A 531,801-nucleotide genomic window follows, 5' to 3' on the forward strand; every position below is an offset into this window, starting at 1 on the left:
TGAGGGTGAGATTATACTATACCCAATTTTTTGGGGCACTAATGGTAGTGTCATACTCTTGTGTGGAGCGTTGATTAGGTGTTTTGAGACTCGGAACATGCAAAGCAAATCCCAGGGGCGAGACTTGCCATCCAAAGTCTAGGGCTACCATAGGGCTTTTGAATTTTATCATATGGGCTACCTCTTGACAAAATTTCAACTCAAATAGTCCACTGGGTGAGCTACTATAGCCAAATATTAAGTTGTTATCCTAAAACCGTAAAACTGATAGCCATAGCCACTTACCTTCAAGCTCATTTGTTTCCTCCATTTTCTCTCTCTTGCCACTTAAACCAAGCCAAGGCCACTTTGATCTGAAGTTCTTAGAAAGAATTTCCCATCAAATCAACAAGGAGGGGAGAAATCAAAGCATCAAAGCATCAAACTCAAATGCCTAAAAGCATAGTATATATTGATACTTATCAAGTATTATTTGGCACTACATTCATTGTGTCTCTTGACACAATTAAATCTTCTGCTACTCAAATCTAGCAAACCCGCATCAAGCTCGTCCTGATGATGAAGAAGGGTCTTTGGGCCATTACCAATGGCAAGGAGAAGAAGCCTTGGGATGCGGACCTTGTAGTTGCTTGGCAAAAAGAATAATGACAAAGCACAGGCCATCATTAAGCCGGAATTAGATGCCAGCTACGTCCACCATGTGGATACCTGTGAAACCTCTAATGATACATGGAAGAGATTAGATACTTTGTTTGGTGCACACTCAAAGTCATCTAAGTATGGATTACTAATTGAATTTTTCAAGCTAGATATGAAATCAAACACATCTCTTGCAACTCACTTAAACTACATGGAAAGTCTCTTAACTCAGCTTGCAGGAAATTATCTCAAGATGGATGAAGATATTTGTATTGGTGTGTTATTAAAAAGCCTGCCTCCTAACTATAATAATGTGTAAACTACATTGATCAACATGCCTAGTCCTAAACTGGTTTACATTAAGGCCTCTCTACTAGAAGAAGAAAAGAAGGTAAAATCCAAAGAAGAACCAAGCACCTCTAAAGATAAACAAATGTTATATGTAGGTACCATGTACAAGGGCAAGAAAGATCAACTGATATGCAACTTTTGCAAAAGGATTAGGCACACTGAGAAATTCTTTCATGCTAGGAAGAGGTTCCAAAAGGCCTATCTAGTTGTTGTTGTTGAAGAAGAAGGCCATGGAGCAAAAGAAAAAGAAGAAGAAGAAGACCACCAAGAAAAGGATAAGCCTCATCAGGCCTTCTATTTTGATAGACTTTTTTAGCCTTATATTGCCTAGCCCTAATGCTTATGACATAAGTTTGTAAATTCCTCGTGTAACCTTGTACTATAGCCTTTGTACACTTTATGAGGCAATTGCTACACCCTCTAGATGTCCACCACGTCTTTGGTACCCACACTTAACCTTTTTTGTGACACCCTCTAGTGTTTACCATATTTGTGGTGTGTGCACACTTTACAAGTGGTTGCTCACTAAAGCCTCTACACACTTTGTACTTCTCTAGTTGTGATTGAGGAGGGGTGTTGAGATATTAGCAATCACACTCAGCTTAGCCTCTCTGTATAGAGCAGTGTGGGCTCAAGATATAGAATGCCATATGCACACAGTGGTGGAAAGTGCAGCCTAGTCTATTCCTATAAAGCATTGTACTTCCTCTCATTTTGAATACAATGTCATAGTACTTTTATACTTCCAGCAAAGTGTCTATGTCATTGTCAACACACAAGACTATGTTTATGAGTCCAAGCTTCCATCTTGGAACCTAATTCACTCGTGTGACATTTGGTCTTGATATCTATTACCTCATGAGCTCACTCTTTCTCTTTCAACCTCCATAGCCATGCTCTAGATCTGAGATTTTTACAAGTCTTCATACTCAAGCTTCCCAAAATAATAAGAAAAGGGAAGGTAAACTACAAAGGTTAAAAAATATGAGGGAGAGTTGTGCATGTGCATTACCAATATAATATGATGCTTTATAATATGGGATGGATAGTTTTACAAGGTTTTGAGTTCATAAAATGTGAAAATGTATATATACTTCTTACAATATGTTCCATCCTCCAAAAGGAGTGGAAGCTTGCTTTTGAGAGAGATTCATGGAGAAAAAAGCTTTGAATAATAATTGAGAAGAGTGTCAAATCTCTACCATTGTAGATATGAGCTTTGTTACAAATCCCTTTATGTAGCAATATATTATTACCATTGCTTCTTTTGGTGGCCAAATCTTTTTCCATGCATCCACCATTTATGAAGCTCCAAATATTAAAAGGAAAAATATCATAGTTAATACTCTAGGGAAAGTGAGATGCATAAAATGAGAAAAATCTAAGAGAGAAGAAAAAGAGAATCGAATTATGTACCACACGGGAGAGTTATTGGAGTATTCCTTAAAATACTCAAAGATGTGTGTCCAAGCTACTCGGCCCTACCTCCTCCGTTCATTTTCAAATATCTTGGCTCCAAGTGATTGACAACTTTGAATTTTTTATAGAATGCATCCTTATATCCCCTTGTCCTCATGTTGACTTTCTTATATGCTTGCTACCATTTTCTTAAATGTGAGGAGACTCTTATGCACCACTCCAAGGTCTTTTTAATGTCATGTGGTTCACCTTCGAATCCATCTAAGCCCAAATCTAAAATTATTATAGATAAATGTTTCCAAAGAGGATTACTTCTAGAAAGAAATTTCCTAAGGAAAAAGTAGATCACTCTTATTTGGTAGAAATGTGCAAGCCTTTATAAACATTGGCTCCTATATAAGGCTTAAAGTACACACCCAAAAGCTGTATATACCTTACATGATTCTAAGAGGAGGTTCACATGAAAAATTAAAAGGTTCTGAAATACACATATCAATGGCCACATCCATACAAGAATCATTTGAAGAAGGCATGAGATGAAAGAAAGCCTCCAAATCACATATTTGAGAAAGGAGTTGCAAGAAAAGAAAGATACTCTAATAAAGGAAAGGGAAACGCCATAGAGATGTAATTGATGATTGGTTCATGAGAATTTCATTATGCATATGATCACTTTTCAAAATAGTGTGTTGGAAAGAGGTAAGAAGAATGAAGATGTCACAATCATTTATGGTCAAATAATGCAAAACATGTTGACTCTGCCACTAGTTCAAAAGAATGCAAAAGAAGGAGATCAATAGATTTGGGTCATCTTACACATTAGAGCTCTTATGTGAGGATTTGAAACAAGAAAAAAAGTGAGCAATTTAGGATAAATAAAGAGCAATTTAGGAGAGATCGCAGATGTAAAATAAGTATGAGGAAGAGAGATTGGCCCAAACCCACATAGTTACATGACATACAAACCCAAATTATGAGGGAAAACAAAGAGATGGAGGGGCTAAGAGATAAGTTGAAAGAAGTTGAGGTTATGAGAAAGAGGGAAGAAATCACCCATGCAGAGGTTATGGATCTTATGCTTTAGCTAGAGAAGGAAAATGCAAGGACATCAACCCCTACCATAAAGTTGGCAAAAGCTCATCAAACTCAAGCACAAATGAAGGTAACCTTCATAAGGCTATAAGGCATCATTGGAATGATTTTGATTACAATAGTCAATCGGGTGGAAGAGAGAGTTGACCAAACCTATGAGAAAATTCTACATCAACTATTTATGGACTTGGCACATTCCCTTCACAAGGAATGTTTGTTCAAGCTTCATGCAGCTAACTATAAACATGCACTAGCACTGCAACAAAGGATTTATCAATAAGCCATTTGCACTATATTATCTAGAAGCACACACACAATGTAGAGGAGCTCCAAGCATAGCTGAGATTGGCTACAAGTAGTTTGGCCAATTTTGACTAAGGAAGAGGGATCACATTATTAACCTTTGACCCAATTAGGAGCCAAATGATTGATCACTTGTGTGATATGGGGTATAATGACCAGAATTTGAAAGATGTAGGGATGGTATAGGTAGAATCCATTGAGCCATGTGACATGAAAACTAAATCATTAGCTGAAGCCATCAATATGGTAAAGCCTCTCAAAGTCATAGCTCCACCATCAGATTACATGGATCCATATGATTTTGATAAACTAGAGGAGGGCACTATGGTAGTATCTCAAGAATTACCACCAATGATTGACATAGCATTTGAGGCCCAAGAGTCCTTTGATAGAATGATATAAGTTCTTCACACTTCCACTTAATAGGTATCAGAATATCCACTTGACTTGCATGGAGTAGAAGTACAAAGAGAAGATCTAGATGAGTCCATCGAGACTTATCATTAAAACTAGACAAAGGAAGATACCATAAATTTTTATTTTGATGTCTATGAGAATGCCAATTTTAGGAAACCCTTACCACTCAAAACAATGCAAAGATTCATCAAAGTGGGAGAGAACATAGCCAAAAAATGGTTGGGAAGACAAGACAAACCAACTTTGAAGGCAACTGGCAAGGTTCGCAATGAAAATAATAAAAGAGAGTACCTCACTAAGAAGACACATGAGGCATGGAAGCTTTAGCCAAAATGCAAATATTCCATCCCTAAAGTAGATGAGCTAGACTATTTTGCCTTTTGCTACTCAAATCAGAGGGTAAATGTGCTCTATTGCCCTTATCCAAGAAGGTATGCAAGTGAATATGATGTTAAGCAACATGGCAAATATAATTTTCCCAAGATCCTCAATATGAATGCTTCACATGAGAGTAAAATCTACCACTTTTAGTTGTAGGATGTGCAACCCTCTTTTAATATTTTCCTCAAAGTGTTCACAAATTGTCCAAATCTAGCATTCATAATAACTTATAATTATCTTTGTCAAGCTCTTATAGCAACTACTAACTCCCTGTGAGGATGGACTACCACCATTGTTCTTTGACATCAACACAATGATTGATTGCCACTGTCATGTGGCAAGACTTCATCTTCGAGCTATACTATTTCCATCCTACTGTGTGTAACCTTGTCAGAGGATATAGTGGATAGTAGATTTGCTTAATGTACACACCCTTTTTACCCAAAATCACCCACCTTTCTTAAGCCATATCTCCTAATGAGCAAAGGGTGTCTTTCACTTACCTTGCAACTACTCCCTCCCTATGAGGAGTGAATCCTCTATGTGTGTGTGTGTGTGTGTGTGTGTGTGTGTGTGTGTGTGTGTGTGTGTGTGTGTGTGTGTGTGTGTGTGTGTGTGTGTGTGTGTGTGTGTGTGTGTGTGTGTGTGTGTGTGTGTGTGTGTGTGGAGAGAGAGAAAGAGAGAGAGAGCAAAGGCACCATGGTTAGCTAGGTGTACTCACATTTTCACTCCATCTAGGGGTTCTCAAGTTTGGTGCATCCAATGGCTTCAATCAACTAGCTCCATCTATAGCACCCTAGCCCTTCTCTCACTACATAGTCTCTGGGGCACATCAAGGGTAGGACATGCCAACTTGCTAAAATGACCTATCACCTTGAATTTAGCACCGCACAATAACTTTTCACCTCAAGTGTGAGACGGTACTTTGGGCTTGGCCCCAAGTTTTTGACTGATCTTCTAATTCCATTACACAAGTAAGTTAGACAAACCCCTTAGGGAGGGCATGAGTTAGCTTGGCAAATTTTTGTGAAAGAACATTTGAGGAACTAAAGAAACATCAATATCAATGGCCTTTGCATCCTCATCATCCGATGATATATTCTTCTTCTTCAATGATGCCATGAGTAATCCTTCATGTTGGCATCATCTTCCATCAATGAGCCACCTCTTTTCGAACATAATCTACAATATTAGTAGGAGCATCATCTTCTTCAGTCCTAGTTCTTTATCAATAGGCATATCACTATTATCATCCATAGTTCTTCATCCCCATCATTTATTTCTCTCCATCAAGACTACTACTTCATCGGTTGTTTTTAGCATCTTGTGTCTTTAGTTGTACAAGCTACATCATGTTACCTTCTTTGATGTGAGTGCCATGAGGCTAGCGCTCATCTAGAGGGCAATGAATGTTGACAATATTTGGAGAAAGCAAAGTGAAAGTACAAGTGCAACTGCTATTTTTTCATGAATAATTATTTTTTAACTTGAGTGTATTATTTTGTGCACTTGTGTATCATTCTTATACTTCATAGTCATTAGATTATCATGGATGTATTATTTTGTGAAAATCGAGTTTAGTTATAAGAATCGGGCTTATTAAACCTATACACATTATATTTATCTCAAGCATTTTATGTTGAGATGACAAGCTCAATACATACGGGCATTGATGATGGACCACCTGGTTAGATGGGTCCACATGTCTACACTTAGCATGTCGGTGGTCATTATGACTCTCACATGGCCACTGACTCATTACTTATTATATTCAGGTTGTTACACCTATTTACAGCTGGCATAGTTATAGCGCCAATCGACTAGTGTAGTAGGTTATGCATTGTTTGACTCAGTAGGCCACCTTCCTTTATGTTGTATCTTATTTATACTTTGTGTACATTGTAAAGTGTGTGGAAGAAGAAGAAGAAACCAACAAGAAAACGTTTTGGCCTCCATCTCTCTTCTTGTCTCTTGAGTGAGCTTCTCCTTGTGCATTCTGTGTGTGTTCGGTGCAGCATCTTGAGCAAGTCCCCCCACCACGTGATTCTTGACATGGTATCAGAGCTGCGCCACTGAGAGAGGCTGATTTCGAAGGTTGAAGTGAAGGAGAAGAAGCAAGGTTCGAGCAAGCAAGCCACGGGTAAGAAGCTCTCCCATTCTTCCACTCTTTCTCTTGGACAGTGCCTGTGGAGGCACCAGAAGCAAGGCAGAGCAAAAAATCTCAGATTGCAGTGAGATTTGGTGTATGCAAAGAGCGCTGTATATTCTGCAAATAGACCCTTTAGGGCTGCCCACTGCTATTTTGGCCATCCGAGATCATTTCAGGCCCCGTTTTAGAGCCGCAAGTTTGCGGACAATAGTTTCAGGATACACTATGATTTCGGTTGTATTGACCGAAAGTGGGTGCGCAGATTATAGATTACGAATCTGTAATTTTTGAGGTGTTTGCAGGAAGCAAACATAAGGTTTATCTGCAAACAGGTTGCAGATTACATGTGTTATTGAGCAATCAGTGAAAAATATTGCTTGGTGTAGTGTTGTACACGTGTTGTGAAAGATTACAGAAGATTTGCTTGTTGTTTGGTATCAATTTTGTGATAATGGCAAAGAACAGTGGAAACCCCATCATTGAGAAGCTCGAAAAGAACAACAACCCTTCATGGAAGTTCCATGTCACGAACTTCCTTATTGGAAAAGGCCTCTACGAGTTTGTTTCAGGTGAAGAAAAAGAGCCGGAGGTGAGTGATCCTCCAACTGCAGAAGAGACAAAGGCATGGAAGGAATGGAATGCAAAAGACAAAAGGGTCATGTATTGGCTATCTGCAATAATTGACAATAATATGTTGGGACATATTAGAAATGCAGAGAATTCATATGCAACTTGGACCATACTTGAAAGTATGTTTTCTGTAAATACAAAGGCACGAAAGATTCAACTCAAGCAAGAGTTGAATACATTGAAGAAAGGGAAGATGTCTATCAATGAGTATGCACTGAAGGTAAGGAGCATTGCAAATGCCTTGGTAGCAATTGATGCAATGCCCGATGATGATGATTTGATGTCGTCTACCTTGGGTGGACTTAACAATGAAAAGGCTTGAAAGTCTTTTGTAACTTTCGTATATGTCAGAAAGCCATTTCCAGATTTCAATGAGTTGGTCTCCCTTATGATCACTGAAGAGATCAACATGCAGAGTGAGACATCTGAAAAAGTGGTGAACTTGTCCAAGCTTTCTACTCCAGTTCAGGAAGGAGACGTGGCAGGTTCTCTTCAAGAGGCCGTGGTACAGGACATGGTAGTGACAACCAGCAAAACAGATTGAATCAGCAATTTGGCGATATGCAGGTTTCAGGAGGTCATGGTAACTTTAGAGGTAGGGAGAGCTTTAGAGAAAGAGGTGGATGGCAGAATAGAGGTTCTAACAACTCTGGTATTGTGTGTTACTACTGTAGCAAAACAAGTCATATTGCAGCCCAATGTTATGCTAAGAAAGATTATATTCGCAGTGGAAAGTTGCAGCAAGGAAACTATGCATCATCTTCACAACAAAATGAAGACAAAAATGAACATCTGTTTGTTATGTAGCATATGCTGAATGCTGTTACAGGAAAGGGAACACATGATGATGTTTGGTATGTTGATTCAAGTGCATCCAATCATATGACCAGCCATGCAGAATGGTTTGGAGAGATGTAGGATTTGCAAAATACGGGTTATGTGCAGACGGGTGATGATTCATGCCACCCAATTTCACATATTGGAAAAATTTCCTTATCCTTGCATGATAGTAAGATAAAGAGTCTTTTAGATGTATTACATGTGCCATCTATTGCAAAGAACTTGGTGTCAGTCGGTCAAATGGTAGAGCAAGGGCTACAAGTCAGATTTAATGCAAAGGGCGGCTTTGTAGAAGACTTCAATGACAAGTGCAGGTTGGTTGCAAAGGGAAGTAGAGTTGGACGTATGTTTACTCTAGATGCTAGAATTCCTACTATGAATGCCGCTATGTATGCTAAAGGAAAAGGTGTTGTTGCAGATATTGAAATTTGGCACAAACGCATTGGACATGCAAATGTACAAAGGCTGAAATTAATGCAGCCCAAAGGGTTGGTTACAGGTTTGCCTACATTTAGAGTTGCAGAATTTCATAAGATATGCGAAGCATATCAGTTTGGTAAGCAGGCAAGACAACCCTTTTCACATGACAGAGATGTAAGTAGAAATATCCTTGATGTTGTGCATACAGATATTTGGCAGGTGCATCTAGTAGTACTACAGGTAAAGACAAAGGAAAGAATAAAGTGTCAGATGGCATTGATGCAGTTCTTGATGGAGACTCTAGTGGCTCAGAGAGCTTGGATGATGAGCTTGGTATTCCTTCTGTCAGGACACCAGGTGTACAGAGAGCTCATAATAATGTAAAGGCTCCATTGAGTGTTCCAATGGTACGCAGATCTAGCAGGGTCAGATACCCTGTTAAAAGATTTGGTTTTGAAGGTTATACAGCTCACCATTATGCTTATATGGTGAAACTAGTTGAGGATGTTGAGCCCACTTGTTTTGAGGATGATGTTGGTCGTACTCATTGGGATGCAACAATGGATGAGGAGATGGCTGCATTAGAGGCCAATAAGACTTGGGATCTAGTATCATTGCCAAAGGGCAAGAAAGCTATTGGATATGAGTGGGTTTATAAGATTAAGCACAATGCAGATGGTGTCTATTAGCAGGTACAAAGCTAGGCTAGTTGCAAAAGGCTATGCCCAAACATATGGCATAGATTATGAAGAAACCTTCAGTCCAGTTGCTAGGATGGCAACTATCAGATGTGTGATTGCTTTGGCAGCAGCCAAAGGTTGGAGGTTGCAGCAAATGGATGTGAAGAATGCCTTCTTGCATGGTGATTTGTAGGAAGAAGTGTATATGGATCAACCAGCAGGTTATGAAGATTTAGAGCATCCCACGTATGTGTGCAGGTTGAAGAAGGCACTCTATGGGCTCAAGCAAGCACCTAGAGCATGGTCTGACAAGATTGGAGAGTATCTTGTCAATATTGGCTTTTATGTTTCTGATGCTGATGACTCACTTTATGTGAGAAAGGGAGATGCAGGTTTGGTCATCATAGTCATCTATGTGGATGACTTGATTATTGCAGGTGATAGTGATAGTGGGATTGCTGAAGTCAATGACTTTTTGAAGAAGAAGTTTGAGATAAAGGATTTAGGTGAGCTAAGGTACTTCCTTGGCATTGAGGTGATTAGATGTGATGATGGTATATGGCTGTCCCAAAGACAGTATGGCTTGGATATGTTATCCAAGTATGGTATGACAGCATGCAAACCACTTTCAGTCCCGTTGGAGCAGAATGTAAAGTTGAGTGCTGATGTTGGGGATGAGATAGAAGACCCTACTATGTTTAGGAGGATAGTGGGGAGTTTGATATACATGACCATTACAAGGCCAGACTTGAGCTACGTTGTTGGTCTTGTGAGTCAGTTTATGCAAGTACCTAGAAAGCCACATTTGGATGCAATCGGACGCATATTGAGATATGTGAAGTCCACATTACATTATGGACTTTTCTATGAGGCAGGTACAGATGTACAGGTGTTTGGATATGCAGATGCAGATTGGGTTGGTAGTATGTCTGATAGAAGATCTACCAGCGGATACATGTTCTCTCTTGGTAGTGCAGCAGTTACTTGAAGCAGTAAAAAGCAACCTACAGTTGCTTTGTCGAGTACAGAGGCTGAGTATAGAGGTGATATTGTTGCAACATATGAGGTAGTATGGCTACAAAATTTATTGGTTAATTTAGATATGCAGGTAGAAGGTCCAGTTTTCATTTATTGTGACAACATGAGCAGTATACAGTTGGCTAGGAACCTTGTGTTCCATGCCAGGACAAAACATATTGAGGTACACTACCACTTTGTGAGAGAGAAGGTACTAGCAAGTGAGATTGACTTGGTGTATGTCAGCACACATGATCAGATAGCTAACATCTTCACAAAGGCATGGGGTACAGAGAAGCTTCAAAAGTTTCGAAGCTTACTTGGAGTTGTAGAGATGCAGTTGAGCTTGAGGGGGAGTGTTGAGATGACAAGCTCAACACATGCGGACATTGATGATGGACCACCTGGTTAGATGGGTCCACACGTCTACACTTAGCACGTTGGTGGTCATTATGACTCTCACATGGCCACTGACTCATTACTTATTATATTCAGGTTGTTACACCTATTTACAACTGGCATAGTTATAGCGCCAGTCGACTAGTGTAGTCGGTTATGCATTGTTTGACTTAATAGGCCACTTTCCTTTATGTTGTATCTTATCTATACTTTATGTACATTGTAAAGTGTGTGGAAGAAGAAGAAGAAACTAGCAAGAAAACGTTTTGGCCTCCATCTCTCTTCTTGTCTCTTGAGTGAGCTTCTCCTTATGCATTCTGTGTGTGTTCGGCGTAGCATCTTGAGCAAGTCCCCCCACCACGCGATTCTTGACATTTTATTTGTCATGCCTACAATTGTTGTGTGGGTTGTGCATATGGAAATGCCATTGTATTACTATATGCTATGTCTAATTAGGTTAAGGATCAAGTATGGTTCAAGGATTGACTAGCCTAGAGCCCACAAAGTGGGTAGGATGCCCAAAAGAGGATGCAAACTCTAATTCACAATTGTGGAAACTCTAAATGCAAAAGGGGTACAAACCCTAAATGCAAACATGAATCTGAGAGAGGTGACCTAACCCTATTCTTAATTTGTGTCTACAAAAAGGTGGGAGGTCTCCATTGTATTCACCCTTTTGGTACATCCATGCTGTAGAAGCTCTGTTCATGGATGTATTATTTTGTGAGAACCAAGTTTAATTGTGAGAACCAAGCTTACTAAACATGTACACATTGTATTTATCTCAAGCATTTTATTTGTCACACCTACAATTGTTGTTTGGATTGTGCACATGAAAATGTCATTGCATTACTGTATGCTATGTCTAATCAAGTTAAGGATCACGCATGGTTCAAGGATTGACTCTGGCTTAGAGCCCACAAAGTCGGTAGGATGCCCAAAAGAGGATGCAAACTCTAATCCACAATTAAGGAAACTCTAAATGCAAAAGGGATATAAACCCTAAACCCAAACATGAATCTGAGAGAGGTGACCTAACCCTAATCTTAACTTGTGTCTATAGAAAGATGGGAGGTCTCCATTGTATTCACCCTTTTGGTATATCCATGTTGTAGAAGCTCAGAAAATGCAACCATTCAATCTTTCTATTCTATCATCTTGCCTCAATTATTAAGAGTAACTAAGAGAGAGAGCGTGTGTGTGAGTGAAGTGTATTGAGCGAGGGAATGAGGAAATGTGAAGCTCTTTATCATCTTCTTGCTTTTCTCTTCTTCTCTACTAGCTTCTTGACTCAGTGTGTGCTTGGAGGTAGATGCAAATGAGTGATGGCAATGAACCCTTCCACTTAAAGAGGTTTGTAAAGCATTAGGTGCTTGCTTGCTCAACTATAGTTTGCTATCATAATTAATCCCTTATTTAAGAAGCTTGAGAAGATGTTTAAGAAGAGGTAATTAGGTGGTTAATAATCCATTACTTGTAGGTGCAAATCTTGTATGATTCAATTGTTTACAAATGAAAATTCGGGCATCGTTGAAGTAGATAAACAATCTATGGGTCCCCCTACTGTAAATGTGAAAACTTTGCAAAGTTCTTTGTCTTCTTTGTAGGTGATAATTCAAGTATTGTCGAAGAAAATAAATAGTCAATGGACTCCTCGTGAACAATTTGCAAAGTTGTTTGCTTCCAAAATTAGTCAAGGAAAAATCACATAGACTAAGTCATATCCTCTCTGTATGCATAAATGAAAGAGAGGACGTGTGAAAAGAGACTTAAAGCTTAAGAGGTATCTATCACTTTAGTGAGGTACTTTGATTGTAGATTGTTGACAATGGAAGAAAGAGAAGAATGAAGAAGAAGAAGAAGAAAAGGGCTACTTAAGCTCAAGGTCTACTTAACCAAAGGGCCTAGTTGAGCCCAAAAGCACAAGGGCTTATTGTAGAAAAGCATAGGACATGCTTAATCAAGAAGCATGGGGGTTTATGGTGGCCACAAAAACAAAGAAGAGAATCGAGGTTTGTTTGTGAGATTACTTATTTGTGATAGAGCTTGAAACTCTTTGCTTAATCAAATGGTACGAGAGGATGTGGTGATGCAAATTGAATTCGACAGCATCACATAGAAGACTTCACTAAAATCAATGCCATCTCTGCAGTTTGACACTTGCAATCATTAATGGCTATGCTTATTAAGGCTTTATCTTAAGCCTTTGGTTAAGCCCTAATTCAATTTGTTTCCTTTCACATTGGCCAAGATCGAACTGGTTACTTTGGGGTGTTCACACTAGGGAGAAGAGAATTGGTTATTCTAAAATTTATGTTCATACAAAAGCAAACTTGAACTAGTTAACTTCTAAATTGGTTCACATTTGATGTGTTCACACTATAGAAGATTGAACTAGCTTGTTTCGAGGCTAAAAGGCCACTTTTATGCCATTTTTGGGTGCCAATTTGAAGGGAAAAATTTGTCAAAAAAATTCCATGAAAATTAGTGTGGATTGAGCTTCTTTGGGACTTCATTGTTGGCATGAAAAAACTATAGAAAAATAGCAAGAAAAATGGTCAATTTTAGACCTATATGTTGATCCTTTTGGGTCATACGAGCAACGTTTGTGCCTCGTTTTCACTATTTCTTACTAGATAGCTAATGGTTCACATATGGGCATGATATTTAAAATCTTTTTTATCTCAATTTTGAGAAATTAATGCTCAAACTTGTTCACATACTTGGATAGTGATTTGGCACATTACATACTTTTGATTTTTTTAATGTTAAATGTCATAATGTTGAAAAGCGCACATATTACTCAAATTGTGGGTGACAATTTGACTAAGGACAACTACAATATATGGTCTTACCACATTGAGAATTTTTCATGGGAAAAAGCTCTATGGGACCTCATTGCAAGTGAAGATGCATCCCCTAAACTTCTTGATGAGTCCATGGAAGGACAAAAGAAAGCATACAAGTACTAGATAGGTAAAAACATGAAGGTCTTACATTGGATATCTATATGCATCTTAGAGACATTGATTTCACACATTAAAAAGGCTTGTACATGCAAAGATGCTTGGGAGATAATTGAGAAAATATATGGCACTTGCACAAAGGCTAAGAAGATATAACTAAAGCAAAGGTTGCATGGTGCATGGCATGGAAATAGAAGCATTAGTGACTATGTGGCACAAATAAAGCAAGTTGCAAAGGATCTTGCTTCAATAAATGCACTAGTTGATGATGATGATTTGGTATATGTCACCTTGAATGGATTTTGACCTACATACAAGTCCCTTAACACCTCCATCTCTGTGAGAGGTGGCTCTATGCTTGATTTTGAAGAGTTAATTACTTTATTGCTGACAAAAGAAATTAAGTTGGGCCTCAATGCATCTAGCAATGGGAAGAATACAAGTGAGGATAGTGTGTTTTTATCATCAAAGAAACCATAATAGTTCATCTAGAGCTAGAGGATCTTCATATGGTCATGAAAATAGTTTTGCATATGGTTCTAACGCTTTTGGATGTGGTATTTTATGCCTAGAGGTAGGGGGAGATCCTACTCTAGAGCCAAAGGACGTTCTAGTCCTCCACAGAGAGATGGTGCATATCATTATTGTGGTTAGTTTGGTCATTTTGAGAGAGTTTGCTATCATAGGCAAAATGCTATGTCTAGAGGTCAAGGAAGCACCTAGTTTGGGCACTATGCAGGTGGATATAGTGGTGACGGCTATGGTTCGAGAGATGATTCATCATCTAGAGGTCATCTCTTTGCTATGGAGTATATACTTGGCAGTATGATGCATCCCCCTGAAGCGGATAACTGGTTTTTGGATTCAAAAGCAACAAACCATATATCACATCATGCACAATGGTTTGATAGAAAGCAACATATGAAAATTGAAGAGTATATGGTTACACAAGACACATTATATAAGATAACTAATATTGGCAATGTTCCTTTGGTGACTAGAGATGGGACAGAGAATAAGCTTGGGATGTTTTATAGGTGCCTACCATCACTAGAAATTTGGCTTCAATTGGTCAAATGATTGATGAAAGGCTATAAGTAAGGTTAAATAAATGCAAATTGAAGAGTATGTGGCTACATGAACTGACACATTGTATAAGATAACCAATATTAGCAATGTTCCTTTGTTGACTAGAGATGGGATAGAGAATAAGCTTAGGGATGTTTTATATGTGCCTACCATCACAAAAATTTTGGCTTCAATTGGTCAAATGGTTGATCAAGGCTGTAAGTAAGGTTTAATAAATATGTTGCTTTATTCAGGAGTCTAGGAATGGAAAACTTGGCAGGCATATTGCTCATGGTCAAAAGAAAGGTAGGCTATTTGCCTTGGATGCAGAAACTCCCATCATACAAAGTTCAATGTATGTTGAGATTGAGCATGAATAAGATAAAGATGTTTAATTATGGCATAGAAAAATCAGGCATATAAACTTGCAAAGGCTTAAATGGATGCAGTCTCTAGACAGGTTGTTCATGGGCTTTCATATTTTGGTTATGTAAATTATGATCATGTATGTGAGGCTTGTCAGTTTGGCAACAAGTAATCTAGACTCCCATTTCCAAAGCGGGGGGAGTGAGCACTTATCCTTTGAAAATAGTACATCTTGATATTTGGGGTCCATATTAGAATGTTTTTTTGAGTGAAAGATGTAGGTGATGAATCATATGCATATGCCTTTGATTTATTGGACTAAGGTAGTACATACTACAATCCATATTATGAACATGACACCTATAGCTTTGACTCATCACGTATCTTCACATGAGAAAATATATGAAAGAACACCTACAATTGCATATGGTAGGGTGTTTGGTTATGTATACTACATTCATGTCCCTGATGATTTGAGGAAAAAGATGGACCCAAAGGTTGTCAAATGCATTTTCCTTGGCTATCCAATACAAGTGCTATGATCCTATCATTAGAGAGGTCTACATAAGTAGGGATATAAGATTTAGCTAGTATAAGTCTTGGTATAGACCAAAAGCTACAATTGAGTTTGATGCTTATGAAAGTAATGATGATGATGGTTATGGGAAGAAATTGTAGCAAACAATGGTCAAAGAAATCAACATATTGAGGACGTGTCTCAACCTTGAAACTATAAAGAAAGTAGTGGTGGCTATAATCCATGGAGTGGCTATTGAGAAGTGCACAAAAGAAGGCAAAAATTACAAAAGGAAAGAAACCTATGGGTGAACGTTTAGAGGATGAGTCTATGGATGACGAGTTTGGGATGCAACATATGAGAACTCCAAGAATAAAGAGTGTAGGAAAGTATGTACCGCTACATGCACAAATAGTTGGGACACCATCTAGTGCACCTCAGTTGAGAATATTAGATTGAGTAACCATCCAGTTGACATGGTAACATATAATGGCTTCATGAAGATGCATTATGCATACATGGTATCTTAGGTTCAACACATAGAGCCTACTTACTTTGAAGAGGTAGTTGGAATCAAAGATTGGAAGAAAGCCATGGATGAGGAAATGGAGACATGGGATCTAGTTGAGTTGCCTTATAATGGCTTCCAGTTGAGTAAGGCATCCAGTTGACAGGGTAACATATAATGGCTTCATGAAGATGCATTATGCATACATGGTATCTAAGGTTCAACACATAGAGCCTACTTACTTTCAAGAGGTAGGTAAAGATAAGTTTGAGTACTTTAGAAGTGCACTTAGGTTATTGTATTTGCAAGCTCATTCTGGGCTTGAGGGGAAGCATTGAGAAATATAACATAGGCTAAATCATGCCCTATATATTCACAAATAAAAGAGAAGTTGTGTGTAAAGAGACTTAAAAGTCAATATGTATCTATCACTTTAGTGAGATACTTTGTGTGTAGACTATAACAATGGAAGAATGAACGAATGAAGTTAAAGAAGAAGAATATTTCTTGAGCCTCCATATCTTGTGTGATTCTCCATTCTGTTGCATATCCATATCAATTCTTTTTAGAAGAAGAAGCTCAAGAGCTCACAACACAAAGTGCATTAACATGTATCTATGTAGAAGATTTATATAACTATGTTTGACTCGGTGTGAATGGGCATATATACAAAGTTGGGGGAGAAAAACCTCCTAGTGAGAGAAAATAGCATCCCAATATCTTAGATATGCTCAATGCCCTACCCTTGTAAGGTACCACCAATGATCCATGGTGCTCAAAGTTATAAGGCCCCCATTATGAGGAGAAGCCATGTATGAGCCGGGACATTGGTGGGTCCTGACTTGTATGTTAGATAAGGTCTATGTGATCAAATGGCCAAAAGGTGACTGTCCTTTGGGTTAGATAGAGTAGTTAAAGTTGGTAGTAACTTGAGGCACACCGCATCAAGTTGCGAGGTAAGGAAGTTATTAGAGTTCCCTATATGGGTCCGAGGGTCTCGAAAGTAGACCGTGGCTAGGGGTAGGGAATATTTCCTAGCCAACTAGTGGAGGTGCACATGGAAGGTCAATAGACACGTGCATATGGAAGGTCAATAGACATATATGCACATGGAAGTTCAATAGACACATGCACACATGGAAGGTCAAGAGAGAAAGTGTATATGGAAGGTCATCCATCATGACCCCCTTTATAGGCTATAAAAGATAGACCCCTTCACAACTTTTGTGATCTATCTTTTTATCCAATCAGTCCACGAGACTCTAGGGATCAAAGAGTATGTTAGAGGTAAAGGCTTCAATAGCAAGGAGGAGTGATGTCAACTTCCATGTCAAGTGGTTTTGGCGTATCAGGAAGCAGTTTTGGAGGTGATGCTAATGTATCGACTATTTAAAAACTAAGGATTCATCCACAAACCTTCAACAAAGGCAAGTTAGATGGTACAAACGATACTTTGTGGAAGTTTAAAATCAATATAATCCTTGATTCTTATGAGCTCCTAGATATGGTGTTGGGGACTAACCCAAAACCACAACCGACTCTCGACCCATCAAATTGGAGTATGATGATTCCTCCAAATGTAGATCTTCTACGAGCTTCGAAACAAAGGAACTAGATGCACTATGTGCCTTAATTACAAGTTATTCTGATAGTGTTTTGACTTTGATTTAGCATACAGCCAAGGCTTTGAAAGCATGGACTATACAGAGAAGTTAGTATGAAACATGAAATCAAACAAGGATTTAAAACTTGTAGAATCAACTAGTAACGACGAAGTTTTCTAAAGGAGAGACAGTTGAAGCATTCATCACTCGAATTACGAATTTTGGGTGACCAAATGGCTGGTGCTAGGATACAAAAGACTAGTGAGGAGCTAGCAAGGAGGTATCTTTGGATTTGTCCACCAAAGTTTGATGGATTGATAACTGCCCTTAATACTTAGGTGAGACCTCAAGCTTTGACTTTTGAGGAGTTTTGTGCATTATTAATGGAGGAAGAGTTGAGGTTGAAAGTCCGAGAAGGAAGCAACAGTGAAGATGCTGCATTCTCTGCCAATGCAAAAGGCAAAGGTGGCTCCTCCACAAAAAATGATGGTGACAAAAAGAAGAAGGGTGGTAAGAAGAAATTTCAAGGAGAGTGTTTCTACTACAAGAAGACATGACATGCAATTACAAATTGCCATGTCAAGAAGGTAGATGAAAACAATATTACCCTTAAAAGTAAGGGAAAAGAGATAGCCAACATACCTAAAGTAGAGTTGGAGTTATTCATAGCACCCATTGAGAAAGTGTGTTTAAGAAGCAATCGTGATGTGGTGTTCAAAGTACTCATAAAGTTAATTCCATATAGTATTTTGTTCTTTGTTTCATAGAGAATAGAACTGTTTTGGTTTGGATAGCAAGTAATAAATTCCATAATGTATGTTTGATACTTCAAGGATGCTATTTTGGTGCTTGAATGGTATGGTTAGGCTTTTTGGACTAACTTGAGCTTAAAATAGCTCATATTTCACCATCATTTTAGTGCTATAATAATAGGGCAACAAGCATTTATCAGTGAAAAGCTTATGCCTAATGCTCATTGATGCTTTACAAGATACTTGGTGGATGTATTGCTCCTTCGATTTTTATGTATACTTCTCGAGATACTATGGTATACTTTTTGATCTAAGATTTGAGCTCTGTTACATTGATCTTAGTTGTGGTTATATATATTGGTTACTTTAGTGGCCCATGTCCTTGCATGCTTGAAAAATCTATTAGGTTTTATGCTCTCGGCTTGTGTTTCATGTATCTTGGATACTTGAATCCATGTACTTGATGTTTTGAGCTTGCATTGCTCATTTGACATTTGATTTTATTCTAATGGGAGTTACCTATGCTACTTTGGATGTTCCATAGAGCTTTGGATTTATGTAGTTAAGCTTGAGTTTACTTTCACGGAGACTGTGGGATACTTACTTCATGTACATGCTCTCTTGATATGTATTGGATGTAGTTACCCTACAATGGGCTGGTTTAGTTACCCTTCAATGGGTTGATTTGATCACTTACTTTGGACCTGGCACTTATGTCAATTAGTGTGTTGTCAATGATATTTATATGCTTTTGGGTTATGTATTGAGCTTTACTCAATGGGTTATGCATTTGGCAGTTCTCTTGTCTTTACCTTGAGATCTCCTTTGTGCATGATGTCTATGCCTACCTCATGTCTAGTTGTTGCTAATAGACTCCAGTTGTAATAGCTTTTAGTGTCGATTGTTCCTATTCTTTCTTTCCTAGTTGCTCATAGTTGGTTGTTAGCATACTACTGCAATTTATTACACTAGCATGTCATTTAAGTTTTATGAATTCTATCTAAGCGTAGTCACTTGGATTTAATAGTTACCTGATTATAGTTTGTGGAGAACTCACTATTTTGATAGTTTCTCTAGCTTAGCCTTGATTTGGTAGTGATTTTGGGATTGTTTTGCTATCATTTACAGCAACCTCTTTGTCTTGGATTGTGCTTTTATCTCTTACATTATGGTTGATAGATCAAATGAAAATGATATATTTAACATTAAGAAGTTGGATGGCACAAATAACAACTATTGGAAGGCACAAATGTGGTAGATTCTAGTGCAGAAATTGTAGATTAAGCCATTGAGATATGAGGGTTTGAAGCTTGAATGCTTTGATGTAGAGGATTGGGATGAATTGAATGAGTTATGTAAATCTACAATCATTTTGTCACTCTCTAAGTAGATATGTTATAATGTTGTCTCTGCTAATGGATAGACTGCCTGGTAGTTATGGGATAAGATGTGTAATGTCTATGATAAGCAGAGCCCTACCTCTCAAATCTATTGGTTGAAGCAACTTATGGACCTTTGTATGAAGGAGGGAACCTCCATGCCCATCCACTTAAATGCATTTCATTCTATTTTTAGCCACTTGTCTTTGCAGGGGATTGAATTTGAGAAAAATCTTCCTCCTTTGTTCTTGTTGGTTACATGGCCTGATTCATGGGACTACTGTGTGTGCAAATATGTTTGTTGATGGGCTGTGATTATAGGATGTAGAGGGTATGCTCTTGAATGAAGAGGTTAACAAAAAGAATATAGATGCTTCCCAACTTCTCATGCTTTGACAATCAGAGGCAATAATGGTAGGAGCAGTAATGATTACCATGGGAGAGACTCTTAAAAGTCTCGTTCCTAGTCACATGGATAGTCTTGCAGTAAGTCCCATGGCCATGCATAAAATGCATGATGACAAGGATAAAGAAAAGAGAATGGATAAAGGGCAGGAAAAGAATGATGATCACAACATTATCCCTAGCAAGTCTAGTGTCAAGATTGAAGAGATTAATGTCATGCAAACAGATTTTGATGATGACTACATACTTGCAGCTTCTTCTCTTGATCTTTCGCAGTTGACTAATGGCCCATCTACCTATGATTATTGTTGGCTACTTGATTCATGGGCTTTATCATTGTCTTTATGGCAAGTAAACTCATAATTTCCATAATAACTCTAGCACTATGCGTATGGGTAAGCCTTTAGCTCTTGTTTATTCCGTCGATGTTTGTGTACTTATGTCTTATAAATCTTTATTTTTTTTTCTCCTCACTAGGGATATATTTTCCTTTAAATGGAAGGTTGTTGGAGGTAAAGTCATCTATACCTAACTACCTGGGTATTCATTACATTGATAATACCCACATACCTGTACATTACAAGTGGCAAGCACCCATCACTATCACTTTATTCATTAGTCTTTTAATGACATTTGAATAAGGGAAGGCCAGTCACACACTGTTGGAGTTCCCACATACGGTGTGTCTTGCTCTTGCTCTCTTGCTCCATCTCCATAGCTCTTACATTGCTCTTTCCTCCACTTGTGCTTCCACTCAAGCTCTACCTTTCACATAATACATGATAGCACCAATATCGATCTCAATCTCCATATCACATTATAGTAGTTTCAACCATGTCAGCTCACATGTTGCCAATGCTAGATCTTTATATTCTTCTTGTGTACTAGACAAAGCAACTGTAGATTGTTTCTTGCTACTCCAACTCACCACAGCTAAATCAAATAAAAAAGTACAACCACTGGTGGATCTCCTATCCATGATACTTCCTACCTAGTCTGCATTTGTGTATCTAAACAATGTAGGCTTAATCCCTTTCTCGTAGAACAAGCCAAATCTAACTGTCTTCTTCACATATCTCAAGACTCTCCTAGCTGCATCCAAATGTGACTTGCATGGCTTCTGCATGAATTGGCTTATCACCCACCAAATAACTCAAAACCAGTCTTGTTATGGTTAGATAGCCATCTTTCTAAACATAGTAACATCATCAACATACTCTCCATCATCCACCATCTTTATGTTTTGATCTAATGCTGTATTCATTGGCTTAGATGTTGTCATTCCACACTTCTTTAACATCTCCAATGAATATCTCCTTTGCACTAACCAAATTGTATGTGGAGTATCAATCACTTCAATGCCCAAAAAGTACCTCAATAATCCAAGGTCTTTGATGTGTTTTACTTCAACAAAGAAATGTCTCTTTCAAGAGTACCTGTAATGATAAGATCATCAACATAGTTGACCATAACCACTATTCCATCCTCTATATGTCTACCATAAAGTGAATAATCAGCCATGCTTCGCAAAATCCCATGCTATATAAGGACTTGCTAATCCTCTTGCACCAAGCTCTAGGTGATTACTTCAATCTATACAATGCCTTCCTTAACTTGTACATATAATGCAGATACTTAGGGTGTACATACCCTTTTGGATGTTCCATATATACTTCTTCTCCCAATGTACCAGTTAAGAAAGCATGCTTGAGTGCTCCACAAAGAATGTATTTTATATATTAATCATCTTCAAGCTCAAATAATAGCCCAAATTACAAAATAGCACGCTTTTGGCTTTTGAGTTTGCTTTAGCACAAAATAGAAATAAAGCTAATGGGCAGGCGCCCAAAGAGTCAGGCATACCCAATACAATGTCCAAATACAAATATCATAATCGTGCACCCATGTGCATACAAAATAATAAATAAATATCCAATGCCTTAATAAATAGGCGCGACAAAATATAGGCGCCATGCCTAAGGTATGCACCCATCAAAATATAAGTGATAACTCAAATACACGCTATCCTCCAATGCTTTCCTCCGCAACTGCTGCTATCTCTACACATCAACTGAAGCATTCACAATCGTTAGTAAAATAATACAATTAAACCGACAAAAGTGAATACCTGGCAGTCTTCAGCTACATAAATAAATCAACTGGTTAGAAATCAATCCTAACCTTAATTTATCATGAGTGCGCACTCTAAACTCATAAACGTTTATTAATTTAATATGTATTTTGCGAAATCACCCGCTATGGAATCACCCATGTACACACTAAATTAATGAAACGCCCGAAAAGGATAGGCGTCGCCATCAACTTCTTGCACAAAGAATCCACTTTGTGTATGAGCCCCAGTCAACAAAGTTTACGGAATCCACCGTAAAACCTCACAAAATCCATCGTGGCACGGAATCCACCATGAAATATGCCTCCTAGCATCATACCCCCGGGGTGGGATAGCAATTTTCCTCAATTGCTATTAGCTCAATGTGGAGTTAACAGAGTGGGGAAAGCATTTAAGTCTCTAGCGTGCATCCATTGGGCTTCTTCAACATGTAGATAATGATGATTACATCGATCTCTAGCCAAAATACTCCATTCATTAGGCCACAAAAGTACCTGGTCCATTGCTCAGTCCAAACCATAGGACGAGCCACTCGAAGCTTCCACATCAAGTGTGAAAAGTTGTTTTGGGGATATCTTCTTCAGCTATATGGATTTTGTGGTAGCCTGACCTAAGATCTATGTGGCTAAAGTATTTGGCTCCATGGAGACTTCTAATCCATTGCCTTAGAAAATAAAAGCACTATGTACAAGACAAGCACATAGTTGTGTTCACAAACAATATATCACTCAAATACTTCTAGTCCTAGCCCAAGTTGTTTGCCAAATAAGCCAAATGGCTTGACTTTGTGGCAGAGTTTGACTTGGAAATCAAGCACAAGCCAGGGTCCACAAACAAAATAGCAGATGCACTAAGTTGCAAGGCCGATTTGAAAGCCATGAGTGTGGCCAATAACAACTTTCTCGAGTTAGTGCATGAGGCTTTAGAATATGACCAAGAAATGCACAAAATCATAAAAGAAGTCCGAGCTGAAAGGGCACCACATGGCATGTATACCCTAGAAGAGGGAATCCTCTTTGTAGGCAAGAGATTGTACATTCGCAAAATGTGGGGTTGAAGAAAATCATACTACACGAAGTGCATGATGGGAAGTTAGGGGGATATAAGGGCCAAAGCAAGACACTTGAGGCCCTCTAAAAACAATTCTTTTGGCCAAACATGAAGGAGGAAGTCATAGACTATGTCAAGACTTGTCCCACTTGCCAACTACTGAAAGCACCATGCTCTAAGCTAGCTAGTTTACTTCAACCAATGCTAGTTTCAGCCATGGGCCGTCATTAGCATGGATTTCATTGTGGAACTTCCCAAATCCCATAGCTATTGCATCATATTTGTAGTGGTGGACTATTTTTCCAAACAAGCCCACTTTATACCCACCTGAGCCACCATTGAATGCTAAGGAGGTAGCCCGCCTCTTCTTCATGCATGTCTTCAAGTTACATGGGCTACCATTAGCCATTGTATTAGATCAAGATGGTTGATTCATGAATGACATGTGGAAGGAGCTCTTTAAGACTCTAGAAACACACCTGAGATTTTCATCATCCTTTCACCCCGAAACAAATGGGAAAATAGAAAGAGTGAACCAAGGCATTGAAGGCTATCTCAAGAGCTATGCTAGGGTGGACCAAAAAGATTGGGCCTTGTATCTTGATGTGCTCGAGTCCCACTATAACAATTCCATCCATTCAGTAAAAATAGGTTACACACCCTTTGAGTTGGTCACAAGGAAAGAAGTCATAACACCCTTAGCCTTAGCCTTAGGAGCTACCAAAGCCAAAGATCTTTTTGCAACGAGGCCTTCGCTACTTGGCTCAAGGAGAATCCCAACAATATTTCCAATGTACCTTGAGTCATCACTTAGCTTACCAGATGACTTGCAAAGCCTCTACTCTTCACAAGTAATTGAGTTGAGGGTGGATTGGCATGACAAGGCCAATAAAAAATTGAGTCTAGATGGGTAGATACTCGCCAACTTCATAGGAAAAGCTGTGTTAAGACCCCCAAGTCCTAGTGCGGTAGATATTGATCATCTTGATAGAAAAGGATGTGTTAAGAGCCCACTAATGTATCATCTGCAAATACTGATCGGCTTGATAGAAGGAACTGTGTTAAGACCCTAGAATGAGTTAAGAAGCACTACCCTTAGATTGCTGAGGACAACAATACATTGTGTAAGGGTGAGTGTAAGGGCTTTAAAGCTATACCATGGCTTTGCAGTTAGAAACACCCATATAGGGAGTGGCTGTGACTCTGAGCTCTATTTGGTTTCCACTCGACTTGTGATTCTCTATACCTAGTGGTGAATCCTCATATGTGCAGCATCACGAGAGTGTAGTCATGTGATGTACCTATGTTGGAGCATTTCTTTCATTGAATAATACAAGAGTATATCTTGCTCTCTCATATCATGTTACCTTGTTGTGACATGTCGAGTGAGTGGTTGAGTGCAGGTGCATTACATCACTTTTCCTCAACTTTCATAAAGAGATGCCATGTGGGTCTCTCTCCCTCCCTCCCCCTCGTCTCTCTCTCTCTCTCTCTCTCTCTCTCTCTCTCTCTCTCTCTCTCTCTCTCTCTCTCTCTCTCTCTCTCTCTCTCTCTCTCTCTCTCTCTCTCTCTCTCTCTCTCTCTCTCTCTCTCTCTCTCTCTCTCTCTCTCTCTCTCTCTTTGTGATGGTTAAACTTAGGAGCATATAGCATGCCATTCTCTATGTGTGTGTGTACAAGGGCATCAAAAGCACAATGGTATGCATCAAACACAGCCACACACACACACACACATACACGTGTGAATATATAACTAATGTACTTTTTAATTAATTTTATTAGAATAAATAAATTTTATTATAATACTATAATTAATATTAATTATGATAATTATATACTCACTATATAATTATATAATGATATTATATATATTGATTTCATTTTTATATACATTATTTATGACATAATTAATGTAATAGGTGTAATATTAAATTATCACAATATTGAGACATGAGAGAGGAGGGGAGGAAAGAAAGAACTTAGAGAGAGAGAGAGAGAGAGAGAGAATATATAAATATATATATATACATATATATATATATATATATATATATATAATTAAAGAGACAATAATATATTATCTCAATAATTGACATGAAAGTGTAATGCACTATTAATAATACAAGTGCTTCACAATGGTTTTGGGGTTTCTCATGGTTTGTTTTTTAGGGACTCAATAGGCCATGAATTATTACTAATGTAAGACATGCATCAAGACATGAAATGTGTTAACCAATAGTAATAGTGGTGCTTCAAAGTTTGGTGTGAAGCACTAGCCTTGACACAAAGTGCTAGGAGAAACTAGGCATGAAACGCCTATTGGGTATTGTAGAGATTAATATAAGCGAAGACACTTCACAAAGGAATTTATTGCAAGCTACACAACCACCTTGGAACTAGGAGGGAAGTGAGCATGACACTTAGAGATCTTGACAATGGCCAAAATAATTTGAGTGTCATGGGAAAGAAAACTAAGTTGCCAATGTGGAAAGTAACGTTTTGTCAACATTCTCCAAGGCTAAACAACCTCTTGAGTTATGGAGTACATAATTTGATATTCCATCTCTATAGAACAAAGAACAATAATAAGCTACTTGAGTTGCTATTTCATGAGACTATTGCTAATAAAAGGATAAAACCATTACTTGTCATTTCATTTGATCCATTGTTATCCTTGCTAGACAAAGCGGCATGTCCTCTAAAGATGACAACCACGATGGATTAGTATTTAACTAATTTAAAAAGATTTCAACAAGTGTATACAAATTATTTGAAGAATGCTACAATTTGGGGCAAGTTTTTAGGAGTTTTCAAGACTACAACTTGACCATCTAAAAATTAGTTGAATAGTCAAGTAGAGGTGAGGAATTGACTGCTATGGACCCACCTCATTCTTCCTTGCCTAAAGTAGGCCCAAGCAAGAGCACAAAGAAGGGAAAAATCACTACAAGCATAGATGCTCATAAGCAAGGGGACAAAAAAGGGAAGCAACCCATCCAAGTACCCCCCAAGTACTAGCATCTACTCTATCTCCATAAAGAGAATTGGCCTTAACAACCACTCACACTTGTACAACCATCGACCATGATGGAAGGAGGCATCCAATGAACATGGGAGGAAAGGTTCCACCAAATACAGGCCATGTTCGTAGCCATGTGAGGGGGAAATACAGAAGGGCTAGCACTTATAGGGTTAAAAAAAGTGGCAATATAGGAGGAGTACTAAAAGATAAGACCTAAGAAGCTAGATAGGTTAGAAGTTGCATCCACCCACATTCCTTATCTCACTCAAGGGCTTGCTCAATTCTTTGATGACCTCTTCATAAAGGGACCAAAAGGAAGAAGAAAGGAAACACAAAGAGCTTGCCTAGAGAAAGAAAAATAAGACTTTTTGGCTCACCAACAACAAAGCACCAATGATTTGTATAACCTCAAGTTAGAATTAGCCACCTTGATGGAAAGAGGTGTAGAAGGTGAGAAACACCAGGAAGTATTGCAATTGTTCAACCAAGAGAAAGAGAACAAGTTGAATATGGAAGCCCAACATGCAATGGCCTTGCAAACCATAGCCCAACTATAAGGAGAGTTAAACACACAGTCTCAATAGATAAAATAGTTAAGGGAGGAAGAAAAGGAGACTACATAGGTGAAGCAAAGATTGCTCAAGGTGGTTAAGCACTGGAAAGAAAAAAATTATAACCAAGAGTATCTCAAGAAGAAAATAGAGGAGATGTCCAAGGAAAATGAGGAATTGCAACACCTCAGGAAGGAGCCGCTTACAACCTTAGATGCACTAATGAGATGGCAGGACAAAGGGTTGGAGCAAGCAAGGAAGAAAATGGAGCAAATGGAGGGGGAAGTATAGAAACCATCCAAGACTTAACCCGCAAGCTAGAAGAACTAGGTCATGAGAAAATGTAGCCATTGATAGGGTCAATATGGCCAAAATGATCATGAAAATACAATAGAGAAGCTTCACATGAACCTTGTTAGGCATTAGAGATCCAAATAAAGTAGATATAGTTGAAGAATTGAAAAGGAAATTCCAGATTTTGAGGAAGGCTCTCCATTATAACATGGAGCCATTACCTCAGCAACTTGAGCACAAACCCACCACTAGGGATGAGGTAGTGCAACAATTCATGGAAGAGGTGTTCACAAGTGAGCAACTAACCAAGCTGATTTCATAAATCCAAATGAGCCGGCCTTATCACCACCGCCACTTGAGGCAAAGGAGTGGGATATGGTTGATGTTCTAGAATCCACATTTCCAAAGCCATCACACATTGAAATCTCACCTGATGAATCTACCTCTTTTGATACAAAAAATGATCCTAAGTAGTGGAAGAAAGAGCAATTGGATGCAGCAAAGCAAAGAATCAAGGCACAACCCCAACATATGTATGATGTGCCATTTCTAAAAGAGATAGAAGTTAAGGTTATTCACTAGAAAGAGGAAATTCTGGCTTTGAGAAGAGGAGAAGCACAATATGTGCTCGTGTCGTTTACCTTTACTCTATTCGAGAAACTCAAATTGCTGCTCCCCTTGAGCGTGGTGCAAGATGTAATCAAGACATGCCACACCTTGTGGAATCACTAGCTTGACTAGAAAATACAAAACCCTGACTTGTGGTAGTGGAAGGAGGAGAATTATTGGCACAACGAGGTCATTGAAGCACCTAGGAAGGTGTGAGGTTTGAGGCATAACTTGGTTGGAGGAAAACTATCCTAGAATCTAACAACAAAGCATGTATGGCTTTTTGCAGTGCCCCTTCACTGGAAAGAGAAAATCCCACTTACCTACCCTACGCTTGGAGGCATGGTATACGATCCAGACACCCTTGGTAGACATGATTTTTCCCTTAATTTTCAACATCAAAGCCAAAACCTAGAAGACTGTCTCAAATTCCAGGAAAGAGATTTGGTGCCATCATTTTGAAGGTTCTTGGATAACTTCTAAAATTGACTAGACCCAGACTTTGTCACCACCTGCAACTATCTCAAGCTGCTTATCACGCTATTGAACTAGAAGAGAGTCGTAGAAGAGGATAAAGGATTGCATACCCTATTTTTTATATTAACGTAGGAATAAACAAGTATGCCATGGCCAGGCTCATCCTTTATGCCACCATGTTGCCAGCCTACTATCCAAATCTACTAGAGGATATGAATGAGAGTTGCTTCACCAATTGCAACCACCCCTTCTTATCCACCACTCTAATGGAAATTCAGGTTGTAATAAAGAGCTATCTCATGAGCAAGGTCTACTGCTTCTAGAAGCCATTCCTGTTACCCACCAAGACAAGGAAAATGAATAGTGTACAAAAATACCCACCACAAAAAAAAGAGAAAGAAAAAAATTGAATAGAGTCTACACACCCCTGCATACACACAAGCACCTAGGATTCCTCAAGCTAATGGTGACTAGTGATTCCAATCAGCTAGCTCCATCTTCAACCCCCTAGCCCTTTTCCCCACATCTCATCAAGGTTCTCAATAGCAAGACATCCCCAAAAGTTGGCAAACATGTCACCTTGCATGTCACATCATGTGCACACATACAACCCTTCACCAATTGGTCCTTAAATGTGGGACAAAGCTAGGAAGTCTCAACATGCCTAGCATAGACCCAACTCCCACTCATAGTTTGCATCTCTACCACATCACACATCGTGCACTACCTTTCCTTGCAGGTATACTTAGGGCCATGCTATAAGTCCCTCCAAGCTCTACCCATACCTGACCATTGTATAAGCTCTTGTCCTCATTTTCCACTCCATTCATGTCCCAAGCATATTTTAAGTGCCATGAGATTGGCACTAGTTAATTAGGGGGGGTAATCTTAATTAGATGCAAGTTTGGATGCATAGAGCAAACAAGTGAAGCCAAGAGCTATCAAGACTCTACTCAAAATTTAAAGAAGGAAAGCTGACCAGGGCGCACAACAAAGATGGAAAAAATTCACAAAAAAAGGTTCAAGGTCGAGAAGCGAGGATGCAATGAAGATCAAAAGCTCAAGATGGAAGTTGCCAAAATCTAAAAACATGAGAAATAGCAAAGATCTAGAAATATGCTAAATTGTAAATTCGTTAGTCAAAATTCCTTGAATTTGAAAGACAAAAAAGTTTCAAGCACTGGACTCACTCCCTGCACATTGTGATTTAAATTATTATGCATTAACATGCTCCAATGATGAGTGAGCCAAGAAAAATCAAGAGAGAAACCCTAGAAGGGACAATGTTCTAGACCACAAATACTTTGAAAGATAGGCCTTGGCCATTTCTAAAAGAGGAAGTCCATATTTAAGTGGGGAAAAACCTTAATGAATTCCTTTCAATGGTTGTAGATTAAACAAAATTTATCATTTTCTCACCCTCGTCTCATGAATTTTTCTTCATGGGAGCTTTTCTATGCATGCAAGTTTGAAGGTTGGAGCAAAGACTACATTTCTTGTCAGGCTAGTCTTGTTTTACTTTTCTAATCTCTGTTGTGAGATTCTCAATCTCATCTCCTCACCTTCTTGGGTCATGTTTAAGATTGAGAAGTAGAGGAATAGAGAGTTTGTGATTTGAAGTAAGAGAGCTCGAGAGCTAGAGAGAGAGAGAGAGAGAGAGAGAGAGAGAGAGAGAGAGAGAGAGAGAGAGAGAGAGAGAGAGAGAGAGAGAGAGAGAGAGAGAGAGAGAGAGAGAGAGAGAGAGAGAAGCAAAGAGTCACAATCTTGCATGAGTTTGTGGAGATCAAATAATGTGGGGCTTGGTGATGCATGTAGCTGAAGGGATCTCAAAGCTTAGGAGTTCTTTGGCACACCTAGACTACAACCATTAATGAGTTTTCTTGCTTTGACTATTGGTTTGATTTAGTCTACATAGCTTGGTAGAGCCATGGACTCTATTCGCAACTAGCTGAGTTGGTAGGCTTGGTAGGAGGGCTTGTAGGGTGAGAGACTACGAGTGATTGATTGAGTGAGGCACATGATCTAATATGCATTGTTTTGTCTATAGATCTAGAAAGGTAGTTGATCTGAATAACAACCTACCACGTTCCTAGGAATAAGTTGGAGCTAGTCAAAATTCTTAAGTATCTAAAGAGAGCAAGACTGAGGAATCTTGTAGCCAACACAAAGCCTCTCAAAGATCTCATGGAATCCTTGAAATGGAAGTGTACGAGGGTGCATGACCTAAACCTCTTGTACAATAATTGGACCCTTCTAAAATATGAAGAAACCATAGTAGTTAGGAAGCAGATAAGTGATGGGTTTTCAGACAAAAAAGACTCGACTGATGAAAACATGGATTGCGATGCGACTCTGAGAATGAAACATCTATGAATGAAGCATATACCATCAATTATGAGATGAATGAATGTAGGATTCAGCAAGGAATCATAGACTCAAAGCCATAAGAGATTAATGCATTGCTTATAGAGAAAGGAGTGATTCAAATGGATTGTGATTGATCATGGTTGTGGTTGGATCATCTTTAGGTTGTAGACTACGAATAGGCATGATTGAACTTGGTTGAGTGGATAACTTTGAGCGAAGCAAAGGTTGAGCTACAATTGCCTAGTGAAACTCCCTCACCTAGTGAAAGATGTGAATTCAACTCTAAATTTGAGGTTAGTGCTGATAGTGACAATGAGATTCCTCGACCACATAAGACTTAATGCACCAAAGGGGACCTCATAGCCCACTTGCGATGTACAAGGTTGAAGGAGGCTAAGAAGAAACAACCAAGATATTTAGAAGGTCAAATGAAAAAAGAAACCCCAAGGTCTTCCCAAATACTTCACAAACTTCAAGAAAGGTGATCGAATCGTAGTGTTGCTAGGAGGAAAGGATAGACTAATGAACTACAGAGAAGGAGACTAACCATGTCAATAACTTAAAGTTCTTTAGTGTGTTCACTTGGTCTATGGAAGAACTAGAAGGAGTAGACCCTAGCATTGTCACACACAACATCTCTATGGTCCTGGATGCCATAGTAGTAAGGCAAAGACCATGTGAAATGAATCCTAAGCATGCCCATGATGTCAAATAAGAAATCAACAAACTCTTGAGTGTATGATTCATATATGAGATTGAGCACACAAATTAGGTATCTTCAACAACTACTCAAGAGGAATGGAAAAATAGAGTATGCATAAACTATAAAATGATTAATGCTACCACAAAGAGAGACAAATATCCTTTATTTTACATGAAGCACATACTTGACAAAGTATCATGGAAGGAGGCTTACAACTTTCTTAACAAATTTTCAAGATATAACCAAGTGCAAGTTCATTTGAATGATAGGCGCAAGACAACATTCACTACCAAACACCTTCCAATGAATGCCCTTGTCACCTTCCAACCAAACACCCTTGCCACCTTTTAATGCTTTATGTGCAAAATTTTCAAGGGTATGCTATGGAAATGGCTGGAAGTGTTTGTAGATGATATCTGTGTTCACAACAATTAGGAGAAGCACTTACAGAAGTTATCATAGTTTTTTAAAGATGTAGGGACTCCCTTTGACCCCTTAAAGTGCTAGTTTTGGGTAAAACACAAGTGCATACTAGGGTATGTAGTGTCAAAGAATGGGATTGCTACTAGCTTTTCAAAGGTCAAAGTGATAGTCAATCCTCCACCACCTACCAACTACAAGGGTGTTCAATGCCTTTCTCAACAAAAAGGATATCATGGATGATTTATGTTAAATTATGCATTCATTGCTCAAAACTTGTATAAGTTGTTGATTATCTTTGAGTGCATTAAAGAATGTTAGTAGGCACATGGAACATAGAAGGAGGCTGGTCAATCGCCTTCCATGTGCACATTGATGCATTAAAGTTTGCTATGGGAGTAATGTTTAGCTAGCTTTGGAGAGCACAACATGATTTTTCTAGCAAGTTTTGCAAGTAGGCAAGTCATTGATGTAGAGATGAACTATTCCAAAATAGAAAGAGAAGGCTTGGCAATGATGTTTGTGGCTAAGAAATTTCAATACTACCTCCTTGCAACACCATTCACCTTCTTTGTGGATCATTGAGCATTACTCTACCTTGGCTGTTAATAAACCATGTGTGATAGGATGCATTACCAGATGCTTGCTACTCTTACTAAAGTTTGATTTTTTAGTGGTGGTGCACAAAGGAAAACAACATTATATGGTAGACTATGTGTTTTGAATTACCACTAAGGAAAGGGAATCATGGATGATTTACCAGACATCCATCTATTCAAAATCTCTAGCAAAGGAAAATTGTATAAAGAAGACCTCATGCCATATTGGGCTGATGACATACTTAAAATCCTTGAAAAAGAGATCCCAAACCATCCAATTGAAAAGGATCGAACTAAGATGACTCGTCATTAAAGTCCAACCCTACCAATTGATTGTTGGTTAGTTGTATTAGTTATTAGGACATGATGGTCTATTGGGAAGATGCACCTATAAATACAAAATACATGATGTACTCATAGAAGCACGTGGGGGAATTGCAGGAGGATACTTAATGGAGACAAAATTCTTTAGCCTCAATTGTGGTGGCCTATGCTTTTCTACTATGCAGCAAAGTTTGTTAAATGTGATGAGTGTTAGCATACAAAAATGCCCATTTAGAAAGACAAGATGAAGTGAACATCAATAATAGCATGCCAACCATTTGAGAAATGGGACATTGACTTCATTGGTCCCACAAGCCCTTTAGCCCATTACTCATAAGAAAAATACATAATTGTGGCCACTGACTATCTCATGAAATGGGCCGAGGTGAGTGACACTAGAAAAAATGATGCTAGGACAACAACAAAGTTCATTTGGGAGCATGTGATCTCCTGATTTGGCTGTCCATAAAATTGTAAGTGACCAAGGCACACACTTCGTCAATGAGGTGATAGTTCACTTACTATCCACCTTCCTAGTTATTCACTATAAATCATCCCCATATTATCGCCATGCTAATGGTTAAGTTGAAGTGGCCAAGAAGGACCTTGATTAATGTGCTAACAAAGAAAGTCTCAACTTCTTGAAGTGACTAGTACAATAAGTTGATGGAAAGTTTGTTGGCATACATAATGGTCGACAAAATAGCTATAGGAAAAACTCCCTTCAAGCTGACATATGGAATAGGAGTAATCCTACCAGTCAAATTCTTTGTTCCAAGCTTGCACATTGCTATTTAAGAATGCTAAAAGGGCTAAGAAGCTTAGATTGAGCATTATGAGAACTCAAACGTCTTTTGGAGACACAACCCATAGCCATACATGCACTGATTTGTGAAAAGGCGCAAAGGAAGGCTTGGTTTAACAAACATGTAAAACAAAGGGACTTTGAGAAGGGTGACCTTGTGTTGCTGTATTTCATCAAGGGCCACAAGCAAAAAATGAAGTTTAGAGGACTTGGGCCTTTCTGAGTATGCCACATTAGTAGAACTAGCAATGTGGAGTTAGAAATATTGGAGGGTGAGGGGATTAGATTCTTGAATGGAAGCCTCATCAAGAAGTACTATCCACCTGGTCACCCATTGCATAAGCCACCAATGTTACTACCACCCCCATTGCAGTGTGGGCTGTTAGCATCACAAGGCAGATCTTGAGGATGATGAACCAATACCACTTGCCTATGTAGGTTAGGATCATAGTGAGGAAAGAAGACGCAATTGATGCCCTAATTCATGAAGAGGCAAACCACAACATTATCATCTATGAAGATTGGATAGATATACCTTGGAAAATGCAAGGTTATGGTTACCACTAAGACTAAGAGCCTACTCATGATTTTCTCCATACTTTTGAATATAGAGGGATTTGGAAAAGAAATATTATTGGGTAGAACATTTAAATGACAAACTCAACGTAACATCAATTACAATGCCAACGTAATCATTTGGCCCTAACCAATGTGAGAATAATCATGGCTTTTAGCAAGGAAAAACCACATTTTGCAAAGTTGGCAATGTCATTGATGTGCTTGACCATATCATATGACACCTTTAGTGAGGCGGTGTAAAAGCTTACTCAATACAATATGAAAGCACACATGAACAACCAAGGGTCAGTGACTGAAGTAGCAAAAACAAAACATACCTAGAAATGGTGGATCCCTGAGGTCAAATCCAAGATCATAGAATTGATACATGTGAAAGCATCATCAATAGCATTGGATGCCTGGAAATCCTTTCACCTTTTATGCTCATAGCTATGACATTTGGATGTAGGCCTCATAAATGAAGACACATCTATAGCTATCAAAACCCTTCCATGTTCTTGGAAAGAGTATGAATTTATTTTCACGAATCATCCTACCATCACATAAGAATTGATAGCTACTCAAGTGACTAGAGAGAAATATCTAAAGGGCACTTAATCGCCTCATTCAAATGCAGCTATGTAGAGACTACAGGGCATGATCTAGATGAATTGCATCACGTAGCTAAATCGAAGTCCCAATTTTTGTAGCAATGGTTTAACTTATGTGCACAATCGGAAAGAATAGGTTGCTAGATTATGACCAACGTAAAGCAATGACGCACAGTAATGAAAATTGAATATGATCCCACCTAGGTTTCCCCAACATCATTTCTAGTGCTTTCTCTAACTTAGAATCAACATTGGAAGCCCTCATTATGCTGCATCCCTACTTGGACTAGGTTTTAAGTGAGGAATGAAGAGCTTCATGTTGCCAATTATATAAGTTTAGGGGATTTTCTCATAGAAGTATTTACCTATATCACATAGATATTGGCATTAGGCCATGTGACATGGATCATTATGTAGCAGTTGAGTGCAGTCCTCACTTCTATTATTGGTTACTATAGCAAGAGTGAAGTGTAAATGATAACTCACCACACCATTGTACATAAATAATACTTATTTTGGGTGTGTCAATTCATTATTGTATATCTTTACTTATTTTTAAAAGAATGTGTACATGGTCCAAAAAACTTGCACCATGGAAGATTCCTTGGTCCGCAACTAGTCCATTGCAATGCTAGGAAACCTTGCAAATTTTCAAGGATGGGGAGGGGCAAGGATGAGTGAAAAAGACAAAACATCTTATGTATTCAAGGTAGACAATTTTTATAATAGATTCAAGGCACTAGCATTATAAGTAGAGTGTTTCAAGTGTTGCAAAAATTTTCAAATTTAAGCAAATATTGGATTTTGGAATTCTAACTACGACTTTCATCTATCTAGATACATTAAAAGAGTGGCCATAATCAGGGACAAGGACATTCCTGAAAGACAAGGCAAGCCCTAGATACCCTTCACAGAGGATGAACACACTAAGTACAATGTGAACTTAGATATATGGAGGAATGGGAATGTAAGATACAAGCAAATCCAAAATCTAAGCGAGGTGGTAATAAATGAACTACAAGTTCAGGAGTTGGTGAAACAGTGTGCTCTTAAGAAGTATGTAGAGAAATTTGAGGAAAAAGTAAACCACCCAAGGTGCATTGAATCCCTCACTAACTACAACCATATTAGAAGAGTTGTCACAATCACCATGAAGACCTAAGAAGGCCTTTGATGCAAGCAAAGATGGTGCATACTCTATTCTCTAGTACGAGGCACAATTCCACAATGAACAAAATCCATGTGGGCCTCTTCAGGGACATCATAATAGGGACATAATGAAAGAAAAATTCAATAGCTACATTAGGGAGACCATGCATGCCACTCAAAGCACAAAACCTAGAAGACGAATGATGTGACAATAGGGAGCAAGATGCCAACCAGAGGAAAAGCATTAGGAAAGGCAATCCTAGTAGGATTTGGAGGGGTACTTATAGCTATCATTGAAGAGGACCTCAAGGGTCCCAAGTAGCTATCATTCAAGAGTACAAGAGGTGTCCTCAATAGCAAAAGACCTTTGTTCATAGAAGAAGATTCCGCTGATATAGGCAATCAAGATAAAGAAGAGGAACAATTACTACAAGGGACAGTTGAGCTACCACATAAAAGGTACAAAGGAACCCAAGGGAAATTGGTAGTGCACTGAGAGGCTAGAAAAACAACTTCTAGTGGAATTAGTAAACAAGGTCAAGCACTAGAAAGTGAGGTTTCCTATTACACAAAAACCAAGAAAAGAGTGTAGACCCAAAGACAAAGAAATACATAGGAGGAAAGAAGGAAAAGGACTATAGAGGCTCAACAAGCTAAGGTGGATGCCATATAAAAGAAAAATGTTGAGAAAACAAAGTCAAGTGAGACCCCTTATGAGAACAAATAGGAGAAAAGCAAAAGCAAGACCTCTACTGAGGGTAAAAAGAATAAGGGCACTTCTAAAAAAGATGGGGAGGAGGAGATGATAGCATCAGAAGAAGAGGATACTGTCGAAAGAGAGATGGAGGATTCTAAGAAGATAGAGGCCAAATGACAAGACCATTACCACCACCCACCATGATAGAAGGAGGCATCCAATCAACATGGGAGGAAAAGTTCCATTGGTTGGAGAACATGTACATAGCCATGTCAGGAGGCAAGTCATAGGGATTGGCACTTACAAGATAAAAAAGAGTGGCAACACATGAGATAGAATCGTAAAAAATAGACGGAAATTTAACTAGATTAGAAGGCACATCCTCCCACATTCCCTATCTCACTTGAGGACCCAATGAAGACTTTGATGACCTACTCAAGGTGCTAGAAGAGTACAAAGATCATAATGAAGAAAGAAAACAAGTAATACTTGCCGTAGAAATAGAAAAAGAAGCCTATGCCACTTACCAAAGACAAAATACCAAGGATCTGCACAACCTTAGACTGGAAATGGCTTGATAACTTAGAGGGAAAAAGGGTTCTTGAGGGAGGAATTGGGAAAGTTAGGGTTAATAGACCCTAAAGAGCTTTCATTATCACCACCAGCAGTAGAGGCATGAGAGTGGGACATGGTAGACATTTTGAAACTCACATCCTAGAATAGGGACCCACTAAGCAATCATTAGAGGAATCTAGTTGTTGTGATACAAACATGGATCCTAAGCAATGAAGAAATGAAAAAATGGATGAAATCAAGGAGAGGAATTAGGCCTCCCCCCAATACGTACCTCATATATAGTTCCATAAAGAGAAGGAAGTTGTGGCCATACCTATTGGGAAGAGGAAGCCTTTGCTTTGGGAAGATGGGAATCTTAAAATATGCCCATGCCCTTCAACTCCAACATGTCCAAGAAACTCAAGCTAGTGCTCCCCCCATAAGTGTGCTGCAATTAGTAATAGAGACAAGTGATACCTTGGGAAAACATTGGGTTGACCCAAAAATACAAAGCTCAGGGTTGTGGCAATAGGAAAAGAAGGGATAATGACATAACAAGGTTGTAGAAGTGCCCAAAAAAGTACATGGATTGGAGGCATAGAAGGTGATTGCCCATCTTATAAACCAACAACACAACATAGATGGATTTTTGTAGTGCTACATATATAGAAAGAGGAAACTCCACCCACCTACCCTATCCATGAAGGAATGGAGTGGATCATGACCTAAATATCCATGGTAGGTTTTTGACTTTCCTCTCACTTTCAACTCTAGAGCCAGTTCAACATCATAATTGTGAGAAGTCACATTTCATCTCACCATTCCTTCCTTCTCAACTAGGATTAAAGTTGTGTTCTATGCTTGTGGGATCTTCTGCTTGGAGCAAGGAGCATGAGAAGTGAATTTTTGTTGCAAAGGTTGAGGATTCAAGGTTCTTCTTTGACATCGATGCTTGCTACCTGTACATTTATAGAGGTACTATTCTTATCACTGTGATCAAGATTTGAGTCAAGCAGGTACTTGAATCATTGAAGCTCAATTTGAGGATACAATAGCCCACTTTGGTAATGATTTGGTATCCATTTATGATTAGGTTTGAAGCAAAAAAACTCGGCTTGGATCCTTGGGAAGAGATATTGGTACATGGTTTAGATGTATGCAAGCGTAGGGCTTGCTAAAGTAGGGGAAAGCTTGTATATATGAAGTGCATGGTCTGCTTGTTGCAAGTAGAGAGTTTAATTTGAGGGCTCAACTTAGGGCCTTAAGAAGAGACTCTACTTGTGTCTTTAATAATAGAGAAAAGGAAATAGAAAAAGACTTGATGATTTGCTAAAATTGCGATGTCTATGGACAGTGTTGATGATCCGAATGCATGAGGAGGTTGTTTATACTAAAAGTGACCTTTAATTATGCATTTTGATATTCACACCATTTTCTAAGGTTTTTTAATATTCTAGAGGCTACATGGTATGTATTTTATCACAAAAACCTTTGTATAAGATTCAAACATTAGTTGAGAATGACTAGTTCACCTTCCAAGCTCCCAAATTACTATTGGCTTCAAAGTGCACACATATTTTGAAGGATTTGTCATCTTAAAAGGATTGTCCACATTGATTTATGCTCGCTTTGCAAAGATTATGCAGGGGATGAAATTGATTGTGAAGGTAGTTTGCATGTATTTTGTCTTTGGTAGTCCTATCTTATGCTCAAAAGATAGTTGAAATATTTGGGAAAGCTTGTGAGAAATCCACACCTTTGGTACTACTAAAATATTATTTTGCATCAACTTTATACTATTTTGATATTTGGATAGCCATTACTTGGCCTTATGGGGTGGTCTCTTTTTAGTCCATTGGTCTATTTTGAGGTTGTAGTTGGGTATATCTTGCTGTTTTTGGTGCACGAATATACTTTTCTCATTGTGGATTTTGCATCAAGTTCAAAGAATGCATTGTTCGATATTGAAAATCTTGATGAAAGAAAATTTTCATATTTGAAAGAGAAAATAAACAATGTATTGGTCCAAAAAAAGCAGGTGATGCCGATCAAATGTAGTGGGACTAAGCTTGAGGATATGGATGTAAATGTATGGGAAGAATTGGATAAGTTTGGGAGCCAAGACTACCTACTTATCTTGATACCCAAGCCTCCCAAATCTTGTTCCTTTGAACTTCCAAAAGCCAAAACTACATGCTTACCTTAGTAGCCAAGCATCCGAAAGCTTGCTAGACTCAATTAGAATTGATAATAGATATGTTTATATTATCAATTCCACTTGGCTATACTAAAGTGGAATTGATAATAGCTAGGGATATATTATCCTATCACAAAGCAATTGAGTTTAGGTAGAGCTGTGTGCTTTTGAAGTGCCATCTAATCACAAAAGATGATAAACCACAAGCACAATTGATATTACTTGGACAACTAGCTTGGAAGTCCTAATTATCCATGAACAATGACCCCTTTAACTTGTGTTTTTTTAAACACTTAAACCACCCATCAATAACAACAACATAACGAAACACTTAAATGGAATTAAAAACACAATTCCTTGCAAAGGAAATTCAACAAACATCTGAATTTTGCAAGAAGCACGATTTTCATTTTATTATAGTTTTGCAGTACTCATCCATTTTGATACTACACAACAAAGCATATTGAAATATAGAATTCCAATGGAATTAAAGGCTATGTAATAAATGCTTTTGTACATTTTCAATGAAATTCCCATATAGTTTTTCTGTCAAAAGCAAGGAGGAAGATACTAGCATGAGGAGATAGAAAGGAAGACACTACCAAGGAGGAGGAGAAAGGAAGAAGGCATTTAGGATGGAGGGAAGCAATCAAAAGTTTAGAAAATCACTTTTCTATTAAAACAACATATGGTTATATTAACATAATACTAGGTGTGTTTATTGCGTTCAAGTCCCTATTCTTATACCAATACCCTACTATAGCACTCTATGGTAAAGTATTGGTATTTTGTGCTAATGTCACTCAATAATTTTCTTTTAGGCCATATGTATGACTATAGTAAAGGATTGGATTTTCTCCTAATTATCCTAATTCAAGTCTAAAAATATGCATGCCTTAGTAGAGTATTAATTTTGATCCTAACTATCTTTATTTAATAACGTGTGTGGCTTAGTAGAGTCATAACTTTGATCCTAATAACAAAGGCTTGGAGAGGGAGAGGTTGAGTGAGTTGTGGAGATGGAGAGAGAGAGAGAGAGAGAGAGAGAGAGAGAGAGAGAGAGAGAGAGAGAGAGAGAGAGAGAAGGCACGGATGTAGACACGGAACTCTGTCTGAAGTTGTTGTGGTACCTGCTTAGCTTGCATGTAGGCTAAGTAGTGCGGGGAAGCACATCCTACAAGTGAACTTGCTAAAGCCTTGAGACCTAGTGGTGATAGAATAGAGGTAGAGTCATATGCATCACATGTTAAGGAAAAATGGTTGGATGTATAGGTTGTGGCATATGCTTTCACCAATGATATGGAAAAGATTAGCAGTGCTAGGAAATAAGCACCCCTAATGCAAAGAAGGTCTTCAAGGTTGATATGGGGTTGCCATTGGAAAGCCTGTGTTAGAGATATTACAATTTTTCTACTTCTGGGCTCTATCTATACTTTATGGGAAGGGTTCCTAATGATGATGAGTTTTCAAAATGGTTTCTCAACACATATCACATGCACTGAAACTTGGTCTACTACAAGTTTATTGGTAAGGGATTCTACCATATCCTTGTTGGCTCTCAGGCTTAGAGGAACTAGTTGCTTGACTACATGGTTGGTTACAAGGGAAACTTGGTCCATTGTCTTCCCTAGTCAGTAACTTTCTCTTTTGAGGATGTCTTGCTCACAGAGTGCCCAATGTGGGTGGCATTCCCTAACTTGCATGTAGTTTTTGAGAATGAGCTCAAATCCATTACCTTGGCACTCGGTAAAGTCCTCTGTGTTCCTCCCAACCAACCCCAAAGATGAGCATAGAGCATGTATACTATGGAATTGGAGGGTTGAATCCCCAAATGTTCTTGAGATCCATGACAAAAGAGGCTAGGATGTTGTCTACGAAGTTAGATTCTCTAATTTTTGCGATGATTGCTGCATGTGGACACTTTGCAAAGGGGCTTGCCCTCAAAAAGGGAATAAGGAAAGCACATAGGAGATGTAGGATGAATCCTTTGAGAAGTAGCCCTAGTCTTTATTGGCCATGCAAGTCAACAAAGGAGGAAGCTAGGGCTAAGGGTCCTATCAAAGCTATTCTCAATTGTAATATTTCCAAAGAAGGTAAGGGCACTAGTATGGGTGTTGTAGGAGGATCTGAGCCAAAGTAAGATGCAATCCAATTTAAAAAAATCCTCTAACCTCTCAACCCTAACAAAGAGAGATCCACTAAGTCTGAGAAGGCTAGAGGAAAGGAGAACCAGAATGCAGAGAAGTTTACTGAGGTTAAGCACATAAGGGCTCTGGCTCAAGGATCGCAATTAAGCAACTTGCTAGGGGAAGGTTGAGGTTCACCAACCTCTACACCCCTCTTACTAATGCTAATACTCAACAATAAAGGGATAACGAATGGATTGTCATGCAAGGTATCTATCCTTACCTAGAATGTATGTGGTCTTGACTCAAAGGATAGATAGAAGGTGCTCAGGGACACGTTGATCATATGCAAGCTAGACATCATTGGAGTGTAGGAGGTGAAACTTGATACAACTAATGATACTAAGATCAAGATCCCAAAGCTATGAATGCTGAAGCAAAAATTTTAGGTGATAGTCATTGCAAATTATGAGACTGGCAAGATGCTTGGTGTCAGAGTTAGTGTTTCTAGTGAGGAGGTAGATTGTATTTTTGTTTATACACCAAATGTATCCGTTGTGGCACATGTGCATGGAGATTCTTCGCTCCTTTTTGGGGAGTGGAACATGACAATATCTCTAGAAGATTGTTCACATATGTTACAAGTAATACGTGGAAATATCTTGTGGCACATGTGCATGGAGATTCTTCAATCCTTTTCAGGGATTGGAACACGACAATATCTCTAGAAGATTGTTTGCATGGTACAACTAACATGATTGAAGAAGAGAGGAGGGCATGGAATGATGTGATGGCTTCCCTTAGCTTGATTATTGTTGATGCTTTGATTGATGGGTAGGAGAGACAAATGGATTACTTGGCATAGTAAGCATAAGGATGGAAATTGGAGAGGGGCCTGATTGGACCCCCAATTCTATCTTTCTCATGATGGTGTTCAAATCTCCCCTAATCTTAGGTACAAGAATTTGGCTGAGTATTTTTTACTCTTGTTATTTTGACTTTCAAGATGATATGTGGGGGAAGCCTTAATAAAGGCCCTCCCATGTTTTGCTTCAACTACAGCTTCCTCTTTATTAAACGTTTTGTACACAAGATCAAAGAAAAATCGTGATCCTGGTGGTCACAGGTATGCTTGCGCACTATTAATTGGTATTGCTATATGTTAGAGGTCACAAATTATTGTAAGAAGATTGGTAGGGAACAAGGAAAGTGGAGGAGGAGGCACCTGGCTACTGTTGAAGAATTCAAGAGTGCATTGCTCAAGGTGTTGGTGGTGGCCAACCCTCATGACCTCATCTTGCTCTGCCTTCTTCAAGAGATGGAAAGCTTCATCAAGGACTTCAAATGTTATAGATAAAATGGCCTTAAGTGCATCTTGGGGAGAATGCACTCTACATACAGGAGGCCCCAATTGCAACCTATCTGGGTGCTTTAAGTTGCAAGAAGAAGAAGGAAACTATTTTCGTTATCGAGGATGACGAAGGCAATCAACACTTGATCAAGCTGTGATATTAGAGGTCTTTATAGGAAGATGAAGAGTGGTTGTGCCCTAAGGTCTGATGGGTTTACTATTTAACTCTACCTTGCAACTTGGGATGCTTATGAGATGAAGATTTGTGCAAGATGCTAAATCGATTCAGGATATCTGGTAGCATGTCCAACTCTGCGAATGGAGGAGTTATTAACATTGTCCCCAAGTCTAGAGAAAGGACCAAGCTTGCACATTGGAGGACCCTAAAAATGCTAAATGTACCCTATAAAATCATGGCCAAAGTACATGCACTAAGAGCTAAGCATGTCCTATAAGTAGGTATGTGCATTGCTTGTAGGCAATTCAGCTTCATTCACGGTAGGCATATTCATGATGCAATCCTTAATGTTATAATGGGTACTGATCATGGCTTAGCTTTCAAGGATGACTATTTGATTGTCAATATGGATATTAAGAAGGCTTATGATAGAGTATGTTAGGAGTTTGTTTTGAGTGTTGTGGACACGCCTGGATTTGGCAAATAGTTTTCCTTAATGGTACGTGCCCTATTCACCAATGCTTCTGCTATAGTCTCCATCAATGGAAGTCTTGTAATTTTGCTTTGAATCGAAGACTTAGGAAAGAATGCCATATCGCCCCTTTTCTCATCCAATCCTTTGTTGTCTTGACCATGTTATACGTGTATTAACAATAATCCCTGATGGGACCTAAAATGGGCCGAGACTGGCTATGGCACTAGCCGAATCTCATGCACAAAACAGAGAACCCCACCACACGGCCTCATGGCCCAGGAGTGTCTCTAATACACTGATGTACACTAGATAGACTTAATTATGCGTTTGTAGCTAATATGTAGTCCAATGTTTACCTTCCCTTCTCCTCAGAGGGAGATCCCATAACATGTAGGCATAGTGCCTCGTAATACAAACATCAGGAAGCTCCCCTCGACTGATTGCTGCGGCTCCATTGCGACTCTCCTACACCTTGGGGATTGGCCCCAAGATGCGTCACTCCAACATATAAGACATAACACACAAACTCCACTCTTTTCTTGTTTTGTATGATCCTGGAATATATAAATCCTCACCAAACAATCCGAAGGAAAGCGTACAACTGACCTACAACAAAGGCTCCTTTCCACTCAACGTATAAGTCATGTCCTAGGAAGACACTTGCTATGCAATCTAGGACTGATACCATGTCATGCATCATGCATAGTGCATATGATCCTAGTGTACAAACAATATTTATCAAATCACCATTTTGTGATGTGGAAAAAACAGCTCTTTCATGATTTTCACTAAACATATGCTTCGATGTATGGAGACTAGCACCGATTTCTCATGCTACTAGCCCCTTAAACTGAATTATCGCAATTCTAAATGAAATGCACAATCAAATGTTTCATAAATTCAAACCCTCTCAGCCCTCTTTATCTCTTAACCTCACCCTTTCCCTCTAACGTTTAGGTTATGCTGTGTTGCATAGGTGTAGGGTATTATTTTGTATATATTTTTTGCATAAAATAGAAAAAACATGAACTATAACACATAAACAAATTTGAACTGAAGCCATACTTCATGCCTTATCTTTGTCATATAGCCACAACCACGAACCATAATTTTCTAGATTTTAATAATGTGAAAATCCTATTTTTTTCATTTTTAGTTATTTTTCTCTATTTATTTGTGCATAAAAATAGGTTATTTTCTGATTTGTGATTAGTGACTAATTATGACAGTTGAAAGATGTTTTGTCTCAAAATTTTATCCCATGCGCATCTCTTTTCCCCACCCAAAACCAATAAAACCTTCATTTTTTCACTAAAAATGCACTTTTCGGGTCATAATTTAATTATTACGACTATTTATCATTACGAGTCTGCAATTTTTTTAATGCACAACCCTCAATCATAGTGCAAACAAGATTTAAACAAACTTTTGTTCCATACGAATTTCATTTAGACCATCAAACATAAAAAAGAAGCAAATTTCCTTTGTAAAAATGAGGCATACCGCTTATTTGCGTGTTGTGGGTTTTTAAATAATTCTTTCGGGTTGCCAATGGACCAACTAGCATCAAATCTTCAATGATGAACATCTCCCCTCAGCCTCCTCTTGATCTTGGAGCAATCCGATTCATGCAGGGCAAGCATCCTTGAATCGGTCTTCATTCTTCTTCATGGGTATGAATTGTCCCTTAAGGGGAGAGAGATGGAGAAGAGAGAAAGAGTGATTTTCATTCTCTTTGCTCAATGCATCAATTCTTGATCAGATTCTAGCAATGGAGAGCGAAGATTGGGAGTATCTTAGGCCCAAGAGGATTCTTCTCATCTCTCCTGATCAGAAAATGATGAATAATGGGAGATTTTGGAGGCGCCAAAAACTGACGCCCCCCCCCCCAAAATGGCGTTTCAATTTTGGTGCTTAAGCTCTTTGTTAAGAGCTTTTAAGCTTTAAACTAAATTATCTAGTTCATGCTTCTTGTTTTCACACTGTTGCAAGTGGTTTTTCCGATCTTGAGGGGCCAAACAACGTCGAAATCGAGATCTATTTGGATGAGTGGCTTTGTGACGTCGAAATCTACAATTCTGGGCCCCGTCCCGCTCTTTCTGGCTTCTCGATCTAGTAGCTACTTATAATGCCAACCCTTGTAGGGATTAAATGGGGGGTCAAATGACCTCCGATCGATGAACCGAGACTTGCGTTGGATTCCTGACGTCAAAATGCATCTAGGAAAACTCCATCTTGGCCATCCACCACCGTTTGATTTTTCATGATAATTGGCTCTTTGACACCTCCTGAGCACTACCATTCAACTATTCGGTGTCTGATTTGAGGTCTCGAAATTTCTGGCAGTCCGTCTTGGAGTCCCCCATTGTCTTGCATCTCTCGAAGTCTCATCTGACATGGCGAGAAGTTATGAAAACTCCCCAACTGTTGCTTGATGGGTCTTTAAATCACTTTTGGGGCTTGCCGCTTAAAATCTTACTAATTGCAGCTGTCGCCTTCGACGAAGTCTATTTTTTCCTTGAAAATTAGATTTTTGGCTACTTTTAAGCATTTCTCAACGTCAAAAATCATTTGTCAATCCCTCTAGCCTTATTTGATGATAGTTATCTATGCCCATAAATGTTTGCTAATGACAATTCAAACATTTTCAATGCTAACCCCCTCTATGTTGGCACTTTTCTTAACATTTATGACAAAATCTCTCTCTATCAAGCTCCAAGATAAGCTACCAAAAGTTTGGGCTCTTGTTCCTCTCTTGGGAAGACTCACCTCCCTGGCTCAAGTATTTTGGATTCTAAGAATTCTACAAAGTCAAGTAATAAGATACCTAGGCATACGAATTGGGGTTGGTCTAACCCTTAAGACATGTTTGAATAGTTCTTCAACAAGTTGTAGATGAAACTAAATTCTAGGACTCCATTCACGGCTCGGCTCGCATAGGGAGATTGCTACTTCTCAAGAATGTTCTATCATGCATGATGGTCTTTGTTGCATTAATCCTTTTTTTTGCTAAGACAATCTAGGATAAGATTGAAGAGAAATTCAGGAATGTGTTATGGTCTTTTGGGGAGTCAAAAAGTTAGACCAGCATATTGTGGCAATAGGTCATTACTCCTACGAGTGACGGGGAACTTGTCCTGAAGCGCTTAAAGGAGTGGACCTATACTAGACTCTTGGTCACACTCTTGTAAATATTGGAAGGATGACAACCATGGTCTATCTTGATATGCAATTGGATTACAAAGGCTAAAGTTTATGGCAAAATACAACCTAATGTATGTTGGTTTGACATATTGTTTGCTAGCATGTTGAGAAATATGCAATCACACCAATGTGACAACTGCTCTTTGTATGGAGCAATAGGGCAAGACACAAGCACTTTGCTAGAAAGGATGCCTGAAATACAGGATGCTTGAATCCCATAAGCATAGTGGGGAAAAAGGGAACCATCATGACCCTATAAAGTGATATACCTTCTTATCATTCAATGATGGAATACTATTGTACTTTTTTCTTTTAGTCGTAGTCTATGTCATACTCAAGATTGTGTTTATGAGTCCAAGCTTCCATTTTGGAACCTAATTCACTTGAGTAATAGTTGGTCTCTCCAGTCTATGTCATCATGAACATTGTTTTTGTGTTCCATCCGCCATAGCCATGCTCTAGATCCACACATTTTCAACATAGTATTAGAGCACAGTTGAGAATGGCTTAGCATGTCTCAAGTCTCTCTTTGCTCTTTCAGCTCCTCTCATCTCTGGACAGCTCAGGATCAGTGTATGACTCCATTTCCAACTTATCTACACTCCCTATCCCCTGTTTGCCATAGCCAAATTAAAGCTTTCATATCTCCCAAATCAGAGCATATCTCCTCAAGGTTTCTTCTATGGATTTATTTCTTGACTCGAGAAAAACTTCCCATCACCTCAAAGATCAACATTGCTTACCACATAGCTCAACATTGTCATTTTTTCCCAACCTTTGCTCTGTGTGCCTACCATGGCCAGGATGACCCAGCCAACTTTGAGCACCGAAATCTCCATCTACAAGCCATAACTCAACAAGATTTCTTCCGGGAGATTCTTTTCTAGGCCAGGCACAACTCTCCATCAAGTCAGAGCTCGACATTAGTTTCTCATTGCCTCAGCATTCCCAAAATTGTATCACATTGTTAAAAACAGCCATAGCCCTGTTCGGGCCGATTTCTCTCCTAGCATGTGTAGCGATTTAACCAAGAATCATAGTGTTGTGGAAGCCCATGAGATAAGCTTTCTATCCATTTAAAAAAAATTAAAAATGATCAAGTATGCCACTCTGATTCATTGGCCTACTTATTCTCCATCAAGATCTAATCAGCAAAGAGAGGAAGTTCTTGAAGTTTTTGAAGTCTTGAGGGCCTCAAGCATCAACTGTTAGATATGCTCAATGCCCCAACCTCATAAGGTGCCCCCAATGATCCATGGTGCTCAAAGTTGTAAGGCCCCCATTATGAGGAGAAGCCAAATGTGAGCGCGGACATTGGTTGAGTCATGACTTGTATATCAAATAAGGTCTATGTGACCAGATGGCAAAAAGGTGACCATTGTGGGTCTAATCTTTGGTTTGGACTGAGTAGTTAAGCTCGTAGCAACTCGAGGCACATTGCATCGAGTTGCAGGGTAAGGGAGTTAAAAGGGGCCCCTATTTTGGGGTTCGGGAGTCTCGAAAGCGATCCCTGGCTAGGGGATCCCGACAGCATAGGGAATATTCTCTGGCCGACTAGTGGAGGCTCATATGTTAGGTCAGTTATGTCGACCTAACCGACTTCATAGGCTATAAAAGCTAAACCCCTTCACAGCCATTGATCATCTATCTTTCACCCACTCAGAGTTGTTCCAGCTAGCCCTAAGCTGTTCACCTATCTTTTATCTAGATCACCATCTAAGCTTCATTGTGAAAGTGCACAAGTGGACAAAACCATCTCTGTATCAATTGTTTGGAGTTAAAGAAATTTTCTAATTCTCCTCTTATCTATTGTGTACTCTCTATCTCTATCTCTTTTTCAGATTTTGTTCGCTGCGCCGTGTAATTTTTAAATGGTATCAGAGCCCAGGGGGCTCTAGGGATCGAAGAGTGTGCAAGAGGCAAAGGCTTTAACATCAAAGAGGAACAATGTCGTCTTCTGGAAGCGGTTCTGGCATGTCAGGAAGCGGTGCAGGAGGTGGTGCTGCTATACCAGCTATTCAAACACTGAGGATCCGTCCACCAACCTTCAGCGAAGGAAAGTTAGATGGTACAAAATATACCTTGTGGAAGTTCAAAATTACAAATATCCTTGATTCTTATGAGCTTTTGAAGACTCTGCTGGGGACTGATGTAGAACCATAGCCTACCCCCGACCCATCAAATCCTAGTGTGATGATTCCTCCGAATGCAGATCTTCTATGAGCTTGGAAACAAAGGAATGCAGATGCATTTTGTGCCTTAGTTACAAGTTGTTCTGATAGTGTTTTGACTTTAATTCAGCATACAACCAAAGCATCAGAGGCTTGGAATGTACTGAGGAGTCAATATGAAACGCGAAACCAAACAAGGATTCAAAACTTGGAAAATCAACTAGCAACGGAGAAGTTTACTGAAGGAGAGATAGCTGAAGCATTCATCACTCGGATTAAGAATCTGCGTGACCAGATGGCTGGTGCTGGGATACAAAAGACTAGCGACGAGTTAGCTGAGGTGTCTTCGGATTTGTCCAAAAAAGTTTAATGGACTAGTAACTACCCTCAATAATTAGGTGAGACCTCAAGCTTTGAGTTTTGAGGAGTTTTGTGCATTATTGCTGGAGGAGGAGTTGAGGCTGAAAGCACGAGAAGGAAGCAACAATGGAGATGTTGCATTCTTTGCCAATGCAAAAGGCAAAGATGATTCCTCCACCAAAAATGATGGTGACAAAAAGAAGAAGGGCGGTAAGAAGAAGTTTCAAGGAGAGTGCTTCTATTGCAAGAAGAAAGGACATGCAATCGCAGATTGTCGTGTCAAGAAGGCAAATGAAAAGAATGGTACTCTTAAAAGTAAAGGGAAAGAGATAGCCAATACGGCTGAAGTAGAGTTGGAGTTATTCATGGTGACCATTGAGGAGGTGTGCTCCTCAGTGCAAGAAGAATCTACCACTGACTCATGGGTGTTGGATAGTGGGGCCTCCCGTCACATGACCAACAAGAAAGCTCTATACATTTCTATGCAGCCTCTACAAGAATCCATCACTGTGACGGTTGGAAATGATGCAAAATGCCTTGCTGCGGGCACATGTACTATTTCATTTGTTGCTACAAATGGTGATGTCAAAAAGCTTTCAAATGTGTTGTATATTCCCCAAATTAGGAGAAATATGTTATCAGTTGCTGCCATAACTAATCTTGGTCATAAAGTGAGGTTCAAGAAGACAGGTGTAGAAATTCTTAACAGTGATGGCAAAGTTGTTGGCAAAGGAGAAAGAAGGAATAACCTATATGAGCTAAGTGCTCTTACAGCCACCGTTGGAGTGGGCACAAGTAAGCTTTGGCATGAAAGGTTTGGACACATCGGATTTGTAGTGTTGAAGGAGATGCATAAGCAAGGTATGGTTACTCATCTACCTGCAATGACTGAATTGAAGGAACCATGCGAAACTTGTATGATGGGCAAGCAATAGAGAAAGGCATTTCCACAAGAAAGCAAGAATAGAGCATATGCTTCTCTACAGTTGGTGCATGCTGACTTGTGCGGAAAGATGCCTACAAAGGCCTTTGGGGGGATCTTCTTATTTTATGTTGATTGTCAATGACTACAGTAGGAATATGTGGGTGTACTTCCTTCGTGATAAGGCTCAAGCTTTTGGTAAGATTAAAGAATGATTAACACTTGTTGAGAATGAAACAAGGAAAAGTGTGAAGAAATTTAGAACAGATGGTGGTGGTGAGTTCAACTCAAAGGAGTTTGAAGACTTTTGCAAGGGCAAAGGGATCAAGTGTCAATTGACGACTTAACATCCATTTGGTAAATTTCCCACTACTTGTGGGCGGCCATTGCAAGTGTACTGTGTGAATAGTGGTCATTTTGGCAGTTTGGGAAAATGACTCTTGAAAATCAAACCCTTCAACCTGTGAAAAACCCGATGCAACCAGTCTAGATTTGTACTTTTCTAAAGTACCATCAACCTTGTACTTTACCTTCTAGATTCACTTGGTGCCAATAACCTTCCGCTTTGCTGGCCGATCCACTAGCTCCCAAGTGCCATTCTACATTATGCTGTCATACTCGGCTTGCATAGCTGACTTCCATGCTGGATGTGCAAGTGCTTCTTCTAAGTCAGTTGGCTCCTTTACTTCTCTCATAATCTCAAACATCAAGGCCATATTGACTATGTGAGCAGAAGCCCTCCTTTGCTCCTCTATTCTCTGAGACCTCCTTGGTTCGTCTGCCTTCTGCTCAACACATGTGGAAATGGCTTTTTCGGTGGGGTGATGTCAGGTTGGTGAACTTTTTTCTCATCATCTGAAGATGATACTTCCTCCTCCTTAAGGATAGGGACAGCTCTCGGGACAGGTTCATAGTGGACTACTTCTTCGCATGATGATAAAGTGGAAGAACTTGCCTTCTCCTCCTCCACTGTATGTAGCTGCTCGAACAACGCATCACGGCTTGCGATGATCTTCTTTGCCTCTTGGTCATATAATTTGTAGGCCTTCTGCTCATCACTATAACCCAAGAAGATACATTTTCTAATTTCTAGTTGTAACTTGTTTTTCTTCTCATCTGGAATATGTGCATAACATTCACATCCAAAAATTCTGAAGTGTGAGACAAATGGTTTCTTACCAGTGTAAGCCTCATGAGGTGTTTTTCCCTTGAGAGCCTTTGTGTAGCTCCGATTTAAAATGTAGACTGCAGTATTAACAGCTTCAGCCCAAAAATGGTTAGGCAATCCCTTGCCCTTTAGCATGCATCTTGCCATCTCCACAATAGTGTGATTCCTGCGTTCCACAACACCATTCTGCTGAGCGTTCTTAAATGGTGACCTCAAGAAGGTGTACGTGGCTCAGCCACCAGGGTTTGAGGCCCCCCATTCTGAGAACAAAGTGTGTAAGCTGAAGAAGGCATTGTATAGGATGAAACAAGCCCCCAGAGCATGGTACCAGTTGGATAGATAAGTTCTTTTTAAGCTTAAACTTCAAAAGATGTGCCTCAGATGCTAACTTGTATGTTTACAGGGATGGTGAAAATTCTGTAGTGATTGTCTTATATGTGGACAACCTTCTTATTACAGGTGACTATGAAGATATGATCAACCAAACTCGAAACGCTTTGTGTTTTGAGTTTGAAATGACAGATTTGGGCTTGCTGCACTATTGTTCGGGAATTGAAGTCTAGCAAGAGCTAGGAAAGATCTTCATATCTCAAAAGAAGTATGAATGGGAGATCTTGAAGGCATTTGGCATGATCGAGTGCAAGGAGATAGCTACACCTATGGAGGTGAATGCAAAGTTATCTGTTGAGGATACATCAGCACTGGTAGACATTGGGAGGTACAAGAGGATGGTCGGCAGTCTTATCTACTTGTGTAATACCATACCAGATATCAGTTTTGCTATTGGTATTTTGAGCAAGTTCTCAAACAAACCTCATGAGAGTCATTGGAAGGCTGGGATGCGAGTGCTCAAATACTTGAAGGGAACTATTGACTATGGTATCACATACAATTCCGGAACTTCTCTTGTGGGGAATTGTGACTCAGATTGGGCAGGAAACAGTGATTCCAGGAAGTCCATTTTTGGTTATTGTTTCTCTTTGGGTTCAGGAATTTTCTATTGGATTAGTAAGAAGCAGCCAACAGTGGCATTGTCTTCTACCAAAGCAGAGTACAAGGCAGCTTGTTTTGCTACACATGAAGCATTATGGTTGAGAAGGATCCTATGGCATATGGGAGTGTAGGATAAAGAACCAACTATGCTGAGATGTGATAATCAGAGTTGCATTGCCATTGCCAAAAATCCAGTGTTTCATGCATGCACCAAACATATTGAGATCTAGTATCACTATGTGCGCGATTTGATGGAGGATGGGATAGTGGAACTGGTCTACTACCCAACAGAGGAGAATGGAATAGATATCTTCACCAAAGCACTTACGAATGATCTACTTCAAGTTTATCTTCAGAGACTCAGCATTGGGCTGAGGAGATAGTTCACCTATGGGTGGACATTGAGGGGGGGTGTTAGATATGCTCAATGCCCCACCCTCATAAGTGCCACCAATGGTCCATGGTGCTCAAAGTTATAAGGCCCCCATTATGAGAAGAAGCCAAATGTGAGCCCGGACATTGGTTGAGTCCTGACTTGTATATCAAATGACATCTATGTGACCAGATTGCAAAAACGTGACCATTCTGGGTCTAATCTTTGGGTTGGACTAATTAGTTAAGCTCCTAGCAACTCAAGGCACATTGCATCAAGTTGCGGGGTAAGGGAGTTAAAAGGGGCTCCTATTTTGGTGTTTGGGGGCCACGAAAGCGGCCCCTGGCTGGGGCTCCCAGGGCGGTTAGCGGCATTCCCTGGAATATTTCCTAGCCGACTAGTGAAGGCTCATATATTAGGTCAGTCATGCCGACCTAACCACCTTCATGGGCTATAAAAGTTAAACCCCTTCATAGCCATCGATCATCTATCTTTCACCTACTCATAGTTGTTTCAGCTAGCCTTAAGCTCTTCACCTATCTTCTGTCTAGATCGCCATCTAAGATTCACTGTGGAAGCACACGTGCACGGGTGGACAGAGCCATCTCTGTATTAGTTGTTTGGAGCTGAAGAAATTTTCTAATTCTCCTCTTATCTGTTGTGTACTCTCTATCTCTATCTCCTTCTCAAATTCTGTTCGCTGAGTCGTGTAATTTTTATATGAACACCATAGCCATTAACATTCAAGCTTCATTTCCTGTGGCCCAATCTTGGTAAACTCAAGTCTTTGCTACTAGGAATTGCTCAGCCTTCACCAAACACAACCTCATTTCACCAAGCATTCAAGTGATTTACCAACAAGGAAGGGACTCAAGTCGAAGGACAAGACAAGCACCAAGAATCATCATCAAGCTCAAGTCCAAACATAGTATCTCTTGATACTACAGAGTGTGTCTTCACACTACCTTGCACTTGTGTTTCTTGACACAATTTCTTTCAATTCTTCTATTGCAAAATTAGAGATTTGAGGCTGATTCTCATTAATGAGAATGCGGAGCATGAAGGTTTTTCTCATAAACAGAGATGCAATCTTTACTCATTGGTATTACATAGAAGATGTTTCTATTTTACTTGCATGAAGACATGAAGTTGGCTACACTCAAGTACAATCAATGTTTCCATGGAAGATTTTGAAGACATTTCAGCTACCCTGGTCATCATGCAAATCTCAAAAATGGTGATATCTTTGCTTGAGGGGGACATGAAGATTAATGCAAGCAAAGTCAATGAAGACCATAATGAAGAAAAAGACCAAATAGACCAGAAAGAAAATGACCAAGAAAAAGAAGACCATGAAGACAAAAAGAGCATCAAAGAAAGCAAAATGGACTATGTCAAAGAAGCGAAAAAAGAAAAGAAGATCTAGTAGGCCTACCATGACATATCTAATGAAGAAAATCACAAGGGCTTGTTGGTCCATTAATGCTCCTAACATATGCCTTGTAAAACTCCTCATGTAAGCCTATGCATAACAGCCTCTACACACTACTGAGGCCTTGTAACAGCCCCTGGATGTTAGCCATGTTTTTTGGTACCCACACTTAGCCTTTTCTACGATAGCCTCTGGTGTTTACCATGTTTGTGGCATACCAACACTTAGCAAGGTTCTACTCATGACAACCTCCGTACACTGTGCCTTTTTCACTGTTGTGATTGAGAAGGGGAGTTGAAAAATATGCAATCACACCCATGTAATAGCCTCTTTGTATGGAGAAATAGGGCAAGACACAAGTAGTTTGCTAGAAAGGATGCGTGAAATACAGGATGCCTGAATCCCATAAGCATAGTGGAGAAAAAGGGAACCATCATGAGCCTATAAAGTGATGTACCTTCTTATCATTCAATGATGGAATACTATTGTACTTTTTCCTTTCAGTCATAGTCTATGTCATACTCAAGATTGTGTTTATGAGTCCAAGCTTCCATCTTGGAACCTAATTCACTTGAGTAATAGTTGGTCTCTCCGGTCTATGTCATCATGAACATTGTTTTTGTGTTCCATCCATATAGCCATGCTCTAGATCCATGCATTTTCAACATAGCTTATGCATCACTATTGGTCAATCTAACACTACCAATCAGGTAGTTGCTAATGGCAATACAAGAGCTTTTATTTTGAATGGAAGGGAGCTGAATGATTGAGGCAGATAGGATGCATCATTGGCTCTTAACATTTGGATGTGTGCCTATGATGATGGGTTTATCCCAACAAGAGAGAATACATGTCTATGCTACAAGTACTATGTAAGGGACTTAGCTATTGGTATGACATCTAGGACTAGATTTTAGGTTCTTATCTCTCCCATGAGCAAGCAATAGCCTTGTTTGGCCTTAATAGTAAAGAAGCAATTTGGCTATAGGAAGTGTTGTCCAAGAAGGAAGGTTGGCCCACTTCCCTCAACATCATCTTGATAGTCCTTTTCTGAAGTATTTGAGCAATGCGCATGATAAGATGCTTAGTTCAAGTAGAACTTGGGGAGCCAAATGTAAAATGGCTACTTAGGACCATGGATTCCTAGCATAAGGATGATCCCATAGGGGGATTCATGACATGGAAGAAGCACCTTAAGAAGGCATGGAAGGCTTCCCCATCCCACAAAGTCAATGTATTGCTATAGAGAGTTACCAAGTTGATAAGATGGCTACTAATGATTGTCTATGCAAGTTTATTCGTGCCTCCTCGATGTGTGATTTTTGTAAAAGTAGAGAAGAAACAATCAAGCATGTGTTCTGGGAGGATTGCTGAGAGATACAAGCTTTGTGGAAGAAGATCAAGAAGAGGATGGAAGAGCTTAAACTCCACTATCTGGTTGGTTGGAAACAAATGCTATTGGGTGATAGAGGTAACCTCAATGAGGATTTGAAGAAAGTTTGGAATGCTCTCAATGGTGCCACATGTCTTAGTCTTTGTACTCTCAAGAATAGTATCATGTTTAGGCATGCTAATCACATATATGTCCTCCTTCTAGTCTATGTAGTAGCGTCTTTGTTGATGCTACTGCTTTGACTAGGAAGATGGCCACCAAGAAGGATGAGGCCTTGAAGCTTTTATTCCTGTCTGAACTTGTAGTCAAGCTAACCACCATGCACCTCCTATGGCAACACAAGGTCCTTGCCTTGTGACATTAGATTTCTCAACTAGAGCATACACATGCCCTTCAAATGTCCATATCAGTATATTGTGTTGCACGTCCCATCGTGCCCTTCAAAAGACCATATCAACATATCATGCTGCACATCCCATCATGAATTTGACAATAGTCCCTTTAGTGGATTTGCCAAAATATGTGGGTCTAGTGATGCACATTAAATATATTGGACAATATCCACTTGAGCCATTGCTAGGCCCAAAGTGAAACAAGAGGAGATATCTTTAGTGTAATCTCATGCTCTTCCAAGCAGAAACACAATTGCATGCATACTATTGGACAACATGTATTTTGCATCTTTGCTCTCTTCTAATGTGACACCATGCCACCTAATTCCTTCTCTTCATTTTCACATGCATGACCACCACTCTATCATGCAGTTGAACATACTCTCTAAAAGTGTCTAGTGATGAGCATCTAGTTGAACATGCACGTGCATGCACGCGCGTGCGCATGCGCACACACACACACACACAAGATGATAAGGTTGATAAAGCAAAGGTCAATAAAATCCAATTGAACTTGCAAACCTTAAACATATCCTTGCAAAGCATGCACAAAGTAGAAAATGAAAGATCAGTGCACCAAAAAGAAAAACCATGATACATAGTAATTTGTTGACACCATCAACAAATATCAACACTTAATACCATGTCAAAAGAGGCATACAATGGATTAATGAAAGAGACAATACATATTAGTAGATATAAAAGACAAATACAAAGGTAGTTCAATGACATCTCACATAGTTAAAGGCTCCTCCCTCTTTATAACCAAGAATTTGTAAGTACAAGATGGAAAGAGTGTGGCTACACTCCTTTTATAGACAAAATAGAGGAGTTTGCCTTTCAAAAAAACAATGAAAGGTTATCTATCAATTAAGATATAGGCACACATGAAATTGTAAACTTTGTAACAAGAGGATAAGGGACATTGATTAGTAGGAATTGAAGGAGAAGCTCTCTCTCTCTCTCTCTCTCTCTCTCTCTCTCTCTCTCTCTCTCTCTCTCTCTCTCTCTCTCTCTCTCTCTCTCTCTCTCTCTCTCTCTCTCTCTCTCTCTCTCTCTCTCTCTCTCTCTCTCTCTCTCTCTCTCTCTCTCTCTCTCTCTCTCTCTCTCTACCATGTGGCATCCAAGGGTAGTCATATGAATTCAACCACCCCTCTAAAGTGCTTCTCTTGTCAACCTGTCATCGTTGAGTCCACTTGTATTCAATGTGCCTATGTTAGTAGACATTGGCATGTATTGTTTAGCAAAAAGATATTTCACTTGAAAAATAAAAGCAATAAATTCAACTTCAACTCATGATTAGCACATCCCAAAAAAGATGGAATTGATACTAATATCTATTTTTCACTCATTTTTGGTAGGAGAGAAGAAAAACCATTGACATAATCGGATAGATTTTAGAATTCAATTTTGAAAAACAAAATTTATCAAACCTATTTCAAATTTAAATTAGTTTTTAGATAAAAATTTTGGGGAGATCCATATAGTTAGGTTTTGGACTAGGAGTTCCACCTCCTCCACATGGCTGTCTTGTCCCATGCATGACAGAATGTCCCCATGTTGTTGTTTTAGTCTTAAGGCTAATCAACTCTATTGATGGAAGCTCACTCTTACTCCCCCTCAAGGGAGGCCAACAAATGGACTCCTATATTGATCCTCTATGATGATGCCCCTGTTGATGGAAGCTCCCTCTTGCTCCCCCTTGAGGGAGACCAAGAAATGGACTCCTATATTGATCCTCTATGATGATGCCTCGGGGACTTTTACCTATGCAGGTGCTAGGAGAGAAATGGACACAAGTGAAGTTATTCCTTTGCACTATTCAACCATTCTCAACAACCTTACATTTCAACAACATTCTTGAGCATTTTTGGAACAATGGACTTGGTGGACCTCTTGAGGCCTTTGGATGAGTGCTACCTCAACATGCTAATCAACCCTTTTGCAACACCGCTTGGCACACATGCCCCTAGAATATCTCATACCTATAAGAAATCTTTTGCACCCTACCCTTGTGGACTCTAATGTCAATCTTATTGACCCTCACCCAGGAGGTCATGGCATGGCAAGAACTACAACAATTGGAGGGCCTTGAGGAGCTTCCAACTCTATTAGCCAACAATCACACCCCCAAACCTATGTGGCAAGTCCTAGCTAGGAAGCAAACTATACAAACAATGCCAATCTTGAGACAAAAAGGTAAAGTCGCATCATCATCCCTAGAAATGGTATTAATCATTAGGCTTCTATAATTCTAAATACAGCTCTAATTGGAACATGCCATACGGAAAAAACCCTCCATTATATTTAAGAAATTAATTGAGATTTATATGGGAAGAGATAATTTTAATTGGATGAGATTGACATGGGACAAATGAAAATAAATATTTATTCTTTATGTTTGAGAGACCGAATGGCAGTTAACACTATTCTTATAGCCAAAAAGCCACTTTTGTGGCAATTTAGACTCTCTACAAAAAATTCAATTTCTCCTCCACAATAAAGTTTTCTTTTTAAATGGTAGTAGAGGAAAGTGTGACTAACACAAGATAGTAGTTGAAAAAAATAAAAGGGGTAAAAACAAGCTAGAAAGTGTATATTTTGATGTCCATATTTGAGTTCATGTTTGCAAAAAATGTAAAAAATTTAGTGCTTCTAATCAAAATCATCTCATTTTTTCTTTCTCACACAAAAACTTTCATGGAAAATACTTTCATATGTATTACATGAATTCCCAATAAGAGATTGCAATTAAGTAAAAATGTGAACTTTTTCAATGGCTTGAAATAATGTTACCGAGGACTATTTTTACCAATTTTCATGCACTTTTGAAAATCCATTTTTTGTAAATAACTCATTTTCACTTGAAACTTGTTCCAAACCTTCAATTGTAATATCTAAGAATATTGGTAAATTCCCATCCAAGTTTGCTATTATATGCCTATGTTATTTCAAACATAATCAAACAAGATTTGAGCCACTTATTTTGCTTATAGCCACTGTTGTGGCACATTACAAGACTAATGTTAATATACTCAGTATTAATTAAAGGATGATTAGAAATTGTCCCTTTGTCTTTATTCAAATGGTCTCCTAAGTCTAATCCTAGTGGCCCTAAATCTACAAAGTATCTATTTCATTGGAATTCCCAAATATACCCATGCACTTTTATCCTTAAAGATAATAGCTTCTTCATTATCCAAAACTTTAGAGCAAAGGCTTATAAATTGGGTTAACTCGAGATGGAAGCCTCAACTCCTTGTGGAGATAAACCTAAATGGAACTCTTTCTAGTCTTCAAAATCTTAGATGAGTTCAATGTGCATGTTCTAGATGAACAAGTTTTTTATAAGGGTTTGGGTGGTTCTTACTTGAAATGTTTTAAACAAGGGAACTAGATTGGAGATTTCCCTACATCAAACAATGGAAGCATCTAAAATACTTAGCCCTGCTATAGAACAAGATGTTGATGGGTTTCAAACTTGTTTCAAACTATTGGTAGGAAAAGAAAGGGTAAAACAGAAAAGCTTCCCATGAATAAAAATACTAAGTTCAAGTCTCAAATAAATTTGGACCTCTATTATCATACCTTGTTGATCCAAATGATTGTCAATTTTGACCTCTAAAAAGGTAATGATAAGATACACAATGAAGAAAAAGAAATAGCATAGATCATACCAACCTTGCATCATGAGGATGAATTTGTAGATAATTCCCAATTTGTGAAATATGTGAGGGCTAAATGTGAAAGATGCCTTAAAGATTATGGCCTTTACAACCCACCAAAAGGATGATAAAGAATTTCTACTTTTGAATAATGCTGGCAAGAGTTAAAATCCATTGATTCCCAAAATAGTAGTGTCCCAAAGAGAAGATTCCTAAGGTGGGGGCATATTCTCCCATCTCCTAAGGCAAGACCATCCCCCTTAAGGGGGAAATCAAGAAAAGAAATGATAATGAACTCACTAAAATTTGTATCACATAACACAACTAGATCACATAGAATAATCTCTCACTTGACCTTCTTTATCTCTGAGAAATTAAAGCTATATAGGTGCCATCTTGGAAAGAAATCTTAAGACCATTCTCAAAAGAATACAATTGGTGTTGTAATAGTCACAAGGGTTGGAGTGATGGAACAAGCATTGGGTCCCACTCAAGGATTGTACTTAGGTACTGAAAGATGCAAGTGATTAATGGATGGGTATACTTTTGAAGGGAGAAGCGGAATTTGTTGTGGCTTCCATTTATGCAAATTGTCCTTATTCAACTAGTCATCAAATTTTGAACTCATTGCATGTTTTTAAATGCCCCTTCATTTTTTTGGGAGATTTAATATGATATAGAATATACAAAATGGATACCTAAGTAAAGGATATGAGATTGCTAGAAAAGAAAAAAACCTCATGTCTAAACATTATAGCAACCCCTTAGGAAAAATATATTGGATAGAGCACATGTGTCAACTAGTATTTGGGCCTCTTATGTCGGTGCTTCCTTCAAGGTCTTTAACAATATTGTCATGTAAGACCATTACCCAATCCAATTAATCTTATGTAACAATGACAGATCATTAAGGTTGGCTGGTATCATAGTGACCTTGGACTATTCAAACTTGATTGTGTTAGGAAAAGTGTAAAGGAAATTTGGAATATGACCTTGATATGTATGCCTTCCCCTACTTTTTCATGGTCTCATGCTATGTAGGACACAGGATTTTTTGAGAGAGGTCAAGATCAAAACCATTAAATGTTAAGCCTAAAAAATATGCAATAAATATATAGTTTGGAAGGCTATGAAGTCTATTGTCTAATATGAACTCTTGAGAATCAAATAAGAACTTAGGCAAGGAGAGGAAATAGATCCCCAAGGCAAGTCCTGTACACAAAGTGTGGTGGGAAGGTGGCTTTGACAAGCCCACTAAGAAAATGTTCAACCTACTAAAGAAAAGGAAAGAAAGAGAGTTGTTACCTTTGCTCATTGATGACAAAGGAAACCAATCCAATGATTATTCAAAGAACTATTACAACCTAAGGTGTATTAATTGGCCTAGCTAGCATTGCTAGCCATGCCCACTAATCTACTATTGCATAGTTTGCAAGCTTGCGAAGCTCATGAGGCTACACCTCACTTGTTTCAAATTTCCATGAGAACATGGAGTAGATGTGCTATTGCACATTTTCTTCCTTAGCCCTCCAAAACCAAAGGGGATGTTCATTGTGTGTATGCACATATGCTCCCTTTGCCCTAAACAACCAATCGGAATGCACATTGCATAATATAATGGTGCACCTTGTATGTGCATGTTGTGATATCTTGTGTAAATGTGTGGATGTGGTTGTACATGTATCTAGATGTGTACAAACATGAATGCATCTCCCATGTGTGGATTTTCTTGATGTATGTATTCAAGGCATGTACATTGTGCAAGGAAGAGCACAATACAACCTACAACCCATTTTTGTGCATGTCATTTTATACATATAGTAAAATCTTTTATGAAATTTCTACTATGTTATTAAGCAAAATTACATATCTTAAAGTAAGTCATAGTTGAAAATAGTAAGTTTAAGAGACAATCTAATGTAAGTACTATATAACGAGCACTCAAGCAGTAGGATTTTGATGAAAGCTCAGTGAATTTTTAATTAAAGCAAGCCTTCAAAGTGCACAACCTACCCATGTACTCGTCCCATCTTTGCCATTTTCCATCCCGATATCATTTATGTCATTCTCTCTCTCTCTCTCTCTCTCTCTCTCTCTCTCTCTCTCTCTCTCTCTCTCTCTCTCTCTCTCTCTCTCTCTCTCTCTCTCTCTCTCTATCATGCACACGTTGAATGCCTGTGAGACTTTGGAGATCATGGATTTAATCATTGTGTATTCATAGTCTACACACAAAAAAAAAAAATTCTCAGTGTTATAAGTTTGTATATGCATAACCATTGAATATGTGTACTACTATTTGAGGCATAAAAAAGGGTTTCGAATGTCTAATGTGGCACATAAGTATTTCTAGGGGGCATTACAAGGACCTTGCCACAAGATTGATGTGTGAAATGGTTTCGCTTCAATAGAGTACTTTTTGAGTGTTATTATTATTCTTTGGTGACTTAGAAAGAGCATACAAATACTTGTAATGTCCTCTCAAATAAAAACATTATTATTTTTACATGTATCACAAATGTAATTTGTCACCATTAACAATTGAAATTTCCTCTCAAAGCAAAACATTACCATTGTCTAGAGGCCCACATCACAAGCTTTAATCACAAAGTCAATGTAATCATTATTCTATCCATGTTTCCCTCTATTACAAGGGTTGAAGAGCACAAAATAGATCATGGAACCTATAGTAAACCACATTAGACTCCCTCTCTTGCAACATTGGATACTAATGCCATGGCTTAGGAGTTAGGACCCCACTTGATTTGGACGGCCCTCAACTCATGAACTTGAGTGAAGACCACTCGATCTAACATTAATCCGCATCCAGTTGTAGCCTCTTTTACTCTTGACTTAAGCTACACCACCTAATTACAGCCTACTACAATGTCAACTTCAATTGCATGCTTATTCAACATCAGGAGAACATGAAGGCCGCACCAAATCTATTGTTGCTACAGGCTTATCCCCAGACACCAATTAGTGAGAAGGGAGAGAAGAGCAAGGTGGAGAGATACAAGATAAACAAACCTATGAGGGCTTCACAAATAGGTCAAGAAAGTGAAGAAAGAGAGAGGCACTTGAAAGTGTGGAGTGAAGAGAAGGGCTTTTTGAAGGCTCCATCATCATCCCATGAGAGGTGAAAATTGACCCTCTCTTAGCTTCAATTCCAACCCTAAAAAGACCCCCTCTCACACATGCCTAAATAAGGGACAAACCCTATTCATGTGGATTCGAGCCCGTATTGTCTTGAAAGCACAACCCACATACAATCATACACATAAGCAAAGCATGTTAGGCTAGATTTGGTCTAAAACAACGATGATCAAATATTTTTCTCTTTCCTACTCATCAATCAAGAAAATTACTTCTTACTCATCGATAAAATTATTTATGTACATGTGAAGGCCTTGATTAGCCAAGAAGGATGGAGAAGGTGATCACTGAGTTAATGCAAGAGGCACCTCATGCCACATTTCCTCAAAAATAGGGATGATCAAAGATTTCTTCCCTTTCTTACTCATCAATAAAATGTTCAAAAAATTTCCCTTGGGGCAGGTTTGGAATTGTTCTATGGGTGCCACCTAGGATTGGTAGGAGGCCTACTAAATCTTTCAATAATAATGTAGTATTCTAAAGAGAAAACTAAGGCAAGAGCTAACATTGCTAGATGTATGCCTAAGGTCATCCCCACATCCATAAATCCATTTAGGAAAGAACTCTCTCCCTTGGAACTCAATGGCATAATAGACAAACATAAAAATGAAAAAATTCTAGGCCTAGATGGACTCTCAAATGAGTTCTTTCTTGAGATTAGAGAAATCCTTATCTCTCCCCTGTTGGCTATTTGGAAGGAATCTCTCACATATGGAGGCCTTTTCCACAACAAGAGTAACAAAGATCATTCATAGAAAGAAATATAAGAACAATGCTATGCAATTGGAGACCTATAACTTTCCTCACCTTGGCCTAAAAGGTATTTGCTAAAGCCTTGACAAGGAGAATATCAAGCCATATAGATATCCAAATAAGGATAGAACAAAAGGGTTTCATCAAGGGGTGGTTCATCCTTGATTCCACCATAGTCTTATGGAAGGGGATGGCACATGCACAAGATGCAAAACAAGATTTTTGAATTATCTAAAATAGACTTTGATCATGCTTATGATAGGTTGGAGTGGGATTTCATTTTTCAATCATTACATTATATGGGATTTGTAAGAGAAAGTCAATAATGGCATTTTTTTGTAATATATCTTCAAGAATTGTTGTCAATGGTGCACATCTCCCCCCCAAAATGCACACGCACGCATGCACAAACTATTTTCCTTTGCTATAGATGGTCTTGGATGGTTAGCCCAAGTTGAAATTAATGCTAGAAATGTCAAAGGTATCTCTTTGCCTAAGTCTCATAAACATTTGGTTCTTAATCAATTTGCTTATGAATAGTGGAAAATTTCACAATGTTCAAAGGCTAATAATATCTTTTTGAGACTATATTTCAAAATTTTGTCTTGCATTTAGTTCATATGTTTGTTAAACCTACGAAGATAGGAATAAAAAGTCTATCTAAACCCCCTCCCTCATGGTTAACAAGAATGGACATAACATCATTCAAGAAGGAAAAATATTCAGAATATTGGGTACCCCTATGGGCTTCATGGTTACTGAAAACTAGAGATGGTAGTGGGCCATGGAAATTTGAGGAAAAAAACTAGAATGTTAGAAGGTGTTCAAGAGTAGCTTGCCAAATAGACTTTGTGGTCTTAAAAGACATCCTCATAACTTTCATTATCTAATTTCTCTCATGTAGGAGGCCCAAAAAGCAGCATTAGAAGAATTGGAAGGCCTTTGCAAGTCCTCCTTTTTCATGGCCTAAAAAGAATGGTCCTAACCCTTGGGGGGTAGATGAAAAATGTATTAAAAATATACAAAAGTTGCATAGTTAGTGTGTACTCTACCCAACAAAAGAGATGGTCTAAGCATCCAATATTTAGAGTCTTTGGTTGAAAAATTGGTAGCAAAATGTATTACCAAAAGTATTATGAGCTATGAAGATAGGGATGGGTGATGGAGGTGTCCAAAGGCATAAAATAGTTCTTGAAAATATATCTCATTTCTTCATATTTTGCGAGTACAATGAAGACTTTTTTAGCTTCAATTAGGCCCTTCCATATGGAAAGACTTGTTGCCAAGAGAATCCAATGGCCTTCCCACAAAATTTTGGAATTGGAAGAGGGTTGTAATACTGTAAATATCTTGTTGTTGATTAATAAGGCAATGTTGTAGATTTTTTCCTTTTCTTTGATCCCACTAAACTTGAATTTTTTGTAGTAGGTTGGCAATGTAGAAAATTGCATTATTAAGCATGCAATGCAACTTAGAAAGAGGCAACGGAAATAGAAAGGTCCCAACAAAGCTAGTAGATCATCCCAAGAAAGCTTAGTTAAAGTGGAGCAAGGAATGGCAAACTTATTCTTATGCATCAAGAATGCTACAATTGAATGCTAGTCTACTCATTATCCTCTCTATTATAATCAAGATATTTACCATACCAACCCTTATTCTATTGATTTTGTTCTCACTAATTAGGCCTATGTGCAGCTCCTTAAGGAGCTTCACTCTACTTACTATTCCTTGTATACTCAATTATACATGGTTCGATAAAATATGGGAATGACTCCTTTTGATAAGTGATATCTAGTTTATTAAAACATTATAGCACTTTTTAGATATGTAAGATGCCTCCTTTTTTTTGGTAAATTTGTAGCATACAAAAAAAAAAAAATTAAAACCTTTTTTGGCAAGTAAGGGGGTTCAATTAGAAGACATCCCCCCGTTTTTGCATTCAAGATGACACACCATAGAAACAACTTCATCGTCACCTTGACTTCTTCGTCTTCTTCTTCTTCTTGAAAATGGCTTAAAGGATATTAACAAGAGATCACTTGCATGTTACATATCCATAAGATATGTTGCGTGAGCCATTCCCAAAGTTTATTAGACCATATCCATGATGCACAAACATTGTTCAACATGAGCATGGCTAGAAAAATAGTATCCATTATGGTGCAAGAGTTAATACAAGTGATGACCAAAACTAGACTTGTATTTACTGCTACATTTTTTATTATATACAACCTTCTCAGCTTCATTGCATGCTTGATTAGTCCTTTTTATGCAAAACCCAAATATTCTTTTGCAACTAGATATTCTAAAGGATAATGGTCCTCATCCAATTTCAAAATGTTGTTCCTTGAGAAGTAGCTCCTTCCATGTGATGGTGTATGGACAAAATGGCCTAATAATGTGGTTCAGGAAGTTCAAAATGTATTCATTGAACTTGCAATACATGAAAAGATGAGAGGGAGTTTCAAGACTTGATTTGAACCTTGGGCAGTGTCCATTCCCCATCCCTACCCTCGTATCCCCTTTCACTATCCAACTATCTTTGTGAGTTATTAACAACAAAGAGAGGAAATCTGTGCTGGAATATTTGGAGACCAACAATTTTTTAACCTAAACTCCCACTAGTCCTAAGCCTCTTACACGTGACATTATTCATGTTGTTTTTCATTAGTTTGCATTTGCCATGCTAAACTCCCACTAGTCTTGCATCCGTCATAGGTGTCATAAGTCATTTTGTTTTTAATTAGTTCCTAGTTGTCAAGCTTTAGGTAGAAGGGTAAGTGGTTGGCTTGATTCACATTCAGAGGATCTAGGATTGAATTGGCCCCTAATTTGAATACCCTTAGCAAGATAAGGCTTCTATAAACTTACCCTCTAAAGGACTTATGTGAGCTCCCTATCCTTAAGTTGGAAATTTTCACTGATAGTTTATGAGCTCAACTAGTTTGCGCTTGAAAATCCAATACATCCCTAATATATCCTCCCATAGCTATGTTCCCTTTTTAGATATTTCTGAGCTTGTTTCAATAGATGCTTACAATTGATAGCACATAAGAAACTCAACCATACTGTCTTTGAAAGACCATGGGAGGATGAAGTTGACCTCTTCACTTATGGTTGTTTTCTCATTAAGAGAAAACTAGGAGTTCCATAGATTTTTAACCAAGTTAGGGCCTTACCTACACAAAAACGGGTTTTGGACAAGGCGACAATGATAATGTTGAGGTTCTTCCACCTTTTCTAATCCTTGAGGTAGTGGCCCACACTTCTATGGAGAAGAATGGCCGAATCTTCAAAGGGATAAAGAATACTCATAGCATCCCGTTTTACTGCCAGTCTATCAATAGCCAGTGATTCATTAAAGTCAAAAATACATTCCCAAAAGGCTTTAATTGATTTTTTGTCATCATGTATCACATTATTTGTCTCATTGCAAATTGGTTATGAACCATTTGTTTCTAACAATCAAGAAAAGTGATACCTTTGAGACTTTCAACCATTACTTTCCAACTTGGATTGACCATATAAGAGCATGGGCAACTATAGCAAACATTAAGGAAGCAAGTGGGCATCCTTACCCAATGGATTTTATTAAAGGCATGGAATCTGTGGAGGCACTATTGATAGCAACTCGAGGAAGGATTCCCAAAAAGTGACAACAAATGTTATACATCTTTTACAGAAACCCATCTTGTAAGGATTGAAAAAGCAAATTCGAATGCAACCTATCATACGTCTTATCAAAATCTATTTTAAAGAAAATAATATATTGTCTTTATCCTTGTGTAATGCTTCATACCCTTGCACATGCCAATGATGGAATTGAGGATGAACCTCCCTCTTAATGCACCCATTTTTCTCTCTCCTTATTCAATTGCCTAGATGATTTGATATTCTCCTAGCTAAGGCTTTAGAAAACACTTTGTAATTCAAGCTAAGACAAGTTATAGGGTCTCTAGACATGATGATATTGACAAAAAGCAACCCTCCTTAAGAATTCGCATCAAAATTGTTTGCCTTGTCACTTTAATCTAACTTAGCATATAGTTGTTTCCTTGAGAAGAACATTTGCTGGGCCAAAGTAAAGTGTACGGTATCATTAAGCCCAAGCGCGCGCGCGTGCACACACACACACACAAAGCTTGTTCTAAAGGGCTGCCAAGGATGTGGGGATGACTTTGGGTCTACACCTTGCATTTTAACTCCAACCATGCTTTTCTCATCAAAGTATAACATAACAAAGTACTAGCGAACAATGGTCAAATTTTGGGGTTGCTCCTTTGCTTTGTTCCTTTTATCATCCATGGAGCAACAGCTCCCTATCTTTGTTTTTCCATCAAGAGATTAAACATTTGGCGGTTTCATCAATCCTACCTATCCACAATTCTTTGGTGTTGAGTAGAGCCTACATTGCCTCCATTTCTTCTCCTTCAGTTATAACTTGACTCTCAGAAATTCGTCTTGAGCATTAGTATTTCCCTCATTGACAACATGTTCAAGCTGTATATTTCGAGCATACTTGTGAGCTCTAGTATCCCTTCTCCATTTGGTAAATCTACTCTCAACTTCCCTACACAGATCCTGAGTTTGTTTCACTGCATGAAACCATGCAAAAGTAGGAGAGGGTGGATACATGGAGGCCATGCTCCAATGTCCTTTACACTATTTCTAACACAGTCTTGTTTGAACTATCCAGTCACACTCAGTCCAGCCAGCCTAAATGATATGATCATTGCTGGAGAGAGAGTATTAGTTGAACTGGGTAATGCTCTGACATAGCAATGTCCTTATAAACTTAAAAGGAACTTCTTAGTTGATATGACAAAATACTAGTCCATACATAGGCCCTATCCTGTCTAGTCTAAAAAGTCTCCCTTTCGGTTATTTGACCGCGTATAAAAGTTTTCAAAATGTGACTCAACAAAGCTTGAGGTTTCTTTAATTTCCAACCATGAGTTCTTTTCTTTGCTAGCAATTGCATGCTCTTTACTTAGATACCTATCTTGTGCAATTGATAATAACATATTTCAATACTCGTTTACCAAACTTAAATTTCATGTATGGTACCCCAATGGTACTTCAACTACTCCAACCTTGTGACTAGTATAATGCCAGTCAACAGTTTTTGCAATTGAGAAGGAGGAAGTACCTATTTTACCCCTCATCCAATTAAATGTTTCAAAAGTATCCATTTAGCTTCATTTGTATTTTCCCATCTTTATTTTGCTCCCAAGACGTCACTAAGAGGAGGCATTAAGAGCATCCAGCTCCATTTTCGGCATGCTCATATTGTCTCTGGAGTGGCCCACTAGGCACACTTCATCTACTTTGGATCAATCCATGCTTCATTAGATATTTTTTCTCCCTCAGTGAGTTCAGTCTGAGTTTCTTCCCTGCATTCTTTTTTTCTTTTTTTTAGCATCTCTTTATGGCTCTCTTCTCACTAGTCTGATCAAGATCACAGAAATTACCTAGGTTGAAATGCTCAAGCCTATTATGAAGACAAGCATGTGAAAATTCCTCTAGCTCAAATATACTTGACCAACACTACTAAGATTTCCTCATAATGCTTTTCCTTTGTCCAGTACTCCACAATGTGGAGTGCCCACAGTCGAGCAGAAAAACAAGACCTTAAAGATTCCCGTTTGCCAGTATTCTTTACTTGTAAGAACCACTGCATGCACTCTTTCTAATATAGTAAGACCACTGGTTCAATTACTTTAGTCTGTTAAATAACATACACCAACGCAACCAAATTCATGAGCTGTACATATAGCTTGCAGACATTGAAGATGGCAATCGCTTGAAACATGCTGAGCAAGTTTTCCATCAGTAACACCTTATGATTTAATCAAAGCTTACATTTGAAGAAGTGGGTTTCTCATCTCCCTTGTCCAAATAGGACCTCAAGGTGACCTTATGTACCCAATTACAATATCTTATGCAAAAGCAATTTAGTTCTCTCATACGCTACGTAGAGATCACTATATTTCTTCATTTTGGAGAAAAAAACTACTATCATTACACAAAAGTTGAGAAATGAACAATGCCATCCCCATCTGTTAGAAAATGATGGGTTGACACGAGCCCAGGGTCCATATGTGTGCATTCCTTAAATTATTTGGTCTTCAACGCTTCATAAGATGACAGCATCTCCCTGAATTTTGACTCTGCAAATTCTGCACCACGAGATTACGCATGGAATTTTAAAAATTGCCAGCCTGGAAGTCAAGCTATACCCAGATTGAACATGACCACCAAAAGGACCTCTACCTTTTCTGTGTTGGTTTCTGTCAGGATGATATTCCATTGCTTTGGATCTAAAGGCAGCCTTCACGAAACAATTAAATTTAGCAGCAGAATTTCAGCTATTAACCACCTCACTCACTCTCATATTTAAATGAACCATGCATTTAACAGCAGTTGTTCCTGTACCAGAAATAACCTCTCATGAAGTACCAACTCCCACTTCAAGTACGTATTCATTGTAAGTTAATTCTAACTTGTCTTGTATATCAAATCAACTCCAAAATTCCTAACACTGAAAACAGATCCTTTCAATAGGTGATCCTGATGTCAACGTGTAAACAACTCTCCCCAAGAAATTGTTCCAATAGCGGCATCAGATCCAGGTTAAGTTGTTTATATGCTCTATGTCACTAAAGGTGCTTTGCATTAGCCATCTGTCAAACACGAACATCATCTACTCTACAAGGCGAAGATGCATGACAGTATCTTAATCATCAAGGCTGGCTCATATGCAAGTTGTGGACCTGGAGGCTCTGCCTACACACTAGGTACTAAAGCCTGCTCCATTGTGAACTGTGTGAGAGATTATTGGCAACCTTACAAGGTGGAATATCTGGAAAGTCCACTGTCAATCGGTCTTCAATGGTGAGAGCCTATTGGTGTATGCCTCTTTGGCAGAGCTCTAGTCGTGTATCATTCGTTCCCTCAGAGGCCACTAGAAGCAGCTTAGAGGGTATTCTTGGCATCAATGGGAGCTTTGATAGCAGTTCCTTCACACTTGGGGCTGCAACAGCCTGTTCTTAACCCTATAGGATGCTATGTGAATGTGCAACAAAAGCAGGGACACAAATACGAAGAAGGGAGAGAGAGACAGGATGAACAAAGATAATGATGCAACACTCTGATCAGAGACTGATACAAGACTAGGCTCTGCAGACAGCAGCAGTGCGCCAATGAGGGTGAAGCTCTATTCATAAATCATCTGCTTCCTCTGAGGCCACTAGAAGCAGCTTAAAGGGACTCTTGGCATCGATGAGAGCTTTGGCAACAATTCCTCGGACCTTTTACACTTGGGATTGCAAGTTGCCGTAGTTTGTTGGTAACCCTGTATGATGCTATGTGAGAGTGTTCAACAGGAAGCAGAAACACAAACACGGAGAGAAGAGAAAGCAGAAGAGAAGATGCACAAAGAGAATGAAACAACACTCTGTTCTGAAACTGATACAAGGCTGCACATAATTAGATCCTGCAAACTGCAGAGCTTCATTAGTAAGGGCTCTGGAGAGAGGCAGGAAGAAAGATGATGCACGCAATGAGAGGATGATGGAGGTGATGTGGATGGCTCAATGTGGCAGCTTATAGATAGCCAGGAATGCTAAAATCTCACCAACCACTGCCCATGAGGACCGACCTACTGCTGCCCATTGAAACTGGCCAACCAGCTAACATACATGCTGAAAAATGGCCCCCACCATGGGCTGCACAAAAAGCCCGCCACATGGCACAACCACTAAAATGCACTTATAACTTGAGCTGAAAATAAAGAAAAACAGCCTTGAAATGCATGCAGTGACTGCATCAAAAGTGCACATAAATGACACGTGTCAAATCCTGGGAGTAGCTGCAAACCAAGAAGATGCATGTGATGAAGCATAGAAGGCAACTGTAGAGACTTCATGAATGTGTCTGCTGCATTGTCTGCCATGGAACAGTAGATAAACTCCACCTCACCATCCAAAAGAAGCTCTCGAACATAATGATATTGAACCTCAATGTGTTTCGTGTGAGTATGAAACATCAGGTTCTCTACAAGAGCCAAAGTGCTCTGACTGTCGACCTAAAGAAGAATAGGTCCCTCTTGTGGAAACCAATCTTTGCAAGCATGTGATGAAACCACACGGCCCTGTGAGCTGTAAAGCACCAGGCTCCATATTGGGCATCCATCGAAGAAAGCAACAATAGGTGGCTTCTTACTGCTCCTGAGATAGCACTGGATCCAAGGAAGAAAGCATATCTAATAGTAGACCTGCATATGTCAATGTCACCAGCCCAATCTGATCACTTCAACGTAAACGAGTGGATCCCTCTTGATACAAAATCCTATAAGAACAGGTCCCCTATAGATACCGCAACATCAAACAGCACCCGCCAATGGGATTGAAAGGGAGTCTCAATGAATGAAGACAAAAAGGCCACAACAAAAGAAATGTTGGGGCATGTTTAGATGAGCGGGTGTGAGATCGGTTGCATATAGACATGCCAGCATTTGTAAGTCGCTCGGAGATGTATCGATCTTGAGAAATAAGTCAGGCATGAAGTAACTAGTAGACTTCAAGACTGATGAAGAAATGGGGAAGGCCAAAACCTGTTGCATCAAACTCTTGGCAAAAGATTTCCCATTTAGCCTCCACCTCCTATGTACTGCTACTTGTCAAGATCAAATCCTGCACATAAAGGATGATGTGAGTATGCACTAGTCTCCATCCAATGCATAGTAAAGATTGGGGTCATGATCCGAACTCTTGAGGCCATGCTAAAGAAAGAAGCAGTCGATCTCTTGATACCAAGACCCAAGAGCAAGCTTAAGGCCATAGAGAGTCATTTGCAAGTGATACACATGATCCTCCTTGCCTACCATAATAAAACCTGGAAGCTGATCCACATAAATCTCCTCCGAAAGGATGTTGAGAAAGTCATACTTGACATCAATCTAGTACACAGACCAATGATGTTGGACTGCAAGTGCAGTGAATTTCCAAATGGTAGACATTCTAGTCATCAGAGCAGAGGTCCTATGCAAGAGCCTCCTAAAGAGTGGTAGACTCACAATCCTCCAAATCCTAGTCATAAGGGTAGAATTCACACAAAGTGAACACCCCTAATGTTGTAACCTGGCTGATCTCCGGGGATCCTCTGAGATCACTGAAAAAGAGAACTTCAGTCTCATGCATCGAGTGTTTCACCAAGGCATAGTGGGATGGCTTTTGGGAATGGTAACGGAGGCAGGAATTGCCATCCCATGTCACCATGAGAGGAGGCCCTAACATGGGAATAGAACTGGGACATTTTAGGGATGGGGTGATTGCGATAGGAAGCTAGAAAATGGCCGTTCCATGTTACTATGCACCAAGGAATGATGAAAACCTAATCTTGTGAGTGATTGTGACACCCAAGGAACCTATGGGGCATCTGTATCCTAAATTTTCTGCCCAAAAGAAGCCCCATAGAGAATCATATCTTTCATTGCAACAGTCAATAACCTATTGCACATGTGAATCCATCTTCGTTCCAACCTCAATCCAAAGGGTATGAGGCATCTCTGTGCTCCAACACAGACCAAGCCATCTCCAACATAGTTCAATTTTGTCACTCTAGTACACCATTCTCTAATGGTATGTCTGCATTTGTAAACTCCATATGAATGTTGTCATGAGGACATGTACTTTTGAAACCTCACTTAACATGTGGATTAATTTTTAATCACATGATTAAGTAAATGATGTACATGTGAGGTGCAACTAGGGTTAAAGTAAATTTATGAGCCGAGGACCCAAAGAAATCACAAGATGTCAAAGGCAAAAGTTGCTATAAGTTATGCCGCACAGGTACTTGGTAGTATCTGGTGTCAGTTGTTGGCCTAGGTCATCCATTTGGCCATAAGTGTCAGTTGGTGACACTAGAGAAGTGGCGTTTAATCGTACCTAACGCCAATCTGATGGTCAAAGATAGTGCAAAGACACTCGGGAATGGAAGTTGCCTAGCCAATTTAATTATTGGCCAATCAGATTATTTTTCAGGGCACCGAAATAATTATTAGATTAATTTTCAGTATTTTAAGGCTGAAAATTAATATTTAATTATGAAAAATGCTAGAAAACCCATTTGGGAAGGCTGCCACTTGTGAAAAATGCCCATGCAAGACTGAAAAACGTCTTTAGAGGTTGGAGAGAGGCATTTCTATAAATTGAGCTTGCAAGAGAGAGAGAGAGGGGAGGCTGCTCGTCTGATTTGCAGCCATTGGAGGACCTTCTGAGACAGCCAGGGACAAAAGAAGACCAATCAACAGCAGAAGATAGCATCTACAGGCTGTAGAGGTAGGGCAGCAACAGTAAATGACTGATTTTCTTTAGTACTTTGCATCTACAAGTTGTTGTGGCAGGGCAGCAGCTGCACTTGACTGATTTTCAATCATTCTTCGCGACAAAACTCCGAATTTTCTCTCTCTACAGCTTTTCCTCTCATCTCCTAGCCATTTCACAGTCTTGCTTCGAAGATCTCAACATTTGGACCCCTAGAGGCTGAGAAATTGCAAATTTCTCTGCTGTAAACAGCAGAAATTAAGGTTTAGCAACAGCCTTAAGAAGTGTGCCAGAAATTGGAAGCTCTAAGACTTGGATTCAACAAGGCTGAAGGTGAATTTCAGCTGAATTTAGGTAGAGGACTAGCCAACCATTGAATTTGGGGCATTTCCATCGTCTATGATGTGGGTGAAGGCCAATTGAGTGCCCGAATCAAGGGGCAAAATAGATTGAAGACTTGCTAGTCACTTTGGACAACAAGGGGAGTTGAAATACTGAAAGGGATTGGGAGAATCCCATTGTAAGGCAATTTTTTCTTCAGTAAAGCTAAAGAAATACCGAAAGGGGTGCCAATTTTGGGGCCAATCGGATGTGCATTGTCCAAGATCAATATGTAAATTTGTATTTTCAGATTTGCATTTATTGTTTGCTGCTGTAATTAAGTTGTAATCAGGGATTTACCACCCTATCCGAGGAGGAAGGCTGGTTTCAAATGCCATGCTACCTACAAAAATTGTAAAACTCATTAGACATGAAATCTCCACCAAGATCAGATCATACTATGTGAATCTTGAATGTAGATTTATAGACATATAAATTTTCAATAATTTTCATCTTGAATGAAATCCATTTCTTATGTTTTGGAAACTTGTATGAAATCTTTGAACCCATCATCTCAAATGAAATCCATTTCTTATGATCTTTGAAACTTGTCTCCCATTTCTAAAAACACTAGCAACTATGGTGCCAACGCCCTTTATGATTTGTCTCTAGCTATCTAGCTGCACTCAGTCGACATCCAGTGTTGAAACCAAGACCTACTATGTAAATATGTTGCTCTTAAATGTCTTTTCCGCACATGGGGGGGGGGGGGGGGGGGGGGGGGGGGGGGGCTCACAAAGATAGTCAGCAATTACCTACATAGTTGCATGAGAAGTGGAGAACTGATCTCCAACAAAAACTAGCCAACCAGCTGCCATAAATGCTGGCCCATGGGCTGCATAAACACCCAGCTGCCAAGTAGCACAACCACTGAAATCCACCTGTAAATCAAACTGAAGATGAAGAAAAGTGGGCTGTTGGAGATGCATGCACTGACAGCATCAAACCAGCTGCCATATAGCACAACCACTGAAATCCACCTGTAAATCTAACTGAAAATGAAGATAGACGGGCTGGAAATGCATGCACTCACAGCATCTGACAAATGCACACAAATGACAAATGTCAGAGCTCCTCCATCTCCATTAAGACTCTAATAGAGCTCATAACCAGGAGATGACTGCATGCACATACTAAATGCTGGCACAGTAAACCCTGGTGGTGTTACATTCTGCAGTGGCTTCCCCCCCCCGTCCTCCTCAAACCACCCTGAAAGGCCTTGTATATATGTGATGCGATTTGAGTAGCACCCAACTCCAACTAGCTGCTAGACTGTTAAGAATTTCTACTTCATTGTATTTTCTAGTGAGTAATATGATTAACCACACCTCTTTCACGAAGAAAAGGGTAGTTACCAAGAACAAGTGGCTACTGCCATTAAGCTCAAAAATGACTAGGCCAATTAGGCCTTATGGGCAAAAAGGCTAAAACAACGTCCTCATGTCACAAGCACATGAAATTTTCAGATGCTTTAATCTTGCTAATAACATTTGATTACGTTACTAATCAAATGTGCAAGGTTGTTTGGCACATGTGATACACATGGTAGTGATCTCATGGTAACACGCCAAGGACCCCAAGGATGGAGTGGATGTCAACGGCAAAAGTTATAATAAGTTATGACAATTGGGCATGGTTGGTCAGTCGGTGTTAGTTTTAACTCTAGGAGAGTTGTTTGGTCAGTAAGTGTCAGTGGTGACACTAAGGACTAGCATTAATTAATTAATTAATTAATGCCAATCTAAGGGTCAATAGAGGTTGGGAACCACTTCAAGTTACTGACCTAGGCAATTTAATTATGAATGGGCACATTTAATTCTAGGCAAGTTCAGAAGGGCTAAAATTAATTAATTTAATTTTTGAATAATGCTGAAAATTGGATTTAGAAGGCTTCCACTTGGCAAAAATACCCACGCAAACTGAAAAAACGTTTTTGGGGCTTGGTCTTAGCCATTGAGACCATTTTTCAGCTAGAGGAGAAGAGAAGGCTGCTGGTCCATTTTCTAAGCAGATTACAGCAAGTGACAGCCATCTGCAACCATCAACAACCTGCCACAACAAGAGAAGGCCCATCAAAGACTAGCGACGTCATCAACTGGCTGGTGACAACAATTCTAGTGCTCCCGGTAGACAACAGAGGGGATTCTATTGTAACCCCTAAATTTCTGCAAAAATTAGGATTTGGCAGTCACCTTGGGACCTATGCCATCAATAGAAGGAATCGTACACTGAATTCAACACCTAAAATTTATGGAATTATCAAGGAATTCAAATGCCAACCCATCCATTGAAAATTTAGAGCAACATTTGGTCAATTGGGATTAAATTAGAGCAAGTCCTAGGTGAAAATCAAGGGGCAAATTGCCCAATTTATTTGTTGATTGTTAAAGTAGCAAGGGGCTTTTGTATCAACCAAGGAGATTGTGGCATCTTGGCTTGTAATCAATCCATTAGCAACTGAAGATAAAGAAATAGCAAAAGGGGCCAACTTTGGGGCCGACAAGGTATCCACTATCGCAGAATTTTGAAGGTAAAGTGCACATTTCAATTTATCTTTATTTATTGATTGTTGTAATTAAGTACTTGATCAAGGAGTTACCACTGTATCTGAGAAGGAAGCTGGTTTCATGGTTTTCCATTGTCGGAATTTATTACGGGGACATGAAATTTTCAGATACTTTAATCTTACTAATAACATTTAACTAAGTTATTAATCAAATGTGCAAGGTTGTTTAGCATATGTGATGCACATGACAATTAATTCATAGTAACATGTCAAGGACCCCTTCGATGCAATGGATGTCAAAGGCAAAAGTCGTAATAAGTTATGCTAGCTCGACTTTGGTGGTCAGTTGGTGTAAATTTTGACCCTAGGAGAGTTGTTTAGCCAAGAAGTGTTAGCAGCGATACTAGGGACTAGCATTAATTAATTCAATAATACCAATCTAAGGATCAATAGAGATTAGGGACCACTCTAGGTTGCAAATGGCCTAGCCAATTTAACTATGGATAGGCACATTTAATTTTAGGCAAGGTCAGAATGGCTGAAATTAATTTTTTTAATTTAACGACTAGATAATGCTGAAAATTGGATTTAGAAGGCTACCACTTGGCCACAATACCCATGCAAAATAAGAAAACGTTTTTGGGACTTGTTCTCAACCATTGAAGTTAGTTTTCAGCTAGAGGAGAGAGAGAAGATTGATAGCCATCTACAGCCATCAATAGGCAAGCCACAGCAAAAGGCCCATCAGGGCTGATGACATCATCAACTAGCTGACAACATCATCAGCTGGCTAGCAACAACAATTCTAGTGCTCCCAGGCTGTAGGCGACTGCTTTTCTTGCTGGTTGTAATAGGCAGCAAGCAAATTGGAGGGTTTCTCCACGAGAAATCTCTAAATTTTCTTTGTGTGGCATTCTCTCACCTCCTTCAGTCAATTCTCAAAAGATCTTAGATTATCTCAGCCATTTGGAGCAGATCTCAACCAAATTTGGTGGACAGCAAATCCTAAATTTTTGCAAAAATTAGGGTTTGGCAGCCACCTCGAGACCTTGCCGTCAATAGAAGGCATCCTACACAATTCAGCACCTGAAATTTGTAGAATTATCAAGGAATTCAGATGTAGCCCATCCATTGTAAATTTGGGGCAGCATTTGGCCAATTAGGGTCCAATTAGGGCAAGTCCTAGGTGAAAATCAAGGGGCAAATTGCCCAATTTGTTTGCTGATTGTTGGAGCAACAAGGGGCTTTTGGATCAACCAAAGGAGATTGTGGAATCTTGGCTTGTAATCAATCATCAGCAATTGTAGATTTCAAAATACCGAAAGGGGTGCCAATGTTGGGCCAACAAGGTATCCATTGTCCAAGAATTTTGAAGGTAAAGTGTGCATTTCAATTTATGTTTATTTACTGATTGCTGTAATTAAGTGTTTGATCAAGGAATTACCACCCTATCCAAGAAGGAAGGTTGGTTTCACCACATGAGACATGTCTATGGCTTGTCAACCCCTTTGTTTGCAAAGTCAACAACCTATAGGGTTTAAACAGCCCATCAAAAGGGTAGGCCAAATGTTTCAAACTCTCCATATGGGGTTAAACACACACATCCCCCCACCCGGAAAAAAAGAGAGACTCTAATACCTAGTCACCAAGGTTGGGAAGACTGGTTGGAAATAAAGAATGTGCACATATGCCTGTTCACGAGGTAGAGTCCACTACACAGTTGAGACTTGAGAGCTGAGTCTTTCCAAGTAGGAGCTTGGCTGTGAGCACAGGGGCAGCATGGAAATTGATAGAGCGGGCTAAAATAGTCAGAAAAGCAAGCTTTCACAGAGCTTATGAGGCAATAAACTTGAAGCTGATAGAGGACTTGTATACACCCACAAGGTCAACTGTGCAGCAGTGTTCTGGCACATACTCCTTGAGCTTCCAAGCCTAGACTGATAAAATATTTTATAAGTCACAGAGGATGTAATCCTTTAAAGGGTAAGAATGGAAAACTCCACGCTGAAAGATGATATTAGGAGTAAAACATACGGCTTATGATAAAAACAATGCATCTGAGCAATAACAAATTCATCCAACTGCTGCTTGTGATCAACAAAATATTCAATCACAGCAGGCCTGATATCAATAACAACTGTTGACATTCTACATGGCAGCCATGTTTGCTTAGTCCTTAATCATATAATGAGCATTGTAAGACAATTTAAATTATGATTCTATACATTTTCCTGAAACTCTATCATATTTAGACAGCTATAGGCCTCTATAACTTCACTATCAAGTTGTAAAATATGTAGGAGGCTCTAGTACCAGGAAGTCAAGCAGCTCAGTATAAACAGCTATAGGCATCTATAAGTTCACTATCAAGTTGTAAAATATGTAGGATGCTCTAATACCAGGAAGTCAAGCAGCTTAGTATAAGAAATTCTGAGTTCGTGGCTATAGGACTTGAGGATATGGGCCTCAAGATATCTCGTAAATAATGAACCTAAATGTTTGTTATTTCCCAATGAAAATACGGATTAGTACATTGGAAAATACAAAACAAAGACCTCAGATCAAGGGATCAAAGTGAGCTCCTGGGACTTCGAAAGCTGATAAAATGTACTCAGAAGACTGATTGCAGGTATACCTTCAGATCATCTTGGGAGTAAGTGCCTGCTTTTGACCTGCACAAATTGTAAGATCAAGTACATTATCCTGAAATCCCATCGCAAAGAACATAGATAGCAGCTCCATTAACATCATCAATGCAGCTTCAACCCTAATCTATCCAATGCATCCACATAAAAGATCTTACGGATCAAGGCCCAAGTTCTCATAATGGGATGCTTGAGCTGATCTTCGAGAACTTTTCTCTGACTGAGATTGAGCATTTCGCCATTGTTCCCAATTTGCTCTTCCCCAAGTCCAATCTTCTCTCCATGCCTGGTCATTGTTCTCTGAGCTTGCACTCCCACTCTCTTGCCATGTTTCATAAGGTCTAGCACTACTTGCCCGTGTGCGATGAAATGTTTCCTGCATTCGCCTAATGCGTTCCTGCCAACAGTGCAAGGTTAATTACAAGCAAGAGTTTATGATGTCGCACATTATGAACTGAACTGTTAAAATACCGAACGACATCAAGAGAACCGACCAATCTCTCCAGCTCTTCTACATCAAGGAAGCCATCTTTCCATATTCTGGACCATGGGTCATCCATTCTCACTGACTCCCTCCAAACATAACCTTCTTTTTTCCTCCCATCATATGTCCAATAAGTGTATCGGATAGTGTTCCTGCTAGATTCCCTGCTACGGGTTTCATTTCTTGCACTAAAAGTCTACCAAAAAACCATTCTTCACTTTGGGCCTCCCCTCCCTCCCTCCCTCCCTCCCTCCACGCACAAGAGCTTTCAACATCGGTACTCAATATAAAAGACTATCATGATGTCATACAAACTCAAAAAAGAGAGTTCGAAGCATGAGCCAATACTCAAGTCTCATGAATACATAGTGAACTATAATAAAAGCAAGTCATGAACAGTGTGCACTAAAAAATCATGTCCATAGTATAAAACCATAGCAACATGGAATGGAAGAAATGGGGGCTTGGAATGGGGGAATGCGATTCCTTAACGGATAGGAACAGGGAACACGTTCCAATTGCTAGGAATGTTCCATGTCATGTTCCTGACAACGTTCCCTGCAGAGAACGTTCAAACTTTGGAGGGATGTTGTCAAGGATGCCACGTCCCATCTCCTTGCCCTCAACATGCAGCCCATTTGGTGCTATTTTCTCCATCTACTACACGGGCATGAGCTATCAGCCAACTCACCGACCTATTCACCACCCTTCTTGCTCTCTCTCTCTTTTTTTTTTTTTTTCGTAAATTGCTCTCTCTCTCTCTCTCTCTCTCTCTCTCTCTCTCTCTCTCTCTATAGGCCTTTGACACAGTGCCACGTGCTGGACTTATGAGAAGAACGCAAGACATTGATGTGCCCGTAGAGATACAACGGAGAATCTGTGCCTTGTATGAGACACTGACAGGCAGAGTACAGACACCTGAGGGCATCTCAAATACAGTCAATAGCACCATTGGGGTGAAACTAGGCTGCCCACTTTCGCCAACACTATTTGGGCTGTACATAGATGAAATTTCAGAATATGCGGACAGAACTGGTGGTGCCAAAGCCACCCTAGCTGGAGTGTTGATACCATTACTACTTTATGTAGACAATATTGTACTTATATCTGACTCACCTAAGGGACTAAATAGACACTTGGATGCATTATCAACTTTTTGCAAAGATAGAGACATTAAGGTGAACCTTGGAAAAACTAAAGTTATGGTATTTAACACTTCAACTACTTGGGTGATGAAAGCTGAGCACCACTTTACTTTCAATGGAGAACCAATGGAGATGGTGAGGCAGTGTGTTTATTTGGGGGTCACATTGAAGGGACCATACTTCTCTTGGAGAGAGACATCAAAGGCTCATTTGGCAAAACCATATGCAGCCTTAGATGCATTGGAAAGGGAATGTGCTCACATATAGTTTCATGAACCGCGCACCAAACTGTGGCCTTTTGACACCCTAGCTACACCCACACTCCTATATGGGGCAGCTATTTGGGGTCCAAGTCTCTTCCACACGAGGAGACAGCCTTTGGGAGACCAACAAGGACCAGAGAAGGAATACTATGATAGATGGGAGCATATGGAAAGACCATTGGTAATGATGATCTCACGTATGATATGAAAGAGGAGCTCAACCCCACATGAGATTATTAGAGCTGACTTGGGAGCATCACCCATGGTGGTTGAGGCCTTGGTCCAGGTAGTGACTTTCATACATAGACTATGGGAACTCCCCCAAGATAGATACCCACGGCTAGCTTTGGCCTCTTCTAGACAACTAGCAGCAAATGGTGACAGGCATTGTTAGTAAGCTCAGATGAGCACATGGATGAGTTTACATGGGCTGCAAATTGACAGACTAGTCCCCCTTTGACTATAGACTGGATTGCCCTACACAATACACTTAACCTAAGCCGATCAGAGCTGAACCATGTGATCAGAGCAAACATGCTAAGGTCAGATACGGAGAAGACTTGGATCCAACCCCCTTCCCCCCATGGCACCAGGATGGCACACTACTAGACCCACTTCCTTCAAGTATCTAAGGATGGCTTCATCACCCAACCCAATTACATGGATATACAACTGCCTAATGGATTGCGCACAGTTATGGTCAGATCCACACCTCATCCCACCACCTGAGGATTGAGACACATAGACAAGAAAGCATATAGAATGAGGAACACATATGCCCACTATGCGACAAAGAGCCAAAGACGAAGGAACACTACATCTACCAATGCACGAGAGGGTTTTGGATCCTTGAGACGAATCATGTAATTTGAGGATCAAAGATGCTTGGGTTTCTTTCTCTTGCAACTCCAAAGGCGCAAAACAACTATTCTATAGAGTAGGAGGACCCCACAACTCGACTCACATAGACAGAGAGCAATCACTAACTTTTTCATTGCTACACGACCAAGTATGGTACATACCACTACTACTACCGCACAGCTTACAAGAGAACATCATCATTGGACTTCATCTTCTATCGGTGTCCCTTTGGTTAGAGTAGTGGCACTCAACCGAGTCTAGGCACCCACATCCACTTCAATGAAGGCCTAGACATCCACATCACAAACAAATTAGAGCCATCATTCAGTGCCACAGGAGACGGGTGTCAAGACGCCTCAACCATTGAAAGATGCATCTCCTTAGAGGACAGACATCTCATTGATGGAGAGCCTCCTTTTTCTACTTTTACTTTTAGATCATCAACGTGTTTTCTTTCTTTTTATAGGACATTAGTTCACTTTTCAGTCTTATAGGCATGTTTTTCATCTTTTCTCATTTCTAGATGAGAACCACATCATCATTGTATGTATTGCTTTGGTCTAATAGGTCACATTGGCCTTTTAGAGACATTAATATATTCTTTCTTTCTTTCTCACAAAGAACTGCACAATTTTCTCTCGGAGCCCAAAGTCATAAATGGATGCTTCTTCCCAATGCCGGTTTAGGGAAACCACACCTAGGGATTGGTCATAGACGCAACTTGTGATTTTGGCTTGCCATCTTTGAGAATTGTTTTGACAATTTGGCTTGATATTTCTATGATGTATCTACTAGTAGCCTCATCACTTGGGCCTCCGTTCTTTTCTAATATGACACATGTTCTTCAGCTTTCAAATATTTATGGCTAATGAGTCTTCACTCTTTAGACCTTTTTAGTATGTATTTATTTTGCAACATTGGCTGATCTTAATATATGATGCATTGTTCAAAATGGCTTGAATACTTGTGAAGCTCCAAATTTACCTATTACTAAATGTTTCAGCCTCTCCCCATTCTCGAAATGGGACCTCCCCATTCCTATTGTGTTTCTTGTTCCCAATCCTGTTCCCGTTCTCCATTCCCCGTTCTATGGTGCTATGATATTAACACATCATCCAAGGATCCTTGAATGAATCATGATTAACTACAAAATAATACCAAAATGATCGTGGTCTATCATCTAAAGTTGTCGTCACTCTACATCATCTAAACACATGATCTCCTTTGGCTCCTTTAAGCTACTATCAACACTAACTATACATTTAGTAGAGGAAGAGGCATCATAATCATCATCAAGGTGTGTGTGTGTGAGAGAGAGAGAGAGAGAGAGATAGATCCAACGCCAATGCAATTGGGGGTATGCATAAATCTAAGGCCTCGTGGAAGATGACTGAAATGTCCCCTAGGATCCAACGTGCACACAAAACACGATGCAAGCCAAACTCGACATAAAAGGGACTGGACATCAAACTCACCTCCAAGCCGTAGAGCGAAACACGCTCACCCCCAAGCCTACAAGCTAGCAACACTCCAAGCCACAACCACATCCCAAGGTTTGGCATCCCATACCACCAGTCCACACCATCCCGGTGTGCAAATGCATTGGCCAACTAGACCAAGAGTCCAAGAGTGGTGATCACACATGAATATGCACAATAGGGCCTTGAGTCCTATTTATAGGACTCGACTGACCTAACCTCGAAGTGTCCTTAGTGCATTCACACCAAGTCACCTCATGACCACCATGATCAATGCTACTATTACTCCAGATATCCAAGGACACAATACTTCCCCCTTTATGAATGATTACTGTCCTCGGAAATATCCTCGGGAATGAAGTAGGAAAAATGGCACTTCAATGAGCATACCAACTCCTAAGTAGCCTCCACCTTCAGGAGGTTTTTCCACTTGATCAAGTAATCCACATAAACAGTCAGACGAGATCAATTAGTCCTAAGATCAAGAACCAATTAGGGTTTGAGTGGAACATTACTAGTAATATCCTCAAGCTGTGAGACTTCCTCAATCGGAACAATCTATTCAACTCGTCCCGATAGTTCTTTCAAACAACTCACATGAAACACAAGATGAACTTGGATTTTGAAAGGTAAGTCCAATTCATAGGATACGCTACTCATCTTCTTGATAATCTTCTTGATACGCTAAAAACGACCGCAATACCTTCTTGATAATCTTCTTGAAAGGTAAGTCCAACTCATAGGATACGCTACTCATCTTCTTGATAATCTAAAAAGGACCGTAATATTTTGAGGACAACTTATAGCACTTGTCGGTAGTCATTGAATTGGAGTCATTTGGAACTATAAGGTAAACCCACATGCCTTTCTGGAGCTCCCTAGGAGTACAATGTTGGTTAGCATAAAACATGACATGATCCTATGTTGCCTTAATGCTTTCCCTTGTAATCGTCAACATCTCCCACATATCATGCAAAAAGCCAACTACAAATTGCATTTTCACACCCTTGAGCCCTATGACAAATTACAATCAATGATTTCGGCTCATAACTGTACATAAGCATAAATAGGCAAAAACCAATAGCTAAATGCTTAGCACTGTTATAGGCACACTCAATCTGAGGAAGATAATGCTCCCAATCATATTGTCTATGGGAGACATATGCATGAAGCATATCCTCCATGGTTTGATTCGTCCATTCGATCTGCCTATCAGTTTTTGGATGTTCCAAGGACGATATGGACAATCAAGTTTTCAAGCTTTGGAAGACCCTTTGTTATGCCACAAATGGCCAGTGAACTTTGGCTCCCTATCACTAACTATTTCATCAAGCAAACCATAATGTCTATAAAAGTTTTCGACAAAGAGACAGCCAACTCGTGGCTTTTCACGATCGTCTTTGTAGAAATGAATCCAATCATTTCAATCATTCATGTTGGATTCGAGTCACGCCTATGCTCACAAAGGAGTGTCAGCAATCCTCGATACGACATTCGGGCACTTTTTACTCTCCTTACGAGAGGGTTTTTCCCCATATTTATTCTCTTTTATTTTATGTACCTATGTTACATAGTTTGGGCACTTATCATATTTTGCACCTTTCAAGTGTGAGCACACTCTAGCAACCCTAAGGTTCATACACTCTCTTCATTATCAACTCTACTCTCAACTGAGCTTCAATCTCTGTGCATTCTCACACCTCACATTTGGTATCAGAGCTAGCCCTCTGCTCAGCTCAACTCCTGGCCACCGCTAGTTGAGCCGCCACCTCTCAGCTATCCTTAGCTCCATAACCACAAGCGGCATTTAGCCCCACCAACAGCAAGTCAATTCCCCACATAGAGTTGCTGCCCCAGGCGCTGCCAATCCAATGACCTCGGCCTCCAATCGCCTATATCTACTCTTGTCCACCACCATCTGCATTTTAAGCGCCTCCAAACAGGAGCCCACTAGCCAAAGTCGCCACTAGCAGCTCCAACTTGTCTGCCCAATTCGCTGGCTTGCACCGCCAACGCCCACCACCTGCACCAATTATTTGCGCAGCTGCTCCTAGGCAGCGCCTCGTCTTCTCTGTGCCGTCGCCCGTCTAACAAGTACACCGCCACAATGCCAAGCAGCCACCAGTTGCCAGTCCCTTCAACCACTTGCCCTGTTCACCGCCAGCTCATAAGAGCTCAACCACCACCTCAATCCGAGGTAAAAAGGGAAAAAAAAATCAACTTTTCAATTTTTCAATCATCTTCTAGAAGGGGCTTGTGCCCGAGCAGTGTATCTCTGTTCCAACACATGTCTAATACACATTTCTTGTAGAGATTAAATCTGGGGCTTTTGATGTCAGCTCAGAGATTGGCAAATGTATATCAGTGATAGTCTGTAATAGACTGAATTTGTGCATTTTGGAAAATGAAATTTTAGGCTTTTGCATTTTTTGTGATGCTAAGCATTGTTTATGCCTTGGACAGCATGTACATCATTAGATAGTTTTTGATAGTGTGACTAGATTTGCTAATTTCAACAAAGTGTTAGTCCAACTTGAAGTATTGCTCTTGTGCTCCTTTATCAATGACATTTACCATGGCCAATCAAGGAGGTGATGTATTCACATATGTGTCCAAGGAGAATAGGTTGGATGGCAACAACTATTCTCTAAGATCTTTTATGATGAAAAATGTGCTGATTGCAAAGAATCTTTGGGATTATGTCAACAGTGAAGAAGTTTGGCATGGAGTTGTGGCTCTTGCTACACCTCCTCCAAAAGAACATGGACAAAGAGCCACTCAGCCCGCTCAATCTATTCAACCCACTCTAGCTTAGCCACTTCCCCAAAGATCAGCAACACAAAAGGCATGGAACACAGAGTGCTCAGGCATTGTCACTGATTGCACCGGCAGTTCAATAGTCCATCATCCCATATATTCAATTCGCAGCTTCTTCATGAGAAGCATGGTTGACCCTAGAGCAAATGTTTGCTAGAAAAAATGAGACACGTATCTCTTTCTTAAAGAAAGAGCTTACGACTATGAAGATGGATGAAGGTAATTCTATACACGATCATCTCAATAAAATTCATGACTTGCGTGAGTTGCTTATTAATGTAGATGAGTATTTTCAGATGTGCAATTCATCTCTACTACTTTGAATTCATGGCCACCCTCGTATTGGGCCTTTCATACAGCCTTGAATCTCACCACGAGGATTTCCCCACAACACTTACTTTCCTTCAGTTAGTTAGTTTGCTCTTAGAGAAAGAGCAAACAAGAAAGAATAGTGGGGTGGATGTTATGACTTGTGAGTAAGCTTTTATGGCAAGGCAAAAGGGCAAGGGCAGCTAAGCTAAAAATGCTCCGCAAAACTCTGGGACTTCAGATACTTCAAAGAGGAGCAAGAAACACAGGGGGTACGCAAGCCAAGAAGGGCAAGTGCCACTATTGCAAGAAGCCAAGTCACTATATCACAAAATGTAGAAAGTGTCTGAGTGAAGCAATGCGGAAGCGAATGACCAAGGCAAAGAGAGATAGTGAAACACAAAAAATCTCCAGTGAAGAATGTTGTATAAGGATGCAAAATTATACACAAGTGCAAAGAGAATATCTACATATGTCTCCACCTCGAAGATCTTAGTCTTCGCCAGCCCCGAGAGCATTCTCCACGGTTTGTAGCGTGAAATCTGTGAGACAACTTACGGAGGCTGCTGGAAATAAAGCCTATAAATAGGCTGAAAATAATGCCCCAAATAATGCAGGTCGGGTCGGTTGCAATTAATGCATCCGACTGGATAGCAATTGTTCGACTGGATAGTCCCTGACTGCTGACTGCCCAATTGCCACGTGGCACACATCCTACCCCTGTCGCTACTACACAAGCTGCTCCTACTCTCCTTGCCAATCCAAGGAATGTCCAGCTCTAACACCCCCTCTCAAATCCTTGACACGGCAAAAGACAAAGGGATCTGGAGTGTTGTCGAAGTAAAGCCTAGGGAAGCGCCTTGGTAAACAAGTCAGCAAGATTGTCTTCGGTCTTACAATATTCCACGTCGATGGTCTCATCCAGAAGCTTCTCCCTCATGAAGTGGTATAAGATCTCTACGTGCTTTGTCCGGGCATGGAATACGGGATTCCGTGCCAAAGCAATGCAACTCTCATTGTCGCACCGCAAAATAGTAGGACAAGTCTAGGGGCAGCCAAGCTTCTCCAACAATTGTTGAAGCCACACAGTCTCATATGTGGTAGAAGGTAAGACAATAGCCCATAGTAGTGTAACCAATCTATGACTCACATAAAGTGGTAGTCCCTTCAATTAATACCTGGTCTTTTCACATACACACACAAACAGAGACCTCACTCCCTCGCTCAACACCAAATTGGCCCCAAAGACCAGTGCCCCTTTCGGTATTTCTTCATCAATTAAAAGATAGAATGTTACAAAAAAAAAAAAAAGTTCCAAAGTACAAAATCTATGAACACTTGGCTTTCATCTTTTCTGAGTAAATTTCAGCTGCATAAGAACAGTACAACATATCCAGAACAGCATCCCCTTCTGAGTAAATTTCAGTTGTATGAGGACAACACAGCATATCCACAACAACATCCCAAGTAGGAAAACACTTTCTGTTGCCCATAACTCAATAATTCAAGTGTAGAATTGCAATCTACAAAACTCTGTATTTACTGTTTTTCACCTGTTCTCAGCCTTATTCCATTCCAAATCTGTTCCATACCAGTTGGACTACAAACCCTTTGACCCTAGCATCATTCCAGCAGTAAAACAGTCCCACAAACAACACTAAATCAGAGCTGAAAACCATGTTCCTGTGTCGCATAGTCATCACTTTCTTTAGTTCCTGCATTGGAGAAACAATCAACTGCTCCTGAACCTGGACAATGAGGCTCTTGCCTCAGCAAAAGAGCAAAGAAAACACAGAACTAAATGTTCAATGGAATCAACCCATCATGCAGAGCATTTCCTCTACGAATAGAGAGAGAGTTGACCAGAGGAAGCAAGCTCTACCTCCATACATGAGTCAGAGAACGAAGTACTCTCCATAGCTGAAGTACTTGCAGCAATCTACCCTCAACCCCTGAAAGCTTCACGCTCAGATCTGCCTCTCCTGCCTATTACGTTTTTTTTTAAATGCTCTCTCTCTCTTTGGGAATTTATGCCCACGCAGACCCTACTTCAAGCCATACAAGGCCTTCTTCAACCTGTAAACCTTCAGATCTCCTCCTTCAAATCACCGCTCAAGAAGGCCGACTTCACATCCAACTGAAAAACGGGCCATCTCCTATGACCAACCAAGGCAAAAACAACATAGATAGTTGCTATACAAGCAATAGGGACAAAAGTATTATGGAAATCAACACTTGGGCATTGAGCAAAACCTTTAGCAACAAGGCCAACCTCCAAAGAACCATCACTATGGTACTTGGTCTCGAAGACCCATTTGACACCAATCACCTTCTTATGAGAGAGACGAGACACAAGGTACCAAGTGTCATTCCGCTCAATAGCCTCCAACTTGGCTTCCATCGCTTTCCGCCAATGATCAGATTGTAAAGCCTCCTTCACAGAGGTAGGCACTATCCTGCATAACACGGGACATCAAACAGTAGTTAGAGCAAACAAGCTCCATAGAATATGCCTGGTGCCTCCATGACCTCCGTGGTCCATCTTGCGGTTGCCACTCCTCAAGGACCCCCTCAATCCCTGAATCTCAAAGCGTGTCATAGGCCCAACGAGGAGGAGGCCGGATCTCGCCTCCACGCTCTCCATCTACTAAAGTTTCTGGAAGGTCCACCGATAACAGAGGATCAATCAGTGAATTCGGTGGCTAGCAACTAGACTCCTCATCCGAATAAGAGTCCTCAAGAGACACAAGCTTGAGAAGAACAGTCACTGGGGCCCAGCTATCATCGGGATCTCCAAGAACAGGGTGATCCTCACCCCCCTCTGGGCCTGGAACCTCCACAAACCGAACGTCACGGCTCGTGTAGACATCCCGCTTAATAGGATCAAACAATCAGTAGCCTTGAGATTGCGCGCTATAGCCCACAAACACTTGTCTTCTGGAAGCCGCTTCAAATTTGTCACACTATGTCTTCGGGATGTGAACATAAGCATCACACCCAAAAACCCCGAAATATGAAACATTAGGCTTTGGCCCAAAGTACGTCTCATAAGGAGTCATACCAACAACAATGAAAGTAGGGGAACGATTAAGGATGTGAACTCCAGTAGACACAATCTCGGCCCATAGACACTGAGGTGTCTAACGATGCTCCATCATGGTACGGTGGGCCATCTCAATCACACTACAATTCTTCCACTCCAAGATGTCATTCTCCTAAGGGGTGTTTGTATTGGCAAACTCCTGATGAATACCACGATCTGCACAAAACCAAGCAAACTCATTAGAAACAAATTCCCCGCCCTTATCCGATCGGTTGGAGAAACCCTTCAACTTCAGCTTCAAGAAATAGGCCCATGTCATCCTGTTGTAATCATCTACAATGAGCATGAAATACAAGCTCCCTCAAAGGGATTGCGTCCTCATCAGTCCACAAAGACCAGTAGAAACAAGCTCCAAGGGTGCTAAAGACCGCCTCAAAGCCTTGCCGGGAACAACATCACGAGTTTGCTTCCCACAGATGCAGGATACACAAGGCTGCTGACTAACCACAATATCTGGCAAACCTCGAACAAACTGGTTCTTAGACTCTTTCCGAAGGTAATCATAATTGAGATGGTCAAACTAAGCATGCCAATGCTCGGACTGAGTTTAAGAGGTAAGAAGAAGAGAAGTCAAGGCAGAAGAAGACCGCAACTTGTAGACTCCATTCTCCTCATAACTTGAAGAAAGAACCTGTCTTTATCCTCGATCAAGAATCCAAAAAGAATCCACATCAAATTCAACCAAACGGCTGAGGACACAAATCTTGTGCATCGAGAGAAGATGATACTCCAAAGCCAACACATAAAGTACCTCGAATGCATGGACATCATCATACCCATCTGGAATAAGTTGCATGTTGCCCCATCCCTGAATAGGAATAGACGAACTATCACCAATGAGAATCTGACCATGAGAAGGCCGTAAATGAGTAACACCTGCGCAAGGACTCGTATGCCGTGAGGCAACTCTGTCAACAATCCACTCCCGAGTGAATGGGCCTGTCGACGCAGCATCAGAAGCCATCAGAGTTGAATCCTCAACCACCTCCGAATGGAGGGAAGCATCTGATGAGGGAGCAACCACTGCTCCGGAATCCTTTGAAGATTTCTCCTTCTTCTCCTTGTCGGAACAATCCTTCTTCCAGTGACCTATTTTACCACAAATGTGACAAGTAGACTCCTTGTATTTGTCCTTCTTAGATTTGTCCTCCTTCTTCTTCTTCTTTTGGTCCTTCCCCTTCTTCTTAGAGGATTGACCAATCAAAGCCTCAGATTTCGAAGCATTGGTTCCTTTCAGTTGCTCCTCTTGGTCCAAGACCATAGGAGCCAACTCTTCCCACCGAAGAGTCTTGGGCGGACCGCCTTGAAGCAATCAAGGCAGAATAAAAACCATTAAAGCGAGGTGGTAACTGTGAAAGGAGAGTTATCGCCATGTCTTCAAAAGTGATCACCTTCCTTGCTTTTTGAACCTGCATCTGAAGCTACCTTAGCTTGTTGATATACTCCCGCATGGATGATGACTCGTTGACACTCAGGTCTGCATTTGCACTTCCAAAGAGACTTGCTTCATGACGGTCATCCGATTATACATCTGATCCAACTCCAACCATATCTCCCTAGCCACCGTCAAATGCTCTATATGAGAGATAACAACTATAGTACATGAGAGAAATAAAAAAGAGCAAATGTAAGCATTGAGTTTATCCCAATGTACTTGAGCCTTTGCCAACTCCACCTTCTTATTGAAAGAGAGTTGGGAATTATCAAGTGAAAAAGAACAATTGATAGCCTCTGTAACAAGCTCCGCCAAATCATAAGACTCCAATATGGCAAGCATCATGACCTGCCAAATGTGGTAGTTCTCACCATCGAGCTTTTGATCTGAAGGAAGAGCTGGTAGAACGGACACCTTCCAGTCCATGATCGCCTGAAACTCTATCTTAACCTCAAAAGACATCTTCACCTATAATACTTGCACAAAACACAAAGAACAGCCAATTCAACTTTTGGCTTTGCAAGTCCAACTTTTAGTGTTGCTAATCCAACTTTTGGCTTTGCAAGTCCAACTTTTAGTCTTTGACTATGAAAATACAACCTACTAGGGCTATGATTCGCTCGTACCGCTCCTTCACCTGCTGGAGGCGATGAAAATGTAAAATCTGCACTTGGAAGGCCCAAACGCAGCCTCCTTATTTCTCTAATGGCAAAAAACAACAGCAACTTCAGCAAATCTTCTCTTTTCTCGCACGCCCATGCTCGCCTCAGCCTTCTTCTGATGCACAACCCACCTGCTCGCACTTGAACGCTGAAAATGCAGCCTTGTGTCGTGCTGAAATCTCCGCTTTAGATGGGTCCACCCTAGGCCAGTGCTTCAATACTCTAATACCATGTCAGAGTGAAGCAATGAGGAAGCAAATGACCCACATAAAGAGTGAACAGAGAGAGAAGAGAGAGAGAGAAAGAGAGAAAGAAACTGAAACGCAGAAAATCTGTAGTGAAGAATGATGTATAAGGATGCAGAATTATACACGGGTGCAAAGAGAATATTTGCGTATGTCTCCACCTCAAAGATCTCGGTCTCCATCAGTCCCGAGAGCAGTCTCCACGGTCTGTAACCAGAAATCTGTGAGACACAACTTACAGAGGCTGCTAGAAATAAAGCTTATAAATAGGCTGAAAATAATGCCCCAGATAATGCAGGTCGACTACAATTAATGCAGCCGACTAGACAACAATTGTCCGACTGGGCTGTCCTAGTGTCCAGCTACCCAACTACCACGTGGCACACATCCTGCCCTTGTCGCCTGCTACACAAGCTGCTTCTACTCCCCCTGCCAGTCTAGGAAATGTCCAGCTCTAACAAGAAGTGCATAGCCAAGGAGGAGGAGGAGGAGGAGTAAGGGATGTTTGTTTCTAACGCACCTTCTACCACTACTGAGTCCGCGTCTTTTTGTTGCAGACCGTGACTATTATTTCCACACATGCAGTTATGACTCTTCTTGGGTTGATAGAGCATTTAGCTCTACTGAGGATGCGAGCACATGGTTCTTTGACAACGGTACTTCTAGGCATATCACATCCCACAAGGATCTGTTTTCCTCCGTTGTTGCAACTCCTATTGGCAAGTCTGTGCAATGTGCCAACAATGCATCATACCCTGTTAGAGGTATTGGGGAGATTTGTGTTGATAGCCATTGATGGCTCTATTCTCCACTTGTAGGATGCATTATTTGTGCTAGGATAAAGAAGAACTTGTTCTCTATTTCTTCTTTTGCAAAGTGTGGTCTATAAGTCACATTTGATGATGACGGATGTATGGCCAGAGATAAAGAACACACGACTTTGGTTTTGATTGGCACTTTATGTCATAGGTTATATGAGTTAGATGCTTATTCAATTGATTAGTTGGTCTATCTAGCATCTACTCTTACTTTTGCTATGTCACAGACAGAGTTATGGCCTACTCTCATGGGGCATGTAAACTATGGTAGCTTGATGCTTATGCAACATACACAGATGTTTGATGGCTTACCTCTCTTGGAGAGACCTCCTGAGCATTATATGTGAGGGATGCATTTTGGGAAAAATGTATGCAGACAAAGTCATTGGGTGGCTATTATTATTTTGTCACCTTCATTGATGACTTTACTTGTTTTTGCTAGGTCTACTCTTTGGTCAAATAGTTAGGGGCGTACGATGCATTTTTGGCTTTTGTAGCACTTGCTGAAAATTAATCTGGCTGCAAGATTAAGACTCTCCGTTTGGACCAAGGGGGGAAATACATGTCTTCTATACTGAATACTTTTTTGAAGCAGAAAGGCATTGTCCATCACTACACTATTGCTTATACTCGGCAAAATGGGGTTGCAGAGAGGAAGAATCGATCACTCATGGAGATGGCTAGATCTATGCTGAAAGCAGAGAGTTTGCCACATAGTTTTTAGATGGAAGTAGTTATGTGCACTTGCCATGTTTTAAACAGATGCCCTATCAAGGCATTAAAGAATGTCACGCCTTTTGAGGCTCGGAACAACTGGAAACCTTCTGTTGGACATTTTCGTACTTTTGGGTGTCTTGCACATGCTCACATTCCCTAGGTACTAAGAAAGAAGTTGGACAACGAGGCTCTTAAATGCATTTTTGTGGGGTACAACAGTGAAAGCAAAGTATATAGATTATATGATCCTGTCTCTAAGAAAATATTTGTCAATAGGAATGTGGTTTTTTATGAAAAATCAGAATATCCCTTGCTAGTTTTGATACGTATCAAGCTACCAATGATGTATGTAAAGGGTTGCTACCCATTTCTTTTGGTGATACAACTAGAGCTTCAACAAGTGAACATAATGTTCAGCCAACTGCTCCATTGGGTAATGCAGAAAATCAACCTATGGCTTATCTGAATATTCAGCAAGATGTTGAATTTGAAGTTCGGCAGGAGCTTGTACATAGTCAGGAAGCTAGGCAAATGCCTAGATAGTATTTACAAACTACGAAAGATAGTCATTTGGATGCTCCTATTGCTGGTCGTACTAGAAGGCAAGCTCGTATGCATGACGGTGCACATTAAAGGGAGTCTGTAAGGGCAACACATACACGTGACGATAAGGAGCCTGAATGTTTTGAGGATGCACAACATAGTGTGCATCAGATGGCAACAATGCAAGCTAAGTTTGATTCTATCATAAAGAATCAAACATGGGATTTAGTGACCTTGTCTGTTGGGAAGAAAGCCATTGGTACAAAGTGGGTCTATAAGCTGAAAAAAAATACAAATGGATCCATTGACAAAGATAAGGCCAGGCTTGTGGCCAAAGGCTACGCACAAAAGAAAGGCATTGATTACGAGGAGACATTTGCTCCTACATCCCGCATAACTACCATTCAGTCCATGTTTGCTTTGGCTGCCCATTATGGATGGATTGTGCACCAACTTGATATAAAGATTGCATTTTTACATGGGGAACTTCGAGAAGAAGTATATGTACAGCAGCCCATTGGTTTTGCAATTGTTGGATCCGAACACTCCGTATGCAAGCTGAAAAAGGCTTTGTATGGTTTGAAGCAAGCTCCCCGAGCTTGGTATGCAAAAATTGATGCCTTTTAACTCAACCGAGGGTTCATTAAAAGCTCATCAGAGTCTACACTTTACGTATGTAAAGAGGGGGAATCCTTGCTAGTCATATGTCTTTATGTTGATGATCTTCTACTCACAGGGACACGTGTTGATCAGATTTCAGCATTCAAACAAAATTTGCAGCAAACTTTTAAGATGTCAGATTTGGGGCCTTTGTACTATTATTTGGGCATTCAATTCATTCATGATACTAAAGGCACTGGATTGTCACAGTCTAGATACATTGGTAGACTTCTTGAGAGGTTTGGCTTATAGGATTGCAAGCCAATTTGTATACCAATGGAACTTGGACTAAAGCTAACTGTCCCTGCATAATGACAGTGATTTATCTGATAGCCATACATATGCTACATCAGTTGGATGTCTCATTTACTTATGCAACACAAGGCCAAACATTTAGTTTGCAGTTTCAGCCCTGAGCATATATATGCACCAACCACACATATCACATTGGCAATAGTCCAAAGCAAGTAAACACTTAACCATAAAATTTAAAATTTGTTGTTTTAAACTTTGAAGTTTATACTTCATAATTTAGACTTTAGTATTTACAATCTTATGTGCATTGTGTAGATAAATGTTGATATATTCAAGTTGACAAGCAATACTCTTTCAAGTGTACATCAAGAGGTAGACGAGGAGGAGGAGGAGGAGGAGGAGGAGATTTTTACAGAGCTCTATAGAGAGCTTATAACAGCAAATACTCGTGACACTCGCAATAAGCATGCTCATGGGCGAGGAGTTTGAGTAGGTGGTAGCAGAGGCATGGTCATTCAACACCCTCTGACATCGAGGAGGGGTGATTTGAGTGGCTTGCGAACATATATAAGGCAGGTGTCTAGTAGCTTACATCCCATGCCTCATGATGGCATTCCCCCCTTGCCTACACATTTGATATGTAGGGAGCCATCATTTGATGATGATGGTAGCCTCATCATTGAGGATGAGTATAAGTGTGTCTCATCATTCGATATCGAGGAATCATCTTCAAATTCTCTTGATGAGCACTCAGATGGTTCTAATGATGATGATGCTGATGACAGTGATGCCTCATTGTAGATTCTTAGGTCTCTCTTTTTTGTATCTACTATCATTGTATCTACATGCCAATATGATGCATCATCCATGGACCATGTATGTACTAGACTCTAATTGTATCGTATGTTATATCCAACCCATGCGACCATGATGGCCACCCTCATGTATCCATCTTATTTTGTAATAAAATGGCTATTTCCACTTTAAACATGTGCATTGTGTTCTATCATTTAATGATTGATGGTTTTCTTTTAAATCATGTTTTTTTTTTGTGCCAATATCGTATCGTACCTTATAAAATCATAAGATAACATTTATCACACCAAACCATATCGTACCTTTCGCACCTGACAACTATGATTTTGAATGGAATACTTTTCTGCTATCTTTCTCTCAATAGCCAGCCTTCAAGTATCCAAACCGCCTAAGCTTTCTAGGCTACTAGATCCCTCTTGAACTTGTTACTAGATCTTACCAAAGTGAAGATCATTTTGACAATGCCCTTTGAGAGAGAGATAGAAATCAATTGAAATTTCACAGAAGGACAAGGCATTGACTTCAAGAATTCAACTAAGGACAAATGAACATAATGAGAAACCATGGAGTTAGGTGAGAAAGGATAGAATATGTGTGGCTAGGAGAAAATTCTTTGAGGATAAGACAAAAGTTGGATGGGCCTTAGTGTAGAGGGAAACTTGAGAGAGATTAAGATTTTCTTAACAAATAAATAAGCCTATAAGATTATAATCAATCAATCAATCAATGCTGAATCTATTGTCTCTTATTGAGATGCTGTTGATTATTCGGCTACTTGATCTGTTGATATTGTTGAGTTGATTTATTTGCCGCTTGATCAATTGTGCATAGCTAAAACATGTAATGCTAGAATAGTGATTCCTCAATGATATGTATCTATAATAGCTGTCGTTGATTGTGTATGGCACCGAAACTACTGCTCTACTGAGTAGACCATCGTTGATCAAGATGCTACTAATGATTCCATTGCCTGATCTATTGACATTGTCGAGTTGATTTATTTGTTGCTTGATCAATTGTGCATAGCTAAAGCATATGGTGCTAGAGTAGCTATTGGTCAATGATATGGAGTTGTAATAGCTATTGTTGATTGTGTATGGCATGGAAACTGCTTACTATTAACTAGACTACCATTGATTATATTAAGTTGGATACTGAGCTTGCTAGAGCTATCACATGTTAGTTGCACCCTTCCCATAGCAAATTTTAGCATCAAAACTCTTGCAGAAGCTCTGCCTATCTCACCTTGCGAGCACAGAGATTGGGGTCAATTGATGCCCAATTGCGGAGCAATTGTGCGATTAATTTAATACAAAATGAATGAGAATGAAAGAATTACTCAATCATGAATGAAAAGCAATGTATTAATGAGTGAAAGAGAGTACAACACTCAAAGCGATCACACTGAATAATGCCACACTTGTGCAACGAGGCACAAAGTGTCTTTAAATAATTAAAAATAAAACCCTAACAACTTAACTGTCATAGGAAACCCTAAAATAAACCCCAAGTCTAGTGTCACTTAGTGCTAGGACACTAGGAGCAACAACTGCATTTAATGACAGTTTAAATGCCTAGGGAACCCAGATCATGGATCAAAGGGCATCAATGTGTAGCCCACAAGATGGCCTACAAATTCCCCTCCATAAAATGGGAAAAATGATCTAGGATCAATAACAAAATCCTAGAAAATAAAAAGAAATATAAGGTCATGGTTGCACAAGTTCATCCAAATGGATATAGCAATCTATGACAATACAAAGTAAGACAAATCATGAAACAAATGGAATCGAGTTCAAGGCTTGCCAAAAGCTTGGAACATTGGTCTAGGAAAAGCCTTCGTGAAAAGATCTCCCTAGTTGTCTTCACTGGGTACATAAGACAACTCTATTTCGCCAACTGACATCCGCTCATGAACATAATGATAATAAACTTCTATATACTTTGTGCAGGTATCAAACACTGGGTTCCACACAATGGCCAAAGCACTCTGTCAACAAGTAACTTGTGGAGTCAAACACACTTAACTATGGATGTGAAAGCTGCCCTGTACTCATCTTCACAACTAGAAGTATCAACTGTAGTTTGTTTCTTGCTAAACCAAGAAACAAGAGTTGTACCTATCAGAATTCATCCATGCAAAGAGAGTGAAGAATCAGCCTTGTAGAGAAGGCCAAGATCCTAGGTGCCTTTAAGATATCGAAAAACAGGCTTCACTACCTGCCAACAAAGTACATATATCTACTCAACTAGGAGACAGCAAACTGAAGTTCGGGCCTCGTGTGATATAAATAAATCAAGCATCCAACAGCCTACTAATATAAAGTAGTATCAAAGGATCCACTGCCATCATCAAAAGTGAATCTAAAACGAAGCTCCAAAGGAGTAGACACGGGATTACAATCCTCAAACTGAAAGCGCTGAAGGAGCTTTCCAATATACTTGGATTGTGTCATAATGATGCCCCCCTCAATGGCAGCAAATTGGATACCCAAATAAAAGTGAAGTAGAACCAAGATCTGTCATGGCAAATGTTTGCTGTAAATCAGCCTTAAATGCTGCAAGTTGACCAGCATTGGTCCCAGTGACAAGGATGTCATCAACATAAAGCACAAGAATAATAAAGTCAAATCCCTGGTGTTGAATGTAAAGAGTAGCCTCAATCGGGCAATTCTGTTGGGCAAGTCAGTGGGTGCCTTATGTTAATGGACCCAAGATGAGACAATAGGTGATATCCTCTCGAGCCTCAGATTTTTGGATTGAGCTGATCTAGGGTGGAACCTTAAGAGGTGCCCTAACGAAAATTTCAGCACATAAGGAGACCCCAATGCTGAAGGCAATGATTTGGGTGAGCTCGAGTCTTATCAGAGGCACAACAGAATGAGTCACAGCCATTGTGGAGTCCAGGTTGCTCAAGAAGGTCAAAAGCGTGCAGCTTGTTGGGTTGCAGTTCTGAACTAGTTCCCCATCAAGGACAAGTTCCCTCTACCACAGAGAGTTGAAGTTACTTAATCAGTTCGCAGGAGCAGTTTTCTTTGGAATAAAGGTTTGCAAGCCACTTAAACTCTATTCATTCACGACCCAGACAGCATCTACAAAGTTATGACCTAGTGTGTCCATGAAAGACAATCATTCTCAAAACCTGTTCCCCTTCCTCTTATGATTCTTCTCTCTGGCCTTTGCCTCATAACCCATGAGATAGAACTAGCGACATACCTTGACTGAGGAGCCCCATGGTTGGATCCTTTCTTTCATAGTATCCATGCACAAAGCCATGCTCCAGTGACCAGCCAACCAGATGACTATGCAGCCAGAACAGTACCTCAAAAGTTTGGCATATCCAATGCAGAAAAACACAGCAAACACAGCCTAGTGATCCCCTGGAGCACTTGCAATAATCAACCTAAAAAGCTTCGATTTACACAGGTTTTCTCTACCTCACTGCATGCAAACCAGCCAAATAATATGCATGCTCAGCTTGCATGAGCATGAAAACTCAGGTGGGGTAATTGCGGCTCCCACAATCATCAACCAGCTGAAATCTCACTAGCAGCTTTCAAGATTGCAACCATTGCTACAAACAATGCAGTAGCCAAGAGCACAAGTATCATTTAGTGACAGCAGCAGCATCCACCAGTAAGATTTATGAAAAGAATGTGCAGCAAAGTAAAAGGGGGAGTGGACATAATACATACAGGTTGATAACATACAAGCACAAGGATTGCCATTAGAAGAATGGACCACCCAGTCTGGGCATTGCTGGGTGCAATATGACACATGCAATGACCCATAATCCAGAGATACCTCAACCCTAAAGTTGGTTCCACTATGACTCTGTCTAGTCATCATTTGATTACTAAATCAGGCTCCAGAACTTTCATTTTCTATTTTCACAAGTCAGGTTACAGAATAAGATCAAGAACACTGCATGGTACATATTATTCTTATCTGAACTTTTCTAAAGACGTGTTTCTTTTTTTCTTTAAATTGATGCTAAAAGTTTAATGATGCTTAAATGTGTACCTGTCGAGCAGGATTTACTGAAGGACGTTTGAGAGAGAAGATGCGCCTAATCTGTGTTTTAAAAGCAACCACAGTCAAGTTAACAATGTACTTGCTATCATGTGATTGTACAATCTAGAATCTTCATCAAAAAACAATCAATATTTGCCAACAGAGAAAATCCTTTATCTTTCACACTAACCCTAAATGCTTCTACAAAGCTAAACTACCACAATTTGATCATACTTCCACTCTAAGCAATGGGTTCAGCATTGAACCCTTGTCAAACCTTTTGGTTTTAAAGCTATATCCCTTCTACAAAATTGTTCCAATGCACACTTAACCCACAGCATGTTATCCAAGCCCAATCCAGAAGAACAGGAAAACTGTTATTTGCCAGGAAAATCACATGATTGATAGCAAAGTTTGTTACTTTTACCGCAAAAGCTGCTATGATGGTTGCGACAAAAGGCCACAAGGAAGACTTTTGGGTTGGCTGCCATGCTTCATCTTCGTCTCGTCGCCGTTGTTGTTCCATATCAGGACCAGGCATTCTGCATCCATTCAACTGTCTGTGATCTCCCTCATATGCAGCTTAAGCATATTTCACAACTCCAATTCAAGCTGACTGCACACTGAATCTTACAAGACAAGGCCTGCACAACATATCGTCCACCATCAATTCAATTTTATGTATTAGTTACAATATAGCAATCTTTGAAGGCTTCAATAAGTGGTTACCCGAATCCTTGAAGGCTGCGTGTTGCTGTTTTTAATTAAAATTGCTTAGTTCTAGTTACATTTCTTTAGTTTTTAGGTCACCTTTTGTATATCAGGTTTTTATTTAAATTTTCTTATCCTTTTCTAGCAGTGAAGCGGGTTTCCCTAGACGACTACAAACATATTTGTATTTACATGTAAAGGTCTTATCTTATCTTTTTCGTTTTCCAACTTAAGGCTCTTACATGTAAATCTATTTTGTATCCATGATCTCCTCCTGTAACCCCCTTTTACACTTTAACTCATTTAAGAATGCCCTTCTGTCATGGATACTAGCATATGGATGCTGGAATGAATACTGGCATGACTGGATACTTCTGTGAGTGGATGCTTATGCACTCCAGATGGTTTTTAATGCAGTCAATTCAGCCGTGAATGATAACATGACATTCTGGACAGATGTGAATGCAGTGAAGAGAGGTGTGAACACTCCTGATACTGTCGTGATGCTCTGGCTGCTGTTGTGAGAATCTGAAGCTATGTACTTGCTGCTCTGAGACTGTTGTAACCTACAGTCCTGTAACTTGCTGGCTGCACTTGACCAGCGAGTAGAGTGAATGCAAATGGTTAAAAAATGAGTCACGACTTGCTGAATGCACATCAGTAGACGCACTCTGAGTATAGGAAGTTACCTTGAATGCAAGCAGTAAAAGTGCATATCCAATCTTAAATGCACATTGCTTGCACAAAATGGGAAGCAAGACATCTGAAAAGACTGAAGAACTTCAATAGACACACTTTGAGTATAGGAAGTTTACCTTGAATGCAAGCAGTCAAAGTGCATATCCAATCTTAAATGCACATTGCTTGCACAAAATGGGAAGCAAAACATCTGAAAAGACTGAAGAACGAGTTGAGAACATTGAACTTGTTTCAAACACTATCTAAATTACAGAAGTTCTACCAACACATGCAAGACACCACTCATCCCTAGGCTCACAAAGAATGGGGAAGTCACCAAGAACTCAAGACAATGCCATGTACGAGAATGCAATTTAGGATTTTGAACCAAAATAAACAGCATAAGATGTGAGATCATAAGGGACATGCTTTCAGGACTAGAATCCACACATTGTGGAAGAACACAAAGTAACATGTTCACTCACATGCAAGCTGAGTTATACAATGTTTTTAAGGGGGGTTGCAAGGCTTCATATGCACAGAGTTAATGTACTGAAAACCTTGATGAACAAGAAACTTGGTGACCGTGTAATGATAAGAACTGGAAAGGTACCATAGAAAAATGCATAATAGACAAGGATATTATGATTAGTGAACTCCAAGAGGGACTGCAGCTCGCAAGAAATGGCTTTGGAGGAAGAAAGGACACTAAAACCTAAACTAGCGGACGAAATCAAAAGAACTGAAGACACACATGAAACAAGAAATCATATCCTTGAAAAGGTAGCAAAACAATAAAGGCAGGACCAGAAAAGAATACAAATGGTCCATTGAGGTTGCCAAAAGAGAGAGAATCATGACTGAATCCTGGAAGAGAAAGAAGTTGTGAGCCATGCAAGGGCCCTTTACATGGCAAGTCACATGTTGGAAAGAAAAGGGAGCCCACAAGAGGATGTTAAGGCACTCAATGCAAAGCTAGGTGCATCTGATGTACCTACAGACAGTGCCTAGAGAGTCCGAAAGCACATGACTAAAACACAAGCATTACTCCTAAAACTTGATAACAGCTTTCTTTTCCAAGAGAAGGGCGCTCTGTTAGCAGATCAGTCAGCTCATGAGTGAGTTTGGGCGTGTGGTTTAGTGGGCTAGGTGCTTAGATCTTTTAAGCATTTTTTATAGTCATTATTCATGTGATTTATAGCATTTATGGCTGGCCAACAAGCATTTATTGCTGGCCAACCTGATGCATTGATGGCATTATTTATTGCCTATTTATATAGCTCCCTCCCAGTGACTCATTGTTGTACACGATTGTCTCAGTGTTTGGTATATGGATTCCATTTCCCTAGCATATCTCTGAGTTCTCCCTTTGCAATGTTCTTTTGTTTTCTTCTATTTTCTCTTTTCCCTTGTGCTGTGCAGTCTATTATAGCAGTCTTCTACGCTTCCATCGCTGCACTCGCTTCTAACATGGTATAAAACGTGTGTGTTAAAGCCCTAGGTGTTGTTTTCTGCTATGAACAGTCTGCCCTCACAATTTCTGGTGCCGATCAGCATTCTTCTGTCTGCTGCAGCCTAGGCAACCAGTTTTTTTGTGTATTTTCTGCCTGTTTTCAGCCTTCAACCTTTTGTATTTTTTTGCTGCAGTCAGTGTTTTGATTTTCCGCAATATTTTAATACTGAACGACTGCATTTAATGCTCCTACAAATTGTGTTTTTGAACTCTGCATTTGTGTTTTCAGGCTTTTGTGTCCTTATAGACTGGGAGACAGACTACAGTGTTTCCAGCTCCTACCTTTTTTTGTTGGTTGTAATCGCTCTGATTCCCCCCGATTTTGCCATCAATTGTGATCAGGTCCTCTTACCATTGCTTGTGAACTCCTAACAATGCAATTTGTGTTGTGTTTGGCTATAATCTCTCTCTCTCTCTCTCTCTCTCTCTCTCTCTCTCTCCTATTATTTATCTTCTCTTCCTATTCTCTCTAGATGGCTCCTCCCTGCTATTCTACAATGACACTTCACGGCCCTAATTACTTAACTTGTGGAGTGCTGTTATGAAAGCATGGTTTGTGCAGATGCAATTTGTGGTACATGGTTTCTAGCACTATTGAGAGTCCTTAGCCTCCCACTCCTCTTTTAGATGATTGGGACCAAGAATTATACGAGGAAGCTATGCTTGCATGGGATTCCAGTGATGCCATGTGTATTCTGCTCTTCTCCAATGTATTTTTAAAGAGGTTCTACTAGCGATCACCTCTTGCAAGACGGCTTCAATCATGGAGAAGCTTCACATGTTCTATGAGGCTTCCTCAACCGTGCGTGCAATTACTCTCTATGGACTACTCCAACAAATGAAGTTTGAGCCTAAGGATACTATCTAATTATTCTTGCTTCATGTTATATAGATACGTCAATTTCATCATATGCAGTCCGCACTTCTAGAGGCTCATCTTGTGGGAATTATGCTCTATAAGCTCTGTCACAAGGATGTGAAATTTTATTGCTTTACTTAGCATTTGATTAAAAGTTAATCAAATGTTCTAATGTGGCTTGCACATGTGAAGTGCAAGTTATTTATTTCACAGTGTGGGACTGAGAACCCCGAGATATCAATTGGTGCTTCCTAATGTTAGATTTGGGCCTAGACCAATTTATTGGCCACTAATGTTAATGGTGTGGTGACATTAGAGACTAGGCATTAAATAATTAATTAAAGCCAATCTGAGGGCTAATAACTACTTAAGGATACTTGGAAGACAAATTGACCTTAGCCAATTTAATTATTAGCTTGTGGAATTACTTTTCTAGGTACTAGAATAATTATTAAATTAATTTTTAAAAATCAATTAATAAGCCGAATAATGCTGAAAAATGGGCTTAGAAGGCTGGCACTTGGCAAAACTTGTTTATACAAGTGGGAAAAACGTTTTTGGGGGCTGGTGGAAGTCTACTCCAAGCATTGTGAGAGAGAAGGAAGATATTAGAGAGCAAGGAGATGCTGTTGATGTGTTTAATTTACAACCACCACGGACCAATCCTACAACCAATGAGCAATTTGGAGCCCTCCAAGCTCTAAGTACAGGTGATAGCAGCCCAAGGTCCTTCAGGTATAGGTGACAACATGCAAGAGAGGGCAACAGCCTTTCTGGTGGTCCTAATTTGTAGATGACAACTTCCATGGTTGTTTGAGTATAGGCAGTAGTAGTTTTTCAATCTTTCTTGAGACGAAACTCTGAAATTTCTATTTGTACAACATTCTTTCTCATCCTACAGCCATCTCTCAAGTTCTCTCAGCAAAATCTAACCATTTGATTCATTAGAGGAGGAGACATTGAAAAATCTCTGCTATAAATCCCTAACTTACAGCAAAAAATAGGGTTTGAGGGCCACCTTAAGAATCATGCCCAAATTTAAAGGCTCCAAACTTAAATTTTCAAAGTTGAAATCAATGTATTTTAGGAGGATTCAAGAGGCCAAGCAACCAGCATTGAATTTGGGTTAATTTATTTCCCAAAGAGTATGGGTGAAGATCAATCCCCTAGCAAATGAAGGGGCAATTTGATTTGAAGATTTGTTGGTCATTTATGATAGCAAGAGGCACTTGGATTACTGAAGTAGGTTAAAGAATCTTAGTTATACTCCATCCATTTGCAATACAAGTTAAAGAAATACCGAAAAGGGCGCCAAGTTTTGGGGCCAACGGGCTGTTCAATGTCCAAGTTTAAGAGGTAAAGTGTACATTTTAATTCATGTAAATTAATTACTTGCTGTAATTACAGTTAAATCAAGTTATTACCACCCTATCCGAGAAGAAAAATTGGTTTCAAGGTTCCATTGCCGGGATATCATCAAATTCCTTGACTTGGTGGGCCTAAGGCACCTAATTAAAGGTCAGAAGTTTTGCTCTAGTGCTGAAATTGTAATCAACTGAGCAATTACAACAAGCATGTCCTCTTACAATAAGATGAGATCAAGCAATGATAATGTGTCTCATTCTGAAAGTACACATAATGAAGGAAAAAATGCAATGCCCAATCTTGGAACAAGCTTATCACATGGACAGCAAGGAGATGTCTAGAACAAAATGGGTCCTCCTAGGCCTTTAGTAGCTAATGACTCACAAGAGGAAGAGAAATTCAATGACCAATTTAAAGATCAATTGAGGATAGTAACTGAAATGTTTGTGCAATTGGCAAACGATCCTCAATTCATACGTTTTTTTAACCCCTCAAAGAAGGGCAACAAAGGCAAGAAAATGAAATCGTCCTCAAGAGCTTTGGAGCAACAAGATACAACGAAGGGAAAAGCCAATATGGCAATATGATGTTCCAAATGTGATAATGAGCATAAGCAAATGATGCCAATGGGGCAATTCATGCATATGCAAGGCCAACTTGGAAGTGCTAATCCAATGCTTTTTAGATAATAGGGCATGCATGCAATGATGGGACAGCCATAGTACTTTGGTGGTGGCCCTGGCTTCCATGCTATGATGGGTGTCAAGGACCGCATAGAGGGATGTATAGCACAACTACTTATGATATACAACAACCAATGCATGTTGTGCAAGGTCCAATGTATCCGGATATAGCAAATAATATACATAATCCCATGTATAACAATGTTGGCATGATGTTGGGACACAAAGTGGCAAGTTTGGCAATGCATATATACATCCCACACTATTTGGGACTCGTGGTATTAATACTAGTCGTGCAAATACTCCATATAGTGCTAGTCATGAGGAAAAATGCAGCTAATGACGCAATAAGAATGTTTCTTAATGCATTTGGTGCTCCTAGCATATTAGATACACGAGGGGCTAGTCAATTGGATGCAATGTTGCATATTAGTTAAGTTCAAATTCCAGCAATGTAAAAGTATAAAGCATTGCAATAAAGCTTCAATATTGTTTCACCTATGAAAGAATGCAATTGGATGGAGGAGAGTGACCTAGCAAATTATCCTCAAAGATGCACTTTACCTTGATGTGTTTCAATTAGAGTCAATTTTGGATCGAGCTCTTTCAAGCCTAGCAAGTCATTGAGAGGTTGCACCTCCGCTCCCCTAGCGATGGACAACTTGAATATCTAGTGGATCTCGAATGTACTTGGTTTGCATCCAAGGTATTGTATGTTGGCAATATTTTTACCATTGGGATCATTTTTCAGTATACTAGTCATTATTTATATCTATATCCTATGGTTTGTATCTAGGCTCTAAAACTATACATTTGCAAGGTTATTGACATGTATGGAATATATGGAATGTACATTTTGATGTAATGTACATTTACAAGGTATATATGGGATACATGGATGGTATGCAATGTACATTTATAAGTGATACGAGAGAAGTACAATGGTATAAGTTACATGTGGTTTGCAATTGAAGTATGCTATCATGTGGTGCATCATCACTATGAGACACTGATCATGTTTAGTTCATGCATTACTTTGTCTTGGTGGTCAAAATCCTATTGGGTTTTGGTATCTAGATACATCCCTTATGGTTCTGATAGTGGTTATAATTCATCTATGTGGATTGTAATTGGTTTAGGTGACTAGAATTTCACATGCAAAGGACAAGAGTATGGTTAAACAATAGATACACATGTTTTTTGTCAGTGGTGCAGGTGACAGCATACAAGAGGGGGCAATACCCTTTCCAGTGGTCCTACGCTATTGGTAACAACTTCCATGGCTGTTTGAGCACGGACAACAATAGTTTTTCAGCCTCTTGCAATGAAACTCTGAAATTTCTCTTTGTACAACATTCTCTCTCATCCTACAACCATCTCTCAAGTTATCTCAGGAAAATCCAGCCATTTGAGTCATCAAAGGTGCAGACATTGGAAAATCAATGCTATAAACCCTAATTTACACCAAAAAATAGAATTTGATTGCCACCTTGGGAAGCATGCCCAGATGGAGGAACTTGGGGAGGGCAAAGGAGAGTATCTTAGCTCAAGGTTTCTTCTGAAGACTTCATCCTCAGCACAAGGCGCAGCAGCGTGGCACAAAAAACGCTGACATTGGGCGACGTGGAGAGTAGCATTGAAGAAAACACAGAAAACGGCGCATATCTGCAGGCGACTTGTTTTGAGCTGGACCATGACCAGTAGAGGGCACAATTGAGGCAACTATCATGGGGCTTAGTTAGCCCCCCCAGTGGGCCATCTCCCTCCAAGAGGGTTTGGAGAAATTCTTCCTCTGTTGGCTGCTATGAGCAAAACCCTAACTGTGGGTTTTTGACAGCCATAGCCAGAAAGCTTCAAGCTTTGCCATTCTCATTTTTTTTCAATTTGTAATCATTAATAGTGATTCTAATCACTGAAGCATATGCTCTGAAGTGTGTTCCTGGTCTGTGAGTAGCTCAAACACTCGGGGGACATCATAAGTTCACCGAGAAGCTAAACATCTCAATCTTGAGATGAGTGCTTCTAAGCACTGAAAAGGCATTTAGTGACATCAATACTATTTCCCTATGAATATTGATATGATTGAAATCTCCTCGAACTCTTCACCAAGTGTCGAGGTCATTAATCCACCTTGCTCAACAAAATGCTCGTATACTAAACCGTGAGGAGGGGAGGAGCCAAAAGTCTAGTCAAAGTTTACCTCATTGAAACCTAGGAAAACAGTAAACTTAAATCAAGGGTTGTTTGCAGAATAGGACCACCAAAACCTTATCTTGAGATATTACATATGTATGATTTCCAACATTTTTCATCTTTACAGTTTTAAAGTTGGTTATCATTTGTAGAGCTATCAATTCTGCTATTTGGTTCGTACTTGGCCACCTGTAAATGACTAGACATGCCATTGCTTAAGGCAATAGGTAAGACCTTCCTATAATAGCCATGGCCTATGCACATATAAGGCCTCAAATTTGCAAGTTCAATGGAAAAGATTTCCATCCCTAGCAAGTCCTGGTAAAATATAAAATGATGAAACAAGACTATTGGCCCTTCGTAAAAGGGACCAAAGTTATTGACCCATCCAATCCCCTTGATGTAGAAGATGATGAAAGAGCTCAAGCCATCATCATACTTCATTTGGATGAATCTTTAATTCGTCATATTGACCAACTCTCCACTGCCAATGAGAAGTGGGATGAGCTTGAAAGGCTCTATGGCGCTACAGGGAAGAACTCCAAGATCTTTCTAAAGATTGAGTTTTTTAGCTTGGAGTATAAATAGGGAGAAGATCTAAGCAAGTTTATTTCACATATGAAGGGGCTCATGGCACAGCTGGCCTCCGTTCAAGCACCAATTCATGATGAAGATGCCATTGCCATCCTTCTGAAGTTTGTGAAGAAGGTCTTTCCAACCCTTGTTACTACCCTTACTAATATGCCGAACCTAACCTTGGCAAGTACTATCCAGTCATACCTGGATGAAGAGAAGAGGAACCATAATGAAGAGACTTCAGCATTTACTTCCCGTGAGCAAGTGTTAGTCCATACAGCTTCTACAAAGTGCTCCTTCTGTCATAAAAAATGACATATTGTAAGTAATTGCTAGAAGAAATATCCCGACAAAATGAAGTGCAATAAATGCAAAAAGATTGGGCATATCACCAATAATTGTCCCACTGTTCCAGAAGTACCTAAGGAATTGGAGGCCAATTTTGCCTCCTAATCCACAAACGATCGACTTTTTTAAGTCTTGTAATACTCTCTACCTATAACCATCTTTTATAGCCTGATTTATAAAGGCATCTCATTGTGGATTAAGGGGAGACATCCTATCATGCTTTATCCATTGCCACCTGGCATTGAAGAGGGGGGGGGGGGGGGGGGGGGGGAGGGGGAAAGGGGGGGCCTGGGTGTGTTGAGAAGTAAGCATGTGAACTCTCCTTATACTGGAGAGAATAAGGGTAGCTAGATGTAAATGAACTAGAGGACAGGGGAGCAAGGGGAAACCCTAACCCTAACTTCTCCAAATGCTATACAAACTGCCTAAAGTACACCCTCACAATAGAGAAGACTGTACTAGTTGTACCTTTGAACGACTTACTAAGCAAGATCTTCTTCTTGTACTTGTTCTCTCTCTCCCTCTTGTGCACACTCTTGTGCTTCCAACTCTGATTTTCCACATATCCAAGCACCACCCATATGCAAGTGTGGTGGGCCTTGAGCGTGACTTTCTACATGCACGAACTAAGTCTGGTAGATTTAAATATTGAAGCTAGTTTGCCTTTCAAGTTCATGATGGGATGTTTGATAAAGAGTCATCTCTTCCCACAGACAGAGTACAATTGCATTTCTAACGTATCCATGGACCTATTCAATTGTCATTGTTGAATGTACTATGGTGGGTCTATCCTGGGTGTTAGGGCTCACAAGCAGAGTACAATGCATTTCTAAGATTGCATTTCTAAGGTGGTGCATTTAATGTTGGTTGACCTAAATTTATGGCCATGTTTAATGTTGGCCAACTGGTTATTTTTGGTGTGTTTCCTAAGCCTATATATTGGCCGCCTCTCCTTCCCTGCACATTTGATTCATTTGAGCACACCGAACCTTGTTAAAGAGGGAGACTAGGAGCACATTGTTGGTTGCCCACAACTCGTGCCTTTGTACACACTCTTGTGCCTTGGTATATGGATTCCATTTCCCAAGTCCATTCTCTTTGATTTCATGCATTCTTGTTCCTCTAATTGCATTCAAATTTCACACTACAGCTACCATCTCTTCCTCTGTAGAACCCACCCAACTACGAAGCATCACTATTTGCTTCTTGTCAACCCTGTACAAACTTGCTGCCTATATGAAGGCACCCTATTTGACACCCCACACTAGTTAATTCACTTCTTGTCACTCTCTCTTTGTTGGAACTTCACTTTTGCTCCAATGCTTTGGGGTAGCCCATTGGGTGATCATGATCATTATTGAATTGCTTTACATGTCCTCATGGCTCTTGTTAAGACTTTGCATTTGTCATTATCAAAGTGCATTACCTTATGATATCATAAACATTGGCTTTCACTCTCTCTCCCTTGCCTCCAAGGCTTTACAGTAGCTCATAGTGTGATCATCATCATTAGTGAATTGCTTTGCTTGTCCTCTTTGCTCTTGTTAAGGCTTGACATTATCTAAGTACATCACCTTGTGACATCATAAACATTGGCTTTCACTCTTTCTTCCGAAGCTCTCTTGAGCCCACCACACTTTCAACAACCCTTCCCTTCAAAACAGTACACTCCATAACATCGGCTCTATACTGGCAAACGTGGACAGCAGCCCTCTGTAACTTGTGAATATCCAAACTAACCAATCTTTACATCTGCTTGGCCATGCCTCACCACGTAATTTGTGAACATCCGACCTAACCCTTTGAATAAGCCCTGCAGGATACCTTTTGCCGCCACTGTATTCACTTCAGCCTCTTTGTTTCTTGCACGGTATCCCCAATCTTCCTTCTCCGCAATTAGCAGGAGGCCATCACTGAGCCCCAACTTCCAGCGAAAGGCAATCAATCATACAGGCCAGGCCAAAAGGATGGCAGCGCAACTTTAAAGGATGGCGAAACGATAATGATCCACAAATACACAGGTTAAAAGCTGGTTCAGCTCCAATCTCTCCACAATCAAAGTTCTCGATCACAATCGGGCAAACGAAAAAATACACAGGCCAAAAGCTGGTTCATCTCCAATCTCTCCACAATCAAAGTGCTCAATCACAATCTGATAAAACAGCCATTCAAAGGAAAGGAGCAAAGAAAATGTTAGCCAAACCTGTATAAGAGTGCGATGGTGCGGCGTAGCCCTTAAAATGTGGAGATGACAGGCAGGGCAGACATTCGAAATGCTGCAAGGTGGAGAAATCCTGCAATTAACCAGATGGAAAGCGAGAAAGAAGCATGCCTGGGAGCATTCGTGCTCCCATATGAAAGTCCTTTTGACTGGTTGGGCGCTAGACTAGAGGCGTTCTCAGCTTCGCGATTCAGGCTTCCATCCAGACCGTTCGATCTCCATAGATCGACGGTTGTAAAACTTTTTAATTCAGCCGATCTTTTTCGTGCTTTTAAAATAGCTCTCTTCGAACTTAAGTTGCTGTTTTTAATTTAGCCGCCTTGTCACTGCCACAAGCATACACGTGGTATTGATAATACGCTTGAAATTAAGGCCCATTACACACTTAGTGTCGGATGCCCATAAGAAGAAATGGTAGGCAATCAGCTTGCAGCCATTGACATGGTAACCTCAGCTCACTTACACTCAAAGCATGGATCGACAATTGTGATAGGGGAGTATAGAATGCACTCTCGCCATGTTTTCCTTGTAAACTGGGCAGGGGAGCTTCTCCCCCCAACTTTGTTCGGCGTTTTCTCCACCAATCACAGCTCACATCAGTCAACTATCTCAAAAAAACAGGTTTGTAGCATCAGGGTCCCTTTACTAAGAAGCCACAATTCCATACATGCATTGAAGGACTGGCTGTTCAACCTGTGTGTAAAGGCTTACTCGCTGGGCTCAATTTGCCCAGTAAAATACCCTGCCCACACCATGGGCAAGGGGTTGGTAGTGTGTAACAAGCTTAAGACAGCTGGCCCAAGTATTGATATTACTAGCGCTCTCTACCTTACGATCCATGCAAGTGTGGATCATTAGGATGCATGTAAGAGATGGCGTTTAACATCTATCTCCCCCCTCCCCTTCAAAAACCTTTCATGCCCGCTAACTATACACAAAACCCTAAACTCACTTTTTGCAATACATAAATAGCACACTGCTCTCTCTCTCTCTCTCTCTCTCTCTCTCTCTCTCTCTCTCTCTCTCTCTCTCTCTGCTTAAATAAAACAAGTTTGTTTTCTCCGTCCCAAGATTCCTCCCATTCCACCCAATTTGAGGCTAAAATGTTCTCACACCACTTTTACAATCGCAACTTGCAATATAAATGCCTTGCTACTTTTGTGTGCAAGATATAATGTATTATGTATTACTATTCTTGCAACATATAGAACACATTTGTTATCTACACACACACACACTCGCAAGATTCTCACATAGAGATATGAATGGCCTTCTATATACACAAACATGTTATCACCTTTATTCTATCATGTGAAACATCAATTTTGAAATTGACAAGTTAGGACATGGGTAGTAACCACTCTCCCTTACATGCACAAAAACAATATATATCCACCATGACAAAAACTCACTTAGTTGATTATCATTTTTTTTCTTTCAATTCTAATAACCTTTATGCAATACCACCTACTTATGAAATTAATTTGAATGTAGAACAATATCTTCAGCTTAAGGATGTTTGCTAGATGCACCAATGTTGATTTGTGACATTAATTTCCATTCATAGGCAAGCTATGCCTCTCTACTTAGACATTGCACCCCATGCCTTAGAGGAACTTTACATTACATATTTGCAATCAATACCACATTTGCTGGACTTACTTGCTTGGCATCACAGGAATCCCAACTGTTTTATTAACTGTTTCTGGCATGTTGCTCTATGTAACAGCCATGTCATCTTTACACAAGCGACATTACAATGAGGCTAGACATGTCTTAGTCAAAATCAACGCCAAATTTCAAAACTTTGAGAGGTAAGCAATAATGACCCTGATATGCTTGCCATGGCCCAACTGCACACCTTCAAATGTGTGTTGCAAAGAAGGCATATCCCAAAACTTGTCATGGGCATAGATTTTCCATTCCTTCAGCCAATATTGGGTTCTAGGTAACAATAGTTGTGACCAATGAGGAGCCCCCCACATAGCCCACATAGCTTTAGACCAATGGGTGCAAAGCAATGTAGCACCTGGAGAGTCTTGCCCCAAAGCTCCACATAAGCTCTCTTCATAATCATTCAAAGTTTTGAGGGTTGTATTAGACATGGTTGCCTCTAGGATTGGGACCGTGGGAGGAGACCCAAGGATGTCCCCTTAGCAAACTCACAAGTGCACTTACTTTCACAAGAGGTGTGGAAAGCAAGCAAGACTACAAGTCACCATATGAGATCGAGCTAGGAAAGATTTGAGGGAGGGAGAACTAGTATTAAGAGGTGAGAAATCCTGCAGAGAGAGAGAATGGACTCTTCTCCTCCCTTCCCCCATCATGTGGATATAGTTAAATAGTCGGCCAAGAGAGAGGGGGGGGAGAGAGTGAGTAAGTGAGTGGAGAGTAAATCTTCTTATGTAAATTTAAAAAAAGTAATCACTCTAAAATTTCTATGAGAGAGAGGGAGTGAGTTCAGTGGGAGAGAGGGGGAGCTCACAGCTTTGAGCATGTTTGCGAGAGAGAGAGAGAGAGAGAGAGAGAGAGAGAGAGAGAGAGAGAGAGAGAGAGAGAGAGAGAGAGAGAGAGAGAGAGAGAGAGAGAGAGAGAGAGAGAGAGAGAGAGAGCGTGTACATGTATTGTATTTTGAGAGAGGCAGTGTCACTAAATGATGCAAATGGAAATATTTTGGACCTTTGAAACAAAGAAGTATTTTAAAAATAAAACTAACTTTTTTTCTTGAGCCTCTTCAAACCCATGCCATATCACCTTCTATTAGGTTTGTTGGTACTTGCCCTAGAAGATGTTAAAATAAGATATAGTATAGATGCTTGAGGTGAAGTTTGCAGATTGTGGCTTTTGGAAATGTGGCAACTGCACTAATTGAGGAGGTACCAGCATGGTCGAACATGATGTTGTCGAAACCAAAAGGTGACTTCACACTAAGACATGTGCAAGCCTAACATGCATACAACCTTGGGTGGGCAAGAGGCAATAGATTGAGGAGATGCCCCTCAAGCAATCGAAGTTAGTTGCGCTTTAAAGACATGCTCTTAGAGGTAATGAGGTGGATATGCTAGAGGTAGATAAGGCACTACAGATTGATCAAGAGATCCACAATGTCTCTTGTAAGGCAAAGACTCTAAAGGGTGCTCGGATGCATAAGGCTTCCATTGCACTCCCCTACGAGAGGATTTGTCACATAGGTATGCTATGCTCATGGCTATAGGAGTCTACTTCTATTTTCTAGATTGTCCTCCTATGGAGGACTTCACTAGATGGTTTGATCCTACATACCAAGGAAGAGATGTTCTCACCTAGTTCTACTTCATTGGCAAAGGGCTCTATCTAGCATTGCTCAAAAACAAGGCTAAGCACGATTGGATGTTTGTGGTAATCTTGTATGCGCCCTCCCTTGGTCTTCGTCCTGCTCCTTGAAGGGGTGTTGCTCCACAAGTGCCTTGTGTCATTGGAGCTTATCAACCTCACCCCTTGGCTTGCTAAAGAAGTTGCTAGGATTGTAGCCACCCTCAATAAGGTGCTATACACCCCTACCTTGGTCACCTCTTAGGGTCTCCTCAAGTCGGCTAGTCAAGTATGGATCCTCTGGGATAGGCATAATGAGCCACTAGAGTTCTTGCAATGCAAGATGCGTATGACATGGAAGTGGTCCTTAGCATTAAGTTTTCTACCTTTGTAAGTTGAATAGTTACTTTGCTCGATCATGCCCTACAAAATTTAATATGGATGCTCCTGATGCAAGCTTAGACACAGTCAATGGCAAAAGAATGGAGTGGATGTGGGAATCAGACCTCTCCTTCACCTCCTAGAAAGGATGGCCTACAAGTGGAAGTCAACTGAACCTGAGAGGGGGCACCTTGAGAACCCCAAGGACCTTGCAACATCCAATGCCGATGTGCAATCGACCAACAATAGAGTGATGCATGCCAACAAGGAGAATGAGAACCCCAAACCCCTCGAGCCTAGGAGCAATAGCAAGAAGAAGACCAACCACAAGCCTTCCATTAAGAAGCTTGCACCAAAACCCTTTGGTGGATTGTAACATCTACGCGCTATTGGAAGGTCACGAAATGTTGGACAAATTGGATACATAGCATGGAGAGGTCTACCCTCTCCCCTAGGATCAAGGGCTACTCATGGAATGTTTGAGCTTGTCCTCGGATCTATGGCATCATCAAAAAATACAAACCACAGGTCCTTGTGTTCCAAGAAAGCAAAATGGATAAGAGGGCATGTGAAGTCTTCTCCATGGATGGCTACGTGAACTTTTTCAATGTGATCACTCGCAACAAAGGTGGTACTCTAATGCTTGTTAGTGTAGTGCTCAACCCCCAATTGTCCTTTGTTGTAAGTGATGGTAGCTGTGCTGGAGCTTAGGTGACTCTTGATAATGAGGATTTTTTGGTAGCCTTGATCTATATATCTAATATCTCAGCTACTAGTACTAGATAATGGGCCTTTCTCTCGTAGTATTTGCAAGGGAAGAATGCCATTGTTTGTGGAGACTAGAATATGATAATTCAAGAGGGTGACTTCTCCCATGGATTGGGTTTCATGACAACTAAAGAGAGAGACTCTTGGTGAGGTTTTGAGCTCACTTGTGAACTTGAGGACTTGGATGTTTTTGCTTCTAGAGGGGGGAGTCTTCAATACACATGGCACAATAGGCACATTGGCCCCATTTGGAGGGGTGGTAGGCTAGATAGGATGTACGCCACTCAAGGTACTTGGTGGTTGGGAGGAGCACTCAAATATCATATTCTAGAGGATATTGTAGCATTGAATCATGTCTCGCTCCTAGCAAGCTTATCTTGCTTGGTAGAAACAATAGCAGGGCCCCCTTTAGATTTAACATTTCCTTTCTTGAAGATAAGAAATTCACTTGAGGCTTGATGAAGCATGGGAGTAGGAGATAGACAACTTCATCATCCTAGATGTTAGATGGCTTAAAGGCCAGGAAGCCATTATCCTAAAGGCTAAGAACTATAGTTGTACCATAACCCAACTTGGTAGGAAGGACACAACAGAGGCACGTGGGTTTAGAGTAGCTATTCTCTATTCATTGGCCTCCTCTCCTAATGATGAGACCCTACATACCACCCTTTAAGTTGTGGAAAAATACATCAAGGCCTAGGACGATGATAGAGTGAGAGCTTTTAAGATCCAACTTAAGGGGCAATTGGAAGTCTTGGATGATGCCCCTAATGCGTTCTATTTCTTGTCCCTCAAGGCTAAGTAGAAGAAGGAAGCAATGACCTACATTGAGAACTAACAAGGTGTTGTGGTCACATCGATGAATTCTTCATTATGTACGATTTCCACGATCATCTTAATGCTATTGTTGACTCCCAACCCTTGACTCCTCCTAACTACCAAAGCAAAGTGGCAGGGTTCCTCAGAGATGTTCTAGCTCCAATTAAAATCGACTAAGCACTACAATTGGATAGGCTCTTCACTAATGATAATGCCTCTCTAACGAAAGGGAGCGACAGATCGAAGGTTGGACTCGAGAGCTATAGCGGGAGAGCAAGAGCAAGAAAGGGAGAGACTAGAAATGGGAACTCCAACAATCACAATGTGTGACCGGGCCTTCCTTTATTCAAACTATCACTAAAAGAATAAAGAATAAAGTGACGGTGACGGGCACCCGCCACCTGTAGTGTGCAGTGGCGGTGACTGTCAGTGTAGTAATACACGGGCGGCTAGGCAGAGGTGCCTTTACCCCCAACAACCTCCCACTTAAAGGCAAATCTGCCCCAGTGAGGAGTGAAAAGAAAAAGAAAAAAGATAGTACAACATGTACACATGTACAACAGGATGAGGAAAGACGTCATCTCATCCCACGCCCATTGACCTCCTGAGGAAGGCAAAGCGCTCTGTAGAGAGGCTTTTCATGAGCAGATCTGCAGGATTCTGGTCAGTTGAGATCTTGACAAGATCAACAGACTTGTCCTCAACAACCCCACGTATGAAGTGATACCTCATCTCAATGTGTTTCGTCTTCGTATGGAAGACCAGATTCTTGGCTAACTGAATAGCACTCATAGAATCCGAATGCAGTGTAGGGATAGCATCAATACCAAGGTCAGCAACTAAATGACCCAACCAAATGGCCTCCTTGCAAGCCTTAGTGGCTGCAACATACTCGGCCTTCGTAGTAGAAAGGGCCGTGCATTTCTGCATCCTGGACATCCAAGAAACATCACCTCCAGCATAGGTGAATACATAGCCGGAAGTGGACTTCCCACTATCTGCATGTCCTGCATAATCAGAGTCAGTGTACCCCATGACTCCTATATCCTGGCTGCCATAGCATATGCACATATCTGCAGTCCCCTTCAGGTACCTCATGATACCCTTCACGACATCCTAATGCTTCTTGCCAGGTGTAGCCATATAGCGTGCCACAACACCAACTGCAAAGGCAATATCTGGATGAGTGGCTATCATGGCATACATAAGACTGCCCATTGCGGATGCATAGAAAATCTTGGCCATCTCGGCCCTTTGCTCATCTATATGCGGACAATCAACCTGTGATACCTTCACATAAGAAGGCAATGGACAACCAATAGGCTTTACGTCTTGCATGCGGAAGCGCTCAAGGACTTTATGAATGTACTCCCTCTGTGACAAGTAGAGGAGTCCATGATGCATGTCACATCTAATGAGCATACCAAGTATGTGAGCGGCCTGTCCCAGATCTTTCATCTCAAAACTCTTCTTGAGTTGAGCCTTAAGAGCATCTAGTTCATCATGAGCTTTCCCTGCTATCAGCATATCATCCACATAGAGTACCAAAATCAATAAATAACCATCACGGGCTTTCTTCATGTAAAGACATGGATCCATAACACTCCGGCTGTAGCCCTGCGACTGCATAAAGGCATCAAACTTATGATACCACTCCCTAGGTGCCTGTTTCAAGCCATAAAGACTTTTCTTCAATTTGCACACTAGGTGCTGCCTGCCAGGTTCTGCAAAGCCCTTAGGCTGCTCCATATAAATCTCATCATGCAAGTCCCCATGTAAGAAAGCCGTCTTGACATCCATCTAGTATAAATCCAAGTCAAGCTGAGCAACCAAAGCTAAGACTATGTGTAGGGTGGTCATCTTAACCACAGGAGAAAAGACCTTGTCAAAGTCCACACCATGCTCCTGCTTAAAACCCTTTGCTGCCAATCTAGCCTTGTATGCCGACTTGGGTGTCCAGGGGTACTTTTTAGCTTGTACACCTACTTGCATGGCAAAGCCTTCTTGCCTGTAGGCAAAGAAACCAAATCCCAAGTGTCATTCTTATGTAGGGAGTCTATCTCAGACTGCATAGCCCTCTCCCAGGAGTGACTGTCACCCCTGCATATAGCCTCATCATAGGTGAAAGGCTCTTCTCCATCTGTAACCAAGACATAATGCATCAAGGGCTGAAATCTATCAGGGGCAGGCTCTGTTGCTTGCCCAGCTGCCTGTCCAACACCCTGACCATGAGCATCTGCTGCAGCTGTAGGCTGTCCAATTGGCTGTGCAGGAGCTCTCGGCTCCTCCTGAAATATGACCCTGCGGATCTCAACAACTCTCTCAGGCTGCCTATGCATTTTGTCTTCATGGAAGACTACATCATGACTGCGTATGACTTTCTATGCCTGTGGATCCTAGAGACGGTAACCCATCTCGCCTGCATCCCCATAACCAAGGAAAATGCATTTGACACTCTTGGGATCCAGCTTACTTCTCTTGTCCCTGGGCACATGGCAAAATGCCTCACATCCAAAGACACGAAGATGCGCATAAGAGGGAGGTTTTTCAGTCCATACCTCCTCTGCAACCTGGAAATCCAAACCACTAGAGGGTGATCTATTTATGACATGCACATCTGTGCTAACTGCCTCAATCCAAAAGCTCTGTGTGGTAGGCCTGCATGGTTAAGCATACTGCGTACACGCTCTTGGATGGTTCTATTCATTCCCTCAGCCAAACCATTTTGGGGGGATGTAGGGGGCGGTCAACTGACGCTTAATACCCCTCTCATCACATAACTGCTCAAAAGCACGTGAGACATACTCACCCCCATTATCTGTCCTTAGGCATTTTAGCCTATACCCAGACTGGTTCTCAACCAATGCAAGCCATCTCTAAAATGCAACCAAGACATCAGATTTCAGCTTAATGGGATAAGCCCAAACTTTCCGTGAAAAATCATCTATGAATGTAACAAAATACTTTGCACTACCCATAGACTGACAAGGCATGGGCCCACAGACATCCGAATGTACCAATGCCAAGGGCTCACTCATGCGTGGTCTACCAGACTTCTTATGCGTAGACCTAGTCTACCTGCCATAAAGACAATGCTCACATGAATCAAAACATGCATAATCAAGGGGCGGTAAGTACTCCAAACCAGAAAGCATTTTCATTCCCTTCAAAGACATATGGCCCAAACGGGCATGCCAAAGAGATACATGTGGGATAGAACCCACAGACAAAACATGATCAAGAGAACAAGTTGCTACAATCAAGGGGTAGAGACTGCCAGCCTTGGCACCTCTCGCAATCACAAGTCTGCCACGAGTGATCTTCCATGCAGAGTCTCCAAAACATACATGATATCCTACATCATCAAGCTGTCCAGCTGACATGAGACTGCATGTCAAAGCAGGTACATGATGTACATCCTATATAACAAAATTGCTGCCAGAAGGAAACTGCAGCCTAACATCACCAATGCCCACAATATCAAGAGAGCTGTCATCACCCAAGCGCATAGAACCCAAAACAGTACGGTATGAATGAAACCACTCTCGGCAAGGTGTCACATGAAAGGACACACCTGAGTCCAAGAGCCAACACTGTGCATACATAGAGTGTATCTCTGTCATTTGCAAAGCACTAGAAGAAGCTGCTAGGATATAATCATCATCATCAACATTCTCAGGGTGCATAACATTGATCTCTTCAATTTTAACACTAGACTTTGCAGGTACTATGCTGCGATCAGAAGACTTATCCTGCACTTTGTCTTTCCCCTTATCTTTGTGCCTTTCATTGAGCAATTCATTGCATTGTGGCCTAATATGGCCCTTTTTCCCACAATGGTGACAAGTAACATCTTTATTCTTGCCATGGGATTTGCTAGGTGACTTCCCACGAGACTTGAACCGAGATTTCTGAGAATCTCGTCCATGGCCACTACCACTGCCATGCTTTCCATATCCATCATTCCTATCTGTAACTGTCATAGCATGAGACACACGAGAGGCATCCAAATTCTTACGGTTAACCTCTTCCTGCAAAAGAGCACTCTCAACATCAGATAATTTCAAGGTAGCAGTAGAGGCACATAATGCAGTGCGGAATACATCCCATGACTCATTAAGAGTACCAAGCAAGAAAAGAGGAGTGACATCCTCTGCAAAAGTGATATCCTGCGAAGTCAAGTTCTTGAGTATAGCATGGAATTGGCTCAAGTGAGCAGACATAGTCACATTCTCTTTCATGCGCAGATCCATAAGCTGCTTTAGCCAATACATCTGACTTGCTGGACTTTTCTTGTCATAGAGATTTTTTATCTTTTCCCACAACTGCCATGCACTCTGTTCTTCCTCAAAGACATTATAGTGAACCTATTCTGTGAGAGACAATACAATAGTGGACTTGCATAACTCATCAAGCTCAAGCCATTCCTCATCTAGCATAGTTGCAGGTGGATGCTCGCTTAACCTCAAAGGTTTGATCTACGATTTCTGCACCAACACCTGCCAAATCTGGCTCTTCTAATAAGAGTAATTCGTACCATCAAGCTTAGTGATGTTGAAAATAGCATGATCAGTGGATGAACTCGCCATAATGCAGGCTGGAAGACTCTAGATAGTTCAAAATTGCTTGCTATTTACTGCAGAAAATGACAAAAAAATCACCAAAATCGAGAAAAAATGGTGAAGAAAGTGGAATTCCTGCACATGTTGGGAGCTAGTGGTCATTGGCATCAAGTGGGTCTAGAAGGTTAAATACAAGGCTGATGAAACCTTAGAAAAGTATGAAGCCAGACTTGTTGCACATGGATTTTCATAGGTTGAAGGATTTGATTTTCAAGATTCATTTGCTCCAACTACCAAAATAACCCCTATTTGCATAGTACTTGCACTGGCCATCCACAATACATGGCCAATTTACCAAGTGGATGTTAAATCAGCATTCTTGAATGGTGACTTCAAGGAGGAGGTGTTCATGGTTCAGTCGCCCCCCTTTCTAAGAACAAAGTGTGTAAGCTAAAGAAGACATTGTAAGGGTTGAAACAAGCCCCTAAAGCATGGAACCAACTGATAGATAAGTTCTTTTTAAGATTAAACTTCAAAGATATGCCTCAAATGCTAACTTCTATGTTTACATGGGTGGTGCAACGTCTCTAGTTATTGTCCTATATGTGGATGACCTTCTTATTACATGTAACTATGAAGATATGATCAACCAAACTCGAAAGGCTTTGAGCTTCAAGTTTGAAATGATGGACTTGGGCTTGTTGCAATATTGTTTAGGGATTGAAGTTTGGCAAGAGCAAGAAAAGATCTTCATCTCTCAGAAGAAGTATGCATGGGAGATCTTGAAAGCATTTGGTATGACTAAGTACAAGGAGATAGCTATACCTATGGAGGTCAATGCAAAGTTATCCATTGAGGATACATAAGCTATAGTAGACATTGGGAAGTATGGTTGGCAAATTGATCTACTTGTGCAACACTAGATCAAATATTAGTTTGGATGTTGGAGTTTTGAGCATGTTCTCAAACAAACTCCATGAGAGGCATTGGAAGGTTGGGATGTAAGTGCTTAAACACTTGAAGGGAACTCTTGACTATGGTATTACATACAGTTTTGGTACTATTGTTGTGGGGTACTATGAGTTAGATTGGGTAGGAGACAGTGATTCCAAAAAGTCAGTTTTTGGTTATTGTTTTTCTTTAGGTTCACAAATTTTCTATTAGATCACTAAGAAGCAACCAAAAGTGGCATTGTCTTCTACCAAAGTAGAGTACAAGGTAGCCAGTTTTACTGCATGTGAAGTAGTATGGTTAAGGAGGATCTTATGGCATATGGGAGTTTAGGATGAAGATTTGACTATGCTAAGGTGTGACAATCAGAATTGCATCTCCATTGCTAAAATCCAGTGTTTCATGCATGCACAAAACATATAGAGATCCAGTATCACTATGTGCATGATTTGATTGAGGATGGGATAATAGAGCTGGCCAACTGAGGAGAATGGAGCAAGTATCTTCATCAAAGCACTATCGAAGGATCTGGTTCAAGTTCATCTTTAAAGAATTGGCATTGGCTTAAGGAGTTAGTTCACCTACTGTGGGTGGACATTGAGGGGGGGTGTTAGATATGCTCAATACCCTACCCTCGTAAGGTGCCACCAATAATTCATGGTGCTCAAAGCTGTAAGGCCCCTATTATAAGGAGAAGCCATGTGTGAGCCTGGACATTGGTGGGTCCTGACTCGTATGTTAGATGAGGTCTATGTGACTAGATGGTCAAAACTTGACCATTGTGTGTCTAGCCTTTGGGTTAAATAGAGTAGTTAAAGTTGGTAGCAACTTGAGGCATACCACATCGAATTGCAGGGTAAGGAAGTTATCAAGGATCTCTATTTTGTGTCCAAGGGCTACGGAAGTAGCCCTTGGATAGGGGTAGGGAATATTCCCTAATCAACTAATGGAGGTGCACATGGAAGGTCAATAGATGCATATGCACATGGAAGGTCAATAGACACATGTGCACATGGAAGGTCAACAAAGATAAGTGCATATGGAAGGTCATCCATCATGACCCCCTTCACAAGTTATAAAAGTTAGACCCCTTCACATCTTTCATGATATATCCTTTCACCCAATTAGAGTCATTCTAGCTAGCCTTAAGCTATTCACCTATCTTTTGTCTAGATTGCCATCTAAGCTTCACATTGGAAGTGCACGGTGGACAAAGCCATCTTTGTATTAGCTTGTTTGGAATTAACGAATTTTTTTGTTCTCCTCTTATTTGTTGCGTACTCTCTTCCTCTATCCCTTGCTCAAATTCTATTCACTGTACCATGTAATTTTTACATGATAGTCCTAAAGTATCCTCACATACATCACTATCAAAATATGGTAACATGAATTAATCTACTTGGGTTCCAAAAAATATAATGGTGATGTGAGTATAGTTTCAAGGTGATCATGCATGTTGAGGTGTTTAGACATCTTTGATGCCATTTAGGTATTAAAATGTTTGTAAAAGAATGCTTTAACTAGCTTAAGGATAAACTCTTATCAAAGATTTTAAGGTGGTCAGCTTCCCATTTCAAAATTTTAGGTGATTTCAAGGCGGTCAGCTTCCTAGTTCAAATTTTTAGGCAAGTTAATTGTGCATACTTCTTTTACATTCTTTGTTGCAATTTTCAATTTTAGTAAAGCTTTAGACGATTTTGTAGGGGTTTCTTGAGAAATAATTTAGAAAATTTATATGCAATTTTAGTAATGAGCAACAAGCAATATCTTGGGATCTAGTGACCAATTGTGCATACTTCTTTTACATTCTTTGTTGCAATTTTCAATTTTAGTAAAGCTTTAGACAATTTTGTAGGGGTTTCTTGAGAAATACTTTAGAAAATTTATATGCAATTTTAGTAATGAGCAACAAGCAATATCTTGGGATCTAGTGACCATGAAGAAGAAGAATGAAGGTTTAGGTTAGAGAAGGTCAGTGATAACACACATATTCTCTCCTTCTCCTTATTGAGAATGTTGACTCAATCACGACCATAGGCAACACTGATGATATATTCACTTTTGTGTGCATTATCTAGGGAGGGGTTTGGTTAGATGTTAATTGGAAAGACCTATTTTTTAGAGGTATCCCCATCAAAATTCTAGACTCAAATGTTGCCCAAGTTTTCGTCAAGACATGAAGTCTGATCAAGGAATCTTTTCATAAAAAATGCTTGCAAATATGGGTGGATATTTGGAATGATCAAGTGCAAGATTGTTGGGATTTGGATAGGATTGCATGTCAATTTTGGTTGATTGATAAGGAGGTATATGGATGAGTAGAGTCTTGTACATGAAGAAAGGTAATTGGTCGACTACAATGTGACCAAAAGATCCTCCTATTAAATGTGTTGTTGTTCATACAATAAATATTTTGTAGATGTGTAGAAAGATGAGACACTCCATCAAGCCTAGCAATTCTCACTTTCTCGAGGTGTGGTTGAAGTGGAGACAGTTCTTTCCCTTGTCTAAGATGAGGACTTAAAAGAGGAGGATCATGAGAGTATGGTCAAATACACCATGTACTAAACATACTTTTATCCTATGGAAACTTGTCATGGCTAACTTCCAGATGAAAAATAGAATAGTGACAAAAAGGATAGATGCTTCTCCTCTTTGTTCTCTTTGTGAGAGGGAGGAAGAGTCCAGTATGAATATTTTTGGATTTCCTTAAGATTATGCAAGTTTGGATGGCCACCACAGGTGGATAAATTGGCAAGACTTAGTGGGAAGTTGCATGAGAATTGCTTTGTTTAGGACCCTTGGCCTAGAATGAATAAATAAATTCTCAAAATATGAAATGCTATCACATCTATGACTATTAAGTTTATTTGTAAGTGGAGAAACTCTACAAATTTTAGGGGGTTGTTTGACTTTTATAAGCTAGTTGACAAAATTTCTAAGGTGAATGAGGATATCCTCGTAGTTCTTAGAGGTCTACAAAATAAAATTCGAGGTAGATTGTAGGAGATTATCTAGAGTTTAGGGTGGTGTGATGCCCACTTTCTATTAGGCATTGTTGGAGTCTTGTGAATAAAGTGAACATGGTGTGACATGCCCTTTGCCTCCATACTAAAAATATATCTACCTTCACATTGAAATTCTAGCCAAGTTTTGGTTGTGGAACCACCTTGATTTTTGGTTCTCAATTATGTTATGGACTTATTTGTCTGATATATTTATGCACTATATACTTACTACATTAAGAGGGGTTTTGCATAAAGAAATTAAATTGTGCCCTTTGCATTCAATGCAACAAAAGAAGTTTTTTTTTTTGTAATGTGATTTGTATTAAGAAAAGGAAAAAGAAGTTACAACATCTATTGATACAGCATGCTTAGGCCACAGTACTCAATTTCTTGTGGAATAACCTAAAGATCTAGTGTCTGCTCCCAAGAGCATTGTGCATAGATATACATTCACTCTTAAGGAAGCCTTGGAGACTGTCAGGTTTAGGGGCATCCTTGTTGTCAAAAACTAGTCTATTCCACCTGTCCTAGATAAACCCGAGTGTTACAACTAAAAAGTAGGGAGATAAGCTTCTAGATGCTTTCATCCAGAGACAAAGAATCAGTAAAAAAGGCAACCATCATAGAAAAGTTGTTCATCAAATTAGTGTCCACCATCTTTTGATCTATTTTTTCACAAGTGATATTCAAAGATAAGCTTCTCACATACATGAAAACAAGACGACAAGGAGTGCCAATAAAGTAATTGTTTTTTCTTGAATACTAAACTTGATGAGAAACTTTGATCATTTATAGCCAAAACACTAGCATATCTGATCCACAATCCAACTATGAAGCTTTTTGTTATCACAAACACATTGAGATCACACGAAATGTAGAGCATCTACAACCTCAAAAGAAATACACAAATATTTTTTTAGAAATTCTCACTCAAAATCTTCATACCTCACTTGGTTGTGACCCTCCTTTTCTCTCAATTAAGTCTTGAGCAAAACCAAGAGAAGGGTCCCTTGCTCTAACCCTTCTAGGGTTTATATAGTTTCCTACTACACATAATGCATTTTCCAAAAGCTTATGCTTTTCTTAATGTTTTAATGTAGATGAAAAAGCAATATTGTTTTTCACCATCTCTACTTGTTACTCCAAAAGAAAATGGTTTACTCTTGCTGGTTACGCCTTGCTGGCCAAATTTCTTCTTCTTCTCTTTTTTCGAATGGATGCATGTTAAAGATTGAAGAGATCATGCATCCTTTAGTGCATGATTAGTAGCTAGTTCAATGGCTCCTCCAATCGGGGAAAAAATTGCAAACCGACTTATTACGTGTGCCATTTGTGGGAAGTGGATGAGCTTACGAGTGATAGCTTGAGTTTTGTAGGCTTCTTGAGGCAATTTCAAACTAGGGAGACATATGTGGTCACAGATAACACATATGCCTTGTAAAAATGGATTCTTTAAGCCTGAGTTTTTCTGGGTTCATTGTCTCATCTTCTTCATCGCTATTGCTTTCACTATCACTCTCCACCTCCTTAGTTGGCACTTGTTTGCACTTCATGCCAAGTAATATTGGAGAGTCCTGCTATAACTACTAAATTATTGGCTGCAACATCCGCTTATGTTCCTGCCACAAAAAATATGGTATGATGAAATTCATTTCTAATGACTCCAAGCACATCTCGTATAAGATGCTTAGGCATAGCCACCCAAATTATCTTGCTAATGAAGGAAGCCATAATGCTAAGAATCTTGATAGCTAAATACAGCTGGTCTACTTCCCAACTTGATTGATCTTCACTACTAAACTTTTAGACAATAATATTCATCGAGCAAATGAGCAACAGCTTACTAAGAATTGTAGCCTTCATAACTCATGCACTTGGTGGAAAACTTGCCCATTTCTCAACATCTACTATCAATTGGCATCCTTCTCAATACAACTTTGCAAACACATCATCTTATTAGAATACTCTAAGGGGAAGGAAGCTCTTCACCTTGACAATGGTCAACCCACCCAAACATCATACTCATCTCCTATCAACCCTCCATATGCTCCCATCATAGTACTTGGTCATGACTATCATAACCCCATCAAATTTAAAAAAACCCTTGTATTCCTAGTCCACGACATAGATTAAAAACCATAGAATCTTTCCTTCCTTCAAATAGTCCTCCAAAAAAAGTTCATGCTTGAATATCCTGAATTTATAACAATGTACCTGATATAACTTCAATTCTTCAAAGGGTCCCTCCAAAAGTTTTAAGAGCTTTCTAAATGCTCTCTCTCTTGTGTCTTAAGCCCACAATCTCCCTTTAGTCTTCAACAAGTGATATTTTCTCAAATGTACTTGCTTTGATATCATGCCATGTGTCCTAGCAAAAATATGCTTTTGAAAATAAACTCCATGCTCAATCACACATGAGTTTAAGAAGAAGTGCAAAATTGGATCCATGCCATACAGTCATATGAGCAATGCTACACATGGAAAGATAGATGCATTGGAAAAATAATGCCTAGCCTATCCACAAGTGTCCATGCACCTTAACCTCACCTCTCAACACTCAACAACGAAGAAATATTGTACTCTACTCCACCTATCCATAATCTCACAATCACATATGAAACAATGAACTTGGAATGTTGACTAGGTAAGACAACCCATCACACAAATATAGGTGACCTCTACAACACTCAAACTCACACATCTACCTTTCCCACTCATCTTGAGGTTCCTAATTTAGTGATGAATATCCCAACTCTCATGCATGCAAAGAGATATGCGTGCTCGATGAAAGGTGCTCTCTCTAATGCACATGCGTCTAAAATTTATTACATATAGTTACAACAGGCATCACATTTGACCGATGCTCAATGGTGGTGTGAAAAAGTTCATCAACCCAAACCATGCCATGGAAGTAATTGATAGAATCAAGAGACGACCCCTGAGTACAGTGTATCTGACAAGTGCAATGTGAAGTGCTTCTAAACCCATAACCCCATGAAGTGCAAAGATATTGGCAAGAAAATATACATGTTTCAAGATGTTTAGTAGCTACCACCAAAGGCTTGCTCAAATTTGTCCAAAAAAAAAAAACACCAATCTTGACCAAGACTATCAAGTTTTCAAGCTCACCAAATCCAAAATAATGACACAAACAATTCCTACCCTAGAAAAACACAAAAATCCAACTACAAAACAACAAAACAAACAGTTACTTGAATGACTAAGCTAAAAAAAATCCTACCTATCTAATGTTTCTCTAGGAGTTTTTAGTTTACACAAAAGTTCTTGACAACGCCAGACCAAGGAGACATGAAGATAGTCCCAAAAAAGGTGCTTCTCAATCTCCTTAGCTCTACCACCACAAAAGGGGCATAGAGGGGACATTGGTATCGTCCTTGCTAGGTGTACTCACAAAGGAAGCTTCTTGATTATTAGATGTCATCTCAATACATTTAGTTTGTAGGAGGGGGTGGAGCCCCATACTCTTTTAATTCTCCTCTTCAAGGTGCAAATGCTTGCCATCAAGCACTCTCTTTTCCATTTCCTAGGGAGATTCTATGGGTTGACTAGGGAGGAGGGCCACAGGTCTCAACTTGTCTTGCAATAGATAAGTTGGTTGCTCAATGGACTTCTAAGATCCTTCAAAATAGAGTCACCCTTCTTACCACTGAGGTTGGCCATTCATCCTTTCTATGTTGTAAGACAGCCCTTCTCCTTGGGACTTAGGTAGTAGCAAGCTTCTATTTAATTAAGTGGGAGCCAATGGGATCTTTCAACTTTCCATATATCATCCCAAATTCTCAAGCCTCTTTTGTATAGGTTTCCATCCAACTTCATGTTCCTAAATAGCGGGGCCTAGGCCGGGTCATAGGCGAAGCAAGAGAGCCAAATACTTCTCCTTAGGGCTAAGTCCCCTTGTCGGGACACCCTTGGGCTCCATTGTGCATCAATGAGGATGCACAACCAATTAAGGACCATTTCTTGAACTACATTAGAGTGAGGAATCTAGATTCTCAAAGTGGGGCATGAAATTACATCCTACGAGGGGGGTCAATCCAAGGAGGACCATTAATTCAAGTCTAAAAAATCCAATGTTGGACAATAGTGTTATAGGGCCGGGGATCAACCTTCGACATCATCTTTAGCAAGGGAGACTTAGAGCCTTAACTTTCTCAAAGAGGCTTTCAATACCAAAACCCCCCCCCCCCCACTCTTCCTGTCTTCAACAAGTATGTCCGATTCGATGAGTGGTCAGGTTGACTTGCACTGATGGGACTAGATGAACGATCTCATGAGCTTTTTGACCTTGCTCCAAGTAGCATGACTGAATGGTAGGAGGGAGGCCAAATAGACTATAGTCAATACAATCATGGACCTAGTTATTGTGAGCCGTCCAATGAATGAGAAGGGGCCCTTAGAATACCTCCCAATCTTGGCCTGGAACCTATTAAAGAACCAAGAGAAGCATTGACTAAGGGTAACCCCCATGCCAATTGGAGCACCCAACTTGATGCCAGGAGGCATATTTCATGGTGGATTCCGTGTCACGATGGATTTCGTGAGGTTTTACGGTGGATTCCGTAAACTTTGTTGACTGGGGCTCATACACAAAGTGGATTCTTTGTGCAAGAAGTTGATAGCGATGCCTATCCTTTTCGGGCGTTTCATTAATTTAGTGTGTACATGGGTGATTCCGCAAAATACATATTAAATTAATAAATGTTTATGAGTTTAGAGTGCGCACTCATGATAAATTAAGGTTAGGATTGATTTCTAACCAATTGATTTATTTATGTAGCGGAAGACTGCTAGGTATTCACTTTTGTTGGTTTAATTGTATTATTTTACTAACGATTGTGAATGCTTCAGTTGATGTGTAGAGATAGCAGCAGTGGCAGAGGAAAGCATTGGAGGATAGAGTGTATTTGAGTTATCACTTATATTTTGATGGGTGCATACCTTAGGCATGGCGCCTATATTTTGTCGCGCCTATTTATTAAGGCATTGGATATTTATTTATTATTTTGTATGCGCATGGGCGCACGATTATGATATTTGTATTTGGACATTGTATTGGGTATGCCTGACTCTTTGGGCGCCCGTCCATTAGCTTTATTTCTATTTTGTGCTAAAGCAAACTCAAAAGCCAAAAGCATGCTATTTTGTAATTTGGGCTATTATTTGAGCTTGAAGATGATTAATACATAAAATACATGCTTTGTGGAGCGCTCACACAAGGTATGGGGGTGATTGCACCCAATTGGTCTCTTGTTCATGTCGTGCATGCTTTTTACCTTGAGTTTTGTGCAAAAAGTAGAGTTCTTTTGTTCTTGGGGACCTTCCGACGTTCACTACACGAGCATACAACATCCGATCTGCGCATCAGTGGTATCAGAGCGAAGCTGAGATCGAGAGCTTCCAATCGCTACCCATCTTGTGCGAAGGCGGAGCTCCTGGAACAATCGAACTCTACGGTCAGTCTCATTGCGAATGGTCGATATGGATGGATTCCTGGTAGTCAAGAACCTCTGTTTACAGCCTCTGATCGCGAAGGACCAGTCTGCACGGTGGAGGACCACTCCTACATCTTCTTCTCCAAGACATTTTCTCACAGTCAACAGATAAGCCCATATTTTTCATAAAGCTTAAAAGCTTGAGTTTAAAGCTTATAAAGCTTAATAAGAAGCTTATAAAGCTTCAAATTTTTAAAACGGCGGCATGTATACGTGATTTTCGACGTCAGAAACGCCCCCCCCCCCCCCCCCCCCCCCCCCGCCAAAATTCGTCATTTTCAGTTATACTAAGCTTAAGCTTAGTCAAGCAAGTCATCAGTCACACAAATCCTCCAAGTTGATCAAGTTTTGTAAGTTTGCAACTTTGCAAGTCCGGAAAGTCACCAGAAGTCAGAACTGACTTGTGCCCAAAACTCCCATAAGTTTTGTAAGTCTGCAACTCTGCAAGTCCGGAAAGTCACCAGAAGTCAGAACTGACTTGTGCCCAAAACTCCCATAAGGACTGTTCCTGCGCAGAAGCACCGAACTGCAAAGTTGTTCCCTGGAAGACTCTGTTCGCATACGCAGACTTGCTGAACCAGTTTCAGCACATGTAGAAGGTCAAAACACAGATTTTACAAAGATTTCAAATTTTGCAATTGCCAAAGACGAAGATCGTGAAAGCCAAACAAAAATATATAAGCCTTGTACACCCGATCTTGAGCTACGCTCATCCCGCTAACTAGATTTTGAGAGTGTGAGGTCTTTTGAAGTTTTGCAGGATGATGGAACAAAATATGGATGATTTAATGGCTGAAGGCGATCTTCCTGAACCTACGGTGGAACAAAAGTTGGATTTAATTATGATGCAATTGGATGAAGAACGAAGAGCCCGGCAAGCCTTGCAAGTTCAATTGGCCAATTTACAAAGATCGACTAACGACAAAGATGGACCACAACCTGAAGATCTTATCCGACGAACCATTGATGTGACTCTCAAAGCTTAATCCATATGCAAAGAAACAAAGATAAGTAAAAGAAATTTCAAATTCCGTACTTTCAATGGCACTCGAGATGGAAAAACTGTTCTTGCATTCATCAGTTAGTTTGATGATTACTTTCATGAAGAGACATACGCTGAAAAAGATAAAATCAAGTGTGTCACTAATCATTTAGTGGATAGAGCATCTCTTTGGTGGACCATGGTTCGTAAAATTATAGATTGTCCCACTACCTGGGAGAGTTTCAAGAAGAAGTTTATGCAGAATTTCCTTCCTCCACAATTCCATGAAAAAGCCATAAAGCAATGGGATCTTCTTCAGCAAAGAGATCATGAGCCCATTTCTCAGTACGTTGAACGCTTTTGGAATGCCTTACTCCAATTATGCATGCTTGAAGACGTACCTGAAGCGACTCACAAGCGCAAGTATATGTCTGGATTACTTGGGCATTACTACCCTGAAGTCAATATGTTCAAGCCTGCAACTCTTGAAGATGCAATTTCTTTAGCTCATGACACTGAAGACAAGCTTCAAGGAAGAGACAAGCGTCCATAACAATTTCAAGCAAATGGTAACTATGGTTCTAAGCAATTCAATTCAAATTTTAGAAGATTCAACCAAAGTCGATTTCCTTCATCATCTTTCCGTAAGCCTTGGACAAAACCACCTGCTTTGCCATCAAATACCAATCAAAACCCTAAGCCATCTTCACAGCCAAATCCTAATATTTCTAGACTTCCTGCCATTGCAAACAATGTATCTAAAGCCAAACCTATAGTGTGTTACAAATGCCATCAACCTGGACATCTAGCAGCCAATTGCCAATCGAAGAAGCCACCTGTCCATATCAACTATCTTGGAGCAATGGAAGATGAAGAACATGAGGAAATGCTTGACTTTACGGAAGATGAGGATGATACTACTACTCCTTCGGATACTTTACTAGGTATGCCAACTCCACATTCTTTGTTGACAATGAAATGTTTAGTGCATGGAAAAGAAAAGATTATTTTGCATGATGATGGTATTACACATGATTTTATTTATGCAAAGTTAATGAAAGAATTGAAATTACAAACTGTTTCTACGCATTATCGCATTAAAGCAACATTCTTAGGCACAAGGTATAATGGAACACAAGAGGTGCATGATTTAGAAATTCAAATTGGTGAATATACTGAAAGAAGGAATTTTCTAGTTGTACCATTACAGTCCAGTGATATTATTTTAGGTATGCCTTGGCATCATCAGCATAATCCTGATATAGATTATTCCACGCATTCAATTAATATTCATTTTCAAGGAAAACACATTACATTGTATGGTATGCATGCATCTAATGCTTTTCCACTGCTTACTCATACTCAAGCTAAATGTGCATTACGCAAAAGTAGTAAATCTTATCTAATTTGGGTGAATAAACTGCAAGCTAAAGAAAAATATATGCACCCTAGGCATAAAGAATTCCTTGCACAATTTAAAGATTGTTTTGCTGAAGATCTACCACCTGGATTACCTCCTTTACGTCGTCCTGAAGACCACAAAATAGATTTAATTCTTGGTACACAACCACCTTGTAAAGCACCATATAGGCATAACCAGATAGAGCAAAAAGAAATTCAAACTCAAGTTGAGGAATTATTAAATAGAGGATTGATTAGACCTAGTAGTTCTCCATTTGGTGCACCTGTTTTGTTGGTAAAGAAGAAGAATAATACTTATCGTATGTGCATTGATTATCGTGCCCTAAATAAGATTACTGTAAAGAATATATATCTAATTCCTAGGGTCGATGCTCTTATGGATAGACTACAAGGTTCTGCCATATTTAGTAAAATAGATCTTAAATCTGGTTATCATCAGGTGAGATTAGATAAATCTGACATATTCAATACTGCATTTAGAACACAATTTGGTCATTATGAATTTTTAGTGATGCCTTTTGGATTGACTAACGCACCTGCTACATTTAGTAGAATGATGAATCGCATATTTTTGAAATATCAGCATTGTGTTATAGTATTCTTTGATGATATCTTGGTATTCAGTAAAAATGAGAAAGAGCCTTATGAACATCTGTCTTTGGTTTTCAAGTTGTTGAAAGATAATCAATTGTATGCTAATCTGGAAAAGAGTGAGTTCTTTCAAACAGAAATTGAATATCTAGGTCATATTGTGTCATCATAAGGTATTAAAGTTGACCCTAAGAAGATAGAAGCAATATTGAACTGGCCAATACCTAAAAATGTGCATGAGTTACGTTCTTTTCTAGGTCTTGCTAGTTTTTATAGGAAATTTGTGCGAAATTTTTCATTACTTGCTTTGCCTTTGACTAAACTTTTAAAGAAAGGTATTGTTTATCATTGGTCTGATAATCAACATAAATCTTTTGATTTATTGAAACATGCATTAACCCATGCTCCTGTATTACAACTACCTGATTTTAATAGACCATTCTTTTTAGTAGTTACTGATACTAGCGGATCTGGAATAGGAGCCATACTTATGCAAGATAATCATCCCATAGCCTATTCTAGTTGTAAACTGAAACCCTCCGAACTTAAATATTCCACATATGATAAAGAATTGTTAGCTGTGGTACAAGCTTTAAGACAATGGAAACATTATTTAATGGGTTCTGAGTTTATGATTAAGATTGATCAACAAAGTATTAGACATTTACTTAGTCAATCCCAAATATCTGACCGACATATCAAATGGGCAGCTTTTATTCAGAGTTTTCATCCCCTTATCCAATATCAACCAGGTAAAGAAAATGTAGTGGCCAATGCATTAAGTAGAAGACCGACCATTCATAATATCTCTGTTATATCATTTGATTCTTTAAGCCCTATGAAAGATACATATCATCAGGACATTACTTTTCATGCTGATTGGAATAAATTAGTTGGAAATAACTAGATTCCTATTGATTCACTGTCTTATTCATGTTTTATGAAAAGAGATTATGTGTTACAGTTCCATTTAGATCTTTTGTTTTGAGTGAGATTCATTGTCCTCCATATCAAGGTCACAGAGGTATTATATGTACTTTGCGTATATTGACTGAAGATTTTTATTGGCCACATATGGACACTGATGTATCTAACTTTGTTTCTGAATGTTTGGTTTGTCAAAGAGTTAAGAGACATCATGGTAAACAGTATGGTTTACTTATGCCTTTATCTATTCCATCAAGACCATGGAAATAGATTTCTATGGATTTTATTACTGGTTTACCTAATACTAAAGCTAACCATGATATGATTTGGACTGTAGTAGACAGGTTTAGTAAACAAGCATATTTCATTCCATGTAAGAAAACTTTAACAGCATCGCAGGTAGCACAATTGTTTTTGAAAACTGTTTTCACTAATCATGGATTACCAAAAGTCGTTATTTCTGACCGTGATTCCAGATTTTGTAACAACTTTTGGATTACTTTGTTTGCTAACCTAGGAACAAAGATTGATTTCTCATCTGCATTTCATCCTAAAACTAATGGACAAACAGAAGCCACTAACAGTACTATTTTACATCTTTTACGTGCTTACACTATTTCTAAACCACAGACATGGGACACACATTTACATTTACTGCAGTTTGCATATAACAATACACTACACACATCTACAAAGAAAGCACCTTTTGAAGTGATTTATGGTTATAGATTGTCTACACCTGTTGCATCTTTATCAAATAGAATTCAGAGTGCTGATGATATTGCTAACATGCACACTACTATTTTCAATGAGGTTAAAGACATGATTGCCAAAGCCCAGCAATCGTATACAAAACAAGCCAATAAGAAAAGACAGGCCATGAATTTCAAAGTTGATGACTATGTTTAGTTGAGAATAGAAAGACGTAGATTACAAAGTGTAGATAAACACCCAGTTGTGAAATTAGCACCTAGATTCTATGGACCATTTAAGATCATTCATAAAATCAATGACAATGCATTCAAGTTAGAACTACCACTTCACTGGAAAATTCACAACACATTTCACATTAGTTTATTACGACCCTTTAGAGGCCAATTACCTGTACACCCTGTTTACGAAAACCCACCTTTGTTAGATGAAGAGACTGAAATGCTTGAACCTGAAGCTATCATAGATACTGACTTTATGACCACTAGAACTGGCCGTATCCACTTCACACTTTCTTCTCTTTTCCTCCTCTTCTTCCTTCATTTGCATATTCCTCCAAATGGATTCCAACAAGCCTAGCATGCCCTCAAACTGCCTCTCTAGTCTTGCTACTTTTTCTTTTCGAGCTTCTCTCCATTCTTGACCTTGGCTCTTCTTCCTCTCCTCAACCACAAAGATGGGTGCATTCTCTACATTTTCCTCCATGTTAATATGGGGAGCCACACTCGGCTCCAATGTTGTTGTGCTGCAGAGAAGTCGCGTCACATCTTTAGATGGTAACTTCTATCGGGGTCATGATGTCGAGGGTCCAAGTTGCACTAGGGGACATCACAGTGGGGGTCGATAGGATGTGGGGCAACAAAACGTGGGTCATTACAACACTATTTTGAGTAATTGATCTTCTCTCTTGCTTCCAAGAGCACTCCTTCACTATGAGCAAGAGTTACTCTAATACAAAGTGTAATGCACTTGCACCCAATCACTCACTCAATAAGACATAGAAAGGTAACACAATACATGAGAGCAAGGTGTAGTCTTATATTATTCAATGAAAGAAATGGTACAACATAGACATATCCCAGTTATACACCATCGTGATGCCATCCATGTAAGGGTTCACCACTAGGTATAGGGAATCACACGTAGAGTGGAAACCAAGCAAGGCTGAGAGCCACTACTATTCCCTATATAGGTGTTTCTAGTAGCAATGCCATAATATAGATATATATTCCTTACAAGCACCCAGAAAGGGGGGGGATCATTGAGATTGAACATGGGGGGAGTTTGAGAGGATGCCAAATCACCAAGAGGAGCAAAAGGAAAGAAGATGAAGTAGAGAATGCAATGAAAATTCCATCACCATCATCATTTCACTCATCTCTAGTATTATTGCCATCATTATCATCTTCATCTTCATCATTTCCTTATTGTTCATCATCACCTTCTCATTATTGTTCTCTCTCCCCTACCAAAATCCATTAAGCATTAACCTTCCACCCTTTTTTGATCAAGGCAATAGGAATTGTTCATCATTTCCTTATTGTTCATCATCACCTTCTCATTATTGTTCTCTCTCCCCTACCAAAATCCATTGAGCATTAGCCTTCCACCCTTTTTTTATCAAGGCAATAGAAATTTGGAGGACTTCCTATTCATGGTGACCCATTTTTTAATACTCAATGAGAAGAAAGGAAATAATTAGCCTTTTAAACCTTCAAAATAAAGGGCTTAATAAACAAGTAAAGTCTAGTTTCTATGCATCAGAAGAATGGCTCAAAATCAGAGTGCAAAACATTCCAATTAGGAAGAGGAAGTCATTGTCAAGCCTGAATACTGAGCAAAGAAGACCTGTGATATTTAAAAATTGAAAACTATCAATTTCCACTGAAAATATCAATTTTAATTTAAGAAAATAATAAAATGATATGTAAAAAATATCAAAACTTCCTGGAATGTTTGAAATGAAGCTTGTCATAGTCAACAATTTTCCTAGATTCTTCTTTATTTATAAAGAGTTCAATATAAATTTAAAGGTTAAATCAATGTAAAAACTTTTGAGTTACATAATTTTTTTTATTTAAAATATACACGACTTCTTGATATACATTGAACATGGGGGTTTTCGGTTAAAGTGCTAGCTTGTTTGTTTTGAATGGCTTGTTTTAATGTTATAAGAAGGAACTTAATTTTGTTTATGTTGGAGGAGAAGCAATAATAATAACTAACCTAAATGGTGGTAACACTCAAATGAAATGATCTAATTTTCTAAAACATGACTCAAAAGCTCAGTAAAAGAAATCTTGGATAAATCATTGCAAGCAATGAGAGGATAACTATGAGGAGAGCAGCCTTTGAAAAATGGGAAGAATACATAGTATACCTAGGTTAGTTTTCCTAGTTCTTAGCTAGAGGACTGGCCATGAGTGATTAGTTAGAGTAAATATTTGACATTTTGAGGCTAGTTAAACCAATGAGGTTTAGCTAGTTGAAGCTAGTAAAATTAATGTGTAAGTCCTTATTGGGCTACTTTTGAGAAGAGATTGGAAGGTTATTGAAAGAGTGGTCTTATCCATTATTTTCATCTATCTAGTGCAAACACTTCTCAATAGTTGGTTTCTTAACCAACTGAAGGTAGCTTAGCTTTGGCTAGTCATTTTTTGTGTGTTTGCTAAGAGACAAGTACACTTGATAGGTAGCAAAGTTTCTCATGAAAAATTAATCCTTGATACAGGTGCTAGGAATTGATGAACGAGTATGAAGTTTTTTTTCCCAAAACTTGCCCCCAATGTTTTGAGATGCTTTGGGACTTGGTTTGAGCTTCCATAGCTCAATTTATGCAGGGATTTACTGCTGTACATAATTTAGGCAGCAAGATTTTATCAGGGATAGTTTATGCATAATGCCCTTTGTTAACATACGGGTGCCCTATTGGATGTATTGATTCTTGGTCATCATGGTTTATGCCCGGATATGCTATTTGAGAGCTATTGAGACTTAATTTGGATGCGAACACTTCGTTGTTGGTTGGGATTTATGCTATCTTGGTTAACAGGTTATTTTATCTCCAGTTTGGTTATGCCTATGGTCTATGTGTGCTCCCGACTACTCAGGATGATATGCTGATGTATTTGGATGATGTTACTTTGATGTTTATGTTCCCGGATGCTTCTTGAGAAAAGAGTAGAGCTCAATTCTTGTTTCACTATCAAGTTCTTTGCAGCTGGCATTTCACTTGACAAGGTTTATGCATCGTGCTACCCATTATGGGATTAATGTTTGATGTGGATGCTTTTGGGTTCAGCTGTAGTATGGCAGATGTTTGGGCTTGAATCGACTTGCATTTGAGAATTTTGTAGAGCAATTTACATTTGGTTGGCTTATCACTTATGCAGCTTGGATGCTATTTGGCCCTTAATCCCCCAATTATGGATCTTGGATTTACTTGGATGAAAATACATGTTTGAGAAATGCTTGCTCCATTGTCTTGGCAGTTGGTTATTGAGCTTTCATTGCTCATTGATACTTGGTTCTTTGCGGGTTACTCCTTGATCAGTGGACTTCTTGACAATGCTTGGGTTTAGCAGTTATGGCTTTGTTGCTTCTGTGTTGCCTAGCTTCTATGCTAGTTGGGTTGCTTTTGCCCATACAAGTCAGAGAGCAGTTGCTCTTGATGCTTACCTGTCTATGCACATGATCTACTGCTGTATACCTTACAGAGCCACTTGTATGGATTATGTCATACAGGTGTTTGTGTTGGGGGTAAAGGTGCCTCCACCTAGCCACCCGTGTATTACTACACTGATAGTACCCGCCATTGCACACTGCAAGTGGCAAGCGCCCGTCACAGTCACTTATTCTTTATTCTTTTAGTGACAATTTGAATAAAGGAAGGCCCGGCCACACATTGTCATCGTTGGAGTTCCCATTTCTTGTCTCTCTCTTTCTTGCTCTTGCTCTCCCGTTATCATAGCTCTTGTGTGCAAGCTTCGATCCTTCTCACCTTTCAACTGGTATCAAAGCTCGGCTTCCCGAGCTTGGTTCATCGCATCTTCAGCTTCCCATCGACTCCCTACTCGCATTGGGTCTCCATCCCAGCAGCCATAGCCGACTCCCTTGAGCTCCTGTGACTCCCCGGCTTCTCGAGCTTCCTCTCGGCTTATTGAGGCACCCTCATGCCCTTCATTCAGAGGTATTCAAGCATTCTTTTGAGGGTTTACTTCAGCTCATAGGTTGCACAAAATAGGATAGCCATTGTTGAGCTTCCCCATGGAGGATTGAAGCTCTCTCTCTCCACTTGGTTTGCTTAGGCTTGTTAAGGCCTATTGTAGGCCACCCTTGGCACCCATTTGAGTCCCCCCTTCCACTGCATTAAGCCCACATGGTTCAGCAGCATCTATAGGAGAAAATGCACCAATTTTTAGCATGTTCTTGACAATCGCCCCATACTTTTCATCTCTAGCTTCTTCCCCAAGCCATTGGGCACTTCAAAAGGGTCTCATTTGATGCCTATACACATGCTTGGAGCTTGGTATTGAATCCTTGAGCATTAACATTGACTTGGGTCTGATTTGGCACTGCTTTGGGACTATCATAACAGTCCACATGCAGTTTATAACAGTGCTACAGTGACATTTGATGTTTATGCTTGCCTGGCATTGCTATTTGATGCCCGGTTGGTCCCGGTTGATACCTATTGATTCGGGAATGCATGCCTATTTATTTCCCACCATTTTGAAGCTGATTTTGATGCTGAAATATCCATTTTGCACAGTGAATCTCTATTGTATACAGTTGGGCTGAAGCTATTTAACTCATGCTTGGTTATGCCTATGCTATTCGAGCTATGTTTCGGGCATACATAGTGATGTATGGACATTTGGGGACCGACTTTGAGCTTGGCTTACACTCCGGATCATTGATTGAGCTTGAGATCGGCTTTGAAAAGCATTTGGACACTCCATCTTTGATGCACTTATGGCATGCTTTGGTCTATGCTTGACCGCCTTAACCGCCATTTACAGGTGATGTCACCTATGCATGCTAGTTACATTGTTTGGAGCCGCTTGCTACTGGAGCTTTGTCTTGGCTTAACTTTGGACTCCCGAAGCTTACTTGGGCTATTAATTGGCTTGCCAGAGTTTATTTTGGGATGTACTTGATGTCTATGGATGCTACATATGGATGCTCTACCGCCTACATTATCGGGACGTATCATCGATGCTTGATCTTGGACACTTGTCATTGGTGTTTGTACATGCTTTGTTAGAGTTTTATTGCTTGATATTTATGGCTTTTGTGCTAGTGGGAGCGTCTTTGGATGCTTGATAGACATTGCACATGCGGTCTATGCTATTTGAGCTTTTTAGACTATTTGCGATTTCTTATCCTTTGGGATGATGCATGGTTCATATGTCTTGGTTCCTTCCAATGCCTATGAGCTGACTCTTTGACTTGGGTCCCTTTCCTTGTGCATTGACACCTCCTTGTATCAAGTCTTGGTAGTGGCAGGCACACTTTGCTCCGTTGACTAAGGGGTGTGCCTACTCATAGGTAGATATTTCACATGTTTGGGTGTTGGATTCATGCTTATCGACTATCATATGCCTATGTTATACCCACATGATGCTGGTTATGGTCTTGGGAGTATATGATTGACTTGGGATTCGCTTCTAGCAGCACAGTTAGCTCTCATTTATTGAAATCTGTCATTTGTTACAGCAAGCTAAAATCTGCAGATTTTGAGCACTTCTATGAGGGTAATGCTTTCTATTTGATGTTATCTTAATCATATTTGGTGGACGGGTGCTTCTTTTGGTGAAATCCACTTTTTCAACCAGTTTTAGCAGTGGTTTTAGTGCATTTTCTGCTAAGTATAACAACCTACAATTTTACTATTTTGCATTGATTTGGGACAGTATGGCTGGTCATTTGAAAGATACAGCTCTCTTTAACATTGCCAAGTTGGATGGTACCAACTATGGGTATTGGAAGTCCCAAATATGGCAAGTTTTGGTGCAAAAACTATAGATTAAACCCTTGCATTTCAAGGGTGTCAAACCTGAGGATATGGATGATGATGTTTGGATGGAAGTTGATGAGCTATGCAAGTCTACCATTATTTTGTCACTCTCAAAAGAGGTCCATCATAATGTTCTTGAAGATGAGAATCAGAGCGCATGGGATTTATGGGAGAAGATTCAGGAGCTCTATGTGCAACAGAGTTCTGCATCACAGATGTATTGGCTGAAGCAGTTAATGGACCTTCACATGAAGGAGGGGTCATCCCTATCATCTCATTTCAATAAGTTTCATCCTATCATGAAGAATCTATTGTCACAGGGTATTGAGTTCAATGATAACTTGCACCCATTATTTCTGCTTGGCACCCTTCCTGAATCATGGGATGTCTTCTATACTGCCATATGCACGAACAAGCTTGATGGGCTGAAAATCAAAGATGTTGAGAGTGCTTTATTGACTGAGGAAATCAACAGGAGAAACAATGATGCTTCTCGCTCTTCACATGCATTGACCGTTAGAGGTGGCAGAAATGGTAGGCATGATAATGATCATAAGGGCAGGGACTCTCAGAAGTCCAGGTCCAAGTCATGTGGTTGTAGTAAGTCCCGTGGATAGAAGTCTGATCTTACCTGTCATTATTGTGGCAAAGCAAGACATATTAGGCGACAGTGCCATAAAATGCGTGATGATAAGCACAAGGAAAAGGGAAAAGAAAAAGTGCAGGAAAAGTCTTCTGAGCGCAGTATTATACCTGCAAAGTCTAGTGTGAAGATAAAAGAGGTTAATGTCATGCAGGCCACTGATTCAGATGATGATTACACACTTGCAGCTTCTTCATGTGATGCCTTATAGACTTCTGAGATACATTCTATGTATGCACAATGCTAGCTCTTGGATTTGGGTGCGTCCTTTCATGTGACACCCTGTCAAGATTGGTTTCATACCTATCGTACCATGTCTGGTTCTGTGTGTCTTAGTGATGACAGGTCTCTTGAAATTGTGGGCATTGGAGATGTTCGGCTGTAGTTTCCTTCTGGCATTTCTTTTATTTTGCATGATGTGCGCCATGTATCTGCATTGACTCGCAGCCTTATGTCAACTAGATAGCTTGATAATGCAAGGTATTTTGTGTCTTTTGGAGACTCTACATGGAAGATTACTCATGGCAGGCTCGTACTTGCAAGAGGTGCCAAGTCTGGTAGCCTCTATCCCTTACTTGTATCAGGAGCTACATTGGATCGTGTTTTGTCTGTGGGTTCTATTCCCCATGTATCCCTTTGGCATGCTCGTTTGGGACATATGTCTCTTAAAGGCATGAAAATGCTCCGTGCTTTACCTTTGACTCTTCGCATTTTGATTCTTGTGATCACTGTTTGTATGGCAGGCAAACTAGAAATATGCATAAAAAGTTTGGTAAGAAATGCATGGGTGAGCCCTTAGCTCTTGTGCACTTAGATGTATGTGGACCCATGCCCTGTCAATCACTTGGTGGGGCAAAGTACTTTGTTACTATCATAGATGATTACTCACCTAAGGTTTGGGCTTATCCCATAAAGAAAAAATCCAATGTCTTAGACACATTTCAACGTTGGCTTGCATTGGCAGAGAACCAGTCTAGGAAAAGGCTCAAATGCCTAAGGTCAAATAATGGGGCTGAGTATGTATCACGTACTTTTGAGCAATTTTGTGATGAGTGGGGTATTAAGCATCAGTTGACTGCCCCTTACACCCCACCCCAGAATGGTATGGCTGAATGCATGAATAGGACCATTCAGGAAAGGGTTTGTAGCATGCTTAGCCATGCTGGCTTACCGTAGCACTTTTGGGCTGAGACAGTTACTACTGCAGTGCATCTCATTAACAGGTCGCCTAGCAGTGGCATTGACTTTCAAGTTGCAGAGGAGGTATGGGTAGGCAAAACCCCCTCTTATCATCATTTACATATCTTTGGCTGTGAGGCATTCTGCCATGTGCCCAAGGATAAATGCAATAAGCTGGATCCTAAGAGTGTCGAATGCATTTTCATTGGCTATGGAGATGCAGGAGAGATGGGTTACCATCTATGGGATCTGCATGTGCAAAAAGTGATCCGTAGCCATGATGTCATCTTTCATGAGGACAAAATGCATATGCACACTGAAAAAGTGGCTGAGGTATGCAGAGTTATCTTTCAGGAGGAGCCACCTGCTCCCATTCAGCCCGCTCCACGACCAGCTAGACAACGTGCAACATCACCTGATGCTCATGGCCCAAATGTTAGACATGCTGATATTAAACAGGATGTCGGTCAGGCAGCAGAGCCTAGATTGAGGCATTCTACTAGAGATAGACGACCTCCTGACCGTTTTGCGCTCTCTATGGATTATGTACTAGTTACAGATGCAGGAGAGCCTCTTACTTATGACGAGGCTATGCGCATGGATGATTGTCACTCTTGGGAGAGGGCTATGCAGTCTGAGCTTGACTCATTGCATAAGAATAAGACTTGGGATTTAGTTTCATTGCCTCAAGGTAAGAAGGCTTTGCCATGCAAGTGGGTGTACAAGCTAAAAAGTACCCCTGGACACCCCAAGCTGGCATACAAGGCTCGATTGGTTGCTAAGGGTTTTAAGCAAGAGCATGGTGTTGACTTTGATTAATTATTTTCTCCTGTGTTCAAGATTACCACCCTATGCTTAGTCTTGGCCTTGGTTGCACAGCTTGACCTGGACTTGTACCAGATGGATATCAAGATGACTTTTCTACATGGGGACTTGCATGATGAGATTTACATGGAGCAGTCTAAGGGCTTTGTAGACCCTGGCAGGGAACACCTAGTGTGCAAGCTAAAGAAGAGTCTATATGGCTTGAAGCAGGCACCTAGGGAATGGTACCATAAGTTTGATGCATTCATGCAGTCACAGGGCTACAACCGCAGTACTATGGATCCATGCTTATACACGAAGAAAGCCCGTGTTGACGGTTCTTTACTGATTTTGGTACTCTATGTGGATAACATGCTTTTAGCAGGGACAGCTCATGAGGAGCTCAATGCTCTTAAGGCTCAGCTCGAGAAGAGCTTTAAGATGAAAAATCTAGGACAAGTCTCTCATATACTTGGTATGTGCATCACGCGCGATAGATCTTAGGGACTCCTCTATCTGTCACAAAGGGAGTACGTACATAAAGTCCTTGAGCGCTTTCGCATGCAGGATGTTAAGCCTATTGACTGTCCATTACCTTCTCATGTGAAGGTTTCACAGGCCAATTGTCCATAGACAGATGAGTAGAGGGCCGAGATGGACAAGATTCCCTATGCATCAGCCGTGGGCAGTCTTATGTATGCCATGATAGCCACCCGTCCAGATATTGCTTTTGCAATTGGGGTTGTGGCACGTTATATGGCTATACCTGGCAAGAAACATTGCAATGTTGTGAAGGGTATCATGAGGTACCTGAAAGGCACAGCAGATATGAGTATTTGTTATGGCAGCCAGGATACAGGAGTTGTAGGGTACACTGACTCTGATTATGCAAGACATGCAGATAGTAGGAGTCCACTTCTGGCTATATGTTCACTTATACTGGAGGGGTTATCTCTTGGATGTCTGGGGCGCAGAAGTGTACGGCCCTTTCTACTACAAAGGCCAAGTATATTGCAACCATAGAGCCTTGCAAGGAGGCTATCTAGTTAGGCCGTTTGATTGCAGACCTTGGTATGACAGATGCTAAGCCTACACTACATTCGGATTCTATGAGTGCCATTGAGTTGGCCAAGAATCCACTCTTCCATGCGAAGATGAAACATATTGAGGTGAGGTATCACTTCATTCGTGAGGTCGTTGAGGACAAGTCTGTTGACCTTGTCAAGATTCCGACTGAGCAAAATCCTGCAGACTTGCTCACAAAAACCCTCACTATCGAGCGCTTTGCCTTCCTCAAGAGATTGTTGGGCATTGGATGAGATGACGTCGTTTTCCTCATCCTGTTGTACATATGTACATGTTGTATTGTCTTTTCTTTTTTCTCTCTCACTGGGGCAAATTTGCCTTTAAGTGGGAGGTTGTTGGGGGTAAAGGCTCCTCCGCCTAGCTGCCCATGTATTACTACACTGACAGTACCTGCCACTATACACTGCAGGTGGTGGGTGCCCATCACAGTCACTTATTCTTTATTCTTTTATAGATAGTTTGAATAAAGGAAGGCCTGGCCACACATTGTAGTCGTTGGAGTTCCCATTTCTTGTCTCTCTCTTTCTTGCTCTTGCTCTCCCGCCATAGCTCTCGCGTGCAAGCTTTGATCCTTCTCACCTTTCAGTTTGGGCTTCTCCTGGAGCTTGACTCTTGCAGGATGCTTTGCCACTTGTCGGTCTTTACTTGACTTGGATGTTCCTAGGTGGCATGATGTATTGCAGAGCTATGCATATGCATATGGTTATGGGCTAATTTCATGGCTAAATATGATATGCTCTTATGACAGATGTCTTATGCTTTACCGTACTATGGTTGGTTATGTCATGCAGTTGGCTACGACTCTTCTTCATGTGGGAGCTTTTGCATCCTTAGTTGATGCCTTTATGTCCTCCTGTCCATTGAGGTTTCATGAGCCTTTGCAACATGCTTCTACCACTGATGTACTTGCAGATGATTCTCTTTATGACCAAGTTCCCTCCGTTGGGACTGCCCTCGACTTCTTGAGCTTCGTGGATGTTATGGATAGCCCTATTCATGATGACTCAAATTCCTCGTTGTCTTCTATAGGTTCTTCAGTTATAGATGTTGTATGCTTCCATTGTGGCAAGCTTGGGCATTTTAAAAGAATATGTTTTAGACGGATTAGAGAGCAGCAGAGACAGAGACAGACTCGACATGAGCAGAGAGTCAAAGATACAACAGATGTAGCAGGTGTTACCACTCTTACTAGTGGTGAGGTACATGCAGTTACCCATGATGATGGAGTTGAGCATATACTACTGTCATCTTGTTTCCCTACAGGTTACTTGCTTAGTGATCAGGCGTATGCATTTGATTGCCTTTTGGACTCTATGGCATCTTGTCATGTTACCCCTCATAGAGCATGGTTCTCTTCTTACACGGAGTTTGACGAATGTATTGATTTGGACCTTGAGTAGACTTATGCTATTGTTGGTACAGGGGACATACACCTAGCTTTGCCTAATGGGACTTCTCTTATGCTCAGGGATGTTCTACATGTTCCCATCCTTAGTAAGAGCTTGATTTATGTCAGCAAGTTGCATGATACATGTGTTACTCTATTTCTCTTCAGGATAGGTAATGGAAGATCTGTCGTGGTTGCTTGGTTTTGGCCAGAGGTTCTAGAGTTGGTTCTCATTACCCAATGCATGTCTCTCATGTGGGAGATTCTATGGTTACAATTATTTGGATACCACATGCATTGTTATGGCATTATCGCCTAGGCCATATGCACCACACAGAGATGGAGATCTTGTCTTGTTCAGACTCATTACTACCTCCTATGTCACTTACAGATCTTGATACTTGCCCTGATTGTACTCTTGGTCCTTGCAAACCCCCCTTGGGTTATGGCAATTGTACAAGGCATGCTCCTCTAGACCTTGTCCATTGTGCAGTATATGGACCTATGCCTTCCCAATCACTTAGTGGAGCATTGTACTTTGTGACCTTTGTTGATCATGCTACCCACCATGTTTGGGCTTTTCCCTTGGTGCAGATTGAGGATGCTACAGTTATGCTTGACAAGTTTATGGATTCTGCTAGTAGCATGACTAGGTGCTTGTAGATGGATTATGAGAGTCATGCTCTCTCTCCCAGATTTCAGACCTCTTGTTAGTAGTATGGCATTGATTTAATGTGCCCACTGTATTATGGGATTGCTCATGGCATGTGCCTGACCTTACAAGCAAAGGTTGCTTCTATGCTTACCACAGTTGGGTTGTCTATGGCTTTTGGGCTGAGGCCCTTATGACGGAAGTCTATTTGGTTAACACGATGCCATGCTTGACCTTGGATGGTATTACACCCCATGAGGCATGGAGTGGCATGCAGCCCTCCTATGATTACTTGAGGATGTTTGGCTGCCAGACATCTATACATATGCCACATGAGCCTATGTCACATAGATGTATCCTCCTTGGTTATGGTGATGACGACTTTAAGGCCTACAGATTATGGGATTTGGATGCCTAGCAAGTCATATGCAGCCGTCATGCTGTCTTCTATGAGACGCAGACACCTCTCAGGCCTCTTGATGAGCATTCAGTACGCTTTATGGCTAACTTTACAGCATCTATAGTGCAGCAAGTTGTTTATGCTGAAAATGAGGCACTTATTGGCCCAAATGACATAGATATGCATAGAAGTTAGGGTCAGGATGTTGGTGGTCAGTTTGCTAGACCCCTTGTAGGCTCGTGAGAGCCGTTTTCTTGTAGTTTTGTAGGCTAGACAGCCAGCTATATGTCAGTCTTCTGCTTCGTTGAGGCCACATATAGTCTTGAGACCCCATTGGACGAGTGTCCAAGATGTTGGCTCTCTTTTATTAATTGACTCTGGAGAGTTTGACTGCTCTCTGCCTATCTTGTATGCACTACGGTGATACTGTGCACAACTCTAATGCTTTACAGCTGTGCACTAATGAGTTGTGTTTGCATCATGAGAAGCATTCTTGGATTGCTCCATTGTATGGAGCTACGGGATCGCTTATCTCCTAGATGTCATGGACTCGGGGATGCTTGACTCTTCTTCTGCTAAGGTTCCCGACACTTTTTGCACAGCTTGCTTTCCGATTGGGCGTTGGGTGAGATGTCATGATTCCTCACCTTGTCTTTTTCTTTTCTTTTCTCTGTTTTCACTCCCCAACCACATTGGCCTTTTAGTGGGAGGTTGTTGGGGTAAAAGGCCTCTGGGCCTACCTGTGTACACTGTGACTGCCCATTCTTTATTCATATATAATATGATAGTGCAATAAGGCTGTCAGTTCAATTGGACAACACCTACATTGTGTGTGCTCTTCTCTCTTGCATCTTCCTCTTCTCCTTCTCCACAGCCATTGCATCCCCTTCAACTCAAGCTACATGGCCCTCTCCAAGAGTGACTATTACCTCTACGTAAAGCCTTCTCATAAGTAAGGGACTCATTAGAATCTATCACCAAGACATAATGCATATGGGGCTCAAAATGATCAGGAGGATGTGAGGCTCTCGCATAGCATTCCAAAACTAGCTAGAGGTACCTACACTATCTATCCTCTCTATCTAATATCATGATCCTACATAATAGATAGATCTTGGGACACTATATCATTAGCAAATCTTGCAAGTTGTCTAACTAAGACTGGCAATATTATAATAGAAGAGTCCTCTTGAAAGATCATCGTGCATATCTCAATCACTTGCTTTGGTCTCATACGCATCTTCTCGTCATAAAACACAACACCATAGTTGTGGATAGTCTTCCAAGCATGTAGATCCCAAAGGTGATAGCCTATCTCATCTACATCACCATATCCAAGAAAGATGCATTTGATAGACTTTGGATCCAACTTATTGCATTTGTCTAAGAGAATATGGTAGAAAGTCTTACATCCAAAGACTCACACGTGTGTATACAAGGGAGGTTTGGCAGACCAAACCTCCTCTACAACTCTATCACCAAGAGTAGTGCATGGGCATTTATCAATTAAGTGAAATACGAAAGTAACTATCTCATCCCAAAAATACTATAGTAAGCCTTCTTGAGTAAGCATATTATGAAATCTTTCCCGAATAGTCCTATTCATGCACTCTGCAACACCATTCTGGGATGCGATATATCGGACATTCAACTGACACTTAATACCCCTCTCATCACAAAACTTCTCAAATACCTTAGAGACATACTTAGCCCCATTGTCAGATCATAGGTAATTTAGTCTATACCTAGACCAATTCTCAACCATAATAAGAAAGCATTGAAACGTAGGAAAACTTTCAACTTTTGCTTTATGGGATAGGTCTAGACCTTATGTAAATAATCATCAATAAGCTTAACAAAATACTTTGCACCACTTAATGACTAATAGGACATGGGACCACAAACATCTAAATGTAAAGAGCAAATGGCTCACCCACACACATAGAACTAGACTTTTAATGGGAGTTATGAGTCTATGTGCCATATAAACAATTATCACATGAATCAAAACATAAGTTGTCAAGAGGCAGTAAGTTTTGCAAATGAGTTAAGGCTTGCATTCCTTCAAGGGACATATGCCCAAGATAGCAATGCCTAAGAGCTACATGTGAAAGGTTAGTCATGGCCAAAACATGATTAAAAAATCCAAATATAAGTAAGAGATAAATGCTACCAACCTTGGCACCTCTAGCAAAAATAAGATTTCCATGTGTAATCCTCCTTGCAAAGTCGCCAAAAGATACATGATGCTTGTTCTCATCATCCAACTATCCAACTAAGATAAGGCTTTTACTCAAAGCTAGGACATGACATACATCATATACCAAAAATGGAGCACCAGTCCCAAACTGCAATCTCACATCACCTCTGCCAAAATATCAGATATATGATTATCACCCAATCTAATTGATTCTGTAGGTATAAAACCAATGACCACGCGGGGTAACATAAAAGGAATCCCCCAAATCAAGAAGCCAACATTTAGAGCAAGCAAACTGAATATCAAGCAATTGAGTAGCATTAAGCAATGAAGCAACAAATATCTAATCATTTGAACTATACTCCAAGGTATTTATCTCCTCAATCTTAACAATGGACTTAAAGGGACTTAATAATGTTGTGATCATCAAAAGACTTGAATCATATCCATGAGACTTGGACTTGCCCCTATTGGGCTATGAGTTTCTACCACAACAGTCATTATTCCCTTTACCATCATATCTACCTCTAATTATAAGTGCATGAGAAGTATGACATGCATCAATATTCTTCAAGTTTACTTCTTCTGTAAGCAAGGTGCTCTCTAAATTAAAGCATTTAAAACCATCTTCAAGTGGATTAGCATTCATATCCTAAGACTTAGGTAGTGTGAGAAGCAAGAACAAAGACTATGTGTTATCCTCAATGCCCTACAAGATAAGCTAGCTGAAAATGGCATGGAACTCATTAAAATGAGGGACATATGAGTGGTCTCCTTCATGCAAAGATCCACAAGCCTCTTCAACCAACACAACAGTGAAGCATGACTTTGCTTGCCATAAAGACTGCATATCTTTTTTCATAAATCATAAGCACCACCCTTAGTTACAATAACATTGAAATAAACATGCTAAGATAATGACAAGATAATGGTAGACTTGCATAGCTCATCAAGCTCTTCCCAATCATCTTTATTTCAATATTTTGACTTTATACCCTTGGTTTTTAATGGCCTAACTTGTTTCTTTTGCACCAATACCTACCAAGTTTGTCTTCCAATATTTGCAGTTATTGCCATCCAACTTCTCTATATTAAATATAGCACTATCGTTGGAAGCATTTGAAACACCTTCCATTATATCTCCCAATCAAAGAGAATAGGGGTTGTTGTAATAACAAAAAATCATCCCCAAAACTGAGCCAAAAGGCATATAACATGAGGAAGACCGAAGCAATACATTGTTGTTCACATAATAATCAATGCCAAGCATCAACACATCTATGTAGCATCCCCAAAGTCCCTATAGGCATTCAATACATAAGCTTTCACATTGAATGCTTATTGTCCACAATATATAATAGCAAAGGACCCTTCAATGAGGGAGCTAGCTATTCAAGATCTAACAAATCCAAAAGGGTTTTCCAAGCATCAATACATCATCTAAGCATTACAAACTTGCCCCACAAGCATCGATAGGGCATTAACCAAGCAAACACTCACTATCTAAATAGTGAATAGTAGGTCTATCCTAAATTGTAGAGTAATAACTACCTTCAACCTCTCCAAGAAATACTTAAGAACAAGCCACATGTTGGGAACAAAATGGCAATGACTACCAAGCTCCAAAAAGGCTAGAGTTGAAGTGGGATTGGAGGAGATTGAGATGGGGTAGCTAGGACAATAGGTGCAAATCATGTTAATTGTCCTAAAGGGTATTGCTATTGCTATTGACCTCAATGCTCATTTGGCAAAGCTCAAATTAATGTCCAAGAGGTCATGACCAATGCTAGAAAGAATGGAAGTGATTGGGAGCAACAGGAGTGATGCCTACCCCTTTGAGTTGCTACCATGAAAACTAAGAATGAAACTCTCTTCCCGTTGGGCTAAAGTGCATGTCAATGAAGCTCCTCAAATACTCACTTTGATATCAGTTGAAAGGTGAAGCAATAGTAAGAGCACAAACAGAAGCAAGAGGAAGCAAGGGCTATGGAGATTTAAGCAAGAGAGAGCAAGATGGTATGTGAGAACTCCAACATCACAATGTGTGACCTGCCTTTGTTTATTCTATTGTGATAGAAAGAATAAAAAATAAGGTGACTATGATGAGCACTGTGTTCAAAGTAAATGTAGGTGTCTAGACACATGCCGCCTTTAATCCCCAACACTTCCACCACTTATTAATCTTAAAATTATGGAGATTTTTATGGCATTTACATTATTCTTGGTGATTTATATCAAATTTTGCAAAGGTGGCATTACCTTTAACAAAGTTATTATGAAAGGATGCTCCTTTCAATTGAGATGATGGTTATTGAAAAGCATTTGAATTTCATCTATATACAGTGGGACTTGTTTTATATCAAATCGATGTTAATAAGGTGGATCATCTAATTTATTACGCAAGTTAAAATTTAAGTGATGCACTAAGAGAAATTATACTACTATAGAGAAAAAATGTTTGTTAATGGTAATTGCAATAGATAAAATTTACCATTATTTATTGAAAAATAAGTTTATTATCTATGTTGATCAAGCATTGAATTATTTACTAAGTAAAACTTTGTGGGTAGGTGATTCATTGAATGTTGTTGTTTTAGGAGTTTGATTTTCAAATAGTTTCTCATCTTGGCAAAGCTCATGTTCTAATGGATCATCTTTCACGATTATTTGTGTCAAATAAGAAAGAAAATGTTGAAGATGATTTACTAAATGCATCACCTTTTGTTGTGGAAACACAACTTCCATGGTATGTAGATATAGTTCATTTTTTAAGTACAGCTCAATATACAGACTTGGTGCAAATAGGCAAAAGAAAAGATAGATATTAATGTAAGCATGATCTTATGGATTATTAGGAGGTTTTCAAGGGTAGAGAGTTAAGTTGATGGATCCAATTGATACACCTACAAGATATCAATAAAATCAATATTTATTAGTTTGTATAGATTATTAAGTGGGTGGAAGCAAAAGTGCTTAAAATAAATAAAGCCATTGAGGTGGCTAAATTTATATATGAAAATATTATTAAATGTTTTGGTTACCCATTAGAGTTAAAAAGTGATCGAGGTTCCTATTTCTTAAACAGTTTGATTAGCAAGTTGATGGAATTATATAAGATTAAGCACCATAAATCAACATCTTATTATTCCAAACCTAATGGCTAAGTGGAAGTGACAATTGAATTATTTATAGAAAATGGTCACTCCTCATATACAAGATTGGAATGAGCATATTTATGAGGCACTTTGGGCCTACAAAACCACTTATAAGGTAACTGTACAAAGTACACCCTTTAACCTGGTTTACGGAACCAATGTTATAATTCATATTGAGCAAGCGTTGCCTACTTTATGGATAGCCCTTTTGTTGTGTTTAGGTGATATTGAATCATTGAAACAAGGATTCTCCAATTAGTGAAGTTAGATTAGGAGCGAGTATTGACCTTACAAAGTTTAGAAGCAATGCAAAAGCATTGAAAGCCTTGGCATGATCAAAACATTAGAGTATGAGAGTTTAAGGAGAATGATTTAGTACTACTTTATGATACTCCTTATTATAGATATTTTGGAAAGTTTGTTGGCTAGTTCCCTTTAAGGTTATCCAAGTTTATGATAATGGGTTTGTGGATGTACAAGACATTAATGCAAAAAATGAGATCTTTCGAGTTAATGATTTACACCCAGAACATTTGTTATTTAGGGTTAGCAAGATCTAGTTAAGTTAGTGGTTAGGTTTACCTTTGAGTAATTTGAATTTTGGGATTTCTTTTTGGTTTTAGGTTTTGCTAGGGTGTATGTATGGAGATTTGATAGATAGATGGCTTACACCACATCTTGATGCTGATAGTCCAAATCTTGATCATGTGGGTCACTATAGTATATTCCATGATTTTATTTTTGTATACACCAGTGGGTAAGGCAAGTTGTGGTCCCTCGTTTGTGATAATTTTTTGTTTGTAATCTCATCCATAGTTTAGTTATAGGCTATGTCAACAATACTTTTACATGCATGTAGAAATGTTGTGTTGGTAATGTAGGATTTATTTTAGATGATATGGTACCATTACCATGCAATAGGCTATAGGGTATACCTATTAACACCATGGTTACAATAGTGTCTTTTCTTCTTGGTGCAGCTATGGCTTGCTTAGGGTGGGTAGAGAGCAACAAGAGCTTGCTAGATATCACGTTATTTCTATCACCTTACATAATCATATTTAGATCTCTAGTTGGATGATAGTTTTCCATATTGGGATGACATTTGTGACTACGTGGGATAAACTGAGGGTCATATGTTAGGATGTCTGCCAATGGCACCCATGCCCTATTTTGATGATGCAAATTCACCCCCCCTCCATGACATGATGAGATATCTAGTGACGCACATGATTGTGCCTCCTTTTCTTCCAATGCTAGTGACTATTATGATGTGGTTAGTTCCTAGAGCACTCACGAGTATGATCTCATTAGGGACCTAGAGGAGTTTGGATTACTGAATCTTTTCAAGGATAGCTATTGGGTTCCTAAGGATATTACTAATGTGACTGATTCGGATATCCTTGAGTAGTGATACATCTTCCTTATATGAGGATAAGATGGAGTGGTTATAGCTAGACGGGTCAAGGGATTTAGATGTTTTAGGTTTTATTTTACTCTTTTTTTATGTTTTCTTTTTAATCTACAAATGCAAAATTTTAACCCAAAAGCAAACAAACAAAACATAGTTGTTTTAGTTGTTTACAATTGCACATGCATATGTTTAGCACACTAGATGTTAGTTAGGTAGTTAGTTGCACGCATGGTTAGGATGATCCTTTTAGTGCTAGGGACTAGAGAAATTTAAAATAAGATAGGTATACAAATGTCTATGGGAGAATAGGACCAAGCAAAGCTATACAATGCTAGAAGAACATGATAGTATTGAAGCAGATCAATTAAGTATGGCCAATAATGATTGCAGCAAGAGTGTACTTGCATTATTATTCCACATGAGATTTTTAATGTCATTTGATCTAACCCTCTTAACCATATCATGGTTAGTACATGATTGTCATGTAAATTTACTTTGGTTTGGGGAATCTATGCATGCTTATGTCAACTGTCATTTAGCGCATGAAATGCTAGTCTACCTTTGCTTGTTGTGTTGTGTCTAACCTATCTATTCTTACTCTTTTTAAAATGACTTGCAAATAAATATATTACTCTAACTAATTGAAAACCATTTGACTTTAAACACAACACCACTCATAGAACTAGAGACATTAACATGTAAGAAAGTGAACTTTAGGGGGTGTGTGTGTGTGTGTGTGTGTGTGTGTGTGTCCTAGTTGATTTTCAATATATGGGTGAATGATTAGAAAACCAATAGAGCTTAATCCCATATTTTGTGTTGCTTTATTAGCAATGTGGGGTAGCTGATAACAAGGTTCTCTATGGGAAATTTTGACTAGGAATAGCATGGATGAGAGATTTTCATCTGGGGTATTTTGGCCTTCATTTGCCTAGGCAAGGTGACTAATGTCATGCACTAGATTAGATTCCTCAAATGAAGTTGTCAAGCTTAGATGTTTGAAAGCTCAACTTCATGATGACTTTCTAATTTTTTAGTTATCTCCTTTGCATCAATAGACAAGAAGCTAATCAAGATAAATATAATTTGAAAATAGTGTATCTATTTATTTAAAAAAACCTAAAGAATAAAGAGGAATAAAAGGAAAGGAAAAAAAAACAACCAAAAGAATATAATCATCACCTCCAATGTCCTCGTAGGCTACATTTGATGCTTTATAGATCTCTCTTTTTTTTTTAGAGAGAGAGAGAGAGAGAGCTTTTGGATGGAGAATAAATATACAATTTTGACTTTAGAAAAACAAACAAAGGACGAAAAAATAATTCCAAATTAGAGGAATAATTGGAGTTAGTGATAATCAACCATTTGTTCTAGTAGGACATGGAGGGTTAGCAATTAAACCGTAGGAATCCGATTTGGTATTGTGGTGTTAGTTTGCCTTGTATGGGTCCTTTGATCGGCATTGTACTTATCAATGATACTATTTCAAAAGCAGTATTTCTAGTGGGAAAGTAGTGTGGCATTTTATTGCTTAGAGGGATTATTGTTGCTAAGTAGCTCTAGAACACTTTCTAATTGGTTTACTCTATGCATTGGATGAAGTTATGCCATACACTCTAGTGGGGAGAGTAAGGGGAAAGTTAGATTGCACAAGTTTTTACATAAGTGTCTTACTTAGTTAATAACAAGGCAATAGTACGATTTTCATATATTTTCAATGTCAACTAGTATTTGTTGTGCTATTTTGTAGATCTTATAGTTGTGCTCGTGAGGTCGTTTCACAATTAAGTGGGGAGAGTACATCTTCTTTTTGAAGACGTGTGGCAGTGCTCATGATAGCAATGTTCTTGATGCTAGATGTTCATGATGTTTGTTATAGTGGTGCTCATGAGGATACTTTACATTTAATGGGGGAGAATGACAACCCTCAAAACTTGCCCTAAATTGCAACATTTTTTGAATAATTTGAATACACTCACTACATTGTTAACATCTTTTTGAATCAATTAAATATAGATGCATCACTATTGTTGTCTTTGGAAGACATGGCTTTGCAATCTAGCAAGGAAAACGATGGATAAGATGAGTATAGTATTGTAAGATTTAGAGTTGCAAAAGGGAAGTAATATGTTATGGAAGCACTAGACTATGCTCGAGAGACTAGACTAGATATAGGTGTAGACAATAGGACTCGATATAGGATATGAAGGATCCCACAACCAGGGACTGTAGGTATGGATACAAGATATCAGAATTACAAGATCTCCCTCAACAGGGATGTACAAGATACAAGACAAGACTAGACAAGATCTCGTACTATGAGATTACAAGGTGACAAGACAACATGAGTATAATGGAAGACAAGACAAGACTAGATACCATGACTAGACAAGAACTAGAACTGGAACTCAAAGTTACTTGCTTGGAGGTCTCGATTCCTTGAGCTCCCAAGACTGGCATTAGCAAGCTGAAGAGCTCTATGGCAAACCCCTCCTTTTATAGGTGTTGGAGGGCGGCTAAAGATATTCTAGAATGTTCCATGATGACATCATCGATGCAATGACATAGCATATCTTCTAGAAGGTTCTATGATGACAAAGGGTATGTTCACACGGTTGGCTCGATGATGTCCTATTAAGGGTGCGTTTTGCATGGGGTGTGGATTCATATGGCATGAGCAAGAACTACTCCATACACTTGATCATGACATGTCCGTGATATCATCCCCTCCTCTAGCGACAAGTTCCATGAGAGCAACTTGGTGGTTTGGTCTAAGTTTCATTGGACTCCTCTTGTGAAATTCTTTAACTTTGAGAGGTGCTCTTTGGAGTTGGTCTTTTGGAGTACTGGAATCTGGTATCTATTTACAAAGCCATCATCAATGAAACATGAGAAGGCCTCAGATTCGACCACGACTTTGAGGGAAAGGGTCTTTCTCGACAAGACCATCTAGACTATGACAAGGAAAGTTTCCATGGGTGTGGCTGGGATCAAGAGACCCTTTCTTATATGAAGGTTTGGTTGTACGAGCTCATTTACAATTGGACATCCTCATTTTCTTGCTCGAGGATGATTGCATCAACTCTTGGGGTTCTTGCTCTCTTATTTGAGCAATTTAGGGTGATGTGTCCAAGGTTTCCACAATATAGATATAGATGATTCTCTCATCATCTTTGCTTTTCTTGTGGGGTCAACAGCTGGAACTTGGTATTATCTATTTGCATTGGTTCAGGCTTGGTTTCTTCTATGATTGGGTCTCTGATTGGAGTTGGTTCCATTGGTGAGGCCTTAATTCTTTTTGCTTTTCTTGCTTCCTCTCAAAAAATATATTATCACTTTGGATGGCTTGCATGATATAATCATTGAGTGTTTTTGCCTCAAGCATAGTGAGCATGAAGTCCTTGATGTCATCTCAAAGACCCCATCTGAATTGGCTGATAAAATACTCCTTGTGCTAAGTGAGATCATAGATTAATTGCCTAAATTTAGATGCATAAGTAGAGGCAGGGCAGTTACCTTGTCATAGCTTCCGAAGTTTTGTTTCTACTACTCAAACAATGTTTGCATCTCCAAATGTGGAAGTGAGCTCGCAAAGAATGCCTCATAGTTATGAACTACTTGCACATTCTTTTCCAAAAATGGGGTGAACCATGATAAAGCTTGACCACAAAGCAAAGTCCCAATGAATCCCACCTTGGAAGCATCATCTGGATACCTATCCAATTGCATGTGGATATAGGGCTTTACTTGCAGGAATCCCTTGAACTTCGAATGGTCACCATTGAACTTCTCTGGCATGTTGATCTTAGGCTCTCTTGTTGGGGGTGATAAACACATAGAATTATCTAATCACTTCCTTTGTTGTTCTACAAGTCTCAGATTTGGTCTTGCATCTCTTGCACCGCAAAGCCTAGATGCATAGGGTGTTCTATTTGAAGCTGTGTTTATTGTTCATTCAAGTCTTGAATTTGTTGTTGGAGGTCTTGAAGGGAGGCCATGATTCTTTCAAGGGTCACCTCCATGGTTCTCATTAGGGCTAGAAGGTAGCCTTGCCAAACTATTATGGGAGCACTAGATTGTGCTAAAGAGACTAGACTAGATGCAATATTTGTTACAAGAATTCTGATTACAAGATAATCCCACATATGGGCACAAGATACAATGATAATGTAACAAGATATGGAAAATCCCACAACCCGGGACTATAGGTATGAACAACAGGACTTGATAGGATATGAAGGATCCCACAACCCAGGACCATAGCTATGGATACAAGATATCGGAATTACAAGATCTTCCTGAATGGGGATGAATAAGATACAAGATAGTACTAGACAAGATCTTGTACAATGAGATTACAAGGTCACAAGACAAGAGGAGTATAATAGAAGATAGGACAAGACTAGATATCATGACTAGACAAGAACTAGATTTGGAACTCGAAGTTACTTACTTGGAGGTCTCGACTCCTTGAGCTCCCAAGACTGGCATTGGCAAGACTAAGGAGCTCTATGGAGAGCCCCTACTTTTATAGGTGTTGGAGGGCGGCTAAAGATCTTCTAGAATGTTCCACGATGACATCATCGATGATATAGGCAACAACATAGTGCATCTTCTAGAAGGTTCTATGATGACATGGCAAGGGTCAGTTCACATGGTTAGCTTGATGATGTCTTGTTAAGGGTGCATTCGCATGGGGTGTGGATTCGTATGGCATGAGCAAGAATTACTCCATGCACTTGATCATGGCATGTCCGTGACCGAATACACCCAAAAACTAAGGCTAGAGGACAATTGTGGCACTTGTTCTTTGGGGATTCTCTCTAGAGAGGAGATTGCACTTACTAGTCGGTTAATTTTGGATATTGGTAGGTGACATTGACACCCACATATCTATAACAAGTCATGTTTTTATCCTTTTATTAGAAATAGTCTCATGGAATAGAAACTCAAGTAGCTTATTGTTATTCTTTGTTCTATACAAAAAAAGTATCCAATTATGTAATCCATAACTCAAGAGGTTGTTTAGCCTTGGAAATTTTGACAAATAGTTACTTTTTGCATTGATAACTTAATTTTCTTTGATGACACTCAAATTATTGTGGCCATTGTCAGCATCTCTAAGTTTTGTGTTCACTTTCCTACTAATTCCACGACAATTACGTAGCTTGCAATCGCCTCCCTTCATGAAGTGCCTTTGCTCATATGTGTCTCCATAATACCCACGAGAATAAGATAAGAAAATGGTTAGATGGAAAAGGGGGAGGGGGAGGGGAGGGAGATGGTTATAAAGTTAAAGGTTAAGGGTTAGCGATGATAAGTGAAAGGAAATGTAGGAAGAAAAACCAAGAATTCAAAAAGAATGAAGTCGTTTGAAGGGGAGGGGATGGTCGTTGAGATTGAATGTGGGGAGGTTTGAGGGGAAGCCAAATCACCAAGGGGAAGAAGTGTAAGAAAAGAAGATGAAGCAGCAAATGTAATGAAAATTCCATCACCATCATTATCATCAACTTCATCATCATTTCCTTCTCATTCATCGTCACCTTCTCATTATCCTTATCCCCCCCCTCCCAAATCCATTGAGCATTAGCCTTTTACCCTTTTCTAATCAACATGATAGAAATTTGGAGGACTTCCTATTAATGGCGGCCCATTTTTGCATACATCATTGAGAAGGAAGGAAATAATTAGCCCTTTTTAACCTGCAAAATAAAGGGGTTAATAAACAAGTAAATTCTAGCTTCTATGCATTAAAAGAAATGGCTCAAAATTGAAGTGTGAAATATTCATTTAGGGTGAGGAAGTGATTGTGAAGCCTAAATGTTGAGAGAAGAAAACCTAATAGACCAAATTTCATTGTTGGACTACAAGGTAGACTACTTTTAGGACTCTTTGAAATAAAGTTTTTAATGTTCATTAGATCTTTAGATTTTTTTATTTATGAATAATTTTAATTTAAATGTAAGGTTTAAATCAACATAAAGACCTTTAATTTGCATAAATTTGTTGATTAAAATATGCATGACTTCACGATCTAGGCTGAACATGGGGGTTTTAGGTTGGAAGCGATCAAGAATGAGAATTTGAGTTAATATGGTTTCATCTTTTCCATAAGAGAAACTAAATAATAAAATATATTTAAACTTAAGAACTTACATGCCATACATGGAAATAATTTCCTTATAAAAATGGCTCTATGGTTTGAGGTTTAGCCTTAGTGTTGAATGTGAACTTAAAGAATCAACTTATTCACTATAATTGAAATTTTATTTATTTTTGGTTACCAAATGAGTAAAGGAATCGTACTAAAATTTCTCATTTAGGGGGAGGATAGCTGGGATCTAAAATGAATATAGCATGTATGTGATGGTAAGACACTTGATTCATTTTGTGTTCCATTTATGTAAATTAAAGAAGTGGATAAGATGATCTTATCGAAAATTTAAAATATACTAACTTCCTAACCATTAATTGAGCAATGATGCATGATATGATATGATAGTTGGTGGAGTGGGGTGCATAAAAAAGGAGTTAGCTTATGGGGTTTAATAAGGATGCTAGATTGTTTGTTTTGAATGGTTTCTTTTAATCTCATAAAAAGGGAACTTAATTAGAGGAGAAGTAATAATAAGTAACCTAAATGATGCTAAGACTCGAACTAGATGATCCAATTTTCCAAAACAAAACACAAAAGCTCGACAAAAAGAAATCCTAAATAAACTATTGCCAATTTTCCAAAACAAAACACAAAAACTCAACAAAAAGCAATCCTAAATAAACTATTGCAAGTGGCAGAATAACAACTATGAGGAGTAGCGTGTGAAAGATGGGGAGAATCAATAGCATATCTAGGCTAGTTTTCCTAGTTCCTAGTTAGAGACCTAGCCACTATCAGTGATTAGTTAGAGTAAATGTTGGATATTTTGAGATTGGTTAAACCAATGAGGTTTAGCTAGTTGAAGTGAGTGAAATTAATATGCAAGTTGCTCTTGGACTACTAGAGAAGTTTTGAGAAGACCTCGGAAGTTTAATAAAAGAGTGGACTTATACATGATTTCCACTCTATCTAGTGTAAACAACTCTTAGTAATAATTGGCTTATTATCCAATTTAAAGTGGCTAAGCTCTGGCCAATCAAGTCTACTGCCTCTTTCCTCCTTAGCTCCTCTTCTTCTTTTTAGAGCCTAGCTTGTTGTTTGGTCTCTGTTCTTTTGGAATCCTCAAAGGCTTTTTCTACAACATACTCCTCTTTTGATGTTGTCCTCTTCTCGTCCCCATCTTTCTTTGAAGAATCATTCTTTTTGCTGCTCTTGGTGGAAGTCATCCTCTTGCCTTTCTCCTGTTTGTCCTCCTGAGGGGTCTCACCCGACTTCATTTTCTTAGCATTTTGCTTCTACATGTACATCAATTTCTACGACTTTTCCTTAGTATAAATCTGGGTATAATTAACCCCAGATGTATCTACTTCACTATACAAAAGTTTGGACAACCTTGCAATCTCAAACATCAATTTTATAACCCATGGCAATAGTGAATCAAGAAAAAATGGCAGCTTGATTACTTGACATGCAAGTGCACTCTTCATCCAACAAGTTCACTATCGGTAAGCTCTATGTAATTCCCAAAGACATCTCTTTAGAGAGTATTTATATAATGTCTTCCAAACCACGTGATAATAACTTGCCATTGTGCATCTTACAACTTTTGCTCAAATTGAAACTTTGGCTATTCTTTTGCCTATATTGACGGCATGTAGCCTATAAATGCTCAAATTTGGACTTGATCAGGCTACATTAAGGATACATTTATAAGCTACAAGTCCAAAACATCTTGATTACCTAGGCATGGAAAAGCTATGGTTCAATGCATTTTATTAATTGAGCCCTGTTTGACAAGGGCCCATGGGAAGCCCTTGGTATTATCCTTTCAGTTCTATCTATGGCCATAATATCGATCTTTTTCCTCTTGTGAAGTCTTTTGATTGCTTAGAGTTGGGACATGCCCGGAGAGTCGACAAAGTTGAGGAAAGTGAAGGCATGGAAGTGGAGCTTTAACTTCCAAACGAACTAGACCCACTAAATTAAAAGTAGGGACTTTGCCTAGTAGATGCAGTCCCTCTAAAAATGAAGGGACTATGTCTACTTCTCCAAGTGAAGTAGTTGTGGCAACCTATGATTTAAGGAAGCTACGAGCACAAACTTTCTCTCTCCTCTCGTTGCCTTTCATTTTGTTATCTTTATGTGATGTCATTGATTCGAGCAACTTATGTGTGACCTACGAACAGCACAGCTCTCCTGCCATGTTCGATCAAGTCAATCGAGTCGATTGCCTTGAGCGAGGCACGGCTCTTACCCTTACCTTGCAAGGCACTTGTGATTACGTCACTTTGTTTAAAAAAAAATTTTAATGACAAAAGTCATTTTTAACTTCTTGATTTGCGACGTGCACCATGGTCCGAAAGTAGGACCACTGACCAGTCTCTCGAGTCTTTCTCGAGTATGGAGATCACACGTGCTATTGTAGCAACTCGCGGGAACATATCATTGCGTAATCAATATTGTCACATGGTGTTTCTCATCCTCACACTGCTTTGTGATTGACCAACTAGCAAGCAGCAGCTGCTGATGGAAAAGGTGGACCGCGCGATAATTCTGCATCCTCTGGTGGATCTGTCCCAGGCATGGCCGCTCTTATTCGTGCAGAATCTGAAGCTCGTCTTCACATGTGGTAGACTTTCTATCCGAGAGAGAGAGAGAGAGAGAGAGAGAGAGAGAGAGACACACACACACACACACACACACACACACACACACACACACACGTGCGCGCACGCGTGCATGCTCGCACGCACGCAGACACAGACACAGACACAGACACAGACACATTCATATAGAGATTTATTAACGTTTTAAATTTGCAGATTAAAATGACCTCCGAGACCATAAGTTAGAATGACAGAACTGTTGCTAGTGTGAGACTAACAGACAAGGTGATAGCTGAAGGTGCTCGAAAACTCAACCTTGAGAGAGAAGCCACTAGCTGGGTAGCTGAAGGTGCTTGAAAACTCAACCTCGAGAGAGAAACCAGTAGCTCTGAATCCATGCTGGTGAGAATGCAAAGGTGTGGCTGATCTTGGGCCTCCAGAGAGAGGAAACTATCCCTATCTCTAGGCTAGACAAGATGCAAAGGTACAACCACCAAGTCATGGTTGAACCATCCAAGGGTTCAGTTTGGGTAAATCCTACAGATCTTGGGTGTTGATGCTACGAATGGTAGAGAAGTAGACCAAGAATTGTGGCCAAGTTGTGCGAAGGTCTGCACGATGAACAATGACCACCTTTGAAATGGGAGGAAGAAGATTCCCCTTTGAATCCCTCTAAAGGAAAGAGGGAATCTTAAAACTCATGAATCATGAACCGGTGTGTTTGATGAGGAAAGCTTGACCACAGGAGTGCCAAAGATGATATAGAGTTGGTTGTTTACTTCCTTGCTGGAGAGATCTAATCTTACTCCAACAGGTACTAGCTAAATGGCCAGACATCCCACATATGTCACATTTAACATTTGGACAATTCCTAGGAAAATGTTGGTCACCACACCACTTATAGCTGAATCTTGAGGGCCCATCCTCTTCAAGGCATCAACTCCCTATCAAATTCCATTGCTTCTTAAGGAAACTAGCATCAACGGCTATTTGTTAGGTTGTGATGAAATGGAGGCCAAACAACAGCTAGAGTTCTCCTGAAATTGAGTAGAAGAGGGATGAGAGGGAGGGAAAAAGAGGGCATATCACGGATAATCTCCTCAAGGCCCTCATTGGAGATGGTGTCCATTGAGTCATACGAGCAAGGAATAGAAATGAGTAGCTTTGGTGGAGCCACAATTACTAGACAATAAGCTTTGTCTCTCAATGGAGCGGATTGTGGAGCCGAGGGTGGTGATGAACAATTACTTTCTCTCAATGGAGTAAGCTATGAAATCAAGGGTGATGATGAAAAGCCATTGGCTCTCAATGGAGTAGACTGTGAAGTTGAGGGTCATGGAGGACATTGAGCTCGAAAGTAGGTGGAAAAGACCTTTGTACCTCCTTGGGTGGTCTCTAGGAGGGCTTATCATGTGATGAGGTGCCAAAGCTTCCTTTTGCTCGCTAGGGCTTAGTGTGTGTCATATGTATCTTATTGCCATTGGTATAGAAATTTGATAGCTGATGCAGAATGATCTCAGCTGTCTAGAATGACAAGGTGGCACAAGGAGTGCTTGAAGGTGGACATATATACTCTGGCGACATATGAAGCAAAGGTTGATGATGATAGTTTCAATGGAGTGACTATTCTTGCTGAAATAGCATCACTTAGTGGCCTATGCTTTTGCCTTTGAAGAAGCCATAGCACCAATGTGCCAAACCTCAAATAAAGGGTGGGAGGGAAAATAAGATATTGGTATTTCCTAGATAATGTAGGAGAATGAAGAAGAGTCTAGAATCTAAGATAATCTTGCTGCTCCTCACAACCTTTATTCCCCTTCATGGAGAACAAGAATATTTAGCTCTTGGATCACCTTGCTCTGTTACCATGTAAAGAAATGGTAGGGTTCGAAGGGAGGAACATAGAGTCTGTACGGCAAACATTGAGACCCAAAAGTTCAAAACATAGAAAATGAACAAAATGATGGAATCACGCGCAATGATGATACAATGGAGTCTCACGGTTTCTGTGTCTCTGAGATCGGAACTAAGGTGAGTAGAGTCAAGTTGATGACACTGATTAGAGTTGGAGATAACCGTAATGTCTTGGTTGATTTGACAGCAATACTTGTGACGGAGAATGCTCTATGGAGGGAGTGAAATGCAGTCCTTTGGGTAGGGGGATGTTGGAGAACACACTGGATGATTATGGATAGCACAGAGGTAGTGGAGCATGGTTCTTAGGAGCTATTAGTAATGATGAGAAGCTGCTCCAATGAAGATGGCAGCAATGTAGAGTAACCAGCAGCATAAATGCAAACTTGCAAGGGCAAAGATGATGTTAGCTCTTTGGGTAGTGGCTAGAGGTTGTGCTTGTTAAGAAACTACTTCAATTTACACACTTTCTTTAGGGTTTCTCATTGACAGCCCAAAAAAGGGCCAGTGTCCACATTCTAGTCACTTTTTTAGTGGGCACCCACACAGTTGTGCGCCACCCTAGATAGCTAATGCCTATAAATAGGCCATCACTTCATTCCTTCTTCTCCTCTTAAGTCATTCTTCACCCCTCTTCTTTCGTCACTTCGACATTCTTCCGTTCTCTCTCTAGACCTTCCATTGCCCTCACACCCCTTTTGGCAAACGTTGTGGTTTATGGTTCATGGTTGTCTACTCCATCTTCATCCTTTGCTTTAGGTGCCTTGTTCCATTAGCACGTTTTGCGTTTTGGAGCTTCCTCACATCTTGGCATCAATCCTACACAGTTGGTGACATCATCTCCCACCTGGTGATCCTTCATCATCTAGCGTCATCACCTTGTACAACCTAGTGTCAGCATCTCGGTTGCTTTCCTTGCGTTTGACAACTCTGACACACTCCAAGATTTGTGTTTGCTGCCTAGGCCATCTCCCTGGTATTTGAGGGCTACGGTTCACTCCCTCGACAATTGATCATCTTTCTCATCTCTGACGGCATTAAAGGACTGTGGTTCACTCCCTCGACTATTGTCCTTCACCTTCTAGCGATTACTTCGATAGCCCATTGCCCGGAGGACTGCGTTTCGCTCCCTTCATTGTGTAGATTCCTACAGGTGCTGCCACCCGATTCAAACAAGACAATGCAGTCATCTTCTGAGCTTTGGCTCCATTGTATTAGCTTTTCTTCTTATAGCATGATTCAGTGCATCATCATCATGTTCTTGTGTTTCTGAGTTTCTCATCTCTCTCAGTGTTTTGCCGTACACACACTGTGTTTCTCGTGCAAACCCTACTATCTCTTTGGTTCTTAGTCATTTTTTGATAGTGCGGCTCCAGGATAGGGCTTGCTGAAGAGAAAGTGTGTGTTTGATGAAGAAACAAGCTTGCTCATGCCAAATGCAAATGCTATATGTATAGTCGACAAGAGAGGGACTGATGAGGGATGCTGGGTGGCTGCCTGAGACATGCTGCAATAGGAAATGCAGATTGGCAGCTCCTATAGACCTCTTGGACAACATATGTAGGGCTGTAGGTGCAGGAATCAGGTTGTCATGATCATCTCACTGGCTGTTGTAGATGGTTGCCAAGTTGAGGAAAATGGCCACCATGTTGAGGCATACTTGCATAGACTCCACAAATTGTGTGTCCTCCATATATGGGTGTGGACTTATGGGGGGAACACTCTGTACAACGGACATAGACATAGAACTCAGAATCAAAGAATATTAATTAAATATGAATTATGTTCCATGCTGATACAATGGAGGAGAGGCTCAGGGTTCCATCTCTGGGATCAGCACTTAGGTGAGCAGGGTGGAGTTGATGATGCAGATCAAATCTCAGAGATGACTGCACTAACTTGGCTGATTAGGTGTCAACACCTATTGATGAGGGCGCTCTATGGAGGGAGTGAAACAAAGTCCTCCGGGCAGGGGAATGTCAAAGAGGACAGTAGCTCATGATAGACAGCAGAAGAGGGAGTAAAATGTAGTCCTTAAGAGCTGTTGGTGAAGAAGAAGATGCTGTAATCTCTTCGTAATGATGGCTGCTGTCAAGATGACCATTGGGCATCCAATTGGAGGAGAAAACACAAAGATGTCAGTTGCTGAAAATAGCTGTCTACTAAACACAGCAGTGAGAGGACTTCAAGCTCGTTGTACAGAATACGCCCCTGGACAGCGACTCGGTACAGAAAAGAGGGAGCGAGAGAGAGAGAGGGAGAGAGAGAGAGAAGCCTGCGTGTCTCTGCCCCCCGTGACTTTTTCACTTGGCCTTTGTCCAACATACGTACTGATACAATATGGCTGGCCTGGATTTGGCTTTCATAGACCAAACGGTGGCAGCTCTTGGTCCGGATTCTGACACCGAGGAACCAGAGGAGATGGTTCCGTGCACAGAGGAGATGCCCCCTGCTCCTGACCTCCAGCCAGCGGGCAAACGCACCAAGCATACTTCGGCAGGCATAATGGATCACCAAGATCGTTCCTATGCTCAGGTTGCTTCTGATTCTGTGGACTCCCAGGAGGTTGATTGGGAGCACCTGTTGGAGTTTGCCAACACTTTGCTGGGCGATTATGTTCAACATAATCAGGAAGTCTTTTCGGACTCTGCAACGGAAGATGTTCTGGAAGCCACTGTGGATCCGAAACATGTCTTGCGCTCCTTTTCAGTGTTCTATGAACGTGCTGTGATACTTTTTTTCACTGGTAGGATCCCGCTGCTTTCCCGTATTCGCCAGTGGCTGCACAGTCTGCTACAAGAGGAATGTGTTGAAGAGATTTTTGTTGGCCCCCGAGGTTTTTTTGAGGTGCTGTTGAAATCAGAGACACACCGTGCTGCTCTCTTGTCTAAACTGCCATTGTTCGTTGATCACCGTTTGGTCCATGTGGTGCCATGGCGTCCCATGGCAGATTTTCAGCGTTTGCTGCAACGTGAATGCCCTGTGTGGGTTGAAGTGGAAAACTGTCCGGCTGTTTATTGGCCACTGCTAAAAGACGCCATGGCCGCTGTGGGCACTGTTCTGGTCCCCCCAAGCCTAAGGGCCATGAATCGCAACCGCGTGTGTATGTTATGGGACACTGCTTGAAAAAGGCCTGCTTGGTTACGCATTAACTGCTCTGGCATGCATCCTTTACATTTTCGTTTGAAATGGGGCAACTTTGCAGGACATTGCTTTTCATGTGGAAAATTGGGGCATTTTATGGCTGAATGCCCAGAGAAGCACCACACTTCAGCTGCCGAGCATGTTGCGCAGCCCATGGAAGATATGGTGTGTGATGCGCCGTCGCAAGATGCCACCCAGCCACCTAAAGTTTTGAATAAAGGTAAACAACAGGTCTCGGGTTTGGATTCTGGTGGCAATGATTGGGTAGATGTACGCGCGAAAAAAGGCAACAGGCATGTTGCTGGCATGATGGATACTGTGCCTGTTGCCTCACCAGATTCCATGCGTACGCATATGCGCAGGAAAGAAATGATGTCTTCAGAGCACTCTGCTCCTGCTATGGTTTCCTATGCTCCCCGTCAACAGACAGCTAGGAGAGTGTCTTCAGATGGTTCTAAGGGTCCATCCGCTAAGCTGGCTTTTGATACTCGAGGTAACGTCATTACCCCATGGGATCGTCGTTATCCCCGCTTCATCCCCAAGTCAGCGGATATGCCATCCACTTCCAAATCTGGTCGTCAGAACTCTTTTGCTGTGTTAGCTGATTTCTTGGATGAGGGTGTCCTAGACATTCTCGCCGAAAAGGTCTCATCGAGGCAAGCTGTGCCTTGTACTTGATCCTCTTTTGAATCCACATGAAGATAGCTACGTGGAATGTGCGAGGAATTTGTTCTCGCCACAAGCAACATGCCATATGGACAATATTGCATGAGAATCAGTGGGATGTCTTGTGTGCTGTTGAGCACAAGAGTCATAGTGAAGCAGGTAAAGTTGTGGATTGCCATGGTTTTCGTTTGTTCTATGCAGGGACACATGCCAGGCAGTATTCTGGTGTGCTTATGATTGTACATGAAAAATATCAGCCGGTTCTTATCAAGAATGATGTACATGGCCGCTTTGTGGTGATTGAAATTTTATTCGAAGGAGAGATCTTATGGTTACTTGGCCTCTATGCTCCGAATGATCCTCTATCTCGCTGGGAGCTTTGGCATACCTTGTAGAGTTCCTTGTCCCTTGGCAGACGGGGTTTTTTGATGGGGGATTTTAATATGTGTGTTGATTCTTTACAGTCCACATCAGAACATTTGGTAATGGATGCGCTGGAAAGATGTACGTGGCAGCAGTTGGCTTTTGCCGTTCTTAAGCAAGATCTCTGGTCTTGGCTGTATCCTTATTCTACAGGGTTTACCTTCCATTCTGCCCAGTATGCCACAACATGGTCGCGGTCAGACCGCATATACATCATGCAGGATGATGATTTCCTTCCTGAGATGCTCGAAATGAAAGTGTTACAACAATATGCATTGTTGGATCATTTCCCTCTGCAGCTTGAGCTCCTTGCACAACCCATTGCACCTTTCAAGCAATTTCTGGATAGACTCCCTTTGCGTTTCAACTCGTCTTATTTGAAGCATGCAATCTTCCAAGGCTATATGCAGCAATTGATTGATCGATTCTTATTGGATTTCTCATCTCAGGGCACTGCTTCCTTTCAACGATTGCTCTCCAATGTGCAGCGGGTTGCTCGCCAGTATGGGATCCATCATGCCTCTCTTTGTCGGCGGCGCTGACAAGCAGCCGAGGAATTGCTGGCTTTGGTTCGTTCTTTGCTGGTGGACACTCCCGATGACGCATTTCTGCTATCACTGGCAACGCGTCTGGCTGATCTTATTAAAGAGTTTCAGTTGAAATCCTATCAGCAGGTCAAATTGCAACATCTGATGGACACTTTGCAAGACAGTGCTTGTCAGATCCATAAGTTCTTTCGAGCTCTCCATGCCTCTCCTGCTCGAGAGAATATGACGAGGCTCCAGGATGAAGAAGATCAAATGGTTCTTGATCCGCAGATGATTGTGAATATGTGTAGAAATTATTTCCTCGACCTTCTTGGTTCTACTTCTCCGCCTTCAGGCCAAATTACTCCTGCTCGTTCAGTTTTTTATGATCTGGTCTGCAATCAGGTTCCTTAGGACATGCAATCTACTCTGGAGGCAGATATTTGTGAGTCGGAGGTCATGGATGTTCTGTTACACTTGCCTAAGGATAAAAGTCTTGGCTGGGATGGTCTTACCAATGAGTTCTTTGAGTCTTATGCCACCCAGCTCGCGAAACCTTTGACGGCTTTGTTTCAGCGGGTATGGGAAACGGGGATTATGCCTTCCTCTTGGAAAGAAGGTCTTATTAAACTACTTCCAAAAGTTCCTTCGCCATCCATGTTGAAACAGTGGCGCCCAATTTCTTTGATGGGTTCTATGTATAAAATCTTTTCCAAAGTTATGGCGAATCGCCTCCATTAGCATCTTCCTGCCATTGTGCATCCTCTCCAATATGGTTTTATTAAGGGCAGAAACATTTTGCACAATGTCTTAAATGCGCAACTGGCAATTGATTATGCAAGGCATTCAAATCAAGAGGTCGTACTGGTTCAGTTGGACCTGGAAAAGGCTTTTGATTATTTGGACTGGTCTTTCATTGCAGAACTTATGTCTGCTATGGGCTTTGGTACCCGGATGTCTCGTCTGATCTACACTATTAGTGTTGCAGCATCTTCGCGGGTCATGTTGAATGGAGGCGTTACCAAGCCAATTGTCCTTGCCCGCTCTGTCAGACAGGGGTGCCCTTTGAGTCCTCTCTTCTTTGCCCTTGCGACTCATGTGGTTCTTTCGATGCTATCTCATATGGCAACTTCTACTCAGTTGGCTGGATTGTTGCTTCCCTTTGGACAACACTTCATTGGTCAATCCTTGGCTGATGACAGTTTTATGATTCTGCGTGCGGACAAAGATAATCTTCACAAAGCATTAGATGTTTGGGCTCTCTTTGGTTAGGCTTCTGGTCTTTGCATTAACGCCTTGAAATCGGCCATTCTCAGCTGCACGGAGTCCGATTTGCAGTCACTGGATTGGCAGGGCATGGTTGTCCCCCGTGGCTCCATTATCAGGCATCTTGGGTACCCTTTGGGGGTTGATGTTCCCCCAAAGCAGCTATTACAGTGGATTTCACAGAAACTGGCAGCTAAGTTTCTGTATTGGAAGTCTCAAGCCTGGCCCTTCCATGTTCGCCTCAAAGTAGCCCAGACAATAATGTTGCCAATGCTTACATATTTCTTGCCATTGCTACCCTGGACTACTACGACACTGAATGATCTTACGAAGTCTATTCGTTTCATGTTATGGAAGAAGGATTCCTTGCATACGGGTATTTCCTGGATTTCTTGGTCGCATGCATGCACCCCAAAACGCATGGGTGGAGGGGCTATTTTGGATGCCCACACTCATATGCTGGCACTCCGCTGGTCTCTTTTTCACGCCATGTGCTCGGATTGTCATCCTTGGGTCGTCATAGCCCGTTATTTTCTTGAGAATCACGAGCTTCTGCATGGTAATACCCACATCCGCAGTTCGTGGTGGCATGTTCTTAATGCAGATTCTCGGTTTTCCAGTTCTTCCTCATCTCTGCTTGCCCATTTGGTATGTTCCTGGAGACTGGTCCTCCGGAAGTCTCAGTGGCATCCAGCGGAGGATCGTTTAGCCACTAATTCGTTTCAATTGGAATTGTTGGCAGTCTCGCGGTTAATTTCGTGGGACGGTAAACATGAGCTTCGACCACAATTCAACCATATGGCACGTTTGGGCTTAACTTCGGTCGCGGATGCTACTCTTGCCAGTCGCAATGTGTTCATGTCGTTTCGTACAGCTAGGAGGCTTTTCAGGATCCCTCGTGGATACAGGTATTTATGGGAATAGCTTTTGAGGGTGCTTCAGAGCAGACAACCCTTTCCCGCCCTTGCTACGGATCGTCCCTGGCAGGATTGGGACTTTGCAGGCTGATTGAATTTAGAAAAGGCTTCAGCTAACTAGGTGTATCATCTTCTGATTAAAGATCATCAATGGCTGGTTAATAAAGCTAATATTCTATGGGGATTGCATAAATCCTGGTCATGGTGGAGGGTAACTGTGATGGAGGGCTGGTTAAATAAGACACCATTCAAATATAAGGTCTTTCTTTGGAGGGTGATGATTGGTGGTCTTCCACTTGCTTCAGCTCTTTCAAAGCTCCGAATCTCCAATGGCAACTGTTTCTTTTGCACCACCACTGTGGAATCCGCCCGTCATCGTTTTATTTCTTGCCTCCTTGCTCAGAAAATCTGGTCATTCTTGTCAGCCGTCTGGCGAGCGGTAGTTGGTTTCTCGCTTCGCCCGTTTGATTGGGTTTTCACGCAGCCCAAATATCCCACACCGACACAGCCACATATGAAGATCTTGTTTCACTTTCTTCGATATTGGGGCTGTTGGCACAACTGGACCATTCGGAATGCTTTCCTTTTTGATTCTGCTTATAATGTTCAGCGGCATATTGCTAGGCTTAAAGGTTTCTTGTATTGGCAGATAGATCTTCTCCGGCACTCTGACATCCTCTCTCGGGAGGACTTATGCCCCTGGCACATGGCAATTTCCTTCGCGTCTTTGCCATGATTTTGTAACTATTTGGCCCTCTGGTTCTTGTAAAGAGTCAGTTTGTACACACAATGGGGTAGAGCCATCGTGTATCTTGTAATCATGAAAACTTTTTCGTAATTAATACAATTACCTTTTACGAAAAAAAAAAGAGAGGACAGATCGATGGCGGAACGAGATTGTGCGCCCGTCTGGCCCCTGTTGTCGCCTCGACCTGTGCGCCTTGCCCCTGCCGTCGCCTAGACCCGTTGTTGCCTCGACTTGCCGTCGCCTCGACCTGCGCGCCCTGCCGTTGCCGTCGCCTAGACCTGTGTGCCCTGTCAAAGCGCACCGTTGATGCCTGGAGCTTGCCCGCCTGTTCCACCCGTGTTCGCCTGTGCCTGCCTGATCCTGCTCGCCTGACGAGTGCCCGCCTGAGCCGCCTGTGGTCGTTTCCTCTGCGTTAGCGTGCAGCGCCCTGTTGCCCTATCGACGCCTGAAGACTGAACGCCTTTCGTTTGCAGAAACGGGTACCTTTCGTTTGTTGCCCTGTCAGTCATCTGCACGGCGTCTGCCTGCGGGTGCTTGCACCAGTGAGAGAGCAAGCGAGTGAGAAACAGAGAGAGAGGACAGAAGCATGACTGGGTTGGATATGGCTTTTATCGACCAGATGGTGGTAGCCCTTGGTCTGGATTCTGATACAGAGGAACCGGAGGATATGGTTCCTTGCACAGAGGAGATGCCTCCTGGTTTCGACCTTCCGCTTGCGGGCAAACGCTCCAAGCATACTTCCGAAGAGACAATGGATCATCAGGAATGTTCCTATGCGCAGGTTGCCTCTGATTCGGTGGAGTCACAGGAGATTGATTGGGAGCACTTGCTGGAGTTTGCCAATACTCTGCTTGGCGATTATGTCCAGCATAATCATGAAGCTTTTTTTGACTCGGGATCTGAAGAAGTTCTGGAAGCCACGGTGGACCCGAAAACAGTCTTGCGCTCTTTTTCGGTGTTTTATGACCGTGCGGTTATACTCTTCTTCACTAGCAGGATCCCAATGCTTTCCCATATTCGTCAGTGGCTGCACCATTTACTACAAGGGGAGTGTGTTGAGGAGATCTTTGTTGGGCCCCGAGGCTTCTATGAGGTGCTGCTGAAATTGGAGAAGCATCGGACGGAGCTCCTGTCCAAACTGCCATTGTTCTTTGATCGCCGCTTGGTCCATGTTGTGCCATGGAGCCCTATGGTAGACTTTCAGCGCTTGCTTCAACGTGAATGCCCGGTGTGGGTTGAAGTGGAAAATTGTCCGGCTATTTATTCGCCATTGTTAAAGGATGCCATGGCCGTTGTGGGAATGGTGCTGGTTCCCCCGAGCCTAAGGGCCATGAACCGAAACCGTTTGCGTATGTTATGGGACATAGCTAGGAAAAGGCCTGCGTGGCTTCACCTTAATTGCTCTGGCATGCATCCTTTGCACTTTCGCTTGAAATGGGGCAACTTTGCCGGACACTGCTTTTCGTGTGGAAAATTGGGGCATTTTATGGCCAAATGCCTAGAGAGGCAACCGCCTTCAGATGATGCGCATGTTGTGCTGCCTATGGCGGACATGGTGCTTGATGCCCCGTCACAGGAGGCCATCTAGCCACCTAATATTTTGGATAAAGACATGGTCGTGGCTGGACCGAATGTATATCATGCAGGATGATGATTTTCTTCCTGAGATGCTGGAAATGAAAGTCTTGCAGCAATATGCCTTGTCGGACCATTTCCCTCTCCAGCTTGAGATACTTGCACAACCCATTGCACCTTTTATGCAGTTGCTGGATAGACTGCCTTTACGTTTCAACTCGTCTTATTTGAAGCATCCAATCTTTCAGGGCTATATGCAGTAATTGATTGAGAGGTTATTAGTGGATTTCGCCTCTGAGGGCTCGGCTTCCTTTGAACGACTGCTCTCTAATGTGCAACGGGTTGCTCGGCAGTATGGGATCCATCACGCCTCTATTTGTCGGAGACGTCGACACGCAATGGAGGACTTACTGGCTTTGATCGTTCACTGCTACTGGACTCCCCAGATGATGAATTTCTGCTGTCTCTGGCGCAGCGTGTGGCTGGTCTTATTAAAGAATTTCAGTTGAAATCTTATCAGCAGGCCAAACTGCACAACTTGATTGACAATTTGCAAGATAGTGCTTGTCAAACTCATAAGTTCTTTCGCACCTTGCATGCTTCTCCGGCTCGAGAAAATATGACTAGACTCCAGGATTCAGAAGGTCGAATGGTCACTGATCCGGAGACCATTGTCAATATGTGCAGGAATTATTTTCTGGATCTTCTTGGTTCTTCTCTGTCGCCTTCTGACCAGGTTACGCATGCACGCTCTGTCTTCTATGATTTGGTCCGCCATCAGGTTTCACTTGATATGCAAACTACTTTGGAGGCAGATATTTGTGAGGAGGAGGTTATGGATGTTTTGTTACACCTACCTAAGGATAAAAGTCCTGGTTGGGATGGTCTCACCAATGAATTCTTTGAGAGCTCGGCTACCCAACTGGTGAAGCCATTGGCGGCTATGTTTCAGCAGGTTTGGGAAACAGGGGTCATGCCCTCCTCATGGAAAGAAGGCCTTATCAAACTGCTTTCAAAGGTTCCTTCACCGTCAATGTTGCAACATTGGAGACCAATTTCTTTGATGGGTTCGATGTATAAAATCTTTTCCAAAGTGCTGGCGAATCGGCTCCATAAGCACCTTCCAGCTATTGTGCATCCTCTTCAATATGGTTTCATTAAGGGCTGCAACATTCTGCATAATATCTTAAATGTGCAAATGGCTAGTGACTATGCCAGGCAAGTGGTATTGATTCAATTGGATCTGGAAAAGGCTTTTGACTATTTAGACTGGTCTTTCATTGCAGAACTTATGTCTGCAATGGGTTTTGGTAATCGGATGTCCTAATTGATCTACACCATTAGTGCTGCGGCTTCTTCGCGAGTTATGCTCAATGGTGGGGTTACAGAGCCATTCGTCCTTGCACGTTCGGTGAGACAGGGTTGCCCTTTGAGTCCTCTCTTCTTTGCTCTGGCGACCCACCCGGTTCTTTCAATGTTATTTTCAATGGCAGCCTCTACTCAGCTGGCCGGATTGTCTCTTCCTTTGGGACAGCACTTCATTAGCAAATCTTTGGCTGATGATAGCTTTATGATTTTGCGTACGGAGAAGGACAACATTCGCAAGGCATTAGATGTTTGGACGCTCTTTGGTCATGCTTTTGGTCTTCGTATCAATGCCTTCAAATCAGCCATTCTTAGTTGCACGGAGTCTGATTTACAGTCACTGGGCTGGCAGGGTCAGGTGGTTCCCCGTGGTTCCATTGTCAGGCATCTTGGGTACCCGTTGGGTGTTGATGTTCGGCCAAAGCAGCTACTGGAGTGGATTTCATAGAAATTGGCAGCTATGTTTATGTATTGGAAGTCACAAGTGTGGCCCTTCCATGTCCGCCTCAAAGTGGCTCAGACAATTATGCTACCAATGCTCACATATTTCTTGCCATTGCTGCCATGGACTCCTACTACTTTGAAGGCTGTCACTCGCCCCATCCGTTTCATGTTATGGAAGAAGGATTCATTGCACACAGGTATTTCGTGGATTTCGTGGTCACATACATGTACCCCCAAACGCCTGGGTGGTGGAGCTATTTTGGATGCCGAAACTCATATGCTGGCACTTCGTTGGTCTCTCTTTCGCGCCATGTGTGTGGATCATCACCCATGGGCCATTATAGCCCGTTATTTTCTTGAGGACAGCGGGCTTCGGCATTGCAATACCCAACTTCGGAGCTCCTGGTGGCATGTCCTTAATGCAGACTCTCGGTTTTCCAGTCTGTCCTCCTCTCTGTTACTGCATTTGGTTGGCTCCTGGAAAGTGGTGCTCCAAAAAGCGCGTTGGCATCCAGCGGAGGACCGCTTGCATACTAACTCTTTTCAACTGGAATTGTTGGCGGTGTCGAGATTACTTTCATGGGAAGACAAACATGAGCTCAGACCAAAATTCAACTGCATGGCCCGTTTGGGTGCGACTTCAGGTGTGGATGCCACCCTTGCAAGTCGTAATGTCCTCACATCGTTTCGTACTGCCAGGAGACTTTTCAGAATCCCGCGTGGATACCGTGATTTATGGGAACAACTTTTGTTAGTGCTTCAGAGCAGGCCACCCTTTCCTGCCCTTGATGTGGATCGTCCTTGGCAGGATTGGGCCCTTGCAGGTCGGTTGAGTCTAGAAAAGGCCTCTGCTAATCAAGTGTATCATCTTCTCATTAAAGATCATCAATGGCTGGTTGTTAAAGCTAATACTGTATGGGGATTGCGGAAATCTCAATCATGGTGTAAGGCAACTGTGATGGAGGGCTGGTTGAATAAGACACCTTTCAAATGTAAGGTCTTTCTTTGGCGGGTGATGATTGGTGGTCTTCCTCTTGCCTTGGCCCTTTCCAAGCGTCGAATCTCGAACGGCAATTGTTTCTTCTGCACCACTACTGTGGAATCGGCCAGAGATCGATTTATTTCTTGCCCGCTCGCTAAGAATATCTGGTCGCTCTTGTCGCAAGTTTGGCGCGCGGTGGTGGGGTTCTCACTAACCCCTTTCGATTGGGTTTTTGTGCGCCCAAAATACCCCACACCACCACAGTTGCATATGAAGATCTTATTCCACTTTTTTCAATACTGGGGATGCTGGCACAATTGGACCACTCGGAATACCTTTCTTTTTGATTCGGCCTCTAATGTACTGAGACACATTGCTAGGCTTAAAGGTTTCTGCATTGGCAGATGGATCTCATTCAGCACTTGGATTTGCTCCCTCGGGAGGACTTACTTCCCTGGCATATGGCAATTTCCTCTGCGTCTTTACCATGACTTGTGTAACTTTTTCCTGGCTTCGTACTGGGATTTTCCACACGTTGTCTTAGAGCCCTCGTGTATCTTGTAATCATGTAAACTTGTACCTTTTTTTTCGTAATTAATACAATTGCCTTTTACGAAAGAGAGAGAGAGAGAGAGAGAGAGAGAGAGAGAGAGAGAGAGGAAGTAGAAGATGAAGGAAGAATACTGCACTGACTGAAGAAGAATGTTGATACAATGGGGATGGACTGATCAGTCCTTGCATGCAACCCATAGTGTCAATGAGGGCACCAGATCAGGCTGATGACAATGAGAGCACCAAGCATAGAGTGTCGGAGTGTGCATCTGCAAATGAAAGTCTAAAGACTGAAGAGTGTGTGTTTGCCAAGGGGGAGGGGCTGGCTATAGATAGCCATAAATGCCCAAATCTGGCCGACATGCACCTGTAGGTGCCCAAAAAGCTGGGTGACCAGTATTAAATGCTGGTCACACCAGAGAAAATGCCAAAAGAAAAGGGAAGACCATGGAAAAATCCCAAATGATAATGACAATGTCTAGCAGGTAGTGGCAGATTGTGACAAGCAGATTCTGCCCTAGGAATGCACATAGGAAGCTGACAACTGAGGAAAATGCACGTAAATTGCCAAAGCTCCTATCTCTCTATTAGACTCTAATAGGAGCTAACAACTAGGAGATGACAAACTGACATGGTTAACATAGGTAGGTTAACACCCCCTCTCATACCTTGGGAGTGTTTGAAGACCCAACAACCTCATGTGATGAAGCATAGAAGCCTTGGGTAAAGGCTTCATGAAGAGATCTTTTGCATTGTTCATCGTGGGATAGTAGGCTCGTGAAGATGGATGCTGGGTGGCTGCCCATGATGGACAATGCAAGGCTGAACAATAGTGGTCACGTCAGCATGATATAGTAAGGTGTCGCTAGCTAAGAGAGAGCGCTAGGCTGTAGGAGATGGTCTCTAGGCCGGGCAGCATATGAGGAAGTTTCATGTGTGAGTGCGCAACAGAAGAGAAACACGAACACACACACACACATAGAGAGAGAGAGAGAGAGAGAGAGAGAGAGAGAGAGAGAGAGGACAGGAGAATGGAGAACCCTTGCGGAAAGGCGATGGCGGGGAGCGAGCGATCAGCCCGTCTCTGCGCCCGTTAACGCTGCGCCTATTGTTTCGGCGTCTGTCGTGACTCGCACGTGCGTCGCGCGTCCCGTCGTCGCTTGTTCCTGACCTGCCCGCGCTCGTTTGGACCAGGCCGCCTTGGTTCGCGCCGTTCCTGCTCGCCTTCGTCCGCCCCAGTTCTTGCTGTTTTTGCCCGCCTTCGTCCGCCCTTCGTCTGCCGCCCCACTTCACGCCTGGTTGCGCCTGCCTGCGCCCGTTCGCCCAAGCTCGCCCTAGTCCGTGCCCTGACTGATCACTGCGTGACGCTGATCAGCCCATCTGCGGGACCCCGCGGGCACGACTGTGCCAAGTTCCCTGCCAGCCGGTCCTTGCGTCTGCACGAAGACTTGCCTCGCGATTCCCTCTATCGGTGCGCCCGCCTCACTCCTCATTTGACCCGCCCTGTTGAACTTGTGAGGTCGCCTAACCTGCCTTGTAGACCCGAGACGTCGCCAGACCGGTGAAGTCGGCTGACCGGCCCTGTGACGTTGCCCTTGCCTGCGCGCCCTGACAGAGAGAGAAGACAGCAGGATGGCTGGCCTGGATATGGATTTTCTCGATCGGACGGTGGCAGCCCTTGGCCCTAATTCTGATACAGAGGAGCCGGAGGATATGGTGCCGTGCACGGAGGAGATGCCGTCGGGTTCTGAATTGCCGCCTGCGGGTAAACGCTCAAAGTATATACTTCAGAGGAGACAATGGGCCCTCAGGAACGTTCCTATGCGCAGGTTGCCTTTGATCCTGTGGATTCGCAGGAGATTGACTGGGAGCATTTGTTGGACTTTGCCAATACTCTGCTTGGCGATTATGTCCAGCATAATCATGAAACTTTTTCTGACTCGGGAACTGATGATGTGCTGGAAGCCACGGTGGACCCGAAATCAGTCTTGCGGTCTTTTTCTGTGTTTTATGACCGTGCCGTTATACTTTTCTTCACTGGCCGGATCCCAGTGCTTTCCCATATTCGCCAGTGGCTGCACCATTTATTGCAAGGGGAGTGTGTTGAGGAGATCTTCCTTGGACCCCGCGGCTTTTATGAGGTGCTGCTGAAATCAGAGACACATCGGGCTGAGCTCCTGTCCAAGTTGCCATTATTCTTTGATCGCCGCTTGGTCCATGCTGTGCCATGGCGCCCTATGGCAGACTTTCAGCGGCTGCTTCAACAAGAATGCCCGGTGTGGGTGGAAGTGGAAAATTGTCCGGCGGTCTATTGGCCATTGTTAAAGGATGCGATGGCGGTTGTGGGAACGGTGTTGGTTCTCCCAAGCCTAAGGGCTATGAATCGAAACCGCCTATGCATGTTATGGGACACGGCCAGGAGAAGGCCGGCGTGGCTTCGCCTCAAGTGCTCTGGCATGCATCCTTTACATTTTCACTTGAAATGGGGCCACTTTGTAGGACACTGTTTTTCATGTGGCAAAATGGGGCATTTTATGGCCGAATGCCCAGAAAGACAACCGTCTTCCGATGATGCGCATGTTGTGCTGCCTAAGGATGACATGGTGCTTGATGCCCCGGCTTAGGAGGCTCTCCAGCCACCTAATGTTGTGGATAAAGGTAAACAACAGGTCCTGGGTTTGGATTCCAGAGAGAGAGAGAGACTAAAGAAGAATGTTGATACGATGGGGATGGATTGCACGGTGCATAGAAGTCCCATCTGCTGGGTCCTCCTTAGGATGGGGGATAGAATAAAAAGCAAGAGCCCAAAGATTGAAGGTGTTGAGTATGCACTCCACCTTACACGACCATAATAAATAGTTTGAACTATCGAGTTTGTCTTCTTTGGGTAAGGAAGGTAATACAAGCACATGCATTGAGGGTATGAAGGACGACATCTTCACTTTGGAGCTTTGTGTGAAAGATGAATAGAAGAGGGATGGGTGCGAATGGGAGTCTCCTCCTGCCAACAATAATCGCATCTCCGCTCAAAGGAGTGAGTTGAAAGAAGCTCCTCCTCTAAGTGAGCAAACCTTGTAAATTGATAAGATATTTGCGATCTTGCAATCATCCAAAAAGTTGTGTTCAGATGGAAACAACACGGAAACAGAAGATAGTCAGCTACAATGTTTGTAGATGTGCTGCTTGTCTGCAGAAAGCTATCACTCGCCACCAGAAGGGGGTCGCTTGCACTAGGGAGCAGTCACCTACACCAGGAAGCAATCGCCTACACCAAGGAATTTGTGTTTCCAGCAAAACGCAGGAAGAAGGGGTTGCCTGCTGCGTGCTGCTTGGATGCTGTTGCCTTTTTCCTGGATGATGTCGCCTAGCCCTTGGGGGATGTCGTTTGGCTACCATGAAGGTTGATTGGGCACAAAACCACCAGTAGGGGCTGTGATTGCAGCAAATGCAGGCTGAAAATCTGCATTTTGTGATCTAGGCTGCTTCTTCCCGAAGAACACCTACTCCTTTGCAATAAATCTCTAGATTGTGTCCTCACTTAGGCGATGATACCATGTGAGAGTGCGCAATAGAAGAGAAGCATGAACACACAAAGAGAGAGAGAGAGAGAGAGAGGGAGATCGTCGAGACGACGCGATGGTGGATCTGCTTCCCCCGTGACCTGACGACGAACCCCCTGTGCGTTGCGGGCGATCTTCCCCCGGACCTGCGTGGAGGTTGTTGGCCCTGACGTCCGCGTCCTGCCGTCGCCTGGACCTGCCGCCTACTTTGCCTACTGACGGCCGCGAACCCCGTCAGCACGTGCCGTTGCTGCGCCCGTCAGTCTCGCGTGCCCACGCCTGTCGCAGCTGCCAGAGCCTCTCCTGCTCGTCTAGGGCAGCCCGTCGCCTCCTGTAGGTGCGAGAGAGAGAGAGAGAGAGAGAGAGAGAGAGAGAGAGCGAGCGCCTGCTTTGGACGCCCTTTGCGCCACCCTGCGCGCCGCCCTGCCCTGTCGCCCTTCGCTGCACCCTGCGCGCCCTTCGTCGCCCCCTACCCCGTCGCCCTTCGTTGCCCCCTGCGCGCCGTCCTGACCTGTCTGCGTGTTGCACTGCCCTGCCCTGCGTTTTTCTCGCCGCCCTGCCCTGCGTGTCGCCTGGCCCCTTCCCCCAGGGCAGCGCAGGCTCGACTGGACCTTGCGTGAAGCTGGGGCCCTGCAATTCGACCCTGCGCAGGATCGACCTCACCTAACCTAGCTCGCCCTCTGCCAGGACGTTCCGTCGCCCCCTCCTTGCTGCCTACCCTGATCTGCCCGTTTTGCCACCCAGGGCCAGCAGCCAGTCACCCCCAGGTTGCCACACAGAGCGCGCGACAGTGTGAGCCAGCAACGGGAACGAGCCCGTCTCTGCCTGCGAAGAGGAAGAACGGCCGGTGCATTCCTGCTTCCCGTGAGATTTTCGTTCAGCCTCTGACCGGTATACGCAGCGATACACCATGGCCGGCTTAGACCTGGATTTTATAGACCAAACGGTGGCAGCGCTTGGTCCGGACTCTGATACCGAGGAACCCGATGATATGGTTCCGTGCAATGAAGAGATGCCCACTGCTCCTGACTTTCAGCCTGCAGGCAAACGCACCAAGCACACTTCGGAGGCGTCAATGGATCATCAGGATCGTTCTTATGCTCAGGTTGCTTCGGACTCTGCAGACTCTCAGGATGTTGACTGGGAGCATTTGCAAGAGTTTGCCAACACTCTACTTGGCGATTATGTTCAACATAATCAGGAAGCCTTTTCTGACTCTGCTCCGAAGGATGTTTTGGAAGCCACTGTTGACCCCAAATCTGTCTTGCGCTCCTTTTCAGTATTCTATGATCGCGCGGTGATACTCTTCTTCACTGGTAGAATCCCCCAGCTTTCCCGTATTCGCCAGTGGCTGCACAGCCTGCTACAAGGGGAATGTGTTGAAGAGATTTTTGTGGGGCCCCGCGGTTTTTTTGAGGTGTTGTTAAAATCTGAGACGCACCGTGTTGCTCTTCTGTCTAAACTGCCTCTGTTTCTTGATCGCCGTTTGGTCCATGTTGTACCATGGCGCCCAATGGCAGATTTTCAGCGCCTGCTACAACGGGAGTGCCCTGTATGGGTTGAAGTGGAAAATTGCCCAGCTGTTTATTGGCCACTGTTGAAGGAAGCCATGGCTGCTGTGGGCACGGTTCTGGTCCCTCCAAGTTTAAGGGCAGTGAATCGTAATCGCTTATGTATGTTATGGGACACTACCAGGAAAAGGCCTGCGTGGTTACGTCTCAATTGCTCTGGCATGCATCCCTTACACTTTCGTTTGAAATGGGGCACTTTTGCAGGACACTGCTTTTCCTGTGGCAAATTAGGGCACTTCATGGTCGAATGCCCAGAACAGCAACACCCTTCAGATGCGGGGCATGTAGCGCTCCCCATGGAAGATATGGTATGTGATGTCCCATCGCAGGATGCTATTCACCCACCCAAAGCTCTGGATAAAGGTAAACAACACGTTTCGGTTTTAGCCTCCCATGGCACTGACTGGGTTGAAGTACGCGCAAAAAAAGGTAACAGGGTGATTGCTGGCATGGAGAATTCTGTGCCTTCTGCGCCACAAGATTCCATGTGTACTTATATGCGCAGGAAAGAAATGTTGCCGTCAGAGCACTCTCCTCCTGCGATGGCTTCCTCTGCCCCCCGTCCTCAGCCCACTCGGAGAGTGTATTCGGATTGTCCAAAGGGTCCACCAGCTAAGCTGACTTTTGATACCCGAGGCAACGTCATTACCCCGTGGGATCGTCGTTATCCCCGCTCCATTCCCAAGCCAGCAGATATGCCGTCTACCTCCAAATCTGGTCCGCAGAACTCTTTTGCCGTGTTGGCTGATTTCTTGGATGAGGGAGTCCTGGACATTCTCGCGGACAAGGTCAAAGCAAGGCAAGCCGTGCCTCGTACCTGATTTTCTTTTACAAAAACACATGAAAATAGCCACTTGGAATGTGCGAGGAATCTGTTCTCGCCATAAGCAACATTCCATGTGGACTGTATTGCATGAGAATCAGTGGGATGTCTTGTGTGCTGTTGAACACAAGAGTCACGGTGAAGCTGGAAAAGTTGTAGACTGCCATGGCTTTCGTCTGTTCTATGCAGGGACACAGGCCATGGGTTATTCTGGTGTGCTCATGATTGTACACGAAAAATATCAACCTCTTCTTATTAAAAATGATGTGCATGGCCGCTTTGTGGTGATTGAAATTTTACTCGATGGAGAAATCTTATGGTTACTTGGTCTCTATGCACCGAATGATCCTTTATCGCGCCGGGAGCTTTGGCATACTTTGCAGACTTCTTTGTCACTTGGTAGACGGGGCCTCTTCATGGGCGATTTCAATATGTGTGTTGATTCTTCGCAGTCCACATCGGAGCATTCGGTGATGGACGCGCCGGAAAGCCGTAGGTGGCATGAGTTGGCTCTTGCTGTTCTTAAGCAAGATCTCTGGTCCTGGCTGCACCCCTCTTCTACAGGGTTTACTTTCCATTCCGCTCAGTATGCAACAACTTGGTCGCGGCTGGACCGCATATACATCATGCAGAATGATGATTTCCTCCCTGAGATGCTTGAAATGAAAGTCTTGCAGCAATATGCATTGTCGGACCATTTTCCTCTGCAACTTGAGATGCTCGCACACCCCATTGCACCTTTTAAGCAATTTCTGGACCGGCTCCCTTTGCGTTTTAACTCCTCTTATTTGAAGCATGCAATCTTTCAGGGTTATATGCAGCAATTGATTGATAGATTCTTACTGGACTTCTCTTCTCAGGGCACTGCTTCGTTTGAAAGATTGCTCTCTAATGTGCAGCGGGTTGCTCGCTAGTATGGAATCCATCATGCCTCTCTTTGTCGACAGCGTCGGCAAGCCGCCCAGGACTTGCTGGCTTTGGTCCGTTCTCTGCTGATGGATACTCCAGATGATGCATTCTTACTAGCACTGGCAATGCGTGTGGTTCATCTTATTCAAGAATTTCAGTTGAAATCGTATCAGCAGGCCAAACTGCAGCATCTGACGGAGACTTTGCAAGATAATGCGTGTCAGACTCATAAATTCTTTCGAGCCCTCCATGCCTCTCCTGCTCGAGAGAATATGACTAGACTTCTGGATGCAGACGGGCACCTGGTCCTTGATCCGCAGACTATTGTGCATATGTGTAGGGATTATTTCATCGATCTTCTTGGTTCCCCTTCGCCACCTTCAGCCCAAACTACTTAGGCCCGTTCAGTCTTTTATGACCTGGTTCGTAATCAGGTTCCGCAAGACATGCAAGCCACTATGGAGTCAGATATTTGTGAGGCGGAGGTTATGGATGTTTTGTTACACTTACCCAAGGATAAAAGTCCTGGTTGGGATGGTCTCACCAATGAGTTCTTTGAGGTTTTTGCTACCCAATTGGCGAAACCATTAACGGCTTTGTTTCAGCAGGTGTGGGAAACGGGGATTATGGCTTCCTCATGGAAAGAATGACTTATTAAATTGCTTCCGAAGGTTCCTTCGCCGTCTATGTTGAAACATTGGCGCCCAATTTCTTTAATGGGTTCTATGTACAAAATCTTTTCCAAAGTAATGGCGAATCGGCTCCACAAGCATCTCCCTGCCATTGTGCATCCACTTCAATATGGTTTCATTAAGGGCCGAAACATTCTGCACAATGTGTTAAATACGCAACTGGCAATTGATTATGCACGGCATTCTAATCAGGAGGTCGTACTGATTCAATTGGACCTGGAAAAGGCTTTCGACTATCTGGACTGGTCTTTTGTTGCAGAGCTTATATCTGCTATGGGCTTTGGTGATCGGATGTCTCGTCTGATCTACATTATCAGTGCAGCGGCGTCTTCGCGAGTCATGTTGAATGGAGGCGTTACCGCGCCATTTACCCTTGCCCGGTCTGTCAGACAGGGGCGCCCATTGAGCCCGCTCTGTCAGACAGGGGTGCCCATTGAGCCCGCTCTTCTTTGCCCTTGCGACTCATCCGGTTCTTTCAATGTTATCTCATATGGCCGCTTCCACTCAGTTGGCTGGATTGTCGCTTCCTTCTGGACAACATTTCATTAGTCAATCCTTGGCTGATGATAGTTTTATGATTCTGCGGGCGGATAAGGATAACCTTCGCAAAGCATTGGATGTTTGGGCTCTCTTTGGTCAGGCTTCCGGCCTTCGCATCAATGCGTTGAAATCAGCCATTCTCAGCTGCACGGAGTCGGATTTGCAGTCATTGAATTGGCAGGGTATTGTTGTGCCTCGTGGTTCCATTGTCAGACATCTTGGCTACCCCTTGGGTGTTGATGTTCCACCAAAGCAGCTTCTACAGTGGACTTCTCAGAAACTGGCAGCTAACTTCCTGTATTGGAAGTCTCAGGCTTGGCCATTCCATGTTCGCCTCAAAGTAGCCCAGACAATTATGTTGCCGATGCTTACATATTTCTTGCCTTTGCTGCCCTGGACTACTACTACTCTGAATGCTCTGACTCAGTTTATTCGTTTCATGTTATGGAAGAAAGATTCCTTGCATGCAGGCATTTCCTGGATTTCTTGGTCGCATGCGTGCACCCCCAAACGCATGGGTGGAGGAGCTATTTTGGATGCCCACACTCACATGCTGGCCCTCCGTTGGTCTCTTTTCCGTGCTATGTGCTCAGATCATCATCCGTGGGTCGTTATAGCCCATTATTTCCTTGAGGTGCAGGGGCTTCGGCATGGCAATATTCAAATCCAGAGTTTGTGGTGGCATGTCCTTAATGCCGATTCCCAATTCTCTTGTTCCTCTTCATCCCTGCTTACCCATTTGGTATGTTCCTGGAAACTGGTCCTCCAGAAGGCTTAGTGGCATCCAGCGGAGGATCGCTTAGTTGCTAATTCTTTTCAACTGGAATTGCTGGCAGTCTCGTGGATACTTTCATGGGAAGGTAAACAAGAGCTTCGACCACAATTCAACCGTATGGCACGTTTGGGCTTAACTTCAGTCACGGATGCCACCCTTGCCAGTCGTAATGTGTTAATATCATTTCGTACAGCCAGGAGAATCTTTAGGATCCCTCGTGGATACAGGCATTTATGGGAACAGCTTTTGATGGTGCTCTAGAGCAGACAACCCTTTCCTGCCCTTGCTTCGGATCGTCCTTGGCAGGATTGGGACTTTGAAGGCCGGCTGAGTTTAGATAAAGCTTCCGCTAACCAGGTCTATCATCTTCTGATTAAAGATCATCACTGGCTGGTCACTAAAGCTAATGCGCTATGGGGATTGCGTAAATCCCGGTCATGGTGGAGGGCAACTGTGATGGAAGGGTGGCTGAACAAGACACCCTTCAAATATAAGGTCTTTCTTTGGGGGTGATGATTGGGGGTCTTCCGCTTGCTTCGGCTCTTTCCAAGCGACGAATATCCAATGGCAATTGTTTCTTTTGCACCACCAGTGTCGAATCTGCCCGTCACCGATTTATTTCTTGCCCTATCGCTAAGAAAATATGGTCGTTCTTGTCAGCCGTTTGGAGAGCAGTGGTTGGTTTCTCGCTAAGGCCCTTTGATTGGGTCTTTGTGCAGCCCAAATACCCAACACCGGCACAGCCACATATGAAGCTAGTGTTTTATTTTCTTCGATATTGGGGCTGTTGGCATAACTGGACCATTCGGAATGCTTTTCTTTTTGATTCCGCCTGTAATGTTCAGCGGCATATTGTTCGGCTTAAGGGTCTCTTGTATTGGCAGATAGATCTTCTCCAGCATTCTGACTTACTTTCCCGGGAGGACTTGCGTCCCTGGCATATGGCAATTTCCTCTATATCTTTGCCATGACCTTGTAACTCTTAGAACTAGAACTGTTTCACATGATGGCTTAGTGCCATCATGTATCTTGTAATCAAGTAAACTTGTACTTTTTTCGGAATTAATACAATTACCCTTTACGAAAAAAAAAAAAAGAGAGAGAGAGAACCTCTTCACATGATGGCTTAGTGTCATCATGTATCTTGTAATCCAGTAATCTTGTATTTTTTTCGTAATTAATACAATTACATTTTACGAAAAAGAGAGAGAGAGAGAGAGAGAGAGAGAGAGAGAGAGAGAGAGAGAGAGAGAGTGACACACTGGCGCCCCATTTCTTTGATGGGTTCCATGTACAAAATCTTTTCCAAAGTAATGGCGAATCGGCTCCATAAGCATCTCCCTGCCCTTGTGCACCCTCTCCAGTACGGTTTCATTAAGGGCCGAAATATTCTACACAATGTTTTGAATGCCCAATTGGCCATTGATTATGCCCGGCATTCTAATCAGGAGGTGGTGTTGATTCAACTGGACCTGGAAAAGGCTTTTGACTATCTGGATTGGTCTTTTGTTGCTGACCTTATGTCTGCTATGGGCTTTGGTGCTCGGATGTCTCGTCTGATCTACACCATTAGTGCTGCGGCGTCTTCGCGAGTCATGCTGAACGGAGGTGTTACTGAGCCATTTGTCCTTGCCCGTTCTGTCAGACAGGGGTGCCCTTTGAGCCCTTTATTCTTTGCCCTTGCGACACATCCAGTTCTTTCCATGTTATCACATATGGCCGCCTCTTCCCAGTTGGCCGGACTGTCGCTTCCTACAGGGCAACATTTCATTAGCCAATCCCTGGCAGATGATACTTTTATGATTTTGCGTGCGGACAAGGATAACCTTCGAAAAGCATTGGATGTTTGGGGTCTCTTTGGCCAGGCGTCAGGCCTTCGTATCAATCCGCTCAAATCAGCCATTCTAAGTTGCACGGAGTCGGACTTGCAGTCTTTGGACTGGCAAGGTCTGGTTGTTCCTCGAGGTTCTATTGTCAGGCATCTTGGATACCCATTGGGGGTTGATGTTCCCCCAAAGCAGCTTCTGCAGTGGATTTCTCAGAAGATGATGGCCAGGTTTATGTACTGGAAGTCTCAGGCCTGGCCTTTTCATGTCCGCCTCAAAGTAGCCCAGATAATTATGTTGCCAATGATCACATATTTCTTGCCATTGTTGCCCTGGACTCCTACGACCCTGAATGCTCTCACTCAGGCTATTCGCTTCATGCTCTGGAAAAAGGACTCATTGAAGGCAGGTATTTCCTGGATCTCGTGGTGGCATGCGTGCACCCCCAAAAGCATGGGTGGCGGAGCTATTTTAGATGCCCAAACTCACATGCAGGCACTCCGTTGGTCCCTTTTCCGCGCCATGTGCTCGGATGATCATCATCCGTGGGTTGCTATCGCCCGTTCTTTCCTTGAGGATCATGGGCTTCGGCATGGCAATACCCGACTCCGGAGTTCTTGGTGGCACGTTCTTAATGCAGATTCGCGGTTTTCCAGTTCTTCTTCATCGCTGCTTACTCATTTGGTGTGTTCCTGGAAACACGTCCTTCGAAAGGCTCAGTGGCACCCAACGGAGGATCGCCTGGCTACTAACTCTTTTCAATTGGAATTACTGGCAGTCTCGCGTCTACTTTCGTGGGAAGGTAAACATGAGCTTAGACCACAATTCAACCGGATGGCACGGTTGGGCTTGTCTTCAGTTGCAGATGCCACCCTTGCCAGTCGCAATGTGCTTATCTCGTTTCGTACTGCTAGGAGGATATTCCGGATCCCTCGTGGATATAGGCCTTTATGGGAACAGCTCGTCACGGTGCTCCAGAACAGACAACCCTTTCCTGCTCTTGCTTTGGATCATCCCTGGCAGGATTGGGACCTACAAGTCCGGCTGCCTTTGAGCAAAGCCTCTGCTAATCAAGTGTATCATCTCCTGATTAAAGATAATCAATGGCTGGTTACTAAAGCGAATGCTTTATGGGGATTGCGTAAATCCCGCTCCTGGTGGAGGGTCACGGTGATGGAGGGCTGGGTCAACAAGACACCCTTTAAATATAAAGTCTTTCTTTGGAGAGTGATCATTGGGGGTCTTCCGCTTGCTTCGGCTCTTTCCAAGCGACGCATCTCCAATGGCACCTGTTTCTTTTGCACCACTACTGTGGAAACCGCTCGCCACCGATTTATTTCCTGCCCCGTTGCTAAGAAGGTCTGGTTATTTTTGTCGGCTGTGTGGCGGGGGGTGGTTGGTATCACACTGCGCCCCTTTGATTGGGTTTTGGGCCAGCCCAAATACCCTTCTCCCGCACAGCCACATATGAAGCTCATGTATCACTTTCTTCGATACTGGGGCTGTTGGCATAACTGGACCATTAGGAATGCTTTTCTGTTTGACTCAGCCCATAATGTTCAGCGACATATTGTGAGGCTTAAGGGCCTCTTGTATTGGCAGTTAGCTCTTCTCCATCGTTCTGATTTGCTCTCTACGGAGGACTTCCGTCCTTGGCATATGGCAATTTCCTCTGCATCCTTGCCATGAAATTGTAACTTGTAGTTCTTAGCACCTCGTCGCATGACGACTTGCATTGTCGTCATGTATCTTGTAATCAAGTAATCTTGTATTTTTTTTCGTAATTAATACAATTATCTTTTACGAAAAAAGAGAGAGACCATGGATCATCAGGAACGTTCTTTTGCTCAGGTTGTCTCTGATTCTGTGGATTCTTAGGATGTTGACTGGGAGCATTTGCTGGAGTTTGCCAACACTCTGCTTGGCGATTATGTTCAACATAATCATGAAGCGATTCTGACTCTAGAACTGAAGACGTTCTTGAAGCCACTGTGGACCCGAAAAATGTATTGCGCTCATTTTCAGTGTTTTATGAACGTGCAATTATACTCTTCTTCACTGGTAAGATCCCAGTGCTTTCCCGTATTCGCTAGTGGCTGCATAGTCTGCTACAAGGGGAGCATGTTGAAGAGATTTTTGTTGGGCCCGAGGCTTTTATGAGGTGCTGTTGAAATCTGAGAAGCATCGTGCTGATCTCCTGTCTAAACTGCCATTGTTCTTTGATCGCCGTTTGGTCCATGTTGTGCCATGGCGCCCAATGGCAGATTTTCAGCGCCTACTTCAAAGTGAATGCCCGGTGTAGGTTGAACTGGAAAATTGTCCGGTTGTCTATTGGCCATTGTTAAAGGATGCCATGGCCATGGTGGGCACTGTTCTGGTCCCCCCGAGTCTCAAGGCCATGAATTGTAACCGTTTGTGTATGTTATGAGACACTGCTAGGAAAAGGCCTGCTTGGTTACGTCTTAATTGCTTTGGCATGCATCCTTTGCACTTTCGTTTGAAATGGGGTAACTTTGTAGGGCATTGCTTTTCGTGTGGAAAATTGGGGCATTTTATGGCTGAATGCCCAGAGAAGCATCCGACTTCAGATGCTGAGCATGTTGTGCTGTCCATGGAAGATATGGTGCTTGATGCTCCATCGCAGGATGCAACCCAGCCACCTAAAGTTTTGGATAAAGGTAAACAACATGTTTCGGGTTTGGATTTCCGTGGCAATGACTGGGTAGATGTACGTGCAACAAAAGGTAAAAGGTTTGATGCTGGCATGGCGGATACTGTGCCTACTGCTTCACAAGATTCCATGCGCACTTATATGCGTAGGAAAGAAATGTTGTTTTCAAAGCCACTGCTCATGCTATGGTTTCTTCTGCTCCCCGTAATCAGCCTACGAGGAAAGTATATACGGACGGTCCAAAGGGTCCACCTGCTAAGTTGGCTTTTGATACTAGAGGTAACGTGATTACCCCATGGGATCATCGTTATCCCCGTTCCATCCCCAAGACAGTGGATATACCGTCTACCTCCAAATCTGGCCCTCAGAATTCTTTTGCCGTGTTAGCTGATTTTTTGGATGAGGGAGTCTTTGACATTCTAGCAGAAAAGGTTAAATCGAGGCAAGCTGTGCCTCGTATATGATTTTCTTTTTTGAATACACATGAAGATAGCCACGTGGAATGTGCGAGGCATTTGTTCTCACCATAAGCAACATGCCATGTGGACTGTATTGCATGAGAATCAGTGGGATGTCTTGTGTGCTGTTGAGCACAAGAGTCACGGTGAAGCAGGAAAAGTTGTGGATTGCCATGGGTTTCGCTTGTTTTATGCGGGGACACATGCCATGCATTATTCTGGTGTGCTTATGATTGCACATGAGAAATATCAGTTTGTTCTTCTTAAAAATGATGTACATGGCCGTTTTGTGGTGATTGAAGTTTTATTTGAAGGAGAGATCTTATGGTTACTTGGCCTCTATGCTTCGAATGATCCTTTATCCGGCTGGGATCTTTGGAATACTTTGCCGACCTCCTTGTTACTTGGCAGACGGGGTTTTTTGATGGGGGATTTTAATATGTGTGTTGATTCTTCACAGTCCACATCAGAGCATTCGGTGATGGACTCTCTGGAAAGTCGTGTGTGGAATGCATTTGCTCTTGCCGTACTTAAGCAAGATCTCTGGTCTTGGCTACACCCTTCTTCTGCAGGGTTTACTTTCCATTCTGCGCAGTATGCAACTACATAGTCGCAGTTGGACCGCATGTACATCATGCAGAATGATGATTTTCTTCCTGAGATGCTCGAAATGAAAGTGTTGCAGCAATATGCCTTGTCGGACCATTTCCCTCTATAACTTGAGATGCTTGCACAACCCATTGCACCTTTTAAGCAATTTCTGGATAGACTCCCTTTGCGTTTCAACTCGTCTTATTTGAATCATTCAATCTTTCAGGGCTATATGCAGCAATTGATTGAGAGATTCTTATTGGACTTCTCCTCTGAGGGCAATGCTTCGTTTGAACGATTGCTCTCTAATGTGCAGCGGGTTGTTCGGCAGTATGGGATCCATCATGCCTCTCTTTGTCGGCGGCGTCGACAAGTAGCGGAGGACTTACTGGCTTTGGTTCGTTCTCTGTTGGTGGATACTCCAGATGATGTATTTCTTTTGCCATTGGCGATGCGTTTGGCTGATCTTATTAAAGAGTTTCAGATGAAATCTTATCAACAGGCCAAATTGCAAAATTTGAATGAGAATTTGCAAGATAGTGCTTGTCAGACTCATAAGTTCTTTCAAGCTCTACATGCATCTCTTGCTCGAGAAAATATGACTAGACTCCAGGATCCAGAAGGTCAAATGGTCAATTATCCTCGGACTATTGTGAACATGTGCAGGAATTATTTTCTCGACCTCCTTGGTTCTTCTCCTTCACCTTCTGACCAAGTTACTCATGCACGTTCAGTTTTCTATGATTTGGTCTGCAATCAGGTTCCACATGACATGCAAACTACTTTGGAGACAGATATTTGTGAGGCGGAGGTTATGGATGTTTTTTTACACCTGCCCAAGGATAAAAGTCCCAGTTGGGATGGTCTCACCAATGAATTCTTTGAGGTTTTTGCTACTCAACTAGTGAAACCATTGACGACTATGTTTCAGCAGGTTTGGGAAACGGGGTTCATGGCTTCCTCATGGAAAGAAGGTCTTATCAAACTGCTTCCAAAAGTTCCTTCGCCGTCAATGTTGAAACATTGGAGACCAATTTCTTTGATGGGTTCAATGTATAAAATCTTTTCCAAAGTGATGGCGAATCGGCTCCACAAGCATCTTCCGGCCATTGTGCATCCTCTTCAATATGGTTTCATTAAGGGCCAAAACATTTTGCATAATATCTTAAATGTGCAAATGGCTATTGACTATGCAAGGCACTCTAATCAGGAAATGATATTGATTCAATTACATGGGTGCAGTGCGCTGGACTGTGTGTCTCCACCTCGATGATGCAACCAGCTGTTCACCTCGAAGTCCACTGCAGTCTGCACGATCTCCTGTCTGAAATCTGCGAACAGAGACAGAATCTGCACGTATCTCCAGCCTGGAACCTGCGTACAGAAGTGGGGAAGACTGCTGAAATCTCGGCTATAAATAGCCAGAAACTGGGCGCCAGAAATAGGCAGGTCGGCTGCATTAAATGCAGCCGACTGGTGCAGAATCAGGTTGGACTGCCATGTGGCAGTTCGACTGGCTGCCCGACTAGCTGCTCTGATTGCTAACAGTAGCCAGCAAGGGGAAATCCAGGTCTCCAGTCTCTGTTAGAACCGCGGTACCAATGCAATGTTATTCCATCATGAAATACACGCCTAGCATATAAGAATAAAAAAGATGTCCATACCACTTCTTTATTGAGATTCTCATTGGTGCATTAGAGGCTGATAATAAGAAAGGGCAAGTCACATCAGCTTAGCCGATGGCGGACACAACCCCATAGGTCATGCGGCTTTGTGCAGAAATTCATGTGATTCATCTATGAGCTGCCATCCACAAAATGTTGAAGGTCTCAGTTATGCTTGTGCTTTGCTGCTGTAAGTACAAGCCAAAGTGATTGCTTGTCCTTCAAAGCATGAACTTAAGGTTGATGGTAAAGGGACTGGACAAAAATCTTTAACAGCTACAAGTGCCCATCAAAATATGTTTTCAAGTGCCTAAATAGAGAAATGCATCTCTTTTGTACATATTTATATTTGTGAAAGCATGATTTAAACTAGGTGTCCATATATTTATCCTTTAAAATATGAGTAGAGCCACATATGTTCGGCCAGAGGCAGCAACCATACTTTTGCCATACTTGCTCACTTGTATAACTATGCAAATGGTAAAGCCAAAGATATTTCAAGTTGGTACCGTGTCATATAAATGGTGTATTGAGTCTTGGTGATAATGTTAATCCTTAAAATTCCATAGTGACAGTCCCTTTAACTGTCACCATTAATTACATGCAGGAAGTGGCAAATCAGGTTCAAAATTTCAACACCTTCGCAATCAAATGGTGAAGTCGTTACCATCTGCACCAGCCCCTGGCCCCTGTACTTTTATAGTTAAATCCCTTGAAGCACTTCTTCTTTTGGAACCACCTCACAATGAAGGTCTCAGTCACTTGCTTATCTCTGCACTTGGCCAATTGGATCGATCATACTATCCTCCTGAAGATGCTATAGTGGCTCGTCAATTGGCATCTGCTTTGTTTTACAATGCCATTGTTGGGAACGTGCTCATGGAACCACGAATTGTTGTAAAACTGCCTCTTACATTTGATTTTGTGTTAAAGGATGTTGGGAGTGCAATTCATCTCTTGTCTTCTAGTGAGGATGTCAGTTTAAAAGCTGCAAAGGCAGCTGTTCAAGATTATGTTGTACACCTTTTGAAGATGCGCTCATATACTGGTGCTGTCTCTTTACTAAAAACTTTTGATCTGCACGAACATGATTCTGAAACATTGCTGATAAACATGGCCAGTGAAGGTCAGACAAAGTTGGCTGGTGAGTGGGCTGGGCACCTTGGGCACAACATGGTAAAGTTCTTTGTCCAGCATTGCATGGGAATTGGTTTGTTCAAGACAGCTTACAAACTGGTACAACAATATAAGCTGGAGGATGATTTTCCAGATGCATATCTACTTTACAGGCAGAGGTGGATAATTTTCATGTTTTCCTAAACCTACATAATTAAGTATTTCTGGATCATGAGTATGTGAACAATCAACTTAATCTGCTAATTGAATTGCCAACAGTTCTCTCAGAAAGCTTGTCAATAAAGGGTTGTGGGACATCGCACAATGTATTGCAGAGGAAGATTCACAGCTTGTTGACTATCTAGTATGCTACTTCCTTTTATCATGACCTCTAAGAAGCTGTTCTCTCATTTTGTGGTTTAGTGTTTTCAGTGGCAGAATGTATTTTATAGCGTTACATATTGTGAAGTTCAAGAGACTGTGAAAACAACTTTTTTAGAGAATTTGCCAATGACAGGCTTTATTTTTTGCAGCTCAAGCTTGCTTTGGAGGATGGTGATGCAACTAAAGTGGTTGAAATTTGTGAACATTTTCAAGTTGATCCTCTTCTGTATTGTCTTGGTAAGTGATTTGACACTCATTGTTCAGCAGGAGTTACTAACTTTGTGCCACTCAAATTTAGATGTACATATACCAGTGTTCTCTCAAATTCTTGTGTATTTCTTAAGCTATTTGCAGTCATATACCTGCTTTAGATATATATGCCACACACAGATGCTCTGTCTACATTTCCTAACACTCTTTTGCTAGCTAGCTCTGAAAATCTGCATTGTTTCTAACCACAGCAAGTGTTATAAGAATATAACTTTTTCCAAGCTTTGATATGTAGACTGTTTGTTGACATTCTTCACAATCCAGGTTAGAAAAGCAGAGTTTCTAAGTCGCTTGAGATGCATGTTGAGCCTTATTGTGTAACACTTAGCTTCAATTACCAAAACCAAAGTTGGAAATGTGGAAAGAGAACAATTGCTGCAGCTGAAATATGTGTACAGGCAGTGTGAACCTCTTCAATTACCAGAACCAAAGTTGGAAATGTGGAAAGAGAACAATTGCTGCAGCTGAAATATGTGTAAAGGCAGTGTGAATCTGGACAGCCCAAAAGGCTGTCAGAGTGCAGCAAATGTGGAAGCGTATGGACAAGATTGAAAGACAATGAACATGAGAGAAGAGGAAAAGAGAAAAGAGACAGTAGAACACAACAATCTGCAGTAAATGGATGCTGAATTGAAGAAGGAAGATATACAAATGGGCTGCCAAAGTATCTCCTTGAACTGATCTTTCTCTCTCTCTCCACCTGAAACAGACAAGTGAAGTGGGCTGGCAGAAGGCTGCATATAAATGGCAGAAAAATAGGACAAAAAATGACCAGGTCGGCCAGCCAAATCTTGCCAGCCAGCTGCTGAAAATGGCCAACTGCACATAATAAAGTAGAAAATCTGCGATCTGCCCCAGATGTGCCATCTGCCCATTGACTAACTGACCTGCCCGGAATAAGGTGCATGTGCTTGATTAATGCTTGAAAATTCCCAAACTAAAAAGAAATGCATATCTATGTCCAAGAGAACTAACTGTACCACTATAGCAAGACAATGCTAGTCCAGGGAATGACTAAATCTCTAACACCCCCTCTTAGATCCTGGATGGGCCATAAGGCTCAGGGATTTGGAGTGTTGTTGAAGAATGATATGAGAAAGCACCTTCGTAAACAAATCTGCCAAATTATCTTGTCTTGCAGTATACCACATCAATGGTCTCATCCAAGATCTTCTCCCGAATGAAATGGTACTATATCTTAATGTGCTTCGACCTAGCACGAAACACAAGGTTCCATGCCAAAGCAATGCAACTCTCATTTTCGCAATGTTAGGGTTGTAGGACTTGCCTGTGGACATCCAAGCTCTCCTAGTACCTTAGAAGCTACACTATCTCATATGTGGTAGAATCTATACTCCGCCTATGTAGAAGAAAGGGCAATTGTAGGTTGCTTCTTGCTACTCCATGAGATAACACTTGCACCCAAAGTAAGCAATAGCCTCTCATTGACCTCCGGTGGTCAACATCTCCGGCTGAATTTGAATTTGTCTAACATCTAAGAACCAAAGCCAAGTCGTTAATACGTGTTGGATAGTGAATACCAAGTTCGAGGGTCCTTTGAAGGAATACCCTAACGTAGAAATATAAATGAAAGTGTATGACAAAGCATAAACTCAAAAGATTACAGTTAGAGTTAGGGTAACTTAGAGACGTTGAGCACAATGAAAATCTGAGCGAATGATTGAATATTGAATATACAATACTCATGCAGCAAACAAACCATGTAGGAATGAAAACTGTACCTCGAACTCTCGTGTGTGGAGGATCGAGGTAGAGATGTTGAGTGAGAGAGTGTGTCATACTCCTAATGGAGCTTGAAATGCAACAAGGCAGTCTTCAAATGTCGGACAGTAGCAAACATAGCAGTGTGTGGTGTCGGATCAGCAAGCAATGTGTGGTGCTGCCGGGGATCAGTGTTGGATAGGCAAAGGAGAGGGAGAATTCCAAATGCAGCAAGTTGAAGATGATGTGGTAGGTTGACAGTAGAAAAAATATAGGTACGATGACATGGCAGGCTAACGATACTAAATGTTGAGAAACCCTTCACCCACAGTTTGGGTTTTTGCGTTTAGGGTTTGCATTTTGCGTTTAGGGTTTGCCCCCCAAAAAGGGGCGCCACCCTAGACTGACTATACATATTTATAGGCCACTCTCTCACTCATTCTTCACGACTGATTCATTTAGTCCGTCACCTCTTCTCTCCAGTCTCTCCACTACCTTCACACCCCTTCAGGAGGACATTGCGGTTAGTGGTTCGTGGCTGTCTTCATCATCTTCCTTGTGCTACGGCACCCTTGTTCCCTTGTATCACATTCACTCCAAGATTCAGAACTTCATCATTCCATTCATCAGAGTTTCTTCTTTCTTCTCTTCTCTTCTCCATGTTCGCTGAGCTCACTCCGTGTTCCTCCCCGCAAACCCTATCGTCTCGCTGGTACATCATCTTTTGATATGGTATCAGAGCTGGATTTGCTCAAACAACAGCAAAGATTCTCCACTCCAGTGAAGGCAAAGACCGGCGGCGGGTTCAGCATCCACTTCTCTTCTTCTTCTGCTGCATCAAAATCTCGTTTTTGCAGGTTTCAGGTGTTTCAGCTTGCTGTCCACATCCCAGATGCGGAGGACATCGCGCTCCAAGCTGGCCATTGCTATCATCTATAGTCTGGCGTCTCTTTCCAGCCTTTCACCCACATTTTGCAGGTGTTTACAACAAAATGATTGTTGCTGATCACTCTTCATTCAGAAAACAATATCGTTTTTGCATATTTCAGGTATTTTAGCTTGTTGCCCACACCTCGGATGCAGAGAACATCGCGGTCTAAGCTGGCCATTGTTGTCTACAACAGTTTGGCGCTTGTTTCCAGCCTATCACGCACTGTTCGGAACTGATTTCAGCATATTGACTGCTATTGCTGTTTGCTTTCCTGTGTTTTTAGTCTTTCTCTCTCTCCTCACCTGCGTTTTTAGTATTTCTCTCTCCTCACCTGCGTTTTTCTACCGGTTGCAACCTCTTACTGCTGGTCGCATCCTCCTTCCACTCGCAACTCACTTCCAGCCCTTACACTGCTCTTCCACCCCTTGAGGTGGACATTGCGGTTCGTGCTTCACACTATCCTCACACCCCTCGAGGTGGACATTGCGGTTCATGGTTCATGGTGGTTGACCTCTTCCTTCTTCATCAAGGCACACTAGTATCCATGGCTTCCTTACCAATAGATGAGTAGACTACTGGGTGCTCCTATTGTCGCATCACTGGATACACCACCGATGCTTGCCGACTTTGACCTTTGCTCCCCATCCCCTTGGAGTATATGCGTCTTCCACTAGGCACTCCTTGTGCCACCTCTCCTTTCCGGGCCATAGAGATTGTTTTGCATCAGCTATCAGAGTACTATGCTTAAGGCAATAAGATGCATCCAATGCGCACTAAGTCCTTTCGAGCACATGGAGGATCGATTGGCGCTACGACCTCCTGGAGATCGTTGCAATGCCAGCGGCAATCTTCTCCCACTTATTTTCAGGTACAGTGGCTTCCATGACCTACGGATCTACAGTCTGCTCCATCGAGAGACAGTGATTGTTTGAACTGTCTCCTCATTAGTCTGCTTCTTCGAGAGACAGTGGCTGCTCGACTCCTTCCTCATCTTTGGCTACCCAGTCTGCTCCATTGAGAGACAATGACTATTGGCCACCTCTTGCTCATTTTGAGCCCCACCCTTCCCCACCCTTGACTACTCAGGTTCGAGAGGCCCTCTGGGAGCTCTTCGACACCACAGATACCTTCTTCGACACTACCGGAGGCACTTCCTTCGTCATTAGACATTTCGAAGTCCATGATCCATGAGTTTTTAGATTCTCTATCTACTTCAGAGGGGGATTTGGGGGGGGATGTTATCTCTTTGCCCTCAAAGGGGGCATCTACTTCTTCGACTTCAGTGGGGGCCCCGTCACCTCCCACCTTAGAGGGGGAATCTACTCCACATGAAGTTCTTCACCCATCCTCTACTTTCTTGGGGTGACTGGTTATCTCTTCAACTGATACCCAGGATCTTCAGGTACCACCTAGATCGGGACCTCGGAAGTTCAACCGTGACGAGGCCTTTGTATTCCTTCCAGCGCATGGATGCACGGAGCTAGTGGCTTCTCTCCCAAGGTTGAGTTTCGGGTTCTCCATTTCACTCTGTCTATTGTTCTTTACTGCAGGTTCCAGTTCCGATGGAAATCTTGGATCTTAGGGATCCTCTACATTTTCTTCCTCCTCTTCTCTTCTTGCCTTGGTCACTTGGTCAGCATGGAGCCACCTCTCGAGATTGAGTACGGGCATATCCTTATGGTTCTCAGCTCCACACAAAGTCTGACATTCCTATGTATTGCATGTTTTCATCATCTTTGTACTAGGGCGCTTAGGCAAGTGAACAATTTTCCCACGAGGGACACTATCTAAGTGGCACTTGCTGCATGAGCATTCGTCAACATGTAGCATTGCATCTCCACCTCACTCTTCTCTTCTTCTCCTTTTTGGGCATGAGAGGGGGTGTTGGGAAACCCCTCACCCGCAATGTGCGTTTTTACGTTTAGGGTTTGTAGCCCCAAAAAGGGGCGCCACCCTAGACTAACTATGCCTATTTATAGGCCACTCTCTCACTCATTCTTCACGGTTGATTCATTCAGTCCATCACCTCTTCTCTCCAGCCTCTCCACTACCCTCACACCCCTTTAGGAGGGCATTGCGGTTAGTGGTTCGTGGCTGTCTTCATCATCTTCGTTGTGCTATGATACCCTTGTTCCCTTGTATCACATTCACTCCAAGATTCAGAACTTCATCATTCCATTCATCAGAGTTTCTTCTCTCTTCTCTTCTCTTCTCCATGTTTGCTGAGTTCACTCTGTGTTCCTCCCTCCTAACCCTATTCTCTCGCGGGTACGTCATCTTTTGACACTAAAAACATAGGTATGATGATGTGGCAGTCCATATAGCAGCCACAGATCAAAATGGAGCAGTTCAATAGTTCACGAGTTGTAGATGATGTGGCTGGTCAGCAAACACAACAAAAATCGTTGTAGATTGTGCAATAGAGACCGGAAACAGGCGTTTGATGGATATATGGACAGCAATGGGAAGCTTCGACTAAGATATCCTTTGCGAACGGGGTGTGGGCAACGAAGCTAGATAGCTTCAAACTTGCAAAAATGAGATTTGGCTGAATGGAGGGTAGCATGTCTATTTATAGAAAGTTTTAGTACCTTGTATTGCGCACAGTATTAAAACTCTCTCGAATTGTGTACCATTTTACGATTGTCATTAATTAAGCATTTTTGGGGCTGTTGAAGTGGCTAGCTTAGCATCTAATGCTTATTTTAGCTCAATATCCCCTCTCAGGCCCAAAAATTGAGTTTCAAAGGAAGGCCATCCCAAATTTATTTTACCCTGAGGCGTCCCACCCCAAAGTAGCTAGGGCATCGGATAAACAGTGCACGGTGGCTGCTCAGTGGCCTACCATGACTACAAAGGTGATGGTTATCTTATGAAGGGAGTCCAAGTGGTCACCCTTGAGAGGCTAGGGCATTGAACAAAGGGTGCACGCCAGCTGGCCTATCAAGGCTTGCAAAGGCGGATGGAACCATAATTAACTTTTCTTTTGAAGTCATCGTGCCCTCTTGCAAAGGGCCTCTAGATCAAAGGCCAAGGTTTTGCAGAAGGGAACCTTGTTGATACCATGCGAAGAAATATCCTAACAAAGAAATATAAATGAAAGCATACATCAAAACATAAACTCAAAATAACATAGTTAGGGTTAGGCTAACTCAGAGATAATGAACACAATGAAAATCTGAATGAATGACTACTGAATATACAACGCTCATGCAGCAAACAAATCGTATAGGAGTGAAAACCGTACCCTGAAATCTCATGTCTTGAGGATTGAGGTAGAGGTAGTAAGTGTGAGAGTGTATCATACTCTTGATAGATCCCAAAACACAGCAAGACAGCTTGGAGATGTCGGATAGCAACAAATGCAGCACAGTGTGGTGCCGGCGGATCAGTGTTGGGCACAAGTAGAGGAGAGAAAACTGCAAATGCAGCAAGTTGTCAGGTATATGCAGAGGAGAGAGAAAATTGAAAATGCAGCAAGATGATGATGATGTGGCACGCCAATGGTAGCAAAAATGTAGGTATGATGATGTGGCAGGCTGATGGCAATAAAAAGGCATGTATGATGATGTGGCAGTTTGTATTGCAGCCGCATATAAAAAATGCAATAGTTCAGTAGTTTGCCAATTGTACACGATGTGGTTGATCAGCAAACGTAGCAAAAATTGATTTAGATTATGGGGTGGAGGTTGGAAATAGGCACATGATGGATGTAGACAACAACGAATAGCTTGGTTGAGACGTCCTTTGCAAACGGGGTGTGGGCAATGAAACTAGAGGGCCTCAAACCTACTCAAATGAGATTTGGCTGAATGGAGGGTAGCATGCCTACTTATAGAAAGTTTTGGGACCTCGTACTGCACACCGTTTTAAAACTCTCTTGAACCACGTACCATTTTAGGGTTTTCATTAATTAAGCATTTTGGGGCTGTTTAAGTGGCTAATTCAACATGTAATGCTTATTTTTATTTTAGCTCAATAGTCCCCATCAGGGACCACAAAATCTGCATAGTAGCATGCCAATGAACTAGCTTGGGTTCACTCATGAACCTTGCAAGCAAACCTATAGGAAAACACAAATCAATCCAAGTGTTAAGGAGCCATATCAATGACCCAATCAATTTTCTCTAAGTGGAAAGTATCCATTGTCTGTGAATTTGCATGGACCATAGCCTTCCGATGTAGATCCATAGGAGTAGAAATAGCCTTATACCCAATCAATTTTTTGTAAGTGGAAAGTATCCATTGTCTGTGAATTTGCATGGACCATAGCCTTCCGATGTAGATCCATAGGAGTAGAAATAGCCTTATACCCCTCCATCTTAAATGTAGTCAAAAGCTCCCGCACTTATTGCTATTGGGAGATGAAAATCCCCCTCGGAGTCTACCAAATCTCATGACCTAGAAAAATTGGAGGTCCATATTTGTCATCTCAAACATCTCATCTAGTGCCTTCTTTGTTTGGTTGACCTTCTTGGCATGGTCACTGGTCAACATGAGATCATCCACATAAAGCACAAACAACGTGTGCCCTTCAGCTGAGGTGTGGACATACAACAGGAGATCGATGAGGAATGCTGATGCCCTAACTTCCCTTGGAGGAACAAGTTTATCTTCTCATCCCAAGCATGTGGAGCGTGTTTGAGGCTGTAAAGGGCCTTCTTCAACCTTTACATCTTACTATTGGATGAGGAAAAGCCAGGAGGTTTCTCAACATAGATCTCCTTCTTAAATCTTCACTAAGGAAAGTAGACTTTACATCATGTTGATAAACTGTCCATCTCCTATGGTTGGCTAAGGCAAGAATGGCTAGAATGGTAGCCAGCTATAGGTGCATAGGTGTCATGGAAATGGTCTTAAAGACTCATTTGACTCCAATCACCTACCTATGAGCGGACCAAGGCACAAGATTGCAAGTGCCATTTTTCTCAATTGCATTCAATTCTTGCTCCATAGACTTCTTCCAATGCCGAGAGTGTAAAGTCTCCTTCATGAAGATGGGCTTTCTATCCTGTATGGCACAAGACATCAAACAATAGTTAGTATAAACAAGCTTGGTGGAGTGTGTGAGGTTCCTCCTAGATTGCCACGAGCCATGTTGTGGCTGCTGCCCCTTAGAAAATCCCTAAAACCTTGCATCACAAAGTGTATCACGTGCCCAACAAGGAGGAAGCCGATACTTCCCTCGTTGCTCTACCTCTATTGAAGTCTTTGGAATATCCACCGGTGTCGGTGCAACAGGTAAAGCCGGTGGTGAAGCAATCTCCTTATTCACTGATGGTGGAGCCTCAATAGGTAGAGGCTCCAAAGGGAATGGATTAAGTATGGATCTCAGAGTACATGATGCTCTTGTGAGAGTGTGCAATGGAAGAGAACCACAAACAAGGAGAGAGAAAAGAAGAGAAAGATTGCAAGAAAAGAAGAGAATAAATGAATAAAATCTGCATTGAACATTGGAAGAAAGGTGAATACAAGAAGAGGACTGATCAGTCCCTGCATGTAGTGCAAGGCATTGGTGAGGGCACTAGATCAGGCTAAAGATGAAGGCATCACTAGAGATGGAGAAGAATCACCAAGTGGGAGTGTGCACTTGCCAAGGAAGTGAGAAGTATGATCTACCAACTAGTGGGGTGGGGGGTATAAATAGCATAAACCCCCCAAATCTGGCTGACCAGCCTTCAAGAATGCCAAAAATCTGGCCAATGGAATTTAATGGAGTTGGCTGTACAAAAAAAAGTAAAAAATGCAGACGAAAGCATCATAAATGCTGATAGGGGCAGACAAGACTAATCACAATGTGGGAGGGCTGGTCACATTCTGCAGGGGCTGCACAGGTCAAGAAATGCACACTAAAAACTCGACTAAAGGAAGAAATGCATGCTCAAATAGAGTTGTCTCCTCTGTCAGACATGTTAGAGCTCCTAGTGTCCCCGTCTTACCTAGTCTAAGGCTCACAGGCAGGAGATGACAATGCATGACAAACATGAGTGTTAACACCCTATCTTAGATCCTGGATGTGGCTAAAGGCCAAAGAAGATGCGGATCTAAGGCTGACAAAAAGAGTGCTAATGCTGATGAAGTTTGTGGATGAAGATTGCCGATGAAGAAGCTCCTTGCGATCTTGGGAATCCCCATTTAAAGCATGAGGGACTAGGGAAGCCATAGCCACATCATTGAGATTGTCTGGCTCTAAAAAGGATGGGGGGTATGAGGGAACCACCAGAGGAGAGGGTGGGGATGGGAAAGAACTTGTGGAATAGATGGTGCACAAGCGGGAAGGGGTGTAGCAAGATACAACTTCCTCGTAAGACCGTGCATAAGAGAAGGAGAATTTAGCATATAGAGCCCTGGCTCTTGCCAACCTATCACTAAAATAGCTTTGGAAGAAGAATCCTCAATAAACACGTCTTACTTAGTGGAAGATGACCCGTGTACCAAGTCTAGTAAGGCCATAAACTAAGAGAAGTGGAAAGCCTAAGTCTAGAACATGTGGGGTGGGACTTCGAAAATGGAGTGTGAGAAACGGTTTGGCAATCACGGCAAAGTGCCAACACCATTAATAGGTACCATAAAAATGTCACCAATAGTGACTAAATTCTTAGATGGACGAAGAATTTGTAGCATATCTCCTTAGGGAGTCATATGACTCGAAGCACCACTGTCAATGAAGGAACACTGACTTAGGGGTAACAAATCTGGAGTAGATACAAAAGAAGGCTTGGATGATTTAGCTCCATCCTTTGCTCGCGGATGAAGGTGAGGGTATTTCTTCCAACACTTCTCCCCAGGATGTGTTTTCTCCCCATAGTGTGGGCATCTAGGCTTCTCTGAATCTATGTTAGAACTTGAAGAATGCTCCTGTGTCCTCCCAAGTGGGATTGTGCTGCCATGGGAGCATGGAAAGGAAGGGTCATCTTAGAGGTGAAGGGGAAAAGATAGCCACATGTTCAGACTGCCATTATTGTGAGAGTCTGAGTGCTCTTGCAGAGGGACCACAATCAAAGTAAGGAAGCTGCGAGGTCATATTCTTGACAGCCGAAGCACACCTTGGTACTGCAGTAATAATGCATGAGAGAACTTTTTAAGGAGCTGGCCATTTATTTCTGACAGACTGACACATATTCAGCCACCCTTAGTCGTTCCCGGCTGAGCCATTTCCCATGACCTCTTGGTGTGCTGTGCTGTTCATGGCGGGCACTACCACTTACAGCACGTTGCATAGTCACAATTACCATCATCATCTCTACTATTAGCCTATCCCTCGTGGTCCTTGATGGTGAAATCCGGATTGCATTGTGTGGATTCTGTTATCACTTTCCCTTTTCATACTATGTCTCATAGAATAAGTCATGGTGCAAGCATTGATTCACAAAGGATGCTCTCCTACCTTCCATTTCCATCATCATGGCCATATTTGTCCATGCTTATCCTGGAATAGATGTGTCTTGTTGTCAATCCTTTAGTTTTGAACTACAATACAGACTGAATATCCATGAGCTTATGAACTTCTTTGGAACTTGTGGTTGATGGCTTGGATTGTATGTTTTGTGGTGTCCTTTGTGGTTTTTCTTTGAGGATACATTCCTTCTGGTGCTCTTCACCTTGGGCTGTTTTGAGGCACGTGGAATGTGAAAATCTTCTCATTGTTCTTGGCTATGGATTAATGTATATAATACCACAGCAATGCTTAGTATCTCATCATGGTCATATGTTCTGCACACCTTTCCCTCTCTGATGGGTTACTAACTCAGGTTTTCTTAAGTTCTTCTGTGTTCAATGGACCCCAATGACTTTGTAACTGCCAACCCATGATATGTTAGGGACCATCTTACACTATGCACAGTACTCTGTGGAGTCTTTGTGACTAGTCTATAGTTTTGTGGTTTTGTGGTTTTGTTGAGCTTCCTTTGGTGCCAATTGAGGTTCATCTCTTGGCTTGGACATTCTTGAGGTTGGAATTATGGTGGGATGTGCTAGTGCTATGATGTGTTCTACTAGATGCACATGCTCTTGTTCATGGTTGGTATATGTAATGCAAGCTTGAGCTTGATAACTCTGTGGTTCTAGGTGTGGATCTATTTTGAATACAAGTTGTCTTGCTACATGTGGTGACCATGAGATTGATGCTGGGAATGGATGAGGGTATAGCCTGGACTTGTGTTATTTCAAAGTTGAGTGGGCTATTGTGTTATGCTTGTGTATGCTGCTGGGAGTGAGGAGTTCTGAGTTGCTTTGACATGGTGCTGTACTTGAGTATTCCCTAAAGGTCAGGGTCTTTGGTATTTGACCATCGTTTGTATTTGGTGGTTGTTAGAGGACAGCCATCCCTTCAGACTCTGACATGAGAAAGCTGAAGGTAATATTGTGAAGTTCTTTTTCCGAGAGTCCTTTGCTACATCTTACACAGTTGGAAAAACATCTAATATGCTTTTGTAGAAGCTGCCTAAAAATCTAGATACTACAAAATTTAGACAATTATGATAGGTGATGCTCCCTTGAAAGCCCTCATATCCACAAGTGGGCCCTCTATTCGTGACCCACACTAATGCTCACCACAAGTGCTGTGGAATACCAGTTTGAGGGCTCTACTTCAAGCCTTATGAGCCCTAGGCCAATTGAACATACAACTTCTTTGTGTCTCCCTTGCTGTCATGCAGCTGGAGAAGGCAAACTGGGCCTGTCCTGACTACCATCTAACTCCCTAGTGCAAGACTCCTATGTGCCAAACAGCACAGGAAGAGCAAGATGTTTCTGGGCCCAAGAATCTCTTCAGACGTTTGTGAGAAAAAATGGCAGAGAGATGCTGTGTCTAAACTAGTGCTGAGTGGTTGCAAGGACCGTCCTGACTCTATGCATCTGAATGCTCCTCCCCAACCTAGTAGTGTACTGAAAAAGGGAAATGTCAAAGGTTCTGGTTTGAAGGGATCTCTTCAAACCCGCTCCCTGGATCCTATTCAAGTCTCTGTAGAGGTCGCCTCTGGTATGCCCACGTTCTCCACTCCTGCTATGAGCAGCAAGCTGCGTCCAGGTCAATTTACCACTTCTGATGGCTATGAGCTTCTACCCTGATCCTTTGCTAATGCAGCCAGTGTAATTTGACAAGTCAATCTCCTCCTCGTGGATCTGTAATCTTCCCTGGTCATGCTCTTTGTTTATTCTCACCAATTCCATAATTTCTTTTCAGTTTTTTTTGCACAGGATTGCCTTTTTACTACAAGTTCTTGTGTCATTAAGTGTTAACTCATGATTCTCATATTACAGAATAGGCACAAGCAGATATGGCCAACAGGAAGAAGGATGTCAATGAGCAGTGAGAGGGAATTAGCAATGGAAGGTAAGCTGAGATGTATGGCTGAAAAACAGAAGTTGATGGGAAAGAAATGAAGCAGCTGGGAACACTAGGTGGTGAGGATGAGTGATGATAGACTGCAGGCCAAATCTAGAGATGATTGGCAAGAAAGTGCTGGGACAGGGGCAGTGGAATCAGGGCCAGATGAGAAATAGTAGGTTGATGTAGTATCTAAGAGTTAGAATGTGCTGGCACAGCTAGAGATAGGAAAAAGAAAAGAAGAGGGAGGTAGCTGGATGATTCACCAGAGCATGTGCTTCTATTTCTTGCCATGGAACTTTGTTGAATACTTTCATTTGCTTTTTTGCCATGGGACTTGAATTCTTTGTGGTTCTTCTGAATTTGTCCAATTATTCACTCAGTCCCATTGTAATGATCATGGTGTGCATGCTTGTTTAGTAAAAACTTGTGTGCAGTCACCAATGAGGATCTAAGATTCAAGATGGACCATATATGGATTAGTGCAATTGCATTTGGTCCATCTATATATCTGCAAAGTAACAAATCCTCCATAAAGAGAAAAGCATGAGATTGTTGTCATTTCATTGTTCTGCAATATGCTGTTTGTCGAATCACGCTTTTAAATTTCTAATGTGGGCTTCACACTGTGCTTTGCCAATGTGGTATTGAAATGCCAGAACTTCAAAGCTGTTATCAAGAAAACAAGTTCCTCCAATTGAAAAGTCTGATCTCAGAAGAAAACCTAAAGTGGGTTGATACTTTTGAAGGCTTGGATTTTGCTGCAGCAAGTTTGAGCCAGGTTAATGTAGTGGGCATAGATTGTGAATGGAAGCCTGACAAAAGCAAAGGCTTGAAAGCAAACAAGGTAAAGGAAATCCTAATTTGATACAATAGTTTTAGTTGGTCTTTATTATCGTTGTGAGGGGTTGCCATTCTATTCTGTTATGTTTGTGACTCACATGCAGACATGTGGTACATAAAGAAGATAAAGTGATGGAATCCATCAAAATGGCATGCAATTACCTTGTATTTTACAGTTGTGCATTCACTATAAAAAGCTACAACACATTGCATTCAAAAGAAAAAACATAGACTTGTGAGCTTTTGAGATTTATTTTGTCATCTTCTTTTTCCAAATAAGGATTTATATGATTGTGTCTGGTGTACTTTCTTGGGAGGGACCTAAGTTTAATTGCACGGCTCTCTTGGATTGACCTCAGTGGTTGATGCTACTCTCTTTCCTTGAGGCACATTGATGTTTTTTTGCACTACTAGATGGGTCTTTTAGGTACCTTTGGGTATTTGATCTTTAGGGCAGAGTCTTTGAACTTTTGTAGGACTGGCAACCCTTGATTTTGATTGTCCTTAGTGGTAGGATTGGGATCTTGTAGGGCGTTTGACCCTTCAGTCTTCTTCAGTTAATTAGATTTATCATTTCATGATCCGAGACCACAAATCGTCAGCCACCAACGCCAATGCACTGTGGGGATTGCACAAATCTGAAGCTTGGTGGAAATTGACAATAATGGAGGGATGGATCAACAAGATGCTATTCAAATGTAAGGTATTCATTTGGAGAATGTTGGTGGGGGGCCCTTCCCCTTGTGTTGGCTCTTCATTTCAAGGGTATTCGTAATGGGAATTGTTTATTTTGTACCACTATGGTTGAGTTTTCCTGTCACAAATTCATCTCCTATCCTTTTGCTCCGAAGATTTGGGCCCTCCTCTTAGACATTTGGGATGCTATGGTGGGGATTAGGATGCATCCTCTTGATTGGGTATTTGGTAAAGCTAAATATCATGGTCCAGCGCAACCTCATATGAAGATTTTGTTTCACTTTTTCAGATTTTGGGGTGGCTGGCATATTGGAATCACTCAAAATGTGTTCATTTTTGATACTGCCTCCAGCATCCAATGTCATGTTGCTAAGCTTAAGGGACTTCTCTAGTGGTAGCTTGATCTTATTTAGCATGCTGATATCTTGGTCAGAGATGACTTAGTTTCTTGGCATTGGGTGATCTCCTCAATGACATTGCCTTGACTTTTGTATTCTTCTATACTTATTAATGTGAAAGACAAATGCATCCTAGTATAAGGCTAACATCTAGAATCTAAAGATCTCTATGTGTAGGCTCCTCTCTCCATCTCTAGATTAGCACATGATGGGAGCCATGATGTGGTCCAAGGCTGCTCTACTAATATGTGGAGGGGTGAGTCTCTTGTGTTGTCTAGCAATGATAGCTACAGTAGTTCCTCTCTCCATGTCTAGATCAGCACATGATTAGAGCCATGATGTGGTCCATAGTTGCTCTACTAATGTGTCAAGGGGTGAGTCTTGTGTGTTGTCTGGGAATGATGGTTCTGATTTGACTATGGTATGGGCCCCCCAGTTGTCAACCAGGTGGTTGAGGTTACAATGCTTGACAAAGTGCAATGGCCCTATCTAGTGTAATTTCGCAATGTGGGGTAGGTGCAGTGTGGTGGGATGAATTTGTGTCTGCTGAACTTGTAGTGTCAGTGGGGTTTGATCTATGGAAGAAATCTGTCATTGCTCTTTGCTTGGGTCCCTCTGAGTGAGTTGGTCTCCTATCTTGTAGTAGTGTTATGCATCGCCTTTGGAGCTCCAAGAAAAAGAGACCTAGACATCCTCTGTTTTATGATATGCTCGTGGAAGACAGTCTTTTCAGAAAGGGACTTGGCATCCATCAGAGGATAGATTGCACACTAATTCCTTGTTGATGGTATCATTGGCTGTATCTCCCTTGCTCTATGGGACGTAAAAAGAAAGACCATTCCAAGCTCAATCGTATGGCCCGTCAGGGTCTGGTTTCTATTGCAGATGCAACCCTAATGGCCCAAAGCATGCTCATGTCTTTCTGCACAGCCAGGCGGGTTTTCTGGATTCCTTGCGGATACTATGATTTATGGGACATGACTCCAGGCTTTTGTAGAATCACCACCCCTTTCCCACTCTTGATTTGGATCACCCTTATAAAGATTTGAGACTCGCGGGTTGGTTGCATCTAGACCATGCTTGAGTGAATCATTTTTACCATCTCTTGATTAGGGATTGTTATTGGTTGGAGGCCAAGGCCAATGCTGTTTGGGGCTTACACATCAACAAGGAACAATGGAAATCAACTATCATGGGGATGGCTTAATAAGATTCCGTTCAAATGCAAAATCTTCCTTTGGAGAATGCTGATATGTGGCTTGTCCATTGCCTTCACCCTCTCTAGGTGCAGTATTTCAAATGGTAACTATTTCTTTTGTACTACCAGTGTGGAATCTTCCGAGTTGTAGATTCATCTCTTGTCCATTGGCTAGGAAGATACGGTCCATCCTGTCTGATATTTTGAGGGTTGTGGTGGGACCTTCCCTCCATCCATCTAATTTGGTCATTGGCTAGGGAAAATATCGCACTCCGACGCAGCCACATATGAAAATATTGGTTCACTTTCTTAGATTTTGGAGATGTTGGCACAATTGTGTCACCTAGAATGCTTTCATCTTTGATTTTGCCTCTAGGGTTCAAAGTCATCTTGCTAGAATGAAAGGTCTTCTTCATTGGCGGGTGGATCTTGTTCAGCATGTTGGCTTTCTCCCTAAGGAGGACTAAGTCCTTGGCATATGGCACTGTCTTCTGCTTGATTGCCACAACTCTTGTATCTTCTCACGTTTTTACTAATATAATTGACAAAGAGAGAGAGAGAGAGAGAGAGAGAGAGAGAGAGAGAGAGAGAGAGAGAGAGAGAGAGAGAGAGAGAAAGAGAGAGATAATTGACACAGAGCACAGTCTGGCCTGTGTCTTGGCTTCCCTGCTGCTAGGTGGACTTGCACATGCCATCGGATTGACCTACAACTTCCAACGTTGACCCCCTGCTCCAGAACATTTGGCCATGTAGCACACACAGATTGATCTGTCGTGTGCCCTTCTCTTCCTCCTGGGTCCGTTTCAGCCTTCAGCGAGCCCTCCCCCTGCACGCCTGTATTCTGTCATTGGTGAACACTCCTGCGCTGCGACCTGTGGTTCGTGTGGCGCCCTGATTTGCTCCTGAGGCACAGACGCTGCATAGGGACAAGGGACAGCTCTGCCCTGCCTCTGCGTGGACAGCCCTCACGTACCTAGGCAGCAACAGACCTGCTGTCTGGGCAGTCTTCAGTGCACTCTCTGAGCGCTCTTATACAGGCAGGTAACGACAGCACCATATTCAGACAGAAACGACGGATCTGCGCCTGGACTGAGGATTTCTGACGAGCAGAGCCTGCGGACCGGTCATTCTTCTATTGCACGTGCAATCTGCCCCTGTGCACCGATAAAGAGAGCAGATCTGCCCCCGTAGAGAGAGAGAGAGAGAGAGAGAGAGAGAGAGAGAGAGAGAGAGGGAGAGATGGAGGAGGAGCAGCGATGGCGGACCCCGTGACCTAGTGACCAGGTCGTCCTCTCTGCGCAGCCGCTGAACCCGTTGGTCGTTGCTGCGCCCGTCTGTACCTGCGCCCATCTGCACCTGTCCTTGCTACGCCTGTCGCAGGTACCGCCGCCCGTCTGTACCTGCACCTGTCAAGCGCGGCCCGTCGTCTGTACCTGCGCCCGCCTTCGTCCACGCCTCGCGTCTGCCCGCCTTTGTCAAATGCCGACGTCTGCCCCGCCTGTCAAATGCTGCCCGTCGCCTGTACCTGCAGCGCCTGACGTCTGATGTCTGCCCCGCCTCACGCCTCACGTTTGCCTCGCTTGTCAAACACTGCCCGTCGCCGGTACCTGCAGCGCCCTGCACCTCTGCACCGCCTGTGCCTGACCCCTTGGCGCCTGCCCCGTCGACGTCTGCTCTGTGCAAAGTGCTCCGCCTGCTGTCGACTGCTCTGCGTCAGCGTGCAGGCCTGGCGCAGCCACGTTTAAGCCTCACCTGTGTTTGACCCGTTAGCCGGCGCCCTGGTTCATCTCCGCGTGTCTGTCCTATTCTCCGTTGCAGTCTTGTTGCTGCAGCCGGGTGGTGCACTGATTTTGCAGTCCCGCCTCAGCTCAGAGAGAAGCATGGCTGGCCTGGATATGGCTTTTATTGAACAAACGGTGGCCGCCCTTGGTCCGGATTCTGATGCAGAGAAACTGGAGGATATGGTGCCGTGTACAGAGGAGATGCCGCCTGCTCCTGACTTTCAGCCTGCGGGTAAACGCTCCAAGCATACGCCCGAAGAGACAATCAGTCATCAGGATCGTTCTTATGCTCAGGTGGCCTCTGATTCTGTGGATTCGTAGGAGATTGATTGGGAGCACTTGCTGGAGTTTGCCAATACGTTGCTTGGCGACTATGTCCAGCATAATCATGAAGCTTTTTCTGACGCGGGAACTGAAGAGGTTCTGGAGGCAACGGTGGATCCGAAAACTGTCCTGTGCTCTTTTTGAGTGTTTTATGACCGTACAGTTATACTCTTCTTCACTGGCAGGATCCCAGTGCTTTCCCATATTCGCCAGTGGCTGCACCATTTACTGCAAGGGGAGTGTGTTGAGGAGATTTTTGTTGGGCCTCGAGGCTTCTATGAGGTGCTGTTGAACTCGGAGAAGCATCGGGCTGAGCTCTTCTCCAAACTACCATTGTTCTTTGATTGCCGTTTGGTCCATGTTGTGCCATGGCGCCCTATGGCAGACTTTCAGCGCCTGCTGCAACGTGAATGCCCGGTGTGGGTTGAGGTGTAAAATTGCCCGGCTGTCTATTGGCCATTGTTAAAGGATGCCATGGCCGTTGTGGGAACGGTGCTGGTCCCCCCAAGCCTAAGGGCAATGAATAGAAACCGTTTGTGTATGTTATGGGACACTACCAGGAAAAGGCCTGCGTGGCTGCGCCTTAATTGCTCTGGCATGCATCCTTTGCATTTTCGGTTCAAATGGGGTAACTTTGCGGGACACTGCTTTTCGTGTGGTAAATTGGGGCACTTTATGGCTGAATACCTAGAGAGGCAACCATCTTCAGATAATGTGCATGTTGTGCCGCCCAGGGATGACATGGTGCTTGATGCTCCATCACAGGAGGAAACCTAGCCATCCAGTGTTTTGGATAAAGGTAAACAACAGGTTTTGGGGTTGGATTCCCGTAGCAATGACTGGATCGAGGCATGTCCCAGAAAAGGTAAAAAGTTGGATGCTGCTTTGCCGGATTCTGGGCCTACTGTGTCACAGGATTCCATGCGCACGTATATGCGTAGGAAAGAAATGTTCTTTTCACAGCATGCTGCACGTACTATGGTTCCTTCTGCTCCTCGTAATCAGTCTACGAGGAAAGTATATACAGACGGTCCCAAGGGCCCGCCTGCTAAGTTGGCATTTGATTCTAGAGGCAATGTGATTACACCCTGGGATCGTCGTTATCCCCGCTCCATCCCCAAGACAGTGGATATCCCATCTACCTCTAAAGCTGGTCGACAGAATTCTTTTGCAGTGTTAGCTGATTTTCTGGACGACGGTGTCCTTGACATTCTAGCAGACAAGGTGAAATCGAGGCAAGCGGTGCCTCATATATGAAGATAGCCATGTGGAATGTGTGAGGCATTTGTTCTCGCCATAAGCAACATGCTATGTGGACTGTCTTGGATGAGAATCAATGGGATGCCTTGTGTGCGGTGGAGCACAAGAGTCACGGTGAAGCAGGAAAAGTTGTGGATTGCCATGGTTTTCGCTTGTTTTATGCAGGGACACATGCTGTGCATTATTCTGGTGTGCTTATGATTGTCCATGAGAAATATCAGCCTGTTCTTATTATAAATGATGTACAGGGCTGCTTTGTGGTAATTGAAATTTTATTTGAAGGAGAGATCTTATGGTTGCTGAGCCTCTATGCTCCGAATGACCCTTTATCTTGCCGGGATCTTTGGAAGACTTCGCAGAGCTCCATGTCACTTGGCAGAAGGGGTTTCTTGATGGGAGATTTCAATATGTGTGTTGACTCTTCACAGTCCACTTCAGGGCATTCGGTGATGGATGCTCCGGAAAGTCGGGCGTGGAATGCCTTTGCTCTTGCGGCACTTAAGCAAGATCTATGGTCTTGGTTACAACCTTCATCTCCAGGGTTTACTTTCCATTCCGTAGAGTATGCATCTACATGGTCGCGGTTGGACTGAATGTACATCATGCAGGATGATGATTTTCTTCCTGAGGTGCTGGAAATGAAAGTCTTGCAGCAGTATGCCTTGTCGGACCATTTCCCTCTCCAGCTTGAGATATTGGCACAACCCATTGCACCCTTTATGCAGTTGCTGGATAGACTCCCTTTACGTTTCAACTCGTCTTATTTGAAGCATTCAATCTTTTAGGGCTACATGCAGCAATTGATTGAGAGATTTTTATTGGACTTTGCCTCTGAGGGCACAGTTTCTTTTGAACGACTGCTCTCTAATGTGCAACGGGTTGCTCGCCAGCATGGGATACATCATGCCTCTCTTTGTCGGCGGCGTCGACATGCAGCGGAAGGCTTACTGGCTTTGGTTCGTTCGCTACTGGTGGATACCCCAGATGATGAATTTCTGTTATCATTGGCGCAGCGTTTGGCCGATCTTATTAAAGAATTTCAGTTGAAATCCTATCAGCAGGCCAAATTGCACAATTTGACTGACAATTTGCAAGATAGTGCTTGTCAGACTCATAAGTTCTTTCGCGCCTTGCATGCTTTTCCTGCTCGAGAAAATATGACCAAACTCCAGGATTTAGAAGGTCACATGGTCACTGATCCGCACACCATTGTCAATATGTGCAGGAATTATTTTCGGGATCTTCTTGGTTCTTCTCCATCGCCTTCTGACCAGGTTACGTATGCACGTTCAGTCTTCTATGAACTGGTCCGCCATCAGGTTCCACTTGATATGCGAGCTACTTTGGAGGCAGATATTTGTGAGGAGGAGGTTATGGATGTTTTGTTACATCTGCCTAAGGATAAAAGCCCTAGCTGGGATGGTCTCACCAATGAATTCTTTGAGAGCTTGGCTACCCAACTGGTGAAGCCATTGGTGGCTATGTTTCAGCAGGTTTGGGAAACAGGGGTCATGCCTTCCTCATTGAAAGAAGGCCTTATCAAACTGCTTCCAAAGGTTCCTTTGCCGTCAATGTTGCAACAGTGGAGACCAATTTCATTGATGGGCTCAATGTATAAAATCTTTTCCAAAGTACTGGCGAATCGGCTCCATAAGCACCTTCCAGCTATTGTGAATCCTCTTCAATATGGTTTCATTAAGGGCCACAACATTCGGCATAATATCTTAAATGTGCAAATGGCCATTGACTATGCAAGGCACTCCAGTCAGGAAGTGGTATTGATTCAATTGGATCTGGAAAAGGCCTTTGACTATTTAGGCTGGTCTTTCATTGCAGAACTTATATCTGCTATGGGTTTTGGTACTCGGATGTCCCGATTGATCTACACCATTAGTGGTGCGGCTTCTTCGCGCGTTATGCTCAATGGTGGTGTTACAGCGCCATTTGTCCTTGCACGCTCGGTGAGATAGGGCTGCCCTTTGAGTCCTCTCTTCTTTGCCCTGGCGACCCACCCGGTTCTTTCAATGTTATCTTCAATGGCAGCTTCTGATCAGCTGGCCGGATTGTCTCTTCCTTTGGGGCAGCACTTCATTAGCCAATCTTTGGCTGATGATAGCTTTATGATTTTGCGTGTAGACAAGGACAACATTTGCAAGGTATAAGATGTTTGGACACTCTTTGGTCATGCTTCGGGTCTTCGCATCAATGCCTTCAAATCAGCCATTCTCAAGTGCACGGAGTCGGATTTATAGTCATTGGGCTGGCAGGGTCAGGTTGTTCCCCGTGGCTCCATTGTCAGGCATCTCGGGTACCCGTTGGGTGTTGATGTTCGGCCAAAGCAACTACTAGAGTGGATTTCACAGAAACTGGAAGCTAAGTTTATGTATTGGAAGTCGCAAGCGTGGCCCTTCCATGTCTGCCTCAAAGTGGCGCAGACAATTATGCTGCCAATGCTCACATATTTCTTGCCATTGCTGCCGTGGACTCCTAATACTTTGAAGGCTCTCACTCACCCTATTCGTTTCATGTTATGGAAGAAGGATTCATTGCACGCAGGTATTTCGTGGATTTCGTGGTCACATACATGTACCCCCAAACGCCTGGGTGGTGCGGCTATTTTGGATGCTAAAACTCGTATGCTGGCTCTTCGTTGGTCTCTTTTTTGTGCTATGTGCATGGATCATCACCCATGGACCATTATAGCCCGTTATTTTTTGGAGGACAGCGGGCTTCGGCATGGCAATACACAAATTCGGGGCTCTTGGTGGCATGTTCTTAATGCAGACTCTCGGTTTTCCAGCCCCTCCTCTTCTCTGTTATTGCATTTGGTCGGCTCCTGGAAAGTGGTGCTCCAAAAGGCGAGTTGGCATCCAGCGGAGGACCACTTGCATACCAACTCCTTTCAACTGGAATTGTTGGGAGTCTCGAGATTACTTTCATGGGAAGACAAACATGAGCTTCGACCAAAATTTAACCGCATGGCCCGTCTGGGTGTGACTTCAGTTGCGGATGCCACCCTTGCCAGTCGTAATGTCTTCGCATCGTTTCGTATGGCCAGGAGACTTTTTAGAGTCCTGCGTGGATACCATGACTTATGGGAGCAGCTTTTGTTGGTGCTTCAGGGCAGGCAACCTTTTCCTGCCCTTGCGGTGGATTGTCCTTGGCAGGACTGGGACCTTGCAGGCCGGTTGAGTCTGGAAAAGGCCTCTACTAATCAGGTGTATCATCTTCTGATTAAAGATCATCAATTGCTGGGTGTTAAAGCTAATATTGTATGGGGATTGCGGAAATCTCAGTCATGGTGGAAGGCAACTGTGATGGAGGGCTGGCTGAATAAGACAACTTTCAAATGTAAGGTCTTTCTTTGGCGGGTGATGATTGGTGGTCTTCCTCTTGCCTCGGCCCTTTCCAAGCCTCGAATCTCGAATGGCAATTGTTTCTTCTGTACCACTACTGTGGAATCGGCCCGGCATCGATTTATTTCTTGCCTGCTCGCCAGGAAGATCTGGTCTCTCTTGTCACAGGTTTGGCGTACAGTGGTGGGGTCCTCTCTAACCCCTTTCGATTGGGTTTTTGTGCGGCCAAAATACCCCACACCGCCACAGTTGCATATAAAGATCTTGTTCCACTTTTTCAGTTTCTGGGGATGTTGGCACAATTGGACCACTCGGAATGCCTTTCTTTTTGATTCGGCCTCTAATGTACCGAAACACATTGCCCGGCTTAAAGATCTCTTGCATTGGCAGATAGATCTCATTCGGCACTCGGACTTGCTCCCTTGGGAGGAGTTGCTTCCCTGGCATATGGCAATTTCCTTTGGGTCTTTGCCATGACTTGTGTAATTTTTTTGTAGCCTAGTACTGGGATCTTACACACGTTGGCTTAGAGCCCTCGTGTATCTTGTAATTAAGAAAACTTGTGCCTTTTTTTCGTAATTAATACAATTACCTTTTACGAAAAAAAAGAGAGAGAGAGAGAAGGTGCATCTGTCCTGCACAAGTGGTCATACAACATGGCTGGTCTGGATATGGCTTTTATCGACCAAACGGTGGCAGCCCTTGGTCTGGATTCTAATACAGAGGAACCAGAGGATATGGTTCCTTGCAGAGAGGAGATGCCTCCTGGTCCTGACTTCCAGCCTGCGGGCAAATGCACCAAGCATACTTCAGAAGAGACAATGGATCATCAGGAACGTTCTTATGCTCAGGTTGCCTCTGATTCTATGGATTCTCAGGATGTTGACTGGGAGCATTTACTGGAGTTTGCCAACACTCTGCTTGGCGATTATGTCCAACATAATCATGAAGCTTTTTTTGACGCTGGAACTGAAGATGTTCTAGAAGCCATTGTGGACCCGAAAAATGTCTTGCGCTCATTTTCGGCGTTTTATCACTGTGCTGTTATTCTCTTCTTCACTGGTAGGATCCCGAAGCTTTCCCATATTCGCCAGTGGTTGCACAATCTACTACAAGGGGAGTGTGTTGAGAAGATTTTTGTTGGGCCCCGAGGCTTCTATGAGGTGCTGTTGAAATTTGAGAAGCATCGTGCTAATCTCCTGTCTAAACTGCCATTGTTCTTTGATCGCCGTTTGCTCCATGTTGTGCCATGGCGCCCAATGGCAGATTTTTAGCGCCTGCTTCAACGTGAATGCCCGGTGTGGGTTGAAGTGGAAAATTGTCCACCGGCTGTCTATTGGCTACTCTTAAAGGATGCCATGGCCGTTGTGGGCACTGTTCTGGTCCCCTCGAGCCTAAGGGCCATGAATCGTAACTGTTTGTGTATGTTATGGGACACTGCTAGGAAAAGGCCTGCTTGGTTATGTCTTAATTGCTTTGGCATGCATCCTTTGCACTTTCGTTTGAAATGGGGCAACTTTGCAGGGCATTGCTTTTCGTGTGGAAAATTGGGACATATTATGGCCGAATGCCCAAAGAAGCAACCGACTTCAGATGCTGAGCATGTTGTGCTGCCCATGGAAGATATGGTGCTTGATGCTCTGTCGCAGGATGCAACCCAGCCACCTAAAGTTTTGGATAAAGGTAAACAACATGTTTCGGGTTTGGATTCCCGTGGCAATGAATGGGTAGATGTGCGTGCAAAAAAAGGTAAAAGGTTTGATGCTGGCCTGGCGGATACTGGGACTAATGCTTCACAAGATTCCATGCGCACTTATATGCGCAGGAAAGAAATGTTGTCTTCAGAGCGCACTGCTCCTGCTATGGTTTCTTCTACTCCCCGTAATCAGTCTACTAGGAAAGTATATACGGACGGTCCAAATGGCCCATCTACTAAGTTGGCTTTTGATACTAGAGGTAATGTGATTACCCCATGGGATCGTTGTTCTTCCCGTTCCATCCCCAAGACAGTGGATATACCGTCTAGCTCTAAATCTGGCCGTCAAAACTCTTTTGCCGCGTTAGCTGATTTTTTGGATGAGGGAGTCCTTCACATTCTAGTAGAAAATGTTAAATCAAGGCAAGCTGTGCCTTGTTCCCGATTTCCTTTTTTGAACACACATGAAGATAGCCACGTGGAATGTGCGAGGCATTTGTTCTCGCCATAAGCAACATGCCATGTGGACGGTATTGCATGAGAATTAGTGGGATGTCTTGTGTGTTGTTGAGCACAAGAGTCACGGTGAAGCAGGAAAAGTTGTGGATTGCCATGGGTTTCGCTTGTTTTATGCAAGGACACATGCCATGCATTATTTTGGTGTGCTTATGATTGTACATGAGAAATATCAGCTTGTTCTTATTAAAAATGATGTACATGGTCGTTTTGTGGTGATTGAAGTTTTATTTGAAGGAGAGATCTTATGGTTGCTTGGCCTCTATGCTCCGAATGACCCTTTATCCCGGCGGGATCTTTGGAATACTTTGTAGACCTCCTTGTCACTTGGCAGACGGGGTTTTTTGTTGGAGGATTTTAATATGTGTGTTGATTCTTCACAGTCCACATAAGAGCATTCGGTGATGGACGCTCCGGAAAGTCGTGTGTGGAATGCGTTTGCTCTTGCTGTACTTAAGCAAGATCTCTGGTCTTGGCTACACCCTTCTTCTACAGGGTTTACTTTCCATTCTGCCCAGTATGCAACTACATGGTCGTGGTTGGACCGCATGTACATCATGCAGGATGATGATTTTCTTCCTGAGATGCTGGAAATGAAAGTGTTGTAACAATATGCCTTGTCAGACCATTTCCCTCTACAGCTTGAGATGCTTGCACAACCTATTGCACCTTTTAAGCAATTTTTGGATAGACTTCCTTTGCGTTTTAACTCGTCTTATTTGAAGCGTTCAATCTTTCAAGGCTATATGCAGCAATTGATTGATAGATTTTTATTGGACTTCCCCTCTGAGGGCAATGCTTCTTTTGAACGATTGCTGTCTAATGTGCGGCGGGTTGTTCGGCAGTATGGGATCCATCATGCCTCTCTTTGTCGGCGGCGTCGACAAGCAATGGAGGACTTATTGGCTTTAGTTCGTTCTCTACTGGTGGACACTCCAGATGATGTATTTTTGTCGCCATTGGCGATGCGTTTGGCTGATCTTATTAAAGAGTTTCAGTTGAAATCTTATCAGCAGGCCAAATTGCAAAATTTGACTAAGAATTTGCAAGATAGTACTTGTCAGACTCATAAATTCTTTCGAGCTCTACATGCATCTCCTGCTCGAGAAAATATGACTAGACTCCAAGATCCAGAAGGTCGAATGGTCATTGATCCTCAAACTATTGTGAATATGTGCAGGAATTATTTTCTAGACCTTCTTGGTTCTTCTCCTTCACCTTCTGACCAAGTTACTCATGCACGTTCAGTTTTCTATGATCTGGTCCGCTATTAGGTTCCACTTGATATGCAAATTACTTTGGAGACAGATATTTGTGAGGCTGAGGTTATGGATGTTTTGTTACACCTGCCTAAGGATAAAAGTCCCGGTTGGGATGGTCTCACCAATGAATTCTTTGAGGTTTTTGCTACCCAACTGGTGAAACCATTGACGACTATGTTTCAACACGTTTGGGAAACGGGGTTCATGCCTTCCTCATGGAAAGAAGGTCTTATTCAACTGCTTCCAAAAGTTCCTTCGCCGTCAATGTTGAAACATTGGAGACCAATTTCTTTGATGGGTTCGATGTATAAAATCTTTTCCAAAGTGATGGCGAATCGGCTCCACAAGCATTTTCCGGCCATTGTGCATCCTCTTCAATATGGTTTCATTAAGGCGTGAAACATTCTGCATAATATCTTGAATGTGCAAATGGCTATTGACTATGTAAGGCACTCTAATCAGGAAATGGTATTGATTCAATTGGATCTGGAAAAGGCTTTTGACTATTTAGACTGGTCTTTCATTGCAGAGCTACACCATTAGTGCTACGGCTTCTTCGCGAGTTATTCTAAATGGAGGTGTTACCGAGCCATTGTCCTTGCACGCTTTGTGAGACAGGGTTGCCCTTTGAGTCCTCTCTTCTTTGCCCTTGCGACTCATCCGGTTCTTTCGATGTTATCTTCTATGGCAGCTTCAACTTAGTTGGCTGGATTGTCGCTTCCTTTTGGGCAGCACTTCATTAGTCAATCTTTGGTTGATGACAGTTTTATGATTTTGCGTGCGCACAAGGATAATCTTCGCAAAGCATTAGATGTTTGGACGCTCTTTGGTCAGGTGCTTGGTCTTCATATCAATGCTTTCAAATCAGCCATTCTCAGTTGCACGGAGTTAGATTTACAGTCATTGGGCTGGCAGGGGCTGGTTGTTCCCCGTGGTTCCATTGTCAGGCATCTTGGGTACCCTTTGGGTGTTGATGTTCGGCCAAAGCAACTACTAGAGTGGATTTCACAGGAACTGGCAGCTAAGTTTCTGTATTGGAAGTTGCAGGCTTGGCCCTTCCATGTTCGCCTCAAAGTGGCTGAGACAATTATGTTGCGAATGCTCACATATTTCTTGCCATTGCTGCCTTGGATTACTACTACTTTGAATGCTCTTACTCAGTACATTCGTTTCATGCTATGGAAGGACTCCTTGCATGCAGGCATTTCATGGATTTCTTGGCCGCATGCATGTACCGCCAAACGCATGGGTGGTGGGGCTATTTTGGATGCCGAAACTCATATGCTGGCTCTTCGTTGGTCTCTTTTTCGTGCCATGTGCTTGGATCATCACTCGTGGGTCGTTATAGCTCATTATTTTCTTGAGGATCACGGGCTTGTACATGGTAATACACAAATTCGGAGCTCCTGGTGGCATGTTCTTAATGCAGACTCTCGGTTTTCTAGTCCTTCCTCATCGCTGCTTGCTCATTTGGTCTGCTCCTGGAAATTGGTTCTCCAGAAGGCGCGTTGGCATCCAGTGGAGAACTGCTTATATACTAACTCTTTTCAATTGGAATTGTTGGTAGTCTCGCGATTACTTTCTTGGGAAGGCAAACATGAGCTTAGACCAAAATTTAACCGCATGGCACGTTTGGGCTTGACTTCAGTTGCAGATACCACCCTTGCCAGTCGCAATGGTTTGATATCGTTTCATACAGCCAGGAGGCTTTTCAGAATCCCTCGTGGATACTGTGATTTATGGGAACAGCTTTTGTTAGTGCTCTAGAGTAGGCAACCCTTTCTTGGCCTTGCTTTGGATTGTCCTTGGCAGGACTGGGACCTTGTAGGTCGATTGAATTTGGAAAAGGCCTCAGCTAACCAGGTGTATCATCTTTTGGTTAAAGATCATCAATGGCTGGTTACTAAAGCTAATACTGTATGGGGATTGCGGAAATCTCAGTCATGGTGGAAGGCAACTGTGATGGAGGGCTGGTTGAACAAGACACCTTTCAAATGCAAGGTCTTTCTTTGGAGGGTGATGATTGGTGGTCTTCCTCTTGCTTCAGCCCTTTCCAAGCGTCCAATCTCTAACGGCAATTGTTTCTTTTGCACCACTATTGTGGAATCGGCCCGTCATCGATTTATTTCTTGCCTTCTCGCTAAGAATATCTGGTCACTCTTGTTAGCGGTTTGGCGAGCAGTGGTTGGTTTCTCGCTAAGCCCTTTTGATTGGGTTTTGGTACGGCCCAAATACCCCACACCAGCATAGTCGCATATGAAGATCTTGTTTCACTTTTTTAGATACTGGGGCTGCTGGCACAATTGGGCCACTCGGAATGCCTTTCTTTTTGATTCGACCTTCAATAATCCGGGACATATTGCGAGGCTTAAAGGTCTTAAGGATGCTTGACGTGGTTTTGTGGACATGGGGGTGTTGAGTGAGTCCTCCTGATCTGATAGCTGTCTAATGGAGGTGGTGGTGGTGGCTTTGCCATGACTTCCGTAACTGTTTTGTTGTTTAGTACTGAGATTTTACACACGATGGCTTAGAGCCATCGTGTATCTTGTAATCATGTAATTAATAGAATTACATTTTACGAAAAAAAAAGGAGATAATTCAGAGAGAGAGAGAGAGAGAGAGAGAGAGAGAGAGAGAGAGAGAGTGGAATAACTGCTGTCTCACTTGCCTTGAAGGAAAAGTCCAGGTTGGGATGGGGTTCCTAATGAGCTGTTTTCAGCTTGTGTTCAATTGCTTAGGGACCCATTAACTCGCCTGTGTCAGCACGTGTGGAACTCTGGTATGATGCCTTTAGATTGGAAGATTGCTGTCATTAGGTTGTTGCCCAAGGTTCCCTCTCTAACCTCTTTGAAACAATGGAGACCCATTTCAGTTATGGGGTCATTATATAAAATCTTCTCCAAAATTATTGCCAACAGATTGGAGAAAGTATTTCTGCACCTCATTCATCCACGTCAATACGGTTTCATTAAAGGTCGGAATATAATGCACAACATTTTGAATGTCCAACTGGGAATTGATTTTGCGAAAGCTTCTAGCTAGCAGGTTATTATGCTTCAGCTGGATATTGAGAAGGCATTTGATCATGTTAGCTGGTCATTTTTGTGGCAATTAATGTCTACAATGGGTTTTGGGCCCCGTATGATTTCTCTAGTTGATACCATCAGTCAGGGTGCTGTGGCTCATATTGCTCTTAATGGAGGGATTACGGAGGAAATTGCCTTATCTCGGTCTCTTCGGCAAGGCTGTCCTCTCAGCCCATTGCTGTTTGCTTTGGTAACTCACCAGATGCTCTCATTATTGGATAAGTTGGCAGCTAAAGGTGAGATAGTTGTCTTAACTCTTCCCTGCGGTGACCAGCTTGTGAGTCAACCTTTGGGAGATGATTCTTTCATGTTCCTTAAGGTGGATCGCACTAATGTTAATTAGGCAATGGTGGCCTGGAATTTGGTTGCTTTGGCATCAGGTCTTCACATTAATACTCAGAAATCTACCCTTCTCTTCTGTACGAAGAATGATCTGCAGGCCTTGGGATGGAATGGAATTGTGATCCCAAGGGCCAATATAACCAGACACTTGGGATATCCTATTGGTGTGGAGGTTGCTCCCCGTGCCTTGTTGGATTGGATGGCCTCTCGAATTCATGACAGGTTCATGTACTGGAAATCTCAGAGTTGGCATCTGCATGTCAGACTAAAAGTGGCTCAATGCATTATGATCAGTATGATTTCATTCTTTCTGCCATTGCTTCCTTGGACTAAGAAGTCCCTTTTGGATTTGGTCCAGGCTATCAGATTTATGCTGTGGAAAAAGAAAGGCAATCGTTTGGGTCAGGTATGGATCTCCTGGCAGCATGTGACTACTCCGAAAAGGATGGGGGGTGCAGCTTTGTTGGATGTTACTTTGCATATGGCCGCTTTGAGGCTATCTCTTTTGCAGAGTCTATGTATTAAGTGTCATCCTTGGTCATATATTACTAAATTCTTCATCGAAAAGATTGGCATCTCTCATGGTAGCACGGTTATTCATGCTTCCTGGTGGCATGAGCTTAACTCTACAAGGCCTATTAAGGTCTCCCAGTCTTTTCTCCTTTCTCATTTGATTGTTTCCTGGCAGGAGATGCTTTGTTTTGTTGTTTGGCGTCCTCTGGATATTCGTAAGGAGGAAAATTTGTTGCAAGGAGAAGTACTGGCTTCGTCAAGGTTATTGGATTGGCTACAAAAAGATTTGTAGCGAGACAAGTTTAATAGGATGGGTAGGTTGGGGTTGAAGATAGTCCGTGATGGTGTTATTCTTGGGCAGCCCCGTCTTTGTTCTTTCAGGCATATTCGTCAGTACTTTAGGGTGCCTCGTGGATATAGTGACATTTGGTCGTCCATACACGACAGTCTCAAGAGGTTCTCTCCTTTTCCTGCATTATAGCCATTGGATCCATGACGTGACTGGATGTTTGTGCTTCTTGATGATTTTGAGAAAAGGTTAGCCAATCAGATATATCATTAGATGGTGGAAGCTAAGAGATGGGTCATGGGGAAAGTTAATAAGGTATGACATCTTAGGGATAACAAAAAGAAGTGGCGGGAAAGATTTATCCAACTTTGGAAGTCTAAGGTTCTGAATCAGGGTGAAGTGTTCATGTGGAGGCTGCTCACTGGGGGTCTTTCAACGGGAGAAGTGCTCCATGCTTGAAAGATCTCTGCAGGTCGTCGTGTTTTCTGCACTACATGTGATGAGACATTGCTTCACCTCTTTGTCTCTTGCCCTGTTGCGTGACAGATCTGGAATTTCATTTTCCAAGTGTGGTTCTCGGTAACTCAGCACCGCATACCAATTCGTTCGTGGACTATAGGTAATATGTCCTCTTTGCCTTTTTTGCATTCGGATTGTTCCTGTCTATTCCATCTCGTTAGATGGATAGCCCTATGGCATATATGGCATACTCTCAATGCCTTTATTTTTGATTCAGCATCAAGCATCCATGGGCATGTGGCCCGTGTGCATGGATTAGTGTTATGGCAAATCTCTTCTATGATGTCAACTGACCTGGTTCTTCCGGATATTGCTACTCCCTGGCTAGCGATTGTTTGCTCTACTCTAGCTGTTCCTTCTGTGTGATTTATTAGTACTGTCCATGTAATAGGTTGTTTTGAGAGTTTGTAGGCCTCATGTAACTATTTTTGGTGCGAGAGAGTTTATGTCTATTAGCTCTATGCTGACCTGATGGTCTATTGTAAATATTTACTTCTCAATACAATTATCTTCTTGAAAAAAAAGAGAGAGAGAGGCCCAAATCCCATGGTGGTCATTAGCTGCCGCAAAAAAGATGAGCTAACATAATCAATGCCTTTTCAATATCAAACTGAAGCATAACAACCTGGTGGGCTGAAGCTTTAGCATAGTGAATCCCCAGTTGAACATTCAAAATGTTGTGCATTATATTTCGGCCCTTAATGAAATCGTATTGGTGTGGATGAACCAATTGCGGAAATACTTTATGCAATTTGTTGGCAATGATTTTAGAAAAGATTTTATATAAAGAACCTATAACAGAAATGGGTCTCTATTGTTTTAAGGAGGATGGAGAGGGAACCTTAGGCAATAACCGAATGACAACAATCTTCCAGTTTGAAGGCATCTCACCAGAATTCCACACTTGGCACAGATGAGACAATGGGTCCTTGAGTTGCTCCACATGGGCTGAAAACAGCTCATTAGGAAGCCCATCCCAGCCAGGGCTTTTCCTTCGAGGCAAATGAGATAGCACCTCTTCCACTTCCTCCTCTAAAATATCAGCCTCCATCAAATTGACCCATTCTGGCTTAACCTGATTACCAACCAAATTGCAAATATATCTGTGAGCAGAAAGAACCCCAACAATGATTTATAAAAGTCAACACACATTTGAATGATGGAAGCAGGATCAGTCACCATAACACCTTGCTCATCCATCAAACACAATATTTTCTCGAGTGTATTTCTGGTGCAATTTAGCAAAAAATTGATGGAATTGACAACTATTGTCGTGTAAAGCTTCCGCTTTGGCCAGCAATTTGTATTTAGCATATTCCTCTTCTCGTAAAGATTGAACTCTGCCTTTCAACCATTCAATGCATGTGAGCAAGTCATCACTGGAGTCCTCTGACTGACACAAAGACAACGAGCAAGCATGTTGAAATTCAGCGTGTAAAGAGGAAGCATGCTGAATACCATATTGTTGGGATAACGATCGGGCATTATTCCTAAAACAAATCCATGCTTCCATCCTTTTAGAGAGGACCCTGGAGCTAAAAGAAGCAATCAGTTGCTGAATACATTCCAAAAACAGATTTTGCAGCAGAAAGGATTGATTGAAATGAAGAGGCAAACGGGCAAGAAGAGCCTTAAAGGCATGGACAGTTCTGTGATTCAGCTCCAAGACCAAAGGATTCCTTAAACGCTGGAAGTCTAAGGTTCCTTACTAGGGTAAAGTGTATATGTGGAGATTGGTTAGTGAGGGTCTTCCAACTAGGGATGTGTTGGGTGCTCGCAAGATCTCCCGTGGTCACTATGTATTTTGCACTACATGTGATGAGACATTGCTTCATCTCTTTGTCTCTTGCCCTGTTGCTCGACAGAGTTGGAGTTTTGTTTTCCGTGTGGTCCTCGGTGACTCAGCAGCGGATATCAGCTCGTTTGTGGATCATGGGAAGGATGACTTCTATGTCTGCTTTGTAATCAGATTATTCTTGCCTCTTCCATTTCCTTAGATGGACAATTGTGTGGCATATTTGGCATACTCCGAATGCCTTTATTTTTGATTTGGCCTCGGGTATCCATAGTCATGTGGCCCGTGCTCGTTGTTTAGTGTTATGGTGGATTTCCTCTATGGTTTCAGTTAATCTAGTTTTTCCTGACATTGCTCCTCCCTGGCTGGATATTTTTCTATCCACACCAGCTATTATTTTTGTGTGATATTTGTGTGTTAAGAGTCTTGGTAGCCTTTCATTTGTGTCTATTTTATTTTCTTAGCTAACTGATGGTTTGGTGTAAATATTACTACTTAATTCAATTATCTTCATGGAGAGAGAGAGAGAGAGAGAGAGAGAGAGAGAGAGAGAGAGAGAGAGAGAGAGAGAGAGAGGAGGGAGGGAGGGAGGGAGGGAGGGAGGGAGGGAGGCGGAGGGGGAGGGGGAGGGGGAGGGAGAGAGAGAGAGTATATTAACGTCTCTAAAAGGCCAATGTGGCCTATGAGACCAAAACAGTACATACAATGATGATGGTGTGTTTCTCATCTAGAACGAGAAGAAAGATGAAGAACATGCCTATAAGACTGAAAAGGAAATGAAATGAAATGAAATAGTGTCCCATAAAGGGAAACATGTCAGTGATCTGAAAGTGAGAGCAGAGAAAGGAAAACTCTCCATCAATGATATGTCTGTTCTCTAGGGAAGTGTATCTCTGCATAGCTAAGGCGTCTTGGCATCTGTCTCCTGTGGCGCTCAATGATGGCTTTAATTTGTCTGTGGTGTGGATGTCTAGGCCTTCGTCCGGGTGGACGTGGGCGCCTAGACCGGCTAAGTGCCACTGCTCTATCCAAAGGGACACCTACAGAAGATGAGGTCCAATGATGATGTATTCCTGTAGGCTGTGTGGCAGTAGTAGTGGTATCTGCCATACTCTGTCGTGTATCCATGAAAAAGTCAGTGACTGCTCTCTGTCTATGTGAGCCGAGCTGTGGGGGCCTCCTACTCCGTAGAATTGTTGCTCTGCGCCTCTGGAGCTCCAAGAGGAAAAATCCCAAGCATCTCTGATCCTCATACTGCATGATCCGTCTCAGGGGTCCAAAACCCTCTCGAAACAGACAGTGGTATCTACCTCGTATGTCGTAATATGCAGTGCATCGGCAGATGTAGTGTTCCTCTGTCTCTGGCTCTCTGTCGCATAGTGGGCATATGCGTTCTTCTGTCTGTATACCCTCCCATCTGCTTGTCTCAATCCTCAGGTGGTGGGATGAGGTGCGGATCTGACCAATAGCTGTGCGTAGTCCATGAGGCAGCTGTGTGTCCATGTAATTGGGTCGGGTGATGAAACCATCCTCAGATACCTGGAGGAAGTGGGTCGGGTAGTGTGCCATCCTCGTGCCATGGGGCGAGGGGGGTCAGATCCAGGTCTTCTCCGTATCTAACTTCAATATGTCTGCTCTGATCACATGGTTTAGCTCTGATCGGCTTAGGTCAAGTGTAGGGCAATCCAAGCTATAGTCAAAGGGGGGTAGTCTGTCAATCTGCAGACCATGTAGACGCATCCATGTGCTCATCTGAGCATACCAACAGTGTCTGTCACCGTCTGCTGCTAGTTGTCTAGAAGAGGCCAGGGCTAGCCGTGGGTATCTATCTTGGGGGAGCTCCCATAGTCTATGTATGAAAGTCATTGCCTGAACCAAGGCCTCAGCCACCATGGGTGATGCCATGAGAGAGAGAGAGAGAGAGAGAGAGAGAGAGAGAGAGAGAGAGAGAGAGAGAGAGAGAGAGAGAGAGAGAGAGAGAGAGAGAGAGAGAGAGAGAGAGAGAGAGAGAGAGAGAGAGAGAGAGAGAGAGAGAGAGAGAGATGCGTCGCCTGTAGCGTTGCCTTCGCCTGGTGCCCCGTCGTCAGCGCCGCCTGATCGTCGTTGCTTGCAGCCGCCACAGTTGCATATCAAGATCTTATTCCACTTTTCCAGATACTGGGGATGCTGGCACAATTGGACCACTCGGAATGGCTTTCTTTTTGATTCGGCCTCTAATGTACCCAGACACATTGCCCGGCTTAAAGGTCTCTTGCTTTGGCAGATAGATCTCATTCGGCACTCGGACTTGCTCCCCTGGGAGGACTTGCTTCCCTGGCATATGGCAATTTCCTCTGGGTCTTTGCCATGACTTGTGTAACTTTTTTGTGGCTTAGTACTGGGATTTTACACACGTTGGCTTAGAGCCCTCGTGTATCTTATAATCATGTAAACTTGTACCTTTTTTCCGTAATTAATGCAATTACCTTTTACGAGAGAGAGAGAGAGAGAGAGAGAGAGAGAGAGAGAGAGAGAGAGAGAGAGAGAGAGAGAGAGAGAGAGAGAGAGGAGCGCTCAAGGTCGGTCGATGGCGCCCTGTCGTCTGGGTGCCTCGTCGCGCCGCCTGACTGCCCGACGCCTGACTGCCCGTCGCGCCCCGTCGTCATCTGACTGCCCGTCGCGTCCTGTCGTCTGCGCGCCCTGTTGCCCTAGCGGCCCGCTCCCTGCGCGCCCAGTCGCCTGACTGCCTCGACGCCTGCGCGCCCCCTTGTCCATGAGCCAGGTTGCCCCGTCACCACGTCGCCTAGTCCTATCCCTGCCCTCGCCTGACCTGCGCACTCTGACAGTGCGTACCGTTGACGCCTGGAGCTTGTCCGCCTGTCCCGTTCCTGTTTGCCTGTGCCTGTCGGATCCGGCTTGCCTGACGACCGCCCACCTGCGCTGCCTGTGCTCGTTTCCTCTGCATTAGTGTGGCTGTGGCCCCGTCGACGCCTGCGAGACGCTGCCCTCGCGAGTCAGCCACCGTGGTGGTCGCCCCAGACTTTTAACGCCTGCAACCTGTTCGTGTGACGTCCTGAGGGTTGTCCTCTGCCGTGTGCAAACCCAGCTTACAGGGGTACCGATTTCCAACTCAGCCGATAGTGATCTGCACTGTGCGTCAGTCCTCCTTCGAGATCAGCTCGTTATACACGATGGCTGGTTTGGATCTGGATTTCATAGACCAAACGGTGGCAGCGCTTGGCCCGGATTCTGATGCTGAGGAACCGGAGGATATGGTTCCGTGCCCTGAAGAGATGCCCCCGGGTCCTGACATCCAGCCTGCAGGTAAACGTACCAAGCATACCTCGGAAGAGATAGGTGTTATTCAGGATCGTTCCTATGCGCAGGTTGCTTCGGATTCTGTGGACTCTCAGGAGGTGGACTGGGAGCATCTGCTGGAATTTGCCAACACTCTGCTTGGCGAATATGTTCAACATAATCAGGAAGCCTTCTCTGACTCTGCACCTGAAGATGTTCTGGAAGCTACCGTCGACCCCAAAACTGTCCTACGCTCCTTTTCGGTGTTCTATGATCGAGCTGTAATACTCTTCTTCACTGGTCGAATCCCGTTGCTTTCCCGTATTCGCCAATGGCTGCAGAGTCTGCTACAAGGGGAATGTGTTGAAGAGATTTTTGTTGGGTCCCGAGGTTTTTATGAGGTCCTCTTGAAAAGGAGACGCACCGTGCTGCTCTCCTGTCTAAACTGCCTTTGTTTTTTGATCGTCGGTTGGTTCATGTGGTTCCATGGCGCCCGATGGCCGATTTTCAGCGCCTCCTGCAACGTGAATGCCCTGTGTGGGTAGAAGTGGAAAATTGTCCGGCTGTTTATTGGCCGCTATTGAAGGATGCTATGGCCGCTGTGGGCACGGTTCTGGTCCCTCCCAGTCTCAGGGCTGTGAATCGCAACCGCTTGTGCATGTTATGGGATACTGCAAGGAAACGCCCTGCTTGGTTACGCCTCAATTGCTTTGGCATGCATCCGTTACACTTTCGTTTGAAATGGGGCAATTTTGCAGGCCATTGCTTTTCCTGTGGACAGTTGGGGCACTTTATGGCCGAATGCCCAGAGCAGCAACACATTTCAGATGCGGGCCATGTTGCTCCGCCCATGGAAGATATGGTGTGTGATGCTCCGTCGCTGGATACTATCCACCCGCCCCAAGTTCTGGCCAAAGATAAACAATAGGTTTCGGGTCTGGATTCCCGTGCCACTGATTGGGTTGAAGTCCGTGCAAAAAAAGGCAACAGGATTGTTGCTGGCATGGAGCGTACTGTGCCTACTACCTCCCAAGATTCCATGCGTACATATATGCGCAGGAAGGAAATGTTGTCTCCCGAGCGCTCTGCTCCTGCTATGGTTTCCTCAGCCTCCCGTCCTCAGCCCGCCAAGAAAATGTATTCGGATCGTCTAAAGGGTCTACCTGCAAAGCTGGCTTTTGATACCAGAGGCAACGTCATTACCCCGTGGGACCGTCGTTATCCACGTTCCAACCCCAAGCAAGCAGATATGCCGTCTACTTCCAAATCTGGTCCTCAGAACTCTTTTGCGGTGTTGGCGGATTTCTTGGATGAGGGAGTCCTGGACATTCTCGCCGACAAAGTCAAATCGAGGCAAGCTGTGCCTCGTACCTGATTGTGTTTTGCATACACATGAAAATAGCCACGTGGAATGTGCGAGGAATTTGTTCTTGACACAAGCAACATGCCATGTGGACTGCATTGTATGAGAATCAGTGGGATGTCCTGTGCGCTGTGGAGCACAAGAGTCACAGTGACGCCGGAAAAGTTGTGGATTGCCATGGCTTTCGTTTGCTCTATGCAGGAACACATGCCATGCATTATTCGGGTGTGCTCATGATTGTACATGCCAAATATCAGCCTCTTCTTATTAAAAATGATGTTCATGGCCGCTTTTTGGTGGTTGAAATTTTACTCGAAGGGGAAATCTTATGGTTACTTGGCCTCTATGCTCCGAATGATTCGTTATCTCGCCGGGAGCTTTGGCAGACTTTGCAGACTTCCTTGTCACTTGGCAGACAGGGCTTCTTCATGGGGGATTTCAATATGTGTGTTGATTCTTCCCAGTCCACATCGGAGCACTCGGTAATGGATGCGCCGGAAAGTCGTAGGTGGCATGAGTTGGCTCTTGCTGTTCTTAAGCAAGATCTCTGGTCCTGGCTACACCCGTCTTCTACAGGCTTTACTTTCCATTCGGCCCAGTATGCAACAACATGGTCGCGGTTGGACCGTATATATATCATGCAGAATGATGATTTTCTGCCTGAGATGCTTGAAATAAAAGTGCTGCAGCAATATGCCTTGTCGGACCATTTTTCTCTGCAGTTCGAGTTGCTTGCACAACCCATTGCTCCTTTTAAGCAATTTCTGGAGAGACTCCCTTTGCGTTTCAACTCGTCCTACTTGAAGCATGCAATTTTTCAGGACTATATGCAGCAATTGCTTGACAGATTCTTCTTGGACTTTTCCTCTCAGGGCACTGCGGCATTTGAAAGATTGCTCTCTAATGTGCAGCGGGTTGCTCGGAAGTATGGGATCTATCATGCCTCTCTTTGTCGGCGCCGTCGACAGGCCGCGGAGGACCTGCTGGTTTTGGTTCGCTCCCTGCTGGTGGACACTCCGGATGATGCATTTTTGCTTGCACTGGCCATGCGGATGGCCGATCTTATTAAAAACTTTCAGTTAAAATCGTATCAGCAGGCCAAATTGCAACATCTGACAGAGACTTTGCAAGATAGTGCATGTCAGACCCATAAGTTCTTTCGAGCTCTCCATGCCTCTCCTGCTCGAGAGAATATGACCAGACTCGAGGATGCAGAAGGCCACCTTATCCTGGATCCATAGACTATTGTGCATATGTGCAGGAATTATTTCCGTGACCTTCTCGGTTCCGCTTCTCCACCTTCAGCCCAAACTACTCAGGCCCGTTCGGTTTTTTATGACTTGGTCCGCAATCAGCTTCCGCAGGACATGCAAGCTACTATGGAGTCAGATATTGGTGAGGCAGAGGTTATGGACGTCTTGTTACACTTGCCCAAAGATAAAAGTCCGGGTTGGGATGGTCTTACCCATGAGTTCTTTGAAGCTTTCGCTACCCAACTGGCGAAACCATTACAGGCTTTGTTTCAGCAGGTGTGGGAAACGGGGATCATGCCTCCCTCATGGAAACAAGGACTTATTAAACTGCTTCCAAAAGTTCCTTCGCCATCTAAGTTGACACAGTGGCGCCCAATTTCTTTGATGGGTTCCATGTACAAAATCTTTTCCAAAGTAATGGCGAATCGGCTCCATAAGCATCTCCCTGCCCTTGTGCACCCTCTCCAGTATGGTTTCATTAAGGACCGAAATATTCTACACAATGTTTTGAATGCCCAATTGGCCATTGATTATGCCAGGCATTCTAATCAGGAGGTAGCACTGATTCAACTGGACCTGGAAAAGGCTTTTGACAATCTGGACTGGTCTTTCGTTGCTGAACTTATGTCTGCTATGGGCTTTGGTGCTCGGATGTCTCGTCTGATCTACACCATTAGTGCTGCGGCGTCTTCGCGAGTCATGCTGAACGGAGGTGTTACTGAGCCATTTGTCCTTGCCCGTTCTGTCAGACAGGGGTGCCCTTTGAGCCCTCTATTCTTTGCCCTTGCGACACATCCAGTTCTTTCCATGTTATCACATATGGCCGCCTCTTCTCAGTTGGCCGGACTGTCGCTTCCTACAGGACAGCACTTCATTAGCCAATCCCTGGCGGATGATACCTTTATGATTTTGCGTGCGGACAAGGATAACCTTCGAAAAGCATTGGATGTTTGGGGTCTCTTTGGTCAGGCGTCAGGCCTTCGTATCAATGCGCTCAAATCAGCCATTCTAAGTTGCACGGAGTCGGATTTGCAGTCCTTGGACTGGCAGGGTCTAGTTGTTCCTCGTGGCTCCATTGTCCGGCATCTTGGCTACCCTTTGGGTGTTGATGTTCCTCCAAAGCAGCTTCTGCAGTGGATTTCTCAGAAAATGGTGGCTAAGTTTATGTATTGGAAGTCTCAGGCCTGGCCCTTCCATGTTCTCCTCAAAGTAGCCCAGATAATTATGTTGCCCATGCTCACCTATTTCTTGCCATTGTTGCCCTGGACTACTACGACTCTGAATGCTCTTACTCAGTCTATTCGCTTCATGCTATGGAAGAAGGACTCATTGCATGCAGGTATTTCCTGGATCTCGTGGTCGCATGCGTGTACCCCCGAACGCATGGGTGGCGGAGCTATTTTAGATGCCCAAACTCACATGCAGGCACTTCGTTGGTCTCTTTTCCGCGCTATGTGCTCGGATCATCATCCGTGGGTCGCTATAGCCCGTTATTTCCTTGAGGGCCATGGGCTTATGCATGGCAATACCCAAATCCGGAGTTCTTGGTGGCATGTTCTTAATGCTGATTCGCGGTTCTCCAGTTCTTCTTCATCGCTGCTTACTCATTTGGTATGTTCCTGGAAACACGTCCTTCAAAAGGCTCAGTGGCATCCCACGGAGGATCGCTTGGCTACTAACTCTTTTCAATTGGAATCACTGGCAGTCTCGCGTTTACTTTCGTGGGAAGGTAAACATGAGCTTAGACCACAATTCAACCGGATGGCACATTTGGGCTTGTCTTCGGTTGCGGATGCCACCCTTGCCTGTCGCAATGTGCTTATATCGTTTCGTACAGCTAGGAGGCTTTTCAGGATCCCTCGTGGATATAGGCCTTTATGGGAACAGCTTTTGACGGTGCTCCAGAGCAGACAACCCTTTCCTGCTCTTGCTTCGGATCATCCCTGGTAGGATTGGGACCTACAAGGCCGGCTGAATTTGAGCAAAGCTTCTGCTAACCAAGTGTATCATCTTCTGATTAAAGATCATCAATGGCTAGTTACTAAAGCGAATACTTTATGGGGATTGCGTAAATCCCGGTCATGGTGGAGGGCAACTATGATGGAGGGCTGGTTGAACAAGACACCCTTTAAATATAAAGTCTTTCTTTGGAGAGTGATGATTGGGGGTCTTCCGCTTGCTTCAGCTCTTTCCAAGCGACGAATCACCAATGGCACCTGTTTCTTTTGCACCACTACTATGGAATCCGCCCGCCACCGATTTATTTCTTGCCCCGTCGCTAAGAAAGTCTGGTTATTTTTGTCGGCTGTTTGGCGAGGGGTGGTTGGTATCACCCTGCGCCCCTTTGATTGGGTTTTTGGCCAGCCCAAATACCCTACTCCCGCACAGCCACATATGAAGCTCATGTATCACTTTCTTCGATACTGGGGCTGTTGGCATAACTGGACTATTCGGAATGCTTTTCTGTTTGACTCCGCCTCTAATGTTCAGCGGCATATTGTGAGGCTTAAGGGCCTCTTGTATTGGCAGTTAGCTCTTCTCCATCGTTCTGATTTACTCTCTACGGAGGACTTCCGTCCCTGGCATATGGCAATTTCTTCCGCATCCTTGCCATGACATTGTAACTTGTAGTTCTTAGAACCTCTTCACATGATGGCTTGGATTGTCGTCATGTATCTTGTAATCAAGTAATCTTGTATTTTTTTCGTAATTAATACAATTACGTTTTACGAAAAGAAAAAGAGAGAGAGTGAGCGTCAATGAGAGAGCAAGAGAGTGAGAGATAGAGAGGGAGGACAGAAACATGGCTGGGCTGGATATGGCTTTCATCGACCAGATGGTGGCAGCCCTTGGTCCGGATTCTAATACGGAGGAATCGGAGGATATGGTTCCTTGCACAGAGGAGATGCCTCCCGGTTCTGACTTTTGGCCTGCGGGCAAACGCTCCAAGCATACTTCCGACGAGACAATGGGTCATCAAGAACTTTCCTATGCGCAGGTGGCCTCTGATTCTGGGGATTCGTAGGAGATTGACTGGGAACATTTGCTGGAGTTTGCCAATACTCTGCTTGGGGATTATGTCTAGCATAATCATGAAGCTTTTTCTGATGCGGGAACTGAAGAAGTTCTGGAAGCCACGGTGGACCCGAAAACTGTCTTGCGCTCTTTTTCAGTGTTTTATGACCGTGCGGTTATACTCTTCTTCACTGGCAAGATCCCAGTGCTTTCCCATATTCGCCAGTGGCTACACTATTTACTACAAGGGGGGTGTGTTGAGGAGATCTTTCTTGGGCCCCGAGGCTTCTATGAGGTGTTGCTGAAATCGAAGAAGCATCGAGCTGAGCTACTGTCCAAACTGCCATTGTTCTTTGATCGCCGTTTGGTCCATGTTGTGCCATGGGGCCCTATGGCAGACTTTCAGCGTCTGCTGCAAAGTGAATGCCCGGTGTGGGTTGAAGTGGAAAATTGTCCGGCTGTATATTGGCCATTGTTAAAGGATGCCATGGCCATAGTGGGAATGGTGCTGGTTCCCCCAAGCCTAAGGGTCATGAATCGAAACCGTTTGTGTTTGTTATGGGACACTGCTAGGAAAAGGCCTGCGTGGCTTCGCCTTAATTGCTCTGGAATGCATCCTTTGTACTTTCGCTTGAAATGGGGCAACTTTGCAAGACACTGCTTTTCGTGTGGAAAATTGGGGCATTTTATGGCCGAATGCCTAGAACGGCGCATGTTGTGCTGCCTATGGATGACATGGTGCTTGATACTCCGTCACAGGAGGCCACCCAGCCCCCTAATGTGTTGGATAAAGGCAAACAACAGGTCCTGGGTTTGGATTCCCGTAACAATGACTGGCTAGAGGCACGTCCCAAAAAAGGTTAAAAGTTGGATGCTGGCCTGATGGATTTTGGGCCTAATGTTTCACAGGATTCCGTGCGCACGTATATGCGCAGAAAAGAAATGTTCTCTTCACAGCATGCTGCGCATACTATGGTCTCTTCTGCCCCCCCGTAATCAATCTACGAGGAAAGTATATATAGACGGTCCAAAGGGCCCACCTGCTAAGTTGGCGTTTGATACGAGAGGTAATGTGATTACACCCTGGGATCGTTGTTATCCCCGTCCCACTCCCAAGGCAGTGGATATTCCATCTACCTCTAAAGCGGGCCGTCAGAATTCTTTTGTAGTGTTAGTGGATTTTCTGGATGAAGGTGTCCTTGACATTCTAGCAGACAAGGTTAAATCGAGGCAAGCGGTGCCTCGTTCTTGATTTTCTTTTTGAAGATATATGAAGATAGCCATGTGGAATGTGCGAGGCATTTGTTCTCGCCATAAGTAACATGCCATGTGGACTGTCTTGCATGAGAATCATTGGGATGTTTTGTGTGCGGTTGAGCACAAGAGTCACGGTGAAGCAGGAAAAGTTGTGGATTGCCATGGGTTTCGCTTGTTTTATGCAGGGACACATGCTATGCACTATTCTGGCGTGCTTATGATTGTCCATGAGAAATACCAGCCTTTTCTTATTAAAAATGATGTTCCAGCAGGCCAAACTGCACAACTTGATTGACAATTTGCAAGATAGTGCTTGTCAGACTCGTAAGTTCTTTTGCGCCTTGCATGTTTCTCCTGCTCGAGAAAATATGACTAGACTCCAGGATTCAGAAGGTCGAATGGTCACTGATCCGCAGACCATTCTCAATATGTGCAGGAATTATTTTCTGGATCTTCTTGGTTCTTCTCCGTCGTCTTCTGAGCAGGTTACACATGCACGCTTGGTCTTCTATGTTCTAGTCCGCCATCAGGTTCCACTTGATATGCAAGCTACTTTGGAGGCAGATATTTGTGAGGAGGAGGTTATGGATGTATTGTTACACTTGCCTAAGGATAAAAGTCCTGGCTGGGATGGTCTCACCAATGAATTCTTTGAGAGCTCGGCTACCCAACTGGTGAAGCCATTGGTGGCTATGTTTCAGTAGGTTTGGGAAACAGGGGTCATGCCTTCCTCATGGAAAGAAGGCCTTATCAAACTGCTTCCAAAGGTTCCTTCGCCGTCAATGTTGCAACATTGGAGACCAATTTCTTTGATGGGCTCAATGTATAAAATCTTTTCCAAAGTGCTGGCGAATCGGCTCCACAAGCACCTTCCAACTATTGTGCATTCTCTTCAATATGGTTTCATTAAGGGCTGCAACATTCTGCATAATATCTTAAATGTGCAAATGGCTATTGACTATGCAAGGCACTCTAGTCAGAAAGTGGTATTGATTCAATTGGATTTGGAAAAGGCTTTTGACTATTTAGACTGGTCCTTCATTGCAGAACTTATATCTGCTATGGGTTTTGGTACTCGGATGTCCCGATTGATCTACACCATTAGTGGTGCGGCTTCTTCACGCGTTATGCTCAATGGTGGTGTTACAAAGCCATTTGTCCTTGCATGCTCGGTGAGATAGGGTTGTCCTTTGAGTCCTCTCTTCTTTGCCCTGGCAACCCACCTGGTTCTTTCAAGGCTATCTTCAATGGAAGCTTCTACTCAGTTGGCCGGATTGTCTTTTCCTCTGGGACAACACTTCATTAGCCAATCCTTGGCTGATGATAGCTTTATGATTTTGCGTGTGGACAAGGACAATATTCGCAAGGCATTAGATGTTTGGACGCTATTAGGTGATGCTTGTGGTCTTCGTATCAATGCCTTCAAATCCACCCTTCTCAGTTGCACGGAGACTGATTTACAGTCATTGGGCTGGCAGGGTCAGGTTGTTCCTCGTGGCTCCATTGTCAGGCATCTTGGGTATCTGTTGGGTATTGATGTTCGGCCAAAGCAACTCCTGGAGTGGATTTCACAGAAACTGGCAGCTAAGTTTGTGTATTGGAAGTCGCAAGCGTGGTCCTTCCATGTCCGCCTCAAAGTGGCTCAGACAATTATGCTGCCAATGCTCACATATTTCTTGCCATTGCTGCCGTGGTCTCCTACTACTTTGAAGGCTCTCACTCGCCCCATTCGTTTCATGTTATGGAAGAAGGATTCATTGCACGCAGGTATTTCGTGGATCTCCTGGTCACATGCATGTATCCCCAAACGCCAGAGTAGTGGAGCTATTTTGGATGCCGAAACTCATATGCTGGTATTTCCTTGGTCTCTTTTTCGCGCCATGTGTGTGGACCATCACTTGTGGGCCATTATAGCCCATTATTTTCTTGAGGACCATGGGCTTCGGCATGGTAATACACAACTTCGTTGCTCCTTGTGGCATGTCCTTAATGCAGACTCTCGGTTTTCTAGTCCGTCCTCCTCTTTTTTACTACATTTGGTCGACTCCTGGAAAGTGGTGCTCCAAAAGGCGCGTTGGCATCCAGCAGAACGCTTGCATACTAACTCCTTTCAACTGGAATTGTTGGCAGTCTCTCGAGATTACTTTCATGGGAAAACAAACATGAGCTCAGAACAAAATTTAACCGCATGGCCCGTTTGGGTGTGACTTCAGTAGATGCCACCCTTGCCAGTCGTAATGTCTTCACATCGTTTTGTACTACCAGGAGACTTTTCAGAATCCCGCGTGGATACCGTGATTTATGGGAACAACTCTTGTTAGTCCTTCAGAGCAGGCAACCCTTTCCTGCCCTTGTTGTGGATCGTCCTTGGCAGGACTGGGAACTTGCTGGCCGGTTGAGTCTGGAAAAGGCCACTGCTAATCAGGTGTATCATCTTCTGATTAAGGATCATCAATGGTTGGGGGTTAAAGCTAATACTGTCTGGGGATTGCGGAAATCTCAGTCATGGTGGAAGGCAACTGTGATGGAGGGCTAGTTGAATAAGACACCTTTCAAATGTAAGGTCTTTCTTTGGCGGGTGATGATTGGTGGTCTTCCTCTTGCCTCGGCCCTTTCCAAGTGTCGAATCTCGAACGACAATTGTTTCTTCTGCACCACTACTGTGGAATCGCCCTGACATCGATTTATTTCTTGCCCGCTCGCTAAGAATATCTGGTCGCTCTTGTCACAGATTTGCCGCGCGGTGGTGGGGTTCTCACAACCCCTTTTGATTGGGTTTTTGCGTGCCCAAAATACCCCACACCGCCACAGTTGCATACGAAGATCTTATTCCATATTTTGAGATACTGGGGATGCTGGCACAATTGGACAGCTCGGAATACCTTTCTTTTTGATTCGGCCTCTAATGTACCGAGACACATTGCTAGGCTTAAAGGTCTCTTGCATTGGTAGATAGATCTCATTCGACACTCGGACTTGCTCCCTCGGGAGGACTTACTTCCTTGGCATATGGCAATTTCCTGTGGGTCTTTGCCGTGACTTGTGTAACTTTTTCGTCTCTTTGTACTGGGATTGTACAAACAAAAAGAGAGAGAGAGAGAGAGAGAGAGAGAGAGAGAGAGAGAGAGAGAGAGAGAGTATATTAACGTCTCTAAAAGGCCAATGTGGCCTATGAGACCAAAACAGTACATACAATGATGATGGTGTGTTTCTCATCTAGAACAAGAAGAAAGATGAAAAACATGCCTATAAGACTGAAAAGGAAATGAAATGAAATGAAATAGTGTCCCATAAAAGGGAAACATGTCAGTGATCTGAAAGTGAGAGTAGAGAAAGGAAAACTCTCCATCAATGATATGTCTGTTCTCTAGGGAAGTGTATCTCTGCATAGCTAAGGCGTCTTGGCATCTGTCTCCTGTGGCGCTCAATGATGGCTTTAATTTGTCTGTGGTGTGGATGTCTAGGCCTTCGTCCGGGTGGACGTGGGCGCCTAGACCGGCTAAGTGCCACTGCTCTATCCAAAGGGACACCTACAGAAGATGAGGTCCAATGATGATGTATTCCTGTAGGCTGTGTGGCAGTAGTAGTGGTATCTGCCATACTCTGTCGTGTATCCATGAAAAAGTCAGTGACTGCTCTCTGTCTATGTGAGCCGAGCTGTGGGGGCCTCCTACTCCGTAGAATTGTTGCTCTGCGCCTCTGGAGCTCCAAGAGGAAAAATCCCAAGCATCTCTGATCCTCATACTGCATGATCCGTCTCAGGGGTCCAAAACCCTCTCGAAACAGACAGTGGTATCTACCTCGTATGTCGTAATATACAGTGCATCGGCAGATGTAGTGTTCCTCTGTCTCTGGCTCTCTGTCGCATAGTGGGCATATGCGTTCTTCTGTCTGTTTACCCTCCCATCTGCCTGTCTCAATCCTCAGGTGGTGGGATGAGGTGCGGATCTGACCAATAGCTGTGCGTAGTCCATGAGGCAGCTGTGTGTCCATGTAATTGGGTCGGGTGATGAAACCATCCTCAGATACCTGGAGGAAGTGGGTCTAGTAGTGTGCCATCCTCGTGCCATGGGGCGAGGGGGGTCGGATCCAGGTCTTCTCCGTATCTAACTTCACTATGTCTGCTCTGATCACATGGTTTAGCTCTGATCGGCTTAGGTCAAGTGTAGGGCAATCCAGGCTATAGTCAAAGGGGGGTAGTCTGTCAATCTGCAGACCATGTAGATGCATCCATATGCTCATCTGAGCATACCAACAGTGTCTGTCACCGTCTGCTGCTAGTTGTCTAGAAGAGGCCAGGGCTAGCCGTGGGTATCTATCTTGGGGGAGCTCCCATAGTCTATGTATGAAAGTCACTGCCTGAACCAAGGCCTCAGCCACCATGGGTGATGCCCCCAACTCAGCTCTGATAATGTCATGTGGGGTCGAGCTCTTCGCTCGTATCATGCGTGAGATCATCATGACCAGTGGTCTTTCCATATGCTCCCATCCATCAAAGTATTCCTTCTCTGGTCCATCCTGGTCTCCCAAAGGCGGTCTCCTCGTGTGAAACAGACTCGGACCCCAAATAGCTGCCCCATATAGGAGTGTGGGTATAACCAAGGTGTCAAAAAGCCATATAGGAGAGAGAGAGAGAGAGAGAGAGAGAGAGAGAGAGAGAGAGAGAGATGCTTAGAGCCATCGTGTATCTTGTAACCATGTAAACCTGTACCTTTTTTCGTAATTAATACAATTACCTTTTACGGAGAGAGAGAGAGAGAGAGAGAGAGAGAGAGAGAGAGAGAGAGTGGACTTTATCCCGCTGGGATCTTTGGAATACTTTATAAACCTTCTTGTCACTTTGCAGACAGGGTTTTTTGATGGGGGATTTTAATATGTGTGTTGATCCTTCGCAGTCCACATCAGAACATTCGGTGATGGATGCTCCGGAAAGCCGTGTGTGGAATGTGTTTGCTTTTGCCGTACTTAAGCAAGATCTCTGGTCATGGCTACATCCTTCTTCTACACGGTTTACTTTTCATTCAGCGCAGTATACAACTACATGGTCGCGGTTGGGACCGCATGTACATCATGGAGGATGATGCTTTTCTTCTTGAGATGCTGGAAATGAAAGTGTTGCAGCCATATGCCTTGTTGGACCATTTTCCTCTACAACTTGAGATACTTGTTTAACCCATTGCACCTTTTAAGCAATTTCCGGAGAGACTCCCTGTGCGTTTCAACTCGTCTTATTTGAAGCATTCAATCTTTCAGGGTTATGTGGAGCAATTGATTGATAGATTTTTATTGGACGTCGCCTCTGAGGGCAATGCTTCTTTTGAACGATTGCTCTCTAATGTGCAGCGGGTTGTTTGGCAGTATGGGATCCATCATGCCTCTCTTTGTCGGCGGCGTCGACAAGCAGCGGAGGAATTATATGCTTTGGTTCGTTGTCTACTGGTGGAGACTCCAGATGATGTATTTCTGCTGTGATTGGCTATGCGTTTGGCTGATCTTATTAAAGAGTTTCAGTTGAAATCTTATCAGCAGGCCAAATTGCCAAATTTCACTAAGAATTTGCAAGACAATGCTTGTCAGACTCATAAGTTCTTTTGAGCTCTCCATGCATCGCCTGCTCGAGAGAATATGACTAGACTCCAGGATGCAGAAGGTCAAATGGTCATTGATCCTCAAACTATTGTGAATGTGTGCAGGAATTATTTTCTAGATCTTCTTGGTTCTGCTCCTTCATCTTCGGACCAAATTAGTCATGCCCGCTTAGTTTTCTATGATTTGGTCCGCAATCAGGTTCCACATGACATGCAAACTACTTTGGAGACAGATATTCGTGAGGTGGAGGTTATGGATGTTTTGTTACACTTGCCTAAGGATAAAAGTCCGGGTTGCGATGGTCTCACCAATGAATTCTTTGAGGCTTTTGCTACCCAATTGGTGAAACCATTGATGGCTATGTTTCAGCAGGTTTGGGAAACGGGGTTCATGCCTTCCTCATGGAAAGGACTTATTAAATTGCTTCCAAAAGTTTTGTCGCCGTCTATGCTGAAACATTGGCGACCAATTTCTTTGATGGGTTCTATGGATAAAATCTTTTCCAAAGTAATGGCGAATTGGCTCCATAAGCATCTTCTTGCCATTGTGCATCCTCTTCAATATGGTTTCATTAAGGGCCGAAACATTCTGCATAATGTCTTAAATGTGCAAATGGCTATTGACTATGCAAGGAGGTGGTATTGATTCAATTGGACCTGGAAAAGGCTTTTGATTATCTCGACTGGTCTTTCATTGCAGAACTTATGTCTACTATGCGCTTTGGTAATGAGATGTCTCCTTTGATCTACACCATTAGTGTTGAGGCTTCTTCGCGAGTTATGCTGAATGGTGGTGTTACCAAGCCATTTGTCCTTGTACGCTCTGTGAGACAGGGTTGCCCTTTGAGTCCTCTCTTTTTTGCTCTTGCGACTCATCCGGTTCTTTCGATGTTATCTTATATGGCAGCTTCTACTTAGTTGGCGGGATTGTCTGTTCCTTTTGGTCAGCACTTCATTAGTCTATCCTTGGCTGATGATAGCTTTATGATTTTGTGTGTGGACAAGGATAATCTTCGCAAAGCATTGGATGTTTGGACTCTTTTTGGTCATGCTTCTGGCCTTCGTATCAATGCTTTGAAATCAGCCATTCTTGGTTGCACGGAGTCAGATTTACAGTCATTGGACTGGCAGGGAATGGTTGTTCCCCATGGTTCCATTGTCAGGCAGCTTGGGTACCCGTTGGGTGTTGATGTTCGGCCGAAGCAACTACTTCAGTGGATTTCACAGGAATTGGCTGCTAAGTTTCTGTATTGGAAGTCGCAAGCTTGGCCCTTCCATGTTCGCCTCAAAGTGGCTCAGACAATTATGTTGCCAATGCTTACATATTTCTTGCCACTGCTGCCTTGGACTACTACTACATTGAATGCTCTGACTCAGTACATTCGTTTCATGTTATGGAAGGACTCCTTGCATGTAGGCATTTCATGGATTTCTTGGTCGCATGCATGTACCCCCAAACGCATGGGTGGTGGGGCTATTTTGGATGTGGAAACTCATATGCTGGCACTTCGTTGCTCTCTTTTTCGTGCCATATGCTTGGATCATCATCCGTTGGTCTTTATAGCTCATTATTTTCTTGAGGATCACGGACTTGTGCATGGTAATACTCAAATTCGGAGCTCCTGGTGGCATGTTCTTAGTGCAGACTCGCGGTTTTCTAGTCCTTCATCATCCTTGTATGCTCATTTGGTATGTTCCTGGAAATTGGTTCTCCAGAAGGCTTAGTGGCACCCAGTGGAGGACCGCTTAGCTACTAACTCTTTCCAACTGGAACTGTTGGCAGCCTCGTGATTACTTTCTTGGGAAGGTAAACATGAGCTTAGACCAAAATTTAACCGCATGGCACGTTTGGGCTTGACTTCAGTTTTAGATGCCACCCTTTTCAGCCGCAATGTGTTGATATCGTTTCGTACAGCCAGGAGGCTTTTCGGATCCCTTGTGGATACCGTGATTTATGGGGTCAGCTTTTGATGGTGCTCCAAAGCAGACAACCCTTTCCTGCCCTTGCTTTGGATCGTCCTTGGCAGGGCTGGGACTTGGCAGGTCGGTTGAATTTGGAAAAGGCCTCGGGCAACCAGGTGTATCATCTTTTGATTAAAGATCATCAATGGCTGGTTGGTAAAGCTAATACTGTATGGGGATTGCGGAAATCTCAGTCAAGGTGGAAGGCAACTGTGATGGAGGGCTAGTTGAACAAGACACCTTTCAAATGCAAGGTCTTTCTTTGGAGGGTGATGATTGGTGGTCTTCCTCTTGCTTCAGCCCTTTCCAAGCGTCGAATCTCCATTGGCAATTGTTTCTTTTGCATCACCAGTGTGGAATCGGCCCGCCATCGATTTATTTCTTGCCCTCTTGCTAAGAAAATCTGGTCACTCTTGTCGGCAGTTTGGCGAGCAGTGATTGGCTTCTCGTTAAGCCCTTTTGATTGGGTTTTTGCGTGGCCCAAATACCCCACACCGGCTCAATCGCATATGAAGATCTTGTTTCACTTTCTTAGATACTGGGGCTGTTGGCACAATTGGACCATTCGGAATGCTTTTCTTTTTGATTTAGCCTATAATGTTCAGGGACATATTGCTAGGGTTAAAGGCTTTTTGCATTGGCAGATAGATCTCCTTCGGCACTTTGACTTACTCCCTCGGGAGGACTTACTTCCTTGGCATATGGCAATTGCCTCTGCGTCTTTGCCATGTCTTTTTGTAACTCTTTTGTCGTTTACTACTTTCGAGAGAGGGAGAGAGTTTACACATGATGGCTTAGAGCCATCGTGTATCTTGTAATCATGTAAACTTGTATCTTTTTTTCGTAATTAATAGAATTACCTAAGAGAGAGAGAGAGGAAAGAGCGATGGTGATGGCCCCAGTATGCCTGCGACCAGTCGTCCTGTTCAGAGATTAGACTTGCGACCTGCGCCCAGTTGTGCGTCTGTGAGAGAGGGCGAACCAGGAGTAGCTGTGTCCTTTTGTCTGTCCACGCTTTCGCCTGCACTCCTTGCCACAAATTTGTTCTTCGTCTGGTGTTAAATACTTGCGTGTGTGGCACAGGGTGCTTGCTTGTGTCCCTGCGACTGTTGACAGGCTGGAAGGTCGTCAGACTGCGGATTGTGGTCCCCCTTTCGACCTGCACAGGGCCTGTTCGTGATGTCTTGTTCTACTCTCGGGTAAGACAGAGAGTGAGTGGGAGAGATTGTGTGAAGGCGTGAACAAATAGTGCAGCAGAGTGTGGATTTGTGTAGAGGACCTGAAGTACAACAGCCTGTAGAAGGTGACAGATTCAGTTCTAAGCTGTGAGAGACAGTCAGGGTTGGAATAAAGTGTGTAATAAGCACAAAGCTTGGATATGGCGAATTCGCAGGCGTCTAATGGTATTGATATGGCCTTTCTAGACCAGCATATTGGGAATGGGAATGATAAAGATTTGGCAGAATCGGATGGTGATTTGTCAGCTGAAGATTCTGGGAAGTTAATGGATGGGGATGAGATGGGTAAATGTCGCAAGATGTTGATTGATGAACCGGCTTTATGTGCCCCGAATTTGCCTCAGCAAAATGTTCATGCTTCATGTTCTTAGACTGATGAGTCTCTTCAGGTTATGGTGGCCACTGCCAATAATCTTATGTTGGAATATGCTCATGCCAATGAGGGTAAAGCGAGTTCGTTACTAGAAGGGGAACATGTGGTTGCTGTTATGGGAATTGATATGGTCCTACAGCAGATTGCTGCCTTTCATGAGAGGGCAGCCATCTTCTACTTTACGGAAAGGATTGCAGTCTATGCTTGTCAGTGTGGAGGTGTGTTAGGATGATGCTTTAGGGCAAGTGCAGGCCCCTCTCCTGGAAGAGATTTATGATGGATCGAGGGGTTTTTTTGAGGTCATTTTTGGTTCCTTGGAAGAGCGTGCTCACATTATGCAACGTATCCCTTTGCTCATGGATGGTCAGTTAGTACATATGGTTTCATGGAGGTCTATGGTGGAGTTTCAGAAGGTACTTAGGGAGGCATGCCCAATTTGGGTCGAGGTGGTTGATTTTCCTGCACATCTTTGGCGACTTCTTCCATTGGGTTTGAGATCTCTTGGTGAGGTGTTGGTGGAGCCTCGGTTGGCCTCCCGCAATAGAAACAGGGCATGCATGCTTTGGGATATAGGGAAACCTCTCTCGACCAAAGTTCGTTATGTAGAAGAGAAGGATCGGGCAGCAGGCCAAAGGCCGTATAGGGAGGGATACGAGAGGAGATGCATTTGGTGCGAAAGTTTATTGCATGATAAGCACGACTATGCAGCCTATCCTAAAGCGAAGGCGAGAAGGTTAGTCTTTTGAAAAATGGCAAAATACATGTAACAGAAACTAGTCTTGCAGTAGAGCTAAATTTTGTAAATGGTAGTATGCAGAAGAGGTTAGAAGAGATGGTTGCAAGCACTACATTTGTAGCCATAGATGTAGCCACATATGGTTTGAGAATTGAAAGGACTGATGAAGCTCATAAAGGATGCATGGTTGAAGCAAAATCTTGCGTTTGGATGCAAATATTAGATTGCATGGAAAAGGGCAAAACAACAAAGGCTGAATTGGCTAATGCAAGTTAGAGTATATGAGGGAGAACAGGATGGAATGCACGAGTGGATTCATTTTCAGCCTATGCTTATTTGGCTGAAGTTCATAATCAAGAAGCTCTTATGAAAAAAAAGAGAAGAAGAGAAGAGGACAATGTTGGTCCTTCCTCTTCAGGTCCATCTAGACACATAACACGAAGTAAAACAGTGCAGTAGAAAGAGTTTGAAAAAGCCATACCTAAACATGTTATGGAGGATGCATCTCAAGAGAAGAAACATGAAGGGAAGAAAAGGGGCAAGCAGCCCGGTTACAAGGTGCAATCGGATCTTGAGACTGCTACAAACCTTAATAAAGTCTTGGAAGAACGTATACATGGTAGTAGAGTGGAATTCACACTTGGCGAAGTTCTTGGAATCGCGAAGCGTGAATTTCATGATGCAATCATTGATATGTTGAAACGAAAAAGGTAGTTTGATGGCGAAGTTTTGTAAGCATTGATGCAGGTTAAAAAAGACATAGAGATACAACTTCAGAGGGAGTATGATGATGCATGCAATGCCGTTTTGGAACAGGTTGGTGTTGAAAATTGGTTGAATGAGAGTGTAGACAAAAAGCTTGTGGTTGAAAATGGTATTATGGGCAGCAGTAAGCATAGAGAGAAGGCTATGTATAAAGGGGATGTCCATCAGCAAGTACATGAAGAAAAATATGCTCATTTTATTTTGAGCAATCATTATTTATGAATGCATTGGGATCGTGCTACAACAGAGACAATTGTTAAAGTGGGAGAAAGAGAGAGGCCTTGTATAGCTCTCTTGGATCATGGATCCGAAATCAATGTTATGGCATGTAGCTTGTATGAGAATGGAGGTTGGCCGATTGATGTAGATTCGGGATGGTGCATGCGGGCAGCAAACAATTCACCAGGGGATCTTTATGCAGCTTGTTCGAATGTACCCATGATTATTGAAGATATTAGTGATGAATATCATTTTTTGTGCAGGATTTATGTAGTTATCTGGTGATGAAACTTAGTGGTTATGTGGATGAAGAGTAGGGGCTTCAATGTGATTTTCGGCGCATTTCACGGGCGTGGACTACAGGGAGAGTGCTGGAATAACTAGACCACAGGAGGAGCTTCCAAGGCATGCAACTCAAGGGGAATGGTCAAGATTAATTCCATGAAGGTAAAGTGGGATTTGGCCATGCTTTTTGGGGGGAGAGGAAGATAGCTATGGTGTTGTCCTGAACAAGGAAAAACAGGGAATGCATGACCAACAAGGTCTCTTCTTGCTTGATCTTCATTTTTAGGCTTTTCTGGATGCATAGAGCTTGGTTCTTGCTCCCGGGATCTAGTGTACCACTTGGGATAGCCAAAGGTGTGATTTTTCTTGGTTTATGGGCTGTTTTGGACTGTTTAAAACTGTCATAAACAGGGCGGCCTACAATCCATTGAATTTGGGAGAGCTTGCAAGTGATCTAAGTGACTTTATGTATTGGATAGGGTCCCTAAACAGCAGGGCAACCTTGGGCATTCATTAGAGAGGCTTATGATTTGATTTGTATGCATTTTGGACTCTTGATTTTTGAGGGCTGGAATACACTATTATCGATAGGGCTGAAGTGCTTCTTTAGCTTTGACAAGGATTTTACAGGAGCATTTGATATGTGTCTTGGTTGTAGTAGCTTCTACCACTGCTAGTCTTGCTTGACCAGATGTCTTCTCGCATACATGATAAGTTAATGTATTGGAACTCTCAAGGTTGGCCTCTACATGTGCGATTGAAGTGGCCCAAACAATCATGATTAGCATGATTTCATATTTTTTGCCATTGCTTCAGTGGATGCAAAAGTCATTGGATGAGTTGGTGCATCCTATCCACTACATGTTCTAGAAAATCCAAGGAAATTGAATGGGCCAAGTGTCGGTATCCTAGCAGCATGTGACTATGCCAAAATGGTTATTTGGTGCCTCCTTATTGGATGTGAATGTCCACATGATAGCTTTGAGGTTTGCTCTTTTATAGGCTGTGTGTTCAGCATGATGCTTGGACTGATATTGCTGGGTTTTTTATGGAGGATGTGGGCATTTCCCATGGAAGTATTACTTTCGAGGCCTCACAGTGGAATATCCTGAATTCCACCCAACCGTTTAAAACTTCCAAGTCTATTCTTCTCACCCACTTGATTACATCATGACACGACTCTCTTCGCCTTGCTGTATTGCCCCTTGCAGACTTCAAAAAGGAAGCAAATTCTTTGTGAAAAGAGGTGTTGGCTACTTCTAGGTTGCTTGACTGACTTGACAAGCAATTGCAAAAGGGCTAAATTTAGTGGGATGGTAAGATTGGGCCTGAAGACGATCCATGATGCTATTATCCCAGGTGGGGTGAGGGTTTATTCTTTCTGTTGCATTTGCCAGTTTTTTAGAATTTGGAGAGGTTAGTGGTTGCTTTGGTCAACCTTGGAGGACCCCCTTTAGAGATCGTCTCCATTGCTTGCTCCTTTACCCTTATCGCCATGGTTGGATTGGGCTTTTGTATAACCCAAGGATTTTCTGAAGCGATTAGCCAATCAAATTTACGTCAAAATGGTGGAGAATAAGAGATGGATTATGGGAAAAGGTAAGAAAGTTTGGTCGGTTCAGGACAATGCAGCTAAGAGGAGGGAGGTTGGTTCATGACAATGCAGCTAAGTGGAGGGATTGCCTGCTTTGGTTATGGAAGTCAAAGCTTCCCTATTGAGGGAATGTTTTTCTTTAGAGGCTTCTCATTGGGGGTCTCCCCACAGGCAATGTGCTGTGGGCCCGAAAGATATCCCAAGGCAGATGCATCTTTTGTACTTGTGATGAGACACCTGCTCATCTTTTTATTTCTTGCCCAGTTGCTAGATAAGTTTGGGACTTCAATTCCAGTGTATGGACCTCATTGACAGGTCAAAGAATGCTGCTCCATTCTTGGGTCCTTGGCAGGATGCCTTACTCGGCCAGGTTGCAGTCTCATCATCCTTGCCTCTTTCACTTGATGCGATGGATTGCTCTTTGGCACATTTGGTGTACTAGAAATGCCTTTATACTTGATTTGGCCTTAGGTATCCGTGGCCATGTAGGATGAGTGAGAAGCTTGCCATTATGGCAGATTTCTTCTATGATTCATCTGGTCTCAGAGGTGGCTGCTCATCTTGATGATCCCCTACCTTCATTCTTGTGGATTGTTGCTTTATAGCTTTTTAGAAAGTTTTTGTTCATGCATTGTGCTCTTTTGTTAACCTTTTGGCTTCATGACAGCTCTTGCCATTTATGTCTAGGTGGCCTGAAGGCCTGATGTATTTCAAAAAGCCTATGATTGTGCTTGGTTGGCAAGAAGGCCTGATGTAAATATTTCTCTACATTAATTCAAACTTCTCCATGGAGAGAGAGAGAGAGAGAGGGGGGGGGTTGTCTCTGGACTTTGGTTGACTGGTTCTTGTAGAGAGTCAGTGTGTACACACGATGGGGTAGAGCCATCGTGTGTCTTGTAATCATGCAAACTTGTACCTTTTTCGTAATTAATACAATTGCCTTTTACGAAAAAAAAAAAAAAAGAGAGAGAGGGGAGTTGAGTCGGGGTGCAGCATAGGTGAGGTGCTGGCTGAGGGTAGGGAATGGTGATGAGCTGGATTTAGGGCCAGGCAAAATAGTAGAGGCTGGAGTATGGGGCTGCACAGCAGGCAATGTAGAGGGTGAGGGCCTGGGAACTGGAGTAGGGCTTTGTAAAAGGGGTGGGTTGGAGCAGGGCAATGCAAGAGCATGGGGCATAGTGTAGGGATTATAAGGGACAGTGATGGCACTGTGAGATTGGGGCAGCAAGGGTGGTGGCAGGCAGGGGTGTTAGGTAGGGTGATGGTAACTCATTGGGGGAGGGTGCAATTGGCTAAGGGTAAGGACCAATGGATTTGATTTAGGATAGTGGCCCTATTGTAATTGCTAATAGAGGATGTGGAAGAATTAATAGGCATAGAACCTGCTTCCTAAGCATAGTATAATAAGACACGAGAGGATAGAAGGTAGGTGATAGACATTTTTGATTAGCCTTGGAACGAGGAAACAGTAAGAATGGTTTTGGGAAGGGTAGTAGTAAAGGAAAATGCAGAGGAATAATCCTCTTTAGTCGTGATAAGAATAGATCTAGGAAATGAAATCGAGTCCTATTGATCATGCTAGAATAGAGACAATGGTCAAGATGAATAAGTAGTGCATTAAGTTGAGTACCTTGGATGAGGTTATGAGAACTTCATCACAACCATCTTTTGGAAAGGAGCCATGCATCGGGAATAAACTCACACTAAACCTGAAGAGCCATGCATGAGGAGTAAACTCACAGTGTTGGAATACATGGGTATGATGAATAAATTGTAACTTGCGCCTGAATAGTGAGTGTGAGGAATAGAGGTGTCTGCAATAGTTGGACGAACCCGGCACCAATAGATTATAGAACATGCTAGTAGTGAGGGTGAAGAAATGATAAAATCTGCTTGAGGCATTGGCGGAAGGTAAAGCAGTGAAAGGCTTGTGTGACATTGCATTCAGACCCTTATGGCAGATGGGGAGCTAGGAGGGGTATATTACCCCATGGCTGTCCCAATGGTAGGGATTCAAACCATCATGTGCCCAATGTGATAGTGTTGAGCCTAAGTAAAAGGAAGCTATTTGAAACAGATGTTTTGCTGTCTTCATGTTGTGCCTAAAGAACATGTAATGAACCCTGTCTAATAAGCTAATGAAGTTACTTTTATATTTTTTCCATCTGTAGCATGCCTTGTTTGGAAAACTACATTGCCCTAATGGCACTTGCAAAGGTGATAATTTCAAAGAAATTTCAGTGGCATCATATGAATTTGGATGGCAATCTGCTTTCAATAATAGTTTTGCTTCTTTTTAAAACACTTTCAAGTTGAGATGGTAGTTGCTGTTCTATTTAGTCCCTCACATGGATCTAGCCATTTCAGAGGCATTTCAGTGACAGCACACTGAACATGGATGGTGATCCTTTTAATAACAGCTTTGGTTTCTCTTAACACTTCTTGCTTAAGGTGGCAGTTGTCTTTTGTAGTTGCACACTAGCCACATTCCAATGCTCAAGATGTGTAGACACGAAACTGCTGTTTGTGCACTTCAGGTTTCTATACTACAGGTGGCATCTACAACACACGTATTTATCATTGATCTCATTACACTCTCAAAGGAGCAACCTGAAAAACTTGATAGCTTCATTACAGCTTTGTTTCATTCACCAAGTATTTTGAAGCTAGGTATGGGATACAGGGATTTCAGAAGCATCTGCCGATGTTTTAGAGTGAACATCTCAATCATCATATCTGATTAAGTTCTGACTGCTCTGTAGGTTATGCAATGCACAATGATTTAGTACGGCTTTCACGATCATACAGAGGATCACAAGGCTTCTTGTTATGTGAGCCTGTTTTAGACCTTCAAAGAGTAGCAGTTCAGCAAGGGAATGGGGGCCTTTCTGGACTTTCAAAGGTATAATTGCACCCAAAGAATACTGTTTTTGAGCTGTATATGAGAAGTGTGCATGAGTAGCATCTAAACAACGGGTCAGTCACCTTATACTTTTTTTGTTACTCATGCCGATTGTCTAAGCACACTGTTTAGAATTTTATGTTAAAAACTTAGAGCAATGCCAAAAGGATAAACATTTTCTTACATGTTATCTAAGCAATGCTTGTTGTTGTTGTCAAATTCTTGGAAGGCCATTTTTATTGTTCATGCCTGTGTGGGGTGATGGCTGACCTACAGTCTACCCAATTTGTAGTAGTTTAATTATTCTGATTACTCAGCTGAAGGTGGCTAACACATTTACTACACCCTCTGTGTCACATAATATAGTGAAGTTGGTACACTCTAGTGACACAAGCAAGACACACATTCTAGGGGAACTACAATCACATAGAGCTTAGTCTGTGATCAAACTACAATCACATAGAGCTTAGTCTGTGATCAAACTAGACACTAGGAGCTGCAGACTATATAAATGTAACTAGAGATAGGGGTTTAGACTCTTCTTTGTGGCTTCAAATAAAGGGAATCCCTCGAAGATTTCATGCAAGCAACTAGAGCAAAAGGTTCAGCTGAATGGAATTGCTGACCTGGAGGCTTGTATGCATGGAGGAAAGTTAAATCTCAGAAGTTGACAGAGTATGAGGGATGGACACTAGATTGTGAGAGGCATAGAGGTGTAGGACTTTGCATCAAGGTTTAGAGCTGCTGCAGTGATCTGGTATCAGTGGTCATTGGTGGAAGGGCTTAGAGAAAAGACTGTGATGCTTCATGGAGTTATAGACCACAAAAGTTGTGTGATTTTGCAAACCCTATACTTGATTATGAACGCACTATGACCAAATGAAGTCCGAAGTAGCTCCATGCAAACTGGAAGGCAACTAAAATTCGTATGCTGAAAGATATCACTTGGTCATCAATGTTGGTATTTTTTCCTTTCACATGCTAAATCTTAAGGTATTTGTATACCGACAACCACGAATTTGGGCTTAGATTTAACCCAATTTGTCTTCTACTCAGCTGTTTTAGCAGTTAAGACACTTATAGGCCTTTCACTACACTGGTTAATGGGATTATCCCCCATGACACATGGTTGAGGTTAAAATGATCTAATGAAATATGTGTTACTAATTTCAATGTCTTTTTATCTCACTATTTTATCCACTGGCTAGAATCTGGGTGAAGGAGACAATCCTCTAACGGATTGTGTCATTAGAGCTTTTTTGAGACATGGTTAAGGTTAGTTAAAAAAGGTTAGTGAAACATGTCTTGGAAATATCCTTTAATAGGATCTGTGTCTAGTGGTAGTTTGGAATTTGAGTACTTTTGTAAAAAAGGTTAATGAAACTTGTCTTGGACATATCCTTTAATAGGATTTGTGTCTAGTGGTAGTTTGGAATTTGAGTACTTTTGTAAAGAAAACCCTAATTCTAACTGCCATTTTATGTAACGTTGATAAAATATAATATAACATTTTTTTCTAACATGTGGATGGTAGACATTTGGGATAAGCCCTAAACCTTTTTTGGCCCGCCAAAGGCTGGGCTATAGAATATGTTCTTGGGCTTTTGCATTTTTGCTTACATGCAAGGTATTTCTAAAAAAATAGTTCTAATGTCTTTTGGTTGAATATTTTATAAGAATTGATTGTAAAGCAATAATAACCTTCTCCATTTGTCACCTTTAGGAGTTTTTAAGTCTTGTACCTTGCTCAAGGTTGCATTCCGTGTGCATATAGTATGTTTTGTATGGCATGGTACTGTACGTTTGTTTCGTATAGTACCATGCGGTTTGCATGTGTTCGAAATATACAAAAGAAAAAAGATCGTTTGAAATATTGGTTGGCTTTTTTTTGAAATTTGCCCCATTTTTTTTGGGCTGTTACACATTCAAACTTCTCTTGTTTCACACTCCTCCCTCTTTCATACTCCTTTCTCTTCTCTTCTTCCTCACCTCAGTTGTTATAAACAGGCGACCCCCTCCCCCGATCTCACCACACAAATCAGCCTCCATCTTCATCAATCTCTCTCTCTTGAGCTCAACTTTCAAGACACTATCTTCTTCAATCACCCTACTCTCTCTCTCTCCCTCTTCCTCTCTTTCCCTTGCCTTCTCTTCCTCATGTCCCTATCCCTATCCCTATCCCTCTCCCTCTCCCGCTCCCTCTCCGTTTCTCAACTTCTCTTCCTCTCCTCTCCCTCTCCCTATCCCTCTCCCTCTCTCTCACTTTCAAGTTTCATTCATACACATTACATCGTGTCTCTCTCCCTCTCCCTTTCCCAAATCCCTCTTCCTCTCCCTCTCCTCCTTCCTTCTCATTTTTCTCCACAATGCCTAGGCCTCTTTATGATCTATCTTTAAGTTGCACTTTTATTATGTGTGCAGGCTGATTTTATATATAATATGTTTTTTTTAATGAATGTAGGAAACAATGTATTTAATTCTTAGAATTTTTGTGTACTTTCCATACTGTACATATTCTTGTACTAAATGTATCGTACTAAGCATCCGAAACCATCGTGACCTTGTCCTATCTCTCACATCACTGTACTGTATTGTTTACATCTCTCTCTAGTTTAAATAATATTCCTTTTTTTCCATGATGGGTGTTTGTTAATAATATTCTTTGTTTTTTCATAAAGGATAATTGCTCTCTCCTTTTTTTTTTCATGAAGATAATTGAATTAAGTAGTAAATATCTACATCAGACCATCATGTCAGCATAGAAATAACACACATAAAGGATAGTCTACGAAGACTCCAACACAGAAAAGTCACACAAAAAGAACAGCTTGTGTGGAGTGAACAATGTCCAGCTAGGGAGCAACATTGTTAGGAAGAACCAAATCGACAAACACCATAGAAGAGAATTGCCACAATGCCTAACCATGAATATGGGCCATATGACCATGGATGCTCGATACTGAATAAAAAATGAAGGCATTTCGAGTACGCCAAATATGCCACAAGACTGTCCATCTAAGGAAATGGAAAAGGTAGGAATAATCTGAGCGCAAAGAGCTCATAGAAGTCATCTTTCCCATAATCCATGAACGAGCTGATATCCGGTGGTGCTAAGTCACCTAGAGCCACACAAGGGAAACAAAACTCCAAATCTATCTCGCAACAGGGCAGGAGACAAAGAGATGAAGCATTGTCTCATCACATGTAGTGCAGAATACACATCGATCAACAAAGATCTTGCGAGCACGCAGTACATCCTCAGTAGGAAGAGCCCCAAAAAGCAACCTCCACATGAATACTTTTCCTTGATACAGACCCTTAGATTTCTAGAGTTGGAGGAATCTTTCCTGCCACTTCTTCTTGCTATCCGGAATATGCCATACTTTATTAGCCTTACCCGTGACCCATCTCTTGGCCTCCACCATCTAATGAATTATATGATTAGTTGACCTTTTCTCGAAATCATCAGGAATCACAAACATCCAATCACGCTAGGGAGACAATGGCTATAACACAGGCAAAGGATAGAACCTTGAAAATGTATCTTGTATGGCTCGCCAGCGGACCAAATATTGTGATATCCTCTAGGCACCCGAAAATGCTGAGGAATATGTCGAAAAGAATAAAGACGGGCGTGCCTAGGAATGACACCATCACGGACTATCTGCAACCCCAAATGAGCCATTGGATTGAACTTGTCTCGTTGCAGATCTTTATCATACCAATCCAACAACGTGGAGGTAGCCAATACTTCGCCTTGCAGGGAATTCTCCTCCTTAGGAAAATCAAGAGGGCACCAAATTGCAAAATTTAACATTTCCTGCCAAGATGTGATTATATGAGAAAGGAGAAAAGATCGGGAGATGTTAATAGATCTTGTGGAGTTGAGCACATGCCACCAAGAAGCGTGAATAACCGTGCTACCATGAGAAATGCCAGTCCTTTCTATAAAAAAATTTACAATATCTGTCCAGGGATGACTCTTTACACATAGTGCTTGGAGAAGAGCTAACCTCAAAGCAACTATATGAAAATTAACATCCAGAAGAGTTGCTCCCCTTATCCTTTTAGGAGTAGTCACATGCTGCCATGAAATCCACACCTGCCCCGGTCGATTCTCTTTTCTTTTCCATCACATGAATCGGATAGGCTGAACCAATTCCACAAGAGACTTATTGGTCCAAGGAAGCAATGGCAGGAAAAACGAAATCATGTTGATCATAATCTATTTGAGCAACTTTAAGTCTCACATGGAGATGCCAGGCTTGAGATTTCCAGTACATAATGGATCATGAATACGGGATGACATCCAATCCAACAAGGCACGGGGAGCTATCTCCACACCAATAGGATTACCCAAGGTTCTGGTTCTATTTCCCTTAGGAATCACAATACCATGCCAGCCCAAAGCCTGCAAATCATTTTTTGTACAAGAGAGCAGTGTAGATTTTTGAGAATTAATAGGAAGTCCTGATACCATAGCAAGAAGATTCCACGCAACCATTGACCGATTAACATTCGTACGATCACCCTTAAGGAATATAAAGAAATCATCTGCCAAAGATTGACCCACAAGTTGGCCCCTATTGGGAAGAGAGAAACCAACAATCTCACCTTGATCGGCCAACTTATCCAACAATGAAAGCATCAAGTGAGTGACTAAAGCAAACAACAAAGGGTTGAGAGGGCAGCCTTGCCAAAGAGATTGAGATAAGGCAATTTCATCATTGATCAGCTTACATGATCAAATGCCTTTTCAATATCAAGTTGAAGCATAACAACCTGCTAGCTTGAAGCTTTATCAATTCCTAGTTGAGCATTCAAAATATTGTGCATTATATTCTGGTCCTTGACAAAACCATATTGATGTGGATGAACCAAATGCAGAAATACTTTATGCAATCTTTTGGCAATGATTTTGGAGAAGATATTATGTAAAGAACCCATAACAGAGATGGGTCTCCATTGTTTCAAAGAGGTTGGAGAAGGAAACTTAGGCAATAACCAAATGACTGCAATCTTCTAGGTTGAAGGCATGACACCAAATTCCACGCTTGCTGGCAGAGGCAAGTCAAAGGATGCTTAAGGTGTTCAACATGGGCTGAAAACAACTCACTAGGAAGCCCATTTCAACCAGGGCTTCTTCTTGGAGGCAAATGGGATAGCACCTCTTGTACTTCATCCTCCGAAATAGTAGCCTCCATTAAATCAACCCATTCTGGCAAAACCTGGTTACTAACCAAATCACAAATGTATTTGTGGGTAGTGTGAATAGCATAAGAAAGAATCACTTACAGGCCCAACAATGATTTATAAAAATCGAGACACATTTGAATGATGGATGTACGATCTGTCACCATAACACCTTGCTTATTCTTCAAATGCACTATATTTTCTCGAGCATATTGCTGATGCAATCGAGCAAATAATTGATGAGATTGACAATTATTGTCGTATAAAGCTTTCGCTGTGGACAGCAATTTGTATTTAGCATATTCCTCTGCTTGCAGAGTTTGAACTCTGCCTTTCAACCATTCAATGCATATAAGCAAGTCATTAGTGGTATTACCCGACTGACACAGGGACAACGAATGGGCCAACAGAGATTGTGCATGTTGCAATTCAGCGCGTAAAGAGGAAGCATGCTGAATACCATAGTGTCGGGATAACATACACACACATTATCCCTAAAAACAACCCATGCTTCCATCCCTTCAGATAGAACCTTGGAGCGAAACGAATCAATTAATTGCTGAATAAATTCAAAAATTGATTTTGCAGTAGAAAGGATTGATTAAAATGAAGAGGCAAACGATAGGTGACCAGTTGATTCTCGGACTAGGATGAGTGGTCGCCTCTTTGTCACACACACACACACACACTCTCTCTCTCTCTCTCTCTCTCTCTCTCTCTTTTCGTAAAAGGTAATTGTATTAATTACGGAAAAAAGGTACAAGATTACATGATTACATGATTACAAGAGACACGAGGGCCCTAGGCCAACGTGTGGGAAATCCCCGTACTAATGCACTAAAAAGGTTACACCAATCATGGCAACGACCCAGAGGCAATTGCCATATGCCAGGGATGCAAATCCTCCCGAGGGAGCAAGTCGGAGTGCCGGATGAGATCTAGCTGCCAATGCAAGAGCCCTTTAAGCCTGGCAATATGTCTCGGTACATTAGAGGCCGAATCAAAGAGAAAAGCATTGCGCGTGGTCCAAATGTGCCAGCATCCCCAGTATCTGAAAAAGTGAAATAAGATCTTCATATGTAACTGTGGCGGTGTGGGGTACTTTGGGCGCACAAAATCCCAATCGAAAGGAGTTAGTGAGGACCCCACCACTGCGCGCCAAATTTGCGACAAGAGTGACCAGATATTCTTGGCGAGCGGGCAAGAAAGAAAACGATGTCGGGCTGATTCCGCAGTGGTGGTACAGAAGAAACAATTGCCATTCGAGATTCGACGCTTGGAAAGGGCCGAGGCAAGAGGAAGACCACCAATCATTACCCGCCAAAGAAAGACCTTGCATTTGAAAGGTGCCTTATTCAGCCAACCCTCCATCAGCGTTGCCTGCCACCATGACAGCGATTTCCGCAGTCCCCAAACAGTATTAGCTTTCACACCCAGCCATTGGTGATCTTGAATGAGAAGATGATACACCTGATTAGTAGAGGCCTTTTCCAGACTCAACCGGCCTGCAAGGTCCCAATCCTGCCAAGGACGATCCACAGCCAGGGCAGGAAAGGGTTGCTTACCCTGAAGCTCCGACAAAAGCTTTCCCCATAAACCACGGTATCCGCGCGGGATCCTGAAAAGTCTCCTAGCAGTCCGAAACGATGCGAGGACATTGCGAGTGGCAAGGGTAGCATCCGCAATCGAAGTCACACCTAAACGGGCCATGCGGTTAAATCTTGGTCTGAGCTGATGTTTATCTTCCCATGAAAGTAATCTCGATACTGCCAACAATTCCAGCTGAAAGGAGTTAGTCTGCAAGCGGTCCCCCACTGGATGCCAACGGGCCTTTTGGAGCACCACTTTCCAAGAGCCGACCAAGTGCAGTAACAAAGAGGAAGAGGGATTGGAAAATCGAGAGTCAGCATTAAGGACATGCCACCAGGAGGCCCGAAGTCGTGTGTTACCATGGCGTAGCCCGCTGTCCTCAAGAAAATAACGGGCTATGATGGTCCACGGGTGATGATCCACACACAGCACGAAAAAGAGACCAACGAAGAGCCAGCATATGAGTTTCTGCATCCAAAATAGCTCCACCACCCATGCGTTTAGGGGTACATGTATGTGACCATGAAATCCACGAAATGCCTGCCTGCAGTGAATCCTTCTTCCATAGCATGAAACGAATGGGATGAGTGAGAGCCTTTAAAGTAGTAGGCGTCCACGGCAGCAATGGCAGGAAATACGTTAGCATTGGTAGCATAATTGTCTGAGCCACTTTGAGGCGGACATGGAATGGCCACGCTTGCGACTTCCAATACATAAACTTCGCCGCCAGTTTTTGTGAAATCCACTCCAGTAGGCCCTTTGGCCGTACATCCACCCCCAATGGGTATCCAAGATGCTTGACAATGGAGCCACGGGAAACCACCTGGCCCTGCCAGCCTGATGACTGTAAATCAGGCTCCGTGCAAGTGAGAATGGCTGACTTAAAGGCATTGATGCGAAGACCAGAGGCCTGACCAAAGAGCGTCCAAACATCTAATGCCTTTCGAATGTTGTCCCTGTCCGCCCGCAAAATCATAAAGGTGTCATCAGCCAAAGATTGGCTAATGAAGTGCTGCCCCAAAGGAAGAGACAATCCTGCCAGCTGAGCAGAAGCTGCCATTGAGGATAACATTGAAAGGACCGGGTGAGTCGCCAGGGCAAAGAAGAGAGGACTCAAAGGGCAACCCTGTCTGACCGAGCGTGCAAGGACAAATGGCTCTGTAACCCCACCATTGAGCATAACTCCTGAAGAAGCCGCAACACTAATGGTGTAGATCAATCGGGACATCCGAGTACCAAAGCCCATAGCAGACATGAGATCTGCAATGAAAGACCAGTCCACATAGTCAAACGCCTTTTCCAAGTCCAATTGAATCAATACCACTTCCTGACTGGAGTGCCGCGCATAGTCAATAGCCATTTGCACATTTAAGATATTATGCACAATGTTGCGGCCCTTAATGAAACCATATTGGAGAGGATGCATAATAGCTTGAAGGTGCTTGTGAAGCCGATTTGCCACCACTTTGGAGAAGATTTTATACATCGAGCCCATCAAAGAAATTAGTCTCTAGTGTTGCAGCATTGACGGAGAAGGGACCTTTGGAATCAGTTTGATAAGGCCTTCTTTTCATGAGGAAGGCATGACCCCTGTGCCCCAAACTTGCTGAAACATGACCGCCAATGGCTTCACCAATTGCGTGGCCGAGTTCTCAAAGAATTCATTAGTGAGACCATCCCAACCAAGACTTTTATCCTTAGGCAGGTGCAACAAAACATCCATAACCTCCTCCTCGCAAATATCCGCCTCCAAAGTGGCTTGCATATCAAGTGGAACCTGCTGGCGGACCAGATGATAGAAGACCGAGCGGGCATGCGTAACCTGGCTAGAAGGCGAGGGAGAAGAACCAAGAAGTTCCATAAAATAATTTCTGCACATATTGACAATGGTCTGCGGATCAGTGACCATGCGACCTTCCGAATCCTGGAGTCTAGTCATATTTTCGCGAGCCGGAGAAGCATGCAAGGCACGAAAGAACTTATGAGACTGGCAGGCACTATCTTGCAATGTGTCAGTCAAGTTATGCAGCTTGGCTTGCTGATAAGATTTCAACTGAAACACTTGAATAAGATGGGCCAAACGCCTCTCCAGTGACAGCAGAAAATCATCATTTGGGGAATCCACGAGCAAGGAACGGACCAAAGCCAGTAAGTCCTCTGCTGCATGTCGACGTCACCGACAAAGAGAGGCATGATGAATCCCATACTACTGAGCAACCCGCTGCACATTAGAGAGCAGCCGTGCAAATGAAGCCAAGCCCTCAGAGGCGAAGTCCAATAAGAACCTCTCAATCAATTGCTGCATATAGCCTTGAAAAATTGGATGCTTCAAATAAGAGGAGTTGAAACGTAAAGGGAGCCTATCCAGCAACTGCATAAAAGGTGCAATAGGTTGTGTCCGCATCTCAAGCTGGAGGGGGAAATGGTCCGACAACGCATATTGCTGCAAGACCTTCATTTCCAGCATCTCGGGAAGAAAATCATCCCCCTGCATGATATACATTCGGTCCAACCGCGACCAAGTAGTTGCATATTGTGCGGAATGAAAAGTAAACCCTGAAAAAGAAGGGTGAAGCCACGACCAAAGATCTTGCTTAAGTACGCGCAAAGCAAAGGAATTCCACACCCGGCTTTCCGGCGTATCCATTACCGAATGCCCTGAAGTGGACTGAGAAGAGTCAACACACATATTGAAATCTCCCATCAAAAACCCCCTTCGGCCAAGTGACATGGAGCCCTGCAAAGTTGACCAAAGATCCCGTTGGGATGCGGGATCATTCGGAGCATAGAGGCCCAGCAACCATAAAATCTCTCCTTCAAATAAGACTTCGATTACTAGAAAGCGGCCCTGCACATAATTTTTAACAAGAACAGGCTGGTATTTCTCATGGACAATCATCAGCACGCCCGAATAGTGCGTAGCATGTGTCCCTGCATAAAACAGACGGAATCCATGACAATCCACAACTTTTCCTGCTTCACCGTGACTTTTGTGCTCAACTGCACACAATACATCCCACTGGTTCTCATGCAAGACAGTCCACATGGCATGTTGCTTATGGTGAGAGCAAATGCCTTGCACATTCCACGTGGCTATCTTCATATATCTTCAAAAAAAGGAAGTCAGGAACGAGGCGCCTGTTGCCTTGATTTCACCTTTTCCGCGAGAGCATCCAGGACATCCTCATCCAGAAAATCAGCCAATACTGCAAACGAATTCTGGCGACCTACTTTAGAGGTAGAAGGAAAATCCACTGCCTTGGGAGTGTGGCGGGGATAATGCCGATCCCAGGGTGTAATCACATTACCTTTTGTATCAAACGCCAGCTTAGCAGGTGGGCCCTTGGGACCGTCTGTATAGACTTTCCTTGTAGACTGATTGCGGGGGGCAGACGGGGCCATAGTACGCGCAGCCTGCTGTGAAGTGAACATTTCTTTCCTGCGCATATACGTGCGCACGGAATCCTATGAAGCATTAGGCCCAGGATCCGCCAGGCGTGCATCCAACTTTTTACCTTTTTTTTGACGTGCCTCAATCCAATCAGTGCTACGGGAATCCAAACCCAGGGCCTGTTGTTTGCCTTTATCCACGACATTATGTGGCTGAAGGGCCTCCTGTGTCGGGGCATCAAGCACCATGTCATCCTTAGGCAGCACAACCTGCGCATCCTCGGAAGACGGTTGCCTTTCAGGGCATTGGGCCATAAAATGCCCCAATTTACCACATGAAAAGCAGTGTCCTGCAAAGTTGCCCCATTTCAAGCGAAAATGCAAAGGATGCATGCCAGAACAATTGAGGCGAAGCCATGCAGGCCTTTTCCTGGCCGTGTCCCATAACATGCATAAACCGTTTCGATTCATAGCCCTGAGGCTTGGGGGAACCAGCACTGTTCCCACAACTGCCATCGCATCCTTCAACAATGGCCAATAGACCGCCGGACAATTTTCCACTTCCACCCACACCGGGCATTCTTGTTAAAGCAGACGCTGGAAGTCGCCCATAGGGCGCCATGGTACAACATGGACCAAGCGGCGATCAAAGAATAATGGCAACTTGGACAGGAGCTCAGCTCGATGTGTTTTCGATTTCAACAGCACCTCATAAAAGCCGCGAGGTCCAAGGAAGATCTCCTCAACACACTCCCCTTGCAATAAATGGTGCATCCACTGGCGAATATGTGAAAGCACTGGGATCCTGCCAGTGAAGAAAAGTATAACGGCACAGTCATAAAACACCGAGAAGGACCGCAAGACTGATTTCGGGTCCACTGTGGCTTCCAGCACATCATCAGTTCCCGCGTCATAAAAAGTTTCATTATTATGCTGGACATAATCGCCAAGCAGAGTATTGGCAAAGTCCAGCAAATGCTCCCAGTCAATCTCCTGCGAATCCATAGGATCGGAGGCAACCTGTGCATAGGAACGTTCCTGACGACCCATTGCTCGTCAGAAGTATGCTTGGAGCGTTTGCCCGCAGGCGGCAGTTTAGAACCCGGAGGCATCTCCTCCGTGCACGGCACCATATCCTGCGGCTCCTCTATATCGGAATCAGGGCCAAGGGCTGCCACCGTCCGGTCTAGAAAATCCATATCCAGGCCAGCCATACTGCTGTCTTCTCTCTGAAGAAGTCGTCAGGCGGCAATCGTCAGATGGGTCTCCAGGCGGCGCGCAGGTCTAGGCGATCCTCTCTCTCTTGCTCTCGGCTTCCTTAGCTCTGCACGCGGACGTAAAGCAGGGGACCACAGGCGAACAGGCGTGTACTCGTTCACGCGTCTCTCTCTCTCTCTCTCTCTCTGTGTGTGTGTACAGATCAGTGGGCACTCTGGTCGAGGCGTTGCTTCTCTGACGACTGTCGAGATTAGGGTTTACAATAGTTGTGCGCCTCTGCAGAGAAGAACAAACATGAGCACGCGGACCCGCGGACAGCACAATCGTCGAACCAAGATGGGTGTCTGCAGGTGTGGCAGTGTGACGGGATAGTAGATAGGTGCAACAGAAGCCGGGACGATCCAACACGGCGCTCAGGACCAGGACGCGATAAACAAGGCCTGACGGAACTGAAGGGCGACGGTGGCAGGGACCCCGACCCCCAGGATTGACAGGCGACGGCTTATGTCGTCCGCACGCACACACACACACACACTCTCTCTCTCTCTCTCTCTCTCTCTCTCTCTCTTTGTGGCGCTCAGCGATAGGGACACAACTTGCTCTCTCTCTCTCTCTCTCTCTCTCTCTCTCGCGAAGATAGTTGAATTAAACGGCAATATTTACATCAGGCTATCAGGTCAACTAAGAAAAATAAAACAAACACAAATCAAGTTGAAATGCCATTAAGGCCATAACACACAAATATTACACAAAAAGGACAACTCGAGTGGAGTGAACAATATCTAGCCAAGCAGCAGCAATGTCAAGAAGAACCAAGTCAGTTGAAACCATAGAGGAGATACGCCATAACAATAAACCACGAACATGGCCACATGACCATGGAGAGCCGAGGTAGAATTAAAAATGAAGGCATTACGAGTACACCAAATATGCCACAAGCTATCGAATGAAGGAAATGGAAAAGGTAAGAATGATCTGATTGCAAGGTGGACATAGGAGGCATCCTTCTCGTAATCCAGAAACGAACTGATATTCATTGCTGAGTCACTAAGGACCACACATGGGTAGTAAAACTTCAAATTTGTCGAGAAACATGGCAAGAGACGAAGAGATGAAGCAATGTCTCATTGCATGTAGTGCAAAATACATAGTGACCATGGGAGATCTTGTGAGTACACAACACACCCCGAGTTGGAAGAATCCGAATAAGCAACCTCCATATAAAGACTTTACCTTGATAAGAAATGTTAGACTTATCGAGTTGGAGAGATCTTTCTTGCCACTTCTTTTTGCTGTCTCGGATATGAAATTAGCCTTTCTAGTGACCCATCTCTTGATCTTGACCATCTGATGATAGATCTGATTAGTTGATTTGTTCTTGAAATCATTAGATAGCACAAACATCCAATCCCGCCAAAGAGACAAGGGCTGTAAAGTAGGCAATGGAGGGTACCTCAAAAGCTGCTCTTGTAAGGATGACCAAATGTCATTATAGCCATGAGACACCCTAAAGTACTGGTGAATGTTCAAGAAACAATAAAGATGGGGCTGCCTAGGAATGACACCATCGTGGGTTGTCTACAACCCCAAGCAAGCCATCTGATTAAACTTATCTCGCTGCAAGTCTTTATCAGGCTAGTCCAACAACTTGGAGGTAGCTGGCACTTCTCCTTACAACGAATTCTCCCTAGAAAGATCGAGAGGGTGCCAAAACTGTGAAACACAAAATCTCTTGCTGGGATGTAATCAAATAAGAAAGGAGAAAAGACTTGGAGATCTTAATAGGCCTTGTGGAATTCAACACATGCCACCAAGAAACTCGAATGACTGTGCAACTAGGCGAGATACCAGTCTTTTCAATGAAAAATTTTGCAATATCTGTTTGAGGATGACTCTGCACACATAAAGCCTACAGAAGTGGCAATCTCAAGGCAATCATATAAAAATTAACATCCAATAAAGTTCCCCCCCTCCAGCCTTTTAGGAGTAGTCACATGCTGCTAAGAAATCCACACCTAGCCCAAACAATTCCCTTTTCTTTTCCACAACATGAAGTAGATAGGCTGAATCACTTCCAAAAGAGACTTCTTAGTTGAAGGAAGTAAGGGCAGAAAAAACGAGACCATACTGATCATGATGCATTGAGCAACTTTAAGTTTCACATGAAGAGGCCAGTCTTGAGATTTCTAGTATATAAACCAATCATGTATATGAGATGACATCCAATCAAGCAAGGTGCGAGGAGCTACATCCACACCAATCGGAGAACCCAAGTATTGGGTAATATCTCCTCTAGAAATCACAGCTCCTTGCCAAGCTAAAGCTTGCAAATCTCTCTTTGTACAAGAAAGCAATGTAGATTTCTAAGCATTAATATGAAGCTCGAAAGCTAAAGCAAAGTGGTTCCATGAAACCATTTCCCGATTCATATTAGTCCGATCAGCCTTGAGAAATGTAAAGGAATCATTAGCCAAAGATTGACCTAAAAGTTGGGGGCACCACTAGAAAGAGACAAACCAACAATCTCACCTTGATTAGCCAACTTATTCAACAAAGAGAGCATTGGGTGAGTGACTAAGGCAAATAGCAAAGGACTGAGAGAGCAACCTTGCCAAAGAGAACAAGACAATGCAATTTCAACAACAATGATCCCCCATTAAGTACAATATAGAGACAACGAGTGAGCTTACAAAGTTTGTGAATGCTGCAATTCAGCTTGAAAAGAAGAAGCATGCGGAATATCATGCTGTCGGGACAATGCACGTGCATTATCCCTTAAAACAACTCAAGCTTCCATACCCCTAGATAGAACCCTCGAGCTAAAAGAAGCAATCAATTGCTTGATACACTCCAAATTCTAAGTTTGTAGCAAAAAAGATTGATTGAAACGCAGAGGCAAACAAGCAAGTAGAGCCTTAAAGGCATGAACCGGCCTATGAGCCAATTCCAAAACCAAGGGATAGTGATCTGACAAGACATGCTCTCGCTCCACCCACATATCAATCACTGTTGGAAGAAAAGAACTGCTCTGACAAATGTATATCCTATCAAGTCTGGCCCAAGTATTTGGATGCTGAAGAGAGCGTAAGTATATCTAGACTATGAAGGATGCATCCAAGACCATATGTCTTGTGTCAAAGACACAGTTGCCTATCCATCCCAAGCCTGATACTTAGGACCACCCATGATCGAGTGAGGTGAAGTTGCCCGATCTGCAGATACATATGCATTAGAATCACCCATAACAAATCCTTTATGATCCATAGATAGGCAATGCAAGTGATCCCAAAGCTGATGGTGTTCTCGAGTAGAAGAAGGTGCATACACGCCCACCAACCACAAAACCTCACCCTCATATATGATTTCTAGCATAAAAAATCTGCCATGAGCATCTTGAGAGACCAAGGATGGTTTGCATGGAAGATTGAACAGCCAACATAAATCCAAATTTATGTGGAAGCTGTCCAATAAAAAACATTGTATAATCCTTATATACATAATAAGAAATTGCCAGAGCATGTTGTTTGTGCTCCACGACATCAAAAACCATTCCAATTACCCAAAAAAACAATTCTCCACAACTGATATGGCTTACTACTAGAAGAAATGCCTTTAACATTCCATAAAGCAAGTCTCATGATAAACAAAAAGAGAGAGAACTACTGAATCACCACTTGCCCTTTAACATTCGTAGCTTTAGTAGCTTGAAATCTCTCCATCTCACTACGGATCACATCCATAAGATCCGCCCTCTGCAAACCAGATCGAAGCACGAGAATGGAATTGTTGTTGCTAAGAATGGAAAGCATCCCGAGGGGGCAAAAGCCGTCCATGAGCATCAAAGTGCAGATCAGAATCCACAGTACTTTTATCAAACACACCAATTGCAAGTACATGTGAAGATTGAGGTTTCATGTAAAAACCCCTACCTTTGCATTGAAAAGTTTGAGAAATAGGATGAGGAGATGGGTGAGCAAGAGTTGAACGAGATTCCTGTTGAGCATTGTGTCCAAGCACAGTGACCCAGGAATCATCCTTGAGGAGACAGATCCCAACCAACTAAATGTAACTCATGCTCAATACCAACCTGGGAAACATCCTTATTTCCATTATCATGTCCATGTAGGGCAAAAGACATAGGAGAAGCAACATCTTGTGTTGAGTCAAAGACTGTGGATCATGCTCTTGCACATCTTGTTTGAGTTTTTTGTCGTATCCTGAGTGGATAGTCTTTCCTCAATTGAGAGGTGATCAATCTTGTGAGCGAGTGCTCCAACTAAGATGTACCTTGTGAAGAGTATGAGATGAAGAAGAGTTGGGTTGTTGTGAATGATCCCTAAAAGAAAAGTTAGTAGATGGAGCTTTGCCCTCCAAATCAAGACCATAATGCCTTCTCAAGGCCTCCATTGAAGTAGTTGGAGGAAGCAACGAAGGACCTGAAGATGGAGTAGTTTGGACCATTGTGAATTAGATATGTGTAATTCATGTATCTCGCACAAAACCAAGCTCTCCATGATAGCCACATGATACTCTTTGAAAAAGCATAGGCTCTAATACCATGTGAAGTTATGCTAGGGTTTGTACAAGGAAAAAGCAGAATGTACAAATACGGCTGAAAAACAATAACTTAGAAAGTAATGCAATAAACATGCAAACCCTAAATGAAAAATGCAAAACGCAAAAACACAAACACAAATAGAGAAGAAAGAGAACTATGAAGTGAATGGATCAATGCCATAAATGAATGAGAGAGTACAAAATGCTGAAGTGTAGAGTTGTCCAATAGCTAGTGGCTCTCCTGGGAGCGGGCTGAGGGAGGTGTCGATGTGTCGTCCATTAGAGAATAGGATCCCAAGTGTAGTAACCACTAATCGGAGCAAAGGCTGACGAAGATAAGTGTTGAAAACACAAAAAAGACCTATTGTAGATGCAAATGCAAATCAGACCGATGTTGGAAATGGAAGGGCGGTATGCTTGAAACCAGAACGTAGTAGTGTCTGGGGCTGGAACTGGTAAATGCAGCAATGTAACTGCTTGAAGATGATGGCAGCTGATCACTAGCAGTAGTGGGAAAATGGGAAACGGCTGTAAACCACCTAGTGGTAGTCTCTAGGGATTGGACAACTAGTGGAAGAGAGCTAATGGTTGAAACTTGCAAGACAAAGATGGATTGAATGGTGGGCAAATTGTCTATTGATAGGTTCAAAAAGATCCTCCTAAATTCGGGTTTTACATATGGGATAGAAAAACTCTCTAGGACCATTCATTGTTTTATGAAACTTTTGATAATTTACATTTTTTGGGCTGTTTTAATGAGCTAATCAGTTTGTAATGCATTCATTCATTCCATTGGCAACAGCTACTACAGAGAGACTCTCGACATCGATGGGAGCTTTTGCAGCATTTTCTTCACCTTGGGGTGGCCATGGCTTGTTCTTCACTTATAGGATGGCCACCCTTGGTGGTGCTATACTCCTCCACTATGGTTTCTATCCCCTGTCCTCCATAGATGGCTTTGAGACGCTTGTATATATCATTGGATTTTGATTTGTAGACAAATCCACCTTGAGTATTGATCCTTTGCACTTCATTGTATTTTTCTTTGAGCAAATGGTTAAACTAAATTTAAACAATATACTATAACATGATATGATATAATATAATACCACATCCTATAATATTTGCTTTATTTTTTAACTTGTGAAATAAAACAAAATCTTTGTTTGTAATTTGATTAATGCATTTTAAGAGTGTATCCCAATTTAAATTATATCCTGGTCATTTTAGAGCTTTAATGCATTGTTACATAAATTTTCCACCGAGCTATTATCTTGGACATTCACTTTCAGATAATTTGTTTACCTTCACTCAGCGTTTGAACTTAGCTTCTATTCTTACCTTGGAAGGCCCTTGTGATAACATCATCTTGTTTGTTGTAAAGTAAAATGTGGCTCAGTATATTTCTTGGAAAACATCAACAAGTGCAAGAACTCAACCATATAGCTAAAGCTGAAAGGTGGCATACATTGAAGGGCTCTTGTCTTGTCGATTAATGTGACAGTTATGGAGAACAGGGGGATGTGACTCTTACACATATGCGAGACATGTGCATGAACAGTGAACATGGGCTAAGGCCAATTAATTAATGGGATGGAACCATTTAATGTCTATGAACAAGGGCCAAACTCAAGGAAGTTGTGATGATGTCGAAGACATCGTAAGGAGTATTGAATTCATTGTAAAAATATGTTGTACCAAGGCTGGAAGGTGAATCAACAGCTCATACCCATGTTTTCTCTCTGTTCTTTGTTGAGACCCTGGTATTGCTCAGACCGGTAAGCTGAAACTGTTCTTCTAGCATTGACATCAGAGCGTAAACACTTACAGGATCAAGGGGAAATGATTAAAGTACACAAAGGACCTAAAATTTGCTGCCATGATTGCTGCAAATAGTCCAACGCAGCATTTATGACTTCACAACTGAGATATAAAAATGTTGCTTGTTCTCATATCAGGCTTCTTGTGTACAAAGTGGCAGTTGGAATGGAGTTGGAGATGGAAGGATCTTTAACAGCATAGTAGTTGAGTGTGTAAATGTGCGACATAGATAGCCCATTGAGCAGCATAAGGCTCTTCCAAGTAAAATTCTTCAGTTGTATGGTTGGACATCATTTTAAGATGTTTAAGTGATGTCCTACTGAAAGGAGAAATTCAGTTTCTTTACAGACCATTGTGTGCACTGTGGCCCCCCTGGCCTACCCTCACTCTTCCCCTCCCCCGGTGACCCGCTGTTTCTATCCCCAGCTATTGTATGAGGTAGCTATCTTTTACAACAGTCAGGCCTGGGGCAGATTTGTTCCCGTATTTCTTGTACCCTTTGTTGAGCTTGTTCAAGTCACAAATAGAGAATTAGAAAACACAATGAAAAGAATACATTTTTAGGTAACTAATGGAGTAGTTTATACTTTAAAGGGGTTGCAATATAACCTGTTTACTTCAAGGATGGACTTCTGCAAGCGTCAGACTTACATATGCATGTGTTGAATTCTAAAATCTATATAAATGAAGTATTTATTTAGATGAAATGGGTGTGCTACATTGTGTGGGATGTTGTACTGAGACTCTTTTCTGACATTTCAGGCTTTACTAGGACTTGGTCTCAATAAGAGGATGCGGATGAGTGACTGGGAAGCCCGTCCTCTTTCTAAAAGTCAGGTGGATACTCTTCCACTTACTAGGCTTGTACTGTCTGAGTGGATCTCTCTGATTCTGTTTTATAAAAAATATTTCTCTTGTTCTTTATAACAGCTGGATTATGCAGCACTAGATGCAGCAGTTCTTATACGTTTGTATGATATAATTTGTTCCAGCCCATCCTTGCCAATGCCAAAGGTAATGAAGATAAGTAGTGCCATCTCTATGATGGTTTTGGCCTCATTCTTTAACAGGGCCCATTTCATAGGCCTTTGTCTTGTCCATCATGTCTGCATCTATTTTGGTTTTTTCTGTCACGAAATTGGAATAACAGGACCAACAGACTAGTTACAGGGATTCTTGTGTTTCATCCTGCAGACATCTTTTAGGGCAATGCTTAACTACAATGATGAGGAATCTAATATTCCTGTGATGGAACTGGATTCAGAAACTCCATGCGCATCACATGACAATTTAGTAAGTGCCTGCTTAATGATATGAGTTTTTAAAAATGTGATAGAGGAAGATGAATGATATGAATTGTGGAATGCTACTAGGCTTTGAGTTCGCATGTTTGCTGTAATGATAGCTTTAAAAAAGTTTCTCATTGGCCAGAAGTGCTTATGGTGCAATAGAGGAACATATACAAACTTCCTGTGGTGAAAATGGCAAAGTGGGATGGAAAGCTTGCATACTTAAAGAACTGCATCATAAGCATGGCTCTGTATATACGATCTTTACCAAAGTCCTAGCTAACAAACTGCATGAATATCTTCTGGTTATTATTCACCCTGCCCAGTATGAATTTATTAAAGGGTGCAATATTCTGCACATCTTGAATGTCCAGATGGGAATAGATTATGCTCGATACATGAAGCAAGAAATGGTGCTCATTCAGTTAGTCCTGGAATCTGTTCTGTTTTTCTTAGGTGACCTGATGGTTTGAAGTAAATTATCTTCACGAAGAGAGAGAGAGAGAGAGAGAGAGTTTATTGAGAGAGAGAGAGAGAGAGAGAGAGAGAGAGAGAGAGAGAGAGAGAGAGAGAGAGAGAGAGAGAGAGAGAGAGAGAGAGAGAGAGAGAGAGAGAGAGAGAGAGAGAGAGAGAGAGAGAGAGAGAGAGAGAGAGAGAGAGAGAGAGAGAGAGAGAGAGAGAGAGAGAGAGAGAGAGAGAGAGAGAGAGAGAGAGAGCGCTCTGAGAGCTTGGCCGGGGGGGAGGATGGAGATCGCGTCGCCTGTGCCTGTCGCGCCGCCATAGCCCGTCCACGTCGTCGTCTGCTGCTGTTTCGCCGTCGTCCGTCGCCCGCCCCTGCAGTTCCGTCGCCTGTCGCCCGCGGCTGCAGTTCTGTCGCCTGTCGCCCGCGGCTGCAGCTCCGTCGCCCGTCGCCTTTCGCCCGCCCCTGTTGTTCCGTCGCCCGCGGCTGCCCTTGCCGCCCTGTTCCGTAGCCCCCACGCTCCGTCGGGCGCGACTGAGTCCCCCGCCCCGCTGCTGGCCGGCCCTTCGTCAGCGGACCCTGCCCTGCTGTCGTCTGCCTAAGTGGCGGGCTCTGCACCAGCACTCTGCTCGTTTGCCCTCTGTGTTTAGGGTTTCTGCTGGCGAGGCCCCTGCCTTGTGCCCTCGACTATCCTGCGCTGCCGTCGACTGCCAGACCTGTGTTCCACCCTCGAGCCCTTGCACTGTTAGGGTTGCGCCCTGCCACACGCGTTCTTGGGACAGGCCACGACTCAGGCTGACAGGTAAAGCTCCGGTTTCATTGGCTGTGTTTGTGGAATCTGTCCTTGGACAGCGCTGCTGTACAGGAAAGAAAGAGAGCAAGAGCGAGAGAGAGAGCGCGAACGAGAAGACAGCAGTATGGCTGGCCTGGATATGGATTTTCTTGACCAGACGGTGGTAGCCCTTGGCCCTGATTCCGACGCAGAGGAGACAGAGGATATGGTGCCATGCACGGAGGAGCTGCCTCCGGGTTCTGAACTGCTAGGTTCTGAACTGCCGCCTGCTGGCAAACGCTCCAAGCACACTTTTGATGAGACAATGGGTCCTCAGGAACGTTCCTATGCGCAAGTGGCCTCTGATCCTGTGGATTCACAGGAAATCGACTGGGAGCATTTGCTCGACTTTGCCAATACTCTGCTTGGCGAGTATGTCCAGCATAATACTGAATCCTTTTCTGAAGCGGGAACGGATGATGTGCTGGAAGCTACGGTGGACCCTAAATCAGTCTTGAGATCTTTCTCGGTTTTTTATGATCGTGCAGTTATCCTTTTCTTCACTGGCAGGATCCCGGTGCTGTCACATATTCGCCAGTGGATGCACCATTTATTGCAAGGGGAGTGTGTTGAGGAGATCTTCCTTGGACCCCGAGGCTTTTATGAGGTGCTGTTGAAATCGGAAATGCATCGAGCTGAGCTCCTGTCCAAGTTGCCACTATTCTTTGATCGCCGCCTGGTCCATGTTGTACCATGGCGCCCCATGGCTGACTTCCAGCGTCTGCTTCAACGAGAATGCCCGGTGTGGGTAGAGGTGGAGAATTGTCCGGCAGTCTATTGGCCAATGTTGAAGGACGCCATGGCGGTTGTGGGCACGGTGCTGGTCCCCCCAAGCCTCAGGGCAATGAACCGGAACCGTTTATGCATGTTATGGGACACGGCCAGGAAAAGGCCCGCCTGGCTGCGCCTCAGTTGTTCAGACATGAATCCTCTGCATTTTCGCTTGAAATGGGGCAACTTTGCGGGGCACTGCTTTTCATGTGGGAAATTGGGACATTTCATGGCTGAATGCCGTGAAAGGCAACCGTCTTTGGAGGATGCACAGGTTATGCTGCCCAAGCACGACATGGTGCTTGATGCTCCGCCCCAGGAAGTCATGGATAAAGGTAAACAACCGGTCCTGGGTTCGGATTCCCGTCGCATGGACTGGATTGAGGCACGTCCCAAAAAAGGTAAAAAGTTGGATGCCGGCTTGGCAGATCCTGGACCTCCTGTTTCCCAGGACTCCATGCGCACGTATACGTGCAGAAAAGAAATGGTTACTTCACAACAGGCTCCGCGCACTACGGCCCCGTCGGCCCCCCGTAATCAGGCTCCAAGGAAAGTCTATACTGATGGTCCCAAAGGCCCTCCTGCTAAGCTGGCTTTTGATACCAAAGGTAATGTGATTACTCCCTGGGATCGGCGTTATCCCCGCCCCACTCCCAAGGCAGTGGATTTACCCTCTACCTCTAAAGCAGGTCGCCAGAATTCCTTTGCAGTATTGGCTGATTTTCTGGATGAGGGCGTCCTGGATGCTTTCGCGAAAAAGGTGAAATCGAGGCAACAGGTGCCTCGTTCCTGACTTTCTTTTTTGAAGAGATATGAAGTTAGCCACATGGAATGTGCAAGGCATTTGCTCTCGCCATAAGCAACATGCCATGTGGACCGTCTTACATGAAAATCGGTGGGATGTATTGTGTGCAGTTGAGCACAAAAGTCATGGTGAAGCAGGAAAAGTTGTGGACTGTCATGGATTCCGTCTGTTTTATGCAGGCACCCATGCTACGCACTATTCGGGTGTGCTGATGATTGTCCATGAGAAATATCAGCCTGTCCTTATTAAAAATGATGTGCAGGGCCGCTTCCTGGTTATCGAAGTCTTATTTGAAGGCGAGATTTTATGGTTACTGGGCCTCTATGCGCCGAATGATCCCGCATCCCGACGGGATCTTTGGTCCACTTTGCAGGCCTCCATGTCACGTGGCCGAAGGGGGCTTTTGATGGGAGATTTCAATATGTGTGTTGACTCTTCTCAGTCCACTTCAGCGCATTCGGTCATGGATGCGCCGGAAAGCCGGGTGTGGAATTCCTTTGCTTTGCATGTTCTTAAGCAGGATCTTTGGTCCTGGCTTCACCCTTCCTTTGCGGGGTTTACTTTTCATTCTGCACAATATGCAACTACTTGGTCGCGGCTGGACAGAATGTATATCATGCACGGGGACGATTTTCTTCCCGAGATGCTGGAAATGAAGGTCTTGCAGTAGTATGCATTGTCGGATCATTTCCCCCTTCAGTTGGAGATGCGGGCACAATCTATTGCACCTTTTATGCAGTTGCTGGATAGGCTCCCGTTACGTTTCAATTCCTCTTACTTGAAACATCCAATATTTCAGGGCTATATGCAGCAATTGATCGACAGGTTCTTATTGGACTTCGCCTCTGAGGGCTTGCCTTCATTTGCACGGTTGCTCTCTAATGTACGGCGTGTTGCTCGGCAGTATGGGATCCATCATGCATCGCTTTGTCGCCGTCGTCGATCTGCAGCAGAGGAGCTACTGGCTTTGGTCCGCTCCTTGCTCCTGGATTCCCCAGATGATGATTTTCTGCTGTCATTGGAGAGGCGTTTGGCCCATCTTCTTCAAGTATTTCAGTTAAAATCTTATCAGCAGGCCAAGCTGCATACCTTGACTGACACATTACAAGATAGTGCCTGCCAGTCTCATAAGTTCTTTCGCGCCCTGCATGCGTCTCCGGCTCGCGACAATATGACCAGACTCCAGGATCCGGAGGGTCGCATGGTCACTGATCCGCATACCATTGTCAATATGTGCAGAAATTATTTTATGGATCTCCTTGGTTCTTCTCCCTCGCCTTCTAGCCAGGTTACGCATGCCCGCGCGGTCTTCTATCATCTGGTCCGACAGCAGGTTCCATTGGATATGCAAGCCACTTTGGAGGCGGATATTTGCGAGGAGGAGGTCATGGATGTCTTGTTGCACCTGCCGATGGATAAAAGTCGTGGCTGGGATGGTCTCACTAATGAATTCTTTCAGAGCTCAGCCACTCAGTTGGTGAAGCCATTGGTGGTCTTGTTTCAGCAGGTTTGGGAAACGGGGGTTATGCCCTCCTCATGGAAAGAAGGCCTTATCAAACTGATTCCAAAGGTCCCTTCACCGTCAAAGCTGCAACACTGGAGACCAATCTCTTTGATGGGCTCCATGTACAAAATCTACTCCAAAGTGCTGGCGAATCGGCTTCACAAGCACCTTCCCGCTATTGTGCGTCCTCTCCAAATATGGTTTTATTAAGGGCCGCAACATTCTCCATAATATCTTAAATGTGCAAATGGCTATTGACTATGCGCGACACTCCGGTCAGGAAGTGGTATTGATTCAATTGGACTTGGAAAAGGCGTTTGATTATGTGGACTGGTCTTTCATTGCAGATCTCATGTGTGCTATGGGCTTTGGCACCCGAATGTCCCGATTGATCTACACCATTAGTGTTGCGGCTTCATCCAGAGTTATGCTCAATGGTGGGGTTACTGAGCCCTTTGTCCTTGCACGCTCAGTCAGACAGGGTTGTCCTCTGAGTCCGCTCTTTTTTGCCCTGGCGACGCACCCGGTCCTTTCAATGTTATCCTCCATGGCAGATTCGGCTCAGCTGGCAGGCTGTCTCTTCCTTTGGGCCATAACTTCATTAGCCAATCTTTGGCTGATGACACCTTTATGATTTTGCAGGCAGACAGGGACAACATTCGCAAGGCATTAGATGTTTGGACGCTTTTTGGTCAAGCCTCTGGACTTCACATCAATGCTTTTAAGTCCGCCATTCTCAGTTGCACGGAGCCTGATTTACAGTCATTAGGCTGGCAAGGCCAGGTGGTTTCCCGTGGCTCTATTGTCAGACATCTTGGATACCCAGTGGGGGTGGATGTACGGCCAAAGGACCTGCTGGAATGGATTTCACACAAACTGGCGGCAAAGTTTATGTATTGGAAGTCGCAAGCGTGGCCCTTCCATGTCCGCCTCAAAGTGGCTCAGTCAATTATGCTCCCAATGCTATCGTATTTCTTGCCATTGTTGCCATGGACGCCTACTACTTTGAAGCCTCTCACTCACCCCATCCGTTTCATGCTATGGAAGAAGGATTCTCTGCAGGCAGGCATTTCTTGGATTTCATGGTCGCATACATGTACCCCTAAGCGCATGGGTGGTGGAGCTCTTTTGGATGCAGAACATCATATGCTGGCTCTCCGTTGGTCCCTTTTTCGGGCCATGTGTGTGGATCATCACCCGTGGACTATCATAGCCCATTATTTCCTTGAGGACGGCGGGCTCCGCCATGGTAACACCCGGCTTCGGGCCTCCTGGTGGCATGTCCTTAATGCTGATTCCCGTTTTTCCAGCTCCTCTTCCCCTTTGTTACAGCACCTGGTCGACTCTTGGAAAGTGGTGCTCAAAAAGGCCCGGTGGCACCCGGTGGGGGACCGCTTGCAGACTAACTCCTTTCAGCTGGAATTGTTGGCAGTATCGAGACTACTTTCATGGGAAGACAAACATCAGCTCCGACTGCGATTTAACCGCATGGCCCGTTTAGGTGTGACGTCGGTTGCGGATGCTACCCTTGCCACGCGCAATGTCCTCATATCCTTTCGGACTGCTAGGCGACTTTTTAAGATCCCGCGCGGATACCGTGACTTATGGGGAAAGCTGTCGGCGGAGCTTCAGGGCAGGCAACCCTTTCCTGCCCTGGCTGTGGATCGCCCTTGGCAGGACTGGGACCTTGCAGGCCGGTTGAGTCTGGAAAAGGCCTCTACTAATCAGGTCTATCATCTTCTTATTCAGGATCGCCAATGGCTGGGTGACAAAGCTAATACTGTTTGGGGTCTGCGGAAATCGCGGACATGGTGGCAAACAACGCTGATGGAGGGCTGGCTGAATAAGGCACCTTTCAAATGCAAGGTCTTTCTTTGGCGGGTAATGATTGGCGGTCTTCCTCTTGCCTCGGCCCTTGCCAAGCGTCGCATCTCCAATGGCACTTGCTTCTTCTGTACCACAACGGCGGAATCAGCTCGACATCGTTTTCTTTCTTGCCCGCTCGCCAAGAATATCTGGTTACTCTTGTCGCACATATGGCGCACTGTGGTGGGCTCCTCGCTAACTCCTTTCGATTGGGTTTTTGGGCGCCCGAAGTATCCCACATTGCCAAAGTTGCATATGCAGATACTATTTCACTTCTTCAGATACTGGGGATGCTGGCACATTTGGACTACCCGCAATGCTTTTCTCTTTGATTCGGCCTCTAATGTACCGCGCTATGTTGCCAGGCTTAAAGGCCTCTTGCACTGGCAGTTAGATCTCATCGGACATGCTGACTTGCTCCCTCGGGAGGATTTGCTTCCTTGGTATATGGCAATTGCCTCTGGGTCGTTGCCATGATTCGTGTAACTTTTTAGTACACTACTACTGGGATTTTCCCCACGTTGGCCTACGGCCCCCGTGCGTCTTGTAATCAGAAAAAGAGAGAGCGAGAGAACTTCTTCTCCTGATGGCTTAGTGTCATCAACTATCTTGTAATCAAGTAATCTTGTATTTTTTTCGTAATTAATACAATTACCTTTTACGGAAAAAAAAAAAAAAAGAGAGTGTGTGTGTATTATGCATATGTGCAGGAATTATTTCCGTGACCTCGGCACCACTTCTCCACCTTCAGATCAAATCACTCAGGCCCGTTTGGGTTTTTATGACCTGGTCCGCAATCAGCTACCGCAGGACATGCAAGCTATTATGGAGTCCGATATTTGTGAGGCAGAGGTTATGGACGTCTTGTTACATTTGCCCAAGGATAAAAGCCCGGGTTGGGATGGTCTCACCAATGAGTTTCTTGAAGCTTTTGCTTCCCAACTGGCGAAACCATTGCAGGCTTTGTTTCAGCAGGTGTGGCAAACCGGGATCATGCCTTCCTCATGGAAAGAAGGCCTTATTAAACTGCTTCCAAAAGTTCCTTCGCCATCTAGGTTGACACAGTGGCGCCCCATTTCCTTGATGGGTTCAGTGTACAAAATCTTTTCCAAAATAATGGCGAATCGGCTTCATAAGCATCTCCCGGCCATTGTGCATCCTCTACAGTATGGTTTCATTAAGGGCCGAAATATTCTGCACAATGTATTGAATGCTCAACTAGCTATTGATTATGCAAGGCATTCTAACAAGGAGGTAGTACTGATTCAACTGGACCTGGAAAAGGCTTTTGACTATCTGGATTGGTCTTTCGTCGCTGAACTTATGTCGGCTATGGGCTTTGGTCCCCGGATGTCTCGTCTAATCTACACCATTAGCGCTGCGGCGTCTTCGCGAGTCATGCTGAATGGAGGTGTTACTGAGCCATTTGTACTTGCCCGCTCTGTCAGACAAGGATGCCCTTTGAGCTCGCTATTCTTTGCCCTCGCGACATATCCAGTTCTTTCCATGTTATCCCATATGGTAGCCTCTTCTCAGTTGGCCGGTCTGTCGCTTCCTTCAGGACAACACTTCATTAGCCAATCCCTGGCGGATGATACTTTTATGATTTTGCGTGCAGACAAGGACAACCTCAAGCGCGCATTGGATGTTTGGGGCATCTTTGGTCAAGCCTCCGGCCTTCGCATCAATGCACTCAAATCAGCCATTCTCAGCTGCACGGAGTCGGATTTGCAGTCCTTGGACTGGCAGGGTCTGGTTGTTCCTCGTGGCTCCATTGTCAGGCACCTTGGGTACCCTTTGGGTGTCGACGTTCCACCAAAGCAGCTTCTGCAGTGGATTTCTCAGAAAATGGTGGCTAAGTTTATGTATTGGAAATCTCAAGCCTGGCCCTTCCATATTCGTCTCAAAGTGGCCCAGACAATTATGTTGCCAATGCTGACATATTTCTTGCTATTGTTGCCCTGGACTAATACGACTCTCAATGCTCTTACTCAGTCTCTTCGCTTCATGCTATGGAAGAAGGACTCATTGCATGCAGGTATTTCCTGGATTTCTTGGTCGCATGCCTGCACCCCCCAACGCATGGGTGGCGGAGCTATTTTAGATGCCCAAACTCACATGCAGGCACTCCGTTGGTCTCTCTTCCGCGCCATGTGCTTGGATCATCATCCATGGGTCGATATAGCCCGTTATTTCCTTGAGAGCCATGGGCTTCTACATGGCAATACCCAAATCCGGATTTCTTGGTGACATGTTCTTAATGCTGATTCGAGGTTCTCCAGTTCTTCTTCGTCGCTGCTTAATCATTTGGTATGTTCCTGGAAACGGGTCCTTCTAAAGGCTCAGTGGCATCCAGCGGAGGATCGCTTGGCTACGAATTCTTTTCAATTGGAATTATTGGCAGTCTCGCGTTTACTTGCATGGGAAGGCAAAAATGAGCTTAGACCACAATTCAACCGGATGGCTCGTTTGGGCTTGTCTTCGGTCGCGGATGCCACCCTTGCTAGTCGCAATGTGCTTATATCTTTTCGTACAGCCAGGAGGCTTTACAGGATCCCGCGGGGATATAGGCCTTTATGGGAACAACTTTTGCGGAGGCTCCAGAGCCGACAACCCTTTCCTGCCCTTGCTTCAGATCATCCCTGGTAGGATTGGGACCTACAAGGCCGGCTGCCTTTAAGCAAAGCTTCTGCTAATCAAGTTTATCATATTCTGATCAAAGATCAACAATGGTTAGTTACCAAAGCCAATGCTTTATGGGGCTTACGAAAATCCCGGTCCTGGTGGAGGGCAACTGTGATGGAGGGCTGGTTGAACAAGACCCCCTTCAAATGTAAAGTCTTTCTTTGGAGAGTGATGATTGGTGGTCTTCTGCTTGCGTCGGCTCTTTCCAAGCGACGAATCTCCAATGGCAGCTGTTTCTTTTGCACCACTGCTGTGGAATCAGCCCGCTACAGATTTATTAATTGCCCCGTCGCAAAAAAAGTCTGGTTCTTTTTGTCGGCTATTTGGCAAGGAGCGGTTGGATTCACCCTGCGCCCCTTTGATTGGGTTTTCGGCCAGCCCAAATACCCCACTCCTGCACAGCCACATATGAAACTCATGTATCATTTTCTTCGATATTGGGGCTGTTGGCATAACTGGACCATTAGGAATGCTTTTCTTTTTGACTCCGCCTATAATGTTCAGCGACATATTGCGAGGCTTAAGGGCCTTTTGTATTGGCAGTTGGATCTTCTCCGGCATTCTGATTTGCTCTCTAGGGAGGACTTCCGTGCCTGGCTTATGGCAATTTCATCTGCCCCCTTGCCATAACTTTGTAACTTGTAGCACTTAGCCCCTTTCCACATGATGGCCTGGATTGGCGTCATGTATCTTGTAATCAAGTTATCTTGTACTTTTTTTCGTAATTAATACAATTACCTTTTATGAAAAAAAAAAAAGAGAGAGTGTGTGTGTAGACCTGGAATCTGTTCTGTTTTTCTTAGGTGACCTGATGGTTTAAAGTAAATATTGCTACTTAATTCAATTACCTTTTACGGAAAAAAAAAGAGAGAGTGTAGAGGGGAGCTCAGCTCAACCGCCAAAACCCACGGACCGCTTATTCTTTCAAGCATTTCAAGCGAACACCTATGGCTATCTCTCACCTAGCCGACGCACCTTCGATCCTACGTGGCGTAGTGAGCTTACCTTGATGCCCAAATGAGTTGCCTCCTCCCTCAAGCACACCAGTAGCTCCACGATTCGTGATGCGAGCTCAAGCAACCTCAAGCCTCCACCTTCAACCTCCATCCTCCATAGCCGCATGCGAGGCAAGAGAAGAGAAGAGAAGAGAAGAGAAGAGAAGAAGAGTGGAGATGATAGAGAGCTTCTTCTCCTTGATTCCTCACCCTCACACACTCACTCCCTCACACTCATACTCCCTCTCTCAAGCACACACAAGCAAGCAAGAAGGAGAGAAGAAGATAGATCCACTTTGCCACACAACAAAGAATGAGCTCTTCATTCACTTTTCCACTATATATTTGGGGGTATGTCTACCTTACCGTGTGGTGCATTGTGCTCGTGCTAGTGGAACTGGGAGTTGGGTCGATAGCCTGGGTATTATCCCACACTCGAGGACCCAGCTCGTGTGTTTTTAGAGGTGTGGTGCACGGCTTAGGGAGACATGTCTGGAAGTCCTAGCCTTGAGGTGCCCTAAGCGTGATATGGAAAATAAAAATTGGGATAGGGGGTTAGGGGTGGAGGTGGCCGACCGAGGTCATCAGACGTGCCTAACTTGAGGACCCCTAGGTGCAGTGACTATGAGTTATGTGCGTTTTCTTTTTGTTTGGAAAATTACATAGTCATGATGAATCTTCGTCATTCGTATCGGGAGAGGGTGGAGTTGGAGGCTTATGAGATTTACTAAGGAATTGTAAGCTCAGCATGTACCCTTTGAGAATTCAGGCGCACTTGGAGAGTAGTGCTCGAACGAAATGGATGATTGCAGTGTGTGAAGCGGCTATCATTCATATCTTCTAGGAGGGCTAAGCAAAATGAAGGAAGTAGAGCAGCTCGCATCATTAATCTTGCCATACGCAGCTGTCTATTCCATTAGGGTAAAATAAGAGGGGTGGAAGGCAATGGTCTTGTGATATGGGATCTTGTCTAAGTAGTCTAAAATAATTACAGGTAGTGATGAAGGAGGGATCGGGACAGGAGAATTCGTTGATGAAGCAGACTATGGAATCATATAGGTCCTCTAGCATAAAAATGAGGGCCTCTTCAGGTCTAGTAGCGTTGGTGTTGTAGATCCATGGGAAGTCGTACATGTCATGGATGCTTAGGTTGAAATCCACTCCTACCCTTCTCAAATATGGCATGAAGGTTGGATTATTTCGCTCGAAGGGTACAGTGCTACAAAAAGCCATCCAGGCATCTATGTTCACGTAAAAAATGGGCCTCCTCCATGTGGGTTGGCACTCATAGCCCTTCACAGCTCTGGGCACTTCAAAAAATTTATCCTGCCAAAAGTCTGCGTCCTTGGTTCCCCATAGGGTGGGATTTTGCTCTCTCTTTGAGGTCCATTTGTCTCCTAGCCGGCTTCCCACATTAATCACCTCTTTCACCACCTTGACTGGCAGTACTCTGTACAAGTTGGCAATGCTGGCTTGGTATTCAATTTGCACTTTGCTTGCTCCACCATCCGTTGCCTCTTCCTTCTAAGCTCCGCTTTTCTTTTTGCAAAGGTGTCTACCTGCTACTACTGTTCTTGTGGGCGTGGGAAAGGAGGCTGTGGGACAAGTTTTTCTTCGTGAGATCCCATGTCGAAGCTCGTGTTAGCCTCTTCTCCTTGCTGGCCCACCTATTGTGCCCTCTCAGTGAACCCTAGTGCATTGACTTCTTGTGGGGTCAAGCCTGCTTGCAATAGATTCTTTCACTTCTCTTCAAGGCCAAGGCTGATACCCACCGGTTACGTTGGCATCTGCAGGCTTGCCCTCAAGGCCTTGCGTGCAATCCCTAGCTTCTTCTTTATGGAGTCAACAATCTTCCCTTTCTCCGTTTGAGTGACATCTAGTAGTGTGCTTAGAAAGGTGCATTGCTAGGCTTCGAAATCCACTTGGGCGGCCTCTGCTCTACTCTTAGCTAGCACTTTGTCATTTTCCACCTGAGCCAGATGGTGTGCCAAGGCTTTAACTTTTCTCTCTTTATGGTTTGCCCAATTCTCTGCTCTCTTCTCCATTTCCTCAAGGCTTTCTTCTTGCCTTTGAACCAATATCATCAACCTTTGCTCTTGATCTTTGATTTTTCTTTTTAGCTTGTGTTGCTCCTACTCTGAGGTTGCATCTTGCTTAAATTTCTTGATCTCCTCTTGGTATCTACGTGTCCTTTCTTTCCTCACCACCTCTAACTCTTCTATGGCTTTATGGATCTTTTCCATCTCCCCTTGCAGGTCTTCATAGAGGCTTACGAGCTCATCATTGTGACGTCGTAGGCTCACTAGGCTTGAGTCTCTTCATCCAACCTTGCCTGCTAATCGGTTCTTGCTTCGTCCTTGGTTTGCAGTTGCTCCTTGAGCTCACTTATCTCCCTTTGGCAGATGGCTACTTGACGAATTTTCTCCAATTGTGACGTAGCCATGGCCTCCTTTTTTGCTTCTAGTTCAGCCACTACCATCTTCTTATCTTTCTTTGCCGTCTCTAGTTGCGAGAGGAGCTCCTTGACGTATTCGTCCTAATTTGTAGTAGGTGGCAGCTCTGTAGTGGGCATGGAGGTTGTGGAGGTTTCCCTCTTCTGCTTCTTGGGATCCTCCCTAACACGATGTCTGTTGCCACCGGTCTTTTAGTTTGTGTCATAGGGATACCCTCTCCCATTCCTTGGGTCATTTCCTTATTAACAAAGTACTATAGCCAGGCCGTGAGGTTAGTAGTATCCACTTAAGCCGTCAAGCTCGGTACGAACATGATTGTGGGAGTGGCGGGCACTATGAGGGTAGAGGCGGGGTCGTTCGGGGCCTTGCCCTTACCTTCCTTCACTGCAGATGGCGTGATTTCCGGCACTTGTGTGCTTGAGCTTGAGCCTGCATCTCTAGATGGGCTCGTGGCGCCCAACTCGCTCTATTTGCATAACTGCTCTATAGATAGGCGTGTTGCCAGAGTTATGTCTTTGTCTTCCTTCCTTTTCAACTCCTGCCTTTGCTGCTTTCTTTTTCCTCTCCTCCTCGGATTTTCTTGATTCTTCCTCCAATCTCTTGGAATCCACTTTTTTCTTCTTCCTCTCCTTCTCTTCCTTCTTAGACTCTCTTTTAGCTTTTTGTAAGTTTGCTTTTTCTTTTTTCTTGCTTTCCTTCTTGGCCTTCTCTTGTGAATCCTTCTGCTTTGGTTTTCTGGGTTTTCGCTAGCTACTTTATGTTTCTCATTCTTCTTCTTCAGCCTTGCTCACCGTCTTTACACTGGAGTGTGGCTGTTGTTCATGGTAAGGAGGTGACCTCTTTGGTATTTCTCCAACTCCTTCTTCACCCTGTCCTTCCCCCAATGCTTCCCTTATTATGGCTGTCAAGACTCCACCGAAGTGGATGGTAGAGGCCTTTGAGGATGATGATTTTCTTTTTGCCTTGGTGGCAAGGGACTCTTCTCTTGCTTGTCTCTCTCCTATTGCCAACGCTTTTGCTGAAGAGACAATGGTCTTCTACACAAAGCCATTTAGGTTTACTTCGTGAAAGGATCTTGGTGCAATGCTCTCCAGCATAGGTACGTTGATTTGGCTCATTATTGAGTTGTACTTATGGCTAGAGAATAATGCGTATATCATTTTGGCCTGGAGCTGGATCTTGGAGTCGGGGATGTCCACCAAGCTGATGCCATCGTTTATGTGGACCATTATCTTGTCCTTTCTCAACATGGTGTGCACATCCTGCTTTGGCCGTCTTTCCACCTTATTGGCTAGGCCTAATGCTTTTTCCACCAGCTCTGGAGTTAACTCGATTTGGACTCGGCGCGTTTCTTCTTCTTCTCGCACGGTGATGGTGTTGCAGTTCCTACCAAAGGTCCGGAGGAACTCTGCATACTTCTCGTAGTTGACCGCTTGGCTAACTGCCTCCATGTACTTTTGCAGATGGCATTGTTGGGCAATCCACTTCACTGCTTGTTCCTCCATGGCGACATCCTCCAAGTTCAAGACATGCTTGAACTTGAACTGGTCAAAGGCTTTTGTTTCCACAGAAAGGCCATATTTTGCTTGCTCTTCTTTAGAAAACGGCAACTTGCTGGCTTTTTCTTGGCTTGCCATGCTGGGTACTATCATGATGCCATGTTCACCATTAATGGTTTTCAAAATAATTATTTGGAGAGGGAAAAGGTCACATGCTTATGGAATTGAAACGCTTAATTATAGAATTAAAGTTCTCCCTCAAGCAATCCATACATTTCAAATTTTAAGACCCTTTTTCTTAATCATGAACTGGTTTTGGTTTGTTTCCATTTGCTTTTGAGTTTTGTTCTTATTTCCACCTTACCCCCTTCCCTTGCACAAAGAAGAAGAATCCTTCCTAGGATTATGGTTAAGGGGTTAAGGGTGTTCCGCGCATTGTTACTGTGTTTATATTTGCATGAGCCAAGGATAATAATTGGGGTTGTATTCCAATTGAGCGTAATGGTCCATGAGGCAGGGTCTAACACCTACTTGTGCGAGGTGAGGATATCGAGAAGGAAATCCCCGGAGTCGACTTTGCTAGCAACATGGAGCTCCTCTTCTGTGAGAAGCTGGTATAAATAGGGATGCCCTCGGATGTGTTCCTCAAGGGGTCGATTAAGGATGGTGGTCAACACTCTATACGAAGTTGGAGCTACATATGTTGGGTCATACTCTGTGGTTTTGATCGCGTGTCTCTGTTCAGCGTTTGTCATGACTTGGCGTCCTTCTACTTCCCATTGAGGTCAAATAGCATACCATTTGTGTAAGAAAGAGGAGTTGTTGTCAGCCAGCTGCTTCAACTTCCCAATTTCTTGGTCTGTGGCAATGACTTTGCTCTTGACATAAGATGTGATCAGGTGTTGTTTGCGTGCTTGTTCAATGGAAAGCTTGGTAGCAATGAGTTCCTCGCTACTTGGGAAGCTTTGATAAATACGAATTTAGATTCCTCCCATGAGCAAGGTAGCGTTCGCACTTCTGTTGCTAAAGGATCATCTAGAAGACCTTAGTCAAGCCGATTGTAACTTTTAGCAAGCATGGTAAATGTGGCATCCAAGTATTTGAGGTACGCAACCAAGTCATCGCCAGTATTCTCAGCTAAGTCTGCTTCCAAGGTTAGAATGGATCTCCGCTGGTAAGACAATCTACAGTTGGCAGGTGGCTGGTTGGGTTTGATTTTTTTTGCAAGTAAAATGTGGCTGATTATATTACTCAAAAAACTGATTACAATAGAGTGCTCATGCTCAACAGACTAGGTGGAGCTGATGCAAAGTCACTAATACATTATGTATACAAGCCTCTCAAGGCGGTCTGGGGGGGATGGGGGGTGAGAAGCCATGGGAGGGGGGTATATCACGAACTGGGGCTGCCTGCATGCATCACGAAGAATAGACCCTGGCCGCCCCAAGTGCGCATGAAGTGACCTCGGAACTCTTGACGAGCCCTGGACTCGCCTTGCACTTGGTCCCATCGGCCGCGGAGGGAGTGGATAATGGAGGTCGAAAGCTCTGCTAAGGTCACATGTGCTAAAAGTCTCTCTTCACCGAAGGCCTCCTGACATCGTGCCTTTCAGATATGCCATCCAATAAGACTACCTATGATCTCCCATATCTCCGAGTGGTCTGCTGTGGGCTCTAGTACTTGGCAGATGGTTAGAGCCTCCAAACCGACCACTGCGCACGACCCTGCCTGGATAATGAATATCATGTCCCGCATCTCGGCCTTATACAAAAGGTGAGGGCGCTGGCTGATTGCCTGCCAACAAAAAGCTCCCCATGAGATATATCCAAGCCTGGGTGCTGTATGGCGAAGGATGCGGCATGCTACTCTCCACACGAGCTACGTCTCTTCACATGACCAAAGGCAGTGCTTTCGGGTTTCCAGAGGCTGCTCTATTCAGTGCTTACAATCTCTCTCCTTCTGCATCTGGGCAAGCCAACTTCCCACAGTCAAGCCTCCATGTGTCACCAGCCATAAGAAGTACAACACCCTCCTCGGCCTCCAGCTATCCCATAGACGGCTCCAGAAGGTCTGGCAGAAGGGCTCTGTGATGCTGTGCTCTGCCCAGTGTCTGCTGCGTGATGGCGCCCAGTCCATCTCCTCATGCATCAGTACATGTTTGCCTATCCTGGTAGTGTACTCTAGGAACCTGGGTGGCTTCTTGGCGATCGCAAAGGCCGGCCATAGTCACTCTCCTAGATCCCACTCCAGCTCATCAAGTGGTCTACCCTTCTAGATCCAAAGGCGCCACTCCTTGAGCTCCTTCCAAAAAACATAGGGGTCCAGTCGCCATGTCTTCCCCTGAAGGCCCACCACCCGAATCCTCCTCCACGAAAGGGTAGCAATCCCCTCATCTTGCTGCCCTTTGTCAAGGGCCAGACGTCCCGCTTCCTGAACGATGAAAAAAGTCCCTTGTAGAGCACCATCCACTCTACTTGCCCCTTGAAGGGGGATGCCTGTTGGCGAAAACCTAGCTGCCCATACCTCCTCGGGCTCTATCGACTCATGTATCGGGGGAGCAAGCCACTCCGGAGGTATTGCTGTGTCTGTCTCCCTTCTCCTTACCTCCACCCTTCTTTGGTAGCCTGATACTTGTTGCAACACCTCCTCGTCTGCCATCCTGTACACCTCCCGCCATGTCCTGTCGGTACGGGCCGGATTGGCCTCCCACCGAGCCCATTGGATGTGGGGGCATTCACCTATCTGTGCCCCTTCTCGATCTTTGACCTAGGGGGTCCAGATCACTAGCTGACGGTCTATTTCCTCTTGGCAGCCTAGGGGCCTTTGGAGTAGGGCCTTTCGGAGGCCCTACCACACGCGGAGTAAGCTGCGAAGAAAAGGTGACCTGGGGGGGGGGGGGTAATCTGGGCAGATGTGAAGATCCATCTTAGGGACGGCCTCCACTCCCCGCCAAGCCTCAGTCTATAGTTCTGAAGGCCCTCCTGCAATAGGACCTTGCAAGCCTGCCCGCTTGGTGTGAGACCGCGGACAACTAGCTTGCCCAAGTGGGCCGTACTCTGATACTCTAGGTCGATGATCCCAAGCCCTCCCTCTGACCTATGTCGTATGATGGTCGCCCACGCCACCTTGGCCCTGGAATCCCTGGAGCCATTAGATCCTGATCAAAGGAAGTTCTGCACTAGGCGGCGAAGCTGCACTACGCACGATGAAGAAAAGCACCAACACGAAGCGATATACCAGGCCGTCGCTAGGAGGACTTGGTTAACCACCAGGGCTCATCCGGCTAGTGAGAGATGAACGGTGCTCCAGTAGGTTAGTTTCCTCCGAATAAAATCAAGGACAGGATGAAATTGCTGGGCAGGAGTGATGTTGAGTCCCACCTAGAACCCTAGGTACCGGACGGTCTGCCCTCTGCTCACCCATTTGAATCCCAAGTGGATGCCCCACTCCGTGCTAGAGTCCGGGTCTGTGAGGAAACCAACAGACTTTCGCTAGTTGATTTTCACTCCCCCTGCAGAGGAGAGCACATTGAGAGCCAACCTCACTCTCTCCAGCTTCAACTCATCGTCCTCTATGTAGAGGGCTGTATCATCTGCGTACTTTGAGTCTAGCAACTCAGTCTCCTCTCTCACTGGTAGTCGGAGGCCGCGTAATCCACTCACATGTGACTTGAGGAAGTGAGACATCGACCCTGTGAAGAGTAGAAACAGGTATGGGGCCAGGAGGTAGCCTTGTCGAACCGATCTCTCCAGCCGAAACTTCTCCCCTTACCTTCCTCCTATGAGCACCCTGCTGGTGGCTGAACTGTATAGGGCGGAGACCCCACGAATCCAAGCGTGGGGGAATCCCAACCTCACCATGGTGCCCTCTAGGAAATCCCAGTCCACCCTGTCATAAGCTTTCTTGTAATCCAAGAGTAGTACGACCAGTCTCTGCCCACTGTGTTGAGCCCATTTTGTCGTCTCGAAGAAGGTAAATACATTGTCAAGGATGCTCCTATTCTGGACAAAGCCTGTCTGTGTGTCATGGATGATATCTAGAAGTACGGGGCGTAGTCGCCTACCAATCATCTTTGCCAGTGCCTTATAGGCCACTGGCAATAAGGTGATCGGCCTCCACTGGGAGACCTCCAATCGGTGTTCCCCTTTGGGGAGAAGACTGGTGAGGCTTGCCGAGAGACTCCTAGGCATCTGTCCTGAAGTGAAAATCTCCTGGAAGGCCCTTAGTAGGGGGTCCTTCACCACTTCCCAGTAGGTAGTGAAGAAGGCCTTAGAGAGGCCATCCTTCCCAGGCATTTCTTCCCATCTTGTGTATGGAAAGCCTCCTCTAATTTCTTCTCTGTGAAGGGGGCTAGGAGGGAGTGTCCCATCTCCTCTGTGGTGAGGAGGGACGAGATGTGATCCCATACATGCTGTCTACATCTCTGCTCTCTAGCTGAGACTCTCTCCTGCTGGAAAAGGCGCATGTAGTAGTTGGTGGCAATCTCCATCACCTCGTCTAGGCTAGAACGGGTCCTCCCATATTGATCTCGAAGGTTGCATATCTGCTCTCCTGCGGTGCGGGGCTGGTGCACCTGGAAGAACTCCCTGCACATCGTGTTCCCCTTCCGTGCCCAGAAGGCTGCTGAGGTTCGGAATGAGAACTTCGAGCGTGTGTCTTCTAGGCGAGCAATGGCTACTCACGCACGCACCTCCTGTGCGTGGAGGGTGGGATCCCCTGGTGCCTCCTACAATAATCTCTGTGTGAGTGTAAGGTCCCGCCGGAGTGCTCTCTCCTCCTCCCAACAGTGTTACCTGGTCTGTATGGCTGCCTCTTGGCAGATTCTGCTCGACTCGGCTAGGACCTCTGCAACCTCCTCTGCTATCAGGTCCCTCCTGTCAAATTCTCTGGTCCAAATCTTCTCTATCTGTCTCGTCACCTCCTGCCTCCTATAGATCGAGTCAGGGATCCGATAGGATCGTGTGTCTAGGGCGGATGTTGGGGGGTCAAGCGTCAAGAGAACCGGACAATGATTGGACAACGTGGTACCTGCCAACTGCTCAATCTGGCCTCCACGAGAGCCTCCCCACTCTCCCACATAAAACTGTCCAACCGCTCCAGCAGGATTCCACCTAGCTGCTTGTATCCCTAAGAGAAGTCCAACGACCTCTCCCTCCTGTGGAAGGCAAGGTGTTTCTAGGCATCACGTGCTCCGACTGCAAGCAAAGAGATCTCCCATGCCTCCTGCTCCTCCCCAGCCATGCCCTGGTAGTTTCTGCCTCTGCCTTGCTGGTCCTCCAAGGCCTCCAGCTTGTTGAAATCTCCTCCAACAATCCAGGAGTCCACCTCTGGGAGTCCATTTGGGATCTCCACCCAGAACCTGTTGTGTGCCCTAACCTCCATAGGGGCATAGACATTGAGGACTCCAATGCACAAGTCCCCAATATCCAGTTTGATCCATAGAACCCTTCTTGCCATTATCGTCTCGTGATCTCGTACACAGGCGGTGAGACTCAAGCCAATAGAGGTGCATACGCCTCCACTTTTGCCGTGGGCACCTATGGCGTGCTTGGAGTACGTGTGTGAGCTGTTGGGAAGTACCTTCCCAACCCGTTGAGCTTGGGCGAGGGTGAGCTTGTGCTCCTGCAGAAGCAAGATGTCGATCCGTCCGGCAAGGGCAAGCTGCAACTCTTGCCGAACAATTAGCTTCTTGGAGCCACGTGCCCCACTGTAGTGGAGACTGTTTACATTCCAGGATGCAAGATGTAAGCTCATGGGGAAACCTGTGGCTGACCGAATAGGTGTCTGTTTGGTGTGGATGGTGAAGATGAGGAGGAGAGACTGTAAGGCATGCAAGTGCGCTTTGCTGCCGGTTTGGATAGTGAAGTCCAGTCCCCCATGGTGGCCCTCGGCTGGCGGACCATAGGGGTGATAGATGCACCAGGTGGCACTATCAGTGCATCTATTAGCCATGGTGAGAAGCGTGACTCTGTACACTGGTAGAAACGGGCCACCTGTGCCGGGGCCCACTCGATCATGTCCCTCGGAGATCTCCAATATGGGGGGGCTCTAAAGATGATGCTCAAGTGTGGGACCTTGGCACTAGCCCACGAGTTAATGTCCATCATGCAACCAGGCCACTGTTGTGCAAACAATGCTAATCCTTCATCTCCCATCCATTGGGAGATGTGATCTGCCACCTGACTCTTCAACTCCTCAATTTGTGTAGTCGGCTATTCCCGTGAGTGAGAGGCCTGAAGAGAAAAGGTGTAGTTTGGTCCATCCGGTGGTGCTAGTAGGTGGAGCTTGCTCCTCCTTGACTTACGAACCACGAAGATCCCCACCTCTAGAGGTAGTGGGAACTCTCTGCGCTCCGCAACTCTCAAGTAGGACCATGGGCCATTGCGGAAGAACTCCTATGGCAACAACTGTGTTTGTCTTGGGAAAGTATGTCTAGTGGCAGGGGTGGATGAGCTGGTGGCTGTATGGGAGGGGGAAGACTGCTGGTGCACAGAGGAGGTAGGTGTGTGTGGCTCACCACCTCCTGTGGGAGGAGGGGGGGTCACCTGAGCCGGGTGGAGGATATGGGGGGCTGCAGTCCTGCCGGATGGGACGGACAGGGGGGGGCTGTGGAGTGCTCTGCTAAGGGGGCGTTGCACGGCCGCCTGCACCCTGCTGACGAGGTTGGGTCTGATGAGCTGGCTACACCCCCCCTGCCGTCTCCCTTTCTCTCCTCTCTGGAGTTGAGTAAAGCCATTGGCGTCCACTTGCAGGCCTGTTGACGGAGCCGCCTTGGCACTGAAACGCGTACAAATTGCTGCGTGGTGCCCAAAATCGTAGTAGCGCAGGCACTGCCGTGGTTGCCCAATCACAATGACCTGCTGCCTAAAGGAATGCCCGCCTGCCTCAATCTCTAGGAACTGTGGGATATTCTTGACCTCTTTTACTGCCACCCGTACATTTGGGACTCCTGCTCTGCTGTCACTGCATCCGCAAAAGACGCGGGAAGGACAATGCCGAAGAGCCGTCCAAAGTCTTCCATCAACTGGCGATACTCAATTGCCAGGCCGGGGAAAAGAAGGGTGACCGGGTGCTGAAGAAACCTGTTGTGGAGTGCAAACGCCTCCATAGTAAAGCCACTGTACCAAGGGACCATGTATATGACCCCTTTTGTGCACGCATATGGTGCACTGGTGAGTAACTTGCGAGGTGTGTTCGCTGAGTTGAGCCGGACCATGAAGATCCCTTGGCCTAATAGGGCCGCCTCCACGATCTGCGCTGTGCCAATGCGCAACGTGGAGTAAAGTCAGTCCCGAAGCTAGGCCCTGGCTGGGGAATGTCCTACTACCTGACCTTAAATGGCTGTTTCCATTAGCTCCAGCTCCTTAGCTCGAACGGCTAAGAGCTGCTCCTTAGAGAGGACTACGCGCAAGGTGTTTGACTGGGGGCACTCGCAGAGTGCGCCGGTGTCTGACCAGAGGTTTTCATTGGGCGTCCCTTGTGAGAGAACTACCAATCACGTCACGGTGCTACCTGGGGGGGGGGGAGTTGCTGCAGATAGAGGGAGCAATTGGAGGGTCGGGGGGATCAATGGCGGGGGGGGGGGGGGGGGGAGGGAGAGAATCTGTGCGCTAGAGGGGGGAGAACTAGAGTAGAGGTAGCCTTGGGGGGGGGGGGGGGGCAGCAAAATGTCTGGGCAGGGAGGGGCGGAAGTTTTGCCTGGGTGGACGGAGGGGGGGAGGGGAATGACAACTGGAGGGGAGGGGGGGCGGTCACGCGTGGTTGGATAGGCGGGGGGAGGCGCCAAATGGATGAGCAAGCCAGTCGCGTGGGCGGCGAAAGAAAAAAAATGGCGGGACCCGATCTAGGGTTCGTGAACTGGTGGGGCGAGGGACGTGATCCCCACTGGGGGGATGGGCGTGAGCAGGCGGAGGCGAAGGGCGTGGACCAGCTGGGGGGGGGGGGGGGCGGGCGCGATCAGACGGAGCGGGGGGATAGCTCCGAGCATTGTGACGGTGCTGAGCTCGTTAGAGTTTTGTTTAAAATAAAATGAGCGGTTTCGTTGGTTGGGTTTGATTGGAAGTGAGATGGTGAGATTTCAGGTAGCCAAAGCAGTTGATGTAAAAGGGAAAGGGAAACTAATGGTTCAATAGTTTTCTTTTTTGGATCCATCATGAGAATTGCTTTATGGAATGTTAAAGGTATTTCTTTGGACTGTAAGCTGTATTGGGTGTGGAAAGTTATGTTAGTTGGCAATTGGGATGTTTTTTGTGCTGTGGAGCATATGCAACATGCTTTGGCACAATCTTCTTACGTATTTAAGGATTATTCAATAGTTTCTAGTGGTCGTGTTCTCCATAAATCTGGAGTTATGTTGGCCGATAGATCTTCATTGCCATCTTTGGTTTCTTAGGACCATCATGCCAGATTTGTGATTCTTGAAATCTAATATGAGGGAGAGGTTTTGTGGCTAGTGGATGTGTATGCTCCTTCTATTGCTCACAAACGTTTGTTATGGGTGATTTTAATGCATGTATATCTGTGGATCAGGCAACTTCACAGTACTCGGTCATGGATGGTCCTGAGTGACAGGCTTGGGATGCTTTGGCAGCTGTGTCATTGAAACTGGACACGTGGTCTTGGATGCATCCTTCTCAGTCATGATATACTTATCATTCTCTTCAGCATCCAAACACTTGGGCTAGATTGGATAGGATCTATATTTGTCAAAGCAATTCTTTTCTTCCTACAGTCATTGATATGTGGGTGGAGCAACAACATGTCTTGTCAGATTACTATCCTTTGGTCTTGGAATTGACACACCGACATGTTCATGACTTTAAGGCTCTCTTGGCCCGTTTGCCTCTTCATTTCAATCAATCCTTTGTGCTGCAAAATCAGTTTTTGGAATGTACTCAACAATTAATTGCTTCATTTCTCTTTAAGGTCCTATTTGAAGGGATGGAAGCATGGGTTGTTTTTAGGGATAATATGCGATCGTTATCTCGACAGTAAGGTATTCAACATGCTTTCTCTTTATGTGCTGAATTGCAGCATGGGCAATCTTTGTTGGCCCATTCATTGTCTCTGTGTCAGTCGGGGGATACCACTAATGACTTATTCACATGCATTGAATGGTTGAAAGACAAAGCTCAATCTCTACAAGAAGAGGAGTATGCTAAATACAAATTGTTGGCCAGAGCGGAAGCTTTACATGGCAATAACTGTCAATCCCATCAATTCTTTGCTCGGTTACATCGAAAATATGCTCGGGAGAATATTGTGCGTTTGAAGAATGAGCAAGGTGTTATGGTGATAAATCTTGCATCCATCATCCAGATGTGTGTTGACTTTTATAAATCATTGTTGGGCCTGCAAGAGATTCTTTCTGATGCTGTTCACTGTGCTTGCCGATACATTTGTGATTTGGTTAGCAACCAAGTTGAGCCAGAATTGGTTGATTTGATAGAGGCTAATATTTTGGAGGATGAAGTAGAAGAGGTGCTGTCGCATTTGCCTTGAAAGAAAAGCCTTGGTTGGGATGGGCCTCCTAATGAGTTGTTTTTAGCCCATGTTGAATAGCTTAAGGATTTGTTGACTCGCCTGTGTCAGCAAGTGTGGAATTTTGGTATCATGCCTTCAGACTGGAAGATTGTAGTCATTCGGTTATTACCTAAGGTTCCCTCTCCAACCTCTTTGAAAGAATGAAGACCCATTTTTGTTATGGGTTCTTTATACAAAATCTTCACTAAAATCATTGCCAATAGATTGGAGAAAGTATTTCTGCATTTGGTTCATCAATGTCAATACGGTTTTATCAGGGGCCAAAATATAATGCACAACATTTTGAATGTTCAACTGGGGATTGACTATTCAAAAGCTTCAAGCTAGTAGGTTGTTATGCTTTAGCCTGATATTGGAAAGGCATTTGATCATGTAAGCTGGTCTTTTTTGAGGCAGCTAATGTCCACCATGGGTTTTGGGTCATGTATGATTTCTCTTGTTCATACTATTAGTCAAGGTGCAGTGGCCCGTATTGCACTTAATGGAGGCATCACTGATGAAATTGCCTTATCCCGGTGTCGTTGGCAAGGTTGCCCTCTCAGCCCTTTGCTGTTTGCTTTAGTCACTCACTTGATGCTCTCATTGTTTGATAAGTTGGCCGATAAAGGCGAGATTGTTGGTTTGTCTCTTTCTAGTGGGGCCCAACTTGTGGGTCAATCTTTGGCAGATGACTCCTTTCTGTTCCTTAAGGCTGATCGCACTAATGTGAATCGGGCAATGGTGGTGTGGAATCTTTTTTCTGTGGCATCGGGACTTCATATTAATACTCAAAAATCTACACTACTCTCTTGCACTACAGAGAATGATTTGCAAGCCTTGGGCTGGCATGGGATTGTGATTTCAGAAAGAAATATAACCAGACACTTGGGTTATCCTATTGGTGTGGATGTAGCTTCGTGTGCCTTGTTGGATTAGATGTCATCCTGTATTCATGATCGGTTCATGTACCGGTAATCTCAAGGCTGGCCTTTATATATGAGACTTAAAGTTGCTCAATGTATCATGATTAGCATGGTTTCGTTTCTCCTGCCTTTGCTTCCTTGGACCACAAAGTCTCTTTTGGAATTGGTAAAGAAAGGGAATCACCTGGGCCAGGTGTGGATTTCGTGGCAGCATGTGACTACTCCTAAAAGGATGGGGGAGGAGCTCTATTGGACGTTAATTTTGATATGGTTGCTTTGAGGTTAGATTTTCTGCAGGCACTGTGTGTAAACAGTTATCTTGGACAGATATTGCAAAATTGTTTATAGAAAGGACCGGCATTTCTTGTGGCACGGTTATTCATGCTTCTTGGTGGCATGTGCTTAACTCCACAAGATCTTAAGGTCTCCCAGTTCTTTCTTCTTTCTCATATAATTGCATCTTGGCAGGCAATGTTAAGTTTTTGTAGTTTGGCGGCCTCCTGATTTTCGTAAGGAGGAGAATTCCTTGCAAGGTGAAGTATTGGCTACCTCTAGGTTGTTGGATTGGCGTGATAAAGATCTACAGTGAGACAAGTTCAATCAGATGTCTTGTTTGGGGCTGCAGACAATCCTTGATGGTGTCATTCCTTGGCAGGCCCGTCTATATATTTTTTGGATTATTCATCAGCATTTTCGGGTGCCTAGAGGATATCACGATATTTGGGTGGCTATACAGGATAGAGTTTTGAGGTTCTATCCTTTGCCTATGTTACAACCATTGTCTCCCTAGCGTGATTGGATGTTTGTGATTTCTGATGAGTTCAAGAAAAGGTCAACTAATCATATATATCATCAGGTGGTGGAGGCCAGGAGATGGGTCACGGGTAAGGGTAATAAAGTATGGCATATTCGGGATAGCAAAAAGAAGTGGCAGGATAGATTCCTTATAAGGGCAAAGTGTTCATGTGGAGGCTGCTTATTGGGGCTCTTCCTACTGGGGATGTGTTGTGTTGAGGTGGTGGATTTTCCTGCATTTTTGGAGACTTCTACCCTTGGTTTTAAGAGCAGTTGGTGAGGGGTTGGTGGAGCATCGGTTGGCGTCCCACAACAGGAATAGGGCTTTGGGATACAGGGAAACCTCGCCGACTAAAGTCCGCTTTGAGGTTTCGGGATTGCAAACATTGGTTTACGAGCTGAAATGGGAAACATTTACTGGTCACTGTTTCAGATGCGGCCAATTGGGTCATTTCACTGCTGAATGCGACAAAAGCCCTGATGTTTTGCAGAGTTCAATGGTTCCTGACACAGATATGCTTGAGTATCATCCTGAGCAAGTGGTTCTGCATCTAGAAGCAGATCATGAGCTGCTTGTCCAACATGGACATGATAGTAATCATAATGTGTCTCAAACTGATATAGAGCGTGCATCGTTTTTGGTCGGTCCGAATTCGCCTCTATAGGATAATTCTTGGGTTACTGTGGTTTGACGCAATGCGAGACAGTGGTCTCATTTGTCTCTTGCCCACCCTTCTCTGTTGCCTATAACTCATACTTTTCAACCTAGAGGTAGGGGCTTCTATATGAAACCACAACCCTCACATTCTCCTGTAGTCGCTACGGAGGATAAAAGGGCTTCATATTCTCCTTTGTGCTTTGATCCATGCGGGAGACTTGTGCCTCCTCGTGATGTTTACCGCTCTCAGCAACAACAGTTTCCTTCCCTTGATTCCATTGCTAGTTTGCAAAGAGTAGATCTAGTAGATGTGATCAGAAGTGAAATGGAGAAGTTTCAAAGAGAAAGGGAAAAGGGTGGTTCAATAGTTTTTTTTCTCTGTATCATCATGAAATTTGCTTTATGGAATGTAAAAGGTGTTTCTTTGGGCAATAAGCAACATCGGATGTGGAAAGTTGTGTGAATTGGAAATTGGGACGTCTTTTGTGTTGTGGAGCATAAACAACTTGCTTTCGCAGGATCTAGCTATGTTTACAAGGATTATTCAATCTTTTTTAGTGGACATGCTCCACATAAATTTGGAGTAATGATGGTCGTCAAATCATCCCTGCAACCATCTTTGGTTTCTCAGGACCATTGTGGTAGATTTATGATTTTGGAAATCCTATATGAGGGAGAGATTTTGTGGCTAGTGGGGGTGTATGGTCCTTCTACTACTCGAGAACGTCGTCAACTCTGGGATGATTTGCATTGCTTGACCATGGCTTGTCTAGGCTTTGTTATGGGTGACTTCAATGCATGTGCATCTATGGATCATGCGACTTCACAACACTTAGTCATGGATGGTCTTGAACGACCGGCTTGGGATGCTCTGGCAGCTGTATCCTTGAAACAGGATATGTGGTCTTGGTTGCATCCTTCTTAGGTCGGTCATACTTATTGCTCTCTTTGGCACCGAAATACTTCGGCTTGACTAGATCAGATCTATATTTTCCTGAGTGATTCTTTTGAAAGGGAGCGATGGATCGAAGGTTGGACTCGAGAGCTGTGGCGGGAGAGCAAGAGCAAGAAAGGGAGAGACTAGAAATGGGAACTCCAACAGTCACAATGTGTGACCGGGCCTTCCTTTATTCAAACTGTCACTAAAAGAATAAAGAATAAAGTGACAGTGACGGGTGTCCGCCACCTGCAGTGTGCTGTGGTGGTGACTGTCAGTGTAGTAATACACGGGCGGCTAGGCAGAGGTGCCTTTACCCCCAACAACCTCCCACTTAAAGGCGAATCTGCCCCAGTGAGGAGTGAAAAGAAAAAGAAAAAAAAAAGAGAGTACAACATGTACACATGTACAACAGGATGAGGAAAAACGTCATCTCATCCCACGCCCATCAACCTCCTGAGGAAGGCAAAGCGCTCTGTAGAGAGGCTTTTCGTGAGCAGATTTGCAGGATTCTGGTCAGTCGAGATCTTGACAAGATCAACAGACTTGTCCTCAACGACCCCACGTATGAAGTGATACCTCACCTCAATGTGTTTCATCTTCGCATCGAAGACCGGATTCTTGGCTAACCGAATAGCACTCATAGAATCTGAGTGCAATGTATGGATAGCATCAATACCAAGGTCAGCAACTAAACGACCCAACCAAATGGCCTCCTTGCAAGCCTCAGTGGCTGCAACATACTCGGCCTCTGTTGTAGAAAGGGCCGTGCATTTTTGCACCCTAGACATCCAAGAAACAGCACCTCCAGTATAGGTGAATACATAGCCGGAAGTGAACTTCCTACTATCTGTATGTCCTACATAATCAGAGTCAGTGTACCCCACGACTCCTGTATCTTGGCTGCCATAGCATATGCACATATCTGCAGTGCCCTTCAGGTATCTCATGATACCCTTCACGGCATCCCAATGCTTCTTGCCAGGTGTAGCCATATAGCGTTCCACAACACCAACTGCAAAGGCAATATCTGGACGAGTGGCTATCATGGCAAAATAAGACTGCCCACTGCGGATGCATAGGGAATCTTGGCCATCTCGGCCATCTCGGCCTTCCGCTCTTCTGTTTGTGGACAATCAGCCTATGATACCTTTACATAAGAAGGCAATGGACAGCCAATAGGCTTTACGTCCTGCATGTGAAAGCGCTCAAGGACTTTATGAATGTACTCCCTCTGTGACAAGTAGAGTCGTCCTTGATGCCTGTCGCGTCTAATGCGCATACCAAGTATGTGAGCGGCCTGTCCCAGATCTTTCATCTCAAAGCTCTTCTTGAGCTGAACCTTAAGAGCATCTAGCTCATCATGAGCTTCCCCTACTATCAGCATATCTTCCACATAGAGTATCAAAATCAATAAAGAACCATCACGGGCTTTCTTCGTGTAAAGACACGGATCCATAGCACTCCGGCTGTAGCCCTGTGATTGCATAAAGGCATCAAACTTATGATACCACTCCCTAGGTGTTTGTTTCAAGCCATGAAGACTTTTTTTCAATTTGCACACTAGGTGCTCCCTGCCAGGTTCTGCAAAGCCCTTAGGCTGCTCCATATAAATCTCATAATGCAAGTCCCCATGTAAGAAAGCCGTCTTGACATCCATATGGTATAAATCCAAGTCAAGCTGAGCAACCAAAGCCAAGACTAAGCGCAGGGTGGTCATCTTAACCACAGGAGAAAAGACCTCATCAAACTCCACACCATGCTCCTGCTTAAAACCCTTTGCTACCAATCTAGCCTTGTATGCCGGCTTGGGGTCTCTAGGGGTACTTTTTAGCTTGTACACCCACTTGCATGGCAAAGCCTTCTTGCTCGTAGGCAAGGAAACCAAATCCCAAGTGTCATTCTTATGAAGGGAGTCTATCTCAGACTGCATAGCCCTCTCCCAGGAGTGACTGTCACCCCTGCGCATAGCCTCATCATAAGTGAAAGGCTCTACTGCATTTGTAACCAAGACATAATGTATCGAGGGCTCAAATCTATCTGGTGGACGTCTGTCTCTAGTAGATCGTCTCACGGCCGGCTCTGCTGCCTGTCCAGCTACCTGTCCAACGCCCTGACCATGAGCATCTACTGCAGCTGTAGGCTGTCCAACTAGCTGTGCGGGAGCTCTCGGCTCCTCCTGAAATATGACCCTGTGGATCTCAACAACTCTCTCAAGCTGCCTATGCATCTTCTCTTCATGGAAGACTACATCATGACTGCGCATGACTTTCCGCACCTGCGGATCCCAGAGACAGTAACCCATCTCGCCCGCATCCCCATAACCAAGGAAAATGCATTTGACACTCTTAGGATCCAACTTACTTCTCTTGTCCCTGGGCACATGGCAAAATGCCTCACATCCAAAGACACGGAGATACGCATAAGCGGGGTTTTCCAATCCATACCTCCTCTGCAACCTGGAAATCCAAACCACTAGAAGGTGATCTATTTATTACATGCATAGCTGTACTAACTGCCTCAGCCCAAAAGCTCTGTGGTAGGTCTGCATGGCTAAGCATACTGCGTATACGCTCTTGGATGGTTCTATTCATCCGCTCAGCCAAACCATTCTGGAGGGGGGGTGTAGGGGGGGGTTAATTGACGCTTAATACGCCTCTCATCACATAACTGCTCAAAAGCACGTGAGACATACTGAGCCCCATTATCTGTCCTTAGGCATTTTAGCCTATACCCAGACTGGTTCTCAACCAATGCAAGCCATCTCTGAAACACAGCTAAGACATCGGATTTCAGCTTAATGGGATAAGCTCAAACTTTCCGTGAAAAATCATCTATGAACGTAACAAAATACTTTGCACCACGCATAGACTGACAAGGCATGGGCCCACAGACATCCGAATGTACCAATGCCAAGGGCTTACTCATGGGTGGCCTACCAGACTTCTTATGCGTAGACCTAGTCTGCCTGCCATAAAGACAATGCTCACATGAATCAAAACATGCATAATCAAGGGGCGGTAAGTACTGCAAACTAGAAAGCATTTTCATTCCCTTCAAAGACATATGGCCCAAACGGGCATACCAAAGAGATACATGTGGGATAGAACCCACAGACAAAACATGATCAAGGGAAGAAGCTGATACAATCAGGGGGTAGAGACTGCCATCCTTAGCACCTCTCGCAATCACAAGTCTGCCACGAGTGATCTTCCATGCAGAGTCTCCAAAACATACACGATATCCTGCGTCATCAAGCTGTCCAGCTGACATGAGACTGCGTCTCAAAGCAGGTACATGATGTACATCTTGTATAACAAAACTGCTGCCAGAAGGAAATTGCAGCCTAATATCACCAATGCCCAAAATATCAAGAGAGTTGTCATCACCCAAGCGCATAGAACCCGAAACAGTACGGTATGAATGAAACCACTCTTGGCAAGGTGTCACATGAAAGGACGCACCTAAGTCCAAGAGCCAATACTGTGCATACATAGAGTGTATCTCTATCATTTGCGAAGCACTAGAAGAAGCTGCTAGGATATAATCATTATCATCAACATCCTCAGGCTGCATAACATTGATCTCTTCAATTTTAACACTGGACTTTGTACGTACTATGCTGCGATCAGAAGACTTATCCTGCACTTTGTCTTTCCCCTTATCTTTGCGCCTTTGATTGCGCAATTCATAGCATTGTGGCCTAATATGGCCCTCTTTCCCACAATGGTGACAAGTAACATCTGCATTCCTGCCACGGGATTTACTACGTGACTTTCCACGAGACTTGGACCGAGATTTCTGAGAATCCCGTCCACGGCCACTACCACTGCCATGCTTTCCATATCCATCATTCCTGCCTCTAACTGTCATAGCATGAGATACACGAGAGGCATCCAAATTCTTATGGTTAACCTCTTCTTGGAGAAGAGCACTCTCAACATGAGATAATTTCAAGGTAGCAGTAGAGGCACATAATGCAGTGCGGAATACATCCCATGACTCATTAAGAGTACCAAGCAAGAAAAGAGGAGTGACATCCTCTGCAAAAGTGGTATCCTACGACGTCAAGTTCTTGAGTATAACATGGAACTGGCTCAAGTGAGCAGACATAGTCACATTCTCCTTCATGCGCAGATCCATAAGTTGCTTCAGCCAATACATTTGACTCGCTGGACTTTTCTTGTCATAGAGATTCTTGATTTTATCCCACAACTACCATGCACTCTGTTCTTCCTCAAATACATTGTAGTGAACCTGTTTTGTGAGAGATAATACAATAGTGGACTTGCATAACTCATCAAGCTCAAGCTATTCCTCATCTGGCATAGTTGCAGGTGGATGCCCGCTCAACCTCAATGGTTTGATTTGCGATTTCTACACCAACACCTGCCAAATCTGACTCTTCCAATAAGAGTAATTCGTACCATCAAGCTTAGTGATGTTGAAAATAGCATTATCAGTGGACGAACTCGCCATAATGCAGGCTGGAAGATTGTAGACAATTCAAAACTGCTTGTTGTTTATTGCAGAAAATGATAAAAAAATCACCAAAATCGAGGAAAAATGGCGAAGAAAGTGGAACCAAAGCTGCTACCTACGAAGTACTAGTGAAAGTACATCATTTCAGAGTGTTTCAGCATGAAAAATCCATGTCAGTCCATACATATATGCTTGCTGTAATAAATTTCAGATTTCAGTAAAAAGAGAGCTAACAATGCCAAAATCGGATCCCAAGGCAATCAGATATTGCCAAGACCAAAGCCGGCATCATGCGGGCATAGCATAAGCATATGACGGTCGATAAGCATGAATCCAACACCCAAGTATGTCATACAAACATCTGCCAGTAAGTAGGCACACCCCCCAGTCAACGGGGCAAAGTGTTCTTGCCACTACCAAAACTTGACACAAGTAGGTGTCAGTTCACAAAGATACGGATCCAAAACTGAGACTTAGCTCATAAGCATACAGTGAACCAAGACATATGATGTATCATCCCAAAAGGTAAGAAGTCCCAAAGTCTCAAGTGTCTGTAATTACTCAATAGCATGTAATGGCTCAATTGATAAAAATACCACCTGCTCAATATCTCATAAGCATTCAAGAATGCTTCCACTGGCACAAAAGCCGTATGTACGAGCTCAAGAGCTCAAGCCAAGGCAAGACACAGTGCCAATGACATAAGTCCAAGACAATACATCAATAGTACATCCGGAATATGTAGGCGGTAGAGCATCCGTATGTAGCATCCGTAAGCATGTAAGACATCAAATACATCCCAATCCAAACTCTGACAAGCCAAGTAACATCCAAGACTACTCCAAATAATCCAAAATGCATCCAAGGTGGAGCTTCAATGAGCACTCAAGCTCAACGTATGCGTGGGGTAATCAACCGTGACATGAGCATCAAGCCGTAGGCAACGGGTATGCATAAACCCAAGAAGCATCACTGTCAAAGCATATACCAATGTCAATAAGTGCAGGTTGAAATAAGCTCAAGCTTCCAAAAGCATCCGGATTCAATGACAAGCTCAAAGTTATCCCTCGATGATCAATACATCATAGCATAACCCAATACATACATCCAGAACCAATAGGCATATGTCAAAGCATGAAAGATAGCTTTAGCCCAAGAGTATTCAGCATGCATTTACTGTTATAAACTGTGTATTTCCAGCCCCAAAATTAGGCCAAAATCATAGCATTACATGTAGCTTCAATCCCCCAATCAATCGGGATGCAATAGGCATTAAAGTGGTTATGTAGTCATGCCCAAACAAGCATAGGTGTACAAATACATGCTGTCTCAGACCTGAAATCTGTTGCAGAAGATTCTGTCATCAGAATTTGGCAAATCCAACATCACCATCGCGTCCGGAGCATGCCAAAACCCCAACTTAGACTCTTATCTTGCCTGAATCGGGTTCCGAATGCCCGAGATATGACAAAAAGAGTGATTTTTGGGCCAGATTTTGAAATAGGGGCAAAAAAAACGTGAGCTGGCTGGGGGGGTCTGCTGTCCCACGTGTCAACAATGGGGCCCAAAGGGGGCACAAATGAGGGCCAAAGAAGGCCTACACCAAGCCTTAGCAAGCCTTGATAGGCTGGAAGCAAGATCCAGGTGAAGGAAGCTCCAAGAGGTGTGAGCTATGGCTGCCCACAACTTGTTTACAGCCTATGAGACCTGAGAACTGAAGTAAACCCTGAAGAAAATGATCAAATACCTTTGATGTAATGCCCTGAAGGTGCCCAACAATGTCGGGAAGGTACTCAGGAAGCCGGGGAGTGACGGGAGCTCGAAGGAGTCGGATATGGCTGCTGGGAAGGAAACCCAATGCAAGTAGAGAGTCGATGGGATGCTGAGAATGCCACGAACCAAGCTCAAGAGTCGGAAAGCAAAGCTCTGATACTAGTTGAAAGGGAGCGACGGATCGAAGGTTGGACTCGAGAGCTATGGCGGGAAAGCAAGAGCAAGAAAGGGAGAGACTAGAAATGGGAACTCCAACAGTCACAATATGTGACCGGGCCTTCCTTTATTCAAACTGTCACTAAAAGAATAAAGAATAAAGTGACGGTGACGGGCGCTCGCCACCTGCAGTGTGCAGTAGCGGTGACTGTCAGTGTAGTAATACATGGGCAGCTACGCAGAGGCGCCTTTACCCCCAACATCTTTTGTTCTTGAAGTTATTGATATGTGGGTGGAGAAACAACATGTTTTGTCAGATCACTATCCATTGGTCTTGGAGTTGAATCACAGACTTGTCCATGCCTTTAAGGCCCTCCTTGCCCATTTGCCTCTTCCTTTCAATCAGTCCTTTCTGTTGCAAAATCAATTTTTGGAATATATTTAGCAACTGATTACTTATTTTAGCTCCAGGGTCCTCAGTGAAGGGATACAAGCATGGGTTGTATTTAGGGATAATGCTCGATCGTTATCCTGATAGTATGGTATTCAGCATGCTTCCTCTTTGTGCGCTGAATTGCAGCATGCGCAAGCGTTGTTGATCCACTTGGTTTCTCTGTGTCAGTTGGGGGACTCCAATAATGACTTGCTCATATGCATTGAATGGTTGATAGGCAGAGTTTGATCACTGTAGGAAGAGGAATATGCTAAATACAAATTGCTAGCCAGAGCGGAAGCTTTACATGACAATAAGTGTCAATGCCATAAATTCTTTGCTCGCTTGCAACAGAAATATGCTTGTGAAAATATTGTGCGTTTGATGGATGAGCAAGGTGTTATGGTCACTAAAATTGCTTCCATTATTCACATGTGTGTTGACTTTTATAAATCGCTGTTGGGCCCACAGGGGACTCTTTCAGATGCGGTTCTTTCTGCTCGCAGATATATTTGCAATTTGGTTGGCAACCAGGTTAAGTCAGAATGGGTCATTTTGATGGAGGCCGATATTTTGGAGGAGGAGGTGGAAGAGGTCTTGTCTCATTTGCCTCGACGGAAAAGCCCTCGCTTGGATGGGCTTCCTAATGAATTGTGTTCTCAGCCCATGTGGAGCAACTTAAGGACCCATTGTGTCGTCTGTGTCGGTAAGTGTGGAATTTTGGTGAGATGCCTTTCGATTGGAAGATTGATGTCATTCGGTTATTGCCCAAGGTTCCCTCTCTATCTACCTTGAAACAATGGAGACCTATTTTTGTAATGGGTTCTTTATATAAAATATTTTCTAAAATCATCAGCAACAACTTGTAGAAAGTATTTCCGTAGTTGATTCATCCGCATCAATACGGTTTCATTAAGGGCTGAAAGATAATGCACAATATTTTGAATGCTCAACGGGGAATTGACTATGCTAAAGCCCAACAGGTGATTATGCTTCAGCTGGATATTGAAATTTTGATCATGTTAGCTATTCTTTTTTGCGGCACCTAATGACCACTATGGGATTTAGGCCTCGTATGATTTCTCTTGTGGATACTATAGGTTAGGGTGCTGTAGCCCGCATCGCACTTAATGGAGGGGTCACGGATGAGATTGCCTTTTCTCGATCTCTTCGACAAGGCTGCCCTCTCAGCCCTTTGTTTTTCGCCTTAGTCACTCATGTGATGCTTTCATTGTTGGACAAGTTGGCCAATCAAGTGGAGATTATTGGTTTCACTCTTCCTAGTGGGGCCAACTTTTGGGGCAATCTTTGGCAGATGATTCATTCATGTTTCTTACGGCTAATCCCTCGAATGTCAATCGCGCAATGGTTGCATGGAATATTTTTGCTATTGCATCAAGGCTTCATATTAACACTTAGAAATCTACACTGCTTTCTTGCACGGAGAATGATTTGCAGGCCTTGGGTTGGAATGGAATTGTGATTTCTAAGGGAAGCACAACTAGACATTTGGGGTATCCTATTGGTGTGGATGTAGCTCCCCGTACATTGCTGGATTGGATGTCATCCCATATTCATGATCGGTTCATGTACTGGAAGTCTCAAGGTTGGCCTCTTTATGTTCGGCTTAAGGTTGCTCAATGCATCATGATCAACATGGTTTCTTTTTTTTCCTGCCTCTTCTTCCTTGGACCAAGAAGTGTTTGATGGAATTGGTTCAACCTATTGGATTCATGTTGTGGAAAAAGAAAGGGAATCGCTTACGCCACGTGTGGATTTCAGGGCAGCATATTACTACTCCTTAAAGGATGGGGGGAGCAGCTTTGTTGGATTCTAGCTTACATATGGCAGCCTTGAGGCTAGCACTTTTGCAGGTATTATGTATAGAGAGTCACCCGTGGTTAGAGATTACAAAATTTCTCATAGAAAAGATTGGAATCTCTCACGGCAGCACGGTTATTCAAGCTTCTTGGTGGCATATGCTTAGTTCCACAAGACTTGTAAAGGTCTCTTAGTCTTTTCTCCTTTCTCATTTGATCGTGTCTTGGCAGGCGATGTTATGCTTTGCGGTTTGGTGCCCTCCTGATTCTCGTAAGGAGGAGAATTCGTTGCAAGAAGAAGTGCTGGCTACTTCTAGATTAATTGATAGGCCTCATAAAGACTTGCAGAGAGATAAGTTTAATCAGATGGCTTGTTTGGGGTTGTATATAGTTCTTGATGGTGTCATTCCTGGACAGGCGTGTCTTTATTCTTTTTGGTGTATTCGTCAGCACTTTCGGGTACCTCTAGGTTATCATGACATTTGGTTGGTCGTCTATATAGGACAAGCTTTTGAGGTTTGCCCCTTTGCCATCCTTACAACCGTTGTCTCCCTCACGTGATTGGAAGTTTGTGATTCCTGATGATTTTGAGAAAAGGCCAACTAATCAAATTTATCATCAAATGGTAGAGGCCAAGATTTTTGATTCGGTATCGGGTATCCATGGTCATGTGGCCCGTATTCATGGTTTATTGTTATGGCAGATCTCCTCTATGGTTTCAGCTGATGTGGTTCTTCCTGAAATCGTTGCTCATTGGTTGGATATTGTTCGCTCCACTCCAGCTATTCTTTGTGAGTGATATTTCTGTGTTAGAGCTGTGGTAGACTTTTAGTTGTATTGCTGACCTGATGGTGTAATGTAAAAATGTGAGACTTGTTTCCTTTCTGTATGGTTGGCCTGAAGGCTGCATGTAAATATTTCGAATATTAATATACACTAATTCGAGAGAGAGAGAGAGAGAGAGAGAGAGAGGAGAGATGGCGACCAAGGTGCTGTCGTGCTCTGCGTGCAGCCTGTGTGGAGACGAGCGCTGCCTAATTGCCCTGATTTTGGGGCACAATTTCAGCGTTTCTTCCCTGTTCGTGGGCCCTGCAGCCCTACATGAACTGCCTGCCGTTCTGGGTATCTGGCTTTTGCTGTTGCGGGACGTCCAGAGCTGCTGTGACCCTACTGTGAATTTGCAGGGACGACTTTGTTGAGGAGAGACAAATTGATCGCACCAGAATACCTTACGCCAGTGCAGTTCTGCCCTGCCCCTGTGTGAACAGCCTTCTCACTGCCAGTCAGGGTATAAACGCAGACAGTTACAGGCCCCCAGACTTATTGGCTTAGACCTGCGGTCAAAAGGTTTGCATACAGGAATCTGCAAGGACAGAGAAATCTGATTGCAAGGACAGGTCACGTCAGGTGAGACTTGCAGGCAACTCACAGGCAGCAGGCAGAGAGAGAGAGAGAGAGAGAGAGAGAGAGAGAGAAGAGCTCGTCGATGGCGCCCGCTCGTGACCTGCCGCCTGTGCAGCTTCAGCGTCATCCGCTGCCCGGTTCCCCCTGTGTTCGCGGGTGCGCCTGGTCGTTTTGCTCCCTTCTGCAGAGGCGCCCAGTTGCGGTCAACCCTAAGCCCCACAGGCGTCAGAGAGGCAGTGTCCCGTCCAGTGTGCTCGTTGCTCTGTACACACAGAGAGAGAGAGAGAGAGAGAGAGAGAGAGAGAGAGAGAGAGTATATTAACGTCTGTAAAAGGCCAATGTGGCCTATGAGACCAAAGCAGTACATACAATGATGGTGTGTTTCTCATCTGGAACAAGAAAAAAGATGAAAAACATGCCTATAAGACTGAAAAGGAAATGAAATAGTGTCCTATAAAAGGGAAACATGTCAGTGATCTGAAAGTGAGAGTAGAGAAAGGAAAACTCTCCATCAATGATATGTCTGTTCTCTAGGGAGGTGTATCTCTGCATGGCTGAGGCGTCTCGTCATCTGTCTCCTGTGGCGCTCAATGATGGCTTTAATTTGTCTGTGGTGTGGATGTCTAGGCCTTCGTCCGGGTGGATGTGGGCGCCTAGACCGGCTAAGTGCCACTGCTCTATCCAAAGGGACACTTACAGAAGATGAGGTTCAATGATTATGTACTCCTGTAGGCTGTGTGGCAGTAGTAGTGCTATTTGCCATACTCTATCGTGTATCAGTGAAAAAGTCAGTGACTGCTCTCTGTCTATGTGAGCCAAGCTGTGGGGGCCTCCTACTCCGTAGAATTGTTGCTCTGCGCCTCTGGAGCTCCAAGAGGAAAAATCCCAAGCATCTCTGATCCTCAAACTGCATGATCCGTCTCAGGGGTCCAAAACCCTCTCGAAATAGACAGTGGTATCTACCTCGTATGTCATAATATACAGTGCATCGGCAGATGTAGTGTTCCTCTGTCTCTGGCTCTCTGTCGCATAGTGGGCATATGCGTTCTCTCTGTATACCCTCCCATCTGCCTGTCTCAATCCTCAGGTGGTGGGATGAGGTGCGGATCTGACCAATAACTGTGCGTAGTCCATGAGGCAGCTGTGTGTCCATGTAATTGGGTCGGGTGATGAAACCATCCTCAGATACCTGGAGGAAGTGGGTCTGGTAGTGTGCCATCCTCGTGCCATGGGGCGAGGGGGGTCGGATCCAGGTCTTCTCCGTATCTAACTTCAGTATGTCTGCTCTGATCACATGGTTTAGTTCTGATCGGCTTAGGTCAAGTGCAGGGCAATCCAGGCTATAGTCAAAGGGGGGTAGTCTGTCAATCTGCAGACCATGTAGACGCATCCATGTACTCATCTGAGCATACCAATAGTGTCCGTCACCGTTTGCTGCTAGTTGTCTAGAAGAGGCCAGGGCTAGCCGTGGGTATCTATCTTGGGGGAGCTCCCATAGTCTATGTATGAAAGTCACTGCCTGAACCAAGGCCTCAGCCACCATGGGTGATGCCCCCAACTCAGCTCCGATAATCTCATGTGGGGTCGAGCTCTTCGCTCGTATCATGCGTGAGATCATCATGACCAGTGGTCTTTCCATATGCTCCCATCCATCATAGTATTCCTTCTCTAGTCCATCCTGGTCTCCCAAAGGCTGTCTCCTCGTGTGAAACAGACTCAGATCCCAAATAGCTGCCCCATATAGGAGTGTGGGTGTAACCAAGGTGTCAAAAAGCCACAGTTTGGTGCGCGGCTCATGAAATTGTATGTGAGCACATTGCCTCTCCAATGCACCTAAGGCTGCATATGCTTTTGCCAAACGAGCCTCTGATGTCTCTCTCCAAGAGAACTGTGGTCCCTTCAATGTGACCCCCAATTAAACATACTGCCTAAACATCTCCACTGGCTCTCCGTCAAAAGTAAACTGGTGCTCAGCTCTTGTCACCCAAGCAGCTGAAGTGTTAAATACCATAACTTTAGTTTTCCCAAGGTTCGCCTTAAGATCTCTATCTCTGCAAAAAGCTGATAATGCATCCAAGTGTCTATTTAGTCCCTCAGGTGAGTGAGATATAAGTACAATATCATCGGCATAAAGCAGTAATGGTATCAGCACTCCAGCTAGGCTGGCTCCGGCCCCACCCGTCCTATCCACATATTCTGAAATTTCATCTATATACAGCCCAAAAAGTGTCGGTGAAAGTGGACAGCCTTGTTTCACCCCAATGGTGCTATTGACTGTATCTGAGATGCCCTCAGGTGTTCGTACTCTGCCTGTCACTGTCTCATACACGGCATAGATACTCCACTGTATCTCTACGGGCACATCAATGTTTTGCATTCTTTTCATGAGTCTAGCACGTGGCACTGTGTCAAAGGCCTTGCGAAAGTCCACAAAACAGCAATAGATCTTTTTCTTGAATGCCTTGCCTTCTTCAATGATTGCCAACGTAAAGATATGGTCTAGAGTTGTATATCCCCTCTTGAAGCCAGCCTAGCCTTTTGACCTCAGGCCATGCATCTCGGCCCATTCACTCAACGCTTGTTCCACGATAGAGCCATATATCTTGGCCAGCATGTGTCCAATCATGATAGTTCGGTAGTTACTAGGTAGCGCGGGGTCTCCACTCTTAAAGAGCAGCACAATAATATGGTTTGACCAACAGGTTGGAAATCCCTCACAAACTGCCCTATTAAAGATGTGAGCCAGCGTTGGTGCCAGAATATCACAGGCATGCGTGAAGTGTTCAGCCACTAAACCCTCATGGTCTTGGGCTCTTCCATTTTTCAGTTTCCATATGGCATTCCTCACTTTTTTTTTCTCACTTTTTTTTCTGTGAAAAATCTGCAATTTGCTGGTCTTGAGGTTGAGGGGAGTGGCATAGGCTCTTGGCCAGGGATATCATAGAGTGTGCAAGCATATCCATGCCAATCATCCGGTCTAGTAATTTGTAGGGGTGGCTGACTCTCATGCATCTTTTTCCATGCTCTCTTGTTGTCCTGCCCCAAGAACATGGAATACATTTCTGTTTCTAGTCTGCTCAGGTATTCCTGCTTCTTTTTGCGTACCAACCGTCTGAAGAGTGTTCGAGCATGCTTATGTGTGGATATGCCAAGTGCCAGCTCTCGCTGAAAACGTGCTCATGTCTCTCTGCACTCCAGCCACGCCAACCAAGCAAGCACAGGAGGGCACGCGCTCACCAGCAGAAACAGATCAGCGAACTAATCTGCTCCTGTACACACACACACACAGAGAGAGAGAGAGAGAGAGAGAGAGAGAGAGAGAGAGAGAGAGAGAGAGAGAGAGAGAGAGAGAGAGAGAGAGAGAGAGAGAGAGAGAGCGTGTCTCTGCCTCCCGTGCTCTTCAATCGGCCTCTGACCGGCATACGTACTGATACAAGATGGCGGGCTTGGATCTGGATTTTATAGACCGAACGGTGGCAGCTCTTGGTCCGGTTTCTGATAGGGAGGAACCAGAGGATATGGTTCCGTGCACAGAGGAGATGCCGCCTGCTTCTGACCTCCAGCCTGCGGGCAAACGTACTAAGCATACCTCGGCTGACACAATGGATCATCAGGATCGTTCCTATGCTCAGGTTGCTTCGGATTCTGTGGACTCTCAGGATGTTGACTGGGAGCATTTGCTGGAATTTGCCAACACTCTACTTGGCGATTACGTTCAACATAATCAGGAAGTCTTTTCCGACTCTGCAACGGAAGATGTTCTCGAAGCCACTATGGACCCAAAACATGTCTTGCGCTCCTTTTGAGTTTTTTATGAACGTGCGGTGATACTCTTCTTCACTGGTCGGATCCCACTCCTTTCCCGTATTCGTCAGTGGCTGCAAAATCTGCTACAAGGGGAATGTGTTGAAGAGATTTTTATTGGGCCCCGGGGGTCTTTTGAAGTGCTGTTGAAATCTGAGACGCACCGTGCTGCTCTCCTGTCTAAACTGCCATTGTTCGTTGATCGCCGTCTGGTCCATGTTGTGCCATGGCGCCAAATGGCAGATTTTCAGTGCCTGCTGCAACGTGAATGCCCTGTGTGGGTTGAAGTGGAAAATTGTCCAGCTATTTATTGGCCACTGTTAAAGGACGCCATGGCCGCTGTGGGCACTGTTTTCGTCCCCCCAAGCCTTAGGGCCATGAATCGCAACTGTCTGTGCATGTTATGGGACACTGCTCGGAAAAGGCCTGCGTGGTTACGTATCAATTGCTCTAGCATGCATCCTTTACATTTTCGTTTGAAATGGGGCAACTTTGCAGGACATTCTTTTTTGTGTGGAAAATTGGGGCATTTAATGGCCGAATGCCTAGAGAAGCACCACACTTCAGATGCTGAGCATGTTGCGCTGCCTATGGAAGACATGGTGTGTGATGCTTCGTCGCAGGATGCCACCCAGCCACCTCAAGTCTTGGACGAAGGGAAACAACAGGTCTCGGGTTTGGATTCCCGTGGCGATGACTGGGTGGATGTACGCACGAAAAAAGGCAACAAGCTTGTTGCTAGCATGGTGGATACTGTGCCTACTGCCTCACCTAATCCCATGCATACGTATATGCGCAGGAAAGAAATAATTGTCTTCAGAGCACTCTGCTCTTGCTATGGTTTCTTCTGCTCCCCGTCAACAGCCACCTAGGAGAGCGTATTTGGGTGGTCCAAAGGGTCCACCTGCTAAGCTGGCTTTTGATACTAAAGGTAATGTCATTACCCCATGGGATCGTCGTTATCCCCGTCCCAACTCCAAGTCAGCGGATATGCCATCTACCTCCAAAGCTGGTCGTCAAAACTCTTTTGCTGTGTTAGCCGACTTTTTGGATGACGGAGTCCTGGACATTCTCGCAGAAAAGGTCAAATCGAGGCAAGCTGTGCCTCGTACCTGATTTTCTTTGGAATACACATGAAGATCGCCACGTGGAATGTGCAAGGGATTTGCTCTCGCCACAAGCAACATGCCCTGTGGACTGTATTGCATGAGAATCAGTGGGATGTCTTGTGTGCTGTTGAGCACAAGAGTCACGGTGAAGCAGGAAAAGTTGTGGATTGCCATGGCTTTCATTTGTTCTATGCAGGGACACATGCCAGGCAGTATTCTGGGGTGCTTATGATTGTACATGAAAAATATCAGGCGGTTCTTATTAAGAATGATGTACATGGCCGCTTTGTGGTCATTGAAGTTTTATTCGAAGGAGAGATCTTATGGTTACTTGGCCTCTATGCTCCGAATGATCCTTTAGCTCGCCGGGAGCTTTGGCATACTCTGCAGACTTCCTTGTCTCTTGGCAGACGGGGTTTTTTGATGGGAGATTTCAATGTGTGTGTTGATTCTTCACAGTCCACATCAGAGCATTCGGTAATGGATGCGCCAGAACGTCGTATATTGCAGGACTTGGCTCTTACCGTTCTTCAGCAAGATCTCTGGTCCTAGCTGCACCCTTCGTCTACGGGGTTTACTTTCCATTCTGCCCAGTATGCTACAACATGGTCGCGATTAGACCGCATTTACATCATGCAGAATGATGATTTCCTTCCTGAGATGCTCGAAATGAGAGGGTTGCAACAATATGCCTTGTCAGACCATTTCCCTCTCCAGCTTGAGCTCCTTGCACAACCCATTGCACCTTTCAAGCAATTTTTGGATAGACTCCCTTTGCGTTTTAACTAGTCTTATTTGAAGCATGCAATCTTTCAGGGCTATATGCAGCAATTGATTGATCGATTCCTATTGGATTTCTCATCTTAGGGCACTGCTTCATTTGAAAGATTGCTCTCTAATGTGCAGCGGGTTGCTCGGCAATATGGGATTCATCATGCCTCTCTTTCTCGGCGGCATCGACAAGCAGCGGAGGATTTCCTGGCGTTGGTTCGTTCTTTGCTGGTGGACACTCGAGATGATGTATTTCTGTAGTCACTAGCAATGCGTCTGGCTGATCTTAGTAAAGAGTTTCAGTTGAAATCTTATCAGCAAGTCAAATTGCAACATTTGACAGAGACTTTGCAAGATAGTGCTTGTCAGACTCATAAGTTCTTTCGAGCTCTCCATGCCTCTCCTGCTCACGAGAATATGACTAGACTCGAGGATGCGGACGGGCAAATGGTCCTTGATCCGCAGACTATTGTGGATATGTGTAGGAATTATTTCCTCAACCTTCTTGGTTCCACTTCTCCTCCTTCAGGCCAAACTGCTCATGCTCGTTCAGTTTTTTATGATGTGGTCCGCAATCAGGTTCCGCAGGAAATGCAATCTACTCTGGAGGCAGATATTTGTGAGGAGGAGGTTATGGGCGTTCTGTTACACTTGCCCAAGGATAAAAGTCCTGGCTGGGATGGTCTCACCAATGAGTTCTTTGAGTTTTTTGCCACCCAGCTCGCGAAACCATTGACGGCTTTGTTTCAGCAGGTGTGTGAAATGGGGATCATGCCGTCCTCATGGAAAGAAGGTCTTATTAAACTGCTTCCAAAAGTTCCTTCGCCGTCCATGTTGAAACAGTGGCGCCCAATTTCTTTGATGGGTTCTATGTATAAAATCTTTTCCAAAGTAATGGCAAACTGGCTCCATAAGCATCTTCCTGCCATTGTGCATCCTCTCCAATATGGTTTCATTAAGGGCAGAAACATTTTGCACAATGTATTGAATGCGCAACTGGCGATTGATTATGCAAGGCATTCTAATCAGCAGGTCGTACTGGTTCAATTGGACCTGGAAAAGGCTTTTGATTATCTGGACTGGTCTTTCATTGCAGAACTTATGTCTACCATGGGCTTTGGTGCTCGGATGTCTCGTCTGATCTACACTATCAATGATGCAGCGTCTTCGAGCGTCATGCTGAATGGAGGCGTTACCAAGCCAATTGTCCTTGCCCACTCTGTCAGACAGGGGTGCCCTTTGAGTCCCCTCTTCTTTGCCCTTGCGACTCATCCAGTTCTTTCGATGTTATCTCACATGGCAGCTTCTTCTCAGTTGGCTGGATTGTTGCTTCCCTCTGGACAGCACTTCATTAGTCAATCCTTGGTTGATGACAGCTTTATATTTGTTTCATGTTGTGGAAGAAGGATTCTTTGTATGCAGGCATTTCCTGGATTTCTTGGTCGCATCCGTGCACCCCCAAACGCATGGGTGGAGGGGCTATTTTAGATGCCCAAACTCATATGCTGGCGCTCCGTTGGTCTCTTTTTCCCGCCATGTGCTCGGATCATCATCCATGGGTCGTTATAGCCCGTTATTTTATTGAGGATCACGGGCTTCTGCATGGTAACACTCAAATCCGGGGTTCTTGGTGGCATGTTCTTAATGCCAATTCTCGCTTCTCCAGTTCTTCTTCATCTCTGGTTGCCCATTTGGTGTGTTCATGGAGACAGGTCCTCCGGAAGGTGCAGTGGCATCGAGCGGAGGATCGCTTAGCTACTAATTCTTTTCAATTGGAACTGTTGGCAATCTCGCGGTTAATTTCGTGGGAAGGTAAACATGAGCTTCGACCAAAATTCAACCGCATGGCACGTTTGGACTTAACTTTTGTAGCGGATGCCACCCTTGCCAGTCGCAATGTGTTGATATCGTTTCGTACAGCCAGGAGGCTTTTCAGGATCCCGCGTGGATACAGGTATTTATGGGAACAGCTTTTGATGGTGCTTTAGAGCAGACAACCCTTTCCTGCCCTTGCTACGGATCGTCCCTGGCAGGACTGGGACTTTGCAGGCCGGCTCAATTTAGAAAAGGCTTCAGCTAACCAGATGTATCACCTTCTGATTAAAGATCATCAATGGCTGGTTACTAAAGCTAATACTCTATGGGGATTGCATAAATCCAGGTCATGGTGGAGGGTAACGGTGATGGAGGGCTGGTTGAAGAAGACACCCTTCAAATATAAGATCTTTCTTTGGAGGGTGATGATTGGTGGTCTTCTGCTTGCTTCAGCCCTTTCCAAGCATCGAATCTCCAACGGCAACTGTTTCTTTTGCACCACCACTGTGGAATCTGCCCGTCATCGTTTTATTTCTTGCCCCATCTCTCAGAAAATCTGGTCATTCTTGTCGGCCGTCTGGAGAGCGGCGGTTGGTTTCTCGCTACGCCCGTTTGATTGGGTTTTTGCGCGGCCCAAATATCCCACACTGACACAACCTCATATGAAGATTTTGTTTCACTTTCTTCGATATTGGGGCTGTTGGCATAATTGGACCATTCAGAATGCTTTTCTTTTTGATTCCGCCTTTAATGTTCAGCGGCATAGTGCGCGGCTTAAAAGTCTCTTGTATTGGCAGATAGATCTTCTTCGGCACTCTGACATGCTCCCTCGGGAGGACTTACGTCCCTGGGATATGGCAATTTCCTCTGTGTCTTTGCCATGACTTTGTAACTCTTTGGTTGTCTGGTTCTTGTAGAGAGTCAGTGTGTACACATGATGGGGTAGAGCCATCGTGTATCTTGTAATCATGCAAACTTGTACCTTTTTTCGTAATTAATACAATTAACTTTCACGAAAAAAAGAAAAGAGAGAGAGAGCTGACCTGCCTTTACGAAAAAAAAAAAAGAGCTGACCTGCCCCTGTACACAGAGAGAGAGAGAGAGAGAGAGAGAGAGAGAGAGAGAGAGAGAGAGAGAGAGAGAGAGAGAGAGAGAGAGAGAGAGAGAGAGAGAGAGAGAGAGAGAGAGAGAGAGAGAGAGAGAGAGAGAGAGAGAGAGAGAGAGAGAGAGAGAGAGAGAGAGAGAGAGAGAGAGAGAGAGAGAGAGAGAGAGAGAGAGAGAGAGAGAGAGAGAGAGAGAGAGAGAGAGAGAGAGAGAGAGAGAGAGAGAGAAAGAAAGAAAGAAAGAAAGAAAGAAAGAAAGAAAGAAAGAAAGAAAGAAAGAAAGAAAGAAAGAAAGAAAGAAAGAAAGAAAGAAAGAAAGAAAGAAAGAAAGAAAGAAAGAAAGAAAGAAAGAAAGAAAGAAAGAAAGAAAGAAAGAAAGAAAGAAAGAAAAGAAAGAAAGAAAGAAAGTTATATTAACGTCTTCTAAAGACCAAAACTGGCCTATGAGACAAACTGTGATACAACTGATGAGGTCCAGCTATCCAAAATAAAAGTGCTGAATGAAAAGCTAAAAACTGGAAACTGAAAATACGGTGCTGTGAGTGTGATAAGTGTCGTGTATGTGTATGTGCGTATGTAGCTCTGGTACTCCAGATAATGGCTACAAAAGGAGGAACAAATGTCGGCTGTGATAGGGGAACAACTGTCGGCTGTGATAAAGTGGTGCGATGTGTATATGTAACAGATGCAGGGAGATATACTATCCTGGGATGTAGTAGCAGTCGTCGAAGTCGCTAATAGCAGGTGATCCCTCCTGGATGTAGGATGTGGTACATCGGCGGTGGAGAAAGAGCAAACTGGAGATCTGAGATCCAATGTGTCGAGTGTCGTCAGATCTCAGTCTGCTGTCGATGTAGATCAAGAATCCTCCGGATCTCTTGTCGGTGTGGCTGTGGGGTCTGAAACCCACGGATCCTCATGCGGCGTCAGGTACGCTGGTCCTCAGCCTGCTATAGTGTGAGCCCGGAGGTCTGGCTGGAGGCTGGTACAGTAGCTCTCACTCTGTCTCTTTGAAAGAACTGTGTAATAGTCGTCTGGGTGGGCCCCTCTCTGACTGGGACCCGCTGTGTGCTCTGCTCTCTGATGTGCCATGCCTCTCCCAGAAAACGGCCAAATGATCTCTGATCCATATCAGTCATACATCCCTAAAGTGAGCTGCTCAATGTGTATCTAGATTTCAACTCTGAGTATGCCGGGCATCTGAGAACAAAATGCTCCTCACTCTCCACCTCTGATCTGCAAAGGGGGCATATCCTCTCCTCCCGTGGGATGCCACTGGCTCTGTCATTCTCAATCATAAGCTGATGTGATGATACCCTGAGCTGTCCAATAAGAACTCTCAATCGATGTGGCATATAGATCTGCATATATCTCGGAATCTCTATGAATCCCTGCTCTGATATGCTCAAGAACTGTGTATAATAATGTGCCATCTTCGATGGCAGTGGCTGTGCAGGGCTGACCCATGTCCTCTGTATATAAATATGCCATATCTCTTGTCTGATGACTCTGTTCCTCTCAGAGAGAGAGAGGGTGTAAGTGGGAGCCTGAGTATCATATAGAAGAGGTGGGAGTCTATCAATGTCCAGCCCATGTCTGTCAAACCAAGCTCTAGTTTGTGCATACCATGATGTGGTATCCCCCGCTCGAGCCATCTCCTGAGATGCCATATATGCTATGTATGCAATGCGATCTCTGTCCATATCCTGAAATCTGTGTAGGAAGTAGACTGTCTGAAATAATGCCTCGACTAGCATGGGCGGTGTGGCAAGCTCTGCTCGCACAATGTCATGTGGGACTAAGGCCTTGCTGCGAATCAATCTAGATATCATGATCACCTGAGGTCTCTCCATCAATGTCCATACATAATCGGCAAGGCCTGGCCCCCATATAGCTGCTCCATACATCAGTGCTGGAGTGACTAGAGTATCAAAGAGCCACCCGTTGGTGCGGGGCTCCTGGAAATGTGCCTGATGACACTGTCGCTCCATAAGAGCCAATGCTGAGTATCCTCTAGTGAGGCGGTCACGAGCTGCCTGTGTCATCGAGAAAGTCCCTGAAGTTGCTGTAAAGGTGACTCCCAAATATACATATGATCCAGTGACCTCAATACTCCCTCCTGCTGCCATGAAAATACTCTGTCTGCGTATCTGAGCTGATGTATGGAATATAAGAACCTTGGTTTTACCAAGGTTCACTGTCATGCCTCTCTGTATGCAAAAATCATCCAATGCTAATAAGTGCTGCTGTAATCCTTGAGCTGAATCTGAGACCAACACAATGTCATCTGCATATAGTAAGATATGAACTGTGGCTCCAGTGAGATCTATACCTCCACCGGCTCGCTGTTGAATAAACTCTGCTATCTCATCAATGTATAGCCCAAATAGAGTCGGTGAGAGTGGGCATCCTTGTTTCACACCAATGGTGCTCACAAGGGGATTTGATATATCTCCCGGACATCTGACTCTGCCAGTAACCCGCTCATATAGTGCATAAATACCCCACAGCATGTCATCATCCACCCCCAGATCAAGTAGGCGTCTGAAAAGCCTCTCTCGGAACCATGTCAAAGGCTTTGCGGAAATCCACAAAGCAACAATACAATCTCTGTTTCTTCACTCGTGTCTGGTCGATCAGACAACGGAGAGTGAAGATGTGGTCTATGGTAGAAAATGCCCGTCTGAACCCTGCCTGTCCAGGTGTGCACATGCACTCTCTCTCTGCCAGCGTGCTGAGCTCCTCCTCCATCACCGTGCCATAAAGTTTGGCCAAAACTGGCCCCATCATGATGGTCCTATATGTGTTAGGATCCATAGGATCCCCTGACTTGTGGATAGGTACAATGGTGTGCTCTGTCCACGAGTCAGGGAACCCCTGAGACAATGCACGGTTGAAGAGGTGAGCAATGAGTGGAGCCAATGTGTCTCTGCCATATATAATATGCTCTGCCTGAAGATCAAACTGGTCTCGAGCGCGGCCATGCTGTAACCGTGAGATAGCATGCTTCACCATACTAGTGGTGAAAAAGGATGAAATACCCGGTCTCGGTGTACATGGTGTGGGTATCAGCGGCTGCGCGGGTACATGATATAAACTCTGTGCGTATCCATGCCATACTGCAGGGTCATGTATCGGTGTGGGTGAGCGTGGTTCTCTGATCTGCCTCCATGCCTCTGCACAATCTCTGCTCATAAGAAGGTGGTATATATCCCAATATCTCTCCTCCTCCCTTTCCCGCTTTTTACGGCAGGTCAAGCGGTGCATGCGTCTCTGCGCCTGTCTGTGTGTGATCTCTCCTCTCGCCTCCAAATCGCGTAGCTGTCGACGTAGATCTCTGCACTCATCATCATACCACCTTCTGTGGCATGGTACCGGTCCGAGGGGGGTGTGTGTATGTGTGATGTGGAAAACTGAGTGTAGCAGAATCATGCAGAATGCGTGTGATATCAGTGGTCAGTGTATCAAGGGGCGCGTATGGATCAAGTGACGTGATGTGCTCCTCCAGATGCTGTGAGTAAACATGTGAGAGCTCATGAGTAAAGTGTATGGTAGTATGCATGTGGGGTATGATATCTGCAGGTGGTGATGGTAATGAGGTGAGGAGTGAGAAACTGAGAAAGGTGTGATCGGCACCGAGTGGAAGTCTCCCAAGGCCGAAGGACTCGATAGTATGCATCCCATCGATCGGTCCGAGCAGATAATCTACAGTACTCTCGCCCCCCCCCATGTGGGAAGCATGTAAGACCTCCTGAATATGGCCATCGTGCCATCCCGTTATAAATAACGAGATGATGTCTACTACCAAGCTCAAGTAAATGCCCTCCATACCCTGTGGCGTCTGGCCCAGTATCTGCTGACTCCCGACTGATCCCCAACTCCTCAGGGTCTAATGCTCTCATGATCTCTGGCTGCTCCATATCAAAACTCTCACACTGTCGGCTCTGTGTGCGCCCGTTGAAGTCCCCCATAAGGAAGACCTCACCCAAACTAGAATACAGAATAATGTCCTCTGAGAGCTGTGAATAAGGGGAGGGGGAATCTCTGGCCTGAATATCACCTTGCATAGTAGCATATCTGGACCCTCGTGGTGAAAAGTAGCATACTGCCATATAGATCCATCTCTCATCTGATATCTGCACTCTGATCCATATGTAACTGGCCTCCTCATCTCGTCTCACTAACTGGATATGTCTCTGTATCCCCTGACGGAATAGAACTGCCACCCCTCCTGAGCCCCTAGATGTACTCTGCCTAGTAGTAGCCCGGTATGCAGATACCCACTCAAATCCTGTAATGCGTGGAAGCCCTCTCTCTGGGCTCTCATGTGTCTCTGTGAGGCATATAACATCATGGTCGGGTAAAATCTCCTCAAGTCTGTCCGGTCGTGACCATAGGGAGCCGTTGCAGTTCCATTTTGCCACACGTATCGGGGTCTCCTGTACAGTCCTTTGCCCCGTCTCATAGGCCACGCCCCCCTATTTGGTGGGGCGTCCATCTATAAAAATCCGGCCATCTCGATAGAAGGCCTTACGGCCTTCTCTACGTGCTTGGAGTATCTGTGGCATGCATGCTCGTCTGTGTGCAATCTGCATCTGAGTCAGGTCCTCATCCATGAAGATGGGAGCCCCAGTCATCCCTCGGAGCGAAATCCGCTTCCGAAAGAAAGCGGCTCTGTCCTTCGGTGTGCTCATATGTAATATCAGAGCTCTGACCCTTGTAGTATCTCGTCCTACACGCCATGCCTGAGTAAAGGGCATGCTCGTGTACCCTAGTCGGGTGCATAGCCCGCGTGCGTCCTCCTCCGGAGAGGCCCCTTCGGGGAGCCCGGTAATAGGCACGATCAATCTACGTGCGTTCCTGAGCCTCTCCTCCTCTAAGGTCTCCTGAACCCGGACTACCTCCTTTTTATTTTCTTCCTGGACCTCCTTCTTAATGTTCTTCTTCACTACCTCAATCCACCCCTCCTTATTCCCTTCTAATTCTTCCTTCATGTTTGCTTTGATTTTTTCCTCCATCCCTCTCCCTCCATCCCTCTCTCGAAGCCTCAACTTCGGTTTTAATGCATACCTAGAGGTCCTCTCGGCATTCCTTCGTGATAGCCTCTCGGAGGTCCGCTTTGAAATCCGCGTCCTCTCTTGCCTCCCGTAGATGTGGCACTTCCGTTTGTAGCTTGTCCAGGTCGGTTTTGAGATCCCTCTTCTCTTCCGTGAGTGTCTTCACCATCTTCTCCAGTCGCCGGATCCTCTCATGGAGCCGGCGGGTTTCTTGGTTCAAGGCATTATCCGCATCCTTCTTGAAATCTTTCTTCGCCTCCTTGATAGCCTGGCTGATTAGGAGCTCCACGTTATGGAGCTCGAGCGGCATGTCGCCTCACGGGGAAAAAGCCCCCTCCTGGTTCGAGGATCGAGAGAGAGAGAGAGAGAGAAGAGAATGGAGAGAAGCAATGGCGGATCTGTGGATGCGCGTTCCCTGTGGACGTGCTCCCTCTGACCAGCAGTCGTTTGTACCTTCCTCCTGTGTTGCTTGACACCTTCGTGAGACCAGCGCAGGGTCTCTTCTGCCCTGTTTGAGCCTTGCTCTCGTCTATTTGTGAACAGCCATTCGATCTGTTTGAGACCTCTCGTCAGACCAGCGCAGGGTCTTTTCTTCCCTTCTCAAGCCCTGGCCTCCGCTATCTGTGAACAGCCTGCTCGAACTGTCTTGTGAACTGCTGTGCATCATTCCATCCTGCAGAGCCCTGCTCTGTGATTGAGAGAGAGAGAGAGAGAGAGAGAGAGAGAGGGAGAGAGAGAGAGAGATTAACATGTAAAATTGTGTGTGTGTGTGTGTGTGTGAGAGAGAGAGAGAGAGAGAGAGAGAGAGAGAGAGAGAGAGAGAGAGAGAGAGGATGGCTTACAACGATCGTGTATCTTGTAATCATGTAAACTTGTACCTTTTTTCGTAATTAATACAATTACCTTTTACGAAAAAAAAAGAGAGTTTACGAAAAAAAAGGAGAGAGAGAGAGTTGAAAATTACGAAAAAAAAAGAGAGAGAGTTGTTAAAGTGGTGATACAACATGGCTGGTCTGGACATGGACTTTATTGACCAAATGGTGGCAGCCCTTGGTCCGGATTCCGAAACAGAGGAACCAGAGGATATGATTCCTTGCACACAGGAGATGCCATCTGCTCCTGACTTCGAGCCTGTGGGCAAACGCACCAAGCATACTTCGGAAGATATAATGGATCACCAGAAACGTTCTTATGCTTAGGTTGCTTTTGATTCTGTGGATTCTCAGGATGTTGACTGGGAGCATTTGTTGGAGCTTGCCAACACTCTACTTGGTGATTATGTTCAACATAATCATGAAGCGTTTTCTGACTCTAAAACTGAAGATGTTCTGGAAGCCATTGTGGATCCTAAAACTGTTTTGCGCTCATTCTTTGTGTTTTATGAACGTGCTGTTATACTCTTCTTCACCGGTAGGATCCCAGTGCTTTCCTATATTTGCCAGTGGCTGCAAAGTCTACTACAAGGGGAGTGTGTTGAAGAGATTTTTGTTGGGCCCTGAGGCTTTTATGAGGTGCTATTGAAATCCGAGAAGCATCGTGCCGATCTGCTGACTAAACTGCGATTGTTCTTTGATCATTGTTTGGTCCATATTGTGCCATGGCGCCCAATGGTAGATTTTCAGCGCTTGCTTCAACACGAATGCCCGGTGTGGGTTGAAGTAGAAAACTGTCCGGCTATCTATTGGCCACTATTAAAGGATGCCATGGCCGTTGTGGGCACTATTTTGGTTCCCCGGAGCCTAAGGGCCACGAATCGTAACCGTTTGTGTATGTTATGGGACATTACTCAGAAAAGGCCTGCTTGGTTACGTCTTAATTGCTCTGGCATGCATCCTTTGCACTTTCGTTTGAAATGGGGTAAATTTGCAGGACATTGTTTTTCGTGTGGGAAATTGGGGCATTTTATGGCCGAATGTCGAGCAAAGCAACCGACTTCAGATGCTGAGCATGTTTTGCCTCCCATGGAAGATATGGTGCTTGATGCTCCGTCGCAGGATGCGACCTAGCCACCTAAAGTTTTGGATAAAGGCAAAGAACATGTTTCGGGTTTGGATTCCCGTGACAATGACTGGGTAGATGTACGTGCCAAAAAATATAAAAGGTTTGATGCTGGCATGGCGGATACTGTGCCTAATACTTCACAAGATTCCTTGCGTACTCATATGCGCAGGAAGACATGTTGTCTTCAGAGCACACTACTCATGCTATGGTTTCTTCTGCTCCTCGCAATCAGCCCACTAGGAAAGTATATACCGATGGTCTGAAAGGTCCACCTGCTAAGTTGGCTTTTGATGCTAGAGGTAACGTGATTACCCCATGGGATCGTCGTTATCCTCGTTCCATCCCCAAGACAGTGGATACACCGTCTACCTCTAAATCTGGCCGTCAGAACTCTTTTGCCGTGTTAGCTGATTTTTTGGATGAGGGAGTCCTTGACATTCTAGCAGAAAAGTTTAAATCGAGGCAAGCTTTGCCTCATTCCTGATTTTCTTTTTTAAATACACATGAAGATGGCCACGTGAAATGTGCGAGGCATTTGTTCTCACAATAAGCAACATGCCATGTGGAGTTTATTGCATGAGAATCAGTGGGATGTCTTGTGTGCTGTTGAGCACAAGAGTCACGGTGAAGCAGGAAAAGTTGTGGATTGCCATGGGTTTCGCTTGTTTTATGCAGGGACACATGCCATGCATTATTCTAGTGTGCTTATGCTTGTACATGAGAAATATCACTCTGTTCTTATTAAAAATGATGTACATGGTCGTTTTGTGGTGATTGAAGTTCTATTTGAAGGGGAGATCTTATGGTTGCTTGGGCTCTATGCTCCAAACGACCCTTTATCCCGCCGGGATCTTTGGAATACTTTGCAGACCTCCTTGTCACTTGGCAAACGGGGTTTTTTTTAATGGGGAATTTTAATATGTGTGTTGATCCTTCACAGTCCACATCAAAGCATTCGGTGATGGATGCTCCGAAAAGCCGTGTGTGAAATGAGTTTACTCTCCCCGTACTTAAGCAAGATCTTTGGTCATGGTGACACCCTCCTTCTACAGGGTTTACTTTTCATTCTGCGCAGTATACAACTACATGGTTGCGGTATACAACTCCCTTTGCGTTTCAACTCGTCTTATTCAAAGCATTCAATCTTTCAGGGTTATATGCAGCAATTGATTGATAGATTTTTATTGGACTTCTTCTCTGAGGGCAATGCTTCTTTTGAACGATTGCTCTCTGATGTGCAGCGGGTTGTTCGGCAATATGGGATCCATCATACCTCTCTTTGTTCGCGGTGTCGACAAGCAGCGGAGGAATTATTAGCTTTGGTTCATTCTCTACTGGTGGAGACTCCAGATGATGTATTTCTGCTGCCATTGGCTATGCGTTTGGCTGATCTTATTAAAGAGTTTCAGTTGAGTTTTGATTAGCAGGCCAAATTGCAAAATATTAGCAGGCCAAATTGCAAAATTTGACTGAGAATTTGCAAGATAGTGCTTGTCAGACTCATAAGTTCTTTCGAGCTCTCCATGCATCTCCTGCTCGAGAGAATATGACTAGACTCTAGGATGCAGAAGGTCAAATGGTCATTGATCCTCAGACTATTGTGAATATGTGCAGGAATTATTTTCTAGATCTTCTTGGTTCTATTCCTTCACTTTCTGACCAAATTACTCATGCCCGCTCAGTTTTCTATGATTTGGTCCGCAATCAGGTTCCACATGACATGCAAACTACTTCGGAGACAGATATTCGTGAGGCAGAGGTTATGGATGTCTTGTTAAACTTGCCCAAGGATAAATGTCCTGGTTGGGATGGTCTCACCAATGAATTCTTTGAGGTTTTTGCTACCCGACTGGTGAAACCATTGACGGCTATGTTTCAGCAGGTTTGGGAAATGGGGTTCATGCCTTCCTCATGGAAAGGACTTATCAAACTGCTTCCAAAAGTTCCTTCGCTGTCTATGTTGAAACATTGACAACCAATTTCTTTGATGGGTTCTATGTATAAAATCTTTTCCGAAGTAATGGCGAACCGGCTCCATAAGCATCTTCCTGCCATTGTGCATCCTCTTCAATATGGTTTCATTAACGGCCAAAACATTCTGCATAATGTCTTAAATGTGCAAATGGCTATTGACTATGCAAGGCACTCTAATCAGGAGGTGGTATCGATTCAATTGGACCTGGAAACGGCTTTTGATTATTTAGACTGGTCTTTCATTGCAGAACTTATGTCTACTATGGGGTTTGGTACTCGGATGTCTGATTTGATCTACACCATTAGTGTTGCGGCTTCTTCGCGATTTATGTTGAATGGTGGTGTTACCGAGCCATTTATCCTTGCACGCTGTGTGAGACATGGTTGCCCTTTCAGTCCTCTTTGTTTTGCCCTTGCTACTCATCCAGTTCTTTCGATGTTATCTCATATGGCAGCTTCTACTCAATTGGCTAGATTGTCTCTTCCTTTTGGATAGCACTTCATTAGTCAATCCTTGGCTGATGACAGCTTTATGATTTTGCGTGCGGACAAGGATAATCTTCGCAAGGCATTAGAAGTTTGGACTCTTTTTGGTCATGCTTCTGGTCTTCATATCAATGCTTTGAAATCAGCCATTCTCAGTTGCACGGAGTCAGATCTATAGTCATTGGACTGGCAGGAAATGGTTGTTCCCCGTGGTTCCATTGTTAGGCATCTTGGGTATCCTTTGGGTGTTGATGTTCGGCCAAAGCAACTACGAGAGTGGATTTCACAGAAACTAGCAGCTAAGTTTCTGTATTGGAAGTCGCAAGCTTGGCCCTCCCATGTTCGCCTCAAAGTGGGTCAGACAATTATGTTGCCAATGCTCACATATTTCTTGCCATTGCTGCCTTGGACTACTACTACATTGAATGCTGTTACTCAGTACATTCGTTTCATGCTATGGAAGAAGGACTCCTTGCATTTAGGCATTTCATGGATTTCTTGGTCGCATGCATGTACGCCCAAACGCATGGGTGATGGGGCTATTTTGGATGCCGAAACTCATATGCTGGCACTCTGTTGGTCTCTTTTTTGTGCCATGTGCTTGGATCATCACCGGTGGGTCTTTATAGCCCGTTCTTTTCTTGAGGATCACGGGCTTGTGCATAGTAATACCTAAATTCGGAGCTCCTGGTGGCATGTTCTTAATGCAAACTCTCAGTTTTCTAGTCCTTCATCATCCCTGCTTGCTCATTTGGTATGTTTTTGGAAATTGGTTCTCCAAAAGGCTCAGTGGCATCCAACAGAGGATTGCTTAGCTACTAACTTGTTTCAATTGGAATTGTTGGCAGCCTCGCGATTACTTTCTTGGCAAGGCAAACATGAGCTCAGACCAAAATTTAACCGCATGGCACGTTTGGGCTTGACTTCAGTTGCAGTGGCCACCCTTGCCAGTCGCAATGTGTTGATATGGTTTCGTACAGCCAGGAGGCTTTTCAGGATCCCTCATGGATACCGTGATTTATGGGGACAGCTTTTGCTTGTGCTCTAGAGCAGACAATCCTTTCTTGCCCTTGCTTCGGATCGTCCCTGGCAGGAATGGGACCTTGCAGGCCGGTTGAATTTGGAAAAGGCCTCAGCTAACCAGGTGTATCATCTTCTGATTAAAGATCATTAATGGCTGGTTACTAAAGCTAATACTCTATGGGGATTGCGTAAATCTTAGTCATGGTGGAAGGTAACTGTGATGGAGGGTTGGTTTAACAAGACACCTTTCAAATGCAAGGTCTTTCTTTGGACGGTGATGATTGGTGGTCTTTCTCTTGGTTCAGCCCTTTCCAAGCGTCGAATCTCCAATGGCAACTGTTTCTTTTGCACCACTAGTGTGGAATCGGCCCGTCGTCGATTTATTTCTTGCCCTCTTGCTAAGAAAATCTGGTCACTCTTGTCAGCGGCTTGGCGAGCAGTGGTTGGTTTCTTGCTAAGCCCTTTTGATTGGGTTTTTGTGCGGCCCAAATACCCCACACCGGCATAGTCGCATATGAAGATCTTGTTTCACTTTCTTAGATACTGGGGCTGTTGGCACAATTGGACCATTCGGAATGCTTTTCTTTTTGATTCAGTGTCTAGTGTTCAGTGACATATTGCCAGGCTTAAAGGTCTCTTGCATTGGCAGATAGATCTCATTCGGCACTTTGACTTACTCCCTCGGGAGCACTTACTTCCTTGGCATATGGCAATTTCCTTTGCGTCTTTGCTATAACTTCTGTAACTCTTTTGTCGTTTAGTACTTTATAAATATAACATCCATTATGAAAAGAGAGAGAGAGAGAGAGAGAGAGAGAGAGAGAGAGAGAGAGAGAGAGAGAGAGAGAGAGAGAGAGAGAGAGAGAGAGAGAGAGAGAGAGAGAGAGAGAGAGAGAGAGAGAGAGAGAGAGAGAGAGAGAGAGAATCTTTTAGAGAGAAGAGCGATGGCGGGAGCGGGACGGAACACCTGTTGTCGGCCCGTCCTCTCAGCGCCTGTCTGGTCCGTCGCCGCCGTCGTTTGACACGCGCGTAATAGTCTCCCCCGTCGCCTGACACGCCCGTACCGGTCGCCCTCGTCGTCTGTCTGCGCCGCGTCAGTCGCTGTCGCCTCTGCTCGTCTGCGACCGCAGGTGCTCGTCCTCGCCTGTCTGCATCTGCGCGTGCCCGTGAGAGAGAGAGAGCGAGACAGAGAGGCGTCGCTTTCGCCCTGGAGCCATTGACTGTAGCCCCGTTGCCTGCTCCTCTCGCCGTCAGCTGCAGTCCCGTCGCCTTTTCTTGCAGGCCCGTCACCTGCATCTAAGAGGCCCGCCAGTTGCGTGCTTTGCCCTACTGTCGCGCGTCAGATCTGTGGTTTCGCCCTGCGCGTTAGGGTTTCGGCTGCCGCCTGGCCCCTGCCCTGCGCCTTCGACTGTCCCCCTCTATCATCGCCTGCCCGCCCTGCGTTCCACCCTCCTGCCCCTGCACTGTTAGGGTTGTGCCCTGTCGTGCGCCCTCTTGGGACAGGTCACGACTGCGGAAGATAAGGTTCAGGTTCCCGCTATCCACTGTGCGTCAGTCCTCCGTCGCCATCAGATCGTGATCCACGATGGTTGGTTTGGATCTGGATTTCATAGACCAAACGGTGGCAGCACTTGGCCCGGATTCCGATGTTGAGGAACCGGAGGATATGGTTTTGTGCACCGAAGAGATGCCCCCTGGTCCTGACATCCAGCCTGCGGGTAAACGTACCAAGCATACTTCGGAAGAGATAGGTGTTCAGCACGATCGTTCCTATGCTCAGGTTGCTTCAGATTCTATGGACTCTCAGGATGTTGACTGGGAGCATTTGCTGGATTTTGCCAACACTCTGCTTGGCGATTATGTTCAACATAATCAGGAAGTCTTTTCTGACTCTGCACCTGAAGATGTTCTGGAAGCCACCGTCGACCCAAAAACTGTCCTACGCCCCTTTTCGGTGTTTCATGATCGCGCTGTGATACTCTTCTTCACTGGCCGAATCCCGTTGCTTTCCCATATTCGCCAGTGGCTGCACAGTCTACTACAAGGGGAATGTGTTGAAGAGATTTTTGTTGGGCCCTGGGGTTTTTTTGAGGTCCTGTTGAAATCTGAGACGCACCGTGCTGCTCTCCTGTCTAAACTGCCTTTGTTTTTTGATCGCCGGTTGGTTCATGTGGTTCCCTGGCGCCCAATGGCAGATTTTCAACGCCTGCTGTAACGTGAATGCCCTGTGTGGGTAGAAGTGGAAAATTGTCCGGCTATTTATTGGCCACTATTGAAGGATGCTATGGCCGCTGTAGGAACAATTCTGGTCCCTCCCAGTCTCAGGGCTGTGAATCGCAACCGATTGTGTATGTTATGGGATACTGCAAGGAAAAGGCCTGCCTGGTTACGCCTCAATTGCTCTGGCATGCATCCGTTACACTTTCGTTTAAAATGGGGCAATTTTGCGGGACATTGCTTTTCCTGTGGACAGTTGGGGCATTTTATGGCCGAATGCCCGGAGCAGCAACACACTTCAGATGTTGGCCATGTTGCGCCGCCCATGGAAGATATGGTGTGTGATGCTCCGTCGCTGGATACTCTCCATCCGCCTCAAGTGTTGGCCAAAGGTAAACAACAGGTTTCGGATCTGGATTCCCGTGTCACTGATTGGGTTGAAGTACGTGCAAAGAAAGGAAACAGGGTTGTTGCGGGCATGGAGAATACTGTGCCTACTACTTCACAAGATTCCATGCGTACATATATGCGCAGGAAGGAAATGTTGTCTTCTGAGTGCTCTACTCCTGCTATGGCTGCCTCCTTGCCCCCCGTCCTCAGCCTGCCAGGAAAATGTATTCGGATCGTCCAAAAGGTCCACCTGCTAAGCTGGCTTTTGATACCAGAGGCAACGTCATTACCCCGTGGGACCGTCGTTATCCTCGTTCCAACCCCAAGCCAGCAGATATGCCGTCTACTTCCAAATCTGGTCCTCAGAACTCTTTTGCGGTGTTGGCAGATTTCTTGGACGAGGGAGTCCTGGATATTCTCGCCGACAAAGTCAAATCGCGGCAAGCTGTGCCTCGTACCTGATTTTGTTTTGAATACACATGAAAATAGCCACCTGGAATGTGCGAGGCATTTGTTCTCGACACAAGCAACATACCATGTGGACTGTATTGTATGAGAATCAGTGGGATGTCTTGTGCGCTGTTGAGCACAAGAGTCACGGTGAAGCCGGAAAAGTTGTGGATTGCCATGGCTTTCGTTTGTTCTATGCAGGGACACAGGCCATGCATTATTCCGGTGTGCTCATGATTGTACATGACAAATATCAGCCTGTTCTTGTTAAAAATGATGTTCGTGGCCGCTTTTTGGTGATAGAAATTTTATTCGAAGGGGAAATCTTATGGTTACTTGGCCTCTATGCTCCGAATGATTCGTCATCTCGTCGGGAGCTTTGGCAGACTTTGCAGACCTCCTTGTCACTTGGCAGACGGGGCTTCTTCATGGGGGTTTTTGAATATGTGTGTTGATTCTTCCCAGTCCACATCGGAGCATTCGGTCATGGATGCGCCGGAAAGTCGTATGTGGCATGAGTTGGCTCTTGCTGTTCTTAAGCAAGATCTCTGGTCCTGGCTACATCCGTCTTCTACAGGGTTTACTTTCCATTCTGCCCAGTATGCAACAACATGGTCGCGGTTGGACCGTATATATATCATGCAGAACGATGATTTTCTTCCTGAGATGCTCGAAATAAAAGTGTTACAGCAATATGCCTTGTCGGACCATTTCCATCTGCAGCTTGAGCTGTTTGCCCAACCCATTGCACCTTTCAAGCAATTTCTGGGGAGACTCCCTTTGCGTTTCAACTCGTCTTACTTGAAGCATGCCATCTTTCAGGGCTATATGCAACAATTGATTGACGATTCCTCTTGGACTTCTCCTCTCAGGGCACTGCGTCATTTGAACGATTGCTCTCTAATGTGCAGCGGGTTGCTCGGCAGTATGGGATCTATCATGCATCTCTTTGTCGGCGGCGTCGACAGGCCGCCGAGAACCTGCTGGTGGACACTCCGGATGATGCATTTCTGCTGCTGGTGGACACTCCGGATGATGCATTTCTGCTTGCACTAGCCATGCGGGTGGCTGATCTTATTAAAGAGTTCCAGTTGAGATCATATTAGCAGGCCAAACTGCAACATTTGACGGAGACTTTGCAAGATAGTGCGTGTCAGACCCATAAGTTCTTTCGAGCCCTCCACGCCTCTCCTGCTTGAGAGAATATGACCAGACTCGAGGATGCAGAAGGCCACCTTATCCAGGATCCGCAGACTACTGTGCATATGTGCAGGAATTATTTCCGCGACCTTCTCGGTTCTACTTCTCCACCTTCAGCCCAAATTACTCAGGCCCGTTCGGTTTTTTATGACCTGGTCCGCAATCAGCTTCCGCAGGACATGCAAGCTACTATGGAGTCAGATATTTGTGAGGCAGAGGTTATGGATGTCTTGTTACACTTGCCCAACGATAAAAGTCCGGGCTGGGATGGTCTCACTAATGAGTTCTTTGAGGCTTTTGCTACCCAACTGGCGAAACCATTGCACGCTTTGTTTCAGCGGGTGTGGGAAATGGGGATCATGCCTTCCTCATGGAAAGGGGGACTTATTAAGCTGCTTCCAAAAGTTCCTTCGCCATCTAAGTTGTCCCAATGGCGCCCAATTTCTTTGATGGGTTCAATGTACAAAATCTTTTCCAAAGTAATGGCGAATCGGCTCCATAAGCATCTCCCTGCCATTGTGCACCCTCTCCAGTATGGTTTCATTAAGGGCCGCAATATTCTGCACAATGTATTGAATGCTCAACTGGCAATTGATTATGCAAGGCATTCTCATCAAGAGGTAGTACTGATTCAACTGGACCTGGAAAAGGCTTTTGACTATCTGGACTGGTCTTTCGTTGCTGAACTTATGTCTGCTATGGGCTTTGGTGCTCGGATGTCTCGTTTGATCTACACCATTAGCACTGCGGCGTCTTTGCGAGTCATGCTGAACGGAGGTGTTACTGAGCCATTTGTCCTTGCCCGCTCTGTCAGACAGGGGTGCCCTTTGAGTCCTCTATTCTTTGCCCTTGCGACACATCCAGTTCTTTCCATGTTATCTCATATGGCCGCCTCTTCTCAGTTGGCCAGACTGTCGCTTCCTACAGGACAGCACTTCATTAGCCAATCCCTGGCGGATGATAGCTTTATGATTTTGCGTGCGGACAAGGATAACCTTCAAAAAGCATTGGATGTTTGGGGTCTCTTTGGTCAGGCGTCCGGCCTTCATATCAATGCGCTCAAATCAACCATTCTTAGCTGCACGGAGTCGGATTTGCAGTCCTTAGACTGGCAAGGAAGCAGCTTCTGCAGTGGATTTCTCAGAAAATGGTGGCAAAGTTTATGTATTGGAAGTCTCAAGCCTGGCCCTTCCATGTTCGCCTCAAAGTGGCCCAGACAATTATGTTGCCAATGCTCACATATTTCTTGCCATTGTTGCCCTGGACTACTACGACTCTGAATGCTCTTACTCAGTCTATTCGTTTCATGCTATGGAAGAAGGATTCATTGCACACAGGTATTTCCTGGATCTCTTGGTCACATGCGTGCACCCCCAAACGCATGGGTGGCGGAGCTCTTTTAGATGCCCAAACTCATATGCAGGCACTCCGTTGGTCTCTTTTCCGCGCCTTGTGCTCGGATCATCATCCATGGGTAGATATAGCCTGTTATTTCCTTGAGGCCCATGGGCTTTTGCATGGTAATACCCAAATCCGGAGTTCTTGGTGGCATGTTCTTAATGCTGATTCGCGGTTCTCCAGTTCGTCTTCATCGCTGCTTACTCATTTGTTATGTTCCTGGAAAGTGGTCCTCCAGAAGCCTCAGTGGCATCCAGCGGAGGATCACTTAGCTACTAACTCTTTTCAATTGGAATTGCTGGTAGTCTCGCGTTTACTTTCATGGGAAGGTAAACATGAGCTTAGACCACAATTCAACCGGATGGCACGTTTGGGCTTGTCTTCAGTTGCGGATGCCACCCTTGCCAGTCGCAATGTGCTTATATTATTTCGTACAGCTAGGAGGCTTTACAGGATCCCTCGTGGATATAGGCCTTTATGGGAACAGCTTTTGAGGGAGCTCCAGTGCAGACAACCCTTTCTTGCCCTTGCTTCGGATCATCCGTGGCAGGATTGGGACCTACAAGGCCGGCTCCATTTAAGCAAAGCTTCTGCTAACCAAGTGTACCATCTTCTGATTAAAGATCATCAATGGCTAGTTACTAAAGCGAATGCTTTATGGGGATTGCGTAAATCCCGGTCATGGTGGAGGGCAACTGTGATGGAGGGCTGGTTGAACAAGACACCCTTCAAATATAAAGTCTTTCTTTGGAGAGTGATGATTGGTGGTCTTCCGCTTGCTTCAGCTCTTTCCAAGCGACGAATCTCCAATGGCAACTGTTTCTTTTGCACCACAACTGTGGAATCCGCCCGCCACCGATTTATTTCTTGTCCCATTGCTAAGAAAGTCTGGTTATTTTTATCGGCTGTTTGGCAAGGGGTGATTGGTTTCCCCCTGCGTCCCTTTGATTGGGTTTTTGGGCAGCCCAAATACCCCACTCCGGCACAGCCCCATATGAAGCTCATGTATCACTTTCTTCGATATTGGGACTGTTGGCATAACTGGACCATTCGGAATGCTTTTCTTTTTGACTCCGCCTGTAATGTTCAGCGACATATTGCGAGGCTGAAGGGCCTCTTGTATTGGCAGCTAGATCTTCTCCAGCATTTTGATTTGCTCTCTAGGGAGGACTTACGTCCCTGGCATATGGCAATTTCCTCTGCGCCGTTGCCTTGACCTTGTAACTTGTAGTACTTAGAACCTCTTCTCATGATGGCTTAGATTGTCGTCATGTATCTTGTAATCAAGTAATCTTGTATTTTTTTCGTAATTAATATAATTACCTTTTACGAAAAAAAGAGAGAGAGAGAGAGACTCATACCTGTAAGAGCTCACGCCTGCATACCTGTCAGAGCTCACGTCTATCAGAGCTCACGCCTGCGCTGGCCCCTGGCAATGTTGAGAATCGGAGTGCAGCAGGGTATTCGTGACACTAAATGCCAGGGGAAGTCGTGACGGGCAGAGGCGCAGTCCAGGGGTGTAGTCCAGAGCCTTTGGGACCAGCGCGGTGTATATTGGCGTGACAAGAAAGAAGACAACAAATTGACTTGGCAGACAAAAGACGACCTGCAGATTGATGATTCCAGCCTCAAAGAGAGAGAGAGAGAGTAGAACTGTTTTAGGGTTTCGTTTTCATCTGTGATGCTGTTTTAGGGTTTCGAATTCCTGTACAGACCTGTTTTTAGGGTTTCGAAATCAGCTGCAGAACTGTTCTAGGGTGTCGTTTTCATCTCTGCGTGACAACAGCTGTGCTGACTCTGTTCAGAGAGAGAGAGAGGCCTGCGAGTTTCTGCCTCCCATGAGCTCTTCACTCGGCCTCTGACCGGCATACGCAGTGATACAATATGGCTGGTCTAGATCTGGCTTTTATAGACCAAACGGTGGCAGCTCTTGGTCCGGATTCTGATACCGAGGAACCAGAGGATATGGTTCCTTGCACAGAAGAGATGCCCCGTGGTCCTGACTTCCAGCCTGCGGGCAAACGCACCAAGCATACTTCGGAAGAGACAATGGATCATCAGGATCGTTCCTATGCTCAGGTTGCTTCAGATTCTGTGGACTCTCAGGATGTTGACTGGGAGCATTTGCTGGAGTTTGCCAACACTCTGCTTGGTGATTATGTTCAACATAATCAGGAAGTCTTTTCTGACTCTGCAACTGAAGATGTTCTGGAAGCCACTGTGGATCCGAAAAATGTCTTGCACTCCTTTTCAGTGTTTTATGAACACGCTGTGATACTCTTCTTCAGTGGTAGGATCCCACAGCTTTCCTGTATTCGCCAGTGGCTGCACAGTCTTCTACAAGGGGAATGTGTTGAAGAGATTTTTGTTGGGCCCTGAGGCTTTTTTGAGGTGCTGTTGAAATCTGAGACGCACCGTGCTGCTCTCCTGTCTAAACTGCCTTTGTTTTTTGATCGCCGTTTGGTCCATGTTGTGCCATGGCGCCCAATGGCAGATTTTCAGCGCCTACTGCAACGTGAATGCCATGTGTGGGTTGAAGTGGAATACTGTCCGCTGTCTATTGGCCACCGTTAAAGGACGCCATGGCTGCTGTGGGCACTGTTCTGGTCCTCCCAAGCCTAAGGGCCATGAATCGTAACCGTTTGTGTATGTTATGGGACACTGCTAGGAAAAGGCCTGCTTGGTTACGTCTTAATTGCTCTGGCATCCATCCTTTACACTTTCGTTTGAAATGGGACAACTTTGGAGGACATTGCTTTTCGTGTGGAAAATTGGGGCATTTTATGGTCGAATACCCAGAGAAGCACCACACTTCAGATGGTGAGCATGTTGCGCTGCCCATGGAAGATATGGTGTGTGATGCTCCGTCGCAGGATGCCACCCAGCCACCTAAAGTTTTGGATAAAGGTAAACAATAGGTTTCGGGTTTGGATTCCCGTGGCAATGACTGGGTCGATGTACGTGCAAAAAAAGGCAACACGCTTGTTGCTAGCATGGTGGATATTGTGCCTACTGCCTCACAAGATTCCATGCGTACTTATATGCGCAGGAAAGAAATGTTGTCTTCAGAGCATTCTACTGCTGCTATGGTTTCCTCTACTCCCCTATCAACAGCCCACTAGGAGAGTGTATTCGGATGGTCCAAAGGGTCCACCTGCTAAGCTGCCTTTTGATACAAGAGGTAATGTCATTACCCCATGGGATCATCGTTATCCCCGTTCCATCCCCAAGACAGTGGATATGCCGTCTACCTCCAAATCTGGTCGTCAGAACTCTTTTGCCGTGTTAGCTTATTTTTTGGATGAGAGAGTCCTGGACATTCTCGCAGAAAAGGTCAAATCGAGGCAAGCTGTGCCTCGTACTTGATTTTCTTTTGAATACACATGAAAATAGCCACGTGGAATGTGCAAGGAATTTGTTCTCGCCACAAGCGACATGCCATGTGGACTGTATTGCATGAGAATCAGTGGGATGTCTTGTGTGCTGTTGAGCACAAGAGTCACGGTGAAGCAGGAAAAGTTGTGGATTGCCATGGCTTTCATTTGTTCTATGCAGGGACACATGCCATGCATTATTCTGGTGTGCTCATGATTGTACATGAAAAATATCAGCCTGTTCTGATTAAAAATGATGTACACGTCCGCTTTGTGGTGATTGAAATTTTTTTCGAAGGAGAGATCTTATGGTTACTTGGCCGCTATGCTCGGAATGATCCTTTATCTCGCCGGGAGCTTTAGCATACTTTGCAGACTTCCTTGTCACTTGGCAGACGGGGTTTTTTGATGGGGATTTCAATATGTGTGTTGATTCTTCGCAGTCCACATGGGAGCATTCCGTAATGGACGCTCCGGAAAGTCGTGTGTGGAATGCGTTTGCTCTTGCTGTACTTAAGCAAGATCTCTGGTCTTGGCTACACCCTTCTTCTACAGGGTTTACTTTCCATTCTGCCCAGTATGCAACTACATGGTCGTGGTTGGACCGCATGTACATCATGCAGGATGATGATTTTCTTCTTGAGATGCTGGAAATGAAAGTGTTGTAGCAATATGCCTTGTCGGACCATTTCCCTTTACAGCTTGAGATGCTTGCACAACCCATTGTACCTTTTAAGCAATTTCTAGATAGACTTCCTTTGCGTTTCAACTCGTCTTATTTGAAGCATGCAATCTTTTAGGGCTATATGCAGCAATTGATTGATAGATTCTTATTGGACTTCTCCTCTCAGGACACTGCTTCGTTTGAACGATTGCTCTCTAATGTGCAGCGGGTTGCTCGGCAGTATGGGATTCATCATGCCTCTCTTTGTTGGCGGCGTCGACAAGCAGCGGAGGACCTGCTGGCTTTGGTTCGTTCTCTGCTGGTGGACACTCCAAATGATGAATTTCTACTGTCACTGGCAATGCGTGTGGCTGATCTTATTAAAGAGTTTCAGTTGAAATCTTATCAGCAGGTCAAATTGCAACATCTGACGGAGACTTTGCAAGATAGTGCTTGTCAGACTCATAAGTTCTTTTGAGCTCTCCATGCCTCTCCTACTCGAGAGAATATGACTAGACTCCAGGATGCAGAAGGTCAAATGGTCCTTGATCCAGAGACTATTGTGAATATGTGTAGGATTTATTTCCTCAACCTTCTTGGTTCCACTTCTCCACCTTCAGGCCAAATTACTCATGCCCGTTCAAGTTTTTATGATTTGGTCCGCAATCAGGTTTCGCATGACATGCAAGCTACTATGGAGACAGATATTTGTGAGGCGGAGGTTATGGATGTTTTGTTACACTTGCCCAAGGATAAAAGTCCTGGCTGGGATGGTCTCACCAATGAGTTTTTTGAGGTTTTTGCTACCCAACTGGCGAAACCATTGACGGCTTTGTTTTAGCAGGTGTGGGAAACGGGGATCATGCCTTCCTCATGGAAAGGACTTATTAAACTGCTTCCAAAAGTTCCTTCGCCGTCTATGTTGAAACATTGGCGCCGAATTTCTTTGATGGGTTCTATGTATAAAATCTTTTCCAAAGTAATGGCGAATCGGCTCCATAAGCATCTTCCTGCCATTGTGCAGGGGAAGATTGGTTTGATCATGCTGAAAAGCATTGCCCTAGGGTTCTAGCATATGTGGATGGAATATTAGTGGAGCATGCTATCGTGGACACTAGATCCTCCGTCAATATCATAAGTTCAGACTTGATGGAGAGGTTAGGTCTAGAGATCCAAAAAGACGGCTCCACACTTCTTAGGATGGCTGATGATAGTCTTCTCCAATATGGTTTCATTAAGGGCCGAAACATTTTGCACAATGTATTAAATGCGCAATTGGCGATTGATTATGCAAGGCATTCTAATCAGGAGGTCATACTGATTCAATTGGACCTGGAAAAGGCTTTTGATTATCTGGACTGGTCTTCCATTGCAGAACTTATGTCTACTATGGGCTTTGGTGCTCGGATGTCTCGTCTGATCTACACCATCAGTGCTGCGGCGTCTTCGTAAGTCATGCTGAATGGAGGCGTTACCGAGTCATTTGTCCTTGCTCGCTCTGTTAGACAGGGGTGCCCTTTGAGTCCTCTCTTCTTTGCCCTTGCGACTCATCCAGTTCTTTCAATGTTATCTCATATGACAGCTTCTACTCAATTGGCTGGATTGTCGCTTCCTTCTGGACAGCACTTCATTAGTCAATCCTTGGCTGATGACAGCTTTATGATTCTGCGTGCGGACAAGGATAACCTTCGCAAAGCATTAGATGTTTGGGCTCTCTTTGGTCAGGCTTTCGGTCTTCGCATCAATGCTTTGAAATCAGCCATTCTCAACTGCACGGAGTCGGATTTGCAGTCATTGGACTGGCAGGGTATGGTTGCTCCCCGTGGCTCCATTGTTAGGCATCTTGGGTACTCTTTGGGTGTTGATGTTCCCCCAAAGCAGCTACTACAGTGGATTTCACAGAAACTGGCGGCTAAGTTTCTGTATTGGAAGTCTCAGGTCTGGCCCTTCCATGTTCGCCTCAAAGTAGCCCAGACAATTATGTTGCCAATGCTCACATATTTCTTGCCATTGCTGCCCTGGACTACTACTACACTGAATGCTCTTACTCAGTCTATTCGTTTCATGTTATGGAAGAAGGATTCCTTGCATGCAGGCATTTCCTGGATTTCTTGGTCGCATGCGTGCACCCTTAAACGCATGGGTGGAGGGGCTATTTTAGATGCCCAAACTCATATGCCGGCACTCCGTTGGTCTCTTTTCCGCACCATGTGCTCGGATCATCATCCGTGGGTCGTTATAGCCCATTATTTTCTTGAGGATCACGGGCTTCCGCATAATAATACCGAAATCCGGAGTTCTTGGTGGCATGTTCTTAATGCCGATTCTCGGTTCTCGAGTTCTTCTTCATCTCTGCTTGCCCATTTGGTATGTTCCTGGAGACTGGTCCTCCGGAAGGCTCAGTGGCATCCAGCGGAGGATCGCTTAGCTACTAATTCTTTTCAATTGGAATTGTTGGCAATCTTGCGGTTACTTTCGTGGAAAGGTAAACATGAGCTTCGACCAAAATTCAACCGCATGGCACGTTTGGGCTTAACTTTAGTCGCAAATGCCACCCTTGCCAGTCGCAATGTGTTGATATCCTTTTGTACAGCCAGGAGGCTTTTTAGGATCCCTCGCGAATACATGCATTTATGGGAACAGCTCTTGATGGTGCTCCAGAGCAGACAACCCTTTCCTACCCTTGCTTCGGATCGTCCCTGGCAGGATTGGGACTTTGCAGGCTGGATGAATTTGGAAAAGGCTTCAGCTAACCCGGTGTATCATCTTTTGATTAAAGATCATCAATGGCTGGTTACTAAAGCTAATGCTCTATGGGGATTGCGTAAATCGCGGTCATGGTGGAGGGCAACTGTGATGGAGGGCTGGTTGAACAAGACACCCTTCCAATATAAGGTCTTTCTTTGGAGGATGATGATTGGTGGTCTTCCGCTTGCTTCAACTCTTTCCAAGCGTCGAATCTCCAACGGCAATTGTTTCTTTTGCACCACCAGTGTGGAATCCGTCCCCGTCACCGATTTATTTCTTGCCCCATCGCTAAGAAAATCTGGTCATTCTTGTCGGCCGTTTGGCGAGCGGTGGTTGGTTTCTCGCTACGCCCATTTGATTAGGTTTTTTTGTAGCCCAAATACCCCACACCGACACAGCCACATATGAAGATCGTGTTTCACTTTCTTCGATATTGGGGCTGTTGGCATAACTGGACCGTTCGGAATGCTTTTCTTTTTGATTCCGCCTATAATGTTCAGCGGTATATTGCTAGGCTTAAGGGTCTCTTGTATTGGCAGATAGATCTTCTCCGGCACTCTGACATGCTCTTCTCGGGAGGACTTACGTCCCTGGCATATAGCAATTTCCTCAACGTCTTTGCCATGATTTTGTAACTCTTAGGTCGTCTGGTTCTTGTAGAGAGACAGTGTGTTCTTTACACACGATGGGGTAGAGCCATCGTGTATCTTGTAATCATGTAAACTTGTATCTTTTTCGTAATTAATACAATTACCTTTTATGAAAAAAAGAAAGAAAAAAGAGAGACTCATATGCTGGCACTCCGTTGGTCTCTTTTTCGTGCCTTGTGTTTGGATCATCACCTGTGGGTCTTGATAGCCCGTTATTTTCTTGAGCATCACGGGCTTGTGCATGGTAATACTCAAATTCGGAGCTCCTGGTGGCATGTGCTTAATGCAGACTCTCGGTTTTTCTAGTCCTTCATCATCCCTGCTTGCTCACTTGGTATGTTCTTGGAAAGTGGTTCTCTAGAAGGCTCAATGGCATCCAACTGAGGATCGGTTAGCTGCTAACTCTTTTCAATAGGAACTGTTAGCAGCCTCGTGATTACTTTCTTGGAAAGGCAAACATGAGCTCAGACCAAAATTTAATCGTATGGCACGTTTGGGCTTGACTTCAGTTTTGCAGATGCCACCCTTGCTGGTCACAATGTCTTGATATCGTTTCGTACTGCCAGAAGGCGTTTCAGGATCCCTCGTGGATATTGTGATTTATGTGAACGGCCATCGCCGCCTGCAGACGCCTTCTGCTCATTGCCCCCAGGCCCGTCACCTGCCCCTGACGCCCTATCCACTGCCGCTGAGTCCCCCACCCTGCTTTCGGATGGCCATCGCCTGCGTCCCTCACCCGCTTGAGCTGTGACCTCTGCGTCTGCTTCTCGCCCCTTCGCCCTGTCAGTTAGGGTTTCTGTTGACGACGGACCCCTGCCCTGTGCCCCAGACTGTCCCGCTCTGCCATCGACTACCATGCCTTTGTTTCGCCCTCTTGCCCCTGCACTCTTAGGGTTGTGCCTTGCCATAAGGGTTCTTGGGACAGGCTGCGACTGAGGCTGATAGGTAAAGCTCCGCTTTCATCGGCTGTGCTTGTAGAGTACGCCCCTGGACAGCGCCTTTGTACAGAAAAGAGGGAGAGAGAGAGAGAGAGGCCTGCGTGTCTCTGCCTCCCGCGAGTTCTTCACTCGGCCTCTAACCGACATACGTACTGATACAATATGGCTGGCCGTGATCTGGCTTTCATAGACCAAACGGTGGCAGCTCTTGGTCAGGATTCTGATAGCGAGGAACCAGAGGACATGGTTCCGTGTATAGAGGAGATGTCCCCCTGCTCCTGAGCTCCAGCCAGCGGGCAAACGCACCAAGCATACTTCGGCAGGAACAATGGATCACTAGGATCGTTCCTATGCTCAGGTTGCTTCTGATTCTGTGGACTCCCAGGAGGTTGATTGGGAGCACTTGTTGCTGGAGTTTGCCAACACTTTGCTGGGTGATTATGTTCAACATAATCAGGAAGTCTTTTCGGACTCTGCAACGAAAGATGTTCTGGAAGCCACTGTGGATCCGAAACATGTCTTGCATTCCTTTTCAGTGTTTTATGAACGTGCTATGATACTTTTCTTCACTAGTAGGATCCCACTACTTTCCCGTATTCGCCAGTGGCTGCACAGTCTGCTACAAGGGGAATGTGTTGAAGAGATCTTTGTTGGCCCCCCAGGGTTTTTTTGAGGTGCTGTTGAAATCAGAGACACACCGTGCTGCTCTCCTGTCTAAACTGCCATTGTTCGTGGATCGCCGTCTGGTCCATGTGGTGCCATGGTGCCCAATCGCAGATTTTCAGCGTCTGCTGCAACGTGAATGCCCTGTGTGGGTTGAAGTGGTAAACTGTCCGGCTGTTTATTGGCCACTGTTAAAAGATGCCATGGCCGCTAAGGGCACTGTTCTGGTCCCCCCAAGCCTAAGGGCCATGAATCGCAACCGCCTGTGTATGTTATGGGACAATGCTCGGAAAAGGCCTGCTTGGTTACGTATTAACTGCTCTGGCATGCATCCTTTACATTTTCGTTTGAAATGGGGCAACTTTGCAAGACATTGCTTTTCGTGTGGAAAATTGGGGCATTTTATGGCTGAATGCCGAGAGAAGCAACACACTTCAGATGCCGAGCATGTTGCGCAACCCATGGAAGATATGGTGTGTGATGCGCCGTCGCAGGATGCCACCCAGCCACCTAAAGTTTTGAATAAAGCTAAACAATAGGTCTCGGGTTTGGATTCTAGTGGCAACAACTAGGTAGATGTACGGCAAAAAAAGGCAACATGCTTGTTGCTGGCATGATGGATACTGTGCCTGCTGTCTCACCAAATTCCATGCGTACGTATATGCGCAGGAAAGAAATGATGTCTTCAGAGCACTCTGCTCCTGCTATGGTTTCCTCTGCTCCCCGTCAACAGCCAGCTAGGAGAGTGTCTTCGGATGGTCCAAAGGGTCCACCTGCTAAGCTGGCTTTTGATACTCAAGGTAATGTCATTACCCCATGGGATTGTCGTTATCCCCGTTCCATCCCAAAGACAGCGGATATGCCATCTACTTCCAAATCTGGTCGTCAAAACTCTTTTGCCATGTGGACAATATTGCATGAGAATTAGTGGGATGTCTTGTGTGCTGTTGAGCACAAGAGTCACGGTGAAGCAGGTAAAGTTGTGGATTACCATGGCTTTCTTTTGTTCTATGCAGGGACATATGCCAGGCAGTATTCTGGTGTGCTTATGATTGTACATGAAAAATATCAGCCGGTTCTTATCAAGAATGATGTACATGGCCGCTTTGTGGTAATTGAAATTTTATTTGAAGGAGAGATGTTATGGTTGCTTGGCCTCTATGCTCCGAATGATCCCTTATCTCGCCGGGAGCTTTGGCATACCTTGCAGACTTCGTTGTCGCTTGGCAGACGGGGTTTTTTGATGGGGGATTTTAATATGTGTGTTGATTCTTCATAGTCCACATCAGAGCATTCGATAATGGATGCGCCGGAAAGACGTATGTGGCAGGAGTTGGCTTTTGCCGTTCTTAAGCAAGATCTCTGGTCTTGGCTGCATCCTTCTTCTCCAGGGTTTACCTTCCATTCTGCCCAGTATGCCACAACATGGTCGCGGTTAGACCGCATATACATCATGCAGAATGATGATTTCCTTCCTGAGACGCTCGAAATGAAAGTGTTACAACAATATGCCTTGTCGGATCATTTCCCTCTGCAGCTTGAGCTCCTTGCACAACCCATTGCACCTTTCAAGCAATTTCTGGAGAGACTCCCTATTCGTTTCAACTCATCTTATTCGAAGCATGCAATCTTTCAGGGCTATATGCAGCAATTGATTGGTCGATTCTTATTGGATTTCTCATCTCACGGCACTGCTTCGTTTGAACGATTGCTCTCGAATGTGCAGCGGGTTGGTCGCCAGTATGGGATCCATCATGCCTCTCTTTGTCGGCGGGCGCCGACAGGCAGCGGAGGAACTGCTGGCTTTGGTTCGTTCTTCGCTGGTGGACACTCCAGATGATGCATTTCTGCTCTCACTAGCAACGCGTCTGGCTGATCTTATTAAAGAGTTTTAGTTGTAATCTTATCAGTAGGTCAAATTGCAACATCTGACGGAGACTTTGCAAGATAGTGCCTGTCAGACCCATAAGTTCTTTCAAGCTCTCCATGCCTCTCCTGCTCGAGAGAATATGACTAGGCTCCAGGATGCAGAAGGTCAAATGGTTCTTGATCCGCAGGCGATTGTGAATATGTGTAGAAATTGTTTCCTCGACCTTCTTGGTTCTACTTCTCCTCCTTCAGGCCAAATTGCTCATGCTCGTTCAGTTTTTTATGATTTGGTCCACAATCAGGTTCCTTGGGACATGCAATCTACTCTGGAGACAGATATTTGTGAGTCGGAGGTTATGGATGTTCTGTTACATTTGCCCAAGGATAAAAGTCTTGGCTAGGATGGTCTTACCAATGAGTTCTTTGAGTTTTTTGCCACCCAGCTCGCGAAACCTTTGACGGCTTTGTTTCAGTGGGTATGGGAAACGGGTATTGGAAAGGTCTTATTAAACTGCTTCCAAAAGTTCCTTCTCCATCCATGTTAAAACAGTGGCGCCCAATTTCTTTGATGGGTTCTATGTATAAAATCTTTTCCAAAGTCATGGCGAATCCCCTCCATAAGTATCTTCGTGCCATTGTGCATCCTCTCCAATATGGTTTCATTAAGGGCAGAAACATTTTGCACAATGTATTAAATGCGCAATTGGCGATTGATTATGCAAGGCTTCAAATCAGGAGGTCGTACTGGTTCAATTGGACCTGGAAAGGCTTTTGATTATCTGGACTAGTCTTTCATTGCAGAACTTATGTCTGCTACGGGCTTTGGTGTCCGGATGTCTAGTCTGATCTACACTATTAGTATTGCAGCGTCTTCGCGAGTCATGTTGAATGGAGGCGTTACCAAGCCAATTGTCCTTGCCCGCTCTGCCAGACAGGGGTGCCCTTTAAGTCCTCTCTTCTTTGCCCTTGCGACTCATCCGGTTCTTTCGATGTTATCTCATATGGCAGCTTCTACTCAGTTGGCTGGATTGTTGCTTTCCTCTGGACAGCACTTCATTGGTCAATCCTTGGCTGATGATAGTTTTATGATTCTGCGTGCGGACAAAGATAACGTTCACAAAGCATTAGATGTTTGGGCTCTCTTTGGTCAGGCTTCTGGTTTTCGCATCAATGCTTTGAAATCAGTCATTCTCAGCTGCACAGAGTCGGATTTGCAGTCACTGGACTAGCAGGGAATAGTTATCCCCCGTGGCTCCATTGCCAGGCATCTTGGGTACCCTTTGGGTGTTGAGGTTCCCCCAAAGCAGCTACTACAGTGGATTTCACAGAAATTGGCGGCTAAGTTTCTGTATTGGAAGTCTCAAGCCTAACCCTTCCATGTTCGCCTCAAAGTAGCCCAGACAATTATGTTGCCAATGCTTACATATTTCTTGCCATTGCTACCCTGGACTACTACTACACTGAATGATCTTACTAAGTCTATTCGTTTCATGTTATGGAAGAAGGATTCCTTGCATGCAGGTATTTCTTGGATTTCTTGGTCGCATGCGTGCACCCCAAAACGCATGGGTGGAGGGGCTATTTTAGATGCCTAAACTCATATGTTGGCACTCCGCTGGTCTCTTTTTCGCGCCATGTGCTCGGATTATCATCCTTGAGTCGTCATAGCCCATTATTTTCTTGAGGATCACGGGCTTCTACATGGTAATACCCAAATCCGCAGTTCGTGGTGGCATGTTCTTAATGCCGATTCTCGGTTCTCCAGTTCTTCCTCATCTCTGCTTGCCCATTTGGTGTGTTCCTAGAGACTGGTCCTCTGGAAGTCTCAGTGGCATCCAGCGGAGTATCGCTTAGCCACTAATTCTTTTCAATTAGAACTGTTGGCAGTCTCGCGGTTAATTTCGTGGGACGGTAAACATGAGCTTCGACCACAATTCAACCGCATGGCATGCTTGGGCTTAACTTCGGTCGGGGATGCCACCCTTGCTAGTCGCAATGTGTTGATGTCGTTTTGTACAGCCAGGAGGGTTTTCAGGATCCGTCGTGGATGCAGGTATTTATGGGAACAGCTTTTGATGGTGCTTCAGAGCAGACAACCCTTTCCTGCCCCTCCTACGGATCTTCCCTGGCAGGACTGGGATTTTGCAGGCAGGCTGAATTTAGAAAAGGCTTCAGCTAACCAGGTGTATCATCTTCTGATTAAAGATCATCAATGGCTGGTTACTAAAGCCAATACTCTATGGGGATTGTATAAATCCCGGTCATGGTGGAGGGTAAGTGTGATGGAGGGCTGGTTAAATAAGACACCATTCAAATATAAGGTCTTTCTTTGGAGGGTGATGATTGGTGGTCTTCCGCTTGCTTCAGCTCTTTCGAAGTGTCGGATCTCCAACGACAACTATTTCTTTTGCACCACCACTGTGGAATCCGCCCGTCATCGTTTTATTTCTTGCCCCGTTGCTCAGAAAATCTGGTCATTCTTGTCAGCCGTCTGGCGAGCGGTGGTTGGTTTCTCTCTACGCCCATTTGATTGGGTTTTTGCGCAGCCCAAATATCCCACACCGACACAGCCACATATGAAGATCTTGTTTCACTTTCTTCCATATTGGGGCTATTGGCACAACTGGACCATTCGGAATGCTTTCCTTTTTGATTCCGCTTATAATGTTCAGCGGCATATTGCTAGGCTTAAAGGTCTCTTGTATTGGCAGATAGATCTTCTCCGGCACTCTGACATACTCTCTCGGGAGGACTTACGTCCCTGGCATATGGCAATTTCCTCTGTGCCTTTGCCATGATTTTGTAACTCCTTGGCAGTCTGGTTCTTGTAAAGAGTCAGCATGTACACACGATGGGGTAGAGCCATCGTGTATCTTGTAATCATGTAAACTTTTTCGTAATTAATACAATTACCTATTACGAAAAAAAAAGAGATTCGGTTATTGCCTAAGGTTCCTTCTCCAACCTCTTTTAAACAATGGAGACCCATCTTTGTTATGTGTTCTTTATACACAATCTTCTCTAAAATCATTGCCAACAGATTTCATAAAGTATTTCCGCATTTGGTTCCTCCACATCAATATGGTTTTATCAGGGGCCGAAATATAATGCACAATATTTTGAATGTTCAATTGGGGATTGACTATGCTAAAGCTTCAGGCCATCAGGTTGTTATGCTTTTGCTTGATATTGAAAAGACATTTGATCATGTAAGCTGGTCTTTTTTGAGGCAGCTAATGTTCACAATGGTTTTTGGGCCACATATGTTTTCTCTTGTGGATACTGTAAGTCAGGGGGGTAGTGGTCCGTATTTCACTTAATGGAGGAATCACTGGTTAAATTGCCTTATCTCGGTGTCTGGGGCAAGGTTGCCCTCTCAGCCCTTTGCTGTTTGCTTTAGTCACTCACCCGACGCTCTCATTGTTGGATAAGTTGGTTGATAAAGGTGAGATTGTTGGCTTGTCTTTGTCCAGTGGGGCCCAACTTGTGGGTCAATCTTTGGCAGATGATTCCTTTATGTTCCTTAAGGCTGAGTGCTCGAATGTTTGTTGCGTGGGATGTTTTTGCTATGGCATGGAGACTTCATTTAATGCTTAGAAATCTACATTGCTCTTTTGTACAAAAAATTGTTTATAGGCTTTGGGCTGGCATGGTATTGTGATTCCTAAGGGAAATATAACCAGATACTTGGGTTATGCTATTGGTGTGGAGGTAGCTTCTCGTGCCTTGTTGCATTGGATGTCATCCCATATTCATGATCCGTTTATGTACTCGAAGTGTCAAGGCTAGCGTCTCCATGTGAGACTTAAAGTTGCACAATACATTATGATCAGCATGATTTCCTTTTTCTTGCCATTGCCTCTTTGGACCAAGAAATCTCTTTTGGAATTGGTTTAGCCTATCCGATTCATGTTATGGAAAAAGAAAGCAAATCGCTTGGGCCAGGTGTGGATTTTGTAGCAGCATGTGACTACACATAAAAGGATGGGGAGGGGTAACTCTTTTAGATGTTAATTCTCATATGGTTGCTTTGAGATTAGCTCTTCTGTAGGCACTATGTGTAGAGAGTCATCCCTGGACAGATATTGCAAATTTTTTTATAGAAAGGACTGGCATTTTTTATGGTAGCAGGGTTATCCATGCTTCTTGGTGGCATGTGCTTAACTCTAGAAGATCTATTAAGGTCTCCTAGTCCTTTCTTCTTTCTCATATGATTGCATCTTGGCAGGCAATGCTAAGTTTTCGCAGTTTGATGCCCCCCTCATTTTCGTAGGGAGGAGAATTCCCTACGAGGTGAAGTATTGGCTACCTCTAGGTTGTTGGATTGGCCTGATAAAGATCTGCAGCGAGATAGGTTCAATCGGATGGCTCGTTTGGGGTTCCAGACAGTCCTTGATGGTGTCATTCTTGGGCAGGCTCGTCTTTATTATTTGCAGCTTATATATCAGCATTTCCGGGTGCATAGAGGATATCACGATATTTGGGCAGCCATACAGGATAGAGTTTTTAGGTTCTATCCTTGGCCTGTATTACAACCATTGTCTCCCTCGCGTGATTGGATGTTTGTGATTCCTAATGATTTCGAGAAAAGGTCAACTAAACATATATATCATCAAATGGTGGAGGCCAAGAGATGGGTCACGGGTAAGGCTAATAAAGTATGGCGTATTCGGGATAGCAAAAAGAAGTGGCAGGATAGATTCCATATCAAGGCAAAGTGTTCATGTGGAGGCTGCTTATTGGGGCTCTTCCTATTGGGGATATGTTGTGTGCTGGCAAGATCTTTTCTGTATTCTGCACTACATGTTATGAGACAGTGCTTCATCTCTTTGTCTCTTGCCTTGTTGCGAGGCAGATTTGGAGTTTTGTTTCCCGTGTATGGCTTTGTACAACTCAACACTAGATATCAGCTCGTTCGTGGATTATGGGAACGGTGACTTCTATGACCTCTTTGCACTCAGATTATTCCTGCCTTTTTCATTTCCTTGGATGGACAGCCTTGTGGCATATTTGGCATACTCGGAATGCCTTTATTTTTCATTCAGTATCGGGCATTCATGGTCATGTGGCCCGTATTTGTGGTTTAGTGTTGTGGCAGATGTCTTCTATGGTGTCTATTGATTTGTATCTTCTTCACATTGCTGCTCCCTCGGTGGACATTGTTCGCTCCACACCATCTATCCTTGATGTTTGACTTTTCTGTGTGAGTCTTCGTAGACTTTGCTTTGTGTGTGTTATTTCTATGTTGACCTGATGGTTTGATGTAAATATTTACTACTGAATTGAATTATCTTCACAAAAGAAAGAGAGAGAGAGAGAGAGAGAGAGAGAGAGAGAGAGATTTACGAAAAAGAGAGAGAGAGAGAGAGAGAGAGAGAAGAGATTGTGCGCCCATCTGGCTCTTGCCGTCGCCTCGACCTGTGCGCCCTACCCCTGCCATTGCCTAGACCTACCGTCGCCTAGTCTTGCCGTTGTCTCAACCTGCACGCCCTGCCCGTGTCGTCGCCTCGACCTGCGCGCCCTGTCAGAGCGCACCGTCGACGCTTGGAGATTACCCGCCTGTTCCGCCCGTGTTCGCCTGTGCCCGCCTGATCCTGCTCTCCAGACTGCTTGAGCCGCCTGCGGTCGTTTCCTCTGCGTCAGCGTGCAACGCCCTATTGCCCCGTCGATGCCTGAAGACTGAACGCCTTTCGTTTGCAGAAACAGGTACCTTACGTTTGCTGCCCTGTCAGTCATCTGCACTGCGTCTGCCTGCGGGTGCCTGCCTTGTGCATCTTGCTGGGCCGCAACAGAGACAGGGAGCCCTAACCTGGCAGCACATGACTCCAACCCTAGCAGATGAGAGAGCTGATCTGCTCCTGTACACACACAACGAGAGAGAGAGAGAGAGAGAGAGAGAGAGAGAGAGAGAGAGAGAGAGAGAGAGCGCCAGTGAGAGAGCAAGTGAGTGAGAAACAGAGAGAGAGGACAGAAGCATGGCTGGGCTGGATATGGCTTTTATCGACCAGACGGTGGCAGCCCTTGGTCCGGATTCTGATACAGAGAAACCGGAGGATATGGTTCCTTGCACAGAAAAGATGCCTCTTGGTTCTGACCTTCCGCCTGCGGGCAAACGCTCCAAGCATACTTCCGAAGAGACAATGGATCATCAGGAACGTTCCTATGCGCAGGTTGCCTCTGATTCGGTGGAGTCACAGGAGATTGATTGGGAGCATTTGCTGGAGTTTGCCAATACTCTGCTTGGGGATTATGTCCAGCATAATCATGAAGATATTTCTGACTTGGGAACTAAAGAAGTTCTGGAGGCCACAGTGGACCCGAAAACTGTCTTGCGCTCTTTTTCGGTGTTTTATGACCGTGCGGTTATACTCTTCTTCACTGGCAAGATCCCAGTGCTTTCCCATATTCGCCAATGGCTGCACCATTTACTACAAGGGGAGTGTGTTGAGGAGATCTTTGTTGGGCCTCGAGGCTTCTGTGAGGTGCTCCTGAAATCGGAGAAGCACCGGACAGAGCTCCTATCCAAACTGCCATTGTTCTTTGATCACCACTTGGTCCATGTTGTGCCATGGTGCCCTATGGCAGACTTTCAGCGCTTGCTTAAATGTGAATGCCCGGTGTGGGTTGAGGTGGAAAATTGTCCGGCTGTTTATTGGCCATTGTTAAAGGATGCCATGGCCGTTGTGGGAACGGTGCTGGTTCCCCCGAGCCTAAGGGCCATGAACCGAAACCGTTTGTGTATGTTATGGGACACGGCCAGGAAAAGGCCTGCGTGGCTTCGCCTTAATTGCTCTGGCATGCATCCTTTGCTCTTTCGCTTGAAATGGGGCAACTTTGCTGGACACTGCTTTTCATGTGGAAAATTGGGGCATTTTATGGCCGAATGCCCAAAGAGGCAACCGTCTTCAGATGATGCGCATGTTGTGCTGCCTATGGAGGACATGGTGCTTGATGCCCCATCACAGGACGCTATGCAGCCACCTAATAAAGGTAAACAACAAGTCCTGGGTTTGGATTCCCGTAGGAATGATTGGCTAGAGGTACGTCCCAAAAAAGATAAAAATTTAGATGCTGGCTTGGCGGATTCTAGGCCTAATGTTTCACAGGATTCCGTGCGCACGTATTTGTGCAGGAAAGAAATGGTCTCTTTACAGCATGCTGCGCGTACTATGGTTCCTTCTGCTCCCCGTAGTCAGTCTACGAGGAAAGTATATACAGATGGTCCAAAGGGCCCACTTGCTAAGTTGGCGTTTGACAATAGAGGTAATGTGATTACACCTTGGGATCGTCGTTATCCCGGTTCCACTCCCCCGACAGTGGATATTCCATCTACCTCTAAAGCGGGCCGTCAGAATTCTTTTGCAGTGTTAGCTGATTTTCTAGATGAAGGTGTCCTTGACATTCTAGCACACAAGGTTAAATCGAGGCAAGCGGTGCCTCGTTCCTGATTTCTTTTTTTAAGATATATGAAGATAGCCACGTGGAATGTGGGAGGCATTTGTTCTCGCCATAAGCAACATACCATGTGGACTGTCTTGCATGAGAATCAGTGGGATGTCTTGTGTGCGGTTGAGCACAAGAGCCACGGTGAAGCAGGAAAAGTTGTGGATTGCCATGGGTTTCGCTTGTTTTATGCAGGAACACATGCTATGCACTATTCTAGCGTGCTTATGATTGTCCATGAGAAATACCAGCCTGTTCTAATTAAAAATGATGTACAGGGCCGCTTTGTGGTAATCGAAGTTTCATTTGAAGGAGAGATCTTATGGTTGTTGGGCCTCTATGCTCCGAATGACCCTTCATCTTGATGGGATCTTTGGAAGACTTTGTAGAGCTCCATGTCACTTGGCAAAAGGGGTTTTTTGATGGGGGATTTCAATGTGTATTGACTCTTCTCAGTCTACTTCAGGGCATTCGGTGATGGATGCTCCGGAAAGCCGGGTGTGGAATGCCTTTGCTCTTGAGGTACTTAAGCAAGATCTATGGTCTTGGCTCCACCCTTCTTCTACAGGGTTTACTTTTCATCCCGCACAATATGCAACTACATGGTTGGGGCTAGACCGAATGTATATCATGCAGGATGATGATTTTCTTCCTGAGATGCTGGAAATGAAAAGCCTTGCAGCAATATGCCTTGTCGGACCATTTCCCTCTACAGCTTGAGATACTTAGACAACCCATCGCACCTTTTATGCAGTTGCTGGATAGACTGCCTTTACGTTTCAACTCGTCTTATTTGAAGCATCCAATCTTTCAGGGCTATATGCAGCAACTGATTGAGAGGTTTTTAGTGGACTTTGCGTCTGAGGGCTCGGCTTCCTTTGAACGACTGCTCTCTAATGTGCAGTGGGTTGCTCGACAGTATGGGATCCATCATGCCTCTATTTGTCGGAGGCGTCGACACGCAGCGGAGGACTTACTGGCTTTGGTTCGTTCACTGCTGGTGGACTCCCCAGATGATGAATTTCTGTTGTCTCTGGCGCAGCGTGTGTTTGGTCTTATTAAAGAATTTCAGTTTAAATCTTATCAGCAGGCCAAACTGCACAACTTGACTAACAATTTGCAAGATAGTGCTTGTCAGACTCATAAGTTCTTTCGCGCCTTGCATGCTTCTCGGGCTTGAGAAAATCTGACTAGACTCCAAGATTCAGAAGGATGAATGGTCACTGATCCGCAGACCATTGTCAATATGTGCAGGAATTATTTTCTGGATCTTCTTGGTTCTTCTCCGTCGCCTTCTGACCAGGTTACGCATGCACGCTCTGTCTTCTATGATTTGGTCCGCCATCAGGTTCCACTTGATATGCAAACTACTTTGGAGGCAGATATTTGTGAGGAGGATGTTATGGATGTTTTATTGCACCTGCCTAAGGATAAAAGTCCTAGTTGGGATGGTCTCACCAATGAATTCTTTGAGAGCTCGGCGACCCAACTAGTTGAAGCCATTGACGGCTATGTTTCAGCAGGTTCGGGAAACAGGGGTCATGCCCTCCTCATGGAAAGAAGGCCTTATGAAACTGCTTCCAAAGGTTCCTTTACCGTCAATGTTGCAACATTGGAGACCAATTTCTTTGATGGGTTCGATGTATAAAATCTTTTCCAAAAGTGCTGGTGAATCAGCTCCACAAGCACCTTCCAGCTATTGTGCATCCTCTTCAATATGGTTTCATTAAGGGCCGCAACATTCTACATAATATCTTAAATGTGCAAATGGCTATTGACTATGCCAGGCACTCTAGTCAGGAAGTGGTATTGATTCAATTGGATCTGGAAAAGGCTTTTGACTATTTAGACTGGTTTTTCATTGCAGAACTTATGTCTACGATGGGTTTTGGTAATTGGATGTCCCGATTGATCTACACCATTAGTTCTGCGGCTTCTTCGCGAGTTATGCTCAATGGTGGGGTTACAGAGCCATTTGTCCTTGCACGTTCGGTGAGACAGGGTTGCCCTTTGAGTCCTCTCTTCTTTGCCCTGGTGACCCACCCGGTTCTTTCAATGTTATCTTCAATGGCAGCCTCTACTCAGCTGGTCGGATTGTCTCTTCCTTTGGGACAGCACTTCATTATCCAATCTTTGGCTGATGATAGCTTTATGATTTTGCGTGCGGACAAGGACAAAATTTGCAAGGCATTAGATGTTTGGACGCTCTTTGGTCATGCTTCTGGTCTTCGTATCAATGCCTTCAAATCAGCCATTCTTAGTTGCACAGAGTCTGATTTACAGTCGTTGGGCTGGGAGGTCAGGTGGTTCCCCGTGGTTCCATTGTCAGGCATCTTGGGTACCCGCTGGGTGTTGATGTTCGGCCAAAGGAGCTACTGGAGTGGATTTCACAGAAACTGGCAGCTAAGGTTATGTATTGGAAGTCGCAAGCGTAGCCCTTTCATGTCCGCCTCAAAATGGCTCAGACAATTATGCATCCAATGCTCACATATTGCTTGCCATTGCTGCCATGGACTCCTACTACTTTGAAGGCTCTCACTCGCCCCATTTGTCTCATACATGTACCCCCAAATGCCTGGGTGGTGGAGCTATTTTGGATGCCAAAACTCATATGGTGGATCATCATCCGTGGGCCATTATAGCCCGTTATTTTCTTGAGGACAGCAGGCTTCGGTATGGCAGTACCCAACTTCAGAGCTCCTGGTGGCATGTCCTTAATGCAGACTCTGGGTTTTCCAGTCAGTCCTCCTCTCTGTTACTGCATTTGGTTGGCTCCTGGAAAGTGGTGCTCCAAAAAGCGCGTTGGCATCCAGCGGAGGACCGCTTGCATACTAACTCTTTCCAACTGGAATTGTTGGCGGTCTCGAGATTACTTTCATGGGAAGACAAACATGAGCTCAGACCAAAATTCAACCTCATGGCCCGTTCGGGTGTGACTTCAGTTGCGGATGCCACCCTTGCAAGTCGTAATGTCCTCACATCGTTTCGTGCTGCCAAGAGACTTTTCAGAATCCCGTGTGGATACTGTGATTTATGGAAATAGCTTATGTTAGTGCTTTAGAGCAGGCAACCCTTTCCTGCCCTTGTTGTGGATCGTCCTTGGCAAGATTGGGCCCTTGCAGGTCGGTTGAGTCTGGAAAAGGCCTCTGCTAATCAAGTGTATCATCTTCTCATTAAAGATCATCAATGGCTGGGTGTTAAAGCTAATACTGTATGGGGATTGCGGAAATCTCAATCATGGTGGAAGGCAACTGTGATGGAGGGCTGGTTGAATAAGACACCTTTCAAATGTAAGGTCTTTCTTTGGCGGGTGATGATTGGTGGTCTTCCTCTTGCCTCGGCCCTTTCCAAGCATCGAATCTCGAACGGCGATTGTTTCTTCTGCACCACTACTGTTGAATTGGCGAGACATCGATTTATTTCTTGCCCGCTCGCTAAGAAAATTTGGTCGCTCTTATCGCAGGTTTGGCGCGCGGTGGTGGGGTTCTCACTAACCCCTTTCGATTGGGTTTTTGTGCGCCAAAAATACCCCACACCACCAGAGTTGCATATGAAGATCTTATTCCACTTTTTTTGATACTGGGGATGCTGGCACAATTGGGCCACTCGGAATGCCTTTCTTTTTGATTCGGCCTCTAATGTACCGAGACACATTGCTAGGCTTAAAGGTCTCTTGCATTGGCAGATAGATCTCATTCGGCACTCGGATTTGCTCCCTCGGGAGGACTTACTTCCCTGGCATATGGCAATTTCCTCTGCGTCTTTGCCATGACTTGTGTAACTTTTTCCTGGCTTCGTACTGGGATTTTCCACACGTTGGCTTAGAGCCCTCGTGTATCTTGTAATCATGTAAACTTGTACCTTTTTTTTCGTAATTAATACAATTACCTTTTACGAAGAAAAAAAAGAGAGAGAGAGAACCTAGAGCCATCTTGCATATTGTAATCTTGTACTCTTGTACTCTTGTAGCTTCCGTAATTAATACAATTACCTATTACAAAAAAAAAAAGAGAGGCTGGCATGAAGGCCTGATGTAAATATTTCCATACATTAATTTAAACTTCTTCATGATGAAAAGAGTGGCTGGCGAGAAGGCCTGATGTAAATAGTTTCATTTTATTTGAGCTTCTTCATGGGGTTGGGGGGGCAGTGAGATGGACTGCTTCACAGAGGTGGGCATGTCAGTTCTGTGCATCATGCTAGCTCTGAAGCATGACGTCAGTTCTGAGCATCACTGACTTTGTCCTGGGCATGAAACTGAGCAGCAAGTGCTGAAACAGTGACTTGGGAGAGCTATGGCTGTGTTTATCTGCTCAACTAGGGTTTTGACTGTGTCTGTAGGAGGCAAACTTCACGTTTTAAGGACAGACTGCGCACTGATTGGCCATGTGTTGTGATTGCCTGTGTCTGTCTGTTTATCTTTGGTTTTTGCAGGAGGCTGAGTTCATGTTCTGAAGACAGGTTGCTGCACTGACAGGCCATGTGCAGACAGGGTGTGAACAGGTGTTGGCCAGTGAACAGCAGATGCATGTTGGGCAGAAGCCACGCTGTGAGCAGCAGACATGCACAGATATATCTATATTGCATTGATAGAGAAGTGAAAGAGATGGCTGGCCTGAAAACAGCCTTCATTGACCAGGTAGTAGCATTTGTAGGATGAGATTCCGAAGCAGAAGAGGATGATGAAATGGTGCCATGTTCTTAATTAGCAAGCTGTTAAGCGCAGCAAGCATGTGGCAGATGAATCAATGGCAGGTCGTGAGGGTCCCATCCCCTCAGAGCCTCTAGTGCGATTTGATGCCCAGGTCATTACCAGCTCTGACAAATCTCAGGATTTGGACTAGGAGCACTTGTTTGAATTCGTCAATACTTTGTTGAGTAACTATGTTCAGCATAATCAAAATTCTTTTCTTGACAGTGATAAGGACAATGTTCTAGATGCCTGTGTGGACACTAGCCGAGTGCTGCTTTTTTTTTTGGGTTTCTATGAGAGAGGTGTTATTCTCTTTTTCACAGGCAAGATCACTATGCTCTGTTGGATCCACTAGTGGTTGCATTCATATGCATAAAAGCTTTGTAGGAGCAAGGGGTTTCTATGAGGTGTTGCTCAAATTATCTAAGAATCGCGATGACCTCCTGACAAGGTTGCCTTTGTTTTTTGACTGCCAACTAGAGCATGTTGCCATGTTCTGCCATGTGTTGAGCTAGCAAATGCATTACAGCTGATTAGCCTCTTAAATAGTTAAAGACATGCTTATTTAATGTAAAGTGCAAAAAGAGTGCGTGGTTCGAGAGAGTTTCAGTGAAACCCTAATTTGGGAGGGTCCATCTACATCTATAAATAGACAGGTTGCCCCCATTCAGTCTTCATCCTTTTCTGTAGGTTTCTCACTCTATCGTGTAGATTTCAACCATCAGTCACCTACCATTTTCTATCTAGCCATCACCGACTGCAGCCCATCACTATCCAGCCCTAGGTGGCATGTTTCCAGCCATCGCCCTATTGTTTGGAGGTCTCCATCTTTTGCCTCATCATAGCATCTGATCAGCTTGTGTTTTCAGCATTTGGTGCTAGGCAATAAGCTTCTGCCATCTCTCCCACCAGGTGATTGTTATAGCATCTGTGTTTTGACTGTCCAGCAGGTCACCTACATCAGCAAACACCTCTTCAATTGTCGCCTGATAGTTCTTTACCTTGGGTGATTAGTTCTCAGCCTTCTCTATTGATGTGCTTACTAGATTTCGGCCTCGAATTGCTGTGTTTTGGTGACCAGCCTACTGCCCTTCATTATTCAACACCCTCTCATCTTCAACTAGTGGTTAACTACTTGGAATCCATCTCCGGTGGGCGTCACTGTCTAACCTGACTGCTTTGTCCTTGGGCACTCTATACACTCTTCATTTACAGTTTTCATTTACTTTAGAGTTGTGTTTTTTCTCTCTCCTTCTACTGTTGTTTGTTTTTGTGTTTGAGTTTTGAGTTTTTCTTTTAGGGTTTGAGTTTTGCACATTTGTATCTGTATCGTTGTGTTTAATTGTAGTGATACACTATGTTTTCTCAGTGCAAACCCTAGCACCTATTCGGCAGTTTTCTTCACATACTATCAAAGATGGTACTCTTGTAAAGCGTATCCTACTGATATTGTGGATTGCTAGGCTGTGTGAGGCACACAAACGACTTGTAAAGGAATCACAATGTCTCAATCACCTTCTTCTTGCGACCCTATGATGTCTTATTAGTTTTCTCCACCACTAGAGGCCCTGAGGAGGTATTATGGACTTCCTGAGAAAGACGACACTCCACCTTCATCTTCATCTTCTTTGGTTTCTTGTGTTCTAGATTTTAGTCTCATGTTAGAGAAGGAGTTTCGAGAGTATTTGCATATCAGGTATAGTTACCCCTCCTACTTGCTTTGCCACTCCATTTGGACCGGTTGTTGGTCAGGCTGGCCAATTCTCTGATCATGGAGGACATATGACATTTGAGATGACTAGCTATCCATCTTCATCATCTTAGTGAGGCCTAGTGTCAGGTTCGTGCAACCCCTTTGAGTTGTATGAATCAAAACCCTCTCCTATTTCTCCTTTTGGTGTGCATGATACGGATGATTTTTTGTATGTAAACTTCAATAGAGAGGGCTCTTGAAGCAAATATCCTTTATTAGATATATCTACATCTTCTGTTTCATTTGAGCATATAAGTCACTCTTCTCAAATCCCTCCTATCCCACCCTCTTCTATTCCACACCTCAATTTTCTCTTTTTCAATCCAAACGTTGGATTACACTCCACATCTCCAGTGTCCACACTGGGAGTTAGAATCTTTGTTTTTGCCCCTAGCACATTCTCATTCTATGCTCAATATTTACACTTTCCTACTACTTCACATCACGGTGCATCGTTATAGGGAATGCTACCCTTTAACACTATACCATCCACTTTTCCGCAAGCCACTCTCCACCATGGGGCTTCATTATAGGGCATGCCACCCTTTAACATCGTTCCCTCCACCTTTGCGTAAGTGAGCATATCACTTCCAATTGGGACGTTTCTGATGGGCATCCCCCTTACTACCCTGAGCTAGACACAGTTTTTTACCTCTCAGATATTCTCCTCTACGTGTCCCTATCTCTCCACCATGGGCTTCTCATATGGTTTCCATGCCCATGCCCACATTTGGATCCATTATGCATAGTTCTTGCATGCATGGTGGGTTCTGTAGGACCCAATTCCAAGTGTACTCCATATCTCCACACTATCCACCCTATCCATTTTATCCAAGCACTACCACTACTATTGCAATAGTCAAGAATGCCTTTATAGATAAGGCATGTTTTAATAGGTTCAATTCCACCACTTGGTTAAACTTCATGCAACAAGTGCTTGAATATCAGGGACTTTGAAACCTCGTCGTTGGTCTAGAGCCTCTGCCAGACCCTTGACTAGCTCACCTTGATTACATCTGTTAATGGAGAGCCCACAATGCCACTACCAATATTCAACTAATATAGGGGTTGCTTTTTGAGCTCCTCTCTTAGTTACAACATTTTCTCCTCTTATGTGAGCATTGGAGTTATCTCATTGACCACTATGTGGTGCGAGATTGCTCTCGGTGTATTAGTCTCGATTTTGAGCTTCAAGAAGAAAGGGGATGATCTGAAAGTCAAGTTGGCTGAATATCAGTGGTTACTATTGGCTCTTTGAAGCTAGAGGTCACGTTCTTCTTGAACAAGTTGCTCAAAAAATACTTCCATTTTATCCAACACATTATCTTACTACCTATATTGCTAACCTTCTATGAGTTTGAGTACTAGTTCTTGCATTATGCAATGATGCACGATCAAGTTCACAAGAAAGCCTCTAACTAGGCCTACTACGAGTAGAGGGGGTTGGTTGCCTCTTCTTTCGGAGGGAAAACCAACATTGGCAAGAACTCCCTAAGAAAAATAGGTTTTAGCACACACTACTAGAGATCGAGCCATGTGGACGAGGAGAGTCGTACCAAGGCTCAAGGTCTTCTTTGTAAGAAACCTCAGCTGACCACTGCTACTGCCACTACTCTGACTAGCGAGTCCACTTGGGCTATGCCTCTTGTTGTTGCACCATCTACTCCTTTTGCCCCAGTAGATGCTGGACATGTGGCATGCGGATAGCCTCAGCATAGAGTCTCTTTCACTATCCGTGAGGGATTGTTTGATTGGTTTGTGAGTACTTATGCTATTGCACTTTATATATTTACTTTACATGTACGTCTATCTAGGACTACATCAAAACCTCGTCAGATGTTTCATTGGTGGAGTCTTGCTAGTGGGCATACGTGATGGTGGCCACATCCTTGGATTCACTTCATCTTCACACTCTTGGGTCTTTAGGCTATTGAGTCGGGCCCATAAGATTCTGTCCTTAGATTTTTATTCTTAAGTCTTCCGTTGCATTTACTCTCTCACACATCCACATTTACATCATTGCATTTTTCTTTTAGTTAGTTTTTCATTTTAGTTTAGTTCAGTTTTTTGGAGTATCTCATTGCCGACCTCTATGCTTGTATATCTTTGTCTCTTTTGCAAGGTTTTGTTTACGGTGTAGGGCTAACCTGTAGGTTTGCACTAATCCTACTTAGACTGGAAACTTGGGATGGGTGTTGTTCCATTCTTGGTTTCATCATCCTATAAGTTTTGCTCTTCTAGGAGCATGGAGGCTTTCCCTCCCGTGGCAACTCGCCGAGCATCTCTCTTGATGCTATCATGGCGATGCCTTTTATCTAGTTCTTCCAGTTGGGATGCTTCCTCACATCATGGTTTTTGACACTACACGAAGACCAATATGTGGCTCCTCTTCCTCTAGTATTGACATCCAAGGTTAAGAAGAGGGTGTTATTGTTCTTGATATTCTACAAGTTTCAACACTTGTTTTCGACATTAGCCTTTTTTCCCCCCGTTGTAGCTCCTCCTTTTGCATTGTAAGATTTCATCATCTTTGTAGAGGGTGCTTGGGCAAGTGGACAATTTCCCTATGAGGGATACTGTCCAAGTGGCATCTGGTGCATGAGCATTTCATAGCATGTGGCATACTCATTGTGTAGAGCATCAATAGACGGATCCTAAGGCTGTTTCCACCTTTGGTTTTTACACCACACTACCATTACTTCATCACCCTTTCCTCGTCATCGATACCCTCGAGTGGATGAGGAGCTTGTTTGTTTTGTGATGGGTTGGACCGAACCATCCCTTCTCATTCTCCTATATGGTACAATTACTTAATTGATTGCAAACCATCTCTCAAAACACCTTTACCCAACAAAGAAAGCAGAAAAATACACAGAACAAAACAAAACAAAGTTCATTGTGGTTCCATCCACCTTTGTGAGACTTGTTAGGCCATTGGGCAGCCAACACGCACCTTTTGTCAGCTGGCGTGTCCTCTTTGGTGTGACTACTTGGACTCCCTTGGTAGGATAACCATCACCTTTGTAGTCTTGGTAGGCCATTGGGTAGTCACTGTGCATCCTTTGTCCGATACCTTGGCTTCTTTAGGGTGGAATGCCTTGGGCAAACCTGGGTTGGCCTTTGTTTCTAGCCCTGTTTTGGACTCGAGAAAGGGTGTTGAGATAAGAAGTGCATTACATGCTTATAAGCCTCTTAAACAACCCCAAAACATGCTTATTTAATGCAAATGGTGTGTGGTTTGAGAGAGTTTCAGTGAAACCCTAATTTGGGAGGGTCTATCCACATTTATAAATAGATAGGCTGCCCCCATTCAATCTTCATTCTTTTTGTGCAAGTTTCTTACTCTATTGTGCAGATTTCGGCCATCAGCCACCTACCATTTGCTGTCTACCCATCACGGAGTGCAACCCAACACTATCCAGCCTAGCCTGTTTCCAGCCATCGCCGTGGTGTTTGGAGATCTCCATCTACTGTATCATCATAGCACTTGATCAACCTGTGTTTTCAGCATCTGGTGCCAACAAGGCGACAGGTTGCTGCCATCTCTCCCCCTAGGCGATTGCTACAATACCTATGTTTTTGCTATCCAATAGGTCTCCTACATTAGCAAACACATCTCCTATTGTTGCTTGATTGTTCTTTGCCTCGGGTGATTAGTTTTCAGCATCCGATTATTGTGTTTTGGTGACCAGCCTGCTACCCTTCAGTATTCAACAGTCTCTCATCTCCAACTAGTGGTTACAGTACTTGGGACCCGTTGCTGGTGGACGCCACTTTCCAATACTGGTGCTTTGTCCTCGAGCACTTTGTACACTCTTCATTCATTCACAATTTTCATTCACTTCAAAGTTGTGTTCTTTCTCTCTCGTTCTGCTTGTGTTTGTAAGCAATTATGATGGATTAGTAGGTGAGTAGCTGATATTTAGTAGTAGAGATATGGTGGCTTCCTGGATAGTCGGAGTGCTGATACTAGTGTACCCATTCTTAAGTTGGGAAATCCCATCTCACCTAGTAACTATTACACCATAGTTGGCCACACATTAGCCAAATTATATCCCTCCATCATAAAGTAGGAATTGAGGCAGTGGGTACAGAGAGTGGGCCTCATGGCACAAGGGCAAGCTAGATTGAAGAAATCTTTTTCGACATTGGATCGTATCTTCACACTTAAAGCCATTATATAGGGTAGAGCTCACAAGAGACGGGTCTAGGTTACTTTGTGGATTTTTGCAAAGCTTTGACATAGTGTCCATGGCTAAACTAGTGCACATGACATACGCCATGAGAGTACTATAGCATTATATGAGCAAGTGTTTGGCAAGGTACGGACACTTGAGGATCTCTCAGCTCCTCACTCACCATTGAAGTGAAGCAGTTATGTCTCGTCTCACCAATGTTTTTTGGACTATACATTGATGAGATCTTCGGCTACATCCTCAGAGAAGGGGATAGAGGATCCCCATTGGCTGGCACTCCGATACTCCTCTAATTATAGGCAAATGAAATCGTGCTCATAACTGACTCTCCACAAGGGCTATAGAGACATCTAGATGCACTATACTTCTATGCATAGGATAGTGGACTCTCAATGAACCTTGATAAAACTGAGGTTATGGTGTTTAATACTATATCACAGTGGGTTAGGAGATCAGCACCAAGCTTTACCCATGGATAGCAATTGTTGGGGTTTGTTGATTTTTATGCATATTTGGGTGTCTTGTTTACATGTCTCACTTTATGAGAGGTAGTAGAGACTAGACTTACATGGGGTATACAACATTAGGATGGCTGGAGAGGATGTACTCACACATGCAGTTCCAAGAGCCGTGCACTAAGCCATGGCTATTCGATACTCTAGTTGCATCCATCCTGTCGTATATGGAGTACAAATCTAAGGGCCCAGCCTTGGCCACGTAGGAGATCAGGCTCTACATATGATTGATTGAGGTTGATAGAGAGCCCTCTGATATCTGTGACTTTTAGGATGATCAGACGTAAGGGTTTGGTTCCAGATGAGATATTTAGATCTGACCTAGGGTTGCTCCGATTGTGGTGGAGGCTCTTACCAGATCAATATGATTTGTACACAGCTTATGGGAGCTCTCCCAACACTAATACGCACAGTTAGTCCTTGATTCCTGATGAGAGCTTGCTGCAGAGGGTGGTCCCTCATGCTGGTATGCCCAGATGACATCATGGTTTGAGTTACATGGTTTTAGCATGGATAGTCTACCCCCCTTTCAGTACTCCTTGATGCACCATCTCTCACTTTGAGTCACTCAGAGATTGGTAGGATCTCAGAGAGTATCTTATTAAGTTGGAGACCAGGAGGACATGGATGACACCAATACATGCGATGGGGACAGAAGTGGCTAGGGATTTGAGACTGGTAGATATAGATACGTACCCTTAGAGGAGCATATATTCCTGATCTGCCAGTGAGAGCCAGAGACAGGAGCATCCCATTTGCCGATTCCTAGCACACTATGAGATCTAGGGCCACTTTCATTGTCTATTCAGGAATGGATTTTGGTCATTGTCGAGAGTCATGGACTGCACTGACCAGAGATGCCTTGGTTTAAAAAAAATTTCTCATTGAGATACAAGAACAGAGAGAGACCATTCTCATAAGTAGAGCACCAGTTGTCAAGGGCCTGGCTCAAAAATTTTATTCATGAGGAGCACCTAGACAACCTTAGACCAAAACTCGGTCTACACCCGAGAGGAGTATGGAGGAGTCCCCAACACAGCCCCAACTTACATCTACACAAGGGACACTAATTAATGGAGTACTACAGCTTAGTGGATCCAAGCGCCCTAGAGCTCCACAAATATGTCAACAACACATACAGAGGAGGATACAACAGATCTTTGCTTGAGCTAGAGCCAAACTACCCGGATCCTTCACATGGGAGAAATTGATGCTATGCCAACCAATTATGGATTTCTTGAGATGACATGTACCCTCATGGCTCTCCTAGGTTCAGTTTATCACTTATGGCGCTACCAGTTTCTTTTGTTATCAGCATTTAGATTTATGTTTTTATTTTTGTATTGTTTATCTCCAAACAATTGTATCGGTTTACATTCAATTATAACTCATGGTCTCATACGAAGTTTTGGTCTGTGTGTGTGTGTGTGTGTGCCCCCCCACCCCCTAAGCAAGGTAGTAATGGTTTATCACATTAGTCGGGGTCAGTAGAATCTTAGTGCAGGGAGCATGGTGGTGTGCTAGACCAATGACACAAGCAATGATGTAATATCAAGAAAAGGGTTAATCTGAACATGACCCTAAGAACCCACCAAGAAGTGGAGAGAAGCAAGCGGTGCATCTACCCTGGCACCTAGCTAGGGGGTAAGCATGCGGTTGTGGGCTGACCCTTGGAGGTCTAGTCATGAAGCCTAGAGGGGAGCATGTGAACATGTGCATTCTACTGTGCACATGGAGTTAAGAAAGTTACATTGGGACTGAGCAATAACACTCTGTAAAAGCTTGTCCTTTCTCATTTCTGGCCACCTTTGGAGCAGGATTCCCATGCCAGATTTATTGCAGTCACAGTGCATTGAGGGCTGCGTCCATAGATGGGAGCTAATTGCCATCATTATGGCTTGGTACATCTGGATTATGAGATGCAATTATCCCATAGATAAGCATGGCATTTATACTGCAGAGACTCTCTCTAGGATGTGGACAGAAATTGTCTGCACCATAATTACAGGAAGGGAACTGGAGAAAGGAACAGAAACAGAAATTCAAAAAATTTCAAGTTTTGGGGAGTTTCTAGTAACTATTGGGATGAGAAAGGGGGAAACAGAATAGAAAATGGAATTAATGAAATGGAAAAAAAGTAGAAATTTGGGGGGTTTCTAGTAACTATTGTAACACTCTCTATGGAAGATGGGAGAGATTAAAGGTGACTCGTAACTCTTAGCACATGAGAAGGAGAGAGGCTTTTTGCGCCATTCAAGATACAGGCATTGTCTTCCATCTGAAGTCAAGATGGTTTGGCATTACAGATTGCACTAGTGACTGGTCATCCAAACCTTGTAATAGGCTTTTTTTTCATAAAAGTCCTGAGAAATCACGACCACTTTTAGGGTCTGGTCATAAAAAACAAAGATTCACAGAGTTACAAATATTAGACAGACATTATCAGTTATGTACCCATTAACTGAGGTGTCATGAGAGATTGACAGCTCTGCTCTGCTACTGTCAAGGAAGTATTTATACAAGCCAATGGGGCCAGTGAGTTTTTTCGAGTTACAGCACAGTCCTGAAGTTGTAGTGAAGAAACAGCAACTTGAGCATAGTACAACATGGTGAAAGAGCGTGCTGATTGTCATCAACTCCCCATGTAGTCAGTTTTTTTCTTGAATGTACATGGATTTTCCTTCACTCCACCTGAAGACCTTGCTTAGTTCTGGGCTCTCAATATTTTACATGAACCTGAAAAAAAAGGGATAAACAGGGAGACAGGGACGGATGTATGAATATACAAGCTTTTCAAGATGACCAGTCAACTGCTTCTTTCTCAATGCCATTGCAAAGGGACCAAATTTGAAAAATGGACCATTCAGCTTTGCTGCTAGTTAGGCTGTCAAATGTGGAATTTCGGTTCATAATCCTTAGCTACTGTGAAGCAAGGAAGCTTACAATGATCATAATTTTCTTTACATGTCTGGTTTAGTATGTTTTCAATGTGTTACATTGACTATGCGTTGTAGTTGGTTTGTTCTCACACCTACAAAAATTGAGGTGCGTTTTAGGTTTCTGCAACTTGTGAACTCTTGGGCATTCCTATACCAGGACTCTTGAAGTCTGAGCTTTTCAACTTTGCACAAGCAGCAAGATTACCATTTCCTATTTTTACAATTACTTGCATTCGGACTATGCTGGGCAAAACTGCTTACCATAGCACTGTCGAAGTGGCTGGGACCACATTTTTTGGACCTCCAGCTTCTACAAAGAAGGACTCCGAGTATTGGGCAGCTCGGGAAGCTTTGGTTAGTCTGCTTGGAGGTGATAGCTTTATTGGAGCTCCTCCATCACTTTTTGTTGTTGGCTTCAAAACACTCTGGTCTTTGGTTTTGTTATTGTCTCTTTGGTAAATGGACACAGCTCAGCAACTGCTAGTTAAAATATGGAAAACAAAATAAAATGTTGGCTCTTTTACTATTGTGTCTTTTCGTGAAACTAATAGACTCATGACAAGGGATTCAATTTCAAGAGCTGTATAACTTTTCAAAAAATTTGTGGCTTTATAATCTTAACAAATTTTTTTGCTTTTGCATGAAAAAAATGTAATGTTTTTTGGTTTTGCGATTGCTCCTATACACAGGCAAGCAGTTTGTGCCCTTGTTATTTTCAAACCTTGTCACAACATATGCACCTCAATCAATGATTATTGACTTTTGTTGGGTTTGACTCACGCCTACGCTCATAGAGGAGTGTCGGTGATCCTCAATAGGACACTGGGGCACTTTTTACTCTCCTTACGAGAGGTTTTTTCCCTTGGTTTTATTCTCTTTTATTTTATGTGCCTATGTTACACAGTTTGGGCACTTATTGTGTCTTACACCTTTTGGATGTGAACACACATTAGCAACCCTAAGGTTTCAAGGTTGTACTTTGTACTTGCGCATTATACTCTTTTGAGGATTGTATTGGGAGTCATGTCTTTACTCTCACACTCTCTTCAGTGCCAACTGTACTCTCAGTTGAGCTTCGATCTCTGTGCATCCTCTCACCTCTTACATTTGGTATTAGAGCAGACTTCAACACCACCAGCTGAGCCTCCATCCGCAGTGTCAGCAACTCCACCACCACCAACGGTCTTTAGCTCCACCATAACGAGCCACCACCAGGTCTGCTAGTTGCGAGCGTCACCACTTGTAGGCCTGCTGCATGTGTGTCTATTCTAGTGAGGTGTCCACCTGTTTGCCAAGTTCGCCACCTCAACATCTCTGCTTCCTAGCCTGTGCTACCACCAGTGCAACGCCTCATCTTCCCTGCCCGCCTATTCTGCTTTGGTTGCCACCAAGCAGGCCCGCCCACACCACTGGTTAGTTTGCTCTTAGAAGAAGAGCAAACAAGAAAGGACAATGGGATAGATGTAATAGCCTCTGAGCAAGCTTTTAAGTCAATTCAAAAGGGAAAGGGCAGCTAGTCTAAAAATGCTTCTGGGACTTCAAGTACTTTACAGAGCAGCAAGAAATAGGGGGGCACGCAAGCCAAGATGGGCAAGTGCCACTATTGTAAGAAGCCAAGTGACTACATCATAGAATGTAGGAAGTGCAAAGCCAAGGGGGAGGAGTCAGGGATGTCTATTTCTGATGCACCCTCTGTTGCTACTATGTCCATGTCTTTTGTTGTAGACCGTGACTGTTGTTTCTACACTTGTAGTTATAACTCTTCTTGGGTTGACAGAGCATCTAGCACTACTGAGGATACAAGTACTTGGTTCTTTGACAATGGTGCTTGTAGGCATATTACATCACACAGGGATTTGTTTTCCTCCATTATTGTAGCTCCTATTCTCAAGTCTATGCAATGTGCGAATAATGTATCGTACCCTGTTAGAGGTATTGGGGAGATTGTGTTGACAACCATTGATGGCTCTATTCTCCGTTTGTTGCAGGATGCATTATTTGTGCCAGGTATAAAGCAGAATTTGTTGTCCATTTCTTCTTTGGCAAAGTGTGGTATGCAAGTCATTTGGTGATGATAGATGTATAGTTAGAGATAAAGAACTCCTGACTTTGGTTTGGTTGGCACTTTTATGTCATGAACTATATGAGTTAGATGCTTATTCAGTTAATCAGTTGGTCTATCTAGCATCTACTCTTACTTTTTCTATGCCACAGTACAGTTCTAGCATGCTCGCATGGGGCATGTTAACTATGGTAGCTTAATGCTTATGCAGCATACACAAATGCTTGGTGGCTTACCTCTCTTGGAGAGACCTCTTGAGCATATGTGTGAAGGATGCATCTTGGGAAAAATTCATCGTTTTTTATTTCCTTGTGATGTTGCTTTTAAGGCAACTGCCAGATTACAAATTGTGCATTTGGATGCATGTGGCCCTATGCAGATAAAGTCATTGGATGGTTGTTATTATTTTATGACTTTCATTGATGACTTTACTTGCTTAGTCTGCTCAATGGTGAAAAAGTTAGAGGTGTACCATGCATTTTTGGCTTTTGTAGCACTTGCTGAAAATCAATTTGGCTCCAAGATTAAGACTCTCTGTTCGGACTGAGGGGGGGAATACATACATGTCTTCCATGCTGAATATTTTTTGAAGCAGAAAGGCATTGTCCATTAGTACACCACTGCATATAGTCTAGAGCATATGGAGTTGTAGAGAGGAGGAATGGGTCACTCATGGAGATGGCCAGATGTATGCTCAAAGCAAAGAGTTTGCCACATAGTATTTGGATGGAGGTAGTTATGTGTACTTGCCATGTTTTGAACAGGTGCCCTACCAAGGTATTAAAAAATGTTGTGCCTTTTGAGGCTTGGAATAGTTGGAAACCTTTTGTTGGATATTTTCGTACTTTTGGGTGTCTTGTTTATGCTCACATTCCGAAAGTACTAAGAAAGAAGTTGGACAACAAGGCTATTAAATGCATTTTGGTAGGGTACAAACAGTGATCTTGTCTCCAAGAAGGTATTTGTCAATAGGTATGTGTTTTTTGATGAAAAATCAGAATTATCCCTTGCTGGTTTTGATACATATCAGGCTGCCAATGATGTACTTGAAGGGCTGCTGCCTATTTCTTTTGGTGATACAACTGGAGCTTTAACAAGTGGACATAATTTTCAGCTAGTTGCTCCATTGAGTAATGCAGAAATTTAGCCTATGGCTGGCTTGAATATTTGGCAAGATGCTGAATTTGAGTTTCAAGAGGAGCTTGTACACCATCAAGAAGCTAGGCAAATGTCTAGATGGTACTTGCAGACTATGAAAGCTAGTCATTTGGATGCTCCTATTGCTGGTTGTAATAGAAGAAAAGCTTATTTGCATGATGGTGCTAATACAATGGAGTTTGTTATGGCAGCACATACATGTGATGATAAGGAGCCTGAATGTTTTGAGGATGCACAACAAGTGTGCATTGGATGGTAGCAATGCAAGCTGAGTTTGATTCTATCATAAAGAATCAAACATGGGATTTAGTGACCTTGCCTGTTGGGAAGAAAGCCATTGCTACAAAGTGGGTCTATAAGCTAAAAAGGAATGCAGATGGATCCATTAACAAGTATAAAGCTAGGCTTGTGACCAAAGGCTATACACAAAGAAAGGCATTGACTATGGGGAGACATTTGCTCCTACATCCCACATGACTACCAGTCGGTCTATGGTTGCTTTGGCTGCCCATCATGGTTGGTGTGCACCAGCTTGATATTAAGACTGCATTTTAACATGGGAAACTTCAAGAAGTGTATGTATAGTAGCCCATTGGTTTTGTAGTTGAGGCATCCGAACACTTGGTTGCAAGCTGAAAAAGACTTTGTATGGTTTGAAGCAAGCTCCCTAAGCTTGGTATGGAAAAATTAATGCCTTTTTACTCGGCTAAGGGTTCATTAATAGCTCATCAGAGTCTACACTTTACATATGTAAAGAGGGGGGATCCTTGTTGGTCACATGTCTTTATGTTGATGATCTTTTGCTCACAGGGACACATACTGATCAGATTTCAGCATTCAAACAAAGTTTGTAGCAAACTTTTGAGATATTAAACTAAGGGCCTTTGCATTATTATTTGGGCATTCAGTTCATTCTGGATGCTAGAGGCATTGGATTGTCAGAGTCTTGTTGAGAGGTTTCAAATTGGGCTAGTGACTTTGACTCACGCCGCTCTACAAGTGGAAATTGTTTCTTCTTGGCTCATCTTGCATCTCTTGGCTTAGCAAGAAACAATCTACTGTTGCCACATCGTCTTGTGAAGTTGAATACAAGGCAACTTTCACTACCACAGTTGAATGTGTATGGATGAGATGTTTGTTGGCTGATCTTGATGTATCTATTATGGAGCCTACTCGTTTGTTTATTGACAGTCAGAGTGCCATTGCAGTGCCACAGAACCCAATGTTTCATGCATGCATGAAACACATAGAAATCCACTATCACTTTTTTCAAAGAGAGGCTACAGGTAAGAGAGATTGCCTAGTCTAGTGTCCTACCACTAATAATGTGGCAAACATCTTCACCAAAGTTCTTCCTCGTGACAAATTTGAAGCATTTCACAATGCTTTAAATTTGATCTCCTTTGGTGGATGATCCTTGTATATTGATCACTCTTCACTCCAAGGGGATTTCTTGGGTTTGATTCACACCTACGATCACAGAGGAGTGTTAGTGATGTTGTTATGCTTGGTCGCCTCTCTTCTACTGCTATATCTCTGTTTTTTTGTGTTGATTTGTGGTAGTAGCACTTCAAAACAATCATGCTAGCATCTAGCTAAGGCTGCTTATGACCTAATTATTGTTGTTCCAAGCCTTACCTATTGATTGTTGTTCGATGCATATCAGTATTTGGGGATCTCCAAAAGTTGTGTATGAATGATATTGATCTAGTAAAAGCCTCCACCACAATCGGAGGGGCCCCAAACTCATCTCTAGTGATTCTCATGGTCAAGGTTAGGTCCCCATATTCATACTCCATGCAATAGTGTGGATATGACTAAAGTATCAAATATTCATAGCTTAGTGCAAGGCTCCAAGAACTATAGATGTGTGCACATCCTCTTAAACCCTCCCAAGTCCCGATGAGGTATACCCCCAGTCAGTCTAGACTTTGCTATATCTCTCATAGAGAAAGTGGGCCTTGTAAATAAGACTCCCAAATATGTATAAGAATCCACGTACTCCACCTCCTTCTGCCCATAGCTAAAGCTTGATGCTGATCTTCTCTCTCGCTATGGTGTGGTGCTAAACACCATGACCTTGGTTTTGCCAAGGTTAATTGAGAGTTCACTGCCCTATGCAAAAGAGTGTAGTGCATCCAAATATATATGTAACCCCTATGCAGAATCAGCTATGAATACAATACCATTTGTGTACAGCTAGAGAGGTATTTAAGTACCTACTAGAGGGGCTCCTCTATCTCCTCCCATGGGATGTAGTCTGAGATCTCATCAATGTAAAGTCAAAAAAGTATTGCTGAGGGAGGATATACTTGCTTTACTCCAATGACAGAGTGGGAGGAGCTGAAAGACCCTCAAGGAGCCCATACATTGCCAACCACTTACTCATAGAATCGTAGAATACCCCAAGTGAGCTCTCCAAGTACTCCTGTGCTATATCACTTGTGCATCAATATAGTCTCTGGGAGTGTGTCAAGAGCTTTGCGGAAACCTACAAAGCAACACCATCGCAAGAACTCCAATGATAGATGTGTCTTCTTTACTACATATGGTTTCTCGCTTATCTTTTTCTTGCTTAGTTGCTAGACAAGAGGGATTTCATTTCTTGAGTATAGCCTTCAGTGACACATCAGCATACAATTATCTATTCTTGGGTTTTGGCCAAAATATTGTCCATGGCCACTTACAATGAGAGCATGTTCGTCTTTTGATTTTTTGCATTGGACAAGTCTTCGGTAGATTTGGTAAACATCCAATGCATTAATCTTTTATTCCACCTCCAGTATATGTGGTCATGTGGGCCATATTCAAGGATTGTTATTGTGGCAAGTTATTCTATGGTTTCTTCTTGTGATCCTTAGGGAGATGGCTGCTCTATGGATTGATGCCATCCCCACCACGTTGATTTTTCTCGTTTCATGATCGCCTTCTTTTGTAATCGTAGCCTTGTGTTTCTTGTATCCCTTTGGCTCCATGTGTTGTTTTCTACATGTCTTTGAATCCATGTCGTTGACTAGAAGGCCCTTTGTAAATATTTTAGTTAATTAATTCAAACTTCTTTAGAAGGCCAGATATGATAGAAGCCATGTGGTATTGTAATGTTCTATGGATCAGAATGTGATAGAAGCCATGTGGTATTGTAATGTTCTATGGATCTTGACATGGATATGCATGAGCATCATCCCTAGCAGATGGTTCAGTAGCCAAAAGTTGATCCTGTGCTGCTTGCGTAGCATGGACATGATGATGGAAAAAAGGATGCTTCCCAAGCTAGTATTGAGGGTGCATCACTTTCGGTTGGTTGGAATTTGCCTCCTCGGGATAATTATTGGTTCATTGTGGTTAGACATAATGTTAGACAGGTGTCTCGCTCAACTCCTACTCACCCACCTCCCCATCCTATTACTTTGACTTTTCAACACAAAGGTAGAGGGTTCTATATGAAACCTCAATCGTCACGTGTTCCTACAGTTGGTGCAAATGATAAAAGGGCTTTTGATTTTGCTTTGCGCTTTGACGTGTGTGGGAGGCTTGTGCCTCCTTGGGATGTTTTTCGTTCTCAACAACAATAGTTTGTTTCTTGTGCTTCGATTGCTAGTTTGCAAAGATCAAATTTTGTAGATGTGATTCGAAGTTAGATGGAGAGATTTCAGGCAGCTAAAGTTGTTGATGTAAAAGGGAAAGGGAAAGTGGTGGTTCAGTAGTTTTCTCGTTTGTGAGCTATCATCAAAATTGCTTTATGGAATGTTAAAGGTATTTCTTGGGGCAATAAGCAGTATCGGTTGTGGAAAGTTGTGTTAGTTGGAAATTGGGATGTTTTTTGTGCCGTGGAGCATAAACAGCGTACTTTGGCAGGATCATCTTATGTATATAAGGATTATTCAGTCTTTCTTAGTGGTCGTGTTCCACATAAATCTGCAGTTATGTTGGCCGTCAAATCTTCCCTTCAACCATCTTTCGTTTCTCAAGACCCTCACAGCAGATTTCTAATTTTGGAAATGCTATATGAGGGAGAGGTTTTGCGGCTAGTGGGTGTATGCTCCTTCTACTGCTCGCGAATGTTGTTAGCTTAGGGATGACGTGCACTACCTTCCCATGGCTCGTCAAGGTTTAAGGGATGGAAGCATGGGCTATTTTTAGGGATAATGCACGATCGTTATCGTGATAGTATGGTATTCAGCATGTCTCCTCTTTACGAGCTGAATTGCAGTCTGTGCAATCTTTTTGGCCCACTCGTTGTCTTTGTGTCAGTTCAATCTCTACAAGAAGAGGAATATGCTAAATACAAATTTTTGGCGAGAGCCGAAGCTTCACACGATAATAACTGTCAATCTCATCAATTCTTTGCTCGATTACACCCGAAATGCGCTCGGGAAAATATTGTGCATTTGATGGATTAGCAAGGTGTTATGGTGACTAATCTTGCTTCAATCATTCAAATGTGTGTTAACCTTTATAAATCATTGTTGGGTCCACAAGAGATTCTTTCTGATGTTGTTCACTCTGCTCGCAAATATATTTGCTGTTTGGTTAGTAACTAGGTTAAGCCAAGATGGGTTGATTTGATGGAGGCTTGTATTTTGGAGGTTGAAATGGAAGAGGTGTTGTCTGATTTGCAGGAAAAGCCTTGGCTAGGATGGGCTCCCTAATGAACTATTTTCAGCTCATGTTGAGTAGCTTAAGGACCCAATAACTCGCATGTGTTAGCAAGTGTGGAATTATGGTATGATGCCTTTAGACTGGAAGAATGCTGTCATTCAGCTCTTGCCTAAGGTTCCCTCTCCAACCTCTTAGCAACAATGGAGATCCATTTGTATTACGGGTTTTTTATATAAAATCTTCCCTAAAATCATTGCCAATAGATTGTAGAAAGTATTTCTGCACTTAGTTCATCCACGCCAATACAGTTCCATTAAGGGTCGGAATATAATGCACAACATTTTGAATGTTCAATTGGGGATTGACTATGCTAAAGCTTCAGGCCAGCAGGTTGTTATGCTTCAACTTGATAATGAAAAGGCATTTGATCATGTTAGCTTGTCCTTTTTGTGGCAGCTAATGTCCACCATAGGATTTGGGTGTGGCATGATTTCTCTTGTTGATACCGTTAGTCAAGGTGTTGTGTCGTGTATTGCATGTTGGGAATAAAGGCCCTCGTACCTTTAAATGTGCTCGAGTGTGAACAAATCCTTAGCACTTGTGCTTACACATATATATCTATCTAAAAACCTAAAGGTACACACTCGTCATTGTACCTAAAAATGTGCTCACTCTTTGCTCAGCTCTCTCTCACTCTCTCTATCTCTCCGTGCACAACGAACACCTACTGTCTCAATCTTTGTGCCTAACTCATCTCTACAAACTCGTATCAAAGCTGGCAAGAGAGAACTGCAGACATTGTGGGTAGTCGCAGGTAGTGAGGACAGTCGACAGCGGTAGGCATTGTGAACAAGCGCCATGTGAGACTCTAACGAGGAGACAGGTCATGGCAGGTAGGCCACGACAGGCAGCGGACAGCGTGTGCAACAATTGATGGGGGTAGCAGTCCGTGCGTGACTGTCCAGAGCGTGACCATCGGGCAGCAGTCGCGGGATGGGTTCGTGGCGGGTAGGCGTAGGCGACGTCCAATTGGTGACCTGCACGGGGTCAACAGACCCCATCACACCTTTTTTTTTCAAAATCTTTTTTTAAAAAAAGAAAAAAAATCAACTTCCACAACCCTTTCTTGACGGGGTTTCGCCCTCTAAGCACAAAAGGCCAGATTTGTGTAACTGTGGTCCAGAAAATTTGGGGCTTTTCCCAGATTTGGGGAATGTGATGCAAGACAAACAAATTTGTCTCAGAAATTGCAGGAATTTGTGACATTTTGTCCCCAACATTTGGGGCTTTTCATGTACATGCACAAATTGGGCTGAAATTTACCCAATTTTTCGACATTGATGCACATTGGACCTCGTGAAATTTGGGGCTTTTGCAGTTTGGGCAAAATCTATGCAGCATTTGGTCATTTTATGTACATGCAGGTTGATTTCCACGCAATTTGGACATCAACACTTCGTAAAATTTGGGGGTTTTGCTGAAATTGCTCTATTTTGGCAAAATTGACCTGTTCTATGCATAATAGAGAAAATACAGCACCTGTTCGATCGCTCCCTCCTACTCCGTCTGATCACGCCCTCCACATCGTTGGCCGTCTCCCCCCGTCTGTTTGCCTTGCCTGACTGCTTCCTCCCCCTCCTGGCAGATTCCCCCTCGCTCCGCCGCACCCCGCCCGCCTGTCCACCTTGGCAAGACTGTCCCCCTTGCCTTGACAGTCAGCTCCCCCTCCCCCCCCCCCCCCCTGCTGTGCCCCTCCTCCCCCCTCCCTGGCGCACTACCTACGTCCGCAACCTCGGATCCATCGGCGGTGCGTCAATACAGCAACATTCTTCTCCCCTCGCCATTGATTCCCCCACCCTCCAATTGCTCCCTCTATCTACAACAACATCCCCCCTCATGTAGCACCGTGACCTGATTGGTAGTTCTCTCAGAAGGGACGCGCAATGGAAACCTATGGTCAGACGCCGACGCACTCAGCGAGTGCCCCCCAATCAAACACCTCATGTGTCGTCCTCTCTGAGGAGCAGGTCTTAGCCGTCCGAGCTAAGGAGCTGGAGCTAAAGGAAACATCGATTTCTGGTCAGGTAGTAGGACATTCCCCAGCTAGGGCCCAACTTAGAGACTGGCTTCACTCCACGCTGCGCATCGGCACAACACAGATCATGGAGGCAGTCCTAATGGGCCAAGGGATCTTCATGGTCCGGCTCAGTTTGGCGGACGCAGCTCGCTAGTTACTCGCCAATTCACCACATGCGTCCACGAAGGGAGTCATTTACATGGTCCCTTGGTATAGTGGCTTTACTGTGGAGGCGTTTGCACTCCACAACAGGTTTCTTCTGCACCCCGTCACCCTTCTTTTCCCCGGCCAGACGATAGAGTATCGCGAGTTGGTGGAAGACTTTGGACGGCTCTTCGGCACTGTCCTTCTCGCATCTTTCGCGGATGTAGTGACAACAGCAGGAGTCCCAAAGGTACAGGTGATTGAGGCATGCGGGCACTCCTTTAGGCAACAGGTCATTGTGACCAGGAAACCAGGGCGTACACTGCCGCCACTTTGGGCATCAGGCAGTAGTTTGTATGCGTTTCGGAGCCAAGAGGGCTCCGCCGACGGGCCCACAAGTGGACGCTGATGGCTTCACACGGGTGCAGAGAGGACAGAGAGGGCGACGGAAGGGGGGCGCAGCCAGCTCCTCAGACCTAGGCTCGACATCAAGGAGTAAGTGGGCAAGCGATGCCCCCTGGATAGAGCACTTCACAGCCCCCCCTGCCCATTCCACGCGGTAGCATGGCCTCAATTCTCTTTCCCCCCCCCACTGACCTTGGCCCACAGTCCTCCCTTTCCAGGGCCACTAGTTCCCCCCTACACCCACCATGCATCTCTATCCATCCCTCCATCCTCTTCCCCCCCTACCATCTCCCCTATCGAGCACCCCCCTTGATCCGCATCCGGTTCTGGTGGTCCCCCCTTGACCCACCCCCCATCCTCCCATAGGAGGTAATGAGCTACACACACCTACTTCCTCCTCGCATCAGTAGTCCTCCTCCTCCCATACAGCCACTAGCTCATCTGCCCCTGCTGCCCGTCACACCTTCCCGAGACAAGCACAACTGTTGCCACAGGAGTTCTTCCGTAGTGGCCCATGATCCTACGTGAGAGTTACAGTGCACAAAGAGTTTGCACTACCTCTAGAGGTGGGGATCTTCATGATTCGTAAGTCAAGGAGGGGCAAGGTCCATCTACTAGCACCACCGGATGGACCAAACTACGCCTTTTTTCTTCAGTCCTCTCACTCAAGGAAGTGGACGACTATGACGATAGAGGAGGAGTTGAAGAGTCAGGTGGCGTATCACATCTCCCAGTGGATGGGAGATAAAGGATTAGCATTGTTTGCACAGAAGTGGCCTGGGTGCATGATGGACATTAACTAGTGGGCTGGTGCGGAGGTCCCACACTTGAGCATTATCTTTCGAGTCTCTGCATAGTGGAGAGCTCTGATGGACGTGGTCAAGTGGCCCCTAGCACAGGCGGCCTGTTTCTACTAGTGTACCGAGTCATGACTCTCAGTATGGTTGATAGATGCATTGAGCATCTATCACCCCTATAGTCTGCTCGAGGGCTACCATGGGGGACTGGAGTTCGTCATCCAGGCCTGCGGCAAAGGGTACTCGCATGCCCCATAGTTCTTCCCCCTATGGTCCGCAGCCAAGGGCCACCATGGGGGATTGGAGTTCACCGTCTAGACCGGTGGCAAAGCGTACTTGCATGCCTCACAGTTTCTCCTCATTAGCAGCCTCCACACCAAACAGATGCCTATTCGGTCAGTCACAGGTTTCCCCATGAGTTTACACCTAGCATCGTGGAATGTGAATAGCCTCCACTACAGTGGGGCACGTGGTTCCAAGAAGTTGATTGTTGGGCAAGAGCCAGCCTGGCCTGGCTGGGACGGATCGACATCTTGCTTCTATAGGAGCACAAGCTCACCCCCACCCAGGTCCAGCGGGTAGGGAAGGTACTTCTGGGCAGCTTGCACGCTTACTGGGAGCACGTCATAGGTGCCCATGGCAGGAGTGGAGGCATATGCACTTCTATTGGCTCGAGTCTCACCGCCTGTGTACGAGACCATGGGATGATAGTGGCAGGGAGGGTTCTATGGGTCAGATTGGATATTGGGGACTCGTGCCTTGGAGTCCTCAATGTCTATGCCCCTACGAAGGTTAGGGCACGCAGCAAGTTCTGGGTGGAGATTGCGGATGGACTCTTGTATCATTGGAGGAGACTTCAACAACCTAGAGGCTTCGGAGGACCAACACGGGGCAGAGGCAGAAACTACCAGGGCATGGCTGGGGAGGATCATGAGGCATGGGAGGTCTTTTTGTTGGCAGTCAGAGCATGCGATGCTTGGAGAGACCCTGCCTTCCACAAGAGGGAGAGGTCCTTGGACTTCTCTTAGGGATACAGGCGGCTAGGTGGAGTCTTGCTGGACTGGTTGGAGAGGTTTTATGTGGGAGATTGGGGAACCTGTTGTGGAGGCCAGATTGAGTAGCTAGCAAGCACTACATTGTACGATCATTACCCGCCAGTTCTCCTGACACTTGACCCCCTAGCATCCGCCCTAGACACACGATTCTGTCGGATCCCTGACTTGATCTATAGGAGGGAGGAGGTGACGAGACAGATAGAGCAGATTTGAACCAGAGAGTGGGGCAGGAGGGACCGGATAGCAAAGGAGGTTGCAGAGGTCCCAGCAAAGTCGAGCAGAATTTGCCAAGAGGCAGCCATACAGGCCAAGCAGCAGAGTTGGGAGGAGAAGAGAGCACTCCAGCGGGACCTTGCAGCCACACAGAGATTATTACAAGAGGCACCAGGGGATACCACCCTCCACGCACAAGAGGTGCGCGCAAGAGCAGCCATCGCTAGCCTAGAGGATAGGCACTCAGAGTTCTCTTTCCAAACCTGAGCAGCCTTTTGGGTGTAGAAGGGGGAGACGATGTGCACAGAGTTCTTCCAGGTGCACTAGCCTTGCACGTAGGTGAGTAGATACGCAGCCTTCGAGATCAGTATGGGAGGACTCATTCTATAGCCTAGATGAGGTGATCCGCATCCGGTTTCCAGCCTAGAACCCCCTGATCCGCATCTGGTCTGCACCTGCACTGCCACGACTTTGGGCATCAGGCAGTAGTTTGTACGTGTTTCGGAGCCAAGACGGCTCCGCCGACGGGCCCACAAGTGGACGTTGATGGCTTCACACGGGTGCAGAGACTACAGAGAGGGCGACGGAAGGGGGGCGCAGCCAGCTCTTGAGACCTAGGCTCGACAACAGGGAGTAGGTGGGCGAGCGACGCCCCCTGGACAGAGCACTTCACAGCCCCCCCTGCCCATTCCACGCGGCAGGACTGCAGCCCTCCACATCGAGCATCCGCGCCACAGACTGCCTTGCCTCAATCCCCCCCCCACTGACCTTGGCCCACAGTCCTCCCTTTCCAGGGCCACTAGTTCCCCCCTACACCCACCATGCATCTCTATCCATCCCACCATCCCTCGATCCTCTTCCCCCCCTACCATCTCCCCTACCGAGCACCCCCCCTGATCTGCATCTGGTTTCCAGCAAAAGACAGCTTCAGCTAGAGGACAGAGATGTAGACAGCAGAGGCTTTCCATACACAGGGTGGGCAGAAATGCCAGGGGGAGGATGGCCTCTCTAAGGCCTTCTTTACTACCTAATGGAAAGTGGTGAAGGACCCCCTACTGATGGCCTTCCAGGAGATTTTCACTTCAGGATGATAGATGCTAGGGAGTCTCTCAGTAGGCTTTATCAGTCTTCTTCATAAAGGGGGAGACCGGTTGGAGCTTTGCTAGAGGAGACTGATCACCTAATTGTCAATGACCTATAAGGCACTGGCAAAGATGATTGGTAGGCGACTACGCCCCGTGCTTCCAGATATCATCCATGACACACAGACAGGCTTTGTCCAGGATCGGAGCATCCTAGACAATGTATTTACCTTCTTTGAGGCGACAAAGTGGGCTCACCACAGTGGGCAAAGAATGGCCGTACTACTCTTGGATTTCGAGAAAGCTTATGACAGGGTGGACTGGGATTTCCTAGAGGGCACCATGGTGAGGTTGGGATTCCCCCAAGTGTGGATTCGTGGGGTCTCCGCACTTTACAAATCGGCCACCAGCAAGGTTCTGAAAGGCGGAAGGCGAGGGGAGGAGTTTTGGTTGGAGAGATCGGTTCGACAAGGCTGCCCCCTAACGCCATACCTGTTTCTACTCTTTGCAGAGGCGATGTCTGATTTCCTCAGGTCACGTGTGAGCGGATTACGTGGCCTTCAACTTTCAGTGAGAGAGGAGACTGAGTTTTTAGACTCATAGTATGCAGATGATACAACCCTCTACATAGAGGATGATGAGTTGATGCTGGAGAGAGTGAGGCTGGCTCTTGACATGTTCTGTTCTGCAATGGGAGCGAAAATCAACTGGCGAAAGTCAGTTGGTTTCCTCACAGACTCCGACTCTAGCACGGAGTGGGGCATCCACATGGGATTTAGATAGGTGAGGAGAGGGCAGACCGTCCGGTACATAGGGTTCTAGGTGGGACCCGATATTACTCCTGCCCTGTTGTTTCTTCTTGTCCTTGATTCTATTTGGAGGAAACCGAGCTATTGGAGCATGGCTCGCCTCTCACTAGCCCAATGAGCCCTGGTGGTTAACCAGGTTCTCCTAGTGACGGCGTGGTACATCGCCTCATGTTGGTGCTTCTCATCTTGCGTAGTGTAGCTTCGTCGCCTAGTGCAGAATTTCCTTTGGTCAGGGTGTGATGGCTCCAAGGGTTCTAGGGCCAACGTGGCGTGGGCGACCATCATAGGACATAGCTCAGAGGGAGGACTTGGGATCATAGACTCATAGTATCAGAGTATGGGCCTCTTGGGCAAGCTAGTTGTCCGTAGTCTCACACCAGGCGGGCAAACCTAGAAGGTCTTATTGTAGGAGGGCCTTCAGGACTGTGTAGACCGAGGCTTGGCGGTGAGTGGAGGCCGTCCCTGAGATGGATCATTACATCAGCCCAAATCACTCTCCCCCCCCCCCCAAGATCACCTTTCCTTTGCAACTTACTCGGTGTGTGGTAGGGCCTTTGTAAGGCCCTAATCCAGAGTCACCCTAGGTGTCCAGGAGGAGATATCGACTTTCAACCAGTGATCTAGAACCCCCAGGTCAAAGATCGGGAAGGGGCATAGATAGGTTAGTGCCTCCACATGCAATGGGCTAGGTGGGAGGCCGGCCCGGCTGATACCATCAGGACATGGCAGGAGGTGTACAGGATGGCAGATGAGGAGGTGTTGCAGCGAGTATCAAGTTGCCAGAGAGGAATGGAGTTGAGGAGAAGAGAGATAGACGCAGCAATATCTCCGGAGTGGCTTGCTCCCCCAATACGAGAGCCGATAGAGCCTAGGGTGGTATGGGCAGCTAGGTTTTTACCAGCAGGCATCCCCCTTCAAGTGGCAGTAGAGTGGGTGGCGCGCCGTAGGGGACTTTCTTTGGCGTTCAGGAGGGGGGACGTCTGGCTCTTGACAGAGGGCAGCAAGATGTGGGGATTGCCGCCCTCTTGTGGAGGAGGATTCAGGTAGTGGGCCTTCAGGGGAAGACATGGGGAATGGACCCCTATGTTTTCTAAAAGGAGCTCAGGGAGTGGCGCCTTTGGATGTGGGAGGGCAAACCACTTGATGAGCTGGAGTGGGATCTAGAAAAGTGGCTATGGCCGGCCTCTACAGTTGCCAAGAAGCCACCCAGGTTCCTAGAGTACACTGCTAGGATTGGCAGACATGTACTAATGTAGGAGGATATGGACTGCGCGCCGTCACGTAGTAGGCACTGGGCGGAGCATAGCATCACGGAGCCCTTCCGACGGACCTTCTGGAGCCGCCTATGGGATAGTTGGAGACCGACGGTCGTATTTCTTATGGCTGGTGGCACATGGAGGCTTGGCGGTGGGAAGTTGGCTTGCCCAAATGCAGGAGGGAGGTTGTAAGTGTTGCACACAGCAGCCTCTTGAAACCCTAAAGTACAAGTTGAGTGGCTTTGCATAGTGTGTGAGAGATGGATAATGTAGACAAATGCAAGCATCAAACCGTGGAAAATGAATATTTGGGAGACGAATTTGATCAAGATCTAACACAACCGTCCATGGAAGCAATGTTCAACACCCCTTCTAAGAACACATGGTACAAGACGTATGGCCGTAGGGTCCATGATTGGACCGTCTCCCCAACATTTGACAGGCATGGAAAGACCTCACGCACCATGAATGAAAAGAAATATGAAGAAATTCATCTCATGATTCGCTCTCAAAACTACGAATTATGACACAAGAATTGGAGAAAGAAATATGAGAGCATGCCAAAGCTGAACTGAATGTAAATCAGAGGGCAGAAATGCAAGATACGCAGATAAAGATTAAGAATGACTTATAGGCACAAATGCTGTCTGAAATGCACATGCTGAGAACTGAAATGCTGAAAGTTGTAGATGCCTACAAATCTGAAATCTCGGAACCAAGGAAAAATTAAATACATTTAGGAAAAAAGAAATGAATGTGCAAGAAGAATCATAAAAAGAGAAAGAGGCCTTGAAGGCATGTGAAAGGGAGATTCACTCATGGGCAGAAGCAAAGACAACACTGAAGCAGATAGAAGAAGCCAGCCCATGGATTGAGGTAGTAAAAAAGGATAAGGGAATATCAGTGAACAAAACTAAAGTAATGAATGCTACCTTGGAAGAAGAGGCTAGGAGACGGGTTAGGGTTTTATATGTCCGGGTAGTAGGATGGGAGGAGAAGAGCAGCCCACAGGAAGATGCTAAGACACTTGCTGAAAAAATTGGGGCTTCAGACATACCTATCGTCAGTGCTTGGAGAGTGGGGAAAGAGAACTCTAAGTCCAAGACTCTAATTCTTCACTTTCGAGACAGAGAAAAAAAAGGCCTTCCTCTCCAAGAGGAGAGCCCTCAAGCATGAGAAGATTTATTTGGATGAGGACCTTACCCCAACACAAATAGCGCATTGCAGAGAACACATGCCCAAGGTATTGGAGGCTCGCAAAGAGGGAAAGTGGGCTGTTTACAGGGATGGACGAGTCATCATCACTGACAAAAGGACTTCATGACGGTATGAGGCCTATGAGACACTTCGGATGTCAATATGGAATTGTAATGGAGCCCTACGCTTGGATGCTAGTTACTTTGAAGATAGCTTCTGAAACATGGATATAGCAATGTACACAGAAACACACCAATGTAAAGGCAGCCGACTACTAGACGTGCGGGGATATAGGTGGGAAAGTGCATTTTGTCCAGTAGCTAGAAAACCAAGAAAAGCACTAGGGGTTCTGGAGGTGTGGCCATACTATACTGGGAAGACCTCAAAGGGATAGTGCAAGTAATAAAAAGAGATGATGATGCACGATATTTATGGATTAGGATACATGCAGGAAGACCATGAGATATATTCATTGCAATATGCTATGCTAGCAATGGGGACATATTATTAGTAGGAGATTTCAATGCACGCACTGGAGATAGACAGAGTGGCTTTTATATGCATGATAATGCCATGTTCAAAGAGATAGAGATAGATGAAAAAGGCCTATGCAAGAGAGCCGAAGATAAAGAAGTTGAGTACCTATGGGGCACACCTATTGACTTTGGGAAGTGCACATAGACTAGCCATCTTTAATGGTCTGCCACAATGGCCAGGATCTGACAATTTGACATGTTGGAATCACAAAGGAGGGGCAAGTACTGTGGACTACTTGATAGGCTCACTAGCATTGATATCAGATATCCAAAACTTTAAGATATCTAAGAGACCAATTGACATAGCAGCAAATTATGCTATTTTGACACTCATGCTCTCTGTACATATGAAACATGAAACACCATGCCTCCCTAAACATCCCAAATACTACTTTACAAAAGACACCTCACACATCTACAGTGGTTCTCTGCAGACCAGTTTACATACATTGGACTTGAGGAGATCGTTGGAAGAATGTACAAGGGATTTAGCAGAGGCCATACATGGATTAGCCATGTATGCATTCCCACACACCTTACCCCGATGTAGACCCACACGATCTACTGCTCCCCAAAATAGCTGGTATGATGATGAGTGTAGAGTCACCCGAGCTCGCTTACAGAGGAAAGTGGAGCTAGGCACTCAGACACATCGCCAAGCAAAGGCATTCTTCAAACACCTTGTGCAGAAGAAGAAACCAGACTACTTAGTGAAAGCAGAAGCAGAGATATATCAGCTATTTTTGGGGCAAGATAGCAAAAGCGCATGAAAGATGTTTCATAAAAGACATCCCCCCATATAGATTACATCACCAAATGCTTGGCTTGACTATGGGAGATAGCTATATGACTTGCCACGACAGCCACCTATGCAGTCCCTCACAAGCTTGTAGGCCAACACAGTGGCCATTCTTCACATGGAAAATGATTAGGGATGCAATTTATAGGTTACAAAATGGGAGGGCACAGGATGAAGATGGACTAGTAGCAGAACATTTCTCACATGCTTGTGACATATTAGCATCCATATTAGCACATATGTTCAATAGAGCAGTATGTGAAGGTTTTCCTATGAGTTGGTCAGACAATACTATAATTCCACTATTTAAAAGCATTGATTCCGTGATTCCTAGCAACTACAGGACTATCATGTTCGGTCATACTTTGGCCAAGATATATGGATCTATATTGGAGCATGAACTTAGTTGAGTGGGCTGAAATGCAAGGCAAGAGAGCACAAGGGCAAGTAGGTTTCAGACTAGGATATACCACACTGGACCATATTCTCACATTTAGAGCCATTATCGAGGAGGGTCGAACTCAAGACAAGAGGATCTATTGTTGCTTTGTAGACTTTTGGAAAGCTTTTGATACAATTCCTCATACACGCATCATGCAGAGATTGCTGGACATTGGAGTATTAGAGGTTATACAATGGGGTGTCTATGCATTATATGAGGCAGTGACAGGTCATGTACGAGCACCTTGGGGGCTATGAGAGAGGATTGATAGTACCATATGAGTGAAACAAGGATGTCCACTTTCACCCACATTGTTTGGTCTATACATAGATGAAGTGTTTGATTACATAGACCGAGGAGAAGGAGCTGGAGTCAGCCTAGCAAGGGTGTTGATATCGATATTACTATATGCAGATGATATTGTTCTCATTTTAGATTCACCGGAGGGATTGCAGTGCCATCTAGATGCTTTGCACATCTGTTGTAGAGATAAAGACCTCACAATGAACCTTGGGAAGACCAAATCCATGGTTTTCAATACTTCAGCAGCATGGGTGACTAGATCTATGTACTAGTTCACATTTGGGGGAGACATACTGGAGCATGTGGGGAAATATGTCTATTTGGGAGTCACCTTCTCTGGGCCACATTTTTCATTGAGAGGGGCATCATAGGCACGTCTGGCACACTGATACGCAGCACTAGGGGCACTCGAGAGTCAATGTGCTCACATACAGAGCCCGGTTGTTTGACATCCTAGTCACACCTACATTACTATATGGAGCAGAGGTATGGGGTTGCAGCTTGTACCAGAGGCATCTTAGCCCACTCATTGATCAGATTGGTGTAGAGAGGGATTATTATGATGGTTGGGATAGCATGGAAAGGCCATTCATCGTGATGATAGCACGCATGATTAGGAGTAAGCCTTCCATCCCACATCCCATTGTTAGAGTAGAGCTAGGGGAAACACCTATAGTTACGTAGGCACTCTTCAGGGCAATGGCCTTTTGGCACAGACTATGGGAACTTCCACGCCATAGATACTCTAGATTGACACTAACCTCATCTAGACAACTAGTAGTAGGAGGAGAGAAGAACTGTTGGTTTTCACAGATGACTATTTGGATGAGGCTACATGATTTGGATATTGATTGTCTTCCACCATTGGATTATAGCCTTGACTGCCCTACACTTTCTCTCAGTCGATCAAAGTTGAACCAGGTGATCAGAGCTAATATCTTGAGGATTGAGACAGCAAGGACATGGATCCATCCACCACTCCCTCTAGGATTGAGGATGGAATTCTACAAGAGTCATTTCTTGTGTCTCTCTGATGATGGTTTCACTATTCGGTCAACATAGAGTACCTCCTCACATAGGCTTCAAATGAAGACAGGCAGATGGACAAATACACTAGCAGAGGATAGGACTTGCCAGCTTTGTGGTCGAGAGTCTGAGACGGAGGAGCACTACATACGCAGATGCACATTATACTATGACATATGAGGATGGTACCACTGCCTCTTTCGTGATGGATTTGGACCCCTTCATCACGTCATGGAGTACGAGGACCAGAGATGCCTAGGTCTTTTTCTCTTGGAGCTCAAGAGGCGCCAAACTACACTATTGCGAGATAGGAGGCCAGCTCACCCAAAGGGACACACACAAAGAGCAGTGACACGCTTCTTCTACAGCGCCGACCCTATTGACATCACGAGACTTATTCTACAGAGCCGACCCTACTGACACTACGAGCCTAGCAGAGACACAGCCACCCCGCCAGACACCTTACAGGCCACACCGTGGAGTGACATTGGATATAGCCATTTCCCTTCGTCGAGTATGACGACCCCGTCTACCAGGACCACGTCCGAGAAGGCCACACCACAGTCGGATTAGAGCCATTATCACGAGACACCACAGACTCACCACCAAGCATATCAGTGAAGTAGCTAGGAACCGCATTATAGCTGAGATCATGTGTAGATCTTGAGATCAACTACAGCCCATAGTCCCCACCACACTTTTGTACATGGTTCTATCAGATCTGGTTCTAGATTTTGTCTCATAGGCCACATTGGCCTTATGTAGACGTTAATATATCTCTCTTTCTTTCTTTCTTTCTTTCTCTCTCAAACCTCAAAAATGTCTTTCCCACTGGCATGGGCAAGTTTTGTGAACTGGTAGTCTTCTAATCACACTTTCTAGCATTATTTGGATTAATTTAGTAATTTTTTTAGTGCCTAGAAAATTAGTCTAAGGAACTAACATTAAATTGGCTAGGTCAATTCATCTCCCAAGTGTTTCAGGTTGGTAAAACTATTGAGGCCTTGAATACATCCCCTTGTTTGGCTGCACCAATAGATTGGGACGAACAATACAGATGAGCAAGATTAGAGCACAGCCTGCAACCACCCCTCATTGGCATAGAGAGGGAATCTTTGATGAGTTTTTATATGACTTTTGGAGGCGGCTACATGAGAACTTCAAGCCCAAGAAGGTATTTCTCTTTCTATGGCTTCTAGCCCATAGGAGTTTAGCAGTTGGCACTTGGCTTGGTTATGGCAGGGACCCAGTGGCATGTGCACAATGTGGTGAGCCTGAGGAGACACAAAGATACTGCCTATGGGACTGTCCTAGAGCCCAGTTTGAGGAGAGCTCTTAGAATAGTATTCCATGGTATAGCGGAGTCCATGGTGGCAACATGGGGGGCTATAGCTTGGGTTAGAGATAGAGGTCAAGCATGCGGCTATGAGGACACTCATGGGAGCATTTCTTTTCTCATCATTGGACATCTAAGTAGGATCCATACCCTAGACTACTCACAGACACAATGGACTCAAGGACATTGTCACAAATGGGAGCTAATTTCTAGTATTATAGCTTGGTACATATAGACTATGAGATGTAGCTAGGTCATTGATCTTTAGGAGATACCCAGTGGGGAGTCTTTATTGATGATTTGGACGGAGATAGTCCACACTCTCCGTGGGAGATGGGAGAGGATGCAGGAAAGCTCTGAGAGGATGAGGAAGAAAGGAGAGGCTTTCCTGCCGATTTGGGATTCGGACACCTTCTTTCATACTACCCCTCAGATGGTTTGGCACTTTAGTCCACCAGATTGGTTGTTTACACAACCATTGTATCTTTGGTCTACTTAGTTACTCTTCACGAAGTTCCTTGTTTGTTGTATTTACCTCAGGGGGTTTTTCTCTGAGGTGTTATTAATAGAATTCTCTTTTCTTGGAAAAAAAAAAACTGCATATGCCAAAGGGAAAGTGCTGCAGCAATAGTTTTCCCTTCTCTATTCTATCATGAGGATAGCATTATGAAACGTTAAAGACACCTCGTTTGGAAGCAAAATGTATAGACTATGGAGCACTATTTTTGCCGGCAAGTGGGGTATATTATGTGCAATGGAGCATAATCAACATGATGTGGCTGGTTCCACTTATGTATATAAGGATTTCACAATATTTTCCAGTGGTCTGGTAGATCTGGGATCCTGTTTGTTGTTTGCTCTTCCTTGCAACCTTCTTTGATTCACCAAGATGCTCAAGGCAGGTTTATGATTGTGGAGATCATGTACAAGGGGGAGGCTCTTTGGCTGGTAGGGGCATATGCTCCCAATACAGCTCGGAATCGGCAGCAGCTTTGGGCGGACTTGCAGTGTCTCAATTTGGCCCACCAAGGGTTTGTAGTGGGTGATTTTAATACATGTGAGTTTGTGGAACAGGCAACTTTGCCTCATTCTGTGATGGATGGTCCCGAACGGCAAATGTGGGATGCTTTGATAGCCGCTTCATTAAAACAAGACATGTGGTCTTGGCTCCATCCTTCAAAGCGAGGTTTCACCTTTCATTCTATTCAACATACTAGAACCTGGGCTAGATTGGATAGGATGTATGTTTGTCAGAGCGGTTCTTTCCTCCCAGTGGTACTTAATATGTGGGTGGAGAGACAGCACATCCTCTTTGACCATTTCTCTTTGATCTTGGAAATGATTCATCACGTGGTGGATGCCTTCAAGGCCTAGCTAGGGCATATGTCCTTGATATTCAATCAGTCCTTGTTGCAGGGTCAGTTCTCGGAATACATGCTGCAATTGGTAGCTTCCTTTGGTAGACAGGTTCTATCTGAGGGGTTGCATGCATGGGCAATCTTTCAGAATAATGCACAAGATTTGTCTAGAGTTTATGGTATTCCGCAAGCAGCAGCACTTAATGCTGAATTACAGCATTTGCAATCCTTATGGGAATACTCTTATCACATTACAACAAGCTGGAGATTCCTGTCCTGAGCTGTCCATTTACTTTGAATGGTTGAAATGTAGAGTGCAGGCTCTCCATGATGAGCAGTATTCGAAATATAAATTTCTCACCTGTTTGAATGTCTTATATGATAGTAATTGTCAAACTCATTAGTTTTATGCTATGCCTTGCCAAAAATACATGCATGAGAATACAGTTCCCTTGTTGGATCTGCAAAATGAGGTGGTCAGTGAGCCTTGTTCTATCCTATAGATGTGCCTTGAGTATTATAAATCTTTGTTGAGTCCTCAAGAAATTCTTACTGATGCGGTTCATGCTGCCCACAATTATGTTCTGGGCATGGTGTGTGACCAAGTGAAACTTGAATGGGCAGATTTTATGGAGGCTGATATCATTGAGGAGATTGAGGAGGCGGTGTCTCATCTGCCTTGCAGGAAAAGCTGAGGTTGGGATGGCTTGCCTAATGAATTATTCTCAATATATGTGGATCAGCTTAAGGATCCATTGGCCCGTCATTGTCAACAAGTTTGGTAGTCAAGTTGCATGCCCTCAAATTGGAAGATCCCAGTGCTTTGTCTGTTATCTAAGATTTTCGGCAGCTGATTCACCCTCAGCAATATGGTTTTATCAAAGGACACAAGATCATGCGCATTGTTCTCAATGTACAATTGGGAATTGATTATGCAAAAGCCTCTGACCAGCAGGTTGTAATGATCCAGTTGGATATTGAGAAGGCATTTGATCATGTCAGCTAGTCATTTCTACGACATTGAATGTCTATAGGTTTTGGGCCTCGAATGGTATCTCTTATTGATACTATCAGCACTGATGTAGTGGTGTGTATCGCATTGAATGGGGGATTAGTTGAGGAGATTGCTCTTACCCATTCATTTCACAAGGGATGTCCTTTTAGTCCCCTATTTGCTTTGGTGACAGATCTGATGCTCTCTCTACTAGATGAGTTGGTTGTTGATGGAGCGATCGTTGGATTGACACTTTCCGATGGAGAAAAGATTTTGGGTGAGTCTTTCGCTGATCATTCCTTTATATTCCTCAAGGGTGAAAGATCCAACTTGGAAAGGGCCATGGAGACTTGGAATCTTTTTGGTCTTGCCTCGGTCTTATATATCAATGCATAGAACTCTTTTTTTTTTGCAAATAAAGTGTGGCTAATTATATTACTTCAGAAAAACTTGAGTACAAGGAAGTGCTCATGCTCAATAGGCTAGTTGGAGCTGATTCGAGTCACAGATATATCAAGTATACAAGCCTCTCAGGGGAATCTAGGGGGGATGGGGGACAAGAAGCCATGGAGGAGGGGTGTATCGCCATCTAGGGGTGCTTGCCTACATCACGAAAAACAGGTCCTAGCTGCCCCAAGTGCGCATGAAATGAGATCGGAGCTCCTGCCGAGCTCGAGACTCGCCCTGCACATGGTCCCATTGACCGCAGAGAGGGAGTGGATGATGGAGGTCGAGAGCTCTGCTAAAGTTAACTGTACTGAAAGTCTCTCCCTGCCAAAAACCTCATGACACTGCGCCTTCCAAATAAGCCATCCAGTAAAGCTCCCAATGATCTCCCATACTTTAAAGCGGTCTACTGTGGGCTCCAGTACCTGGCGGATGGGTAGAGCCTCCAAGCCGACTACTGCATCTAGCCTCAATAAGGAAGGTCATGTCCTACATCCCAGCCTCATACAGAAGGTGATGACCCTGGCTGACTGTCTGCCAGCAGAAAGCTCCCCATGAGATACATCCAAGGCTGGATGCTATGCAACGGAGGATGCGGCATGCTCCTCTGTACACTAGCTGTGCCGCCTCACACGACCAAAGGCAATGCTTTAGAGTTTCCAAAAATTGCTATGTGCAACGTTTACATCCTCCATCCTTCTGCATCTAGGCTAACCAACTCCCTACCGCCAAGCCTCCATGTGCTACTAGCCATACGAAATACAATACTCTTCTCGGCCTCCAGCTGTCCCATAGGCGGCTCCAGAAAGTCCATCGTCAGAAAGCATCCGTGATGCTGTGCTCTGCCCAATACCTGCTACGTGACAGCGCCCAGTCCATGTCCTCCTACATCAGCACGTATCTACTAATCCTGGCTGTGTACTCCAAGAACCTCGATGTCTTCTTGGCGCGACAGTAGTGGCCAGCCATAGCCACTCTCTTGGATCCCACTCCAGCTCATCAAGTGGTTTGCTCTCCCAAATCCAAAGGCGCCACTTCCGGAGCTCCTCTCAAAAAACATAGGGGTCTAGACACCATGTCTTCCCCCTAAAGGCCCACCACCCAAATCCTCCTCCACGAAAGGACAGCTATCTCCTCATTCTGCTGCCCTCTGTCGCTGTCAAGGGCCAGATGCCCCCCCTCCTGAACGGTAAAGAAAGTCCCATGCGGGGCGCCGCCCACTCTACATACCACCTGTAGAGGGATACCCATCGGTGAAAAGTTAGCAGCCCATACCTCCCTAAGCTCTATCGTCTCTCGTACCAGGGGGTCAAGCCACTCCTGAGATATTGCTCCGTCGATCTCCTTTCTCCTCAATTCGACTCCTCTTTGGCAACCTGATGCCCGTTGCAACACCTCCTCATCCACAAACCAGTACACCTCCTGCCAGGTCCTGATGGTGCGAGCCGGGCCGACCTCCCAACCAACCCATTGGATATGGGGGTGCCTGCCGATTTGCACCCCCTCTTGATCTCTAACCCAGGGGTTCCAGATCATCTGCTAGCAGTCTATCTCCTCCTAGCAAACTAGGGGGCTCTAAATTAGGGCCTTACCACACACGAAGTAAGCTACATAGGAAGGGGGATCTGGGGGGCGTGATCTGGGCCATCGTGAAGATCCACCTCAAGGACGGTCTCCAATCCCTGTCAAGCCTCGGTCTGCACTCTTGGAGACATTCCTGCAGTAGGACCTTCCAAGTTTACCTCCTGGTGTGAGACCGCGGACTACAAGCTTGCCCAAAAGAGCCATACTCTGATACTCTGAGTCAATGATCCCAAGCCCTCCCTCTGACTGATGCTGGATCATGGTCACCCACGCCACCTTGGCCCAAGAGTCCTTGGAGCCGTCCGACCTAGCCCAGAGGAAATTCCGCACTAGGTAGCAAAGTTGAGCAACACAGGACCAGGGAAAGCACCAACATGAGGTGATGTACCAAGCAGTCGCTAGGAGGACCTGGTTGACCACTAGGGCTCGGCCCGCTAGGGAGAGGCGAGCAGTACTCCAACAGGTCAGCTTTCTCCAAATAGAGTCAAGGACAGTCTGCCCTCTGCATACCCATCTAAATCCCAAGTGGACGCCCCACTCCGTACTAGAGTTCAGGTCTGTATGGAAACCAACCAACTTCCACCAATTGATTTTCGCTCCCACTGCAGTACAGAACACCTTGAGAGCTAGTCTCACTCTCTCCAGCATCAACTCATCATCCTCTATGTAAAGTCTTGTATCATTTGCATACTCCGAGTCTAACAGCTCCAACTCCTCTCTCATCGGGAGTCGGAGGCCGCGTAACCCACTCACACGTGATCTGAGGAAGTGAGACATTGCCTCTGCAAAGAGTAGGAATAGATACAAGTCCAGTGGGCAGCCTTGCTGTACCGATCTCTCCAGCTGAAACTCCTTCCCTCTCCTGCCACCTATAAGAACCCTATTGGTAGCCGATCTGTAAACTGCAGAGACCCCATGGATCCATGCCTGGGAAAAGCCCAACCTCTCCACGGCGCCCTCCAAGAAGTCCCAGTCCACCCTATCATAGGCTTTCTCGAAATCCAAGAGTAGTACAACCAATCCTTGACCACTATATTGGGCCCACTCTATTGCCTCAAAGAAGGTAAAGACATTGTCTAGGATGCTCCTATCCTGGACAAATCCTGTCTGTGTGTCATGAATGATGTCTGGAAGCACGGGGCGGAGTCGCCTACCAATCATCTTTCCCAGTGCCTTATAGGCAACTAGCAACAGGGTGATCGGTCTCCACTGGGATAGCTCCAACCAGTCTCCCCCTTTGGGGAGGAGACTGATAAGACCTACCGATAGACTCTCTGGCATCTGACCTGAACTGAAAATCTCCTGGAAAGCCAACAATAAGGGGTCCTTCACTACCTCCCAGTAGGTGGTGAAGAAGGCCTTAGAGAGGCCATCCTCTCCCGGGCATTTCTACTCGTCTTGTGTGTGGAAAGCCTCCTCTAATTCCTTCTCTGTGAAGGGATCTAGGAAGGAGTGTCCCATCTCCTCTGTGATAAGGGATGGGATGTGATCCCGGACCTGTTTTTCTGCAAGGTTGTCCTCTGGCTGAGGCTATCTCTTGTTGGGAAAGGTGTTTGTAATAGTCTGTGGCAATCTCCATCACCTCGGCTAGGGTAGAGTGAGTCCTCCCATATTGATCCCGAAGGCTGCATATCTACTCTCCTGAGGTGCAAGGCTGGTGTGCCTAAAAAAACTCCTTGCACATCGTGTCCCCCTTCCACGCCTAGAAGGTTGCTGAGGTGCGGAATGAGAACTCTGAGCGCCTGTCCTCTAGGCTGGTGATGGCTGCTCATGTGCGCACCTCCTATGCATGGAGGATGGGATCCCATGGTGTCTTCTGTAATAATCTTCACGTGGCTGCTAGGTCCCGCTGGAGTGCTCTCTCCTCCTATTGGGTTGGGCGGGGGGGGTCTTTGCAGAGTGCTCTGTCGGGGGGCCATCACTCGCCCTCCTGCTCCCCCTGCTGTCGTGGCTATGTCTGAGGAGCTGATTGCGGCCCCCCTTGCCGTCTCCCTCTCTGTCATCTCTGGACCCGTGTAAAGCCGTCAGCGTCCACCTATGGGCCTATTGACGAAGCCGCCTTGGCTCCAAAACGCATGCAATCTGCTACCTAATGCCCAAAGTCGTGGCAGCGCAGGCACTACCCCGGTTGCCCAGTCACAATGACCTGTTGCCTAAAGAAGTGACCACTTCCCTCAATCTCCAAGAACTTTGGTATACTCTTTGTCTTTCATGGCCAGTTGTACCTTTGGGACTCCTACAGCTGTCACTGCATCCGCAAAGGAGACCGGAAGAACTGTGCCGAAGAGCCGTCCAAAGTGCCCACCACTAATTGGCGGTACTCTACCGCCGGTCCGGGTAAAAGTAAGGTAACTGGATGTCTAATAAATTTGTTATGGAGCGCAAATGTCTCCACTGTGAAGCTGCTATACCAGGGAACCATGTAAATGTCCCCTTCCTGGAGGCATAGGGTGAGCTCTCCACTAACTCACAAGCTAGATCTGTAGAGCTGAGTCAAACCATGAAGATCCCTTGGCCTAGGAGGACTGCCTCCGTGATTTGTGTTGTGCCGATGCGTAGCGTGGAGTGGAGCCAATCCCGTAGCTAGGCCCTCGATGGGGAGTGTCCAATGACTTGACCAAAGATCACTGTTTCTTTCAACTCCAACTCTATGGCACAAACAACTAAGAGTTGTTCCTCAGAGAGGATGATGCGCAAGGTATTTGACTGGGGGGCAGTCGCAGAATGCACCGGCGTCTGACCACAGGTTTCTATTGCGCGTCCTTGCTAAGGACCTACCTATTGCGTTGCTTTGCTACCGGTGTGGAGGCAAGTTTCTGCAGAGGAAGGGAGCAACTTGGGGGGGGGGGGGGGGGGGGGGATATATGGATGGTGGGTCTACCAGGCGGGACCGTGTGCTGCAAGGCAGAGGCGACAGGGGGAGCGCAAGGGGTTCTTTAAAGCCTCCTTCAATATCTTAGCTTTGCAATCAGCAAAGCCATGGCATCTTGGTTTTTAAGCCTCTTCCTTCATCCAAGGTCCACCTATGGCAGGACAAGCGCACCACTGATCCGCGGGCGGTGGCAAAGCAGGTTGGGTACAGCTGCAGACAAGGGCGCAGGCAGAGGGGGCAGGCAGGCACGGGCAGTTGTCAGGCAGGCGGAAGCACAAGCAGGGGGGCGGGCGGGCGCGGGCAGTTGTCAAGCAGGTGGAACTGCAGGCAGGGGGGCGACAGGGCACGTGGCAGATGGCAAGGACAGGAGGCGATGGCTAGGACAGGCAGCAGATGGGCAGTAGATGGGCAGGCGACAGCCAGGGCAGGCAGTAGATGGGCTTGTGACGGCCAGGGCAGGCAGCAGATGGGCAAGCAGTAGATGGCGAGAATAGGGTGACGCCCAGGGTAAGGTGACGGGCGGTGATCGTGATTGTTTGGGCGATTGTGGCATGGCGAGACAGTCAGAGCAGGGGTAGCACGTGACGCGACAGGCGGAGTTTTTTGTGGGGAATCAATGCATAGAACTCTATTTTGATCAGTTGTACAAAGAGGGATTTGAATAACTTGGGGTGGTAGGGGGTGTGGTTCTTCAAAATGAGATTATTCGCCACCTAAATTATCCCATAGGAGTGGATGTGGATCCTCAAGCCTTGCTCGACTAGATGCCTTCTTGTATACATAATAAGTTTATGTATTGGAAATCTCAGGTTTGGCCTCTGCATGTGCAATTGAAAGTGGCACAAACAATCAAGATCAGCATAATTTCATATTTTTTGCCATTGCTTCCATGGATGCAAGAGTCATTGCATGAGGCATTGTAGCCTATCTGCTTCATGCTCTGGAAAGAACAAGGTGGATATCCTGGCAACATGTGACTATTCCAAAATAGTTAGGTGGTGCTGCCTTGTTGGATGTGAAAATCCACATGACAGCTTTGAGATTTGCCCTTTTACAAGCTTTGTGTGTTCAATATCAGCCTTGGACCAATATTGCCAAGTTGTTTATGGAGGATGTGTGCATCTCCCATGGGCACACTACTTTCCACACCTCATGTTCGAATATCCTGAATTCCACCCAAGCGTCTAAAACTTCTAATCCTATTCTTCTCACCCACTTGATTGTGTCATGGCAGGACTCTCTTTGCCTTACTGTATGGTACCCTCAAGACTTCTAAACATCTAAAAGGAAGTGAATTCTTTGCAAGCAGAGGTGTTGACTACTTCTAGGTTGCTTGACTGGCCTAACAAGCAATTGTGAAGGACTTAATTTAACAAGATGGTGAGATTGGGCCTAAAGACAATCCAAGATGCTGTTATATGTGTTGGGTGAGAGTTTAGTCTTTCCGCCGCCCTCGCCAATGCTTCCAAATTTCGAGAGGTTAGAGGTTACTCTGGTTGACCTTGGAGGACTGCCTTGGGAGAGATTCTCCCTTGCCTACTCCTTTACCCTTGTTGCCATGGTTGGATTGGGCTTTTGTGCAACCACAAGATTTTCTGAAGTGATCAACTAAACAATTTTACCACAAAATGGTGGAGCATAATAGAAAGATTACTGAAAAAGCTAACAAAGTTTGGTTGGTGCATGATAGTGCGGCTAAGTGGAGGGATCGTGTGCTTCAGTTATGGAAGTCAAAGCTTCCCTTTCAAGGAAGGTTTTTCTTTTGAGGCTTCTCATTGGAGATCTCCCCACAGACAATGTGCTATGAGCCTGAAATCCTAGGGTAGATGCATCTTTTGTAACACTTGTGATGATGAGACACCGGTTTATCTATTTATTTGTTGCCCGGTGGCCAAACAGGTCCGGGACTTCATTTCTTGAGTGTGGACCTCGTTGATAGGTGAAAAAATCCTAGTGCATTCTTGGGTCCTTGGCAAGATGCCTTCCTTGGCCAGGTTGCAGTCTCATCATCCTTGCCTGTTTCACTTCATGTGATGGATTGCTCTTTGGCACATCTAACGGACTAGAAATGCCTTTATATTTGATTTTGCCTCAAGTATCTGTAGCCATGTGGGATGAGTGCAAGGCTTGCTATTATGGCAGATTTCTCTATGATTTCAATTGGCCTCATAATTAGAGAGGTGGCTACTCCATGCATGGACATTGTTCGCTCCACCCTATCCTGCCATCTTCATGATCCCCTTCATTCCTATGGATTGTTGCTGGATAGCTTTTTAGAGAGCTTTTGTTCATGCATTGTGTGCTTTTGTTAGCCTTTTTGGCTTCATGATAATTATTGCCATTTTGTATGGTTGGCCTGAAGGCCTGATGTATTTCTGAAAAGGCTATGATTGTGCTAGGTTGGCCAAAAGGCATGATGTAAATATTTCTACACATTAATTCAGACTTCTTCACAAAAACAAAAGAGAGAGAGGTAGAGGCATGAGATTCTCTCTCTCTCTCTCTCTCACACACACACAGGAGAGGGAAAAATTCTGGTGCCCCGTTTGCCTACTTGTCGCGTTTGGGAGCTCCCTTGTGCATCGGGCCTGCCTACATAGAGAGCTGCCTTGCCTCCCTGTATGTCTGTTGAGGCAGTCTGTCCTCTCTGTTCATCCAGCCACCTTGTCTACGTGGGGCACCGCCCTGTTACTCTCCCCATTTGTGCAAGCTGCCCTGCCTGTGTCTGTGCATTGATCCTTCTGCGCAACCTGGTCCTTACTGCATGTCCCTAACTCTATGCCACAGGAACCCCAAGAGCTTTCTTTGCTTGGTGCACATCCAAAAAAAGCAACCTGTGGGAGACAGAGGGAGAATAAACTGAAGGGCCTGCTCATTCATGGAGGGCATGCATCAGGGTGCTATGGACCCATCACTTACAACCGTGGGTCCAGACATGGAAGTGGAAGAGGATGCAGGCGAAGAAGAAGACACGGTAACCTGCATCGATGAGATGGCTGCACCCCACCTTGATGTTCCGTTGTCAAACGGAGCAAGCATCTTCATGATGAGTTCGATGCTGCTCTTGAGGCCCCTAACCTGGGTGATTCTCCACCTCGCTCATATGCTCTAGTGGCTTCTACTTCACAGGATTTGCAGAGACCGAACTAGGAACTGTTGCCCAAGTTCATGAACTCCCTCTTGGAAAAATATGTTGAGCATAATCATTGATCTATCCCTGCCTGTGCAGAGGAGGAGGTTCTAGATATAGAAATGCCAACTCAAGAGGTTCTTGGCTCCTGTTCAGCTTTTCATGAGCAAGGTGTCATTCTTTTCTTCACGGGTCAGATTCTTGTGCTTGCCAAGATCCACCATTGGCTGGTGTGGAGAAGATCTTCGCTGGTCTGCATTGAGTTTATGAGGTCGTCCTTCTCTTAGGTTCGGCCTGCGATTTCCTTCTCCAAAAGCAGCCCCTCTTCGTTGAGAAACAATTGGTGTATATTGTTTCACGGTGTCCACTACCAGAATTCCAATATTTATTGAAGCAACAATGTCTAGTATGGGTGGAAGTGAAGAATTGCCTGGGTGTCTACCAGGCCCTTCTCAAGGATGCAATGGCTGCCAAAGGTCATGTGCACCTCAATTGTACAGGCATGCAGCCTCTTTGGTTCCAGCTTAAGTGGGGTATTTTTGTTGGCCATTGTTTCTCCTATGGTCAACTGGGTCATTTCATGGGAAGAATGTCCAAATCACAAGAGTGCTTTAGTAGATCAGCCTATTGGCAAGGACGAGAACACACACACCCACTCTCTTGAGCAACAGATTAACATATTAAAGGAAACGCAAAGGAGACTTCTGTCCCCCACAGCACCTTTTGACCCTTTTGCAAGACCCCCTCCACACTTATTCGCGTCACCGAGTCAAATCCTTGGATGTGCCTACCACTCAAGTGTCTACTACTACCAAGGACTTGTTGCTCCCCAAAGGGCAACAGCAACATCAGCAATCGTCTCGATCATTGCCGTGCAGCTGCTACCCTCCAGCTCAGCTGGCTTTTGATGCTGTTGGTAGAGTCATCACTCCGTGGGATCACAAGTATCGAGGTTCTTCCGGCCACCCAGCCAATGTGCCTTCCTCCTCACGGGCTGAACATCAGAGACCCAATCCCTTTGCAGTGCTGGGGGACTTCTTTGAAGATGGTGTACTGGATACATTGGCAGCTAAGGCCCAGGCCCACATGGCTAAATCCCATCAAAACTCTTGATCCTTTGTGTCTGTCTAATCCTGAGGTGGCTTCTGCACTCTTGTCTTGTTGTTCTTGCTGAATATGTTGTATTTGGTTTATACATGATGGCCTGGAGCCAACCAGCACTTTGTAATCTTTACATATTGTACTTTTTTCATAATCAATATAATTATCCATTATGAAAAAAAAGGGGAGAGAGAGAGGAAAATAATCAATCCTGATCTGATCCAATAAGCAATACAAAGCCAATGGAGATGGTGCACAGCCCACTTGCTCATTCAATAAGTGAGGTGTTGTTATTAGTGCCACAATGCTTCCCCCACTGTCCACAATGCTGCCCTAATGATCACGATGCTTGTTGGAAATTGTAGTTCTCTCTAATGTTCCTCAAACCTGCTTCTTGCACCCTGAAACCAGCCGAGAATGGCTGTCCCAACTTGTGTGCAGCTTAAAATGAAGAGGAACACATGTAAACAAAAACTTTTGTTTTCCAAAGTGCAAGCAAAAAATTCCACTCTTTTTTTTCAGTATTAAATAATATTGGCCTGCCTAAACTTTCAGTTTGTCTGCCCAACATTTTATTTTAATGGGCTGCTCAAACTTTGGCCAAAACTTTCACATTGAGGTTTCTAACCACCCCTTTGTCCATTAATTGAAAGTTTGACATTCTAACCTTTGCCCCTCTATGTGATATGTGTCTGGAGCTGAAGTCCAAATAAATTACTCTGATGTATCGATATGTGTGATATGTGTCTGGAGCTCATTTTAACTACATAGTCTGTGCTAAGCATGGAAAGCAGCCCCAGGTGAATATGACCAAGGAACAAGTATATCACCTTGAAGGGAAGAGCCAATGAAATAGACTGCTGAACTAAGGGGTTTCTTGAGGACCTGAAATATCCATGTTGGAAGTTACAAGAATGACAGTAGAAGGTAACAAGGAGAACCATCGGACAATGGCTGTTGTCACAAGAATGTAAACTTTTAGCTCAGGGCATGATGGACAGTGCTTCAGCAGTGCAGGACATGGACAAAACCTTGGAATTTATAATTGATTATGTCAAATCTTAATTACTTTTAACATTTTAATGGGTTTGTCATCTTTTGATTGCACAGGACATTCTGAAAGCAAAGTTCAATCAACATGCTCTGTAAAAAGATTGCAGACTCTGCATAGTGGCCAGAAGTACAGGCCAATTGGTTTGAGACAACCATTTGACAAGAATGAGACACCCTCTTTCAACGTTTCTGGTAGGATGCTTCTATGATGTCTAGTCTTGAGGTCATATGTGGTGGCAATAAGGTATCGTAGAAAGACTAGTTTATTATTGTGTTTCCTTTACATTTTGAAGGGATACCTTGGAAAGAATCATTTCGATCATATCCTGCATTTCAAGCCCACAAGTTGCTATTGAGGTATTTGTTCCATTTCTCCTTAGAGCTATCTTATATTCTATGCATTGGATGTTATTGCCTTGCTGTTGTAGTAATCTCCAATGAATGATCTTGAGGATCGATTGCATGTACACTCAGTTTTGACATACATAATTGCACTTCTATTGAGAAATAGTGTCTTTAACAGGAAAAACCAAGTAAATTTTCTTGTATATAATAAAACTTAGTTAAAGGCATGCAAGATTATATAAAAATATGTCCAGGAGGATGTGCAGTTATTTCTTAGGTGGTTTGAGTGTTTTTAACAGGATGAACCTGGTTAAATTAGCTTGTGCATGGTAAACATTGGTCAAAGACATGTGAGATGGAACCTAGGAAGCCAGGGATTATTTATATAATAGTCAAGAATATCCACAAAGATGTGTTTGTGTAAACAAGTTGTTGTATCTCCATGTTAAAATAACAAAGAGTATCTCAAGGTGCTGTTGAAGTCACATCTAGGAATCCAAGAGTCCTCTCTCAGGCAGACAATCCACCACCTCTATCCAGAATGCAATCCATGCCCCGACCTTGCTTGCACGTAGACATTGAAGTACAAGCTCGTCCGCTTCATCCATCGACACCAATGGATACTACCAATATTTAAAAGAACCTCTTGGAAGCATCTTTTGAACTTTGCTGGCCTCAGAGGAGGAGAACTTGTGCTCCCACAGTAATAAAATGTCAATACGTCCAACAACAGCTAGTTGCAGCTCCTGCCAACAATCAACTCCTTGGGGTCTTGTACTCCATCAAAGTGAAGGCTATTCATGTTGGTCCAAGATGCTAGTTGTGTGATCATGGGGAAATTCTAGGGTTTGCCAATAGGTTCCCGTTTGTTGTGGTTGAAGATGAGGGACAGGGAGAACTTGGTGCCATGTAGTGAGACTTGGCAGTGGGTTGCGAAGGTGAGCTCCACTCCTTTATGTAGCCTGTGGGTGTATTAGTGGAGTGATGTTTGCCCCTTGAACAGCAGAATGTGCATTTATCATGACCAAGCTGTCAATCGGACCTCAATCAAAATGTAGTGCAGAGTTGCTTGCGCAGTGGCCAACTGATCAAGTTTTGAGGGGGACACCATTATTTTGTGGTGTGCAAAAGAATACTAAGGTGATGAAACTCTTCTCCCCACCTCCTGTTGATGTCCATCATGCACCTAGGCCATTGCTTCTAGATCAACTCCAATTGAAGTCCTCTTAGCCATTGGAACACATACTCTATCACATGGTCATGGATGAACACCACCACCCCCAACCACTCTCTAGAGTGTGCAATTAGGAGAAAGGAGTAGTTTGACACATCTATAGCCAATGAGTGCACCTTGTTGTTTTGATATTTGTGAACCACGAAGATTCCTGCCTTGAGAGGAAGTGGGTACATCCCTTGTCTTCAGCCTCTCATGTACGATCAAGGCCCACAACTGTAAAATTTTTGTGGAAGAAGTTGGGTGTATCAAGGGTATGCATGGGCTGTAGATAGCGATGCAGCGCCTCGGACAAGAGGGGCCACTCTGCTTTTGATGACAACAGGACACAAGATGTGGTACTCATTTCGTCTTGGTTGAGAGGGGCAAGGAGTGGTGCCTCTGTTGGCTTGGGATTGGGGGGGGAAGGGGCGGGTGGAGTGAGAAGGAATGGTGACTAGGGATTGGAGGGGAAGATGATGGCAGGGATCTATGTAGTTTGTTGGCTGGTTGTTAGGGTGGGGAAGGGTGGAGTGAGAAGGGATGGTGACTAGGGATTGGAGGGGAAGATGATGACAGGGATCTATGTAGTTTGTTGGCTGGTTGTTAGGGTGGGGAAGGGGGGTTGGGGCTGAGGATGAGACAAAGGGTGACAGCGCTCACCTTGAGGGTGTAGGGTTGTCATTGCAGTTCGCTAAGCTGATGGGGAGTAATCCCTCTTGAAGTGTCTACTCTCTGGAGGCTATTGAGGGGCTGCTTGGCCCCTACCACAATGACATTGGTCTGCTGAACCCATCATCATCCACAAAGATGCCAGGTGTTCAAAGGAATGCAGTCTTGCCAATTCCTTCTTTGTGGTGCAGAGTGTTTGGAGCAATTCCTTGGAAAGAACCACACGCAGGATGCAAGGTGTATGACAAGGGTGCACTAGTGGTGTCAGCATCAGAGAGAGATTTTGACTGTGTATGTTACTCCTAGGACTCCAGCGCACTAAGAGGAGGGAGTGGCACAACTGCAGCTAGATGAGGTGAAAGAGGGGCAGAGTAGAAGGGAAGACTACTACAAGAGGAGGGAGTGGCACAACTGCACAGCTGGATGAGGAGGTGGAGGGGCAGAATAGGAGAGCAGCGGTAAGGAGTGTGGTAGGCTATTGCAGCTCTAGTGTAACCAACAAGGAATGAGCACATTCATGCAAATAGCCTTCCCCAAAATCCTTCACGTGCAACCAATAGAAGTACTGGCTCACCAAGGCGAAAGTGCTTTGTATGCCAGGTTGTCTTGCACTACGTGTCATGACACTCATATGAAAGTTTGTTGCAGATATGGGATACTTTTTCACAATCTCTCTCTCTCTAGCCAATAGCGTGGCATTTGGATCACCATGGCTTTCTTGGCTATTTAATCCTTATTGAACTTACTGCCAAATTCCACCAAGGTGAGGATATTTGTCATAGCTCCCTCTCAGAGAAAGAATTGAATCAATCTTTCCCATAAACGAGAGAATAATGACCTGAGCAATTCAGATAAGAGCATTTCCAACCTGATTGGTCGTACCCTTTCCATAGTGAATCTCAAAATCAAAATGTTGCATGAGTTCATCCCATCAGGCTTTCCAACCTCAAAGGTTAGTCTTCAAGGGATGGATGGTAGTCCAATTCCCTTCTCCTTTGTGGTGCACCATGCTTACGATTCCACGTGCTTACAGCTCTCGAAAACAATAGATTATCCATCCTAATAAAGTACAACCTAGCATAATCAATGGTGTCCATTTCCGCCACAAATGACATAAAGGGTTCAACAATCTTTTTTTTTCCAAGAAAAGAAAGTTCTATTAATAACACCTTGGCGAATAACCAGAGGTAAAATACAAAGTAGAAGAAACTCTGTGAAGTGTAACCAAGTACCTCACAAATACAAGTCCGCAGAAAAGCCTCTCTTCTCTTCCTCATCCTCTCAGAGCTACCCTGCATCCTCTCCCATCTCCCGCAAAGAGTGTGAATGATCTTTCTCCAGATCCTTGATAGAGTCTCCACTATGGACACATTCAGAAGGTCAAGAGCATGGCTGCATCTGGCAGTCCAAATAAACCAGGCTATGATATTGGCAATCAACTCCCACCTATGGCAGTGTCCCTGGTTCCACTATGCCTCAGTAATTTGGAGTGGGAATCCTGCTCCGATGTTGTCCAATGATGAGAAAATATTAGCTCCCCTAAACATCCTCATAGACACATGTTGGGCCTCTATCTATGACCCATGGTACAGCCCTCTAGGTAACCACCATGGTCTCTATTGTGCCGTGAAATACCATCTTGAGCACTCTCCTCCAAACCTCATGGGCTCTAGGGCAGTCCCATAGGCAATGTCTCTATGCCTCCACTGGATCACCGCATCTCATGCATGCTACAGGGTCCTTGCTATATCCAAGCCACATGCCAAACAACTGGTAAGCTCTTGTGAGCTACAAGCCATAGGAAGAGAGATCTTCCTGGGCCTAAAGCTTCATGTAGCCTCCTCCAAAAGTCCAATAGGAACTCCTCTGTGATTCCCTTTCTGTGCCAATGGGGGGAGGCTACTCACTGTGCTCTGATCCTACTCATCTGTACTCTCCTCCCCAACTTGGTAGTGTAGCCAAGGAAGGGCACATCGCAAGGTCTATCAAGAAACGGATCTCTCCTCACTCTCTTAGATCCCATTGTAATCTCTATAGAGGTCTCCTTTGGTAAGCCCAATATCTCCATCCATCACCTAGACAAGTGGCTTGATTTAGGTCCATGTGCCACTTTCTCTCGATGTGGGCAACTACTCTAATCCTCTGTCTGGACGAGCATCCAATGAATGTTGCCTAGTTGAGGTCCTCTTGATGGAGACGGCCATCCTCCTCGAGCATAAATGTAAATGTCATATCTCTGCCAATCACAAAGACTACTACAAGAATGTCCCCTCTAGAGAAGAGACCGTTGAGAGGTGCCTGTATCTGTTTGCCGATCCAGTGAAACTCCCTCTCTCACAACCTCCATCATAACTCTAGCTCCCCTAAGCCCCTGCAATCTCTGTCTTTGGGCCATCTGTGGTAGCTCTTGGAATGCAAACAAATCTCCCAATAATACGTGTAAAGAGAATCTCCCCCATGATAACTATGTCCTCTTTCCAAGAGTGTGGCTAGAGTCTAATCTCAAAAGGTGATCGAAGAGAAGAGACTGCCTTCTCTTTTCTTCAGCAGTAGTGGGGGATAGTTGGTGAAGTCCTGGTAATACAAATCTCTAGTCTGATAATAGCAGCTGCGAATCTGACCTCAAAGCTCCTTCCTACGTCCTTGGTCCTAAAAAGTCCAGTGGATGTTGTTGGGCTGCCATGGTCCTCTGTGTGCAGGTATCATAGCCTGTAGCTATCACGGACATGCCATAATCAAGTGTACAAATTAATTCTTACCCACCGTGCCATATGAATCCACACCCCATGTGAATGCACCTTTAACAGGACATCCTCAAGCCAACCATGTGAACCCACCATTGCCATGTCATCATAGAACCTTCTACATATGCCATGTCATCTATTACATCATCGATGATATCATCATAGACCCATGTCATCGCTTGCATCATCAATAATGTCATCATAGAACCTTCTAGAAGATATGCTGATGTCATCGCTTGCATCATCGATGATGTCATCATGGAACATTCTAGAATATCTTTAGCCTCCCTAGCTCACCATAGAGCTCAGTCTTTCCAATGCTAGTCTTGGGAGCTCAAGGAGTCGAGACCTCCAAGTAAATAACTTCAAGTTCCAATTCTAGTTCTTGTCTAGTCATGGTATCTAGTCTTGTCTTGTCTTCCATTATACTCTTGTTGTCTTGTCACCTTGTAATCTTGTTGCAAGAGATCTTGTCTAGTACTGTCTTGTATCTTGTTCATCCCCGTCGAGGGAGATCTTGTAATTCTGATATCTTGTATCCATACCTTTGTTCCTGGGTTGTGGGATCCTTCTTATCCTATCGAGTCCTGTTGTCTATACCTAGGAACCTGGGTTATGGGATTTTCCGTACCTTGTTAAACTATTATTGTACCTTGTGCCCCTACATGGGATTATCTTATAATCAGAATTCTTATAACAAATCTTGCATCTAGTCTAGTCTCTCAAGCAAAGTCTAGTGCTCCCATAATAGTTTGGCGACACTACTTTCTAGCCCTACTGAGCACCATGGAGGCGACCCTTGAAAGAATCATGGCCTCCCTTCAAAACCTCCAACAACAAATTCAAGGGATTATCTTGTAATCAGAATTCTTATAACAAATCTTGCATCTAGTCTAGTCTCTCAAGCACAATCTAGTGCTCCCATAATAGTTTGGCAAGACTACTTTCTAGCCCTACTGGAGGTGACCCTTGAAAGAATCATGGCCTCCCTTCAGAACCTCCAACAACAAATTCAAGACTTGAATCAACGACAAGGGCAACTTCAAATAGAACCCCCTATGTATCTAGGCCCTGCGCTTCAAGAGATGCAAGACCAAATCCAAGACTTGTAGAACAAGAGAAACTGATAAGATGATTCCGCGTATTTATCAACTCCCAATAAGAGAACCCAAGATCAGTATGCCAGAGAAGTTCAACGGTGACCATTCAAAGTTCAAGGGATTCCTGCAATAAGTAAAGCTCTATATCCACATGTAACCGGATAGGTATCCAGATGACAAAAAAAAACGGCTCTCCTGCCCGTCACCTGCTCCCCGTCTGATTGTCGTAGCCCCATCTGACCAGCGCCCCGTCTGATCGTCGTCGCCCCGTTTGATTGTCGTAGCCCCGTCTGACCTGCGCCCGTCACGTTACCCCGTCTGATCGTCACCCCGTCTGACCTGCGCCCCATCCCTCTCACCTTCGCTAGGGCCCCCATCGCCAGCTCCCTGCGCGCCCCCTGCCCTCGCGCCGCCTGCGCCCGCCCTGCCCCCTCCACCTGTGCCCACTTGGCCCCCCCCCTGCACCTATCCCAAAACCCCCCCCCCCCCCCCCCCCCCGCGCCTATCTTTTTCCTCCCCTCCAACCCCCTGCCCCCCACGTGCTGTCTTGCCGGGAGGCTTGGCCCTTTGTCAGGCTGCTACACCACCACCATCAAAAATAGAAATCTCCCCCTTCGCCATCAACACCCCCCCTCCCCCCTCCAGCTGCTCCCTCCCCCTGCAGCAACTCCCCATCCAGTAGCACAGCAGCGTGATAGGTAGGTTCTCCCAGAAGGGACGCGCAATGGAAACCTATGGTCAGACGCCGGCGCACTCAATGAGTGCCCCCCAGTCAAACACCTTGCGCGTAGTCCTCTCTGAGGAGCAGCTCTTAGCTGTTCGAGCTAAAGAGCTGGAGCTAATGAAAACAGCAATTTATAGTTAGGCAGTAGGACATTTCCCAGCCAAAGCCCAGCTTCGGGACTCGCTTCACTTTAAGCTGCGCATTGGCACAGTGCAGATCATGGAGGCGGTCCTATTGGGCCAAGGGATCTTCATGGTCCGCCTTAGCTCAGCAAACGCAGCTCGCGAGCTACTCGCCAGTTCACCATATGCGTCCACAAAGGGGGTCATATGCATGGTCCCTTGGTATAGTGGCTTTACTGTGGAGGCGTTTGCACTCCACAACAGGTTTCTTCAGCACCCGGTCAGCCTTCTTTTCCATAACCTCACACTCTCAATCATGGGTCAAAGTCCTAAGAAAACAATCGCTATGCAGTCCAGGAGATTTTTCTTCGATACCATGAGCCATGCATAGTGCATAATGTGAATGGTTTAGTGCACAAACAAAAGAAAATCAGCATTGTGTATCGTGCAAAACCAATTCTTTTCATGATTTCCATACTAACGTTTATGTATTGAAACGAGGAGAGACACCGAGCCTTACGCTCATGTTGCCTTTTCCTTTATTTTAAAACAACGTCCTATAGGCATGATGCAACATATAAATCAGGTTTTAATTCATATTTTGATGCTCAAACTCCCCTCTCACCCTACCATTTAATGTTTTGCAATCGTTGATAGGTGGCAGTGAAAGAGGTCAAGAATATCCCACAGTTCCTAGAGATTGAGGCAGGCGGGCACTCCTTTAGGCAGCAGGTCATTGTGACTAGGCAACCAGGGCAGTGCCTGTGCTGCCACAACTTTAGGTATCAAGCAGCAGTCTGTATGCATTTCGGAGCCAAGGCGGCTCCGCCCACAGGTCCACAGGTGGACGCTACGATTTCACACGGGTCCAGAGACGACAGAGAGGGAGACGGCAAGAGGGGGCGTAACCAGCTCCTCAGACCCAGCCTCGTCAGCAAGGTGTTGCCGAGCGAGCGACCAGGAGCACAAGCTCACCCTCGCCCAGGCTCAGCGGGTTGGAAAGGTACTTCCGGGCAGCTCGCACACTTACTGGGAGCACGCCATAGGTGCCCACGGCAAGAGTGGAGGCGTATGCACCTCTATTGGCCCGAGTCTCACTACTTGTGTACAAAACCACAGGACGATAGTGGCAGGAAGGTTTCTATGGATCAGACTGGATATTGGGGACTCGTGTATTGGAGTCCTCAATGTCTATGCCCCTACGGAGGTTAGGGCACGCAGCAGGTTCTGGGTGGAGATTGCAGCTGGACTCCCAGAGGTGGACTCTTGGATTGTTGGAGGAGACTTCAACAACCTGGAGGCTTTGGAGGACCAGCAAGGCAAAGGAAGAAACTACCAGGGCATGGCTGGGGAGGAGCAGCAGGCATGGGAGGTCTTTTTGCTTGCAGTCGGAGCACGTGATGCCTGGAAAGACCTTGCCTTCTATAGGAGGGAGAGTTCGTTGGACTTCTCTTGGGGATACAGGCGGCTAGGTGGAGCCCTGCTAGAGCGGTTGGACAGGTTTTATGTGCCAGCAGTTTCTTCCTGTCCTTGATTCTATTCAGAGGAAACTGACCTACTAGAACATGGTTCGCCTCTCACTAGCCGGTCGATCCCCAGTGGTTAATCAGGTCCTCCTAGCAACGGCCTGGTACATTGCCTTGTGTTGGTGCTTCTCCTCATCATGCGTAGGGCAGTTTCGCCGCCTAGTGTGGAATTTCCTTTAGTCTGGGTCTGATGGCTCTAGGGACTCCAGGGCCAAGGTGGCGTGGGCGACCATCATACGACATCAATCAGAGGGAGGGCTTGGAATCATAGACCCAGAGTATCAGAGTATGGCCCTCTTGGGCAAGCTAGTTGTCCGCGGTCTCACACCAGGCGGGCAGACCTGGAAGGTCTTACTCCAAGAGGGCCTTCAGGATTGTAAACCGAGGCTTGGTAGTGAGTAGAGGCCGTCCCTGAGATGGATCTTCACGTCAGCCCAGATCACCCCTCCCCCCCAGATCACCTTTCCTTCGGAGCCTACTCTGCGTGTGGCAGGGCCTCCGTAAGGCCCTAATCCAGAGCCCCCAGGTTGCCAAGAGGAAATAGACCGTCAGCCACTGATCTGGAACCTCCAGGTCAAAGATCGGGAAGGGGTACAGATAGGTGAGCGCCCCCACATCCAGTGGGCTGGGTGGAAGGCCGGCCCTGCTCATTCCATCAAGACATGGCGGGAGGTGTAGAGGATGGCGGACGAGGAGGTGCTGCAGCGAGTGTCAGGTTGCACGAGAGGAGTGGAGTTGAGGAGAAGAGAGATAGACGCACCAATACCTCCGGAGTGGCTTGACCCCCCGATACGAGAGCCGATAGAGCCCGGGGAGGTATGGGCAGCTAGGTTCTCTCCAGCAAGCATCCCCCTTCAGGTGGTAGGTAGAGTGGGTGGTACCCCCCAGGGGACCTTCTTCGCCGTTCAGGAGGGGGGACGTCTAGCCCTTGACAGAGGGTATCAGGATGAGGGGATTGCCACCCTTTCGTGGAGGAGGATTCGGGTGGTGGGTCTCCAAGGGAAGACTTGGCGACTGGACCTCTATGTTTTCTGGAAAGAGCTCAAAGAGTAGCACCTTTGGATCTGGGAGGACAGACCACTTGATAAGTTGGAGTGGGATCCAGGAGAGTGGCTATGGCCAGCCTCTGCGGTCGCCAAAAAGCCACTCAGGTTCCTAGAGTATACTGCCAGGATTGGCAGACGTGTATTGATACAGGAGGATATGGACTAGGCGCCGTCACGCAACAGGCACTGGGCGGAGCACAGCATCACGGAGCCCTTCCGACGGACCTTCTGGCGCCACCTATGGCATAGCTAGAGGCCGAGAAGGGTGTCGTATTTTTTATGGTTAGTGGCAAATGGAGGCTTGGCGGTGGGAAGCTGGCTTGCCCAGATGCAGGAGGGAGGTTGTAAGCGCTACACACAGCAGTCTCTGGAAACCCCAAAGCACTGCCTCTGGTCTTGTGAGGAGGCGCAGCTCGTGTGGAGAGGAGTGTGCCGTATCCTTCGACGTATAGCACCCAGCCTTGGGTGTATCTCATGGGGAGCTTTCTGTTGGCAGGCAGTCAGCCAGGGCTGTCACCTTTTGTATGAGGCCGGGATGCAGGATATGATATTCATGATCGAGGAAGGGTGATGCGCAGTGGTCGGTCTGGAGGCTCTACCCATCCGCCAGGTACTGGAGCCCACAGCAGACCGCTCGAAGTATGGGAGATCATAGGGAGTCTTACTGGATGGCATATTTGGAAGGCGCGATGCTAGGTGGCTTTTGGCGAAGAGAGACTTTTAGCACTTGTGACCTTAGCAGAGCTATGGACCTCCATCATCCATTCCCTCCACGGCCGATGGGATCAGGTGCAGGGCGAGTCCAGGGCTCGTCAAGAGCTCCGTGGTCACTTCATGCGTACCTGGGGCAGCCAGGGTCTATTCTTTGTGATGCAGGCAGGCAGCCCCATTTGGCGATATACCCCCCCCCCCCCCCCCCCAATGGCTTCTTGCCCCCATCCCCCCTAGACCGCCTTGAGAGGCTTGTATATATGATGTATTGGTGACTCTGCTTCAGCTCCAGCTAGTCTGTTGAGCATGAGCACTCTGTTGTAATCAGTTTTTTGAGTAATATAATCAGCCACATTTTACTTGCAAAAAAAAAGGTATCTAGATGACACTTCCAAGGTGGGACTCATTGGGACTTTGCTTTGTGATCAAGCTTTATCATGGTTCATCCCAATCTTAGAAAAAAATATACAAATACTTCATAACTATGAGGCATTTCTTTGCAAGCTTACGTCCACATTTGGAGATTTAGACACTGGTTGAGTAGCAGAAAGAAAACTTCTGAAGCTATAATAGGGTAACTTCCCTGCCTTTGCTTATGCGTCTGAATTTAGGCAATTAATATATGACCTCACTTGGTATGAGGAGTATTTTATCACGCAATTCAGATGGGGTCTTCAAGATGACATCAAGGACCTCATACTCACTATGCCCAAGACAAAAACACTCAACGATTATATCATGCAAGCCATCAAGTGTGATAATAGATTGTTTGAGAGGAAGCAATAAAAGTGAGAATAATTAAGGCCTCGCCAATGGAACCTAGCCCCAATCAAAGAAGAAACCAAGCCCTAACCGTACAAATAGATAATACCGAATTCCACCCCTTGACCCCAGAAGAAAAGCAAAGATGAAGAGACAATCATCTATGCCTATATTATGGAAACCCTACACACATCGCCCTAAATTGCCCAAATAAGAGGGCAAAAACCCCAAGTTGCCGCAACCACCCTCGAGTAGGAAAACCAGAATGTTCGGTTGTGAATGAGACCGCACAACTAGACCTTGATATAAGAAAGGGTCTCTTGATTCCAGCCACCCCTATGGAAACTTTCCTTGTCACAGTCCAGATGATCTCACTGAGAAAGGCCCTTTCCCTCAAAGCCCCGGTCAACTCCAGGGCCTTTGCATGTTTCATTGATGATGGCTTTGTGAATAGATACCAGATTCCAATACTCCAAAAGACCAATCCTGCACCAGCTGAAGTTGTGGATGGAAGACCCATAGCATCAGGAGATATTACCCAAGGAAACCCAACCACACATGCTGACTCTTGGTGATCACAAATCCTGTGTATGCTTTAATGTCATATCCAATCCCACAAATCCAATCGTCCCTTGGGATGCCTTGGCTAAAGAAATACAACCCAAAAATTGATTGGGTTAAGCAAAAGATTTCATGTCATGAAAAACAAGAAAAGTCGCTATATCTAGGAGCCCAAGCCTTTATGCACACAGCAAGGCAAAAACCAACCTATATGATATATCATATACAAGCTAAAGAATCTAGTAATGATGAGTTTGTAAAGCTACCAAACCAATATCAAATATTCCAAGATGTCTTTTGAAAAAAGAATGCAAATCTCTTGCCTGAGCACAGACCATATGATTGTGCTATAGAACTCCATGAGGGGGCACAACCACCTTTTGGACCCATCTGCAAGCTATCCCCTAATAAACTACGCAAGAACATTGATGAGAACTTAGCCAAGGGGTTCATTAGGCACTCAAAATCTCCTGCAGAGCTCCAATTCTATTCGTGAACAAAAAAGACGGGTCACTTCGAATGTGTGTGGATTAAGGACTCAACAAGATAACAATCAAGAATCGATACCCTTTGCCTTTGATACTAGAGCTCTTGGAACGCTTCACAAAGGTTGATCTATGAGGGACTTACAATCTTATATGGATGAGAGAAGGAGACAAATGGAAGACAGCCTTCTGCACAAGGTATGGTCACTTCGAGTAGGTTGTTATACCATTTGGTCTCACCAATGCTCTTGCAGTGTTTCAACATATTATGAATGATATCTTCCGAGAGCATCTAGGTGATTTTGTAGCCATGAACATAGATGATATATTGATATTCTCAAAAGATCCAAAGGAACATGAGCACCGTGTAAAATTGATTTTGAAAAAACTCATAGAAAAAGAACTAAATGCAAAAGTTGAGAAGTGTTTTTTCCATTAGACAGAAGTGGAATCCTTGGGGTACAATGTTTCCCAAAGAGAAATCTTCATGGATCTCAAAAAGATCGGGACTATTCTTGATTGGCAGACACCCACATGTGTCCACGATGTACAATGTTTCCTTGGCTTTTCTAACTTCTATAGGATATTTATCAAGGATTACTCAAAGATAGTCACACCATCACCAAACTCATTGGAAACTCAAAGTTCTCATGGGCCCCAGAAGCCGAGGCCTTTCAGACCTTGAAGACCGTTTTCACTACTACCCCAATTCTAGTCCACCCAAATCTTACCAAGCCATTTTTCTTGGAGACCGATGCATCAGACTATGCCTTAGAAGCCATCTTGTCCTAGCATGAAGATGATGGTCATATGCATCCAATGGCATTCCATTCAAGGGAGTTCTCCCCTCCAGAGATAAACTATGAGATCCATGATAGAACTCCTTGCCATTGTAGATGCCTTTGATACTTTGCGTCATCATCTAGAGGGTGCAACTCATAAAGTTATTGTCTATATAGATCACAAAAATCTAGAATACTTTATGACAACCCGTGTCCTCAATCGAAGACAATCCCGCTGGAGTAACTTTTTATCTAGGTTTGACTTTGTCATCACCTATCACCCAAGATGCCAACAATGCCAATCAGATACTTTATCAAGAAGATCCTACCTGGCACCTAAGAAGGGAGAAGAAGCTTTTGATCAACAACGAGCAATACTACTCAAGCCAGAGCACCTCCAGCTAGCAACCATGTCTAGTTGTCATCAAGACGACCCTCCCTTGATCTAGTTAATCCATGAAGCCTTGTCATATGATGATTTGGCCAACAATGTTAAGAGAAAAAATCAAGAGGGAAAAAAAAATGAAGTTTGTGAGTTTCAGGACACTAATGGATTGTTATACTATAAGGATCTACTTTGCATCCCTTCAAGAAAGGTGAGACTCCAGGTACTCTAACAACACCATGACATCCTAGTAGCAGGACACTTTGGAGTTAATAAGACCTTAGAGCTTATTTCAAGAGATTTTATGGTAGCTGCAGATGTGGAAAGAAGTTAAGAAATATATAAAATCATGTGATATGTGCAATAGGGCCAAGGCACCTCGTCACAAACCACATGGCCTCCTGCAAATCTTGCTCATTCAAGCGCAACCTTGGTTTCTCTGTCCATGGATTTCATAACAGATCTTCCCAAATCAAACAACTAACTCTATTCTTATTATGGTAGATAGGTTCACAAAGATGGCACATTTCATCCCTACCACCAAGACCATCACAGACGCAGCTACTGCTAGACTCTTCCTCAGATACGTTTTCAAATTACATGGACTCCCAGACGACATCATCAATGACAATGGGGGTCCCCAATTCATATCTAGTTTTTGGAAGAGTCTTTGCAACCTCCTTGGAGTCCAAGTTATCCACAGACTCATGGTCAAATAGAACGGGTAAATCAAGTCTTGGAACAATATCTTAAATGCACCATCAACTACCATCAAAATGATTGGTTTGAGCTCTTGTCCTTTGCAGAGTTTGCTTATAATAATAGTATCCATGCATCTACCAAGCAAACTCCTTTCTTTGCAAACTATGGCCAGTATCCAAGGACAGATGTACATCTCTCCAATCAAGTAAAGAATTGTGCCGTTCAAGATAAAGCTCAACACCTAGCAAATATACACCAAGAACTCAAGCAACAAATCCAAAAGGCTCAAAACCAATACAAGCACTATGCGGACCAGCATCGTCTCCAACATCCAATATACAAAGTCGGTGATAAAGTATGGTTACTTGGGTATAACCTCCAAACAACAAGGCCCTCCACCAAGTTAGTCCACTAGAGATTTGGACCCTTCACTATCATAGCCCAAATCAACCCAGTTGCTTGTCGACTTCAACTCCCCAGCACCATGAAGATCCATCTAGTCTTCCATGTTTCCTTACTTTAGCCATACCATAGCTCACCATTGAGGGGAGAGATTGAATCTCCCACCGCCTATCCATATTGAAGATCATGAAGAATTTGAGGTCGAAACTCAAGGATCTCCCGAGGTCGATTGGAATACCTTGCTCACTCGAAAGGATATGACATCAATGATCGCACTTGGGAACCTACAAAATATCTCCAAAGAGCACCTCTCAAAGTTAAAGAATTTCACAAGAGGAATCCAACAAAACTTGGATTGAACCACCAAGCCACTCCTTGTGAAATTCGTCGCTAGAGGGGGTGATGTCATGGACATGCCATGATCAAGTGTACGGATTAATTCTTGACCATGCCATATGAAACCACACACCATGCAAATGCACACTTAACAGGACATCCTTGAGCCAACCATGCGAACTCACCCTTGCCATGTCATCATAGAATCTTCTATAAGATATGCCATGTCATTGCCTATATCATCAATGATGTCATCATAGAACCTTCTAGAAGATATCATCGTATGCATCATCAATGATGTCATCATGGAACATTCTAGAAGATCTTTAGCTGCCCTCCAACACCTATAAAATGAGGGGCTCACCTTAGAGCTCCTCAATCTTGCCAATGCCAGTCTTGGGAGCTCAAGGAGTCAAAACCTCTGAGCAAGTAACTTCGAGTTCCAGTTCTAGTCCTTGCTAGTCATAGTATCTAGTCTTGTCTTGTCTTGCATTATACTCCTGTTGTCTTGTCACCTTGTAATCTCATAGTATGAGATCTTGTCTAGTACTGTCTTGTATCTTTTTTTTTCCAAGAAAAGAGAACTCTATTAATAACACCTCGGAGAAAGTCCCCCTAAGATAAATACAAAGTACAAGAAACTCTGCGAAGAGTAACTAAGTACATCAAAGATACAATGGTTGTGTAAACAACCAATCTGATGGGCTAAAGTGCCAGACCATCTGAGGGATAGTGTGAAAGGTGTCTAAATCCCAAAGCCTCAGGAAAACCTCTCTTTTCTTCCTCATCCTCTCAGAGCTGCCCTGCAACCTCTCCCATCTCCCACGAAGAGTATGGACTATCTCTGTCCAAATCCTCGATAAAGACTCCCCAGTGGGTATATCCTGAAGATCAATGACCTTCCCACGGAGAGTATGGACTATCTCTGTCCAAATCCTCGATAAAGACTCCCCAGTGGGTATATCCTGAAGATCAATGACCTGGCTACATCTCGCAGTCCATATGTACCAAGCTATAATGCTGGAAATCAGCTCCCATCTGTGACAATGTCCCTGAGTCCACTGTGTCTGTGAGTAGTTTGAGGTAGGGATCCTGCTCAAATGCTGTCCAATGATGAGAAAAGAAAAGCTCCCCTGAGTGTCCTCATAGCCGCAAGCTGGACCTCTGTCTATGACCCAAGCTGCAGCCCCCCAAGTCGCCACCATGGACTTTGCTATACCATGGAATACTATCCTAAGAGCTCTCCTCCAAATCTCTTGGGCTCTAGGATAGTCCCAGAGGCAATGTCTCTGTGTCTCCTCTAACTCACCACATTGTGTGCAAGCCACTGGGTCCCTACCATATCCAAGCCAAGTGCCCACTGCTAAACTCCTATGGGCTAGAAGCCATAAAAAGAGAGATCTTCCTGGGCCTAAAGCTATCATGTAACCGCCTCCAAAAGTCGTATAGGAACTCATCTGAGAATCCCTCTCTATGCTAATGAGGGATGGTTGCAGGCTATGCTCTAATCTTGCTCATCTGTATCCTCCGTTGTCATACCGCTATGCGCACATCGTATAAAAAAATCTAGAGTGTGGCTTCCTTTAAGATTTAGAGAGCCAATGCCACTTTAGGCATTAGTCTTAGTGTCCATGGTTCAAAATATTAGATTTTTTTTTACAAGTTTTTAGCCAATTTTTGATATTCTAGATATTATCTCTTGTAAAAATCCATAAAACTATAGACAACTTCTAGATTAGGATGACATGTAAAAGAAAGCATGTAGCTTTCAGCCAATTTGAGAGGATTTTATGTAAAAAGAGAGATTGACGAAATCGCGCGACACGCGATCGTTATTTTTAGGCAGCAAACAACACTCCAAAGGGGGAGATGAATGAGTGATTTGGCAAAATTCTGGCCAGGTGTACTAGTATTTTACCCCCCTTTCGGAGCCAATGGAAGCATCAGATTGGTGATCTGAGCAGCATAGAGGAAGGTATTATTTTATACACGTTTTTGTCTATTAGAGTTATATCTTCTCATAATGCTGAAAGAAATTGACAGGCTTCATCTCTGTTAGTATTCTTCTACATTTTCTAATTCTTTTTTTGAGTATTCTTTTACGTCTTCAATTTCTTCGAACCCCTTCTCTTTCATCTACTCCTCTCCCTAAATCTACCTTCACCCTCTTGTCTCTTATCTTCAAGAACTTGGCTTGAAACTTTCAACCCTTCTCTTATCTCTACCATCTCCGAAGTCTAAGCTCTTGAACCCCTATACATTCTTCTCTTGCCAAACCCCTATGGTGACCTTCAACCCTACGCTCTGCGACACCGTCCCAATCTAGTAGTGTAGCCAAAGAAGGGGATGTCGGATGGCCTATCAAGGAAGGGATCCCTCCACACCCACTCTCCTGGATCCCACTCAAGTCTTTGTAGAGGCCTCCTCTGATATGCCCAATATCTCCATCCATCTATAAGATAAGTGGTTGGATCTAGGTCAAGGTCCTCTCGCTGGAGGCGACCATCCTTCTCAACTGTGAAAGTGAATGTCATGTCTCTGCTAGATGCAATGATTACTAGAAGGATATCCCCTCTAGAGAAAAGACCAATCCAAGTCTAAGAGGAAGCTGTTTTAGTTTGCCAATCTGGTGGAACTCCTTCCGTCACGGCCTCAATCATAGCCCTGGCTCCCCTAAGACCATGTAATCTCTGCCTTTGGGTCTTGTGTGGTAACTCCTGAAATGCAAACCACTCCCCCACTGATGTAGCGACCTGTAAAGAGAATCGCCCCCATGATAAGTGTGTCCGCTGCCCAATGGTGTGGCTTGACTCTGATCTCAAATAATGATTAAAGAGAAGAGGTTGTCTCCTCTTCTCTTCAATAGTAGTCGGGGGGAGCTAATGGAGTTCTGGAGATACAGATCTCCAAGCTCTAATAATGATAGCTGCAAATCTATCCTCGAAGCTCCTCCCTAAATCTCTGGTGATGATCTCCTGAAATATCCAGTGAATGCTGGGCTGCCATGGTCCTCCATGTATAGGTGTCAAGTCCTCTAGCCTCCCCATCAGAAGCTTCTTCCAGGGCTCCTCTCCTAGAAGCAAACCCCTAACAATGAGCTTGGCCAATAAGGCTTTGCTCTGACTATCTGGGTCTATGATCCCTAATCCTCCTCTAGATCTAGGCTGTATGATGACATCCCAAGCCACCATTGCTCTGGCCGGACTCCCATCTTCTCCTGACCAAATGAAGTTCCTGATGAGGTGTTTCACCTGGCCAATACACGGCCTAGAGAATGCCTAACAAGAAGTGATGTGCCACATGATCGCAAGAAGAACTTGGTTGGCAACCACTACTCTTGCTGCCAACGAGAGTCTTTCTGAGCTCCAATACAAAAGCTTCTGTCTGATGCTCAAAAGGAGAGGTGACAGCTGCTGCTCTGAGGTAATGTCAATCCCCACATGGCATCCGAGATATCTCACAGTGGTCCCATGGGGAACCCATGGGAAATCCTCATGTGGTCGCCACTCTGGCTGTCTAGTGTCGCATATCCAAAATCCAAAGGATTTGTGCCAATTAATTAGTGCTCTTGATGCTCTGCAAAATGTCTCCATGGCTGTTACAAAGGCTCTAAAGTTGCCCTCATTCCCATCCAAGTAAACTGTTGTATCATCGGCAAACTCCACATCAAGAAGCTCCTCAAATTCAAGGATGGGTAGCCTGATGCCTCTGATACCTATAGATATGTCTCTCAAGAAGGAGCCCATGGCCTATGCTACAAATAGAAACAAGAACGGAGCAAGTGGACATCCCTGTCTAACTGATCTATGGATGCTGAATCTATCTCCTCTTGCCCCTCCAATCATGACCTGGCTATGTGCTGAAGAATAGAGAGCCGCTACACCCTTGACCCACTGCTCTGGAAAGCCCATCCTCAGCATTGTGCCCTCCAGGAACTCTCAATCCACGCGATCATATGCCTTCTCAAAGTCGAGAAGGAGCACAATAAGGTCTTGCCTCCTGGATCTAGCCAAAGCTATGGTCTCCGAGAAGGTGAAGATGGTGTTTAAGATGTTGCGCTCTTGGACAAATCCTGTCTGTGCAGGGTGTATAATATCTAACATCAATGGTGCTAGCCTGAGGCTAATCGCCTTTGCGAGGATCTTATAGGCAATTCCAAGCAAGGTGATCGGTCTCCACTGTGTGATCTCCAATCTATCTTGACTTCCTTTGGGGATAAGATGAATCAGCCCCTCAGAGAGTCTCTCTGGCATAGTCCCTAATGCCATAATCTCCTAAAAGGCTGAGTGAAGGCCTTTTTTGATAAGATCCCAGTAGCTCACAAGAAGAAGTATCTGAATCGGTGAGCTGTCCGAGAGGGCCGTGCCAGGTATAATGCATGTAAGGCCGCCTCTGTCGCAGGCCCAGTCATCCACATAAAATCAATCAATCCTAGAGAAAGTCCTGGCTCCTATCGCCCTGTCTCTCCTGGAGAACTGAAGTGATCCTGTGGTCCTACCAAACTCTGCTGTGAACCATGGGTCTTGGCCTCTAATCTGGAATAAGAACTCCCAAGCAGCCTGCTCTCCTCCCCTAATGATTTCTGTGCATCTGCCTCTCCTGTCCTCAAGAGCCTCCACCATGTTAAAGTCACCCCCTACCACCTAGTGATCAACTTGTGGTAGAGACTGACTGAGGTGGTCCAAAAATGTCTCCTGTCTCGTTGGCCATTCGGGGCATAAATGGCCAACAAACCAATGAGTGCCTCCTCCACTCTTACCGAGACCCACGTGGCTCTCCCTGAAATTAGAATACCCCAGCCCTGTACCAACTGAGTCTGCATATACATACTCCAGCCTGTATCTCAGTAGCACCTACAGCTGCTGCCCAGTTTGTGTGACTCTGACCTGGCAATAGCTTCCTGCAACATCGTGATATCTTGTCTGTCGAAAGATGGTGCTCCTGTAACATAAGAAAATCAATCTATCCTCCTACTAGAGCTCTGTGCAGATCCTGTACCATGAGGATCCGGCCCTGCCTAAAGTGACGACCTCTGAAGCCTTGTACATTCCATGAGAGTATCCTCATGGACTGTGTCTCAACCTCTCGGACCGGCGTGGCTGTACAGCCCATGCCTCTGCTGCCTCCTAGTATATACCCGATCATGTGTCCTCTCTGCTATCTCTGCTGCAGGGTGTAATGGGGGGATGTCCTCAGAGTAGGTGTCTGAGTCCTCTTCCTCCTGCTCACTGTCCTGAGCTATCATGGCCTCCCCTCCTGCTGTGTGTCGGGTACCTGAGATGGGCTAAGCTCGGGAAGCTCAACCTGATGGAGCAATGGTCTGGGGGACTGTGGTGTATCTGAAGCCTGTTGTAGCTCCTGAGAAGCTACTGGTGTCGCTGCCTCTGTGGGCTAAATCACATCCATCTACAGTGATGCCCCTATTAGTGGCTGTGGGACCTCTAGCTCTTGGGCATCCATAGGAGCATCTATAGGAGCAGTGGGGGGCTGCAGTGGCTCTGCATGGGCTGACGGAGACAAGTGGTTGGCTCTTGTTCATCCCCGTCAAGGGAGATCTTGTAATTCTAATATCTTGTATCCATACCTACGGTCCCAAGTTGTGGAATCCTATGGAGTCCTATTGTCTATACCTACGGTCCGGAGTTGTGGAATTTTTCATATCTTGTTAAATATTTAGAGTTCTTGTAACAAATCTTGCATCTAGTCTAGTCTCTCAAACATAGTCTAGTGCTCCCATAACAGTAGCCTCACTGTGAGAAGTTTCTTCCAAGGCTCCTCACCTAGAAGCAAACCCCTAACAAGGAGCTTAGCCATCAAGGCTTTGCTCTAGTTATTTGGGTCTATGATCCCCAACCCTTCCTTGAATCTAGGTTATATAATGACATCCCAAGCAACCTTTGTCCTAGTTGGGGCTCCCGTCTCCTTCGGACCAAATGAAGTTCCTGATAAGGTGCTTCATCTGGCCTATGCATGACATGGAGAATACCCAACATGAAGTGATGTATTACATAGTCACAAGGACTTGCTTGGTGACCACTACTCTCCTTGCTAGTGAGTCTTGCTAAGCTCCAATAAAGAAGCTTCTATCTTATGCTCAAGAGAAGAGGTGTTAGTTTGTTTTGAGATATTGTCAATCCCCACATGGCATCCAAGTATCTCACTACGGTCCCGCAGGGGACCCATGTGAAATCCTTGTGCAGTCGCCACACTGGCTGCCTAGTACCACATACCCAAAATCCATAGGATTTGTGCCAATTAATTAAGGCACGTCCTATTCTACAAACTATCTCCATGGCCGATACAAAGGCCCCAAAGTTACCCTCATCATTATCTAGATAGATTACTGTGTCATCCACAAACTCCACATCCAAAAGTTTCTCAAACTCAAGGATGTATAAACTAATGCCTTTGATACCTGTGGATCTCTCTCTCAAGAAGATGTTCATTGCCTCTGCTACAAATAAGAACAAGAAGGGGGCTAGTGGGCAGCCCCGTCTAACTAATCTCTAAATGTTGAATCTATCTCCCCACGCCCCACCGGTCAACACCTGGCTATGAGCTGAGTAAAGAGTTGCTATTCCCTTGGCCCACTACTCTAGAAATCCCATCCTCAGCACCGTATCCTCTAGGAACTCCAATTCAACGTGGTCGTATACCTTCTCAAAGTCAAGAAGTAGCACGATAAAGCCTTGGTTCCTAGATTGAGCCAAAGCTGTGGACTCCTAGAAAGTGAAGATGTTATCCAAGATGCTACACTCCTGGACAAAACCTATCTATGTGGGGTGGATGATATATGGCATCAATGGGGCTAATTTGAGATTGATCACCTCTGCAAGGATCTTATAGGTAGTTCCAAACAAAGTAATCAGTCTCCATTGTGTGATCTCCAATTTGTCTCCACTTCCTTTGGAAACAAGATGTATCAATCCCTTGGAATGTCTCTCTAGCATGACCCCTAATGCCATGATCTCTTGGAAAGTTGAGATGAGACCTGCATTGATGAGATTCCAATAGCTCAAAAAGGACTTATGATCGGGCTTCCTTCATAGCATTGATCTTTGCTCTAGTGATGTTCATCCTCTCACCTATCCATCTGCACCCTAGCCGTCTCTCCTCTCCCCTCTGTAAGGCAGCCAATGATGCTCTGGTAGATCTCCTATAGGCTCTCATCCAAGTCGCTAGCTGCTTGTCCAATTGAGAAGGTTTTAGATCTCCATGTCTATGTGACTGAGTCTCTAAGACCATCCTCATAGAACAACTGCTCTAGAATCATAACACTAGAGTGGAATCCTGTGGCTCTCTCAAGGAGAAGTAGCTGAATAGGTCAATGGTCCGAGAGGGTCATGCTAGGTATGATGCCCATTAGACCACCCCTCTCATAGGCCCAATCCTCCACATAAAAATCAAGCAATCCTAGAGAAAGTACTGGCTCCCATGGCCATGTCTCTCCTAGAGAACTGGAGGGAGTTTGTGGACCTGCCAAACTCTACTGTGAACGATGGGTCTTAGCCTCTAATCTGAAATAGTAACTCCTCCCAGGCAGCTTGCTTTCCTCCTCTAATAGCTTTTGTGTATCTTTTTCTCCTATCCTCAAGAGCCTCCACCATATTAAAGTCACCCCTACTATCCAATGTTCCACCTACGGTTGTGATTGACTAAGGGTATTCCAAAATTGTCTCCTATCTCATTGGCCATTTGGGGCATAAATGACCAACAGGCCAATAAATGACTCCTCCACTCTCACTGAGACCCACATAGCTCTCCCTAGAATCACAATACCCCAGTCCTATATAGACTAGGTCCACTGCTCCCCAACACATGCAAACTCCAGCCATGTATCTCTTCACCTTCCACAACTATTGCCCAATCAATGTGATTGTGGCCTGGCAATAGCTTTCCACAACAACAGGATATCCTCTTTGCCGAGAGATGGTGCTCTTGCAACATGAGAAAATCAATTGCTACTCCTACTAATGCTTTGTATAATTCTTGTGAAAGTGTCGTCCCCCAAAGCCTTGTACATTCCATGAGAGTATCCTTATGGAGTACGTCTCAGACTAGCATGGCTCTACCGCCCATGCCTATCTCTACTATCTCCTTGCATTAACTCTCTCATTTGTCCTCTCTACTATCTTTGTTGCAGGGTGGAGTGGTGGGAAGTCCTCTGAGGATGCATCCAAGTCCTCTATCTCCTCACTCAATCTCTCCTCACCCTCCTCACCTTCTAGGTGTCAGGTACCTGAGACGGGATCAACTCCGAAAGTTGCCACTTGGTGAGGTGAAAGTCTAGGAGACGGTGGTGCGTCTACAGCATGCTATATCTCCTAAGTCACTGCTAGTATCACTACCTCTGTGGGCTGCATCACATCTATCCGTGGTGCAATCTGTGGTGCTTTTGCAATCTATTGTGAAATACAACCGCGTCGATTGGGAGAAATCCTTCATGAATTTCTGAAAGAAGCCCCTAAAATCCAAGAAGGATTTCACTTGCCATATAGTTCATAGGATAGGCAAGCTATCTTTCATAACAATACCAAGTTCATAACTGATAGGTGCAAATAGGTTTGTGTTTATACAAGTTCGACAAAAAAGCTAGCACTACATGTACCTTTTCAAGGCCATTCTAGACACCATCCATTGAGATGATATGTTGAAGATGTATCAACCCCATGTGAGAAATTTGCAATTGGATTGCTCTACATACATCTCTCGACTCAAAATATGCAAGAAAAGATGTTCTTGTGAATGCCCCTTAAATGACTTATGGAAAATTAGTATGTCATCCAAGAACAGTGCTACTCAAGTATGTCATCCAAGAACATTGCTACTCACTTGTCAAGGTATATGGATGAAAAATTTAGTAATGCCAGTATCGTGTATGAACACAATGTTCACCACATCCCCTAGAGTTATCCATATCTAATGATTCCACAAACCCTTTGCGCAATACTTTGCACGGAAAAGCCTATCAATAAGGTCATCCATTTATGGTAACAACTACTGAGTCTAAATGGTGATTTTATTGAGACAACCTCCAAAGGTGTTTCATAGCAGCAAATGCAGCTGGATCAGTGAGACTGACGACCAGAAGACAAAGAAAACAGCAAGCGCAAGTTAAGATGATGACATGGCAGCCTCCAAAGGTGTCTGGCAGCAGCAAAATGCTGAATCGGTGAGATAGATGAGTAGAAGACAGGGAAAACAGCAAATGCAAGTTTGGATGATGACATGGCAGCTCGACAAAGTATCCTGACAGAAAAACACAGATTTTGTGATGGTTTGAAGAAGGGCAACAGCTGATCTGATGTAGACAGCAGCAGAAAAGTGCAAAACGCAGCCAGCAATCAGGTCGCCAGCTATAGCCAACTCCTCCAAGGCAGCAGACACACGCAGAAGGTGACCACCGACAGAAAACACAACCTCCTGGGGCTGACTGATAGCAGGCAAAAGCAGTTATCGGTAATAGGCTGCAATAGAAGGCTAGCAAAGAGGTGTGAGATGGCAGATGATGATGATGGAGAGCTCCGGCTGAGATATCCTCCATGAATGAGGTGTAAACAGCAAAGTTATAGCACCCTGCAAACTGCAAAAATGAGAGTGGGCTTAATGGGAGGGCAGCCTGTCTATATATAGAAAGATTGGGACCTCCCAAATTAGGGTTTGCATGTGGGACATAGAAACTCTCTAGGACCGTGCTTCTTCTTAATGAAAGGTTTAAATTCATTAACTAATTTGACTTTCAGGACTGTTTAAATAAAGATAATGCATTTCTTAGCTCGACGTCCCCTCTATGGCCCAAAATTGAAACCAGAAAGGGATTACAAACAAACCCAAGGCCTTTTTCTTTTCTTTCATCCAAGGCGTCCCACCCCAAAGTAGCTAAGGTATTGGGTAAAGGGTCCATGCCGGCTGCCTAGTGACCTACCAAGACTCTAGAGTCAATGGTAATCTTACTAGGGGAGCCCAAGTTCACCACAAAGAGACCAGAGCATTAGACAAAGGGTGCACGTCGGCCATCCAATGGCCTATTAAGTCTTGCAAAAGCGGATGAAAACACAGTAGATCTTGTGTTTTATTGTTGTTGTTTTTTTTTGGGCTTTTGTTTTCTTTCAAAAGATTTTTCATTGAGGGTTTTCAATGAGTTTGTGGCATATTGAGCAACTATGCCTCAAAGGGAGAACAATAAGGGATGGTCAACCCCAAGACCTTCACAAAACAAACAAGGCTATCCTTACCACTACTAGGTATCAATGACGAAGAATAGTGGAATGTGGGGACTATGTGGTAGAGACTAAAACGATAGGGGGAAGCAAGCTAGGCAAGCTAAGCAAGCAAGGGAGATTGCTATATGCAATATTGCAAATATGGTGGATCCAAAGTCAACCACGCCAAAGATCGAAAAAGAATAAATACACACAAATGCATGTTTGCAAGAATAGAATATTGATGTGCTAGAGCTATGCAAGAGGCAATGCAAGTGATCATGTTCATGCAAAATGGTATGTAATGGTACCACTTGGATAGTGCCCTCACAGGGAAATTGTTCACTTGCCCTAGATACCCTTTTACAATCATGGTCATCATGATGATTCAGTTAATGATACAAAGTACGAAATAAATAGATAATGTTAAAATCAATATGTAAACAACACAATGTCACCATCAAGAGAAAAGTTGCTCCTCTCAAAGGGGAAGGGAAAGCTAGAGAGAGTCGCTCTCTCCCCATCAATCTAAAGCAATAGGGGAGAGTGTACCAAAGCCACTCTTGGAAAGTAAGTATTGTAGAAATAGTCAATTGATTACCTTGGCCGATATATCTGTAAAATTTTCACATGAAGGCACAAACTCTAGGTCAATAGTGCCTAGCTTAACTTGCTCTTTGGTAAAATGGAAGTGTATTTCAATATGCTTCACCAGTGGGATGATGATGGGGTTACTAGCCTGTACAATTGCATTTTGGTTGTCATAGTAGATAACAGTTGAAGTAGCATAAGGGAACTGAAGTGCTGCTAGTAAGCTCCTCAAATAGATGGCCTCGGTGGTGTTATCGTATAGAGCCCTATACTCAACCTTGGTTGTGAAAGTTGCCATTGTCTTCTACTTACAACTTGACCAAGAGATGAGAGCCATGCCCAAGGAAAAGAGGTAGTCACCATGGGAACACCGCATGTCTGGATCTCCTGCCCAATCAAAATCAGTATAACCCTCTAAGCTAAACCATGACTAAAAGTCAATCCATAAGAATAGATACATTACAGATATCTCAAAACACATAAACAAGCAGTCCAATGTGACATCCTTGTGCAGTGAAATACTAAGCAAACTAATTGAGTACTCTAAATCTGGTGTACTAGGGATCAACCAAAGAACCTTCCCTACAACAAATCTATAGGTATGCTCATTGAAGGGCTAACCAAGAGTATCCTTAGATAACTGGACTGTGGGATCGAGAGGCATGGCCACATGTCGTGTCTAATCTATATAACATTGTTTCATCAACTAAAGAGTGTACTTCTGTTTTGACATAAAAATATTACACTTGGAATGCACTATCTCCATTTCCAAAAAATAAGACAGCTGGTCGAGTTCGATCATCTCCCGTGTGAAACCAAGATAGGCCTTAATTTTTGCTATGGCAGCAGAATTTAAACAAGTGAGAGTTAAATTATCTACATATAGCAGAATGTAGCTGACCGCCTCTAAAGTGATACAGATATATAAGTTCAGGTCATAAGGGGTAAAATGGTATCCATGAATCCTAAGGAACTCCTCCATCCTTTGAAATCAAGACAGCGGCACTTGCTTCAACCTGTAAAGTACTTTTCATAAACGATAGACCTTGCATTTTTTGTCAATAGAAGAAAATTTCGGTGGATACTCCACATAGACCTTCTCCATATAACTGTTCAGAAAGGCACCTTTTATATCCATCTGGTCGATCAGCTAACCGTGGTGAGCGGCTAGCCCAACCAATAGATGGAAAAATGTCAATCCCATAGTGGGGCAAAGATCTCTTCATAGTCGATGCCTTGCTTGTGTTGAAACCCTTGGACTACAAGGCGAGCCTTGTACTTGTCTAAAGTTACATCAACTCTTAGCTTGGTATTAAAAATCCACTTGGTCCCGATGACTTTCTTGTGACTCGAACGATCCATGAAAAGTCTCATTTTGCTTAATAGTCTCTAACTCCTTTTCCATGGCCTCGCACCATTGGGGGTTCTAAAGAGCCTCCTGCTAACTTTCCAGCTTGGAATGTGCGATATAGTATGCTGTAAAGAGAGATGCAAAGAAAGCATGAGGGGCAAGTTGGGTAGATCTTCTAGGGCCCTCCAAAGTGGAATCCGATGAAAGGATCCGTGAATCTTGCATGTTATGTTTGTATTAGCAAGGTAAGGGTTCTCAGTGAGAAGGCTTGGGGGCTAAAGAATCTATGTGAAGGTCAAGAGTGGGCAGTAGGTGCAGCTCAAAAGGCATTATCTCCAATTGTGTATGTTGAGGAACCGGCTCGGAGTCCGATACAGAAGACTACAAGAATGTCTCTCATCAAAAATAACATCTCTCTACACAATCATCTTGTTCATCTAAGGATTGAACATACAATAGGCTTTTGCTTCAAAGGACTATCCTACAAGAATAAGGAGATCTACTTGGAGGGAGTTTTCATATCTTATCATCAAAAGTGTGTATATAAGCACAACATCCGAAAACTCTAAAGTAGGAAATTATAGGCCAAGACTCAAAGAATGTCTAATACAGAGTCATATGAGAGATCGTTGCGATAGGGCACTGGTTAAGGATGTACACCGAAGTGTTAATAGCCTCGATCCAAAGGCGCTTAGGGTTTGGTAGAGATCAACTGGTGAGAGATGCCATGCTCCTACAGAAACTCAGTGAACTTGTGGAAGATAAACTTACTACCACTATCACTCCGCATGCCCTCAGCTGTGGGCTAGGAAAGAAACCGGTCATGTGGTAAAGGCCACTAGGTTGTGCCTCACCACGAGCAATCACCAAACCAGTTTGAGAGTCAAGGTCCTCCACAATGGTCGCAGTAAAGAAAACTGCTCACCCCAACCAACAAAGTTATTGAATAGATAACAAGTTTGCCCTAAGCTGAGGGACATGGTAGACATCGTTCAACATAGCGAGATCCGTACCCTTGTCAATAGGAAAACTGATGTGACTATGAACCTAAGACTTGAACAAGTAGTTATTTCTGAATCGGTCATGTCCAACTGCAAGGGCTCAGGTGAGAAAAATGTCCTGGATAGAGGTCATGTGATGTGTGGCTCCACTATTTACAATCCAAACAAGAGAATAAGTGCTAGGCTACAAAGAGTGGGCCTTTGTGATTACCTCGTCGTCGAGAGATAACTCACAAATATGAACAAGACTCACATCGTTAGATGTCTGTAAAGAGACAAGGTGAGTCTCAACAGACTAGTTAGACAAGCCCTCTAGCGTTGAGAATGAAGTTGACTATGGTGGCTAACCGGTAGCAGTGTGGATGTGGCCACTCCACCATCCTTGACTTCAGTTGCTGCCACCCTCCCTCCCTTAGTGGGGGTTGTCTAACTGAGGGCTAGGGATCCGAGTCTTTGATTTGGACTATGTGCCTCTGGCCTTTGATCAGCACTCGTCATAATGGCAACCTTTTGACAATGGTGACAATACCTATTCTTCAAAGGTACATTTTGCCACATGGGTTTGAGAGAAATTAAGTGTGATATGAAAGTTTCTATCCCGAGCCCCATAGCTGTCAGTCAAGTGTTCCATTGCTCAAATGCTAGGTCAAAAGTGTTGTAACTATGAGTGAAACTTAGGGAGAACTCGACTATGGTGGAGGCATTCCTAGCCTTCCATGAGTGGACCACCTCATATGGAACAAGTCCAGGATCAAGCTAGGGTTCCAACCCTTGCACAAGGTCCCATGGGTTCTGAGAGTCAAGTACATGCTTCATCAGATTTGACCAAGTAATATAATTTGACCTATTAAAACAATTTTTGTCAAAAAAAAAAGCATGCTTGGCTCAAGAGAAAGATGAACCATGAGGTGTCACATAAGGAGTGTAAGAAGGATAAGGTGGGCAGGAGGGAGAGGGATAAGAAAGAATAGGAGATGGGTAGATAGAAATAGGTTGTGAGTGTCTATATGGTACTAATGGTGGACACACTAGAACATGAATGTTCCCGTAAGGTGTCAATGGAGATGGAGATACTAGAGCATGTAAGCCGTGTCCGTTGGGATACAAGAGAGTGACCAGTGGGTCCACTAGGTATAGCCATGGAGGCAAACTATGATACCAGCTAATTGACATTTGGGTAAACAAGGATAGGAACCCTATGTTGGGTGTAACTGAAAGGTGTGTAGAATGGAGGCTGAGGCTTCCCCAAAGATGCATGAGCACCACCTGCAACTAAAGGTGTAGAAGTTCTAAAGAATGTGCCTATGTTGGAGGGACCCCTTCATGTGGTGTGTGCAAAAACTTACAGTGCTTGATATGCAAAAGTGAATGGTGTGGAAGGTAATGGCGATGCAATAGACAAAGTGGATGGGATATGTGGGTTTTGAAACTTAGTGGAAATGATAATGCAGTAAATTGATTTTGATTAGGTGATACAAATTGAAATGATGGTGAAGATGCAAAATACAATGAAGATGATACACCAAACTCATTCTAACTTTGAGAAGCATAATTAAAAGAAGGGAAGAAAAGGTAAATAAAATTAATCCAACCATTGCACCCATCAAACTAACAAATGCACTCTGTAAATTTTTAAGTCAAATTCCACTCGATTGTTAAATTGTAAAATGAACCCCAGCAATTGCACAAGCACATAGCACAATCACCCACATAATTTTGTAAATTAAAATCAACCCCCCTATTCATAGTGCATGCGCACACATGCTACATACACATTAACTTGTAATTAAAAATGAACCCCCACTAAGCCTATCTGAGTCACACAAGGACTGTAAGAGGTCTGACCTATCTGTCACTTGTTTTGACAAGGAGGTAGCCTTTCAGTGCATTTTCTCCTCCAATCAAGATTTTGCATGCATTTCTCAGACAATTTCTGCATACCTGGATATTGTCCACCCTTTTCAGGATTTTTCTAAGATTTTCTAGCATTTTACCAGCATTAAATGTTGATCAGCCATATTTTGGCCCCAGAAATTAGGTCGGCCAGATTTTGGAGTAGTTGGCCATTTATAGCATCCCCACTCAGTTGGTAGATCATTCGTTCATCTTCCTCCTTCCTTGGCACGTGCTCACTCTGACTCCGTCATCTTCCTCCATCTTCGGTGCTGCTGTCATCATCAGCCTAATCTGGTGCCCTCACTGACATTGTGGACTGCATGCAGGGACTGATGAGTCCTCCTATATTCAACATTCTTTCCTTGTTCAATGCAGATTTCTTTCTTCTTTTCTTGCAGTCTCTCTCTATTTCTGTCTCTGTGTTCATGTTTCTTCTTCCATTGCGCACTTCCTTGCCTCCGAAAAAGAACAGCAAACAACCTGCTACACCTGCTATGGATTGCCGACAGCATCCCACCGCAAGGTTGCATCATCTTTAGCCTCACTTGAGAAGTATATGCAAGTATCAAAACTCCTAGAGTTGCTTGTGTTATGTTGAGCCTGAGTACAATGTAGCATAATAACTAGTAATTTAATTTCGTAAAAGCAACTAATTTTACTGTGCTGTATGAACTTGTGCAGAATATCCAGGTCCTATTCTGTTGCAGCAAATGTGTATTCCCACAAGGTAAGGACAAAATATTGTTACTTAAGAACTTATGAGCCACCTTCTCTACATTCTGCCCACTGCTATTTGAGTGTATTTGGCACCCATATAAAGGCCTAACTTTGTACTTTTTTTCTTTTGTATAATGTCGTACTCAATCCTATTAGAAAATAATTATAATTTTTAAAACCAAGGTTCTAAATTCTCATCACATGTATACACACTTTTTTCCAATATTGATGTATAAGTTTTTGTCATGTACACACGAGAACTAAATAAAAGAATACTCTTGAGAAACAGAAGTTCTACACCTTTTGTTCCTCTCTTCAGGATAAAACCCCAAGGACTTCACTCCCAAGTAACTACCTCTCTCTTTTCATCACTTTTTTTAATACTCCTTTCAACTTTTCACTGAATTTGTTGCAAGGTTGTAGTGTGCAAACATGCTCGTTACAGGAAGGCTACCGATCTTGCTATCATCTATGAACCACAAAGCACTTGTTAGCGAGGAAGAGCATTGCCTGTATATGAAGTTCATGTAAACCATGAAACTTGATGGCTTGCATCTATTCTGTTAGCATTTGCTGAGTGACACTGTGAAAAGCAATGAGGATGTTTTGTATGTGCTCTGAAAGAAGCTATGCCAATTGTTTCATGTGTTTTCTTAAACAAATCGATTTTCCTGCTAACTGTAAGTCATGATTTCTTAATCACGTGACACCATACCAAAACAGATAGAATATGTGGAAGATACATATCAGTCCAACATTGAATTTGGGATGATATTAGCTCTAAAGTTACCCTTTAATAATTAACCAGAGTTAGATCTTAGCTTGGGAAACAGTGACGCCCCACACTCCCCACACCCCCGACCATACTCCCCCGGGGCCCAAAACCCTTTTGTATAACTGATCATTACCTTGTTAGACTTAAAAAGGTTCGGATGTGACAATATGTAAGCATATGTTGTCTTCATTTTGCATGTTGGAAGTATGTAAACATTTTGCAAAAATGTCCTACTAGAAAAGCACATGAACAAATAATATTATTGAAGTGCTTTCTTCTTTGGATCAAGCAAGAGATAAATCCATTTCTACTTACACTTGTATCTACATGGAATACTAATAAATTAGGCATATTAGCATTGGATTGCAAATCATTGGGAAATGGTAATGTTGGCCTCCTTCACAAAATAATTCTTTACAAATAGAATATATACATTGGACTACTGTGTTTGAAGAGCTATTGCCAATTCAAGAGTAAATATTTGTAAATGGTGCCATCATTATGCTCTTGTACTAGAGTCAACCAATCTTAACAAGTACAATTTCTAGAAAGAAGTTGAGATGACTTCCAAGCATCAACATCCCATTAAAAAAAAGAAAATTGTGGCTATAAAAAAGGATAGGAGTTCCAACTCCTATCTTTGGAAATTGCATATTTAGAAGCAAGGAGACTTCTTTGACATTTGTCTTTAACACACTATATAGACCTAGGTCATGTAATCTATTCAAGGTCCCAAAAACAAATACATAATGCAAGTGGCATATAGCTCAAAACAAGTAGCTCGACATCCAAAGGACTTGACATACATGGTCAATGATCAAGACTTGTAAAAGTCAAATGTGATCTCATAAAGAAAACCCTTAGAACCTAGTCAAGCCATATAAATTGGATGACAATGACATCATAATAAGGGCCACTATTGCTACACATAATCAAACAATGGGCAAGTAATATGTATCATTTTGCTTTGAAAGGTTTACACATGAGTTATGTTGATAGTGTACAAGTATTCTATAAGCTTGGATAACATTTGAAAAAGTGTTTGGCACCAAGGTTAAATACTCCAAGATGCTTTATTTTGAGCTAGGAATGGAATGAAAAAAAGGAGTTGTACCCCTTGTAATTTGACTAAAGAGTCCCATGATTCAATTGTCTTAAGTGAACTTTTTAGTGCCAAAAGAAGCTATCACCATTCTACTCAAAGCAATGCCTTTAGAATATGATTAGATTGTCACCATTCTAATAGAGGATCCAAATCCTTCCTTTGAGAAAGATTCATCAACTCCCTAGAAAGAGTGAATATAACCTTGTGATAAGAGGTGCAAAAAATATGTTGCATTAATCTTCAAGAAGAACTACAAGGAATAAGAGAGGCATTGTAGGTACTAAGAAGCCCACTTTAACCTAAAACGTGCTACCTCCATACACCATTTATTATTAGGTGAATTGTATCAAGTCATGTGAGCATGTTAATATGAGCAATGTTGATGATTGGTAGCTTACCATCTAATAGGGTTATTTGGCTAAGGAATTTTTTGGCCATTAGTTTGGTCACCTCAAACTTATGTGTATCTTTGACACACTCTAATTAGTACAATCTCTCTTTTTCCTATAATCCACCCTTGGAGCCTTTTGATCTTCATGTCGACTAGGCTCTTTAATCTTACACTCAAACTTGGATACATAACTTGACATTAGAAAAATTAGGTCTCCCTTATGCCAAACTATAAGGCATTCCTTAGGCAACCAAAAGAAGAGAGTCTAGAAGTTATTGATATTACTAATCAAATTTTTACAACTAGTTGCTTTTTATGACTAAAAGTACCCACAAATAGCATATTTTGTTAAGGGTAGGATAAAGAGCATATGATTGATACAAATGTACCTCATGGACCTAATGATTCTCTCTAGCTTATGATGTAAGCAATGTGAATGTGGATATTCTTCAATTCCACCAAATTATGGAATCAAAATTCACCAAATGATTATAGCCATTAACAACTCACAAATGGTCATGCTCCTAAGAAGCAATCAAATCAACCTATTCCATCTACTTATGAGGTTGGAGAACATTCCAAAGTTAGAGATATAAATCAAAAAATGTCTTTATATTCAAAGTATACTATGAGGCACAAATCACAATTTTCTCCAAAGAATCCAGACCATCGTGATTATTCTCACCCTCTTCCTAGAGAAGAAGAATCTCATGGGTGTGATCCATTCCATAAGTCAATTTATTCTTAGCCTCACATAGCTTCTTACCTTCATAATGCCTTTATCTATTATTATCTTAATATAGAAAACTTACTTTTTGCATGAAAAACAAAGTTAATATTGCATTATGTGAGTAATATAGAATGTTATACTCATGGTCTTATAGATTTAGCATATTAATGTAATTATTCATGCTCAAGATCCTTTAGTTATAACATTGGTGTCTCAATAACTCTCTATTGTAGATTGGCAATTTGATTTAGCTCTACAATTTGAGATCATAAGATATGGCTATTATGCTTAAACCTAACAAGTTATAGATTTAGCCACCTAATAATAATATCATCTTCCACTTGAATTGTTTATCAATACATTTCTTATATTTGCTCTCTTTTATTATTTGTATGTAAGGGCACCCCTCATTTTTTCTCTCTTTGATTGAAGGTAGACATTTTGTTGTTATCTATTTTCAAAGCTTGGTAGGTTATTAAAAGTGATCCTCTCTATAAGATCTAGGAAGAAAGAAATATGTATATCTTTACAAGGAAGCATAAGATCATAATTGATCATGTTGATAATTTTATGAAGTTTTGTACTTGGGACACCTAATTTGTTCATGATCAAGGCCAAAGAGCCTAGATGGAAGATAGATGTATCTAAGCTTTACTAATCTCGTTTTGTAAGATTGTACATACTTTTACATAATATAAATTTTGTGTCATATTTTTTTAAAGGTAGACCTTTGCTAAATACCCTTTACTTAGATTGCATTAATAAAGGATAAAAGTGCTTATGAACCCTTAGATTGGTGCAATTTTTGTCACTATAAGATATTATGTACTTTCAAATATAATGCAAATTGTTTAGGACATGTATTATCAATCTAAACTTGGCCTGATACATTTATGGCCATGAATCTTAGTGAAAAATCGACTTTGTATTTTTCCTTCAATATAAAGAATAAAAGAAAAGACTTGAAGAGTCATGTGAGGGAGGTTGTTGCAAGGTGGTTGCAATTGGATGCCTACAACTATTCTTTCTCGGATGTTTCTTTCTCTCTTGCTTCTATATAGCTCTCTTTCCCTTCTCTTATGCTTCATGTTTGATCTTATAAGAGAGAGAGTGAGTATGGAATTTCTAGTGAGATCTATTGTGTACAGTGGTTCATCATTTTGTATGGTATTGAAGGGGAGCTACAGAGCTCTACCCCGAGACCTACGGACCGCTTATTGATCAAGCGTTTCAAGCCGAGTGGCCGTGGCTACCTCTCACATAGCCAACGCACAATGCCTACCTTACGGGTGTAGTGAGCTTACCTTGATACTCGATCGAGTTCCCTCCTCTCTCTTGCACTCTGGTAGCTCCACGATCCTTGCGGCAAGCTCAAGCAACCTCAAGCCCTCTCCATCAAACTCCATTCTCCATAGCCACGCGAGAAAAGATAAAAGAAGATAATAAAAGAAGATGAAAAGAGAAGATGGGGAGCTTCTTCTCCACGATCCCTCACTCCCTCACGCTTCCTTAATCCCTCACTCAAGCACAAGCAAGAAGGCAAGAAACAAGAGAAGAAGAAGAAGAAGAAGCTTTGGCCACACACAAGAATGAGCTTCTCACTCACTTTTCAACTTTATATACAAAACCCTAAATCCCTTTTAGGCAGTCATCCCTTTATTCTCTTTTTTACATGGCCAGTCATGGCCTAGGTCCTTTTTTCCATTGTCCTTCTATCTTCCTAGCTTCCTTTCAACCGCCCATCTACATTTACAAATTGCACGGGTGAGAGCCCGATGCTCCTTAAATTAAATCATGATGTGCTTGTGCTCTTTTACAAAAGTTTTGACTTGCGTTTTTTTTTTATGCGTCTTTTTTTTATTTGGGACTTTTCTGCGCTTCTTGTGTTTCTAGATTTTTCTTGACACACCTTTGTTTTCCGTTTCACTTTGCCTTTGCCTTTGTCTTCTGCTTTAGCTTTTCCATATTTTTCACATTGTGCATCTAACGATTAACATTACCACTCTCCTAGACGAGTATCAATCCCATGGCACTCACCGTCGTAGATAGCAAGCTTTTGCATGCACTGAAGACGTGGATGGAAGGGACATTGGTGGCTGCCGTGGAGGAGTGTTGATGGTGGTGTGGAGGAAGGTCGTTGGGGGCACGTTGGTGGCCTAGATGGTTGGTGGTAGGGTATTGGAGTTGGTAGTAGGGCTATTCGTTGTTAGGGATTGCACTGATGGCCAGCATAAGTGTTGGTTTGTTGGGGATTCGGCACATGACGATTCTTGGAGGGCTTGCTGGATGATAAAGGATAAGAATTCAGAGTTGGGTGTCGATGAAGAGCGAATGACACTTTCGTTGGAGTTTTCAACACCAGTAATTGAAAACCTCTCATAGGTGGTCTCTCCCTAGGGGTAGTGCTAGTCTTCCTCTATCGTGCACAAGACATAGTTCAATTAGTTTGGGAGACAGGTCGAACTCTAAGCAAGCTGAGAGTATTGTCCTACACTTGAGGACCCAAACTGTGTATATATTTTGGTGCAGATATTATGTGAGTACTCGTGCATACTTAGATATTACATAGTTAGAAGAGCGTGTGGTTTCTCGTAACAATATGTGGATGAAGCAAAGTTTTCCATGTTGAGAAGAAATACACGTGAAGGTATATAAGACATCCTTTGCATTGTGACTGTACGACATAGCATAATTGAACACAGGGACACTGCATTTTCGGTAACTGGGAGCTATTGGACTTGCTTAATGAGGACGGTGTATTTTTCATGGCCATTCGTGTGGTGCTTACCACAATTAATTGCAATGATATTAAGGTAGAGTGCAAGAGGAAATCGTGCGAATGGGTCAAGGTGACAGGTCTAACCATAGGCGAGGAAAGCTCCCTAGGTATGTCCTACCCTTGATGTGCCCTAAACAATTGTGGGTGATGCTAAGGGGCTAGGGGACTAGGGACGGAGCCAGTCGCGACGACGAAGGTCATTGGACGTACCTAATTTGAGGACCCCTAGATATTGTGCTGTAATCGTGGGTACTTCGTATCTTTTTTTTTTGCCGTGTTCTCTTTCGTTTCCTTTTCTTATGCTTTTTTTTCTTTCTTTATTTATTTCTTTCTTTCTTTATATTCTCTCTCTCTTTTTTTTTTTTTGACCTGCTTGAGTATAACCATTGCAATATGTTGAGGCTATTAGCCTTTCAAAGGGTTGGGAAATGTCAAGCTTGGAAGGCTCGAGAAATGGATATTACAGTGATGATTGTGTCCTAGCCTCGTTGTTAGAGAAGCAGTCATTGAGATGTGGAGATACACTTGAGATATTGCAACCCTCTTTGGAACGTGTGATGATGGTACAATTGGGGTAACAACTGCCATGAGTGTCCAATGTAGAGTGTAACCCAGAAAGAGGAAGTGGTTTAGATCATGCTTTGGCCCATGCGACGTGGATACTCGTACGGGTGATCTTTGCTTTCGACATCGTAGCTTTGTCGCGGCTCTTTGTGGGGTCGGTGGACTTGGGCATTGAACACTTTCGCACAAAGACATGTGTCATCCTGCATCCACTTGTCACTTCATGAGAGTACATGCATGGCATATGTCGCAACTATAATAAACTAGTGCAACGCAAGGAGACATCATTTATCTGAATACCATGGTGTTGACTTAGATACTTATCACCTGCGCTTGATTAGCTTTTTCATTTGCTTAAAGACATGAAATATATTAAACGTAAATATGAAAAGTTTGTACAATGGGAACATGTCAGCACTTAACTATTCAAAGACAAAAAGTCATGGCCAGGTAGCATTTGATAAGCCTTTTATACAACATGGGGCTACTCTACTTGTACGAGGCAGGGCGAGTCTGGGTGGTCGGGTGACTAAGGCTATGCTAGTGAGGGGCTCCTGTGAGGCTAGGTGGGAAAAATGTCGGCTAGGACTCGGATGGTATAGTCCCTGGCCACAATTGTCTCCAGAATGCTTTTAAACAATGCGTCAAATTCTTGCTTGTCTCGAGCTGCCCTCTCCTCTTTTGAGCACCTAGTGCCCGAGCGTCTGGTGGAAGCCTGCGCGACCGGTGTTGTCATGCCCCATGTGCTCCCTTGAGCTTCTATTTCCCTGGCCTTGGGATTTTTTTGCCTACGTCCGGGGTGGTGTTTCTTGGGGCCTCATTTCTTTGCATATCTTTTAAGGGTAGGTATGTAGCATTTCAACGGAGGAGCTTGTGTCCTTGCAAGCCAGCTGCACTGGCTGCTCCATGTTGGCTACCGTAGGGGGACCTGCAATATGCGAACCAAGGATTAGGCCTTGAGGCAGGATAAAACTATTCAAATGGAACGGATTATACAATGGGTTATCAAGCGCACATGATGAGAAGGGGAGAGATGAGGCATGCAGTGTTTGTTGTAGAGGGATGGCTCCCATGATGATGTTCGTTTTGCCTCCAACCATTAGCAGATCTTGGCTAATGCTAAGTTGCACGGATTGGTTGTCATGGAGTAGGGCATGGCTCATCCTCGGAAGAATAGACTAGAAAGGGAGAAAGGTGTATAGAAAGGGACGGTACCCTGTCTACACCATCAGAGATGTTGGTCAGGGCTTCCTAAGGTGGTAATGAGGGTTGCATGCCCTCCACCTAGAGGCGGGAATGGTCACACAACTTCTAAATGTGTGGTGAGAGGAGGACCTGAGGAGCTTAGCCTGTTGAACCCAACTCTTCTCCCTGCGCTTGACTATCATTGCTCGTGTGTGTTGATATTGTCTATACAGAGTTACAAAAGTCATTGTTTATTTATATATATATTTACGAATCCATATCACTTGACGAGGATAAAAGCCAATTGTAGAACTCCGGATTGTACTGAAGTGTGGCACACGCATCTAGTACTCGTGGCAACTTACTCAATACCGATAGATATTTTGCAACATCGAGCAGCATGGAACCTTATCCAAGTCTACTGGCAACATGTAACTCCTCCTCGGTGAGAACCTTATTAGACAGAGAGTTATCTTGGATAGTTTTAGCTAAGTCCGTACCCCGAATGACAGTCAGCACTCCAAAGGAAGTTGGTGCCACATAGATTGGGTCTCTTTGAGACCGCCATTTGGCTAATCGCTCCTCTGAGACTATCATGATCTGGGCTCCTAGTTCGGCCATTGCAACGCGGTTTTCAAACCAACATTGTTCAAATTGACTTCGATCCTCTGATTGTCGCTTTAGTTTCTCTATCTCTAAGAGATTTGATTGGCAGAGCACATCATTGAATGTTACAATTAAGCGTAGTTCGTCGACTTCCTCATCAGAAGTGAGTCGCATGCATTCATGTAGGAGCCTGTTATAGTGCTCGTCAAGATGTTCTTGCTCTTCCTAGGATAAGGGAAATGGCAAGTATTCTTCAAGTTGCTCTTTAGGGAATGCGGCCATGTCTGCCAGGACATAGACACGTGCGAACACTTTGAGCTTAGCCTCCAACTCGGTTAAGCATTTTGCAACACTTCTATGTTCAACGAGGGCTTGCTCGGTTGCTATCTCATGCAAGTTTCTAGGAGTTTGCCTAGACTTTAGCATAGCTGGGGGCTTAGGCCTAGATGACCAAGATTGGTCAACGCTAGGGTTGTTTATGCTCTTGGGGTTTCCATGTTTCCCCTGAGGCTTTGTTATTGTGTCATGGTTCTCCTTAGATGTGACTAGTATAAATTTGTCACCCTATTGTGACATCATTGTATCTACTCTTGATTGGTCAATGCGAGTTCTATTGTCGGTGGATTGAGTATTGAAAACAACCATTGATGGTAACGGCTTCTTTGATTTTTCAGAGCACACGGATGTGTCTGTAGGAGAGGCATCAATGGGGTCATTGGTGGATGGACTCGATGCTTTATTCCTCAGCTCTCCAGCGCTCTTAGTGTCAATGTTCTTGGGGTCCACAACAACCTGTAACTGTTGTTTTCGCTGTTTTCTCCTCTTTTTCTTGGTCAGTGAAGGTGCATCTCTCAACGACTAAGGACCCTAGACTAGGTCAACCATTGATGTGCTTGGTTGGGCCTCAACATTCTCTTTCTCTAGTGTGTCCTTATGGGACATAGTCGTGGCCTGCTGAATAGCCTCGCTAGGTTGAGAGGATACAACTGTCTCCCTTTTTGGAGAGTCTAGCTCTTCCCTTCTGTTTAACTCCTCCATCCTAGACTTTAGGCGCTTTGGAAGTACTAGAGTTGTCAATGAAGTTGGTTGCGACACCTCCTCCACAGGTAAACTACCAAGGACACGTTCTACAAGGGGCATTGTCACGGCTAAGGGCTGTGACTGTTGTGATTCCTGATTGGAAGTAGTAGCAGCTAGTTCAGTGGACTTGCTACTATTGGTGGATTGCAGTGTCAAGTCCTTAGGTCGATTGGAAGTGGTCGTGTCTTTTGTTGCCCTTAGAGCAATCACTTGCGTAGATGGAGTATCAGTTGAGCCAGCCATGGTGGATTGCACAGGCATATCCTTAGGTTGAGAGATAAGGGTGGTGTCATGTCATGTCTCTTGGACATTTGGAAGCTTTGATGTAGGTAGAGATTGGGATTGAGTAGCCACACTTGAGGACTATTGTGCTTCCTGTGTCCGTTTAGGGGAAGAGGGTGTAGGAGACTTGGGACTCCTAAGTGGCTTTGACACTGGCTGGGAGATTTACTCGTGGGGCTGTTAGATGATTTTGCTTTTTGCTTTATTGAGCATTTAACCTTGCCATGAGCAATGTTATGCCTATGATGCCTGTTATCCTCTTGGGGAATCAAAGGCTCCTTGGGCACTAGTGGCTTTTGCGTATCCTCAATGATTACATCTGATATTTTCTTGTCAAGCACACTAGGTTGAGGATCTACCCTCCGATTGGTCCCGTTTGGTTTTTTTATTTCAACCATGAGGGGCTCGGTCACTCCATTGTTGTTGACTTGAGACTTGGTTTTTCGTTTAGATCTTCTCTTACGCTTCTTTGCTGTTGATACGATATGGCCTTCAATCGAAAAGGTTTAGCAAGGGGTTTTGGCACCCAAATCCATCGGTTACCTACATAATACCCTTGAGCACGTAGCAATGCTTTGGATATCCATCGTGGCGTTGTGCTGACCCTCCATTGATGCCTTCGTCTATAAGACTTGGGCTTCTTTTGGGGTCTTCTACGATATTTGTAAGTCCAAAGCTTGTCCTTGGCATTGTCTCTTGACCTTCTTGTTTCAGGCATGGCCTCACTTACTGGTTCTCGTTGTTCGACTTCTTCATTATCAACTCTTCCAACAAGTCCTTGCTCTCGTCAGCAGGCTTGACTGTTATGTCAATACTCTCCTTGCCTTTCCCTCGAGGTTCGATGAGGTCACCCTTGCTAAAGGTTGTGACTATCCTCACACTTGGTAGTATCAGGTGTATCCTCTCTGCTACATAGTCGGCCTCACACTTGGTCGCCCTTTTGAAGGGTCTTCCTAGGAGGGTTTCCTTCCTGTAATTAGCACTATTTGGAGGAACATGAAATAGGATAGGCAAGCTTTCAATTTCGATTGTCGCAAGGATTCTGCACTTCCCTATTAGTGCTTGTGGGTGTCCCCTGTAAGGGCTAAGAGTTGCATTTATCGGTGTGAGCTCTGGTTGGCCCAGTAGGGTCCATGATTCATAGGTCAAGATATTAAAATCTGCTCTTTCATCAATCAGAGCATCGATAGTGTGCTCTCTTTTTGCAGTGAGTTTGACCCTAAGATAAGCAGGTGGTACTATGTCTTCGTCTTCCGAGTCTTGGCTTGTAAATTTAAGCCTTCTGACAAATGCCCTTGAGTCCCCAACTGCATGACCAGATGTGGATTCTCCACTGATGTCTTGGATCGTCAGTGCAGTGCTATTCAAGGAGCATCTATTGTTAGGACTGTCATATCTAGTCATTCTCGCTGTTGCAACTGATGTTATTGATTTCTGCTTTGACTAGATGCAGTCCGTATGCAATACATATGTGTTTTTGCAGTGTGGCCTTTTTGCCCTTGTTGGCTAGATTGGCCCATTGAGGTTCTGAGGTCTCTGTTTGTCTCTGTTTGGATATGGGTTTTTGGTTGCTCTTTTGTCAATGAGAATCCATGCTCGTGCAGAGCCATTACTACACTAGGGTCTAATTTGGAGGACCTGTCACGACGTGTGTTTTCTCTCCAACCTACTTGGGGGAGGTGCGGAGGGGGCAGCGGGGGTCGAGGGGGGTCAAAGATGTGAACAGGGTGGCCAGGACTATCAGTTCAAAAACCCTCTATTATAAGTTCTGGTGAAGTGGTCTGATTTTGGGAATCGGACAAGCTGGTCCGATTTTGAGACTTGGATAGGGTGGTCTGATTTTGGGAATCGAACAGACTGGTCCGATTTTGAGACTCGGACAGGGTGGTCCGATTGTGAAAATCGGACAGTCCAATTTCTACTTTGGTCCGATTTCCCTAGTCGGACAAGGGGGTCCAACTCCTGCGATAGGATGAGTGGTCCGATTGCGGCGCTAGGACCAATGGTCTGATTTTCACACTAGGAAGAGTGGTCCGATCCTTGCAGGTGGTCCAATTCTCGTAGTCAGACAAGGTGGTTCGATTCTCGTAATTGGACGGTCCAACTCAAGAAATCGGGTGGTCCGATTCTGGGAATCGAAACCAGATAACTTGGTCCGACTGAGCAGACAACAGCCCGCGGTTGCATGCAATGACTCAATCTCAGCGCCTACTCCATGGAATCATCCAGTGCCTTCCAGATAGGTGCAAAACACTACAAGGAAATGCCAGGCATACCTAGAATCAGTGTGGTGCTCGAATTGAACGACACTCCAGAATTTGTGCCCCTATTTTCATGTTTTCAGCAGTAGCAGAACCCTTTCTGTTTTCCTTCTTTTTCCTATCCTAATCTTAACCTAATGTAACAAAAATAAAAAACAGAGATGGAGATGGAGATGGATGGTCCTACTCTAATATTCAACAACAAATCAAAATACTTACTTGCTCCAAGGATTAAAACCTCCTAAAACTCCTAACTATCTCGAGCACCAGTTCGGGCTGCAAACCCTACTTCTATGCTCGATTCGATGCACGCGGCGCTCGAGGCTCGATTTCGTCAGTCCCGGCAACGGAAATCAAAATGGAGGGGAGCTACAGAGCTCTATCCCGAGACCTACGGACCGCTTATTGATCAAGTGTTTCAAGCCGAGCGGCCATGGCTATCTCTCACATAGCCAACGCACAATGCCTACATTACGGGTGTAGTGAGCTTACCTTGATGCTCGATTGAGTTCCCTCCTCTCTCTTGCACTCCGGTAGCTTCATGATCCTTGCGGCAAGCTCAAGCAACCTCAAGCCCTCTCTGTCAAGCTCCATCCTCCATAGCCGTGCAAGAAAAGAGAAGAGAAGAGAAGAAGAGAAAATGAAGAGAGAAGATGGGGAGCTTCTTCTCCACGATCCCTCACTCTCACACACTCACTCCCTCAATCCCTCACTCAAGCACAAGCAAGAAGGCAAGAAACAAGAGAAGAAGAAGAATAAGCTTTGGCCACACACAAGAATAAGCTTCTCATTCACTTTTTAACTTTGTCAACTTTATATACAAACCCTAAATCCCTTTTGGGCGGTCATCCCCTTATCCCCTTTTTTACATAGCCAGCCATGGCCTAGGCCATTTTTCCCTTTGTCCTTCTATCTTCCTAGCTTCCTTTCCACCGCCCGTCTACATTTACAAATTGCACGGGTAAGAGCCCGGTGCTCCTTAAATTAAATCATGATGCGCTTACACTCTTTTACAAAAGTATTGACTTGCGCTTTTTCCTTGTGCACCTTTTTCCCTTATTTGGGACTTTTCTGCGCTTCTTGTGTTTCTAGATTTTTCTTGGTATGTCTTTATCTTCCATTTCACTTTGCCTTGGCCTTTGTCTTATGCTTTAGCTTTTCCATATTTTCCACCTTGTTCATCTAACGGTTAACAGGTATAAGAGAGCTTTCAAATGCTTCTTTACTAGTTTTTGGGATCTATGAGAGTATCACATCCTTGTTTACCATCTTGAGGAGGATGAGATCACAAAATTGAACTTTTCCTTGGGGTTTCTCCACCGCACAAAGCTTCATATAGGCATAATTCTTTGCATGGAAAAGAAATTCAAAGACAAGTAATTGAATTGTTAAACAAGGATTTAATTCATACAAGTTCTTCTTCTTTTGGTATTCCTATATTGTTGGTTGAAAAAAAAGTATACAATATGCATTGATTATATAGCTTTAAATAAGGTGACTATTAAATATTGGTACTTTATTTCAAGGGTTGATGATTTGCTTAATAAACCTAAGGGAGCTAAAAGTTTTTAGCAAGATAGATATCAAATCATGATACCAACAAATTTGCATGGATCAACTAATGTATATGAGATTGTATTTAAAACAGTTTTCTTACTATGAATTTATTGTTATATCTTTTGGTCTCACTAATATCGTAGTTATATTTGTATGCATAATCAATAGATTTTTTTTTTTGAATTATCAAGGTCTTATTATTGTTTTCTTTGATGATATGTTTGTTTTTAGTAAATTAAAGGAGAAACATGTGAAATATTTTAGTATTATGATTGATTTAGTAAATTAAAGGAGAAACTATAAAGGTTGGCCTAATCTTATGAGTGTGGATAAAGTTCGATATTTTATGGGATTACTAAGTTCTTATGAAAAATTAGTCAAACTTTTTTCATTGATTGCTTTGCATTTGATTATATTGTTGCATAAAAATATTGGTTTTCATGGGGACCCTAGTTAACAAAAATCCTTTGACACTTTAAAATATCTTTTGAACCATGTACATGTTTTATAACTGCTCAATTATCCCTAGCCTTTATTTCTTGTAGTTAAGCTAGTGCTAGTGGTTCAAGTATAGGAACATTTTTAATGCAAAATGATCATCATATCACCTATGAGAGTCATAAACTAAAGCATTCTGAGCAAAACTATAGTATTTATTATATATAATTACTAAATGTAGGTCATGCTTTGGATATTTGGAAACATTACCTGATGGGGTTCAAGCTTCTTCTCAAAACTAATCTTAAATAGACCATAAAACATTTATTGAACCAATCTCTCATTTTTTACAAGCATATTAAATGGCCTTCTTTTATTCAAAATTTTCATCTAGTGACTCGATATCAGTTAAGTCATGTTAATGTGGTTGCAGATACGTTGTGTCATAGACTAATTGAAAATATTTCATCTCATAATTTTCTTTGTTTTAATAAAATTAAAACTATATATTTAAATCATGTTTCTATTGTTGAAGTTCAGACTTTTGATGTAATGATTTTTTTATATGTTTTTTATCTTGATTTTTCTTTTATTTGGCAAAGATTTTAGAATACTAATATCACTATATTTGATCATTACTCTTATGCGAAGAATGAATTTTTTTATTATTAAGTAAAGTAGTGTGTTACTGTAGCTTTTAGAAATATTACTATGATTAAAATGTATACACCTACTTACATGGAATATAGAGGATTTCAATCTATGATAGTTGCATGCAAATAATATTTTTATTAGCTTGCAGTGAAGCATAATATTGCAAAATTAGTGTCATAATGATTGAGTATCAATGCATTAAATGTCATCTTGGAAAATTGTATGGTTTGCTTATGGCTCTACCTATACCTAATGGCCTATGGAAACAACTCTCTATGGATTTTATTACTAGTCTTCCTACAACATCCACACCATAATATGATTTGAATAATAGTAGATTTTGTAAACATACTTATTTTATTCCTTACAAAAAGGCTTTACATGCTCCACTAGCTATTGAAATTTTCATTAACTTTATATTTTCTCATCACAGGTTTCCAAATATCATACTTTCTAATTGTGATGGTTGATTTTTTAATCATTTTTGTGTTTAACAATTTAGGTTCTAAGATGAATTTCATACCAGCTTTCCATCTTGAGAGTAATGATTAGAATGAAGCAACTAATAGTGCAATCCTTGATCTTCTTATATTCTAAACTATTAATATGTCCGATAATTGGGATCAACACTTGTCTATCCTCTAGTTTGCTTACAATGACACACCACATTTTGCTACAAGTAGAACACCTTTTGAAGTTATCTATGGAAAGAAATTGTCTATTTTTAAGACAACAATTGCTACTCATGTTCAACCTACTCTGTTGATGCTTTGGTAGCAACCATAGAAAAAATTTAGAAAAAGTCACTAAAAAGATTAAGCAATTCCAATTGAGGTATGTAGCTCAAGCAAACAAGAAACACAAGGCTATTAAATTTTGGGAAAATGATTTAGTGTGATTGAGAATTGAAAAGAGAGGTTAGAATCCATTCAAAGCTATCCAAAAAAATAGTGTATGGCCCATTCGATACTTTTCACAAGATTAATGAGAATACCTTTGAATTGGGTATTCCTCCTCATTCGCAAATTTATAATTCTTTCCATATTAGTATGTTGAAGCCTTTTAAGAGAACACCTCTAGCTACACATATTGATGGTTCTCCTTTGTTAGAAGAACATACATAAATTTCAATTCATAAAGTACTCATTGACCACAACCAGAAAAGAAAATTGATGTCATATGTATCTAGTGAAATATATAAATCATTCTATACAAGAATCTTAGTGGATTAAAAAACCAGTGCTAACTCCGATCTATGATAATCTAATAAATGCCTATCACTCACAATCCCATTAGATATCCCACGGGCACAGATTCACTGCATGAGGCAGTGTTTTGTGTGAAACCTGTGAAATCTTATTCCATATAGAAAGATATAGATTCATCACATGAGGTAACACTATCATGAGGTTAGCTACCCTTGCATTTTTATTTCTTTTATCAAATGGGGATAATTTCTTTTTAAACCCCCAAGAAATATTATAGGATTATTATGATCATGATATTTTATTGAAACTCGCTATGAAAATAAGTTGATTTTATATTATGTATTTTGACTTTTTTTATTTGCCGCATGATTTGTGACTTAATGCATAAGGTATGTGTAATACTGGTTGCATTATATCTACCAGATAGACAAAAGGATACTAATGTGTTGTGTCGCGGTGAGAAGATTATTAGATAAAATTATGCCAAATTATTATTTTGGAATACATATTATAATGCATGAAAATTATAATTTTATATCATGTAATATTTTCACACAATAAAAGTTAGTTGGTTAGTTCAAAAGTTAGTTAGTTAATTAATAAGTTAGTAAGATTACTAACTAAAGACTAACTAAGGTAAAAACTAACTAATATTAATTATTAATAATTTTTATTTAATTTAAAATATTTTATTTAAAAAAATCAAGAGTCGTAAATTCGATATTTTTTCGAATTGGCAAGGACCGTGGCCACCCTTCACGTAAATTACAACGTGAACGAAACTTATGAATTATATTAATCACTAGGATAATGTGTATAGTTTGGATGGTCTAAAAATATTAGACTTTTGGACAAGACTAGAATATTTTAGATATTTTAGAGATTATCTTAATTTTTTTAAAAAAGAGATATGGAGATTTCTAGAACTAGATGTCATTTAAAAGAAAAAAACAAGTGATGTGTTAGTTAGTTTGAAGATTTTAAAGAAAAGTGACTGACGAAATCGCGTGCGCCGTGATCGCAGTTTACAGGCAGTAGACAGCACTTCGAACAGAGAAAAGAAGGAGTGAACTGAGAGCTTTCTAAACAAGTGTCTTGGAGTTTTACCCCCCTTTCAGAGCCAATGAAACCATCAGATTTATGATCTGACCATCAGATCACTGATCTTTCCAAGATTCCCCTCCACAAAGAGCTCCACTTCTCAACCACAAGCCCTCTTCTCCAATTCACTATAAATATGAGGCATGGGAGAGGCATAAGGGACATAAGGAGACCCCGAGAGGCTACGAGAGAGAAGAAGAGAGAATGAAGAATACTCCTTCAAGAGGCTGCGAGAAGCTAAAGAGAGAGAGAGTGTGTGTGTGTGTGTGTGAGTGAGTGAGTGAGAGACTGAGAAAGAGAAAGAGGAAGAGAGTTAGCTCAAATCCCTTGTCTCGATCTTTAACTAAGCCATATTCTCTTATCCTCTCTCATCTAAAATCTATCCCACCTTCCCTATCTCTCAAACGCCTTGTGGATGATGGCTCCAAAGCGACGAAGTAGAAAAACCATGGAGTTCAACGCAATCGGTCAAGCAACAGGTATTACCAATGATACGAGAGTGCCCGAGGTTGCGGGAGTTGCCACTACAAATGAAATATCGGGTGTGGCTAATGCGAGCGCGAGTAAAGATGAAGTTCCTAATGTCGTCATGCTGCCAAACTAGGTTATTCATTACTAGATTATCATTTTTCAATATAAGATAATTACATAAGATATTAGCTTCCATATTCTTCACTTACACATTAAACTGATAACTCATCTAGAAAGACATATTAGTTCAAGCATAAAACGATTAATCACTATGATTTGTAGCTAGAATAGTTGGGATACTAAGGCATAGAATCATGATAGAGTTAATTGCCAAAGGTTATTGTACATATGTCTTTATGCGCATTCAATATAGTTATGATCAAATGCGACGAGGTTAAGAATTGATTAGTGAAGGTTATAGAAACTGATTATCTATTTAGGAATCCTATAGATCATCTCATTGAGTTATTGACACAATATATTTCCTTAAGGGATTTTGCTCATGTTGGATAAGTGAATCCAAATGGAAAACTCGTGCCTTTCTTAACATGTTATAAGAGGTATACTCAACACTTCTTTATGGGGAGAAGAATCCTCATTAGAATGAAAGGTTGCCTTAAGATAAGGTCTACCTTGGCTATGTGAAACTGTGATTTACATGTTGGGATGATTGTCATTGCACTATTTGATACATATTTGAAAGGACTGTTTGTGTTTGCTAGAATCTAGATTTTTGATTGAAATTATTGCCAAATAGAATAAAAGGAAGGAATCGCGCTAGGCTACCCTCAAGCTAGCGGCGAGACCCTACTCCAAGGGGGTCATGATTATCGCTATGAGAGGCTTGGACCAGCTCCCTAGGCGAAAGGTCTATCAGTGGGGATAGTCTCGGGCAGTAGGAATTGTAGGTGCCAGAGGGGGCCCTGGCTGTAAATCCTGCATTGTTCCAAGAATCTGACTAGCCCCTTCGTGACCCAGGATGGGATCCTAGAACCCTAAATACTAGTTATGAGGTGGAATCTTGGTGGACAGAATGTCCTTATGGAATTCTGTGTATCTTCCACTGGGATGGAATGATGGAAATTGTAATAGACTTCCAATATAATAAAGAAGTTTGCTTTACTGTTCAAATTGTATGCGTGTTAGTGAGATAAATTATGTGAAGGAACGTGTGACTTAATGAACTAATTAAGGAAGCTGGTTGTATATGTTCCAATAAATGTGTTGTAGGTAATTAAAAAACTAAAGATGACCCATCATCAGAGGAAAGCGGGTGGGCGTAACCCCCAACAGGTCCGTCCAATGGTAGGGTGGTCCCGGTTAGCTGGGAGCTTTTCTACATCGGATATAGAAATAAGAAGATGATAAATTGACCAAGTAGTCATTAGCTAGAACCGACTTGCATTGTTTTAGGGGGCCGGAATGGGATTTTGCCTTATGGGCAGGAGGGTTGACGTACCGCACTCCCCTCCGTCTCCCATTCTCTTTGAACCAAGTGCAATGGCAAGTCCGCTTCAGATCGAGTAATCCTCTAAAAAGTGAAACTCGAAATTACTGACGCTAGCTGGCTGCTAGGAGACCCATCCGATTTTAGGAACCCAAGTCTTCAAGTCGATCCTAGTGGGTTCGGCCAGAACTCTCCCGTTGCGAAGTAGACTCGGTAGGGCCTAAGTGACAACCCCGTGATGTTCCAAGGGAGCACCGGGCGGCATCATTCATGGAAAAACCTAGTGATGTACTAAAAGGTGTGCCGTGGATTGGGACTAGCGGACACCTTACAGTTGGTATCAGAGCCCACGCTAGTATAGATTACGACATAAGCTTTAAAAAAATATTATTTTTTCTAAGCATAGCCTAGGACATGTTTTCTTCTCTTTATTAACGTATGTTTTTTGAATTATGGCAGAGTAATGAATCTTGGAAGCGATTCTTAATCTTTCAAGTAATGTTTATGTCAGTTATGCATTCATCCAGTTTTTCCTGGAGAATTCAGATGATGCGAGTACTAGATCAGTTGTACAACCCGTCGCTTCTATATCGTGAAAGACGGTGGATGATTAGTGGAGGATATTGCTATATTGATGCAAGCCGTCTAGCTTATCTTCAAAATAATCTGAAAAGGGTAAAATGGATGGAAGATCTTAAAGTTGTTAAGATCTATCTATTTCATGAGGCCACTATAAACTCAACCCTGTATACTAGAGGCAAGAAGATCAAACTAAACCAATATATCTATGGGGAAGTTACGAAGATCCTTCCGGCTGACAGAATAAAAGTCATAGGTCGCTCTAGCCGCCGCAACTACAAAAAAGACGGATTTCCTGAACTCCCTCAAAAATATAGATTCCTAGATATTTACTCTCCGAATCCAAGTTACTTCATAAAGGATGTATCAGAGTGTCATACTTAGATTGTAGTAGGGAATCCTTTCCTGAGAGAAAATAAGATGAGCTTGCGAGCCATCTGAATAATGTATTTTCTTCCATCTGATTACCTTGTACATCCGTTGTAATAAAAGATTGATTGATACTTTATCAATCAAAGAAATAATGCAATCCTATTTCATTATTTTTGTCTTGAAACCTCTGAAATTGCAATTTAACTTTAGCATGGGAAGAGAGTTGATTTGAGAGTTGTTTCAGTAAACTAAGCGAGAGATATTTTGAGTACTGAACTCTAGTATTGACGCTACATAGAGTTGTAAAATTTAACTTACGAATTGCTAAAAATTTCCCAGAATCTCGCACCCACAACAATTCCCAACGAAGCTCAAGAGAAAAGGAATCTTTTGAAGCAAGTCAAACCTCCAGAGTTTGATGGGAAAGGCAAAAATGTGGAAGCTGATACAGAAATTTGGATCGAATCGATGGAAGATTATTTTACTGCTGCTGGAACTATCCCAGCCAACCAAGCCATGATAGCTAAGCTAAAATTAATTGGCGAAGCTCGACTTTGGTGGAAGCAGTGGTGCCGAGATCAAGATGTCCCTAAAAATACCATTACTTGGGACTTGCTGAAAGAAGCTGTAAGAGGAAGGTATTTACCTCCAGCTTATCGCACCCAAAAGATGAACGAGTTCTTCAATTTGAAGCAATTGGGACTGACCTTGGAAGCATACTACTCCAAGTTTGTTTCTCTTCTTAAATATGCACCCCCCATGGATACTGTTCAACAAGTGTCCAAGTTTTGTAATGGGCTAAATTATCCTCTGAACACTCGTTTAGAATCAATGCGCCCCATAGACCTCCAGGATGCTTTGTAAGCTTGGTAGAAACCATCACCAAGGCCAATTTCGAGGTCAAGGCAGAGCTGCCCAAGGTCATGGTCATGTAGCTATGGCAAGAGGAAGAACGTCAAATATTACCCTAAGAGAAACTAATAAGGAGGAAGACCCTACTATGGAAGAAGACATTGAAAGAGCAAGTGTTCATGCTGCATTCCACAGAAAATGACCAAATCGTCAATATTCGGTAATACAGACACCGCCTAGTTACCAAGGTAAATCATTTAAAGTTTTGATTGACTGTGGAAGTACACACTCATTTATTTCACCCAAGTGTGCTAAGAAGATAGGTATAGATACTGTAAATGCATCAAAGCTGCTTGTGGAATTAGCAAATGGAAAGGAAGTACTTTCTACACAGCAAACTGCCAAGGTAGAGTTTAACCTAGGAGAAAACCTTTCAAGTATGAGGTTCAAAGTGATGAACCTAGGAGCCTATGAATGTTTACTAGGAATGGATTGGTTGATTCCCAATGATGCTCATATCCATTGTGGAAAAGGTCAAGTCACATTTCAGGATTTGAATGGTGAAATAGCAACTACACAAGGTGAAACAGGGAAACCTAAAGTTCAATTAGCAAAAGCTTCTCGAATTGTGAAAGGCTTGAAGAAAGGATTACATGTTTACTTGATCAAGCTTAACAAGATAAGTCAAGATGATCATGCAGAAGAAGAACCATCCTGGTTAAAAGAGTATGCTGACATATTTCCTAAAGAGCTAACTGAGTTACCTCCGGAAAGGGAAGTTGATCATGAGATCAAACTTGTTCCAAGAGCCGCTCCAATGTCAAAAAGACCTTACAAAATGTCTATTCCTGAAGCCATCGAACTACAAGAGCAACTCAAGCAACTGCTAGAACAAGGGTATATCCGGCCAAGTAGTTCACCATGGGGAGCCCCAGTATTATTCCAAAAGAAGAAAGATGGAACTCTCCGTCTTTGTATCGACTACCGAGGGCTAAACCAGGTGACAGTAAAGAATAAGTACCCAATCCCAAGGATTGGTGAGCTTCTTGATCGTCTACAAGGAGCAAAGATCTTTTCTAAGATTGATCTTTGGTCAGGATATTATCAGATTAGAGTCAAGGATGAAGATATTCCAAAAACCGCCTTCAACACAAGATATGGCCATTTCGAATTCATCGTGATGTCATTTGGATTGACAAATGCTCCAGCTACCTTCAATAGGTTAATGCAGGATGTTTTTAGACCCCATCTTGATGACTTTGTCCTTGTATTCTTCGATGATGTCCTAACTTATTCTAAGGAGGAAGAGGATCATGAACCACATCTTCGTATTGTCCTAGAGACAATGAGAACACACAACTTGTATGCCAAGAAGAAGAAGTGTGCATTCTTCAAAAGAAAGATTGAATACTTGGGATTCATAGTGTCTATTGAGGGTATATCAGTAGATCCTGCCAAGGTCAAGGATGTTCAAGATTGGCCACCCCCAACCACTATCAAGGAAGTGAGAAGTTTTCTAGGTCTAACACGATGGTATAGGGTATTCATCAGAAACTATGCTCAAATTGCAGTACCTCTTACAAATTTACTTAAGAAGCAAGTTGCCATTAATTGGACACCAATCAAACAGTCTAGCTTTGAGCAACTAAAGCATTGTCTGGTAACTGCTCCTATCTTAAGGCTACCTGACTTAAGCAAGGAATTTGAAGTTGTCACAGATGCCAGCTCTCTTGCTTTGGGATGTGTACTAATGCAGGAAGGACATCCTATAGCTTACTCTTCAAGAAAATTGTAAATCCATGAGCAAAAATATGCTACTCACGACCTAGAGTTATTAGCTGTGATTCATGCTCTCAAATTATGGAGACATTACTTGCTTGGAAATAAGTTTTCCTTAGTCACAGATCATAAAAGTATTAAGTGGATTTTTACTCAGCCTGATCTTAATATGAGGCAGCGACGTTGGATCGAGGCTCTACAGGAATATGACTTTGAAATTAAGTTCAGACCCGGTAAAGAAAATGTAGTAGCAGATGCCCTTAGCCGTAAAGCCTTCCTTAATGCTCTTATCACTAAAGAACCATCTAGGTCAGAAACTCTAGCTACAATGGTATCGATGCCAACTAATCCTATCATCGAGTTGACCAAGGATGAAGCAAATAAGGACCCAGACTATCAACAATTGTTTTGGGAAGTTCAGAATAAGGAACAAGATCCCAAACTCAAGACTAAGTATCGGGAATTCTCTATAGATGAAGATGAAGGACTTGTTTATTTCAGAATGAGACTATGCATTCCTTCAACTCAGACTCTCAAGAGAAGGATACTTTGGGAAGCACATGATTCTCCTTTTTCAGGATACCCAGGATATGCAAAAACTCTTAATGCTGTCAGGAAAAGTTATTCCTGGCAAAAACTCAAGGGTGATGTACTTAAGTATGTCATTGAATGTCTAAATTGCCAAAGGGTAAAATCTGAACGCTTCAAGTTACCAGGAAAACTCTAGCCACTTGACATTCCCCAGATGAAATGGGAATTTATTAGCATGGACTTTGTAGTTGGGTTACCTTCTGTACAAGGAGGATATAACTCAATAATGGTGATAGTAGACATGCTAACAAAGGTCGCTCATCTTCTCCCAACAAAAACCAATTACAAAGCTTCAGATATTGCTAGAATTTTTTGTAAAAGAGATTTTTAGGTTACATGGGTTACCTAAAAGGATCATCAGTGATTGTGATTCTCTTTTCACATCACACTTCTGGAAGAGTTTATTTGAAGCCATTGGAACCCAACTTTGTTTCAGTACTGCTTATCATCCACAAAGTGATGGGCAGACAGAACGAGTTAATCAAGTAATTGAGGATATTCTGCGTGCATATTGCAGCAAGGAACCTAAAAGGTGGATTCAGTATCTATCCTTAGTGGAATTTGCCTATAATGCCTCCTATCATCGAAGTATTCAGATGACTCCATTTCAGGCACTATATAGTCAAGATTGTCGTATGCCACTTAATTTTTCCGATCCTACTCTAAGGGTAGAAGCCTCGAGAAAAATGTTAGAAGAAATGGATGATCAAATCAAGATCATCAGACAGGATATTCAAGCTGCCAAGGATCGACAAAAGGCGTATGCTGATCTAAAAAGGCAAGAACGAATCTTCAAAGAGGGAGACATGGTCTTCATCCGCGTCCATCCAAAGAAGAGTTCTTTGTCTTTAGGAGAGTTTAAGAAGCTAAGTCCAAGATATTGTGGACCCTATAAGATTCTCAAGTGCCTAGGATCAAGCGCTTACAAGATACAACTCCCTGAGAATATAAAAATCCACAATGTATTTCATGTTAGCTTATTGAAAGCATACGTAGCTAACCCTAACCATATCCTTGATGATGAACAAGTTGTAATACCTAGCCAAGGAGTCCTTGAGCTACAACCTGACAGAGTAATTGATGTAAGGGAGAGAAAATTGAGGAGTAGAACCCTTAGAGAATACCTTGTCCAATGGAAGGATTACCCTGAAGAAGATGCTTCATGGATAGATGAGGATGCTCTTCATCAACAATACCCACAGTTTCTCTCGAGATGAGGACATCTCGATTTCTCTAAGGGGAGAAGGATGTAATATTTCCACACAATAAAAGTTAGTTGGTTAGTTTAAAAGTTAGTTAGTTAATTAATAAGTTAGTAAGATTACTAAATAAAGACTAACTAAGGTAAAAACTAACTAACATTAATTATTAATAATTTTTATTTAATTTAAAATATTTTATTTAGAAAAATCAAGAGTCGTAAATTCGATATTTTTTTCGAATTGGCAAGGACCGTGGCCACCCTTCACATAAATTACAACGTGAACGAAACTTATGAATTATATTAATCACTAGGATAATGTGTATAGTTTGGATGGTCTAAAAATATTAGACTTTTGAACAAGACTAGAATATTTTAGATATTTTAGAGATTATCTTAATTTTTTTTAAAAAAAGATACTGAGATTTCTAGAACTAGATGTCATTTAAAAGAAAAAAACAAGTGATGTGTTAGTTAGTTTGAAGATTTTAAAGAAAAGCGACTGGCGAAATCGCGCGCGCCGCGATCGCAGTTTACAGGCAGTAGACAGCACTTCGAACAGAGAAAAGAAGAAGGAGTGAACTGAGAGCTTTCTAATCAAGCGTCTTGGGGTTTTACCCCCCTTTCGGAGCCAATGGAACCATCAGATTTATGATCTGAGCATCAGATCTTTCCAAGATCACTGATCTTGGAAAGATCACCCTCCACAAAGAGCTCCACTTCTCAACCACAAGCCCTCTTCTCCAAGATCACTGATCTTTCCAAGATCCCCCTCCACAAAGAGCTCCACTTCTCAACCACAAGCCCTCTTCTCCAATTCACTATAAATATGCGGCATGGGAGAGGCATAAGGGACATAAGGAGACCCCGAGAGGCTGCGAGAGAGAAAAAGAGAGAAGGAAGAATACTCCTTCAAGAGGCTGCGAGAAGCTAGAGAGAGAGAGAGAGAGAGAGAGAGAGAGAGAGAGAGAGAGAGAGAGAGAGAGTGTGTGTGTGTGTGTGTGTGTGTGTGTGTGTGTGTGTGTGTGTGTGAGTGAGAGTGAGAGAGTGAGAAAGAGAAAGAGAAAGAGAAAGAGAGTTAGCTCAAATCCCTTGTCTCGATCTTTAACTAAGCCATACTCTCTTATCCTCTCTCATCTAAAATCTATCCCACCTTTCCTATCTCTCAAACTCCTCGTGGACGATGGCTCCAAAGCGACGAAGTAGAAAAACCATGGAGTTCAACGCAACCGGTCAAGCAACGGGTATTACCAATGATACGGGAGTGCCCGAGGTTGCGGGAGTTGCCACTACAAATGGAATATCGGGTGTGGCTAATGCGAGCGCGAGTAAAGATGAAGTTCCTAATGTTGCCGTGCTGCCAAACTAGGTTATTCATTACTAGATTATCATTTTTCAATATAAGATAATTACATAAGATATTAGCTTCCATATTCTTCACTTACACATTAAACTGATAACTCATCTAGAAAGACATATTAGTTCAAGCATAAAATGATTAATCACTATGATTTGTAGCTAGAATAGTTGGGATACTAAGGCATAGAATCATGATAGAGTTAATTGCCAAAGGTTATTGTACATATGTCTTTATGCGCATTCAATATAGTTATGATCAAATGCGACGAGGTTAAGAATTGATTAGTGAAGGTTATAGAAACTGATTATCTATTTAGGAATCCTATAGATCATCTCATTGAGTTATTGACACAATATATTTCCTTAAGGGATTTTGCTCATGTTGGATAAGTGAATCCAAATGGAAAACTCATGCCTTGCTTAACATGTTATAAGAGGTGTACTCAACACTTCTTTATGGGGAGAAGAATCCTCATTAGAATGAAAGGTTACCTTAGGATAAGGGCTACCTTGGCTATGTGAAACTATGATTTACATGTTGGGATGATTGTCATTGCACTATTTGATACATATTTGAAAGGACTGTTTGTGTTTGCTAGAATCTAGATTTTTGATTGAAATTATTGCCAAACAGAATAAAAGGAAGGAATCGCGCTAGGCTACCCCCAAGCTAGCGGCGAGACCCTACTCCAAGGGGGTCATGATTATCGCTACGAGAGGCTTGGACCAGCTCCGTAGGCGAAAGGTCTGTCAGTGGGGATAGTCTCGGGCAGTAGGAATTGTAGGTGCCAGAGGGAGCCCTGGCTGTAAATCCTGCATTGTTCCAAGAATCTGACGAGCCCCTTCGTGACCCAGGATAGGATCCTAGAACCCTAAATACTAGTTATGAGGGTGGAATCTTGGTGGACAGAATGTCCTTATGGAATTCTGTGTATCTTCCGCTGGGACGGAATGATGGAAATTGTAATAGACTTCCAATATAATAAAGAAGTTTGCTTTACTGTTCAAATTGTATGCGTGTTAGTGAGATAAATTATGTGAAGGAATGTGTGACTTAATGAACTAATTAAGGAAGCTGGTTGTATATGTTCCAATAAATGTGTTGTAGGTAATTAAAAAACTAAAGATGACCCATCATCAGAGGAAAGCGGGTGGGCGTAACCCCCGACGGGTCCATCCAATGGTAGGGTGGTCCCGGTTAGCTGGGAGCTTTTCTACATCGGATATAGAAATAGGAAGACGATAAATTGACCAAGTAGTCATTAGGTAGAACTGACTTGCATTGTTTTAGGGGGCCGGAATGGGATTTTGCCTTATGGGCAGGAGGGTTGACGTACCGCACTCCCCTCCGTCTCCCATTCTCTTTGAACCAAGTGCAATGGCAAGTCCGCTTCAGATCGAGTAATCCTCTAAAAAGTGGAACTCGAAATTACTGACACTAGCTGGCTGCTAGGAGACCCATCCAATTTTAGAAACCCAAGTCTTCAGGTCGATCCTAGTGGGTTCAACCAAAACTCTCCCGTTGCGAAGTAGACTCGGTAGGGCCTAAGTGACAACCCCGTGATGTTCCAAGGGAGCACCGGGTGGCATCATTTGTGGAAAAACCTACTGATGGACTACTAAAAGGTGTGCCGTGGATTGGGACTAGCGGACACCTTACATATCATGATAATATTTTTAGAAATTGTATGCTATACAATATGAAAACATTATTTTATATTTTCTAGATACTCATAAATGCAAGAACTTTGTATGTGCACATGCACAATTGCTTTATCTTGGATGTATTTATTATAAAAACTTAGAAGGATTAAAGTATTATTTTTGGATATAATGCTATTTAGAATAGATTGTGTTAGATTTACTTTACCAAAAGCAAGTAGTGTAAGAAAAGAAAAAGTAAAAACATAAAAAATGCATTCAATGTACTTTGAGTATAAAAGCCTAATACAATTTATAAACATATGCAAAGGGGAGATGCTCACCCATGCATGGAGAGATATTATACCCAATCTTGTGTCATGCAATCTTTATGAAATTTCTCTTCTTCCTTGTAAGTTGTTCATCTACTATTTCCTTTTAGTTTATGTTTATTATATGATGAATGCTAACAACATGGAATTATTATAATCATGGTATTTTATCACAATTCACTATGGAAATTTATTTGATGCATGGTCTATGACTTATTACACGATGCATATGTTTGATATTGGTCGCATTAATCCTAGTAGATAGACGGAAGGATACTAATGTATTTTGTGTTGGTGAGCAGATAATTAAATGGAGTTATGCATAATTATTATTTTGAAATGTGCATTTTAATACATGGAAATTATTTGCTTTATAGTGTGAAAATATTATTGAAAATTATATGCTCAATATGAAAATATTGTATATTTATAGATGCCCATAAGCCCAAGGACTTTACATGTGCACATGCACAATTGATTTATCTTAGACGTATTTATTATAAAAAACTAAGAGGATTAAATTATTATGTTTAGATGTAAGACTATTTAGACTAGGTTGTGTCAAATTTATATTACCAAAAGTAAGTAGTATTAGAAAAGGAAAAGCAAGAACACAAAAAGATGCATTCAATATATTTTCAGTATAACAGTCTAATAGAATTTATAAATACATGCATGGGAAAGATCCTCACCAAAGCATGAGGAGAGGTTGTACCCAATCTTGTGTTATGCATGCTTTCTCTATTTATGTTCTCTCTTTTCTCTACTTCCTTTCTTGTTCAAATTATGTTGCTTTTAAGTTTTTCTAATAATTGGTCATTGTATGGTGAAGGGCCTCAAAATGGATATTCTAAGATCTAAAGATTACATGTCTACAACCTTTAACATCACATAGGGACATGGAAAGTGCTTGCAAGTATGACTACTTACACATTTCAAAAGGCACTTGGATATGACTTCTAAGCACCATAAAAACTCAAGCAAAAAAGGTTCTGAGTACTCTAATATATCTTGGAAACCAGCAAAGAAGCATTTGAAATCTCTCTTCTGACGACACACAAAGTGATCAACCATTGTGCACAACAAATCTCACAAGAAATTCCATCATCACTCCCTCTCTCAAATAAGATTAGATGTGAAGCATAAGAGAAGGGAAAGAGAGTTGTGCATAAGTAAGAGTGAGAAAGAATAGTTGTAGGCGTCCAATTGCAACCATCTTGCAACTACCTCCCTCACATGACTCTTCAAGCCTTTTCTTTTATTCTTTATATTGAAGGAAAAATACAAAGTCTTTTTTTCACTAAGGTTCATAGACATAAATGTGTTAGGCCAATTTCAAACTGATAATACATATCCTAAACAATTTACAATTTGCACTATATTTGAAAGTACATTATATCTTATAGTGACAAAAATTACACCAATTTAAGGGCTCATCATTCTCCCACACTAGGTGAGCTCCTATGAACCAAGCTTGATGAAGACCCTACAACTCTTTATCACTTTATTTCATCAAAAGGCCTATTTGGCTCGGACACTCTCCCACACTAATTCTTCAAACTCCACTTTCACAATGCAATGTGTAAAGGTATGCAAACAACAGTTAAAAAACAAGGTAAAAGCTCAAACTGCAAATCTTAATATTCAAAATAAAAGATCCAAGTTTACTTATCATTGTCGAAAACCTAAACTTTTGATCAGATTGTCGAGTTCAACTTCCACCCCCATGACAATTAAAACACAGCTTAGTTGCACAACATCAAGGAGGTACTTACTATGCTCCTAATTGGACTACGAATATATTGTAGCAAGAAGCAATGATGATTAAATCAAAATCAAATACACCTATTTCTTTACATGCTTTATTGAAGATGATTTCGAAAAAATTGATCAAGAGATTGCAACTAAAAACTAGTTATTCATTGTATAAGGTTAAATCTACATTTCAAGGCATTGGGTATAATGGAACATGAAAAATCAAAGGGTTACAAATTTCTATGGGTATACATAAAGAAAAATGTAATTCCTAGTTATACCTCGTCAATCATTAGATATTATCCTTGGTATGCCTTTCATACATCAATTTAATCCTACCATTGAATATTCCACTCACTCGATAACTTTTGAATTTCAAGGACAAATAATTTCTTTGACGAGTGACCCTAAGATTGAATTGCTTCCATTGATTAGTCACTTGCACACTAAGAGAGCACTTAGAAAGAAACACAAGGTATACACAATTTTTGTGACTAAAGAAGCACACGTCTTCAGTCGATCGGTGCTATGGTGAAGAACATTTCACCAAAGCAATGCTTTAATCATCTAATAATTGGTTGCACACTGCATTTTATCCTTCTCAAAAAATGCTTCTTTGTCGAAATAATCATCCGAGCTAGCTCAACCAAGACAAAACAGTTTTTTCATGCTTTTTTCTATCAAATTTAACAATTTGAAAAGACTTACGCTTATTTTCTTGTCCTTCTAGGTTTGTTGCTCATCAAAAAAACCTTTAAAAATTTGAATAACATTGGTGCGCAGATCAGATGCTGTACACTTGCGTAGTGAATGTCGGAAGGTCCCCAAGAACAATAGAACTCTACTTTTTGCACAAAATTCAAGATAAAAAGCATGAACGACATGAACAAGAGACCAATTGGGTGCAATCTCCCCCCACGCCTTGTGTGAGCGCTTCACAAAGCATGTATTTTATGTATTAATCATCTTCAAGCTCAAATAATAGCCCAAATTACAAAATAGCAAGCTTTTAGCTTTTGAGTTTGCTTTAGCACAAAATAGGAATAAAGCTAACGGGCGGTGCCCAAAGAGTCTAGCATGCCCAATACAATGTCCAAGTACAAATAACATAATCGTGCGCCCATGCGCATACAAAATAATAAATAAATATCCAACGCCTCAATAAATAGGCGTGACAAAATATAGGCGCCATGCCTAAGGTATGTGTCCATCAAAATATAAATGATAAATCGAATACTCGCTATCCTCTAATGCTTTCCTTCGCCACTGCTGCTATCTCTACACATCAACTGAAGCATTCACAATCGTTAGTAAAATAATACAATTAAACCGACAAAAGTGAATACCTAGCAGTCTTCAGCTACATAAATAAATCAACTGGTTAGAAATCAATCCAAACCTTAATTTATTACGAGTGCGCACTCTAAACTCATAAACGTTTATTAATCTATATGCATTTTGCAGAATCGCCCGCTATGGAATCACCCATGTACACACTAAATTAATGAAACGCCCGAAAAGGATAGGCGACCCCATCAACTTCTCGCACAAAGAATCAACTTTGTGTATGAGCCCCGGTCATCAAAGTTTACGGAATCTATCGTAAAACCTCACGAAATCCACCATGGCACGGAATACATCGTGAAATATGCATCCTGGCATCATACCCCCGGGGTGGGATAGCAATTGACCTCAATTGCTATTAGCTCAATGTGGAGCTAACAAAGTGGGAAAAGCATTTAAGTCTCTAGCATGCATCCATTGTGCTTCTTCTACAGGATGGTTCTTAAATTTAACTAGATATCTAGAATATCTTCGGCCAGTTCTAGTGGTCATAAAATCAGTATCTATGATAGCTTCAGGTTCAAGTATTTCAGTCTCTTCCTCTAACAAATGTGGGTTTTCATAAACAGGATGTACAGGTAATTGGCCTCTAAAGGGTCTTAATAAACTAATGTGAAATGTGTTGTGAATTTTCCAGTGAGGTGGTAATTCTAACTTGAATACATTGTCATTAATTTTATGAATGATCCTAAATGGTCCATAAAATCTAGGAGCTAATTTCACAACTGGGTGTCTATCTACACTTTGTAATCTATGTTTTTCGATTCTCAACCAAACATAGTCATCAACTTTGAAATTCATTGCTTTGTCTTTTCTTATTGGCTTGTTTAGTATATGATTGCTGGGCTCTGGCAATCATGTCTTTAACCTCATCAAAAATAGTATTGTGCATACTAGCAATATCATCATCACTCTGAATTCTATTTGATAAAGATGCAACAGGTGTAGACAATCTATAACCATAAATCACTTCAAACGGTGCTTTCTTTGTAGATGTGTATGGTGTATTGTTATATGCAAACTGTAATAAATGCAAATGTGTATCCCATGTCTGAGGTTTAGAAATAGTATAAGCACGTAAATGATCTAGTATAGTACTGTTAGTAGCTTCTGTTTGCCCATTAGTTTCACGATGAAATGCATATGAGAAATCAATTTTTGTGCCTAGGTTAGCAAACAAAGTAATCCAAAAGTTGTTACAAAATCTAGAATCACGATCAGAAATAATAACTTTTGGTAATCCATGGTTAGTGAAAACAGTTTTCAAAAACAATTATGCTGCCTGTGATGCTATTAAAGTTTTCTTACATGGAATGAAATATGCTTGTTTACTAAACCTATCTACTACAGTCCAAATTATATCATGGTTAGCTTTAGTATTAGGTAAACCAGTAATAAAATCCATAGAAATTTGTTCCCATGGTCTTGATGGAATAGATAAAGGCATAAGTAATCCATACTGTTTACCATGATGTCTCTTAACTCTTTGACAAATCAAACATTCAGAAACAAAGTTAGATACATCAGTGTCCATATGCGGCCAATAAAAATCTTTAGTTAATGTACGTAAAGTAGATATGATACCTCTATGACCTTGATATGGAGGACAATGAATCTCATTCAAAACAAAATATCTGAATGGAACTGTAACACATAATCTCTTTTCATAAAACATGAATCCATCATTATAAGATAGTGAATCAATAGGAATCAAGTTATTTTGAACTAATTTATTCCAATGAGCATGAAAAGTAATGTCTTGATGATAAGTATCTTTCATAGCAATCAAAGAATCAAATGATATAACATAAATATTATGAATGGCAGGTCTTCTACTTAATGCATCAGCCACTACATTTTCTTTACCGGGTTGATATTGAATGATAGGATGAAAACTCTGAATAAAGAATGCCCATTTGATATGTCGGTCAGATATTTGAGGTTGGCTAAGTAAATGTCTAATACTTTATTGATTGGTCTTAATCATAAATGCAGAGCCCATTAAGTAGTGTTTCCACTTTCTTAATGCTTGTACGACAGCTAATAATTATTTATCATATGTGGAATATTTCAGTTCGGAGGGTTTCAACTTACAACTAGAATAGACTATGGGATGATTGTCTTGCATAAGGACGGCTCGTATTCCAGATCCGCTAGCATCGGTCACTACTAAAAAGAATGGTCTATTAAAATCAAGCAACTGTAGGACAGGAGCATGGGTTAATGCATGTTTCAATAAGTCAAAGGATTTCTGTTGATTATCGGACCAATGATAAACAATACATTTCTTCAAAAGTTTGGTTAATGGTAAAGCAAGTAATGAAAAATTATGCACAAATTTCCTGTAGAAACTAGCAAGACCTAGGAATGATCGTAACTCATGCATATTTTTAGGTACATGCCAATTCAGTATTGCTTCTATTTTCTTAGGGTCAACCTTAATTCCATCAGATGATACAATATGACCTAAATACTCAATTTCTGTTTTAAAGAATTCACTCTTTTCCGAATTGGCATACAGTTGATTATCTTTTAATAACTAGAAAACCAATGACAAATGCTCATAATGTTCTTTCTCATTTTGACTAAACACCAAAATATCATCAAAGAATACAATAACACAATACTGATATTTCAAAAATATACGGTTCATCATTCTACTAAATGTAGCAGGTGCATTAGTCAATCCGAAAGGCATCACTAAAAATTCATAATGACCGAATTGTGTCCTAAATGCAGTCTTGAATATGTCAGACGTATCTAGTCTCACTTGATGATAACTAGATTTAAGGTCTATTTTACTAAATATGGCAGAACCTTGTAGTTTATCCATAAGGTCATCGACTCTAGGAATTGGATACCTATTCTTTACTGTGATCTTATTTAAAGCTCGATAGTCAATGTACATACGATATGTATTATTATTTTTCTTTACTAACAGAACAGGTGCACCAAATGGAGAACTACTAGGTCTAATCAATCCTCTATTTAGTAATTTCTCAACTTGACTTTGAATTTCTTTTTGCTCTATCTCGTTATGCATATATGGTGCTTTACAAGGTGGTTGTGTGCCAGGAATCAAATCTATTTTATGGTCTTCTAGACGTGAAGGAGGTAAACCAGGTGGTAGATCTTCCGCAAAATAGTCTTTAAAATGTGCAAGAAATTATTTATGCCTAGGGTGCATATGATTTTCTTTAACTTGCAGTTCATTCACCCAAATGAGATAAGATTTACTACTTTTGCGTAATGCACGTTTAGCTTGGGTATGCAAAAGCAGTGGAAAAACATTAGATGCATGCATACCATACAATGTAATATGTTTTCCTTGAAATTTAATATTAATTGAATGTGTGGAATAATCTATATCTGGATTATGCTGATGACGCCAAGGCATACCTAAAATAATGTCACTGGACTGTAGTGGTACAACTAGAAAATTTCTTCTTTCAGTGTATTGACCAATTTGAATTTCTAAGTCATGCACTTCATGTGTACCATTATACCTAGTGCCTAAGAATGCTGCTTTGATGCGATAATGCGTAGGTACAGTCTGTAACTTCAATTCTTTTACTAGCTTTGTAGAAATTAAATCATGAGTACTACCATCATCATACAAAATAATATTTTCCTTTCCATGCACTAAACATTTCATTGTCAATAAAGAATGTGGAGTTGGCATACCTGGTAAAATATCCAAAGGAGTAGTAGTGTCGTCTTCATCTTCCGTGAAATCAGGTATTTCTTCATGTTCGTCTTCTTCCATTGCTCCAAGGTAGTTGATATGGGCAGGTGGCTTCTTCGAATGGCAATTTGCTGCTAGATGTCCAGGTTGGTGGCATTTATAACATACTATAGGTTTGGCTTTGGTTACATTGTTTGCAATGGCAGGAAGTCTAGGGATATTAGGATTTGGCTGTGGAATGGGCTTGGGATTTTGGTTGGTATTGGATGGTAAAGCAGGTGGTTTTGCCCAAGTTTTACGGAAAGATGATGAAGGAAAACGACCTTGATTAAATCTTCTAAAATTTGAGTTGAATTGCTTAGATCCATAGTTACCATTGGCTTGGAATTGCTGTGGACGCTTGTCTCTTCCTCACAGCTTGTCTTCGGTGTCATGAGCTAATGAAATTGCGTCTTCAAGAGTTGCAGGCTTGAACATATTAACTTCAGCGTAGTAATGCCCAAGTAGTCCAGACATATACTTGCGCTTGTGTGTCGCTTCAGGTACCTCTTCAAGCATGCGTAACTGGAGTAATGCATTCCAAAAACGTTCGGTGTACTGAGGAATAGGCTCACGATCTCGTTGCTGAAGAAGATCCCATTGCTTTATGACTTTTTCATGGAATTGTGGAGGAAGAAAATTCTGCATAAACTTCTTCTTGAAATTCTCCCAGGTAGCGGGATAATCTATACTTTTACAAACCACAGTCCACCAAAGAGATGCTCTATCCACTAAATGATTAGTGACACACTTGATTTTATCTTTTTCTGGATATGTTTCCTCATGAAAATAGTCATCAAACTAACTAATAAATGCAAGAACAGTTTTTCCCTCTCGACTACCATTGAAAGTACGGAATTTGAAATTTCTTTTACTTATCTTTGTTTCCTTGCGGATGGATTGAGCTTCGAGAGTCGCGTCAATGGTACGTCGGATAAGATCTTCAGATTGAGGTTCCTCTTTGTCGGTAGTCGATCTTTGTAAATTAGCCAATTGAACTTGTAATGCTTGCTTAGCTCGTCGTTCTTCATCCAACTACATCATAATTAAGTCCAGCTTTTGCTCCATCGTAGGTTCACGTAGGTTGCCTTCAGCCATTAAATCATCCATATGTGGTTCCGTCATCCTGTAAAACGTAGGTTGCCTTTAGCCATTAAATCATCCATATGTGGTTCCGTCATCCTGTAAAACTCAAAAGACCTCACACTCTTAAAATCAAGTTAGCGGGATGAGCGTAGCTCAAGATCGAGTGTATAAGGCTTATATATTTTTGGGCGTGGCTTTCACAATCTTCGTCTTTCACTATTGCGGGATTTGTAATCTTTGGAAAAATCTGTGTTTTATCCTTCTTCGTATGCTAAAAATGCTTCAGCAAACCTGCGTATGTGAAGAGTACCTTCCAATGAACAACTTTGCAGTTCGGAGTTTCTGCGCAGGAACATCCCTTCTATGAGTTTTGAACAGAAGTCAGTTCTGACTTTAGATGACTTGTCTGACTTACAGAGTTGCAAACTTATGTGACTTGCAGAGTTCCAGGACTTGCAGAACTTAGTTGCTTTATCAGACTTGCAGAACTTCGACTTGAAAGACTTGCAGTACTTGGGAGCTTTTGTGTGACCTGTGGCTTAATTGACTTAGCTTAGTAGTGTAGTTTAAGGCTTTAATAAGCCTAATCGATTTTGAAGTAACGCGGCATGCTGTCGACGCGTTTGATCACGGCGAGAAGATACTAACACCGCCCGAGATGAAATTTATGATATTAAGCTTATTAAAGCTTAATACTAAGCTTTGTAGTCTTTATGTTTTAAGCTTTTAAGCTTATAGACATTGAGACTTATCTCTGTTTCTTGACGACTTGAAGAAGAGGATGTAGGAGTGGTCCTCCGCTGCTGCAGGCCGGTCCTTCGCGATCTGATGGTGAAAACAAAGGTTCTTGATCGCCAGGAATCTACCCGTATCGACCGTTCGCGACGAGATCGACCATAGAGCTCGATCGTTCCAGGAGCTCTGCCTTCGCACAAGATGGGTAGCGATTGGAAGCTCTTGATCTCAGCTTCGCTCTAATACCACTGGTGCGCAGATCGGATGCTGTACGCTTGCGTAGTGAATGCCGGAAGGTCCCCAAGAACAATAGAACTCTACTTTTTGCACAAAATTCAAGATAAAAAGCATGAACGACATGAACAAGAGACCAATTGGGTGCAATCGCCCCCCATGCCTTGTGTGAGCGCTCCACAAAGCATGTATTTTATGTATTAATCATCTTCAAGCTCAAATAATAGCCCAAATTACAAAATAGCAAGCTTTTAGCTTTTGAGTTTGCTTTAGCACAAAATAGGAATAAAGCTAACGGACGGTGCCCAAAGAGTTTGGCATGCCCAATACAATGTCCAAGTATAAATAACATAATCGTGCGCCCATGCGTATACAAAATAATAAATAAATATCCAACGCCTCAATAAATAGGCGTGACAAAATATAGGCACCATGTCTAAGGTATGCGCCCATCAAAATATAAATGATAAATCGAATACTCGCTATCCTCCAATGCTTTCCTCTGCCACTGCTGCTATCTCTACACATCAACTGAAGCATTCACAATCGTTAGTAAAATAATACAATTAAACCGACAAAAGTGAATACCTAGCAGTCTTCAGCTACATAAATAAATCAACTGGTTAGAAATCAATCCTAACCTTAATTTATTACGAGTGCGCACTCTAAACTCATAAACGTTTATTAATTTAATATGCATTTTGCAGAATCACCCGCTATGGAATCACCCATGTACACACTAAATTAATGAAATGCCCGAAAATGATAGGCGTCCCCATCAACTTCTCGCACAAAGAATCCACTTTGTGTATGAGCCCCGGTCATCAAAGTTTACGGAATCCACCGTAAAACCTCACGGAATCCACCGTGAAATATGCCTCTTGGCATCAAACATGATCATCTTCATCTTGTGTGGTAGAATTTTGATTGTGTTCATGCTTTAAAAGCGCCTTCGTAACTTTGTTCAAATTATGTTGAAGAAAATTAATGTCCAAAAGTGGTGATTCCATATATACTTCATCTATGCTCAATGGTCCCAACATGGTAAAATAGATCGAGTCCCTAGGAACAGCCCCTTAGAAATCCGGTAAGAAGAAATTGTTTGCACATAGACAAGGACTTGAATTCAAAATATAAAACTACAAATTTCCTGCATAGAAACAGGGGCATTCATTGTCTTCTCGAGCGTTTTAGAAAAAGGGATTGAGACTCCCAATGTGCAAAAGCAACCTCCGGAGGAATAAAGAATAGAGAGGGGTGGAAATTGGAATAAGTAAGGGCCTTTTGAGAATAAAGGGGGGGTAGTAATAGTAAGTGCCCCCCCTTTCAAAAGAAACGAAGGTTAAGCTTAGTAATAAGCTTAAGCTTTTAGAGTTTAGTAAGGTTAGGAATATTAAGTTTTAGTTACTAAGGTTAAGCTTAGTGATGATTTTAGAGATTTTTGGATTCAAATAGTGCCCCTCCCAGATTGGCGACGACAGCGTGAAAAGGCCATTGGCCGTCTGATGATCTGCTGACAAGCGCGCTGGTTTGCTTGGATCAGGCCCGCGCGGATTATTGGTCCTTCTACTGGGCCCACCATAGCAAAACCACTATTTCGGGCGGCCCAAAACCACTCTCAAAGCCGTCTGGAAAAACAGGCGGTCTGGTTTTGTGGGTTATGAGAATGCTTCCTTTTCTTCAAAGGTTGAAGTGTGGTACACAATTCAATGTCGCAGAAGACTCTTTATTATAGTCTTGAGTCCATATGTGATACAAAATAGATGGATGCCTTCCCTTCGACGATAACACGTCCACCAAACAATCACTGAGCTCCGACACCAATGTTGCTACACTTCATCATACAACAAACATATATTAAAAGGAAATAGCACCTGAACAAAATGCAAAATCCTTTCTCACAAAGATTGGGTACAATCTCCCTCCATGCATGGGTGAGCTCCTCCCCAATGCTATTTATAAACTCTATTAAGCATCTTTTTCTGTTCTCGCTTCTCTTTTTCTTGCACAACTTGCTTTTGGTAAAATAAATCTGACATAATTTATTCTAAATATCATTATATCCAAAAATAATTTTTAAACCACCCCCTTCTAGATTTTTATAATAAATGTATCCAAGATAAATCAATTGTGCATCTATTGCACATGCAGCATCCTTGCACTTAAGAGCGCCTATAAAAATATAATATTTTCACATTGTGTATCGTACAATTTTCAATAATATTTTCATGCTATAAAACGTATAATTTCCATGCATTAAAATGTGCATCCCAAAATAATAATTTTGTAGAACTCGCCACAACACAGAACACATTGGTATCCTTCCATCTATTAGGTAGGCATAATGCGATTAGTATTACATGTATGCCTCCCTGCGATAAATCACAATCATGCGAAAAATAGATAAAATCTACAATAAGTAAAATAAACTCAACTTATTTTCTTAGTGAGTTTTGATAAAATATCATGATTATAATAATTCCATAGCATATCATATGGTGAGGTTAAATGTTATGGTGACTAAGCGTTGTCATTGATGCATGACGTATGTTGCTTTTTGAATTCTTAGTGATAGAATTCTTGGTCAATTTGGTAAGTACCATGCATTTTATTCTTTTGCTATTCCAAACTAGTATTCTTCTTATCTTAAATTTTTTGTAAAAATATATTTTTTACGGCAAGTTAGTTTACATTTACACATGCATTTTAATGATCTAGGTTGTATTTATACTACCATATTATATAAAAGGATGTTTCATATGTTCAATTCAACCATATAATTCTTATACTATTCTAATTATCAATGCTCACCAAGCGTTCATACAAGCAAAATTTTCATATAAAATATTCTTTTGTATGAAAGAATATCTCTTACAAAAACATTATCTCAAGACTCAAGATTATGTTCATACAAATGAACAAATCATTTATGAATTTTGTTGAATACTCTCTGGCAAATTTTAGCCTCTTCTAGGATTGTATAGCTCATGGCCATCTCAGTAAGGAAAAAAGAAAATAGCAATACTTTAACATCCTAATGTAACATACTTGTATTGAATACTAATGTATGATGAAAATAATAAACTTTAATAAGAAATAAAAATGAATATGATATGTTTAAAAGAAACATATATAGTAATAAGAAAAATAAATGCTAAATATTAAATATGAGTAGCACATTGATATAGCATTCTTGCATTCTCCACCAATATGCTTAGGATTAAATTGGAAAATAAATCTTGTAGCACATTGGTGTAGCATGCTTGCATCCTACACCAACATACTTAGAATAGAATAAAAAGTAAACATTAGAAAATAGTAGCACCTTGGTGGATCATGCATGCACCAACATGCTTAGGATAGAATAATATGTGCTCAAAGTAGAACTATTCTAGGAATGAGCAATCAAGGTTATTGTTGTAATTCATGCAGGGTGTAACTCATGGAAGTACTACTAGATCTATTCCATTATAAAGTTGTATTCACCAACCATACATAGTAAGAGCACCAATAGCTTCATGAGGTCAAGAATATTTTTTGATATTTTGCTAAAATGGATTGTTTCAAATTTCTCTAACCCATTTTCTTGTGTCTTTAACATATTAAGGATCCTTAGCAAGCCAATTATATTAGAATCTTCTTACAATGGTCTCTTAAAGTGTGTCTCTCATCTTCTACAACCTTACTAAGTACATGATAAGTGGTAGTAAACCATGTGGCACAAAACATTCTTAGATATTTGTGAGAGTTGTCAAAATAATTAATACATATCTTGCTTTTGAACATCAACTTCCTTATATCTTTTTAATAACAAGTTAAGAATATAAGCTACACAAGGACTACAAGTATCCAAAATAACCAATAACACAAGGATTCCAAGTATCCAAATAACCAATAACACAAGTTGAATGCACATCAACTTTCTCACATCTTTTAATAATGATAAGTTATGAGTATAAGCTATGCAAGGACTCGAAGTAACCTTTGGATGCTTGGCCATGATGTATGCACCTTGTATTCTTATAGTTGGAAGCGTTATCTAGACATGATGGTAGTGTCATTCTTCAAATGTCCCAATTTTGCAATGGAATGCTTATAGGTATTGTCTATGAAACAAGTTGTATTTGCTAAAATAGTGTCTCTTAGACTTATAGTGACCACATTAGCAGCTTGCATTGGCTAATTATCCAACCATACAATGCAATTGTACAAACATAAGTAGACACAAAATCAAATATTTATTGTATTAGATGCACTTTCAACTTTGATTTGATTCTATCCAAGCACCCTCTATGCATTTTGGTATAGTGTGGTAAATGATTTTTTATTGATCTATGGATATTGAAGCATATTGAAATATTGGGTTCTGAATTATATTTAAATGGATATACCTCATGCTACAAACGCTTGTGTCCATTTTGTGCAACATTAAGTTATTTTTCTTTTCAAAATATATCCTCAATCCTTATTTCCATTAGTTCTGTCCTATATGAGAGGATTTTGCACTACTTGCATTTGCCAAAGACTTGGTTGATGGGCTTACTACATGTAACAAACTTATCCCACTACCTTTGCCTCATCAATCTCCACAATTCTAGAAACCATGGATTATTCTACTTCTTCAATTTATTAGCTAGCAATCTTTTGGTCTCTTTAGTTCTATATTTTTTATTCTCCCAAAACTTTCAAAATAAGTCTTTTACATTAGATGGAGTATTGATGCAAGTAGTAACAATGCCTAATATCTTTAAAAGATGCTCATTACTAGGTGAAGTTCACCTTTAAAATTGTGCCACATAAAACAAACTTCCTTGTGTGAGTTAGTCACACTTGACATAACTCCTTTATATAATTCCATTCAAGCCCATGCCTTGTCATATCTAGATTTGTTTGGTTTTTAACTTCACCCTTATAGCCATACTATATGTATGATATTCCCAATGCAACTAGGATTTAAATGAAATAATCAAATATTTTCTTCTTAAGTCTACCCAACAAACCATACAATGTCAATTTTGATTGCTTGCCTTATGTACCATTACACTTTTTAATGTGTTTGCAACATTTATACATTCATCCTTCTAAAGTAGTTAGACTTTTCTTCCACATTTGGCATATTTGCATATCTATTGAAGAATAAATCTATTATGTAAATATGTTAAAGTTCATCTAATCCTAATAATTATATAGAAAGAATTAATTCATAAAAAATGAAGGTGTTAAGTTCCCTCTAAGTTCCCTTTGATTCTATCTTCATTTTATTACTTTCAGATGTTTATTCTAAAATTTATTTTTACTTATTAATTATCATATTTTATCTTTCCATACTTTGTATAATAACATTTATTCAAATTTTTAACTAAAAATCCAAACACTCTTTAGAACCAAAATATATTTTGGAGTTAGCTTATTTATTTAATATGTTTTTAAATAACTAAGATCATCTATGTAACTAAGACCACCCTTGATTAAGTATCTATCATAAAGAAAATAAATTTAATATTTTATTTTCCTTTTTCCTTACAATCCCTTAGGTCAAAGGTTGGTCAAATATACTAGTGCATTGAACAATCCTAGAATTTTAGGTAATATTCCTCCATACTAAATAATATTTTCTTTTAGTATGAAAGAATGACTACTAATCTTATTTTTAACCCAATATGGTGGCCCATGTATTTGATTATGTATTCATATATTATATCTTACAGTTTTAGGGGCCTTGGTATAATATTCATATATATTTAGTATAATGACAATCTTGCATTCTATATTATGCTAACGCCATCCATGTAAGTGAATATGCACACATGCATGTTTTGATCAACTTCCAAATAATTTAAAACTAGCAATCCATCCTAATAAGTGTTTTGTTTTCTTGTAAATATGAAAGTTATATCATGTTAAATGATCAAACTAGGATCATTTTGTATGAACATTTGTGGCTAGTGATTGAGGAGCTATATAATTGCAAAAAAATATCTAACTCATGTGATGTGTTTGATGGGAAAAACCACACCTTTGTAAGTTTAAAATGCAAATAAACAAATCCTTATTGTGAGAAAATAATGTATAAAAATGAAAAATATATATGTTTAACATGTAGAGATTATATAACTATGCAGACGAAATATGTTGGGATTATCCTATGCAAGTCTCAAGGACATGAAGTAAGAATTGTTAGTAATTCGAATCAACATTCATAATGCATATGTAATCAAGCCTTGTGTACACCTTCCATTACACTTGGTCATGCAGCAACGTAGAGGATGTCATAATTACAATTTTCCAAATAATATATGAAACATGTAAATGTAGCCATTTCAAGAAAAAGAGCATGTTTAGAGAATGATCTTTATGGAGGTCAAACATCTACAACTTATAAGGGAAAAAAGACATTGTTTGTCCAATTTCTAGTAAGAATTGATGTAGAAATCCTTTGTCTCAAATCAATTCCAAGGTATCTAAAGGTTAATCTCATATGGATGAGCATAGCAAGCCCAAGACACAAATGATCTATCCTTTTATGATGCCATGAGGCATATTCCATGGTGGATTCTGTGAATTTTTTATTCCATGGGGATATGATGCCACGAGGCATATTCCACGGTAGATTCCGTGAGGTTTTTATTCCATGGTGGATTCCGTGAGGTTTTTTGGTGGATTTCGTAAAATTATATTTATTTGTCGGGGCTGTACACAAGGTGAATTCCTTGTGCGAGAAGTTGATGGGGACGCCTATCCTTTTCAAGCATCAGATTAATTTAATGTGTACGTGGGTGATTTCATAAAATACATATTAAATTAATAGACGTTTATGAGTTTAGAGTGCTCTCATATTAAATTAAGGTTAGAATAGAGTTCCAACCTATTTAATTATTTTGTAGCTGAAGATTGCTAGGTATTCACTTTTGCGGGTTTTATTTTATTATTTTCTAACAATTGTAAATACTTCAGTTGATGTGTACAAGAAGCAGCGGTGGCATTGGGAAGCATCGGGTAATGGCGTGAATTCAAAATACCTAGAAGATTTATTATTTTTTATGGGTGCACGCCTTATCACTAAAGGCATGGCACCAATATTTATTTAGGCGTGCTTATTTATTAAAGCACTTGATTAACATTTATTATTTTATATGTGCATAGGTGCTCGGTTAAATATTTCATTATTGGACATTGTATTTGGGCATTTCCCGACTTTTGGGACACCCAAACACTTTACTCTTTATTTGGGCAAAAGCAAACACAAAAGCCAAAAGCATGCTAATTGTAAATTGGGCTATTTTTTAGCTTGGAGATTAATAAATCTATAAATACATGCCTTGTGAAGTGCTCACAGAAGGCATGGGGGGAGATTGTATCCAATTGATCTTTTTGTCTCATATCGTGCAAATTCTCTTCTTGCTTTTATGAAGCTTTTGTAGAGTTCTTTGTTCTTGGGGACCTTTCAGCAGTCACTACGCACGCATACAACATCTGATTTGTGCACCATTTTAATCAACATGTTTTTCACTAAAATAGCCCCTATTGAACGTTACCTCAAAAGCAAAGTTTAAATCTCAATTGAATACAAGTTCCAATATGATCATTGTTAGGTGAATTGTATGCCCATCTCTAATCCACGTGGCAAAAATTGAGCAAAGTACAAATATTTGCTAGAAAGGCACTTTACATATTGAATGCATGCAAGACTATGTAACAATTCAGTATGCTACAAACTTGTTGCTCACTGTGTATTTATGCTTGAATTTTACATTGTATAATGCTTGTGTACTATTTTGCAAAGTTTAATCTAGTGTTTGAAAAATATTATGTATTGATCCTAGAAAATTTAAGAATGATCCAAGTAGACAAACAATATTGAATATAAGCTAAAGCTAATTGTGAGAATAGACTATCCAAATTTTCAATATTGAAGGTTAAGATCCAATCTAAACGTAACAATATTTTTTGTTTTCGACCAAGAATATTACAATACATGAATGCCCATTCAATTAGATAAACTATCAACTTGATCATTTGGTGATGGTATTTGTGCAACTAAACTTGCCATGTCCAACAATTATGCATTTCCAATAGCCATTTGAAAATTATAACAAATTTGATTAGACCAAATGACACCTTGTGCAACTTTCATTCCATGATTGAAAATAACTTATGCGAGTTCTTAAAGGATCAAAGAAACATCAAATATACTATCTCACTTTCTTTTTTTTCAAAGGCATTTGAAAAAATTGATAATTCTTGTTTAGTTACAAGACCACAATTAATGAGCCAAATGTTGTGTACACTCTATAGTACTATACCTATAGACAATTGTAAAATCTTGAATTATGGTCACATTAGCCATTTTGTTTCTTGAAATGTTTAGCTATTCCTATCAACTCCCATGCTTCCATATAAAGAGATTATCCCTTAATCAGTTGAAAGCTCATACTCATCCATCACCACTATACACACTAAATAGAATCCCCAATGCAACAAGGACATATATAATCCAAATGGAGAAGAGGTTGTTGATGGTCTCACAATTCAAGTGATATGCTTCTCAAGCTACGATCACTCCCTCTTCGATTTGCAAGTAGTCACCACTCCAAGCTCATAGAAGTGCATAAAGAAGAAGAGATAGAGATGAGCTTAGTGCTTCACACACACACACTCACTTTCTCAATCTCTCTCTCTCACTCAATGTTTTACCATCTCAAGCTATGGAAGTTGGAGGTGCAAGCTAGTAGAAGAGAAGATCGAGAAGAAGAGGCATTTTCAAAGCTTGACTCGATGCTAGAATTGACAGAATACCTATTGTTTCAAGTAGCTCTCCCATTTCAGCAACAATGGGTAGATCTCACATAGCTAATACATCTCTTGTGATCACCAATGTATCCATCCTTCTCTCAAATCCCAAAGCAAGAATAAACAAATTAGTAAGGGAGTAGTGAGCTTGCCACCTTACATTTTTCTTGACACTATGAAGAGAAAGCTCAAAAGTGGCTCCATAATTGAGGTGGTAGTCCTTGACTTGCCTTCTCTACTCCATAGCTCCAAATCCAATGTGCAAGTGCTTGATCCACAAGAGGAAACACAAAAAAGAAGAAGAGAAGCAACACAACCTATCCTCCAAACCACCCCCCATCCAAGAAGGAGAAGAAAAGAAAAGTCAGTGGTGAAGAAGAAGCTTCACTCTCCAAGTCCCTCACTCTCACTCTCCCTCACTATCATACCTTCTTCTTGAAGTTGTGAAGAGAAATATTGAAAGTGGCTCCACAATCCGAGTGGTCATTCTTGATTCACTTTCTCTACTCCATAGCGCGCTCTTGATCTAATGTGCAAGTGCTCAATCCACAAGAGAAGCAATACAACCTCTCCTCCAAACCACCTCTCATCCACAAAGTAGAAGAAGAGAAAAGTTTGTGGCAAAGAAGAAGCTTCACTCTTCAAGTCCCTTACTCTCAAGATGAAGCACAAGTATATAGAGGAGAAGTAAGAAGGAGAAGAGTGCTCTCAAGTTTTCACACCATAAGAATGAGCTTATCCATTCATTTTCTAGCTTTTATACATTGGGATTTGAATTGAGCTTCCATTGAAGCTGAGTGCTTGTCCCTTTCTTTTAGCTCTCATATGGTATTTCTTGCTTTACCCTTACATATTTGGATTACACTTGCCACTCTAAAACCAAATAGAAGCTAGTCCTTGTGCTCTTGCTAAGCTATAGATCTTCCTTTTTGGCTAAAAATATTATAACTTGCACGAATGCTACATCAACTCTCAAAATGTTATGACTAATAATTAGATGACCACATATATTCACTGAAAATTATTGTATATGTGCTAGAATTAGTTTCCCAAATATTCTTGATACATTGTGCCTTTGTGAAATTTGTGTTTTTAGTTACTCTTTATCACCTTGCAATATTTGATTTTGTTGATTCCGCTACTTTTGGATTTTATGGTTAATATTACCCCCCTCCTAGCCTTAGTGTCAATCCCATGGCACTCTTCATCAGATGATAGCATATTGTAGCTTACAACAAATATGAGGAATACAAGGGACAATGGTGTGGCTATTGTACGGAGATTAGTGATTGTCGTTGGACCTCACGTGGACATTGGAGTTTCTTTGGGCATCAGATGTGAAGTAGGGAATGGTGGTTGGGATGAGATGGGCTCTTAAGATTGGGATCTATTGTTCCTAGAGTGGTTGTATTTAAATGGAATGGTCAAATTTTCTCACTATGGACGATGTTGGCTCATGGTAGAAATCACAAGCCATCGGATTCAGTTATACCTGCTGCAAGGAAAAACCTTTCATGCTCTCTCCCTAGGGGAGTGCTAGTTTTTTTCGAATGCAAATGATATATTAATGAATTGAGAGATGGATCAATAAGCCTTGTTGTCCCAAACTTGAGGATTCAATCCATGTATAGATTATGTTGCAATTACTATGTGAGTGCATGTGCTTGCATAGGGGCTATTACATAATTAAAAGGTAAATTTATGGCTTCTACTTATCAATCATTGATGAGGTTGATGGATAAGTGATGGGAAGTATGGTCATTCCTGAGGGATAGCTAAGTCAAGTTAATCATGAAGGAAAATCTTGAGCTAATTGAGTACAATGGAGCTCACACTCATAGATGCAATGGGTGATGGTCTTTTGCTATGCATCCATGAGTAGATACTATGATTATGTGAGGTTGCGGCACTAGGCAATTTTGATTGACTTGCAGAATGATTATCTTCTTATATCATTACTAGCACTAAGACAGTGGAAAGTATTATGTCAATGACTCAGGGAGATAGGTCTAACCATAAGTGAGTTGAGACTCCCTAGGTGTTTCCTACCCTTGATGTGCTCTAAGTCTACATGGGGCAATAGGAAGTGCAGCTAGGGAATTAGAAATAGAGTTGGTTAATCGAGATCATGGGCATACCTAACTTGAGGACCCCTATGTTCAATTTCGTGTCTGCGAGTGCATATTTTTATTTTTATTTTTTTCTTTTGTGTTTACTAAGAAAATATACACTGCAATACAAGAGGATATTAGCATCTATGAGTGGGACGAGATGGTAAGATTGAGGAGGCTTAAGGAGACTTGTCAATATGAATCATTGTCATTATTTGACAGCCTACCCATTCCCACTATGCACTTGATTAAACCAATTTTACAAGAAAGGTGATTCTAATTATGCTAAATGGTCTAATTCATTTAAGTTTTCCTACATCATCCCTAGGCAACTCTTTTTTAAGGAGATGTTGATAGCTTGTTTTCTATTGATTCCTTTACTATGATGGTGCACTTTGTGAAGATGAATTCATACTCATCCCAAGAATACAGAAGGGTCTTACCTACTTGAGCTCCAATTGATCATAGTTGCAAGAGAAAAAAGTAAATGTGTTATCCAACCATTTGATGCATGTGATAATATCTTCACCTATGCTTACAACCACATTAACAACCAAAGTTAAGATAATGGTCTCGCATAAAAAGGGTGTAAGTGTGAAGGTAACTCAAGTTTAGTGCTAGACACTTGGCAATTACAATTATCTTATAGCTTTGATGTTCACGATGGACTCTCAATTGGTTTTTCTTTTTTGTCAATGGATGTAGGTGCTCCCAATTATCATTATTAGCTATCAATTGTTCTTGTTTTGGTGGAGTAGCATTAGTTGTTGTTGCTTTGGTGAAGAGGAAGATTGAATGGTTCTCACTAAGTCTTTCTCACTCTTCTCCTTGTTTAGAGTATCATGAGTTTGTACAATGGCAACACTCCACGATTTTCTATAGTGCCTTGTTCTACACATTCAATGCCTTGTCATCCCTATGGACGTCATTGTGGCACTGATTTCCCTACTATTCACACATGTGGTAGGGCTACTTGCTTCTAGTTAGATCTCCTGTAACAACAAGTGGGTATATTGAGGTTGGAGGCATTGCAAGATCTTTCTTCCTATAAATATTCACATGTTCATGTTGTTTCTTTGTCATGGTTGATACTACAACCTAAGTTTGCATGAGTTACTAAGTGGGTTCTAGATGGTGTTGAGATAGATGTACCACTATGTAGGATGTCTTGGTAGTTGCATGGTAGCAAATGGTCCTGGGATCTTGGGAAGCTAGATCCATATATTCACTACATAATAGCATTGAGTTCATAGTAAGACCTTTGCAACCCATCATAGCTTTGGGATGGTTCCCTCCTTATTAGCAACACCTTGGTCTCAATTTATGGACAATATATCCTAAATATTGAGTTGCAAATGTAGCACCTTTTTTATTATAGATTTTTTACTTTTGGCTCCTACTCATTTGTTAGATCTTTTACTTTCCAGTCCCTCCTTTAGGTCACTCTTAGGGTTCATTATTTTAGTGGTTTTTTCTTAACTTGTTTTCGCTCTTATGGACCATGGAGTAAGGTGTTACTTCCCTCCCTAGAGATATCATGGTGTTCTATTGAAGACATTAGTGGCATGCTCTACACGAAAGTAGCAAGATTGCCCTTGCTAAAGGCATTAATGATTTCCACTCTAGGAAGGGCTAAGTGTATGTGCTAATTGTCATAGTCTATATTACACTTGGTCTTGTCAAAGTTTTAGAGAGAGAGAGAGAAAGACATAGACATTGGAAACCCACACAAAGAGTGGAGTACTCTCATGTTCTTCTCTTCATTATTCATAACTCATGGACTAAAGTCTAGTCACACACACTGAACAGTCTAGTCTACTAACTGACTATGTCACTAACTACGATTGAGTCTCTGACTCATTTATTGGACACACATGATAGATGACGATAGCTAGTACTACAGATGTCACAAGGTAGAGTCAGTGTCAGTGATCATAAGTCTCTGACTCATTTATTGGACACACATGTTAGATGACGATAGCTAGTACTACAAATGTCACAAGGTAGAGTCAGTGTCAATGATCATAAGCTTGAATCTCAACACTCTCCCTCAAGCTCAAACTAGCCACTATACTCCAAGTAGCTCTCTGAAATGAACAAACTTATCTCTACCAAGTGATTTGGTAAAGATGTTTGCTACTTGGTCTTCTTTCTTCGCATGAAGTAGATCAATCTGTCCAACAAGTACCATTTGCCTAATTAAATGGTAATGAACCTCTATGTGTTTAGATCTTGCATGATAGAGAGGGTTGCTAGCCAGCATTACGCTACTAACATTGTCACAATGCATTGTGACTTTGTTGTCGAATTGAATACCCAAGTCATGTAGCAATTTCACAAGCCAAACTACTTCGCAAGCTGCTAAGGCTGTACCCCTGTATTCTGCCTATGTGCTAGGCAATGCAATGGTTGGTTGTTTCTTACTACTCTAGCTGATCATACAGCTACCCAAGCTAAAAGCATAACCACTGGTTGACCTTCTATCATAGACATAACCAGCCCAATAAACATTTGTATAACCTGTCAAGTTAAGTGATTTCCCATGCTCATAAAATAATACATAGTCAATAGTACCTTTGACGTATAGCATGATTCTCCTGACAGCATCTAGATGCAGCTTACGAGGTTTTTGCATGAATTGGCTAATCAACCCCACTACATAGCTCAAGTTAGGGACGAGTAATAGTGAGGTATATCAGGCTGCCCACCATCTATCTATACATAGTGACATTCTCTATTTCATTCCCAACATCAACTGCAAGTTTGACATTCTGATCTAATGGTGTTTCCATGGGTTTACGTTCCATCATCCCATATTTCAACAACATATCGTGAGCATATTGTTTTTGGAGCATCCATACACCATGGAGTGTAGACACAACCTCAATCCCAAGAAAGTGCTTTAATTCTCCAAGAACTTTCACCTTGAACTCAACCTGTAACATTGCTTTAATTTTAGGAATCCCATGATCATCATCTTCAGTTATGATCAAATCATCCACATAAACCACCAAAAGAACATAACCATAGAAATCTTCTTCATAAATAAGCTATAATCTACATGACCCATCTAAAAACCAAGCTGCTGCAAATACTTGCTAATGCAAGCATTCCATGCTCTCAGCACTTGTTTCAATCCACACAAGACCTTTTTCAACCTAGAAACATGTTTGGGATAGTCAGGGTGTACATATCCCTCAAGTTGTTCCATATAAAACTCCTCAACCAAGTCACCATTTAGAAATGCATTTTTCACATCCATTTGTCAAAGCTTCCATCCTACTAATGCAATCATTGTTCTCATTATTGCCATCTTGACAACTGGATTGAAAGTTTCCTCATTGTCCAATCCATATTGATGTGCATATCCCTTTGCAACCAGTCAGGCTTTATACCTTTCCAGTGTACCATATGCCTTATACTTCACTTTGTAAACCCATTTACAGTCAATGGGTACTTTGCCCTCAGGCGGACTGACCAATTCCCAAGTGTTATTTCCAGTCAATGCTGCATATTCCTCATCCATGGCAGCACACCAATTTTTATCTCTAACTGCCTCACTAAATTTTGTATGCTCTATGTAGCCTAACACTTTGGTCATATATGCATAATGTTTTGTTGAATACCCACTGTATATCAACCTATCAACTGGTTTCCTAACCCTTTCAAATCTTCTCAACTACAATTCACTATACGATTGCCTCTCATGAGGCAGCACGTACCTACTCTACCTTACACCAAGCATCATAACCAATGGTATGTGTGGGAGCTTTCGCTCGACCGCCAAGACCCATGGACCGCTTATTGTTTCAAGTGTTCCAAGCGAGCTCTAATGGCTATCTCTCACCTAGCCGATGCGCCATCGATCCTATGAGTGTAGTGAGCTTACCTTGATGCTCGATCGAGTACCCTCCTCCCTCTTGCACTCCGGTAGCTCCACGATCCTAGATGCTAGCTCAAGCATCCTCAAGCCTCCTCCATCTCCAAGCTCCATCCTCCATAGCTGCGCGCGCAAGAGGAGAGAAGAGAAGAGAAGAGAAGAAGAGGAGAGGAGATGGTGAAGAGCTTCACCCTCTTGATCCCTCACTCTCACACACACTCACTCCCTCACACTCTCACACTCCCTCTCTCAAGAGCACACACAAGCAAGGAAGAGAGAAGAAGAGAGGAAGAAGAAGACTCTTTTTGCCACACACCAAAGAATGAGCTTCTCATTCACTTTTCAACTTTATATACAAAACCCTAAATCCGTTTTGGGCGGTCATCCCCTTTTTACATGGTCGGCCATAGCCTAGGCCCTTTTTTCCATTGTCCTTCTATCTTCCTAGCTTCCTTTTCACCGCCCATCTACATTTACAAATTGCACGGGTGAGAGCCCGGAGTTCTTTTACAAGATTTTAGGATGCGCCTTTCCCATTTTGTATTTGCCTTGGACTTTTAAGGTTGCCCTTGCGCTTTTGGCCTTTCCTCCTTTTCTTTCTTCAGTCGGGCTACCTTTTTTCCGCCTTTGCCCTGCGTCTTTTCCACTTCCTTTTGCTTTCTTCGTTTTGGGGGTAGTGCTAGTCTTCTCTATTGTGCACAAGACATATTTGATTAGTTTGGAAGACAGGTCGAACTCTAAGCAAGCTGAGAGTATTGTCCTGCACTTGAGGATCCAAACTGTGAATATACTTCTGTGCAGGCATTATGTGAGTGCTTGTGCATACTTGGATATTACTTAGTTAGAAGACTGTCAGCCTGGTTCCTTGTATAGCGAGGGGTCAGTGAAGCAAGGGGCTAAGTTGATGGAAAAATGTGTCAATGAAGACGGGGAGTACACTTGAAGATTGCTGGAGACGTCATTATGGTCTTTCCATTGTCTTTCAAGCCTTGCTTACCATGGTGGGTTGTAAAGGCGTGCAAAAGAATATCATGGGTGAGGCAAGCTCCCTAGGTATGTCCTGCCCTTAATGTGCCCTCGACAATTGTGGGGGATGTATGAAAGGGCTAGGGGATTAGAGACGGAGCCAGCCGACCAAGGTCGCTAGACGTACCTAATTTGAGGACCCCTAGGTGCGGTGCTGTGATCGTGTGTGCTTTTTCTTTCTTTCTTTCTTTCTTTTTCTTTCTTTTTTTTTTTTCTGATAGCATGAGGAGGCATATACATGGAGGCAACGGTACAAGGGCATGACAGGAGTTTACTCCTCATCATCTGAATAGTGGGTAGGGGTTGGTGGAGGGCAGGGGGCCTTGTTAAGGAATTTTCGACTCAACAAGTAGCCTTTGATGTGGAGGCGGGTTTTGAGGGTGGTGGTAGAAAGAAAGGGGTGGTTGCACTGGGTGAATTTGCTGTCGTTCATGTCTTCGAGTAGTGCACCACAGAAGGATGGCAAAAGAGAAGCACGCATCATGAGGTGAGTTATGGTGTTGTTGTCTATGGCGTTGGGGTCAAAATAGAGGGGTGGGAGGTGGTGCTCTTGGGGTGCGGGCTCTTGGTGAACTAGGATCCTAATTAACCTAAGATAATTACAAGTGGTGATGAATGCGGGATCGGGGAAAGAGGTCAAGTCGCTAAGAAATTTATCTATAGAGCTATACAAGTCGGGGAGGGTGAAAAGGAGGGCATTTCTATGGGAGGTGCTATTGGTATTATAGATGATGGGGAAATCGAACCTGCCGTGGATGGACGGGTTGAAGTCCACTCCTACCCTTCGAGGATACGGCATAAAAGTGGGGTCGTTTCTCTCTGAAGGGAGGGTGTTGCAAATGTTGAGAGAGAGAGAGAGTATGAGAGAGATACACAAGACATGCTCCCAAAGAATGATTCATATTGATGTAGAGTTAGTATATATAGGTGAGACCCAAGTCAAGTGTAACATCCCCACTCAAACAAAGGTCTCTGGCTGCGAGTGAAAAAACCCTTGGGGAGAACAAGGGAAAAACCCAAGCCCTTACACATACCTACGATACAAAAATAATTTACTATAAAGTTTTCTTGAATACAATGATACATGCCTCAATCAGTGAGACAAGAACTTGGAACAATACCAAGTGCATGTCTTAATGAGCTAAAGCGAGCTTCACTAAGAGCTTTTGTGAAGATGTCTGCAACCATTTGATCACTAGGACAATGCTCCACCATAATGGAACCTTTCTTGACTTCATGTCGAACATAATGATAATGAATAGCAATATGCTTTGATTTACTATGTTGTATATAGTCTTTGGTAAGACTAATAGCACTTTGGTTATCGCATCAAAGAGGTGTACTAGATGATGAAGGATGTCCCAAATCTGCAAGTAGTTGTCGAAGCCAAACTAGCTCGCGAGCTGCTAATGATGCAGCAACATATTCAGCTTCAGTTGTAGAAACCGCAATACATCGTTGTTTCTTGCTGGACCAAGAAACCAAACATCCATTTACAAAGAAACAATTCCCACTTGTAGATCGCATGGATAAGTGTGAACTTGCCCAATCAGCATCTGTATATCCAATAAGGTCAAGAGAAGTTGAAGAAGATAAAGAAGAATCCTCTCGACGACGATAAATAAGACCAAATTCCTTAGTACCCTTGAGGTTCTTAAGAATACGTTTTGCAGCACTCCAATGAATAGTGGAAGGGGAAGAAAGATACTGTCCCAAAAAGTTAGCTGCAAATAAAATATCTGGTCTTGTGTTTAAACCAATAAATTGAAGACAACCAACAAGATTAGCAAAAGGTTGATGAATGGCTGATTCTTCATTGTGTGTTGTAGATGTACCCTTGGTAGAGCTTGAAAGAATGGGAGTGTTGGCAGAGTGCGCATTTGTCAACCCAAACTTCTTAACAATATCATTAATAAACTTTGTCTGGCGAAGAAGAAGAATGCCTTGTTGTCGGTGTCGTTGAACTTGAATACCCAAACAAGAATGTATCTCACCAAGATCCACCATTTCAAATGCAGTCGATAAAAGCTTCTTCATAGCATCCAAGAAAGCAATATTATTTGACACAAGAATAGTATCATCAACATATAGAGCAAGAATAATAAAATATTTGTCCTCCCTTTTGATGTAAAGATTTGGATCAGCAAAACATGCAACAAAACCTTTAGATGTGAGGAACTGATCAATCTTAATATACCAAGCACGAGAGGCTTGCTTCAATCCATATAATGCACGATGAAGCTGGCATACAAGATGCTCCTTTCCTGCAATCATAAAACCTTCAGGTTGCTCCATATAGATTTCTTCTTCAAGATCTCCATTGAGAAAAGCCGTTTTAACATCCATTTGGTGAATTTCTAGATCAAATAGTGTTGCAAAAGCCAAAATCATACGAACAGTTGTGGAGCGCACAACGAGAGAAAATGTTTCTTGATAATCTACTCCTGCAATCTGTGAGTAACCTTTTGCAACAAGTCGTGCTTTGAACTTATCAAATGAGCCATCAGCTTTGGTCTTGGTTTTGTAAACCCATTTACATTTGATAGGAACACGATTTGGGGGGAGTTCAGTAAGAATCCATGTACCTTTGAGATTAAAGAATTGTACTCAGCTTGCATAGCTTCTTGCCATTGATCCCTTTGAGACAAATTGATAACTTCCATATATGATATTGGATCCTCTTGGACAGACATAGCATCATCAAAGACATCATATTCAATAGAATAGAATCCATGCTCTATCTCAATAGGAAGATCAACATAGATCTCCAAATTTTCATCAATCTTCTTTGGAGGTGAAGGAGGTTTATGATCATCAGAATTAGTAGAATCACAAAGCAAGTAAGGAAATGCACTAAGCAAAGACTGTGTATCATCTGAAACATCTGACGACCATGTGCCACCCATAGTCTTCTCATCAAATATAGCATCACGACTAATGATAACCTTTTGAGAAGAAGGATCATAAAATTTATAACCTTTGGAATGATCTGAATATCCAAGAAAAATAACCTTCAAACCTGGAGGATCCAACTTATGTCGAGTGTCCTTGGGCACATGAATATAAGCAATGCAGCCAAATGTGCGAAAGTGAGAGACTGAAGGTGTCTTCCCTGTCCAAATTGTTATAGGAATTTTACCAGCAAGCGTAGTAGTTGGAAGATGATTTTGAATAAAAACAGCTGTTAGAAGTGCTGCAGTCCAAAACTTTCGAGACAAACCAGAGTGTATAAGCATGCAACGTATAGCATTAAGAATCGTGCGGTTTTTGTGCTCAGCAACACCATTTTGCTGAGGAGAATAAGGAACTGTAAACTCATGATGAATACCTTGATCCTTACAGAAGTCATCAAATAGATTGGATACATATTCACCACCATTGTCACTGCGAAGCGTCTTTATAGAGAATCCAATTTGAAGCTCCACACTTATCTTGTATTGTTTAAATATAGGTAAAGCCTCAGACTTATGTCGAAGAAGATAGACATGTGTGTACCGTGAGAAATCATCAATGAAAGTTATAAAATATCGATATTGAGACTTTGAGGCAGGAAAAGGACCGCAAATATCGGTATGAACCAAATCCAAGAGAGCACAGGAATGTGATGAAGAAGAAGTGTGGAAAGGCGAACGATGGTGTTTTCCAAGTGCACAGTACTCACATATTCCCATACGTGGATGAGATTTAAGATCCATACCTTGCACAAGACCATGACGATGAATATCAAGAATTTTGGCAAAATCGGAGTGTGCAAATCGTTGATGCCATAATTTGCAATCTGCATCTCCAGGGGCAGTAACAACATTTGCAACTGTATCGTTCAATGATAGCTCAAATAGATTACCATGTCGAGGAGCCACTGCTATAGTATGCCCGTCTTTCTCTATACGACATTGATTATGATCAAAGACAACAAAAAAACCAAGATCAACTAGACGAGCAACAGAAAGAAGATTTCTTTGCAAATCTGGAACATGAAGAACTCCTCTTAATATTCTAGTGGATGAAACAGTCCCCAGATATAAATCACCCACTCCTTTGACTTGACAAGTCGTATCATCCGCAAGGTAAACAAACTTCTTGACAGGAAGAGAATGATAATTGTGAAGCCACTGCGATTGGTATGTCATGTTTCCAGTGGCACCTGAATCAACGATGAATAGAGAACCATCATGAACATGAAGTACCTTTTCTGGAGAGATATCATAATGAACGAAATTGAGCTCCTGATGAGTATGATCATCATCAGTTTAAGTTTGCTGAACAATATAAGCTCGAGAACGTTCTTCATCATATCTTCGTTTATAACAACGACAGATGGATGATCTGTATGTGCACAATAATCACAAGGAGGAAAACTTTTGGACGAGCGAGGTTGCTTTGTAGTAACTCCATGCTCCTCATCATATTGACGTGCCCAGCAATCAGAAGCCACATGACCTTACTTATCACAGTAAGAACAATGTTTGTTAGGATAAGCAAGACGAGAAGATTTACTACCTGGATTAGAGCGTCCACCCTGCTGAAAACGTGAAGCAGGACGCTTGCGAGCAACAAAAGCAGCATCAAAATCCCTTTGTTCGCAAGTGATCAAAACAGCATCAGATTTTTCCAAATGATGCTCATGACGTTGAGAATATTCAATAAGAGATATACATGCTTTATCAAAGTGGATATCATCCTTGTTAGACAAAATAGTGATGATATTGTCATATAAAGGATCTTTGATGGTATGAAGAAGTTAAGTAACAATCTGATTTTTAGCAACAGGAGCGCCGGCAGCACCAAGCTGATTGATAATGTCTTTAAAAACCTCGATATGAGAGTGCATAGAAGTACCAACCTTATATTGAAGATTCTTCAAACAAGTTTGGAGATATAAAATTTCGGTGACCGATTTCTTCTCAAACGTTGAGATAAGATACTCCCAAATAGCATGAGAGGTTTCCAGATGAAAGACATCCAACATAAGTGAGTCAGGAAGTGCAAACAATATATAACGACGAGCCGCTTTGTCACGATGAATCCAATTAGTGTGATCAATTTTCCATTATTCAAATAATGGACCATCAGTAATCACAAAATTGTTATTCATCACATCAATAGGTTGAACTGGGCAAGATAGGTCGCCCAAAACAATATCAAATAATTCGTCACCTTCGAGAATTAGCATCATCTTTGCTTTCCACCCAGGAAAGCCTTGTCCTTGGAAGAAGGGAACCGAACGTTGGCCAGACGGATATCCGTTAACAATTACGCAATTGGCCATGCCTGTATGTCGAGAGAAAACAAATAAGATGAGATCGCAGAATCTGCAAACCATGATCAAGACGAGCGTAGTTGAGACGCATGACAATCAAAATAGGGATATGCACGTAAGAACGGCAAAAAGTATTGAGTGACTAAAAAGAAAGCCCGAAATAGAGAGGCATAACGTGCAAGACGAGATGACGCATATAAGAAAAGTGTTATTTCGGTCGAGCAAAGAACGTGAACGATAATAAAACATCGCTAAAAATAGCAAGATGTTTGCTTGTCGTAATCAACATCATTAACGAAGATGAGCGATTAATAAACTCTAATTGGGGATTAACGAACTGTAATTAGAAATACAGTTTTAAATAAAGAATCGTAGATTCGAGCAGAATTGCTGTCTTGAATCCTGAACAGTCATAACTTTTGATCCAGAACTCCGATTGACAAGCGGTTTTGACAGGATTCGAGAGCACGACGAGAACTACGCACCTGGACCTGGTTTTGTTTTTAAAGACAAAATTAACTAATACTTCTAATTTGAACAAGTTCATGTATCAAATCATCACTTGTGCAAAGAATTCAATCAAGTATAAACAATGAAACAACTTATCTTCCTTGTTGTTGTTACGCATCCATAGCTCTGATACCATGTTGAGAGAGAGAGAGAGAGAGTACGAGAGAGATATACAAGACATGCTCCCAAAGAATGATTCATATTGATGTAGAGTTAGTATATATAGGTGAGACCCAAGTCAAGTGAGAGATGATATATATATTTGTAACAGCAAAATGCCATCCACGCTTCCAGGTTGACGTCAAAAATGCGTCTCCTCCAGATGGGTTGGCAATTATAGCCTTCCACTGATCTAGGCACCTGGAGGACTTTATCTTGCCAAAACTCGCAGTCCTCGACTCCCCAAGCAGTTGGGTGAGCCTCACGCTCCGCTAACCATTTGGCTTTGAGCCTTGCCCCCATGGCAATGACATCCTCCACCAGCTGAATGGGCAGTACCCTATTCAAGGCTGTGGGGAACTCAAAGTGCAAGTCAAAGGGGTCGCGGTTATACTCCTGTTGTTCCCAGATAATCAATTCAGCACGGAATTTAGCAAAGGGAATCTTGGGTGCGTAGTAGGAGAGGAGCAGGCTGTCTCGGGACAGGTCTGGCATTCAGCTTTCTTCTTGCCTTCTCCACCATCTCTTTCCTACAGTTGGTTTGGGCCACTCTCGGCAGATGTATCAGGGGGCTGTACTTCGGCTTGTTGTGGTTGAGGGGGTGGTGGGACATATTCCTCCTCCTGAGGTCCCAGATCGAGCTCCGATTCACCCCCTTCTGCTTGTTCATCTTCTTGTGTTTTTTCCTCTGTGAAACCGAGGTCGTCTATCTCCTGCGTCGTCAGGCCTACCTATGCAAGATATCTTCTCTGCTCTTCTAGGCTCTGCGGCGGGCCTCCTAGCTACAGCGGCACGTGCAAGCCTGCTGTGAGATCTCTGCGCGCAATGGTTAGCTTCCTTTGCAGCTGATCATTGGCTTCATCTCCTTCTGGTCTGGTGGCGTGGAGCAGCGTATTGAGAAAGGTGTGCTACTAGGCTATCATGGAGAGCTAGGCCGCTTCTGCCTGATTCTCAGCCAGCACCCTATCTCCTTCGGCCTTGGCTAGCCGGTGTGCTAAGTCCCGTACCCTATGCTCGTTATGATCGAACCATTCTTTTGCCCTTCTTTCCATATCTTCCAGGAACTCCCCCTGATGGAGGGTCATTGCCATGAGTTGTTGCTGCTGGGCCTCGAGCTCACGGTGCAGGCGAGACTGCTCCTGGTGTTCCTCTGCGATTTGCGCATTGAGTTGGTCCAGCTTCACCTACATCCTTCGTACTTGTTCTACCCTTAATTGATCCAGCTCTGCAGCCTCCTGTCTGATTTTGTCAAGCTGGCTTTGCACTTCCAGGTTGGCTGTAGATAACTGATCATTCTTGCGCCGAAGGTGGGCATTTGTTTCCCTCTCCCCGTTGAGACGCTCCATCAGGATTTTCCTTCTTCCCTCCCAGGCAGCATCGCGTTCCTTCAGGGCTCTTAGTTCTTCTGCCTCCTGGCTTCCTCCCTGAGCATAGTGATTTCCCTTTGATATTCTGCTATCTGCTTCACTCTGTCCAGCTGGAGGGCGGCTTGTGATTCTCGTTCCGTTGCCAACTCCTCCACGGCTATCCTCCTTTCCTGTCTAGCTCCCTGCAACTGTGCGAGTAGCTCCTTCACGTACTCGTCATAGTGGCCTGCTAGAGGTGGGGGATGGGGCATGGTTATAGTGGTGGCAAGCTCTTCTAATTTTTATCTTTTCAATTCCGACCTTGGCTCTAGTTCGGCCGTGGCTGCCCTTTTGGCTCCTGAAGCTGGGGTGGCCACGGCCGCTTCCCTTGCCAGCTCCCTTTCCACCAAAAACTGCAGCCAGGTGACCACGTTGCTCTCATCGACTTTTGGGGTGTGTCCCCGGGTGGCAGTGGCAGGGGGTGTCACTATGATAGGGGTGGCTTGCATGGGTGGCATGAGAAGAGGGGAGGCTGGCCTGATTGGGTTCTTTCCTTTTCCTTCTGCAGGAGGCAGGTGCACAATTTTCGACACACCAGTACTGGGACCGGGTGCCTCAGGTTGGTGCGGACCCCCTGCTCCTTCCACGTCTCTTCTTCGATGTTCCTCGATGAAGAGACGGGTTGCCAGCTCCAAATCTTCCTCTTCCTTCCTTCTCAGCTCCTCCTTGGTCCTCTTTTTTCTTTCCTCCTCATCCCTTACCGACTCCCTTTGGACCTATTCAAGCTCTTCCTTCTCTTTCCTCTTTCGCTCCTCCTCTCTTCTTCCATGTAGGGCCTTAGTTTGTTGTTCCACCTTCCTTTTTGGTGTAGCCTGGGGTTCTCCCTCCTCGTCGGTGTTTGTTTCCGTTGCATCAGACTGCTCTTCCGCGTGAGGCTGGGACTACGACGGTGATTCGCCACTTTTCTCGTCACCTCCCTGTTTGTCTTCTCCTGCTTGTCCCCCTGCCCTATCGCTTCGTGAATGATTGCGGTAAGGACACCTCCAAACCCTATGGTGGAGGCCTTGGAGGATGAGGCTTTGCGGGTCGATCGGGGTGAAGGGGATTCTCCTGCCATGGCTCTTCCTCCTGTCGCCAGGGCCTTTGCCGAAGCCTCAATTGTCTTTCTTACGAACCCATTGAGGTTCACCTCGTCCAGCGATTGCACCACGATGCTTTCGAGCAGAGGTACATTGATTCTGGACATAATGTTGTTGTACCGCTGGCTCGAGAACAGGGCATACATCATCTTTGCCTGCAGCTGAATCTCTTGGTTGGGGATGTCTGCCAGGCTAATTTCGTCGTTGGTGTGGACCTTCACTTTATCCATCCCCAACATGGCATAGACGTCTCTTTTTGGTTTCCTTTCCACCTTGTTTGGCAGCCCTAGTGCCCTTTCTACTAGCTCGGGGGTTAGTTCTGCACTTGTCTGGTAGCTTCCATGTCCCGCACCGTGACGGTGCCCTTGTTTCTGTTGAAGGAGCGCAAGAACTCGGCGCACAGGGTGTAGTTTATCCTCTGGCCCACTGCGTCCAGGTACCTCTGTAGGTGGCATTGCTCTAAAATTTGACGTACCGCCGGTTCTTCGATGACTATGTCTTCCAGGTTGAGTATGTGGCGGAACTTCAGCTGGTTGAACGCTCTTGTTTCCACCGTGAGGCCATACTTCACTTATTCTTCCTCCGAGAAGGGGAGCTTGCTTGCTTTGTCTTGGCTTGCCATGGTCGCCACCTGCACATTTAGCCAATTCCCTTTTTAGTATTTTTTGGCAACTAATTTGCTAGACGACCAAAAGCATAGCAGATTTTATTGCCCGTAGCCCTAACTTTTCCTTTCAGACTTCTATCACCTCCTTTTATATGGCATTTCAATTTTGAGCCTTTCACACTTGGTTTACTTTTTAGATTTAACTTCGTTTATCCCCCTAACTGCCCCTTCCCCCTTTTGGAAAAGAAGAATCCGTCCTAGGATTGGAGGTTGTGGGGCCAAGGCGTTCATGTTTATTTGTGTAGGAGCCAAACATAGAAGTTGGGGTTATATTCCAGGTGTGCAACCAATCTAGGTCACAGGGTCGAATGCCTACATGTGTGATGTACGTGAGGACATCTGTGAGCAAATCACCGGAGTCAACCCGACTTGCGATGTGGAGCTCTTCCTCTGTTAAGAGGCCGTTGAGATAGGGGTGCCCTGAGATATGATCGTCCATGGACCGACCCCGAAGAGTGGTTAACACTCTATATGAGGTAGGCACGACGTAGGTGGGATCATACTCGGCCGTTTTGATGGCTCGGCATTGTTCGGCGTTGGTCATTATGCGGCATCCGTCGACTTTCCATTTTAACCTAAGAGCGTACCAGTGCTTCAAGAAGGGTGATCCCGTATCTGCCAGGTGGGATAACCTTGTGCTCTCTTGGTCAGTGATGGCAGACGTTGTCCGTGGGTCAAATGATGTGATGAGGCGTTGCTTAATGGCTTGCTCTTTGGAGACCTCGCTAGTGAGCAACTGCGGCAGAGCGAGAAGCCTGTGCAAAGGCGAATTCAAAAGTCTCCCAAGAGCAAGGCATATTCCGCACGTCTGTTGCAAAGGGTTCTGCTAATAGTCCCAAGTCTAGGCGATCATAGCTGAGGGCCAGTGCAACAAAGGTGGCATCGAGCTGTTTGATGCAGTCCACCACATCAGCTCCAGTGTCCTCTGCAAGGTCAGCGGCCAGCGTTAGAAATGACTTTCATTCATAGAAGGGCTTAAGGCCGGCAGGTGGTTGAGGTTTGCTGGAGCTGGAGGTTCTGACAATACAGAGTTGCAGCTGGGGGTCCGTTTGAGTCGGTAACCTGAGTGTTGGCAAGATGGATGGGTCGGGTCTGATCTCAAGGGCTATGCTGCTGCAGTCAGCTAGGCTGCGGAGCGACGGGTTGAGTTGGTTGGATGATGCCACTTGTGGTGATGGCCATTGTTTGGGCCGATAGGCGTGTGCGACACTCTTAGGTTGACACATAGAGGGGTCGGATGACTGGGGTGAGCCCTACGATTCATGGTCGTGAAGCATCGGGGGTGAGGCCGACGTAAAACTAGTGCGTTTGACAGTTGGGCTTTTAGGGATCCACAATGAGGCATTCCCCTCATAGTAGCCTTATGCATGCAGGAGGATTTTAGGGACCCATATTTGTTTAATCACGCGGCACTTGCGATGATGGCGTCTTGGTTTCCTAGGTTTAGATTTGTAGGTCTTCTGCAGACATGTGCGTCTAGTTCTAGGCGGTTCTCGAGGCTGCTTAGGTACCCATTGCAAGTGAGGCTATTGGGGTTTTGCTTTGGGTGCTGCGGGCTGCGGTTTATGGGGATCTGGGTGTGGTAGATATGCATGGCCCCCCTCCTTAGTCCTAGCTACGATTGTTTCTATCGGTGGCCCTGTGAGCGATAATAGGGTTACGAGGCCCTTGCTGAAAGTCGTGACAATACGCACGTTGTCGATCGTTAAGTGGATGCGTTGCGACTCATAATCAACATTACAATGGGTCTGCTTTTTAAAGGTTCGCCCGAGCAATGACTCTGTGCTTGCATCCATGGTACTTGGCAACACGTAAAACAACATGGGAATAGTTTCAGACTCGATAGAAATGGCGACTCGGCATGTGCCGAGAATCGAGTAGGATTGAGCCCCGTATGGGCTTAATTTGGCTCTTGTGGGATGAAGTATTGGCGTGCCAAGCTGGATCCAATGCTTGTGTGTTAAAACGTTAAAATCCGCCCCCTCATCAATCAGGGCGTCGAAGGAGCACGTCTGCTTGGCAGTGACTGTGACATGGAGGTAGGTGGGTTCTACAGGCTCCTCCTCATTCTCGCAGATTTCTGTAATTGTGGCTACTCGTATTTTGACAGGTGGTTCCACCATTGGTGGCTCATGCAAGGGATGAGTGGGCGGGTAGTACTTTTTGACCTGGCTGCCATTGAAGAAGCACATCCCTTCACCATCCATTGTTTCCAACTCGACATTACCAGTTTGGTTGATTGCCCGGACCTTGAAGGGTCCGAGACCTCTGAATTTCATCTTTTGCTTATGTCCTTTAACTGAGTAGAGGAGCACTAGGTCACCCTGCTCAAACTCCCATTGCTTGACATGTTTGTCAAACCAGCTTTTGTGTCGGGATTTCTTGCAGATAAGTGCGTGGGTGGCTAGAAGACGAACCTCTGACAGGCGTTCCAGCTCAACCAAGCATTGCGTCCATGCTTCCTTCCCTTCCCATCATTCTTGGAGCGCTATCCTCAGGCTAGGGACGAAGAATTCTAATGGGAGAATGGCTTCAGTCCCATAGGTTAGCCTAAAAGGTGTTTGACTGACGGCCGTTTTATAAGCTGTTCGGTAGGCCCACAAGGCTGCCATCAACTTGTTATCCCAGTCACTTCATGAGGCTGAGACTACTTTACTCAGGACATTGATGAGAATTTTGTTGGTTGATTCCGCCTGGCCATTAGCCTGAGGGTAGTATGGTGAGGATTTGCGATGGATGATGAGAAAGGTGGATAGGAGATGGGCTATCACTTCGTTGATGAAGTGCGTCCCCTGGTCGCTAACCAGTTCGATGGGGCAACCAAAACGCGAGATTACTTGCTCCCATAAGAACTTGGCAGTCGTCCTAGCATCGTTTCTCCGCGTGGCTCTCGCCTCCGCCCATTTGGTGAGGTAATCTGTGGCCACCACGATGTACCTGGCTTGTGAGTATTGTGCCGCGGGGCTGATGGGTCCTATGAAGTCAATCCCCCATTTTTCGAAGGGTTGGCGAGCAATAACAGGGGTCAACTCCATCTGATCTTTACAAATCGGGACTTTTGTCTATTGGCACTCGTCACAATGCTTGACGAATTGTGTAGCATCGCGGAAAAGTGTGGGCCACCATAGCTAGGACTGCAGCACCTTCCGTGCTGTCGTGTCTCCGCTAAAGTGTCCTCCTGCAATACCATTGTGCGCCTCTGAGAGCACATCGTGCATCTCATGCTCACATACGCACCTACGTAGCAATCCGTCTTGCCCCAGCCTATAGAGCTGGCCTGCAATTAGCTGGTAGGGTTGGATTTTCAGGATCAAGAGCCTAAGTCGTGCCTGTTCTATTGGTCGTTCGGGCAGCCCATGCTCGAGCACTTGGACTATGTTGTCTGCCCAGTATGGTGACAGATCGGCCCTGAATAGGTCTCCTTCCTCGCTGGACAGATGGAATAAGTGGCTGTCCCCAGTAACTCGTCCATGATGCCTTGTCTTGCGGCTTCTCTTGTGGGTATACGGGACAAATGATCAGCCATGTAATGTTGTTTTCCCTTCCGCACCACCACGGAGAAGTCGAACTCTAGGAGCAGGAGAAGCCATCGAGCTATACGTCCTGTAGCACAAGGTTTGTTCACTAAATAGAGCAGGGCTTGATGGTCTACGAAGAAGGTGAAGGGGGTGGCCAGGAGGTAATGCCGGAACTTCTTCACGGCAAACACCATGGCTAATCCCTCCCTTTCTGTTGTCAAATAATTCATCTCCGTCTTAGTGAGTTGCCTGCTAGCAAAACTCACTGGGTAATCTAGGTTATGCTAACCAGGTTGGCACAACACTGCCCCCACGGCAAACTTAGAGGCGTCAATGTGTACGTGGAAAGTAATGGTCCAATCTGGGGCTCGTAGAATAGGTGCCGTTGTTAGAGCCTTTTTCAATTCTTCGTACGCCTGTTGGCATGCTTCGGTCCACTCGAAGACAATTAGCAGTTTGTACAATGGCCTAGCGATTAGCGCGTAGTTTAGTACAAACCGTCGATAGTATCTTGTGTGTCCTAAGAAGCATTGAACTCCCTTGTAATTACCTAGGGGTGGAAGGTCAACGATAACTTTGACCTTCGAGAAGTCCGTGGCAATGCCGTTCTTTGACACCACGTGTCCTAAGATGCATCCGTGCTTCACCCAAAACTGACATTTCAAGGGGTTCAGGGAGAGACGGTATAAGCGACACCGTTCAAAGACCGCGTGGAGTTTGTCTAGATGTTCAATCCAGGTCGAATGGACACACAGGTCATCGACAAAGACCTCTAATTCCTTGCGAAGCATTTTCTTGAATATGGTGCACATGAGGCGTTGAAAGGTGGCGGGGGCATTGGTTAACCCGAAGGGCATGACTACGTACACAAAGACGCCCCACTCAGTGGCGAAGGCGGTCTTGTGCCTGTCTACAGGATGCCCTTGCACCTGATTGTACCCCGAGAAGCCATCCAGGAAACTATAGGCTTCCTTACCTGCCACTCTCTCAAGCATGTGCTCAGTGTACGGTAAGGGGTAGTTGTCTCTCTTTGTAGCAGCGTTCACCTTCTTGTAATTGACGCACACTCGAATCTTGCCGTTTTTCTTCATCACAATGACTATGGGTGACACCCAGTCTGTGTGCTCAATTTCGTAAATGAATCCAGCTCTCATCAGCTTGTCGATTTCCTCCTTGACAGCATGAGCGTGCTTTGGATTCATGGGGTACGGTCGCTGCTTGACCGGCGTTGCATCCGTTGTCATGGGTATGTTGTGAGTCACAACACTTGGATCTACCCCTCGTAGCTTATCTAAGGACCAAGCAAATACGTCCATGTACTCCCGCAAAAGAGTGACAAGACCGAACTCTTCTTCAATGGTCAAGTCCTCGACAATAAACAATGGTCGGGGTACTTCCCCTTCTAGGGCTAGGTTTACCTCCTTGACCTTGGCTGGCCCTTCGATTGGTTCGCTGGTTTGCCCTTGGCGCTTGGCACTTAGCAGAACCACTACCCTATCCCCTCTTTTGAATTTAGAGAAGCGTTTAGGGAGGTCTTGCGGCTTCCTTTGTTCCTCTGATCGTGCATGCTTCGGACGCTTTGCCTCATCCTGCCGCAACCATCTGCGCCTCAGGTGGACAGGTAAGTCCCCCTTGGTGCATCTGGTCATGGGTGGCCTAGGGATTTCTGGGTCACTATCCGAAGTAACTTCCGATTCAGAGTTAAACCCCCCATTTTCACTAGAGGAGGTGGTCTCCCCTGGTGGCCGCAGTTCAGATGGCGATTCGGTTCTAAGCAGTACTGTCGTTCCTGGTTGGGCTAGGCCGGCTTGCTCAAAGTCTACTGCTCCTATCCGTTCCAACCAAGCACGATCACATTTCGTACACATAACTCCTTGGTCCACTCTAAGGGCCTATCTCTTCTGCGGCTTAGCATCGGCCCGTATCTACTCAATTTCTCGCCCTTCGGTGTCGTATTCTATGGTATCCACCTCACCCTCACTTTCATCATCGAAGGATTGGCAATCTTTGTATTCATCACAGGAATTTTTATCGCTCGACTACTCATCGTCTCCCAAGGCTTGCTTTGCCTCGTCTTGTTGGTCAGGAATCAAAGCCCAGTTATACCTGAGGTTCAGTTCGTGTACCCTGGTCCACTTCCACTCGGACTCTTCCAAGAGGTCCTAGAGTGGCTTGAGGTTGGCGGCTGCGTTGTCTGCCAGTCGGTCCGTTAAGTGCTCCAGTATTCCCTGGAGTTCTTTCTTGTTGGAAGGTACTTGGAAGATGACAGGCTTAGGCCCTTCATGGAGGCTTGCTGCCATCATGTAGACAGGTATAGAGAGTGTTTCATTTGGCTTGCCAAATGTTTTGATAGCCTGCTCGTACGCCTCATGGTCTGAGAACGGCAGGTCAAGTGTAGCGAGAACGTGCATCCAATCCCGCTCGTCCTCTGGGCATGGGATATACTTAGTTAAGGACCCATAGAGTTCCGTGTCCTGAGTGTTCCCCTTGAGCATAGTAGAGATGGCGTCTAGGTCGACTGACGAGGTCTTCCAAGTGTCCATCTCTATTCTCACGGTGTCAGTTCAGTTGCCAAGGAAGATCAGGCTGTTACCCCAATCTTCGATAACTCTAGCATTGCGCATCCAGGGTCGACCCAATAGGATATCATAGTCCACTCCCTTCATGACTATAAAGTTGACAGAGAACTGGACTCCTGCAATCTTTACTGGCCAATTCTTCAAGACCCAGAATGGCTTCACTCACATACCATTTGCTAGCGTGACATTAAACCGAGCAGCTTCAACAGGCGGGTTTCCCCATGTCTGCAGCACTGCGTGGCTAAGCACGTTAACCCTAGCTCATGTGTCTACAATTCCCTTCCTCGTTGCGTCTCCCAGGGCTAGGACCGACAGGACTACGTGCATCTCCGAGCCCTCCCAGAAGGCGTTGACGTGCAAGGATTTAGGCCCGGAGTGTAGGGTCAAACTTGGCAATTGTGTTTCCGCATCCTGGTCTTGAGGATCTGTCGGGCCTGCTCTTGCGGTCCCTCGACCCACTGCTTGAGGTCTTGCCATAGGGTAGGGTGCTGCTTAAGCAGATCTCCCAAGCCAAACGTTACAGGGGTGGTCACTAGCGTGGTCAAGAGATCACTAAACACTCGTCCTTCCTTTAGCCTAGACTGTCCGGGCCAATGGCCGCGGCTGATCTGCGGCTCTGTTGCGCCTAGGCTTGGCCTCAATGGCACTGCTTGTGGCATAGTAGCCTCGGCCGACTTAGGTTGAGGCGGTGATATTGGTGTGCTTATGCTGGAGAGATCATCGATCTCGTCCTCCGTGATGGGTTCAACATCCTTGAGGTGCTGTTGAGCCTCCCTCACCCATTCCTTCACCTTTTCTATGGCCTCTAATTGCCGCTTGGGGTGTGGGTATTCCCCTACCTTAGCGCTTCCCTTTTGGGCTGTTTTAGGGGCTGAAGTCTTTGTCTTCGCGTCTGAGACTTTGTTCCCTTGAGATAAGGTCGTAATACTGTCGGTTTTTAGTGCAACCTTAGCCTCTGATCTCTTCTTTTTCTGCCTGCGGCTTTTCTTTCCTACCGAGGTTGCGTCAAGATTGCTAGGTCCTGGCAGAGAGATGCCGGCCTGCTTCGTTTGTGCTCGGGTCATAACTCGCAAGGGAATAGGTGTGGCCTCCCCATCGGGGTTTTCAAAACCGAACAGCCCTAATGGGACGGATGGCAAATTAGCAGAACTGGAGGGCAACTTCCGTTTTGGGCAGTCTATGAAAAGATGGGTGATTCCGCACTTTGCGCATCTTTGGTCAGCTTTGTCCCTGTTTTACTGTTCTCTTTCGGGGCAGCGCGATGAGACATGACCGGGATGTCCACAAGTCCAACAAGTGACCGGATCCTGTGGCTGCCCTCCTAGGCCTCTACCCCGTCCTCGTCCTAATGCCATCATCGGCACGGGTCGGTAATCCATGAGGACCGCATTGCCCTCGTCGTCATGTGAGATGTAAGGGTATAGGTAGGTCTCTTCGTCACTGGGCTCCTCTACGTAGTATACGGGAGCATCGCTCGATGGGTGGGTCACATAGGGACCAGGCGGTCTGGGAATGCCAGTAGGATTTATGTCCAACCTAGGGACAGCTGGTTTCATATCGTTAGGCACAGGTAGGGCTAGCGAGGCTCCCCGTCCGAAGAATGGCTGCGGCCTGTTAGCCAGATAAGGCTGGCTGTAGAGTTGCGCGTATGGTAGTCTTCGTGGTAGTCTACAGTGTGCGGCATCGTGGCCGAACCTACCGCAGTTAGTGCAGGGTCTTGACCTAGGGTCTTGACACTCTACTAGCAGGTGGTTTCCTCCACAGTACACGCACTGGACGTGCGGATGCATCGGTCGCCTCAACATGTCTTGTATTTTGGCCAATTCCATCTTGACCTTGGCCAAGCCGTGGTCCGTCTTGGTGGTCTTTCCCTTATCTTGGGATGACGGGTTTAATCGCTCGCTAGAGGGTGACGTTTGCTCTAAACTCCGTGGGTTTCTTCTAGGTTTGAGCTCCTAGAGCTCCGCTCTTTCAGCTGGTCATTGACCCTGATGGCTTCCTCAAAAACCCTAGCCACCACGTCCCGTTGCAAGCTTGAGTTGCCTGTTAGTGCCTTGTACAATTCCTCATCTCGAATTCCGCTGATGAATACAGTCGATACTGCCTTGTCAGTCGGTCTCTCGCCTAAGGGGATTCTTTTAAGGAGGCTTCTCACGTGGGTCACATAGTCGCGGATGCCCTCCTTCTCCTTCTGCTTGACGTTCATCAGGCGTACTAGTAGGTTGTCAGAGTATCCGGGTTCGGCAAACCTCTTAACAAAAAGGTCCTTGAGGTTATTGAAGTTGGCTCGTTCTATGGCGTCCAGGCTTGTATACCACGTCCTACCCTTATCGCTTAAGCAAAGTCCGAATGCTTCCGAACGTTGAGCCTGGTCGTTGAGGCCATTGGCTTCACAGACTTGCTCAAATTGCTCGACGAAGCTGTACGGGTCGTCAGGTGGATGGTACTTGTCGAGTTGCTTGGCGACAATAGGTATTTTGGCTTGGCTCTTTGAGCCTTGGTTTGCCCCCAGCCCTGCAAGTAGCGATGTTGCTAGCGCAGTGGCACTCTGTTCTACCGCGGTGTTATCGAGCAGCTGTTTCATGAGGAGCTCGCCCAGTGTCAGGTCTTCCTCTCGTGCTCTTTCCTGGTTCTGGCCAGCCAAGTTCAGCACTCACTGCACCTCATGCAGCTCCATGCTTTGCCTTAGGCTCCTGGCTTGTTGGTCCCTATTATACTCGACTATGCCCTGCAATGCCTTGCGGGCTAGCCTTCTCTCCTCCTCTAGGTCCGCAATGATATCATCTGCCGTCCTACCACGGTGCTCGTATCGAGCATGCGCATCGTAACTAGTCACCATCTGCTGTATAGCATTTGGGAATGTGCTCAAACTATTGAAATACAAGACAAAAAGAGAAAGAAAGAACACGATACAGATGAGAACTCAAATGTATGCATGGGAAATGGAATCCATATATCTGAACACGAGACAGTCGCATACAACGGTGAGTCACTGGCTGCGTGGGCACTGGCACTGGCTCCGTCTCCTCTCTCCACAGAGTCTGCAGATGGTGAAGATGATAATAATGACTGAGGAGGAGCACTGAGTATAAATAGGCTGAAAAAGTGGGGAGCAATAATGCTGGTCGAACAGCATTAATGCTGGCCGACTGGTGCATAAAAATGCTCCACTGGCATAAAATGCCACACCAAAAAAATACCTAATAAAAATGCCCAGCCCAGATCAAGCTCAGACTCACACATGAGCTGACAACTACTCTGCTAACACCCTCTCTCAGATCATGGGTGATCTGATACAATACAATAGTACAACAAAAAGGGATCAGAAACTATACAACATAGAACCACCAAGTAGAACCATGGATACCCAAGCAGTGGGTGATCAAGCCACCACCAAGGTGCCTCGGAGAGAACCTAATGTCGATGTCGATCGTACCAAACACCTAAAAATAGAGAAGATCATAGAATGTCTTTGTGTCCATCACGGATGTCTTGCAGTAGCATACAAGACCATCCTATCAAAAATGCCTCTGAACATATGTGACCATGGATTCCCCGCCTTTGGCCAGACCGCCAAAGTGTCCCCTCACGTGAGCACCAGATGAAAGCCTCCCACTCTCTGTCAGATAACCAACTCATCATGAACCTGGATGTCAATCCCAGCTCCAGGATTTGATTCCGCCGACTGAAGTCGATGCGTCAGGGACGTCCCTCTCTGGAACTTGTGCACCTATATAAAAGTATAGATGAGGCGCGGTTGCCCCATCTGAACACCCGCTCACACTTCCTCTCTGGCACAAGAGAGTCGTAAGGGATGACCTCATCACCACCACTAGAAAGCAGCCGAGGAAGGGGCCACCAAGCCCTTCCCATGATCTAAAGAAGAGGATCCCTTCCGCACCTTGGACTTCACCTTGGTCGGAGGATCGGAGTCGGAGTCTGATGAAGGAGAGGACACATCGGTAGAGTCAACATCCCACTTCGTCTTCTGCTCCGTCTTCCTGGAAGCCGCTAACGTCTTGCAGTCCTTCCGCAAATGTCCCTTCTTGCCACAGTGGTAACACTAGGCCTTCGACTTCTTCTTCCCGTTACCCCTCTCTAAAGCTACATAAGCCTCGCCTCCATAATGTGCCGGAAGCCGCCCCTGTAATCGCAAGGATGTCTCATGCTCAAGAAGCATCGAGGTCATATGTGTAAAACTGGCAGGAGACAATGATGTCTGCACCCGCAAAGCATTGGCCACTCCATCAAACTCCGGGGGGAGCTTGTAGAGGACCGTCCCGACGAGATGCGCCTCAGAAAGAGCAGATTGCATGTGCCGAAGTTGGTCCTGTACCTGCGTAACACGAAGAAGAAAAGACTGAATAGTATCTTTCGGCTCAAACTTTATCTGCTCGAGCTAGCCATAAAGTGTGATTGCCCGCATGGTGGAAGGTGCCTCGTACATCTGCTACAACTTCTGCTATACTTCAGGAGATGTCCTACAGGAGGTAACTGCCGATAAGACCGCTTTAGAAATACACCGAAGCAACACCGAGTAAGCACGGGCATCGTCCGAGTCCCATGTGAGCACCGCTTCCTCATGGTTGTCCTCATCAAAGTCTTCAAGAAGAGGAAAGCGATGGAGAGGTCGAGCAATAGCTCCACAGATGATGTACCATAACTGCTTCTACACAAACCAAGCTTTCCTCACAACACTCCATGTGAGATAATCAGGTCCATGTAACTTATCATCAGTGGAAGTGCACGGAGGAGCCATATGGAGAGGATAAGAAGAGAAATAGAGAAGAGATGGAATTTAGAGAGGAAACACAGCCAAAACACAAGCACAGACTGCAGAAAATGAGAGTTCACATACAATGTAAACCAAAATCTGATCAATAGAAGACAAAATCTACTGCAGAAAGTCAAAAAATCAGTCAAAAACTACCAAAAACAGCAAAAACGGCCTGAAGTAACAGTCACCCAACCATGAGAGATGCAGAATCAGCAAAACGCAGGTTGTAAACTGGAGAAGAACAGGTAGAAAACTGTCGCCAGCAACTACAAATGAAAAACGTAGGCAGTAGAGGGTGCGTAGGCAGCAGGCGATGGCAAAACTGCAAAAAACGCAGGCTGAAAACAGCCCCAAAATAGGTCGCCTAGCTGCGACAATAGTCGTCTAATCAACAGGGGTACAAAACAGTCCTAAAATTAGCAATAAAACATAGTAGAAACACAGATCCTGAAAACTGATACCATGTCAGAAGCGAAGCAGCGGTGGAAGCATAAACATGTGCTGAAATAAACTGTTGAAACACAAGACAAAAAGAGAAAGAAAGAACACGATACAGATGAGAAGTCAAATGTATGCACGGGAAATGGAATCCATATATCTGAACACGAGACAGTAGCATACAACGGTGAGTCACTGGCTGCGTGGGCACTGGCACTGGCTCCGGCTCCTCTCTCCACAGAGTCTGCAGATGGTGAAGATGATAATAATGACTGAGGAGGAGCACTGAGTATAAATAGGCTGAAAAAGTGGGGAGCAATAATGCTGGTCGGACAGCATCAATGCTGGCCGACTAGTGCATAAAAATGCTCCACTGGCATAAAATGCCACACCAGAAAAATACCTAAAATACCTAATAAAAATGCCCAGCCCAGATCAAGCTCAGACTCACACATGAGCTGACAAATACTCTGCTAACATTTATGACATGCCGTATAAACAAAAAACCTTGCCTATTTTCCAAACCGACAAGCAGAACAAACATGTCCTAAATCATTGTACTTAAACTTTGGCGAGCCAAGTAGAACCTGCTTCTACTGCATATTTCTCAACCTCTAAATATTTACATGACCAATGTGTTTGTGCCAGATTTCTACATCTTGAACTACTCCATTATCATGGGCAAACATGATTGCTTTCAATTTAGGAATAAAAGCATCAAGTGTGAACATATTTCCATCTCTTCTGCCTCTAGCAATCAATTTGCAGCCATTTCTGTACTCTTCAATAAAGAAACCATCCTTGTTGAACCTTCCCTATAAATTATGTTCTGCCATCATTTGACCAACAAATAGTAGGTTCTTAGTGATTTAAGATACATGTAATATATCACATAAACTCTCTTTTTTCCATTATGCATAATCAAGGGAACCACACCTGTATGCTAAATATCATGTTGTGTGTCGTCACCAATGCAAACATATCCATGAGATCCTGCTACTAATTTGTCAAACCAGTCACTGTGTGGATTCACGTGATTAGATGCTCCTGAGTCTATATACCACTTTTCATCCTTGTCTTGCTTAGGCATATTCTTAGAAACATGTTGCATAGCAAATAGTCTATCTCCCTAATAATTCTGTGTACCACTAGAAGATGCATAATTTCCATAATGTTTACCTTTCATATATGCTTTCTTTTTATGACAGCCCTTCGCTATGTGTCTGTATCTACCACAATAATGACAATGTTTATCCTTGTTAAATTGATCATATTACTAGCAGGAGCCACTTCTGCCTCTAGGTGATCTCCCCCTGCCTCGAAATGCTCCTAATCCACATTAACCTTGTGCATTAGAACTCAACCATGCATTTTGCTATTGTTGTCCATGTGCATTCCGAGTATCCCTTTGACCTCGAAAAGATCCATAGCCTTTGCCACCTCTAGCACACTGACTAGAGTAAAGTATAGTGTCTCTTCCCTAAAAGGTACTGAAACTAGTGTTCAATCCGAGTTTAACTTCATCATGCAACAATAGAGTAAGAAACTCATCCCAATCAGGAGGTTCTCCTCTCATAGATATCGATGTGTCAAATTCCTTATACTCCTTGCCTAATCCATTCAATGTAACTACAATCATGTCATCCTCTAACACTTTAGAACCAATAATAGCAAGCTGGTTTGCTATGGTTTTTATCTCTGTCATATAAGCTTGGATGCCCCTACCATTTTATTAAACTATTGCTTCAATTGTATCTTCCTTGCATGAGTAACATTGCCATAATTCTTCATGAGAATATCACAAGCATCCTTTGGGGACTGACAGCTTGTAATTTGCATAGCCATTGCATCAGAAATTCATAAAGAGAACTAGTGTAACACTTTGCTTGCTCTTTCCAACGACCGTCAGTGAGATCTTTGCTGATCATGAGTCAGATTCCATTCAGGTAATTCACGTTCTACTTTAGCTCCCGTGCATAAATCCTAGTAACCTCTGCCAATCAGGAAATTTTGCATCCTGAACTTCCACAAAGCAAAGTTTTTATTATCAAGCTTCTCTCCCACAATTTGAGTTATATTGTCAGTGCCTTGAGCATCTGCCATATATGTAGTTATAGTCTTCAGTGTTGTGTACCTCTTGTAAGTGCCTGACTCCCTACAAACCACTCAGATGTTTGTGATAGTTTCAATCCAAGAATATGTAATAGTAATTCTTAGTAATAACCAAGGTATCTCAACTCACTGACATGTCGAAAACATCCCCAAACATGTAGCAAAACATCTAGATATGGTGGCATTCCAAGTAGATAGCATAAACTTGATGTAGATGTTTTCCAACCACTTATGACAAACAATGGTCTGTGTATAACCAACCATAAATCCTTTGCACAAATTGAAATATTTCTAGCTCAAAATAGTCTCAAACCATCTCCAACATATACCATAACCTCTGGGGTTCAATGCATGTACATAGAAGCTTCAACAATAGTTAAGATAGGCAATAACAATGCTAAATAAACTCTTGACAAGCTATAGATAACCAGCCCAATGCATAACCAGTAGCAAAATTGGTTCATATTTAGAGTATTTACAACCCACAACATCCCATAGACATGTCCATATGCATACATGACATATTTAGAGTCAATACATCCACTTGGAGTACTTGAATAATAGCAAACCGCTTTATGGGAGCCCTATCAAGATGCATGCTAGTTTTATAATGTATTACATCAATAAAAACATAGTCATACTAAGGTCAATGTAACCCCAAAACAACTCAAAATTATCCCAAAGCACTACCACAACATCTGGGTATAAAGACAAGTCCAAATAGGCATCGACAGATGCATTAAAACCATGCCAAATCATCTTACTATCAATGATAGACCATAGCCCATTATAACTAGTAGATATTCTTCAGTAACCAATAGTACATTAGCTCAAAATAGAGCAATCATTGCTCAAACCATTTCATATATCATCCCAAAGTAATCAAGCATCAATATTCCATTACCAAGGCTTTATTGAAGCATAGACACATCAAATGCTTGTTGAATACAATGTTTCCAGCATTCTATCTAATGTACATAGAGAACTTAGGAGGCTCAACCCAATGCCAAGATGAAAGCCATCAATGCCTAGAGAGTGACCAATGCCTTTGCCAAGGTTGCCAATGTATATAAATGTCAAGAAGCCTGAAAACACCTATTGTTCTTGCAGTAAATAGGCAGTTTGCACAGGTCTGTGCTAAATATCTCAAAATCCGTGAAGAATTTGAAAAACAAATTATTCTACAAAGTTGTAGACCATGTTGAAACAATTAGAGATCTTGGGCTCTTTCTCCAAATCCATTTTTTTTGTAAGATATGGCTTCTGCAAGAACGAGCTGCTACAGGAACACACTGATTTGATGATGTGGCTATTCTATTCCAAATGGTAGCCTTAATGTACACAATCCAAGGCTCCAATACAAGCTAATGAGCCCCCTTTTGCAAGCCTCGGTATGCTCTATCAGTTGTAAACTCTAGAGATGCTGATACATACCACATCAAGTGCAAGCTATGGCTGACAATGAACCTCTACAAGGTTCCTTCTCAAGCTGCAGGTCATAGACACCTTCTAGCTTCTAGATCCTTCAAGCCTGAGCTCTTGTGTACCATGAAGCTAAGATAACCTTTCTCTGGCTGTGATACCATGTCAAAGTTTTAGAGGGAGAGAGAAAGACACAGACATTGGAAACCCACACAGAGAGTAGAGTACTCTCATGTTCATCTCTTCATTGTTCATAACTCATAGACTGAAGTCTAATCACACACACTTTATAGTCTAGTCTACTAACTGACTATGTCACTAACTACGGTTGAGTCTCTGACTTATTTATTGAACACACATGACAGATGATGATAGCTAAGACTACAGTTATCAAGGTAGAGTTGGTGTCGATGATCATGAGCTTGAATCTCAACATGTCTATCTCTTAAAAAGATTCTACCCAATAGGGTACTTCTGCTACATGTGGTAGCACATGAAAAATCATGGGGAGGCTTTTAGCCTCAATTCCTAGCATTATCTTACACATCTACATCCAAGCATCATGCATTAAGATGTTAAACTCGGATCCCTTGCTGATGGGTGTATCAAGGGTATGTTCCTATGTCACGATTATCATGACCATAAGATAGGTAGGTCGTACTAGATTCTCTTCTTCACGATCAAATTCTAAGGTTGCTCCCTTAGTGAGCGTTGTTCTAGCCTCATCTGCTTTATCATTGGTATGAGGATTCAACAAGTTTTCTTCCACAATTAAGGCTTCTTCCTTAGGTATGTCATTGTTGTCAAGCTTGTTACTGAAGTCTCCCTTTGTGGACCACTCACTATCAATGTGTTGCTTGTCAACTAGAGCTTTCTTTATTCAAGAGGATGTAGTTTATCTGAGATTTATGTCATGCACCTTCCTCCATTTCCATTTGTGGGCTTTCATGAGTTCTTCTAGGGGTTCTAGCAATGTTATTGGATTGTTTTTTAGATCCTCTCTAAAAAGCTCTAGAAAATTAATTAGCTCTAGCTTGCAAGTTGGTACTCATAAAATCATGCCAAGGATTGCCCCACTATCTACACAAACTACCATCATGCATAAAGATACTATGGAAAGGGCTTCTTTTGAGACTTGATTCAAGTTTACCACCTTGCTTGAATTTCTTGCTTTCTTAACCAATTTATTGTGTTCTTGCTTGTCAGCTAAGAATGGCATGTTGATTGTTGCAAGAATATACATCGGATTGTGCTCATCCTCTAAGAAAAGTATGTATCTAGTGAGTGATCTATACTTAGGAAACTTTGTGAACCTCCTTTAAGTAGTGCAAAAATGGCATCTAGGTCAATCGAAGAAGTCTTCCACATGTCGACAAAATCCTTGAGTTTGATTTCCAAGGAATATTAGTCTATTGTGATTACTCAAGCATTTCTAATCTATGTCTACATAGTAGGATGCAATAGTTTATTCCCTTTTCATGATGATGAAATTTAACAAGAATTGGATACCTGGAATCTTGAGTGGTCAATCTTTAAAGACCCCAAATGGTGTTCACTTTAGTGCCATTAGCCAACGTTACATTGAAATGGGCAATCTCAATGGGAGGGCTACCCCAAGCTTGTAGAACTACATGGCTCATAATACTAACACCAACTCTTGCGTTGATAATTCCTCATTGAATTGCCTCCTAATGCCACCACTGGTATAGGACTACATGTGTTTCCATTCCTTTCCAGAGGGCAGTGACTTGAAAGGTTCCAAGCACTAGGCTAGCTATTAAGCTAGGTATTTACATTTGAGCTTCATGATCCATAATGATTCCTATTCCAAGTTGTGTATGCCCTTTTATCTATTCCTTTAGGGCTTCCCAAAGTGCTAGACTGTCTCAAAGAAATTGTTCAAGTGGTAGGGTGGTTGGAGTAGAGGTTAGAGTGGCTAATAGATTTGCATCCATCTCTTCATGTTAGTGCACTTTGTCCCCTTATTCCCAATTCTTGTTTTGGTCATCATTGAGCAGAAAATATTTTAGGTGCTTGATTTCCTTTGATCTAATGTATGTGGGAGAGGAAGGCGAGCTCATGCTTGTGAGTTCTTGCAATTCATCTGCCATCGTAGGTTTAGTATCTTGAAGATGCACCTATGCCTCTCTCAACCCATTCTCTTCCACCATAGGTTCAGCATCTTGGAGATGTGCCTGCACCTCTCTTACCCAATTCTTGACCTTCTCTATTATTTTCAATTGCTGCATTAGAACAAGGTAGTCTCCAATTCTAGCACTCCCTTTTCCCTTCATTTTTGGTGCAAATGTTTTTGCTTTTGCATTGTGGGCTTTTCTCCCCATATTCAACATTGTCTCCATTTTTAGCATGAATTTTGCCTCAATTTTCTTTTCCTTCTTCTTCCAATTCTTATTGCCCATTAATGATACATTGAAGTTTCTAGGCTCAAGCACTACTATGCTTGCTTGTTTGGCTTAAGCTCGAATCATCACATTTAGTGGTATTGAAGTTGCCTCATTGTCAAGAGATTCTATATCGCATAGTCTCGGTGGCACAAATGGCATCATTATTGAAGTGATTGGGGGCCTTCACCTAGGACAATTCACATAAAGATGGGTAATGCTGCATTCAAGACATCATTATTCAACTTAGTTCTTGTTTTCTTTCTTTCTTCCTAGGCATCTTAATGACATGTTCCTTGAGTGTCCCCACAATTCCAACATGTGAAAGGATCTTGTAATTGTTTGCCTCTCATATCTCAACCTTCTCCTCTGTCCCAAGCCATCACAAAAACCAATTTTAAGTCCATTAAAATTGGATACCCTTCCTCATCATAAATGACATAAGGGCTTATGTATATCTCTTTGTTCACCAACTCTTCCACATATAGTGCACATGTACATCATATGGAAAGTGAGTGACAATGGGTTCAAATGATATAAGCATCCCTATTGGATTGATTTCTACCCTAGGTGCCATGGGTTAGTATTCATTAAGTGCTAGTAATGCCAATGGAACTCCTTGTCCAAATTTGGCTTTCTTATTCAATGGATAGACTTGTCATGGATAGGGTTGAGGATATTGTAGTCTTGTAGCCATTCAAATATGTACGGCCTCATGCCATATCTCCCACAATTTTTGTGCAAGTGTGCAATCATGAATCAAGACATTCCATTGAGAGGTGATTCCCTCTATAATGGATGCATTGCACATGAGATCTAGTGGGATACTTTAGCATGTCTTGGAATTTTTCCATTTCCAACTTTAGTGTGGCCATTTCTTATATTAGGTTTATCTCCTTCCCTTTCTCTTATGTCTCATAGATTGGTTGTTCATTTCATATAGTGGATCTCTCACTATGTATGATGATGGCTCTTAGTGGTTGGATAGCCTCTACGCTACTACAAGGTTATCTACATACCTTTCTTCCAAGAATCATTTAATGAAGAGGTCCTTGAGTACTTTGATTGTCATTCCTCTGAACTTCATCTAAGCTAGTGAACCAAGTTCTATCTTTGTCACTCAAACATAGACTGAAGGCTTGTGCTTGCTTGCTTGCATGTCCTAGAGGTTGTTGGCCTCACGAACTTGCTCAAATAGCTCTACAAAACTGAAGGGATCATTGCATGTTTGTACTTCCCAATTTGCTTCACAACTATGGGAATCTTATTTTGGTTCCTAGCATTAGATGTGATGCCTAATCCAACCAAGATAGAGGCTACTAAAGTGACACTATTTTTCTCATTGGTGGAGTTATCATAGAGTTGTTTGATGAGAAGTTTAAAAGGAGAGATGTCTATTTTGATGGTACATTCTCTTAATGTTTGCTCTCGGTCCTATTTGTCCTACTAGTTTTAAGAGCCATTGGACCTAATTTAGTTCAACCTCACTTCATTGCTACCAATTTGATATGCTTGTAAGAATCTAGAGACTTGTATTAGTAGATCTTTCCCTAGTAACCTCTCCTCTTCTAAGTATGCTAGTATTTCTTGTGATGTCATCCCTATATGCATTGTCTTTGTTTTCTAGTCATACTATGTGATTCACTGCTAAATATCCAATGGGAGTTTAGTTGGGTCTAATCATAGGGTGTTTGCATTTGAGCTTGAGGTTGCCATGGCTCTTATCTTCTCTTGTAAGACTAGGTATTCAATGAGACTTATTAGTTTGGATAATGAGATGGTGGCTCTTAAGGAAGATGTGTATTAGTCTAGAAGATTGTTGTGTGTTCGATATATCACATGCTAGGGGTTAAAATGGTTGTTGCTTGATTTTCCCTTATTAGCTAGAGAGGCAAATTATGCACTGTGGTCTCTATTTTTCTTTCATTTGGGTGTGGGCATTTTTTGGGCTTCCCTTGGCTTCATCCTTATTTTTTTGTTTAAGATATGAGATTTATTGCTAGGTGTGTTTTCTTTCTAGCTTGCTCTTTTAAGAGTTCTATTGCACCGCTCATCTTTCTTTCAACGTCCTTAGTAGCATGTTAGTCCCTTTTGTATATATGTTTATTTCACTGTGGTCCCTTAATCCTTTGCTATTGTTTTGCAAGTATGGTTCTTGTCCCTCTTTGTTTGTTTCAATCAGTGTAACCACAGTTTGTTTTCTCATAGTGCTTCTTTGTGATCTCTTGTCAAATGGTTTCTTTTGCAAGTTTAATGGCATTTGAAGTTCTTTTCCTATGTTCTTGTAATGAATCATTGTTTGCACAAATAGGCCTTTTCTTGTGCAACTCGTGCTCAATCAAGAATTTTTACTTTCAATAGTAATAGCATATCATCTGCAAACAAATTTTTAACATTGTGCAATGTGGCCTCTGGTCTTCAGTTTTAGGCATAGTGTTCCCTCAAGATGAGTGTGGTTTCCTTTGCCCATTTGGCCATAGTTGGGTAGTCTTCATTGCTATGTAGCCTCTTTAGGCTTGACTATGGCTAGTCAAGGTGAGGAAGCATGGCTATGTGCACCATTGAATGTGTGATTTTGGCCTATGATTTCTAGATTATTCATTGGCGTGCAAGCAATTTCATGGCTCTTGGTAGAGTTGTCCCAAGAAGTATAGCTTTGAACATGGCTCTCCAATAAGGCATGGGTTTTCTTGATGTGGAAAGGTTCTCATTGATCATTTCAATTGCAAAACAACCCTTGAGACTACTAAATTCCCTTTGTGTCGATAACATGTTTGTATAGAGATCCCTTGCTAAAAGGTCCTCAATAGAACACAAGGCAATCAATTAATCCCCTAGTTATCAATGCTCCCATTGTATTTACACTCATGCAAGTATGCATTTGGTTCACAAAGAACTTGGAGAGGTTATGATCACTCACATAGTTCATGTCCTAGGTGAGTGAAAAGATATGCTGCCACAATCACAATCCCTACACCAATGATTCTTGCATGATGTCAGATAGGAATCATGCCTCTCAAATCCAAGATTATGTGGTCACTCGCTCAATTAGATAGGCACCCTTGTGATGTTATTCGAATATCAAATCAAGTTGATGTTTTGATTTGTAAAAGGAACTCAAGCTAGTGCTCCAACCAATCACTTGAATTTTGAGAAGTTGAGATGCTCTTAATAACAGGAGGCATAAGGCACCCAAAGTATGCAAAAGCAACTCAAGCAAGTGTTCCAACCAATCACTTGAAGCTTTGAGAAGTTGAGATGCTCTTAGCATGAGGTGTAAGGCACCCCAATTATGTGAGCACAAAATTTTCCCTTGATCAAGGGGACTTGAAATGAGAAGGTGCCCTTGAAAGTAGCCCTCCAAGTGATTTCTCTACTATTGTCTTGAGTGTAGTAATTCAAGGGTACATAGCCTCTCCTAGTGTTATGTTTCTAGTCCACAAGGTATTATTTGTAGAAGACCTTCTAAAGTGAGACCTAGGATCCAAGGGATGTAGGGAAAGGATCAATGAGCCTCCAAGTATTCCACAAGAAGTATTGTGAATGCTTCCAAATCAAGCAAACTAGCCTTTATCTTGGAGAGATTGAAGTGTGATGCTCTAAGTTCTACTTAGGTTGCTCATTTGAAGTAACAAGTTATTCCAACTATGCATGGTGTCTTGTAGAGTTGTAGCCCCAAGGTGTACCAAGTATAGTAATATCCCATTGAGTACTAGTGATAGCTTGGGTGTGTGTCTCAAGGAATCATCCCAATGATTGTTTGCTTCTTCTTTTTCCCTAGTAACACTAGTTCTTATGATAGGATTAGGGTCAAGTGATATGTTCCATGCAAGGTGGTGGGACAAGGAATATCTCCCTCAAGGTATTCCTTATGTTAGTTCCCCTAAGAATTATCTACTATGCTATGGTAGTATCCTTGTTGAACCTACAATGATATGAAATGCTCTTTCAATCTCCAAAAAATGTGATAATGGTGTCAAATCGCAAGGTCTCTAAGGACAAGGCTCAAGCATCACAATGACTAGGAATGTTGAGTCTTGATGTGTTGGATTATTCGATACATCAAGGGGGAGTTCACCATCCAATGATGGCCTTTTAGGTTAGGGAGAGTGGAAGGTATGGTTATTCATTGCATTATAGAAGGGTGGAGATGATGAGTACAAGTTGAGAAAGAGAAAGTTGCAAGGACCTAGGTGTAGACGTTGAGATATCCACTTGGACACTATCTAACAGTGCCAACTTTGTTCTTATCACATTATGCTTTCTAGCCTTGGCAAGTCATAAAGCTCTTTTACCTCCTAAAGTCAAGCTAGTAGTCATGAGCTCCAACTACAAGGTTTGCAATGAGTGCATGAGTCAATAAAGTGGCAACTCAACAATCCAAGGTATGCATCCAAATGAGAACTGAGTTCCCTTGACTACCATATGAATTTGAGTGGGGCAACTAGGGGAACCCTCTAATGTGCTCTCAAGGGGATTTAGTGGCATACACGTTAAGGCACATGTTGCACTTAAGGTGGGGTGTTGCAATGTAACTTAGCACTTATTGATGTATTTGAATTAAGCTTCTAACAATTTCCAATTACTCATAGTGAGCTACCAAAATTTCCAACAAGATATCACTTATCTTCCAAGTAGCTTGAGTGTCCCGACCCCCAACTAGCAAAAATGGTTGCTAGAGGCAGTGGAAATATTATTTTTTCCACTTAATGGAGGTGATATGCTTCTTCCACATAGACTCAACAACAGGAGCAACTAATCAACAACTCTAGTTAAAGGAAATGCTTCAACTTGGTAGCTATGGTGATGCCAATCTAAGTGATTTGAGATTAGAGTGATCCTATTTGATCATGTTGAATTCTTCTCAACATGTGGTCAAGTGGCTGAACATTGTGTCATTAACTCAAGGCATTCCATTTGTGTCATCTTGAGGTCACTTAAGGGAACTACTCAAGATAGTTGAGGCACTTCTCACATTTAGGCTCCAGTGGAATGACTCTATGTTCAAGTGTGGAACTCAACTAACATCTCAAAAGGGGAAACTTGCAGTATGTCACATCTCAAGTTGGCCAAGTTTGTGGAGATTGGGTTTCTTAGTTTGGTAGTTAGAATTTAGATGTGTACCCATGTTTGCATTATGGTGGGGAACTCTTGAGACACGTAACCTAAGGTGGGTTAGTCATGCAATTTTTAAATGCATCATGGATATGAAATATTTGTATCACATTACTAATAACAACCATGCATCCTTGTGATTGCAGTCTCTAGATAGACGAGTAAAAGGTCATGCCAATCAAGGTATTCAATTTCAATGATCCCTAGTGTATTTAATGGAAATTGCACCCCTCTCATGTACTTTAAGGATTGATGAATTTTCTCTCAAGATTTTCCCCTCTCATTGTTGATCTTGTGTAACACTCAATTGTACATGTTAAAAGCCTTAATGACATGATGGGTGGTAGATTGAGACGGCATCAAGGTCTCATGGCCCTACCCCAAGAAGCCTCACTTGCCATTCACATGTGTTTGATTTCTATCTGTCCATAGTTAATTCAATTTGTTGTTACTCTTGCTTTTATCTTCATCATCATTAGGCCATAATTGGTACCCATCTTGGCTATTTTGGCCATACTATCAAAAGGTGGTAGGCGACATGACCACTTACATGCCATGGTTGATGGCCGATAATAATTGGGAGGTCCAAGGGTTGTTGTCACTATCTGAACAACCAACATGAAAATCCAAGAGTAGCCAAAGAGGTCCAAGGCTATTGATGTGGGGGATCCAATGATGAGGAAGAGTATGTTAGTGTGGCCTAGAGGCCTTTATGGCCAATGTGTATAATTGGTGAGGAGAGTTGAGTGATGAGGCTTGGGTTGAGCTTCAAAGGCCTAATTGCTGAGGGGGCCACAAAGAGGTCAAGGGTTGAATGCATATGTGGAGAGTGTGGCCTAAGATACACATGGGCCAAGAAGCAAAATTCCTTTGGACCTTAGTCAACTATGGGCAAGCAACAATCCGTCCGAAGTCATGGCAAGACTTTTGAGTTCATGCCCTATAACTAATCCAAGGGGAGCACGTAGTGAAAACGCGTAAGGGCCTAAAGTCAAGTGCTTAGCTGAGGGGAGGTGGCTTGAGTGGGGTGCCTAAAGGCCTAAGAGGGCCAAGTCAAGAAGCTCCCAAGGCTTAGGCATATGGTCATCTAAGCCCTTGTGGGCTTATGTCTATGCATGGTGTGTTTGTGTCCAATCTTGAACACAAACCACAGTATCAAGCCGCTCTAAGGGTAACCTTTTGACCTATGGCAAGCCAAGTATTTTGTAGTGCTGTGATTATGAGAGTTATGGACAAGGAGATGAAAACCAAGGCCTTTAGGCCAAGATGAAGGCAAATATAGTCAAGGCCTTTGCTATAGGTTGAGATGTTGAAGGCCTTAGTTTAGGCCAAAGTGATGTTGTTTGAGGCATTTAGGCCTAGTTAATGATGTATGAGGCCTTGATTTAGGCGTTGCTACTTTGATCTCCTCCTCCTCTCTCATGCTCTATCTTCATAAATCTCCAAAACACATCAAAGGAAAATCCCAAAGATAAAAGGTACAAACTCAAGCTAAGCCCCCTACTAACATAAACCCCTTGCTCTTCAATCTCACAAGCAAGCCTCTTACAATTCCCACAAGGTATTCAACAAAGAACCACATGTTTGAATTTTTAAAGGTTTTTAAGGCTGAAGGTTCCTTTTCTAAGGTTGTTCTAACTCTTGAATCTATTGCAAATCCAATTTTTTAACTAAGAATCAACTATTCTCTCCTATCCATGTGTCCTAACCAATGTCACACTTGTTTTAGAGCCGCGCTTCCATTCCAATGCATGATAGAGAGAATGTATGCTATTAAAGGTGATTCCATTGTGTCTTGGAAAAAATACACAAGATTTTCACAAAAAGCAAATGCAAAAGGTGCAAACATGAACACCCAATACAAAAGAGAAAGGAAAACTTGAAAATCTGACACTAGATCTAGGAAAAAGCAAGAATCTTGCTTTTGAGCAACTCATAAGACTCTGTCAAGTCCCCCTATTTGTGCTTTTTTGTCAAATACTAGAGGTTTAGAAAATTTATCTCTTAAATATTTTCTAAGGTTTACTTCTATCTTCCTACACTTCTCATGAAAAAATATGATACACAACCAAAACTAAAAAACTGGCCCTCAAGATTGAATCGATTGTCTCTTGATCCCCTAATCCTATGCTAATATGCACAACATTTCGAAATATGAGCCCAAATTTTGCAACTTTTCCAAGCTCAACACACTGTTAGAGGATGGGATGCCTCTTGTTTCAAGAACTTCTCCCATCTTGGAAATGGATACCTCTCACATAACTGATACATCTCTTATGCTCTTCACCGATCTATCCATCCTTCTCTCAAACCCCATGAAAGTAAGAATGAACAAATTAATAAGGGTGAAGTGAGCTCACCTTCTTACCTTCTTCTCATGCTCCAATGTGAAGGCTTGCAAGTGGCTCAGTGATCTTTGTAATGGTCCTCAATCCGTTTTACTACTCCATAGCTCCCAATCTCATCTATAAGTGCTTGACCCATATGAGGAATTGAAAAGAAGAAGAGAAGCAACCCAATCTCTCCTCCAATCTACCTCGCACCTAAGATGAAGGGGAAGAAGAGAAAAGCATGGAGCAAGAGAGAATCTTCACTTCCCAAGTCCCTTTGGTTTTGGTTACCCTTGCCTTAGTACTACAAACACTCGTCTATGTTCCATGCTTAATCATTCATGATGACCCAAGGTTTGTTGCACAAGGTGGCTCCATCTTCTTAAGAATTTACTAGTCTATCTAACTGGTGGACTCTAGGTTTTTTTATCAAGTAATGAGAGTTGGGATATTTGGAGTGCATTGTACTTATGGTAGGGTGCTAGAGTCTACCTATGGTCCAAGAGATTTCCTTTTGGTTTATGGGGTTTTCTTGCTTCCTTGTCCTTAGTTGGTTTTGTCCCTCGTTATATCGTCAAGTTAAAGAGAATAGGTTTCTATTGTGCAAGATTTTTGCATGCCTTTAAAACCCTTGAGTTCAATCATCCTTGTTGAGATACAATTTCTCTTCCTATTATTTATCTTGCATCATATGTCTCTTGGTTGCCCCTACTATGGTCTACACTTTCTAGAGCTTCTAGCGCTTGTTTGTTTAAAACCTCTAATTGGTCTTTTGACTCTAGTTATTTACTTGCTAAATATGGGATACTCAATATGGCGTCTTGGTTTCTCATATGCTAGCCAACTATGCTTCCCTAAGTTCATTATGTAAGAAGTTTTGGTCCTTGAACAATTTTCCATCCTAGGATTTGTTGTAGTCCCCTAGAGCCATGCATAATCTATGTGCTACTCTTGCCCTCGTGTCCTTCTACATTTGTTATCCTTGGTTGAAAGTTGAGTGTCACTTAATAGCTCAATGGTTATGATATTTTGGGGGATATGTTGCAAGATGCTTGATGGCTAGAGAGCATGACTTTGCTATTCAAGAAGCATGGTCTAGCTCAACTATGTTCTGTCCTTCCCTAGAGAGGTCACATATTTCGTCCACGTGTTTGAGCATCACTTGAATTTTCAAGGCCTTTTGGCCCCACCCAAGGATTATAGAGCACTATCCAACAAGGCAAGCAACTTAAGGTGTCATAATGGATACTCTTGCCCCTCTTGATCTTCAAAATCTTGACACAAATTTCAAGCTTAGTTGCAAGATAGTCCTCCAATCTCACAATTTAAGCATGTCTTCAATTGTGCTCTTGCAAGTAAGTGAGTTCATGCTTAGTATCTGTGATAACTTTGTTGATCCCTTTGCTTGTAATTCACTTGTTCATGATCTCCTAGGATGCATTATGAGGGTGGTCATTTTTTCCAAATCCTTAAGGTGGACAAGATGCTCACAAGATTTTATTTCTATTTTAGGTGAGTTCAAACCCTATGCATGGATGGACTTGAGAGTATTTTCTTTCTTCAAGTTAGGAGCTTAGCATCACCTAAATCTTCTTTGAGTTGGAGTTGAGGCCATCCCCCTCCTTTATACTTCTCTATTTGCTTGGAAACCAAGAGAATCCTTTCTTGATCCTCAAAACCAATCATTGTCATGAGCAACATGTCCATTCACTAAAACTTAGAGACTAAATAGAAATGCTATGATTTCATATGTGTGTCGTGACCAGTGTTTGGTAACGAAAATGGAAGTTGATTATGTCAAAGTCTATATGGGAGTATGAATGATAGTTCGGGATACGTCAAAGACTTTTCGAGTGTAAGATGGAGTTTACATATGATATACCTATCAAGTTGGTGATCATGTGCTTTGCAAAGGTTGTAAATGGTTAGGACCAAAAGTGTCAAGAATAAGTGAGTGCCCAAGATAATGTCCACTACTCATGGGACAAGGGAAAAGTGTCCAAGTGAACATGCAAAGGGTAAGAAGAAAAAAGGTGGGACTTTTGTGTGAAGCCAGTCAAATAGATAGCTAGAAAGGGAAAAAAATGGTGCAATAATTCTAGCCTACTTGTGGAAAAAACATGGAGAGGTTAGGAAGGAGAGATTTATGCTTCTTATGCTCATCATCGGTTGTGCATTGGGACAATAGTACTTTGGGAGGGGCCCATTTCAACCTACATATAATTGTCTCAAGGTGTACTCCATATTGTTTTACTTGGGTCATCTAAACATCAATAGTTTGACCACGTAATTATAGTTTTGTCTTATTCAGGACATTTGAGTATCATGATAGCTATCTTCTTACCTTTAACCAAATAAATATGTTCTTATACTGTGCTTCATTTGGTAGGATTTATGTCAGAGAAGGAGATGACCTAGGCATGGACTTAGAAATCCAAATTTGGTATCCACTAGCTCAATTAGCACTTTTGCAACCTCAATTTGGTTTTGGATGAAGTCAAACGAGAATATGCCTTCGTACCATGATGCACTCCTAGGTATGTTCAATCCTACAAAAGTTGATGCCTCAAAGGGGAGGTTTCCAAGGTTCATTTGACAATAAATATTATGAATGGTGGTATTGAGTTTGGCCATGGAGAAGACAAGGCTGCTCAAGATAAAATTGATGCATACATTAAAATCACACAATTCTTTAGCATTGATTAGCTGGCAACGACTTGGATTATGAAAAAATAGAACATTATTAGAAATGAATGCATTCTTTTACATGAGCACCATTTTAACAAATTTCCAACCATGTTAAAATGGTAAATTGTCTTCTACCATTGTAACTCTCATAATCTATTGTCATTATGTGATCTTTCTAGGCAATACATCACAAATCTCAATGCCATAGTAGTCATGACCAATTATGCTAGCATATCCAAAGTGACTTTGTAACAATTTCCTACTATCAAATAGACAATATAGATACCTATTGAGATCCTAGAGATTTTTCATAGATTGTTGACAAGTGGGTTTTAATTATCATTTGACAAGAACTAACTATGAAATGGAAATGCAAGAAATCATTGATGTAGACAAACACACTCCTAACAACTACAAGTAATGATAGGGGTTTTTTGTTTTCGCAAAATGGCATAACATATTTAGCCCTCCCCTAGCCTATAAGCATCAATGCTTAGCAATAAGGCTCATAATGTGGGAGAAATTGAACCACAAATTGATAAACTAATCAATCAATCGCACAAATTGAAATGAAACACAAAAAAGAAAATATATATTCAATATTTAAGGCATGATACCAATTGGGTGCAATCTCCCCCCATGCATTGAGAGGATTCTCCTTGATGCATGTATTTTTTGTATTATTGATTTTATGTCCAAAATAGGATATTTTATCCTTACTTTGTGCTCTTTCCATGGATGACTCCTATTTTCCTAAAACTTATACAATATCTAAAATCCTAGATAATATATTTGCAGAAATAGTCTTCCATAGATTCGATCCATGTTTTTGCTTCGGTTGGAATATCCCTCCCTTTACCATCAAACTTCAGTGAAATCAAACACAGAAATGCACTGAAGATTAAATTCGAGCTGTATTATTGGAATCAAAGTTGATACATGGATCAAGGACCCAAATGGTCATAGCACAACTCTTTGAGTGAATAAGGACTAGACAACTAATGGATACATTGACCAAGGCAGTACTAATGCAAAACACAATGACTAAGGACAATACAATACAAGCTCTATTGTGAGAGAGAGCACTCAGGATGCCAATCAGGAAGATTGAAAGAAAAACTCAAGAAGGATATGGCATCAAGCAAGAGGACTTCCCATTGCTTGGCCCCCATGACTATGAGTATGCTCAAACAACAACAACCACCATGCTTCACTCCCTAGTTGTTGTTGCGGTGGAACCTTCACTCTACCCATGTGCCCTGTCAAGTGGCAAGACATTATTTTCGCCCATGTGTCATGCTGGGTCACCTTTACTCCTCTACTCCCATTGGCCCTTCAATACATCGTTGGTGACTGTGTTTAATGCCGCTACTACCTTTAACACTAGCAAGCATAGTGGATTCGGACCCATAGTGTTACTCGTTGACATTGCCTTCATCCTTGGTGGCAGGCACGTCGTCTTGTTGGATCCTGGTCCAAAAGTGAAGCAAGGGGGACCAAACCCAAGGAAATGGATGGGAGTAGGGGATGGGGGCTTGGTAGGGACCAATAGCAAGGTGCTTCCGGCTAGCTATGGCCTTAGTGGAGGGAGAGGGTTTATTGGAGGTGGTGCTGCTGGAGCCAAAGGTCCATGTGGGTCCAAAGGGGTAGTTGTGGGGTATTGTGGAAGACAAGCTCTCAACCACAAGCTTATCCATGTAGATTATGTCAAGTCGTTTCTACTATTTGAGCTCTTCCTACTTGAAGAACACTCGGGCAAGGTGGGTCTACGTGCCATCCAACTCCTACTTGTGCATGGTCTCAGCACTATGGAGGGCATGAATGCAATGCCATCACTTGAGAGAGAGAGCTTTGGATTCAACCAGTTGAGCCTGGAGTTAAGCATTAGTGACTAACTTCATTATGTCGTAGTGGGGGCACAAGGGTGTTTAGATAATGGATCGTCAAGGTTAGGATCTTCACCTCCCTGACCCTAGCTTGGGCCATTATGATTTGGAGATCCATCCCCCTAATTGAAGCATGGCTCTTGCTTGATCTTGATCTTGGGATGGAGGCAAGCACTTCAGTGCCTTTTTGGTGGAGGATGAGAATCGAGGCCGAGGGATACCTACCTCCTTTATATGTCAAGCTGCTCTAACCCATTGTTGCCTTGGGATGTGCTACCAAAGGAGGTGGGATTCCATCTTCCAATCCCGATTTATGTCTAGGAGAGCTTGTTGCAGGACTTGAATCTACTCTACCTCAACATTCCACTACTCCACACTAGGCAATGTTTGACTATAATCTGCCACTTTGGATGCATGGAGCTTGTGCCAATAGAGAAGTCAATAAAGTCCAAGACTAAGGCCTTGGGTGAATCTTTCTCATTGCTTGAGGTGTAATCAATCTCCTCTATGACAATCTCCTTCCCTTTTTTTGGTAGGTTCAAGGGGCTTGTCTACAAGTCCAAACTCCCTATCGAGTCAATTGGTGATGATTTGGTGGAGAATGGCTACTTGAGACTTTGATAGGGCAATGAGCTTGAATTTGTTCATTGAGCCAGAGGTGCGGAGTGTGTTGGGGTGGAACCAGTGGGGGCACTCTCACTTTGCTACTAAGGAGAAGATGAGGCCATAGTGGTCGGTGGTTGGGTAGGAGGGATGGACTTAGCCTCAGAGTAGCTCATCAGGCTTGTAGGACAAAAGCAGGAGCTTGGAGCAACGGCCTGGAGTTTCCATTTTAGCTTCTCCCAGTGGTCAATCCACTCCCACTCATAGTCCTGTTGGAGTTCCTCAATGATCCCCAAGGCGAGCGGATTCGTGCCATCCATGTTCTCCGCTCCAACCACTCAAGCTTAGAGAAACACATTCTCCCTCTCTTGCTGCTGGACTCTACTCCAAACATCATTAGTGAAGGTGAGCTAGGCAGTTTGTCATGCTTCCAACTATTTTTGATGGTCACAGAGGGCAGCATCTCTCTGAGGAAGCTATTCGAAGAGGGTGGTGTTCGCCTGCTTTAGGCGGTTGACATGTGCAGTGAGCTCGTACTCCCTACCAGTGTTGCTACTGCTAAGTCAAGAACCAATTGTTGAAGTTCAATTACCAGAGAGCCATTTCCCAATTGAACTCTCACAGGATGAGAATAAGCGGTGCGGGTGTGGCAGTGAGGAGGGGCTAGGTAGTAAAGGTGGTGCCATTCTGGTCTATGGGATGTTTGATCACTTAGGTGGGGGGACTTGCTCTCCTATTGGGGTTCTTCTTCCCACATGTGCTTTTGGCCCTTCAACTTCAGGATAGCAAGTTTGGTGGAGAGGCTAGTGGCTAAGGTGGCTTTCTTGGGTGAGGGAGGGTTTGAGGTTGCCTAGTGGGGGCATTCCTGGGTGGCAACATGCTTGTAAAGGTTGCTCTCCGAGAGGTCCTCCTTTTTTAGGACTTTGTCTTTGGTGCTTTGCATGGCGGCCAAGACCTCATCTTTGAGTCCTTGTCCTTCCTCATCTTCCATACCCTCCTCAATGAGATTGGAGATTGGCGTTGCAGTGTTGCCATTTGGGGAGTGTCAACCACCCCTGTTGGTGAGGCAAGGAGGCGGGCATGGTCAACCAAGGCAAGGGGAATAGAAGAGTGAAGTGTTTCCCACACATCACCTTCATGGCCTTGGCATTGGATGGCTAGTGGGTAACACATGTGGCCTCAATGAAGAGGCACTCCTGAAGAATATGGGACTAAGCAATTGTAGGAAGAAGAAGAGAAAAAGAAGAGAGAAAGAAGAGAGAGGCTATCTTCCTCGAAATGCTGAAGGCCTTTGTCTCCAAGTAGAGAACTTGAGGGTCTCCTACTTTGACTTGTGTGGTGCGAGGATGTTGCTGAGCCAATATTCCTTGTCAGTGATGGGGCCAAAGACATCTTCCATTTCATGTGTGGAGATTTTTGGTGGGTTGATCTCAACTTGGTCTAGCAAAGACAACTTCTCCTACACATGGCAAATGGAGAGGTTGTACTTGCAGTAGGATGTGAATGGCATGGCTTTTGTCAAGTTGCTCCAAGATCAATAGGGTTTTTGGGTGCATGAGGATAGTGGCCCATGGGAGGGTGATGTATTGAGTTAGTTGCAAAGGATTAAGGCAAGGACGGGTGTTGTCAATAGCCTCTATGCTAGGTAGGTACATCTCCTCATTGTAAAGCTAGAAGTCCACCATAGTAGCACTCAAGACGAAGGATGCATAGAAGGCACTGAGAGTATAGAGAGGGTAGATTGGGGAGCTAAGGCAATGATCACAATAGGAGATGACAAAGTACCTTAAAAGGCCAATGAGTTAATGCAAAGGGATTGTGACCAATGCATGCACATCACATCAGCAAAATAGGCCATAACCATGTATAATGCGAATGAGGTTCGTGAGAAATCATGTTGTCGTCGGGTTTATTCTCAAATGAGTGGGTACCATAAAGGAACACCACATCAACAAGACTTGCGACTTCCAAATCAAATTTGATTTGGAGGCGAGTGACCAATGGAGAAGATAATCTAGAATCCGATGTGGAAGGAGAAGTGGGAGAATCTAGATTGATGGGGAATGGGCACTGGAGACCTTCCATATGGTAATGTCATAGCTGGATTCCATTAACAGGCTTTGGTAGCAACTTGCCTTGTAAGTTGATCAAATAAAATGAATTAGTGCTAATCATGATATACCTAGAAAGGACCACTCCAACCAGAACTTGAGCTTGTAAGGGAGTTTCCCCATCTAGGTTTTGAAAACTAGGATGAGTTAGCCCTTGTAGAACAATGGATTCTTGGACAATAGGTCGACTTTGTGTTTCTATTAGGCTTGGAATTCGGATAAGATGTAAGTGCATCTATTCTTCTTTGAGCTAGGGTGATGGCTTCAATCTAGAATGGGAGTGACTCCTTTCAAATGAACCGATCTTGTATCACTAATCGAAGACTGGGGACTATAAATTCCAATGGCATAATGGCTTCCGACCCAAAGGCTAGCTTATAGGGTGTCATACCAATTACAACCTTGAAATATGTCAAAAAATCCCAAAGTGCGGCAGGAAGCTTTATATCCCAATCTTTCTTACTTTGATTTACTAATTTAATTAGAATCTTGCATGGAACTTTGTTGGTGGATTCTGCTAAACCATTGGCTTTCAGATAGTAAGGATATAAATTTTTATGTACAATTAGAAAGAACGGGGTGAGCTCTTTGATGACTCTATTTACAAAGTGTGTACCTCAGTCATCACTGACCAATTTGATTGACATTCCACATTAGTGAAGATATCCCTGAATAAACATTTGGCTACTAACTTGGTGGTATTATCCAATAGAGTCCAAGCTTCTATCCATTTGGTGTAGTATGTACTACTTGTTGCAAGTGTAGGCAACAATCAAAGAGATGGGACCAACAAAGTCCAATCCCCACTTCTAAAAAAGTTCTAAGGGTAGAATTGACTGGAGTACTAAGCAATGTTTGGCTTCGAGCCGGCCCAACTATTGGGAGGATTCATAGTACTAGATCCACTTACAAACATCACCATGCATCATTGGCCACCATAAACTAGCTTGCTAGATTTTTCAGATGGGGACTTCAGTAGCAAAGTGATCACCATAATACCTTGGTGTGCTTCCTCCAAGATAGCAGGTTGCTCCATCATGAGGACCACTTTCTATAACACTCCAGAGAGATTGTAGTAATACACTTGGCCCATTATGATCTCAAAATGCACACTCTAGAGAGCCAGTTGTTTCCTATTGTCCTTTTGGAGATGGGGTAGGGGCACACCTATTTCTAGGAAAGTAATCATCTCTTAATTCCCAAGACCCATGAGGGTTTGGCAACTTAGGGTCTATGTTAACTATTGTTGCAATAAAGAGTTGTGCATTTGGGCATTCAATATCAATGCCAATTGGTGGTTCTCTAGAATCAAGTCAAGACAAAAAGTTTGCTATGACATATTGGGTTCTAGGGCAATGTACTATTGTTTACTCAAATTCTTGCAACAACAGGATCCATCAAGCAAGTGGCCCGATGACATTTTGTTGCTTGACCAAGTAGACCAATGTTGAATGGTCCACATGAAAAGTAAATGGGTGCCCTAGCAAATAGTGTTGGAACTTTTTAATGGAGTAGATCATGCCTAGACATTCTCTTTTAATGACTGAATAGCTTTTCTCTGCATCTCATGCTGGTATAAAGCATAGGCCGAAACCATCCATTTTCATCTCGTTGCATCAGCATGCTTCCAATAACTATGTTAGAAGCATAAACAAATATAAGGAAGGGCTTTGCCCAAAACCGAGTGGAATCACAATGGGGGCCTTTGAGAATAATAGCTAGAGGTGTCAAAATGCCACATTGGCTTTTTCATTTCATTAATAAGTAGCTTTAGATATGTGTGCCAATTTATTGAGTGGGACAACCAAATGTGCTAAAAGTAGGTGATGGCCATGCCGTTGGATTTGGCCTAAAAATTGGAGTAACACATATGGTTAATTCAATGAACAACAAATACACATTTGAAGGGATTCAAACTTAAATGTACCTCATGGCATCTAGTGAGGCAGAGTTGTAGATGCATCAGGTGAAGCATGGCCAATCTAAAAACATTGAAATTATCCAAGAAGACCCTAATGAAATCCATGAGAAGGTAGGGATCTCTTCTATATCTCTTTGAAAGGATGCCCAAGCATTCTTGAGGACGAACCACATCACTATGCATACATAGACTCCCCATGCAGTGATGAAATCTATCTTAGCTTGGTCTTCTAGGGCAAGGCGTGCTTGATTGTATCCATTGAAACCATCAAGGAAAGAATACATCTCATGGATAGTTACTTCATCTAGTATGGTATCTAGGTAAGGAATATGGAAAGGATCAAAGATTGTCGTTGCATTCAGCTTTTGATAATCCATACATATGTGTAGCTTCTTATTCTTTTTGCAAATAATGAAGATTGGGTTTATTCAATCCATACGATCTACTAGAGCGATAAGACCTACTCTTAGTAGTCGATCCAACTCCTCTTTGACCAATTTGGCCATATGAGGGTTCATTTTGTAGTGCTACATTAGCATCCGATTTCAAAGGAATCTGATGTTGATAGAATTAGGGATCCAGTCCCTTCATATCTAAATACTCCCATGCAAACACATCCTTGAAGTTGATCAACAAACTATTGAGTTGCTACTGCCAAAAATTTGGTTGCAATTTGGCATTGATCCTGACTAGTTTGGTCTTGCAGACCAAGATACACTATGTCCAACGCATCCTCTTTGACTACTATGACCTTTTGCATCTATGCTTCAAACTTGCTCTCTTGACTCAAGATTTCACTGATGTTAGCATCAACAATTCAGTCAATGATGGTGGTGCCTTCAGTGCAATCCGAGTTTTGAATTCCATCGAAATTGACTGGATTGTTGTTCTATTCTTGCTCTTTCAGGGCTTGAGGTTGCAAACTCTAACATTACATGTATTGTTCACTAATTTGGAGAACATTAATGAGACACCAGGGTTGCAAGTTAGCATTAAGCTTTAGGAACTCCTCTTCTTCATCATCACTTAATCCTTCAACCATATTAACTGTTTCAATGATGACAATTGGTTAGTGATGCGAGGCAGATGGGGCAACATTAGGGTCAAGAAGACAATTGCCTTATGCTAGTTTTTTTGGATAATCAATTTATTCTTATCCCAGTTTTGATTTTGCTTGGCGGAGCCAAGGTCTACCCAATAGCAAGCAATAATCTTCGCCAGCATGCTCCATGTTTAGAACTACTAGAGGTATTAGAAACTGCATTGTTGTAATTTCTAGAAGTACTAACCTAATGAGGCCCAGAGGCCAGAACTCTCGGTTGATTGGCCATCTGTACCAAGAAAGGGGCAAGTTTCCACTCCATCAATCCTAGTTGTTGGCAAGTGGCCAATGTGATGATATTCACCCCTAATCCATTGTCAAGCAAGACATTCTAGATGATCTAGTATTTGCACCGAACATGAATTACTGAAATGGTTGGGATAGGGGGCATGCTTGCATCGGCTAATTTTGAATTTTTCTCACTATTTCCTTTAGGGCTTGGGCCATCATGGCTACTACTTTTGATTCTAATAGTACCAAGCATTCAAGTTGAATCATCTTTAGGAGTAGAGCTTTGAAAGCCGAGACTAGATTAAGTAAGTCACCTAATGGGATAGTAATATTAACAGGGCCCCATCTAGCTGATACTTTAAATGAGTCTAGAATAGTGAAAGTGCTTGGCATGTTCCCTTCCATTGATGTGGGATTCACCTCTATCTTCTAACTTCCACTGCCATGAGGTTAGCATCCGAGGTGTTGCTCTATCTCTATCTAGGATGATCCTCCGAATTTTTCTTTTGATCTTTTTTGGGATTATCTATCAAAATTTAACTTTTTTACTTGCTAAGATGAGCTTCTGGTGGCTTCCCTCTTTAATTTCCAAGACTATAGCTAGGGTTCTTTGCTCCACTAGATTGTGGGTCTTCTCGTGCCACTTGTTTGTTTTTCTATTATGGTGGGTTTGATATTTTAAAGGCCAAATGTGGCTATGGTTTGAACTTCATGCAGACTCTGGATGTATGCTCAACTTGGAATTGCATTGGCTTCCTGCTGTTGTGCCCTCCCGTTGTGTTGCATTCCCTAAGTGGATTGAATATGCACATTGATTGGCTTGCGATTTCGAGCTTCCTGTCCGGGTTCAACCTGTAGATTGAAGTGGGGATTGACACTTTAGTTGCCACACCAGCTCACTTATCTTGCTACTTGGTGGGGGACTTTCTTTTGCTCGGCCCACAAAGTGCCTATGTTGCAATGCGGCATCCTTGAAGGTCTTGTTGGACCAAGTGAAAACATGCACCTCTAGTTTGGACAATTCCTTGATCACCACCATATTGGCTCATGGCATCTGCACTGGGCCCTGTCCTTGTCTTTTCTAAGCATCATATGCTTGGGCATCTGGGCATTCATCCTACCAGCGTCCTTCCTACATAGAAAAGAAGTAATGTTTAGAAAAGGGCCAAAAATTCCCTCGACCTCTTCCACCTCAACCATGCCTACCATGGCCATTGCTGGGTTGTTGGTAGTCTTGATTTGTATACACCACAGCTGGTGTAGGAACCAAATTGGCCTAGAGATTTGTCCATTGGCTAGAGTTGGTTGCTTTGATCCCTTATCATCCTCTAGGATGGGTTATCTGGAACCTGCCATTGTACTAGCAGTATACTTGGTGTTGTGTGTGGCCATGTTGCAAATATTGCACCATCTTTGGTTTAGGCTACATTTAGCTTAGACATGTTTGATATTGTTGCACTATGTGCATCGAGAGGTTTCTAACCTCATTCTTCTTGGTGTTGTCTATTGTTTTCTTTCCTTTGTCTTTTCTTCTTGCTCTTTTATTTATTTATTTCTTCCTCCACCTCAAAATCATACTCTAGTACTGCTAGAAGCTACGTCCGAGTCAAAATTAGAAGTTAATTCATTACTAACTTCATGCTAATGTTTTATCGCTAACTTGCTAGATCTCTTTCCTTTTTCCTGCCTTCTCCTTCGACAGGAATTGCTCTATCTTGAGAGCTTTCTGATAAAATGGGTCAATGCTAGTATCAGATAGATCATCAAAAGCAAAGGCTTTTTGAATGGGTTTATTCATATAGGGTATTTAGCATTTCATCCTTTGGCTACACATTTGGATTAATGCAACTATTCAAGTTAGTGAACTTAGCAGTATATACCTGAATTAATTTGTCACCTTACTTGAGGTGGCAAAGTCATTCAAGTTTTTACACATCTATTCGGTCTAGTTGAAACTGAATATGGAAGGCATTTAGGGCCTCATTCCATGATAACCGTCCATGTTCTACAGCTAGCCAGGTTGCAATCTTCTTTTGCATCGAGGATTTGAAGACGGCAACCTTGTGAGCTTCATTAATCTAACCAGGGTAATTGACTATGTATTCCATGTCAAACTGCTAGAGAAAAGCATCCAGATCTTCATTGGAAGATCTAGAGAACTTTGGCAGAGAAATACTAGGATGGTGTGCCATTGAGATCATGATGATAGGTGAAGTTGGGATTACTATTGGGACACCTGCCAAGTTGAGTAAAGTTGAAAATCGACGTTATATTTAAAGGTGTGATAGGTGGAAAGACAAAAGGGTTCACAGTTTGTTTCCTGTCAAGGGAGTGAAATGTGAACAACACTTTTGGAATTCTAGGAAAGTTTGCTATGCCTTGACTAGGGCCTCGTTGAGGAACATAGGATAGCCTCACAAGGTGGTATCGTCTAGCGTTGTCGAGACTAGGACTGCCATGTATGGCTTACAATCAAAATTGCCTCGGGCAAACCATGCGAACGTGTATGCATTCATCTTAGCACACTGAGGATGATGGTCACCATGTGTTATTAGTATCCAAGCATAGCCACCACAGCTATGACAATAAGCGTACTTAAAACCAACACTGATAGACTTTGACATCACTTTTGACATTCAGAGCTTAGGTTGAAGAGCAAGACATAATCATAGCATAGGAAGTCAAACACAAAAATGTACTCGAGACTAAATCCAAAGTGTATTCTTAGAATCAAAGTCGATACAACAATCAAGGATCAAATGGTCACATCACAATTCTTTGAGAGAACAAGGACTAGACAACTAATGGATACATTGACCAAGGTAGTACTACTGCCAAATACAATGATTAAGGACAATACAATATGATCTCTATTGTGAGAGAGAGCACTCAAGATGCTAGTTAGGAAGATTGAAAGAAAGACTCAAGAAGGATATGACATCGAGCAAGAGGACTTCCTTTTGCTTGGCCTCCAGGACTATGAGTATGCTCAAACAACAACAACCACTGTGCTTTGCTCCCTATATATATGTTGCTGCCTACAATAGAACCTTCTCTCTACCCATATGCCATGTTAGGTGATGGGACATCTATTCACTCGTGTGCCATATTGGAACACCTTTACTCCTTTGCTCCCATCAGCTCTTCAATGCGCCATTGGTAGCTCTTGTGTTTAATGCTGCCATTACCTTTACCAATCTTCATTTATCAACTCTTCCATGTGATGGTTGGGGTGTTACTCAAGGGATGTATTTCATATCAATATAGTAGTCTAGGTATACTTAATGGTGTTATAAAACATGGTTTGAGCAAGGAGATGATAGTGAACTATGGGGGAAAGGAAAAGAACAAGTAGAGAATCATGATACCATGAAGGAGTTTTGATTGATTAATAGTCATGCCAAGTATATTATTTTATAGAATTTTAGCTGGGATATGCTATCCTCTCTTTACTTATGTGATTTCACACCTTATCATACATCATATGTGCCTCTAGCACCATACATCTTCATAACCTCACTCCCCCTTTATGCTAGCTCACCCTCTAGATAAATGCACCTAAGGATATAGGTTTCCCCCCTTAATGCATGCAAGACTTTTTAGCTCATGCAGTTTCAAAAGAAATGTAGATAATACAATATTTTTAAAAAGAGTTTCATTATATTGTTTAGAAGATGATGATTCTTGCACATAATTGGCTTTTTGATTTTAGAATTCCTTCTCGATGTGGCCAAAATTGTTGCAATTCTTGCACTTGGTTTTCCCTTTGTTCCAATAATCTTGCTCCTAGAGGGAGCCTAGTAAACTCAATTGCTAACACTAAATATCCAAGATGACTAGTACAAGGTATTATGGAAGCAACAAGACTGATGCAGATGCCATGGAAGTTGTGAATGAAGCTCTCTTCTGGGCTGAAGTGAATGTCAATGAAGCTCCTTGAATGCCCACTCTCATACCATTTAAAAGGTGGAGCAAGAGGTGAGAGCACAAGCTAAAGCAAGAATACGAAAGAGCTATGGAGATTCAAGCAAGAGAGAGCAAGACTGTGTGCGAGAACTCCAATAGTCACAATGTATGTCCTACCGTCCCTTATTCTATTGTCATAGAAAGAATAAAGAAGTGATAGTGATGGGTAGTTGCCACTTGTAGTATACATGTGTGTGGGTAGTAAGCACAAGTAAATGTAGGCAACTAGGCACATGCGACCTTTAACCCCCAACATTTGACTTGCCACTTTATCCCTCACATAGGTACAACAAGAAGAGCATTGAAGACACAAGTTGGAATAAAGAAACATGGTATTTTCTAATGAGTGCAGAGAGTTTACAAGGTACCATAGTCTTGGGATAACAAGTTACAGGTGGATATAGGAGAAAGAGGGCATTTCAAGCCTTCCTTAGGTGTTTCCCATGCATTGCAAGGTACTCAAATAATTTTTGGAATCATATAGATTGATCACATGTCATATAAGGTTTCTTTCAACATATAAATGTCCCACAACGATTGCTATAGGGTTTAGATACCTTATACAAGTCTATGAAATAGGGCTATTATAAGTTGTTGAAGTGTTCTAAATAGCCATTAAAAAATATTCATAGAATTTTTTGATCTGATTCTAACCACACATCTAATAGCTCATGTCAAAGAGCTTATCCTTAGCTTTGATTTGAATTGGAAACTATAATATTTGCAGGTCAAGATCAAAAGACGGAGCCAATTTTTGCAACACCATATCTATTTAGGTAGCACTAAAAAATGGTAAGAAATAGGGGTAAAAATAAGGCTAATGATGATATTCAATAATAAATTAGAGAGCTTACAGATTCTATGGTTGAGCACCCATAAGAGGAGTATAATGAGGATTCTCAAGAGTATGGGACATATAGTGCACTTAGTGCCACCTTGTGCAATCATGAGACATGATATTAGGTCATGCACCTTGAATGAGTGTCCAAATTTGATCAAATAGCCAATTCAAGTACACAAACCAAAGAGGTTATTGATCACATGGCCCAATCCACAAAGATTGCTTAAGGAGGTGAACATGAGCATCATTGCAAAGTTAGCCTCAACCTTGATGAATGTATATGTATCTAGGCGAATGAATAGAAACACAAATTATAGGTACAACCAAGCATGAGATAATCCCCCAATCAAATATTGGTTTGCAACATCTGAAATTTGCAGGTTTAAAATGATTGTGGTAGAACCCATGCAAACCATGAGAACTTGAATGGATTGGAATAAACGATAAAACATGAGTAGAAAACATGCCTAAAATCATTTCTGGATCAACACATAGAAATACATGCTCCATGTACAAGAAGCACAAATAAGTGAATGCCAATTCATGAATAACAAAACAATCATGCTTTTTCGTGAGACTAATACC

The 531,801-nt window shown here is 43.2% G+C and overlaps 2 protein-coding genes across 13 annotated transcripts; one reads left to right on the top strand and one right to left on the bottom strand.

Moving 5' to 3' along the window:
• Positions 1 to 69,315: 69,315 nt before the first annotated feature.
• LOC148024741 (uncharacterized) lies at positions 69,316 to 111,320 on the bottom strand. Of its 3 annotated transcripts, none has more exons than XR_015693345.1 (8): positions 111,144 to 111,320; positions 100,442 to 100,658; positions 100,024 to 100,074; positions 79,884 to 80,069; positions 79,548 to 79,786; positions 79,300 to 79,416; positions 69,803 to 69,860; positions 69,316 to 69,708 (listed from the first exon to the last, which is right to left on the bottom strand). XR_015693345.1 is itself a non-coding variant. In XM_087694397.1 (8 exons), exons 2-8 carry the CDS (start codon positions 100,553 to 100,555, stop codon positions 69,647 to 69,649), a joined length of 747 nt encoding a protein of 248 aa, XP_087550523.1. In that variant the 5' UTR covers positions 100,556 to 100,658; positions 111,144 to 111,314; the 3' UTR covers positions 69,320 to 69,646. The 3 variants fall into 3 exon arrangements, 2 of the variants coding, with proteins under 2 accessions (XP_087550524.1, XP_087550523.1); XM_087694397.1 differs by having other exon boundaries at positions 69,320 to 69,708; positions 79,380 to 79,416; positions 111,144 to 111,314; XM_087694398.1 differs by lacking the exon at positions 79,884 to 80,069 and having other exon boundaries at positions 69,318 to 69,708; positions 79,380 to 79,416.
• A 51,126-nt stretch (positions 111,321 to 162,446) lies between these two features.
• On the top strand, positions 162,447 to 430,365 carry LOC148024742 (uncharacterized). Of its 10 annotated transcripts, none has more exons than XM_087694403.1 (14): positions 162,447 to 162,752; positions 193,940 to 194,627; positions 194,728 to 194,812; positions 194,982 to 195,069; positions 207,851 to 207,930; positions 252,434 to 252,551; positions 252,644 to 252,783; positions 271,315 to 271,389; positions 271,483 to 271,566; positions 271,747 to 271,845; positions 365,975 to 366,227; positions 399,750 to 399,884; positions 399,986 to 400,049; positions 430,033 to 430,365. In XM_087694403.1, exons 1-14 carry the CDS (start codon positions 162,650 to 162,652, stop codon positions 430,175 to 430,177), a joined length of 2,157 nt encoding a protein of 718 aa, XP_087550529.1. In that variant the 5' UTR covers positions 162,447 to 162,649; the 3' UTR covers positions 430,178 to 430,365. The 10 variants fall into 10 exon arrangements, 8 of the variants coding, with proteins under 8 accessions (XP_087550529.1, XP_087550530.1, XP_087550531.1 ...); XM_087694400.1 differs by having other exon boundaries at positions 162,448 to 162,752; positions 207,743 to 207,930; XM_087694402.1 differs by having other exon boundaries at positions 162,448 to 162,752; positions 252,419 to 252,551.
• The last annotated feature ends 101,436 nt before the right edge of the window (positions 430,366 to 531,801 follow it).

The sequence above is a fragment of the Lygodium microphyllum genome, chromosome 15 (genome assembly GCF_053477565.2).
Source record: "Lygodium microphyllum isolate KBCC chromosome 15, Lygodium_microphyllum_v1.1.10, whole genome shotgun sequence".
Classification (NCBI taxonomy): domain Eukaryota; kingdom Viridiplantae; phylum Streptophyta; class Polypodiopsida; order Schizaeales; family Lygodiaceae; genus Lygodium; species Lygodium microphyllum.

Coding starts and splice junctions, on each gene's coding strand:
- LOC148024742 (XM_087694399.1), top strand. CDS start 162,650: ATGGAAAAGGTGGACCGCGCGATAATTCTGCATCCTCTGGTGGATCTG. Junction 194,813..194,981: donor CACAGCTTGTTGACTATCTA/GTATGCTACTTC, acceptor TATTTTTTGCAG/CTCAAGCTTGCTTTGGAGGA. Junction 399,885..399,985: donor ACCCTCTTTCAACGTTTCTG/GTAGGATGCTTC, acceptor TACATTTTGAAG/GGATACCTTGGAAAGAATCA.
- LOC148024741 (XM_087694397.1), bottom strand. CDS start 100,555: ATGCCTGGTCCTGATATGGAACAACAACGGCGACGAGACGAAGATGAA. Junction 80,070..100,023: donor CAGTAAATCCTGCTCGACAG/GTACACATTTAA, acceptor GTTTTTTGGTAG/ACTTTTAGTGCAAGAAATGA. Junction 69,861..79,379: donor ACTCCCAAGATGATCTGAAG/GTATACCTGCAA, acceptor TGTTTCGTGAAG/GCTGCCTTTAGATCCAAAGC.